The sequence below is a fragment of the Periplaneta americana genome, chromosome 16 (genome assembly GCF_040183065.1).
Source record: "Periplaneta americana isolate PAMFEO1 chromosome 16, P.americana_PAMFEO1_priV1, whole genome shotgun sequence".
Classification (NCBI taxonomy): domain Eukaryota; kingdom Metazoa; phylum Arthropoda; class Insecta; order Blattodea; family Blattidae; genus Periplaneta; species Periplaneta americana.
The window spans coordinates 58,569,139-59,145,854 of record NC_091132.1 but is presented as its reverse complement, the minus strand read 5'-3'; the positions used below and the strand labels follow the sequence as shown (position 1 = coordinate 59,145,854).

The window sequence follows — 576,716 nt, the reverse complement described above, 5'->3', positions numbered from 1 at the left end:
TTATTAACAGGCGTCGTTCTAATGTGAAAAATACGAGGCGCATCCAGAAAGTAAGTTTCCCGATTTTTCCCCTTGAAAATAAACGTAATTAGCCGTGTCAATTGCGCATGCGTAACACATCTATGACGTATCAATCATATGCCAGCCGGACAGGTCCCGCCCGGTGCCAGTAGCGTGGCAGCAGTGGTCCGAAATGGAAGCTCTTATTCCTTCTCCCGCCGCCTGCGAGGTTCGGTCGGTGATAAAGTTCTTTAATGCACAAAGCATTGCGCCAATTGAAATTCATCAGCAGCTCTGTCTGTCAGGTCTATGGGCCGAACATCATGAGTAAGCAGATGGTGCGTCGCTGGTGTAGGCAGTTTTCCGAAGGTCGCCAAAGTGTCCATGACGAAGAGCGCAGTGGGCGACCGTCCCTCATCAATGATAATCGTGTTGAGCTGGTGCGGCAGTGCATAATGGAGAACAGTCGCTTCACCATTACGGAGCTGAGCAGCCATTTTCCGCAGATATCGCAATCCTTGTTGCATAAGATTGTCACTAAGCATCTGCTGTTCAAAAAAGTGTGTGCCAGGTGGGTGCCCAAAAACCTGACACCCGAACACAAAATGCAACGTTTAGGAGCAGCACTGACATTTCTGCAACGGTATCACGATGACGGCGACGAGTTCCTCGACAGGATCGTCACGGGCGATGAGACTTGGATTTCGCACTTCACCCCGGAAACCAAGCAGCAGTCAATGCATTGGCGGCATAGTGGATCTCCGATCAGGACGAAATTCAAACAGACGCTGTCGGTACGGAAAGTGATGTGCACGGTGTTCTGGGACAGGAAGGGCATTCTGCTCATTGACTTACTTCCAAGAGGTGAAACAGTGAACGCTGACCGTTACTGTGAAACACTGCGAAAATTGCGACGCGCCATTCAAAATAAGAGGCGTGGAATGCTTACTGCAGGTGTTGTGCTCCTCCATGACAATGCTCGTCCACATACGGCTCGGCGCACAGAAGTTGTTTTGACGAAATTTGGCTGGGAGTTGTTTGATTATCCACCCTACAATCCTGATCTTGCTCCCAGCGATTTTCACGTTTTCTTGCACCTCAAGAAATTCCTATTCTCCGGTGAGCGTTTGGCAACGACGAAGAGCTGAAGACGTCTGTCACACGCTGGTTCCATTCACAGGCGGCAGAGTTCTACGATACAACAAGTGTCTCAATTCTGATGGTGGCTATGTTGAAAAATAGCTGAAACATTGCTGTACCTGTTGCCAATAAATGTTTTCCTGAAAGTGTGTGTTCTTTTTTTTTTAATAGGGAAACTTACTTTCTGGTTGCGCCTCGTAAGATGACTTTTCATCAACATCCGTCCACTAGTTATAACAAATAATTAATAAAATGATTTATGAGACACGTTTAGTCTGTGGAGAGGATTGTTAGATTTAGTTGCATTGGCTAATTTATTCAATAGTTTTTAAAGTTTCCTCGTCTTTAATTACCTCTGCTAACTTTGAAGTTCAATTTCGTACCTGAATTTTATGTTTCACGCTTACAAATTTTGAACTCCGGTGTTTTCTAAAGCTATGCTTTGCTAACAACACACTAAAAAAAATAGTAATGTAAATGAGCATAGTTCATATTTAGAGATACGCGATCTAACAACCAAGCCATGTAGCAGCTCAGAGTGCGTATGGGTCTCACGCATCTTGTCCAGATAGAAGCGCATCTCCAGGGTATTACGCATCGCAGTTCTGATCGACTGGTTTCCACACTCCAGCAAGCATCTTTGAATAATCAGTGTCTTCGACCCTAGCCCAGCAAAGTAATTTGATGCTGGGCAGGAGTTGGGAGTGGTGAAATGCAAATAAGTTACTGCCGCGGTATTACAAATTAAGCAGGACAGGCTCTGTGAAAATATTTTGAAGGGGCAAACGATGAATATCTATCTGCCCGCCTTCATAGCCACAACTGCCAATTGATTTGTAATATGTTCAACCAGAGTCGGAGTAACTTGGCCTCAAGACGAACGAGAGGTGAACCACTGTTAGAGATTAAGGGGACTGGGTATTCTGAGCATATGGCTGTTGTGTACGAGTGAAGAGATTTTGCTATTAGTCTTCCAGTTTTTAATCTATTAATTTGCAATTTTTACAACATACACATATTATTTGTAGGTATATTTTGATTTTTAGATTATCTTTCTATGTATTTTACTTGATTTTATAAAAAAAATTTAAACCTGAAAAATATTAATTAAAGTTAAGTTAAAACATAGATATTTCAGGAACATTTTTTCCCAGAAAATATTTGCATTACAGGTTCCTAAAAATTCAAGCATATTTCCAATGCAGTTGACTATATTTTCAGCCATTTTAATCACATTATATATATTCGTTCAATTGAAAAAAATATTTTTCATACTGAAAAAAAAAAGTTATTTAAAAATGTTGATATTCTTTAATACTTTTCTGGCTGTGAAATCCATAATAATTTTAATAACCATATGAATGTGGCCATGAATCTTCACTACAATATGAATTAGGGCTATACCAAATTTCAGCCTGCTAGATCCAGTAGTTTTTGAGAAAAATGTTCCTAAATTATTTATGTTTTAACTTAAATTTAATTAATAATTTTCGGGTTTAAAATTGTTTATAAAATCAAGTATACGAGATAGAAAGATAATCTAAAAACTGAAGTATACCTGTAATTATTGTGTGTAAACTGTGAAAATTGCAAATTGATAGATTCAAAAGTTGAAGAATAACAGCAAAATTTCTTCACTTATTTCACTTACACACAACAGTCATATGCTCAGACTACCTAGTTCCCTTAAGTAGATTTTCGCGGTACTCAGCGCGTTTTTAATTTTTTAGTATTTGCGCCGTGTCATTGATGTAAATATAGACAACGTTTCCGAACTACACATCGATCCCATGCGACAGGCTCATGTCAGTAGATTTACTGGCATGTAAAAGAACTCCTGCGGGACAAAATTCCGGCACATCCGGCGACGCTGATATAACCTCTGCAGTTGCGAGCGTCGTTAAATAAAACATAACATTAACACATTAACATCGATCCCATCAACAAGGAAGACAGGGAAAAGGAGCGACACATCTGTTGAGCCCGTTACCAAGAGCTACTCACCAGAACTGAACCATCACATGCTTGACAGAACCTAAATGTACCAAAACTGTAGCTTAAAATCACAGTAACAACTTCGATCCAAGGCTTTATAACAATATAATAGCTAAATTACCAAACATACAATTTGTTAATGTTCCTAATTAAAAAAATCAATTAAAAAATTGCTGTATAGAGAGGAAATTTAAAGTTCAATTATTGTAATATATGTGCTTTTTCTTCTTCGTCTTTTTTTTTTACTCTGCTATTTAATAAAATGTTTTAACATTATGTGGAATGCCCTGAGCACGAGTATGCTATGTAACTTACTCTTTCTGGGGGTCCTAGAGTGTTTTATATAAAAACCAATATGTATATTTGTTCTGGCAATAAAGTACTACTATTATTTACTTACTTACTTACAAATGGCTTTTAAGGAACCCGGAGGTTCATTGCCGCCCTCACATATGCCCGCCATCGGTCTCTATCTTGTGCAAGATTAATCCAGTCTCTATCATCATATCCCACCTCCCTCAAATCCATTTTAATATTGTCCTCCCATCTACGTCTCGGCCTCCACAAAGGTCTTTTTCCCTCTGGTCTCCCAACTAACACTCTATATGCATTTCTGGATTCGCCCATACGTGCTACAAGCCCTGCCCATCTCAAACGTCTGGATTTAATGTTCCTAATTATGTCAGGTGAAGAATACAATGCATGCACTTTGCGTTGTGTAACTTTATCCATTCTCCTGTAATTTCATCCCTTTTAGCCTCAAATATTTTCCTAAAATCCTTATTCTCAAATACCCTTAATCTCTGTTCTTCTCTCAAAGTGAGAGTCCAAGTTTCACAACCATACAGAACAACCGGTAATATAACTGTTTTGTAAATTCTAACTTTCAGATTTTTTGACAGCAGACTGGATGACAAAAGCTTCTCAACCGAATAATAATAGGCATTTTCCACATTGATTCTACGTTTAATTTCCTCCCGGGTGTCATTTATATTTATTACTGTTGCTCCAAAATATTTTAATTTTTCCACCTCTTCGAAAGATAAATCTCCAATTTTTATATTTTCATTTCGTACAATATTCTGGTCACGAGACATAATCATATACTTTGTCTTTTCGAGGTTTACTTCCAAATCTATGGCTTTACTTGCTTCAAGTAAAATTCCCGTGTTTTCCCTAATCGTTTATGGATTTTCTCCTAACATATGCACATCATCCGCATAGACAAGAAGCTGATGTAATCCGTTCAATTCCATATCCTCTGTGTTATCCTGAACTTTCCTAATGGCATATTATTATTATTATTATTTTTTCTACACATAGGTTCCCTACATACCCTGGTGATTGAGTTAGTACAGTCGGCGGCACCGATTTTGGCAGATGGATTTTATTAATTTGAACTCCAGAGCGAGTTACTCACCGGTGGAAGATCAGTTGACATTTTGTCACAGACTGCAGCGGCAGCAAGTGGGTCATATTTAGAGACCTGCGTTTAGTTACCTAGGGTCTCGAAGTAACCCGCAACAGTGTAGGTATATCTCGGCGGCATCTAATGGAATGGAATTTACGGGAGGGGTCACTATGGCCCAGCACTGCGACCTGTTACGATCTCTTGCGCTATCCCTCAAGCTAGGCGCATTCCCAAACCCACACTGGCAGACTATACTAAGATTCGCTGCGTATCCACGTTTCGAGCAGGCAATCCCACACGTCTCTCGGCCAGCCCCTTCCTTGCGTCGCCAGCCGGCGATCGGGGAATGTTATAGAATGATGACTAATATGGGGGGAAACGGGAGGACCCTGAGAAAAACCCCAACTGCGATTTTGTCCTCCACAAGTGTCACTGCAGATTTTTCAATGAAAAATCCCAGGCCTGACCGAGACTCGAACCTGGGCCGCCTGCATGAGAGGCCGAAGGTCTGATCACTCAGTCACCGCAGGGGTCTCGGCGGCATCTAAACCTACTTACACAGTTCAGGTCTGCTCTTCAGTGAACATGCGAAAACAAAATAAAACTGGATGCTTAGGGATTATGGTTATGATAGAAGAATTTTGTAGCGAGCATTTTATTAGCAAAAAAGAAAATGTATTTTATCAGAAAGAAGAAGAAAATTTTCATTTGAAATAATTAAAATGTTTACAGTCTTTGATGTAATGTGCAGAGATTCGTGAATCACGCACTCATAATTCGCTTAATTTCAATTTTGCTCTGACATTTATGTTTTAAATTTGTTAATTCCACCCTTTAATTCGATCTAAAGAACCTAGATGCATTTTACTTATTATTGTAAAAATCAGGGCTAGACAAATTCTGGGCGCCAGGTAACAATGACGACTGAATATTTTCTTGTGGCGCCTGAGTTTTTTTTTTTTTTTTTAGAGTTCAAAACTTTTTATCACTTCAATTTCTTTTATGTCACTACGACTAATACGTAATATTAACAAAAAATTTTCTAGGAAGAAATTAGAATGTGCGTCAAGATAAAAGTTCAAAATGCTGGATTTGTTCCTATCTACATTACTTCTGAATATGTTGCTGTAGTACAGGGATGAAAAGAGCATCTCTATAATTACCAATGGCAAGTGCGACGGATTTCCATTTAAGCGGTTCAGTCAAAATAGAATTTGTAGTTGACAAAGATTTTGTTGGAAAATGTTTTCCCAGGAATCTTCAGTGTCATCACTGCCATTTTTCCTGTTAGTCGCATCAGCAGGAGTCCACGGCACACCAGACACGATTCTTGCCACAGTTGAACACGTATGGACATTAAAAAAGATAAAGAAACAAAATTAAATTACAAGTAAACTTCGAGATGATCTCTATGCAAACAGCAGCAGAAGTAGCTTCGAATCTGGCGTCGTGCAGCATTTCTGCTTCAGTGTTTTAATTGGCAATTAAAGAAACAGAGTTCTTCCTACGTAACCATTAGCGTTATGCTCACAGGATGATTAAAAGGTTTGGCAAAAACTTGACGAGCGAAAACAAGAACTCAATGAATCCATGTGCGCTAAACTCAACGTGCAGTGTTTTGGGCTGATGCACCTGAACCACTTTGAGAACTCTATGATAATTGCAAGTGTTGAACAACTACACACTCGTACTCTGACTATTATTTATAAGTTAAAAAATTTCACATATACACTTATTTTTACTTATTTACTTAACAATTTTAGCTTAATAGTCATTATTCTTAGTGATAAAATTTAATATAGCTTTGGAAAATACATTCATCATTATTTAAAAACGTACTTACATACTTACTTACTTACTTACAATGGCTTTTAAGGAACCCGAAGGTTCATTGCCGCCCTCACATAAGCCCGCCATCGGTCCCTATCCTGTGCAAGATTAAGCCAGTCTGTATCATCATACCCCACCTCCCTCAAATCCATTTTAATATTATCCTCCCATCTACGTCTCGGCCTTCCTAAAGGTCTTTTTCCCTCCGGTCTCCCAACTAACACTCTATATGCATTTCTGGATTCGCCCATACGTGCTTTTAAAAACGTATTTTAATTTATTTTAGCAGTACAAACTGTAACATAATTTTATCGATCTATTTTCTTACACACACACACACACACACACACACACACACACACACACACACACACACACACACACACAAATTATTTGGACATACAGGAATTTTCTAGCATTGACCACAAGATTTTAAAATTTCAGTAAATTGTTTACCGGTAAATTCTAATGGGGAAAAAGAGGTCATTACAAAAGTTGCTAAATCTTAGTCAATTTTACTGTGATTTCAATCAAACTTTTACTGGAGATAAATTAAGCATCTGTGTGCATCACAATAACCGTACGTGATTGCTCTGTATAATATGGCCAGATTTATAGCACTGTTTCAGAGTAACCCTCTAGCCGTATCACAAAAGCCCACACAGAAGGATATTATGTTACACTGGTTTTATTTTAATTTTATCCATTATTACAAATAAAAAATAAATTTAACTCCTTATCCTTCATGTATGTCTAAAGTAGCACATGAATTAATTTTTTTTTCAATTTTGTATTTTATTTATTTATTTATTTATTTATTTATTTATTTATTTATTTATTTATTTATTTATTTATTTATTTATTTATTTATTTATTTATTTATTTATTTATTTATTTATTCATTTATTCATTCATTTATTTATTTATTTAACCTAGTAGAGATAAGGCCATCAGGCCTTCTCTTCCCCTCTACCAAGGGATTACAACTACAATATTAAGAATATATTTACAATTATAATTGCAATCAATATTAAATTTAAAAATACAATTAAAATCAAAGTACTAAAAGATTAACTGATTAATAAAGAGTAGACAGTTTATTGTAGAAGTTAAGCAGAAAGAAAATTTTTTATTAATCAAGTGTGAAGAGATTATGATATGATGACAGGTAACTGAAACGGGAGGCAAGGTAGGTAGTTGTAGAGGTGTGAAGGACTTGGAAAAGGAGAACAAGGGAATGAAAATTTTTACGTTCGTTAAGTCGTAGCCAGCTTAGAGTTTGGAAGAATGGGGTAATGTGATCAACGCGACGTACATCGCAGACGAAGCGAACACAAGAATTATGAACACGTTGTAATCTTTGCGACTGGTTGACATTGAGGTCAGTCTGTAGAAAATCACAATAATCAAAGTGGGGCATTACTAGAGTTCCCACTAGTATTTTTTTGAGTGATAGCGGGAGAAATTTTCGAATGCTGTTTAAGGAATGTAGTATGGAATTCACTCTTTTGATAATATGAGTTGCTTGGTTATTCCAGTTTAAATGTGTATCGAAGTAAATTCCAAGTATTTTAACACAGGAAGTAAAAGGGATTATTGTGGCGTTCAATTTGACTGGAAGAGCAGGAGTAATGTTGTATAATAGACGTTGATAATAGATGTTGCATAATAGATGTTATTTTTTATTTTTTTATTATTTTATTGGGTTATTTTACGACGCTGTATCAACATCTAGGTTATTTAGCGTCTGAATGATATGAAGGTGATAATGCCGGTGAAATGAGTCCGGGGTCCAGCACCGAAAGTTACCCAGCATTTGCTCGTATTGGGTTGAGGGAAAACCCCGGAAAAAACCTCAACCAGGAAACTTGCCCCGACCGGGATTAGAACCCGGGCCACCTGGTTTCAACAGTCAGACGCGCTGACCGTTACTACACGGGTGTGGACTAGTAGGTGTTGCATAATAGACGTTTATATGCTTTGATAAAAAAAATTACAGTAAAAATTGATTTTTATATCATAATAGCCCTACTTGACACCATTGCACCGTTCGTTTGAGATTTGAACTACATTCGTACACCAGAACTTCACATTATTTCTTAGAAGAAGAGCACATACAACCATAAAGTAACAGCAATCTGACATAAACCTACTAGTGCATATTACAAGCGCTCTGTGATGTTCTCATTATACACGGAACTCTAACATCAAGCCCGGATGGAAGCTAATAATTTTACCTAAGTTAGTTTGCGACGTAGGTAAATTAATTTTACTCACATAACGCAAAGGCTAATGTAATCCCCCAGATTGCTAGCTAACCTGAGGCAGAGCCGTCGAATGTTTGATGTGGTTGCTACGGCATTGACAATTAGTGAAGTGCCGTCGAGATTTGAGGACACGACCGCAACATCTGTATCAGACCTTAATTCAAGTGTTCGTCTACAAGTTTGAATTGCTCCTGATTGCTCAGCGCGTGAAAGTGGCATCCAATTTGAGAGAGCTGAACCACGGGGCGCCCTATATTGGCATGTGGTCCGCAAAGTTCAAGGCAAATGGAACGTCACTGTGGTTTGCCTCAGTTTTGTATCTCGCAAAGAAAGTTGTTCCATGGGAACTGTCCATTCCCCAGGATTATTATAAGCACCAACTCCCTCATTCACACCAGCTTTAGTGTCAAATTTCCGGATTTGTAATCATATAGTTTATTTCATTGTTTGCTTTTGTTATTTCATACTATCACCCAAGAAGAATTGAATCCGTGATCATACTTGTATACGTAATGCCTGAGCGGATTATTTGTGAAACGTGAGTGCGGAATGGATTTCACGGGCCTCGGAGCGTATACTCGCGTTCGGCCGGCAACAAGATTTCGGGTTAAACTCACGGCACTAGAGTGACTGTCTAACAAAATATCTCTTATTGTTATTTTTAAAAGTTATATTCTTACCCATGTCTTACAAGGAGATGCTGGAAATGTTCATCTTCTTTCTCCACACATTTCTTATACAGGATGATTCAAAACCTCTGCGACAAACTCTGAGGGGTGATTGATCAAACTATAAGGAACCCTTTTTGTTATACAACCTATGTCTTTTGACGCGTCGTTTCGAAGTTACCGTTGAATTTTTTTTTTTATTTATTTATTTATTTTTTTTTTTTTGCGCGGGCGTTCGTCAATGTATGCGAATGTGTGCACCCCTATTTGTTTGTTTGTTTGTTTGTTTGTTTTTTCTTTCTTTCTTTCTTTCTTTCTTTCTTTCTTTCTTTCTTTCTTTCTTTCTTTCTTTCTTTCTTTGTTGAGATGTTTGTAAGAGACGTGAAGGGTTGTTGTTGTTGTTGTTTAAATTGAATATTCAATACCTTTTCCGTTCAGTTCAGTGTAATCATCAATTGAGAATGGATGTCTACGCGGGCTTCCACCAATGCGCCGGAGACGAAGAGACCCATCGTCTCGAAGGCGCTGATAAAGTCGAGCAAACGTTGTGGTGAGGGTGATTTCTGTTTTGAAACTGTTGTTGGAACATGTGGAGAGCTCTTCTTCTGTTTCCGCGAGCCTCCCATAACATATTACCGTGTCGGATAACTCGGGAAAAGTGTAGACATCCATTCTCAAGTGATGATTACACTGAACTGAAAGGAAAAGGTATTGAACATTAAACGTAAACAAACAACAACCCTTCTCGTTTCTTACAAACATCTCAACAAACAAACAGGGGTACACACATTCCCATACATTGACATACGCCAGCGCAAAAACATTCTCAACGGTAACTTCGAAACGACGCGTCAAAAGACATACAGTATGTTGTTTAACAAAAAAGGTTCCTTATTGTTAGATCTATCACCCCTCAGAGTTTGTCGCAGAAGTTTTGAATCACCCTGTGTATTAACATAGCCATGTAGGTGGGACCAAGCTTCGTCCGAAATCAAAATGAGATTGGAATAAATTTCTCCGTTATGTTTACTCGAAATCTATTCACAAAATGTACTCCTACGTATTGGATCACCCGGTTTAAGTTCCTACACCACAGTAATTTTACACGTTTTATACCTTAAGTAACTTCGTACCTTCTCGTACAGAAATGCAGAAAATTACTGTTTGCTGAGAAAGCGTCGAAGAAGTTTTTGGGGGGAATTTTCCAGCCGGTGTACAATGTCATCCAACGTTTCTTCTGCGAGGCCTGTACTGTACGTGGTATTTTTCGCTTATCTTGAACTTCCCGCTTCATGAAATTTATTAACTAAATCCTTAATCGTAGTACGTTCTGAATTCGAACACCTGGGAATTTCTCTTTAAATAATCTCCTCACAGCACGAGCGGATTCATTACGAACATATGAATCATAATTGAGGGGCTTAGAACAAAAAAACAGGTAAGTGACATTATTTAAAAAATGAGGTAAGTGCGTGTTGTGATAGCTCAAAAGGATGTTTCTTTGGGATAAAATCAGGTAAGAGATCACACTGTGCAGTGCTGCTATATGGGCATCATTTCACCAAACTAGTGTATAATATTCCATTGCATGTAGAACTTTAACTGTAATTTCCTCAAAACTAGGTTTCTGTCACTTACCTGCTTTTTGTTCTAAGCCCCTCAATTGAACAACTCCACCAGAGTAAACAAATAAATAAATAAGGTGACACTTAATATAGGGAAGCAAATTATCTGATTAAATATTACATAAATTATTTATGAATATAGCTCTGATCTGTTTTCAAGATGATTGAACTCGTTTCCAGCATGTTAGCACCTCAATTCTGGAATGAATCTTCATTGAATGCGAAGATTAGAATTGATTCTAGATTAAAGCATTTCTGTGTTTTCTTTTGATTGATTTAGTATGGAGAAACTCTGCTCATACAAATACGCTGAGGAAAATGGCAGGTGTGAAATGATACCGTCACTAAGCTCCTTGAATTCTTTGCGTGTAGAAATCTAAAAGCCATAAATTGATTTGTTTTCGATTTTTATTTTCGCTGAACCGTCAATGATCATTTCCAGCAGGTTTTCTTTTAAACCTAAGTGAAGATTAGTAGAATAACTGATAGCATTGTTATTGCATATTTTGTTGCCTTTCAAGTTCTAGGATGTATTTAAAAAATTGTTCCCTGAGATTTAAGGCTAAATGTAGCACAAAACGTTTGGTAAGGATGAGATTTTCTCAAGAGATTTCGTGTATATATAAATTTGGTCGAACGTCACATTACTGTACGTAACCGCTGAGTTCATAACGCTTTAAGTGAATACATTAACAGCAATTAAAATGCTAAAATCTACTTTCTGTAATTAATATACTTCAGAGTCGCCTTGTATGTACACAAGTATGCGGTATTTCCTACAAAGAACGTGACCAAGAGTAGAAAGACAGATGCCAATCTACAGGCGGAGTATGCAGTTGGCAAAGTCTTCTTTGTAACCGGATGTTAAAGCACTCATGTTCGATAATCAGACTCTTTCTTTCTTACCAAGGTCCCCTAACACCAAAACGGAAAGATTTTGAAGAACTCTTGCAACTGTACTGCAAAACCTTTTATGCGCTCTTCTTCATTGTATGTTTAGTTTAAGATTACTACAAACACTATTGGAACTAGTACTTCCAAAATTAAAAGTCATAATGGTAGAAAGAATTAAATTTATTTATTTATTTTTATTAATTCCTAGATTATTTTAATATAGATTAATAATAGTTATACAGAAATAATTAAACTAAGAAAACTACCCAACAAGGATAATAAATTTATAATTAAATTGAATTAGTACTATATTGGGTTTATTTATTATTCCAATAAGGTTCTGATTAATCCCACCACCACACTACATTTTATGAAATAAATTATTAACAAATTTACATACAGAGTTCAAAACATTACTTGGTATAAAAAACATTAATAAAGGAGCCTCATTTATTTTCATCTCTTTATTTTCAATAATTTTATATTTAATAACTTTACACATATAAGTAAATTTAAAAATATATTTCTAACACACCCCTGAAAGAACAAGCTCGTGTTCAGAAGGTTTAGCAATAGAAGAGAATCATATAAAATTATGTCCTATTACTAGTAAAATCGATTAAGTCCACTTTTTGTGTAAAATAAGTTAAGTACAGTCCTCGACTTGTCTTTCCGTGCTCTGTATTGTAGTAAAATCGAATAAGTTCGAAATGTTGTAGGCAACAAACCAATTACTTTATTTAAATAATCTATTATGATTTTTCGTGCATTAATAAAGTTTTAATTACTCTCTTTACAAAACTTGCATTACTAGATTTAACTGGTTTTACTAGTAATAAGACGATATATTGATCATGTTTCTGATCTATATACTTGCACTTTAGGAAAGAGAACATGCTTATTTTATTGGGGAGCTTAAAGAAACTAACACAACTGTTTCATAATAGTACATTATGCAACGAGCCTATAATGATAGTAATTAAGAAGAGAGTATGGATGTTTATGAAACGAGCGCAAGTGAGTTTCATAATTTTCATAAGAGCTTCTTAATTACCATTATAGGCGAGTTTCATACGACTTTTTATGCTCGACCATATTTCTAACTTGAAATTATTCATTTTATTTGTATCTAACTGACCTTGAGCAATACCTCGTAAATTGTGAGATGTGCGCAGACGCGAAAGTATTGATTTTTTGCGAGGAACAGATGTCCACATTGACCTTGGTAGCCTATAAGAACCTACAGAGTAAACTAAATATTAACTTTGATATAACATTGAAATTAAATTAGACATTGAAAAACGAGATGAAAATTGAATTTATTTGAATATTATTTACAATTAACGCTAATTATTATAGTAACATAACATAACCTTCTGCGACAGTTTTGGATTTCCAGCCTCCGTGACTTTTCGCTAATTCTCTTTCGATTGCATATCCGAGAATAATCTATACTTGCTGTTTTATAACGGTACAAAGCTGACTTGTCATTGGCTGAACACCTGTAAGCTGACTTGTCATTGGCTGAACACCTGTACTTTAATGAGTAGGAGTACTTTAATGACATGCATTAAAGGACTGCTACCAGGTGTATAATTACTACATTTCGGCATGGTCGAGCATAAAAATATTAACCATCAATAGTCTCTGAGTAATTCCATTGTGACAGTTGTGATATTTGTACTGTACTATAATCCACGAAAGAAAATATGTTTTAGTGATAGAACGATATATTTAAATTTGTTCATAATTTATTCCTACATTGCTTACAGATGTCCTTCAAAATCTCTAAAAGAACACTGTAATAGATACAGTACTGGTGATCCTACAAAATATTATTTTCTTTTTTGTGACAGTTGTAACCATTTCATGATATGAAGTTCTCACTTTCTCTGTTGATTTCCCTGTTTCTTTGTTGATTTCTCACTTTTTCTGTTTTTCTCCCTCTCTCGTTTACTGCAATCTCCTTCCTTTGTTCTTTCATTTCGTCCTATTTTTATTCTTATCTTCTTCCCCTTTTAGTTTTATTCTCCCCTCTTTCCTTTCTACTTCCCTCTCCTTTCTATAATTATTATTAGTCTTTACGCATTTTTCAGTTTCTCTCTTTCTTTCTTTCTTTCTTTCTTTCTTTCTTTTCGTTTCTACTCTTACGCTGTTTTTCTTTTATATTTACTTCTACTATTCTTGTTTTCTTTCTGTGTCTTCCTCCTTTTTCTGTCTTTCTCTCTTTCCTTTTTCTCTTTGTTTCTCCCCTTTCCTTTCCCTTTCCTGTGTTTTTATTTATTTTCCTTGTGTATATTTTCTTTCTTTCTTACTTTGTGTTTTTTTCTTCTTACTTGTCTTTATATGTTTTCTTTGTTTGTTTGTTTCTTTCTTTCTTTTGTGTGTTTTTCTTTCTTTCCTTTGTGTGTTTTCTTTCTTTTAATTATGTGCTTTTCTTTTTTTCGTTTATGTGTTTTTATTTCTTTCATGTATGTGTTTTCCTTTCTTTCCTGTATGTGTTTTTTCTTTCTTTTATCTATGTGCTTTTCTTTCTTACTTGTCTTTATATGTTTTTCTTTGTTTCTTTCTTTCCTTTGTGAGTTTTTCTTTCTTACTTGTTTTTATATGTTTTTCTTTGTTCCTTTCTTTCCTTTGTGTGTGTTTCCTTCTTACTTGTCTTTATATGTTTTTCTTTGTTTCTTTCTTTCCTTTGTGTGTTTTTCTTTCTTACTTGTCTTTATATGTTTTTCTTTGTTTCTTTCTTTCCTTTATGTGTTTTTCTTTCTTCCTTCGTGTGTTTTCCTTTTTTTTATTTATGTGCTTTTCTTTTTTCGTTTATGTGTTTTTATTTCTTTCATTTATGTTCTTTTCTTTCTTTTATTTATGTGCTTTTCTTTTTTCGTTTATGTGTTTTTCTTTCTTTCATTCATACGTTTTTATTTCTTTCCTTTATGTGCTTTTCTTCTTTGTGTCTTTGTGTCTTTTTCCTTCTCTCCTTCCCGTTTTATTTTCTTACATTCGTATATTTTTTAATCGTTGTTTTCAATAGAATCTTGTTGCTCTTCTTGTCTACTCGAATTAACTATCCTCCAAATCTTCTCCTAAGTATGCTGGTTAGGACATAAGAAGAATTCCACCTGGTGACATTTTTTTTTCACAGGAACGTGGACGAGTAGAAGCACACTAAGCCAGATTATGAACGGCACTATGGAAAAGAGCATCTTCGAGATATTTTTCTGGTACCAATTATTTTAGCTATTAAATCACTTGCTTGAATAATGTTTTTAAAGCTAGCGCAGTTTTATAAATCTCAATACATATAACTGCCGGAAGGTGTTGGAGGTAAATTGAAAGCCGGATTTAATAAGAATCCATAAAGAACCTCGAAAATGAGGTGGAAAATCCTAACACCGAGTGTCAACCAACTCTATAAACAGTCCGCAGGATTTAAAAGTTGTCAAATGTGCTGCAGTCAAATTATACTTTCTTCACTCACGTCCTTATTTACAACCACTTATTTGAATTTAGAGCTGCACAGCATAGAAGCTGCTCCCTGTTAAAACAACGGATCTTGAATGTATGGCAGCTGGTTTTGACGTGTGATAACAGATGACTGGCCACTACTTGTAGCTGCTTTCGACAACAACCACCAATTATCAAAGTTTTCGACACAGTTGTTACGCTAACCGTTACACTAAATTAAACTGTTACACATGCGTCCGAAATGTTTCTTCATCTTATGAAATGAATTTTAATTGTAGAGTGACAACTGTAACTGTCAAAATCTTGGTGAATCATCAAAAGTAATGCCCCCATTCTTTTGTTTCAACGCAGAAAACCTTAGAGAGGTGTCATTCCATGTAAACTTTGACATAACCACTAAAATATTATGCTATTTTCTTTTTTGTGGATTTTGAGCAGCAATAACTTTATGGTTATTGGCATACAGCCTAACAACCATATGCTGATCCTGTGTGTTGTGTAATATTCCGGATTTTTTATTTAAAATATGGATAAAATTAAACGTCTGGAATTTATAATTCTTGTGTTTGGCTAAGCTGCATTGTGCAACTCACCATTCTTTTGTTTTGAAGGCAGACATGCAGGGTATTCTGAATCTCACCGGACCGGTGGACATCAATGAGTCACGCTGCAGCGGAATTGGAACAAAACTGCTGGAAGGTTCAATGGCTAACATGGCGGATGTATAACTATAAGTTGTTACTGTGCTACGCTAGCAAGATTTTTGCGAAATTTCCATACTGTCATCTCGCTCAAAGAAAAGAGAGCATAAACAATTTATTTCATGAACCAGTAGTAGTAACTGGTCCGTTGACATGTTCGTTCATAAGCCATTAATATATTACGCTATTCACATTACAAACAACACAGCAAAACACACCACCAGTACACAACAGTGCACGATGTCATTCGTCTGCTAATTCCCGCCCTATACAAGAACCAATCAGATTCACTGATGGCGGCTGATGGATATTGCCACCACCTCTGAAAGTTGATGTCACCGGTGCGACACCGGTAGAGCATCAGTGACGTCATCGTTGAAATTCGGAACATCGTGATGCTATCAGATTGCTCAACGCTGAGATTCGGAACACGCTCATTGCTTCTTGTTTAATATTGGAGGGAACAGCAGTTTGTTTACCATTCTCTGATACGCCAGACATCATTACCTGTATAATCTATAGGCCTAAATATTTAGGCTAAGTCTGACTCACTGATTCACAGCATAGAAATCTATCAGCCAGAAAAGAAGGGGTATTTTATTTATTTATTTATTTATTTATTTATTTATTTATTTATTTATTTATTTATTTATTTATTTATTTATTTATTTATTTATTTATTTATTTATTTATTTATTTACTTATTTATTTACTTATTTATTTACTTATTTACTTATTTATTTATTTATTTATTTATTTATTTATTTATTTATTTATTCATTTATTTACTTATTTATTTACTTATTTATTTATTTATTTATTTACTTTCCATGGCATACGTACATCGCTTCACAGTTAGAATATGGAACGTGTCAAAAAAATCTTAATAGTACTACAAAGTCTTAATTGTAGTCATAGTATAGTTGAAATATATACAGAAGAGTTTTACAATATACTAGTACAGCACAAGGGGTTAGTATTGATGATTAATACAAGACAGAAATATGTTGAATGTCATAAATTCACTTACAGAATAGGAGGCGTGAGAAATTAGGTAGGTTCTACTTCTATAATTTAGCCCTAAAAATTCATAGGGAAGCTATTAAATATGCTTACAGCCATATAACGCACTCCTTTTTGATAAAACCACAGAGCAAAATTAGTATCAATTCACTTTTGGTGGAGGATCACGATGATACACATACAAGCAATGAAGAACCGCGTACTCCGTACTATAAAGAACATTTTATAAGTAATTTTTTTAGTTGATTATTTTACGACGCTTTATCAACTCCTATGGTTATCTAGCGTCTGAGTGAGATGAAGGTAATAATGCCAGCAAAATAAGTCCAGAGTCCAGCGCCGAAAGTCACCCAGCATTTGCTCTTAATCGGTTGAGGTAAAACTCCGGAAAAACCTCAACCAGGTAACTTGTCCCAATCAGGATTTGAACTCGGGCCTGCTCGTTCCAGGGTCAGTCGCGCTAACCGTTATTCCACATCTGTGGACGATAAGCAGTATTTCCGAAACGTTTTCGGTAAGATGAGTAGATGACACCTTGACGTACATACGCCGCGTCTTTCGTCGCGCTCCAAAGGAAACAAGACCAACAACCATTAGCATTACGAAGCAAATTAAACTGTTAAAAACTCAACTTACCAACATAAACATAAAAATGTTTCATTATTTCTATCTGTTCTTCCAATGTGTTTTGTGTCCACCTTTGTGAAGTGATGGTTAGCGTCCTACAAATTGTACAATTGAAGCAGTTATGCTGTAATATTTTACATAGGACACATAACTGGATTTAAAAGCAGAAAAAAAATGAGAAATATCTGTTATTACTCGGTTGAGAAACTTTGTCAACCAGTCTGCTCTCAAAAATCTGAAAGTTAGAATTTATAAACGAGTTATATTACCGGTTGTACTGTATGGTTGTGAAACTTGGACTCTCGCTTTGAGAGAGGAACAGAGATTAAGGGTGTTCGAGAATAATGTGCTTAGGAAAATATTTGGGGCTAAGAGGGATGAAGTTACAGGAGAATGGAGAAAGTTACACAACGCAGAACTGCACGCATTGTATTTTTCACCTAACATAATTATTAGAAACATTAAATCCAGATGTTTGAGATGGACAGGGCATGTAGCAAGTATGGGTGAATCGTGAAATGCATATAGAATGTTACTTAGAAGACCTGAGGAAAAAAGACCTTTTGAGAGGCCGAGACGTAGATGGGAGAAAAATATTAAAATGGATTTGAGGGAAGTGGGGTATGATGGTAGGGACTAGATTAATCTTGCTCAGGATAGGGATTGATTTCTGGCTTATGTGAGGGCAGAAATGAACTTCCGTGTTCCTTAAAACCATTTGTAAATAAGTGAGACATTTGTTTGAAGAAACTTTTTGGCGAACTAATACAGAATCACAATTCGGCTGATAGATGAGATTTAGGATGGCCAAGAAAACGATGGAATCTGTCCAGAACATCAGAAACTTCTACGCCATGAAAGTATATTCCGCTTATTATTATTATTATTATTATTATTGTCCACCTGTGGAGTAACGGTTAGCGCGTCTGGCCGCGAAACCAGGTGGCCCGGGTTCGATTCCCGGTCGGGGCAAGTTACCTGGTTGAGGTTTTTCCGGGGTTTTGCCTTAACCCATTACGAGCAAATGCTGGGTAACTATCGGTGCTGGACTCCGGACTCATTTCACCGGTATTATCACCTTCATCTTATTCAGACGCTAAATAATCTAAGATGTTGATAAAGCGTCGTAAAATAACCTACTAAAAATAAAAAATTATTATTATTATTATTATTATTATTATTATTATTATTATTATTATTATTATTATTATTCGACGTTCGTCTCTTTGCCTCGCATTTCTTCTCACAATAATTTAGTTAGATTTTGAATAACGTAGTTGTCTCGAGAACTTGGCAACGTTACCGTAACGGTACGCCACTCTGCTGGAGGCTAGTCTCCACAATGTTGCCCCTCATAATTGAAACTGCCCGAGGACAAGGTAATTAGATATGCCGGTCACGCCGAGGGTGTGTTGTAGAGTGCAGGCAAGATAGCGCTAATCAAATGAATACGACTCGCATGTTTGCAATGCAGATGACACTGTACCGGGAATCTGGCCGTCAGATAACGCAGGTGTGGCGCTCCGCGGCCTGAATTCCAACTCCTTCACGTTTTAATTGTTCGTTTTGGAGTTAAATCTCCTGGCATGCAGCTTTCAGATAATCCGAGATTGCAGATTTTCTCCATAGCAACGAAGCTCTCTTAATGTACCGTGTCTTGCCTCGCCCTCTGTGTATAATCCTTGTTTTGTTGCTACATTAAATTCAGAGCTCTCCGTCAGATCGATTTTATAATTCACATTCACAGACGCCACCCATCTAACTCACACGCCAGTGAAGAACATAAGGATGTCATTTTTTTTTTTTGTAAATATTCATCTCCTTCACCATCGTATACCGTAGGTTCAATATCCTTTTCCGGTTCTATAGTCAACCATTTTCTAGGTCTGCCTGGGTCTCTTCATCTTTTGGTCTATAGTATCTGAATTGAATAGTAATAATAATGGTTTATTTAACAACGCTCGTAACTGCAGAGGTTATATCAGCGTCGCCGGTGTACCGGAATTTTGTCCCGCAGGAGTTCTTTTACATGCCAGTAAATCTACCGACATGAGCCTGTCGGATTTAAGCACACTTAAATGCCATCGACCTGGCCCGGGATCGAACCCGCAACCTCGAGCATAGAAGGCCAGCGCTATACCAACTACGTTACCGAGGCCGGCACTGCATAATAATAATAATAATAATTATTATTATTATTATTATTATTATTATTATTATTATTATTATTATTATTATTATTATTATAATTTCCTCCCGAGTATCATTTATATTTGTTACTGTTGCTCCCAGGTATTTCAATTTTTCCACCTCTTCGAAAGGCAAATTTCCAATTTTTATATTTCCATTTCGTACAATATTCTCGTCACGAGACATAATCATATACTTTGTCTTTTCGGGATTTACTTCCAAATCTATGCTTAAAAGATAATAGGACAAAAAATTATCATGTAAAATAATTATATACGGTATGGAAAATCTAGGCGCAAAGGAACAAAATAGAAAGATACTTTTCCATTCGTACTATGGTGAGGATTCGTCGCTTAGAAGTACTGTCATTGAACATTTCCCATTCTGTATAGCTCATTTTTTTACATATATATTTTTTATATATATTTTGATGTACCGAAGTACATATGATATTTCCATGCAGATATTCTGCGTCATCATATGATGAAAGAGTGATGGAACGGAGAAAAATTCTCTCCGGCGCCGGGATTTGAACCCGGGTTTTCAGCTCTACGTGCTGATGCTTTATCCACTAAGCCACGCCGGATACAACCCCGACGCCGGTTAGAATCGTCTCAGATTAAGCTCCATCTCTTTGGGTTCCCTCTAGTGGCCGCCCTCTCCACTACGTCATAGATGTCTATGGCGTGGCTTAGTAGATAAAGCATCAGCACGTAGAGCTGAAAACCCGGGTTCAAATCCCGGCGCCGGAGAGAATTTTTCTCCGTTTCATCACTCTTTCATCATATGATGACGCAGAATATCTGCATGGAAATATCATATGTACTTCGGTACATCAAAATATATATGATATGCGTAATAAATCACTTTGTGATTTAAGACGGCGCCCATACCGTCGTATCCCGGCCAACCAGTCACTCATTCGAGTGCATCTCAACACATGTATGGACTTCGGTCCTGCGTTCATAGACATCTATGACGTAGTGGAGAGGGCGGCCACTAGAGGGAACCCAAAGAGATGGAGCTTAATCTGAGACGATTCTAACCGGCGTCGGGGTTGTATCCGGCGTGGCTTAGTGGATAAAGCATCAGCACGTAGAGCTGAAAACCCGGGTTCAAATCCCGGCGCCGGAGAGAATTTTTCTCCGTTCCATCACTTTTTCATCATTTTTTTACATTCACATGAATTTTTTTGTACTTGTCAGGGATCTGATGTAAAGGCTTGTTCACATATTTGCAAGTTATACAAACGTGTTAAACGTAGTGAATATAAATTGATGTAGGGCGTTTCTTCGAGCTTGATGATATGCAACACATGAAGTCTCCAGCACTGATTTTGTCCGGACCCGCGGTATAATATTAACCCAGCTCAGGGATTCCCGAGACGACAGACGACTTTAAATTATGATCGACATGAAAATCTATTACAGTAATCGTTCGAACACTGGCTTCGTTTATAGCGACGATGGCGCCTACCACTATGTATGCAAAATTGCGAGGTGGGAGGTGCTGAAGAGATAAACTAAAATTAAATATCAGGAACACTGTACCTGTTGAATAGCAACAGCCTGTGCTATGACGAATAAATCAACGTCCCTCCATTTGGACGCATTAACTAAACACGGAGATCTGATATGCATGAAATAGGTAGGCAATTAAGACCTCGTTTGACATGCTGAAGCGGTCCACCGTCTTAGATTAATACAACTTTTAACCCTGTTAGTGGAAGAAGTCCATGTGAATAAAAGACTATACCATGTTCATTTCAGCTAATAGATAAATTTAAGTTATTCTTTGTAGTAAGCGATGGAATATTAAATCAATTCCACTTCTTAAAATACTTCATCATTCAACAGCGACATTTCGGACAAAAATCTCACCAAGTTAAGAAACAGAAGTCAATCCGAGGCCCTCCGAGGTTACATAATGCGTAAGAAGCATATCTGCTTCTTTGTCTTATTATTTAACTTCTTTCATTAACTGCCTTACAATCCAATGTGATGTAGGGAACGGTGTCTTTGGAGCACCTCTCTCAAAATGCAGGTCTCCCTGACTGTGTGGTCAGCACGACGCAGGGCCACCGCGGAGACGTCACAGGACAAGTACAAGAGACAAACACTCAATTCCGTCCACGGAAGATAAATCTCTTCTGTTGCCCACGCCGAGAATCGAACCACTGCCAGCTTGGATGGAAATTCTATACAGGGTGTATCAAAATGTAGGGCCAATCCTTTAGGAGGCAATAGAGGATACGATTTGCTGCAAGAAATGTTAATATAATTTTTCAGAATTCTTCCCCGTTTTTTGAGTGGCAAGAAGATAAACTTTCTCATGAATGTCACATCCTGTGGACCCATTTAGTATTTTATTTCCGTAATTAATCACGGTAAGTGTATAGATCAGCATGGCCTACTCTGGTATTTCATTAATGTCACTCAGAACAAAATAACTTCTAGTGTAACATATTATGACAATTCAGCGTGCAGTCCAATCTTACATTGCAAGTTCCATATTGCTTGTTGTCGTATCTCTTCTGTAGTTGTATGAATCTTTGCGAATAGATACTATTTTATTTGCTATCTCAGAACTGTTGACATGTTCCTTGTGTGATGTCAAGTCTGGCGACTGCGCTGGCCAAGAAACTAGACCATTTCTAGTCACTACTAGATGAAGAAACCGGATGTAGACTATACGAATACAGTACACTCATCACAGCAGTGCATACTTAGTAAAATAAAACGACAACTGGGTCTAAAGAATATAACAGTCAAAGGTACATTAATCGTCATACAACTCGAAAACTGATTTGAATTCGGTAAAATGGTATTAACATTTTTTGCAGCAAATCAGGTCCTCTATTTACTCCTTAACGATTGACCTAAACTTTTGATGCACCTGTATATCTACAAAGTCAACGCGTCGGACGAGTAACATACAGTGTGATTCAAAGGGTTTTTTATTAAATGCTACATGGTGAAAGATATGGCTGTTTGGTTCAGAAAGTATAAATAATTTAACTTTGTTTTAAAACGGCATCGTTTCAGAGATAAAATATTCTGAAGTACGAGCATAATTTGAAACACAGCAATATTAGATTTAGATTTTAGATTTTAATTTAGATTTAGATTTATTGAAATCAAAATAATACAAATACGAAGCACAACACAGCAATAAAAATAAGGAAAGAAAATTCACGTCCCTTTCTGTGAAGATTCCAAATAAACTTAAACTACGAGTATATTCGGAATATAGTCAATTTTATGAAATCTACTATATGACAGTATAGACCAGGTATGCTCAAAATTGTAAAAGCTCCGATTACACGGATGATGCTGCACTGCATAACACACACAGTATACGAGCTGGGCTCCGCAACTACATTGCAGCACAGCCTGTGGCATCGCTCTCATACTCTTACAAATATGGATAATAAACTGAATTTGAAAGAGGAAAGAATATAGTCCTACGCTGTAATATTCAGTTATTACATTGTGTATTATAGCCTATTTAATATAGTTATGATATTATTATTATTATTATTATTATTATTATTATTATATCATAGATAATGTTATTTTCATATTCCACCATACATTGCGGTCTGTTCAACATGTGGATTCTTTCCGACGAATTTACTGAATGCGCAGCTGACTCAGAAGATGCTCATCTGTTAATCGGGATCTATGTTTGGATTTAGCAACTTTCATTCTCTAAAACAATTCTTCGCACACGTATGTCGAGGCGAAGGTAGCTAACATAGTGGCAGAGAATAAGCTCATCTTGGGATATTTCGTTTTGTTAATTTTTTAATACTTCTATGCTTGTCAAGTCATATTCTCTGCATTTAGTTCTGAAGTCTACGTTACTTTGTAAATGAATTAACTCGTCCTGGAACTGCACTCTCACGGATTGCACTAAATTTACTACGAAAGGATTAACAAAAAGGTTAATATTACTTTCCATACGTCTAAAATCACTAAATCTATGTTTTGTGAATTAAAATTTGAGTTGTTCAGTACACAGATATAATTAACTATATTTTGTTCAGGCACCATACATCTCTTTACAAGTTCACCATCCGTGAAGGGATTTAGTGCCTTAGCTAATTCCCAACACACTGCATAACTTGCTCCTAAACATAAACTCTAAATTCTTCGACTCTCTCAATGTTTGGTCTTTCTTTAAGTGCTTTCAATCTTGAAACTGTAGTGCCTCTGAAAAATTATTTTATCTTAACATGTATTTCTATTGAAATAAAATCACCATAATAATAATATTAATAATAATAATAATAATAATAACAATAATAATAATAACAATAACAACGTTGGTATATGAATACATAATATTACAGAAAACAGCTTCCCTGTCACTTCTGCATGTTCTGGGTGGCAGAGCGTATAATGTAATTTTATGTTGCTCAGTAGTATTCCTGACAGAACCTTACAACATAATAAACACTTTACCGAACGCAAAACAATTAATAGTCTTCCTCCCATACTGTACGGAATGGTCGTTTGCTTACAGAAGGTTTTGACTGTGTCATTGTTCCACACTGTTCGTACGTTACTAAGTACTTGAACTGCCTTCCGCAGTCATCCGTCGAGCTTCGAACGAGGAACAGCAAGCTCTACATTCGAAGGTTGTGATTACAGAACGTAATCGGGAGTCAGAGAATGAGCATACCTGGTATAGACCATAATTTTTTTCAGGAGGAAGGAAAAATTAATTATTAGATAATTCGGTAGAAAATATTGGCGATTATGATGACAACATCGAAGATCAGTGCAGGCCTATTGATATTTGAGCCGTTCAGAGCAAAAGTGGTTTAAGTCAAAATTGGGTAATGAGGTTTAAAGTAAAAATTCTGTAAAATGTAGCGCAGAGTAGCAATTAATATGTCCTTCTTGCTATCCACTGACTACTAATAGTTTAAATAAATTGAACAATAATTGCTACTTTACGCTGTATTTTACAGAATGTTTACTTTAACCCTCATTACCCATTTTTGATTTACACCACTTCTGCTCTGAACGGCTCATTTAATTACCTTATCCTTCCTCCTGAAAAATTATGCTCTGTACTGTCACATAGAAGATTTCATATAATCAACGACGATATACTACAATATACATATTACAATTGTTGTATTAATAAATTGTAACGTGAGTCACACCCGAAAAAGTGTGTACACAGCAAACAGCCACACAACATACATCTCCACAGCACAATTACATTACCCATTTGATTTACCACACAAAAGAATGCTACATTTTATTCACTCACTATAACACAAATATATTAGCCTAATCGGCGATGTATGCAATGGAGAGGAAAGGAACTGGCCAACCTCAGAGGTAGAACTTAAACTGAGGAAATTCGATCCAGCATCGGAACTGGAATCCGGTGTGGCTTAGTGGATAAAGCGTAGCACTTAGAGCTGAAAACCCGGGTTCGAGTCCCTGTGTCGGAGAGAATTTTTCTCTGTTCTATCCATCCTTCGTCAAATCTATTTAAGCCTAATTCATGATAGATTAAAAAATGAGTTTTCATTCATATTACTTTAGAATTAAGAGTTTCTCAAATTACTTAGATTACAGTCAGAAAACAAGGATGCCAAAAGTCCGGACCAGCCCAGAATCAGAACTTTTCAACTCTTGAACTTTTTAAATCTAGCGAACGCTCGTAAGTGCGTGTGTATGTGTGTGTGCGTCCGTGCGCGTGCTTTTTTTGTTTGTGTGTGAGTGCATGCGAGCGCGATCTCATATGGAATTTTTGCTTTCACTATTAAACCTTTTTTTTCTTTACATTGCTATTTTTAACCCTATTTCATTTACACTCTCTTTTTGGGGATGAAAATTTTGTACTTATATATTCGTCAGGTGTTAAGTTAATTTTAAATTCGAAACTGCTCGTTCTGATAAATGAAGCCGTATCTTATTTTCTAATGAATGACCTGTCAAAATTCACCTGGCTACCCATTCTCTAGTTTATTTTAAATTTTAATGATAAATGTAGACCTACTGTCCGAGAATCCTAAAAATTCGAAAATCTGGATCGACCCAGTTCCTGAACAGTCCGCATTTTGAAGCCTAAGAGCTTGAAATTGAACATTATTAACAATGAGAAATCGATTACCCTTGCTTAGCTGTAATGACATTTATGTTGGTACTGCAAAAGAATATTAAATTGCACTCAAATGAAATTAAACATTTGCTTTGTGGGTAGTGTATTCATTGCAATTTCCTAATCTCTTGCTTGTTTATGTACTTGTAACTGCGCTTCATCACATTTGTTACACTATTAATGGTCTTGAATTAAATAGTTCAATTGAACGTGTCTTAAAATTGTTGTTCGGAATAATTAGCCCTATACTAACGCTCACGTACAAACGCGTCTTCTACCAGTCTACTAGAGATGAACAACGATCGAGAAAGCGAGACTAACAGCGCCCGCAAAACCGAAAACCCGCACGACAATATTGTATTACGTCGCGTCCTTGACGTAAAGACTGGTTGTGTGTTCCGAGACTCGATATTGGATAAGTCCCGAAGTCAAGCAGCCTTGAATCGCCACAGTTGTTTATACCTGACTGAACTTTTATCTACTTTGACAACTGTTATATATGTATAAGCAATCAAGTAGCATATTTGAAACATCTCCACCTTTCAGTGTATAATAATCCGTTCCCCAGTCTTTATTTAATTACTAGGCCCTTGTTAAAAGGTTAGGAATTTTCTTTTCATATGTTTAAGATCAAGTAAAAATATATTAATGTTATGTTTTATGTTTCTTAGAAATGCAAATTTAATTGAGAATTGTTTTCTTTTTCTATTTATATAACCATAGATAATATCATATAATAGAACCAGAACAATGTCACAATGCTGTTAAGGGTGATGCCATTATCTAATTCACTGTATTACTACAAACTTTAGTGTTATTTTTACCAAAAGTGGTAAAGGAGTATTAAAACCACGGATACACTCATCATTTCCTTCATTTCAAGTAGAAACATCAATCAATTTAGCAGTAATATACCGAAATAGATCATATATCAACCTTAATGAAAATGTGACATTGTTCGTTTTTCCTGTGTACCCGTCAATTATGTACGTTATTCAAAGTTACGAAATCTTTTCACGCCAACTAAATGCTATTTCGAGAATAATGAGAGAGACCCGAAGCGCACGAGAATGACGAGACGAGACTCGAAAGACAAATCCAACGAACACAGCGAGCGAGAGCGGCAGTTAGTTTTGTTCATCTCTATAGACTACACTTCCCTCCCAGAAAGATGATTGTGAATTCTATGAGCTATTTAGATCTGAGCTTTTCTTTATCTCTCAGCAATAAGTAAGATCTATGTTACCGAAACTCCATTCGACATGGGAGTGAAAGCAATAAACCTGGAGAATGTTGTCAACTAGTTTTTATAGCATATTCTTTATGATGCAGGTTGCTTGCTGACTTGTGGATCTGTGATGTGATAAAATTTATGAAACCGTGGAGCCGCCTAGCGAGTGGCAACTCAACCAACTTTATTTTGGCATCGCCTAATCTATACTAGTCAAATAGCGCATAAAAACATGTGGCAAAAGAAATATTGATGCCTTATTTTTAAAGTGTCAGTTCCAAAAGGAAAGAACGTGTGAACGTAACCTATACTCGTATTCTGTTAGCAGGCTTCTGATTCATGCAGTATCAAGTTGCCCCACACCCGTGTTCTGTGAAATCATCTTACATACTGGTACTTTGCGTCAGATTCACAAAATAGGCCCATTCGCATTCTCATTACTAGGGACCGTATTCTGTCCCAGGGCGTACAGAAATAAGTCCATACTAACACATTCCCGCTAAAGAGAGTATTAGTGCATATTAATTTGGAAAGTGTCCGCTAAAATACAACACGTCTCAGGTTGGACATCACACTATTTCATATTTGTAACACTTCCTTTACTATGAGTTTATTCAGCCATTGAACGCAATAATTTATTGTTATAAATAAATGATTTAATAGTAATATACGCTACAAGAGCGGTATGTTGAAGTTTTCATGTTCGAGGTAAAGTTTCAAAAAGCGAAACGTAGTTGAGCTTTTTTAATTTCCGAGAATTGAAAGAAAACATACCGCTCGTGTATCGTACATTATTTTGTGCGAACATCGTTTATTACATACCTGAAAGAGGAATTTCTAATTAGTTGCAATGAAATCTTCATCTTGGTTTCTGTTCAATGACGGCAAATTTGCAAAACAAAAATATCTATCTTCAACATTGTTACTTTAAAATGTTTTCTGTGTTTACTATACTCCAGCAGGCCGTGATATACGTCTGTCTTTTTTTCCCCCAGTCTATGGAATCTTGTTGATTTTTTCACGGCTTCCTTAATGTTACTTGCATCACGAATCCAGTAACTTTAGTGGAGTTGTAGAGTTTACTTAATTTTTGCAAATATTTAAAAACAATAATTAACAGTGCAATTTAGGTGAAATTGCAGTGGTAAGTTTCCAATTTATAATTATTACTATATTGAACGTCTCTAAAAATAATATGTTAAAAGCCTAAAGCAGTAAAATCAATATGTCACTTAAGCGGTAAGAAGAGGAAAATTGTTATGTATGTTAGGTTGGGAATACTGAATGTGGAATTTTAGACTTTCCGCGGATTGGTTTTGTGCGGAAAGCAACCAAATTCGCACGATCTCGCACAAAAGTACTTTTTCCAAGTGCATCATATGTTTCATGAATATGATGTTATATCCTTCCTCAGGCAAGGTTCTTCATTTGGAAAATATGATGAACCAAATTAACCAATAGGCCTAACACTCACAATAAAGATTAGTTTTGTTTGGAGCCTAACCCATATCCTAGGCAACCCAATTACGAGTAAGAAGAACAAGAGCAATTTAATGAATTATGTGCTTCAGTTCTATTAGAGATTAAAAATTCCCCATTTTATAGATTTAGAGAAAGTCTTTGACATAGACAAAGCTATGGATGACAGAAAAACATGAACATCCAACTGATTTAACAAGTCTCTACAATGACATGTTTCAATGGTGATGTTATACAAGCCCACAGGCCAAAGATATCTAGTGCGTCTAAGACAGAGATGGAACGAAGGTGGTTATAAATTTAAACTGACGATATTCAGCGTGGCACAGCACGGACTGTAACGATCGTAGGAGTGTGAAACCTCGTAAATATGCTAGTTAAGCAATGCGCTCGCGAATTATGCAAAAAAATAGTTCCAACTCTTGCCACCAGGTGAAAATATGGCGCTGTAAGCAGTCAGAACGTGGTATGGGCGCAGGAAAAGGATAGGAAAGACCAATCACATGAACACCTCGCGGGCCTGTTAGGTGTACAGTGACATCTGCAAGTTATAGGGACCTGCTTGTGCAACACGTGATTCCAATTTGAAGAACGCAACTATGACCACACCATTATTTTCATGCAAGGTGGGGCAACACTACTGTCGCTCGCCAGGTGAAAGATTTGCTGCCAGAAACTTTCAGTAACGACCGCATCATCTCTAGACAATTTCCTGATGCGTAGCCTTCAAGATCCCCCGACCTAAATCCATGTGACTTCTGGTTTTGGGGATATTTGAAAGATCGTGTCTATCAGAGACATATCCGATCTCTGTCTGATATAAAGTCTAGCATACAACGACATGTCACTCTTATTTCATCTGATATGCTGCGAGCAACTGTCAACCATGTTACGGATGCAACATGTTGCTGAGGTGGGAGGCCATGTTGAACAGTGCTTGTAACTATAATTTCTAATAAACGTGCCAGAACCACCTTATCATGTATTTTATCTCTCCTGCATTTTTCCTGCGCCTATACCACGTTCTCAATGCTTACAGCACCATATTTTCACCTGATGGCAAGAGTCGGAACTAATTTTTTTTTTTTTTTGCATAATTCGTGAGCGCATTGTTTAATTAGCATATCTACGAGGTTTCACACTCCTACGATCATTACAGTCCGTGCTGTGACACGCTGAACACCATCAGTTTAATTATAACCACCCGGTATTATAATTGAAATTACGATAATAGTAACCTAGTTTGATAAATAATCATCATACAGAAGGAAAGATGTAAAGATTGACTACGAAGATAAAAGCAATAATTACGATAACAAATTAAATATAATAAAATATAATGACAACAATAACAAACTGGTATCAATGAGTTTTCCGAAAGAGTGACAGCTGCTACATCTTCATGCTGGCTTAATTATGCAGGTAATTAAACTCTTCACAAGTTATTTTTCAAACCGCTAACGGATGTGTAATCGTCACTCAGCATCACAATCGCAGCTAATCGACTACTTGCAGCCCCCTTGGTGCTCGTGTCGTCCTCTCACGCGATATGTGCTCATAGAATAATGCCCGCAAATTAGGCTGTCATTTCACTAAATTTCTCTGATTGGCAAGTCAGTTGGTAACTGAGAGGGTGTGCAGATGGTGCAGAAAAATACTGGCTTAGAGTAAGGACGTATGGAGCTCGGCGTAAGTGGCGAGTATTAGTAACAGTGTTGCCAATTTTGGTACAATTTTAAATAGTCTGTACGCTGCTGCGTACAGTTGATTTTTTTGTACAATTTGACATAATTTGGTAAAACCAGTACTTTTTTGTTTTACAATATAAACATTGAGAATTTTCATCATCATCATCATCATCATCATCATCATCATCCGTCACGAATTAGGCCTGTGTAGACCTGTTTCGGCCCCATCTAGCAGTCTGCTAAAGGGTCTTCCGAACCGTCGATGTCCCTGGGTTGATATTGCATCATTATTTTGGGGATTCGTTTTACATGGTGCAGCCAATTTAGTTTGTATCTGTTTATTTTTTCTTCTACTGACTCTACTTCTAATTGTTCCAATATTTCTTCATTTCTTTTTCGATCTAAAAGAGTATATCCTGCTGTCCGTCTGGGAAATTTCATTTCCGTTGCTTTGATTCTACTCATATCTCTTTTCCTTAATGTCCAAATCTCACTTCCGTATAAAAGGGGGGGGGTAATGCTAGAGTATTATATATTTTTATTCTTGTGGATTTTTGTACTAATTTAGCTTTTAATTTATTATTCCTAAAATTTGTGTAAATTTGGTGATTTTCTTGTTTATATTTTACAAATGTTTTATAAGCTTTCAATGTTAATATTTTTAATTGGTTATTTTACGATGCTTTATGAACTACATGGTTAACTAGCGTCTGGTTATCTGGGCCACCCTACCCCATTATTTCCTGGCTTAGTTGTCACTTATGAGATTCCAATCATTTTTCGGACTATTGACTAAACAAAGAACATACAGTCTCAACGCTACTCATAACTTCCAAATTCAGCGTCAAATGGTAACTCTCTATACAGAGTGATTCAGTAACTATGTTACAGACTATTAGGGGTGATAGAAGAGAAAATTATGAATAACTTCCATATAGGAATCTATGTCCGGAAACGTTCCTCTTGGTAGTTACAAGCCTAGATATTATGTTAGTCAGTGTAACCAGCTTGAATCGAACTCAAGGCCATTCTTTTGAAGTTTGGTTGCAGACTACCTGTTTCTGCAAACGTTGGTGACTTCTCATAGACTTAGGATAAGCTAGTGTTGGCATCGTAAATAATATATTTTGACTCATTAAACCATGCAACTTGCTGATATGCACGTCATTTATGAAAGAGCAAAAAGAAATGCAAAGAAAGTCGCAAGATTTAGTGAGTCAAAATATAATTTACAATGACAACTATATTTATGAGAAATCACCAACGTTTGTAAGAACAGGTCGTCTGCAGCCAAATTTCAAAAGGATGGCCTTGATTTCGATTCTAGCTGGTTACACATATCTTGACTTGTAACTAACAAATGGAACGTTTTCGGATATAGGTTTCAATAAGAAAATTTTTCATAACTGTCTCCTCTATCATCCCTAAAAGTTTGTAACATAGTCACTGAATCATCCTGTAGATTATTAAATGAAATCTGAATTTGTTTGTACTTTATTTACTGCGTCAATTCATTTTCAAATTAAAAGTAATAACATAATGAAAGAAAACTCGTAAAATCCTCAGACCATAATGTGAGAATTCGTTTTCAACTACAGAAATTACGTCATCCCTCGATGTTAAGAAATGAGGCCTTCTCTACGTACGGCCTATTATTGAGTTAATATGAAAATAAGCCACTGAAACACTGCTGTAATCAAGTTTTTATTCGGATAATGAGTTGTCTTTCAAACTTAATTAAGTCTGTGAATAAACGAGGTAGTTCGAAAGTTTTCATTGCAATTTTCATCCTTCTTTCTTGAGTAATCTGTTTGCTTTCGCAGTCAATAATTGAATTCACTGTCGCACAATTTTAATTCGTGTTGTAGAAATATCACGTGTTGATCTCTTGCCAATTTACAGTTTCTTTCTCTGTGTGCATGTTATGTCTGGACTGTGGCTTGCAGCCAACTCAGATAATCCAGTAATTAAATCCTGGTACATTTAAAGTGTGGTTAGAAGTACACAACAAGTCTGCGTCGTAGTTCACCATGTTACAACCGCCTCGAACTACATCTAAATGGTGGCAGAAATCTATCTTCTCTCGACTTCTTAAGTCTGCTATGAACATACTATGCCTTACATCAGAAATCAGTTACAAGAAAATCCTTCTTTATGACTGTGGCAATTTAAGTGATGTACCTGCAAGTTAACACTTTGTCGGTAACATCGACAAATTTAAGGAAATTCTATATCTACATTGTTATGCTTTAAGTAATTTACTGGCGATTAAAATTATGTTGTGAGGGTGTATTTATATTTTAGTTACTCAACAACTTGAGTCTTCCCCTCGTATGAGATGGACTCGTTCCATGGTGCCATTCTTTTTGCGATATTCCCCTCGTATGATATGGACTTGTCCTTTACATTTATTTGTTTGTTACGTACAAGACGTCACTACCCTCCTGTTACACATTCTGACAGCTGTGCAATTGTGGTGCACTGTTATCTAATCGCTGTAAACAAAAGTTTAAAATGTGAAAGAATAATAGTTATTTATCTTATACGTGGCTAAAATTGACCATTATTTATGAGTGAAATATTTGTGACACGAACACACAACGAGTCATAATTTTCACGAACACATAATGGACTTCTAGCCACGTGTAATATACAATGTTTAATCTTATCTTAATAATTATTTTTTAATATATGAACATATAATTAACTTTTAACCACGTGTAATAAACAAAGATTTATCTTACCGTAACGATTATATACGTTTTATCTTATATTAATAATTATTTTAATATATGAGATGTTAAAAAAAGGATATACTATTTTGAGTGATGGTAGTACGCATCACAACAATAAAAAAATAACTCCAATAAGCATGAGTCTCAAAATTAATATGTAGTTTTTACGAAAAACGTACTTTAAAATTCATATGTTGGTGACCGGTTAATAGAGTCACACATTCTACTCCGTAGATTAACTGGTAAGTGTCTACTCACTACTGGCGCATCTTAGCAAACCAATTGCACATCTTCCTGGAGGAAGTGCCATACCATCAAAGACTACAAATGTGGTTTATGTATGACAGAGCATCAGCCTATTTCCGTAAGAGTCAGACGACATCTAACACGGATATTTAATCTTCGATGGATTGGTCGAGGAGATCATGTACCATGGCCTGCTCGTTCCCCAGATCTTAATCCCTTGGACTTTTGGTTATGGGGACACTTAAAGGCCTTAAGTGTATGCAACACCCATTGAAGGCGTTCAAAAGCTACAGGAGCGTACCCTCATCGCCTGTCAGCACATCCGAGACCAACCAGAGGTGTCTGAAAGTTTGCTTGGTTCCCTATGTCGAGCAGAAGGATGTGTTATGATGAATGGAATTCACAAGGAGCATTTGTTATGATGAAGTAAGTTCTAATATCTCGGAAGATGTTAATTTCAAAACAAATGTTTACTAGACTTTTTTAAATTGTTTGATGAGTTCTACTACATTTGAAAATATTAGATCTTGTTTTAACATTCTTTATTAGAACATATAATGAACTTTTAATTACGTGTAATACATAACGTCTTATTATAACCTAGTAATAAAATTATTGTAATTACTTTCCTTCTTATATATACCTAATATTAGTTAATCATAATGAATTACTCTACTTCAAAGTATTTTAGTTAGCTGTATGTGCCATGCTATAATGACATATCCTACAAGCCAAACGTGGCAAGCAACGTAGCAAATAAAATAATTGAGGTTTCATTGTTGTTATTATTATTATATTATTATTATTATTATTATTATTATTATTATTATTATTATTATTATTATTATTAATATATAGTGTTGCCAGAAAATTTAGGGATACCATATAATTCTTATAAAATGCTGCCCTGGCCTTAAATTATTATTAGAGAAACTAACAATATTTTTAACTGTTGATTAACAATAGGAAAGACCGATTTTTAATGCAATTTCGGTATTTATATGATAACTGTTATAGTCCCGTCGTTCTTATTTCCGGCAGCCAATCACGTTGCAGGTCGGCTACATTTAAACATGTGCGTCTTGTCATTCGCTGCTGGTGATGTTATACACTTCCTAATGCTCGATAAATACTTAATATAATCTCCCGCCATTGTATTTCTTTCGTTAGCGTTCGCAGAAAGCATACGAGAACGTTATTTGCCGCTCAATTATTTGCTCAATTACAGTGCGTTTGATTTATTAACATAGGAGCTACGACATGATAATGTTTAACGGTGCGGAAAATAGATCGGCAACGAAAGAACAAAAATGGCGAACGATACCACCTACCTAGACTTGATAGAGCCTTCATTTCCTAAGAGGAGGAGTCACGTCGGAAATAACAGCGACACGACTATAGACCTTATAGAGAATTTATAAGTTTTCATACAAAATAAAAAATCTTACATTTTCAGTTTTAAAGTTGGAAATGAATGAATAACTAATTGGGGTCGATTCTCAATTTTTGCTGAATGATGTAGTAACGATAAAATATTTGTAAAAAAAATTCCTTTGTGAATGTCCAAGCAGTTTCTAAGGTTTGAAATTTAAAAAGAGAATGGGGAAATTTTGATCATCTGTAATTGTTGAGTGCAGGCAGTTACAGCTATGAGGTTTGTACAGCTGCGTCCCATCTAGGCTACCACTGTGACCCAAAGGAAAGCAGCTCCATTAACAAAATTTCGCCAATGTAAGAATTATAAGGTGTCCTAAACTTTCTGGCAACACTGTATATTTTGAACTTATACATGATCTTTTTCAATAGTGAGACGTTAGAATCATGACATTTATATTAAACCTGTTCATTTTGACTAATCATTTCAAGTTCTCTTCGGTTTTGGAACACAAAAGTGTGAACACACACAATATTTTATTACGATCCGCCACTGTCTGCTTCATGCGTAGAAAAGAATCTGACGATAAAATATTTCACATATTCAATTATCTAAAGAGCTAAGGGACTATAAGTGAAAATGAGTTTTCAAATTTTATGCACATGAACTCAAAACTAGGTTACAGTTGAGTTTACTTCTCGCCAGTTTCTCAATTAAATGTCTAAATAAGTACAACTTACAGGTTAGGTAGACTTGCAATTCTTTGAGACACATAATGCAAGTTCGAATAAAAAGTTATTACAATGATTTTAGAAAACAACAATTTGTGTTAACACATCGTCCATAAAATCTACATCTAAATGCATTTGCAGTTCAGTCGAAGCTGGAATGTTTACGAGCAACGGATTTGCATTGGCAAGGAGTGAAGTAGTGTAATTTTTCTGTCAGCAAAGTAAATTATTCATGCAAATCAGTTACACGTACAAACGCATACCTGTGCAGTAAGAGATTTTAAATATGGAAGCTTGTAAGAATTATGTCGTATAAAAGACATAATTTTGATTCATAAAATGTACACTTTAATATAATATGAATGCATTGTGGCTAGGTTTCAAAGACGCTGCTTCACAATCCAAGTTAATCCATTCAGTCAATTAGTCCACTGAGAAATGTCCACTGCAAAAATGTGTAACAACATTAATGTCCCCAGTCATCAAATGAGCAGCATAAGATATGTCCACAGACATAAAATGCCTAGTATCAAAAATGTCCAAAGTTATTAAATTGCCATTATCAAAAATGTCCAAAATAAATGTCTTTATCAAAAATTTCCGGAGCAGGTGTCACCATTTCCGAACCACGGTTCTCATAGCCTGCGATACATTCACAATGGCGTTTCAAATTTCGGTCGTATGGCAAGAACAGGAGGTTGCATAAACAATGCAGTGCAGGCGTACACATCGCAGGACAACTGGATGCGTAAACAGACCCAATACATCATGCACTTTACCTAACTACAAGTTGTACCTGAAATGAGTGCGGTTTGTAATTTGCAATATCAAATAGCATTGAGATCTGCATGTTCAAACAATACAGTTATTGTATATGTTTAAAAAACAGAATACATTGAATTTACTTAGTTCAGTTATACAATTTGAGTACATTAAAGAGAGGAAAAGAACAGTAGTCTATTTAATGTGTTCGGTATTACAGAAAATAATAATATAATGTTATTCTTTCTATAAAGTTTCTATTACTAAATTTGTAAACATTTAATTTAAAATCGAATTGCAGTTAATTTGGTATGTAAACCAGTATTTATTTATTTATCTATCTATCTATCTAGTTACTTACTTATTTATCTATCTAGTTACTTACTTATTTATCTATCTAGTTACTTACTTATTTATCTATCTAGTTACTTACTTATTTATCTATCTAGTTACTTATTTATCTATCTAGTTACTTATTTATCTATCTATCTATCTATCTATCTATCTATCTATCTATCTATCTATCTATCTATCTATCTATCTATCTATCTATCTATCTATCTATCTATCTATCTATCTATCTAGTCCACACCTGTGGAGTAACGGTTAGCGCGTCTGGCCGTGAAACCAGGTGGCCCGGGTTCGATTCCCGGTCGGGGCAAGTTACCTGATTGAGGTTTTTCCCGGGGTTTTCCCTCAACGCAATATGAGCAAATGCTGGGTAACTTTCGGTGCTGAGCCCGGACTCATTTCACCAGCATTATCACCTTCATCTCATTCAGACACTAAATAACCTAAGATGTTATAAAGCGTCGTAAAATAACCAACTGAAATAAAAATAAAATCTATCTACCTACCTACCTACCTACCTACCTACCTACCTACCTACCTACCTATCTATCTATCTATCTATCTATCTATCTATCTATCTATCTATCTATCTATCTATCTATCTATCTATCTATCTATCTATCTATTTATTGTATGTTTGGTATAATTTTTAGTCCCGGTCCTATAACCAAATCTTTCTCATTTTGAATAAAGAGACAAAATATAAAATGAAGCTCAATAATATCTTAATAGAATCTTTAAAACAGTGCATTATTCTTGATAACACTCGAATACCTCGTATACAAGGAGACAAGGCTTAAGTATACCCGACTATCCAAACATCTAACCTGGTCTATTATCCTTTCTTTATTTTATTAATTGTGCACTATATAACGAATGTTGTTTTTTGGTGTAATTTGAAGAAACTGTGTCATTTCGAATTAATATTAACACATCTACATGAAGCAAAACAACATAATCTAGAAGACGTCATGGAACGGAGTCATTACATTTAATTACAATAACAGGCCCAATTACGGACTTCGGTACTTTATGCACTGGTGCACAAGACAAGCAAATTCTGGACGCAGTTCACTGCAAGTCTCTGTTGCCATTAATTTAAATGATTCATTATTTTCAATATTTTATTTAAATCACTCAGAGGGCCGCACCCTGTCAAGACAAGCACGAAGGCGTTGCAGAATTAACAAACGTCAAGCAGTACAGAGTGCGTCCACTTAGCAATGATGCGAGATAAGCATTCAATACCAACAGATCAATGCGTAAGCTTCCAAGCGTTCCGGAATGTTTTTCAGTACCAGTTTTGCAGTAGCTAGCTTCGCTGTACATTATACAGCGTGAACAGCAAGTATTATCACGGAGTTATTCTTTGAGATATTTCGAAAAATAGTAAAGTTTAATACAAATTTGCTCGTTTTTCTTCCTTTTCGAGATATAAATTATTTAATATGAAACATTTCATAGCGTGTTTTACAAAAGCCATTGATTTAATTCCCAATATGCTCAGTCAGCTTAAGAGAGCAGTGTAAAAATTTTAAATTATGGTACATTTAACGACGCTTGCAACTGCAGAGGTTATATCAGCGTCGCCGGTGTGCCGGAATTTTGTCTCGCAGGAGTTCTTTCACATGCCAGTAAATGTACTAACATGAGTCTGTCGCAGCCATCGACCTGGGCCGGGATCGAACCCACAACCTCGAGCACAGAAGGCCAGCGCTATACCGACTACGATACCGAGGCCGACGAGAGCAGTGTATTATGATAATAAATGATTGAAAGAATTTTAGTTTTGTCCTTTAAATGTGCATAAATTTTATTCGAATAAATGTAACTTTTCGTTCTGAAAAGGAATTTTAAAATTTAAGTAATGTACATTGATTAATTTACCGTTCTATTCTCATATCCATCTATCGACACATCCACTCGTCCACATGACCTTTCGTACATAAATAAATATACGTACATAACTTATCTATCCAGTCACTCGCCCATTCAGCCGTCTACATCAATCAATCGTAAATACTGATTGTTGCAGACGGATGGATGCATTCTTGCATTTACTTGCATGTCCATCCTTCTTTCCTTTGACGTAAAATACGTCTTTCTCGTCATTAGTTATCGGGAGGGTAATTTGAGAATTAACTGTCACATAAAAATGTAACGCCCCTGTATTCTCCTTGCGTACTCCTTCTCCTTGTATCCCCTAGTCCTCTTTACATTCCCCATTTGACGTAAAACTAAAGGTACAGCTCGACCAAGTTAAGTCTGCGAGCCGAGAGGGGAAGTTGGAGGCAGTTCTGTAGTGAAAGGAGGCGGTAATGAGAGGAGACCAGTACAGTCTCATATGACAGCAAAGTTTTCCTACTGCGCTTCAGTTCATAGAGCGGTAACAATTTAAGACGCTTTGAAATAGACTGTACTTCTACTTCTGCTTGACAGTGAGGTTTGGCGTTCTGATTGGCAAGCGTGGAGAAAGTTGCATGAGGGGGGAGGCTGGGAGACAGCGTAACTGTTGCCTTTATCTGAAGACAAGGACAAAAAATGCGTGCGCTCCGTACTGTATTTTAAACGATGTGCACACGTTGAAATCTGAGCGTCAAGTGGCAACTGTGTTTTGCCTCTACATTCCTCTACATTCCATCCCGATATCCCCACTCGCAGACTTGACTTGGGCAAGCTGTACGGTCACACGTCGCTACTTTTGCAGCGCTGCAGTACAAAAAACTGCGCAACTCTCTTACTGCGACGTATGAACAACGGTGAAACCCGAAAAGTAGCGGCTGCCGAACCTGCTGCCAGCTACTTTTTCATGCTGCGCGCAGCTTATAAGTAGCAGCAGGGTTCTCAGGGTTGCAGCCGCAGCATTTTTGATATCGGTTTTGTTGAAACTTTTGCTGTGGTTGCGACCAGTGTTGCCACCCAAATGTGCCAATGATACTTTTATTGTTTGGATATATTTAAATGTTAGATGTGATGAAAATAAATTATTTGTAACAGTTATTAAATGCACAACACAGACTGAGCATATTTGCTGACGATACAATTCATTTTTTTAATTTTCCGTAGCGTAGTTTCAAACAGGAGGGTTGCCAACATTGATTACGTGAATATGCTGTTGGTTATCATTTAAGTATATAGGCGGTTTTAAAAGCTTTATAGTAAAAATAATGCCAATTTCTGAATACTAGTTAGGACAGAAAAGCAAATAATAGATAAGTAAGCTTTCGCATGAGTTTCTTAATAATGCGAACATAACCACAAAATGTATATTGAGAAGTCAACACGGAGATGGAAACCTGCAGCATGACTGCGGCTGCAAAAGTAGCGCCTTGTGTGTGAACAGACTCGCAACCTCCAATTGCAACTTTTGCTGCACTTGGGTTGCGCACCACGAAAAGTAGCGTGCAGCGCGCTACGTTTGGCTTACGTGTGAACACGACACGCAACTTTTGCAGCTGCAGTACAAAAGTTGCGCGGCAAAAGTAGCGACGTGTGACCGTACCTTAAATCTTTCTCCTCACTAAGTATAGGGAGAGTTAGCTTGGGAATTGACTGTCACATGAAGATGCAACTCCCTTGTGGGGAGTTTCCCCTAGTGCTCCTTCCATTTTCCTTTATTCTCCTTATGCTCATTTCAGTCCTCTTGTACTCCTTCCATTCCCCTTGTACACCTTCCATTTCCCTTGTGCCAATTGAGAATTTTCTTCGTTAAATGCAACGGATGCATTTTTCCATGGACTCCTCAATACGTCTTTTCTTTTTAAGAAAAATAAACAATTTCTGTTATTTTGGCATCGTACAGTGAAAAGTTTTGATTTGTGCATATGCTATAACTATTTTAGTAAACAAAATTATTATATTTCACTAACACTGAAAACTACGCCAATAAAAAAAACAGCACGTCTGACTTCCTTCAGACGGTTTAAATTTCTATCAATGAAGAACGGCCGGAGAATCAGCTATGCAAATTGTGTCGCCAATTAACCTTTTTTTAAAATCTCCTACATAAAAAACAATAAACAACTAGGCCTATTTGAAAATCTATTGAACTGAATTTATTTTAGTTAGGCTACTGAAAAATCGTATCATATTGAAATATAATTCTTTCTTTCGTAGTGTTCTGCCCAAGGGTAGATCTTTCACTGCAAACACAGCATTCTCCAGTCTTTCCTATTTTCTCCCTTCCTCATAGTCTCCGCATATGATCCATATACAGTATCTTAATGTCGTCTATCATCTGATATCTTCTTCTGCCACAAACTCTTTTCACCATTCCTTCCAGTGCATCTTTCAGTAGGCAGTTTCTTCTCAACCAGTGACCCTGCCATTTCCTTTTCCTCTTTCTGATCAGTTTCAGCATCATTCTTTCTTCATCCAATCTTTCCAACACAGCTTCGTTTCTTATTCTGTCTGTCTATTTCACACGCTCCATCCTTCTCCATATCCACATTTCAAATGCTTCTATTCGCTTCTCTTCACTTCGTCGTAATGCCCATGTTTCTGCCCCATACAATGATACACTCCACACAAAGCAATTCACTAGTCTCTTCCTTAGTTCTTTCTCCAGAGGTCCGCAGAAGATGCTCTTTTTCTATTAAAAGCTTCCTTTGCCATTGCTATTCTCCTTTTGATTTCTTGGCAGCAGCTCATGTTACTCCTTATAGTACACCCTAAGTATTGTATTTGAAGCTATTTATTGCCTCATTTAGAATTCTTTACTTTTCTTCCTATGACCATGGTCTTCGTTTTATTGACATTTACCTTCATTCCATACTGCTCAAAGCTATCATTTAGCTCCAGTAGCATATCCCTTAGTATAATCTCCTCTTCTGCTAACAACGCCATATCATCAAATCTTACACATTTTATTCTTCTTCCTCCTACTATCACTCCTCTCATGTTCTGAAAACAGTTCTTCATCAAATCCTTCAAGTAGATGTTGAACAGGATTGGTGATGAAGGACATCCTTGTCGTACTCCTCTCCCTATTTCACTTCATACTGATATTTCTTCTCCTATCCTGACTTTGACTCGTTTTTTCATATAAAGGTTACTGAACAGCCTCCTCTTTTTCCATCCACGCCAATTTTATTTAGGATTCCCATCAGATTATTCTAGTCCAGTCTGTCAAACGCCTTTTCTAGGTCCACAAATACTATGTACACTTCTTTATTCTTCTGTAGGTATCTTTCGCCTGTTGTTCGTAGCAGTCCAATTGCATTGAAATATAATATTGTGTAAATTATACATTTTATTTAAATTCTGAAATCTCTTGGGAGACATCCTGGAATCCAGGGGGAAAGGGAATTCCACCCGGGCCACCCCCTGCATTCATCACTGTTTACGACGCAGTGCTCAAATGAAAATGCTGACGATACTTTTGTTTCTGAAACAATAACTTATATGCAGATATAAAAGAACGTGAGATATGAGCTCATCCATACTTGGGATGCAGACGACACCAAATCGTTCACGACTAATGCGAGCACGAACACAACTGCAGAGAACAGAAGCTAGGGAACATTCGACCACGAAAACTATTAACTTGTCGAGACTGAAAACATTCACGAAGAAGTCAAGAATACAGAAGCTTTAAAATCGTTCAAACAAAGAAAATGCCATGTTATTTATTCATGAAGACAGTAGATGTCAAATAGTACAAGCGGACTTAGACACAGCATTGTAGAATTATGAAACATTTATGTGCGCAACGAACACACCCAAGCTGCACGACATCGGATGGGCAGGTCGTGCTACATGGGTGGCTGCAGTTGTCTTCCAGACAGCTCGGCCAACACCCGCTCCTCACGCACAGTAATTATGCTATCTTCTTCGTTACCGTTTCTCTGCGTTACGGTGTTATTAATCGAATTGTGTATCAAGGTAGGTCAGTGTGTGCATACCAAGATCGTCTTAACCATGGGTGTGGGAACAACGCAATGATACATTCGCACTGGCAGTGCCAATTTGTAACTCAAGCTCCCTGCAAGTACATATAATAAATGTATGCATGAAATGCTTCCTAAACTACAATACACCTCACGTAAGGTAAATTCTGATGTAAACAAATCGGAGAAACAATCCTTACACTGACTATTACGTTTATACGACGTCATTCCATTTTCGGCCAATGATGTGTACTGAAATTTTGAATTCCAACCAATCACAGCCATACATCGCGATAATTTCTACACCTCGATTTATCACTATCAATTTATCTCATGGTCGTTCTCTTGTTTAGTCAATATCGCCAACTGTTTCCACGTAAATCGATGAGCATGAATCCATTGTACTAAATAAAGTGTGAAATCCTACTTCCACATCTACCTGTACATCTTCATCTTCTAATTCCATATCCATTGTATCTATAGAAAACAACACTCCTTCATAACAATTTTTCATTTTATTAATGTATTTATTAATGTAATGTATTCATGTATTTATTATTACATGGTTATTTTATTGGTGTGTTGGGAAGATAAAAAGAATTGTCATACTATTATATTAATTATGTATTGTATTGCATTAATTATGTTTTGCTTATAGCAATGTAAACAATTTTATGCTCGACCATGCCGAAATGTAGTAATTATACATCTGGTAGCAGTCCTTTAATGCATGTTATTAAAGTACACCTATTCATTAAAGTTCAGGTTTTCGATTATTCTCGGATATGCAATCGAAAGACGAGGGAAACGTCACGGAGACTGGAAATCCAATACTGTCGCAGAAGGTTATGTTCTGTTACTATAATAATTAGCGTTAATTGTAAATAATATTCAAATAAATTCAATTTGTCATCTCGTTTTTCAATTCTAAATCAATTTCCAGGTTATACATTCTCTGCATTACATCAAGGCCAATGACATTATTGTTCCTCGGAAAAAATCAATACCTTCGCGGCTGCTCACATCTCACAATTCACGAGCTATGAACAAGGTCACTTCCGATCTTCTGTCAGATACAAATAAAGTGAATACTTCTGAATAATTTCAAGTCAGAAATATGGTCGAGCATAAAAATTCGTATGAAACTTGCCTATAATGGTAATTAAGACGCTCGTATGAAAATTATGAAACTCGCTTGCGCTCGTTTCATAAACAAACATACTTGCATCTTAATTACTATCATTATAGGCTCGTTGCATAATGTACTACTGCATCATACTGGTTGAGTAGAAGAGAAGGCCGAATGGCATTAACTCTACCAGTTAAAATAAACCATTATTATTATTATTATTATTATTATTATTATTATTATTATTATTATTATTATTATTAATCAGTTTATTTGTAATTATACTATAAAATGATTAAATTAGTCTGTACATTTGATTTCAGCAGATAGCCTAATGAAAACGTATTTCTGTTATAACAACAAGAGAAAAGCGCAGTACATGTAATTAACATTTTTAAACCTGTATTTCGCGTTTCTCAATTGGCATTACTGAATAACATTCAATTTCTTTATTGCAGTAATCGTTATTCATCTATTTCGACTTCACAGTATCTGAATAGGTCAAGTATTCATAAATATACAATTATTAATATTTTGTGAGAGAATTTTAGGGATATATTATTTATATTTTTATTTTATTCATGAAATAGTCCTAATAAATGTCACTCGAGGTCTGAGATATCCCAAATAAATCCACTCGTTTCGCTAGTCATTATTAAAATTGTTTACAATTTACATTATCGGTATTTTAAATGTTGTCTATTATTATTATTATTATTATTATTATTAAAAATATGAATTGTCAAATGCACAAAACGTTAAACGAACGTCAGAACTCTAACGAATGGGTGAATAGCGCTCTTAAGATCAGTTTAAAATCGACAATGCACAATATTTAACATTGCATTGCAGAACTGTCAAAACAACCTTTTCAATATGTTTCACAAGTTAACTTTCATATAGTATCGGCTTCATTTTATTATAAGGAACTAGGCAGTAGGTCTCTCCATAATAAAGACAGCATTGTTATAATTCGAACCTGCCGCAGCACCAAGGGATTATATTGATATTATTATATTCTCGCCAAAATATTGTAAAAAATTGGAGAAAATTGTAAAAAATTGTAGAAAATTGCAAAATATTGTAAAAATTGTAAAAATAATTGTAAAAATTGTAATTGTAATCTTGTAAAATTTTGATTTGTTTCACATCTTAAAGCTTCAGTGCTAATGTAAGATCTATGGAATACTGTATAATAAATGAAATGAAATGAAAAAATGAGGAGTAGAAGGAATATGTTATGTCGATGTAGGTTTTTGTTACTCTTACAATGAAAAATTAGAGAAGCAAAAACGATTATGGAAAAAAATATTCTAATCTAAATATGTATTTTTTTAAGTTCAAGGGGAGTTCAAACGCGGTAACCCTTCCCCTTGCGTACGCCCCTGAATTCTCCGTATTAGAAACCAAAATCAGGAAACATTTTCTTAGAGTGACCATGTAATTATTTTGAAATCATAAGGAATTTGATATGATGCGCATAACTGGAGAAGATGACTGCCTCTTTATTTACATCATCATCATCATCATCTGCATTACGGTATGGACCATAAGATCCGTTCCACTCCAATCAAATCAAAACTGGTTCCGCCATCTTTTTGTGGGTCTTCCTGGGTTTCTTCTCCCACGGGGGTCGTGACTGTATATTGTTCTGGTAATTGATGTTTCTGGCATACGATGTATATGCTCATTACATTAGTAACAAACTTATGTGAGATGGTGTTTAGATTATTATTTTAACTTGTAAAGACATTTAAATATAAGATCTATTATGGGTGGAGACATTTCAATCCGTAGCCAAGCTTAATATTCTCCGCTCAATGTCTTTTTTCAGAGATTCACCATACACAGTCACAGTTTACCAGAGGCCCATAATTTTGTTCTTTCGAGCTGTGAAATGCTCATTTCGAGAGGCTAGCTTAATGCCAAACTTCCGCCTGAACAACACAGAACATCTCATTGCCAGAAGTAATTGCTAAATTACTTTAATTTAGTTTAAGAGATCATTACTTGCTTTCAATCATCTGATGATTCACTTATTTTTAAGATTCAGTTAATAAAATTATTTGTTAAAATACTTCCGATTTCAATAGGTAGTTTTAGGCGAAATTTTAATGTTTATTATGACTTTATTTGGTTTGAAACTATGAAATCTTTAATTTTAAGATGATCAAGTTTATCCCATTTCTTCTCTCTATTTCGCTGAAGGCCAAGAACGACAGTTTTAAGAACTAATTCATGTAAATATCTTTAATCCGTAACATATTAATTTGAAACTGTTTTCATTTGGAGGTACATATTATGCCGAACACATAACTAATGCTAACCATACATACAATAACATAAATACAGATAAGGAAATCCTACACATACAACCCAAAAACCAAAAACTCAACACACTAGAACAATATGAAATATACAGACACACTAAAACACACCCTAATCAAATCTTAAACACAGAGATAAATTTCAGAACACACACACTATTCGACTCCACTTTTTAACACTTTTCAACACGCAAACGCACCCCTACAACAGGCAGCGATGTCTAGATGACGACGGGATCTAGTAGGCTCTGATGATGGTGTGAAGGATACACCGAAACAGCTGTAAGCCACACGTGCTTATACAATTTAACACTAGTAAGTTTGCCATTTAATCAATCATTTATATTTAAGTGTTAAAAGTAGTGTACGCAAGATTCAAGATGGAAAATATTGTTGAACTTACAAAGAGGAATGTTTTCGCCAAGAAGCAATATATTCCATTTTTGTGTCATAACTTACAGACTTGATGGTTTATAATAAAAGATGAGTAATTTTACGGAAATAAACAAATATATATATATTCATTTGCAATATTTACGGTATGCTTATCGGACCAAATATGCCTCTGAAATTATCAATTTTATTGCTTAAGTCTTACAAATAAGATTGGAGTTGTGCTATTATTTTCTTTTACCCATCAATAAATCTACTAATTTGCCTTAATCCTCGGAAGGAATAAGAATATAAATCATGACCACTTATTAAGACAAAAGGCTGAAAAAGTCATTAATCATCCAAAGTCATAAATCTATCAACTAAAGAGAGAATAACTATAAAACAAAATAATATGTTACGTCATTCACTATAATTTGTGTTCCATGTTGCACAATATATTTAACGTAAATAGTAATGTTAAAATATCCTAAGTTAATTTGTAAAAGAATATTCACACTCAACTACCAGTGATATGGTTTCTTGTAGCAGAAGGTACAGAATCTACAGAAGTCTAATCAATGATATGAAAACAATATGGCATCAGTAGTAAGCTATGAATCGTGTCAATTTCTATAGGTTGATAATTTTAAATGTAATAAGACGAATGTAGGATGAAGAACTCCCAGGAAGATCAGTAAAAGTTGCAAATTCGGTGACAGATATATTCTGTGGGACCAAAAATTAATCTTTACTTGGTGATAATGTTGAGTAAGTAGACAGTAATTTACGCAAATCAAGCTTCCAGGCATAACTCCCTGTAAAGTTAATTTGAATAATTTCGAGGGAAAAATTGTTCCGGGGCCGGGTATCGAATCCGAGACCCTTGGTTAAACGTATCAACGCTCTACCAACTGAGCTACCCGGGAACTCTACCAGACACCGATCCAATTCTCCCCTCTATATCCACTGACCTCAAAGTGGGCTGACAGCCGTCAAGCAACCAACATTGAGTGCACACTAACTCTGTGTGACTTAAATTGTGGTTTTCTGTTAACGAACAGTGACGTGTATTATGCAAATCAAGCTTTCAGATATAACTCCCTGTAAAGTTAATTTGAATAATTTCGAGGAAAGAAATTGTTCCGGGGCCGGGTATCGAACCCGGGACCATTGGTTAAACGTAGTTAGTGTGCACTCATTGTTGGTTACTTGACGGCTGTCAAGTCTGAGGTCTGTGGATATAGAGTGAAGAATTGGATCGGTGTCTGGTAGAGTTCCCGGATAGCTCAATTGGTACGTTTAACCAAGGTTCCCGGGTTCGATACCCGGCCCCGGAACAATTTTCCCACGAAATTATACAGTAACTTATTTCCATGTTATACTTAAAACTTATCAGTACCGCCTTGTAATGTTACATTAGGATAATTGTTGAGTAATAGTGTAATCCCAAGAAGGGAATTTTGAGTGCCCCACAAAAACCTTTTAAAAAAAACGCCATTTTGTCCGTTATATTCCAACTGAACTAGTCATGATTTAAACCTTGTCTACAGCATGAAAAAAAAAAGGTTATGAATTTTAAAGGTCCCTTGTAGGCTAGCGTGGTAGATATAAACGTACAAAAGTTTGTGCATATCACTCTATACCTATAGAGTACTATATAATCACACCCATTCTTTCCCATTTTCTTCGCGAAAGTAGTTTGTTCATTATTCAACAGAAAGAACCAATGGTCAAGGTTGGCTATTAATAAAATAAAAATTCCTAGTTCCCATCTCACCGATCAGACTCGAAAGAAAAAGATTTTATTACTTAGATGTTTAAGTAAGCAGAAGATCAAGTCCTGGCAACTCATTTCTGGCTTCCCACAGTCCCTGCCACTTCGGACAGATTTATTCTGTTGCGCCTTGTTCTCTCCTTCTCTTTCCATTAGAATGATGAACTTCTTCACGCATTCTTCGGCTATGAAGGTACGGGTTCTGCCACCTATAAAGTCCGCTTTAACTAACTCGCCCGGTTGAAGTAAATCAATGAGGAGTTGGGATTTACTGCATCTACGTGCCTCTCAAGTTAGAACAAGCATCAGGCTAGAATGGATTCTCAATTAATAATACTTGGGGCCACACACAATTCTTAGCAGGTGTCCTTGCCATGTTCGCAGTTCAATGATGCCAGCAACTAACAAAGGTAATCCCAAATTATAAATTGTGGTACAATATCTGGTACTTGCGTAAAGTAAATGCATGTATCATTACTACCTTTAATAAAGTATGTAAAATATAGGCTACAGTAACTCTTCCTATGAAATACTCAAAGATTTCATTACATCTCTCGTTTATGCTGCCTCAGAAGATGACACTAATTCGCATAATCAACATAGAACACTATTACTACTACCCGTCCGTTGTAAATTGACCGGTGTTGATTCCACGAACTAGCAGAGCCCGTCATACCCCTCCACGAATAATCTGATCCCCTCAATTCTCCGCACTCCGTGATCGCCAACGATGTATACAACGACAGTGGCGACATCAGCACTCGGTAGAAGTAACAAGTGGAGCCTAGTAAATACTGGGTGTTCATTTCAAAATGTGTCATGAATCACTGTTGTGAGTCAGCGATTTGAAGAGAGTTTTAGCTTTTATGTCAGAGAAGTTGCCTATTAATCAAGGCGTTCAATCTGAACTTGAGAACGTGTACGGCATAACTTGAACGTCGTAGCAAAGATGGCGGTCTGTACGGTCTGTGTGCTACCATAACCTCTTTCGAACTGTGTTTTGCGTAGGCAAGTCGTACCCAGGGTATTTGTTATCATCGGTTGCGTACGGCAAAATTCCACAACACAAATCAAATGCTTCGTGTCCATGTTGACAGTCGAAGTTAATGTCAACAAATACTGTACGTAAGTAATCGTCTTAACCCTCTCCCCATATCCCGACAGTAAGAAAAAAACTCACCTCAGTACGTGTTTCCAAACAGTTCACATTCCTGCCACTACTGGCGTTACGGTACGTATCGGTAAGTACTCTTCTGAATGAACGCCATACTTGCTAGGCAACTTCTCTGGCACATAGGAAATACGCCTCTGCGGAAGTGTAGGAAGATTGAATTCTCTAGGCTCATCGGCTAGCTATATGACGACATACAGCGAGCCATGACACACTCTGAACTGAACACGCAGTAGTAAATAGTTTGCATTATTATTATTATTATTATTATTATTATATTATTATTATTATTATTATTATCTTTTTCAATATCTGATTCTCTTTTAATACTATACTACAGGGTTGTTTTCGATCTCTGATAACGATTTTGAATGACATCATGTGCATTAGGAGTCACACGACAGCTGAACTGTGGCGCGAGGTGACAGACCAGTGAGTGATCTCATAGTCAGAGTGCACAGCGACTCACAGCAAAAATTCCCAAGAAAATCTAGCCTTTTTGAGAGGGGTACATTAAGACCCTTTCCGATGCCAAGTACAGTTACGTGATAATAAAAGAAGCCTGCAATAAACAAGGTTTCGTTATTTCCAAGAAAGGCATCTTCTGTGTATTTTATAAGATTGGTAAAGCTCGAATGGAATTAATTTGTATCATCTCGTGGGGTGCGGCGACTTGTGACGGGGGGTGAATTTACTTCCTTTTTCCACTCTGGAATTAATCCCATCCGAGCTTTGCCAGTCTTATTAGGTACACACAAGATACCTTTCTTGGAAATAACGAAACCACATTTTTTGCAGGCTCCTATGATTTTCACGTAACAGTACTTGGCATCGGAAAGGGTTGTTATGTTCCCCTCCCAAAAAGACTCGATTTTCTTGGGCATTGCTACTGTGAAACACCGTGCACTCTAATTATGAAATCACTCACTACTGCGCTGTTACCTTTCGCCGCAATTCAGCTGTCGGTGTGATTCCTGACGCACATGTCATTCAAATTCGTTATCAGAGATCGGAAACAACCCTGTATACATTAATGAGATCGAAACTCGAATATGCATCTGTCGTTTGGAACTCTATTACTAGTACTGATTCGGCAAAACTGGAAAATATTCAAAGGAAATTTATTTCATTATGTTCGTACAGATTTCTGCCTAATAACTCCAAGTATAACTATGATAAAAAATGCGAGCACTTTAAATGTCGAACCCTGTATGCTAGACGTCATGATCTCGATTACTTATTCGTATGTAAGATCCTTAAAGATGACATTAATTGTTAACCTTTCTTAAACAGTGTCAGCCTTCGTATTCCTATGAAAGACTTGAGACATCACAAACTCTTCTATATTATAAATTCTAAATCTTCCTCGCCGGTCTCCAGATGTATTAAAAATGCTAACTTACATGTAGGCGATTTTGATCCATTCAATGTATAGAAGTATTAGAATATGGCAATGTCTTTGTTAATATTATTTGCATAATCCTTATACACAAATTGGTAATACTTTTGTAAGAATAAACTCTTTTCCATAAAATTTTATATTATTAATTCTTGTAAATTAATCATTGTAATCTATGTTCTTCATTTTGTTGTTATCTCAATTATTTAATTAGTACCATACTTGTTCATTTTATTGTATTAATTGTATCACTGTGCTGGACTTTTATTGACCAAGGCTGTTGTCCAGCACATAAATATAAATAAATTATTATTATTATTATTATTATTATTATTATTATCATTTACTAATTACAATAAAAAAGGCCAACTTTCCAAAATCATGAGGTTGAAACCTGGCTTAGAAAATCTTTTATGGATAGCTATTGTGAAAGAAAACTTATACCCAAAACATTATTTGTCAATACGAACTGTAAAAAAGCGAATATTAGGCCTAATCCTTGGCGCTAAAGGGCCCAGACTGACCAGCCAACTGCTGGCCTCATGTCCACATGGCGAAGGAGAGGTGAACGGTCATCCAACCAGAATAGAGGTATTGTGTGGTTAGCACAATGATCCCCCCATCCGTTATAACTGACTTTCGTAATTGCATTTCGCTCCCCCAAATTCATCACGATGCTGGGTGGGCAACGGTCCCATACACTGGCCGAAATTTCATGACAAAATTCATTCACTATTAAGGGCTCGAACCAAGCTCATTCCGTAACGCGAGTCAAGACATCATGTCTTAGCTTAGACTTGGACCATGATTCTATAGCGCAGCATAACACAAACTGTAAAAGCAGACTATTTCCAGACGGAGTCTCACAAAAGAAAGGATAACAGAAAACAGTGAACTTTACCATTCACCTATTCTAACACAAAATAAAAGATTATATTAAGATTTAATCACAGGAAATCCGATATGTTAATGGCTTTGTTATACACTCTGCGTTCGAGATTATTTTTTATTTCGCTGCACTTAAATCGCTTTTGGTTTCTTTGTTTTTATAATACGTAAACAAATAAAGAAGTTCACTTGAAAGTACGTTTGATTGACGCCGGCCAAAACAAACGACAGCTGTGCTGCAACTGTTTTCACGAAGGCAATACAAGAAACTTCAGAACGATTTGGAAAGAGATCGGTGTTCAGCTAAACAGAGGACATTAACATACTTTTTAAGTGAAGGACTGAATTGTAAAGTAAATCAAGTATCACTTAGCCCACAACAAAGAATCTTACAATATAATATATTTCACTAGTAATTTAGAATCAACTTGTAACAATTCACGTTTTATATCGCCTACAAAACATTCATTGTTTTCGTACACATTTATCTCCATCAACAAAACATCTTAAAAACGTCTCTGTGTTGTATTGTAGGATACAGAAGAGTCCACTAAAGATATATAGTAGCTGAAGTCTTAACCGAAATGGAGCAGATAATTCCATTCTGTAAAATAGTAACAACATTGTTCCCCGTCGGCCAACAACTACTATACAAATTTGGTTTTCTGTGTCAAAAATATTTATGTTGTCAGCTTGGTTATAGCAATAAAATGATACGTCTGATATCGATTTACCTAATCAGATTGTCCACACCTAGAAAATAGCAATTTTTTATTGTTCAATTGTTTTCACTAAGAAAGAATAACAGATAATAGTACATTATGCAACGAGCCTATAATGATAGTAATTAAGACGCGAGTATGGATGTTTATGAAACGAGCGCAAGCGAGTTTCATAATTTTCATACGAGCTTCTTAATTACCATTATAGGCGAGTTTCATACGACTTTTTCTGCTCGACCATATTTCTAACTTGAAATTATTCAGATGTATACATTTTATTTGTATCTGACAAGATCGGAAGTGACCTTGTTCTAGATCGTGAATTGTGAGATGTGCGCAGACGCGAAAGTATTGATTTTTTTCCGAGGAACAATAATGTCATTGACCTTGATGTAATCCCGTTAAACTTGATATAACCTTGATTATTGAATTCGACATTTAAAAACGAGATGACAAATTGAATTTATTTGAATATTATTTACAATTAACGCTAATTATTATAGTAACAGAACATAACCTTCTGCGACAGTATTGGATGTCCAGCCTCCGTGACTTTTCGCTAATTCTCTTTCGATTGCATATCCGAGAATAATCGATACTTGCGGTTTTATAACGGTACAAAGCTGACTTGTCATTGGCTGAACACCTGTAAGCTGACTTGTCATTGGCTGAACACTTGTACTTTAATGAGTAGGTGTACTTTAATGACAAGCATTAAAGGATTGCTACCAGGTGTATAATTATTACATTTCGGCATGGTCGAGCATAAAACAAAATAAGCGACTTTCCAGATTACGAACTATGAAATCTGCAAGTACTGTAGACGTGAAAATAGAAGGCATTTGATTTACCTTCAGAAGAGTTTATTCTGGAGGCCTGTTGTAGAAGATTGCGTTGCTATGTTGCCCAGTTGTGATAGCGCGTCCTCTCGCTATTATTGCAAATATTTATTAAAACACAAGCACAAAAAAGAGCCTACTTACCATGCGATGATTTAATTAGAGAGCTGTTTACTCTGAAGTTCACTGTCCAGAGCCAAATTCGTGTTCTGTTAGAACCTAAAACAAAATAAATAAATTTATGTAAAACATGAGATCTAGATTTCAGTATTTCTTACATGAAGTATAAAGATTTTCTTAGTAATATACTGAAGGCAGTTGATTTTAAATAATATTTCTATCTATTTCTTACTCTGTAATTTGCCATTTATAGCTACATTTTACATTTTTTGATTATGATATCTTTATTTATCTATTTTTCATTTATTTTTATTTTGTATTTTTTCATTTATATCTATATCTGTGTCTTTTATTTAGGTAATATCTATTTGTCAGTTTTTTTTTTTTCATTTGTCATTTGTATTTACACTTGTATATTGCATTTGTATATGTTTTGTCTCTTTTTTATGTTATCTCCAATTTTACGTTCTAAGCAAATATTTGTACGGTCTATTTTAATTGGGGCTTTGCCCTGTTATGGAAATAAATAAATAAATAAATAAATAAATAAATAAATAAATAAATAAATAAATAAATAAATAAATAAATAAATAAATAAATAAATAAATAAGTAGTAGTGGTTTATTTAACCTGGCAGAGTTAAGGCCAAACGGCCTTCTCTAACACTCAACCAGAACTATACTGCGATACAAACAACACTACAAATTTACAAAATACAGTTACTTACTTACTGGCTTTTAAGGAACCCGAAGGTTCATTGCCGCCCTCGCATAAGCCCGCCATCGGTCCCTATCCTCAGCAAGATTAATCCATTCTCTATCATCATATCCCACTTCCCTTAAATCCATTTTAATATTATCTTCCCATCTACGTCTCGGTCTCCCTAGAGGTCTTTTTTCCTCCGGCCTCCCAACTAACACTATATGCATTTCTGGATTCGCCCATACGTGCTACATGCCCTGCCCATCTCAAACGTCTGGATTTAATGTTCCTAATTATGTCAGGTGAAGAATACAATGCGTGCAGTTCTGTGTTGTGTAACTTTCTCCATTCTCCTGTAACTTCGTCCCTCTTAGCACCAAGTATTTTCCTGAGAACCTTATTCTCAAACACCCTTAACCTATGTTCCTCTCTCAAAGTGAGAGACCAAGTTTCACAACCATAAAAACAACCGGTAATATAACTGTTTTATAAATTCTAACTTTCAGATTTTTTACAGCAGACTGGATGATAAAAGCTTCTCAACCGAATAATAACAGGCATTTCCCATATTTATTCTGTGTTTAATTTCCTCCCGAGTATCATTTATATTTGTTACTGTTGCTCCAAGATATTTGAACTTCTCCACCTCTTCGAAAGATAAATTTTCAATTTTTATATTTCCATTTCGTACAATATTCTCGTCACGAGACATAATCATATAATTTGTCTTTTCGGGATTTACCTCCAAACCTATCTCTTTACTTGCTTCAAGTAAGATTTCCGTGTTTTCCCTAATCGTTTGTGGATTTTCTCCTAACATATTCACGTCATCGGCATAGTTACAAAATACAGTACAAAAAAAACTGAAGGAGATAATCATAATAAAATGTAAACAACAAGTCAGTAGAAATGAGACACAATATGTAACATATAGAAAAAAAGGAAAAGGCATAATAAAGGTGAACAGTATGTCAAAATAAATTAGATATACCAAGTATAAAAAAATGAATCGATAATAATAACAATAATAATAATAATAACAACAACAAAACAGTGAAGTACAAAACATACAATGAACACAATTTTTATTAGGTACACACGCCAAAGGAAAATGACAATAATAAGTAGCTCAAGTTATCACATTATAGACACAAACAACATTATCGGGAAAATAATGAAACAAAAACCGATAAAATAAAATAAATATCACCAGAATATCAAAATGTAGTGAATACGTAGAACATGCAATACAAAACTTGTCATAACAGTGTTAGTTTGGCAACTCGTCATAGGATAATTTCCTAACTTGGATTTAAAATATTTCAAAGTTCGGCAGCCCTTGACTTCAGACGGCAGAGAATTTCTGTGACGAGAAGTAGCAACAGTGAAAGATGAAGAATGTAGAGATGATGATGATTATGATGGTGATTAAAACTATGATGGTGATAAATGTAAAGATAAAAAAACACACCGAACTTGAAACTGGACTGTCCAGTTTGTACTTCGTCGCTCTGCCGACAAAGCCAAGTCTAGCTCCCCAGACGAGAACTTGGTGTTACAAAATAAATATATGGCTGTCACGTGAGCATCGTAGTTATTGAATATTTCCTTATCACAACATCGCTTGGAAGGAAGCTTGTCGTAATATTAAAATAAAGAAAATTTAATCAAATTCACCAACAGATAGCACGTTAAGAGAACGATCGATTCCAGCATCCGCCATGTAAAAAGTTGGCCCTATGGCTTCTGGCTCTGTAATCGCTACATCTCTCCCGCCGCGCCGCGGCGAAGCTGTTTGTGTCCGTTGCAGCGACCCACCGGTGTGTTTCATCAAGGTGAGAGATCGCTATGAGCCCTTTGAAGAAGCCGCCACATTCAGTGCCCGCCAGGAGTGTTTTGGATCCAGCCCGCACTCTTCAATACATGTATGACAGCAGAAAAAAATGTTCTTGAGAGCTTTCCAAAATAGCGAACAGGGAAAAGCGACTGGCATACCTCTCCTCTGTTACAAGCTTTAATGGCGACTGCTTGTCAAAGCCCCACAGTGAGAACTAAAGCGCCTCTTTGTGCCGCAAATACGCGGGGCATATCCCTCAGGTGATTTGAGTGATTGCTGTACACGATCGAACTGAACAGAGAGTACCAAGTTATCTCTTTTTAATAGTAATCAAATATGGACTTGAACCATTTTGCTTTTCGCCATGAAAGAAGTACTTTTATCACGATATGATACCAGTGATAATTTTGTGGCTCCAAAGTTGAGTGTGATTCTATTTCAAGGAACGACCACTCATATAAATTGAGGGAAAGAAGACAGAGGACGGACACTGGAAAGTTTTCTTTTCTCAATCGTACTATCAGGGACTGGAATGCTTTACCTGCAGACTTACTAAAGGCTTTACCAACAACCAAAAATGTATTTAAAAATAGGCTTAAGGACTTTACTAATAGACGATAATTATACACAGTATTTAAAGGGTGTAAATGATATTTTGTTATTGAAGTGTTGTATCAGTGAAGAATTATGTTGAGTCAGTGAAGTGTGTTGTGTAAGTGAAACGTGTTCCTGTCAGTGAAGCTTTATAGTTTATAGTGGCAGTGCAAAGTATTTGAACAGTGAAATGTTTTTGAAGTGTTAGTGAAATCAGGATAGAATCAGTGAAATGTGTCGTAGCTCCAGTTCAGTGAGTTGACAGCGAAATGAGTGTAGTGCTGAAAGGTACTTGTGCAGATATGAGCGTATCATACTCGTGGGTTTTAGTTCGAACTTAGGGTTAAGATACAAATTAGATTTACTTTAAATGTTATTTTAAGGGATCGTGCTTCATTTAATTTAGGATGTTCCCTGTTATTATTATTATTATTATTATTATTATTATTATTATTATTATTATTAATTATTAGTATTGTTATTAATTTTATTTTTTATTAATTGTGTTTATTATTATTATCATTATTGAGTGTAATTAGTTACTACTGCCACCGGGTATATACCCATTGCAGTGTGAATAAATACATACATACATTTCTTGCAGTTTTTCAGGAGCGAGCATTTAACCTTTGAATGATGTATAAATTCATAGCAATCATGTTTAATAGTAACGGATCCATTATGATACGAAATTAAATTGACTAATCTGAAATACATTTGATAATTTCTGAAATACAATTGATATACTCTGAAACACAACTGGAAAAGGTGTAGAAATGCATATAGAGTGTTAGTTGGAAGACCTGAGAGGAAAATACCTTTGAGGAGATCAAGGCGTAGTTGGGAGGATAATATTAAACTAGATTTGAGAGAGGTGGGACGTCATGGTAGGAACTGGATTAATCTTGCTCAGGATAGGGATCGATGGTGGCTTATTTGAGGCAGTGTTGCCAGATAAATGAAACACAATCGTCGTACCAACTTATGAAAAATGTCGTACTTTAGCATAAAATTGTCGTATATTCATCATTTTACTATTTTATAGATAGTGCGCACAAATATATTTCACGTAACACCCAAAAAAGTGGTTCATAGGTCTATAAATTGTTATTCATTCATTCATCCATTCATTCATTCATTCATAGTGTTCTGTCCAAGGGCAGATCTTTCACTACAAACACAGCATTCTCCAGTCTTTCCTATTTCAGCAAACTTTTTTCATCCAATCAAGAATTTTAGTAATTATAGTTGATATCCACAGTGGCATTTATCATTCAAATGGGTAAATCGCAAAATAGCGAATGTAGAAGCTCCGCCCTCGACCCCTTCCACTTTTCCCCTACTAGCTCACCAGACACTCTACGTGATAGGCGAGTGTTGTGTCGAATGCACATTTCATGTGGGTGGGGATAACTTCCCCTACTGGCGTTCGCTATATTGCGATTTATCCCATTATTATATCGAAAACCATCAGAAACTTTATCTTTGGCCGGCGCAACAGCAGATATTTTACATCAATCTGTGCAGCAGCTGATGATTACATCAAATTAATCCACCTGCAGTCGACTCAACTTCGACACCGCTAAAATGTCAGCGCGTCTAGATTTCTTAATCCTAGTCGGGTACTATTTCATTCATAAAAAAAAAACACTTCAATTAATGAAGTTAGCAAATCTCTGAATTCGTGTTACTTTGATATAACCGCACCGTATATGAAAGCTGGAGCTCAAGATGATGAATTTATGATTTGCATCGCAAGTGTAGTCACCATATTGATTTTCAAAGCATCTTTTATCCCTTCATAGCATATACAGGGTGTTTCCGAGGTGTGTTACAAACTTGTGTGTGTGTGTGTGTGAGTGAGATCAGGGATATTAGTCAATGACATACTGAATGAAGAAAAGTTCTCTAGAAAAGGAGGCAAATTAACTGTTATTTTTTTTAATTATAGTCCGGCATTGAGAGTTCCAAAATAATTTTGTCCCTTCAGTAAAATAGTCGTACAAAATTGCGTACGACTTAGAGTTCGGTCGTACCTCGTACAATTAGTCAAAATAGTCGTAAGCGTACGACTATAGTTGTACGTATGGCAACCCTGATGTGAGGGTTCCTTAAAAACCATTTGTAAATAAGTAAGGTATTCTATTGCCCCCTTCAATCTGCCCAGTTACAGTACATCACTCCACTCACTCACATACAGAGATGAGCCTGCCTGGAGAGAAATAAAAAATAGGTTGCAGCCGTCAAATTACTCTTCAAGGAACGACCACTCATATAAATTGAGGGAAAGGAGACAGAGGACGGACACTGGAAAGTTTTTTTCTCAATCGTACTATCAGGGACTGGAATGCTTTACCTGCAGACTTACTAAAGGCTTTACCAATAACCAAAAATATATTTACAAATAGGCTTAAGGGCTTTACTAATAGACGGTAGTATATTAGGCTATACACATTACTTAAAGGGTGCAATTGACATCTTGTTATTTGAAGTGTTCTATCAGTGAAGAAGTGTGTTGTGTCAGTGAAGTGTGTAGTGTCAGTGAAGTGTGTAGTTTCAGTGAAGTCTATTGTGTAAGTGAAGTGTGTTGGTGTCAGTGAAGTGGCTGTGCAAAGTATTTGAACAGTGAAATGGTTAAAAGTGTTAGTGAAATCAGGTAGAATCAGTGCAGTGAGTGAGTTGACAGCGAAATAAGTGCAGTGCCGAAAGGTACTTGTGCAGGTATGAACCTGTCACACTCGTGGGTCTTAGTTCGAACTTAGGGTTAAGATACAAATTAGATTTACTTTAAAGGTTATTTTAAGTGTTCATTAATTTAGGATGTTCCTTGTTATTATTAATATTAATAATAATAATAATAATAATAATAATAATAATAATAATTTATTTAATATTTTACACTTGAGCTACATTAGGCATTGCAGCCCGAAAGAGCAGAAGCTCGTGCTCGGGCGCAGTTCAGATCAGTTATACAAAATATATCACAAAATTAAGAGAGTCCATCGAGCACAATAACATTAATCAGTGGTAAAATAATACAGCATATAATAATAGGGTCTATATACAAATAGAAAATACAAAAGTACATATATATTAGAGTATCAATTCTTAACTCAGTTAGCTTAAACAATTAAATAATTAATCTGATTTGTTTCTTAAATCTATGTGAGTTAAGTGTACTTAGCTCAGGGTAAGCTCTAATTAATTCATTATATATTTTGGGTCCAAAACTTCTGCTGTGTTTTAATCCGGCAGTTGTGTGGCATTTCGGAATATTTAGAAAGAAACTGTAATTTTGTCTGGTATGGTATTCGTGAGGATCAAATTTAAATTTATTGTGGTTTTTATGAAAGTAAATCAGCAATGTTTGTTTATAAATTTGTTCTAGATACACCAAATTCCTGAAAAATTAATTTTGTTGGGTAATCAAAAGGTTTATATAGACAAATTTTGATAATTCTTTTTTGGAGCAAATTTAAAGGATGGAGAGTCGATTTTGCCATTCCTCCCCAACCTAAAATACCATACTGAATTATTGATTGAACATAGTAAGTACACAGTACGCAGAACATAAACAGGTAAATAAGAGCGTAGAATGGAAAATTTGTGGATTGTTTTACGCAATCTGTTACACAGGAAGGAGATATGCTTGTCCCATTTTAAATGTTGGTCAATAATAATGCCTAAATATTTAATTTGTGAGGATATACTCAAAGCGTTACATGAGCAAGTAGGTAGGTTACAATCATGTACAGTATTGTTATACTTCTTTTATTATTCATTTTTAGTTGCTCAAGGCCATGTGATGTTAATGAAAATGGTATTAATTTTGTTTTAGAAACGTTCAAAGAAAGTAAATGAGCATCCAGCCATTCTTTAATAATGTTAATACCACTGTTAGAATTTTGATAAGTTTCATTCCAACTCGAACCGCTAAATATAACCACAGTATCATCAGCATAAGAATACAGAGTACCAGAATATTTCTCAATGTCAATTTTAAGTAAATCATTGATATATATTAAAAACAAAACAGGACCTAAAATCGTCCCCTGAGGTACGCCTATATCAATGTTACGTGATTCACTAAGGTGATCATTTATTTTAGTTTATTATTTTTTTATTATTATTATTGTTTTTATTAGTTGTGTTTATTATTAATTGTCATTATTGCGTGTAATTAGTTACCACTGCCACCGGGTATATACCCCATTTGCAGTGTGAATAAATACATACATACACATACACTCTGTATTTAGTAATCATGCGAACATCGAGGACGACATTCTTTACTGACTGAGCTGCCTTGAACCTTCCAATACAATGAACGCACTGTTTCAACACTATCTACGCTACCGCCTACTGATATGGATTTCTAATAGAAATACCGATTCTTGAGAATAGCCCGGCCAACTCTTGTAATTCTCGTCAGGCGCTTTGGACGTGAGTCTTCCAGATTCTCATGACTTGCTACAAAAGGCGGGAGGTGTGAGAAGCCGATCCGTAATCGGGCAGGCAGAGCACAGAAGATTTCACGTTGACAGAGAGAAAAAAGCCGGTGGTAAATAGACACAGCAAGGCGCTTGCCCTCTCTGACAGGCGTGAAATACAGTTGACGTGTTGATCTGCTGTTGGGGTTCCAGTCTATAAACCGACTGCAATACAACAAAAGAATAATAGAATATTAGGGTCATCGCCATCATTAGTCATGCAAATACACGTCATTCCTGTCACCTCGCAATTCTGCTCGTGTTTACAGATGCGAGTGCTACAAGTCAAGCGTGAGGAGAGATGTTGCAGAAAAACCTAATTCTATTACCGCAAAGCCGGACAAGAGATGACTGATGGGATGTACTCATCTGGCACGAGAATGCATTCCCTCCCCAACAAAATTTATGTAATAAACACACTGCCGATGAATCTTTGATATACAAGCTAGCGCAAACTTTATGTATGCAATTGCTTCATTGAAAACATGGATGCGAGTTCAGCTAACAATTGTTGATAGGGGCACGATTAATTGATACATAAAAACGTGGAATATTGATATAAAAATCTGTTAGTATGGAGATAAAAGTGGTGAAAAAATGTCAAGCGTGGTTAAAATAACGCTTCGTTTGGATGGAGATACGCAACAATAGACCAACTGACATTTTGGAAAAAAAAAAAAAAAGATATTTGCATAAATCTGTTGTTGGCTGCATTATATAATTCAGAAAAAAAAAATCAAAATTCGATAACTGCACTCTGCTGCCATTTATAAGCAAAATTCGTTTCATTTCATTTCATAGTATATTATGTTGTTTTATTGAGGAATTACTTGTCAATAAGTTTATTACGCACAATATAGTTAACTTTATTTCAATCGGTAATTATGTATGGAATTATAGGATGGTGTAGCTCATTTAAATCCAATTTTAATCCACTTTATTTATTACAGAAGAAAATAATTAAAATATGTCTTCATAAATCTATTGATTTTCCATCTCAAAATTTGTTTTTAGACTTTAATGTACTTAACGTAAGACAAATTTATTACATTAAAATTCATACATAAAAATCGAAATAATTTTGAATTGTATTCTCATAATTATGAAACAAAAGGTATGAATTCTTTAAGATTCTTTGAACCAAAATGCAACACTGTTACAGTATTTAATCATAGTAGTAATTTAGGCCCAAGAATATATAACAAATTTATATTTAAATATCCTAATCTTGTCAATTCTAATAGTTCTAGTATTAAATTTAAAAAGTTATGTATGGATTTTATAAAAATTGAAAAATTGTAAATTTAAATTTATACTATAATTGCATAGTAGACATAAGACAAATTGTATTGTATAATTATTAATTTCAATTCAGAAATCCGCCCCTGAGCACCGAGTTCTACTCCTTCAGAGGCGAGCTAAAGTTTTTCTGTATATATTATATTTTATGTTACAATTATTAGTAAAATAATAAATAAATAAATTTATAGTGTTCTGCCCGAGGGCAGGTCTTCACTGTAAACCCAGCTTTCTTCAATCTTTCCTATTTTCTGCCTTCCTCTTCGTTTTCTCATATGATCCATATATTTTAATGTCGTCTATGATCTGATATCTTATTCTACCCCGAACTCTTTTCACGTTCACCATTTCTTCCAGTGCATCCTTCAGTAGGCAGTTTCTTCTCAGCCAGTGACCCAACCAATTCCTTTTCCTCTCCCTGATTAGTTTCAGCATCATTCTTTCTTCACCCACTCTTTCCAACACAGCTTCATTTCTTATTCTGTCCATCCACTTCATATGTTCCATTCTTCTCCATATCCACATTTCAAATACTGTTATTTGCTTCTCTTCACTTCGTCGTAATGTCCATGTTTCTGCTCCATACAATCCCACACTCAATACAAAGCACTTCACCAGTCTCTTCCTTAGCTATTTTTCCAGAGGTCCGCAGAAAATGCTCCTTTTTCTATTAAAAGCTTCCGTTCCCATTGCTATCCTCCTTTTGACTTCCTGGCAGCATCTCATGTTACTGCTTATACTGTAATACAACCCGAGTCTTTTTTTTTTCTTGGGAAAGATAAATGCGGTAGCTTCCCGTTGCTTTCCGCACACCACTCTTTCTTTCGTCTCTTAAAAAGATCCCAGGGGGGCCCAGCGTGGAGGTGAGGAGAGTGGATTTGACTAATTAGGATAAAATTTATTTATTTATTTTGCTTTGCAATATTAACTCAACTGCTAGTCTGTTATTAAAATCTGATTAGTCTTTTTTATTATCATTTGTGCTATTTTTTTGTAATAGTATGAATTTTACAATACTTCTTGCATGCAATATTTAATAAATAACCAAATTTACTTCAATGGTGAATAACACGAGAACGTGTTTTTGTCGGTTGGTCTCTTATTGTGTAACTCCGTCCATTTGCCAGTAGGCCTACTTCAAGATTTCAGTACGGTAATCAATAGGCCTACATTTAATTGCTCACACATTTAATTGAAATTATAGGCATATTAGAAACACACTTAGACCTATACTTTAAGAACATTTTTCATAATACAATTGAAATATTGCACTTATATTTTATAACCAAAAAAAACCTTAAAAACGGTTCAGCAAATTATTAATTTATTAAATTAAAACAAAAAGAAACTCAATCCCTGTTCAACATTCAACATTAAAAATTGTTATGACGAATATAATTAAATTCTACTATTCTTACTTAAAATGGAAGAGAATATGGGAGCACTGTAATGTTTCTATTGTAACAGTCTGTACTCATGTGTTAGAAGTTTGCAGGTGTTCAGGCCGCCACTTGGAGAAATATGAATAACATACTGCACAACAATGCAGAAAAAAAGAAAAGTGATCCCGGTATAATGTGTAAACTTAAAGATGAGAGTAAATAAAATAATTATAGTTTACATTTCATATGATATCTTTAGGAAGGTAAACATCATACAAAAAAGTTTCTGTTGGCAAGTAACACTGTAAGAAATATGCCCTCGAAAATACCTTTATTAAATAATCATATTCCGGTATACTGTACCACGATCAAGCTATAACGGGCGAGGTTCTATCTCCGCCTATGCTAAAAATAATTTTTTAAAAACCAGTTTTTTCAGAATATAAAATAACATTTGTTTTATACCATTCGGTAACCATAACATTGATAGGATTTCTCTGGATATAGTCATTATTATATCTAATTTTTTTCATAAATTGACGTGAAATCAGAGTGCAAAATTTCAGAATTCTACCTCTAATGGTTATTGAGTTATGAAATAATACTGTATATGTGGAAAAATTGCAACTTTTAAGTTAATTTGAAGTAGAAAGTGAACGTCTTAACTGACCTGTATTGTGTTACAACATGTCAATTTAAATAGCACAAATAAATAAATAAACTATATACTGTTGGATTCAGAAAATTCTGCGTAATTTTAATAAAAAAAAAACAAAACAAAATATTTTTTCAAAAATATTCACGTACATATATACCCTTAAACTCTCTCGTTCAGAAACACGGTTCATTCACATACAGTGCATCTACCACTTTCGCTTCACTTCCAAAATGTGCGATTAAATTTATTTTCTTTTTCCTTAATTTATACCCCTCAACAGAGTTTAAATCCTCGAATTTGGTATCTAATGACGAGCAATATAGTCTTTTATATGCCGCAAAATAATTTCTCTTAATTTTAATTCAATTGCTAAAAGTAAGTATGCTTTGTCAAGCGCTATTTTAACTTCCTATTTCAGATGGTCTATGGCGAGTTCTCGGCATCACTTCATTTCCCCCTTTGATTTGATTACCTGGTTGGGTTTTTCCGAGGTTTTCCCAAACCAAAAGGCAAATGCCGGGTAATCTTTTGGCGAATCCTCGGACCTCACCTCATCATTGTAGAAAATTACTACATTGTAAAACTGTAAAAATTGTAAAATATTGTAAAAATTTGTAAAAATTGTAATTGTAATATTGTAAAATTTTGACTTGTTCCACATCTTAAAGCTTCATTTCTCATGTAAGATCTATGGAAGATAATAAATGAATGAATGAATGAAGAATAAAAAGAAATGCTTTTTTTTTTACTCTAGAGATATTTTCGTTGAAATGTCCCCCTGTCGCAAACGCTCCTCCTTTTAAGAATTGCAGTTACAGCACCACACAGAGCATTGCCCAGCTTTGTGTTTACAGCTGAGCTCGTAACTGCCCTACATTACAAAACCTTCGGTTGCTACCGACCGCTAACAAAGGATTGGGTGCAAGCTGATACGACAGAGCATATAAAAATACAACTTCCTGCCAAGCGAATAAATAGTATTCAGTGCCACATTTTCATTTAATTGCTTTGAAAAGAGACTGAAAAGGACAAAACGTACGAGTCCCTAATACAGACGGATATTTTTCTATTCCTCTAGTATGTGACATAAACCTAGTGGGATTCAAATTAAGCTGTAAGCTTTAGGTTTTTGTTAGTCTATACCACAGTCTGCTATATACAGTCACGAAGCTTGAATTTTGAGGGTGCTAGAAACAATAGACTGTGACCGTACTATTTTGCATTGCCTGTAATGAGGCGATATTAGCTATCCTAGTGGTGAGCAACTACCTAATGTTTGCATATTTACTACGTATTGAGCTTCGTGACTGTATACTAGACTGTGGTCTATACTACATATTAAATATTTGATTGAGGTTCTGGCTGATATATACATCTATTATCAGGCAGTAACACCTCATTTGACGGTGTGTGTCAGAGGAAGAACAATTGTATTTGTTTATATGCATCTGAAGTCTGATTAGTGTAATATGTAGCTAATCGGCGATGCATGCAATGGAGGGGAAAAGAAACTGGCCACCTACCCCATTATCTCCTGGCTTAGTTGCCTCATAAGTAGAGCCCTATGTTTGGTTACTTTGAGTGCAAGTTAGATTCACATGGATCATACTAGCTTCGCTTGCTAAGGAGGACTGACCCTTCTGCCCTCTCCGTTTCGTGTGTTACATCTACTTTTTCGTACAAGTGTTTGAACAATGAGAATGTTACCCATGTAAAAAATATACTGTCATGTGTATTTCATAACAAACAAAATATTTATTTAAAGCCATCTTATAATACAACAGAATATTATCCTCACAATAAGTAAAACGAATCTATATTCTAGCTAGGCCTACTTTTTTGTTTCACAATGTATTTTTCACCCAAAAAGTAAAACTCAATGCTAATTATTTTTCGTCTATTTACAGCTTTTTGAATATTTAAATTGCACTTTTTAAAATAAATAGATATATTTTATCAAAACGGAATGAGTTTAAAAATAATAATATGATAATTTATTAAAAGAATTGAAATTTGAATATTCACAATTGAAAATGAGTTTATATATATATATATATATATATATATATATATATATATATATATATATATATATATCGGCTCTAATGTTTCAATTTTTGATCATTTAGAAATCTTTGTAGTTTATTTTATCTCCATGTATTGTTTAATGTCAGATTACAGAAATTAATTAAGAATAGGCCTACGGTACTTGTGTTAGAAGTGAACGTTGTAAATCGGCACAGCCTCTGTACCTACATGTATGTAAATAAATACATAAATGAATGATAGAAATTACAAATAATATAATAAATCACAATAAAAACAAAATTATTTACACTGACTTGTTGCTTTACGAGTCTCTATACATTACAATGAGTGAAAAACTAAGTGTTTCAAAAGTAAAATTTGTCCTTTCTGATAAAATATGTTTTCTTCTTTCTTAATGAAGTGTTCGCTACTAAATTTTCCTAGCTATAGCCCGTACATAGACCTACCTACACTGTTGCGTTTTGCTCGGAAGCTTTAGGAAACATAGATGTTCAATAAACTCGTACGACGTAACCCCTGGCGTAAGCAACCCGCACCGCATATTCTTTAAAGTCGTTTTTTCCTATCTTATATGGAAAGTTATGGTCCTTAACAGAGCATGCTTGACGTGCAACATCTCCTGGTTCTATAGGCGTTTGGACACCCAGGAACCAGACGCAGGACTATTAAATAACCGACAGAATGAACGTGAATGACGTTTAGCTGTCTTACATTCCAATCATTTGCAGACATTAGGTGCAGCTCCTGTTAAATATTTTCCCAACATTTTCATTTACTTCGGAAGGGCCATTATGTCGCAGTTACCAAGTCCATTAGAAATCAATTTGAGCTGAGATTGTCAGCGAGGAAGATCACATTTCCTAACAACAATCGCCAGTCTAACGGAAAAGTACACATCACAAAACATCAATCAGGCAGTTGGGGCCTCTGATAGTTCGTAATAAAGAGTCTTGCACGACATCGGCAGCTGGTGAAAGGAAATGGAGACAAAAAAATGTCGCGTTGTGTTGCACAATGGGCGCAGAGAGCTGGGGAGACCCGAATGTTGCGTCCTCCCGTAAATACAAGCATGTGGGTGACAAAGCGTGACTGAGTGCATTACGAACACAAAGGCTGACAATTTGTCGGGGTCCGACCGTGTTACAAGGATCAATGAGAGAAAGAATCGGCAGCAACTCACACCACGTCCTCATTGTCAGATGTCAGCCTCACGGATTTCTTCCGTCTCGAAATGAACTCCCGACAGGGAGAGTACTTAGTACAAAGCAAGAATACAGAGCGGGTCTGAACGGGTGCGTACAAATTTGATCACCACTCAGCAATCCTGGTCAAACAATAGGTTTTAAGTTACGTGATTTCTATTTCTAGTTCAAGTACTGCGTATTACGCCTTGACATGTTCTGCTTCTTCAATGAGTCGTAAAATGGAAGGCTACGGAAAGATGGCGCCATATTCCAGGGGATAAAAACCAAGGGAAAAACTACCACTTCTAAAAAATGTTGCTTTTTAATTGATTATTTAATGACGCTATATCAACTACTAAGTCAGGGATGGACACAATGTTCCCACGCTGGCACTGTATATACCACCCCTTCATTTCTCCCTCCACAAATATTCTACCAGTCTGCGTGTACAGTAGTGGCAAAAAAAAACCGGACCGAGCCTGATTTCAGAGCCTTGTTCACTCCAGAGCACGATAGAGTGGTAACCAGGGGTCTGCATCGGACGTTTTCGCTCGAGCGCCAAGTAGTTCATAGCATAATCCGATAGGTAGCGCACATGCATGATGGGTAAAATTGTCACGAGCGATAAATCCTCGAACGGTATAAGCCGAGCGTTAGACATTCGTTCTTGTTACAGTGATGAACTGTGTAGTAACATCATAGATGTTTATCATTTCAAAACTTTGCAGTGTTTAACTAACCTCTCCATAGTACAACTACAAAACTTCATTTAAAATGTAATATAAATATTGTAGGTATTTCCCCCCCCCCCACACAGGAATGATTTTGTTTTTGCCACATCTGATAGATGTTATTGGATGTAAATGTAATTATTATAAACGGAGAACACAATCACGATAATGCAAGAACTGTATCAAGTTTTCTAGTAATAATAATAATAATAATAATAATAATAATAATAATAATCTCTAATAATTAGTGTATCAATCAATCTTTGCGTCTGTAACAGTTTGCAGCATGATTATTCGTTTTATTATATTTTCTGTGACGTTATCTCTGTACTAATATTGTTATTAATCTACTGCTATATCAATAATATTTTGTAAAACGTTTCTAGATTGTCGCAGTATATAGGCGGAACACTATGTATGGGCCTATCATATTATATATGTGGTAAATCAAATATTGAATAATTATTAATTAGCAATAATAACTGTATATCGAATTTTTCATACTATTTTATTTATAACTTCATGTTCCTGTTTTGGTACGTTCCAGTGACTGTTCCGTTAAACGTTTGTCATAAATGCAGAAAATAAAGCCTTATTTTTACCGTGTGAGCAAAACATATGTGTATTTTATCTGTCGCCTTCCATACAAGATAAGACATGTCGGTGAGATGACCTTGTATTTATTACGAGCGTATCACGACCGATCGTATCTCACTCGAGGATGCGTCACTCGACCGAGTTCAAGCGAGCGATTTAACTCCAATGCAGCACTCTGGTGGTAACTAAGACTTTCGTTGTTCGAATCCTGCCTGGGAAGGAAACTTTTTTTTGTTCCTTATTCAAATTTATTCCCAATACTTTTCGATTGCAGCGATATTTTACTACTTAATTAATTATTATTCCCAGAACATGAATTTTACCAGCAATAGAAAAGTATTGAGAATAAATTTGAATAAGGAACAAAAAAAAAGTTTCCTTCCCAGGCAGGATTCGAACAACGAAAGTCTTAGTTACTAGTCTATCGTGCTCTGGAGTGAACAAGGCCCTGAAATCAGTACAAAGGTCGGTTTTTTTGCCACTACTGTACATACAGTAAGCAGAGGTTGAACTCAGTACCATAGCATTCTAATCAGGGCTGTGTAGAGTGGTGGAATTTGGCGATTAAATTGTAGGTTTCGTTTTAATTTCCAAGAAAAATGGAAACAATGCTATTTGCTTATTATGAATAAGGGTAAATTTCAATGCCTCGACTGTTTAGTTGAGATTTACGATTCGTATATAAAACATTATAATCATGCAACGAATTTATGTTCCCAAACGTACAGCGGATCGAGTAGTTTCTTCTGGCACATCTATTACGTCATGTGGATTCATAAACAGGATAGAATTGCAAACAGGTACGCATAGACTATGAATCATAGTAGGCCTACAATACATCGCCAATGATGTTTATGTAAAACACCAAGTTACGACTACATTGTGATCTGATTCTAATACTGAGTAAGTTGAATTTCCATTCAGACTTTTGTGTTAATATTATTTGAATTTATCAATCTATGTTATATTGTGTTTAATTTTGATCTATATTTTTAAATAATTTTCTCAAGTGGGTTCGTTCCTGAACACAAGTTTGTCTCATTCCAATGTCGCTAGAGCCTAAATTAATTTAACTTAATTTGTAAAATATAAAATATTTATTTCTTCTTTATTTTCTTTCTCTCAAAAGAATACCTCCAGCAAGATCTACGTTACAGTTGGTTATATTCGAATTTCGGAAGGACTATTTTTCAGCATGAGAAATGGAAACGTACTGTGATTTATGTGAAATGGTGGTCTGTGTTTTGATGTAATGTATTATAAATATGTCCCTGTAATGTCATGTGACGTAGAAAGAACAATCTCTCAGTTTAAAAAAAATGTATGTGACGTTCGTAAAATATTTGCATTTCATAACCTCAAAATGTATATATTATAGATTTATTAAATACAGAATAATATCTGTAATATTGACAATTAATATTTGAGGAGAAAAATTCGCTCCGGCGCCGGGGATCGAAGCCGGGTCCTTGGTTCTACGTACCAAGCGCTCTGACCACTGAGCTACGCCGAATTCAATCCACAGCACCGGATCGAATTCTCCTCCTTCAATTTTTCCCTTTATGGCCTGACTCCAAGTTAGGTATATATGTTAACGTATATGTCCAATGTCAACTGCCATTGTACTAGGAGCGCACTCAGCTGAGCGACTTATTTGGCCGGGATTCCGCAGTTAAGTGCACAGTAATCTGTAAAGACATATGCACTGCTAGCTATGAGAATATTATAGATTTATTAATTCCTCATATAGAATAATATTTGTAATATTGACAATTAATATTTGAGGAGAAAAAGAGAAACATTGAAGGAGGAGAATTCGATCCGGTGCTGTGGATTGAATTCGGCGTAGCTCAGTGGTCAGAGCGCTTGGTACGTAGAACCAAGGACCCGGCTTCGATCCCCGGCGCAGAGCGAATTTTTCACCTCAAATATTAACTCAGAATGTATGTTTTCGTTCACTGCAACGCGTATAGTTTTTGATAAATGAATTATTGGTAGCTGATGTGTGATCAGAACATATTCGCCTTATTGATAATGATAGGATACTAGTTGACGATGGTCACTACGACCCAGCAATGCGAATTTATAAATATTTTATACTAACTCCAGCTAGGCACATTCCCAACCTACGCCAGCTGGCTACGCTAAGGTTCTCTGTTTATCTCAGTTTTGAAGCAGGCAAGTCATCTCGTCTCTTGACCAGCCCCCTCCACGCATCACCAGCTAGCGGCCAGGGAATGCTATGGAATGTTGAGAGAATGAAACTCTGAGGGAATTATGATGATGCTTAACATTGGGAAACGGGAGAACCCGAAAACCTCAAATTACAACCTTTTCCGTCAAAAGCGTCACTTACAGCATTTTTCATTCGCTAAAAAAAACCGACTATGTAGTCAAAATTTGACAATTAAATTTAATACATGCGACTGTTTAGAGCAAATTAACAGATGAGCGCCTTATGTTCTTAAGAGAGCCTAAAATACATCGGAGACCGAACAATTCACTGTAGTATTTAGTATTAATGCGTCATCAGTATTTGTTCAAACTTCACGCTGACGGAGAATCGTTGTTCTTGAGCATTCTCGCTCCTGAACTGGACAACATTCTCCCGAGTCGAACTGCACTTCTGAATTGACAGAAAAGCGAGTATTTATTAGACGAGGCACCTCGTCGCGCCGCAGAAGTGTCCTGAATTTGACAGCCACAAGTGTTCGATTTTGCATATTCCATTGTCCGATATCTTCATCCAGTTTGTTTGACAGGCGGACTTCTAGTGGGTAGAGAGGTGGGGAAAAACTGATGAAAAAAAAAAGCTGGATAAAACACGAAGTGAAGTGTGTTTGGCCATGACAGTACGTAATAAAGTATTTCAAGGGCCAATTTCTGAAATTGGCATCGTTATGAGTTAACCACAGAACGGAAACGTTGAGGGTTTGCTAGTGATGCCGGAACAATTCCAGTAATTACTTCTTCGGGAAAGGAAAATTAGTACATGCAATACATTTCAAGTTACACAAATTGTAATTTTAATATCATTAAGAACAGTAGGTATGTAGTTAGAGGACTGCTTTGACAGCTTAGAGCAGGCGTGTCCAAAGCAATAGATAACGCCGAATCACTGCTGAATCCAGCCCGCAATACACGACTCTAGATTCGAGGAGTGGGGATGGAGAGTTAGCCGATACTGATCACAAGTGAGGCAGTGGTGGATTACGTCATTGAGCTGATTGATACCAATGGCTATTTATTTGTCGAATTATCAACCTCAATAACATAAGCTATACTGCATTTGCATAAAATTACTCCTTGACATAGTTCCACATAGTTACTTACATAGTTTCGTTACGGATGAGCTCCCAACTTTCGTACCACAACTTGAAACGATTGAATAACCGCTCATTTAAGAATGAATTTCTCTCAGATCTTCAAATAAGAAGTGAAATGGGCTGGTCTTGTTGACAAGTCAGAGATACTTCCTGATCACACCCGTAAAGAGATTGTAGCTGCCATAAGGATTAACACAGGACACGACTGCCTGACGGAATATTTAAGTTATATAAACTGGGTATTTTACCTTCACCTCAATGTATCATTTGTAACGAGGAAAATTCTATTATGAATTGGGAACATTTAAATGTTTGTAAAAAACTTGTAAATTTTAAATCCTCTATGGGGACTTTGTACTGATCTGTCAGAAACCAAATGATGTTGAATCAATCTGGTTGAGCATTACATACATACATACATACATACATACATACATACATACATAAATGTTTGTAAAAAACTTGTAAATTTTAAATCCTCTATGGGGACGTTGTACTGATCTGTCAGAAACCAAATGATGTTGAATCAATCTGGTTGAGCATTACATACATACATACATACATAAGTACACACATACACACATGCATGCATACATACATACATACATACATACATACATCCATACATACATACATACATACATACATACATACATACATACATACATACATACATACATACATCCATACATCCATACATACATACATACATACATACATACATACATACATACATACATACATACATACATACATACATACATACATACATACATACATACATACATACATACATTACTTTTTAAAATGTAACACAATCAACATTTGTTTGAAAAATACCAGTAGAGTCAAAAAGTAAGCGAACATGTGTATAAGATTTTGTTGCAGATGACATGTAACTATTTACACAACACCGCCTTCAAAGTACGCCCCCTGTGTAGTGACACACTTCTGCCAGCGTCCATACCACTTCTCGAAACATTTCTGCAGCCCATCTTTGGTCACTTCCCGCAGAGCATGAGTCGCATGAATTTTCACCTTTTCGGCTGACGCAATCCGCTGTCCCTTGAATAGTGATTTGATCTTTGGAAATAAGTAGAAATCTGCTGGAGAATATGGTGGCTGTGGATGAACATGTATTTTGTGTTGTGTGAGGAATTTGCTCACCAAGAACGACCGATGTGCTAGGGTATTGTCATGAATAAGAACTCAGTTCTGTCCTTGCCACAAGTTGGGTCTTCTTCGTCGAACTGCATCACGAAGACGCCGAAGAATTGCAACATACGCCTTCTTACTGACAGTTCGACCCTCAGGAATAAACTAGAAATGTACGAGAAATGGATATCGAAGAACACTTCAAGCATTACTTTCCCCTTTGATCGGTCTGCACACTGAGTCTGTACGCCTGGAGAGTAGGCCACATACCACACGGTCAAGGCAGAGAAGTTGCCTGCAGAGCATGGCGTTGCCACCCGAAGTTCGGGTACTTTCTGACTCTACCTAGTATAATGCATGTTACGCTCTTCAATGAGTCATTGTATAATGCTTTTTGTAGCATTTTATATACTGATGAACTGTTATTAACTAATTTTATTAATTACGTCGTTCCTATATCAATTCAATCAATAATTCACTGTAAATAACTTGGTTTATATAGTATGTTTTTAATAATAAATAATAATTGTGTTTAACCATTATTCTTCCCTAATCTTTATCGACTCCAGTAAAAATAACTTGAAAATTTTGTGTTATATCTGATACAACAATACGTAATTGTGCCAAAAAGTTCTTGTACAATATACGTATCCTGTATTTTGATTTCACAATGTTCATTACATTTATAAGTTGATACATACATAGATTCCATGGAACAAGCGAAAGAACTAATAATGATAATAATAATTCATATTCCACATCCGTTAACTGGAAATGTTATAAAGAAATTATTATTATTATTATTATTATTATTATTATTATTATTATTATTATTATTATTATTATTATTATTCAAATATCTTGGAGCAACAGTAACAAATGAAGAGTCCACTGCAAGAATGATGGATGTCATTTGGAATACATTTTGCAGGAGAAGCAATTGAAAGTTTGAAATGCTTAGCGCTCAAAGCTTAACTGAGATTTTCCGATCATTAATGGACAATGACTATCAGTGTTAACGCCATGTAACTCTCTATGTACATTCTATATGTCTTAAGCTATAGTCTTGGTTCATTTTCGACAAGAAAGTGACATCCATCATTCTTGCAGTGGACTCTTCAAATATAAATGGCACTCGGGAGGAAATTAAATGTAAAATAAATATAGGAAATGCGTATTATTCGGTTGAGAAGCTTTTGTCATCTAGTCTGCAGTCAAAATATCTGAAAGTTAGAATTTATAAAACAGATATACGAGTATTACCGGTTGTTCTGTATGGTAGTGAAACTTGGACTCTCACTTTGAGAGAGGAACAAAGATTAAGGGTATTTGCGAATAAGGTTGTTAGGAAAATATCTGGAGCTAAGAGAGATGACGTTACAGGATAATGGAGAAAGTTACACAATGCAGAACTGCACGCATTGTTTTCTTCGCCTGACATAATTAAAAACATTAAATCCAGACGTTTGAGATAGGCAGGACATGTAGCACGTATGGGCGAATCCACAAATCCATATAGAGTGTTAGTTGGGAGACCGGAGGGAAAAAGACCTTTGGAGAGGCCGAGACGTAGATGGGAGGATAATATTAAAATGGATTTGAGTGAGATGGGATATGATGATAGAGACTGGCTTAATCTTGCACAGGATAGGGACCGATGGCGGGCTAATGTGAGGGCGGAAATGAACCTGCGGGTTCCTTAAAAACCATTTGTAAGTAAGTATAATACCCATTACATACTACAGTAGGCCTATAGTATTATCGTTTTTATTTCAATACAACTTGATAGAAGGCGTCAGTAACATTGACGGCGTCATTGAACATAGATTGAACAGGGTCTTGAAAAAATGAGGAAGGAATTTTAAAAACAATTTATAGAAATGAGCATTTCTTTTTATATTCCGGGACAAATGTAATTCAATCCAGGACACAACATTAAAAATCCAGAACAATCCTGGGAAATCCAGAACGTCTGGCAACCCTGAATTAATATCAACTTGACAATATTATACTCTCATACGACTTTTCAAGGGTGGTGTCGACATAACTTCTCTTGTTATACTCGTTGACATATGAAACTAAGTTTACGGTCATCAACAATAGACCAGACAATTCACGCTACTCTATGCAATGGAAATTCTAAATCCCTTGAAACCAGCAGTATTTGGTCAATGTTTATTTTCAAATATATCCAACGCCATCCTCCGAAACAAGATGAGGGCGACCCAAATACAACCATATCGAAATGTATCGAAATGTCTCGCCCACTATCTTAACAGCGGGAATCTAATCGAACGTGACCAAACCGAGTCCAGTAGGTCTCACAGCATCAAACAAAGTATCGCAGCTTATATATTACACATGCCTTGTGGTTGTTTTGGGGTTAGCAATTTAGATGTTACGGTGCTGTGGTCACTATGCTGCTGCGTCATGTTATAAATGATCATCATCCATCTTTATACAAACAGAATGCAACATAAGGCGTACGGTACACTCGCCACTTGCTGCAACTGTGTCCTGCCCCCCATGACTATGGAACACAAAACTTCCTCTCTTTTAAACCGAAGAAAATGAAATAAGACGAAAGTAAACTGATAGCAAAAATATAATTTTGACATCAAACATCTATATTAATAATAATAATAATAATAATAATAATAATAATAATCTTTATTACAACTTTCGGTCATTTTTATTTTCTTTGGAGACATGGCTCGGGACCTCGCAGATTGACGGCGATTGCGGAGTACTAGTGTAATGGAGATAATAATGGTGAACGGAAACGGGACAACTTCGACAAAAACCTCTCGCGCCAGCTTTGTCCACCACAAATTTCTTCATAATCCAGACAAGGATCGAACCCGAGTCGCCACGTTCATACATCTATATTCGAATAATTTCGAGGGAAAAGTTGTTCCGGGGCCGGGTATCGAACTGGGGATCTTTGATTAAACCTACCAACGCTCTACCAACTGAGCTATCCGGGAACTCTACCAGACACCCGGCCTCGGAACAATTTTTCCCTCGAAATTATTCAAATCAACTTTACAGGAAGTTATACCTGAAAGCTTGATTTGCATAATACACGTCACTGTTCGTTAACAGAAAACCACAATTTAAGTCACACAGAGTTAGTGTGCACTCAATGTTGGTTGCTTGACGGTTGTCAGCCCACTTTGAGGTCTGTGGATATAGAGGGAAAAATTGAATCGGTGTCTGGTAGAGTTCCCGGGTAGCTCAGTTGGTACAGCGTTGGTACGTTTAACCAAAGATCCCGGGTTCGATACCGTCCCCGGAACAAATTTTCCCTCGAAATTATTCACATCAACTTTACAGGAAGTTATACCTGAAAGCTTGATTTGCATAATACACGTCACTGTTCTTTAACAGAAAACCACAATTTAAGTCACACAGAGTTAGTGTGCACTCAATGTTGGTTGCTTGACGGTTGTCAGCCCACTTTGAGGTCTGTGGATATAGAGGGAAAAATTGGATCGATGTCTGGTAGAGTTCCCGGGTAGCTCAGTTGGTAGAGCGTTGGTACGTTTAACCAAAGGTCCCGGGTTCGATACCCGGCCCCGGAACAAATTTTCCGTCGAAATTATTCAAATCAACTTTACAGGGAGTTATGACTGAAAGTTTGATTTGCAACTATCTTCGACATGCAAACGGAGAAAAAGGTGTAACACTTCTGTTTAAGATTGTAAGAAGTCCTACTAATTTGATTATAGGGACAGGGCCATCGCTTTTGTTACACTGTATTACATCAGCCAATAGAAGCAGTTTCCAAATTATGATTATGACGCCATACACTGATAAGATAATCAGTCGTGCAAGTGCAAGCTAAATGAGTTCACTTATACAAGGGAAGTTGGGTACTCTAAATTTTAAATATAGACGAATCCATTATAGTTTCTATGTGAAGTCTAAAATAATGATAACTTTTACAAGACAGTATTGTTTTGTTTTGGAAGCGAAAAAGTCGCATGTAGGGCTCATACGTGCAATAAACTTCCATGCAATCGGTGCACCAATGAGTCACAGTTGAGCAGCGACAGAGCACATTTAGTATGGTATGTTCATATGGCTATACCTTCCTTGGACTGAATAAAATGAAATTTGAAAAATTGGTACTTTGCCTCTTTGAACAGTTAGGTCTTTAATTATTATTGTTCTGTGACATACACTACATTCTCCTAACGATTACGACTACAGTCGTTGATTTCCAGTATTGTTGTCAATCATTTTCTAACGCATTTGTATTTACAGAACTATGAGGTTCGTTAGTGTCTAGTCCCTTAAGTCATTGTTTCATTTATTCTTGCCTACAGATCTCACGTGCAGGGTGGACGGGAGGAAAGTAACACTACTGGAAATCGTTATTAAATGTTGTATAGGCTACAGTATATTAATATACTCTCATGAAACTTGCAGAATGTTTTCTTTACAATCAGTACCAGAAAGGGGCCCATAATGGTGCATCCGCGCATCGCATGACACTGCAGGAAAGAGCTCAGCTGGCCGCCCGCTGTTGTGAACTCTGGCGTTACGTTGTACAGCTGCAGAGATGGTAGAGGACATTTCAGGGGCCTCGTATTACAGTATAATATCAATAGGGCTAGGATTTTGATGAAATTGCATCTTTTTTCTAGTAAGCCAGAAACATAGCTGCTTTAGTATTTATATGTTATGTGATAAACTTAATGTTTAAGACACATTTGTTAGGGCATTTTTTTGCATTTTTTGCCTGTTTCAACTCATAAAAGCATATTTTGTTTTATTTGGACATTTTTTAGCTATTTTCATTTAATTTTGGCCATAAATCCTCATTATTAATATAAAATGTTTATTTCCTTTGATATTTTGTCTACATATTTTGTCCATTAATACCCATTATTTTTTTTTTACTTGGTTATTTCACTGTATCAACTACGAGATTATTTAGCGTCGATGGAATTGGTGGTAGCGATGTGATATTTGACGAGATGAGGCCGAGGATTCGCCATAGATTACCTGACATTTGTCTTACGGTTGGGAAAAACCTCGGAAAAAACCCAACTAGATAATCAATGCAAGCGGAAATCGAACCCGCGACCGAGCGCAACTCCGGATCGGCAGGCAAGCGCCTTAACCGACCAAGCTATGTTGGTGGCTAATACCCATTATTTTTTATAATATTTTAGTAGTTTTTCTACACAAATATTTCCATTTTAACGTAGTATACTCCAACCACCCCTTCAATATAGACTCCTCTATACCTGCAAATTCCGGATAAGAGTGGCCTTGTGATGGACTACATGGAAACTACATCAGGTATAATAATTAATGAAAGTGCACCACTTAGAAAAAATTATGTAAAATTAAATAAACTTAAATGTTAGTACTAGAATATAATTTAATTACTAAGAATAGGCTAACGAAATATTTTTCTAACAATTCTTGTTAACAATAACAGGTTTCTCAATGTTTAATGGTTATATATATCACAGATAAGTATCTAAATTATCTCATTATTATTATTATTATTATTATTATTATTATTATTACTATTATTATTATTACTATTATTATTATTATTATTATTATTACTACTACTATTTCTTACCAATGTTTATTATTGTCACACTAACATTACTTATCCAACTTTCATTATTTACTTTCATGTTGTGTTATGGTCTAGATATTACTGTAATGTAATAACTATGTAAGCAATTGTATTCAATTAGAATTAGAGTGTGGCTGGGCGGAAGAGAAGGCCTACTGGCCTTAGCTCTGCCAGATTAAATAAATAAATTATTATTATTATTATTATTATTTTTATTATTATTATTATTAAATATGAAGTACGAGTAGTAAAAAACCTCTTTTCCTACTAAGCCATTTATGTAAGAACAATTTTAGGGCATTTTAAGAGCATTTTTTTTTTAGATTTTAAGGTCATAAGTGCATTGTTTTTAGGACATTTTTTCATGATTTATAGGTCATCAAAATCCTAGCCCTAAATATCAATATCAATATCAAATTGCCATTGCAAACTCATGAACACAGGATCTGTGATAGATACACACAGAAGTGATCGTCATCCAGGTCAGGGGAAAAATATGTGCAATTGGCACGGGATGTTCACCAGAAGCCCCCAAAAGTCGACAAGACAGGCCACTCGTGAAAATGATTTTACCCGCTACACGTTCCGAAATGTTTTAAAGAAGGAATTAAATTTTCGTCTTTGGAAGCCGCATTACTGTTAAGAACTATCGGCGGAAGACTGTAAACCTCGAATGGAGATTCTTGGATTCGTATATATAACATTTATCAGCGATTTCCAATAGGGAGTTACTTTCCGATCACATTGTACAATACAGAGTAAGTGGATTCATTCAATTTGCAAGCATAAACAAATCAGTTGAGTAGGAAAAGTTTATGCAGTAATTTAAAAGTGCGGTAAATAAGTATCATTGACAACTTAAATGTTTAAGATTCTGCAGAAGATACTGCATTTGGTTATTTAACAAGTGTATTAATTAAATGGCAGCTGCTATTAGTATCAGCATTTTATTAACTGGAAGTATTCGCTACCTTTGGTTTTCCTGGCAAAACGGCACAACCTGGCATTTTGTAGTCTTTAAATCACACATAAAAACCTATACAAACATTTATTTTATATATATAATTTGTAATCTTACAATAATAGCAAGCAATGATCAGCTATAAAGCCATTAATAAACTGATACTCGTGGGTCTCTTCATTCAACGAAAAACTTTCACATTAATTAAATAATATGTTGTAAAGTTATGCGATCTTTATTCAACGAAATCTTTCAAATTAATTAAATATGTTGTAAAGTTATTCTACAAAACATCAAATTCTCAACAGACTATCCGTACGTAATAAGAATAATTCTTTATTACGGGAAAATGACTTCTACAAATAAATAATAATAATAATAATAACAATAATAATAATAACAATAATGGTAAAGTAAAACTTTGGGCAAGTTACTGACATGTTATTTAAGACCAATTAACTTTTCTCCCGAAACGAATTAACAATTGAGGGGTTAGCTGGTAGAAGGGTATATCTCAGAAAACATAGTTTTGAGATAACCAACAAAAACTATCTGTACCCTGCATCTCTTGCTGGAATATGACACTATTCATAGGGTAATACGTTCTCTTGTGATTACAATGAGTTCCGTGGTTAATGTTTAAATATTGTACGAGAACGAACCTCTCATTTTTTTTTAATTACGCCCTTCTTCCATAGAAGAGGGTTGAAAATACTGCAATATTGTTAACTTTTCTATATTTCTATAGGAAAGGCTAGATATAGGTCTATACTTCAATAATGAAAATAATTACAATGTAAGTTCTACATATATATATATATATATATATATATATATATATATATATATATATATATATCAGAAAATTAAACATAATTAATCCCACTTATTTCACGTTATCATTTTAACTAATACCTAGAATATAGGCTTACTAACACTATCCAACTTTAAGTGATCTAATAACCTAACATAAACAACATCTAGAATTTTGTGAGGCCTATTGGGTGTTTGCCTCTCATATCTGTCATTACAGTATCTCCTAGTTTCACTATATTTTGCACAGTTATCAGTCGTTTCTTAGATATTTTAAACAATGACAGAACAAAGGTCTTGCATAAAAATTCTTCTCAGTCATGATACTGTATACCCAAGAACATTCTCTGTGCTGTGGTTTTACAGTTGTTTGACGTTGCTTAATGGTCCTCCTCTTCAAATAACCCATAAGAAATGTATCCTGTTGGTTTTTGATTCCAGTTTCCCAAAATCCTCAATGGAAAATGGCTTGTTCCTCTGTAGATATCTCATATTTTTTCTGGCAGCAACTGGCTTAAATGTTTTGCTACTAACCTGTCAGAAATATGGTCGTTCCTAAATGACTGACTGGTAGCCTGGATCTAACATTTTATAGCACTTCATACGCCTATATTATTAGTACCTTATATTCATTCTCCATTAACAAAAATAAATAGTAATACTGTATTTCTTTCACCATTTTTCCTGAACTACTTGTGTAAGCTTTGCCGTAATTTCGTCGTCGCTTATTAGATAATTCTTTCATAGTTTGTTAAACAGTTTCCGTTTTCTACCTTTCCATATGTAATTCATTTTCACTGATACTTTCAACATCAGAAATGTTATATTCGCTTTCATTAGGCGAAAGATAGGATAGATCAGAACATTCATCAGACAACGCGAACACCCTTGCAGTACCTTCGCCGGTCCTCGAGATGGAAGACGGACGCAATTCAATAATATCCCGTAAACGGATAAACCCCGTAATTCGAATTACGCCCTTCTTCCAGCCAACCCCTCAATTGTTAGTCACTGGGAATCCCTAATTATGAAATCAATATTCTAACCCTGAAATTTACAGCAAATATATTTATTATTTATTTCCGCTCTAGTAGGTACAAGTCAAAAGACTTTTATCCCCTAACTGACAATAAATAAAGAATAAATATCGTGCAAATAACAAAATTGTAATGCAAATACAAACAGTCATGTAAAGTGAATGGTCAAGCTTTAATTTTTTTAGCAACGAGATAGAAAGCGAAAATCAAATGTCATGTAAACTCCTTCATATTATGAAATTACAAATCTGCAGTGCTTGGGAAAAGTGACACAAGTCAGTTTCCACAAACCTTTTTTGATAATTTATTGACAACTTACGGAACATCTGCTCGCTTGGGAAAAGAGACATAAGTATTTCTCCCATTACAATAATTCATACAGAAAAAAAATCAAATCGACATAAACCAGTGTAAGTTGTCAATAAATTATCAAAAAAGTTTGTGGAAACTGACTTATGTCACTTTTTCCAAGCACTGCAGAAATTTAGCTACATACACATGTATATTATTATAATGTACCGAAGTACATATGATATTTCCGTGCAGATATTCTGCGTCATCATACGATGAAAGAGTAATGGAACGGAGAAAAATTCTCTCTGGCGCCGGGATTTGAACCCGGGTTTTCAGCTCTACGTGCTGACGCTTTATCCACTAAGCCACACCGGATTCCACCCCGGCGTCGGAAGAATCGTCTCAGTTTTAAGTTCCAACTCTTGGGTTCCCTCTAGTGGCCGCCCTCTGCACTACGTCATAAATATCTATGAACATAGGACCGAAGTCCACATATGTGCTGAGGTGCACTCCGGCCAACTAGTCACTCATTACGAGTGCATCTCAGCACATATGTGGACTTCGGTCCTAGGTTCATAGATATCTATGACGTAGTGCAGAGGGCGGCCACTAGAGGGAACCCAAGAGTTGGAACTTAAAACTGAGACGATTCTTCCGACGCCGGGGTGGAATCCGGTGTGGCTTAGTGGATAAAGCGTCAGCACGTAGAGCTGAAAACCCGGGTTCAAATCCCGGCGCCGGAGAAAATTTTTCTCCGTTCCATTACTCTTTCATCGTACATACACATGGATTGAGAATGTGTCCCTGGTCTGTCAGGTGTTGTCGCAAAAAGTGTTCTTGAATTACGCTGACCACATGACAAAGGAGTCGTAATTATCACGATAGGGCGGACTAGGATCCTAATCCTTGAAGCGAATGATAAATATTATGATTAATAAGTTGTGTACAAAGAGAGACGCACGAAATCGACCGCGGGCACTGCGCTGGTTGGGAGTGAGAGCCCATATCGCACGGGGCCTTCAGGTTGATGTCACATTGATACAGCTATTAATATACCTGGAAGGGAATGCAAGAGACGTTTGATGGCACAGCGGGTCGGCGCGGCGGTTCCATCGTTCCCGCAGAGCGGGAATGTCATGATTTCTCCCTCAGCCGGTACACTCTCTGGGCTCAGCGCATTCCAACTTGTTCTGAGTTGGAATGCAGATTCAGTTCCACACCAAGCGCCACGTATATCGATATTACTCCGAATACCGAACTAGTTACGTTGATTCAACGTATGAGCAATAATTGAAATTGCTTGAATCTTCAAATGCTTCAATAATTCAGCTAACGCAGTTTTCGGTATCTTCTATTAGGGTTATTTTTTTTATAGGAAATCGAATCATGTATCCCATTCTTCACATGTATAGTATATGACGAAAAATTTTAGTAATACACAATATTTCAATGGAGCATGTATTAGTCTGTTTACTTATTCCGATTACAAATTAATTGCTTAAATTTTATGAATAGATTCCATTTTAATCAACTGTGATAATAACAATAAGTTCATTGAGCTCTTTTTACAAAAATTTAAAATTACCGGTATATATAATGTATAATTAATTAATTCCCGAAAAAAACCAAAGTTTATGGTTGGGATTGTTCTTGGAAAGGCAAAAGAAAAAATATACACATTAAGATAATATAAAAATATAAAAAGCCTAGGATCTGAGTTACAAAATTAAATAAGATTAATTATAGACCTAGTATATAAATGGAGACAGTTTTCTTAGAAGTCAATTTTTTGTTAAACAAAAGTTTCCAAAATTAATTGTTACACTTCATTTTTAAACCAAAAATCATGCAGTAATGTTAGCTGAGGATAATTATTGGGCCCAAATTAGAACAGTGCCTCAGACCAGATTCGGTATTCACTTTTGTTCAATTAGTGGGAGAGAAATAGTATATCTTCTTCTAGAACAAGTATGATAATTTGATGATAGCCCTACTTAGTTTTATTTTTGTGATAATATGCGAACCTCTGGAAAAATAACTAAGGAAGAGACAAGTGAAGTGATTTGTGTGGAGTGTGGCATTGTATTTGGGCAGAAACATGGACATTACGACGAAGTGAAGAGAAGCAAATAGAAGCATTGGAAATGTGGGTATGGAGAAGAACGGAGCGTGTGAAGTGGACAGAATAAGAAATGATGCTGTGTTGGAAAGAGTGGGCGAAGAAAGAATGATGCTGAAACTGATAAGGAAGAGAAAAAGGAATTGGCTGGGTCACTGGTTGAGAAGAAACTGCCTGCTGAAGGATGCACTGGAAGGAATAGTGAACGAAAGAAGAGTTCGGGGCAGGACAATACATCAGACATACCGGTACAAAAAAAGATGCTCTGTTCTAATGCAGGACAACTGTTGTTTAGGCCTACATAAAACGAGCAGCAAATACAAACTTTCAAACTCATTAATAGAAGATTATGGTAAATTTCCATTTTATTTAACAATATCGCTCCAATTTTTTTATTGTACGTCAAAAAAGAAACAATAATGGTTTACTGCGCAAAATCACACGACATTTTTTTTTTCTAACGCAAAATTTTAATCTCTCCCGCTTTCGTAAATCAGTAACATTTTGAAATAAATTTCTGGCTGTGTGGTTTTCGAAACGGGGTAAGAGCCTCCAAGTTTCTAATAATCGTTGAGAAACTGCTTTGCGGTAAACGTTGGCGGTATATCCTTCCTGCCCCACTTGAATTACGACGACTTTCTCCATAAAACATTATGATATTCCTGAACTGTGAATGGAGTTGTAAGTTGTTTATCGAATACCTGTACTGAACTGCCATTTGCTCGGTAGGAGACCTACGGACAGGGAGCTTGAACTCAGCTGTGCAGAGTACATCAGTTGCATGAATCCTGCTGAACGTTGCCACGTCTCTCACGCCAGAATATAAATATATTTAAGCATACATTATTATTTAATTTCACAAAAACGTAATATTTAGGGCTAAGAGGGATGAAGTTACAGGCGAATGGAGAAAGTTACACAACGCAGAACTGCACGCATTGATTTCTTCAACCTGACATAATTAATTAGGAGCATTAAATTCAGACGTTTGAAATGGGAAGGATATGTAGCACGTATGGGTGAATCCAGAAATGCATATAGAGCAGCGGTGACCAAACTCGGTATCATGATTACATCCTGTAATCAAAGACATTCATACTGGTAAGGGGAGTTTCCTGTACATTGCTCTCTGCCTCGCTCACGTACTGATGGTAAGCAGTGTCGGTACCATGTCGCTCTACAAACCCTCTGTCTCTACGAGCAGGAACAGAAGATTTGTACAGAATGGGAAGAGGAATTTATTCGCTATTCTGTCGGAGAAAATGTAATATGTTGCTTTGCTCAACGGTTCAATTAGTAGTAGTATATAGAAGAAACATTGTGGGCATTACGCTGAATATACAGGCATATAATAAATATTATTATTATTATTATTATTATTATTATTATTATTATTATTATTTATCAGCAAGTGTTACCATAATTCTTATATACGTGCCTACATCTTCCCTTGAATGATAAAATAATTAGGCCTACTACGCCATATCTCCATTTTAATTTCTTTCTTAATCTTTTGATGACTATTATCAGTTATTTACTAGTTATTGATGTAATAATAATAATAATAATAATAATAATAATAATAATAATATAACAGTAGACCTAATAGTAATACTAATAACAATACTGATAGCTTTACCAATAGCAGCAGTAGTAATAGTAATAGTAATAATAATAATAATAATAATAATAATAATAATAATATACAGAAACTGATTGAATATTACGTGCTAGTGTAGTCATGAAACGAGCTATTAAACTCCAAGAACTGAAATCAGCCTTTAATCATCGTCATGAAGAGGAAAGTGACATAAATAAAATGTAAGGAAACCCAGCTATCTAGTGGGTTCGTTCTCGTAAGCCTTCCAACGGAGGAGAGTTTTATAAAAGCGTAATGATCAAGGTGGCTGAAATAATTTGTCCAGTGAAAGTTGTTAATTACTTTTGAAAAACTGCCCATTTCTCGACTAAATATCCAGCAGAGAATTCAGGAAATTACGCTGAGGAATATTTAAAAAAAGCAAGAAAATTTGTATTATATTTTTAATTGGTTCTTGATGACAGTAATGCCATTACTGATGCAGCAAAGCTTTCGATTTTTATTCGCGGGGTTGATGAAGAACTCAATGTTAGTGCACGAACCACCACTGGTTGTAGTTTTCATGCCATATATCTATCCCTTGTCTCCTTACTTCTTAGACTGTCTCTCTGCCGTTCGAGTTTCGGTCACGCTGTTATAGGCTGTTAGTTGGAATACCTGAGGGGAAAATACCTTTGGGGAGGCCAAGGCGTAGATGGGAGGATAATATTAAAATAAATTTGAGGGAGGTGGGATGTTATGGTAGGGACTGGATTAATCTTGCTCAGGATAGGGACCGATGGCGGGCTTATGTGAGGGCGGCAATGAACCTGCGGGTTTCTTAAAAGCCATTTGTAAGTAAGTATTCATTTCTATTAAAACTGAGTCGATCCCGGGCCATAGTGTTGCCGGAAGGATTGGGTAAATTGAAGAAATCCACGATCACATTGGGAATCGAACTCGCAATATTCGACTTTGTGGCGTAGCGAATCTTTTAAACACAAACTACTAAAAAAAATAACAGTAAATGCTCCAGGTGTTCCTTTCAACACAGACTACAGGTATAGTAATGCATTGGAGAGACTAACTTCGTAGATCAGAGCATTGCAAGACGTGCACGCCCATTAACTGATTTGGACAGTAACACATCGGTCAGCATATTTCCGCCGAGTCCCACTGTCTTGCTGCATTGGACTGTACAAGGGACCCCCGCCTGCGAGGTGTCACGGACACAAACACACACCAACTGCGATCCTGACAAATTACCCCACAACGTGCAGCACTGTGATAAATAGGACAACGGCCGGACCATCTTCCTCAGACGACAGTCACATTTCTATGACCACCAGCGCTAAAATGCCTACCATGGTGGTCTCACTCAACCGAGTTCGACCACCGACTTAGTTTCGGGGACGATACTATTCACCTTTCGAGATGTAGCATCAGGAGATAGGGGAGTTTTCCTGCTGATCCAGTGTGCTCTCGGGCATGGGTTCGATTCGTGCTTGGGCTGATTTCCTGATTAGGTTTTTATCATGGGTTTCCCAGCTGTAAGACGAATCACAGGCAATCTATGGCGAATCCTCGGCCTCATATCACTATTACCAATTTCATTGACGTAAAAATAACCTAGTAATTCATACAGCGTTGTTCAATAACAAAAAAAAACTAAAAAAAAGTAGCATCGTTTAACAGTAATTTACGTAGATACAGTCAAACACCGATCTCGCCTGATCAAATCGTCGTGTGAATGCAAGAACTAGGTAACTCGAAATTTGCGTTTTTTAGTTACCTCTTTTATAGCATAGCAAAAATAGCACAAAATGTAATGCAAGAACTTGGTAACTGATCGAACGATACCAGCGACATCTATTTTCCAATATAACAAATAGGTAAATGAAAACGAGACATATTCCTTAGTGCAATAAATAAGTAAATAGGCGATGTCACAAAATATGAAAAATCAAGTTACCTAGTTATTGCATGCACACGACGAAATGTGTCCTTGAAGGACTAAGTTGAGAGCAGTGTATCGATTTTCAAGAACAGACACGAATTTAAATCCCGACGAACATAAGTTAAACTTTTGTTCAGAAAAGACAGCTTTTGGTCACGTTTTCTCAGAATACTCGCGTTTTCTTTATTACAGTTTCACTATTTTTTTTATCAATCGCAAATGTTTAGAAAAAAATCGGCTTATTGTGTTGGTATTCGATGTACTGATAGCCTATGTTATTTTGTAAAAAAAGAAATATAAAAATGAAAGATTACACACGGATGCAATGTGAAGTACTGTACATTATATGTATTTATTTGCCCTTTTTTAAATCCACTAGAGAAATTTGTACAATACGGTATCTACAGTATACCGTTCATGAGTGAAGACGACGTTATTTATATTCGTGCGTAGACAGAACGTTCAAATTTTTTACTTGGTTGTTTAACGACGCTGTATCAACTACTAGATTATTTAGCGTCCATGGAATTGTGATAGCGAGATGTATTTGGCGAGATAAGGTCGAAAATTATCCAGGCAAAACCTCGGAAAAACCAAACCGGGTAATCAGACCGAGTGGGAATCAAACCTACGCCCGAGCGCAACTCCGGACCAGCAAGCAAACGCACTACCATCTGAGGTACCCCGGTGACCAGGAATGTTGAAATGCAAGATGGAGGCAGGTAAATTAGTGTTAATGTCTGATCGTGGGGATCGGGTTGCGCTATGTTTTAAATTAGGTGGCGTATATTTCGGTAAATATTGCGAGTTAAAAGTTAGGTTAGATGAAGAGGTAGCTAAGTGACGTGAGGTCGAGGAATGTGACAAGGTTAGAGTGGGTTAAATGAGGAGATAGCTAAGTGATAGGAGAACAAGGACTGTGACAAGGTTAGAGTGAGTTAGATTGAGGGTTAGTTAAGTGAGAGGAGATCAAGGGCTGTAACAATTAGAGTGGGTTAGTTGTTTTTTAGTAGGTTATTTTATAACGCTTTATCAACATCTTAGGTTATTTAGCGTCTGAACGAGATGAAGGTGATAATGCCGGTGAAATGAGTCCGGGGTCCAGCACCGAAAATTACCCAGCATTTGCTCATATTGGGTTGAGGGAAAACCCCGGAAAACACCTCAACCAGGTAACTTGCCCTATTGAACCCGGGCTACCTGGTTTCGCGGCCAGACACGCTAACCGTTACTCCACAGGTGTGGGCTGATGATGTATATAAGTCGTACTTACGTATTTACGAATATCGGGTATTTAGCAGAGTTCATGTCCAAGAGGACATATCCAAATCATCGTGAACGCATGCACTATTTTTTCATGGAAGTGGGAGAAATGTATTCACCTCTTCATTAATGTATTTTTTTTTTATTATTTAACGACGCTCGCAACTACAGAGGTTATATCAGCGTCGCCAGATGTGCCGGAATTTTGTCCCGCAGGAGTTCTTTTACATCCCAGTAAATCTACAGACATGAGCCTGTCGCATTTAAGCACACTTAAATGCCATCGACCTGGCCTGGGATCGAACCCGCAACCTTGGGCATAGAAGGCCAGCACTATACCAACTCGCCAGCCTGGTCGACAGTTACTAAACTGTTTAATCTTGCTTAGAAATGTTTTTTTAGCAGGTTATTTTACGACGCTTTATCAACAGCTTAGGTTATTTAGCGTCTGAATGAGATGAAGGTGATAATGCCTGTGAAATGAGTTCGGGGTCCAGCACCGAAAGTTACCAAGCATTTGCTCATATTGGGTTGAGGGAAAACCCCGGAAAAAACCTCAACCAGGTAACTTGGCCCGACCGGGAATCGAACCCGGGCCACCTAGTTTCGCGGTCAGACGCGCTAGCCGTTACTCCACAGGTGTGGACTTAGAAATGTTAAGTTGGTCGTTATTATAAATTGAAATGTAACTTTTAAGTTGTCTATATTTGAATTTTTTTTCTTTTTTGTGTTTGCGAATTTTTTGTGTTTTCAATTAACTTGCGAAAATTGGGAGGTTTTAGATTTTTTTTCAATTTATTCCAAATGTTAACGTTTTCTTGGTTTTCATTTTTGGGGCAAAAATTCGGGGTTTTTGAAATGTATTTTTCTCGAAAGGACAGAAGGAGTTGTTCTGGATATTTACCACGGGGCGCGCTTCCTTTAAGTGTGTGTGTGTATTAATCGAAAAAAAAATCATATAAACATGCGTCCTATTCTCAATATTTTCTAGCCCCTAATTTTCGATTAATACACACGCACACACACACCTAAACTGGGCTCTAACCTTAGAGGAGATGTCACTGTCCCTGTACGGAAGCGCGCCCGAATTAACTACAAACCCCCTTTCACATTCACTCACGCACTCTTTTTTTTTTTCTTTTTTTTTACAATTTGTCGAGGTTCATAAAATAAACTTACATTCACTATACCTCTGATTGAGATTATAGCTGATATGTACGTCTATTATCAGGCAGTACATCTCACTTATTGTCAGAGGAATAACAATAATTGTATACATCTGAAGTCTGATTAGTGTAATATGTAACTATGTAACTAGTCAGCGATGTCAGTTGACTAAACAATATTCACTAGCTTAAATGTACAACGCTTAGGCCTACTTGTTTATCTTTTATGCTACCTAAATAAAATTATAGATAAATTTTACTTACAGTGTCAGCCCCGATTGGTAACCCTCTTCTTAAATCTACTATGTACAGCAGTTTCCACTTCATGTAGTCTCCACGTTTTAATATCAAAAGTAAATGTCTGTACTTGCACGCATGTACTCTGTCTACCCACCCCTTCAGCAAGTAGCGTCGAATCGGCGTATACCGCCGATGTGCAGGACTGTTCGTCCCAACATGTACTTTGCTCACATGATGGCACTGCTTTGCTGTAAATTGATCATCGGTATACATAGTATACACGGATATTTAAAAGATGGCTACTTATGATTTTTTAAAGTGAAATACATTCTGTATCCGTAAAGCAATGGGATTTGTTACCCCACGTTTTCGTTGTTATAGATTGTTGGGTAAAATGCCGGAAAATGTCTTCCCCCAACTAAATTTTGCTTCCTACCTGCCTACCTATGTCACAAATAACGTCATCGCCGGTAAGTGTCGTTGTCCCCAACCCAGTTTCCTACCTAAGTCAGCGATGTTATCTGCAGTTAACATACCTTATTCGTTTCTCCTGTATATGTATGTTGTCGTTCCTAGACCTTCCAAGCCATAGCCTGAGTAGACTGGAGATTTTACTAATGATAATAAATGTTGTAGATCAGGCCTGCACAAGGTTTGCGCTCTCCGAGTCGGTCAGAGCTTGCGCGCGAAATGTAGATATTGGCTGCGCTCAATATATTTTTTATTTTTATTTTATTGGGTTATTTTACGACGCTGTATCAACATCTAGGTTATTTAGCGTCTGAATGATATGAAGGATATAATGCTGGTAAATGAGTCCGGGGTCCAGCACCGAAAGTTACCCAGCATTTGCTCGTATTGGGTTGAGGGTAAACCCCGGAAAAAACCTCAACCAGGTAACTTGCCCCGACCGGGAGTCGAACCGGCGCCAACTGGTTTCGCGGCCAGACGCGCTGACCGTTACTCCACAGGTGTGGACCGCTCAGTATAAGGGAGGACTAGAAGAAAGGGTGATCTCGTACAAAATGTACACAAAAGGAAGTTCTAGTAAGAGTGTTCATGAAATGAATTCCTGTTCAGTGTTTACAAAACTATCTTGGACTATTATTAATTAACAAAGAAATATTTATTTTACAGAAATAACAGAAATTCTATAGCTACAGTACTTAAATATACAATATCATTTTGTTATATTTTTATTTATCAGTACATCAAAACGGGGTTTGATGCTGTTGGCAGCTGAAAGGAACAGTACTCATCGTAATGAAACATCAGTTACAGATGTCCGATGTCTGCCTTTATTAAAGCTGATTATAGAAAACAGTTCATCACAAATATAAAAGTTGAGCCAAACATAGCAATCATTTTCACAGCCAGCCTGTGTAGTCGTGGATATTATTGCTAATGTTTAGTCTTATAAAACTCAACCAGGCTAGTAGTATTATTCAAACGGTTTTTAGCCTATAGTCACATTGACGATCAATAAGTTCGAGCTGTAAATCGTTAAATGTTATGTTTTATTTAACGACGCTCGCAACTGCCGAGGTTATATCAGCGTCGCCGGTGTGCCGGAATTTTGTCCTGCAGGAGTTCTGTAAATCTACTGACATGAGCCTGTCGCTTCTGGCCCGGAATCGAACCCGCAACCTCGGGCATAGAAGGCCAGCGCTATACCAACTGCGCTAACCAGGCCGACCTATAAATCGTATGATACTGTTTCAACTGGTGTTGAAGGAATTTATTATGATAACTTTAAACTTCTTTTCAATTAAGACAAGATCTTGGAACCTATAGTCGTGTCGCTGTTATTTCCGGTGTGACTCCTCCCTTTTGCTTACGTCTTAGGAAGTTAAGGCTTTATAAAGTCTAGGTAGGTAGTATCGTTCGCCATTTTTGTTCTTTCGTTGCCGAGCTACCAGATGAGGAATCTATTTGTTTCACCGTTAAACATTATCATGTCGTAGCTCCTATGATAATAAATCAAACGCACTGTAATTGAGCAAATAATTGAGCAGCTAATAACGTCTTCGTGTGATTTCTGCGAACGCCAACGAAAGAGCCAAAATGGCGGGCGATTATATTAAGTATTTATCGAGCCTTAGGAAATTCATTACATCATCAATAGCGAATGACAAGACGCACACGTTTAAATGTAGCCGACCTGCAACGTGATTGGATGCCGGAAATAAGAGCGACGGGACTATAGAATTAAATTCATTTTGATTTTCAATTAATATTTGCACATAATCGTTTAACATGGCTTCATCGCGAGCAGTTTCTATCGTTAGAAAGTGAACCATATTACCTTCCCGAAACTGACTTACGAAAAGTGTAAGTTTACGATTGAAATCTCGTAATTTATTCAACGTATCAACAATGAGCTGGCCTTTTCCCTGAAGAGAGATATTTAAATTGTTGAAGATTAATAAATTCTAACGTATCCTACCTCACGTAATAATGCAACTTTAAACTCCTGAACCTTTTTACTGCGATCTTCACCAACAAAATCATCGTATCTGTATGTGTGGACTAGTTTGCCTCTTTCTTTCGAACTTTTGTGGGAAATAAGGCACAGAGTATAGACTCCAGCTGCTGTGAAAAAATAATCATTTTCCCATACAATATTGAAAGAATTTGCCTCATGATCACTTTTCCATCTTTTAGATTCCTCCATTATGTAGCCGTAGTTAGGCAAAGTGAAATAGCTACTGATAATACACACTGCACCAGATAGTTGCGTGGATTATCCTCTACCTATAGCAGGCTTACGTCATTCCGACGTACCTTTCCGGCGAGCTGTCAGACGGCTCTCCTGCTCCGAAGGAGCGGCCGCGCTCAATGAGCGCCGTTTGTACAGGCCTGTTGTAGATCTTCCAGCAACCTCCTCCATTTAACGGAACAAGAATTATTAAACGCATACACATCATCACTGTCGCTAAATAGGTCTTCCCTTTTTATACAAAGCTTTAAAAAGACTTCAAAACTCTCCCAGAGTTCTGAGCATCATTACATTTTTAATTTCAAATAAAGACTCTTTAATTATTTTTCTATAAAATTATTATATTTAATGTGTACACCTATCTTTCGCGGGTAAATTGACTTGTAGATAGATCCGTACTGAGTTTGAAGAAAATGCGATAAAACTGTTTAGAAGAAATCGCTGTACACAAACAGACAGACATATGCCAAAAACCAATTTTTCACTACCAGGGACGCACAAAACTCTTATAATATCCTTCTCGACTCCCTAGAAATCAGTGTTCTGCAGTACCGGTTCTATCACAACACTTTCTCTAATAAAAAACTAAAACTATAAGGAGCTAAGAGAAAAATACTAGTAAAAATAAAACTGCGTTTACATTCATGTAAATCATTGTAAAATAACGGATAAATAACAAATTGCTATGACGGACATAAAATCACCCACGATTTCTAAACCGCGGTATTCACAAAATCCTACAGTCCATTGCTTGCCCCCTACATTATCAGCTCCACATAGATGTAGTAATTTAGTCCAACATAAACAGATGAGAAGTTGAATGAACACACATAAACTTTGAGCTTTGAGGCGCCGTAAGTTTTATTAAATATTTTCAGATGAAAAATGTTGGTGCATGAAATGAATAATAATTATACAGTGCGGTTCTTTGGCCTATGAATCTGGCATTCGACCTGATTATATCGCAAACTGAGCGTTGCAGGAGATGGCGCCACTGAAATTAGTTGGCAACCAGCTCACAAATTTCATCTCTTGGCGCTAGAGACCTGACTGACGCAAACGTATTTGTATGAAACACGTCTCTCTCTCTCTCTCTCTCTCTCTCTCTCTCTATCTCTCTCTCTCTCTCTTGGATACTTTTTTTTTTACTTTGCTATTAATATAATTTATTTTTGTACAGTTCTTCCAGCCAAATAGGGTTCAATTCTCAGTCAAGGAACTAAGTAATTATTTATTTTCTCATTTTAATTTGTTATTTAACGACGCTAAATCAACTACTAGGTTATCTAGTTGCCGGAATTGGTGATGGCGATATGAAGCTGAGGATTTCCTATGGGATACAGTTGGAGAAAACCTCTGAAAAACTGAACCTGGTGATCAAGTAATTAAGCCAAGCGGGATTCGCACCAACATTAGAGCTGTGCATACAGCAACATACAGCCTGCCTGACCTGCTTGGACTGGTGAACCGGCAAGAACGTATTTAACCCAACAGTAGAAGCAAGTTTATGTGTTGTGTTGTGTGCGGGTTCCACGTGAGCTTGCTCCTAGGATGGCAGGCTCTTATCGTGCCTCTTCTGTTTTGTAATTATATTACGTGTAGTTAGCTTTCACAGTCAGTACTGGACTCAATAAAAATAAAAGTTGTGTCTAAGATAACTATTAACTTTTTATTTTAATGTTAATTTCAAAGTTTATTTCTCGTAAAACTTCAATTATTGAAATAGGCCCAAATAAATGCTATTTTTAAGGAGAAAAAAATATATACAATAGGCCTGTCCTAACTTTAAGAATCCTTCCCCTTCCACAGTAGAAAATAGTCTCAAGTCTTTCGGGCACATTTCCACACACCTTGTCAGTTTTCAAAATCTTTGACCCATCTTGAACATTTCTCTCCACTTTACATATATGACGCAACACGCTTGAAGTACCTGTTTTCACTTTTAAAATCTTCCCACACGTATTGCATTTCGCAGCATCCTCTGGTTTTAGTGTTTCTTTTTCATTTACACACGAGAATTTTTTCCAGGCTTCAGATCCATTCCTATTTCCATTAACCAAAACATAGTCTCCGCACCTTAACTTGTCTTGCGTACAGTTAAACAAATGACACACAGGCTTCGTAACAACCCATTAGGCTCGCTTGGGTCATACTATGCTTGGCATGAGAAGGAGCGGGTACTGTCAGGCAAGCTTGCGCTCGGCCTGTTGTTTACATGATCAAGAGCGGAATGTCAGACGTATTCTGAATGACACGGCGCGGGCAGCCCTGAAAGGGAAAACGCACAGTTCTAACCCACACTCGACTATAGCTCAGAGCACGAATCGTAAAGAACTGGAATGTCATAAACGAAATAGATCAATAATGGAAGTAGCAGCATTTGTTATTATACAGTGTGTTAAAAAAAAAAAAAGCATTCCGTCATTGATCCTGCAATAACTCCTACGTGCAAAATATAAAAGTTTTCAATAGGAAGAAAAAACACATTTATTCATCCTATGGCAGCCGTACATAGGAGACTGTGAATTCTTACATTTTCGAAACAAAGAAATATAATTACAGATAGGAGATTTTATTAGGTGAATCTTTCTTCTGTCCCAACCACTAATAAATAAATAAAAAATACCTTGAAAATGCCCTGTATTTATAGTACTGATTAGTAGAAATTGATGTGATCACTGGGAGAGCTGTAAACCCGCCCAACACTCCCTAAATACGTACTTTACTTATATACGAAAAGCCACAGGCGTGGCTCATTCGGTTAAGGCGCTATCCTGCAGGTCTGAAGTTGCGCTCGGGCGCGGGTTTAATCCCCGCTTGGGCTGATTACCTGATTGGGTTTTTTCCGAGGTTTTCCCCAACCGTAAGGTGAATGCCAGGTAATGGCGAATCCTCGGCCTCATCTCGCTATCACCAAATTTCATCAACGCTAAATAACCTAGTAGTTGATACAGCGTCGTTAAATAACCAACTTAAAAAAACTTACATACGAAAATCGTTGTGCGTGAACGAAGAATACCGCCATATGTCTTTAATGTAACAGTGGGTTTCAGTGTTGCCAACATAGTAATATTACTACACGCCTAATCAAACCAAACCTAACCTTTTTCATACTACACACCTAATCAAACCTGACCTAACCTGTCTCATGATACACACCTAATCTAACCTATCACATAATACTACACCCTGTAGTAACATACCTCACATTTAGTATCATTTCGTTTTCACGTATTGCCGCCTCTGCCAATCGTGTCGGTTTCCATCTAGTAGATCGTACTAATACTACTAATTCGAAGAAGCAATGGCGACTTTCATAATAATTACATTTTACATGTTTCGTGATATACTAAATGTGTTAATGTGGTAATAATTCTATATATAGTATAATAAGATTTTAAATGTGTTGTGTCCACACCTGTGGAGTAACGGTCAGCGCGTCTGGCCACGAAACCAGGTGGCCCGGTTCGATTCCCGGTCGGGAAAAGTTATCTGGTTGAGGTTTTTTCCGGGGTTTTCCCTCAACCCATTATCAGCAAAATGCTGGGTAACTTTCGGTGCTGGACCCCGGACTCATTTCACCGGCATTATCATCTTCATCTCATTCAGACGCTAAATAACCTGAGATGTTGATAAAGCGTCGTAAAACAACCTACTAAAAAAATGTGTTGTGGTTGTGATAAAAGTATAGAAAATTGGTTTTTAGCGCGACATTGGCAGTGATAAAAGTGTGCAATATTCGTTCAATGGCTGGTGCAGGCTCTAGATTGACTTTTTATTATTTGCTGTGTTACTATTTAAGTTATTTAATAGAGCAAAAATCTGAAAATCGATAAACATGTCACATTGGAGTTATTGCAGGAACAACGACAATTCAATATTTTGAGAGATGGTAGTATTTATAAAAAAGAAAAAGGTAAAGGTATCCCCGTAACATGCCATGAAGGCACTTGGGGGGGCATGGAGGTAGAGCCCCATGCTTTCCATGACCTCGGCACTAGAATAAGGTGGTGTGGTCGGCACCACGCTCTGACCGCCTTTTTATCCCCGAGAAAAGACCCGGTACTCAATTTTATAGGAGGCTGAGTGAACCTCGGGGCCATTCTGAAAGTTTGGCAACGAGAAAAAATCCTGTCACCACCTGGGATCGAACACCAGACCTTCCAGTCCGTAGCCAGCTGCTCTACCAACTGAGCTACCCGCCTGCCAGTATTTATCAAAACAAGGAAAAATATAATAAACATGAATCCTAAAATTAATATCTTCCAAGATATGAGTGCTTGCTCATCATTATCATAGAAGATGCTTAATGTGATTTCTACTATTAAAAAAAAATCAATCATTAAGATTTTTGCACACATAATTACTAAAATATTGCTAACAGAATCACACCTCTAACAGAGATTTTTGAAATTAGATTCCCAGTGCAGGCAGTGGACTAGGGTTCGTCCATTGTCTTGTGATTGTCCTGTGATGTCTCTGCAGGATCCCTGCATCATGTCGATCCCATGACCAGGGATGCCCGCATTTGTGAATGTCTAGTGTACGATCAAATGAATGTTCCTTGCCTACTTGCATTGGTATGTCGTACAAAAGGAGAGGTTAAGCAGAGTAAGGAAAAAAGTAAGTTATACATTTTGAACTGTAACGTAAACTAATACAGTGGGTCTACATGTACATATTTAGAAGTGAAATGAGTTCAAGTAAATTAAGTGGAGCACGTCAGAAAAATACAGAGGCATCGAAAAGTTACGCACTATGCAGGGGACGTCAGGGAACAGATTGCCCGCAATCCATTGCTCGACTCACCGGTAAGCTGTAGCAGCGCGTACGAGCATTGTTTCATTACAGTAGGCCTATATTAGTTAAGAGTTACGTAACGAGTGAATTAATGAAGTTGAAAACTGATATACATCTTCCTTTTAATTTTCATCAAAGTAGCTGTTGAAAATGATGTCCAGCATTCCAGATACAAACATTGCATTGTGTTACAAAATTCCCAAATACTCATATCTCCACCTCTGAAATTTCTGATATCACTCATCTGATTTCATTTTCCAGGGCTTCAAGAGTATGTGAATGGTTCTTGTACACTTTCTGTTTTGAAGTTCCCCACAAATAAAAATTGTTTTTTTATTAGCTTTATTCACTTGCTTCTATTAGCTTTTGTTTGCAATTGTTTAATCCAAAGCCTCCTCAAATTGATGTACTGAAGCATTAAAATTTCCCTTTATTCAGTACACATACATTGTCATCAAAAGAGGTAATTTTTACAAAACAACAGTTTATAAATGGCAAAAAAAAAAATATATATATATATATATATATATATATATATATATATGATTTTGTACGAACTGAGACCTGAAGAATCCAAAAATGGGGAAATAAGTACATGGTGCCATTTGAAAAAAAAAAATAATGACTCATTGGCACACCCTTCATAAATTTTGGCTGTAGGGACTGGTTGTCAGGGAGTCATGTGGTTGGATTGGTGCGTGTAGGGGATCTATGGCACGCAACTCATTCCATATTGAGGGTTAGCGCAATAGATCTCAACAGGTCGCAGTGCTGGGCCATCTGTACCCCCCTCACTTAAATTCCATTCCATTGCTTCTTTGATACCCTACAACTTTCGTATAAATAGTTTTTTCATAAAATTAGAAATAAGTCAGAAGCATTGTTTCATACTTTTTACCCACTCTGTAGATAGTAATTACCTAGTAAGCTTTATTTCACATTTCATATTAATTTAAAACGAAAATTGAATACATATGTTTATTTTAAAAATATTAGCAGCACCTGTTAATATATATATATATATTTTTTTATTTTTTATTTTTTTTTCGATTTTGGGGTGCATTTGCGCGCACTTTATATTCGAAAATACAAACTCAAAATAATACAGTCTCCTTTCATGCCTCAAGTCAGGATCAAACACACAGTCCAGTCCTCTTGTAAACAGGAATCCCTGAAGAAAAATGAAGGCGAACCTTGGAACATTCTGCTAGACAGTAATCACATGCCAGATTTGCCATGGAAAAAGGATGTCCCTATATTTCGCTTAACCACAGACATGACTGCCTTGCCTCTCATCTTGGATTAATATCTACCAGCATCCATAGTGCACCCTCTGTAGAAATCAGATCTCCATTATGGATAAAGAACATTTGCTACAATGCTACAATGCCACGCAATAAAGAATCAATCAATCTTCTTAATGTATCCAGCTGTTTGCTGACAACATAAAATCCACTATAGTCCATTGTAGTCTATTCAGTTGTTGTTTTTCACGAGAAATGAGGGGTATTTTGATCGATGTTCATTATAGATGCCTGTTGCTAGTAGCCAGAGGTGGGGTGTAGTCAATATATACTGCAGGGCTTGTCTTCTGCATCTGGTACTGATGATTTTAATTTACTACTTTTGTGGTTTATGGATGGACAGTATAGAAGAATGTGTCCCAGATCTTCATCATGATTATTACGCCACAGACAAGTAGGATTATCAGAAATGTCAGTACTCACCTTGTCGTGGTGATGGGCTTAAACTTGTTGTTTAAGCTAACAAGTAACAAAGAGGTACCCACAGAAGCTGCATTAACACCAATGCAGTCACATTATATTTTTCACTTTCTAAAGCTTATTCATGGAGTCCCTCAATGTAAAATTCTCCGAGGTAAAATAGCCCCTCAATCCTCCAGGTAGGAGTTACACTGAGAGATGCCAAGAATCGTACTAAAGTACTTATTTGGAACACCAAAAGTCACACCATCCAGTCAATCAGAGCTTAGTTTAATATTGAAAAGCAATAAAGAAAATAGATGCAGATTTACCATCGCAGTTCATCAAATACTATTGGGATGCCCGCAGGAGAATGGAAGAAATCCAAGATCCTTAGCAGCAGCATCATCATCATCATCATCATCATCATCATCATCATCATCATCCAAACAAGTATAAGGCCCAAGACCCATTACAGTCTCAGTCAGTCATTCTCAGTCCACTTTTTTTTTTTTGGACAGCCTAAAGATCTCTTCCCTTGTGGACGATATTGAAGTCGTATAAGACTTGAAAGCAATATAAAATGGACGCCTAAGGGTTGCTAGCCCAGAAGGGTTTAACTGGTCGAAAACATCATCATCACATTCGAAACTATACAGTAGTAATGCAAGAATTAGCAAAAAGTTGTTTTCTAATGCCAGGCATTTGACAATAAAGTCATTTGATCTCTTGCACTCCAATATTTTTCAAAGATATTATCATGGCCAGCCACTGAAGCACAGATTTTGAGGTGTTCCGAATCCATTTCTTGATGAAAATGGCAAGTTGTAGCCGATTTAAGTGAACACCATATTTTAACGTTTTGGTGGCTACTTCATTCTCACACACAACTCCCAGAATGTCGGGAGGACCACACCTGCTGTTGGTCGACGGATCCATTGGACCTAGCTGGGAGATCTTGTTGATCACCATTTTTCCCTCCTTAAGCCACTGGAGGACGATTTTAGTGCCATAGCAGGTCAGCACTAGGAACAGAAAAGTAGAAAGAGGAGGAAGGAAAGGGAAATGAACCCCTAGGCCTCGAATGCTCTAATGCCGTCGGGGTCAAAGAAAGTAAGAGTTCAGTCAGAGGACTGGATAGGAAAGGGTAAAGAGGGAATTAGGTATTGAATAGAGGAAAATTATACAAAATTCAGTCATCAAGCTGACCAGTGCTAATTGATGAGCAGCCCCTCCCTTTAGTTCAGCTCGTAAAATTATGCTTACTAACAGCTGCACCACGGGAAGGTAGGAATGGGACATTGGGTATTTGTCCAGGTTGGTTTCTTAAAGCCTTCAATGAGAAGGATTAATGGCTCTCCCCCCTGTATCTGACAGATACCCTTTTGCAGCCATTAGCAAAAAGTAAAGCAGTATGACGAGCAGCTTGAGGAGGATACATATACAACACTATATGAAACTATTACATTTATAAGAAGAATGACTCAGGCGCAGGTTCGATCCCCACTTGGGCTGATTACCTAATTGGGCATTTTCCCAGGTTTTTCCCAACCATAAAGTGAATGCCAAGTAATCTATGGTGAATCCTCAGCCTCATCTCGCCAAATACCATCTCGTTATCACCAATCTCATCGATGCTAAACAACCTAATAGTTGATACAGCATCGTTGCATAACCAAATAAAAAAATAATAACAATAAGAATGGCATAAGTTCCATCACAGATTCAACACTTTTACCAGTTTGTTTTATTAAACTGACTTGATTACCACGCAAATAATGATTTAATGAGCTTTCCAGCAATTCTGTTATATTATACAGCAGTCAATATTACATAAAATTTGTAACAAAATAAATCACATATTGTTCATATTCATTTTCATCACAATTTTGCACAGTTCTGTTTACATTTTCTTTACTGTTCTTCAATATTTTTCACATCAGTGTGAAGCTTTGCTCTTTTCCCGTGTACTTCCAAATCCTCTTGATCATTGTCCGCCAATGTATCTTCCAATGGAGACATATCCTCAAAGAAATTCAATATCGTTGGTTGTTTTGAATTCTGAAATAAAAAAAACTGTCAATACATACTGGAATAAACAAATATATTTTAGATGAGATGCTGTGTAATAAGTGAATAAAGTCTTTTCATCTGTAACATTAAAATAATTATTCACTTTCAAATGCTTCTTTTCGTTTGTCCATCTTGTCTATATTACCCTGCAACCTTTCTTTTCAGCCGGCCATGCTTGCTTTCATTCCAGCACTTAATGCTCCATTTATGCACTGGTTGGAGAAGAAAGAAGAATAATTTCTTCTATCACTGTCCCACCGTCTAACCCAGTGGCATTCAATCTATGATATGTGTATTGCTGGGACTGATACACATCCCACTGACTGCATATCTAAAAATGCTGACATATTTATTTCATTATATTTCTTGATAATTATTGCAGTTTACATATCGATGGTGTTTGGGTGAAAGGAGGTAAGTCATAAAAATGAGTTTTGAGATAAATGAAAATTAAACTTCAGACTCTTATTGCAAATAATTTTCTACACAAATAACATACATCAAATGCTAGTATACTTTTGTTTTTTGCATACCAACTTGTAGAATTTAACTTATGTATTCACCTGAGGAAATAATTCCATTTGCACAAAATATGACTTAACCCCTTTCACCAGAACACCATCAGTATTTTCTTTTACGATATCAACTCTTGTTTTTCCTTGCTTCAATAACATTTTATAAAATTCATTACTATTATTATTGCATCAATAACTACTGTATTATAATAATAATAATAATAATAATAATAATAATAATAATAATTTGTTTTGCAAACAACATTAGTCATAGTTCTTTTGTTATTTATTTTATAACTGCAAGCAGTTTGGGAATATGAAGGTAAACAAAATGTATTTTGGGGGTACGGTAGCAAAAAGATTGAATACCACTAGTCTAACCTCCACTCATTCGTTTTTGAACCCTCATACAAGTGGTATAATAATAATAATGATGATGATGATGATGATGATGATGATGATGATGATGATGATGATGATGATGATGATGATAATAATAATAATAATAATAATAATAATAATAATAATAATAATTTGTTTTGCAAACAACATTAGTCATAGTTCTTTTGTTATTTATTTTATAACTGCAAGCAGTTTGGGAGGTTATGAAGGTAAACAAAATGTATTTTGGAGGTACGGTAGCAAAAAAGATTGAATACCACTAGTCTAACCTCCACTCATTCGTTTTTGAACCCTCATACAAGTGGTATAATAATAATAATAATAATAATAATAATAATAATAATAATGATGATGATGATGATGATGATGATGATGATGATGATGATGATGATGATGATGATGATAATAATAATAATAATAATAATAATAATAATAATAAAGCATACAATTATAAGATTTTAAATTGTGGATCTGTGATGTACAATTCAAATATGACTCCGTCTATTGCAATAGTGTATTGTTAAATGACTGTGAACATGTAACGTAAAAATAGCATATAAATATATTAAAACACTTGTACAACGTTGTCTTGTAATGTATTTAAGCATTAGCTAGCTCATCATCCATTGTATAGAGTAGAAAATTGTATTTAAATTTGTGGATTTGTAATGTATAATATTTTAATTGTAAAAGTGTAAGGTGCAATTTAAATTGTGGATTAGTAATGTATAATATCTTAAATTGTGAATTTGTAAGGTACAATTTAAATTGTGGATTTGTAATACATATTTTAAAATTTTGGATTTGTAATGTATAATATTTGAAATTTTGAATTTGTAAGGTACAATTTAAATTGTGGATTTGTAATGCATATTTTTAAATTTTGGATTTGTATTTTTAATTTGTGGATCTGTAATGTATAATATTTTAAACTGTGAATTTGTAAGGTACAATTTAAATTGTGGATTTGTAATACATATGTTAAATTTTGGATTTGTAAAGTATAATTCAAATTTGACTCTATCTATTACAATAGTGTATTGCTAGATAACTATGAACTATTCCACATATATCAAATTCGATTAATAATATAAACATAGTATGTAATATTGCAACACTCGTACAAAATTTTTCTGATAATGCATTTAGGCATAAGCTTTGTAACTGGCGAACAGACTGATTCTATATAGTACATAGATAATTTAATTGTGGATGTGTAATGTGTATTTGTAATGTATTAATTAACTGTGGATTTGTAATGTACTTAAGCATAAGATTTATAATTGGCTAGTTGATCATATATTGTGTAGAGTAGATAATTTTTATTTATTTTAATTTTGGATTGTAATATCAATTTTAACCGACTCTGTATATTGCAATAGTGTACTGCTATATGAATATCAACTATGAACTATAAAATATGTAACATAAACATAGCATGTAGTATTGCAAATATTGTATGCAATGGAACATGCTGTTTTAGCACAATAAAGGAAAAAAAAAAAATAATAATAATAATAATAATAATAACAATAACGATAACAATAATAATAACGATAACGATAACAATAATAATAATAATAATGATAATAATAACAATAATAACAATAATAATAATGATGATAATAATGATAATAATAATGATAATAATGGTAATGATAATAATAATGATAATGATGATAATGATAATAATAATAATGATAATAATAATAATAATAATAATTTATTTATTTATTTACTTATATTTAATGTGCTGTACAACAGCCAGAGGCCAATTACAGTTCAGCACAAACAATGTAACAAAAACATTAGCAATAATATACAATAAAAGTACAAAGAAATAATTAAATTAATGGCAATTAATTAAAATGATAATTACAAATGAAATAATGGAATCATAAATGAAGAATGGAATCATATAAAATAATATTACAAAGATATACAAGATTATAATACAACGACAATAATGACAATGAATGGACGGGATAAAATGGATGACTAAACTACATGGCATAATGAGGGAGAATAATATTAAAATACATATTTAAACAAAAGATATAAATGAAAACTGATATAAAACTTCAAAATATATACTACACATTAAATGGATCCAAGCTTGATCCATGCAAATTAACATATTTTATACATCTGCAGACCAGAGAGAGAGATTTAGAATTTCTATTGTAAAACATTTTATGATATCTTAAACCCTTAGCAGGAATACGAAGACTGATATTGTTTAGGAAAGATTCACAATCAATATCACCCTTAAGAACTTTACAAAAAAATAAATAATCAAGATCTTGACGTCTGGCAAATAAACTACAGCAATTAAAATATTTGCAGTTAATCTCATATTTATAATCATCAGAATTAGGTAAAAATCTATAAGAACAAAGGGAAATAAATTTTCTTTGAATATTCTCAAGCTTAGCCGAGTCAGTGGAAGTAATAGAGTTCCATACTACAGATGCATATTCAAGCTTGGATCTGACCAATGTATAATATAAAATTAACAAACACATAGGAGTAGAAAAAGAATAAGTTATAGATCTAATTAGACCAAGCATTCTTAATGAATGGGTATAAATATATTGCACATGATCATGGAAATATAATTTAGAATCAAGTAAGACACCAAGATCTCTAATAGTATCTTTCCTAGTAATTATGACATTATTAAGAGTATAATTAAATTTTTGGGAGGTTGTTTTACGTGAGAAAGAAATAGCAAAAGTTTTGGATTAATTTTCATTCCGTTTTCAACAGTCCAAAGTGCAATTGAATTGACATCCTTTTGAAGAATTTGACAATCAGCCAAACTACTAATTTTGAGAAAGATTTTGAGATCATCCTCAAATAATAGAAAGCTAGAACTTATTCTTTTACTTATGTCATTTATAAATAATAAAAATAAGAGAGGCCCCAAAGTAGACCCTTGAGGGACTCCACATAAACTATTAAATGGATCCGAGAGAGAATTACCTAGTCTAACACAAGATTGTCTATCTGTTAAATAGTTTTCAAACCAATTCACGTAGTTCGTGGAGAGACCAAAATTACTTAATTTGTTTAATAAAATGTTGTGAGGAACAACATCAAATGCTTTGCTAAAATCAAAATAAATTGAGTCAATTTGACCTTGAGTTTCGACAACAGGCATAAATTAGTAGTTGTAGATTTCCCTTTAGTAAAACCGTGTTGGGCTGAATTGATCTTATTTTTGACATAAAATTAAATGTGTATAATTTTTTCAAAAATTTTAGAAAAATTGTTCAGGATAGAAATAGGTCTATAATTAGTAACGTTTTTATTACCATTTTTATAGACAGGAATAATAGATGCTTCTTTCCATAGTGAAGGATAAATTCCTGTTTTTAAACTAAGATTGAATAAATAAGTTAAAGCAGGTATGAGAATATCAGAGCAACCCTTAATTATAAAATTAGGAATGTTATCAGTACCTTTAGATTTATTAGGCTTCATCTTTTTAATGGCTTTAGTTACATCAGCAATTGTTATTTTAGGTAGGGGCAAACAGTCAGTAATATTAGAAACGTAAGTAATGAAATTAGAGTTATAATTTTGTTGAACAGATTTAAATTGACTAGCAAATGCATTAACAATTTCAATTTGATCCGTGATGTGAACCCCATTTATTAATAATTCAGTAGGATAATTATTAGTTTTACGAAAAGACGCAACGTATTTCCAAAATTTATTTGGTTCATTCTTTAAATTATCATCAATCGATTGTAACCATTTAAATTTGTCCAATTTAATCATAGCTTTGACTTGTTTTGTAAGATGATTATGATGATGATGATAACAACAACAACAATAATAATAATAATAATAATAATAATAATAATAATAATAATAATAATAATAGGATTGCCACTGATTGAGGTTCTGGCTGATATGTACATCTATAATCATGTAAGTTACAGGAGCTGCAAAAATGTGTACGTGTACAACATTGTTCTTATGAGGGTAGCAAACTTTTAAGTGGACAAATTTCACGTACTGCATTGATGGACAGTTGCAAGCCAAGGAGTATAGCAAAGTAACATGACATACAACATTATTACACGGAAACATGCCGAATGAAAATTTTGTAACTTACAACGTTGTTCCAGCCGACGCTTCAATTGTTTGTGTATATCTGACATTTGATTAGTGTAATATGTAGCTAATCGGCGATGTATACAATGGAGGGGGAAAGGAACTGGCCACCCTACCCGATTATCTCCTGGCCTAATTGTGTCATAAGTGGTGCCTTGTTGGTATCACTTGTGAGGTTCAGACCTGTCTTTGGACAGTTGACTAAACAACAACAAACAATAATAGGATTTGGAATTTCATCTATTTCATAAAATAACAGAAATCGAAAGTCTAAAACACAGAATGCCTTATGGTTTTCAGCCATCAAGGTACTTTTAAATTAGGCTGTATATGATATAAAACACGAACTATAGCAAGGGACACAAGATTGCGGGTCTGAAGTTCTACTGGTTTCCCGCTCTGCTCTACACCCCTTGCCCAGCAGTGTTGTCATGTTGCGCACTCAATAAACAGAACTGATTTTTCTGGCACATTCGAATTTTTTTTGCATCACCCATTTGGCCGTATCACCTCTGCCCACAAGGCTGGATTACATCCAGAATTCTGGTCAGAGAATTTTAGATGGATTTCCATACAGATTAATGAAATTATGAATTGTACTAAGATCAAAATAAAGAAACTCATGGCAATATGACTGACTGCAATATCTCTAATTGCGGTAATACTTAAGGCATAAATAAAATGGGTGACCCAAAGGTTATTTTGTTTTTCTATCTTCCATAGGTAATGCAATTAAAGTATATCCTCCTCAGAGCTACTCTTTTTATTTCCAGGTTTAGTTCGTAACACTACAAGAAAGTAATATGCTCGATCTAGCAGTAAATAACCACACTAATTACCAGTTGTTGTCCGCTTTTTTGAACACAATTTTCAGCTTAGTTCAGAATTTTAACTTGTATGTCATTTAGGCTATATGCAGTATCTGATTTTCATTTTTCCCTCTCACATGAAATTAAAACAGGATTTACCTACCAACACTATTTCTTTAAATAATTAATTCTATCAAATGCTATTTCCAAAAACATTTTTGCTATAAATACAAACAAATTTCACCACTTGTAACAATGACACAAGTCATAAATTTTATTATTTCAAGGAATATAAAGCACAATAAAGTCCTTTGATTTATTACAGTATTTGAGAAAATTACCTGCAATAACGTCGTTTCCGTATTCATGAAGTTATCTTTACTGAGACCAGCCTTATTGAGAACATTCAGTTTGTTTTGAATTAATGGCCATATATGATCGTCTGCTGTTCCTTTTGCCACCAAATACTGAATAAGAACACAATCATCCTGACCAATTCGGTGTGCTCGATCTTCTGCTTGAGTAAGGATCTAATTACAAAGAAACAAAGTCAATTTATTTGCAGAGAACAAATACTACAGTTTAACTGCAAGGAACCACATACATTTCCCAAATTGGACAAGTATCTACATTTTACAAAATTTCATGTCTTAAAAAAAGATGAAAAACCTAAAGTATAAGGTTATTATTATTATTATTATTATTATTATTATTATTATTATTACTATTATTATTATTATTATTATTATCCTATCCTCTATTAAATATAGAATATAATCTAAATTTAACAGAAGAAATACTAAAATCAGAAGTAAACACTGAAACAATTGTCTTTAGAGACAATTAATATTAGGTACCCTCCACAAAACTGGCTTCATTTATACACCGACGGATCCTTGATCTCCAGAGAACAAGGTGCCGGTGCAGGTGTTACGTGCTGTCTCTTCTCACTTTATAGATCTCTTGGATATGGAACAACAAGTTTTGATGGTGAAATCATTGCAATAGGTGAAAGTCTCAGGAATCTTCTATGCCACATCAATAAATTTAGGAATGCAGTTATATTGTCAGACTCTAAAGCAGCTATTCTATCAATCGTCTCTAAACACACACCTTCATCTCAAACAGCAGAAATAACTAAAATGCTCTCTTAATTAATATCACTCAATAAAAGAATTGTATTCCAATGGATACCATCCCATTGTGGAATCCTGGGAAACGAGAATGCGGATGCTTTAGCAAAGAAGGGCAGCATTGCTACTTACAGACCTGTTACTAAATCTACGTATTACTCTGTGAAAAGATTTATTAAATCTACATACTTAGACTTCAACAAACAAAATTTGATAACACAATCCCAAGGGAAAAAATGGAACTCTCTGCATCATAATCCACAGTTAATTCCCGATTTACCACGAAAATCGTCTGTAGCTGCATTTAGATTGGCAACAGGCCATGATTGTTTGGCCAAACACCTGCATAGAATTGGAATATATCAGTCCCCTAACTGCCCATTGTGCAACTCAAACCAAGAAATGGATTCGGAACACCTCAAAATCTGTGCTTCAGTGGCTGGTCATGATAATATCTTTGGAAAATATTGGAGTGCAAGAGGTCAAATGACTTTATTGCCAAACGCCTGGCATTAGAAAACAACAACAACATTATTATCCTATCATTGATCTAATAAGTTCATTTTATTTGATGTAATTCAATTTATCTGATTATTTTTCATTGTCCATGCTTCACTTCCATACAGGTCTTGCTAATGTTTAATTTATTAGTCTTGTGTGTCATATCAGGGAAAGTTTCAATATTCTGTTAATCATTCCCATTGTTTTACTTTACCAGTGTTTAAAAATGTTATGACAAAATATTTAAATGAATAAAACAAATAATGATTTGTATCAGAGATAAGTCAAAATCACTTACTCTCTTTCAATTAACTTTTCTTTTATTCAAATTTGTCTACAAAATAACATATCCCCCTTTCATTTATTTCCATGTCACATTTTAACTGCAGCACTGTAAAGACTTTCTTTATTACAGCTATCTGCGATTTCGAAGCAAAGGATAGACTCTACATTTTTTTGTACAGATCATCAGTAATTATTTCCATTCTCATGCACACTTTTATCCTGCTCTTGTCCCTCTTTCTGCTAATGTTATTGTCATTATCCCTACTAGGATTAATAACGTTAATATCATTTTCTCCCAGTACATTCTCTTGGTTCCAGGTCATGCTACTCTTGCAGAAACTGCCAAACCGTACTGTTTTGTTCTGACATATGCTACTTTGACAACCTGTATCATATTTCACAACTGTAATACGACCTGACAATAACAGTTCTGTTATTTTATAAATTATGTTCACAGTACCTGCATCTGTAAAATAATATCGATTATTGACCTGTAATCCTAAAGATATACTTACACCTGGGTTCCAGTAGAGTTCAGCAAACACCACCAAGTGGGCAGCCGTCAATGTAATGCCTGCATTTGCTGCCGTAATTGACAGCACAGCCGCTACATACTTCTCTTCATATTGGAACTTATCACAGAGAATCTTTCGGTAATTGGAATCTGTGTTACCATCTATTCTTATATATCTGTTAGGAAAGAATATATTTTAAACGTCTTTAAATACAAGTATAAAATGCTACCAATACTTAAGAGATTATAACTTGTTTCACATCTATTTTGTCACTTCCCTTCAGCCTCTGCAGTGTCTGATCCTTAAACTGCAGTAGACACTGAACTAACATAACCTATTTTTATCGATTATACTAGGGATAACAATATAAAATATATTCAATGGTATAATCTAAAATATAATATTAAAATGGATTTGAGGGAGGTAGGATATGATGGTAGAGAATGGATTAATTTTGCTCAGGATAGGGACCAATGGTGGGCTTATGTGAGGGCGGCAATGAACCTCCGGGTTCCTTAAAAGCCAGTAAGTAAATATAGTCTAAAATCTTTCATTAGCGCAAATAAAGAAACTACTTTTCTGTCAACAGTTACGAATTAGAAAGAGTTCCTGTTGTCTTCTAATTTCGTATTTGTCTGTCTGTCTTTGTTATTACCAGAGACTGGCAGAATATGAAGAAAATTTTGCCAAAATACGAAATTTATTTTGGAAAAATATCAATCAATCTTCTTAATGTATCCAGCTGTTTGCTGACAACATAAAGTCCACTATAGTCCACTGCAGTCTATTCAGTTGTTGTTTTTCACGAGAAATGAGGGGTATTTTGATTGGTGTTCATTATAGATGCCTATTGCTAGTAGCCAGAGTTGGGGTGTAGTCAATATATACTGCAGGACTGTGTCTTCTGCATCTGGTACTGATGATTTTAATTTACTTCTTTTGTGGTTTATGGATGGACAGTATAGAAGAATGTGTTCCAGATCTTCATCATGTTTATTACACCACAGACAAGTAGAATTATCAGAAATGTGAAATCGGTATAGGTACAATTGAGTGACAATGTGACCTGTTCTGGCTCTTGTTAAAAATGTTTGAACATGTCTGGGCAAGTTTTTGTACATTTCCAGGTCATTTGGAAAAATATGAAAATATGAAATAACTATTCTATGCTAAAATATCTTCATTCCTAAACCATTTAGAGCACGTTTACAACATTATTTAAAAAATAAGCCTTTACAGATGGAGTTTTGTTTATATATAATATGCTTACTTACTTACAAATGGCTTTTAAAGAATTTAAATTGACATGACATGGGTATATAAATGTAAATCGACATCTACATTTAGATACATTAATCTTTCCAGATAACTTAGTACTTTTAGCCTCTACAGAAGATGATCTACAATGATCTGTATATAATTTGAAATCAATAGCAAATTACGTATTCAATGGAAATTTCTACAATAAATCTAAAGTTTTGACTTTTTACCAATACCAAGCAAAATTTATATCAGCAATCAAATATTACAAAGAGTAAATGAATTTAGTTATCTTGGTTATAAAATATAATTTATGGCAGAACCAGATATACCAGAAAAAATTCTTAAATTTAACAAATCTATGAGTATCATCAACAGTATTATGAAACGATCATTAGTCCAAAGAGCCTTGGTGAGATCTGTTCTATGTATGGAAGGCGTGAAGTCTTCAGAAACGTGATGAAAATCGCATTACTGCCAAAGAAATTAAATTTATGTGCCATACGGCAACTTATGCAAAATAGGACAGGAAAAGAAATGAAGATGTCTTGAACGAGCTTCAAATGATACATGTTCTCGATCATACACATCAATATCAAAGCAATTGGTTCCAACATGTAAAACGAATGTCAAACAATAGAATATGAAAAGCAATTCTGAACCATAATCCAACAGAAAAAAAGTCATTAGGACATCCTCAAAAACGATGGAAAGAAAACTTTGGTAGACTATAACAGCTCTTCAAAGAACTACAACCTGCGAGGATGATGATGATATTTTGCCTGTCAGTAATTATTACAGCATTTCGGAGTGAAGCATATTTACAGAAGTTATTATTCATTATGTTCAAACGACATATGTTGACTTCTTCTACAATCAAATATGCAAAAAAAAAAAGTACTGCTGATTTACTGTTCATTAATCAAATTAATCGACTCATTAATCACTTAATATGGAAGAATATTAATAATTCCTGTATAACAGCTTAAATAATATATGAAAAACGAAGCACAGAAAACAAGTTTGATTGTCGTAAACATTCCACATTTCTTATACTTTATTAAGACACTTACGAAGTCTATAAACATCAATATGATAACATGATATACTAGTATCTATACTATATTGTCTAGCATCACAACTATATCACATGAAAATTTATAACTCTACAGCGCACCATTTGCAAGGAACAAAGCACTAAAATGAATGGAGAACATCTACTTCAATACCGAAAACTGGATCCTTATCTCCAGAAGACGAAGAACCTCTCAAAACTGTACTGGAATGCCAGAAGATTCATGGATTGAATCCTTACATCTCGCCATTAGACAACAGATATTATACTTTCATTACAATTTTACATTAAGCAATGTACTTTAAATTTATGTAAATGGACTACATTAAAATAAATGTATACTTTCATTGTTGAATGTACTGCTGGGTTAAATTGCGTTTTGTTTATTCACTTGATTACCTGGTTGGGTTTTTCCGAGGTTTTCCCCAACCAAAAGGCAAATGCCGGGTAATTTTTTGGCGAATCCTCGGACCTCACCTCATCTCACTACATCTCGCCAAAATATTGTAAAAAAATTTCACAAAATTGTAAAAATTGTGGAAAATTACTAAATTGTAAAACTATAAAAATTTGTAAAAATTGTAATTGTAATATTGTAAAATTTTGACTTGTTCCACATCTTAAAGCTTCATTGCTCATGTAATAAATTTAAGATAATACAATAAAATTAATACCTATCACAATTATTAACAGTACTTACTCTTTTTTCTTTCCCATAAGAGTATCACATATTCCATCCAGAACAACTTTGTGATGAGCAAAGCAAATGAACTTCTTATCACTATCCAACATATCACTGATGTAATCTCTGAAAATACAAAAACAATGTCACAAATAAGTAAAATGAACGTAATTTCCTATCTTTATTGGTTCATTTTCTTAAAGTATCATTTCTCTAGGGTTCTCAGTTGGCTTTTAAGATCCCAAAACATTATGTTTCATGTGTATAAGAATTTGTATAGTTTGTTAGCATTAGAATATGTACTTCCAAATGTTGAAATTGGAAAAAATCGAAAAAATCAAGCTGACAAAATTCCACTCCAACAGTCTGGTAAGAGAGCATTCACACATGAATACATACACACTATTTCGTCACAAATCACTCAGTCATCATAATAATATGATCATAATTATCATTATAAGAAGAAGAAGAAAAATGTATTTTTCTTTATAGAAAGAAGCAGTCAAGTATTCATGCTCAGTTTTCATTTAGTAAAAAGATGAAATGCATACAAAAAATTAAAAATACAAAATAGATAAATAAAAATATACCATATTTCATCGCATAATTGTCGCATTTTTTATTATTTTCTTCTGGCGTGAAAAATATAGTGTGACCATTATGTGAACAACAAATTAATATGGTAACTGTTGGTTGCGTCAACTTTCAGTGATCAGGTTCCATGTAACAGGGGAGTGTGTAAGCAACAGGGCCAAGTTGCGTGATTCGTAGCAGAAGATGGAGAGGGAAACCGGTATTAGTGTGTGGTGCTGGAACTGTAACGTGAATAATATACCTTAGAAAAATAGAAATTGTAACAGTACATCTGATACATTGAAGTTGATATTATCTGACTACTGGACCAGTTCGCAGAAAAATTATTGGTCTAGTCCAAAGGAAAAGTATTTCAACACTCACAACCAACAATTGTACTGAACTAAAGTTGTTGTTGTTGTTGTTGTTATCTAATGTCGGGCTTTGGCAACGAAGCCATTAGCACTCTTGCTCTCCAATATTTCTCTGTGGTGGATCCAACAAGTAGAACTTCACAGGTTTGTAGATGATCTTCAGTCATGTCTTCTTCTTTTTTGCATAGAGGACAATTTGGATTCGTGTAAATTCCTATTTTGTGCAAGTGTTTGGCCAAATAATCGTGTTCCGTAAGCAGTCTGAATTTTGTACTGCAGTTTTACGTGGGATTTCTGGAATAATTTGTTTTTTTTTTTTTTATTATTAAAATGCTCCATTTTTTTATCTTTGGCTTTGTTACATAGTCCATGGTTTTGCTTGCTTTTATATTTGTTTTTAATTAGTCTTTTCATGGATGTAAAAGATAGGCTTTTATTTGTATTCTGAATTAAATTGGAGACTTTTTTGGCAAGAAAATCAGCAGTTTCATTTCCAGCAATTCCACAATGTGCAGGTATTCCATTGCAATTGAATTCTTCTCTGTAGTTCTTGAAGTTGTTGAATCACTTTGTGACATTCTTTAATTTGGATTGACATCATTTTATATGAATTTATTGCATATAATGCTGTTTAGAATCAGGCAATATGACAGCATTTTGAAATTTATCTATTCTGTATAGTAAGTGTTGGAGTGAAATATGAATAACCGTTATTTCCACATCAAAGTTTGTTGTATGGTATCCTGTTGGTTGATAAAATGAGAATAATGCACACGTAATTCCTGATCCTGAGTTGTTATTGATAGTAGAACCCATCTGTGCAGATATGTAACCATTCTTCTGGTGGGTATCTATTGTTCACAGCTTCTAATGCTAGCTCTTTTAGTACAGGTTTGGAAGTGTCTTTTTTCCCATTTTGTTGTTGTTAACCGTAACATTTTTTCATGGTGTGTTAGTGCCTGCTCCTCTAGAGTTAGACGTATTGGAGGGTTCTGGGTTATGGCTTGATTGCCGTGATTGGAGTTGATTTTGCTCCACCAGTTATTAGTCGCAGGGCCTGATTTTGGCATACTTCTAGTCGATTCAGGTTAAAATTATTTGCTGTAATTAATACCTCCACATTGTAGAGAAGTATTGGCTTGATGAATGTTTTGTACATGGTGTTCATTTCTGGCTATAGGCTTGGTGCTAACATCTCGTACCAGTACCCTCATTCCATTCACTTTCGTCAGCTACTGTTTCTCGCACACTCGATCTTGAACATAAAGACATTCTGTGTTGCAGTGGCGGCACATTATTTTTAAATACTTCTTGACTGTAATAAATGGAAATATCCATGTGACAATTATGCGGTGAAATTTTAAAATTCTGATCGGTTTGTCTATAAATAAGGTAGCAACTATTATGTGATGGCGACGATTACGTGATGAAATATGGTATATAGTTTTTTCAAAGTAAATGTCGTTAAAGGAGAGAGGCATCTTAGTACAAAGATGACATACAATCTTTGTACAAATACAAATGCATGAACAATAATAACAAAAATTTAATCTAAATAATTTGAAAAACTCACTGAATAGCCTTCAGTTTAGCACTTCCTGTGGCACAATAATACGTAAGCAGTGCTCCCCTCCTTTCCATGTGTGTCAAATGAGCTCGATCCAAATTCTTCAGACAATCCTTCATTTCTTTACTCTTAGAAACTACTAGTTCTGGATTCAAAATCACCATTTGTCTACAATAAATACGAAATAAAAATAAACAATGAAATTAAGGGAAATCAGTCAGCAGATGTAACTTAGATATGACTTTCAAGTAACAAATTTCGTACATAATATCACACAGGAACAGTTCTTAATCCCCATTTCAGTTTAGTTGATAGGCTTTCCCCTCTACTCACACTCTTTACCATCCGTGAAGGGGAAGATGCTGCTGTCTATCTTACTAACGTTTGACTAATTGACTTTGAACATAGTGAAAATTCTTATTATTGAAAATCTTTACCGGTAATCTATATTTCGAAAATCTATACTAAGCATTTGTATTTCATTTTATTGTTGTTTATATCAACTGGCACATTAAAAAGCTACTGACAGCAGAAGATAAATGTTTTCTCCACCGCTAGTTGCTACTCTACAGCATGCACAAAGGAACAATCTGGGCTGTGTCACTCCCCCCTGACTTCATAATACAAACTAACATCTCTTAATTTAATTTATTATTAATTGTAAGAACGGCACTAAAATATACTCAACCATGTAATTGTCAAACTCTGTGTTACTGTATTTTATATCCACTTATGTACTTTATTTAATATTTTATTTTCTTGGGGGGGGGGGGGTGCAGATATAAGAGGTAACAGCTACCGGTCTGTTACTGACGGACTCAAGAAAAGTAGAAGGGGAAAGAAATGCCTTCGCATCCTCTCAACTTGTATGAAATGTCGCTTAGGTTTGTTTCTACAGCAGTTTCTTATGGTTTGCAACTGTCATGAGCTTGACCACATAGACTTTTCTGCTCAAAATTCAAAATTTATATGCTCATGACAGTTACAAACTGCTGGAAACTGCTGTAGAAACAAACCTATTAACAATGCTGGCATTTTATAAAAGGGCTATACTGGAAGAAGTGAAGTTATCAGTCACTTATCTCATGACAAATCGAACAAGGTATCATTTTTTCATGATTTGCATTTTACAGTCTACACAGGATCGATACGTAACATATTATAGCATAATTTTAATATTTTATGCTGCAAGCAATAATGTAACCAATAAAATTACATAAAATTTCCAATAAACAGTTTCCGTATGTACATTCAGAAATTCATAGATACTAAAAAACACGCAACATATGTTATAGGAATTATAATATAATATATTCTGTACCTGACTTTAGGTGGTAGTTGAGATATTACATCTGATTTGAGCCTGCGGATCATGAGAGAGTCCTCTAGAAGAAGTTGAAGTTCTTCCATATTGGATGATCCACTGAAATCCCATCCAAACTGATTCTTTACTCCAGCACAATATCTTATCCCAAATTCAACAACACTGAAATAAAGATGAAATAACATGGTTACTCCAGATGATTTTGTGCTAGTAAAATGCATTTTTTAAAAAGCCATTCTTAAAGGTAGATCTTTTAACACTAGGCAAGCATGTCAAGAATTGACTAAATTATACAGCAGCATGCAAAAAATACTTTTAACATTGACTTTCAATTGTTTGTGCTGATTGTCAATTGTTCCCCACCAGGTGTCATTAACAGCAGTCGCAACCAATCGATAAAATAGTTCAGACAGTAAGTCCTACTTTTAAAAATTACTGTTTTTGGTTAAGAAATGTACACAAATTAAATAAATTGCTTCGACAACTAATTGAAGGGGTGAGAATGATATAGTCCTAAGCCACACAGACAACATTTTACAGGAGAGAGTATTGAAAGTTCAGATCCAATGCTATTACGTGCAGTACCACAATTTCTCCAGTGTAGGCTACACTTATTCATTTGTAGAGTATATTTTATAATATTCTACTGACCAGCCTCATGGTCTAGTGGTCAGAGCTTCTGGCTATAGTTCATGAGGTCCCGGGTTCGATTCGCGGTTAGAGCACAGGAATTTTTCCTTAAAGGGGATTATTCCTGTGTTCGTCCATGGTCTGGAATTTAGGTTAAGTTTAGATTTAAGACCTCTCCTGGCACCACATTATCATAATCATCCTATCACATCATCTGGGTAATGTAACTCCGCCTTCCAGGCACCCCAACCTCAGAAGTGGGTTACAATTAAGCCACGGCCAGGAGAGAAGACCAGAAATGTCGAAAAGACAACCTGGTGGCATTGGATAAAAAAAAAATAAATAAATAAAATAATAATAATATTCTACTCTTAGACTCATGAATGGAATACATCAAATTTGATGACACTCAATTTAAGCAAAAGTAATTCAAAGAGATTCAATATCCAATGCAATAGCCAATACCTTCCTAGGACTTATGAATCCATATATCTTGGATAGTAAGTTAACATGGAGCAACCATTTGAAATACATTTCTGAAAAAGCTCGTAAAAGATTCTCCCTTCTAAAAAGACTAGCAGGAAAGAAATGGGGATGCTCTAGGAATACTTTGAACACTACATACAAAATGTTTATACAGCCAGTGCTGACATACTGCGGAGAAATTTTAATTACTTCATCTTTCATAAACGAAATAGAATATGTTCAAAACCAAGCTCTCAGACTCATTACTGGTGGAATCAAAACAACTCCAATAGATTCTATGAGATTTCTCACTAATATTAACAGCATCAAAATGACAATAGAAGAAAAAGCACTGATTCAATATGAAAAACTTATCAGATTACCAGGAAACAATTGGCATTCATACAGTCCTCTCTGTAGATTGAAAACTCAAAAAAGTTTCATATCCATTGTTCAAGAATTAAAACAGAAAATCAATATCCCGAATTTAAAAGAAAACTTACAAATTAAACCAAACCCTTTAACTCTATTAAATATAGAATATAATCTAAATTTAACAGAAGAAATACTGAAATCAGAAGTAAACATTGAAATACTGAAACAATTGTCTTTAGAGACAATTAATATTAGGTACCCTCCACAAAACTGGCTTCATTTATACAGACGGATCCTTGATCTCCAGAGAACAAGGTGCCGGTGCAGGTGTTACATGCTGTCTCTTCTCACTTTATAGATCTCTTGGATATGGAACAACAAGTTTTGATGGTGAAATCATTGCAATAAGTGAATGTCTCAGGAATCTTCTATGCCACATCAATAAATTTAGGAATGCAGTTATATTGCCAGACTCTAAAGCAGCTATTCTATCAATCGTCTCTAAACACACACCTTCATCTCAAACAGCAGAAATAACTAAAATGCTCTCTCAATTAATATCACTCAATAAAAGAATTGTATTCCAATGGATACCATCCCATTGTGGAATCCTGGGAAACAAGAATGTGGATGCTTTAGCAAAGGAGGGCAGCACTGCTACTTACAGACCTGTTACTAAATCTATGTATTACTCTGTGAAGAGATTTATTAAATCTACATACTTAGACTTCAACAAACAAAATTTGATAACTCAATCCCAAGGGAAAAAATGGAACTCTCTGCATCAAAATCCACAGTTAATTCCCGATTTACCACGAAAATCGTCTGTAGCTGCATTTAGATTGGCAACAGGCCATGATTGTTTGGCCAAACACCTGCATAGAATTGGAACATATCAGTCCCCTAACTGTCCATTGTGCAACTCAAACCAAGAAATGGATTCGGAACACCTCAAAATCTGTGCTTCAGTGGCTGGTCATGATAATATCTTTGAAAAATATTGGAGTGCAAGGGGTCAAATGACTTTATTGTCAAACACCTGGCATTAGAAAACAACAACAACATAATATTCTACTAGTAGGTGGTCCACATATATGAAAGGAATTCATACAAAAAATTATTTTTGTTAAAAGTGTGGCTTTAGACTATCTCATTCTCACCCCTTCAATTTACTGGAAAGCATATGGAACAACAAAGAATTAAATTCAATTATAAAGTTTAAAGGGCACCAAGGTTTGAACCAGGGACTTCTCAATCTACAGTACAATGCTCTACCACTAAGCTACAACACTATTTGACTGTAATGTGTTAAAGTTTCTCTAGTAGAGTGAGTGCAGTGGGAAAAACGCGAGAACCTATGTAACCCACAGCCTCTGTTTGCAAACATCCCTATTCATCACAAAATAAAATGTCATTTTTAACACTTAAATCGTAAATAACTACTATGAACACCAATAAATTTAAGTTTAACATGCTTGATAGTTCTATGATTTATGTACACCAAGCCTAGGCACTAATAACTCAATCGAATCACTGTAGATTTCACATTAACTCACCACTCCATCTTCCCCATTGCTCAGTGACGGATTGTACAGGAATATCATTTTATTTTTACTTCAATTTTTATTGTACCTGAATTTTTTTATGTACTTCACTCCCACCCTTTCTACTAGTAAACTTCCACCCGTCCTCCACACAGAACCAAGGCCGCATATGCAGTCAAAGTCGCCTTATGGTCATAGTATACAGTACTGAGTGAGTATAGTACATTCCAGAAATATGGTCGCATTTTCCAGTGACGAAAGAGCATTCATTATTGAATAATATTTTCGCACAAGTACTGTGCATCCGTATGATTATGTCGCATCCTGGTTTCCACACCTGTTCCTGCTGGCCCCTCTGTAAAGGCTAGTGACTGGGCTCTCTTAACTCTTTTCTGAAAATATTTACTGTTAGGAATTGGATGTTTATGTAATATTATACAACTGTTTAAAATAATTTAAATAAAAGGGTCTCATCAAGAAAGTAACTGTCAAATGATTTCTCCCCTTTCTACGACCCTGCGACATAATCACTTGGACAAACAGTAGATAGCATGTCTGAGTAAATTTATCTGTGTGGATCGGGCAAAAGTGAAGATTGAATTTACAGTAGGCCTACATAAGGTACTCTGTTATTGAGTAGATACAGAATTGTTTCAACAGGCGCAGGATTATGATCTCCCCATGTCGCCTTATTTGAATGGTTTGCATTATTTCTTTGGGTTTACTGTAAAATGTTAAATGTTATGTTTTATTTAACGATGCTCGCAACTGCAGAGGTTATATCAGCGTCGCCAGATGTGCCAGAATTTTGTCCCGCAGGAGTTCTTTTACATGCCAGTAAATCTACTGACATGAGCCTGTCGCATTTAAGCACACTTAAATGCATCGACCTGGCCCGGGATCAAACCCGCAACCTTGGGCATAGAAGGCCAATGCTATACCAACTCGCCAACCAGGTCGACCGGGTTTACTGTAAAACAGTTATGTTTGCTAAACATTCTACGACAATTGAAGAATTAAAGAATTACATTCAAGAAACAATATGTTCAATTCAGAAGATATGCTTAAAAACATTTTCGATAATATGCACAAAAGAACTGAAGCCTGTATCGAAATGAACGGCCACCATTTTTAATAATTTGTTTAAATATCCAGATTTTGATTATTTTTCAATTTAAATGCACTCTCTATATTGTATATTAATGTGCTCTAGACAGTATACTACACACTACATAGTGAATTCGTCCGTCTGGATAGTTCAGTTACTGAGTAAAAACATTTACTGTTAGTATTGTACCGTATTTTGATTAAATAAAAACCTAACGAAAATTATCAAACTCAAAATCGTAATATTCCTAGTTTACATAAATGGATGCACTACTTTTCTTCCCTCCTACACCTAGTAAAGTGGTCTGTGTTTTACACTAGTATCATCAAACTCTGGTCATGGAACAGTGTTTCTGATTCTCAACCATTAATCAAAAGGTATAGCCAGGTTAATATTACAAAATGTTAGTAAAAACAAAATGAAAATGATGTCCCGGTATAAGCAGGCATCATAGCTTTTATACACTTTTGGCTCCCGCTAGTCGCCTGAAATCTATCATTGATGCACAGTATCTACTGTGTGTTTGTTTATAAGACAGTGTAAGCGAAAAGAACATGGGCGGGGGTTTCTGGGTTCCGTTCCACTTCCCTATTGTGCCCAGCGCTGATGTATACTTACTTTGGAAATAATCTTGGATTAATTGCAGATATCTGCGGGTACAATTCAATAGGTCTTGAGAGAGCTGGAGTTCCAGTCAACATTAATACTCGTTTGGATGACTTCAGCAAGAGACTTGCAGCCTTTGAACGTGCTGATTTTGAAGATTTGATAAAGTGGGACTCATCCTGTGAAAACCATTGCAACAAAATGTCAATGTCTGATGGTGTTAGGTATACTAGCTAACATAAAAGATCACCTTATTTTCATAATTCCACCAATACCCTACAATCACCCTCATTCTGTGAAGTTCCGAGCCAGGACTTCAAAACAAATAAAAAATGGCTGAAAGTTGTACAGATTTTGTGTTTAATAAAAGACTATTATAACAAGCTCAAATCTTTTGAAGATCCTCCATAGTCAAAAATAAAAACATGTGTGTATGTGTATGTATCCACTGCCTACTCACTTCACTTCTGTGATTCAGGTTCTGCATATTGCGGATAAATGGCAGGATTTCTTTAGGGAGAAGTACATCTTTTCCATTTATCACATTCCTACTGTTTGCTCAAGTACTTAATAAAACCAATCACTCTCCAGAAAATTTCTTCATTTCTACAACCAAACTATTACAAGATCTTTGAACCAAACCCCACCAGGAAATTCAAGATTTTCTCTTTCGTGTCTACGAATAAATTAAACACACATTACATAGAAATAGGTATTTTCAGGTTCTAAATCCTTAAAATAGATCGCAGTGGGCAAAATAGGCATTTTAGGCACACTAAACTCCCTTCTAAATGGTCATAGGCTATTTTATATAAAACGAGAAGAGATTTAACTAGTTTTAGTTTAGCAAAAAATAGGCATTTAGCCTAAAATCCGAGGTTTAATTATAACACATGGCCCTGAAATTAACTTCAACAATATCTTTCACGCACGCACGCGCACACACGCACAAATACGAAACTGTCAGTAATTTAATTACCATTATGCAGACCCCAAATCTAATCCTTTTCAACTGATCTAGACATCGAGACATCAGATCATAAGAAGTTATGAGTATTCTTGCATCATTTACGAAGTCCTTGCTTGACGTCATGATTGTTACGCTGTGATATGAAATGCTGGGAAGCCATGTTATTATAGCATCTGCCCACAGATACCTACGAAACACAAACACAAATAATATCAAGTGTTAGACATTATAAATTAAAAGTTCAGTTACAAAAATAGTCATTACTCTGAAATATTAGTCTAACTGGCAGAAAATTATGCAAAACAAATTTATGAAATAAGCCACAAAATTACTACACAACTTCTACACAAAATCTTCCAGCCTCACAAATAACATTCCCATAATGAAGATATTAACTCAGGAGTGGTCACTAGGAAAAATTCGCGTAGTTGGTCGGAGGTGAGGGATTCCCTCACACTACATTTTCTCATTATTTTTTTTTTAAGAAATGTTGAAATCAGTAATGGGGAGGAGGAAGGGGGAGAGCAGGGAGGGAAAGGGGACGGGGAGAAAGGAGAGTGATAGAGGGAGAGAGAGGGGAGAAAGGGGGGAGAGCGATGAAGCAAGAGGGAGGGAGGCAGAGAGCGAGACAGGGAGGGAGGGATGGGAGAGAGAGATGGAGGGAGGGGAGAGGGAGGGAGGGATGGGAGAGAGATAGTGTGTGTGCGTGTGTGTATGTGAGTCTATTATAACTGGCAAATTCCTTTGCTAATATTATTTCCAAGAGTAAATAATGGATTCAAATATTAATCTAAGAATACTGTCCTAATCAATACTGTATTTTTTAAAGCACTAGCTACTGTAAGCATTAATACACAATTCAGGAAGACCAAGAATAAATTTAGAAGCTCCATTACCCTATTTAAATTCTGTGAAGTATTTTTGGTCTCTGTAGAAAATTTCCTGCAAACGCATCATCGGTCTTTCCATTCGATTGCTTTCCTATTAATCAAATAACAATCAACCATATTGCTGACAACTATGTTGTCAATGAAATTGTCATAAAATAAATTATTAAATACAAATAAACAATTGAAAAACAAGCAAATAAAGAAAATAAGTACATAAATAAAGTAAACAATATCGGTTAAGAGAGAAGTTTATATGATATTCTTATTGAATTTGGTATTCTCAAGAAACTAGTTCGATTAATTAAAATGTGTCTCAGTGAAACTTGCAGCAGAGTCCGTATAGGTCAGTTTCAGTCGGATCCTTTTCCAATTCACTGCAGGCTAAAGCAAGGAGATGCACTATCACCTTAAATTTTTAACTTTGCTCTAGAGTATGGCATTAGGAAAGTCCAGGATAACAGACGGTTTGGAATTGAATGGGTTAAATCAGCTTCTTGTCTATGTGGATGACGTGAATATGTTAGGAGAAAATCCACAAACTATTAGAGAAAATAAGGGAATTTTACTTGAAGCAAGTAGAGAGATAGATTTGAAAGTAAATTCCGAAAAGACTCGTGACCAGAAATGGTAATATAAAAATTGGAAATTTATTCTTTGAAGAGGTGGAAAAATTCAAATATCTTGGAGCAACAGTAACAAATATAAATGACACTTGGGAAAAAATTAAACGCAGAATAAATATTGGAAATACCTGTTATTATTCGGTTGAGAAGCTTTTATCATCCAGTCTGCTCTCAAAAAAGCTGAAAGTTAGGATTTATAAAACAGTTATATTATGGGTTGTTCTTTATGGTTGTGAAACTTGGACTCTCACTTTGAGAGAGGAACAGAGGTTAAAGATGTTTGAGAATAAGATGCTTAGGAAAATATTTGGGGCTAAGAGGGATGAAGTTACAGGAGAATGGAGAAAGTTACACAACACAGAACTGCAGGCATTGTATTCTTCACCTGTCATAATTAGGAACATTAAATCCAGACATCTGAGAAGGGATAGGGCATGTAGCATGTATGGGAAAATCCAGAAATGCATATAGTGTGTTAGTTGGGAGGCCAGAGGGGAAAAAAGACCTTTGGGGAGGCCGAGACGTAGATGGGAGGATAATATTAAAATGGATTTGAGGGATGTGGAATATGAATGTAGAGACTGGATTAATCTTGCTCAGGATAGAGACCGATGGCGAGTTTATGTGAGGGCGGCAATGAACCTCTGGGTTCCTTAAGCCGTAAGTAAGTAATATCTGTTGTAAATGCATAAATATAACAAAACTAACCATAAAGCTATATTATATTTACCTGACTGAAGAGGGTGCAACTATCAAAAGTGGCCAATCATTTATGTAGTAGTGAGCAATACCTAAAGCTTGGATGGTTTTTCCAAGTCCCATATCATCTGCCAGAAGACAACGGCCATTTCTTGAAACACCATAGCTAAAAAGAAACAACATCATGCAAATTGCCAGTACCAATACATTAAACCATATATTTTACATAATAACTAAAATAACTTGTTTTATTTAATGATGAGTCAAACTGTGCAATAACACATTTATTTTTTATAATACTTTTCGCAAATTCACAAAAACTTTCTGCTACTTGTATTCCAACAATCAAATGAGTAGGGAAGGATAAATTTAAAACACCGAGGCAGTTCTCAGATCATACTCCAGTGACAAATGTGACCTCTCACAAATATTTATGGCGTCTGAGAACCCCTTGTGTGTTACACTTTTTAAATATTTTATTCTCAGAAAAATCTATCAATCATGTCCAGTATTATTTCCATCTGGCCAAAGAAATAACTAATTTCTCAGCAACATCTGGGATTCGAACTGCGACCTCAGTTTTATTGCGACCTTCATGGAACAATAGAGTAGGTACCTTAATCTAAAGCATGAAGTAGAAGTATCATATCAGACCAGATCTTTTAATTAAATACAGACATATTAAGAAAGGTGCATGGAAGTTCCATAACAAAGACAAGAAAGAAACAAGTATTTATAAAAAATAAGTGTTTATAACTATATGCATAACTGCTCATTTTGAAAACATCATCTTAAATACAAAAGTTAATTTATTATTCATATTACAGATGTTAAGGTTATTTCAGCTATCATTTTACAATAGTGAAAGTTATTTAATGTCTCATTTTCATGTATTAAATACGAACTTTGTATTAAAAAAGCACAAAAAATATTAAACATACCAAATTCCTTCTCTCTGGAATGGCATCAATGCATCCAATAGAGTCTGATCAATTCTTGACAGATCCATGTTGTCGAAACACTGTTGCTTACATGGAGCATCGCGAAATATCTGCACAAAAGGATATTTCAAATAAAAGGAATTCCTAATAATTTTTTATTATACATCTTGATTACACAACATTTAACACTATATCACTTCGGAAAACGCATAATGTGTCTTTCACGTGTTAAATTTTATTACCTGTTAACATGTTTCAGCCTGCTATTGGCCATCTTCAGAACTGGCTGTTGCTGGTCTTGGCACCTTTGGTTTTGTTTCCTGTGGGGGTGTGTTTGTGTAATGTAATGTGGAGTCAAAGAGTGTGTGTGTTCTGAAATTGAGTTGTGTGCTGAGAATTTCATTTGGATGTGTTTTTGTGTGTCTGTATATTTTGTATTGTTCTAATGTGTTTAGTTTCTGGCTTTTTGGTTGGATGTGTAGAATTTCCATGTCCGTGTTATTGTATCTGTAGGTGTGGTTAGCATTTGTGATGTGTTCTGCATAATTTATTTTATTAATTACATTTCGTGGCTCCCCCAATTCATCACAATGCTGGTTGGGCACCAGTCCCATACACTGGCCGAAAAATCTGAGAAAATTCCTTGCCCATGAGGACTTAAACCATCATACATTTTGTAACGTGAGACCTTCTCAAATTTTTCTAATGAAATGGTACGAAAAAAATATCTAAACCTAAAGACATAGGCTAATTGAAATATAATGGAATGCCAGATAAATGAAGTAAACCTTCGAGTTTACCATTGGACAACAACAACATATTATAGGCCTACATCAAAACCACAGAAGCAAACGTATCATTATTCCACGTTTCCAACAATGTTTAATCCAATGCCACCAGGTTGTCTTTTCGACATTTCTGGTCTTCTCTCCTGGCCATGGCTTAGTTGTAACCCACTTCTGAGGTTGGGGCGTCTGGAAGGCGGAGTTACATTACCCTGATGATGTGATAGGATGATTATGATAATGTGGTGCCAGGAGAGGTCTTAAATCTAAACTTAACCAGAATTCCAGACCATGGACGAACATAGGGATAATCCCCTTTAAGGAAAAATTCCTGTGCTCTAACCGGGAATCGAACCCGGGACCTCATGAAATATAGCCAGAAGCTCGATCACTAGACCATGAGGCTGGTCTATTACAATGTAATGCAATGTATTTTACAGATACTGTCTTACCTTTAATATGTTCGCAGGAAAAGCACCTATGGATACTGCTCCTTGAAGATCTTTCAATTTTTTCATAAGAGTATCATAGTCCTCTAGTGCAAAATTCCACGTTTTTTCTTTTGGATCTGAAAGCAACAGTTCATTAAACAAACGGTATATAAGAGGAAGAAAATAATTCTGTTCTTTACACAACCAACGTGCTGAAAGAAATTATATAAATTGTTATTTCACACAGCACAACTGGTAAGATGTGTTATTGTTGTGGGGCGATTCTGTATATTATCTATTTAATAACAGTTCACTTTGTGAATATCTAGAATGAAAAATTCCAGCTGGTCTGACATTACTACTCACATTTCCCTCAGCTGACCATCAGTGTGTTACACATATGATTCCAGTCATCAACAGCAAATGTGTTTAATTCAAGCTCCGACAAGCAGTAAATAGAGAAGAGAGAGCAATGCCCTACGCTTAAGTGATATGTGTCTGTACAGAAAAGCAGTGTCTTAAGTAAAAATGGACGTCGATATTAATGTGTACAGATCAAGAATCAGAGGATTCAATACGAGAAGATGGTAATAAATAGACAGGAATTCTGTGTCAAAGAAGAATTAAAATGGATCTTATGGGCAGTTATAGTAATGCAACTAATAATAGGAGGAATCGAAATGAATTCAGGACCCAAAAACGAGACAGGTGAAATGCTCAAGGAAGTGATTGGAGGAGAAATGAAGGTAGGATTCATGAAAATCAACCAGAAAATAAAGCAACATTTACAAGATTTCAGTCAAACAATAGCAAGCATGATATTAACCATTGAAGCCAACACCAAAAATACTTAGGAACTACGTCAGAAAAATAACCGAATAAAGAATAAAATTAAATATTTAGAAGCTAACCAGAGAAGAATAATTTGATAATTTTCGACATAAAAGAAGTTAGACGAGAATAAAATCTGGATATATATGATTCAGTGTGGAATGTGTTGGGAGCTAATATTTATATAGGATTTCTAAAATGTATTGTATTTCGATTTCTACAGATAAATTGCATATTATGTACAACGCTTAGTTGAACTTATGCCCATTCCGAACATTTTGCAAATGGAGTTTAGACTTCGTCCATAACTTCATTCAGTAGTGAACGTCACTGGCACATAACTTAGTGCCTACATAAAACATTTTAGAAAGTAACAAAAAAACATGCTGGGATAACATACAGCATGTAATTCCGTCGACTTTCAATCCTAATTGCTGTATTTCTTCACAAACAGAGGTTACATAAGAAATTAAAATGTTTAATGACTTTCTTATTAATTACGTCTTCCAAACTTACCATATGATTTACTGTTAATAGACTTGAATATGTCTATCAACTGTGCATGATACGGAACAACTACACAAAATCTCTGTCTTGACAATAAGCGACAATGTCCAGTAACCACTTCTTCCTTTGATTTATAAAAATGGTTAACACTTTTCTGGCGAACAGCACTGTTACTCCCATACTGTCCACTACTTTGTGATTGGTTTGAATTTGATCTGAAGGACAAAAAATTATTTGTTGAGTGCCTTATATTCTGAGACTCAACTGGTGGCACTTTATGCTCGGTATTTGGGAACTGACAAAATGCCTTTGTACTTGTATTATTTGATGTGTTGTTCACGTTACTTGATGGTAACTGATTCTGAAGTCGCAACCTTTCGTTTCTTCTCTGTAAAGCAAGCTGTCGATTAGCTTCAATTCTTTCTCTCTGTTCTTTAGTTAGTGTAGACGTCATCTGAAAAAAGAATTCAATCAATGATGAGCTTAGAAATTGTTAGAATGTAAAAAAAGGCCAACTTCATAATATATTACGCCTACATTCTTATAGTACAGAGAGTTCCTATGCAGACCGGTCGAGTGAGGAATCCGTATACTAAAATTTTTTCCCCTGTTTTAATATCTTACGTTTCGATCCTACTCTAACAGCTGGAAATGTTACAACAATAAAATAGAACTCTGTTAATGTCAGCATATGTATTACGAATTACCACACATAAAGCACATTACACACCATTATCTTGAAGAGTTTTAAATTCAATGTAGATTCATGAAATTCATTCTATAGCGAAATGACATTTCAACCTAGCCTTAAAAGACTTCGTTTCCTTAGTACAACACACGTTTTTATTCCCATTCTGTGTCATTCCATCTATACATTTACAAAGCAGAGGTAGAAATAGACTTTAATGTAGATAATCAAATCGTGCAATTACAAAAACGACACATGATATATAACATTATTTCAATTTTCGGCATTTCAACTACGTAAACACAAAACACATGCAAAATAAATAGGCGGGAAATCCAAGAACTCGACTATTAATCATTGCTGCCAACTTAAGATGGCAGAAACTACTGTAGTTGACTAATAAAAAAAATTTAATAGGAAAATATGACCAACATTTTTTCTTACTGTTAAAAAATGTTATTGTTATTCATTAAGTATATTCTCAAAAGATGAGTTACGGAAAACAGCAGCGCCCACATACTTTCATCTCAGTAGGGGCAATACAATTCCAGTGGCGCCAACTTTTCAAAAACATTAGGTGGGTGTACAAAAGTTTAACATTTGGTTTAACCACAGTCTAGTATATATAATAAGAAAGAAGTGCGCACAAACGTGCAATTTAGTTTGGTATGATTACTTCTCTTTACTATATTCCACCAGTGACTTCGTTCTATTCACACATTTACTAAAATGATATTTTGGACACACTTCGTTGCACAGTTTGCACACGCATTCGGGGGAAGGTTCGTGGTACTCTGATCTTCTGCACAGTTTGTGGTGAAAACCGTGAACTGCTAGCCTTGTTATGGCGCTTCGTAATTTGTTGTTCGGCCCTGTCCAGTTGCGGTTGATCATCGCGTCTAGTCTAGTATATATATATATATATATATATATATATATATATATATATATATATATATATATACAGTCACGAAGCTAGAGTTGTGAGGGTGCTAGGAACAATAGACTGTGCCGGTACTATTTCGCATTGTCTGTAATGAGGCGATAGTAGCGATCCTAGTGGTTAGCAACTACCTATGGATGCATATTTACTACGTATTGAGCTTCGTGACTGTATATACTAGACTGTGGTTTAACCATCACTCACTGACGTAATTTTTTACGATAGCAATGATGGCTCAAACACATGAGTTACAAGTTCACAATAAAACTTGGCAATTATATAGTAAGCATCGGCCAGGCCAGCAATAGAGGTCCAGGGCACATACATTACCAAATATACAATGTTTCAGTGGCGGCTTGTGTCTTCTGGTCCACACCTGTGGAGTAATGGTTAGCGCGTCTGGCCGCGAAACCAGGTGGCTCGGGTTCGATTCCCGGTCGGGACAAGTTACTTGGTTTAGGTTTTTTCCGGGGTTTTCCCTCAACCCAATATCTGCAAATGCTGGGTAACTCATTTCACCGGCATTATCACCTTCATCTCATTCAGATGCTATATAACCTAAGATGTTGATAAAGCGTCGTAAAATAACCTACTAAAATAAAATAAAATTGTGACTTCTGAACCTGGTGGTGCACAACAGCCCATCGTCTAACGAAAAAAGGTTAACAAAAATGCATGTGCCATTCTAATGTCAATAATTATTAATATATCGTTATCGAAAGGATAAAGCAAACATTTAAATGACAAAATAATGAATATAGGCCTATCCTAACAAATTCACACAGGAGTCAGCCTGTGTAGTGCAGTCGGTATAATGTTGGCCTTCTGTGCTCAAGGTTGCAGGTTCAATCCCAGCATAGGTCGATGGCATTTAGGTGTGCTTAAATGCGACAGGCTCATGTCAGTAGATTTACTGGCATGTAAAAGAACTCCTGCGGGACAAAATTCCGGTACACCAGCGATGCTGATATAACTTCAGCAGCTACGTCGTTAAATAAACCATATATATACCGGTTTTTGTCGGTGCCTATAGTCAATACTATTACCATCTGTATCTTTTTATCAATAGAGACGATAGTGGCTAATACACGATGCCATGTTGGATGGATACACCTCAGCAAGACACAAGACCTACAGTATATCGGTAACTATGTCCATTTTGTATTACCTCATTTATCTTTCTCATCTCATCTTCAACTGCCAAATAGTGTTTATTATTCATTTTCATTTTCTGCTTGTCACCAACAATTTCATGGTTCTCAAATTTCTGAAGATGGAAAATTAATTAAACACATAGCCTATACTTTAACTGTAAGTAATTTATTTGAAGAAAGTAACCACATACAGCTTGAACAAAAGTGAAATAAATAAAATTAAATCACGAATATCTTCAATTGACACACTAACATACTCAAGAGGTACAAAACAATAAAAGAACTACCTATCTAAGATTTTTTTTTTTATTTCAGTCTCTGTGATCATAGTCAGATTTTTTAAAATTATGTATTTATATAACACATCAAAAATTATTCTCTTATTTGAAAAAAAAATGAGAATATAAGTTACAATTTTATTATCACATTGCAAACTGCTATTACACACTACTTTGCAAAGTGATCTTACCTAATAGGCCTTGTATGTTTGAGTCATTCTCGATTAAGAGCAAAAAATCGAAATTAAAATAACTAAAATTGTTATTGTATACTGGTACACAAAATTAATACTGAACCTGAAGTAACCATACATGTTTCTTTCCCTCTTGCATATAAACAAGCATTACCGGTATATGCAGGTATGTGTTAGGCATTTGATTACACTAGTATTCATAATCACTTACAGTACATACAAAAAATAAATAAATCTATTATAATTAAGTAAAACAGTTATTCAAAATAACATAAATAAACACTTTAAATATTTAATCCACGTTAGGTAATGCCACTTATTCCATTTTGAATCTTGCGTACACTACTTTTAACACTTGAATATAAGTAATTGATTAACTAGTGGACTTACTCGTGTTAATTATGTAAGCCTAGGCTCTGAGGATGGTGTGATGAAGCACCGAAACAGCTGTAAGCCGCACAGACTTACATAATTAACACGAGTAAGTCCACTAGTTAATCAATTACTTGCCACTTATTCGTTCAATAGTTTTGTTCCAGAAATGACTGGTTCAATTTTTCTCCCTCATTGCTTTAAACTGCTAATAGACCATTAACCTAGTCTGAAGAGTAAAAACGGTAAGCTTGTTCTGATTTATTACATTGCATTGATTTCCTAATCTTGACCATGAACATCACTGTTCTTTAATCCAACCCTACTTTGAACTGAAAAGCTGGTACCAGTATATATCTCTGATGTTACCAATTCTGTAACAAGGAGAGACGCAATGGAATGACATACTGCATAACATTTTTTTTTCAATAGGTGCAATATGACGCATTCGCCTTAAGAAGTCTCTTCAAGGTAATGATATTTACAGTATATATTAAAGGCGTTTCATAACTAACATTTTGGAGACCATCTTCAAAAAAACCTAGAAGCATTCACTTTTCTATTTCTCATCTTCTTTGAACCGAACTTGTTTCAAGGATCCTTAATATTGATGTAGGTATCCAAACATCATGGTAAGAGAGTTTTCTCTTAAAGGTCAGTTCTTCCTTTGAAAGAAAATCATTTTATTGTTTTATCCCTCTCCTCGCACATCTCGTACTTCAGTTCGCTCTTTGTAGACTAGAATTTTTGAGAGAACAAGCGAAAAGCCTTAAATCTTTAGTTAAGAGTGAGGGGAACATATGTCCTAATGACTCTACTCTGAATAAGACTCTACTCAAGGACGTCATGCAATTTTGTCGAGATCATTATTTACGACATTGAAGCAGGGACGGCCCATGCAGGGTGGCTGTAGGACTGCAGCCCCCCCCCCCCCCCAGATAAATTTTGTATGTACTATTTATTACTTTTACTTCCCTTAGTTTTCAAAACACGTTCCGAGTTTCAAGTTTTCCTGTGTTACACCAATCAAATAATGTCATTTCCACCTCCACAAACTTCAAATTTCCTTCCAGTACAACGAGTTGAAGTCTACTCCTTGTGCGCTTTGCGCATTTCTTTGGTCCAGTTTGGTTAAGCAAATAATGCAATTTCCTCATCTGTGGGACTGCCAGTACATTGCATCGTTCGCTTACTTTCCTTCCCCCTCCTTTTCTCACGATCCTGTTACTACCTGAACTGGTTCTTAGTGGACTACATGGTCTGCAGTCTGAATACGAGCGACGAGTGAGTTGTAAAGGTTTTATGTTTTAAGCGCATGCCGAGTAGTATGTTTTAAATGTTTTTCTAACGGAAGTGGATTTCTATTAGTGACATGTTGCAACTGTTCTGTTAATGTTTTCATCTTTTGAACAGTGTGTGTGCTCGCTATGAATAATTCAATGCAATATTTAAAATCTAAACGATTTAGTTAGCCTACTTTAACATTGCACAAAAATGTGAAATCAAAACACGTGGGAGACTGACACCTATGTTGAATATTACACAGACAGCATCAAGCCGCCAGAAACAGTACACTAGAATTTTCACTGCTGAAATTTACTCGTACAATAAAATATGACTGGATATGCGGTTGTGAGGTAAAAAATGCACTTTCCTGCTTTTCTTGTCTTTTATTTGGAATTAAAGATGACGCAGCAAATATAAATAATTAAGGTAAGCCTTTTATCAATGCAGCCCCTCTAAGTATTAGCAATATGAGCCGCCACTGACTGAAGTGACTGAAGTAAAGAAATTGAAGGGTACGCGGGAAAAACGATCAAGCTCCACCAAAAATCGAAATTGAGTTAATAATGCTATCTTATAGTGGAAAGGAAGTACTATCATGTGGTCTAGCTAGTAATAAGAAATAATCGTTCTTGACATTCCATTACGTCAATTTCTATTAAATACACACATAAGTATTAAGCGCTTAAACTTTAAAATTCGTTTTTCTCGAAACTTTCTAAAATGGACCTTGATCGTTATTCCCGTGTACCCTTCAATTGTTTATAACCATCACATAACATAACTGGTACAATCATAGTTATAGTTCTTATGCAGCATTTCTCAGAAGTTTCATATTATAGACATTTGAGACAGAGAGATATACATATAACTAACATAATTATGGTACGCACTATACAAAACTTCTCTGAACATGTGCTGTAATTTTCTTCTGAAATCTTATGAATGGACTAATCGTTTTATACTTTTACAGTGTTTGTGTGATGAAGTTTTCTATTTGAGATTTGTTTAATCAGAAAACAATTAAGACTTTAAATTCTCAGCTATACCTTGTCTTGTCTTGGAACAAAAAGAGTAAGAAATCATTTGAACCATAGTAATTTTGAATTATTTTAATCGAATGCTTACACATTAAGTAGCTTCTCTTTGAGGCAAAAATTTCTGCAAATTTGAGCATATCTTCTAGATCAGGAGCAACAAAGACTCTCGCGCACACAAGCGACCTCATGAAGAATGATTGAGGGATGAATGTACTGAGCAAGGGACAATTGTGGCAGTGCGCCATACATGTCAGGGTTCAGGAATAACTTTATTATTGACAGAATCTCAATAAATAAACAAATTGTGTCCCATCTGATTTATTTGCAGTATTGTAATAGTAGATATAAACCTGTCTATGTGTACAAGGAATTTATTCTTAGAAACATATATTTTATTTCGAAAAATATACAGTAGGTACCTAAAACATGTTATGTATACTAGGTGGAATTTGAATTGCTGAGCTTATCACTTGTCCTTCTGCCACCTGTCGGCAAATAAGTGTAACTAAATTCCTTGTAAGCATGGAAACCTCTGCTAGAGGATACACATGTTCCAATTTCAGAACGATGGAGTTCGACAACAATGAAAGCATATTACTTAAGGAAGGAACAGTAATTGAATCTTTCTGGGAAGTGAAATTACGAAACTACAAGAACTTATAGTTTTTTTCCAACAGAATAGGTCTACATATAACCAATAATTCTTATTCGACCACAGCAAATAGATATTTAATATGGTTTGCACACTGCTTAAGTCGAAATGCACTAACACAATAGGATTAAAAATAACACATTTGTTTCATATTGACTTCTAATTTCATGGACACTTCAAACATAAGTACTCTATTACAAAGCAATTTTTTTGTCTCTTCGAACAGTATAACCACAAGGCCTGTGTATCTTCAGAAATTTTCTGGAAGAATGTGCTTTCTTTGTTTCTTAATTTATTTTCACAATATCCGGCTTAAGGTATTTTAATGCTGCAAGCGGCAAAACAGCTTTTAATTTTGTATCCTTTATGTTTGCTCTCAGTTTTGGCTTCATATGCTTCATTGTACAGAAGAAGTTTTCACAAGCATATGTATTACCAAACATGGACAGTACTTAGGCTGCAAATTTACATAGTTTGTTTTAAATTATGTTTTTTGCACATCAGGTGCTTCTTGCATATTATCATTGGGCATTTTCCCATTTTGCATTTCTAAAAGAGAATGTCATCCCCCAGTCGGGGTTAAAACAGTTTGAAGATTTACACTTCTCTCTTTCCATGCACACCCTTGCTTAGTAGCCTTTCCTTGTCAGGTGTGCTTGCTATCAGTGAAGCACATATGAGCAAGTGACGGACTACTATTGACTCCTATATGCAACTTGCTCATACACGTGCCTATTGCCGTTTCTGTTCTGGATAAATTAATTCGTAAACTATGAGTATTAAAAAAATGTATAGTTAATATTTTAGGATAAAGCTTATAAAAACGCAGACGAACAAACAGACAGGCAGATAGACAGGTGACAAGTCAAAGTGCTCTTTTTCTTCAAAACATTTAGATCAAATCTTATATTAAGAAAGCAAAGAAAATCTCTTCTTTTCATCATTATTCTCGTACTTTTCAATTTTGAAAGTTTAATGTATACAGAGTGTTCCATTTATCTTGTGCACCTATTATAACTTTTTTGTTTGGATAGGTATTGAAATTTTTATTTTTGAGAGTTATGTTAGTATGAGGGGCTAACATGAGTGTAGAGATTTGGTGCATCTAACTACATTATGGTACAAGATACACGTGACGTCATCAATTTTTCAAATAGCACTACATACCGGTACTTTAATCATGTTACATTGATTACCAGACATCGGATTCTAGGGCAAATGCCTATTTTGTTTCTTTAGGAGAAAAGTAAAAATAATTATTAATATTTGTGTTTCATGGAAATTGAAAGGTATTCAAAGAGTTTTATAGCGCCCTAAAATGCCCTAAAACGGTTATTAGAGCCTAATTTGTTAATATTCGCCTAAAAATGCCTAACTCACTGTAAAGTTTCGCATTTTACCCTTACTTTTTATAATTTATACATGCATTCACTGCGAAATTTAAGGCATTTAAAAAGTGGAAAGTTTGCTTCACACCGGCCATGAAACCATTGATAAAGGAAACAAAATGTTTTGAATCTCACGACACTCGCAATAGATTTCACCGAATTTAACATGTTTGGAGGCATAAATGACGACAAAGAACCAACCTTAGTTTTGAAGCAGGCAACAATCACAACATGTGCTGCTACCGATTCAGAGATATACTATACTATAAAAATGACTGTTTTCGGTCTGAAACCGATTAGCTGTACTGCCCTTCAGAGTGTCATAAAATCACAATTTTTGGAGAAAGAGTGTTTTTGAAATATTTATGAAAAGTCGTAAAACTGCGAATTAGTAGGGTAAACCGTTACAAAATATTTAAAAGAATGGCCCTCCTAGTGTTAACACTACCAGGAAATGCAACAATAAGTGGAACTTTGTATTTTTGTCCAATTGAATCTCAATAACAACGGTTCATTTGAATGCTCGTTAACAGTTGCTCTTTCCCTCACCTTATTTGTGTTGAGAAGTTTTGAGCGGTAGGACGTTTTCCTGTGAAGTTTAACGCGATAATGCCGAAAAATATAAGTGCAAAATCTACATTGATCCGGCAATGGCTAACAGAATATTCAGAATTCACTTATGATGGAAAAATAATATTCTGCAAGATTTGTAGCAAACAGGTATGTAACAATAGCTGAAATATATAAATTCTATTAATTTTAATGAGTAGGCCTATAATATTTATACATTGACGGAGCTATCCTGAGGTATAATTCTTTTTAAGACCACTACACTTTAATCTTTTAAATTCCGATAGTTAAAGTATTTGCAGGTCATTAAAATTTTGATTGTTCGAACCCACTAACTTTGTAATAGAAATACGGCAATACAGCAATTAGGATTTTATTTTAATTCAGTTTACTTTACATTTTTAGATTTCGCAAGAAAAGAAGTGCCACCTAAAGCAGCATGTGCAAGGAGCGGCTCATAAGGCTAAAGCTCAGCAGAAAAATCAACTGCAACAAACTTTACTAACACAGCCTACTTCATCCAATCTCAGCAGCAATTTCTATGCTGATTTAACCAGAGCGTTTGTTGCTGCTAACATTCCCTGGAATGCAATTGAAAATCCGGTTTTAAGACAGTTTTTACAAAAATACTGCAAACAAAATATCCCATCTGAGTCGACCCTAAGAAAAAATTACTTAGACAGAATATACAATGAAACTTTAGCTTCCATTCGGGAGGATATAGGTGATTCTTACATATGGGTCTCTGTGGATGAAACCTCAGATCCTATGAATAGGTATATAGCAAATAGGTAGTAGGAAAACTTAGTCCTGATGGACCTTCGATTCCACACCTCGTATGTGTTAAGGAACTTTCGAAAGTGAATAGCCAAGCCATTGCTTATTTTGTAAATAAAGGCCTACAGTCTTTATACTCGGGTAATATAGACGATTCTAAAGTTCTGTTGTTTTGTACTGATGCTGCCTCATACATGGTTGCTGCAGCTCCACTTCTTAAAACATTTTATCCTAACCTCACGCATGTAATCTGTCTAGCACATGGCCTTTACAGGGTTTCTGAAACAATCCGGAATGAATTTCCTCTTGTCAATTCGTTTATTTCTAACACAAAAAAATGATTTCAATATTCAGAGAGAACTTTCCAGATATCCCACTCCCACGGTTGTTACACAATGGGGAACCTGGATTCAGTCAGTGGTGTATTATTCTAAGTATTTTAAAGAAGTGGTCACAGTTATTGATAAATTACCTGAAACTGATAGTGCAGCGTGTGTGAAAGCAGTGAAAGATTGACTGAATGACTCACGAGTGAAAAACGATATTGCCTACATAACATCAAACTTTTCTTTCATACCTGCAAGCATTGAACAATTAGAACGTGAAAAACAATCTCTTTGTAGCCAAATAGCAATAGTAAAGGAAGCTCAAGTGAACATACATTCTGCTTTGGGCGAAACTGGGAAAAAAAGTTAAAAATAAGTGGGACAACGTATTAAATAAGAATGTAGGATTTTCATTGTTGGAAAAAGTATCAAGAGTGATATCGGGGGAAAGTGTAAATGTTCCAGTAATGATTGATGTTTCTATTGTACCTAATTTAAAATTTGCGCCTCTCACATCAGTTTCGGTTGAAAGAAGTTTTTCTGCTTTCAAAATGATTCTCAGTGACAAAAGGCAAAGGTTAACTGTGGAGAATTTAGAAAAAATTCTGGTGGTGTACTGTGCAGATAATTATAATAAAGTCTGAGCATGGAACTGAATTTCAATAACTTAAAATGAGTAATCTTGATATCAATAATCATTATTTCATTAGTTTAAATATATTAAATTTGTGCAGCTCTGTTTATAAATATAATATAGTATTCTTTTTTAATGTTTAAACATACTTTTTTGTGCGTATTTTAGTGTATAACTAAAAATTTCAGTGAAAGAAATAAGTATAATACCTTGATGTGCCTAAAATGCCTATTTTCATTAAAATAGAGCCTAATTTTACAAATTTTGAGCTTATTTTAGGCGCCTAAAACTGCAATTTTTAGTGCCTAAAAATCCGATGTCTATTGATTACACACATTAAGACGAGTTCAAAAATGTATCACAATGTTACCTTCCCAATCAATAACAACAAAATGGAAAATGAATGCCATCAGAATGTGTCATTTGTTGTGGTGCCCCATTCATCTTGTGCATTAACTTACACAAAACGAAAGACGACTGACGTCCGTACACGTCATATGTTGTGTGTTTGCTGTCTTAACATGTAAACATACCACAACAATTGTCGATGCCACAATCCACGTACAGTGGCCTGCACGTTCTCCGAATCTGTCGCCACTCGACTTGTTCCTGTGAGGAACTGTAAAGGACAGTGTGTACCAGAACATTCTGATAACACCAGACGACATGCAGCAACGCATTCGACAGGCTTGTGTGTCCATTCAGCCAGCAGCATGCCGGGCAGTCATACGGTCTTTCGGGGAATGCCTTCAAATGTGCATTAATGCGAACATTATTCGCCATTTGGAACATCTTCTGTGACTCTCAAAGCATAACATTATCACATGGAGAGTACGTTTTCGTTTCGTTTTGTTGTTGTTATTGATTGGGAATGTGACATTGTGATAAATTTTTGAACTCGTCTTAATGTGTGTAATCAATGTACTATGATTAAAGTATGTACTGCTATTTGAAAAATTGATGATGTCACGTGTATCTGTATCTCGTACCATAATGTAGTTACATGCACCAAATCCCCACACTTTGTAGCCCCTCGTTCTAACATAATGCTCAAAAACAAAAATTTCAATACCTATCCAAACAAAAAAGTTATAATAGGTGCACAAAATAAATGGGACACTCTGTATACAGATACCTAATGCACCAAGAGAAAGTACTGAGTTAAACAATGTATCAAATGTATATTTTAATATATTCATACAAGATTTTGTAAAATATTTAAAAAATCAATATATATACACATATAAATTAATATTGTATACATTAGTTTATGAAATATAACAACGTGTATATATAGGCCTGTACATATAGTAGAAAGAATACATATAATTATACAGTATGTATTACATTTAAATCATATATTACCGTACATTATAAATAGGCTATATAACTTTCTCATCTCCCAATGCCACAAGTTTCTTTAATCACAGGTACATTCTAAACCAATGTGTAACCATCTCTTGGGTGAGAAGAGCTTTGCCCCAAGGTGTTTTTTCTTGACCTTCTGTGTAATGAAATGGTCCAAGAATAAGTCTCCCTATTGGTACATCCTTCTTTAATAAGCTTTTCATCATGACACTAACTACAATTAAACAATCATGCAAGAAATTTGATGACAATTTAAAGATAAATGTTTGATTGTAAACTGGATTTCTGTTATTTGCAACCACAGTTCCTCTCCTCGATTTCATCTTCTGACCTCCAGAAAAGTAAGTAACTTTGATGTATGTATTGTATTTGTCTGTAAAAAGAAATCGACTGTTATCACAAAGTTTTATAAACAAATTGTATACGGGAGGTATATATTTTATTGACAATGTTTTTAAATTCTAAATCGATCAACAAAGCAATAAAGCAAGCAATTTTAAGTTCCTGGAATAAAATTTACTATTCTACATTAACATCTTTAACATGAAATTCATGGCTTACAAAGGTTTTTTTAAATAAATTTGTATTACTGCAGAAACCAGCACCAAAATTACAGGAATGACTTTTATTATAATAATAATAATAATAATAATAATAATAATAATAATAATAATAATAATAATAATAATAATTTACTATTACTATTATTATTATTATTATTATTATTATTATTATTATTATTATAATTTACTATTATTATTATTATTATTATTATTATTATTATTATTTCAAATATTAATTGGGACTCATTACATGAAACACCAGACTCCAGAAATAATAATAATAATAATAATAATAATAATAATAATAACAATAATAACGGCAACAAAATTGTAGATTTGAACTGTATATGATATTTAAAAATCGAGTAACTGGCGAGTGCATTAACAACAATAGTCAGGGTTGCCAACTGATTGAGTTAGTACTGGTATCTTTATGAAGAGTTCAATTTTTAAAATCTGGTGATTCCGATTGAGTACTCCACTGACATTCAGCCATGCTGAGAAATGTCAAGAAGACAGCTTGCATGGGGATAACACCACAACAACGAAGAATAAAAAGTTCTAAGATACTGATGACTCTTATAAGATAATTTTTTACTTCACTTCTATATAATTCTGCTGTAACTGTTTATAAATTACTTTTACTTTGTAACTGCATCAAGTAAATTACACAAAGTAAATTTTCATAAATATTATTAAACTACTGCTTTGAAGTATTAGTTGTATTTTTTCACTACTGCACAAAATTTGGTTTATTACTGCATATATTGGTTTTATTACAGCACAAATTGTGTATGACTGCACACTAAAAAAACCCTCATACAGCGCATTTGATACAGTAACAAATATGGGTGTATTAACCTAAGGCATTCAGGTGTCCTTAAACATAAATTTCGAGCGAAAAACGACTAATTTCCTACACTCTAAAAGTGTTTTCTTGACAATTAATTCCACTATGATTACATAGGAATCATTTGGCGGCAAGTCAGTGGTAGAAACTTAATGTAAGAAAATTAGCCATCGAAAACCAGAGCCAATTGTTAACAGACCATTATATTTACAAGTGGCGAAGCTCTTAAGAGGCCTTTGAGATTTAGCCTACCCAAAAAATTTGAGTTATTATACCTAGTAACAGTAGGCATATAAGTTTGAAATAACAATGTATCGTAACACTTGATTTCATTTAGATCCTTCTATATATTAAATTCACCGTTTGCAGTCATTCCAGGATGAAAAGTCTAGTGCGAGAGGACTGTGACAAAAACCTCATAATGATGGCCTTGCTCACAGGAAGAGGCACTCACAAGCTTGAGATAAGGCTGGGGAGGAAGAGATATCAATTTGCTATGACTGAGTAGTAGGAATTGTGGCTAACCTCCACGTCGCAATATAATATGGCGCGCAATATTGCTGTTCTGTGAATTTGCTGCATTGTTGAGTGTTAGTTTAATAAAAAATGCATGCATGTGTGTTACATACTAATTTTATATAAAATGGCTCATATTGAGAGAACATTGAGGTCATTATTTGCAGAATTAAAAGAGAAACCGTTTTCAAGTTGGACATATGAAACAAAATGAGCTTACGAAGATAAGAGATCGACACTACATTTACATATTAAAATAGCGGATGGAGGAAGACAAAATATAAAATTTCAATTTTCATGGTATAAGAAATATCCTTGGCTAACAGGATACTCTGAGACAAATAGGTTACCGGTATTATATATTGCTATACCTGTATTCTGCTTGGGGGTGAAAATGAGTGGTCATCATCTTCTTGTGGAGTCTGTGTCACAAAAAATGTTGATAGAAAAGCCGAGAAACATCTGCTGTATAAAAAAATATAAGGTAAGCAGATTTTTCATCCTACACCTTAGTTCCTCCACTGATATTTACCAAGCTTGGAATCGAAACATACGAATTAATAATGTTGGACTTTATTACCTGAAATTCTGTTAGTCTTGTTGTTGCCTCCAGACAGCATTAAGTTGCAAGCCTCCATTATCACCACTGTCAGTGTCATTGTTTCCCGTTTGTAGCACAAACTGAGCTGTATATTGCCTGGGGCCACATCTGGCTGTAGGAAATTGTACAGTAATCGTTAATAAAGGAAAAAGTTTTCCAAACGTTTTGTAGATAAAAATGAGTTGCAATTTATAAACTTTCAACACACAATATTAATAAAATTCAGAATTATTGAACACAGAATTCTAATGAATTAAAAGTATAATACCACATATGTATTTCTTCACATAAGAGTAAATCAATTTATAATTAAACTGTATTACAAAAAACGCTTATTGGTTTATTCTATAGGATATATCACGTGGCAAGTAAATTTTTGTATAAACGATAACTAAGGCTTCATATTTACCATCTTTTACTCTATATTATTTTAAGGAATACAGAAAGATAGACAACAATAATACTGCTATTCACAAGTAGGATCTGCTGTCCTGTAGGTTAAAGAAAGTACAAAGTGAAGACATTGGAAGTGTGATTTTTATGGTCAACTGGCATCTGTCACTTGAAGTTGTGTAGTACCTGCCAAAAACTGTGATTTATTATCTCAAAGATTGTTTATTAATGTACAACAGTAATAATCTCATAATTATTAGAGGAAAGGATCAACGAATCAAACTTAGAATCCAAGTCACAACTCCATTATGAATCATTTACGAGTGAAATGTTTTGTATTACTACTAGTACCTTAGTAGCTTTCCTTTATCTCTAACAAAAATGGAGTAACTAAGTTCACAAATTCACTTTTTCATAGACCGCAGTTATTAGTCACAGCACAAAATAAAAGACAAAAGTTATGCTCTTAAAATGCCAGATATAGAACAATTTGGTGTTAGCTGTTTCCTTTTTATACTAAGCTTAAAATTGCACAGAAGTGATAAGATGGTGACGAATAGGCGAACATAACCTTCTTGCAAGTGTCATTTCCGAATTTCCATGGAGAAACAGGAAATCCATGAAATACTCTAGATTCCCGCTAATCCGACCCTCAGTAATCCGGCTTCCTCCTAGTGTACTTCTATAATTTCTACTATAATATTTTTCTGGGAAATTTGCACAAATGCCATTCATTACACTGTATTATTTCTATACATAGTATATACTTATATAAACAAGTGCCTGCCACATATGGAACATTCTAGTTTCGATTACCAAGTGCAAGTGCAGTGGTTGGCACAGCTTATAACATTAAATTTAATGACATTTTTAAGTACTCTCAATAATCCAGCACTCTCGTTAATCCGACGCCCCTCTGTGGAAGAAATGGCCGTATTACTAAGAGTTTTTCTGCGAGAGTATGAGATTTCCATTTGCACTGAAAGCAAATTTCTTGTTGTCTTGATTCCGAATAGCTCTAAAATGCTTTTCTCATTTATCCATTGGGATTTCTTTCGGTCTCGGAGCTATGTTTTTTTCTGAGTGTCAATAAAGGATCCCTTTTTGCGGATCAGCTATTTTTCTCGCCTCAGTTTCCATATGGTCGGATTTCTTTAATTGCAGGAGCTGTTTATATTTTCTTCTGTGCTTGGCATATCTTTGTAAATCTTCGTCCATGCCCAACATTCTTGTCTTGTGTAGAAATGCCAGAGTTTCCTTTCTTTTGTGGTACCGTTCACTGTCAAACCACAGTTTGGATTTTATTTTCTTGACTAGTAAGGCTGCTTTTGTAGCATATCTATAGTGAGTTTGATAGCTGCATTTATTTGCCCTTTCTGTATGAGAAGATACTCTTTTGTTTTTTCTTTGTTGTTCTAAAGTTTTCTACATCTAGTCTTCTTGAAATGAATATTTATTGGCAGCATTGTTGCGAAGGTTTCGATGGCGTCTACAAATTAATTAGAACTTGCAAAAGGAAAAGGAACAGGTTAACACAATAGCTGATGTGCTCAAGACTAATCTGACATGCCTCTAGATCACATCTACCATTCTTTTTCTGCTGATAAGAACTCATGGTTAAAGAGAGAAGTGAATTTATGGATAATGAACAAAAGTGTTCACTTTTATACTCACCTGTGATTGCTTGTACAATCGCATTGCATACCGCCTGGGTCTCCCAGCTATGATGTCCTCCAAGTAAAAAAGTGCGTGACCGATTGCATCATATTTCCCTTGGTGATCTGCATCATATAATGAAAGGCGTAGGACTTTTCCTGGTGGATCTTTAATAATGAACTCAAAGTCCTCTTCTATTTCAGGATTCAAATCGCCTTTATATATTTTGCTTACACGCACAGGCTTATCCAGTGGTAAAATTACCAACTTGACAACTACACTATATGTATAATGTTCACCTTTAGGAGGAAGCCCTTCCACCTTATTGACGTGCACAAACAACCTGCCGGTAAATAAACATAACGATCACATGTAGAAGTAGTTTCACTTCATAAACCTGGACAAGAATGTTTATTTGTTATAAAGGAAAAATTAATTTGGAAATAACAAGAGATGCTATTCTGAACACTGTAAACTCTCATGAATTTATATAGTTATATGATTAACGTTAATTTTCACTGCTGTTATCAATTTATATGACGAAAATATTCCCTACAACACAGGCTATATCTTTGAATACAATAAAACTAATTAATTTACATCACAAAATAAAATTATATCCTACTAGTATATTATCAATATGTAGGTTATACGGTATCGATATAATAGTAACAGGGATTTAATGTAATGAAGGTTAAAAGATAATTTACTTAATTAGTAAGTGTAATCAATCAATCAATCAATCAATCAATCAATCAATCAATCAATCGATCGATCAATCAATCAATCAAACAATCAATCAATAAATCAATCAATCAATCAATCAATCAATCAGTGAGTCAAATTAATTGCCCTACATATTGAGCAATCGACCAACTGACATTTCTTCTCCCTTTCTCTCATTTTCCCTCCTCTATCTCGTCCGTCTTGCTTTACTGGCTTTGTCTCTCTGTTCTTCTCTCTCATTTTACTTTCATATAGCCTACATTTTCCTTTTTCTCTCCTGGTCTACGTTACACCTGTGATAAGACGAAATGATGATGGAAATTTGTTGGGATACCACAGGGGAACCAGAGCTCCTGGAGAAAACATCTGTTACCTGGACCATGATCTTGCCCAATACAAGTTATAAATCAGAAGTACGCTCAGGAGCGAACCCAGGATCACAGGATTATAAGTCCAGCGCTCTAGCCACTAGACCACCATGGTGACTTCACTTCACTACATCTGCCAATATTAATCCATGAATTACCGGTATATATCGTAAAGTCAAACTTTTCTACAATTTCAGCTTTTATGTCAGTTTGTTCCTGGATGTCTTTAGTTTTATTTTTCTGTGACATTTTTTTTTCGGTGTTACTCTGTTTTACCTTGTGTCTGTGCGCATGCATGTACATGTGCGTGCTCGTGTGTGTGTGTAAAATCTATTTTCGGAATATCCAAGCAATTGTAATGTTATTTCATTCTTTCTCTATTTTTTTTTTATTTTTTTTTGGGGTTATTTTACGACGCTGTATCAACATCTATGTTATTTAGCGTCTGAATAATATGAAGGTGATAATGCCGGTGAAATGAGTCCGGGGTCCAGCACCGAAAGTTACCCAGCATTTGCTCTTATTGGGTTGAGAGAAAACCCCGGAAAAAACCTCAACCAGGTAACTTGCCCTGACCGGGATTCGAACCCAGGCCACATGGTTTCGCAGCCAGTCGCACTGACCGTTACTCCACAGGTGTGGACTTCTTTCTCTAAGATTCATACGTGAAATATAATATAAAATGATTAAAAATGATCAGAGGATTAACATGATTGTAACATGTGCATGTTAAAGATTATATTAAACTTACTTTTTGTTCTTCTGGAAATAGGCAGCTGTAAAGTGAATTGTACCATATGCTGCCTCTTGGAACCAGTCAGCTTTCCCTCTTGTATCAGGTGTTCTCCAAGCATTAAGGGCCTCAGTGGATCTTGACATGTGAATACCTTCATTATGGTCTGGAGTATATAAGCTCGTATTCAAACCATATGTTCGAGCAATTTCTGCTGCTGCAATTTCTTTTTCTCCCAACTGATAAGTGTTAATATCCTACACAAGAATACGGATACAGAACAAAAATTAAATCATCACAAACAAGTTCTTTTATTAAAGAGAAACTGTTATGATATACGGAGGTAGCAGTATGAGCTATCAGTGTTGTCGTTAGATTAATTTTATGCATGTCACAGGAAAATACCACTGAATTTCACATATCGGTACATTCAAAAGCAATGATCGATGAGACCTTATTTCCTTGTTACTTTGCAAGTAACCCACTTTAAACTTTCCATAATATTACCAACTTTATAGCTGCGAAGTTATAATGCCTACCCAAAAATAAAATCTTTACTGGTACCTTAAATGTATCTCATTAAATCTACTGAACAGAACGAATAACACAGTAAGATTAAAGCTTATAATATTAACTCAGTTCCACATCTTCAAGATCAGTACTGGTAGGCCTACTCTAGCATTATAGATCGCTATGGTCTCTAAGAATTGCAGAAACATATTATGTCTGTGAAGAAGGAAACTTAGGCGAGAAACTAGCAAGTATTTTTGGAATAGAGCCCTTTCATTCAAGGGCAGAGTTGTTTTACAAGCCATAAATTTCTTACATGTGACTGCTGTTTTGCTTCCTTCTGAAGGTCGAATTTTAATATGCGAATACTGAATCCAATGTCAAGCATGATACTAGTAACTATTTTATTACAGAGGATAACTAACAGTACTAAATCAGACAAAATTATTTAAAGTGACAAATATTATATTACGGTACCGGTACATCTAATTTTTCTTAGCCCAAAAACAATGCACCGGTACTACAAGAAAATTTCCTTTGTAATACTGGTACCAGTATCTGAGTATCGTAAAATCATTACAGATTGTAAAGCATATAAATAAACAATAAATGCATTCTAAATTATTGTTTTGACATTAATTTAAGCTGCAAATGCCGGGTAATCTTTTCGCGAATCCTCGGACCTCACCTCATCATCGTAGAAATTACTACATTGTAAAAACTGTAAAAATTGTAAAATATTGTAATAATTTGTAAAAATTGTAATTGTAATATTGTAAAATTTTGACTTGTTCCACATCTTAAAGCTTCATTGCTCATGTAAGATCTATGGAAGATAATAAATGAATGAATGAAATGAAATTTTACATTCAGTGCCACCAGTGAACAGAATGGCATAGTAAACTGTTTAAGTACCGATACCGTTTAAGTTGAAGACAAGCAGAACTTGTTAATTTTTAGATTCTGACAGTGAATTGTTCAGAAGTAGACATTCGCTTATTCCACAAGGAATTTAGTATTTCCAACGTTTCAGAAAGACATACAAAATTCATTATCAGGGCAAATAGGTAGTTTACAACTTAAAGAGAAGTAGGTGACTCCTCAAGTTGTGCCTATTTGCAGTGATGGTGGAAACTTGTATGTAGCTCTGAAACGTTGGAAATGTTAAGACACAGAACAAAGTGGAATACTCAAAAGTCTACTTCTGAAGCAAGAAGTTAGTTGGTATTTATTTAATTTCTGTCTGGTACTCTTGACCTCAAACGTAATGGAAAAACTCCACAGCTCTATAGGTAATATTCTCATTAGAGGATGTATTGTGATAGCGATTTCGATAATTTCACGTTCTCATTATTCCTGATTTTGGAGCTGTCTGTCTTTCTGTCTGCCTGTCTGTTCGTCTATCTGTACACAAAAATTTCTTCTGAACCACTGTTTTGTTCATACTCAGTACTGGTACTGTACTGGTATTTCAACAATTTTAAACATTTAGAATGCTATAAAAATAGAATAGGAACTGCTTTAAAAGTTAGACCTGAAGTTCCACTTTAAATTTAATATTTTAGATATGAACATTTTATTGTTTTTCTAGTCGCTTAGGCCTATCAACTACTAGGTTATTTAGCGTCAATGGAATTGATTGGTGAGCTCAAAATGATATTTGGTGAGATGAGGTCCAGTACTCGCCCTGTGATAACCTGACATTCGTCTTACAGTTGGAAAAAACCTCGGGAGGGAAAAACCCACCAGGGCAGCTCAAGCAAGAATCGAACCCACGTCAGAGTGCAGCTCCTGATCTATAGGCAAACGCATCTACCATATGAACTATACGCCACTAGCTAACAAATATCTCATTGTGTCTGCCATTGTGGATTAGTAAGCAGCAGCATCCCAATCAAGCAGATTCAGTTGCCAGTGTAAGCAGTGAAAATTTATCTTTCTACCACATGGCTGCGTGTTTCTACCTAGCATTATCTCAAAGGTGACCATTTGTCATGTCGACCATATGGCTAGTTTCGCAATATGAATGTATCATGTCGATTTGAATGCCGTTCTCTGGAGTACACAAAAAAAATTCTCTGTAATCCAAAAATTAAGCCATTTGCTTTATTGGTAAATCATGCTGTTTAAGTAGATGTAGGCTACCGGTATGCAATGAATTTTCTTACATTTACATAGAATACCAGTAACTATATATCGATCGTCTAGTTCAAAAGTGCGACAACTCAAAAAACCAAGTTTTGAGATATCTTCAGTTGAAAGTTTCAAATAAATCACTTAGAAAGAACAGAGTTCTGGTTCATAACCACGACAATTTAGAAATGAGTCAGTATTCAGGACAAGTATATCATAATCTTCCAGTTCATTATTAATACATTTCGAAATGTACTAATAATGAATTAGTAAAGTCCATAGTTATAATTATTTCTAAAGCAGTTTATTTAGTTTTTTTTTCTTTTTGGTTGTAAATATGACTTATCTCAATACTGAATCGGAAAGAGCTCCGAAAGGGGCTTTGAATAGTATAAATAACTAAAAAATGTCAATTTTTGAGTTGTCGCACTTTTGAACTGGACGATCCATATGTATTGCAATCATGTCTAATATTATTTTTCTGTTTACTAATTCGGCATTTAAAGTAACATGAATATTAAAATATATTAGAATGTGCTTTAATTCACTAATGTGTTCATGACAAGGGATGTTAATTCTATAACATTGACCTGCTCTTCACGAAGGTTAGTTAAAATCTGACTTTGCTTCACTGAGACTCACTGGACTTAGAGATATTCGTAACGAAAAGTAGAAATAATTCTGCATATAATTTCTCCAGAGCATAGGAATTTGCAGACATGCTGGGCAGTTAATTCAATTTATTTTTTTAGACGTTATGCAACAAGTAAGATAAACAGTTGGATATCGCGTTTATAGCCATTTTCTATTTTTGATAAGGTGCCAAATAAATTAGTATTAATTATTTTAGTATATATCATTGTCCCCCTCATGCCAGAACCATAAATGTGCATTTTCTTAGTTCTGAGAAAAACGAGTTTAAAGTTCCATATGCTCTTATAAATTCAGGAAAACTTAATTTTAATCAACTTCCTATATCATTATGTTATAAGAAGTTGATTCAAATGAAGTTTTCCTGAAGTTATAAGGGCATTTGAAACTTTAGACTCGTTTTTCTCAGAAGTAAGAAAATGCACATTTATGGTTTTGGCATAAGCAGAACGATTTCATGTTCATCATTTCCAGATAAATTGGCTTGTAGATACCGGTACTGGTAATTAAAAAATACCAATGTGAAGAATATCATTACATCACTTGTAATAATTATTGTGTCCAGAATTGTAGACCTTTTGTTAAAGTATGGAGAGAAACTGTTGAAGATGACTGGGAAACCAAGGTAGGAAACACGTTCTTGGGGTTTACACCAACAATAAATTGTGTCTGGAGATAACTCTAATTTCTTAAATTCCTATAAAACAATTGTACAATGTGCCACTACTGGTTTCTATAAAATGTACCTGAAATCTTAAAAAGGCCTCTCTTAACGTTATGTTTTCAATTGAAACTTTAAAACTCATTTTCAGCAAATGTAAAGAGAACATTTAAACATTTAAAAGTACTATCCTTAGGGGAACAATTCAGTTTTTTAGGATTTCAATGATACATTTCTCTGCATGTGTCATTTTTCTTTTCATTCAAGAAAATAGGTATATAAAATTGACAGTGACAAATATTTCTCCATTAAGGCTATACATTTTATGCGTTTTGCAACAATTAATTCTTTTATCATGTTACGAATGAGAGTACAATTTTAAAATATTTTCTTGAACAATTAACTTATTCAAAAGACAAAACAATGCTCGCTGAACTCTTACTGGTTGAAAATGGACTTCGACAAGGAGATGCTCTAGCATGCTTACTGTTTAATATTTCCCTTGATATGGTAATAAAAGAAGCTAATATCAATACAAGTGGTAATATCCTTTATAAGTCAGTATAAATATTTATATATGCTGGTGATATTGACATTGCTGGAAGATCACAAGCAGCTATTAAAGAGGCCTTTATTAGCTCAGACGAGGTAATGGGTAGCGAGATAGGTGCATCTACAAATTAATCAATAAAAACAAAATGCATGAGAGTCACACAAAAATGTTACCCATATAGAAATTGGATCTACTAAATTTGAAATTGTACACAGTTTTAATTACCTGTTACCTGGGATCTGAGGTAAACTGTAAAAATGACAATAGTAATGAGATTTTGCAAAAAATACTTTTAGCAAATAAATATTTCTATGACTTCGAAAACAACTTAAGTCACATTTAATTTCGAGAAAAACAAGGTAGATAGGCCCTACTTGTATCAAGAGTGAAGTAGTGACATATGCCTCTGAAACATGAACATTTATTAAGACCGATGAAATAAAATTAAGACTATTTGGAAGAAAAATTCTGGTGTACATTCGGTGATGTACAAGATGGTGCAATAAGTTATACACAAGAGTCAGATATACCGGTAGTAAAGTATAGCCAAGTTAACAGGTTTAAATGGGCTGAACATATCATGCAAATGAGTAATGACAGAATGGCAAAAAAAGTGTTCTATGTTAAATCACAGGATAAGAGAGGAACTGAAACGCCTGAAATGAGATGGAGGGATAACATTTGCCAAGATGTTAAACTCTTGGAGAGAGGAACTGGGAGGATCGAGCTCTTAATAGGGAAGAATGGGAAAAGCTCCTGAAGAAGTGGACTGTCAAGCCAGTGATGATGATGTTGTTATTATTATTATTATTATTATTATTATTATTATTATTATTATTATTATTATCAGTTGAATTTTCTCATTTTTCTACGAGAGAAAAAATGGTACCGGTACATGGCTTAATGATACGGACTTACATCAAGTATCACAAATTATTTAGCATTTAGGAAATGTCGGACAATGTGACATGTACAGTATCTAAACCAGCGGTCATCAGCACAGAGCACCCTTGGGCTAGCGTCTCTTACCCGCAGACTGGACTATGATGCATCCGTAGCTGCTGGTGGTTCTGCTCTATCCCTCGCTGCATGATGGAGGATATGATGTTGCACCAAATATCCTTTACCCATTTCAGCGAGTGCTGACGACCACTGATCTAAGCTAAAAATGTATATTTCCGCAAAAATGATGAAAATAGATTTTTGCAGCATCAGACACTTTTACTTTACACTTTCTATAATGAGAAAGTATAAAACATGCATATCGGAATGGCCTATCAATATTTTTTCACAATATTTTACAAAAGTTCTGTAATAATTTGACTATATACCTGTACCTGCATACTCTGCGATTTAAGCCAATTTGTTTGATGCAACAGAGTGATGGAGTTCACGTTAGTCATTGTCCCTGCATGACGTAAACGGGATTGAAGCTGCTGTGAAGTCTTCAGAACATCAGTTTCTTCTCCTTGCTTTAAAAGATGAGAATTATTCATATCAGCAATGCAATTTTTAATTCTTCATTCTTGAATACACTCTTTTAACACTTGTACAATCACTGAATAAGTTATACTGTAACTGCTTTACTGTGTTAATATTACTGTAAATAACTGTACAATTATCAGAAATTTTGTATTGTACAGATTTATGCTTACGGGGAGAGACAGGTGAAATTTTGGTCATTTTCAATCAAAAATAGCATTTCCGTCTTTTTTTTTCGTGAAAAATGAATCAGCAATCTCTTATTTATATGTTAAGCAAGTTTCAGTGCTCTGCAGTGTTTGGAAGCACAAAAATTACGTCACACACACTTTTTTTCAGCACATTTCGTCATATTCAAACTGTAAAGACTCTTATAATTCTGATGCTAAGAATATGACATTTTTACTGCATGTTCTATATTCTGTAGTTAATGAAACTCATTTTTATTTAACTAAATACTTTCGAAATTAAAACAAAAAAAAAAAAAACATATTTAGTGGACACTAAAAATTTACATTTTGAAGTTGCATATATTTTTGAAAATGTCTCTCCATTCATAGATGTATATTTAAAATTCTGGATACTTCATAATTAAGAGCCATATTCATAGACATTCTTAGCGCGGGCTTCAGGTTGATAATCAGCGAACTAACATTTTTCGTATTCGTAAACCAATGTTAGTGATATGATATGATATGATATATGATATGATATGATATGATATGATATGATATGATATGATATGATATGATATGATATATGATATGAATCCTGTACAAGTAATCACTCGATAGCCGGGGCTAGTTTAGCACGCTCATAGTGCGGGCTAGCGAAATGTCTATGCATAGCACCCTTAATTTTTTTCTAACTATAACAGAGATGCGTGAAACTAATTTTGTAAGAAATAGTTCTTGAAAACATGTTTTTTTTAATTTGAATTACTCAAAAACCGTTCGTCTGATCATAATGAAGCTTATATGCAAGAATACTTACAGGAAGGGAATGAAGTGTATAAAATATAAAGTCTCTACCATAAAAATTGTAGAAAATAGAAATTACACCAATCACACCCCATAAGGTACTCGTTAGACGAACCAGGCTATACTATCTGTAATAGGGTTGGTGGTAAGAAAAGTTAAAGTCTTCAATAGCTGAAGACAACAATACACTGCATGTTTGGGTTGAGTACTCTTAGCGTGCCTTTGTTCCATAGAACTGTAGCAAGAGATTACAGTTGTCACAGTATGTAAACAAAACTGTATAACGGAATAAGCATGGCAACTTCTAGATCTAGAGGTGGATTAAGCTCCTATAAGGAGCTGTCAGAACCGTTTTTAGCAACTTAAAATAGCACCGCACGCTGAAATGAAAGGTACTTATTTGACAGAGACTGAATGGATCTTAATGCCATTCTCAGAGTTATATAAAAAAAGAAAAGACCTTTTGCTTTTGACCAGAATTTAAAATACAAATTGTTGATTCCATAAACCGACAATGCACTACCCTTGCTATCTCGACCTAAACCTCATAAAAATATGTTAGGGATCTATTGTGAAGTATTTAATATACGAATTAATGTATTGAATTCGTTAAAAAGAATAGAACTTACGAGATCTGGAGATGACACAGTAATGGGTGGTGGATTAAGACCAGAAGGTCCTGTCTTCTCTTTGGTTTTGTTTGGCTCTTTTCGAGGTCTGAATTGGTGTAAAGCCTTTCTCCAACGACTCTGTGGTAAATGCGCCTTATGTGGGGACCGTGGCGATATAGAGTTATCTGTATTGTCCCCATAGTAGTCACTATCTGTGACATCTGCAGACATTTTTAAAAGGTTTATAATTATTATCTTATATCTTAGAGTACCATAATTTAAATCTTACATAATTCATTCTAACACTGAACCATATAAATATTATTGAAATAAACAATACATATCACATAACTCAAAATCATATAATATGATTTGACTATAAAACGACAGATTTATAGTCTGCGCTGTTTATTTTTCTACGTCTTTTTAATTACTTTCTCAGTTCCTTATTTTTCTTCTTGTCACTAGCCTTGACTTTCACCAATATTATTTTTATAATTGTCTACATTCTTTTTAAGTTTCTCTAAACTTAATTACTGTTAGTTAAACACAGTGCTCTCCTTTGTTCCAGTTATATATCTTACTCTCTGTTGTACAAGGCCGAGCACTTTCTAGAGCAGTTATGAGATGGAAATGAAATATTGATATGAAGAAAACGGATGTGACCTAATTCTTTCTCACTAAACTCCTATGCTGTTGTCATTGAAAGAAAATCACAATACATTATCAGAAAGTGTAACTTATATTAGAGTCGTGCACAACTGGTTACGAAAAATAGAAATGATATATTGCTACAGAACGCCTGGCACTATAGACAGTATGCAAACCTCTTCCGTCTCGTGGAGTGATCCAGTGTTCGGTTTAACGAATGTCCGAGTTTTCTCTGTGGACGGCTCTGGATCATGAAATACTGAAGACATTTATATATCTACGCTTCACGAGTCAATCAATGTATTCATTCATGGATTCATGCATTCGTTCATTTTCGACCTCACATAAGTCAGTTGTCACGCACGCACGCACGCACACACAGATAGCCTTTCAGATTTTCAGAGCGAATAGCTCATATTGTATGTAACAAAAAAACTATATCATCATATTGGTGGAAAGTTAATAGTTTTTTTTTTTTCAGAAAAATGTTTTTCTCAAATGTTTAACAACCTCTTATTCAGTAGCTATTGCGAATAGAATCGTGATTTTTGTACAGTAGTGGCAAGAAAACCGGACCCACCCTTGTAGCTGATTTTAGAGCCTTGTTCACTCCAGAACACGATAGACTGGTAACTAAGACTTTCGTGGTTCGAATCCTGCCTGGGAAGGAAACTTTTTTTTGTTCCTTATTCAAATTTATTCCCAATACTTTTCGATACCGGTACCTGGTAAAATTCATGTTCTGGGAATAATAAGTTAATTAAATATTAAAATATCGCTGCAATCGAAAAGTATTGGGAATAAATTTGAAAAAAGTTTCCTTTCCAGGCAGGATTCGAACCACGAAAGTCTTAGTTACCAATCTATCGTGCTCTGGAGTGAACAATACTCTGAAATCAGCTACGAGGGTCGGTCCGGTTTTTTTTTTTTTGCAACTAGAAAATCTAATAAAGAATATTTCTCTAGCGTATTTCAATAACGTGGACGGTTTTCGTGCAAATTTAATTTTAAAATCCTCTAATTTCAACCTACTGCACGATACGAGCAGGTTGCAACGTCGCGCCAGAGAACAGCTCACCTTAGCGAGACACACCCAGTTTGTTGACCTCTTACATCTGTATCACGAGAAGAGTATGTTAGCGGCGATGTTGCCGGACTGCTGAAACTTTAAACTTAATTTTTAATTAACCGTGCATTTAATTACAAAACGTAATATAGGTTTTCTATCCATTTAAGTGTACCCTATCGTCCCTTACAATCAGGAAGGTTATTTCACTTCCACTCTATATACTTACTTACTTACTGGCTTTTAAGGAACTCGGAGATTCATTGCCGCCCTCACATAAGCCCGCCATTGGTCCCTATCCTGAGCAAGGTTAATCCAGTCTATATCATCATATCCCACCTCCCTCAAATCCATTTTAATATTATCCTCCCATCTACGTCTCGGCCTCCCTAAAGGTCTTTTTCCCTCCGGCCTCCCAATTAACACTCTATATGCATTTCTGGATCCGCCCATACGTGCTACATGCCCTGCCCATCTCAAACGTCTGGATTTAATGTTCCTAATTACGTCAGGTGGAGAATACAATGCGTGCAGTTCTGTGTTGTGTAACTTTCTCCATTCTCCTGTAACGTCATCCCTCTTAGCCCCAAATATTTTCCTAAGCACCTTATTCTCAAACACCCTTAACCTATGTTCCTCTCTCAAAGTGAGAGTCCAAGTTTCACAGCCATAAAGAACAACCGGTAATATAACTGCTTTATAAATTCTAACTTTCAGATTTTTTGACAGCAGACTGGATGATAAAAGCTTTTCAACCGAATAATAACAGGCATTTCCCATATTTATTCTGCGTTTAATTTCCTCCCGAGTATCATTTATATTTGTTACTGTTGCTCCAAGATATTTGAACTTCTCGACCTCTTCAAAAGATAAATTTCCAATTCTTATATTTCCATTTCGTACAATATTCTGGTCACGAGACATAATCATATACTTTGTCTTTTCAGGATTTACTTCCAAACCTATCTCTTTACTTGCTTCCAGTAAAATTTCCGTATTTTCCCTAATCGTTTGTGGATTTTCTCCTAACATATTCACGTCATCCGCATAGACAAGCAGCTGATGTAACCCATTCAATTCCAAACCCTCTCTGTTATCCTGAACTTTCCCAATGGCATACTCTAGAGCAGCGGTTCCCAAAGTGTGCTCCGCGGAGCCCCTAGGGCTCATCAAGAGAAAATACTTTTTCAGAAAATTGTTTGCGTTTTCTTTCTAGATGAAGGCGCCAATAATAGATCTACTCGTTATTGGAACTATCTCGGTTTTTCTTGCTTGCCAAGTACTCGATGATTCTCGAAATTTATTTTATGTTTTATATACCCCAAGCAGGCAGCGTTTGGTAATCGTGATACGTGGAATCTACAGTCTATTGACTGTTATGTTGCCTCAAAAAATTATATATATATATATATATATATATATATATATATATATATATACTGTATCTTAATTTTATTGCAGAAGTGTTAGCTAAACTTTCATTGAAATGGAATTGTGATTTAAGACGGGCTCCGTAATACCTAAGAGTCATCAGCTATCAACCAGTGCTCAGTTAAAGGGGGATAACAATAGGTGTAACCTTACTTTAAAAGAAGATAATGCGAATTCCTTGAGACTGAGTTCCGAATATGTTGAACATGATACTGCTTCAGAGTCTACGATGTCTAGTGCAGAGGTACTGAAAGGAATCATCATCATCATCATCATCATCATCATCATCATCATCATCACTATCATCATCATCCACAGGGATTAGGCATTTCGACCTGTTCCGTCCTCTCAAAGAAATTGATCTCTCCATCTCTTCGTAGGCCTTCCTCTGTCTCTCTTGCCTTAGGGTTTGTACTCTAGAATCTTTTTAGGAATACGGTATTCTGGCATTGAAAGGAATTAAAAAAAAAAAACGAAAATATTGTGATTCATATTTGGACATGGGATTCCCTGAGTTTGCTATGGACGTCCACAGTGTGAGATATGTAACAAAGGTTTGCCCAATAGTTCTAAGTTCCCTGCCAAGCTTAGAGATGGCATTTCGAAACTCATCCTGACTTCACAAATGAAACTGCAGACAATGTACTTTGAAAGAAAAACTGAAGAACTCCATGCAGTTCAGACAATATTTTTGTCTCAAGTAAAAAAAGCAAATAACGAGAAAGCACTGGAAGCGACGTACTTGATTAGTCATGACCTGGCTCTTGCTGGTAGACCTCACTCTTGCTGAAACTCTTATGAAACCACTATTAGTGAAGGTAGTGAAGTGCATGGTGGACTAAAAACTACAAACTTGATTCCCAGTGTGCCCTTATCAAATAACACTCTGCGTAATCGAGTACAGAATATAGGCCTATCAAACGATGTTAAAATATCATAATTTCTCGTATCAGTCAAATTCAATTTTCGCTACAACTTGACGAATCCACGGACGTTGCCGGATTAGCTGTGTTAATGACGTTTGTGCGGTACGAATGTTCAGGTCCTTTCACGAAGAAATTTTGTTCTTCAAGCCATTGCCATCCTCTACAAGCGGTACTGAAATTTCATTGAAAACCTTCGGACAATTACATTGACGTGTGCAAAGATGGCGCAAAGGCCTGTTTCTGGCGCTGTTACAAGAATCAAGAAAGATTAAAAAAAAACTGCACATGTAGTCATTGTGCACTACACCAACACGCTCTCGCAACGAAAAAAATGCCAGCGTTATTAAAGCAAGTACTACACAACGTCGTCAAAATTATCAACTTTGTTAAGGCACGATCTTTGCAGTGTAGACTACTCAGTATTCTGTGCGACGATATGGGACGTAAAGGCCTACACAAGTCATTGTTATTAGGCTACACATAGAAGTGCGATGGCTGTCGCGTGATGAAGCGTTGTCCGGTTTACTTGAATTTCGAACGGAACTTTATTCACTTTTGAATGACCAAAACAGTTTGCTAGCAGATTATTTGAATGATCAGGAATGGTTGTGCAAATTATGTTACTTGGCAGACATTTTTAAAAATTAACTAATTCAATACATCCATACAAGGTAAACGGAAGACTATATTCGATGCTAATACAAAATTGCCGCGCTGAAGAAAAAGATAGCGTTCTATATAGAAAGCGTCGAGAATAATTTATTTCAAACACTATAGAAGAAAATAACACAACAATGAATGACTCATTCATAGCAATAATAAAAGAACACCTTAACTATTTTTTTTCAAAATATGAATTCATACTTGCCAAGGGGCACTCAGGAATCGATTCGAAAAAAGTATGAGTGGATTGTAGATCCTTTCCAGTAAAGTCAAAACCAGCAGCCCTCACTGCGGCAAAAATATGAGGTCCTTATAGACATGGTTTCGGGCAACCACTGTCAGGCATCATTTAAAAGCAAACCACTTCCGGAATTTTGGGTTCAGTTAGGGGAGGATCTTTTGTTATTAAGTTCAAAAGCTAAATTTCTCTTACTGCCCTTTGGTACTACGTACCTCTATGAATCGGCCTTTCCTAGGTACACGACTAAAAAAACAAAATACAGAGCTTGTTTGGACGCAGAAAATGATATACGTCTTCAAACTCACTTCTGTGACAACGGACAGTTACAAACTCTGCCGCAAGAAACAGGCACATTCTTCACATTCACTTCGAGCGTACATGCAACATTGTAACACTTTTTAAATATCTTAATTGGTTGTTATATCAATTTGTAGATTTAAATAACATTATCTCCAGCTCTTTTTTTACTATAGTTTCCTTTATTAATAGGCCTATATCTTATTATTCGTACTTTCGTATACGTATCGTGTGTAATATGCTTCATAGAACATAGACAGATATAACTAAAAACTAAACATTTCTTGGGCTCCACGAGAAACTTTGGCTTCCAAAAGGGCTCCGTGGCTGAAAAAGTTTGGGAACCGCTGCTCTAGAGCAAAGTTAAAAAGTAAAGGTGATAGTGCCTTCCACTCTATATATGTCATAAAAATGGCCAAATGGACTGAGCGAGTTTTGGGATCTTCAATTACATTCTTGACATAATATTCAAATAAATCCCAGTTGTTCAGCAGCAATAAATGGTGACTACACGGGTGATGAAAGTAGAATAACATGAACAGCACAACATAAAGTAAATTCCATAATTGCATAAAAATAATGTTTTCATTTCCATACTACACATTATTTTAAGTTGTAACATCCTACCTTTTAATAAATAAAATAAATTAGTGTTTCATTTCTATACCACATAATATCATCGTCGTGCATGACAGACATTATTATATTCGGTTCATTTTGTCGAGTATGGCGGAGTTCGATATTTGCCGATGTTCGCTCTGCAGGCCATGTTATGAAAAATAAATATTTTCTGTCCTCCTCTCCTATTCCTTCATGTATTAAACCGCTTAAAAATTTGAGACCATATAGGCCTATTGAGATTATTTTTTCACGTGGAATAAGACGAAGTTTGTAATGCAATGGTTTCCTCTCTCATTTTTTTAACATTGCACTATAGTAGTCGTACTATAAACATACGCGTTTTTTTTAATATATTTTGTTTGACTTATTTGTATCTATATTTTTGTGAAAGTTTAGTCATAATAATAACACAAATTAGCTATACTCATTAGTATGCGTAACTTCGCAAGATATGTGCCTCGTGCCTGACATCCTTATACAGCGCAGGAGAGGAGAAACTAAGGAGAAAGGCAACGAACATTAACAACGAGAAAGATTCAACAAACGCAAAGCGAACTTCGGTTCTACAGAAACTCGACAAACATGAACTGAACATAAGCCTCCTTATCGGTTTTTAACGAGATCGGTTACTTTAGTTTACATGCTTCACTTCTACGTATTGTTGGTTGCCTAAGGAGTAGGGCGAATTTGTAGCATCTTGATATCTCCTCTCATGCTCGAACACTGCAGGACGCTACTAATAACGTTGAAATAATAATAATAATAATAATAATAATAATAATAATAAATTATTATTAACTTAATTTCAGTTTTGTAATTACGCCTTTCACTAAGTTTGCGATAACCCGCCATGCATGGTGACGTATTATGAGTTTATGACGTGTGATTATCTAGTACAACGATGGACAAAATGAAACATCTCCGAATCACTCAAACGCAACTCATAAACCGCAGAGTGAGATGGTCAAGGAGGAGAGAAGATACGAAGCTACAAGCAAGAATGTTCACTATCAGTGGCGGATTTTTTAATTTCCCGTAAATATAATTCACATATTCGTGTAGGCTACGTACAATATGTTACAAATCATCCAGTGTCTAGAATTATTCACAGCTATTCTCTAAATCAACGCAACTAATGACATTAGAACATCTGTTTTACATATTTTATTAATATTCCTCAGATTACGATAATATTAATATGTTTTATCTTATATACTATGCCTCGTATACGACAAAACATTAATGTATATTAATATATTTTAGTCTCTAAGAATCAGTGACTGAAAATCGAAAGTTACCTATATATCAGCTACTGGTAGTCACAAATGATAAAAAAGATTATCAGTCGGGATCTACATTTGGATTTTACATATTTTCACGCCAGTAAATAGTTGCTCACAAACATAGGTACGTTGCAGCGAACTTAACTTCAACGAAATAGGCAAAGGAACGAAGCTTTTAATATTTTGTTTTTACAAAAATTATTGAAAACTTTAAACCTGTTAATTCCTTACATCTGTTTTAGTGATAACATCATGTTGTAAATCAGTAATTTCTCTTTGAAGTTGTATTCTAGTCTTTTTTACAGCTAGCGAGAAATGATCAACATTGCAAACAAATGCAGTGCTCTAAAAGTCTCAAGTCAAGAAATCTGTGCTCACAAAACTGATATTTTAGACTTACAAGGACATCACCATAATTAATCAGTTTATTAGAATTTCTTTCTTTCTTTACCTTAGTTTAACGTCTCCCTTTCAGGTTCATTTATACGACTCAAGCCACATGGGCCTTACAGGGCCGCGACCTGTCGGGAGAGGGATTAATCTATTGGATCACATACATACTAGGAAGATAATTTAAGCATGTAAAATAGTGTTTTTGCGCATTTTAAGTGTTCCATCAAGAGAATAAGTTTATTTATGAATGCATGAATCGACCATACATTTCGACAATATCTTGCTGGCGACCTTGCAACCTAACTTTTAACTGGTTTAAATGCTCAAAACATCACACAGAAAACTGATACTATACTCATATAAAAATAATTTCTAGTGAATTAATAATAATAATAATAATAATAATAATAATAATAATAATAATAATAATAATAATAGGCCTAATTTTAATAATACACCTTGTAATTTATCATACTCAGAATAAATTATAATGACGTTTCATCATCATCATCATCATCATCATCATCGTCATCATCATCATCAAATGCTCTTCGCATTAGGCCGTTGGGCCTGTTCCGTCTCCTGGATTCAGCTGGTCCCTCCAACGCTTCTTCGGTCTGCCAATGTTTCTCCTTCCTCTTGGTGTGTAGTTTAGGATATTTTGTGATATTCTTTCTGGGGGCATTCTGATCACATGGTCGTACCAACTTCTTCTGTATGTATCTAAAATTGTAGTTATGTTTTGTATTTTTAATATGTTGTGAATATGATGTTTTATATTGCGCCATAATATTCCAAGTAACACTTTTTAGCAAATTAGATACTTTATGTTTTCGCCATATTCAGAACAAAAAATTCTTGCTCCCACTCTTCATGAAATTTTCGATTTTTAGAGGGAGGCAGTTTTGAAGGTGACACTGTAATACGCCACGTATACCAACTTACGTATGTAGGACAGGTACATAGACACTGCAAGTGCAGCAGTGACAGAGGGTTGAGTCGACGTCGGAAATGCGTTGTAAACAGATTCACTATGTAGGCTATGTATCACGATCCACGTTTGGCCAGCTATGTTAGTAAGTAGCGTTTATATCCAGTGGTGGCTGATGCAAACGAAAGGTATCATCTTGTACACAAATAATGACATGCAACCATAGGCGAAGTTCCCTTCGAAAGATTTCGTGTGCTTTCGTGAGAGCTCAAGATCCGTTCACACTTCACGGTACGGAAATTTCTAGAAACGGGCGTTTATTCGAATGGATTGCTTACGGGCAGCAGTGTACACACGGTTCGATCTTTTCCCGTGCATACTGGAATTTAAGTTACTTACGGGAAAAATCGAACCGTATGTACACTGCTTCTCGCACGAAATAGATTCGAATAAATGCCCGTTTCGAGAAATATCTGTACCGTGTGAACGGGTCCTTAGGTTTACACGTGAACGAATGTCCGGGAGATCCAATAATTAATTGCCAATGTTTCAATGAGAAAATTTCTCCCCTCATGAGACTCGAACCTGTGCGCATTCCGTAAAGCGAGTCCTAGGCTTGATGCCTTAGAACAGCGATGTCAAGGTCAAGAGCACGTAGACGGTTCTGCGTGCCATCAAGCACTCACTGGTTGCGATGAATCAATTCTGCAAGCAGCAGCAGTGAATAAGAAGGGGTGACCAAAGTGAACTCTATTGGCCTATTACTCTTAAGAACACGTACTCTGTTACCTTGAAACCCAAAACTCGAGCCGGAGTTCGACAAGTTCTACTTGTGCTCGATTTGGCCATAGCTGGCCTATACCAAGCATGCACAAAGAACGCTATTAAAGAGGTAGTGTTTGCTATGAGGGAGCCGTGAGCTCTACTCTTCAGTTAGAATAGAAATGTACACGAAAGAAGCCAAAATATCTATATTTGAATCAACATACATGTACGAAAAGTTTAATGTTATGGAATTAAATAAGGGGAAGGATCGAATGCGCACTGCTGATGTTTCGTTACTAGAGCAAGGGCAAGAACTCGTCAATGAAAGAAAACAAATAGAATAATAATTTGAAGAATTGCCCTGATACGTCAATTATAATCTAATCACCTTACCTTGCATGAGTCTCGTCGATCTTCTTTATCTTATATAATGTCCAAACTGTGCCTCGAATTGTTTCACTTACTGTTAGACTACATTCAAGTATTTCGCATAAAATTAATGCGATGTAAGTTTTCGAGAGTTTTGTTTGGTTTCTTGAAAAAGTACACATACGATTACTTTTTGTTAACAGAATCTGAATTATTTTAATTTGAATCTTGTATACTCTGATCTTTGTGTCGTATTCTGGATATCGGTTTGAATATTCACTTCTGCTTAGTTTATGTAATTACTGTTCTTTAAAATAGATAAGATAATCATAATCTACTAAATATGTTGAATTTGCTATTTTTACTATGTTCTAACATCCTACTTCAGTTATTCTTCAAAGAATACATTAAATGTAAGTAAATTAAGCATAATATTTTATTTCGGTATTTGCAAAATGCCTATAATATCGGTTTCATTATCCCGTTTTTGTAGACTCTTAGGATAGTTTCTTCTTATTTCTGCATTACGCAGGCTTTTCATTTCAACAGGCATTTCTTCACAATACAATATAGCAATACATTGATGCGACACGCACGCACGCACACACACACACTTCTTTGTCCTTTAAAATTCCCTCCTGTCTTAGCAGAATCAGTTAGCGAATAGTTACCAACCCAGCAAGCACGAAATCTGTGCAATCCTGGTATAAAGAAATCGTCGTTGTTCCTGCAATAATTCCTATGTGCAAAATGTAAATTTTTTCAGTAGGAAGAAAAAACACATTTATTCATCCTATGGCAGCCGTACATAGGAGACTGTGAATTCTTACATTTTCGAAACAAAGAAATATAATTACATATAGGAGATTGTATTATTTCCTGTGTCACTATTTAAAATTTAATAGAGCAAAAATCTGAAAATCAATAAATATGTCACATAGGAGTTAATGCAGAAACAGCGACGATATGCTACTTTATTGAGCAAGATTTCTTGAAAAACAAAGAAAATCTTCACAGTAATCGCAATTATCTTTCTTTTTTTTTATTTTATTTAAGCCAGAAAGGTGTCAGTACGCTACCATTAGTTTTTTGTTAGAATTCTGATATGCGTAATACATTTTGTGTCAAAAAACTTGAGTTAAGAGACAGCAATAGTCGAACATGTAAACGCAGCCTACCCTACAAATAATACACTAATATCTACAATATCTACATATACTAATCAAAAACGGTACGCGGTCAAAGAATGTTCCCTCGGCGACGTTACAAAGGATTATTCAGGGTACTCCCATTTCCCTCTATCATTTCAGCAACACTCTCCGCTTCCCCTTATTTCATTTAACGTCTGCAATACGCTAGTTAAAAACAGACTGGGTGAAGTCTTGGGGTTAGTATGCATTTCCGACAGAAAGGGCTTGGGGCTCCGGGCCCTGGAGCTTACCAGGTACTCATCTGACAAGGGAAGGGTTTCGGCTCGAACAGGATTTTTTGGTTAAAAATTTGTACAGACGCTTACCTCACAATAGTGATGAAGACCGTAAAAGCATTCATTTGTGTAACTCTCCGTTTGGTTGGTATTGGTCAATACACTTCTTTAAAAATGTACATGAGGATTCTATATAAAATGCATGAAACAGCATGGAGCAGAGCAATAAGCACAACAAGCAGAAGCAACACCTGAACAATCTTCTGAACCACACTCCAGTGCTGAAAAATCAAATGCCACCTGAATTACATTTTTGAAGTCCGAGACTTGTTCACGATTCACGTAACCAGCTGACTGCCAGGAATACTGAAGCATAGGGCGGTATACTGGAGCAGATAACTGATTATGAACAACAGAGTGCATTTTCATTATAAACACTCGATTTCCCAAGCTAAGTTCTGGATTCTCAGCAAGAGTCCTTATGCAGTCTGTTACCCTCCGAGCATATATTTTGTATTGTCTAAGGAAATAGATATTCAGAGGCTGGATATATTTAGTTTTTTACGTGGAATGATCATACATTCCATGTCCTAGCCTTGGAATGATTCATTTGTTAAGGTTGCGTCCTTATGCGCATTCAGTGACTCACACAACAGTATATACTTTTGATTAGCTGCAATATTTTCAGACAGAACGTTGGAGAAAAAAGTTCTTAAATGGGCTTTAGACATTTTGCCACTCGCACTAGTTTCTAGGCTAGGCTTACGGGTAAGGTGTCCCATCCCCTTAACTTGTGCAGTACTCTCCCCACCCCTCAACTTGTACAGTGCTCTAACAGACAAACCACACATGACACAAACGAATGCTTTTGGGAGCTTCACAGATATCTAAATATGGGCCTGTATACAAATTTTGGATACGAAATTCCTGTTCGAGCCGAAACCCTTCCCTTGTGAGTATGGAACCTGCCTCTGTCAGGGCTGGGTAGGATGGTCCACCTGTCAACGTCGGATTTACGAATGCCACCCAGGTCAGTTGTCGGATTTTGACAATCATCGTATATATATATAGGGTGCACAATGGGCCAAAGTAAGCCTAAATGCAGGGATCCGTCTCGCGTTCGGCACTCGAAAAGCCAAGCCCATCCAACTCATGTTCCATTCGACCTTGATTTAAAGTTCAATATCCAAACGGCATAAAAATATTTTATGCCTCTTCTTTATGATCGTGACTACCTATTGAAATATTTACTGTACATAGAATCGATACTGCTGTGTCACCGCGTTGCACGTTATGTTCATCAAAGAAAGTAGTGTAAAGATATCAACCGACCTCTACCTGAATACAAGAAATGCAATAGATAAGAATGAATAATTAAGATTTTTCACAAGATAAATGTAAAGCAAACAACTATAATTTCTAAATTACACTGTATGGCATAAGGTATTTTAAATATTTCGTGTATATATGACGTGTTATTCATTTTTCATAAAAACAGGCTACTGTCATTGTTAGTCTTATAAATTAGATTGTACTGTCCTGCCTGTTATATAATTTATTTCTAAGAAATAATCTGCCCAGGCATCCTGGATTGTCAAAAACACAGAATAATACACATTTATAAGAATAATAACGATTACAGTAAATAGATGAGTCAAATTAAATGTGAACTTAAGAGCTTAAATTTAAGAAATAAAGGAGAACATTTAATATAATATGAGAAACCGTACAAATGTTCTGTGTGGATATGAATTATGTACTGCAGTCCTTACACAAAGCGGAAGGAAGGAAAACTTTTGTGTTAGAAATGGATGAGTGACAGAGTCCTGCGTTTGGTTATCTAGAGTCACCAAGCAACCCACAACAGTGTAGTTGCTTATGAGGTATAGATTAGTGGCATTAAATTCCAGACACACAGTTCAGGTCTGCTCTTCAGTGAATAAGGCTGTGTCCAGTTACAACGTTCAAATGTAAAACAAGTAGGCTATTCATTTATTAATTTCTATCATCTGGCATTCACCTCTGATTGAGGTTCTAGCTCAGCGGTGACCAAAACTCGAGCTCCAGTGATTACATGCGACAGACAGCATGAAAACTACAACCAGTGGTGGTTCCTGTACTAACATTTTGATCAATCCCGCGGATAAAAATCTCAAGCTTTGCTGTATCAGTAATGTTACTGCTGTCATCAAGAGCCAGTGAATAATATACGATTTTTCTTGCTTATTTTTTAACCTTCCTCTTTAATATAATCAGGAATATTCTAAATTCTTCTCTCGATACTTGGTCGAGAAATTCGTAGTTTTTCAAAATTAAAAATTTCTTATGGACAAGTTACTTAAGCTATTTTAATCATTACTCTTTTGAGAAATTCTGTTCTATTAAAAGCCTTTAGAGCACGAGATATTTCAAACCCCATTAGGTAGCTGACTTCCTTACATTTATTTATCTCATCTTTCTCTTCCTGGCTATGATGTCAATTCTTGGCGTTTAACAGTTCGTTGGTACGTAATATTGAATAAGTTTTTTCTACAATATTATTATTAAATGAATAACTAATAAATAGTTACCCTAATATAAAAATTAAGAAGATTAGAATTGAAATAAAACCTAATAATTTTATCCTTTTAGTGAGAAGATCTAAAAAAATATCAATATTCATGCACGTACAGAGAAATTATATAAACATATAGGCTTACTTAGTGGTCAGTAATAATAATAATAATAATAATAATAATAATAATAATAATAATACATTATTCAGCGTGGCAATTAATATTTCTATAGCCTAATTATACTCCTAATTGAACCGTTGAGCAAAGTAAACATATTACATTTTTTTTCGACAGAACAACAAAAAAGTTCTCCTCATTCTTTACGAAACCACCTTTTACTGCTTGTAGAGATAGAGTTTGTAGAGCGAAATTATACCCCCACTGCTTGCCTTCATTACGTGAATGAAACACACATCAATGTACAGAAAACTCCTCGTACCCGTTTGAATGTCTGTGATTACACGATGCCTTGGTCACAGCTATTCTAGTTGATATGTACATCTATTATCAGGCAGTACATCTGACTTGACGATACGTGGCAGAGGAAGAATAATTATTTGTATGCATCTGAAGTCTGATTAGTGTAATATGTAGCTAAGGGGGAAAGGAACTGGTCACCCTATCTCATTATCTCCTGGCCTAATTGCCTCATAAGTCGTGGCTTGTGAGGCTCAGACCTGTCTTGGGACAGTTGACTAAACAACAACCTAGCAATAGACACGGTAATACATGGATACGAAAAACGAAACTTACAAACATTTCTAAATGAACGAAAGTTCAAACATTAGGGCCGAAATATACGTACTTTATATAAATACGTACCTACTTTATATAAGTTATGCCAATATTGACTCATTTTTATTTGTGAAATCCTTCCAATAACTTATCATACTATATATTTCTAAGCTCATTTTCACTTTCACAAAAAGTATATATTTTAGAAAGTGCAATTTAAATATTCAAAACTCTGTAGGCCTAATTAGGAGAAAAATGAGCATTGGCTCTTACTTTTTGGATGAAAATCATATTAAGAAACAGAAAGTAGCCTACCCACCCGGAATCTAGATGCGTTTTACTTATTGTGAGATTAACTAATATTCTGTTGCCCATAAGGCGTCTTTAAATAAATAGTTTGTTATTAAATTCACGTGATAATATACTCGTATTTTGTACGTGAGTACTATTCTCATTGGTGGAATAACGGCCAGCGCGTCTCGCCCCGAAACCAGGTGGCCCGGGTTCGATTGCCGGTCGGGGCAAGTTACCTGACTGAGGTTTTTTCCAGGGTTTTCCCTCAATCCAATATGAGCAAATGCTGGGTAACTTTCGGTGCTGGACCCCGGACTCATTTCACCAGCATTATCACCTTCATCTCATTCAGATGCTAAATAACCTAAGATGTTGAAAAAGCGTCGTAAAATAACCTACTACAAAAACTATTCTCATTGTTCAGTGCCTATGCAGGCAGACTCACGAATAAACAGATGTAAACACACGAACTGTCTGACTCGCAGAGCTATGCTAGTATGATCCATGTACACCTAACTTGTACTCAAAGTAACCAAACGCAGGACTCTGTACAGATACGGAAATGAAAAGCGGGCCGAGTCTTGGTAGCATTCCTCCTCTATGTAGGCAACAAGCTTCGCAAGATTGTCCACAAGTAGCATACATTTAGGCGCCCTTGTTTACTACACATGCGCAATACGGTGTATTTGCAACTTATGTCGCCCAAATTTTGTTTCTGGGTCTGTACAACTACATAACGTTAGCCTTAAAAAGGTAAAAATAAAAGTAGGTCTTCAAATACCAACGCCATTCGGAATTTAGTAGCGTTCAAAAGCAAACTTATTAAGCATTTTCTTACTGCGTAGAGTAGGTTTAATTTTTACTTAATCAATAAAAGAAATGTTTCTCCCTTCTTAACTTTTACAATAAACTGTCTAGCTTTTATTAATCAGTTAATATTTTAGTACTTTGATTTTTATTGTATTTGTAAATTTAATATTAATTGTAATTATAATTGTAATTGTATTCTTAATATTGTAGTTGTAATCCCATGGTAGAGGGGAAGAGAAGGGCTGATGGCCTTATCTCTACCAGATTAAATAAAAAATAAATTAATTAATTAATTAAATAAATAAATAATTTGCTAAAGATTTATTAAGTCATTAAGTTGTGTTTGGACCACTACAAAAAGCAATGCTTGGTCTATTATTTATTTTCCATGTCTGAAAATGAATTTTGACTTCACTATGTTACAGTAGAACCTTCCCTCACAGTACAAAGTTCACTTCCCTCTACCAGTTGGCAGGGAATCATAAAGAAAATATATGACATAGACATTCGTTGAGCGATAAGGTCACTTTACAATGTAAATGTCATGCGACTTTCAGTATGATAACAGCACAACATGGATAAACAGCTGTTTGAACCAAATCGCAACGTGTAAACACTATAGCCCTAAATAATGCACCCTCGACACATATCACTATGTACATAATTTGAATTGTTACATTTTATACGTATGCGAAAATTATTTTATATTGAAAATTACGAAGATCCTAAATTTTGACAATTAGTGATCTTCTATATTATTTGTAGGGAAAGGAAGTTCATGCATTTGCATATTTGTTCTCTATCGTTGTGTGAATATGCTAGAAGATTATGTACATGAATCACAAATTTCTGAATACAATGATATTACTTTCGTGCATAAAAGTGCATATTTTGCCTTTATTTATAAAAGCATCATATTTTAACATTTATGCAGGGAAACTGCATATTATGTATGTTTATTTGTCTTTCTCTCATTTTTAAAAGTGTGTAACCTTGTAAACACGACTAATTTATGTTTATGAATTTTGAACGTAACGATGACACCCTCATAGGGAGCCTCTCAAGTTAGCAGTTGGTAGTCCTTTACTGCAGTCTTTAGCAGATTTCGATGGAACAATATCCAGTTTAACATCAGTTCCAGGAAATGTAGGAGATAAAGTGAACGAGAAAACAGCAAATATTCTTTCCAAAAACCCTGGCTATTATCAACTTAAAGAAATTCAAGATATTCTCGAAGAGAAAACACCCCAAAAACCAACAAAATTTTCTATAGAACAGCTCACAGCTTTTGTGCAAGCCCCTATTACTTCTTGTGACGTAGAACGAAGTTTTTCGCCCTACAAAGCTATGCTGAGAGACAACAGGCGAAGATTGACAACAGAAAACATACGTCATTGCTTATTTGTGAACTGTAACAGCATAAATGGAGCATTCAGCAATGAGGCAAGAACTTCAAAATCCATAGACTAAACGTCAATTACATATACCTTATTATTCTGTTAAAATAATCTCAGACTGATAATGCATATTTTGTAGCATATTTATCTATTTTTACGGCATAAATGCATACATATTCTTCACGTTTTTAGGGCATGAACTTCCTTTCCTTGATTATTTGCTTGTTTTGTTTCTTGTTCTGTGGCCAATGGCACAAAGACAAATATGGTTACCACCCGACCGTACATGTTTGTTATGCTGGTTTGTTGACGTTTAGAGTTACGTTACTATTCTTCATTCGATGGAGATGTGGTCGCCACAATTAGTACCACAACAGTGCAATTAAATTACGACACACTTACCTTATAATAGATGTTGAAAATGCTGACCGTTCAGATGAAACTACAACTCGTCTGAGAAGACATAAGCTGTGGATCAATTACGTCATTTTCCACCAAGTCCAAAAATAAATTGCAATAATTCATTCGCAAACTTTTACAGCAGTGTCTCTCAACCGCCGGACCGCGACCCGGCATTAATTATACTGGGCAGCGAGATATTCTCCTGGAATTTATATCTTTTTACTATTCTAAATATTTTTCACAATAAATACTTTATAGTAAAAAATATTCTTAGGAGAATCATTTTCGTGAGTGTGTCGAAAACCGCAGATCCTAACCTCTAAATTGTAACTAAATAACATCTGTGTAGCAAATGCCAGTAACCAAGTCACTTATTTTCGAATGATCGGGAATTTTTCAGACTTAGAAATATTTCAACATTCGGAAAAGGTAGTACCACAGTCTAGTATATACAGTCACGAAGCTCAATACGTAGTAAATATGCATCCATAGATAGTTGCTAACCACTAGGATCGCTAATATAGCCTCATTACAGACAACGCAAACTAGTACCGGTACAGTCTATTATTCCTAGCACCCTCACAACTCAAGCTTCGTGACTGTATATACTAGACTGTGATAGTACGGCTGTTTATTACCGGTCATAAAAATTGCCTGCGAGCTGATTACAACAAAGGGCGATGAATCCTCTGTTCTCAAAACTGAACAAAATAACTTAAAACTTTTTTTTCGCTTAAATTGAAGATTAAGGCTGTCTGTATCCGATTCTCGATACCGAATGTTCATCTGTCATCATGAATACACTCACTTCGCAAGTTCGCATTGCAGTGCTCGGGTTTTGAAACAAGAATATCAAAACCCGTGTCTCGTAATTTTTTTCAAATAATAGGCATAGAGATTTAAATATTAATATGAATAAAAGACAAGGAACTTTGCTTACTTTTGAACACAGCGTGTTCATAATGCATGTGTTCGATTTATTTTCAAAGTACGTAGACCAGACCGTATCTCACCTTCACTAAATATGCTGTCCTGGGTCCGTCTCAAAGAGGAAAGAACTATTCACTCTCTCACGTTACTCTTCAATATTCTTCAGAACTCTAACCCTAGCTACCTAGCTTCTCGTTTTCAACATTTGCCCTCATATCACGAAATAGATACTCGCTCACAACACCATATCACACTCTCCATTCTTAAGCACAGAACATCCTCCTACTCTTCATCTTTCACCGTCTCTGCAGCTCATCTCTGGAACTCTCTACCACAGCATGTCAGACACTGTCGGACATTATCTAGTTTCAAAAATAAACTAAATTGGTAGACCTACTTTTTCTATTCAGATTCCCTTCAATTATAAGCCCTTTTATCTGAGACATTTTTGTAAAATACATACAGTAGAACCCGGATTATCCGTCACTCTTAACCGATTGGTGAATTATCCGTCTGTTTTTCTCTCGTTTTTTTCTGCAGAAATATTTGAAGTACTGTACATTGTATTAGCATGTTGTTTTTTCTAGTGTGTGTTATTACAAATATTTTCCCTTACACAATATGGTCTACTGTTCGAATTGTCGTACTGTATAACTTCTACATAAAATGTCTTCTACGGATGTAAAAAGAAATCTTGCTGTGCTAAGTATCCAAAAAAAAAAAGTGTAAATAATTGAGTTGTTCGAGGAAAGAGAAACTGTGACTCATCTGGCATCAGAATACGAGATTGGAGTGTATAAAGTATGTAAACCTACAACACGAGACATACCGGTACACTATTCATATATTTCAACAGACAGCCATTACAAGGAGTTTCCTTGGCCCAGGGATGCAGAAATGGGGGAGAGAGAGAGGTGGAAGCATGGGGAAAGTTTGTTCCCTGTCCACAATCTTCCGGCCTTGAATTACGTATCTGTGACGTCACAAGCACACTGAATACATATCTCCTCTCCCCTTACCATATCCAATGACGTGTGGGGGTGAAAGTAAGGAATGAGTCACGTGTTTCGGCTTGTGACGTGTGCCACAATTTATTGTAGCATACTTTTGCATCTCTGCCTTGGCCCTTAGAAACCCGTCGTTGACAATCAGACTTAAATTACCGTCCACGTCAGTGTACCCGAGAACTGGCAAATGTGATGAAATGTGACTATTCCACCATCGTGCGACATTTACATTCAATGGGCAAGATTAAAAAATCAATTGTATAGGTACCGCATGCTCTAAGCCAAAACCACAAAAATCAGCGGGTGACCATATGTGCATCTTTGCCTGCTTGTCATCGATTGGCTCGTGAACAACATCGAACATTCCTATCCAATATCGTTACTGGTGACGAGAAATGGCGTCTTTATGCTAACAAAAGGAAAAGAAACGAATGATTGAGCCAGAACAAAAAAGCAACAAAGGCCAGCGCGCACACACAAAAGATGATGTTATGCATCTGGTGGAACTGCGAGGGTGTGCTGTACTACGAATTGCTTCCCCGAGGTTAACTATCACTGCCACGCAATCCAAGAAAAAGGACCAAGACTGAGTGAAGTGATGTTACTCCACAATAACACCAGTCCGCACTTTGCTAACCTGCCATAAAACACTATCCAAGAGTTGGGTAGGAAAGTCATTCCGCACCCACCTTATTCATTTGATCTTGCGTCCTCAGATGTTCACCTTTTCCGCTCTCCATCGAACCTTCAGGGAACTTCCATTCCGGATGAAAATGCGCTCCCATCATGGCTTGACGACTTCTTTAACTCAGAACCACGCGATTTCTACAGGCGTGGAATCGAAACACTGCTCCAGCGTTGGCAGATTGTTGTAAATAGTGGAGGAGAATATAGGCTATTGTAGATGAATAACTTCTCTCTTATGTGTTATCTGATGTGTTTAATACATTTATGAAAAACCGCTACGCAATTATGCACCAACCTAATAAAAACAAAGTATAAAAATTAACGAGCCTACGGCTCATTTGAAACTTCGGTATACTTTTCCAATTACATCTTATTTTTACTTCCCCCGACTTATCAAATTATGGTTAATAAAGTCCATTAATCTAAAATGATCTGAATATAACTTAAGCCTATGCTGTGATTTTTTTTTTTACAGATAGCTAGGCCTACTCTGTTACTCTAATTTTAAACGTGTCGCTTAGGACTTATATTCTACTGGTATTTACATGACTACTCCCTGGAAATGTGGATTTAAAGATAAAATAAAGTGCTTTATTTCGTGATATATTAATATATTAAACATTTACTCTCCACAAAAATATGACGGGATTAGTAGTACTAGTAGTAATTTTCCCAATATGAGTAAGCTTTAAAAAATGTGGAGTAACGGTTAGCATGTCTGACCGTGAAACGATCAGGACCGAGTAAAACTCCTGGTTGGGACAAGTTACCTAGTTGTTTTTCTGAGGTTTTCTCTCCACTAATTGAAGCAGAATTGCTGGGTAACTTTGGACGTTGGAAAGTGTAATCCAGGGATGCAAAAGTGTGCTACAATTGTGACACACGTCATAAGCCGGAACACGTGACTCATCCCTTCCTTTCACCCCCACACGTCATTGGATATGGTAAGGGGAGAGGAAATAAGTATTCAGTGTGCTTGCCGACGTCCCAGATACGTAGGCTAATTCAAGGCCGGGGATTATGGATGGGGAACAAACTCTTTCCCCATGCTTCCACCCCTCTCTTCCCCAGTTCTGCAACCCTGGTGTAATCTTTTGCCAGAAACTACAAAGAACTTGTGTTATATTATATCCAGTATTGAATAAGAAGTATTTTTCTACTATAGTGCGTAAAGTTGCAGGCTGTCATTCTATGGATACTTACTTCTTAATGGTTGAGTATAGACGGTCATGACATTGTGATCTTATAACCTCATACATAGCCTCTACAACTTGCATTTATTTAATGTAAATTTGTGCTATTCTGAAAAAAGACATTGTATGACACACATTCGTAAAGTTATCTTTTTGGCTCTCGGCTGCGCCTTGTTTAACAAATTTTACACTTGTGCCAAAAAGATAATCTTTACGAACTTGTTTCATTTAATAACTGTTTTTCTCTCTTTAGTGTAAAAAAATATGGTTTACCGGTACCTAGTTCTTGCATTCAGGTAAGGGTTTGATGATACTGAAAAACCTGTTCAATTGTGCAGATTTATTGTATTCTATTTGGTAGCATATTAAAGGCTAAAGGCTTATCTTGTAAATAAAGATGCAAATCTCGACGTCAAATAGCTTGCGTGTACTTAATATGGCACCAGGTGGTCCGGACTGATATAGTTAATAATCAAAGATCGATAATGATTATCGAAATAAACGAAATCTCGTCAGTTATCGCAAATGCGCAAAAGGAAAAATTGATAAGATCTCAATAATAAAGTTTCATTATGTATTTATAGAAAAGGCAGAAAATATAGCAGACACGTGATTTTGTTAATGTGCACGACCGTTATGGCAACAAAGTTAACGAAAACTTTCCATTGTGGACCCAACCTTGACAAAGACATTACTGTGAAATACACCTTTTCCAGACTCATAAAAGAGCAATAGTATCCAGATTAATCGAGTGACTTTCTGGAAAGATCAGACGAAATTCAGATTTTCAATTTTATTGTAAACTAGCCGTACCCGTGCGCTCCGCTGCACCCGTTAGAAATAAATATAAAGTAATTACATAATTAAAATAGGACGTTTGATCCAGGGAACATTCGTGTTTGATAGAAGGATAAATCGTTTAATATGTTACTTAATTTAAATTGCATCCAAATAATTAAAATGCGATCATTTTGGTCCAGAGACACTCATTTGGTGCAATGACAATTCCTTTAACCTGTTTCTTAATTTTTATTACATGCAACCATAGTTTAATGAAGATTGACATCATTTAGATTTAATGTGTATATTTTATTTTACTTGTTATAGGTTTCCATTGAATTATGGTAATAACTTAATTTTAACCCTTGTTTTCTACGTATTCAGTAAATGTAGCTTGGCCCACTATGGTTGTGAACCCTTCAAATAACTTAAATTATATTATATAATATTACATATTATATTATATATTATACTATATTATATTATATTATATTATATTATATTATATTATATTATATTATATTATATTATATTATATTATATTATATCAGAAGTTACTGTAATAACATTATAGCATTATGTCCATCTAGAGAAACTACACTTTCCAATGGTGAAATAATAATTAATTATACAAATCGGTTAATTTAGCTTCCGATATTACTTCATACAAACACAGAAACATTCTCTGTAGGCTACCTTTCATAGCTTTCGATTGTTGCTGTCCAAGGCCCCTTATCACGGATAAATATATAATTATCCATGCCCCTTATAGACGAAGTCATTTGTTTTTTAATTCATTACACGGCCTTAGATGGCAGTTATTTTAATTTTGAAACTAATTTATCTCATTAAATATCAGTCCTATCAAACTTTTTCAAGGAATAAAACTTATCGCAAATTATTTTTAAAGAAACTTTTGTTATGTAACATTTTTCACAAAAATCAATAATAAGCGAGATATTTCTATTTATTTAATTCAGGGTCCCTTATAACCCCCCTTTTAAATAATGTATTTTGAATGCCATATAGCCTAAAATCTAAGTTACAACGAACTTAATGTATATTCCAATTTTCATCGAAATCCGTTCAGTCATTATTGCATGAAAAGGCAACAAACATACAGACAGACATAGGTTACAAACAAAAATTTCAAAAAAGCGATTTTCGGTTTCAGGGTGGTTAATTATATATGTTAGGACCAATTATTTTTGGAAAATCGAAAATTACCAAAAAAATTTCGGCTACAGATTTATTATTAGTATAGATCAGAAATTTTATTGTAAATCAGAAAGCATTATATGTAATTCAAATTTATCAATTGTAATGTTAGAAAGCATGAGACGTAATTCAGAAAACATCAAGTTATTATAATCTAGAAAGAGTACATTCCACACTTGTTAAGCTTTACAAGTTCACATTTAGCCTATTTTATACTATACAAGGACATAAACAAAACAGCCAGTTGCCAAGACTACTAGATCTTTTCAGAATTTCAGTTGCATAATCTGAATTACATTAGGTTTACTCGTATTCCAGCACGGTTCAGAATCGAATCTGAACTGCCTGTTCATGCGCAGTAGCTCAATGTGCGTTCCAACAAGACGAACTGATTCTGAACTCCCAGTTTCTTGTTTCAGCGTGCTTTGGAACTCGATCGGAACGAGTGAAATTGGTTCTCGATTAAAAGCAGGAACTGAGAATTCTGAACTGCTGACGCATGCGCAGATGGCTTAATCTGAGGTTGAGGTTAAAATACTTCGAAACTGCGCAGGTTAAAATTAAAAAATAATCGATTATGAGTGATTTGGAAGGTGATAGTGATATATTTTATGACGAATTAAGTTCGGAAGATGAATATAATTGAAATATGAAAAGAAACTCAGAAGGCTGTGAAAGAACAGTTCAAGAAACGTTCCAACAACGTAAAATCCCAAACTGTACTTCGTTCCATAATGTCTGAAAGAAGATGTAAATATTGCCAGCAGAGGAGGAAGGAAGTATAATTGCTATTAAACCAATGCAATGGCAAGGTCTAATTCCACGCTTGTCTTGAAGTTGTGCAGGGTAGAACGCTTCAGACCGTCCAACTTCAAGATAAGCGTAGAATGAGACTTCTGCCATTGGTTCAATAACAATTATACTTCTCTCCTCCTCTGCCGGCAATATTTACGTCGCCTGTCAGTCATTATGGAACGAAGTACAGTTCTGAGAACGTGTTCTGAATTGCTTGTTGGAACAAACCTATTAACTGACCGATCCCTTAAATATTGATGTTTCCTGAATTCATCTTGACGCTGTCTGAATTACAATTGACGTTTTCTGAAATACAATTGATCGTATCTGAATTTGTTGCAAAATTTGAATTACAAGTGATCTTCCGATATTCACTTGATTACTCTGAGATACAATTGACGCTTTGTGAATGACTATTGATCTTTTATTGATCTTAAAGTGTGTGGTTAAAACGTGCTTAGTCACGCCAATAAAATTTATCAGGTATAGAGGAAGGACGCAGAGAGAAGCCTTCTCATTTTTCTACTATGGCACTTCAGTTTCTAACGTCTATCACAGACACATTTTAAACTTTTAAAGATTTTAAAATGTATTTACGAAGTAATGAAAATTATAACTTACTAATGTAAAGATAAAATGGACTAGCGCGCTTATATAAACTTATCTGTAGATATATATTATTTTAATGTACCGAAGTACAGTTGGGACGTTCGTTCTGTGCCGGTGAGAATCATGTGGTAGCTAGCCAGTGAGCCTACACTCTCGCGCATGCGCAGAATATGGCAAGTGGCCAGTCTCGCAGAAAGCCTTGGCTGTGTAACATCGTCCTGCCACGTGCGTGATAATTGCTGTTTTTTAGTTTAGTTAGTTCATATTCATATTGTTTATTTATTATCGTGGCAAATTGCAGTTGTGTGTGTTTGTGTAGACTAAAATGCCTCCTATTCAGTCTAAACTTGGCGCAAAAACACTGCATAGCCAAACTCGGGAAGTTGTGAACAATATACATTCTTTCATGAAGAGTGAAGCAGCTTCTGGAGACTTTTTAATACCGCCGAAAAAGGTGCAAGAACGAGTGAGTGCAGCAACTAAAGTGCCCGAAAGAACAATAAGAAAGATAATTAAAGAAGGGAAACAGTGTGAGGAAGAAGGGACCTCTTTTGGAACGCCCGGTAAAGTTCATCGTGTACCGAAACGCATCACAGATGTTGATGATTTTGATAAAAGAGTTATACGACAGACAATTTATAATTTTTATATAAATGAGAAAACAGTGCCCACTGTAAGTAAACTGCTACCTAAACTAAAAGATGCCATAAACTTCAACGGCGGTAGTACAAGTTTAAAGTTCATTTTACGTGATATGGGGTTTAAATGGAAGAAGACAAGAAATAATAAAGCGGTATTACAGGAAAGGCATGATATTCGAGAACAGCGTGTATCATATTTACGCGCAATAAAGAAATACAGAGAAGAAGGTAGGCCTCTAATATACGAGGATGAAACGTATATTCATAGCACGCATACAAGACCAAAAAATTGGAGTGATGACAAAACCTCAGGTTTACTGGCGCCTATTTCGAAAGGACCTAGGCTTATTATTGTTCATGCAGGGGGTCGAGCGGGTTTTGTACCTGGCGCATTTCTGATGTTTAAATCGAACAGGAAAACTGGAGACTACCATCATGAAATGAATGCCAACAATTACCAGAAGTGGATAACGGAAAGTTGATTCCGAATTTGCCCCCTAGATCTGTTTTTATAATAGATAACGCACCTTACCATAACGTGCAGTTGCATAAAGCTCCCTCAAGTAATTCAAAGAAAAGTGATATGCAGGACTGGCTTAGCAGAAACAATGTGCAGTTTCAGGAAAATATGCTGAAAGTGGAGCTTTACGGGCTCATTAAAACACATAAGCCACTTCATAAAACTTACGTGATTGACAATCTCTTAGCTATGAATGGACATTGTGTACTCAGATTGCCGCCGTATTCACCTGAGCTAAATCCATTGGAATTGATTTGGGCAGATATCAAGCAGTGGGTAGCCGGTCAAAACACAACTTTTAAATTAGAGCAAGTGATGAAATTGTGCCAACAACGGGTTGATGACATCAGTGTAGAAAAATGGGAAAAAGTATGTGAACATGTTGAAAAAATCGAAGATGAATATATTGAACAGGAAGGAATTATGGAAAATGTAATTGAAAGCTTCATAATTACGGGCGGAGACAGCAGTAGTGAAAGCGATGACGATGAAGATGATGATCATAACGAAAATCACGACAATGGTGGTGATATATCTGGTATCGAAAGTTCGTCTGATGATTAGATATATTGATTGCGTCTGTTTCTCTTCATTGCTATATAATTGAACCATGGATATCATGTTATGTTTATAATCAGTTTGTATTTATTATGATAACACGTGTGATGTGATAAGTGATACTGGACAACTGTGAGTGGAATGCGCCGTTCATCGCACATCCTGGAACCAACTGCGCATGATGATGTCACTACACGCTGCAGATCCCAGCCGAGGCGGTAAGTCACGTGTTTCTATAAACTCACTCTGTTGCTCAAGTAACCAAGCACACCGGCACAGAACGACCGTCCCAACTGTAGAGCTGAAAACCCGGGTTCAAATCCCGGCGCCGGAGAGAATTTTTCTCCGTTCCATTACTCTTTCATCGTATGATGACGCAGAATATCTGCATGGAAACATCATATGTACTTCGGTACATTAAAATAATATATATGATATGCGTAAATCACTTCGTGATTTAAGACGGCGCTTATTCCGTCGGATCCCGGCCAACTAGTCACTCATAACGAGTGCACCTCAGCACATGTGTGGACTTCGGTCCTACGTTCATAGACATCTATGACGTAGTGCAGAGGGCGGCCACTAGAGGGAACCCAAGAGTTGGAGCTTAATCTGAGACGATTCTATCCGACGCCGGGGTTGTATCCGGTGTGGCTTAGTGGATAAAGCATCAGCACGTAGAGCTGAAAACCCGGGTTCAAATCCCGGCGCCGGAGAGAATTTTTCTCCGTTCCATTACTCTTTCATCGTTATCTGTAGATGTTTAAGTTTTTTAGATTGTATAGGACAAATAAAATTTTAATGACCTTCTAGAATAAGTAAATACCTTTTGTAAAATGTTCCTTAATTCCTTACTTGAAGGATAAGGGGGAAAACCAGAAAATTATGTATTTTAAGCGATTTTATTTGTATACAGCAGCTCATTCTATTGGTGGCAACTAGGACTACAGAGCTGTCCAAACACAAAAGGTTTAAATGTGGAAATATCCGTATAAGGTAATGTTTTTTGTGTACATTTTATTCAATTGTCGGTTTCTGGTTTAACTATGTGAATCCTACTTAATTGTAATCTAATACTAATATGTATACTAATGTGTTTATTTTTATTTGTACTGTGTACATTTTTTATTGAATTATCGGCTTCTGTTTTTATGTGATTCGTATTTGATTCTAACAACATTAATATGTATTCCACTATGTTTATTTTTATTTTATGAGGTAAATTTTTATGTAACTACCTCTTTTGATTTCATTATGTACCTAAATTGTATCAGTACCGTATGTAATCACTTATTTCCGATCCAGTTTTATGTTCAACTATGTAAGCAAGTTTTAATCCTGGTTGAGTGTAAGAGAAGGCCTTACGGCCTTAACTCTGCCAGGTTAAATAAAGCCATTATTATTATTAAACATGACGTTTAAACCATGAATGTCAAAGTTATTAAAACTTCATTTTCTCAATAATACTGTTGTGACATTCCCTGTTTTTTTCCTCTCTTATCTTTCACTTTAAAAAAAATCGATGTATCGATTCATTTATAATTAAATTCAATTTAGAACTTCAAATTTTCGTTCACTATGTGTAATCTTTCGTTGTTCTAGTTATAGTTCGTAAACAATTTCATACATACACAGCGTGATACAACACGGAAGAGTCCTGATCTTGGAGACACCATTACGTTTACATACAAAAAGAACTACTGCACAGGTATAATCAACCTAGCAAGGCAAATGGAGTCTCTCTCCAGATTATCGCGAAAGGGGAAGTTTGATAAAGAGTTTATTACAAACAGATATAAAAGAAATCTCATTTAATATTTGGCTGGTAAATGATATCACAAACTATCGAAGTCAAGTGCGTTCATACCATAAGTAAATCTTAAGTACTACAAAATGAATTGTAATGCTAGAAGAGCGCTATAAAAAAAAAAAAGTAGGCTTTGAGGTATAAGGAGCCAATGACAATGTCAATGTCAAAGACACCGTCTTGCAGCTGTGGATTATAATTTATGGCCAGAATAAGCGCTGTTGCTAGGCCTAATACATCTTGATGCTAATCGGTGCATTCTTCTTCAGTGAGCACGTGTTTTAGTTGGATGTTTCAGAGTTATTATTTTTCTAGTTTTATTTGATAGTGTGCAGTTAATAGTTTTAGTAGTATTGCATGGTGTGCGTTAAGTGCGAATAGGTTTAACAATATGTGGAGGCCTTGGGAAACAAGCTAAATCCCTTCTATTGAAAATGAAGAAAGTGACCGTCAACCTAGCACTAGTGATTCCGGTGCCCCAGAGAAAATGAAAGCGACAAAAACATTAAATAAACAAAGCCAAAAGTTTGTTTGTAATGCGCACGAGTATGTTAAAAAAACAATATAGGAAAAGGCTCAATTTCGGAGACCGCCAAGATTTTGAAATTAGACAGCAAACAGTGCGAATTTAATTTAATCTAATCTAATTATTTGTTAGTATGAAGTAATACAAAGTACGGCAACAACGCGTCACAAAACAACTGCCTCCCCGCTTTTTTTAATTAGTAGGAAGGTGGTCAACAGTGAAAACTGTTTCATTATAGCTTACAAAGAAAAGAATGAGCGCAGCTTCAATTTTACTACTCTAATTTAAAATATGTCATAGGATACAGTGTAAAGCACATAAAACTACCACCGGCATCTTAAATAGTTGTGAAGTTTTCTCGAGGTGGGTATTTATTTTACCTCATAATACTCCAGGTGGCCACTCTACCTCATTATCTCCTGGCCTAGTTGCCTCATAAGTGGTGCCTTGTTGGTATCACTTGTGAGGTTCAGACCTGTCTTCGGACAGTGGACTAATAACTAAACAATATTGCAGGAACTTCCTTCCAATACCGGTACTTTGATCCATTTCATCAACCACAATTTATTTACTTAAAACTGAACGCGAAGGTGGCGCTATTCAATTTTTAACTCTCGAGCGTCTTCTTTTCATTGCACGTTCCGTTGCTTTTTCCAATGGTCTTTTAAATCCTTTCTTTCCTTGATCACACTTTTTTTTAACACTGTAAACAATGCGCCTGGCTTGCTCGTGGATTACAGGTTTCTTTCGTATCATGTTTCTGCATAACTTATACGAAATAATGCAACGCGAGCACAGAAATTTTGGTGCCGATTGAAATAACGTTACTATTATCTGTGCATTTCGAAGTGGCGGATCAAGGTCACGTACAAACGTAGAAAGTACAGTACAACCGATTAGTATCTACTCCTCTTGACTGAAAACTATGAACTGAAGCACTGCGGCTGTCCCAACAGACTTTAGTCGAGGACAATGGTCCAGGACTGGGGTAAGCACACGTGGCAAATGCAGTCCATTGCAGTCAAATTCAGTTCTTTTTACCGCCTTAACTCTGGGTTATCTTCCCTGGTGAATCGCCTTGTAACTTTTAATTTTAATGTGTATACTAAATATGGTAACGGTTGAGATTATCGTGATATGCAGTAATACCGGTGAAAGTAGATTTAACGTTATATCACAGCATAATACGTACTAAGCGTGCTCGAGAATTTTGTCGCGTCTAACATTGCCATCATGGTAGTATGGTGAGCTTAATGGTGCCGACTAAGACAGTGCTGCCAGATTGGTGTAATTAAAATTAGCGAAAGCTCGCCGAAAAATTATCTCAATATAAATGACAGATTTACATTTCCCGGATTATATATCGTTCCAATTTAACGACTTTAAGCAGCGACAGGACAGTTTTTTTGTTTTTAAAAAATGCATACAATAAGTCGTTAACACACTAATGGTAAAATATAACAGCAAAATCGATGATGATGATGATGATGATGATAATAATAATAATAATAATAATAATGAGAAATAATATAGCAATTAACTTACTTCTCACAACTGGAGTGACTGCAATATTCCTTCCCGCTCCACAGCAGCGGTGTCTTTGTTGTAAATGTCGAAAGAAAAATGCAGCATAGGTGTGGGCTCAAAATTTACACATCATGTTCCACTTTCCTCTAGAATCATTTTGACTCCCAGAATTGAACTTAATATATCAAGTCCCATGCGACTACGTAATTTTATTTTTGTTGAAGTCACTCAAGAAAACTCTCTCTACTGTAGCATTGCTAATTATTGGTAAACTACTGGGTGTTCATTTCAAAGTGTGTCATGACGTCACTGTTGTTGGGTCACCGATTTGAAGCGAGTTTCAGCTTATATGTTAGAGAAGTTGCCTATTATTTAAGGCGTTCTTCAATCTGAACTTGAGAACGTGTACGGTATAACTTGAACGTCGTAGCAACAGATGGCGGTCTGTACGGCCTGTGTGCTACCATAACCTCTTTCGAACTGTGTTTTGCGCGGCTAAGTCGTACGCAGGGTATTTGTTATCATCGGTTGCGTACGGCAACATTCCACAACACAAATCAAATGCTCCGTGTCCATGTTGACCGTCGAAGATAATGTCAACAAATACGTAAGTAATCGTCTTAACCCTCTCCCCATATCCCGACAGTACGTATTTCCAAACAGTTCACATTCCTGCCACTACCGGCGTTACCGTACGTACTCTTCAGAATGAACGCCGTACTTGCTAGGCAACTTCTCTGCCTCTTAGGTTATACACCTCTGCGAAAGTGTAGGAAGATTGAATTCTCTAGGCTCATCAGCTAGCCACATGACGGCATACAGCAAGCCATGACACATTTTGAACTGAACACCCAGTATAAGTTTTAGGAAAAAACCTGACAACTCTGTAAGTACCAGTTCCCCAATTGCACTTTTTACTTTAGCAGCTGCAAACCAAAATGATGCACCGTCAGCTGGAATATCCCCATTTAATATTGCCTTCCAGTCCATTTCTAAAACTTGTCTCCATTGGTTTTCTATTTGACCTATCTGAGATTTGTCACGTTCGACTTCTAGAACGAGTTCCGAAAAATCTGGACGAGTGTGACTAAAACATATTGCGGGACTGAAGTTCCTCACTTTCTTTAAAATCTCTACATTACTATGTAAACTTACAAGAAGTTCTTTGCATTCCCGTTTTAGAAATTGATGACACCTTTGCTATCCATCAACGTCGGCGTAGAGAATTTGGCTCCAAGGCTAATTGCTTCTACTTCTGCCAGAATCAAGACTAAGAGGATGACCAACGAAGACTCCTAAAAGAGAGACTGAAGATTCAAGTAGATCCTCCGCATCCAGCAGTGATACCAAGCGTAGAATTGTCTCAGGTTATTCAAACGATGTAGCTCTCAGTAATGGCGTTGAGTGGATTTCCGAAACACGTTGCCTCTACGCTAAATAGGCTATGCACTTTATTTCACATTTCAGCTCCTCTAAATTCTCAAACTAGATTATGTATTATAGAATGACCAATAAATCTGATCCCTGGCACATTCTCTGCAAATAGTCTTTGCATTTCTTGGGCAGAATTAGTTCAGTGCATGAGAATCATTAAACCCTGCTGTTATATAAAACCGAGAAACATCCATTCCAAACACTTGATAACCACAACACATATTTTCGCTAGTAATGAATGTCGGGCTCGGCAGAAAACTTTGTATCTTATTTGTCATATGCTCATTACTTTAGACTTTTATCTTAGCGTATACAGCAGGAGCAAGGTAACTCGTAGGGAAATTAAACGGGATGTGTGTATCCATATAATTATTAAGGCCAACAAATATAGTGCAAGCCATACATTTTATCTTTCCACGTTCGCAGGAAGGGCGTTGCACAGCGCAGCTTCCCACAAGCGACCGTAGAAAGATAAAATGTATGCACTGTATACTGTATCATAACGAACACTACATACCATATGACCTATTAATAGTGATACTAATTATTAACAAAATAAATTAACCTTTGTATGCAAAGTTATACAAAGATGTTTATGACCTGTAAGCAGCAGACATTCTACATCCAAAATTATGGTTTACTAGTAGATATTTCATTCAATTACTTAAGAAATGTGGCCTTAAATCTCGGAATAATGCAATTCAGTCATTAAGCCTTGTAACGAACACATTCTCGTAGTAAATTGCTTGCATTTTTTTTTTTGCAGCAGACTTTTATGCAACCTGCCACGGTGAAAGAGCATGAGCCTAAAAAGAAAAAAGTCATGCTGGTCTCACATCACGAATAGCCCGTCTTGTGCCCATCTGTTCGGGGGGGGGGGGAAATTTAACGACTTAGGATATAAGAAGCACTGCATTCTATTCATCCTTCCTAACACAACACGCATACTATTTCTTTAAAAAAAGTAATGTTGAAATTGGGCTTTCAAGTTTGAGGAAAGCCCAATTAAACATGGCAAAGTATAGAAATTTGGGTTAGGTTACGGAGAAGTTGCAGTTTCACCCAGTAATTTGTCCCAGCCAAAACTGGATAAATCTCTTACATTAAGCATAATTTAAAAGCCTCTCAAAATCTCTCATGCTTATGTTGTTTACAAATATATCTATGGTTTTAACTACTACCAGTGTTCAGTGACAGGTTTCTACAGAGAGCAGTTTGAACAGCAAAATTGCATTGATAGGAATACCCTATACAACTTTACTCGCATTCATTGTACAAAATAATCCAGTTAAAGTTTTTTTTTTTTTTTCAAGATGCTCTATACCTTACATGGGCCTAACACTGGACTACAAAATTTGCTGCAAGCTCATATCTCTAGTAAGGATTGAATTTCTCAAAAATTAATGCGCGGGTGCAAAGTAACGGAATTTCCTTCTGTATACGAATTGTCATTTATGTCTGATCAGTGAAATATGACAGCGATGTATGCAATGGAGGAAAGGAACCTGCCACCCCATCCAGTTATCACCTGGCTCAGTTGTCTCCTGAGTGATTCTTTATTGGGCCCACGAGGTTCCAACCTATCTTCGGACAGTAGACTGAACAATACGAATTCAGATTAAATTAGCTATGTATCTCTCGCCGGAGAGGAACATCGCGAATCCAGATTGTTAATGATTAGAACTAATCTCAAAGCCGATGTTAATTCACAACACAAGTAATTAATAATGAAAATACTATTTAAACTTAATTCTCATACCTGGTTGTACTCTATGTATCTTAGGAGTCCAAAATTCCGCAGGAGACCGCATATCACCATCTCCATGGTCTCGAACACTGTCACTGACATCATCACCAGAACCTGTACGTCCAAAACTATCGAAAGAATAGGAGAAAACTGCGTAAAACCGATAGGCTACCTACATCGAAATATCTTAACCTTCAAAACACATACACACGGGAATAAGTTACATTTTAAAACATTAAAACCTACCTTGAAATCCTGCGAACAGTATAATACTGCGTTTTCGTTGCATCGTTGTCTGACTGCCATTGTGGGCTAGCCAGAAGTCCGGAATGTTCCAGCTCAGAATTTGCTGATCCCTTGCAACAAGGGCAGCATCCCAGACACCACATTACATGCAGCACAATTTCAAACGTGAATGTTTGACAAAGCCAAACTGAAACAATAGTCCCTTATAAGAAAAGCTAAAGAATAGCCACCTAAAGTAATGTTAGTCGCAAAAACCTGTAATACCCGCGCGGATAATAAAATAATGTCCACTATTTTATTAACGAATCTCGACTCACCTACATCTCTGGACTCTGTAGCATTCACGGATAATCGACGCAATCGAATAATGCATATTAGGTGGTACGTAATTATTATGTATCAAAATCAAATGGCAGTAACCTAGCCTTAGGCCAGCATTTACTATCCATATGCGTGTCTTCCATCCACTGTCAGGATAAACATGTTCAGAGTTAACTGCCATGAGGTAAAAGAATTCGCGTTGGCAATGAGCTTGCTTTCTTTCCGCGATGTGACATTGCAATATTTCTGATAACAGTAAATGATATAGTCATGTCAAATATGTGGAAATTATTTACGGTGATGTACGGTTTATGTGTATTTCACAAAAAAAAATAAACGTACAAAAATTTTTCCATCGTACTAAAACAAGCATTTTTATTGTATAAATTCTTTATGAGAGGAGACCAATCACTTCCATATTAACTTCTACTGACACATCCACATTCGAATATATGGAGCTGCTACCACGTTGACACAAAAATAAAAGCATCGCCAATATACCTATATCGTCTTGTGGAGGAATTAATTATCAATTTACGCACATTTCAGCATAAATATTTTTATTGCAACTTTCTTCGGAATAAAAATTTAACATACGTAATAATGCTTGAATTAAACAGAACTTCCGTAACCTAGCAAATTCTATAGCTTCAATTTTTTTTAACATGCTCACATAAAAAATATGTTGCTGCAAATTTGTTATACATAATCTATGAAAAAGCGATATAGCCTAAGTGTACTTATGAAAAACAAATCTCGAGAATTCGCAAGCGACGGAACTGGGAAACTGGCACTTCTCTACAAACTACGGACAAACATTTTCAGTGCAAGTCATATTCTTTTGTTTTTAACATAACACTACAATATGTGGGGGAAATAGGGGAAGTACTTACCAACAAAATGTTTGTTCACGCAATTACAATGGACAATGCAGTTTACCGTAATGTAACTTTTAACTACGAGTAATTTTCTGAATATCCAGCGCATCAGTAATTTAAATTTGGTAGTAAGCGTAACATTTTGTACTTACCTTCACTTGCTTCAAGATGGCTATGCTGACAACTAGTTTGCTATACTCTCACTATATAACCAGTGCTCAAAATTAGACACAGGTAACACGTTTCAACCTGGTCTGGTTTACTTAACTTTCCTTCCCTTCCAATAACAAGTTATTAATCTTCAAAATATGCCTAATGAAATATTACTTTTCACATTAGCCTTCAACGTGGCAATCCATGCAAGACTAAACTCTTCTGTGCTTGTGACCGGTAAGCCAAAACCACCGGTATCGATAGAAGGGAACAGAAAGTGTAAACAGTCCGCACTAAGAGCAGCCACCTGGCTCACAGCAGATGTTCCGAGCAAATAAACGCAACCTCTTCCTCTCCACCCACATCCGTATTGGTATTATCCACAGCATTCTGATGTAGCACAGGAAATGGATTGTGCAATCTCACTTCCCTCCCCCTTAACTCCTCACCATTAGAGATAAATGCACCAACTTATTATAAAGGATTTCAGCAAAAAAACAACCGTATTTAATAATTAGGCTTTCATTCTTTTCATCTGTTTTGTATTTTCTCTTCTTACCAGACTTTACAATCAACCAATAGCAGTTGGTCTATCAAATAATTAGTACTTCATATTAAATTTTAGCATAGTTATTTTCATCACATACAATAATACATAAGCCACAACTTTTGTACCAAGTCTACCTCATCTATTTATTCATATAGTCAATTTTTCCCACTGACACATCGCACTCGTGTAAAAACTTATTACCTAATGAACATGAAGTATTTGGTCCCAAAAAAGGGACAACACAGGATATGCCCAATTAATTGTCAATCCCTTTTCCTAGAAATAATTTATAACATAATAAAAGGACTTGGGTGATATTTTATTGTACAATTGCATCTCTTACATCTGCATTTTTACACTGACTCCCTGCAAAAATTAGCAGAGCACCGTGGATGGCAACATTCTAGTTACCTGTTCCATCACGAAAGGTTTCGCGACACGTTTCCGACCGAAGGGACGGTAAACACGACGGGAAGCCTTTCTTGGCCATGCACAGAGCCAAGCTCGCGATGGGCACGAGTGATCGGGCCTCAACCAACCCGTACTGTTACATACCACTCCGGTAACAGGCCACAGGTGCACTATGTGGCCAATTGTACATCATGTTCCAATTCCTACCTTTCCAGGTTCCTATTTCGGTTGAGACAAGGTGCATCTTCAAACACTGGAGAATAACGGTTGGAGATGTAGAGATGATGCGAATTATTTATTTTCTCGTGAGCTGTGACATTGAAAGATGAGCAAAGGGAAACGAGGAAACGTGCGAGGTTTACCGCAAAACCAATCCAAAAATACACAGTACACATACATTGTATATTGACAACACACGAAAAAAGTTACAGAATTTAATAGACTTATCTTGCTACGAAAAACTTAAACAGCCAAAGTCATAAATCGATAATGCCGAAATAATGATGGCCCAGTTCTATAAGACATTAAAAAAACAACAGAATTACATCATCTTGTCACTTTTCAGCCAACAATTACTTTCGAACCATTATCAGTATATTAACATTTACAATGAATCTAAGTTTCACGGAAATCTAATTGAAAAAATACAGCATACTACAATTGCTGCAGCTAAATGGAACTTACAATAAAGATGAACTACTGAAGAATTAAGATATTGATATTTGGAACATGTTTATGTACCATGCTCAATTAACTCGAAAGGAGACGAACTTGTGAAGGAATTCAAGAGAGAGGAAGTCCGCTACACGGATGCCTGTCCCGTCTTCCCGTTCATTCGGCCCAAGGCTTCCCGCACAAGCGAACAATTCACCCGACCGATGCCGACGCTACCGACCGGCATATAACTGCGACGGATGAATGCATCTTAATACGGTGCATAGCGGCGAGGGGACGCTGTTCCACGAACGGCCGGTCTAACACAGAACAAAGGCACAATTAGCTCATGCCTGCCAATAGCAAGGCTGGTTACAACCGAACTTCACATTGTAGTTCAGGAAAGACTATTTCTGAAACATGAATCCAGTCTATAAATCATGTATACCAATATTAATTGCAAAGCAATCAATATGCAACATCTGTTAAATACATGCAGGTAAGAATAACATTATCATGTGATGCAACATCAAAAAATTAAACACTTGTATAGTAATGCCACAAAATAAAGCACCCAATGCACAGTCTACAATGAATGAGCATTTACTTACATTATCGGCAATCTACTGCATGATTTTCAATAAAATTAAATTAAAACTTGTACATTAAGCATATTATTAAATTAGTTACAACAGAAGCAAGTTACATTTTACTGTTGTCACACCGCAAGATGGCAGAGAAGTATTCTAGATGGGACAGGAGGAAGCTATGAACACTAACATTAACAATACTATGCAAATGCTTGCCCCTTGTCCCATCTGAACATTTCTCTGCCATCTCGTGGCACAACAGTACATGCTCAACTAATGAAAGCTCACCATTTTCTTTGTATATGAATTTCTAAAAAGTACCACAGGGTGGACCACAGCTCCAGACTGCTATCACACTTACTACTTGTAAACATTATCAACATGTCAGCAAATGTTAAATATGTTCTTTACTGGATCACATGCACCAACACCACCATCACCACACATTTCCACAGACACAGGTGAAGTTATTACAACTTTTAGTTTTATACACTCATATCAACACTGCTGACATGTTTGATAAGAGATGGCATTAGCGAGTGGATAGAGAATAGGAAGAGAAAAAGTGTGTAAAATATAATATGTACTTGTAACAGAATCAGTGTCCTGACCATAAGTGAAGATAGGAACCATGGTGTGGCATAAATGTTGAACAGCAGTATGTATCTCGGCTTTTAATTTCTAAATTATAATGAACCGGAAATCTATATACAAACATTTACCTTCATCTGTATTCATCTTGCACCAATGATATTAAGTGTGGCGAATGAGATTAAATCATGTGCACACAGATAGGCCATTAGTATAGGCTCACTGTGCCACCTCCAAATTTTTACGGACTAGAAATTTTCCCTCTGCCATCAGGGACAGAGTTCTTTCATATGCAATAAATCTACAACACTTCCAACTTTCTCTTCCGAAGAGAACCATGCCAAGGACTTTCATCACCCTTAAAAATCCATTACTCTGTCATGTTTCAACTCAACTGCTACACACTGTTGACACCTTATGAAATTGTTAATTACTTTATGCTCGACCATGCCGAAATGTAGTAATTATACACCTACTCATTAAAGTACAGGTGTTCAGCCAATGACAACTCAGCTTACAGGTGTTCAGCCAATGACAAATCAGCTTTGTACCGTTATAAAACCGCAAGTATCGATTATTCTCGGATATGCAATCGAAAGAGAATTAGCGAAAAGTCACCGAGGCTGGAAATCCAATACTGTCGCAGAAGGTTATGTTCTGTTACTATAATAATTAGCGTTAATTGTAAATAATATTCAAATAAATTCAATTTGTCATCTCGTTTTTCAATGTCGAATTCAATAATCAAGGTTATATCAAGTTTAACGGGATTACATCAAGGTCAATGACATTATTGTTCCTCGGAAAAAATCAATACTTTCGCGTCTGCGCACATCTCACAATTCACGACCCAGAACAAGGTCACTTCCGAACTTGTCAGATACAAATAAAATGTATACATCTGAATAATTTCAAGTTAGAAATATGGTCGAGCATAAAAAGTCGTATGAAACTTGACTATAATGGTATTAAGACGCTCGTATGAATATTATGAAACTTGCTTGCGCTCGTTTCATAAATATACTTGCGTCTTAATTACTATCATTATAGGCTCGTTGCATAATATACTATTAAGAAGTTCTGCTTCACTGATTGACTTGGTTTCAGCTCTTGTATAGTCTTAAGCGTTTAGCGCAGGAAACAAGTTACGAGTCCGCTAGTCAAGCAACAAAATTACTTAAATTAAAGCCACACATAATTCCGGTATTTCAAAAGTTAAATGAACAAGATCCCAATAAGAGATTGCATGTTTTTAATTGGATTTTAGAGAAAGTAAATTCTGAGGAAATTGATCCGACATTAATTTATTTTTCTGACGAGGCCTATTTTCATTTAAATGGACACGTATTCTCACAAAATCATTGGTATTACAGTCAGGAGAAATCCAATCTTGTACTCAAAAAAGCTTTGCACGGTGAAAAAATAGGAGTGTGATGTGCAATGAACAGATACACAATTATTGGGCCTATTTTGACTCAGGGTACAATTACCAGAGAGATTCTTGATCCATTTTTAGACAGACTTATGGAGAACGTTCCTCAGAATATTTCCAACAAGAATCCAAGAGAGAATTACGTCGAAATTTTCGGAATGACAATTATCAGTAAAAATTTGTGGGCCTCACAAAGTCCAGATTTAACACCATGCGATATCTATGGGTGGGGGGGGGGGGCACTTAAAAATAAGGCTTATGCGAAAAATCAGCATATAATAAATGATCTTAAAGACTATAAGAGCTGAAATCGAGTCAATCAGTGAAGCAGAACTTCTTAAAGTAATTAATTTCATAAGAAGGTGTCAAAACAGTGTGTAGCAGTTGGTGGGGGACATTTTCAACACCTACTTTGAGCTGGAAAAGTACAAATTCCTATACTACATGTTTCAGTGCCGGTAGACCAGGTGGCATACATACACACATCAATTTACTACCTCAATAATGTCAGTTTCCTCACTCAATAAATTGAATTTCAGGAGGGAGGCACTATGATCTTTCAAGATCTATAGCTGTAACTCTCAAGCTAGGCGCATTCCCAAACCCACACTGGCTGACTACACTAAGGTCCACTGTGTACCCAGGTTTCAAGGTTACTCCACTCGTCCATTGGCCAGCCCCCTTCGTCTTCACTCATCTCTCTGTAATAATATTATGAAACTGATTGTCATGTGCAATGTTTAAAGAATATGTCTGTACAGACCTTTAAACTGAAATAAATTTTTTTTCGGCCCTATTTTTAAATTTCAGAAATAGGATTTGTAATATTGTGCTGGCGATGTGTATGTATAACTTGATCAAAATATATTCAAATTTAAAGAGAACGTGCCAGCACACGTGCGCAAAAACACTCTTTCATTAAGCATAATTTCCTCTTCAGAAATCGCTCTATAAACAAGTTGAAAAGTTATCAGATTTCATTTGTGTTCTTGTAAGTGAAGACCACTACTGAAATTGCTCTGAGGATAGAAAGTGTTTTTAAGTTAAAAAGAATCTGTGTTATGTTAAAGCAATTTTCAATGAAGAATGGATTAAACTGCGAAGATTAGTGACTTACAATTTTTATTTCAAGAGTCTGCTGAGAACATTTCAAGAAAAGTGCGAGAAAGCTTTTAAACATATGGACAATTAAAACCTTGAAACTTCTATAAATAAAAAATAAAATTCAAATAATAAAATGGAAGCCTATACCAATCAAGAATTATGTTTGGATTGTATAGTTATATTTAATATAATGAGATAATATGAATCCTATTTCAACTGGTATTTGAATACATGTCAACACTGCACTTTTCCTTCTGGGAACATAACTTATGAGATAAAATTATTTCAGCCATTCCAGGCAAACTGGGAATTCCAATGAAAAAGTATTTTTAAAAAATATTTGCTTATTCTTAGTGTAAGACATAGATAAGTCTTTAAATTTAAATATTCTAATGCTTTATTTTGAAAAGAAAAATATTTTACAAGTTGTATGGGCATTGAATCAAGTGATCTTGACTAGGTAATAGGTACTGTTTTGTTTCCCTAACGTTTGCATCATTTATAGAAATTTTTTTCAAGGAGCTATTGTTGAAGAAATATTTCGAGAGTCTGTAATGTTAATTCCAGAGCTCCAGGATCAAGGAACTTTTTAATCTGTACTATATTCTTTCTGCCATTTATTTTGAGTAGTTTGGGTTAATATCAATTAATCTTATAGTTCAAGTGAATATTTTGACTTAGAAATGTCACAGTTGTTTTGAAACTGGAAAAATTAAGGACATTACTGATCTGTGACAAAATGTGTGTAACATATTCTGTTACATGGAAGAAATAGCTATAAAATATTTACCAATTACGTTATTGTGAACTAACTGGATGCCATGGGATTTCCATACCTTTCACATGTACATTATGAGAATGAATCTCCTTTTCCTTTAGGCAGAGACCTGAGTTTTACACTTTTTGTTACTAAGGTGTGAAGTGAATTCACAAACCTTGTAACATCTGTGACAAAACCTTTTATTTTCTACAATAATAAATTTTAATTCAACAACTTTTTTTCTGTAAAATGATACTGATCTTCTATATTGATTCCAATAATAAAAGATGACAAAAATAATACCATTTTCAATATATTGAGTCTGAAAATAGTAAAAATGTAACATCCATAACAACTCGAATGCCTGATTTATAAGATGTCTTCTTGAGATTGTACACAACATTGGAAATTCAGGTGTCTGATTCGCAATGCTGACATGACAAGCATGTTACACTAATAGGAGGATGAACATTATAGCTTTAAATACCGTCCTAAATATAGTGTGCAAATGAGTCTTCCATTGTTACATACTACACTCATTCAAGTAGAACTAGTCCACACCAGGTCGCACCATGGTTACACTATATCACCAGTCTTAAAATAGAACTACACAAGCAGGTTTAGTTTCCATTTAGTATTATTTTGTAAGAATCAGTGCATTAAAAATACAAGTAAAAGAATATGCTCAAACTATATACAAGGTGAAATAAATTTTAGTATTTAAGTTACTAAGAATTATCAATTAGCGGCAAAAGGGTCAATTTTTGCACCTATACCTATAAAATAGGATATAACCAAATACAGTACACAAGGAAACCACAAGAAAACTTTTGTTAAATATCAATCTCTCAAAAGAGAGACTTATAATGAAGCCTATTTTATGTTTTATTGTGTACAAAAGCAAAGCAAATTCCTCGATTTAAATATTTGTTTTGTCTCTAATGCTACACAAGACTAATTTAGACGAGAGATGCGAACATTTTGCGATCTGTTGAGATCCAGCTGTCTTTCATGCATAACTGGCCCTGGGTGAGCTTAAAGAAAAGAATGCATTGTTAAAATTGTACTCACTTCTTGCAAAAAGTGCTCGAAGCGGTGTGTGTTGTCCCTCAACTTGTGCACACTGCTAACTGACAAAGAGAAAGTGTAGGCGTGGTTTCAATAGGATTCCGTGAAAGCTGATATGGTGCATGAATCTAAAGTTCCTTTATTTAAGTTGTTTTTCAAGACAGAATAATTACAGATAATGGCCACCTGACTACCCCAACCTCAATCCTTATAACTTATCTGAGGAGAAAGTTAAGTGATAAAGAAAACAAGTCATACCCGCAGACAAAAGAGGAACTAAAAAGAACATTTTCCACGAAATTTCGTCGATTTTTTAAGACAAATTGTGCTGAAGCAATAAGAAACTTTATCCATGGATATCAGCAGTGTACACAAGCCAAATGACAAGACTTCTAGCACTTTTTGTATAAAAAAAAAAGAGAGAGAGAGAGAATACATTTAATTATATGATTTCTTTCCAACAACTCACTCAGAGCTAACTAAACACAGCAAGCAGATAGGCCACAACAGGTTCAACCACCACTTAGCATAGCAGGCCATGAAATATTCGTATCTCTTCTCTAAATTAATCTGTAGATACTGATATACAATTATATCTTCCACACATTATTCACTTGCTTCACGTCTTAGCTTATAATAGGCCATTCTAATAGCTAAGAACTGAAATTGGTCCCTGCATTTTTTAGTGGTAATTCCTTTTATTATTTCTCCCTCCTCCCCTTTTGAATCATAGCCCTTAATCTCCTGTGCAAGTGTTCATATTGAAGCCAATGCATTTGATATTTTGCCTGTGAAATTAAAAGTTACTATTTTTTTAAGATCTTGCCATATTATGTGGTCTTTCTGAGTAATAATTGATATTCACTACACTTCTATTTACTATTTCTTTTTTGTTTTGTTCTGCAACGGTTCAGCACTTTGGGAGTTTTGAAATAATGAAAACAGTAATGCTGTACTCATGTCAAGGAACTAATTGAAATAGCTCTTTCAGATAAACGTGAAGTAGACGATCCTTCATCATATAAAAACTCAATCACTTTTAATTAACTATACTTCAATGTTTCTGCAAAATGTATTCAACAACTTAAACCTTGAAATTATAGAATAAATCGGAGTACCCAAGAAAACCTAACCCAATACAGTATTTGTTCATAAACGAATTCCACTTGAATTCACTGGGATTAGACCTATGATCACCAGGCTAAACTTGTGTAACTGGGATGACCGGAATTCACCACTAAAAAAATAATTGTAGCTATTTCTGATTATAATGGTCATGTAATTACATCAACTACTTTACAGAAAGGGATTGTATATGCTGTGAATCTAAATATACAATATATCAATTTCCGTCGTCACAAAAAAGGTAAGCAAACAACGAGAGCATGTAATCAATTTTCTTAAACCCCATGCAAATTCCAATAAGAATAGGGTGTCATGCTCCATCCACTTTAAATTGAGGGACACAAAAGCAAACTGTTCGATTCTGAACTGAACTGGTAGCAAGAGAAGATGGAAGAAACAGGAAATGCAGTTTTGTAGGAAGTACAAAACTTTAATCATAAATGTATTTTGCCTGACAATTTTTGATACAGAAAAATACTTTCCTGATTAAAAAACTTTTGAGAGAAAACGGTATTTAAACATCTGATATATATTCAAATCTTGCCAATATTATGAAATGAAAATTTCACACAAAAATACACACCAAAAACAATATTTAGCCATCACGAAAGTTTTCACAACTATATTAAACTTCGTATTATAACAAAAATCTTTAGCAATCACTGAAGCAAGAACATTATATTAGCAATGAGGTAAACATAGGTAAATCTCAATGAAAAGTGACTTTTTGTGCATGTATATTACAGTATTCCATTTTAAGCAGCTCCTTTTCCTTCTTCAAAAACTACCTCTCAGCTCAGAAACAGTTCATGCTGGGTTGGTGAAGCAAGTGAAGTCATTATATCGACCAAGCCAAGGCAGAAACCTTCAAACGTGGCAATGGCCACAAATTACTTGTGACTTTTAAAGGATGACTGGGGGCACTTTGGCAACATAAATAAGAAGTCAACTTTGTGAGGTGACAGTGGAGTGTTCACTGGTGGCTGCCAAAATTTACAAATTTCAACTGACAATACTGCTTGCAAAATTGTGAGAACTGGTTGTGGTAAGAGTCAGCAGTGGGTATAATAATTCAGAACCTGTTGTTAGACTATGATGATGAGGTGGTGAGATTTCAGAGACATATAGAGTCTGGGTCTGAATAAAAAATTTAGCAAAATAGCAGGTAAGTTATATGTAAAAACAAAGAAAAAAATTAAATCTGCATAATACATTATATTACTTATATTTGATACAAATAATACCTCTTTTATATGAATTTAAATACAATAAATTGATTATTTCTTCCAGATAACTTTTCTGTTCATAAATCCGTAAGGAACAAATTACAGAGTAACGTAAGAATATTGCAAAAAAAGTTTATTCAAGGTTTTGTTCTACCCACCCCAAACAAGACTGAGAAAGGAAAGGCACGAAGTAATTCATGTTACATATAAAAACTAAGATATTCGACTTTGCAGTACAGCCACTAGCACAGTGAAACACTACTCTGCCAGTTCTCTTTCACTTATGATAATCCTTTCACAGGAATTTGCAAGTAAATTGCATACAGGCTTATAAGATGATGGATGCATTGTAGACAACAGAATACTACTATTACTACTAAAGAGAAAATCAAACTTAAGGAACTAGCACTGCTGCGGTTTCTTTGGCACTACAGTCTGGCAAGCAGATCATCAGCTGTCACGGGTAACATTCTTGCCATTTCATGACACTATAGTCTGACATGTGATCTTTCGCGTAACTAGTGAATTATTTATGTAAAGAAATGGAGGGGAGAGAGAGAGAGAGATATCCAAAAAAGGATAGCTGCCCTTGAAAAGGGGGTACCGAGCGGTAACAGCACCTAAATTAATTGTAGATTAACAATATTTCAATTTTTTTTGGCAGCTATCCTTGACAGGAATAATTTATTTTTCATGTAATATAGCACTGTACAGATAGTTATTTACATTTAACAAGGAATGTCTTAAAAAATTAATGGCTATATCTTGAAGTTCCAAAAGATTAATATGGAATGGATTTGAGAATGCACAGCCAGTTTTAGCTAAATTCCGAACCTACTTCAAATAGTAGTAATCTATTTCTACATAAAGTACGATCTAAGCCAGTGCAGTGCCAGTGTATCATGATTAGTAGTACACATCTCGATCTTGAATGACAAGTGTAATAGTGAATTTAATGATACCGTACATTAAGAACATGTAAATAATGTACTAGTTGAATGACTTGCAGGTGAAGATGTTTGAATTTCTACTCTCAGATCTTCCTTGCTCATATGAGAAAACTCCCATTTTTTAAGAAAAAAAAAAAACTGGTATAAAAAATTGTTAGTCCCCAGACATTCGTTAAAATGGTGTTTTGCTTTACTTCATAGAAATATCTAAAAATTAAAAACAATTTAATTGCAATACAATGAATTCCTTCAAAATGCTATACAATATAAAAGTAAAATTAACATGTTGACTTACAATTTGGCAAAGATTGATAAAAATTATGTATTTTGTACTTCAGTGATCTCACTTGGAATCTAAAGGCTGCTTGGAAGTTGACAGAAATACATCCAATTCTAAGAGCACAATAAATAAAAAAGTAAAGATTGTATTGTTTATGTCTTAATATACGACTTGCCACAATAATCAATCATACTTTGTTTGAAGAGGTCCATTTTTGCATGCATTTTACGTGTAAAGCACCAACAGAGAATAAGAACTAAAAAGGTATCACAAGTCTCTTCCGAAATGATTTCACCATTCAACTATATGGAGCTTCTGACACATGCAACCTGTCCCACTTTCATATTTGTAATCTGGATCATCCACTGATTGGAAGAGGATATTGAGAAGAAAACCAATAAAACCGCAATTTTAAACTGTATACTGATGACATCTAAAACTTTTGAAATATTTTGGGTCCTAAATACTTGGCATTACTATATATACTGTAAATGAAACTGGCACAACTGTTCAAGCACAGTAACTGTATTCTGAAGAATAAGGTATTGGTAACTATAAACTGAAAAATCATAAATACTAAATATAAAAAATATTAATCTAATAGTTAAGGTGCCAAGTTAGTGCATGAATGTATGGACAAGGCATTACATGAAAAAATACCTTAATTAACATTTGGAGGCCTCGCAGTGCCTTTTCTTTATTTAAGGGTCCCACAAGCGCACACTTTTGAATATACTCCTGGAGATTCTTGAGTGACTCCCCAATTTGACCATAGAGAATTCAGTTATGAGTACACTCCCAAGCAACCGAAATTACATTTTGTTTTTTAAAGACAATTAATGGTGGCTGTCATAATTATAGAAAATGAGAAAGAACTGGCTTCTGCAAAAAAATGCACAGGGCCAAATTTCAGAGCATTGTCCTCCTGGCAGTAGTTTATGCAAACTACTTATTTATGTCCACGTTGGAACAAATTGACGGATTTCGGATGGTGGGGCAATTGAGGGAACAATGTAGTCCATGGCATGAATAACCTATGAAGGGCCAAGGCCCACCAGTCGGCTGTTGCCCTCACGTCCACATGCATTAGCAGAAGTGAACAATCATTCAACCAGAACTGTAGTATCACACATTCAGCACCCAGAACTCCCAGACCTCTTAACTGGTTTTCGAAACCAGATTTCACTACCTAGCATAGCTTCCAAAATTTATCATAGTGCTGGGTGGGCACTGGTTCTATACACTGCCCAGAATTTAATGAGAAGATTACTTCCCCATGATGAGTCAAACCAGAGTGCATTCCATAATACGAGTCATAGGCATGTTGCCTCAGATCATGATACTACAGCACAGGGTAACTGAGAAAACAAGATTTTATAAAAGTTGAACTGGAAACAAATAAAATTTACAAAAAATAAAGACTCTGTAGATGACTTGAATTTTGTGTTTACTGATGACTGGACACTTTCTTTGCACAAGAATTTCATTAAACCGTACCTTATAAGCAAACTTCCCAAAGAGAAAAAATATTTAATTACTGAATATCTAGAACTCTAGGGAGCAAGGATAGTACGTCAAATTCCTATGATATCCACGTTTAGGATATAGCCTACCATACTCCAGTTAACACTTCAATATAAAGATACTGTTCTAACAACATGCGTACTCTTAGACGCAATTCTAGACGTACTGTACATACATGATTCTGCCATGACTTAAGTTTATTTGTTTATTTTACGACACTGTATGAACTACTGGTCTATTTAGTCCCGATGGAATTGATGATTGTGAGGGGGTATTTGGCGAGCTGACACGAGGATTCGCCTTAGATTACCTTACATTCACCTTACAGTTGGGGAGAATCTCGGAAAAAACCCAACCAAGTAATCAGTCCAAGCAGGAACCGAATTCATGCCCAAGCGCAACTCCAGATCAGCAGGCAAACACACTACTGCTCGAGCTACGCTGGTGGATTTCTGCCATGATACGTACATTATGAAGATGTAGGCCTGAATGATTTTATAGTAGTTCCATGAGAATGGAGACAAACTCTTCTACCATTTGCTGACATACAAAGAAATCAACTCTACAAATTCCTTATCTATAATTGAAAAAGTTTGCTGAATGAACTCAATAAGTTACTGGTATTGCTTCATTTCGTAATTATTTATTAGCATTAGTTGAAGATATCACTTTCCATGAAGATTCGTATTGTGGATAGAGTTCTATAAAATCACGCATCAATTCATTGGGCATTTGTCAATTTTCTGCCATGTTCATTCCTGGAGTGCGCACTCAAGAATTCCAACAGATTGAAACTTCACACTGCCTGATATCATCCATGCATGCACACTTTTATCGAGAGGCCGGAGTGTACATTCAAAAGTTTGCCCAAGTGTGAGCATGTGTGGGCCATTTTATAATGAGAGCATGATAACTGATGGAGATTATTTCGGTCTATAACCAGGTTTAGTAAATCCTATTACTATTATCTGAAATTAATATGCATGTCTACAATACCATTCAATGATTAAAGGAAACTGGACAGAAAAGAAATGCATGCTCAAATTCCATTTTCCAACCCAATTTTGTTAATTTCCGAATGACAATGTAACAAGACTATCATTTTTCAGCTACTAAAAGGAGATATTAAGGTCCCTGAGAAAAATAGCGGGAACAAGCAAAGTTTGTACACATACACACACCAAAATAAGCCAAACAAGCGAAGGCATATACATCAAAATAAGCCAAAGGCAATAAGCGTTATGAGCCCATAAACAACTCACCTCCTTTCATCAAAACTGTCACGACTGAAATCCTCATACAGCCGGCTAGAAAATAATAAATACAAAATTAGCTCATCAAATCTACTTCTCAAAGCACTTAAAAAATGCAAATATTGGTACATGTTATCAACCATTATACACTAATCCATATGTTAATTTATTCTAAGTACAATACTTAATAGCATATGAAGGCAGGTTATGCTGAAGGCCCTCTATACTATTTACTCTCGAAAAATCGCTTAAAGATAAAGATATTACATCTAACAAGGGCTAAATTTCTTCGCCATGGCTGTACAAGACTCATCTTCATCAATGCACAGGAAGTCAGTAAATCAACTTTTTTTTCTCGTGTTGTTTTCACTACCCACAATCAAGATATTCCAACTAACAGGAGGCACTATTCTGGGATCAACAGCTGACGGTCCAGTCTGAGATACTGTTGTTTGTAAGTTGTGCTTTGACTACACTGTACTCAGTCCCTGTGACATGGGCAGGGGGAGGGGGGGGTGCTCACCAGTCTAAAACCTCCCCACCCCCAATTTTTTTAAGAAATATTTTTAAATCATATTAGATTTAAAACATGAACATACACCACTGTCATTGCGAGTGTGGCACTGAAAGAAAAATATAAGTTCCCCTCCCTATTTTTTTTTTCAAAAAATATTTTAAAATTATTTTAGATTTAAAGTATGAGGAAACAATAAAATTCATCATTGGCATTGCAAGTATAACGAAAGAAAAATACTGTCTGTTACTACCGACAATGACCAACAATTAGAATAGCAAATCCTTTATATTTCTGCTGACGAAGTTTCTAAATTGATTTTAAATTTCGTACTATTAAATAATTATTATTATTTGTCTTTAAATATGTTGTTTTCTAATGCCAGGTGTTTGACAAAGTCATTTGGCCTCTTGCACTTCAATATTTTTCAAAGATATTGTCATGGTCAGTCACTGAAGCACATATTTTGAGGTGTTCCGAATCTATTTCTTGATTTGAATTGCACAATGGGCAGTTAGGGGACCGATATATTCCAATTCTATGCAGTGTTTGGCCAAATAGTCATGGCCTGTTGCCAATCTAAATGCAGCTACAGACTTTAAATATTATATTGCATGAAAGTTAAGGATAAATTTGCTAAGCGATGTTCCGATGTTCCCAAAGTTTGCCCCGACCGGGAATCGAACCCGGGCCACCTGGTTTCTCGGCCAGACTCGCTATTATTCCACAGGTGTGAAGATTTTCATTTTTTGCATTCTTTGCAGTGTGCTCTGATGTACAGAGTTCCACCAGTAAACACACATAGCTCCACAGAGACACTGGCTGTCCTTCACATACCATGAAGTATTGCATTCAGTTTAGACAGTATTGTTAACACTGTTACCTGAATCTGTTTGGTGGAGCAGCTGAAGCAGATGGAGAGCGGCGACTGAATATGCCATAATCTGAACTGCCGCGATCAAATGATGGAGTATCCCTCAATGAACTGGAGGGTCCACGGAGTCCTAGAGGTGGAGGAGGAGGCAGAGGATCGCGTGGCCTGGGAGGAAGAGGAGGTGGTGGTAAGAAGTCACGTCCTCTCAGAGATGGTCCCAAATCCCGTGGTGGAAGAGGTGGGAAACGACGTTCAAATATTTCACGGGACTCGTCAAATCGGTTGCGATCATAATATCCATCATAGAAGCCATCCTGCAAATGTAAGAAAATTACGTCATATGAAACGAACTTGTTACCTAGTACGAAACTACATCTAAAAATATTTCAGTAATCAAGACAAATTATATTAGCTCTATGACCACATCTAGGATTCAGGTCTTTAGACAAGAGTTTCTAATCTTGAGAGGTCAGGTTCGATTTCTGACAGGTCCTGTGGATTTTGTAACATGGCTTTGTAATGAGTAATTTCATTGCCACTGTCAGTAGCATTTCAATATAGTTACATTCTCGTAAATCTCTAATTCAGCGTTATTAAATGAAGCAAACTGGGCAGATATCACACAGTAACAATAGTAAAAGAAGAGACCAGAATCTTGAAGCAGTGACCTAGTTGATAACTGTGTACGATCACATAATGTAGAAGTCAACACATATGCTATGATAGAAGACCTACACATATGTTTTCTTTTCAATTTGGCTCTAAAATCTAAAAATATTAAAATAACTAATACACAATGAAAATAAATTATACTGAACTTATTACAAGAGATGATAATATGTACGGGGTTATGAATGTGTGAAATGGCAACTCAACACACATTTGTAATGTATGACTACTTTTCAGAGCCACCATAAATTATTAAAAACTCACCCGAACACCAAATCTTCCCATCATTCGGTCACGCAGGAATGGAGGTGGTGGTGGAGGAGGATATGGTTCACGTCCAAACATGCGATCTCTAAACCCATTCCTATCAGGACCCATCCTAGAAGTATACGTGTGAAATTGTACACAAATCAAGAATAAATAACATTTAACTGATTTTAATCTAGATACTTTTATACTCACCCTGTCTTCGGACATTCCTTGGACCAATGTCCGCCTCTTCCACACCTAGAACAAAATTTTATTCAGAATCATGAAATCAAACGAATTTATTTTTAACAGTCATCAAACAAATTATTTAAGAGATACAATTTACACATACATTTTACACGAGGAAAAAAAAAAGTTTCAAAATTTGTATACTATTACCCCATTGTTGAAGAGAAAAATTTCCAATGTATAGAAATTTCACGATAAAAAATTTAGGTTTCAAGCAGAAGAAGTCTTGAAACAAGAGGAAAATGCTCTTTGAAATCCCCTTTATTTTAGTGTGGCAGCATTAATATTTTATAACAATAAAAGAACTTATGAACTTTCTAAGAATAAGAGAACCTGAAGTGAGAGTAAGTAAATGATGTAAGAATAAAAAAAACTAAGTTGAAAACATATTTCTTTCAACTGGTTGGATAATAATTTGACTTTCTGGAAGTGTTGGCAAAATGACAACGAAATACTGTGCTTCTTTTTTTAAATGTGTTTGCTAGCTGTAAAATTTGAATAAACACCTTTCGAAATTTTTTTGAGCAGGCATTAAATTTGGAAGTTATGGTATTTAAATCATAGCCAGCTATGTATCACAGAGGAATCTTAATTCTGGTGCCAAAAGAAGCCTCACTCAGGTATTACAATATAGTAAAATAAGAAGCCTCCAGGATACCTAACAAAAGTGCAGATGGGCATTATGGTGGCCCAATGAAAGTTTGCAGTCAACTGAGATTAGTACGAATGTTCAGCTCTGCTGAAACTAATGAAGTAACTCAAGTTTCTTTTAAGTCAATCTTTTTAAACCTATCAATGAATTTAGTTTTCATTTAAAATATTCGTGCTTCTATAAAAACATTAGAATTATTTACCAGTTATTAAATTAAGAGAGATTAAAATTAATAGTGATGAATACCTGTAACATTGTTCAGGATCACCCATACCAGGTCGTTGACGCACTCTGCTTGTAGAAACCTGAACCTTCATTGGTTGTCCATCAACAACAAATCCATTCAACTCTTTAATAGCATCATTTACCGCATCACTTGATTCAATATGCTACAACAAAAAAAAGAAGCATATTTTACTTCGATAATATGCACTATACCAAAATGTCCTCATAATTATTTAGGGTTATTATGAGAAAGGTCAACAACATACTTGAAAATGCAATAGAATCCTTCTAAGTCACAGTGCTAACATTAAAAAATTGACTGGAAAATTTCATCACGGCAACAACTAAAAAAAAAAAAAAAAGGCAGCTTTTATACCCAAATTACTCCCACTCATCCTGTATAGAGTCAATACAGTACTGAAGAAATAAATGCCGTAATAACGAGTTCGATTCTATAAATGGGTTAGCTCATGAAAACTGTTAATCTATACAAGATATATAGGAAGTGCTATCCACAATACTCACCACAAAACCGTAATTCCTGACAATGTCACACTCCAAGACCGTGCCATATTTAGCAAAGAGAGCTCGAACTTGAGGAGCCTTTGTATTGTCAGTGAGATTCCCTACAAAGATTTTGGTTGTAGGTGTCTGTGGCCCCTTGCGACTTGTTGCAGCCTCCACTTTGATTGCTTGATTGTGAACTAAATAACCATTTAAGTTCTGAATAGCATCCCTACCAGCCTCTTCATGTTCCATATGCTGAAATAAAAGAAATTGTATTGCTACTATTGCAAACTCTATGATCTAATTCCAGCTTCCCAGAAGTTTAGGCATTTCTGTAAAATAATCATTAATAATAGGTAATTAAAATACTGTTTAGCTATGAAATGCTAGATTTGAGGTATTTTAGTATTAAAGTGGTCACATTCGTAAATTTTAGGCTACATTTTGAAGTGACCCTATTATACAACTTATAACGGAGGAAAAAAAACTCAGAAAAAAACGAATAACTAAAGATCTGTATTACCACACTCTTATTTGCAATTAATAAAACAAATAAGCACAGAAATTGGATACACTACTAAAAAATGTCCTACTTTAACTGTGTACTTGGAAACAATTTTTACAGGTTTTCTTAAACAAAAATGTGAATTTATAGAAACTTACCACAAATCCATAATTCTTCACAACATCACATTCCACAACTTTGCCATATTTTTCAAACAATGGTTTGATGTCTGCTGTTGTTGTCTTATCAGCTAGGTTCCCAATAAAAATCTTGAACGTGCCTACACTACTGAATCCAGGCATCTTGCTCAAATTAACGCGTGAGCGTTCTAATCTATTCCCTGCAAAACAAAACAACAAAAAAAAAAAATAGTATTAATACTGTGTAGCATCACAAAATCAAAATTAAACTTGCGTTAAAACTTGCTTGGTAACTCACAAAGCACACATTTGTTTGTTTTTGTCTAAGTCGATAAAAAGGAGGTTAAATAACATTATACAAAAAAAAAAATTCATAATCCATACCATATGCTAATAATGATTAATTTAATATAAATGTTGGGAAGACCCACCTTATGAAAATATTTTATATTACACAGTAGGCCTATATCTTACTAATAATGACACATGCAAAAATATGAAATTAAAAAAAAAAAATTGTTCTTAATATTTTGCACGAATTCCCCTTAATATTTCTGTAATTACCACTGAACTGGGATCACTGGACATTATGAGACAATAAGAGATGCTCTTCAGAAACACTTGAAAAACCAAATCCATCCCATTCCACAAACATTCCGCGATTACAAAGGACTACTGAAATAACTTAATTCTCCTTTACAGTCATTGAACTCTCAGCATCAATGATTTCGAAAAGTCGTAACAAAATAGAAATAAGTGGTTTCTAATCCATCTCAGCTCTTTCTTTCGGATCAACTGAGTCTTTCCAGTGTTGCCATGTTTACTTTTGTGTGTGTAAATTTATGTTTTAAATGGCTTTCAACCATCAATTTTGCTGTCTAGGTACTTAATTTCTCATGGGTTTCCCCTCATATAAAACAATATTAAAATTGATACGAGGTGTAATCTTTTGCCAGAAAACACAGAGAAGTTACTTCCGTTGCACTGTAACCAGTGCTGAGTGCAGCCAACATGAACTCCCCCCTCCCAACCCACTTCAATATAAAAATTGAGTTATCTAGCTCTTGTAGTCAGGTAAGAATCTGATGATGCTGAAAACTTTTCAATTGTGCTGATTTATTGTATAGCATATTAAAAACAGACAAAACTATTAAGTTTTAGAGATTTCATATTTTGCCTAATTTTCTTCACAATGTGCCAGTCTCTACAAATAGCAATATGCAATGCAAGAAGTCTTTCAACATAAATAGGTGACGAACATTTAAATAAACTGGGTTCCTCGGAGAAGCAGTTGCTTAAGTTTCCTAAAAGAGCTGATTAGAAACATTTTCATATTTCCTAAGATAAAAGTAGTTTTTTGAATGAAACTCCAATTTTCTAAAAAAAAAAAATTCACACTCTTGAAAACTCGTCTTGCCTAATCTCACCAAAAACATTAAACAGGTAATTGTTTCACGTAGCCGCCATCTATCTTGTTAGTTCGGCACAAAATATCACAGAGAACCAAAACATAAGATACGATACGCGTCGCTACTTTTGCAACGCTGCAGTACAAAATACTGCGCAACTCTCGTATTGCGACGTGTGAACAACGGTGCAAGCCTCCGTGCAACCCGAAAAGTAGCGGCTGCCGAATCAGCTACTCGCTACTTTTTCATGCTGCGCGCAGCTTAAAAGTGGCGGCGTGTGAACAAGGTTCTCAGGGTTGCAGCCGCAGAATTTTTCATATTGGTTTTGTTGAAACTTTTGCAGTGGTTGAGAACAGTGTTGCCACCCAAATGTGTCAATGATACGTTATATTGTTTAAATATATCGCCATTCCTGCAATAACTCCTATGTGACATATTTACCGATTTTCAGATTTTTGCTCTATTAAATAACTTAAATAGTGATACAGCAAATAATAAAATCTCCTGTATATAATTATATTTCTTCGTTTCAAAAATGTAAGAATTCACAGTCTTCTATGTACGGCTGCCGCCACCTATAATGATACTGAACATTTTCTCGCCTGAAAATGCAAAGTGTAGACATATTGAGACAATGGTAAACAAATAAATAGAGGCGCAGCCAAGCCTCTATGATTCTGTCACGTTTGGTATTGTTAGAACATCCACACCTAACAACCAGTTCCCCCCCCCCTCTAGCAGAGACATGAACCTATGTATCCAGAACGCACATAATTAACGACTCGGTAATTGTAATACACTATTATCGGACCATCGGATCTGTGCCCCTTCAGCGCTGTCGTCGCTCTTGGAAAAGTTAACGCCTGTACTCCATTCCACCTTTCCTCCCACCACGTTAAACAGCAGGCCACGAATCTTGCCGAATAGGGATGTTGCCAAACTTCCGTCAAACGGTGTCATAAATAACTGGTCCTCCATGCTACAATATTATTTCTTTCAATCAAAATACATCTTGTATTTCTACATTTTTAAACCTAAATCCCACGTCTCGAATCACTTTCCGCAGTTTTTCTCTCCAACCTTGGAAATTATTACTTCCCTCGCAAGGTTCAGTAATTTCTTCAATGTTGAAACTTCTTTCTGAACGGTATAAAATTCTTGTATCTTTCTTCTTAAAATACATCGGTTCATACCATCTACAATAATTAAAAGTTCCCTTGGTCTGTTCTTCTCTGGTGATTCTAGCTTTTCATCTCCTGCACAGACTTCCTCTCTCCTGATTTTCTTTATTAGGAGTTCTGACCTGTCTATATAAATTACATAAAATGTTGTATTATTAGTATTAGTTAAGTAATTTTTATACATAATCAATTGAAATAAAATAAGCCTCACCTGTGATATCAGTTGCTCTTTTCGTTGCCTGATTTATAGGAAACGGATACTGACCTGTTTGTTTCTCTTCATCGCAAAATACTATTACGTACTTGCTTAATAATATTTCTTTCGCCACTCTGTGCTACAGTGTTCATGTTGAATTGACAACACTGGACTGCAAGTGCAAATAAGCTGTCCCGCAAGAAGGCTCAAAATGGTGAGTAGTGGGGCAGAGAAAAGGGAGAGAGATAGAAAATAGAGATAGGAATGCAGGGAGAGAAATGAATTACCGAGGCTGAGAAGGAATTAGGGTTCAGTTCGCATATCTTACGGGGGCACAGATCCGATGGTCCGACTATACCTATTACAGGCTGGTTTTCGAATAAGAAAAAATCAAGTGTCAAGTAAAATCAATACCACACAGGCAAAATCGGCCAACAGCCTTGTATCCTACAATAGAAAACTGGCCGATACATTTCATAACATTAAATTTGTGATCTAATATTGAATTTATTTAAATTAATTTCGTATATCACCATCTCACTAGTCCAACCACCTGTTCGCAAAATACAGTATCACAACTGAGTGTTGTTTTCCTCTCCATCGAGAGGAAATAAAGAGGAACTGCTAAAGAGTGTGTAACAAAATTTAAGAAATTGTAAAAAAAAAATTGTGTTCAAAATTTCCATTTCTTATAATCAAACAGAATTAATTTTGTAATCAGTACTTCGATATCACGTTCCTGTAGGCCAATGGTAACAGTGCTCAGTGAATGCGAGGCTCGAACATTAGCTGCAGGCAGTCTCAACGTGTTCAGAGGTTTCTTTACAATTCGCTAATGCGAATTTTATATAAAACTTTTTAACCACAGGAATTAAAAACCATTCCAAAGTTCACATGTTTCCCGGAAACCCTACAAACACTCGCCAGCAGGCTATATTGACGGAGGGAAGTTATAAAAAATTGAAACGCGATTAGAATTCTACGTGCAACGGGTTTTTCCTATCAGTAAGCCAGAAAGCGCTCATTTCTTTCATTCTTTTTCTCTCGCTCGCGCGCTCTCTCTCTAGTAAACTTCGATTGAACGGTAAATATGGCCGCCGGCGTACAGCTTTGGCGTTTCCCCCCCCCCACCACAATTAATACAATACCAAAGCAGTTCACCGGCGTCCATAATTTTATTACTTACTGTACAATCAGAGATTAAACATTTTTTTTTAATTTCTACATAGCAATCACAATCTCGACTTTTTTTTTTAACTTCGGTGACCTTCGCCGTACTAAAGACGCGAATTACCACAGTTAAATTTTTGCTCAAGTTACCAACCCTCGGAATTGTAAAGTATAGATTCCGAAACAAAATTTGGGCGACCTGAGCATGCGCAATGTGTATGGTGTAACTGGACCTTGGAAAATTCTGGTAGTCCAAATTTTGTTTCTTGGTCTGTACAATATTTACTCCATTTTTATTTTTTGATCTACGATAACACATCCCCATTTTTATTTCATTTGTATTGCATTTTTAGTCCTAGGAAAGTTCTCGTATTTTATGAAACTACAATAGGCCTACTAGTCTCTTATTTACTGATTAAGGCCATGTCCCAAAGCTCAACTAGCAACTAGGTGACTAGTAAACGACAAACTATTTTAGAGAGCACTGGACCTGAACATCTATGCTTGAATGATGGCCTTCATAGACTATTTTTATACAATCATGACATTACGGTGTAGCACTAAATTAAGAAGGCATTGTCCTAATGCAATTTCATTATGAGTTATGTGAAAAAAGATACTTAAAAAATGTAAAGAAGGTACTAACAATTTCAATATTGAAAGTTAGGGTATTTTTCTACATTATACTTCGAAAGTATTTTCATATTTCATAGCTCTGATCGCTGATGATGAGGCATCCAGGTTTATTTAGGCCGTGTCCCAAAGCTGTATTTCCAGTTTAAGTGAACTAGATATTTGACTAAATAGCCAGATGTAATGTCAATAGTCATGGTCCAACGCTACATACTACAAAGCAATCAAATCCGTAGTAGCCAGTAAACGAAAATGCTTGCTCGATTCATGATTATTTCTTTACTATAACGTTACCAAGTTAAGATTCAAATGTATTTAAATTCTTGAGTCCTAGACAAGTCATAGATATCATAACGAAAAAAACAAGATTAAACAAGCGTTGAGCGGATTCCGCCGATTTTGGAATAGACACCGACGCGGTTAGGTTAGGTTTTTATTATCCTGTCAAAATGAAGGTGAAAGCGATAGAGTGTGATTTTTTGTTTTCTATGTTGGCAGTTCAAGTACGTCAGTGTCTATTCCAAAATCGGCGGAATCCGCTCAACGCTCGTTTCACCAAAAACAATGTCTGTGTTAATTTCACACCCAAAATAAATGTCGAAAAGTTGTGAAAGTTGGGGCCGGTGGAGAGATTAGGGCAGGAACAATCACTCCGTCGGGATGGAAGGGTTAGACAGCAGTGAGGGGCACCACATATATCTCATTTCCGTGAGTTTCCTTACTGATCACAGAGAAAAAGACGAGTTTTCGGAAGATCGAATCAGTATTAGGTTAGGTTAAATTTTGTCTATGCCTTGCATATACTCACAATTACCTTTCTTCCAAGGCATATGAAAAGCCTAAACTAACCTAACCTAACCTGTCACTGTTTCGACCTTACGAAAACTCGTCAATCAATAAGAAAACACACGGAAATTAGATGCATGTGCTGCCCCTCCCTGCAGTCTACCCCTTCCACCTCGCACGGGCGATCCCGCCTGTCCGCACTTTCATAGCAACTTTAGGGGCTTATTTTCGGTGTGAAATCGGCGTCGGCAATAATCCTCCCCCCTCCATTTACGACATGCATAGGCTACATTTTGTAAATGGTAACGCTACACTAAACAATTGCCCACTTCAACCTAAAACACTAGGGCCTATGTAGACAATGGTAAACGAGGTTTAAATTCATCTTCGTAGAAATGGAAATACCGGTATGCAAAATCCAAAGAATGTATATGTAAGCTTCGCCAAAGCGATAAATAATTGAGTACCTCCGTGGAATAAGGTTGGATGTAACATTTGGGCAACATGTTACATCCAACCTTTTTCCACGGAGGTATTCAATTATGGATGCTGCGAGTATTTTCTTAAGTTATTTTCCCTGGACCAAAGACAGCGTTAAAGAGGCCGTAATTATTTACCGCTTTGACAAAGACTGCCTAATTTATGTTTGGGGAAACTAGAGTATTATCGGTATATTGCGGCCAATCTACTCGATGCTGTGTTAGTTTAATAAGCTGTATGATAAATAATGGGACCATATTTACATCCCGTCTGAAGAAATGTTACGGTTCCTTCCAGGAAAATGGAACACCTAACACTATGGACATTTCTTAGAGGGTCATATTCAGTAATAAAATATCACAGACATTTTCGAGAATAAAAGGAATTCGCAATACTACTTACAGATTCACTGATATTGGTAGTCAAGGGCCGTAGAATTAGGAAATACGCCTAGTCTCCATTTAGCAACGTTCCACTTTTTCAATATACAAAGACTAATATCTGCATCCAGTGCTATATGAAACATCTAGACCTTGATTTCAGAATATCCTGAGCAAGATATGCACTTCAAATGTTTCGAACATACAAATCAATATTTATACAAAATAATTACAGACATAATTGTATTACACATAAGCTAGCTTGTCTACGCGAAACTGACAAAATTGACAATTTCATCATTATACCTCCTCGGCAAATACATGAAGTACGGTAAACTGGATATTTTATTGTTCATATTGCCGTAAATTATTATAATCACGTTTCTGGTTATATTTTCGTCTGTTCAAATAGAAAAGGCACTTTGAAGTGCACAAACATTTATTCTTTCCGTAATGCTCAACCATGTGCCCATGTTCCAATACCCATGCAAATGGCGCTTCCGCCATAATTAACAATAAACTTTTAAAATATAGTTCAGTACATCTATAATAGTATATTTTAATTGTACAATACTAATAATATAATCTGCATAATATATTCTAGCCATAACGAATTATAAAGAAAATCATTTCTCCACCCACATTCATGAAACTCCTTGGCGGATCGATCAACACGCACAAAGCTACACTAAACATATTCACAAATAAGTTAAATTACAAAGTAAAAATCAAACAATATTATATATTTCCCTTCATAAATGTTCTAACATCTGTGTATAACACTCACCTCTCTAAAGTAATGTGAAGTTAAGCCAAAAAACACTAATCTTTCAGAGCACGCCAACTAACTGCTTTACGACGATATCCCGGTGCGTCACACAAGGGCGGAAGAATACAATTTATCAAATATTGTGATATTACAGAAATACCATCTTCCACACATCTTTGAAACCGTAATTTGTATATAACTATTACTATACCTTAAAATATAGTACTCAGAATCCAAATTGAGTTAATATTATGCTTATGACGCATTTAATTTATGGTTTTGCTTCAAACTATTTTGTTCTTGAGTAAGAATACAAACTATTGAACATTCGTAACGCTGGGCTACGCAACCATTGAATTTAAAAGTATGGAATGCTCTGAACGAAGCATGTAGTGTTGGCGGTGTTGGTCAATGCCCCTTACAACAATGTTGACCTTGTAACATAGGGATGTCATTCCAAATTATATTATCACATTTTAAAAATATTTGTAATTTTATTAATTTTATGCACATAATGAGCATTCCTCCAAAAGAAATAATTAACTTCATTTCCAAAACCAAAAAATATTTTTTCTTCTATGATCAAGACAAGTATCAAAACACAGTCTGTTATCTGACTTATTAGGATAAGATAGGCCTGAGTAGGCCTATATATCTCTTTATATAAAATTGAGTTTTGAAATTATGTTTTCTGCCTAGTCATCATATCAACAGCACTTATCAAAGTTGTCGCATACTAATTAATCTGGAAAATATTTGGAAGTCATTGAAGTATGCATGCACATTATATTTTTAAATTTTTTGGACAGGTATCAATAAAGACATTTTCACTTTGATATTTTAGTGGACCAGTCAGGAGCTTGAATAATCCTTAGAGCATTATTTTGTTTGACCTGAAGAAGTTTAAAAATACTTTCTGGAATGTAGCTCCAAGCAGAAGCAGCATATATTAGAAAAGACAAAATTAATATTTCGTATAAAACATTTTCTGTTGAAGTGTAGGAGATTTTAGAAATTTAGAAGGGGACAGATAAGACTTTTCTCTTCCAGTTGCTTTGGCTCTAGTCAATTCTATGTGCCTGTAACAAAGAAGTTAAGGATGTACTGTACCAATTCATACACACAACAAACTGCCTCATGGGAATAAAAGTTAGTGTTGAGTACTGGTAAACCTATGTCTTAGTCACCATACCTCAGAGCTGTTACAATTTATGTGCCATCAAAGATGCAAACACCCTTTTAAATGGAGTATTCTGCACATTAGATGCAAGCTACGATGTTACTTTCAAGTCTCACTTAAATAGATTATATCAGTAAATATGTTTAATCACAAGAAGATTCAGATATTACTTGAAAAATAAAATAAACAACATGGCAGAAGGAAGGTATCTATGTTGAAAAAAGGCATGAATTCAACCCTGGGAAGCATGATTGGTTAGTTCATGAAAGAAGAGTTATAAATTTCTTTCTCGCTAACAAAATAAGAGGAAGAAAAACGAAAAAAAAAAAAGCTTCGTTTCTAAATAGTTTGGATTAAGATGGCTACAAACTTATTAGTAATTTATGCATACCAGTACCAGAGGAACCAGAGAATTTATCTTTTAGTAAGTTACGTTGTTAATACTTTTTGACAGATATTTTTTGCCAAAACTATCTTCTGTATAATGTCTTTTCAACTTATATTTCATTTTGCTATTTGGGAAAAAGGGAATCTTTGTCAGACTGACTGGCCTGCTTGCATTCTCTAGTGTCACTTACAAGTATAATAATGATTTGGAAGATAGAATTTTAGATCAGTTCATCATAGGTTTAAATAAAGGACCAGTTAAGGACAGACTGTTTTAGGAAGGCTATATCTATCATCTCCGCTAAAGAGTCTGTGGCTTTCCAGTATGACTTATCAACATCAAAGACATTAATACAAGTGAAAGAGGAACCTATTGGGTATGTACAGAAGTATGAAGAAAAGGAAAAGAAGAGAAACGCAAGAACATGCCTCGTCTGTGGTGTACATGGATATAGTGCTGCATTTTTACGCTTCAGAAATCTAAAATGTGACAAGTGTGAACTGGTTACTTACTTACTTAAAAATGGTTTTTAAGAAACCCGCAGGTTCATTGCTGCTCTCACATAAGCCTGCCATTGGTCCTATACTGTGCAAGATTAATCCAGTCTCTATCATCATATCCCACTTCCCTCAAATCTATTTTAATATTATCCTTCCATCTACATCTCGGCCTCCCCCAAGGTCTTTTTCCCTCCGGTCTCCCAACTAACAATCTATATGCATTTCTGGATTCGCCCATACCTGCTACATGCCCTGCCCATCTCAAACGTCTAGATTTAATATTCCTAATTATGTCAGATGAAGAATACAATGCGTGCAGTTTTGCATTGTGTAACTTTCTCCATTCTCCTGTAACTTCATCCCTCTTAGCCCCAAATATTTTCCTAAGAACTTTATTCTCAAACACCCTTAATCTCTGTTCGTCTCTCAAAGTCAGAGTCCAAGTTTCACAACCATACAGAGCAACTGGTAATATAGCTGTTTTATAAATTCTAACTTTATGATTTTCTGACAGCAGACTAGATGACAAAAGCTTCTCAACCGAATAATAACAGGCATTTCCCATATTTATTCTGTGTTTAATTTCCTCTCATGTGGTTGGTCATTTAAAAAATGTATGTAAAAAGGAATAAAAGTTTTTAATGGAAAATGTGACTAGGAATGTAAAGAGTAATTTTATTAGTTCTGTGGAGTCTGATGAAGAAACTTTGTTTCATGTGGATTCAACAATTTCAAGGTCACCTCCTTTCACTTCAGTGTTAGTTTTAGATGGCATAGTGGTCAAGTTTGAAATAGATACTGATTGTGCCTCGACCATATTACCATTTTCAATATTTTAAAATCAATTTTCTAATTGTAATTTGTTGAACACTGATAAAACCTTTTTAACCTACTTTAAGAGTCAAGTTAACCACTTGGAATGATTAATTTTAATGTAAAGTATAATGAGACATGCCATGGAGTTCTTCCATTATATGTTGTAGATTCAAATGGCCCCCCCTTTATCTGGGCTGCCAATGGTTTAATCATATAGGCTTTAAAATATATAAACCGAATAATGATTGTTTTTGGAGTTCAGAAAATTCAGCCTTGGCAAGAAGAATAAAGCTTAATTTACCTCTATTTTTTCAGATAAATTAGGCTGTTTTAAGAAGGGAAAGTTATCACTAGAATTAAAAGAAGGAGCTCAACCAAAATTTAGTCGGGTCAGAAATGTACCTTTTGCTTAAAGAGAAGGTGTAGAAGCAGAATTAAATAGATTAACTAATGAAGGTATTCTAGTTCCAATGGACTATAGTCCATTTGGATCTCCTATTGTGCCAGTATTAAAAAAGGGGGGTGGTATTCGAATTTGTGGTGGTTTTAAACTAACGATAAACCCCTTTTAAAAGTTAACCAACATCCTTTACCCACACCTGAGTAGGCCTATATATTTCAAAAAGTGCGAGGATGTAAAATCTTTGCTAGGTTAGATCTTTCTGATGCTTACCAACAAATGGAGTTAGATGAAAAGTGACGGGAATTGCTTATTATTACAACTCATAAGGATTTATTACAATATACTGAGTGGCCTCAGTTTCAAAAACAAATTGATATATTATTGTAAGATGTTGAGGGGACAGCAGTCCTGTTGGATGATTTTATAGTTGGAGGAATTAGAATGTCATCTAACTGAAGTGCTGCATCAATTAGAAGAAGCAGGATTGAATGTTTCTGAAAAGAAATGTGAAATCGGTAGGGATTCGTTAAATTTTCTTGAGTTTAAAATTGATGCTAATGGCATTCATTCTACAGATGAAAAGATTAAAGCAGTACGGGATGCCTCTAGACCAACTTGTGTTCAAGAATTGCAGTCTTTCTTAGGTTATGTTACATACATATAAAAATTTTTACCTAAGGTGACATTTACCCCCTTGTATAAACTTTTGTAAAAGAATAATTCTTAGAAATGAAGTATTGAATGTGAAAGAGCATTTATTGGAATAAAAAAAATTAGCCTGTTCATCTAGATCCTTAGCTCATTATGATCCAGAATGTCCTCTTAGATTAGCAGTTGATGGTTCTAGTCATGGGTTGGAAGTGCTACTCCAGAAAAAAGATGTGGAAAAACCTATAGGTTATGCCAGTAGAACGTTGTCGAAATCAGAAGTTTACTCAATGATGCAAAAAGAAAGCTTAGCCATCATTTCTGGCATAAAGAAATCTCATACTATTTGTTTGGTAAACAGTGGACTTTAATGTCTGATTATAAACCTCTTCAGGCTATATTTGGTCCAAAACATGGTATTTCTGCTTGTGCTACAAATAGACTACAGCGATGGGCTTTATATTTGGCCAATTATCAATTTAAGGTAGAATACGTTGCATCTAATAAAAATGAAGCTGATTGGCTGTCAAGAGCCCCACTTCCTAGAGTAGCTAGTAATAATGATGAATAGGAGGAAATAGCTCTTAATTATATTTTCAATTCTAATTTCTGATTTGCTCCTTAAGTATAAGAAAATTCTTGCTTATACAAGAAAATACTTAACAATATTACAAGTAATAAACTTTACTAAGTTTGGGTGGCCAGAAAAGGTAAATTAGAAGTTAGTTCCATTCCGTAGGCATAAAGAAGAGCTATACGTAGTTAGGATATTTTGTTATGGGGATATTGAGTTGTTATTCCTGAGGGATTAAGAGCAAGAGTATTGCAAGAATTGCGTGCCTCTCACATGGGGATAGTTAAAGTTAAATTGCTCGCATGCTCTTATGTTTAGTGGTCACGTATGGATCAAGATATTGAGTCACTGTAAGTAGTTGTAAAGAATGTGCAGAGAATAGAGACAACTCTCCCAAACATAGTTCGAACCTTGGGAATATACACAAAAACTTTGGTTCAGGTTACACATAGACTATTTAAGCCCTATATTGAATCATTATATTTTTATGCAAATCTAATCTTTCAGGTAAAGCTTTCTGTAAAGCAGATTTGAATAATTTCAAGGGAAAAATTGTTCCAGGGCCGGGTATCGATCCCGGGACCTCTGGTTGAACGTACCAGTGCTCTGCCAACTGAGCTACCTGGGAACTCCACCCGACACCGTCTCAACTTTTCCCTTTATATCCACAGAACTCGCGTGGGCTGACGAAATGCCAGAGACCCACATCGAGTGCACACAAACTCTGTGTGACTTGAAATTGTGGTTTTCTGTTAACGTACACAGTGACGTCAGCCCACGCGAGTTGTGTGGATATAAAGGGAAAAGTTGAGACGGTGTTGGGTGGAGTTCCCGGGTAGCTCAGTTGGCAGAGCACTGGTACATTCAAGCAGAGGTCCCGGGATCGATACCCGGCCCCGGAACAATTTTTCCCTTGAAATTATTCATTATATTTTTGTTACTCTTGATAGCCATTCAAAGTGGATGGAAGCTTTTGTTACTAAAAGTATGACCTGTGATATTTCAATCACCTATTTACCACAAGTGTTTGCTCGTTTTGGACTTCCGGAGACACTGGTATCGGATATTTATTCATCATTTAAATCCGAGAAGTTTCAGAATTTCTTAATACATAATGGTATAGAATTTAAGTCAGGGGCTCCATACCACACTGCAACTAATGGGACAACTGAAAATTTCATCCACACAGTAAAGAAGGCTATACTTGAAGCATTGGGCAGGGCTGGTGATCAGGAATTAATTGAATTAGCATTACAAAGATTTATAATTGACTATAGGAATACAAAACACATTACAACTGACATTTCCTCTGCTGAGTCACCTCTCGGGAAACAGATTAGATGTAGATTGGATTTACTCAGGCCTCCTACAAATATTTCGTGGTCTAAGGCATCCTGCCTAGGACTCGCATTACAGAATGTGCGCTGGTTCGAGTCTTCATGGGCGAAGAAATTTTCTCATGAAATTTCAGCCAGTGTATGGGACCAGTGCCCGCCCAGCATCGTGATGCACTTGGGGAGCTACGATAGGTAGTGAAAATCCGGTTCTGCAAACCAGCTAGAACGGCTGGGGGATCATCGTGCTAACCACACAAGACCTCCATTCTGGTTGGATGATCGTTCACCTCTGCTTCGGCATGTGGACGTGAGGCCAGCAACCGGCTGGTCGGTCTTGGCCCTTCAAAGGGCTGTAGCAACTTGGATTTACTTTTTTTCCTACAAATATTAACAAAGTTCAACAGGCTCAAGAGAAACAGATTCAGAAATATGATGGGAATAAATAGGCCTTGGCAAATAGGGGAGAAAGTATGGGTCAAAGACTACCAAAAAAAGGACGGTTCATGGATGCAGGAATAATAGAACAAGTTTTAGGCTCTCGTCGATTCAGGGTGGTTATACCTTTTTTTGCAAAGTAGATGGATTCGACATGTGAATCAGTTCAATAAAAGGTCCAACATTCCTGTTGCATGGGAAAATTCAATTTTTTTTTATCAAAGGGGAAGTGAGAATGAAAATAAGGAATCCTTAGAGATTAAAGAGGCAGAAAGTATCAGGAAATTTGTAACAATTAAAATTACTCACCAGTTTATACATGTTGTACAAATTATTATATTTTGTATGCCGTATTCTAACTCATATTTTCACGAAATATTAACCCAAACCTTCATATTTCCACGAAATATTCACTTACATCAAGATAAAGTATGCATCGAAATAAAGGTAAACTAATCACCACGAAACCACACCCCTAGCTATGGGGTGAAAAGAATAGAGAGCAATTGAATAGAAAGAGACGGAGAGTGTGAGGGGAGTAGCAGTTGCCCTTCAGCTGCCCAGTAGTAACTTTCACTCTATCTCTGTCGCTACAACAATGTTATTGCAACTTCCTTGTGTGTAACAGTCATGTAACACCCCCTCACTCTCTCCTCATTCTCTCACTGAAATCATAGATTTCGATCAGTTAATAGTATAGTAATTGCCCCAGCAAGTACTGGTAAATATAATAGTAATAATAGCGCTGTAATGGCTACTGATCATACAAATAGTCATCAGGGGTTCAATCCTACTTTTAGCAATTCCTACTTGGCAAGTAACTTGCACGTCGATTTAAGCATAGCTTATCCTCTGATTGAGGTTCTGGCTGATATGTACATTTATTATCAGACAGTTCATCTCACTTGATGATATGTGTCAGAGGAAGAACAATTGTCTGTATGCAACTGAAGTCTGATTAGTGTAATATGTAGCTATACTTGTTTTTTGAAAGATGGGACATGACAGTTAAGCGGCCGAGCTTGGAACTACAGTGCCATGTTGCCAATATGGACTACCACGCTGCCAGCTGATGGAAGATAGCAATTGTGGTTAAGATGGCTGACGTTAAAACATTCATTGACAATTGACGCGAAGGTAAGAAAACAATATAAAAATCGACAGAGAATCAAAGACGAAACGTACCAACACTAACATTGTGTGCACAATAAATGTTTCCAAGAGAGCTATTAAGCACTTGCCATGTGCGAACTGAAGGTTTGGCAACTCAATCACTGTTACCATAGCAACCGGCCTACCACGCTATGTGACATTCAGTTGTCTCTCCGATCGCAACGCTCCTGTCATGTCCCATCTTTCAAAAAAACAAGTATAAGAGGGGATGGAAAGTGTTTCTACTGAAATTCTGGGTTAGTTAAAAGCAATGAATGAATAAATTATGTCATGGCCTCCTTGCTACAAAATATACAACGACCAAATAGCTTTTTTATGGCAACAGAATGAATCTAGTAGGCTGTGATCAGAAACGAGAACAGCAAAGTTAAAACTTGGCCAACCTTCACATTCCCATTTCCAGGCTCCGACATGCTTCTCATTAACTGTGAATGCTCACACTTGAATACTTTTTTTTTTTACAATATTTCCATTCTCGTTGTTTTTCGTCATTTTCGTTCCCAGTTTATTGTGGACTAGCTTTTAATGTACTTCAAAACTAGTAGATTTTAATGAAACTTTTTAAAGACTTCTCACTGCACTTTAATTTGTATGTTATGCCTACAACGTCGTATCATTTTGTTGACGTGCATAGTGTAACAAAATATCAGCCTATTCTCTTTTTCAGTGTGCTTCACTATCATCTGCTCTTCGTTTTTTCTTTGTGGTAATATTGTAGAGAATGTCATACCAGCATAAAACCCTTTAGACTTTTATTCCTGTAACTTATGCATTAATTTAGCAGAAAAAGTAAAGAAAGAACACACACAAGAAGAGTTGAAACAACTAACAATATGCACTACTGAAGAAAGATACCCACGATTGGAATGGCTACATATTATATAAACTGACAGTTCACTAATGGACAGAGAAGCTGATGCTGGAGATCAAGTAGCATTTCTATTTGTAGTAAAGTAGAAACAATTTTATATACCGTATATGAGCGAATACTCACATATTTTTCCCGGTATTTAGGAAAGGAAAACTGGAGTGCGCGCATTATTTGAAATAAAGTTGGTACTACTTCACCTCACACACTGGATATTATTATGCTATAGTGTTATCCGGCCTCGTGCCTCAGTCTGTGTGGAGTAGAATTGGGTAGCAAGATTCTTTTTCAGAAGTAGATTTTAATGATTCAATCATACATTACAAATTGATTCTAACGATTCGTTCACGATTCTTCCCAACTATTCTTTTGAATTATCAACTAATGGCTTACAGGACTCTTCCCTTTGCAAACAACGGGTAGAACAAAAATGTTCTACATCTCTCGCATAGATGGCATGAGAATTGGATAGTCTCTTTCTGATTGGCTGAAACCATTCATCATGACCTCCATTAGTCTACAAAATTATCCAAGATAGTGTTTCCTAATTTGCTATTGTAGGTAGAGTTCGTGATGCATCCACAACAGCATGTGAAGATTATGACACATTTCTTAAAAGAAATTGATATGTTATTTAGTTCTGAAGTACATCATTATGTAGGATTTATTTCTTGTATATAAAACACAAATTACAGCCACATTTTTTTTTTTTTTTTTTAATATTCTCTCCTAAAATTATGGAGCGTGGATTATTTGATGGTGTGGAGAATTTGCATGGCGTGGCTCAGTCAGTTAAGGCGCTTGCCTGCCAGTCTGAAGTTGCACTCGGGCGCAGGTTCGATCCCCGCTTGGACTGAGTACCTGGTTGGATTTTTTCCGAGGTTTTTCCCAACCATAAGGTGAATGCTAGGTAATCTATGGCGAATCCTCGGCCTCATCTCGCCAAATATCATCTCACTATCACCAATCTCATCGATGCTAAATAACCTCATAGTTGATACAGCATCATTAAATAACCAACATATATATATATATATATATATATATATATATATATATATATATATATATATATATATAAACCATTAACAAATATTTCACATTATAACACTGGATCAAATCGTTCATCTCTTTTTGCATACTATATAATGATAGGTGATCTCTTTTTTGCATACTATATAACTGTAAGCGAAAATAAAATTTTAATGCAGAAATAAAAGCAATGGTAGCTCAGTTGGTAGAGCAGTTGGCTACGAACTGGAAGGTCTGGGGTTCGATCCCAAGTGGTGACAGGATTTTTTTCTCGTTACCAAACTTTCAGAACGGCCCCAAGGTTCACTCAGCCTCCTATAAAATTGAGTACCAGGTCTTTCCCGGGGGTAAAAGGCGGTCAGAGCGTGGTGCCGACCACACCACCTCATTCTAGTGCTGAGGTCAAGGAAAGCATGGGGCTCTACCTCCATACCCCCCCCAAGTGCCTTTATGGCATGTTACGGGGATACCTTTACCTTTACTATTTGCACTGGAACAATTAATTTGTAGACCAATATGTATGCCATACAGCTATCTTACTAGTCAAATAAAAAAACTACTACTAAAAATAATTGCAATAAGAAAATTAATTAAAATAGCCTACTTGTAAATACAAGTAAGAAAATATACCTTCCGTGAATACCATCACATGTTGGCAAATTATATGAATGAGAACGCTGATAAACTAGCAAAAAAAAAAAAAAAACACCAGATTGTATTGTCGAAATCAAAACTAAACCAGAGATAGAAATATTCCATAAAGCCAATCATAAATCACACAGTAAGAAATTGGCAGAAATCAGTAAACACTGGAAAACAAGTAGCAAGAAATTCAGAAAAGAAGCTGTCGCAAACTTCCAACTGAATACAGGACATGACTGCCTTGCAGCACACCTTTATAGCATAAGAATCTATGACGCAATTCGCCAGAATCATCTATGGGAAAAGAACATCTCAAATGTACCAAACTCTACGAAGAGATGCAACAAACCAAAAATCTGAGCTCTCTCTGCTAGAAAGCAAGAAACAAAATGGGTTAAATGATCCCAAATGTGGCCAATCATATTGTCATTCTCCTTGCTACTTTCACATTGAAAGTTTTACCATATTAGTTGATTTCACTTAATGAGTTTCCATATTTATTTTAAAATCTCTGGATGTCATAATTTTAAAGTTTTCCCTGCCAAACAAAATACATATATTAAAGGTTATTACGTATTTCAATACAAAAATAGTTAATAATATATATCTGAATATCTTCAATATCTACTTACTAATTTCAAATCACAAATGTACCAAAAAATATATTTTTTAATAATCATAAAGGGTTATTTACAAGAAGTCGTCGCTGAACGATTCACATTATTTCCAGGTTAGTTGAATCAACTCATCTAGTGAACGATATAAATCTTTAAAATACTAGGTGTCTCTCTCCCTTGTTACTTGTGAGCCATCCCAAACCCCGACCTCCACCCCTAAGAGCGCCGGTCCTTATATACCCGTCAGTCAAGGCCTTCTGACAAATAAAAGCAATTGACAATAGATATCTCAGTCATGACAACCTCATAAAATATCCTATCAATTGAATAATCGATCTTGCTACGTACAACATAATTATATTATATTATTACCCATTTCAGCGAGTACTGACTACCACTGCAAAATACGATAATTTGGTCCAGGAAGCATCGTCTTTTGGCACAAGGATGATTTATGTAAAATGTTTCTAAATTATTAGTCTTTTAAATACCGGTACATTCTTTAATAAATCACTGAAAAACAAATGTGAATATAGGAAGTGGAGTGAGTACGAAATTATTATTTTTTGACGCATCATTTTTACGTAAATAACGATAAATAAAAAGGGATTATTAGCAAGTACATACACTGCGTTTGTCAAATGCGCATCACCATGCTTTCGAAAAGGCACTTTTCAGTGCCCGACACCCCGCTTTTTTTCATCATGTGCTACACGTCGGATCATCATCGGGGCTTGCAGCCCCGATACCCCGCTTTTTGCATCATGTGCTACACGTCGGATCATCATCGGGGCTTGCAGCCCCGATAGCCCGCTTTTTACATCATGTGCTACACGTCGGATCATCATCGCGGCTTGCAGCCCCGATACCCCGCTTTTTACATCATGTGCTACACGTCGGATCATCATAAAGCACCGATACCCCGCTTGCTACGTGCAACACAATTATATTATATTATTACCCATTTCAGCGAGTACTGACGACCACTGCAAAATACGACAATTTGGTCCAGGGAGTATTCTATTTTGGCACAAGGATGATTTATGTAACATGTTTCTAAATTATTAGTCTTTTAAATACCGGTACATTCTTTAATAAATCACTGAAAAACAAACGTGAATACATAGGATGTGGAGTGAGTACGGAATTATTATTATTTTTTATTTTTTGGCGCATCATTTTTACGTAAATAACGACAAATAAAAACTAACATGCCACATAACATTATTTTAAGAAACACAGGAAACAAGCATGAACAATATTCACCATTCTTAATGATCGGGGGATAGAAAAAAAACGTATGGAATAGAAATTACATACAAATGTGCGTGTAATAAACAATAAGCAAACAATCTTCGATTAATAATTCCAAAAGAACGTGAATATAGCGTGGATTGTGTAGGAAAATAATTTCTTATATGTTGCTTCCAATGTGCATCATTGTTAACTTATGAAAACAAATGAAAATTAACATGGCATATAAACACTATTTGAAGAAAGATAGACATATTAAGTAATATTCATCGTTCTTAATGATCTTTGGATGGAAAATAACAATGAAATATGTATAAAATAGAAATTACATACAAGTGAGCATATAAAAAACAGTAAGTAGAATCATTTATTTGATTAATAAGGTTAAATTACTCCAGGTTTAGTGTAAGAGTGGCCTATATATCTGACGATGCCTCCCAGCAAATTACTTAATTTAAAAACAAAAAAATTGTGTTAGAAGATTGAATTTGTGTATTTTCTCTGAAACTTTCCAAATATTTGTAGGCAGTCTTTTACATTAGATTGCCGAAAATTGGTTTATAGCGCAACATTAGCATTAGCATCCATCTTGAAAATGTTGTGTAACAATAGACAATGGAATCGTTCACAGAAGTGAACTATAAATGATGTGAATCGTTCAGTGCATCCATCTTGTTGTGTAACAATAGAAGTGAACTATAAACGATGTGAATCGTTCAGCGACGACTTCTTGGAAATAACCTCATAAAGATATTAGAACATTCTATTTTTTTGGTGCTTAATCAGGCATAGTCAAAGATCATGACTATTAACTGGAGCTATAGTAACAATAACTGGTATAATTAAATGATTTCGAATATTTTTATTGAAGTTACTGTAAATTAAAACATGAAAATATAAAGACAAACCTTCCAGAACAAAAAAATTCTTCTTTAGAAAATAGTCTAGAGGAACTCCCCTCCCCCCTTTTTAGTCACCATACAGCATGTGACAACATGTGCGCTCTTTTTTTTTAGGTAGAACTATTATTGTCGTTGTTCCTACAATAACTCCTATGTGACATATTTATCGATTTTCAGATTTTTGCTCTATTAAATAACTTAAATAGTGATATAGCAAATAATAAAATCTCCTATATGTAATTATGTTTCTATCTTCCGAAAATGTAAGAATTCACAATTTCCTATGTACCACTACTACAGAATGAATTTAATGTGTTTTTCTTCCCACTGAACAATTTTATATTTTGCACATAGGAGTTATTGCAGGAACAACGTTATATAATTCATGCAAAGGTATTAATGGGAATAAAATAAGAAAGATCAAGACATCAATTTAACTTAGGTACCTATTATTTTTAGTCTTATGTACAATGTATAATCTAAAACAACGAGAATCTTTGCTCCTTCCACAGAACAGAGAGATTCACAGTCAAATTCCAATGTTGCACAGTAAATGTTACCAAGGCCACCATGAGGTTTTCTTGTTTTTTTTTTCTTTTTTTTCACTTTTCCACTTTAAATGTATATACAAAAACTCCCTGCATAATTATTGTACGCTATTATGCAAAATGCTGATCACACACTTCTCAGTTTCACAGCACATAGCTACCAAGTCTGTTCCTGCACACATCAGGTAAGTCTCGAAGTTTATTATTCACAGCTTCAGTCACTGTTAACGCACGACGATTTTCGTGGTAAAGTAAGAAATCTCAGTTTTATTCTTATGAGTATTTTCTTTTTTCCACTTGCTGACGTCTTTTATCAGTCTGTGAAAAATCTTTCTTGCACATTCCCTATTGTCACTGGAATTAAACAATTTTTATTGTACTATCAGTATCTAATTTGCACAATGTCTTCTTCACTCTTAGGGCCGTTAATCTTACAGCTGGGTTCGGATGCCAGCACTCTTGCATTACTTTCGTCAGTGTCCGTAAAACCTGTAACAAAATTTTTGAACAGTTATTTCACTCTCAAAAGAAAAATATAAAATATGAGAACTGTTAAGGCTATGGATTGGTGAAAATAACGAAAAAGCCATAAAAAATAAAAATTTTGTTTTTAACTCTAAAAAATAAAATAATCTTTCAATTTTCGAAATCTGTGCTTATTTTGGCTCTATGACAATTTAAAGCACCTCAGGACGAATTTAATGGAATCAGTGTATGCGTGGACCTGCAGTCATTTAAACTGACACTCAGCTGTCATTCTGACAGAATTTGTTCTTCATTGTAACTAATTTTACTTTTCATTCAGTTCATATTTCGCCACGTTGTTATGCAGGAGAGAAATGTGTATGGTAGACCTGCATAAGAAGGAAGGATATCGATACTATATTATCATATGCATGTTGTACTTTGATACTCGTTTTCTCGATTTTACAATTTTCAGCATTTTGTAACATTCAAAATCTTCTAATGAATGCAGTTCTTCTCTAATCCTAGTGAAATTTTGCACATAAATTCACAAAAGCATGTGAAGTAAACTGACACATGTGTTTTCTTCTGCTACAGAAAGTACTGAAATCATCATATGTTGAGGATGTGACAAGTTTTACAAAATTGAAAAATTAACAACTAAAAGGGTAAATATTTTTTTCTCAAAAAGTAATCGGAAAATTATGAAAAGCATGTGTCATATTTTACATACATCTATCACGAATAAATTAAATATTTAAATTATGTACACTTTGAAAATTGGGACAATTATAATTTAGTATTAAAAACAACAAACATTAATTATAAGTAAACTAATGGAATATCAAAGTGAAAATATTTGTATTGCATGTCCATAATGTAAGAAAAATATGATAAAAGTTTCAGATTAATTTGAGTAAAAATGTTGTTGTTGTTTTCTAATGCCAGGCGTTTGACAAAGTCATTTGACCTCTTGCACTCCAATATTTTTCAAAGATATTATCATGGCCAGCCACTGAAGCACAGATTGCGAGGTGTTCTGAATCCATTTCTTGGTTTGAGTTGCACAATGGGCAGTTAGGGGACTGATATATTCCAATTCTATGCAGGTGTTTGGCCGAAAAATCATGGCCTGTTGCCAATCTAAATGCAGCTACAGACGATTTTCGTGGTAAATCGGGAATTAACTGTGGATTTTGATGCAGAGTTCCATTTTTTCCCTTGGGATTGAGTTATCAAATTTTGTTTGTTGAAGTCTAAGTATGTAGATTTAATAAATCTCTTCACAGAGTAATACGTAGATTTAGTAACAGGTCTGTAAGTAGCAGTGCTGCCCTTCTTTGCTAAAGCATCCGCATTCTCGTTTTGAGTAAAAATGTAGAAGTTAGAAATTTCACACATCCATAGTCTTAAGAGACAAGAGAAAGAATGTAACAATGGATTTGATGTGTTACTATTAAGATATGATGAAAAGATAGTTATACACATGCAGCATGCAACAGAAATAGATTATCACAATGGTAAGCAGTCAATCACATCTACTGTATGTCCACAATGTTGACATCACCACTGATTCCAAAAGACTTCCTGTAAGAGATCCCCATAATCAGCTACAGGATCATCTGAATGTTCATAAAATTATACATGTTGCCCCCAGTGCTAAGAGAAGCAGCAATGAGAAAGTGTAAAGTTTGTTCATATCATGGACTTTGAAAAGAGACTAGTGTTATGTGCGCAAGTTGTGGTATGACTCTGTGTAAAATTCTCATATTTTGGTAATTATCACCATAGGTAACATCTGAAGATGATTTGCAATGCTCAGTACATAATTTAAATTTAATAGCTCAAAAATATTCAATGGAAATATCCATTAACAAAACAAAAATAATGGCCTTTTGTGGTAAATAACCAATGCCAAGCAAAATTTGTTTGAATAGCACAATTTTGGATGAGTTAATGAGTTTAATTATTTAGGATATTAACTTTCTTTTGTTGAAAATTTGGATTTATCAAAGAAAATTGTAAAATTCAACAAATCATTGGGCATCATTAAGGAGAGGATTCCTATGTAATTAAATATTATTTTTGCATGTGATAAAACACAATTAACAAAGTAAAAAATTCCGAACATGAAGTTTCAAGTTTAAAACCCGAATTTTATTTCACATAAAACACATAACTTCACAAAAAATTTATGTAAATACATATTTTCAGGAAATCTATTATAAACACATAAATCTTGGAGTTTTTTTTACTTAAATAATTTTTTACAAGAACTTTTAAACATTTTAAAACTAAAGCAATTATGTCATTCAGAAGTACATTAACTTTTTAAGAATTCTTGGTTGCTTCATGTTTCCAACTGCTGTGTGGTGTATCCGTGATACAATTTTGTAATAGTATCGCCTCAAAGTTTTGAGAACTGCTAGGCAGCATACCAGTGTTATTATTAGAGAATAAATTAACATGGACAAGGAGGAGAGATCTTGCAACACATAATTAGGAACGTTTATTGTTTCTGAAGATGATTTCATTTCACGCTTTGTTTGTGAAACACAACAGATAAGAGCTCGGGTATGAACATTATTAAATTTAAACAAATCTCTCGCCTCTCGCTAATGTCCATCAAGTGAGGCAATACATCTTGTTGTGATTCCCAGTTATCGGGCTTCGTCAATCGATATCCTTCAAGATATACTGAAAGATGGTTGTTTAAAAAATTATTTGGCTTTCCTATTAGCAAATCTAAGCTTTTTGTGAGACACCACAAAAAACTCGAAACATCCAAAAACCTGTTGTCTGAAACAAGGAGGTGCATGCCGTGAAAATTAAACTAGACTCGCTACCAGGTTCAGAAGCACAATTACTAAGGGACAAATTCCAGAATGTGTTTGGGAGAAATAGTGGATATAAAAAAATGTGTAGAGTTGCTCAAGTATTGGAGGGTGTGCCTGCAGGTGAAATTGATGGTGTTTGTGTTTGTGACATTCCTCTCTTTAAATATGCACGTCCGACGTCCTTTGATGTGGAAAGATCGTTTTCACAGTATAAGTCGTTGTTCAGAGATAATCGGCATGCAATTGTGATGGAGAATTTGGAGATGACCTTTGTTGTTCACTGCAATTCTCGGCCAATTACTAGCACTCAAGTGTGGTGGGTGAGTACCTAGTAACATTTTTTTTTTCCAAGCTAAGTAAGATATTTTTGTCATATTTAAAAGAAATATTTTTTTTTATTTTTAGCAAATATTTTCGTACTTTTTAGCACATAAAAAAATATATATTCCAATTTTTTAGCACATAAAAATCCGCTCCCTAGGCATCATCAATAGAGTTTTAAAACCTTCATTAGTACAAAAATCAACTCGTACTCGTCTTTATCAAATAATAGCTCGACCAGTCTTATGTTATGGGAGTGAAGCGTGGACTATAAGGACAAAAGATGAAAGCAGACTAACAGCTTGCGAGATGAGATTCATGCGCCGAACAGCTGGCTACACTAAATGGGATTGAAAGAAAAATGAAGATATCCTTCAAGAACTTAATGTGTCATCAATACTGGACTATATCTCCAGATATCAGTTAAACTGGAAGGAACACGTCTCAAGAATGGTTTCATCCAGAATCCCTAGGCAATAATGAAGTATTGTCCAAATGGGAAACATCATTTGGTCGATCTATGAAAAGATGGCAAGAAAATCGCTTTTTCAGGCCGTAACAGTTCTTTTGGGACTAGTACTTGACAGGATGATGATGATGATGATGATGATGACGATGATGATGATGATCACCATAGGTAGAAAGTTCATACCAAAGCGAGGGGTACAGATGTCACCAATGTCTCACCCTGCTACCGCTTGCTACACACAATACACAGTATATTCACATAAAAATTGCATAATATCATTCTCACCTCTGATTGAGGTTCTGGCTGATATGTATGTATGTATGTATATATATATATATATATATATATTATCAGGCAGTACATCTCAAGAAGAACAATTGTTTGTATGCATCTGAAGTCTGATTAGTGGAATATGTGGACACAAGTTAGAAAGAGCAAAACTGTAACACATTTAAAAAATGTATTTCTTACCTCCTCGGATTCCCATCTTGGAGGAATGTGTGGACGAATCCTTTTAATGCATACTACTTCATGCATGTCTTCAAATGAAGGATCACTGGGAACACAGTCGAAGTAAGGAAGCTGATAGTCATCAGCAGCACTTAATTTATCTCCTGTTACACACCGACGACCCATTTCCCAGAACACCAGGCCCAAGGAGTACATATCTGCCATCTTGAATGACTCAAATGCAGAAGTGTTTAATGTTTCATCTAGAACTTCAGGTGCCATATACCGCCGTGTTCCAACTCGTGTGTTAGGGGCAATGTCTATTTCATTGCTTTCACTGAAATAAATTAAGCATATCAGTAAGATTACTTACAAATGTTCAATATGTATGTAATGATTTGGTGTATGTGTGCTGTACACATGCACATCCAGATCAAGTTTTTAAAAAACACATGTCCTTAAAGCTCTGGAACTTTTACAATAGCACCAGTGGCGGGCATCAGGATTTACAGTTGGGGGTGTGGATGAGGTGCTATAAATACAGTGAAAGATGCTGTAAGTAATATCTAAAATGAAATGCACCTTAATATTTTATGTTCCTGAATCGACAAACAAAACAATAAGTAGCATCTTTCACTATTGTACAGTATACAGAGTGGAAATGAAATAACCTTGCAGATTGAAAGGGATGATAGGGTACACGTATATGAATAAATCTGTATTACATCTTGTGATTAAATGCACGGTTAATTAGAAAACTAAGTCTAATTCGTCTTTGAAGATGTAACTAACTTCTCTTCGGCTGTGCCCGCTCAAGTTTACCCATTTCTAGTTCTGCACACATAGTCTGAGTGTCTGAGCGAGCTCGACACATCAGTCAATCATCTACTAGATCATCTTGCCGACAGAGTTCATTTCATTATTATATCGTCGATAGTGCCACCTTTTCCTCTAATTTTCTTACCAATATTCCTATTAGCCGGCTAGCAGTTTCAAACAAATGCCGGGGAGAGAACCGAGTTTTCTTGTTTATGTTCAGTAGCAGAGCACTTCACTCTGGAGTTCACTCTCGACGTGGAAGGTTGTTTCGAGATACATTCGATCTGTTAAGTTCACTCGGAACCATATGTCGGCTGGTTAGCTGTAATTAGCAAGTTTACATTGACTTCGGGATATTATGTTCTACAATTAACTTCGGTTATGGATGCAGTCGACATGTTTAAGGTTGTATTCAATGTATTATGGCGTAATTAATTTTGCAGTACGAGCTGGTTCGGTATTTGTTGTATTTCACCACGATACATTTGTTAAATTGTTAATGAGAATATCCGTGAGTGGTAATATCTTGGTTTATGTATCAGATACTGCAGCATTTTAGTTTGGTGGGTTATGTCGCGTGCTACATATTATGTTACAGGAACTGAAGTAGTTTGAGGAATTGATTTGCATGAGTATTGAGATACCGAGTTATTGTCTACTTATGTTGTCTTCAAAATTTTCCAAGATAGCTCCGGGCGGAATTGTGATACATGGTTATTATTATATTGTGGAAAAGGGTTGGACCAAATCGTATACCTTGCTGCTTGTTCTACTTTTCATTTTCAAATTGAGCATTGCCATTCCAGATTATTCTATTTACTATCCGGGTGTACTGCGATCCTAGTATATTTATGTGGCTACGCGAATTCTAAGGTGTCATTGGTATACATATATACTCTTTTCTCTCTCTGCATTATGGGTACTGTAATAGTACAGAGACTTATAGTATTTATATATCGTATTTAAGAATTAAGCTTTAATTAATTATTTGTGTATTGATCTGGTGTGTAACTGTTTTATTGTGGGTTATTTTCCGTTTGATGCAACGAGTTAATATCTGGAGCATGTTCCTTGTCTCTTTGTGGGAATCATTGAAATCTAATTGGGCATTTAATAAGGGTTGTGGAAACCGATGGACATTGGGGTTAAAGTTTATATGCTGTTTGAGATGTTGTGACAATGTTCCAGCGGGGAGATGTTTTATAGGTCATCAACCTGTTGTTTTGTGAATTTCCCGATTAGACTGAATTATGAATTTGGAAATGTATTGAGACATATGATTGAAAGTGTTGAAGGTTCTGGATTTTATTTATGGTTGTATTTCAGATTAATTTATTATATCATCTTTCATTTCCATTTAACCTCATACTTTCTGTGTTCGCCTCATCAAATTAATTATGTACTTGTTATTTATTATTTGTTAATTATATTTGTTATCATAAATTCACACTATCTATTTTTTTTTAAGTCTTCCACTGCGCATATCCTGATCATCTGATGCACCAGATTCCATCTGGCGAGTAATATCCCGGTATTCTCGAGTTTTGAGAAGAGTGTTGAAGAGGGGGAAGGCAAATCAATTATTACTATCACTATTTAAACCCTCTCATGTCGCTCTCTTGTTTTTGAAGTTGAGTCAATGCGATGCAAAAGCTTGGATGGTGTTTTCCGAACTCTAATTGCAGGCGATTGTGATGACCTTCCAACAAATTGTTTGTACAATGTTCGTTGTCTATAGTAACATCATATTGATTCCACAATAGAACCTCATACTGTGGGAGAGCAGCCTGCTTGTCACAAGCTCGTATTGCAGAGATGTATGTAACATCGAAATACTCAAATATAGGGAGTAATAGGCACAAATGCTAGTGCCAGAAGCATATGTTTTAATATTATGGTGTCACAAGCTCAGTCTGGGCTCCCTCTACATTAGATGCATATATGTGACGAGATTCAGCAGGTTTTTTCAACACTTCACATTATGAGGGCGTCCAGACGTTTGCAACATACCTTATTAGTTATTAGATTAAAATCACAGTGAATTTTTATCTCCTGCACAATTCCTACATAAATAAACATAACCACCGAACAGGAGTTTCTTTCCATGTCACGCTGATATTATCAATCAATCTTCTTAATGTATCCAGCTGTTTGCTGACAACATAAAGTCCACTGTAGTCTATTCAGTTGTTGTTTTTCATGAGAAATGAGGAGTATTTTGATCGGTGTTCATTAAAGATGCCTGTGGCTAGTATACTCTATTTTTTTTCATGGAGTGCAGTTTCATAGAAAGGACTTTGCCGACAGACCTTCTACTGCCCCCTACTAATTGGTTGTCATACATAAATGTCTTCCTTACTGTGACGGAAATCTTGTCTTCTCTTGTTAGTAACCAATCACAACCCTCGTTCAGAAGAATTGACAGGTTCCTCTCAAATCCACGTGAAGGCAGAGTTGCCGCATCTTTTCCGAATTCCAAGAATCCCGTCAATCTCACTGTCTCATTTCGAAGGTCACCAGGATTATGGCAACTATGCAATGTTGAGACAAGGGGACAGGATGGAATTGTCAGAGGTGTTTGTGTAGGAAGTCATAAATCTGTAAGTGGGTGTTCAAAGGAGTCATCGAACTGTACTCCTTGAAATAAGATAGAATATAGCCAAAGTTGGGGCGTAGTTAATATATACTGCAGGGCTGTGTCTTCTGCAACTGTTACTGATAATTTTAATTTACTTCTTTTGTGGTTTATGGCTGAAAGTATAGGCAACATATTTGCTACCAAGACCTCTTCAAGTGATATCTCTATCCAGTGCTTTTGCTTCAGTAAAGTCTCATTTTACAAACCTATGGATCAACAATTGGCTCTCTTCTGACAAAGGAAAAATTTTACAGTCTGTACGCTGATATAATAATAATAATAATAATAATAATAATAATAATAATAATAATAATAATAATAATAATAATAACAATAATAATAATAATAATAATAATAATAATAATAATAATAATAATAATAATAATAATAATAATAGGTCTGTCATGTTGAATTTAGAAAAATTCAATTGTCAACGAATTCATTGCCCTTTTCGGAAATTTTTAGACATTTTCGGGAAAGTGAATATGAAGTAAAATTCAGATATGCAGCTTCACGAACTTGCATTCAGGAACATAGATTCGAGAAACAGGCTTTCAGGAGAAAGATTTTTCGGGAAACTGGATATTTGGGAATGTGGATTCGGAAAAAAAGGCAGGTATGTTCCAGACATGAACTTGTGCTATTCCTTCCACTTTCTTCATGATTGTGTCCAATGTGTGGGTGCAGGAGAAAGCTACTTTGAATAAACAATGCTCAGATTATTCATTCATGCATTCATTTTTTTCCCTGCACCAGTCTTGCATTGCACTGTGTATATAAAATTACACTTTAAATATAATACTCACCTGATGTATCTGACTGCAAGACCGAAATCTGCAATGGCACACTGTCCATTTCTTTTCACAAGAATGTTTTTGCTCTTAATATCGCGATGTGAAATAGCTGGCTTTCCTCTGGTACCAAAAATCTCTGTATGGAGATGAGCCACACCACTAGCAGCAGAGAGTGCAAGACTAAGAAGAGATGAGGGATCCAGTACGTGAGTCTGAAGATAATCATGTAACGAACCATTCTCATGATAATCTGTGATAAGAAGCATCTGTGTCCATGAGCCAGTGCCTTTGATGTCGGCAGCAATGAAACCTGTTCAAACAGAAAAAAGAAACATTTGAATGAAGTACTTATCGTCAGTTTACAAGTAAAACGCATGAAGTAAAAAATGTTACTTATGAGAAAAATATGTTTAAAAGTTCTTAACAAAACTGAATCCTCAAAATATTACTTTTAGTAAGTTGTTTCTCTTTATGTGTACAGTGAAACCTCGAAAGACGTGCCCGCTTATTATACTATCCCATGTAATATGCGTTTTTTGTCCGGTCCCTGCATATTTCATATATAATGCTTTTATAAAATACACTGTTTGTTGCGCTCAAGTCCCGCATAATACGCTACTTTTGTAGGATATTTTCGATGTAATTTTCAGCAATGTACTGTAATAGCAATGAAATATTTTGGCTATCAAACTCACTGGTGTCAGTAACCTGAAAAGTACTGGTTTTCGACATTTTACCTACCTGCGCACTTAAACCTTCATACTGTACTATACCCTATCCTCTTGTTACGCTCTCTTATTCGACTCATTACCTGCGTGCTTAAAGCCTACATACAGTTACAACACCCCACCCTCTTGCTAGCTTCCTCTCTCAAACAACATTTCTCACTCGGCTGTAATAAAATTCTGGAAATTTTTGCTGGTCAGTTTGTTGTCCTTAGTGTGTTGAAGTGTCTGTGAGTGTGATTACAATGAGTGTTAAACGATAAGTGCTGTGTCAGAAAAATTGGTAATCTTATGAAAGTATAATGAAAACAGTACTCTTAATCAGAAATAACTTGTCTGATTCATTAGGAATCTCATTATCGACATTAAGGACGATAATAAAAAATCGCGACTCAATCACTGCAGCTGCGAAGTCGAGAGGATGTAAGTGCAGGAAAGTGAATTGTGGTAAACATGAGGACTTGGAGAACATTTTGGTCAACTGGCTTCATCAGTCTCGAAGCGTAACCATACCCATAAGAGGTCCTATCATTCAAGAGAAGGCGCGCAAAATCTCATGCAAATTAAACTTCGACTTTTCTGCTTCCAATGGTTGGTTTGACAGATTTAAATAACGACATGAAATTATTTGTGATCCTAAATATGTAAATAAATAACCTTTTTGCACAATATTGTTTTCTCATCATTACAGCAAACAGCCGCCACGAATGAAAATTGATTTTACTGAATTCAGAGTTACCAACCTAGATAAGTATGTTGAAATACTACAAATAACTACTCTAGTGTCGTAATGAAAACCACTGCCTTCTATGTATGCTACAATGCATGCAAAATTCATACGCTAAAGACAGTGTTAATTAATATACATTATACGAAACAAATCACTGCATTTGAAATGTACTGAACTTTATTTAAACAATTCAAACTTCACTTAACAGAAAAATAAAACTATTCCAACTGAACACGAAATATTACAAGTACCTAAATCATTTCTACTCCTTCACACTGAAGTTGATGGTGAAGTTTGTACGTTGGTCAGACTGCTAACATAAGTCAGCTGGTCATAGTGTAACATACGTACTGTATATTAAGATTTTTAAAAATATTATTTTCAAAATATACTATCGTGCAAAAGATACTGTAATACATGTCTGTGAAGGGCATTACATCTCGGAAATTGAAAAACTCGCTCTGTTCGTTTTTTAAACCTTTTCCTCGATTTTGTAAACAGCACTTCCCAACTTTGTACCATAATATACTATTTTAAAATGTATACCAGACAGCTTAATATTTCAATGTTCATTTTGTATCCCAGATATTTTCATAACTATTTTCTCAGTGTTTATCTTTAAACCATATTCTTATGAAATGATCCCACATCCACGTCATGATACGTAGTTAGCTCAAGTAGAGTAGTTTGTTAAGGCAAAGTACTTTAGGGAACCCAGTGAAGCCACGTCAGGTCCAGCAAGTTGGTATTGGATGAAGTCAAGTATACCTCGGAAATCAATAAAGCAGGGAGTGTCCACGAAATATAATGTATATTTTTGTTTAAACCAGAAAATTTATGTTTTCTTTTACAATCATGATTCATCCAGATATCATAGAACAGATTAAGGAATAACAGTGTATTACCATAGACCAACTTACTGTATTATGTTCTGTCAAGCAACATAAAATTATAAGTATTTTGCAATTACAGCTAATTGATTCCAAAATTCACTCAGGCGCATGCACGCACGCACACAGAGATATATATAATTTAAGCTTGCTTTCTTCCAAAACAACGCCAATCCTTGTGTAAAAGTTTGTATTATTGTGCATGTTACTTGAAAATCCGCTCAGACCATAGACTGGTTGATTAAAAAAAATAGCCCAGTCTTTTCATAAAAATGGACTTAATACATTTTGGGATCACAGATTGCTCGTGTTGTACAGATGTATTAATTAACAAATTCTTATACTAACAACATACCTAAAATATTTTCATGTCGCATCAATACTGTTTGATATATTTCGGTTTCTCGGAACCAACTTGCTTCCTCTGTTGTGAAAAACACTTTCACAGCTACTCTCTCACCTCGCCACCTTGCAAGCCATACTTCTCCATATCTTCCTTTTCCTACTGACTGTACCATCTGAATTTGTTTAGCAATGGTACGCTGGACCTGCAAAATATAATACAGTATTTAATATCAATATAAATAAATACATAATTCACTGAATCATTATTTCAAGCTATGAACTAACTGAAGAAGAGTCGCGAATTGCTAGCACTACTTATAGTTACTGAATGAAATGATATATAACTGAGAGGAGAGCAAACATTTTACTCAAATGAACCTCAAAGAGAACACGAAAAGTGTCATTTTTATCTCAGCACAGACAAATATGAAAATACTGTATTTTCTCCAATACACCGCACATTCCACTTTTGAAAGTCAAAGGAAAAAAAATTACAAAAATAAAACTTTCAACAAATGTATTCATGACAAACTAAGAAGAATTAAACACAAATACAGTTAAAGTTCAGTTAATAAAATACATGGAAATTTAGCTTTCTGGCAACGAAATGTTCTTCTGTTTCCATTGTTGTTTAGTAACAGTTTCTTATTTTTCCTCCAATCTCTGATGCAACTTTCACTTACATCAAATTTATGGGTTGTAACCAAGGGCGGCTTTTATTAAGGGGCACATGGGCACGTGCCCTCCCAGTGATTTTTATTATCGTATTAGGACTATATTATAATACAATTTAATTGTATTATGAAATAATAATTTAAAGAGTTTCACATTTTCATTGCTACTAATGTTTTCAGAATCTGTAGTAGTCTACGAAACCCAAGTTTTCTGAACAGATAATAAAATGGGCTCTCTCTTCTCGTGCCCAGTGTTGGACGAGGAAGGGATGGGGATGTGAGTTGTAGAAAGGCGGAGCTCTTTGCCTCAGATCCTGTGCTTTGGGCACTGTATGTGCCGTGCCCACCAAGTCTCTTTAGTTTGGGAACAGTCCAATTAGCTGCGTGCCATTTTTAGGGGTGTTGATACTTGCTGTATAGCAGACGACATTTTACAGCTAAACTTGACATGAAAAACGTTAAATGTAAGTTTACTAATTTAGAAGCTCGACTCATTGTATAAATCACGTGTGTATGTGTGTATATATATTCATTTGTCACAGTTATGTTGTTAATGCTCCCTGTAAACTTTTATGCTTCCATCGTATCCAAAAAAGAAAGTTTACATTACAATACATGAAGTTGGCAGTTCTCAAAAAGCTTTGTCACTGACAATAGAGAATCTTGGCAGGCGTTTTGCCGCCTTCAGTGCACACTACAGTTTTCAACTGAGTTTTCCCAAGTCTAGTTCTGCGGTAGTAAGAAGGCAGGCAGTTGCGTGATCTGTGAGTACGAACGAGTGAGAATCAGCACATTTCTGTGAATTACACTTAGAATTCCATTTAACTTTCCTCTGGGCGTAGCAGTGCTCTCAATTGAGAGAAAGATGGTACATTCTTTTCCGAACTTCAACAATAGAGTTACAGAGGTTTTTGCTCGCAGAAAAAAAACCGAAAAATGGAGCTCTTCTACAAAAATTAGAAAGGTTAGTGAACATAAATTGGTTTTATATGGTTTTAATTTTCAGGGTTCATCATTAAGGTTGTGCCCCACTTGACAGAATGGCCTTCGGCCGCCACTGGTTGTAACACAGTTTCCATGTTTTTCCACATTTTGATAATTCTAAGTTTTTGCTGCAAGGATCGCAATCTCATATCTTTAGTGGTACTTATTTTCAGAATTGAAAATATAAGAGGCACAAACAATACATTTATCGTACTTGAATTAGATTCAGACATGTACTGCTAATCCAAATATCATTCAACAACATTCACAATTGAAATACCCGTGCAGGAAGGTAATGACATGGACTATCACCTTAGAAATTGTGTGGGATGAAAATTGGGCAATGTTGTCAACTTCATTTCGAATAAGCTGCACACCCATATTTTTTTACTTGTATATTTTGGAAAAAAAGGTGCGCGATGTATTCGAGAAAGTATGGTAAATGGACAAAGTTATACACCATCTAATATTACACTGCAAAATAATTGAGGGGCTTAGAACAAAAAGCAGGTAAGTGACATTATTAAAAAAATGAGGTAAGTGCGTGTTGTGATAGCCCAAAAGGATGTTTCTTTGGGATAAAATCAGGTAAGTGATCACACTCTACAGTGCTGCTATATGGGCATCATTTCACCAAACTAGTGTACAATATTTCATTGCATGTAGAACTTTAACTGTAATTTCCTCAAAACTAGGTTTCCGTCACTTACCTGCTTTTTGTTCTAAGTCCCTCAATTGTGAATCAAAACATCAATAAAGTGGTCTCATAAACGAATATAGTGGAAAAAGTATTAGGAAGCAAGTGTTGCACATTCCGAACCACAAAATACAAAAAGACTAATCATGTTAAATAAATAATGTAATTAAAAATTTGTATATAACGAAACATTTAAGAACTACAATTAAAAAAAAAAAGATAAAAATATGTACGCCTGCACATTTTAAAAGTTATTTTTCATAATGCAACATATGAATAAATCAAATCAAACACAGTTTGTGGCATACTAAAGAAACAGGCTTACATACTGTTAAATGAAGTAGCCTATATAATACCACAACAAGGCTACTAATAATCTTACTAACCAATAAAGGCAACCCAGAGCCTGATCCTGAACTCTGGTCTATTAGTTCTTGAAGAGTTCCACTATTTGCCAGGTAAGGGTCACAATTTCTCGCTGCTTGCACCAAGTACATTTGTCTCCGATCTTCACGTTTTTTATACCTATACAACAGAAAGAGTTCAATCAAATGTAACAAACATTTTTTCAATCTCAAGATTAAATTATTCTCTGTAACATTGCAAGGAACAATATCTTCATATAAGAAAATGATGAATATTCATGGCATTAAAACTATACGGGGTGAAACGTAAGTAATGACCAGACATCGGATTCTAGGGCAAATGCCTATTTTGTTTCTTTAGGAGAAAAGTAAAAATAATTATTAATATTTGTGTTTCATGGAAATTGAAAGGTATTCAAAGAGTTTTATAGTGCCCTAAAATGCCCTAAAACGGTTATTAGAGCCTAATTTGTTAATATTCGCCTAAAAATGCCTAACTCACTGTAAAGTTTCGCATTTTACTCTTACTTTTTATAATTTATACATGCATTCACTGCGAAATTTAAGGCATTTAAAAATGGAAAGTTTGCTTCACACCGGCCATGAAACCATTGATAAAGGAAACTAAATGTTTTGAATCTCACGACACTCGCAATAGATTTCACCGAATTTAACATGTTTGGAGGCATAAACGCCGACAAAGAACCAACCTTAGTTTTGAAGCAGGCAACAATCACAACATGTGCTGCTACCGATTCAGAGATATACTATACTATAAAAATGACTGTTTTCGGTCTGAAACCGATTAGCTGTACTGCCCTTCAGAGTGTCATAAAATCACAATTTTTGGAGAAAGTGTGTTTTTGAAATATTTATGAAAAGTCGTAAAACTGCGAATTAGTAGGTTAAACCGTTACAAAATATTTAAAAGAATGGCGCTCCTAGTGTTAACACTACCAGGAAATGCAACAATAAGTGGAACTTTGTATTTTTGTCCAATTGAATCTCAATAACAACGGTTCATTTGAATGCTCGTTAACAGTTGCTCTTTCCCTCACCTTATTTGTTTGAGCGGTAGGACGTTTTCCTGTGAAGTTTAACGCGATAATGCCGAAAAATGTAAGTGCAAAATCTACATTGATCCGGCAATGGCTAACAGAATATTCAGAATTCACTTATGATGGAAAAATAATATTCTGCAAGATTTGTAGCAAACAGGTATGTAACAATAGTTGAAATATATAAATTTAATGAGTAGGCCTATAATATTTATACATTGACTGAGCTATCCTGAGGTATAATTCTTTTTAAGACCACTACGCTTTAACCTTTTAAATTTCGATAGTTAAAGTATTTGCAGGTCATTAAAATTTTGATTGTTCGAACCCACTAACTTTGTGATAGAAATACGGCAATACAACAATTAGGATTTTATTTTAATTCAGTTTACTTTACATTTTTAGATTTCGCAAGAAAAGAAGTGCCACCTAAAGCAGCATGTGCAAGGAGCGGCTCATAAGGCTAAAGCTCAGCAGAAAAATCAACTGCAACAAACTTTACTAACACAGCCTACTTCATCCAATCTCAGCAGCAATTTCTATGCTGATTTAACCAGAGCATTTGTTGCTGCTAACATTCCCTGGGATGCAATTGAAAATCCGGTTTTAAGACAGTTTTTACAAAAATACTGCAAACAAAATATCCCATCTGAGTCGACCCTAAGAAAAAATTACTTAGAATATACAATGAAACTTTAGCTTCCATTCGGGAGGATATAGGTGATTCTTACATATGGGTCTCTGTGGATGAAACCTCAGATCCTATGAATAGGTATATAGCAAATATGGTAGCAGGAAAACTTAGTCCTGATAGACCTTCGATTCCACACCTCGTATGTGTTAAGGAACTTTCGAAAGTGAATAGCCAAGCCATTGCTTATTTTATAAATAAAGGCCTACAGTCTTTATACTCAGGTAATATAGACGATTCTAAAGTTCTGTTGTTTTGTACTGATGCTGCCTCATACATGGTTGCTGCAGCTCCACTTCTTAAAACATTTTATCCTAACCTCACGCATGTAACTTGTCTAGCACATGGCCTTCACAGGGTTTCTGAAACAATCCGGAATGAATTTCCTCTTGTCAATTCGTTTATTTCTAACACAAAAAAATGTTTTTGTAAAGCCCCATCCAGGATTTCAATATTCAGAGAGAACTTTCCAGATATCCCACTCCCACCTCAGCCGGTTTTTACACAATGGGGAACCTGGATTCAGTCAGTGGTGTATTATTCTAAGTATTTTAAAGAAGTGGTCACAGTTATTGATAAATTACCTGAAACTGATAGTGCAGCGTGTGTGAAAGCAGTGAAAGATTGTCTGAATGACTCACGAGTGAAAAACGATATTGCCTACATAACATCAAACTTTTCTTTCATACCTGCAAGCATTGAACAATTAGAACGTGAAAAACAAACTGCAAGCATTGAACAATTAGAACGTGAAAAACAATCTCTTTGTAGCCAAATAACAATAGTAAAGGAAGCTCAAGTGAACATACATTCTGCTTTGGGCGAAACTGGGAAAAAAGTTAAAAATAAGTGGGACAACGTATTAAATAAGAATGTAGGATTTTCATTGTTAGAAAAAGTATTAAGAGTGATATCGGGGGAAAGTGTAAATGTTCCAGTAAGTATTGATGTTCCTATTGTACCCAATTTAAACTTTGCGCCTCTCACATCAGTTTCGGTTGAAAGACGTTTTTCTGCTTTCAAAATGATTCTCAGTGACAAAAGGCAAAGGTTAACTGTGGAGAATTTAGAAAAAATTCTGGTGGTGTACTGTGCAGATAATTATAATAAAGTCTGAGCATGGAACTGAATTTCAATAACTTAAAATGAGTAATTTTGATATCAATCATTATTTCATTAGTTTCAATATATTAAATTTGTGCAGCTCTGTTTATAAATATAATATATTATTCTTTTTTAATGTTTAAACATACTTTTTTGTGCGTATTTTAGTGTATAACTAAAAATTTCAGTGAAAGAAATAAGTATGATACCTTGATGTGCCTAAAATGCCTATTTTCATTAAAATAGAGCCTAATTTTACAAATTTTGAGCTTATTTTAGGCGCCTAAAACTGCAATTTTTAGTGCCTAAAAATCCGATGTCTAGTAATGACATTAATTTCAAGGGGTTATTCTTTGAGATATTTCAAATAAAAAGTTAAATACAATTTTCCTCGTTTTTGCTTCCTTTTCGAGATAAAAATTGTTTTATATAAAACATTTCATAGTGTCAATTTAATTTTGTGGTAATACCGATAAGCTTATATTATTTAACTATAACAATTTTATTTTCCACCTTTGCTTATCTTAGTGTTATTAGTTTACATTAACGTTTTCGATACTTTTGTTGTATCATCTTCAGATGTTAGGATGTTATGTCAACATGTGTGATGAAAACCTAGCCTCTTAGTGTGTTGTGGGTTATTCAAATGCATAGAACCTATCATGATTTCCTAGTCTTGCTAGAATTGATCGTTGCTGTGAATTAACCTAATTCAGTGTCTCAAGTTGCTTGTTAAGATTCTGTTAAAATTCACTATGAACGTCCGTGTGGGACAGTGTAAAATTATGTGAGAGCAATAATATAACATATAACTATAAAATTATAAAACAAATGCAGTATACACTTTAAAAAACACTATAAAACACTTTAAACACATGTATGGTTGGCCATGTTAGCCAGTTGTTATGTCGTTGAATTGGGCTGTTTCTGCTGATCTTGGTTAAATTCACTGTCTTAGATGACGCACTTTTGTTCACTGGCTTATCTGTAGTTTTGGTATTATGTGTTATTTGGAGTTTTGTAGACTTTTCACTTTTTAAAATTATATTGTTCATGCTGACTAATGTGAAAATCATTGATACAGTTACTATGTGTCGGTAATTAGACGTATGTGGTACAAGATGGTTTTCTGTTGAGTCCGTGAATCTAGTACAGCCGTGCGTGTCTGTAACAATTTACATGATATTAATGAATTGAATTACGGCGGTTTTGTTTATAGTTGAGTTTTTGGTTGAAAACTATTTCGCGTAAGACTTATGCAAGGAAAGCAACTTACAATTTTTAGCTGTTGTCGAACTGTTCTTGTTTGATGCTTGGCTGGGACTAGACTGGCAGGCTCAATCACAATTTTTCCTAGTGTACGTCATCTGGTATAGGAAGTGGAGGGGGTGTATATGGAACCTGTGTGGTTGTTGTGCCAGTGAACAAAAGTGCGTCATCTAAGACAGTGAATTTAACCAAGATCAGCAGAAACAGCCCAATTCAACGACATAACAACTGGCTAACATGACCAACCATACATGTGTTTAAAGTGTTTTTTTAAAGTGTATACTGCATTTTTTTTATAATTTTATAGTTATATGTTATATTATTGCTCTCACATAATTTTACACTGTCCCACACGGACGTTCATAGTGAATTTTAACAGAATCTTAATAAGCAACTTGAGACACTGAATTAGGTTAATTCACAGCAACGATCAATTCTAGCAAGACTAGGAAATCATGATAGGTTCTATGCATTTGAATAACCCACAACACACTAAGAGGCTAGGTTTTCATCACACATGTTGACATAGCATCCTAACATCTGAAGATGATACAACAAAAGTATCGAAAACGTTAATGTAAACTAATAACACTAAGATAAGCAAAGGTGGAAAATAAAATTGTTATAGTTAAAAATTTCATAGTGTGTTTTGGGAAAGCCATTCTTTGAATTCCCAATATGCCAGTAAATTTAATAAAGCAGTATGATAATAAATTATTGAAAGAAGTTTAGTTTTGTCCTATAACGGTCTTACTAATAAAAACTCTATATACAGACGTTTAACTGTCTTATACAATGAGTAGCTCGTTTATAAGTCGTGTGTAAATTCCTTACTAATAATCACTACATACGTCGTGTATAACAGTATAACTGTTACACAGCGACGTCATAGTTTCGTCATTACTTCGTTACGAAAGGTAATAGAATATCTGAGGTTCTCTATTGCATCCGGTAGAGCACTCTAGTGTGGCGTGTTAAATATCGATAGTACAACTGGCTCTAATCGATTACCACACTACATTTTGGTCAAAGAGTACAAGCTACAGCAATATTATTCTAATAATTCTATGATCTTTGGTTTGTTCTTCTGTGGTTACAAGGTAATCATCATCATAAAATGACAGTCGATACGAACAGCTGTTAGAGGAGCGGCCATTTTTTCCCTATATACAACGCTTAAACAAGGGGTTTCGTGTATATAACTACTGCAAAGCAATTCCCATTGTATAGTTACAGCCTGTTTATACGTCCATAGCTTATTCATGGTTTATTAGTAACGTTTTCTGTCTCAACTGTGCATAAGTCTCGTATAAAAACTATACATGGTTTATTAGTAAGACTGTAAATGTGTAGAAATTTGATCCGAACAAATGTAACTTTTTGTTCTGAAAAGGAATTTTACAGTGTTACATTTGTTTGGATCAAATTTCTGCACATTTAGAGGACAAAACTAAAATTCTTTCAATTATTTATTATCATAATACATTGCTCTCTTAAACTGATTGAGCATATTGGAAATTAAATCAATGATTTCCCCAAAAAAACGTTATAGAATGTTTCATATAAAACAATGTTTATCTCGAAAAGGAAGTAAAAAAGAGCAAATTATATTAAAACCTTTTGTTTGAAATATCTCAAGGAATAACCCCCTGAAATTACATTACTTAATGGTTCATCCTGTATATTGCTGCAGCGTGTTCACAGTAAGAAATATTTATATTACTTGTTTCCTTCATATCAAATGAAATAAAAAACAAGTCAGAAAAAAAAAACAAATAAGCACTGACAAAAATAAGAAAGATGAAAAAGGAAAACAGAAAGGAAGAAAAAAAAAAGGGAGAAGTGGAAAGGAAGAAGAATCTGGAGTACAGGTAAACAGAATAAATATGCACTGTAGTAGCCATAAAATTTGTAGAAATTATGAACTCTCTGCCCTTTCAGTCAGGAACTTTCCAGATAAACTCTATTACATGGAATGAATTAAAGTGAAATTCTTACGAGATTTAAAATAAAGAAGAGAAAATAATTTCGACAACAGAAAATTTCCAGTATAAATGCACATTATGTGTACAAGAAGACCATCAGATACGAAGTGTACAATGATTTCATTTAAAAGGAAACTGTAATGTAAAAACAAAGGCAGAAATAGGCAGAACATGTCAGTTCCTTTCTCCACTACAATAAAAATGTTAATGAAGTTGTGTTTGCTATGTAATAAACCATTATTATTAATCTTATGGTGTTGCTTAAAATTCTGCCGAAAAAACAAACAGCAGCAAGGCTTACAGATCTTCCAGGCTTACTGCGATACATTATACCATGCAACAGTTAATCACTGTTGAAATAAGAATCTCTACATATTTGTGCTTTAAGAAAAGGATATTCTCCAAGCAGAAAAATCTAACAAAATGTATGTTTAAAATTAAGCACAAAGTCATCAGATTTAGTTAAAATGTGATTATGTATTCATGAACTGTAGCAACATATTTAGTTTTCATGTGAGTACTTACTTCATTAAATATAGCTACAGCATTTACAGCATTAATTCTGGATCTGTACATATTATTCATTAAATACTGGTTTATAACATTATTGCGATCTCATAGAATATTCTAATTCTTTAGTTTTAATACATTGTTCTCGCCAAGCTTAGACGACCTCACTCACACCACTCTTCTGACTCGTGCCTTACCCAAAACATAATAAATCATACCGTGCATGCCTGTTAGTTGTGCAGCATTGTCACATTATGACTCTGAATTAGCCCAGCCACTGGCGGAGGCAAGTAGGGTTTTTTTTAACAGAGAAGTTAGTAGTTATCTCTTGTGGCAAGATAAACTGACCTCTCTACTCGGACTGAGGCTGTCTATGTTTGGCAACGCTGTTATAAACCAATTCACTTGTCGGACGCGGCCAACTGCATAACATAAACATCGAGAGCATGTTGACGTAACTTTTTTTTTACTTCTTTCCTCTGAGCTGGGGTTGTTAAGTTTGGCGGGTACAATACGAAACTGGAGGGGGGGGGGGGGGAAGAATTTGATGCCATTAATTTTTAAATTGAAGTTAAATACTAAAATGAAAAAAAATTGTCAGTATAATGTAGGCATTGCCTCTTTACTGAGAGGCAAGAAGCAAAATGGGTTAAATGGCGGCCATTGGAAAAAAACAACAACTGTAGGTATTGTTGTGTCTGCAATATTGAAGTGAGGATGGCCAATTCTAATTCATGCATATCAGGAAACAAGCCATTCACAAAAACATTTTGGAGCCATGCAGCATTTTGATTGACTTGTAATATGACTCTTTTGGCTAATTATGAAGAGCTTACCTGAGATAAACACATGCAACTATGATGAGGAATGCAATAAGACAAACGGTGATAGAGATGATGAGGGCGATGTAGGGTATACTTTCATCATAACCAAGTGATGGTCTTGGTGTGGTGCTACCCCTTACTGGATCTGGTCGAAGGAACTTGTTGCAGAAGTTTGTGTAGTTACAGCACAGTATAGACTTTCCATGCATATGGGGTACCAGATGGCCTTTACACTGTGGGAATAAGTCACATAGGGTACTTTAATTACAGCCAATAATTCCAATACATTCCAATCTTCAACAGTGGCAATTATCCTCAAAATGTGTGATTGGTTCTCAGCCAATACATTAGTATTAAACTGTAACAAAACTAACATATCCAATTTAAATCCTGTCCAAATTCAACCTCGCAAATTTCAAGTGCAATAATTATCAATAGGTCCCTAACAGAAAAACAACAACCAAATTTCTTGCCTTACATATCAATAATGTGTTAAATTGGAAAAGTTATATAAAGGAATTATCTTCAAACTAAATTCAGCATGTTTTGCTATTAGATCTAAGCAAGAGATAGTAAATATCAATACCTCAAAAACAATATATTTTGCATACTTCCACTTGGTAATGAGTTCTGGAATAATATCCTGGGGAAATTCTATAGATAATAACAGTATATTCCTACTACTACAAAAAAAAGTAATTAGAATAATAGTAGCTGTCAAATCTAGGGAATCATGCAGGATCATTAAAAAAAAATTAAAATAATGCCCATGGCTTGTCAGTATATTTTTTCATTAATAGACTTCCTCGTATGTAATCGTGAAAACTTCGTAACTAATGTAACAGTCCATAGCATAAATACTCGTCCAAAAATGACCTTCATACTTCATCGACAAGTCTATTGTGCTATAAAAAAGGAGTGCATTATATGGCAGTAAAAATGTTTAATAGCCTCCCTATGGATATAAAAAATCAAACTCAAAACATAAGATTATTTAGGGCCAAATTAAAGAAGTACCAGTACCTAATTTCTCACACTTTCTATTCTGTAAGTGAATTTATGACATTCAACAATGCTGCAAGAATATTTCTGTCTTGTATTAAGTACCAATACTAACTAACCTCTTGTACTGTACTAGTACAAGATATTGTAAAACTCTTCTGTATATATTTCAACTACAATTAAGACTTTGTAATACTATTAAGATTTTTTTATATGTTCCATATTCTAGCTGTGAAGTGATGTAAAAATACTATGGAATGTAAATAAATACAATACAATACAATACAATACAATTTCAATCGACCAAAAGTGAACAGGTAGAAAACAGATATGATAAGTATGCTAAACCATTTGAATCCAGGCCTGCTCGTTTCACAGCCGGCATGCTAACCATTACTCCACAGTGGTGGACAATACCTTATTTCTCTACTATAAAAGCATAAAATCTGACCTTCAGTCACACGTTATTAAATATTCAAAAGATTTACAGATTTGTTGACGCAAAAAATTAACATTAATGAACTTGGAATGTTAATATTTATTTAATTATGATGAATTAGTATATTATACAAATGTTGTTAACTAATGCTGAGTTATTGACAATAAAGTCATTAACTCTCTTACTCTCCAATGTGGATTGTGATGAAGCAAAAAAATAACCACTTTAATGTAGGCACCATATTTTTATATTATGACGGTTATATCACCTATACGCAACCCCCAAACTGTTTGGAGAACCACACCTGCCGTTGGTTAGTTGGGCCATATGACCTAGCTGCGAGGTTTTTTACACAAATCCACCGACCATATCCTTTCCTCATCACTTAGAGGATGCTTATGCATGCCATGACAGGTCCACATGCTGAAATGGCATTTTTTCCATTTTTAATGGAACAGTTACACAGCTTTACTTGGTCCTTAGAACCTCGTTTGTGACGATAAGAACTGAGGAAATGTTATAGAAAGTGCCATCATTTCCCAGAACTATGGTCCTGGAACACAACTATGGTCCACGATACAACCATTCAAATTTTGTACTCAATAATGTAGCATTTCGTTTATCTATATTTTTGTTGTACTGTAGTTTGAAGACAAGTCACTGCAGCTATCTACGAACGGTCTATGTTACTTCTACAATGTTCTTTGAATGGTTGTATCGTGGACCATAGTTGTGTTCGAGGACCATAGTTATGGGAAATGACGGTACTTCAATATTCCTTGCAACCCATATTATAGGCTACATATAAAACAATCTTAAACCATTGCTGCTGGTGTTAATGGGAAATGCACAAATTCTACAAAACTACTAGACTGTACCTATAGAGTGAACAATATAGAGCATATCAATTACTGAGATCAAAATGTATGAAATGATTTTACCTGCATGAAACCACTTTCATCAGGAGGGAGACAGCCAAATGTTCTTTCCTCTTCCAACAATCCTGTTTCAGGGTTAAACACTTCCTCCACTGCACTGAAGCACTGACTACCAGGCTGACCCACACAAGTTCCATTGGGTTTATTGTCAGGACAATGGCCATCACAGAAACACTCCACACCGCTTACTGAAAGAAAATAATGATAAATGAAAATAAAAACTATTTACAGCTTATTAACTGTACCTGAAAATAAATATTACTGCAACATTACAAAATGTTTTGCACATAAATGACTTTTTTTTTTTTTGTACGGAGGAGAGACCTGAAGGCTTACACTGTAACCTGAGGCTTATTGTGCTTACCATTCCTATTCTGTGATTGTTTTCACTGCTTGTATACTTTGTGACCTGGTAGAGTGTGAGAAAAGGCCCTATGGCCTTAATTCTGCCAGTATAAATAAATAAATAAATTATTATTATTATTATTATTATTATTATTATTGGGTAGCCAAACAACCACGTTCACATAAATGACTTACTCTGATGATGAAGAATATACAAGGTGAACCGTAAGTAATGTCATTAATTTCAGGGGGTTGTTCTTTGATATGTTTCAAACGAAGTTTAATACAATTTTGCTCGTTTTTTTTCTTTCATTTCGAGATTAAAATGAATTTAAATGAAACATTTCATAGCATGTTTTGGAAAATCCATTGATTTAATTCCCAATATGCTCAGTCAATTTAAGAGCGTAGTGTATTATGATAATAAATGATTCAAAGAATTTTAGTTTCGTTCTTAATTGTGCAGAAATTTGATCCGAACGAATGTAACATTTTAAAATTCCCTTTTAAAACGAAAAGTTACATTTGTTCAGATCAAATTTCTGCACATTTGAAGGACGAAAGTAAGATTCTTTCAGTCATTTACTACCATAATATCCTGCTCTCTTAAATTGACTGAGAATAATGGGAATTAAATCAAAACATGCTATGAAATATTTCACATATGAAACAATTTTTATCTTGGAAAGGAAGCAAAAACGAACAAAATAGTATTAAACTTTTTTTGCTCGAAATATCTAAAAGAATAACTCCCTGAAATTAATGTCATTACTTATAGTTCACCCTGTATACAGTGAAGATGCTCTTAAAATTAAACTTTGTTAGTAAAAATTTGAATTAACCTAGACAGTGATATTTTGATGATGGTAAACAGATGTTACATTTCCCACAAATTTTAGGTCCCTTACTACATTTTCTTACATATAGCAACACTGTATAAACTGCTATGTTACTAACACTGTATAAACTGCTATGTTACTAACACTGTATAAACTGCTATGTTACTTTGAGTTGATGAAATAGGTGACAGTGATATAGTATTAGGCGAGATAGGCCGAGATTACCTGACATTCGTCTTACAGTTGGGGCAAACCTTGGGGGAAAACCAATCAAATAATCAGACCAAGTGAGAATCGAATTCACTCCTGCATGCAGCACAGGATCAGCAACAACTCTTTATAAAGATTCCTTTATGTATGATCTACATTTAATGAAATCTAAACCCATCTTGAGAACGTGAAATCTTAGAGCTTAATTCTTAGGATTCATGTTCATTTCAAAAGAATATTTTCCAGAAACTTAGCATTCTTCATTAAACTGGTACCTCAAAAATGGTTTATGTTTGCCAACAGCTATACAACAGAGAAATTATGTAGATGGAGAAGGCATTTCCTTCATGCTACCTAAACCCACGTTTTGTTCTTCATAATCATCTAAGATGCCTTCATAAAGTTAAACGTGAAATAATTGTCGCTCTTTTGTCTTTTGAATACATACATCTATCTTCGTAGTATATCCAGCTATTTGCTGACAACACGTGTTTCACTATGAATTTCCTCTTCTTACAAATGATGGATAAAAAGCATGATGCTGGTTGTATATTTCAGCAGCCACATTCTAAAGATGAGGTGTATTCAGTATATATTGGAGAGAATTGTCCAAGGTTACAGGGATTGTAGATTTTAAATTAGTTCTATGGATGTCTGTGACAGGGCAGTTTAAGAGGATATGTTCCAAATCTTCTTCGTTATTGTTGCACAAGCAACAACTACTAGAATCAACAAGATTAAAGCGGTGAAGATACTTCTGAGTGACAATATGGCCTGTCCTGGCTCTTGCTAAGAAATTTTGTATGTGTCTGGGAAAGTTGCGGAACATTTGTAAATCATTAGGTTTCTTTTGTATGTTTTGAAGAACTTTGCCTTTATCAGAAGAAAGCCATAATTCGACCCATAAATTTGTTAAATGAGAATTAACTGCAGAATATGCGCAGGTTAAAGAAGTTGTTTGCATAGATTTGAGCCCCAAAGATGTTGCCTGTTTGAATACATATAGTCCACTGAAAATACTGAGGGACCAGTCTAACTGGAAGGAACATCTGAAACAACTGCCTGAAGTTGCAGTAAGAATCGAACTTGTTATTTACGTGGTGTGTCTAAAAAGTTCGGTGAATGGTGTCATATCTGAACGGCAACTTGGCGCATGTGCTTGCGCATGCGCATGGTTCTTCAGAGACTTGGGGAGAATCGATACACAGCATGCAATGCATATGACTGGCAGTGTAAACAGACTGCGACCAGTTGACCGTAGTCAGTGTGAGAGGAAGTGTCACAGCGCAATGGAGCAACGTGTAAACATCAAGTTCTGCTACAAATTGGGAAAGACTGCAACAGAGACACATGGAATGTTGGTGCAGGTGTACGGGAGGGAAGCCGTGAGCAGAAAATGTGTTTACGAATGGTTTAAATGCTTCCGTGAAGGGAAGGAAACAATTGAGGATGAGCCACGTTCAGGTCAGCCATCGACAAGCAGAACCCCAGAAATGATCGAGAAAGTGCGACAAATGCTGGCACAAGATCGGCGACTGACTCTAAGATTGATTGTGGAGGAATTGGACATTAGTAAGGACACGGTGCACACCATCGTCCGCGATGATTTGGGTAAGCGCTCCCGATTTGTGCCACACAAGCTCACAGACCAGCAGAAAGCAAAATGGATGGAAACTTCTGGTGATTTCATTTCCATGTGTGACCAGGATCCATTGCTTCTGAAAACCATCGTCACGGGAGATGAGACCTGGTGCTACCAGTTCGATCCGGAATCAAAACGGCAATCGATGTCATGGTGTTCACCGACTTCCCCGCGGGGAAAAAAAAAAAAAAAAACCGTCTGCAAAAATCCAAGGTGAAAACACTGTTGATCGCCTTCTTCGACAACAATGGCATCATCCACAAGGAATTTTTTCCTGCAGGTCAAACCATTAATGCTGCATTTTACTAGTCCGTTTTGAACCGATTGCTACAGCGTATCTGAACTTTTCTAAAAAGTGATTGCTATCAGAAAACAAACAAAACAAAGATACAAACAAATTTTCTTTATTGCCCTTCAAAATAGTCGCCACCCGCATTTGACAACGTTCGTACAGCTTCTGGAAACTATCAGCAAAGGCCTCCTGTGGAATCGATCGCAGAACGGCTGTCACACGATTTTTGATGGCATTCACGTCCGCAAAACGTTCACCTTTCATGGCCGCCTTCAAGCGGGGAAACAGGAAGAAGTCCGCAGGAGCCAGATCAGGGGAGTACGGAGGGTGTTCAAGAACAGTTACCATCTTCTGAGCCAGGAATTGGCGCAACGGATCGCACAGTGTGCAGGGGCATTGTCATGGAGCAGCATCCATTTTCCAGTCCTGTACAACTCTGGCCGAACCCGCCGGATACGCTGTAGCAATCGGTTTAAAATGGACTGGTAAAATGCAGCATTAATGGTTTGACCTGCAGGAACAAATTCCTTGTGGATGATGCCGTTGTTGTCGAAGAAGGCAATCAACAGTGTTTTCACCTTGGATTTTTGCAGACGGTTTTTTTTGGTCGCAGGGAAGTCGGTGAACACCATGACATCGATTGCCGTTTTGATTCCGGATCGAACTGGTAGCACCAGGTCTCATCTCCCGTGACGATGGTTTTCAGAAGCAATGGATCCTGGTCACACATGGAAATGAAATCACCAGAAGTTTCCATCTGTTTTGCTTTCTGCTCGTCTGTGAGCTTGTGCGGCACAAATCGGGAGCGCTTACCCAACTCATCGCGGATGATGGTGTCCTTGCTAACGTCCAATTCCTCCGCAATCAATCTTAGAGTCAGTCGCTGATCTTGTGCCAGCATTTGTCGCACTTTCTCGATCATTTCTGGGGTTCTGCTTGTCGATGGCTGACCTGAACGTGGCTCATCCTCAATTGTTTCCTTCCCTTCACGGAAGCGTTTAAACCATTCGTAAACACATTTTCTGCTCACGGCTTCCCTCCCGTACACCTGCACCAACATTCCATGTGTCTCCGTTGCAGTTTTCCCCAATTTGTAGCAGAACTTGATGTTTACACGTTGCTCCATTCCGCTGTGACACTTCCTCTCACACTGACTACGGTCAACTGGTCGCAGTCTGTTTACACTGCCAGTCACATGCATTGCATGCTGTGTATCGATTCTCCCCAAGTCTCTGAAGAACCATGCGCATGCGCAAGCACATGCGCCAAGTTGCCGTTCAGATATGACACCATTCACCGAACTTTTTAGACACACCACGTATGGTCGTTCATGAATAGGTTTATAATTAGAGACAGGCAAAATACTAAATTTCATATTCTAAGTCACTCCTGCTAGTGGTATGGGAACAAGGATTTTCAAGTTTTACGATCTGTAGAATGCAATTAAGGAATAAAAAAATTTTCGTATTTCTTAATGTTATGTAAAATTTTCATATTTCATAAACATTTTCATATTTTGCACGATTTTCTCTCTCCGTTAATATTTCAATTACTACCAGTGAAATGTACATTCCAGATATTATAAGACAATAGAGATGTTTTCCAGGAAACATGTGAAAAACCCAAGACACCAATTCCACCAATCTCAAAGGCAAGTGAAGTGTTCAAAATCCCCTTTAGAGTTATTAACTAGTTTTTGAGTCCAGCCTATGTAAGAACCATTTTATTTATTTATTTATTTATTTATTTATTTATTTATCAGTAGACCTAATTATTTATTTTTCTCTTCAGTGTAATAAGTTTAGTTATCTAGTTTTTGTATTCAGATAAGTATTTGTAAACGTTCAATTATGCAGATTTATATTTTATTTGGTACTATATGAACTATAGATTAAAAAATCTCACTTTTTAGGAATGGAGATATTTTACCAAATAAATTTCATAATTTGGCAAAATTTTCTTCATATCGATGGACCAATTCAAAAGGGAAACAACTCAAAATTTAAAGTTTTAGAAAACTGTATTTTAAAGCTCCATCTTGGTATGAAAAATCCAATTAACACACTCTAAATTGAAGCATATATTACATATGAAACATCATTAACAGAATTAGGAGTAATTTCAATGATCCTTGGATTTTGCACACCAACATGAAGCTTTAAATTGTAAGTTTATCTAAATGTTAAATTTTGAGTTGTTTCACTTTTGAACTGGGCCATCAATATTGTGCTGCAGTCTATATTCATAATAATTTATGATTTATTACTTGCAAACGTGGACTAAATACGATATATATATATATATATATATATATATATATATATATATATATAAAGTAAAGACATTCATCCTCTTTATATGCTATGAAGGCGCATGTTTCCGTGACCTTGGTAATGACTTCTACCCCCAGGAAAGACCCAGTACTCAATTCAACAGGAGGCTGAGTGGACTCCGGGGCTGTTTTGGCAGTGAGAAAAATCCCGCCACCACCTGGGATTGAACCCAGGACCTTCCTGTCCGCACCCATTTGCTCAACTGAGTTACTCGACCACTACTATAATATACGACCTGCCTATACTCATTCTTTGGTTTAAACACATGTAGGAACTGATATAAATTTTCAAGAACTAAGACTAAAAAATATTACTACATTCATATTTAACATTGTATATAGACGTTTCATTTTATTGATCTTCAAATTCTAGGTACATCAGTAAAAGATAGGTTAAGGTACCCCCTTTACATGCTATGAAAGCGTTTGGGGGGCACGTAAGTAGAACTCCATGCTTTCATAACTTCGACACTAGAATGAGGTGGTGTGGTTGGCACCATGCTCCGACCATCTTTTATCCCTAGGAAACACCAGTACTCAAGTTGATAGGAGTGTGAGAGAAAGTTGGGACCATTCTGAAAGTTTTGGCAACTAGAAAAATCCCACCACCATTTGGAATTAAACACAGAGCCTTCCATTTAAAATAATCCTTAAAATTTACAATCCTTATCAAAATTAATTAGTGAAATCTATTTAATATTATTTAGTACTTATACATCAAATAAATTTGTCGGCCTGAGTAGCGTAGTTAGTATATGCTCAAGATTGCGGATTCGATCCCGGCCCAGGTCGATGGCATTTGCAGGGTTCAGAGCCACAGTGGGCCAAGCACCATTTATTAAAAACGGAGAAAGCGAGGGTTAAAGTTAAGTGAATACCATAGTTTAATGAAGATTGACATATCATTTAGTTTGAATGTGTGTACTTTACATTACTTGCTATATGTTTCCATTGAATTATGGTAATAGCTTCATTTCAACCCTTGTTTTCTACGGTTTTAGTAGATAGTGCTTGGTTCTGAACCCTTCATTTAAGTGTTTAAATGCAAAGAAGATTTTAACTTCTTTCTTATGCTTGCTCATGTCAGTAGATTTACTGGCATGTAAAAGAACTCCTGCAGGACAAAATTCCGGCACACCAGCGATGCTGATATAACCTCTGCAGTTGTGAGCGTCGTTAAATAAACCACACTTTATATTTTTTACATCAAATTTGAAGAATTTGTAAATTCCAGGGGCGGATTTATAAAATTTAAGTGCCTAGGCTAATATCAGTTTTAGACCCTGCCATTATTATTATTATTATTATTATTATTATTATTATTGACAACCTTCTCACTTACTGTCCTTTCAGTGCCTCATTTTTGTGCGGCCTCTCGTCTATAAGTAAGAATAGGCTAGTTGTAAATCCCACCTGATTAAAATGAAACTATTGTATAATCTTAGAAAAAAAAATGAAAGGCTTCCATACGTCAAATCCTCTTCGGGAGACTTCAGTTGATTCCGTGAGAGCTTAGATTTACATGCGAACGAATTTATTATGCACGACTCCGCTGTCTTTCCTTTGTTTTGTATGTTTGTTGCTTTTCCTGTCTGTTTATTAATCAAGTGTTATAACTGATCTATAACAAAGATAAATTCAAAGGGTAAATTAGGTTCAAAATAAACATCCTTTCCCTAGTCGTGTGAACCAAGCGTTGCAAAAGTGGATTTCGACAATAATCACGCTACAGAAGATCGGTCGTTTTTTGTGTCTAAGGCTGTACCTACAAACTTTAAATACTACGTTTCAGGAAATTAAGTTTCTTCATTTCTTGAGTTATCTCTAGCCTTATCAGAATATTTAATCAAAGAACTATGTGATTATAAGAGGTTTTGCAAGTTTGACTGGAGATAAGATACATGTATTCTTTTGAAGCCAGAATACGTAATGTCAGTGTAGAATGTAAAATTAATACGAAGTGAAAAATTATCGAGAAACAGGAGGAAACTTGGTTATGCGAGTAAAACATTTATGTCCATAACATTTGTCTAACGAATGTAAACAAAACGACCTCAATAATAATAATAATAATAATAATAATAATAATAATAATAATAATAATAATAATAATAATAAATGTTTTATTTTTTAATTTCGAAAATATTTAATTTATTGCGATTTTTGGCTGAAAATGACAAAAAAGTCATCAGCCTCTCCCTTAAGACAGCCCTAATAACCACGATACAAAATACTGTGTGTCATGTTGTAAGACAATAACTCAAATAATATTGATATTTGGCTGAAAAGTTGGGTAGAGTGAGTGGAAAATCAATTACAAAAGATAGTAGTGCATTCCTTTTGTCATTTTAGGTTATGTACAGCACCAGAAAAAAGTAATGGGCCGAATCTTGATGGCAGTCCTCCTGTATGTAGGCAACAAGTTTCCCAAGACTTCACAAGTAGCATATATATATATATATATATATATATATATATATATATATATATATATATATATAGGGGCTCGTTTACCGCACATGCGCAATGCGTTGTATCTAGAACTTTATAAAATTAGGGCCCTATTTCTTTTTTCTCAACTGTACGTAAAATGGTAATGATAGGTTATACGTTCAACATTTCTATCAGCTCTCTGTATCGAGTAGCACAATCGCTGCAAAGGAGCCCATGTTTTTAGGACGCTAGTAACTATACAAAGGCTTTATAAGCTGCAGTGCAGTATTTCTTCCGAGCTCAACTTTAAAATAATATAGACTACAACAGTCAATAACGCGTTCCTACCGACTTAACACCAAGCAAAGAATTCATTTTATACAGAGAGAGGGTAAAGGTACTCCCATACTGCCATAAGGGACATGGAGGTATAGTTCCATGCATGCTTTGACCTCGGCCCTACAAGGATTGGTCAGCACTGCGCTTCGACCGTCTTTTTAACCTCGAGAAAGACCCGGTACTACAATAACATCTTAGATATCGCACTCTTCCTCTCGTTTAAGATTTTCAAAAAAATATTATTCACTGGAACTAAAGTTCCATAAACTGACGATGTCATTACACTTGAATTATTGCATCTCTGCTTTACTTTTGAGGCAGAGTGAACCTGGAATTTCGGTCACGAGAAAATCCCGTCACCATCTAGTGTCGAATCCCGGACCTTCCGGTCCGTAGCCCGCTGCTCTACCAACTGAGCTACTCGGCTGCCGAAAGAGAGTAGAAAAGAGAAACTGCAATGTCTTAGCAATGAAATCCGCGCCCTTTTAGTCTATAATAAATCATTCTACCGAACTAATACTGCTTTCGTATGTCGGCGAAAATGCATCTGCTGTCATACGACGGAGGAATCTTTTACAGCACATGGGAAAGAACACACGGCCTTCATACCATGTGAAGGAGGTCGACAAGGCCGTTCTGTAAGTTACGACGAAGAGAAAAATGCACTCTCTCTGCACCGAGATCAATTCTACGCATGTCTTTCTAGCGGCAAGTCTTGTTATTACCAATCACTCTATCGAGCTAACACGGCTCTTCACGAAAATGCAACTGGTGTCATGCAGCGAATGAATCTTTTCTAACAAATGGCTGGGTTTCGCTTGATGACTTCGCTACTTATATTGAGCAGACTCGTGTAGCATGTGTTGGAGGGGACAAGGTGCCCGCATGTCGGGGTGCCTGAGGCCAACTGTTCAACCAGGCTATCCGCCTATGTGCGTGGAACCGACAACACGGCTCCACAGAGAGACTGTCTTCCATCTTCCGACCTCATAGGAAGAAATACCTTTCCGCTATACAAGGCGCCTCGAAGTTCAACAGCAAAAAATGGTGTCTGTCCCATACACGGTCAAGTTTATATACCCGATGAATAAAATCGGTATTTTGATGAAGAAAAGTCGGCATCACAAAGAAGAATGCGGACGAAATTCTTTACATACATATCGTATGTGTAATTCAATGTCCCTTTAATTTGTACAGATTCGTAGCCTGGCGCTTGAAAAACTACATTATTACAGACAAATTTGTTGTTTGTAATTTAAATGAATTCTACATATGATATGGCCCAACACAATGTTGAATAAAATATTAATCCTGTAGAAAACAATTACTCAGAGGCGGTTCGAGTTCGAAAGCCCCCCCTCCCCTATCTCTTTACCGTTTCAAGTAAAATTCCCGTGTTTTCCCTAATAGTTTGTAGATTATCTCCTAACATATTCACGTCATCCAAATAGGCGAGCAGCTGATGTAACCGGTTCAATTCCAAACCCTCTCTGTTATCCTACTGACTGGGAATCCCCACCATCAAGGAAGATGTTGTCGAAATCAACAGCCACTCAATTTACATCCAAATCCTCTGGCCATCAACTTACTGGACAAAAGTGAAACAATGTATTGTCTCAAGCGCCATCACATTCTTGATTTGACATTTCGTTTTGTGAACAATAACTAGATCTTAGATTTTCTTGTCCAATCTTGCAACAAATATATTGAATGTTCCTTTGGGAACAGATTGTAAGGCAGCATTGATTAATAAAAAAAACTACTGTTTAGCTAGATGAAGTGGCTAGACCTAAATAATTACCCAACGGATTGCTTATGATTTTGCTGAAGTATTCCTCTATGACAGAAACGACAGTTCGAGTTCGTAATCCTTTTTCTTCAGTAAAACCACCCTAAAAATAATCTTATTTTGGAACAGAACCAAGATGCCGCTATTTTCACGCCAGTATATGGTAGACTTTACATAATACATTAATACGAACATCAAACACGCAATATTAACGTCGTCAGGCAGACTGGCGAATAGTAAACGTCAAAGCAGAAAGACCTGCATCAGAGAAACCCGGCTTACAAAGAAATAAATTACATACATACATGAGAAAATAAGGGAGAGAGGTACGAACGAAATAAAAATGAAAAATCTGATATTGAATGCCATAGTAAAACCACCATTAACACCACCATATATTTCCTATTCTTCTCCTTCAGAGTACGTATTAAATATTATATGCCTTTTATTAATCTCGTAACAACTTTGATTAGGCATGTAATTTAGATCATACGAAATTCTAGAATTATCCACACAAGGAATAAGAATTTTGCATTCAATTGCGCAGGATATTCAAGAAAGCTAGCATACTTTTATCTTACATATTCACCAAAATAAGTAAAAAGTTTCTTAAACAGTTGCAAAAACAATAACCTAAAGTTAGTAGGGTAGTAGGTTAGAATTAGCGTCGTGCATTGCAGGCGCTATGTTCGGTTCAAATTTGCTTAGTCTCTGTAGAACTGAAGTTCGCTTCGCTAAAGCAGATGTCATGTTCGTTCGAACTTGCCCCTTCAAGTTAGTGAACATAAGGAAGGGGAAAGACTGAAAAAATGCAAAGCGAACTTCGGTTCTACAGAGACTTGGCAAAAACATGAATCGAACATAAGACCTCTTACGGGTTTTAAACGAATTCGATTATTTTAGTTTACATACTTTGCTTCTACGAATTGTTGGATGTCCATGGATTAGGACGAAGTTTGTAATATCTTGATATCCCCTCTCATGTTCGAACATTGCAGACACTAGTTAGAGCCACAATGTGAAGAACAATATATTTTGAGTATGTTTACATATTACATTATGGCCAGATAATGGCATTTGACGCTTAAACATTTAATGCTAATCAATGATTAAAGATAAATGGCTTAACGGACTGCTGATACCTTGCCATCAAATTCGTGAGCAACAAGGAATTCTCGAACGAACGCGCACTTATGTATCTAGGAACTGAACACTATAGACATAACTGGACATCACATAGATCACTAAACTTGCTGTAGCAATAACAATAAATGCTTTTTAGCTCTGTGAAGTATTGGTTTTATGTTTATGAGAAATTTTTCACTCATTTTGGTGAACATCAGTTCCTCGTTTAAGCGGATGACGTGACTATGTTAGGAGAAAATCCACAAACTATTAGGGAAAACGCGGGAATTTTACTTGAAGCAAGTAAAGAGGCAGGTTTGGAAGTAAATTCCGAAAAGATAAAGTATATGATTATGTCTCGTGACCAGAATATTATATGAAATGGAAATATAATTGGAAATTTATCCTTTGAAGAGGTGGAAAAATTCAAATATCTTGGAGTAACAGTAACAAATACATATGATACTCGGGAGGGAATTAAACACAGAATAAATTTAGGAAATGCCTGTTATTATTCGGTTGAGAAGCTTTTATCATCCAGTCTGCTCTCAAAAAAGCTGAAAGTTAGAATTTGTAAAACAATTATAGGCTATTACCGGTTCTTCTGTATGGTCGTGAAACTTGGACACTCACTTTGAGAGAGAAACAGAGGTTAAGGGTATTTGAGAATAAAATGCTTAGGAAAATATTTGGGGCTAACAAGTAAACCTTCACCTGAGGTAAAAAACAATGGAAATAAAACGACTATTATTGAAATCAGCATAATAAAATATGAATAATCCTCAAATTTCGCAACTCGACTGCAATTAACAAATGCGATACACAGCGCAGAACACGAGGCTTTAAGCAGTAAGAAAACATACCTTCAACTACTGATTAATGCATAAAGAGGAAAACGATAATGTGGTCAAGGTCGTATTTCCAGAATCTGTGTTTGCTTTTATCCAGGAACTTATGTCGCACAACAGTGATACCTAATAAAAAATGTTAGAAAAACAAATAGTCAGTACACCACCCGCACTTTAAGCTGATTTTGCACAGGTCGTATAGTCTATAATCCTTGTACATTTCGGATACAGTACTGAAGTACTCCGTAGTGTTTTGGAAACGCTGTCCACTCTTGGATGTCAATCCAGCTAACACCCAACCATACCGATGCGTCTGTTGAAATCGTAGAGAAAGAAACTATTGGTAAACAAGCGGCTGTAGTTTCAGTATATTGTTACGTTGTTCTAATATATCAGATGAATCGTCAAAATATATATTATAGGAAATTTATCGAATCATATGCTTGTACATACTTTGGCATCAGTTTTCCAGTTTCAGAAACCACCGGTATTTTAGTGTAGGAATGTGTAGTTACTCCTTTGGATTCCATGACATCATACCCTTCACTGGTTCCTTGACGTTCTAATGTTCTGTCGAAAAGCATTTCCTTATGGAATCCACATTCATCTGCATTAAACACATGATCATCATTGTACGTCCAAAAAGTGACGTTTACTCACATCTGAAAGTTGAGATTGATTGTTCAAGAGCTGTTTTGTCGTGTACCTGACGTTTTGTTAGCTACATAATTATTATTTTTCAGCTGACAATTTTATAATGATTTTTAAAGGGATGTAACCTGGAAAGACTTGCGTTGAAGTATTTTTGATCTATGCCTAATAAATCGCGAGCAATTCTTTTTATGTTCCTTCTTTTACAATTTTCATTTGATAACAGCCGCAGCAAAATTCCTCAAATGTTCTTCGGTGCACTTATTCCATTTTATTCATAACATCGTTTTGTTGTTCGGCACCTTGCTTCATTTTGCAGAGTTGACTTTCATGTGTTAGCCATATAAATTTATGTTTCATACTGCTCAATGACAAGATTAAACCTTTTCTTTTTTGTTGATCGGTGCACCTGGCAGAATCCAATTCTCTATTACTTTATATTTTTCTTCAAAGTCAATGACTCGGGATGTTTTGGAAGGGAATGGAGCGTATGGAGAACCGGAATTTTTGTGAAGTACTTGATTCCTCTTCTGATGTAGTATATTTGTTCTTTTTTCAATCTGGCATTCTCGTACAATAGACATCATCATCATCATCATCATCATCATCATCATCATCTCGTGGTTAATTTTCATCAGTGTCCAGAGTATGACTTTCTTCAACTGCTTCCGATCCATAACTCTTTAATAAATCGCATAATATATCATCAACAATTTCAAGTTCCTGTCGTGGATCTCTTCTTTTAGTTTATCCAGAATTTTAACCACTGGTTTCATCTTCTTCAGCTCACTGTACATGACATTACACTAACTGCATAGTAGGCTACAACTGACACCACGTTTAGAGAAGCACTGTCTTCGCTCTCGCGTCTAGTATTGCTGCGTGATATACGTGTTTGCAATCTAGTCTAAATAGCCCATGTCAACTTGCATCTTGATCGGTAGCAATCTCTGATGTTCATTGCGTTCGAGTTGTAAAACTTACGTATTTTGTATTGATTTTAATGCTTAATCGAACGGTAATAAAGACATTTGTTTTGTTTCTTACCCCGCCTGAAGGTTTACTTTAAGAGGGATGAAATTACAGGATAATGAAGAAAGTTACATAACGCAGACCTGCATGAATTTTATTCTTCACCTGATAATTAGGAACATTAAATCCGAACGTTTGAGATGGGCAGGGCATGTAGACGTATGGGCGAATCCAGAAATGCATATAGTGTTAGTTGGAAGGCCGGAGGGAATAAGATCTTTGGTGAGGCCGAGACGCAGATTGGGGGATAATATTAAAATGAATTTGAAGGAGTGGGATATGATAGTAGAAACTGGATTAATCTTGCTCAGGATAGGGACCGATGGTGGGCTTATGTGAGGGTGGCAATGAACCTCAGGGTTCCTTAAAAGTCATAAGTAAGTTATTATCTAGTGTTAAGTATTTCTGAACACTCTGTATACATATTTACATAGACCAATTGGTACAAATTTTAATTCCTCAAGTTTGTCAATATTTTATTTTATATAATTTTCTCTGGTTGCCTCTGTGGTCTGGTGGTCAGCATACCGGCTTCCAGACCTGAAGGCTCCACGGATCGATTCTCTGACTCTAGAAATTTTCCTTGAAGAAGAAAAGCTCCCGGATGTCTAGAGTACGAATGCGAGTGATCATGAGTGTGCTAGGTTATTAACTAACCAGTCTTCAAATAGAATACAAATATATCAGGATTGTCAATACCTTTCAACGTCACATTGTTAAAAAGTAAAGCCATCTATGAGCTCAACCAGAAAATATTAAGAGATACTAAAGGTTAACATCTAATTTCTTACTAATTTCGTAATTTGCTGTAGGATACGATATAATTCGTACAATCAAACGTCGAAGAAAATATATCGATCTATAAAAAGGTAATTCGTAATGCTTGAAAAATAGGGGTGCAAAGAAGCATGAGAAAGAAAAGGTAAATACTTATCACAAAGGGAAATTGGACAAAGGTCTATACACACACAAAATATTTACGTCAAATGAAAGTGATTTATTCTTTTTCAATAGGCTCCTTGCGTATTGTGTTGGTTGTAGTGGTAGCCTTGCGTCATACAGAGTAAAGGTAAATAATAATAATAATAATAATAATAATAATAATAATAATAATAATGAATGTTATTAGTGATTATTTTAATGTTCACCTACATTCCTCGGCTTATTGTTAAAGGAAACTGTGTTCTGAAGCTGTATTAGAGCGTCGGTTCGATTATCTGGTTGGAATTTTTCCGACTTTTTCCCCGTCGGACGAATATCAGGTAATCCCATGGCGAATCTCACCAAACTGTCATTCATGTGACTCCTAAGCTAGGAGATAATAGGGGGAAAAGGCCAGTTCCTTTCCCCCTCCATTGCATACATCGCCGACTAAGCAACATTATTCCACTAATCAGACTTCAGATGTATACAAACAATTGTTCTTCCTCTGACACATATCGTCAAGTGAGATATATTGCCTGATAATTATCTATTATAATAGACGTACAGTGAGGGACATAACTGTTGAGCGGGCGGAAATATTTCAAGATCTGTAGCGTAGTTCATACGAGGCTATTGGATGAGTTTCAATTCCTACCCAGCAATTTTGACTTACACCACTTTTGCTATGTGGAAAGGGCTCAACAAAGGAAACGAAGAGTTTCTGGGCAAGAATATGAAACTATAAAAGGTAAAAGTAATTCGTGCCAAGATGTTTGAAGACAAATTGTGTGCCAGTGCTAGACAGTGCAATTCCAAAATATCTTCAGCTGATAAAGAAGTTCATTTCAAATCATTTCATGATCTGGGAAATGACACCAAACAAAACTTGTTCCTTCGTAGTTGTATTTCCTCATCCAATGTGCAAAGGCATCGTCCTAGTGATAGCTCAAAAAAAACCTAGACAACATAGCTTTTCATTTTCCTTTCGAGTTGGAAATTTGGAAATGACAATGTTAAAGTGTGTAAGAAATATTTCCGCGAAACGTGTCAAGTTTCTGATGGAAGAATTTACAACTGCAGCGCTGGAGAAGATCCTCGTTCTGCTATGCATGCAAGAGGCCAATGTATTCTAAGTAATAAAATTGATGTATCAGATGTTATGAACCATATTCAGTCTTTTCCTGACCTGCATACAGTAATCACTAGACACTAGTTCATAATCCTCATACTGTACTCCTACCACGAGAAAATCTCCAGGGAATGAGAGGGAGCGGGGTGATGCTGTGAATGAATGTTGTCATAAGATGTCACACACGTGGATACTCGTATCTCTATTGGCTAGCTCTCACAGCACAAACAATAATACTGACATACACATTTTTATACTATCCTAGTTACAAAATTAGATCACGGTTAATCTCCTGGTCTTTCAATCCCTCCATACAGGAAATAACATATACAGGAGAGCGCATGATTTTTAAACTGACGTTATAACTCTAATATTATCTATCTACTTCGCTCCAATAGATGACGCAATAGTAAGCACATTCCTTTCACGGTTTATCTCCTGGTTGGAGAACAGTAGGAATTGATAATAAAAAAATGTATGACTTGTATGTTGCCTGGTGTCAAGAGAACGAAACAACTCCAGTAAAAGAGAAGATGTATACTATCACATATTTTCGTCACGATTCAACCTGCACTTCAAAACATACATGCCAATTATGTGATAACTTACAAACACAGATTTTAAATGCAGAAGATGTATTGCAAACACAAAGAAGAATATAGAACAACAGAAAGAACTTCACCTGAGGAAAGCTACAAAAGCTAGAGATAGTATGACAGAGGATAAAATGAAATGCTCTGACGATTATTATGTCTTCACCTTGGCATTCCCGAAATTATCGACATCAACAGCTTATATAAAAGAAATTTATATTTGTACAATTTTGGCTGTTATGAGTTTAAAAGTAATAACGCTTTCATGTATGTTGTACTTCGATTAATTATTTTGCACTATGGCAAATCAGATTACTGACGTAAGAAGTGATTTCCTCCAGGTAAAAATAAATACGAAAGCTAATATTGCTACTTTTTGTAATAAAAGGAGTTACTTATTTTGAAAGTGTTATTGTTTATCATTTCAGTTGCCAATTTGAGTAACCACAGAATTAATTAAGTGTATTTAACTTTAACCTCCTCTTAATGACTGTTGATCCCCATATAAGCTTTGACTCGCCCGGACCCGTCGCTCATTTGCGGATTCTGTAGTCTGCGCTAGTCGACGCTAACTTTGTATCTCTAACATTTTGTAACTTTGTATCTATTCTCATTTATCGACTTAGATTCCTTAGCTGACCGCTGCTCTAGACCGTAAAACTTTCCATTTATACCTACTTTCAGTTTCTACTCATATATTTTGTGAAATGGTCCTTATTTCTTATCATTCATGAATGGAATTAGTAGGCCTAACTTGGGTTCATTTCTTATTTCATATGGCATATACCTTATTACTGTTGCCTTGTTTTTTTTCTTAAATTACTCAAGATTACTTTTCTAATTCTATATTTTTAAATCTCACTAGTATTGGCCTACAAACCTAATTCCTACATAGAGGTACATACAGTACAAAATAAAACAGATAAAGTTGTAAGTTTATTCATTTATATTACAATTTTTTTTGCATAATTCATGTGCCACGATGGCGTCGAGGCGATTTCTAAACCACAATATAATTGTGGTGGCCGCGTACTAGTGCTGCTTATGATTAGGTTTTTCTTCGGAGCGGTTGTTTGCGCGCTTTCAATCGGAGACCTCCGGTTATAGTCGGAGGCACCGATTTTGGCAGATGACCTCGATGACATTTCCAGTAGGCGAGCCAATATTGTTTGTGTAAGCTGCGAGAATGAGATGCGATAACATTCTGAGTCGTTCATATTTTCATAACAGCAGCTCATATCAATTATCCTTATTATGAAACACACCACGGTACAGTCCTACTCAAAGAATACCTTTAATAAATGTAAATGACTTCCGTTCGCAATGATTTTACAATATGTCTCCTACATTTTATAAATTAAATTAATTCTTAATTAAAAGGAAAAAGCATTGCATTACGTATATATATAATCCTACCCTTACCAGATCAATATACAAGATTTGTCCAGTAATAATCTAGGGATCTTCTAACTGGTGGTGCGACAATTCAAGTTAATAAAATTACGATTCTTCTTAATAATCAAAATATAATTTGGTTAATTGGGTAAAATTGCATGCTGCGGAAGTTAGATTTATATAAGAGTAAAATAAATAGGATTGTAATGGCTATTACAAGGGCAATAATTTCTTCACGCGCACATTGTGAATAGAACAGAGAAGAAAGCATTTTAAAATATTCGAAATCGTACAAAATATCGGAGAAACCAATTTTCCCTGCACAAATTACACGAATTGAAAAATATAATTACCATTCACAAATAAATACTGTATTTTATGGATTCTAAAAAGTTGTTTATTAATCTAGAGGTATTGGCTGATGACTATACTAAATTCCAGCACAACATTCATTCAGAATATGTAGAAATTACACTTTGGATTTTACTAAACGTATATGCCTACTATCAAAAGGTGTTACATACCCCCTTAAATACTGTACATGTGTTACCTGTGCGATATCCGATGTTTAATTTTTTTAAATATAATTCATAGTACTGAAACTGCCATATTGAAATCGCACAAATTGTATTATTCGTAATTTTCGTCTCGAAAACCCCTAAGATATCTAATTTAATTTTTCACCCATTTTTGTCCCACTCCACCACTTTAGGGACAAAGTCGGACTAAATAATACCTTATTCGTATTCTGTGATCGCAAAGATCCCCAGATATCGACTTTCATCGAGATCGGATGACATGAGATTTCTCACTCCCTTCTGCCTTTTCATTAGTACCTTAGGATATGGTATTTAAGAAATCTAAGAATGTTTAACCAATATTGTAGAGAGTAACCTTCATTTTAAATTTTACGTCTCTAGTTAAATAGCCTATAGTTTAGTGAATTTTTAAAGTCGTCGACTTCTTTCTCTCTCCTCTCTGCTCGGAAGTATATAAAAAAAAAAAAACCTGAAGTTATTTCAAGGGAGTAGCCTACATGAAATTGAATTTTTTTACTTTCCTTAGAAACAATTCTGAGAGATGAGATGAATAGTCTAACCCAATTTTATGAGTGAATCTTTGTTTTAAATTTAAAGGCTGCACGTCTGCTGGTTAAAAAATAAATCGGTATAATTATTTTGATCATTACTGCCTCCCATTTTCCATCCCTTAATGTTCGTATTTCGTAAAACTCAGTCTTATCTATTGATTAAGGATTAACATATTTTCATATACATATATATTTCCATATATATAACAGATTATATTTCCATTTCGTACAATATTCTGGTCACGAGACATAATCATATACTTTGTCTTTTCGGGATTTACTACCAAACCTATCGCTTTATTTGCTTCAAGTAAAATTTCCGTGTTTTCCCTAATCGTTTATGGAGTTTTTCCTAACATATTCACGTCATCCGCATAGACAAGAAGCTGATGTAACCCGTTCAATTCCAAACCCTCTCTGTTTTCCTGAACTTTCCTACTGGCATATTCTACAGCGAAGTTAAAAAGTAAAGGTGATAGTGCATCTCCTTGCTTTAGCCCGCAGTGAATTGGAAAAACATCAGATAGAAACTGGCCTATACGGTCTCTGCTGTAAGTTTCATTGAGACACATTTTAATTAATCGAACAAGTTTCTTGGGAATACCAAAGACACATATAGACTACTGTAGTATTTGTTAGGTTTTGGAGGTGACTGTCCAGAGTGCATACATACTTGGGCGTGCATGTTTACTCTTATGTCCTACCCATTCCACTGCGACAGAGATAACAGCCGATCTTGCAGCGGTGAGGAACTCGCTCTCCAGTTCACATTAAAAAAATCTATCTGCCAAAATCCCTGGCGCGAACTATACCTCCGATTGATGCCGCGCAGGTTGTATATGTGCTGTGGCGCAGACATACATTTTCCGCTGAGCATTTCTTTAATCGGATCAGGTAGTGATTGGAGTCCGCTGACGTCCGCGTATCTTTTAAAATAAGTGTGTAATTATTTGTTGTTTATTTTCTCTTTTTTATTTACCTCTCCCTCTCTTTCTTCGGCTCTTCTTTTTTTCTTGTTTTCCTTGAAGTATTATGTTAGCTAACATATTTTTTTTTTTTTCTAGTTTTGAAATTCATAGTATATGTGGAAAGGCATATTAGTTTTATGTTATTGATCAAATTAATAACATTAAAATTAACTGAAAACTAACGCAGAAGTAAAGAAGTAAAGCTTTTCAGTAGCTAATGTAAACATTTATAATTTGCCTGGAAACACTCGTTTATTCACAAACAATTTTTGTCAATTATTATTCTAATCGGTTTAGTTTAACGTAAAATATATTAACGAAGTTTCAGAATGGAACAAAAGAAACGTGTGGTATCAATGGGTTAAAGTTTACTGTTCAAAATAATTTATTAAGATTCTTCACCAGACAGGATTGTGATCATTGTGTTAAAGGGTGTCAGTATTTGAACTGTCTCTTCTAAAACGCGTCACTCTTCCTCTGTAATAAAAAATATAAGTGGATATCAACTTAAGAATAATTGTAATTATATTATTACCACACGTTTCTTTAATTTCAGAATGAAACTCAATATATTAATCTAATAACTCAACTTGCCTTTTAAATATTCCATATAAGTTATGTATGATTTTTATTGCCTCGAAAGTTAAGTTTTATAGAAATTTCAAGACTTTTTTTCTAGACTGTGGACCTTTGGAATAATAGCACTAAAGCAGTTAAAAAAATCGTATCAAATGTTTTGCGTAATTTTAAAACTACGAAAACGATGACATCCCTAATTAGCAGTCAATCTGTATCTGAATGGTAATAATTTATTTTTGACAGCAAGTACGAGTACAGTACCACAATCGCGGGTCTTAATGTTAGCCTAAACACTTACATACCTATATTTTAAAATTTAGACCTACTCAGAGAATCTATCTAACCTGGTCCACGCCATAGAGATTTCCAAATACGGACCTGTTAGCGTCCTAGGAGCGTTTGGCTTTTCTGGCAACACAATCACCAACTCATATTTCATTTCAAGTAAGCGGCTCATCACTGAAGTTTGGACTTTCATCTCGTAACAATATGCTGGATCAATCTTAGAGGGTCCTTTTTGCTGGAATGTTTATGCTTTTCAGTTTTTCATTCGCAATGTTACTCTGTCTGCACACAAAACCACGAAATTATTTATTAGAACTTTTATATATAAATCAAAGTAAACACGCTTTTTAAAAAAGTTCAGAAGTGTTTTGAACAGTTAAATTGATTTACTTACTTGCTTCAAGTTCGCGATTGTGCGATCGCTTCAAATGGTCTAACAAATTTGAAGTTCCACCACCCTTAGAGTAAATTCGTCCACAAAGTTCACAGCGTGCGACTTTATTATTATCTTCAACTAAATTAAAGAATTTCCATGCGACGGATATACGATTTGGTGCCATTTTATTCCACTCACAACTACCCTCAGTCCGTACGCGCCGGTCGTCCTTGAACTCTACGTCCTCCAACTTCGCTTCGCTCCGAACCACCGCATCCCTCCGTATATCCCCTGTTCCACTTACGATAGTACCGGACATCACCGGTGGAGAGCTTTATTCGTAATCTCCGATTCCTCCGCGGTAGTAGTCACTCCGATGAGCAGCACTACCGCGTACATTGATGTAGCATGGACCGGAGCTGCTGTCTTCGTCTGTGCTGAACCGGTCCGTTGACTCATCCGTGTCAGAGCCGGTATCCGTGTCTTCTTCGCTGTCCGACTGTTCCTCCCGGTGTTGCTTTGGGAAGAGATCTCCGGATAACTTATACCGGCCGCGAACTAATACAAAGAATGCCACACTGCGTATGGGCTATTCTATCTCAAATCGACCGAAATATAGAGAAAATTGACCTTGCAATTTTTAAATACAATGAAACTTTTTCTGTCCGTTGACAACTGTGATACAATGCTTTGTGCAAAGTTTGAGGCATCAGAACTTCATAGTGTTTAAATTAAAAATATTTAAATTTATCGCATTTTCATAAAATTAGCAACTTCAAACTGTTGTGGCTCCGAAACCCTTTCACCCAGTGATCAAAATCATGGTTTATTTTGATGCTGAGTTTATATTGACATGTAAACAGTTTTTCTTACTTTTTATGGAAATGGAGAAATTTAGATTTTTCTTCATTAAGGCGCCTTTGCCCACGAAAAAATATTTTTAAAATATATGGTTAAATTCCGCATTGAAAGTACAAATAAACACATATTTTTTACTGGTGCACCGTTGATAAGAAAATATTGAAAATATGATATTCGTTTCGCTTTTCTGTTATTCAATTTGTTTAAAGTATTAATAATCAGTGGATAGCAAGAAGGACATTAATTGCTACTTTGCGCAGTATTTTACAGAATTTCTACCTTAAACCTCATTACCCAATTTTGACTTACACTTTGCTCTGACCGGCTCAAATAATTCTTTATACATCCGTTGATTTTGAGGAATGCACACTGTTCAAGACTTTTTGAAATCATTGCATGTAATGTTTTCTTCACAGTCCGCGACAAGTACTTAAATACCTAAGAAATGCCCGTCACACTTTAACTACTTTCTTCACTTTTTTTACTTTCACGACAGGCATCGCTCGCCTCAGCGCCATCCTTCTAATACGTGTAAAACTCACAGCTAATTTCAAGAGATCATAATTTGTGTAGTTAAAGTGTGACCACAGTATAAATAAAGAAGATACAGTAGAGACAACTCTTGTCGGCACCTTTGATGTTGTTGGTACTAAAATCAAGCTTAGGGAGGTCTAGTTCTCAATGAATCCAACCATGTCGCTAGTATCGGCAGCTCTAAAAGCTGATTTTTAGTGATCAGCTGTTCAGACATGCTAAACTTTCAGATGAAACTTTGTATTAACTGTTGTAATTTTATTCCTTTGTACTGTAGTGATATTTGTGTCTTATTATTTAAGTCTAATGAAAATTCACTTTTTATTTTCAAAATATATATACAATTGCAGTGTTCATGATTGAAGTAAAACATACTATTAGCGAAGTGCTTACCGTTTTATTCTGTTTCTTCATATCCACTGCATTTCTTTCCATATAATCTTATTAGCTAGTCAACAAAATTTTATTATATCCATTGTTGACGTAACTTCATCGAAACTAATGTCATGATCTATGTAGTTAATAATTCAATATTACGTTACCAACATAAGCATCTATCAGTGACTTTAAAATTAGCGTCAATTAGTGAATATTTTCATGATGTTTACATACGGAAGTAATTATTATTATAATTATGTTGCCATTCCTTTGCCTTATGTCTTTCAAATTGTTAAAAGATGAGTAATAAATATTTTCAGTTAATATTAAATTATGCCAGCCTGTCGTAGATGAAGAACCATCTGGTGGAGGTTCCAGACAATACACCCGGGATTTCGTGACATGCGCACTCAGAATTTGTTCCCACGAAATGGGTTAGTTGACCTTACTGTATCTTCTTTATACTGTGGTGTGACCAGCGAATAGGGATTATAAAGAATGGACACTGAGCAAATTTTCCTGTGTTTTGTTTCTCTGTGCGCCAGCGGCTAGTTCCACTTTCAAGCGCTAGAGGTAGTGTAATCGAGCATACGCTAAGATAATTGAGAATAGAGTTAACGCACAGGATCCAAACATCGCCTACCTTATTGCATAATCCTGTAACGCTTTGCTTCAAATAAATTAAAGTTAACAGCGTTTCCTTATTTCTCAGTGACAAACTAGTTGTAATAATAATATTTTATATTTCATACATAATACATTATATTATAAAATAATATAATACATTATAAAATTAAGTCCATGTATGGTGGGTCCCTATCACCACGGCATGGCGCGTCCTCAGGTTGCGGATAGAGGAGACGGCCTCCAGATATGGAGGGTAGCTGCGAATATATTGAATAAGCAGTCGTGGACAGCCGATAAGGGGTGGTCCTCCAGCTTGGGGGTTGGGCGAAGGGCTAACAACCCATCACCGTAAAAAACAGCTTGTTACGAATTCCTACAGTAAGCCTCGGAATAGGACTGATTCTCTGGCACGACCACAGCAAAGGAATAAGGTTTTGAGATTTGGCACTTGGAACGTAACTAGTCTTTATAGAACAGGAGGGGTAACATTAGTAGCAAAAGAACTAGCTAGATATAGAATAGACTTTGTGGGAGTACAAGAGGTTAGGTTAGATGGGAATGGCATATCACAAATAGGAGATTACTTGTTGTATTATGGGGAAGGAAACAATAATCACCAATTAGGAACAGGATTCTTTGTACATAAAAGAATAAAATCAGCAGTAAAAAAGGTCGAATTTATCAGTGACAGGTTATCATATTTAGTACTTAAGGGTAGATGGTGCGACATCATAGTTATAAATGCTCACGCCCCTACAGAAGAGAAAGACGACTATATAAAGGATAGCTTCTATGAGGAATTGGAACATACTTTTGATCAGTTCCCTAGATATCATATGAAAATTTTATTGGGGGATTTCAACGCTAAAGTAGGACGGGAGGATATTTTTAGACCAACTATTGGAAAAGAGAGCCTACACGCAATTAGTAGTGACAATGGAGTTAGATTAGTCAACTTTGCCACATCGAAAAATTTAATTGTCAAAAGTACAACATTCCCCCATAAGGATATACATAAATATACTTGGACTTCTCCAGATGGATTGACACACAACCAAATAGATCACGTCTTGATAGATAAACGGAGACATACTAGTATAGTAGATATTCGAACTTTCAGAGGTGCAGACTGTAATTCTGACCATTATTTGGTGATTGGAGAATTAAGAGAAAGATTATCAGTAGCCAAGCGAGTAGAGCAACAAGTTAATATTACTAAATTCAATATTTTGAAATTAAAGGACGAGGAAGCTAAGCAAAATTATCAGGTCGAAATTTCGAATAGGTTTGCCACTTTAGAAAGTTCCGACGAAGTTGAGAAAGAATTAGATGTTAATAGCGTGTGGGAAAATATCAGAGATAGTATCAAAATTGCAGCTGAGCAGAGCATAGGTTATTATGAAACTAAGAAAAAGAAACCGTGGTTTGATGAAGATTGTTGCATGGTAGTAGAAAGAAGGAAACAGGCAAAATTGAAATTCTTACAGGATCCAGTTGAGGAGAATAGAGATAATTATTTCAATGAAAGACGGGAAGCAAGTCGTACACTTAGGAATAAAAAGAGAGGTTACTTGAAGGAAAAACTGAATGAGGTAGAAACAAATAGTAAGAATAAAAACATTCGAGATTTATATAAGGGTATAAAGGAATTTAAGAACGGATATCAGTCAAGGGTAAACGTGATCAAGGATAAGAATGGTGACTTGCTTGCAGACTCTTCATCAATCCTAAACAGATGGAAAAACTATTTTGCGCAACTACTAAATGTACATAGGCCAAATAGAAATGATCGGGACGATATTGAAATACAAACTGCTGAGCCATTTATACCCGAACCCACGATTTCAGAAGTCGAAATTGCGATAGAAAATCTGAAAAAGTACAAGTCTCCAGGTATGGATCAAATTCCAGCAGAATTAATACAAGAGGGTGGAAGTGCATTATATAGCGAAATTTATAAACTTGTACTTGCTATTTGGGAAAAGGAAATTGTACCAGAACAATGGAAGGAGTCCATAATTGTACCTATTTTTAAAAAGGGGGACAAAACGAACTGTGGTAACTTTCGAGGAATATCACTTTTGTTGACGTCGTACAAAATTTTGTCCAATATTCTTTTGAGGAGATTAACTCCGTACGTAGATGAAATTATTGGGGATCATCAGTGCGGTTTTCGGCGTAATAGATCGACTATTGATCAGATTTTTTGTATTCGGCAGATAATGGAGAAAAAATGGGAGTATAAGGGTACAGTACATCAGTTATTCATAGATTTCAAAAAGGCATATGACTCGGTTAAGAGGGAAGTATTATATGATATTCTTATTGAATTTGGTATTCCCAAGAAACTAGTTCGATTAATTAAAATGTGTCTCAGTGAAACATACAGCAGAGTCCGTATAGGTCAGTTTCTATCTGATCCTTTTCCAATTCACTGCGGGCTAAAGCAGGGAGATGCACTATCACCTTTACTTTTTAACTTCGCTTTAGAATATGCCATTAGGAAAGTTCAGGATAACAGGCAGGGTTTGGAATTGAACGGGTTACATCAGCTTCTTGTCTATGCAGATGACGTGAATATGTTAGGAGAAAATACACAAACGGTTAGGGAAAACACGGAAATTTTACTTGAAGCAAGTAAAGCGATCGGTTTGGAAGTAAATCCCGAAAAGACAAAGTATATGATTATGTCTCGTGACGGGAATATTGTACGAAATGGAAATATAAATATTGGAGATTTATCCTTCGAAGAGGTGGAAAAATTCAAATATCTTGGAGCAACAGTAACAAATGTAAATGACACTCGGGAGGAAATTAAACGCAGAATAAATATGGGAAATGCCTGTTATTATTCGGTTGAGAAGCTCTTATCATCCAGTCTGCTGTCCAAAAATCTGAAAGTTAGAATTTATAAAACAGTTATATTACCGGTTGTTCTATATGGCTGTGAAACTTGGACTCTCACTCTGAGAGAGGAACATAGGTTAAGGGTGTTTGAGAATAAGGTGCTTAGGAAAATATTTGGGGCTAAGCGGGATGAAGTTACAGGAGAATGGAGAAAGTTACACAACACAGAACTGCACGCATTGTATTCTTCACCTGACATAATTAGGAACTTGAAATCCAGACGTTTGAGATGGGCAGGACATGTAGCACGTATGGGCGAATCCAGAAATGCATATAGAGTGTTAGTTGGGAGACCGGAGGGAAAAAGACCTTCAGGGAGGCCGAGACGTAGATGGGAGGATAATATTAAAATGGATTTGAGGGAGGTGGGGTATGATGATAGAGACTGGATTAATCTTGCACAGGATAGGGACCGCTGGCGGGCTTATGTGAGGGCGGCAATGAACCTTCGGGTTCCTTAAAAGCCATTTGTAAGTAAGTAAGTAAGTAAGTAAGTATAAAATTAAGTATCGAATTCGTTTAATACTTGTATAATAATATAATATAGGTATATGGTTTTACTTCTCGTAAGAGTTTTGTTTTTCCATTTTCAGCGCTATCAAATCATTACATATTTTAATTGTTGTTGGGGTCAACGTTTCAACTCTCATTATAAAGGAACTCTAGAGTGTAGACATTGCAGTTAATGAAGGATTTATTATTTTATGGATCCAACTTATTTTATTTGAGTACATAATGTACCTAGATGTATTAATTGTATGTGTTATATTTCCGCTGTGTCGACTGCTAGCTGGTGTGATGTCAGCGCCAACTCTAGGGAGAAAGCAGAATCTGACGCTTTAGCTGGCTTGAAGGTCATTGAAATCAGTCCGGCTACATCAAAGGTACCGACGCGAAGTGTCCATTCTTTATAATCCCTATTCGCTGGTGTGACGGGCATTTCTTAGGCATTGAAGTACTTGTCGCGGACTGTGAAGGAAACATTACATGCAATGATTTCAAAAAGTCTTGAACAGTGTGCATTCCTCAAAATCAACGGATGTTTAGTTATTTATTTATTTCGAATGACAGGTACATAGATAACTTATAACCTTCGCGAGTGGCGCGAAGCTATTAAAATGACTGCACACGTGTCTTCCGTACGTTTCCTTCCGGCCAGGACTTGGGACAACATCCTCTGTCGGCGATGCCACAGACAGCCAGAAATACTTGCACATGTCCTGGGCTCTTGTCCGCACGGTGAAGTACTCCGTAACTCACGACACCATAGAATTCGTTCGATGATTGCCGAACAGTTTAGATCAATAAATTTTCATGTGTTCGAAGAAGTTCACGGACTGGCAGACAATGGCAGTACAAGAAGAATAGATATGATTGCCATCCCACCAAATAACAATGGCTACATCATCGATCCCACCGTTAGATTTGAAAAACAAAAGAGCCAACGTGAAGATGTAAATAGGGAAAAAACGACATCTATGTACGTACCGTTCCATATTTCATGGACAAATAAGGTCTACAACAAATTGAAGTAATAGGCCTTATGGTTGGAGCGCGCGGAACTATTCCCGGTTTCTTCTTCCAGACCTGGCAATGTTTCGGCCTACAGAGGAAGGCAATTTATTGATGACATCGTTCTTGCAGTTCTGACAGGATCAATATTTATACTCTGCAACCATCTCTACGGTCAACAGTGATCTTCAACTAATTAATTAGTACCTACTTATTTATTCAGTCATTTCTTGTCATTGTTGTAAGACTCCCTTCAACTTAAACGTATGTATATTATTTATACTTCCAACTGCCTATTGCACAATATGCTCTGTCTTTGTGGCAGCCTGTTAATACAGGGAGCTGTAATCGTTTAGATAAATAAATAAATAAATACCTAAACACAACCTCAAGATTAAAACAATTAACTTAATACAACTTAAAATTAAATCTAATGAAGGAACTAAACAAAATCCTTAAAGAACTAAAAACTAAGAACTAAACAGAGACATGAGGCTTCTCGCTTCAAATCAACGGATGCATAAAGAATTATTTGAACTGGTCAGAGCAAAAGTAGTGTAAGTCAAAATTGGGTAATGAGGTTTAAAGTAGAAATTCTGTAAAATACAGCGCAAAGTAGCAATTGATATGTCCATCTTGCTATCCACTGATTACTAATACTTTAAACAAACTGAATAACAGAAAAGCGAAACGAATATCTCGTCATCATATTATGACCAAGCATACGCAGTGTGGCATTCTTTGTATTAAAAAATAGTCGGGTCGCTCAACTATTATGTTCCTCATTGTATAGTACATTAGAGGTTACTACTACTATCTTGCTATTAATAATTTCACAAATCCAGATAACCACAAATTGATACAGCGTCGACATTAATTATTTATTAAAAGTAAAAAAGAATAAAGGCATTTTTGATTCGCGATTTGGGTTTTCCCTGTAAACAATTGTCACCATTTCCGCATCGTGTAACTTTGACTTGCTTCCTGCGCCTAATTCTTCTGATACAGCGACTTCACGCAAACCCTTCTCAAACTACGAGTAGTAATCCATTCATCTGACGCGACATAATTTACCTTCACCACAAGGTCAAAACGTGAGAACAGCTGACAGAATACTCCACAACAAAGAGGTTTTCATATCGGCTTCTGTTGCAATTTAAAAATGATTTTGCTTGTTTTATTTAATGACGCTCTATACCCCAAATGTTTATTTTCAATTGGTTATTTTACGACGCTCTATCAACTGCTGTTGTTACCTAGCGTCTGAATGACATGAAGGTGATAATGCCAGCGAAATGAGTCCAGGGTCCAAAGCCGAAAGTTACCCAGCATTTGCTCTTAATGGGTTGAGAGAAAATTCTGAAAAAAACTTCAACCAGGTAACTTGTCCTAATCAGAATTTGAACCCGGTCCGCTCATTTCACGGTCAGGCATACTAACCGTTACTTCACACCGTGTACCCAAAAGTTTAGATCATTAGATGACAAGATGACGTCGAAAAAATTGATAATGATCTATTTTCGAACTAGTTTTCTGGAATGACTAGGAAAACCACGAAGTCTTGAGAGGACACTCAACTATGGAAGAAATTCCAATCTTGTCCAATACAGTTTCAAGTTTCCACGCTATATCGCTGCTAGACGTTTGATAATTTTAAGCTCCTATAACTTCACAAAGGAAATAAACTGATGTACGGAAATCAATCTTACGTTTTTTTAGTAGGTTATTTTACGACGCTGTGTCAACATCTCAGGTTACTTAGCGTCTGAATGAAATGAAGGTGATAATGCAGGTGAAATGAGTCCGGGGTCCAGCACCAATAATTACCCAGCATTTGCTCATATTGGGCTGAGGGAAAACCCCGGAAAAAACCTGAATCAGGTAACTTGCCCCGACCGAGAATCGAACCCGGGCCACCTGGTTTCGCGGCCAGAGGCGCTAGCCGTTACTCCACAGGTGTGGACTCTTAACGTTTTACTACAATTCTATACATATACCGTAATGCATTAACTGAATACAATAACAAAGTAGATAGAATATTTCCGTAATAATTATGTGGTAAATGTAAATGATACTCTTTCACGTCATTATGTTTTACGTAGTAATTATTAGATTTTTTCAAAAGTAATGTCGCTATTCGTTCAATCATCTTTATAATACTGTTCTGTACCCAAAGCCACTTGTGTGTATGGCAATGTTAATTATTACTGTTTTTATGAGGTTGTTATATGTTTTTGTTCTATCAATTATACTAGTCTGCGATGAAATTCCTGCCTCCAAAGTTGTAATGTTTTAGGGTATTTTTAGCATGCTGAAACCAAATCCAAAGCCAAAAAGTTCCTATCACATACCATTTTTTTGTTATTTTAATTTTCTTATAATATATTACGACAATTTATAGTGTAATTATTTAAACTGTAATACTTTAACATATGTAGGTTTAGTATGTTAGGATATGAAAACCAAATGTATTCAACATATTTTTAAGGTGTTTATATTGAAAACCAAGGACACCGAATATTTCTTAGCAGATAGGGGTGCAAGCACATAAGGAAGTTAGGGCGAAATACCGTGCAGCCTTCTCATTATTTTTATTTGTGAAAGATAGAAATGTCAGCCACTCCTTGGTAAGAGACTGAACTCAACTCGTCTAGTTTCTCTCACATTTCATTAGTCTGCGTTTCATCTAGAAACGAAACGAAATCAGTTTGAAGCTTTATTATGGAGTAGAATGTTGAAAGTTTTCAGTTCAATAAGAAAGTATTCACCACGTTGCATTGAGGATGTCTAAATAATCCAGACCACTTTTGTTATATAACTTATGTAGGATATACACATTGCCTAAGCAGAGGTGTAATATTACAGATTTTGTGAAAAAGTCATACCATGCCTATTTTGGAATCAAACTTGGAGATCAAAGTAAAGCTTGGGCACCACACAAAGTATGTAGAGTATGCACTGAAGAACTTCGTCATTTGATCAATTGGAGAAGACCGTTGCTATCTTTTGGAGTACCTATGGTTTGGAGAGAGCAGTCGAACCATAGTAATGACTGCTACTTCTGTTCGTATGATGTGAAGGGGTACGATTCTAAACATAAAAATCAAATCGTGTATTCAGTTGTTCGGTCAGACATTTTACCTGAGCGTAATGTACCAATTCCTGTGCGACCAGAAAATCTTAAACAGACATCATTCTATTGGTACTGACAACGTGAAATAGATTTTAAATACTTTTTCTCCGAAGATGATAATCTTGTATATTGCAGTAATGTGAAAATATTTATGCTAAAACTGGACTTCCAAACTATGACCTAAGTAATGGAGACTGTTCGCTGTTTCTTCCAAGCGAAGTTTAAAGGATTTCCTCCTTCATAACGGAAACATTTTTGTTTCAGTGCCCGTTGCCTATTCAGTGATTCTAAAAAAAATCATACACAAATTTGCAACTGCTATTATTGCGACTAGACTATAGGAACACAAAGATTTCAAAGTTCTTACTATTTGCTGGGTCAACAATCTGGTTTTACCAAATTTCCATGCATTCTTTGCCTGTGGGATAGTAGGGCACGAGTTGATCACTGGACTATGAAAGACTGGCCACCTCGACAAAATTTGGAAGTCGGTTATAAGAATGTTGTGCGCCAAAGCCTTGTGAGTTCTTCTAAAGTTGTGCTGCCATCTCTCCACACCAAGCTTGGCTTAATGAAACAGCTTGTAAAAGCTTTAAATAAGGAAAGAGGCTGTCTTAAGTACATATGTGAGAAATTTCCACTACTATTTGAAACAAATTGAAAGAAGATATATATTTAAAGGTCCTGACATAAGGAAACACGTCTGGTGCAGCATTTAAAAACAGTATGGATGAAAAGGAGAAATCAGCATGGATGTTATTTTGTGAAGTTGTTTTAAAATTTCTTGGCAATAAGGATCCTAATTACCGAAACATTGTGGCTAACATGCTTAAAGCATACAAGGAATTTGGTTGTAACATGAGTATCAAAATTTTCTGTTTTCTCAGCTAGATTATTTCGCCGAAAATCTAGGATTTTTCAGCTAAGAGTAAGATGAACGATTTCACAAGGATCTGCAGGAGTTCGAAAGAAAGTACCAGGGACGCGGGAGCATCAGTATGCTTGGTGATTATTGTTGGATGTTAAAGCGTGAAATACCTGAAGAGAAACATAAAAGAAAGAAGAACAGGAGGACTTTCTCAACTAAGAAGCAAGTGGTGTAATTTTTTGTGTGATACATTGTGCTAATTTATACATCCAATAGTGAAGTAAACAAGACAAAACAAAGCAAAAACACTCTAGTGACATGTATGAACAACCATACACATAATTTCAACAAGTTGTGTCTTTTAAATATTGTTTTTGAATTTGAAATAAAAAAGTGAAATGAAAAAGTTTGTAATGAAATTCACGTAATTATAAAACACATTTAAAGTGATTTTGCAAACAAACCTGACGTGATAGAAGAAAAACGGATTGAAAATTCGGATTCAGCACATCGACATTATATAAAATCACATTACTTAGTTTAGGCAACAAACACAAAGTTGAAATTCGCAGGCTAGTGTTATTATTCTGTCTGCTACTGTAGTACAAATGCCAACATGAAGTCTGATGAATCTTACACACTACTGAAAAAAACTGTATTTTAAAGAAGAAATTGGAAGCTAATGTAATTTATAAAGTACTGTACATTAGGATGTGATTTGTTGGGGAGAGGGATAAAAGAGATCCCTTGCTGAAAAAAAATATATATATCCCCCAGCTCATAGACGACTTATCACAACTAAGGATGATAATTCCCCTCCAGACTGAACTTAGAACAAATTAAGCCTGGTTCACAATAAACCGATAACGGAAACGAGAACGGAAATGTTGTTAAATACATTTTAACAATATTTCCGTTCTCGTTCTCATTGTCGTTTCCGTTCCCGGTTTATTGTGAACCAGCTTTTAGTGAACACACAGTAAAACATTATACAGAGTGAGTCATAAGTATGTTTGGTAAACGTGTGAGCGTGCTCCTCAGTCAAAAATAAGAACAATCCCTGATTAAACACAAAACAAGAATGAAATTATTTTCTTTTTGTTATCGCAGTTCACCTGTTAATTAAAGCTGGACAAAAATTAATGTACAGTATTTAACATGACCATGAATGAGACAAAGAAGCGTAGTGAAAATGACATGATGTGTGGATCCACAAAAATTGCAGTCAAGCAAAATATGGAGCAGGGTATCTCTCCATTCTTTCTGTATGCTACTATGGAAGGCAGATATTTTGGGGGAAATGTTTCTATCAGTAACTCATGTATGCTACTATTTTTATTTTATTGGGTTGTTTTACGACGCTGTATCAACATCTAGGTTATTTAGCGTCTGAATTATATGAAGGTGATAATGCCGGTGAAATGAGTCCGGGGTCCAGCACTGAAAGTTACCCAGTATTTGCTCGTATTGGGTTGAGGGAAAACCCCGTAAAAAGCCTCAACCAGGTAACTTGCCCCGACCGGGATTCGAACCTGGTCCACCTGCTTTCGCAGCCAGACGCGCTGACCGTTACTCCACAGGTGTGGACGTATGCTACTATGGAAGGCAGATATTTTGGGGGAAATTTTTTTCTATCAGTAACTCAGTTTTGAATGAGAAAATAAAAAAAAAAATGAAAGTTTCATTAATACATATTTGTATTTAATATGATTTTGATATTTATGAAAATACAACTGTCACAAATTCAAATAAAATATTCCATAAAAAAGTACAATACTGTAACTGAGCTGAAATTGATCCAAACTTTAAAGCACATGAACTTTATAAGGAGTGCATTTCCTTCCACATATTTTAAACAACGCTTATATTGTACGTCAATTGTGAAGAATGTGATGAGTCGGAAGGGCAGAGGGGAGAGGTGTACGTACATCCAGCTGGTAAATTTAAACATTGGAGATGTTCGCGATTAACTATATAGCCCTATTTCTTGCAAGAGCCATTTGTTTGAATAATGAGGTCAGATGTACATTTCACTTGGAGAAACATAGACGAAAGATTAGTCTGCTGTACATAGTAATCTGTTTCACTTCCGCCGCAAGATATTCACGAACTTCGCAATTTCAGTAGCTCATGTCAGATGACAGCCTCCTCACAACAAACGTCCATCACGTCGCACACTGAGAGCGAGCATCCCTAATCATGTCACCATTAATTTTTACGTTTTGTAGAGGCTGACAGTTCAATTTCTCTCGCTATGTCCCATGTTTCTGTTTATTCATAAAGTGAGAAACGATGATAATACCGTAGTAATACTGTACCAATAGCAATAGTGGTGTTAGGAAGACATGCGAGATTTATCAGTCACAAGAAACAATACAAAACCTAACAGTTGGATCCATAAATCCGGCCAATCTGAATACTTCTACTTGCATCGACAATCTACGACAATCTAAATGTAAAAATCAGGCAATAGGAACAAAGCACGGTCTTCCTAAAGAAAGTAGTTCCTAGTATGAGAAAATCCAGATGCATCGTATAAAGTCAGCAACATTATAAATTATCCATGCAGTGATTCACAATCAAAATCATACACTAAATACTTTGAATTCATGTTCAATTTAGGACCTTTTTTTCAATAGTGTATACGTTAAAGAAATCCCTGCCTTTATGTGTATGTTCTACATTTTGAATTACGTATATATTAAACAATAAGGCTACAGTGAAAATAAACCGTCGGTTTACAAGCAAATCACTTTAAATAAAAAATAATATTTCTGAGAAAAAGGCGTATATAATGCACATAATATGTGTATAAACTTAGAATTGGAAAATGAAGTACACTTAAACAGAATGAACATACAAAAATAATAATATGGGGTGTTTCAAAACGAATATCGGGGTTTTAAGGTTTTGTAGTATTTATTACATTTAACGTACAATTATAAATAATACACCAAATGAAAGAGCAACTCAAACAGTTTTGCTACAAGTGCTCACATGACACACATCGAGTCGATAAGTGAGTTCTTCCCAAATCTTGATCAGTGTGTCTGGAGTAATTGTTGCAACAACTGCTTCAAATCCTTTGTCTTAAATCTGGTAGGTCAGCTGGTAGCGGAGGTACATACACACGATCCTTTATGAATCCCCAAAGGTAAAAATAGCATGGCGTAAGATCTGGTGAACGTGGAGGCCATGCGAAACAAGCTCTGTCATTTGGCCCTTTTCGGCCAATCCAGCGGTCGGGTACAACGTCGTTTAACCAATCGCGTACTTCCATATGCGTCTCCTTAAAATTCTCCACACAGACGTCGCTGAAATTTCTAATTCACGACTAGCCTTCCGGACAGATTTCTTGGGGCTATGCGTGAAAGACTCTCTCACTCGTTCAACACGCTTTCTAACGGCAGACGGAGGAAACAGTGCATGCGCGTACAAAACTGTTTGAGTTGCTCTTTCATTTCATGTATTACTTATAAGTGTACGTTAAATGTAATAAATACTACAAAGCCTTAAAACCCCGATATTCATTTCGAAACACGGTGTATTTTGAGGATTCAGTTTTGTAAAAAGAAAAACACCTTTTTCATGAGCATGACAATGTGTTTTACTTGCAAATCGACGAAACATGTTATTGGTCCGCCCTTGGCCTATCTCGAGATTAAAAAGATGCTATAAAGTTATTTTATACACGGTAACTCTGTAATCATCTTTCCTTAAAAAAAAAGTATTAACTTACTATTAGCCTTTACTCAGATTTAGTTAAAGCCAGCGGCTGTCTCAAACATTGCAATAGGTGCTCATACAATGGAAGAATGTAAGAACAGTTTTTTTTTTTTAGTTTCTTACAGAGGAGGGATCTGAAGGCTAGCATTGCAGCCTGTAGTAGGCTTATTGTGTCTTACCTCTCATATTATAGGAATGATGTTGAAGTCCGAAATGTAGATATCGTGACAGCTGTCAGGTGCCATAATGTCGATTCCGCTTCCACATCTTTACGGTTCCAATAGAGTTGCCCTCTGTCTTCCCCCCAAAAGCACACTATGGCTTCCTCAGACCAATGTCATCTGTATGCTAGTCACATTACTATCAGAATACTACATCACGCCAGCACCAATTTGAGTAATACTTGCTTACTTATGGCTTTTAAGGAACCCGGAGGTTCATTGCCGTCCTCACGTAAGTCCGCCATCGTTCCCTATCCTGAGCAACATTAATACAATCTCTACGATCATATCCCACCTCCCCCAAATCCATTTTTATATTATCCTCCCATCTACGTCTCGGCCTCTCCAAAGGTATTTTTCCCTCCGGTCTCCCAACTAACACTCTATATGCATTTCTGGATTCATCCATACGTGCTACATGCCCTGCCCATCTCAAACGTCTGGAAATGTTATAAATGTTATCTTTTATTTAACGACGCTCGCAACTGCCGAGGTTATATCAGCGTCGTCAGTGTGCCGGAATTATATCCCGCAGGAGTTCTTTTACATACCAGGAAATCTACCAAGAGCCTGTCGCATTTAAGCACACTTAAATGCCATCGATCTGGCATCGATCGAACCCGCAACCTCGGGCATAGAAAGCCAGCGCTATACCAACTGCGCCAACCAGGCCGACTCAAACGTCTGGATTTAATATTCCTAATTACGTCAGGTGAAGAACAATGCGTGCAGTTCTGCGTTGTGTAATTTTCTCCATTCTCCTGTAACTTCATCTTTCTTAACCCCAAATATTTTTCTAAGTACCTTATTCTCAAACACACTTAACCTCTGTTCCTCTCTCAAAGTGAGAGTCCAAGTTTCACAACCATAAAGTACAACCTGTAATATAACTGATTTATAAATTCAACTTTCAGCTTTTTTGAGAGTAGACTGGATGATAAAAGCTTCTGAACCGAATAATAACACGCATTTTTCACATTTATTCTGCGTTTAATTTCTTCTCGAGTGTAATTTATATTTGTTAATGTTGTTCCAAGATATTTGAATTTTTCCACGTCTTTAATGGTATTTCCAATTTTTATATTACCATTTCGTATTATATTCTGGTCACGAGATATAATCATATACTTTGTCTTTTTGGGATTTACTTCCAAACCTATTCATGTCATCTGCATAGACAAGCAGCTGATGTAATCCATTCAATTCCAAACCCTCTCTGTTATCCTGGTAATTCCTAATGGCATATTCTACAGCAAAGTTAAAAAGTCAAGGTGATAGTGCATCTCCTTGCTTTAGCCTGCAATGAATTGGAAAAGCATCCGACAGAAACTGACCTATACGGACTATGCTGTACGTTTCACTGAGACACAATTTAATTAATCGAACTAGTTTCTTGGGAATACCAAATTCAATAAGAATATCATATAAAACTTTTCTCTTAACCGAGTCATATGCCTTTTTGAAATCTATGAATAACTGATGTACTGTATTCTTATATCCCCATTTTTTCTCCAATATATGTTGAATACAAAAAATCTGATCAATAGTGGATCTATTACGCCTAGAACCACACTGATGATCCCAATAATTTCATCTACATACGGAGTTTATCTTCTCAAAAGAATATTGGACAAAATTTTGTACGTCAACAAAAGTAGTATTTCTCGAAAGTTACTACAATTATTCTTGTCCCCTTTCTTAAAGATAGGTACAATTATGGACTGCTTCCATTGTTCTGGTACAATTTCCTTTCCCAAACAGCAAGTACTAGCTTATAAATTTCGCTACATAATGCGCTTCCACTCTCTTGTATTAATTCTACTGGAATTTGATCGAGATCTGGAGACTTGTACTTTTTCAGATTTTCTATCGCAATTTCGACTTCAAAAAGTTGAGTAATGCGATTGTAATTATGATAATGATTGGAAAGGGAAACGAGATAACCCAACGAGAAACTATCAGGAACCCTGACTATGTTCACCACAAAATACGACTTCATCACAAGGATCTGAGCCCGGGTCTGCAGTCATTCTAAGCCAGTGCTCATCCCTCTTTGGTGGCTGAGTGGGCAGACCTTCGGCCTGTCAAGCAAGTAGTCTGGGTTCGAGTCCTAGTCTCAACAATCCACATCTCTTCACGTCTGTATTATGCACTGTACATAGTGAAAGTGAACAATCAACACCATAAATTATAAACAGCTTTTCTTTAAACTTCTCAATTTGTGAAGTAAGAGTAGTAGGCCTATTGGTTAGTCTTATAGATCAACAATAAACATAAAACTATCAAGATTCAGATTCTTTCTTGTGGCGTGTTTTTAAGCGAAGTTGAAAAAAATATAGAAATGCATAAACAGAAACCATCATAGAATTCGCTTTTACGACAGTGGCTTCCAGAATTCACAGGGATAACTTTTCTGCTAGCAATGAAATAACAACTTTAAGTTTAGCCATGCCATTCTAACCTCTGTTTGTGTGTAGCTTACAAACCGATACTTATTGACAAAATACACAGCCTAACAGTGGAAAATTTGGAAAAGATTATTATGTATTGCAAAGAAAATTAAATTAAAGTGTTGTAATAATTGTTTCACTGTTTAATTTTTGTTTATTAAAAAAAATGGAGGTATTATACTATTTTAAGTGCCTATTTTATTATCTTACAAGGTTATTTTAGATGTTCTAATATCCCAGGTCTAATATTGAGTAATTTAAAAAAAGGAAACACATTAGGAAAATTGCAGAAATCAAAGGGAAAAATTGACTGTTGAATATACTATTACTAGAGATGAGCTTAAATGATATTTTCAAGTATCTGTGACAACTGTGACTGTGACAATTAAATATCTGTGACTTTTATCGGTGATTTTGTCACACTGATATTTTATATCGATACGTAAGCACAATATGCATGAATTACACCGATATTTTGTCACACCGATAAAAATTAGCAGGAAATATTGAAGAGCAGTGAAATATGAATACGATTTCTCTATACATGCCACACATCAGTAATTTATATGGGAAAATCCAACAAAGAAATCATGTACATGTACCATTAACAAATAAATACTTACCTAACTGAACAGTAACATGTTAAAAGTTAACCTCATGTACCAAGAGGTTATATTATAGATTTTCAATCAGTTGATCATTTTTAAATGTAGTTGGGTATGGAGAAATTGAGGTTATATGATTATCCTAATCGTTTTAAAAATTGATCCTTTTTATTGTATATAATATAATGGATAAATTATTTTAAGTCGTGCATTAACATTATAATATTGAGTCATAGAATAACAATTAATGAAACATAAGTATTCGGAAAAACATTGGAAAATAATTACAAAATAAAACAGTTGTTCAGACAGGATTTTACACAAGATTAAGTACTGGTAACCAATGGTGTTATTATTTAAATCTTGTAATAACTACATCATTTATAGTAAGATGCAGAAACTACCGCCCGATTGCTGTTATTGTATCATGTGCACGTGCAAACCTAGACGTAGAGGAGAAAATATCAGTCACAGAGTACTGAATATGGAGCAGATTTCGATAGCGATATTTTGTCACAGATATTTCGCGTCATCAGTCACAGGTTTATCTGTGACAAAAAAATACCTGTGACAAAATATCGGTTTGTGAAATATCGGCCATCTCTAACTATTAATGGGAAACATACAATAGGCCTAGAGAAATGGTTCATCACTCAATAAGGATTAGTTTTAAGAAAATATTTGCTATGATTAATTTAATACATTTCAAGACAAATTCACATTAATTAAAAATTAAGTGCGATAAAATTGGCTATACAAATAACCTTACATAAAAATTGAGTCGTGACAGTTAAACATTTTGTCATGTTTTAAGAGTTTCGTAACAACGTCAGTTATTTATGACATTATCAATGACATTCCTGTATGTAAGTGTAATTTGTTTTCTTGAACATAATGGTAATATGTTCATTTTAGCATTTTTTCTTTTTCCTGGCTTATAAAATAAACACAGGATATGCCTTACAGTTACTTTCAAAATTTGAAACCAACTATAATAGCTGGGGAGATCATCATTCTTACCACATGTTACCCCCATGCTGGTTGAATTATCGTTCACATCTGCTGAGGCATGTGGACGTGAATCCAGCAATCAGCCTTGACTCTTCATGGGCCGTTGCACCACGGATTATTTTAATTTAGTTCTTATATTAAAGAAATTTTGTGATGCTTTCCAGAGGACCTTTTTCTGATAGCAGTCTAATTTTCAGCAAGGTTCAAGCAAACGTCTACTAAACACAAAAATTAATGGGACAGGATTAGAGATGTTACTTCAGCAGCTACTGCGACAAGACGAGGAGAAGGCTTTAAAAGTTTTTACAGATTAACAGCAATTTAGTTCTGCATCGATTCATTATGAGAGGGAGAAAAAACTGATTACCTTCATTTCAATCTGGAAACAAAAGAACAATTGAGGGAGTGGTAATGATTGAAGAATAAAGCTTGCATTATTCCAATAGGTGAAAAGACAATGTGCACACTTTAATGCTGCTCGACGAAATAGAAGTCAATCCGTGTGTTGTATGTAATATTCATAACAAGTCTTCATCTCAAACATATCTGTGACAGATGAACATATTATGACAATGGCAATGTAGAAATTAATAGAAACGTGTCATGCAAACTTCTGTTAAATTTTCCTATTATTGTACAGTAATTATAATTATAGTTACTCTGTGTGAGCAATTAATTTTAAACTTATTTTCACATCTCCTCAAACCAAACTTTAAAGGCACCTTCCATATGATGTACTTTCACATTACACACATTTACTCAGCAACCACTTAAACAGTATTATTGTATTAAAATATTCTATAAACAAATTGTGTTAATACTGATTAAGAAGTATGAAAATGTACGTATAGCCTATAAATTAACTTTGCTACATGGGCATGTCCTGTGCCATAGTTGCGTGGTCGAAGAATTGCTGGTGCTGGTTCTGGTTCTAATGGAGGTAATGAAACTTCGGTCAAGGTATAGGATCTTGCCCACACAACATCGTAATGAATTTGGGGAGCTACAGCGAGTAGTGCTGACAACATATACAATCTTTGACTCCACATTACACTACACAAGCACATCCCCACAGGAATCACAAACAAAAGGCGCCAAGACCAGCAACAACCAGTTCTGAAGATGGCCGATAACAGGCAGAAACATGTTAACGAGGTAATGTAAAAATTTAACACGAGAAATATATATTAGTTTAATGTACCGAAGTACATATGATATTTCCATGCAGATATTCTGCGTCATCATACGATGAAAGAGTAATGGAACGGAGAAAAATTCTCTCCGGCACCGGGATTTGAACCCAGGTTTTCAGCTCTACGTGCTGATGCTTTATCCACTAAGCCACACTGGATACCCATCCCAGTGTCCAACTTAAACTGAGATGATTCTGTCCGACACATAATAAGACATAATAACATTTCCCGAAATAATAATGAAATCGACAGAAAATTCTTATACTGTAACTTCGTTTCCACGTCGGCCATTACGCTGACAACATCACTAAACAAGAATTCCAGGTTTTGAAAATACTGCAGAGATTCGTATATGCAAGGCATAATAAAAGCCTAACCTAACCTGTCACAGATTAGTATATAATAAGACATAGCCTGAGTGTACACTTAGCGTGAAACTTTTGTAATGTCACCAAAGTTATGTTGATATTACAGAGGAGACAGCTGAAAGAGTGTAAGCGAAGTCGGAAGGGACCTACCTCTTTTTATCCTCTCAGGGACATACAGTACCTCAGCACTTGTTTAACCGAAGAAGTGTTTCATACGTCAGTGGAGAGCAACTTTTAACTACACCATTTTCTTTACAAAATGTAGGCTGTAGCATAAACCTCTACATTAATTATAAATTACCTACTTTAAATATAAACATGTCAATCATCAATTTCGACTTGCTGTAAGCTTTCGTCCACACCTGTGGAGTAACGGTTAGCACGTCTGGCCGCGAAACCAGGTGGCCCAGGTTCGATTTCTGGCCGTGGCAACTTATCTGGTTGAGGTTTTTTTCCGAGGTTTTCCCTCAACCCAATAAGAGCAAATGCCGGGTAACTTTCGGTGCTAGACCCCGGACTCATTTCACCGGCATTATCACCAACTCATTCGGATGCTAAATAACCTAAGATGTTGATAAAACGTCGTAAAATAACCTACTAAAATAAAAAGAAATCTAAGCTTTCACACTTTCAAAAGTCGACTCTTTACAAAATGTAATGTGTAGCATAAAACTCTACATTCATTATAAATTAGTTTAAAAACAAACATGTCAATCATCAATTATTTCGACTTGTTCTATCTAAGCTTTTACATCTTCAAAGCGTCGACTAGACTTAAATTAAATCGAAGAAATTATTTACAACCACACATTCACATCTGAATTTGTTCATGCAGGGCTGTCAACAGAGATAAACATGTCTACTTGCATCCTAATATTTTTGTTTATTATAGCTAACCAGAGTGCGAATTAAGGGGGGAATGGGAGAGATTACCCCCCCCCTCCTGTTTGAAAGTTATCCCCCTCTCATAAATTCATACTAACATCCCTGCCAGGGATAACTTCTATCCCCCCTCCCACAAAATACAATTGTTTTAATACGAGTATATGTACTTTATAAAGTATAAAGTAAGCAAAAAAAATAATATTGAAGTATTATCATCACCAACAAGTTGACAACAATCAATAACTTAGGAATTACACATCTTATCTTAAGCCTGCTCATAGATATAATAATAATTATTATTATTATGATCAAGATGCAAGATAAGTAACTCAGTGCAGCCAAGCATTGAGCCGTATCGAATGAGGATAATAATAATTTTATGTATGGTTTTCTCTATCTAGGATTCTATCCCCCCCCCCCCATCATCAGAAATCTTAATTCGCATCCTGTAGCTAACTAGGTCTATATATTTTACGTAATAGGCTTAACTACAGTAATATTTATTTAAAGGCAACGCATGTAAAAAAAAAAAATGTACCATTACATTCTTCCACATGTCTTCTTGTTTGAAAATTCTCGACTTTCACTGCTGGTTTTTTTCTATCCTACCGTGCGGAAAATGAGAAAGACTTGGTCTGATACATTTCTTGAATGACATCGATTTTCAAGGTCGAATAATAATCGTCCTATATACAAAATAAGTTTGCCAAATATTGTTACGATACGGGTAGGACTGTATTTCTGGAAGCAAAAGACAATATCGAAAAAGTAACACGAATCTTTAATACAAATAATAAGTTGTTGGACTATTTAATAACGTAAATGTTCAGAAAATAGCTATTGTACGAATGCTGCAATTCTAATTTTTGGACGAAAAAAGCTAGGATAAGAAATTACATAGGTGGGCTTCCTATTGCTCTTTTTCCACACAAATTAAAACTATAGCCTAAACAGCGATGGATTCAAGATTGTAGCATTGGAAGCACCTACGTAATAGATCAAATAGCCTATTTATAATGTTGTATGATTAGGGCCTAATCTAATATTTTGAACAAATAATATAGACCTACGTGAACTGCTTAATGCAAGTAATTGTACCATTTTCAAAGTTAACATCGTAAAATTCTGATAATGTTCGCTACTAACTTGTATATAGGCCTAAACAGTACCTACTGTATTTGCCTCTTGCACGAATACTGCAGTGTGTGTATACATAGGCTACACATAAACTACATTTTCAACATAAATGCAATATACTAAAGAACTTCCAGCATTTTGATAAAAGATCTATGTTATATAAATACAAATTAAAATGACATATATATGTCATGATAACTTCTAAAAATGAATTATAGACCTTGTTGTAACTTTTCCTTGGTTTATTTTATTAAATCACTTTTTGTGCATGAACTGTTAAAATGAAGTCTTTCATTTACAATTTGACACAATAATAAACAGACTCATAGCAATGTTTTAAAAGACAAAGTAAAATTATAAATACTACAATAACATGTATTAACTCAACATAATCCTTAAGGGTTTGTTAATTGAATATCAACTACTATCTAAATATTTTCCTCACAGAAGCCATTCGTAAACATTGATGTCTCGACGTATTGCTATACACTAGGCAAACACCACGGAATATATTAGCCACATCCACAAGATAACAAGGATATTATAATAACATATTTATAATACTCACCAGAGTTTCCTTGTCCTAAAAACACTCCAATTCCTAAAATTAAACCTGCTTTTCCGCCCCAGTCAGGGTTACTACCTAACGCAGCCATTTTCTTCACAGACATACCTCATGACGTCACATACAGCCATAGAGAACGGAGGTCTCGCTAGTCCTTGAAATTGGACCACTGAACTCTCCTTCACGGAATGAGAGATACGATACTAAACTTCATGATTTTTTTTTTTTTTTTTTTTTGTTCTAGCATGCCTTCAGTCATGTTCATCGAGAGAAGTACATGTTTATGCCTCAGCAAAGGCTTTCTATATTGTTGCTCAGTCAACTGTCCGAAGACAGGTCTGAACCTCGCAAGTGATACCAAGAAGGGATCACTTATGAGGCAAATAGGCCGAGATAATGGGGTAGGGTGGTCAGTTCCTTTCCCCTTACCTTTTATATAGGAATTTATTAATCTTCAATTCTTGACTATTACTTTGTAATTTAAGAAAACATATGATTTAGTATTCATATACAACTTATTCTTTATGAAACTATTTCTGAGCCAGTGATGGATTTGAATCCGAAGTAGGACAAGAATATATATGTAAGAATATATATCTTCAACGTGAAGTCCTATTATTTTGGATAGAGATGCAATGTCATGTCAACCTCACAGATATCCAGTATCAATCAGGAAGATCACACACACGACACGACTGACATCAGCAAGGGGGATAAGTTTTTAGTGGAAGTGTCAAATCCTTCTATTTTCTGACTGCACATGGGAATGCATAAGTGTACTTCTAACCCAATTTATTCATTAATTATTATAACATTTAGTTGATTAGCTACCTATGTTTCTTTCGTAATTAGTTCACTACTGTACTTATTCCTGTGCAATGTATAAACCGACAATATTCTTGTTGTACTCACTTCACACATTCACTTCCAGTCCCAAGGTCGTTCCCAATGTAACAATTTCTTCCACTACTGGTGCTCCTCTGATTAATCTTCAAGAATACATTCAGGCCACAGTTTTCTCCAAGCAGAATTGAGGGTTCTCTTGGTGACCCCTTGCCATGTGCTGTCGATAATCTTGAAGGCTGTTCATAATATGGAACTGGTTTTTCCAAAATTCTCGAAGAGTAAGGCTCGTTCCTTCGATCATGTCGAAGCATCATTGATCAATCATGTGACACACGACAAGCAAAGCAAATTATGTACAAATTGTGCTGCTTGTATTGCAAGATATTCTCATTTATCAAACAAAAATGTATCCTCATTGTGCGCTCATTTTGCAAAACACTCGCAAACCAAGTTACTCGTAATCCAAGGTTTTACTTGAAGTATTTTATCTTTCATAGTAGTAATTTTATTTTGCATTTGACCTAAGTTACGAATAATGCATTTCCCTGTTTTCCCAACCTGTCATTTGTCATTCTATAGATCACCTTCTGATATACTGCAGATAAGCTATATAATGCAAGAATGAAAAAGTCCCCCTAATAGCCACATTATATTGGAGTTTTACTGCAATGAAAAAAATAATTAAATGCAAATTTCAATCTAAATTATATTTTTTTAACACACTCATTAATACTTACTTACTTACAAATGGCTTTTAAGGAACCCGAAGGTTCATTGCCGCCCTCACATAAGCCCACCATCGGTCCCTATCCTGTGCAAGATTAATCCAGTCTCTATCATCATACCCCACCTCTCTCAAATCCATTTTAATATTATCCTCCCATCTACGTCTCGGCCTCCCTAAAGGTCTTTTTCCCTCCGGTCTCCAAACTAACACTCTATATGCATTTCTGGATTCACCCATACGTGCTACATGCCCTGCCCATCTCAAACGCCTGGATTTTAAGTTCCTAATTATGTCAGGTGAAGAATACAATGCGTGCAGTTCTGTGTTGTGTAACTTTCTCCATTCTCCTGTAACTTCATCCTGCTTAGCTCCAAATATTTTCCTAAGCACTTTATTCTCAAACACCCTTAACCTATGTTCCTCTCTCAGAGTGAGAGTCTAAGTTTCACAACCATATAGAAGAACCGGTAATATAACTGTTTTATAAATTCTAACTTTCAGATTTTTGGACAGCAAACTGGATGATAAGAGCTTCTCAACTGAATAATAACACGCATTTTCCATATTTATTCTGCGTTTAATTTCCTCCCAAGTGTCATTTATATTTGTTACTGTTGCTCCAAGATAATTGAATTTTTCCACCTCGTCGAAGGATAAATCTCCAATTTTTATATTTCCATTTCGTACAATATTCTGGTCACCAGACATAATCATATACTTCGTCTTTTCGGGATTTACTTCCAAACCGATCGCTTTACTTGCTTCAAGTAAAATTTCCGTGTTTTCCCTAATCGTTTGTGTATTTTCTCCTAACATATTCACGTCATCTGCATAGACAAGAAGCTGATGTAACCCGTTCAATTCCAAACCCTCTCTGTTTCCTTTCCTAATGGCATATTCTAGAGCGAAGTTAAAAAGTAAAGGTGATAGTGCATCTCCCTGCTTTAGCCCGCAGTGAATTGGAAAAGCATCAGATAGAAACTGACCTATACGGACTTTGTTGTGTGTTTCACTGAGACACATTTTAATTAATCGAACTAGTTTCTTGGGAATACCAAATTCAATAAGAATATCATATAATACTTCCCTCTTAACCGAGTCATATGCCTTTTTGAAATCTATGAATAACTGATGTACTGTACCCTTATACTCCCATTTTTTCTCCATTATCTGTCGAATACAAAAAATCAATAGTCGATCTATTACGCCAAAAACCGCACTGATGATCCCCAATAATTTCATCTACGTACAGAGTTAATCTTCTCAAAAGAATAGTGGACAAAATTTTGTACGACGTCAACAAAAGTGATAATTCCTCAAAAGTTACCACAGTTGGTTTTGTCCCCTTTTTAAAAATAGGTACAATTATAGACTCCTTCCATTGTTCTGGTACAATTTCCTTTTCCCAAATAGCAACTACAAGTTTATAAATTTCGCTATATAATGCACTCCACCCTCTTGTATTAATTCTGCTGGAATTTGATCGATACCTGGAGACTTTTACTTTTTCAGATTTTCTATCGCAATTTCGACTTCTGAAAGCGTGGGTTCGGGTATAAATGGCTCAGCAGTTTGTATTTCAATTTCGTCCCAATCATTTCTATTTGGCCTATGTACATTTAGTAGTTGCGCAAAATAGTTTTTCCATCTGTTTAGGATTGATGGAGAGTCTGCAAGCAAGCCACCATTCTCATCCTTGATCACGTTTACCCTTGACTGATATCCGTTCTTAAATTCCTTTATACCCTTATATAAATCTCGAATGTTTTTATTCTTACTATTTGTTTCTACCTCATTCAGTTTTTCCTTCAAGTAACCTCTCTTTTTATTCCTAAGTATACGACTTGCTTCCCGTCTTTCATTGAAATAATTCTCTCTCTTCTCCCCAACTGGATCCTGTAAGAATTTCAATTTTGCCTGTTTCCTTCTTTCTACTACCATGCAACAATCTTCATCAAACCACGGTTTCTTTTTCTTAGTTTCATAATAACCTATGCTCTGCTCAGCTGCAATTTTGATATTTTCCCACACGCTATTAACATCTAATTCTTTCTCAACTTCGTCGGAACTTTCTAAAGTGGCAAACCTATTCGAAATTTCGACCTGATAATTTTGCTTAGCTTCCTCGTCCTTTAATTTCAAAATATTGAATTTAGTAATATTAACTTGTTGCTCTACTCGCTTGGCTACTGATAATCTTTCTCTTAATTCTCCAATCACCAAATAATGGTCAGAATTACAGTCTGCACCCCTGAAAGTTCGAATATCTACTATACTAGTATGTCTCCGTTTATCTATCAAGATGTGATCCATTTGGTTGTGTGTCAATCCATCTGGAGAAGTCCAAGTATATTTATGTATATCCTTATGGGGGAATGTTGTACTTCTGACAATTAAATTTTTCGATGTGGCAAAGTTGACTAATCTAACTCCATTGTCACTACTAATTGCGTGTAGGCTCTCTTTTCCAATAGTTGGTCTAAAAATATCCTCCCATCCTACTTTAGCGTTGAAATCCCCCAATAAAATTTTCATGTGATATCTAGGGAACTGATCAAAAGTATGTTCCAATTCCTCATAGAAGCTATCCTTTATATGGTCGTCTTTCTCTTCTGTAGGGGCGTGAGCATTTATAACTATGATGTCGCACCATCTACCCTTAAGTACTAAATATGATAACCTGTCACTGATAAATTCGACCTTTTTTACTGCTGATTTTATTCTTTTATGAACAAAGAATCCTGTTCCTAATTGGTGATTATTGTTTCCTTCCCCATAATACAACAAGTAATCTCCTATTTGTGATATGCCATTCCCATCTAACCTAACCTCTTGTACTCCCACGAAGTCTATTCTATATCTAGCTAGTTCTTTTGCTACTAATGTTATCCCTCCTGTTCTATAAAGACTAGTTACGTTCCAAGTGCCAAATCTCAAAACCTTATTCCTTTGCTGTGGTCATGCCAGAGAATCAGTCCTATTCCGAGGCTTATTGTAGGGATTCGTAACAAGCTGTTTTTTACAGTGATGGGTTGTTAGCCCTTCGCCCAACCCCCAAGCTGGAGGACCACCCCTTATCGGCTGTCCACGACTGCTTATTCAATATATTCGCAGCTACCCTCCATATCTGGAGGCCGTCTCCTCTATCCGCAACCTGAGGACGCGCCATGCCGTGGTGATAGGGACCCACCATACATGGACACACTCATTAATTCTTATAATAAAGATGATTATAATTCATTTGCATTATTTCTGATTTACAGATATGGAATATGAATAAAATTCGTTGCACATTTTAGGAGATGCTTACAGATGACATGCCAAGAAATAAATTTTATGTTGTCAGGGATGCTCTAAACATAAATTTTCGTGAAAATCTCTAAATATTTTGGGGTTTCACAATACTTCATATTTCCTCTACATGCTTCACACAATGAGAAAGTAAAAGCTATTTAACATAGAAACTGAAAATCACAGTTGAAGTGAATGACATAAAACTGAAGCAGCTTCAAAAAGGCCAATCAAGACATCAATCATTTGTAGGATTAAATGATCCAGAAAATGTTATAAAGACACGAGACTGGAAGAGTGATTGTGTAACTAATCAAGAAGAAATCTTTACTGCATCATATGATTCAACTACCTGAAATTCAGACAATTCCGCCTTATATTTGCACAGTTCGCATATGTTAAGAAAATAAAGATCAGAACAATTCCTCTTTGGCTTAGACCAAAACAGGTGAAATACACGAAAACCAGAATGAACACAACGTAAAAAGAACAGTGTGATCTCTTTTTCAAAAGCAAAAATATAAAAGGACTTAGGAAGGACAATCTATTAGGAAGTATTCATGAACATGATTAGTAACTATACTGAATTTATTGCAAAGAGATATGGTAAGGGTTTCAAAAACAAAAAATTGTAATGCTTTCTTCCTTGAATGTAACTAAATATTACATGAAATGTAATAAAAAAAAAATTAAATAAAGAACAATGCGGTGGCATCATGCTTGATCTGAAGAATGCAGAAAGATCCCAACTCCAGATTGCTTCATGCTTCAAGGCTGCTCGGACCTGTATGTTACCGGTGACTGCCACAGCTTAGTACAGTCTGAGATGTTAGTGATATTACATAATGTGTTTGTGTATTTCTTTTAAATATGTTTGAAGTGTGTGTACTGTGCATTAAATTAGTTTAGATAGTTGAAATGCTAGCTGAAAAGTTTATTTTACAACAGCGAATATTGATGTACGAAACTTATGTCAAAACTGATGCATACCAACAAGTGTGTAGGCAATTTGTAGACAAATTCTCCGATATTCGACCTCCAAACAGAGGTACTGTTCGAAACCTTGTCATGAGATTAAGAGAAATGGGATCACTGAACTCTAAAATTTGTAGGCCAAAACGAAGGGTTCTAACAGAAACAAAAATTGATGATATTGGTGCATGACTTGAACATTTTCCTAATAAATCTTTATGCCATGTTGCACAAGAAGTAGGTATATAAAAACTTCAGCCCATAAGGTTACTAAACTTTTAAAAATGAAACCTTACAGAGTTACTGTAGAAGAACTTTTGCATGTGAATTCAAATTTCATCAAAAGATGTCGGGAATGTTTGAATGCTTTCAGTAACTACTGTAACATAGGTTAATGAAATAAAATGACGATTGTGTGCATGCCATTAATTAATGAAAGTTATACGAGTGCAATACGCCAGAAATTACGGATCTTAAATGCCGCATTTTACCTCACACTCTAAATGCTTTCTCTTGCCCAAGTTCTTCAGATCAAGCGTGACGCAAACGCACTGTATATATTATTTTTTCTCTAGTTGGCATAGGAGTTCTCTATAGAAGTGTGTGGGTAAATATTAAAATGGTTGACATATTACAAAAAACAAAGAAAATACAAAGTTTATTTTAAGAATGTATAATTTTTCTTTTGAAACATATTACATATTTATTTATCTCCTTTCTTTGCCTTTGCTGATGCTTGCTGTGCTTTCAAAACCTTCACAACAATCTTCTGTTCTTCAATCAAGAAGGCTCTAACAATTCTGCAAAAGAATAAACACTCTTGAACAAGAGAAACAAAGATTTGCTATCATTAAGAAATAGGCTACTGATACACAACAATTTTACGAAAAGTATACTGCCAAACCAATACAGGCCACTTTATTTCCAACACAACTTAATGGGGTGGGGGGGGGGGACGCATTTTAGTGAAGTTTGTTTATTTATGTCTACAACAGGGCAAAACCTCAATTACAATAGACAGTACAAATATTCGCTTAGAACATAAAATTGGAGATAACATGAAAAAAGAGATAAAACTGATACAAATGCAAGATAAAAAAAAGACAAATACATACTACATAAATAAAAGACACATGTTAAGATATAAATAAAAAATACAAAATAAATATAAATGAAAAATAGATAAATATAGATATCATAACCAAAAGATGTAAAATGTAGCTATAAATGACAAATTATAGAGTAACAAATAGCAATATTATTTAAAATCAACTACTGTCAATATATTAAAAATAAAATATTTATATTTCATGTAAGAAATTCTGAAATCTAGATCCCATGTTTTACACATTTCATTGAATTTTGAACACATTTTTAACACTGGTGAATTTTTATGTCCTGAAGTGTTTGATTTTTTTTTTATAATATAACAATATTGACGATTTCTTAAATGTGATGTTCTAGCATTAAGCTGGATTTGTGATATTTCATTATTATCCAGTAGACTATTGAATATTTTATACAATAAAAATTGCCCAGCAAGTAATCTACGACTTGCAAGAGACATTAAATTAAATTCAACAAGTAGAGTGTTGTACGAAATTTTGTTATGAAAGGCCGAATAATGATATTTTTAAAAATAAAGATATCTTGAGAATTGTTTTTGAATTTTTTCAATTTGATTACTGTGTGATTTACAAGTGGGTGACCAAATTATTGAGGCATATTCCAATTCAGTGTGAACATGACAATTAAAAAGGAGTGTCAAAGTCGAAGTGTTTTGTAAATTTTTTGAATTTCTAATAACTAATCTAAATCCGTGATGATGAGGGACTAAACGTAGTAATTGTAAACAAGAAGAAAAACCATAATTCTGATGACAAAATATATCCTGATTTCCTAGAATTATAATGACGAATTTTCACCAATTTTGTAATTATTTGTAAGTAACATGAAGAAACATAAGCAAAATAATTTGACTATATTACACTAAAACTAGTTGTAAAAAATAAAATAAAAGACAAAACAAAAAATTCACTACAGAGATTCGAACTCGAACTGTCTGCATAGAAGTTAAGTAGCTTAACCATTTCTCCACGCCAAGCATGCTGTGGAGGTGTTAAAATGCTGTGTTAATTATTTTATTAATTCCTGCTCCTTTACACTCTATTGCCTAAGGAACATTCCATAAATATGTTGATGGTTAAATAATTGGCAATAATTAATTTGCAAGTTGTGCTACAGGCAATATGACTATTATACTAACCTAAATCCGTGATCATTAGGACCTAAACGTAGTAATTGTAAACAAGAAGAAAAACCATAATTCTGATGACAAAATATATCATTTCCTAGAATTATAACAACAAATTTTCACCAATTTGGTAATTATCTGCAAGTAACATGAAGTAACAAAAGCAATATTATTTGACTATATTACACTAAAACGAGTTGTAGAAAATAGAAGAACAAAACAAAAAATTCTCTACGGAGATTCGAAGCATGCTGTGAAGATAGCCCAAATCAGCGCCTAGTATTATGGAGTTAATGAAAGTGGCACACGGAGGTTTACAGTAGCGAACTGTGCACTCACCTGAAGGGAAAATTTTCACTGCTCAAGAGGCCAGCCACTTTCATTTTGATCAAGTGTACTATGCCATGATTTGAGTACGAGATTTAATGATTTTTTAAAGTTTCGAAACCTATTTCGATTAGTCGAAAATCTCTGGTCAGTAAAGACAGCAGATGTAAGGCCCATAACACACTTGAAGAGTTTTCATTGGCGAGAAAAATCAAAGATTGATGACATGGATTCAAACGGACATCCACACACTGGAAGAGATTCTCGCTCGAGGCAAACACCTCGAGCAAGTTTGTCGCTGAAATCGGTAGCTCAGTGAATTTTCTTAACACATTTATCAAAGATGTTTGACATTTGTACTCTTTTATGACGATTGAATGTACTGTAGAAAAAGATGAAAAAGTAATATCACAGGTGGCGATGAATTGTATTGTTTTTATTGACAATGAGGAAAGATGGCTGAAAATTGGAGTCAGAAACTTATCAAACTTGTATGATGTCACTTGTAGGCCTATTTATATAATACACTGGATGAAAACTATAAAAAGACGAAACTTAAAGAAAAAATCTGGAGACAAATATCAGATGATCTGAAAATAAGTAGGGCTATATTGGCATTCATACAGTCTCCTCTGTAGATTGAAAACTCAAAAAAGTTTCATATCCATTGTTCAAGAATTAAAACAGAAAATCAATATCCCGAATTTAAAAGAAAACTTACAAATTAAACCAAACCCTTTAACTCTATTAAATATAGAATATAATCTAAATTTAACAGAAGAAATACTGAAATCAGAAGTAAATACTGAAACAATTGTCTTTAGAGACAATTAATATTAGGTACCCTCCACAAAATTGGCTTCATTTATACACTGACGGATCCTTGATCTCCAGAGAACAAGGTGCCGGTGCAGGTGTTATGTGCTGTCTCTTCTCACTTTATAGATCTTTTGGATATGGAACAACAAATTTTGATGGTGAAATCATTGCAATAAGTGAATGTCTCAGGAATCTTCTATGCCACATCAATAAATTTAGGAATGCAGTTATATTGTCAGACTCCAAAGCAGCTATTCTATCAATAGTCTCTAAACACACACCTTCATCTCAAACAGCAGAAATAACTAAAATGCTCTCTCAATTAATATCACTCAATAAAAAAATTGTATTCGAATGGATACCATCCCATTATGGAATCCTGGAAAACGAGAATGCGGATGCTTTAGCAAAGAAGGGCAGCACTGCTACTTACAGACCTGTTACTAAATCTACGTATTACTCTGCGAAGAGATTTATTAAATCTACATACTTAGACTTCAACAAACAAAATTTGATAACTCAATCCCAAGGGAAAAAATGGAACTCTCTGCATCAAAATCCACAGTTACTTCCCGATTTACCACGAAAATCGTCTGTAGGTGGATTTAGATTGGCAACAGGCCATGATTGTTTGGCCAAACACCTGCATAGAATTGGAATATATCAGTCCCCTAACTGCCCATTGTGCAACTCAAACCAAGAAATGGATTCGAACACCTCAAAATCTGTGCTTCAGTGGCTGGTCATGATAATATCTTTGAAAAATATTGGAGTGCAAGAGGTCAAATGACTTTATTGTCAAACGCCTGGCATTAGAAAACAACAACATATTTTATTTTGATGCAATTTAATGGCAGGTATTAATTATAACATTTGAAATAATGTATCTGTATGTCTTAACAGTTTACATTATTTTAATCATAACTTAGCAAAGAATCTTCTATCATATCATGAATGACAAAAAACCTGAGGTCTATTCAACCTGAAATATCGCCTGAACGTATCATCATCCAAATCAAAATCAATGTCCGAAACTCGCCTTATCTTCGTGAGATACAATGCGATTTCCAGATATTTCTGGCTTTAATTTTGGGCCTACTTTTTCTTTTCATTAACAAAATATGTTTATATTACTCCAGTTCCTCATCGTCTGAAGATTCACATTCAACATAGTAGTGTTCGTACATAATTTGTAAAGTACGACAATACACTTACAGGTTATATGTTTAAGTACGACAATATACGTAAATACATAACCTGTAATATTTTCCCCAATGAGTGATTACTATAATCAGCAAAATGCTCCCTGCATGACGGCAGTGCATAGATGATCATAGCAAGGTGTGATCTGTGACAGCAAGAATTCGCTAAGTGTGTCGAGGAAGGCTCTTCGCCTCTTTCTTGCAACATATTTCTCGCTAGCGAGATCTCTTCAAGTGTGTAAAGGGCCTAACAGAGTTGTCAATTTTTGGTCCTGAGATTAGAAATCCCAAAAATGAACTTAGTGGTCTCCAGCAGGATTCAGAACTAGCAGGTATTTTTCAAGAGAAACGAAAAACAAATTCAGTTTTAGAGTTTTGGAATACAGTTCCAAAACTTGGTATTTGTGCATGTAAAATTTTGTGCCTTTTTGGATCAACATATATTTGTAAAATTACTTTCAGCAAGATAAAGTTCATCAAGGGTAAACATAGATCTCGTCTCACCAATGTGAACTCGGAAAACCTGCTGAGGATATGTCACAAATCAACCAGCTCGTATTGACAAAATTGTGCAGAAGAGTTGCAAGAGTTCGACCATCAATTTCACAGCTGTAGTCTATATAAGTGTAAGTTATCTTAAAATTATGTAGTAGTAGTAATAATAATAATAATAATATAAAAATCAATGACATTAACCAGTAATGAATGTATGTTTATATATAAACGTAATAAGGCTACGTGTTACCAAGTTCGAGTACTGTGAAATTTGATGCAGCTCTCCAACAGATTCGGTTTTCTTGTAATTTCTAGTGAGTACCACTGGTCTAGTTCTTCTATAGAATTACCTCCCCCCCCCCCCAAAAAAAACAGAATAAATTGCGAGAGATCACTCAAGTTATCTTAGGGTGCTTATTTACCTATACACAGGAACAAACCTAACCTCATTAATTACCGTGGCAATCTGGAATTATTAATACCTGCACAAGTATGCAAAAATAATGACATTTTATAAACGATAGATTAGTTTACCTTTCTTTTACACATTTATGGCAAAGCACACCTCCATAAGCCCTCTTAACAGTCTTCTTTCTTCTGCACATGCGTGATCTTTCCATAGGTCTTGCTGGCTGAATACCTCTCAATTTGTCCTTACATTGACCACATCTTGGTATCTTCTTTGGCTTCTTCAGGTACTGATAAACCAACTTTCCACCAGGAGTGCGGACACTGTTGGAAACAGTAAGTCGCAAATTAGCAAAAGTTTAAAGTAAATCTAAGTAGGTACTGTCCGTCCCAGTGGTTATGTCACATCACTGTTGGGCACTTTCCTGAAAATATTTGCTACGGAACTGTAAGTCTACGTAATTTTATACAGCTGCTTAAAATAATTTAAAGAAAAGGGTCTCGTGGGAAAATTTCAGTACACGGATTCACTGACAATTATATCTTCAAATACTAAAAACAGCAGATTTGTCTACGTTTGTCGAATGCGCATCATCATGTTTACAAAAAGACATTTTTCAGTGCCAATAATTTAATTTGTGTATACAAGATTGGAATTTTGAAGTAAGAGGGAAAGGTTGCATTCCGTGTTCTGGAGTTTATCGGCTACTGCTAACCATTTGATACATCGTTGACAGTATTGTACCCAGACCAATTTTGTTTACACCAAAATGATTGAAATTTAAAGGGAGAGCGACATTTCTCTAAGATTAGAGTCCAGTTTAGGTGTGTGTGTGTGTGTATTAATCGAAAAAAATTCACATAAATATGCATCCTATTTTCAATATTTTCTAGCCCTTAATTTTCGATTAATGCACACACCTAAACAGGATTTAAAGGGTAGTGTTATACTGATTACCAAACGTAATACCACAATACTGAGAAAAAACCCCGTAAAACCTTACGGCGTAAATAAAACTCAAATCTCAATCAAAATTGTGTGTTACCGACCTGCAAATCTGTTTTGTACAAAGATACACATGTACAGTGCGTTACATATTCGAACGGTAAATCTTTTAACATTCATATTACACATGCCTCTACATTAATGATTTAGAAAGAAACAGCTCAAAATACTTACACTCTTCTTCTATTGCTTTTTGTGTTGTACGACAAACGTCGTCTGTATACGAGCCTTTGCACCATGGTTTAGCGATCTGGAAACAATAGGGTTATGTACTTCAGAATAATGTTATTTTCCAAAATTTGTAAGACTTTCGCAACTCTTACTACAAATATGTTACCAGCCACCTTAATACTTTTATAACTTACAGAAGACGATTGTAGAAATCGTATTATTAATGTGGATGGACTTGGATTTTAAAACTGAAACACGTCTAAAACCACTCACCTAACCTCGTTCGCCGGAAGGGAAGTTCTCTAGTGTTACTGAACTTCCGGAGGAAAATAAAAACAAAATTTAAAGATGTTTTCGTCACTTACAAATAATACAAAACTACAAAATAAATATTAAATTACAAAATTACTGGGTGATGTGAATTTGACCTACCAACACACAAATAACAAACAACAAAGTTGTAAAACGACTACAATTGTTATTTTGACAGCAGAAGGAAACATGGCGTCGTTAATGGAGAACTATGAGCAACAATATGCTGTTTTGACAGCGGATATTACGGCCAAGATTGGAAAATTAACATCATCACATGGCGGTATGTGGCACAAAACTTTCTTATGTTTCGTTTGGTCATATTTGAAATGTTATGGTATACTTTCTTATTTTAAACTCATAATTGGAATTCAGACAATCATACAGTACCAAATAGAATAGTCCATGCACGGCAGAGTTGTAATTTAAGGAGTGATCTTCTTTATAGCACACGTAATTACAGCATATCTTTATTTTATATTGCCGTAGCTGACAAGAAGACACTTGTCCTTGATGTTGAAAGACACATGGAAGAGGCCCAGGAACTGGTAAGTATTAAGGGACGTGAGAAGTTTGGGGTCACTCTGAACAGATTATAAATATAGATTACAGATTATAAATTAAACTACATTAAAGTAAAAACGATTAAAAGTATTAAAATAAAGTTGTAATATGGGTAATAGAAATGTCAAACACAAAGAGTTATGTTGTTCACATGTTAAACACATCTAGATTCTATAGTTATGTTTATGAATTGATTTCTTCCTGTTAAACTAGCTTGAGCAGATGGAATTGGAAGTTCGAGAGGTAGAGGCGACTGCTCGGCCACGCTTAAGGACACGAGTTGATAGTTACAGGGCAGAACTAGGTAGACTCAGTCAAGAGTTTATGAAAGTGCGAAGCCCTCCATTTCAGGATGGTACGTTTCTTCTTGTAAACATTTAAAATTGAATAATACTATGTAAGAAAGGTACTAAAAAAAGTTTCTATTAATTGCTCTTTTTGTAGGCTTCTTTGGGCAAGATGATCTATATGGGGGAGGAGTCAGCATGAATGAAGAACAAAAATTAAGACTTCTTGACAATTCTGAGAGATTAGAACGAACTGGACGTCATCTTACTACAGGATACAGAATTATATTAGAGACTGAAGAAATTGGCTCTCAAGTGTTGCAAGATTTACATGCTCAGCGGGAAACAATTCAGAAATCACGAAGTAGAGTAAGTGGCACTAATTATAATTATTTATTTATTATTTAATATAAATAACAATAGATCATCAGTGTGCTACATTTCAGGGATAAACTCCAGAACACGGATTGCACCCTTTCCCTCTTACTTCAAAATTCCAATCTTGTGCACACAAAATAAATTATTGGCACTGAAAAGTGCCTTTTCGTAAATATAATGATGCGCATTCGTCAAACGCAGACAAATCTGCTCTTTTTAGTATTTTAAGACATAATTTGGTAGGTGCAATCTGTGTTCTAAAATTTTCCCCATTTCAGAATATCGAGTAAGTACTTATGTACAGATTGTGCAAATTAAAAATAATTAAAACCCATATTTTTTATTGATGGCACAAAGGTAGATAAATAAGTTCATAAAAAAGATATGTCCGCTGGACCAAAAATAAATAATTGAATAAAGCGATAGCGACATATGTACTTACGTGGTATTCTGAAGTCATTCCCATCAGTGATTATAATATTATAAATGTGCAACCTATGTTCATTACTGTTTTGAGTTTACATCTCTTCAAATCAGGCTGGAACACGTTATCAGAAAATATTAACACCTAGCTTGAGGAGTGAACTATATTAATTACCACAATGATCAAGTACAGAAAAAAGTTATACATATATAAAATGTAACAGATTCGCATATTTCAGTTTCAGTTTACATCTCACGAGTTAAAATGACAGTTATATTTTAATTTTACTAATGATTAATAAAGTAAATTAGAATTAGGCCTACAATATGTAATATTTTGTTGAAATCTGAAATATATAGACTTCTTCTTTTCACATACTGCATTCTAATGTCAAAAAATCTGCATGATGCAAATGTGTTCTATTGAGCGAAGATAATTACAAAATGGATACCTCAGGTTTTCCTAGATATTTAAATTTTTTTCTAAAATAATGTGTATTTTACTTTCAGCTACGGGAAACAGATGCAGAGTTGGGACGGAGTTCACGGATTGTCAGTGGAATGATCATGCGATCTATGCAACATCGTCTCGTTTTGTTTGGAGTAGCTATTGTCTTTGTAATTGTTATTGTTTTAGGTATTTATTTTACGGTTAGTAAATATACATAGTGGCAATAATGGGATAAACTTATACAAGCATGCAGACAATTAGACGATACTTTTTCGTGTATATAGGCTCTATTTCATAACTGAAATACTAACTGCGATTACAGACATATTGAATTGAATGTGGCTGATAATATTAAGAGGAAGAAAAGGTGAAATAGGATGACGATTGATAGGCAACATTGATAATGATTTACCTTAAGTATATGTTTCAAAACGTTATTGAGATTATAGTGACTTAATCAAGTTTAAATAATCGTTGTGGAAAGTATATAAAGATTCTGCTCTTCTTGATCTGACATGTTGTGCTTAGTTCCATTAAATACACATACACAGTTTCAGTTAATGAAGTAGATACCTACAAATACAAATAATTTCATTTTACCCCATAAGTTATATTTAATATAAAGTTCGTTAAATGTAGCTTCAAATGATAAAAGACTGCATCATGCTTTATTTATTAATTTTAGTCAAAAATTTCATTACCAGTTTGTGCTAAATGTTACAAACCAAACTGTTGCTGTTCATTTCCTGATGAAGGAAGTGAATGTGTGCCTTGTATTGCCCTCTTCTCTTGTTGAGACCTTGCCTCATACTTAACCATAATCGAAAAGTCCTAGAAATTGCCAATATCTGCTGTCGAAGGTGGTTTGTCACTGGAGAGGGAACATAGCAGACCAATATGTCCCATATGCTGAGCAAAATGAATACGATTTCGCTTATCTGGGCTGTTAGTAAAATCAGGATTATCATCTTGTACGTGAATTCTTTAAAAATTCGTTTAAGGTACTTTACACTGTTTTGTAACTGTAAAGGAATATTTGTCATCTTTATTGTTATTGCTGTAAGGTTGACATGGATAATAGTACTATTATAATTTTTGCAAAGCATGTGTTTTGCTGCCATCTATTTATAATAATGATGGACATTTAAACAAAACAATATGGTAGCGTACTCATATATGTATGTTGTGGTCCTTTATTTAACAAGACTAAGAATGGTTACCAATAACATAGATTTCTAATCACAGATGAAGAACGCATCTATGGTTGGCACTATGCTTTTATAGAATAAAGATACTGGTGTATATGAGAGGAACAAAGATAGAAAAGTTATTGATTTCTGTTATAGTATCCCCAAATCCATTACATTATTCCTCAGATTTTATTGTTGATGTGGACCTATGGTAAATGGAACTGATTTTTACTACCATGTTAAAAGTATAAAGTCATTATTTCTGCAAGATAATAGTATATGAAGGATAAAAGTTCTAATGTAGATCGCATGTTGTAATATTTGAACACTTATCTTTTTTATGACCAAATGCAAAAACTTAATGTCAAGTAATAAGTTGATATTTCCAGACTGTATCTAGCATCAGTGGCCTATTTGTATATGGAGAGGAGATTCGTAATTTTTGGTAATATTTTTTGTACAGTTCAGTGTCCTTAGATAACATCTATATAAGAAATTAAATATTTTTTGCCCAACACTTTTCTTTTTAAATTTATTTTAGCTGTTTTTCATCAAATTAATCTTAAAACTAATTCCTAATAGTAAATTTGTTATTCCAATGAAATCAATATGGTCTCTGTTATACTTAGGAAATTTTAGTTCGAAATAAAAATGTCACATGTGCTTAATGTGGTCAACCCATTCTCCAGATCTCATACCCTTTGATTTTTGCCTCTGAGGTCACTTTAAGTTGCAGGTCTACCAGAAGAAAATCTGGGACGTCGACCCCTGTCATGTGACAACGAACATGTTGCAGTGTTTACATTGGAACTGGTTGCAATGCATTTATTGACCTCCGCCCGACTCTTGAAGGCCGCTACATTTACCACATAGTGAAATTTATATTTTGAACTGACATTCCCTGTGTATGGAGACTTTTGGAACACTCTGTATTTTCCAGTTTACTGTTATATCCTTGTATTTCTATTATTATCAGCTTTCATTATTATTGAATAATATTCACTGATAGAAGCTCTTCCACTTTTATATTTAAGAACCAAGTATACAGATCAAATGTGGTTAAGTTGTTATTCACAAAATACACCTCTTGAGGGTAGCATTGGTGACATTGATGTTAATGAGATAAGACGATGAAATGGAATGTAGTCTTTTGTATAGAAGTCCACAATTTAAAATACTCATTTTGTAATATATTTCTCATGTTAGCTACTTGTATGGTTGTGAAACTTGGACTCTCATGTTGAGAGAGGAACAGAGGTTAAGGGTATTAGAGAATAAGATGCTTAGGAAAATATTTGGGGTTAAGAGAGATGAAGTTACAGGAGAATGGAGGAAGTTACATAACGCAGAACTGCACACATTGTATTCTTCACCTGATATAGTTAGGAACATTACATCCAGACGTTTGAGATGGGCAGGGGATGTAGTACATATGGGCGAATCCAGAAATGCATATAAAGTGTTAGATGGAAGACCTCAGGGGAAAAGACCTTTGGGGAGGCCGAGACATAGATGGAGGAAGGTGGGATATGATGCTAGGGACTGGATTAATCTTGCTCAGGATAGGGACCGATGGTGGGCTTATGTGAGGGTGGCAATGAACCTCCGAGTTCCTCAAAAGCCATTTGTAAGTATGTTAGCTGTCATATTGGTTCAATGGCTAGAGCTCAGGACTCATACCCCTGATTTATGACATGTTGGGCAAGCCTGTGATCCAGATAACACAGGGGTTTTCACTCGGGCTCCTGTTCGCATGTGGGATCCCAATAAATGTTCGTCACCTCATCTCATTGCAGGTGTAGCGTAGACCGTCTTCCTATGGCGCACTCTATGCAATGACTGTGTTGGTAAATTGGCTACATAACTGGCTTCATATGGGTGGATGATGGAGAGTCAAATACCCGCCATTAGTAAAAAATGCAACATATATCTGCATATGTTATTTTTTCTTTCCCTTTTGAGCATTTTCATAGACCAACTAGTTTATAAACTAAATACATAGGTTATATTTCATTGTTATATGTAGTCGGGTTTACAAACTATCAGCCAAATACAAAGCAGCTCTAGCTCAGTTAGCTGACAGCTTCTCAGTAAGGGAACTGCTTATTTTCAGAAATTCATAACAGATAAAGAGGTTGGAGAATAGACAGTTTCCTAACATTCATCTTATTATTGTTCTGTTATCACCATATTATTTCATTGACCCTGAAGGTCTCCATTGTTTGAATTGATTATTAGTCTTCTAACAGTTTTCTTCTAAAATTACACCAGATTAAAATTTTGTTTATTGATAATTTAATGAGGCCCACACTTGTGAGATGTCTAGCATGCAATTCAGTAATTCTTCCCGCTATACATAGTGGCATGTAGGATGGAAAAGGGAGAGGTTAAACCGACAGAGAAAGAAGAGGTAATTTAATGATATTGTATCAACTGTGTCGTTGTTCTTAGTGTTGATGGAATTCGCGATAGCACGATGGTATTTTGGCAGGATGGATCTGGGAATTTGCCATAGGAAAACTTAACATTGCCTTATATTTGGGGAGGGGGGACTTGGTAATTTGTAACCGTGCTTGAGTGCAGCCTTTCAGTATGAGTCCCATTCACCACCCGTAGATCACACTGTTATTCACGAATTTATATATGATATGGTATTTGAAACATCCCTGTCAAGATTTAAATACATATTACCCTTTCCAATTGTATTTATAATTCTTGAACAGTGTCAAGTTCTTTATTATATGAGTGGATATGGGTCCAACATGCAAAAGTATTGATGGTGATTTTATTTCACGTGAATTATATAAAAAAAAAAAATTCAAGTATTAAACCCATTAGCTAGAGATTTTGCTGAAGTCTTTTAAGTTAATATGAGTGTTACCAAGCCATTCCAACATGTTTATTTATTACTGTACTATAAAAGTGTTAATTGTATTTTTATATTTATTGAACTTAATGATGCTGCTCATAATTTGATGGAACAAATGTTATCAATGTATTTATTACGTTTACAGAGGTTTTTATTTTTATTATTATTTATTTTTATAATTTTAAATTAATTTAATACCATATTTTTTATGCATGGGCTTAGAGCCATTGTGTGATAGGTAAATCAAATACATGTAACTGAATTTGTGTTCACCTGTAAATGGTAATTGTCTTGATTCGAATGTTATTCATTGCTAATTTTATATTTAGTGAACCATGTTTTTCTTCATAAATAGTTCACATCATTTGCTACTTTATTGTTCTTAGGGTATTTTTGTAAATATTAAATCTGTGTAGGCACAATTGAATTCATATTGACAATAACATACTCTCTAATAATATAAGTTTTGGAATTTATTGCAAGCATTTTAAATGAGGGACGTATTGTAATATCTTTGCAAGTACAGAGTCCATTTCATATATATTTTTTTAACAGAATTATTATCTTACTGGAACTGAGTTTCTATCAAGACTAACAAACGCAGAGAACATTGACTTGATTGCATACTTGTCATAATTTTGATTATAATTATTGTCTTTTCATGTGCTTCATGCATAATAAGATCTTAGCTCTATTAGTGCATGTATATAGACTATTAACAATGAACATATTTCAAAAAGAGAATTATTTTCAGTTATCACCTTCGGATGTGTCTTTCATTTGCTTCCCAGTAAACATTTTACATTTTGCTTAAATATTAACATATGTTTGTTATAAATTCCGAAACTTATATCTAAAAGAAAGATAAAGTTATGATGCTATACTATCTGGATATTAAATGAATTTTACAAATTCTAATGCAGTGATAATGTTATGTATGTATACTGGGTGTTCATTTCAAAGTGTGTCATGACATCACTGTTGATGAGTCAGCTATTTGAAGCGAGTTTCAGCTTTTATGTCAGAGAAGTTGTCTATTAATCAAGGCGTTCAATCTGAACTTGAGAATGTGTACGGTATAACTTGAACATCGTAGCAACAGATGGCAGTCTGTACGGTCTGTGTGCTACCATAACCTCTTTCGAACTGTATTTTGCGAAGCCAAGTCGTACCCAGGGTATTTGTTATCATCGGTTGCGTACGGCAACATTCCACAACACAAATCAAATGCTCCGTGTCCATGTTGACCGTCGAAGTTAATGTCAACAAATACGTAAGTAATCGTCTTAACCTTCTCCCCATATCTCGACAGTAAGAAAAAAACTCACCTCAGTACATGTTTGGAAACAGTTCACATTCCTGCCACTACCAGCGTCACCGTACGTATCGGTAAGTACTCTTCAGAATGAACGCCGTACTTGCTAGGCAACTTCTCTTGCACATAGGTAATACACCTCTGCGGAAGTGTAGGAAGATTGAATTCTCTAGGCTCATCAACTAGCCACATGACGGCATACAGCGAGCCATGACACACTTTGAACTGAACACCCAGTAGTTTGTCACATAATATTATTCAGTTATTAGGAAGATTTTTTATATTGCAATTAAGTCGAACATTCAGAACAATTTATATCTCTTACATTCCAGTGATTTGTTGTTGGAATCATATTGTTATACACATTTTTGTCATTTATAGCATATGTAGAGTAAGCTAATATGGAATTAATTTCGATGTTATGTTTTTTAGACTTTTTTAAATTTGTATATTTCTCATAAATTTAAAGATCATGAATTTTTCAAAATACAAATCATTATAATTAAACTGATGAAAAGTTTATGTTCATTCCAAATACAAAATGTTTCTTCTTTTTATGTTATAGAATTCCCATATGTTTTCTTATTGTAGCCTATATGCAAAAAGCATAATGGAACGGCTTTTTTTAAGTTCATTTTCTTAGAAGTTTATGTGAGAACAACAAGCAAATGGTATCCCTTGATTTTACATCAGAAGGATGGGGTAATGAAAGTAGTTATGTTTATTTGACAAGCTTTAAGAACTATTGAAATATTACATGATATAGACTGAAAAGGTTAATTGAGGTAGGGAGAAAAATTAAGACAGTGAACGAAATTTGGACTCCAGAGTAAAGGGTTTTACAAGTTTTATCCAAATATATAATTGAAGAGAGTGATCCCAAAATGCACTTAGTCTACTTAGTCACTTGAAAACTCGCTCAGTCTGTAAACCAGTGGATAAAGAAACTAGCCCAGGCCTTTCATAAAAATGGACTAAACGCGTTTTGGGATCACACCCTTCAATTACTTTCTGTGAAAATTAATAGATGAGCATTCCACATAGGTATTACATATTTTTTCTCTCCGGAATATTTATATTTACTGTAATGTAAAGTAATGAATATTAATTTAAATATTTTGGTATTCTTTTATTCTCTTTTAAAATATAAAGTATTATATCTGACGTGATTTTCAATTTAGATAGTAATATAATTGAGTGAAGTAGTAAACATTGTGGGTTACATAACTGTAGCACTTGTAATTAAGTTTTGAACTGCTAGAATGACTGAATGGACGAACTGGAGTAGTATGCTGCATTAATATGGTAGAGGTCCGAAGTTCCATATACAAAACTACCAGTGACACAAAAAAAAAGCTTGAAGTGAAACGTGTTATTAAATAAACCAATAAATGGGATGAAGAAATGTGTATGTTAATTTATCTGTGGGAACTCTATCAGTGAGAATGCTGCTTACTGTTTGGAACTTGGTATAGAGAATATTAAATTATCTTCAGATATGGAAATGAATAACAGCAATGTTTATAGATTACCATTTTTAATCTTGAAATACATACAAAACATACGGCACCATTAGACACTGATTATTATCAGTCATTAAATATCTGTGAGTTGAATGTGAAAGAAATTCAAAATGACTTCCAATTTAAACAGTTGTGGCAACTAATAATATGTAGAAGAACATTTTGGTGGTTTGGTTTATTTATGTAGGAAATTATGTTAAAAATTTGGTCTCCAAATGTTATATTCTAAAAATGACTAAAGTTTCGTTATCTTATTTTTTTAGTTGATTTCAGACAATTGAATTAAAAAATATATACAAAGGAAACTAAGACTTCATAGTGGTGGATTATTCAGTTATAAATTGTCGAGCTTAATCAGCATTTGGATTTATGGAATAGAAGTTTTCAATAGGACAGAAACTGACACCATATTAACAATCATACTTGTATGATAAAATCTGATACAGAAAATAAATCACAGTGTAAAACCATAAACATGAAATAACACAACTGAACAATGTAAAACAGAATCAATAACATTTACAAGTATTCATTGTAAATTGTCATAATTAGGTACAAATTCAGTCTAGTGTTTAATGGTACGTGTTAAAAATAATACAAATATAACTATTGAATATTTGTCTAATATACTTTGTTTTTTTTTTTTTTATAACCCGTCTAAGTGGATCCTTTACCAAGGAAGTTACTTTGCTATATGTAAAAATTGCTTAAATTTGGCGTATACAAAGCTCTTCACTAAGGATTCCAATAGAGATTTGCATCTCAGTAACAGTATTCATTTCTAACAGTTACGTGTGTAATACAAACGAGTACTTTATATACATAAAGAACTCAGACATAAAAGATACTATGCCACACCAAATATAACTATAAAGTGGTTACACTAACACATTTTGAACTGTCAGAATTGAGAACCCAATGAATTTGTTTCCATATATGTTGTTATGGTTGGTGATTAGATAGAAAAAAAAAACCTAATTTGCAAGAAAAGATAAGTAATACATTGAAATTCTTTCGACAATAGAAAGGTTGAATAGATGTGTTTAAAATTTATTTCAATTTTATTTTGTGAAAAATCCCAATAAGATATATTGGGAATCATACTTTGCAAACAGTTTTTGTAAAGATGCTAACACAAAATACTACTGAAGACATAGCAGTTCTATATTTTCTAATTTATGCTATACATTGTGGGTTCAGCATCGGGCAGTATTTTCATTATGTGCTTATAAATCTCGTATCCTGTGCTCATACCGTATCTAAGAAGGATTATGTAATTAAGAAATGTAAAAATCAAGTTTTGAGAGAGATTATGTTCTTTACAAGTATAATATTAAACTGCGTCACATACGTACATACCTATAACAAGTACATAAAAATTTGAACAGTTTTGTATATACAATTAAATCCTACATTATGTACATCTGCAACAATTGAAGTCGAGCACTACTTTGAGGAAAGAATATTCTCAAGTGCCAATATTTATATTTATCATGGAAAAAATGTACATTTCAAATGAGACACCAATAAAAATTGGATTTAATTTGGTATGATGTTTATTATTTTATCCTTATGAGAAATTAAATTTCATGGCAATCTTATTATAAAGTATTACTGTACAATATAACCTATTAATATAAACCTCATTTATTTGTCCTATATTACTTTCCGATGTGTATGTATAAAAAATATGGTCCTGAAGAAAACGAAGTTCTCATTTTTCAGGTGGGTGAGAGTGAAAAATTGACATTTTCTACATTCATGAGCCTCACAAAGTGATTGACACATATGCTTAATGTGCGATAGTCTGAACTATTGGACCACCTTGTTCACATTAAATATGTGAAGATACTTCCATTTAACTTATCTTGGCAAGTTAGGACACTTGATAGTAATGCAGTGCTATACAAATTAGAAGCAATTACATTTGCCTAATTTTTTTATATTGAATTTTAAGAACATTCTCGAAATATTAATTTACAGTATATAAGCGACAAATAATAATAATCATCATCATGATTATTATTATTATTATTATTATTATTATTATAATATGGCTTCTACTGCTGTCAACGAAGAGACTTCCGATCATAAATATCTAATAAAACTTAAATCTGAAATTGGTGCTATTAGAGAAGTGATATTGTTTTAGTATCAGGTATTTGTGTAATTCTTCCTCACTGACTGTAATTCTTACTTAAAAAAATACCTCTAATTAGAATCGAGAATATGTCTTCTAATGGATAAAATGTCGTTGTAGCCAATATAGATGTCCCTTCATCGCCCTCCTTGATCTTTTTAATATCAAAGGATAGGAACTCGACTTGAAATTAATAATAAGTTGAAAACTTTTTCCTCCTATGATGAAATATCATTGGCTCTGTACATCACAACTGTAGTATTTACTTACCAGAAAAAGTAATGTCCGCACTAAACATCCATTTCTGAGACCCTGTTCATGAAAACTTCACTTTACTCGTAAAGAAACAGTATACTTTACCTACAACTTTGTTGAGTTACCTCTTATTTTAAACTTTTATAAGCTGTATTCCCAAATTGTCTTTCAACATAAAATTTTATTCAGTAGCCTATATTGTGATTAAAAAAAATAAATCTAACTTCAAGTAAAGAGTGTCTTTGAATATTCAGAGATTTCTTATATATAATACAAATAAAATTGGATATAAATCTAAATATTAATTGCAAAACAACTTGTGCTATTTGAATTTGTATGCACTGCTGATAGTAGTCCTAAAATATTTAAGTTGAAATATTGGTAACTATGTGAAGAATGAAAATGGAGTAATATTTTACTTATTTAAATAAGTAAAACAAAAACTGAAACTCAGATAATCATGCCATTAATGAAAGTAATAAATCATTGCTTCTTTTTTCTAAGACCAATTTATAAAAACTCAGTATAATGTAATAATGAACCCAATAGAGACGATTATTATACTTTTAACCTGGCCCTAGTCACTATATGAGTATTTTGCTTGTATCAAATTCAAATGACAATCGCACCAAAATGGAAGCAATTATAAGTTTGTCCCTCTCTCTAGCTGACTTTATGAATGTTGGCTACTTCCTGCTAGAAGAATTTTCTTCGAACAATTCACAGTACTCTGTAGAAATAATATTTGTCAGATCAGTAGTTCAGTTATGATAGAATAATTGAGGACGGTTTTTGCAAAACTTGATAACTGAAAAAACTAAATTTTACAGGAGAGACAAAACACTATAGTAAGCAAGTTTTGCTGTATCTCTCACTTATAGCAGAAAGCAAGTTTTGAAAAAACGATCACACTTTGACACACTACAATGAAGAAAATAACCCAATTTTATTAAGACGCTTTGAACATCATGTAGAGGTCTGTCTTATGTTAACGAATCCAACAAAATCTCAATTTTGCAGTTATGAAAAACGGTCCTCAATTACTGTCATGTGTTCGTAAAATCAGTGGCTTTCCTATCCTATTCGGGTTTATTATTTCCTTTAAAAGTTTCTAAACCTTTCCTTGAATGCAGGTATTTCGCCAGAAAACTTACCCTTTTATAAAATAAAGTAAAAGCATGTACAGTCATTAAGTTCTGAGTCTGATGCCTGGAGAGTAGGCACCCACAAGAATTTGGATATCTTACAAGATGCTGCGTAACACGGCATACACTTAAACAGATCTACATCCTCCCTTAAAATAGTCACCGTTGGCCGCTATGCATGTCTGCCAATGTTGGTTTAGCTGCTGGAAGCACTGCTGAAAGATGTTGGCAAGAATGTCCCTACAGCTTCTCTTGTGGTAATCATGACCTCTTCGGCCGAATGAAATCTATGCCTACAAGCCCTGACAAGAAGAATGTCACTATATCAAAATGGGGGACCATACCCTGCAAACGTTACTAAAATGTAAATTTTTAGGGGTGATCCTGAATGCTAATCAGACGGGGTCCGACCACTACACTTATGTCATACAAAAAATAAATATACGAAAGAGGATTTTTCAACATATCACGGGCAGGAGATGGGGAAATCACCCCAAAACACTGGAACTATTATACAATAATATGATACAAGTGGTATTGGAGTATGGCATAGGGGCACTCCCTCACCCAAATAAGACACTCCAACATAAACTATCGTCAACGATATACAGAATAGCAAAACAAATACTTGGAGTAAGAGGAAAACCAAAAAAAAATAAGAGTCTTTCAAGAATTACAATTGGCAAAATTCTACACACAACAAGTAAGAGCATGTCATCAGTATAAATTTCCCAAAGGGGAAGAAAAAGTTATTGGCTTACACAAAACTTCATCTATATTCACGGCAGAAATTAGGGCTGTGGAAGAGGCATTGATCTCCATACATCACACTCAAGATGCATGTATAAGGATATTCACTGACTCGAGGAGTGCCTTACAAGTCATCATTGACACAAAAGTCAATACAGCAAGGTCTATGGCTGATATACACTGTAAACAGTTGATATCAGAACTAAAAAAAGCAAATAACGATATACAATTGGTCAGGATCCCCAGTCACTCAGGAATACCGGGAAATGAATATGTTGACAAGCTGGCAAAATCTGCGGCAAACGTTTCTTTAACCCCCAATGAACAGATAACGCTGCAGGACTTTCATACACAACACATCCAGTCAATACAAAGAAAAGAAGGACACAAACCGAAACCAATATATCTATCAAAATCCCTAACCAGACAAGAGATAACAACAATTATGAACATAAAGCACAAGGTCGCAATGACCCCAGCATACCATTATAAGATAAGATTAACGGACTCAGCAAGATGTGTAAGTGGACAATGGGGGGACATTAAACATGTCCTGCTTGGATGTAATCGTATCTCCTCACAAATACAGAAATTTATATCAGAAGTTAGTTCGATACAGGGGAATGGCCCCTTTTCGATACCAAATTTAATAGTTACTTCAAAGATTTCCATATTAAAAGCTCTTCTACGACATATTCGCAGATGCAAAATGAAGCTATAAGGATAGGATCATAAATAACAAGTTAAGACAATGAAACAATTATGGCAATAATATAGGTTAATAGGGACGTTGACATTGCCAGAAGGGAGAAAAGGCAATAGGACGTCCATAAAGAAGTCAAAACAACAACAAATCTATGCCTACATAGGATTGCTTTCATGCAGGGAAAGAGAAAAAAATCGCATGGTGCGAGATCAGGTGAGTACAGAGGGTCTGGCAAAATGGCGACATGTTGCCTTGCAAGTTCCTCTTGGACAAGGACAGAGCGATGTGCAGGGGCGTTGTCGTGTAGCAACAGCCAATTCTTCCTACGCCAAAGCTCAGGACACTTACGACGAATTGAATAGCGTAAATGACCAAGGATCTCCTTGTAGCAGATTCTTGTTTACAGTTGTACCTTGTGGGATGGATTCTATGTGAACAATTCCATTTGAAAAAAAAAAAAAATTCAAGCTTCACCTTGCCTTTTGACCTGTCTTATCGTGGCGATAATGGAATTTTCCAGGTGGCGGATTGTCGCTTCAGTTGCTGATTGTAATGGAAATACCATGTTTCGTTTCCAGTTATAATCCAGTTGTGAAATGTTGGATCATCGTCAGCACTACTGATCAGGTCACCACAAATCGTCATGCGATCATCACGTTAGTCTTGCGTCAGGATGCGTGGCACACTGTGCTGGGTAACATCAGGTCATCAGGCAGAATTTTGTAGCACGTACCATGGCTGACCCCTACTGCTGCTACGAGATCGTCTACCGATTGGGAATGGTTGGCATACACCAACATTGCAACTTCTTCGACCTTGGGTTCAGTTCGAATCGTCTGTGGCCAACCAGTACGCACATCATCCTCCAAACTGTGTCTCACTTGCGAAGAAGTTGGTGCCACCTAAACACTGCACTGTGACTCAATGCATCGTTGCTGTAAACTTGCTGCATCATTTGAAATGTTTTTGTAGCAGTTTTGCCTAATTTCTGGCAGAACTTGACATTTGCCTGTTGCTCAAACTGCGACATACTCGAGTTCCGACACACGCATTCAAATCACTGTCACAACAAAGACTGTAGTTCTTCTTACACTGTGTGCACACAACTATCTCTTACTGGGACAAGAGACTAACTGACAAGGTACCATACCATGGTGCCACCTATCCGCTCTAGTGCACCACACCACCACTATGCACCCAGTCTCAGAACTTAATGACGTATAATAGGGCCAGGAAGTATTAAAAGAGATATGGACTTTCTTTACAAAGAAACTATACATTGTGAGACGTAAAAAAAAAAAAAAAAACCCCAAGCCTTAACAAAACGTGTTGTTACTTTACCTCACTATTTCATCTCTCTCAAGTTTCAAAAGGAAAAATCCAATGTGGAACTAGCCTCGTCAAAATGCCAGATATGCGACCACCTAAACGACACTGTATGTAGCGACCTATCCTGAGTTAAACTGGATACTGTTATATTCAACATTTATAACTGTACAAATATTCAATTATGTCCTTACTTTAATGGGAGGCATTTAATCCTAATGATGAAATCTAAAGGATACGAGCCAAGCAAAAAGAGAAATCTATGAGGTTAGTTCTGTTAAGTTTTGAATCTTAACATAAATAATGATGTAAAGGTGGTTTATTCTGCTATAAAGAAACCTGTGAATATCTGTAACTATACATTTAAAAATGTCAGTTAAGTTTTTTGTTTTGTTGTGAAAGTCGAACATGACTCAATAAGAGAACAAATTTGCCATTAATACCATATCTACAGAAGAGTTTGACCAGAAACTTAATGGCACTGACTTGCAAATCCCATGTTACTTGAAATACTGTCTGAAATATATAAACGAAGACAGAAGGATTCCATAACCATCTGCATACAGCACTTATATTTCAATTTATCACATATCTAGGGCTTACTGCATTTTGTGAAGTACATTCGTAACAGAACATGTCATTCATTGGATGAACAAAAAACGAACGAATATTTTGACAGTTTATAAAATGGGTCATCTGGTAGGTTGAATGTAATGGTATGCACTAATTCAGTCATATGTCAGATCAATATGATACACACGTTATATGAGTAGAAGAATTTAATATGCTGCACAAACTACATATATTTAATTAAATTTAATAATGCTGCAACAATTTATCGATATCATGAATGCTATTTAATTAAATTATGTTTTATTTAACAACATTCATAACTACCGAGGTTATATCACCGTTGCCGGTGTGCCAGAATTTTGTCCCATAGTAAATCTACTGACATAAGCCTGTCATATTTAAGCATGCTTAAATGCTATCGACCTGAGCCAGGATCGAATCCACAATCTCGAGCACAAAAGGCCAGCACTCTACCGATTGCCCTACCCAGGCCGACTACTATTTCAATCAAAAGTCATATAAAAGATATATGAAAATAATATTATAATGACTCAGTAGAAGAAAAAATATAATTATTCTAATTAATAGGGATAAAGTCTGAAAAATTAACAGTGAAAATGTTTAGTGAGGAAAGGGGAAGAAGAGATAGTTATGAGAAAAGCGATAATAGGTCTATGGATAAGAGGATGAGGAAGGACAGAATGAAGAAAATGAGAGTAAGGGAGAAAAGAGCGAAAATAAATAAGTAGGCCTATATGCGAACATAAATAAACAAACAAATTAATAATATATTTATTATAGCTAACAGAACAGTTCTTCACACCAGGTAAGTGCCACAAGAATGTATGAATGAATAAAGGAATAAATAAATACATAAATAAATAAAGTAAATAAAAGAGCGGAACATTGAAAAAAATTAACGAATAAATGGATAAGAATACTTGGATATATTACTGACAAAGATATAATATATAAAGATATAGTATATCTACATTCTATAAGAAATAATTTAATATCTCCTACGGTCTCTTGTGCTTAAAAATATGATTTTGAAACAAGTGATTGAATTGCAGCCTACTGTTTAATCAATGTATCCAAAGATACAATCAGTTTTGTTATGAGTTTTGTCTGGAATACCGGTATGTTATTCATGACGTTCAGCAAATTTTAAATCATGAAGACAATGAGACAGATCAAATTTAGGTCTAACAGGATCGAAGACATGAAATAAGGGATCTTGAAGTGTCAGCAACATTTATTAATAAAATGAAACAAATCGAAACAAAATAATATTGTTTCTATGTGGTAATACAATCTTTATGCAAAAATGTAACCACAGTGTGATACACTCAGAACTCAGCAATTGGTTTTATTTTTGTCGTCTACTGTCATAATGCATTATTTTAGCTTGTTTCTATGAAGAAAACAGTTGATATTTCTAGAGCAGCATTTGGGAGAAGAGATTTTGTGACTCCATGACTTACAATAAACACTAGATACAAGTTCAGTAGAGGCAGGCAACCAAACCATAAAGGTTAAAGATGTATAAAACTTCATTTCAAAAAGTACACCATTCATTAAGTACGATTTCTTTCTTTCTTTCTTTTTTAAAGGATCTGGTTTACACTCAGATTTCGTTCAAATATGTAATTTTTTCGCCTTTGGTGTTAAAAAGGGTGACCATAAATACTGGTTTATCCATAACAGACCTGATTCAGGTACTTGTGCAAAAAGTACGATGCTCAGAGTTATAATTTAAGAAAAACAATTGATTAAAAAGATTAAAGTATTCTTTGGTACCTACTGTTGGTGTTATCTAAATGATAATAACTCATGTTACCGGTATGTACCAAACGAAGTCTTGGATTGAGGAAACTGAAATGTTATATTTATATTAAAGGGGCCCTGAACAAGAATTTTTTTTTTTTTTTTTTTTTTTTTTTTCTTCATATGTTGTGTGTGTTAGTGAAACTTAAGCAGAGTCCACATAGGCCAGTTTCTATCTGATACTTTTCCAATTCACTGCGGACTAAAGCAAGGAGATGCACTACCACCTTTACTTTTTAACTTAGCTCTAGAATATGCCATTAGGAAAGTTCAGGATAACACAGAGGGTTCGAAATTGAACAGGTTATGGTACATCAGCTTCTTGTCTTGCGGATGACGTGAATATGATAGGAGAAAATCCACAAACGATTAGGGAAAACACGGAAATTTTACTTGAAGCAAGTAAAGAGATAGGTTTGGAAGTAAACCCCCAAAAGACAAAGTATATGATTATGTCTCGTGACCAGAATATTGTATGAAATCGAAATATAAAAAGTGGAGATTTATCCTTCGAAGAGGTGGAGAAATTCAGATATCTTGGAGCAACAGTAACAAATATAAATGACATTCAGGAAGAAATTAAACGCAGAATAAATATGGGAAATGCCTGTTATTATTCGGCTGAGAAGCTTTTGTCATTTATTCTGCTGTCAAAAAATCTGAAGTTAGAATTTATAAAACAGTTATTTTACTGGTTGTTCTGTATGGTTGTGAAACTTGGACTCTCACTTTGAGAGAGGAACAGAGATTAAGGGTGTTTGAGAATAAAGTTGTTAGGAAAATATTTGGGGGTAAGAGGGATGAAGTTACAGGAGAATGGAGAAAGTTACACAACGCAGAATTGCACGCTTTGTATTCTTCACCTGACATAATTATAAACATTAAATCCAGACGTTTGAGATGGGCAGGGCATGTGGCATGTATGGGCGAATCCAGAAATGCTTATAGAATGTTACTTGGGAGGCCGGAGGGAAAAAGACCTTTGGGGAGGACGAGATGGGAGGATAATATTAAAATGGATCTGAGGGAGGTGGGATATAATGATAGAGACTCGATTAATCTTCACAGGATAGGGACCGATAGCGGGCTTATGTGAGGGCGGCAATGAATCTCTGGGTTTCTTAAATGCCATTTGTAAGTAAATTGTAGACAACAAGGAGCTGATGACAGCACTGAAAAGCGCAACTCAAAATATAAAATAATTCTCAATATACGAACGAAAGAATTTTGTCCACAACTGCTGCTGACATCACTCTGTCGAACCCATGGCTTTCGTTGTGTAAGCTCTCAGCTGCTTGACACTTTCTTATGAAAAGAAGTACACTATTTTCCGCAATTTAGTTATAAATTACAATGGATGTAGTGTGCCTAATTAAAGCAACAATGAACTTGCTGTGGTGCGGAGTAGCAGTGTGATGTCACAAGCAGTATGCCAGTATGTTACTTGGAAAACCATTAGTCGTAGGAAGGTTTAATTTACGCCACTGTGTGTATAATCCCAAAATATGACTTTTGTTCAGTACCCCTTTAAGATAATGTCTATGCTGCTATTGTATTACAGAATAACACATTTCATTGACTTTTAAATATAGACCCCACAACTTATGCTGAACTGAGCAGGCAATAACATTTTCTTAATATTGTTTGTAAATATTTGTTTGTTGTAGGCAAGAGCATAAGTAAACAAGGAGAAACTTTTATGTTGGTATTTATGTAATAGTTTAGGTGCATTAGTTTTGAAAATATAGTACGGTAATTCATCCTTATTTCAATCCTCATTTCTGCACAATAATCTAAAACTGAATAATAATAATAATAATAATAATTTATCATTTTGTGAAATAAAAACTATTAATAACAACAATTCACCACTTTCTATGACACTGCAAGTTTTCGGGGTCATTTATTGCTATCTGTAGGCTTACATCATACAGAAATATGTAGAGGTCTCAATTTCACACCTTATTGCAAAATTTGGTTGTCTTGTTATATTACACAATATTTTACATGGTCAAGAGTATAGTGTGACTTAAGATGCTGTTATATAACATGTCATTTTTCATTCATATTAAATAAAATTTTAGTTTAATTTTTATTTCCGTACCCTCATCTCTTCCATCACATGCGAAGTTCTGGTAATCATTATCTTCACATTTGCAGATACAATTTAGGGGCATCCTGCAATGTCGCATAACTCTGCAAGTCGGAAGGCTGCATATGTTCTATTCTTGATTGGGGTCATGATTTTCTTCAGTGATTCAATCCTTCCAGTTCCACTATGACCCTGAGATTACTCAGCTTCTAACAGAAATGAGTACAAGGAATATTTCCCTGGGGATGAAGGCAGTGGGCACTTAGAACTGACATTAATAGTACTGATTATTTATACAGGTGGGAGCCTTAACCTTTCGCTGTCCTATTGGTCTCAATGGCCTGTGATAGGGATCACTTTACTTCTATATTTGTATATATAATTGCTCATTAGAATAAAAAAATGTATAAAATTAATAACAATAACGTTAAAATATGTTTTTACAAGCAAAACACATTAAGTAAAAAAATATTACTTCTGAGAAAAAGGCGTATATAATGTACATAATGTATGTGTATAAACTTAGAATTTTAAAATTAAATACACAAAGAAACAATTTACTAGAAATAATATTTTGAGTATTCAGTTTTTACATCTTGAGTTCAGTTTTGTTACGATCCTTCGAAATCCTTTTTCTCAGAGGTAATATTTTTTACTTAATGTGTTTTGCTTGTAAGCTGATGATATATAATACTCGTAAGTGCACACCTCAGACCGTTGGCCAGATGGGAAGGGTGGCATACACTCCAGACCATTTGAGGGGGGAATGGTAACGGACTTAGAAGGATGATGGGACTGGTCGTTAAGGTGTTGGGGGTTAGGTTGGTTCGACGTAGGTGCGGTTGGTGGGCTCGCAACTCATCCCAGGGGCGCACAATAGACCTCAGGTCGCGGTGCACAGAGATGTTCCCCTCCCGGCCTCATAGAGAAAGTAAAAAAAAAAAAAAAAAAAAAGTGCATTCCGAACATAAGTGAATTCATTATTCAAATCTAGACAATTATCTTCGACAAACTACATCAAACTTTTTCATTTAAAATTTTTACAGTAAAATTGTTAGATACAAAACAAAAACGAAATTAAATAATTTTATATAGATCACAATTTTAATATCCCTTTGTGCTCCTTGATTATCGATCATTGTAACAAATGACAGGCAGCGTCAAAGAAAAGGAGAAATAATAAAGAAAGTGACATAGAAAAAAAGAAATGATAACGAAAGACTCCTTGAATCATGCTAATAACGTTAATCGAATTTGTTCTTGACTACTGAATGTTAAAGTAATACAATTTCTGAATGTCTACCATCATCCACCACGGTAGTTACCAGCTTTCAAGTTGCAGAAGGTGCCATTAGCTATTGTACACCTCTTCCTTATTACATGATTTGTTGCATCATCACAGACGATTGTAGCAAGGAGAAAGTGGCTCTCTCTTAAAATCAGGTTCAAAATAATGGCATCAGTATGTGCAAGAATTCATGAGGAAGCACAATTTTCCTCATTTGCTTCAAATCTACACAGATTCAGATCACATTTCCTGTACCAATTTTCATGTCACTGCCACAGTTGAAACTCCGAACTTTGCAGTTCTCTTCATTAAAAAACAATGAAAAAATTGATTTATTAAAAGACCATTCAGAGTGAGTAGTGATGATATTCGGCCGGTTCGCACCGGTTCAGATGAACCGGTTGTTAAATTATTTCTAAGTAATATTTGCAATTACCATGGACATATACCGTATATGTTTAACATAGGTACACATGAGAGAACTGGTTGTTAAACTTCTTGAATATCATCACTGAGAGAGAGGATCCAATATCAAATTGTTGGTGACAAACTTCTGTTGAAAAATGTTTTCAAGAGAATATAATAAAGAATGAAAGGCAAGTACGATAGACAGAAATGATTGAAGTATGAATGAACACAGCGAACATAGTTTGCACTTTTCGCATTGGTTTATTTATATTAGTTCAGACTCCAAATGAGTTAATTTTTTATTACCTTACTTCTGTTACTCGTTAAAACTAAAAATTCAGACAGTTTTTCAAAGAAGCCAATTTTAGTATTTTCATACTGCTGTAATTCATTATACAGCACCAAAGCAAACACACATAATTTATATTACTTCACTCTGAAAAAAGGCTAATTAATCACAATATAGAGTAATTGAATACAGCATATCCATTGCATGTAACAGAATTATTGCAATTTTATGACATGTTTTAATGTCTTTCAAATATAGTTTTTTATCACAGTCTATATAATAATACAGCGATATTTTCTGAAAAATAGAAAGGCTGGAAATATTTAGTTCGTTCATCGCAGTGGGATAATTGAGGATGTTCTGAAGTATATTAAAATGTTTATTTTTATTTCTCATAAACACACATATTATAGGTATTACTGTAATGTGAATATTTCCATGTATTGTGGAGTTACTTATCTTTCGTCTACAAAAGAAAGAAAGAAACAGAACGAGACAGAAAAGTACACAGAGAGAAAGAAGTTAGAGAGATCAGATCACTAAGTATCTGAAATTGAAATAATGGGCTATTTTGACGGACAGAAATTAAATACTCTTAATGATTTTGTGACCATAATCGTAACATCTTTACAATTTTTCTACTTATTCATTGTCTGAAGTGACATTTAACACACACTGAATGTGACACAAAATTGTAGCACTCAATAAACTATAATGATAACGTATTATGCTTTTAAACAAATTAAAAAAATAGCTCAGATTTGTGACGTCCAGGTATGGTCACCCCACATAAAACATCTGCATATCGTGAAGTCTTTGTCAAATTGTGTCACCATTAAGTGTAAGTTGTTATCCACATGGAAGAGTGAATATATTTGTTCAATGCATAAGTTGTGTTCATAATATTATTCACACACTGTAAGACCATCTGTTTCAAATTTCCTTTCTTCAGTTTTAAAAACAAAATAAAATAAAAAAAAAATCTCGATCTTGTTTATTCAGCCAAATGTCCTCACCGAGCAAAATTACATCACACCAGTAGTGCATGATAACTGACAGAACTGTTTCATCTTTCAATGATTTTTAAATCATTAAGCAAACTAAGACCCTGTACCACCATGAAGTAGTAGTTGTAATGAAGAGTCAAACCACTTCTCACGAAGTTAACGTTACAGATTTCATAAACAGAGATTCTGTTCATTCATACTGAGTGAGGTCCCTCTTTTGGTCAGTCTGCTATAACGAGATCTTCTCCAATGTAACATGGTTCATATTTCTTCAGTAATTCAGAGTTGACAATTTGTTTGAAAACTGATCTTACTACTATATAGATAGTACAAAATAAATAATGTTATTTTTTACAGCTGTTAGGGCTACACCATCGGATTTTCTTAAAACACAGCCCTTTGCTATACTTACAATTAACGAATTTGTAAGGGGACATCGAAGTCCCTGAACCATTTTCACATAAACTCTTGTGTATGGAAGTGTGGAACTTTGGAATAAAAATTATCGTAGAGAAATGAGGCTAAAACTATGTACAAGTTCATTACAGTTTGTGAAATTGACGAGTTTTAACTTATTAATTTCATTTCACTACGATTTTTGAAGCTAATTGCTTCCAAGCACAGGGGTGTATGTCGATCAAATTTACAAGAAAATGGATCAAAGCATACTTGTGTTTTACACTGTCAAGTGACCTGGTGCCATCTTGGTCCATTGAACTGTTCGTCTCTTTCTACGTCAGTTTCGTATACATGTCCTCAATCTGGGGCTTGAAATAGGCCTTAAGCTGAGGACGTTTGCTTTTTAATGTTGGAGTTAAGAGACCATTCTGAACCGAGAATGGATCAGGATGCAAGTAGATATCCTTCACCTGAAAGTAAACAATGTTTTTAACAATAAAATGGCTTTAACTTTTTCCTTTTAAATACAAGGCCCGGCAGAATGTTCACCTCATTAGAAACATAGATAACAAGAGCAACATAGATCCTATGCAACATTTTATTTTACCATCTTACAAAAGAATTATTTTATATTTTTTTTTTATTGGGTTATTTTACGACGCTATATCAACATCTAGATTATTTAGCGTCTGAATGATATGAAGGTGATAATGCCGGTGAAATGAGTCCGGGGTCCAGCACCGAAAGTTACCCAGCATTTGCTGTATTGGGTTGAGGGAAAACCCCGGAAAAAACCTCAACCAGGTAACTTGCCCCAACCGGGATTCGAACCTGGGCCACCTGGTTTCGCAGCCAGACTCGCTGACCATTACTCCACAGGTGTGGACTTACAAAAGAATGTTTGCCATTTTGACATCACTTTGTTCTAAAAATAATATCGTCCAAATGATTGCCTTCACAAGCTATACAATCCTCAAATAGTGACTGCGAGTCCTTCTTCCTCAAAAAAGCATGGCTCTATTATTTCAAATTGTGCAACAGCACACCAAACAGTATCACTGTGGTGAGGTCGCTGATGCATTTCTCGAGGGTTTTCTGGGTTCTAATATGGAAAGTTTTAAATTACATAAGTTAGGTCAGATACAACAGTGTTCATGAATGAGATAGTTATATACAATAGAAGTAATTTAATACAGTTATATGAACACTTTTTAATGATTGAATAAAATTAATGAAATCGGTTAAAAACCAGACATGTTTCGGAGGTGTGCTCCTCCATCTTCAGCGGTAGTACCACGACGTTGGTACAGATGTTCGACCGCGTAACGTAGCTTAAGGAAGACTGACCACTGAAGATGGAGGAGCACACCTCCGAAACATGTCTGGTTTTTAACCGATTTCATTAATTTTATTCAATCATTAAAAAGTGTTCATATAACTGTATCAAATTACTTCTATTGTATATAACTATCGAAAGTTTTGTTTGTTGACGCAGCCCAACAAATGAAAATGAGATTAGTCATTACTGAGCACAACAGCATCGCCTGAAACATTTTCCAATATGGTCTCGCAAGCATCTTGGCGGTTGAGCCAGTCATGTTGCCGAAGTTTCTGAACCACCATAACTTTGTAGGAATGGAACTTGAGGTCTAGGTGTAAGATTCGTCTGATACTCCGATCAGATATTCCTAATACCAGAGCATGTTTAATGACTGAAGTCGCGTCGTGGAGATGTGGTAACAGCATGTCTCACTGCTGCGATATTCTTGGGAGCCCGAACGTTGCGACATCTATCGGACGACTTCTGTTTGAAAGTTGAATCTTTTGTATGATAGTTCTCACCCATATTATCCCGCGCCGTGGTGTCGTGGTCTAAGGCATCCTGCCTAGAACTCGCGTTACGGAATGCGCGCTGGTTCGAGTCCTCGTGGGGGAAGAAATTTTCTCATGAAATTTCGTCCAGTGTATGGGACTGGTGCCTACCCAGCATCGTGATGCACTTGGGGAGCTATGATAGGTAGCGAAATCTGGTTGCGAATGCCAGCTATAATGGCTGGAGGGATCATTGTGCTAACCACACGATACCTCCATTCTGGTTGGATGATAGTCCACCTCTGCTTCGGCATGTAGGCGTGAGGGCAGAAGCTGGCTGGTCGATCTAAGCCCTTCATGGGCTGTAGCGCCACGGATCAGTAGAGTTTTCTTATTAGAAATGCTTTCGTGTCGACCTACTCTAAAATGGTACGAAATTGCCACAGCATTGCAATCACAGTCATTACAGTATTTAAAAAAAATGCACAACAACAAAATGCACGATGTTCATCTGTCACGCCATGATTGTAACTGAAATGGCATGCCTTGTGCTGCTCAAATATATATGCCACTCAAGCGCAACTGTCAAGAAACCTGTATAGCGGCCAATTCAAATTGGGGAGATCATTTTGCCGGACCCTGTATAAAATATAAACATAGATACCTTTGCGTCATTTATATCCCTAGAAAAAAAAACTCTTTGAATATAGTGGGCTCTCAGTAAAAGTAAGCAGTTTTTAATATACAAATCATTTTTGAATTACTAGACTTTTTTCATAGTGCTATGTAATACAAAATACAGAAGGCTTAAAACAAATTTCCCTAACGGTAAAAGTGGAGAGGAGAGAGTAAGGAAGGGAGATGGAGGGGGAGATGTGTATGTGTAAATAAAAGTCATGAATGAAAGAAGAGAGGAGTAAGCTTACATACCTGTTCAAATGATTTGAGTCCCGCCTCTTTACCCCAACTGATCATATCATCCATAATAAGTTGTTTTACTTCTGGATGTGCACATAACACGGACAGTGTACCAGGAATTCTGTTTTCACACGCCCAGCTCTTAATCACATCCACATCAGGCACTACTACAGCAACTATACAAGACTGCAACAATACAGTAACAGCCATATAAATTCCTCAATTTTTAGATTGAATGGGTTCTAAGATAACTACGTATCATATACAACATTTTTAGGTCTGTACCCACTTTACAAGAAACCATTGTAATTCTAATACAAGCAAGTGTCTGTTGTTTCAATAGCTTGTACAGGCACGATATTTACACTTTCAATTCCTTCCTTACTTTTTTACCAGTTAAAGTGCAATAGATTTCTGGCAGTGGGGAGCATTCGGATGAAGCTACTGAAGCTCTGCTTCACTATAATTGCTGCTAAATACAAAAATGAAATACTAAAAACATTGTCAAAAGCTCCTTTATACCTACTATATTTCAAACTGCGCGCTGATGTGGCAATTTAAAATCTGCATTTTCACATTGCCAGTGAAGCTCGATTCAGTTGAGTGTTCTAGTGGGCCTTCTATGAATGGGAAAGAGAAGAGAGAGGCCGAGAAAGAGAAGGAGAAATGGTGTTTAGACTGGTACTTTTTAATACTCAACTGAAGCTAGCATCAGGTAGGAAATAATACTGCCCTCACAACATTCATCAGCTTAGGAGGAGGGCTGTTGAGGATTAGAAGCAATAAACCCTGTGTTTTCTATAGAAATGTGCCACCTCTTCCATACTCATCTGAAATTCCATTCTAAAATCTAAGAAAATTTGAAGAATGTTACATCAGTTTTAGTTTTTGGTCAAACAGTGCGGGAGTGAAGGCAAAGTTAATACTCTAATTTAATAACTACGCAGTGTGGGAGAAAAATCTCACTTTTGTTTATTTCAGTGCTAGTAACAATGTGTTATTAGAATATAATTTCGTGTGTAATTTATTAAAGATCCGTTAAAGAAGCCGTTTTCATTGTGGATATTGAATTTTATTGTTAAAACCGTTGCTTACGAGATTACACAAACTGGCGCACAGCACGATTGAGAGTAGGTATCTGTGAGTCATGACAATTTCTGCCGCTAGGTTCGCCTCGCTGCCCTAAGAAATGATAAATAGTACCATTACAAAGCATTGTGTATCGTGAAAATAGTTCGAATAATTGTGCATTACTGATTGAGTACGAATATTATAAATATGCCAAGCATATTACAGTGTTATTTGAAGTTTGTTCAGCTAAGTTATATTTGAAAATTGGCAGTTATCCGTCACAATTCTAATTACTTTAAATCCAATATCTTCCACTACTTTTAGGGCTTCCATAGTCAATTTTGCCAACTCATCTCCGGTTAAATTGTGTGTAAAATAAAATGACACTGGTATTCTGTACTTTGTAGACAGACCCTTGAACAGAATGCACAGCAATTTATTGGCCAGCTTATTTTCAATCCCAATAACATTTTTCTCAGTGTCTGTCATTCCTATCAACATATCCAAATTTCTGTCATACATCAACTTTTTCATTTTCATGCTCCAAGGACTTTTCCTCTGCAATTAGCCGAGCCTTTATCAAAGAGGTGACACCTGTTTCTCCTTTTGAGTGACCAATATAAGTTTTTAATGTCTTTTGATGGGGTAAGTGTAAAATACCCAAGTTTCTTAGTAATCTATAGCCGGTAGATGACCTGTTAGATAGCAATATTCAGATTTTCAGTGTGTTTTCATGAAATTTACACTTTTGTTTTCCGAAAGCCTGAATTTGTTCAGTCAAAAAGCTTGCTTTCAAACTACCTTCTTTAGCAGCTTCTTTTATTTTGGTAAGTTGCTTTTCAATTCCTTGTTCTTCCTTCTCGTTTTGTTTCTGTAAACTCCAGAGCTTGCTTTTTAAATTACATATTGTCTGTCTTAGTTTTCCAATAAGCTGATTTTGTTTCCGAATTGTCCTAGTAATTTTTTTACGTTGTAATGTAATGGCTTTGGGAATTTTTTTACTTTCAATTGAGCACTGTGTGGCTATAGTTTTTTAAGTGCTTCATAGATTTCTTCAATTGAAACATTTGCTTCATTGAAAACTGATGTACTATGTTCAACATTGGGTTTATTTTTCTTACCAGGATGGATGTTATTCACCACTTCTGTTATCCTTCTTTTGTTGCGTCTACTTATGTTTGAAACATTTTGTTTATGTTTTGGAAAATCATCAAAGACGGATGGTACCACATTAGGAAGCAAACGTTTTAATGTTGTGCTAATGCTAAAATCAGCTTCTTTGAAATGTCTGCTGCAGACACGCGATTTCTTGTTTGGCGTCCAAAGAGTCCTTGGTTTGTCCCCTTCGCGAGAAATGGCTACACACCACTTCTTTCTTAGTCCATCTTGTGGAAAACAATGAAACGAAAAATCACATTCTTTATTCTGGTTCGATTTGCACAATGGCACACAGCAGTAAACCATTTCAATCACACAAATTACAGGCTAACTTCCTGATTTAATAAATGCTAATTCAAAATATATTTACACGCACTAAAATACTATAGCGTTTACTATTACTATGCTCAATAGATTAATCAGTAGGCCTGTAGAAATGTTTTCACCACTGCAAGAAAAAATCGCGCAATAATTCCTACTTCTCAGTTATTGTGACGTTCGTATTTTTTTTTAAAAGAGAGGGAAAAGTTAGGCCTTCTTGCAAATGCTTAATTATGAATTCAAGGAAATTAAAGATAATGCAGTACCTTAATTAAGTTAGTTGCAATATCTTATTTAATAACAATATTAATAATATTAGGTGAAAAGGGTAGGCTATAGTGCGTATATGTAAGATGTCAAGTTAATTTATTTCCGGAAATGTTTGGTGTATGAACTGAAGTACAGAGCAGACAGTCCCTCAGTTTATATGTAATATGTTTTAATATCAAGAATGACAGCCTTTTATTGTAATATAATTGAGGAGCAGAAGTTTGGAAATTACGTCTATTGTCCATAAAATATTGTACGAAGCATTTAATAAGCAATGGTGAGTCCTTTAAATGTCCCAAATGTCAATGTCATTTAAGTGTTCTGCTATGAATATTTAGGGCAGAACAGCGCTCCATGCGGCGGAATTGGCATTACGAGGGAACCACTTCAGACTCGTTTTTCAAGCTCTATGCGCCAGCTTGTGTAATCTCGTAAGCAACGGTTAAAACTATGTCATGATAAATTAGCATCCAGTTTTCCACAACAGCACAGTGACTGCGGAAAGGTTTTCTGGAGCTGAAAAGAATAAAGATATATGCGCGCAATAGTTAATAGTACAGGAGAAAAGGGACTTGAACACTTAGTGATCATTTCAATAGAATCTAGTTTGCTGGAGAACATGAGGAATACTCAAGATTTCTAAGATAAGGTGATTACTGTCTCTGCATCGCAAGAAAGAACGATGTAGTTCAACTACTGTTAAAACTGATCTGCAGTACAGATGAGTCAATTTTTTGTAACTACAACAAACAGCTCCTAATAATATCAAATAAAGTACTAGTGGTAATAGTAATAATAGTAGTAATGACAACATGACATATCAAGGATGATGATGATGATGATGATGATGATGATGATGATGATAATAATAATAATAATAATAGTAATAATAATAATAATAACAACAACAACAACAATAATAATAATAATAATAATAATAATAATAATAATAATAATAATAATAATAATAATAATAATAATCTAGGAAATTGCTTCATCTATATTTTGGGTCATTGCTCGCCACTGTTTTCTGGTGAAAAATGGAACACGTGCTAATGTTCTAATGATGGCAGTTCAGTTAGAACAGCTTGAAGATAAGTGGTGTAATTGGCTATCAGCAGAAAATCTTCACGTAACTTGCCTTAAGTGACTCTCCGCATACAAACACCTGCTGCACATATTGACTGCGAATATAGATATTTTCTATCTTCTCAGGCACAATATATTCCCCTTGTGACAACTTGAAAATGTGTTTTTTTCTGTCAATTATTTTCAGCGTTCCATTCTGAAATGATAAAGAAATATTAACAGCATAGTACATTTCTGATATAAATGTCTTTTACTTTATCATGAAAGGTAACTCAATACAGTAATACGAACTAAGAAATATTGATGATCGATTGTTTTATTGAATAATCGAGTATTTCGATTACTTTTATAAACAACTGAGATTATACTATATAATTAATAAAAAAATACTAATTGCGTATGTCAAGTATAATATAATATATTTGAAGCATTTAATTCAAATATAGTACAAGCCACAAAAGGTGGAAGAAAAAAAAAAAAAAAAAACTATTTAAAGAGTGAAGTGATACAAAGTGAAACTTGTTTCATATGATAGTAATATACTAGGTGTTCAGTTCAAAGTGTGTCATGGCTCGCTGTATGCCGTCACGTAGCTAGTTGATGAGCCTGGAGAATTCAATCTTCCTACACTTCCGCAGAGGTGTATTACCTATGTGTCAGAGAAGTTGCCTAGCAATTACGGCGTTCATTCTGAAGAGTACTTAGCGATATGTATGGTAACGCCGGTAGTGGCAGGAATGTGAACTGTTTGGAAATATGTACTGAGGTGGGTTTTTTCTTACTGTCGGGATATGGGGAGAGGGTTAAGACGATTACTTACGTACAGTATTTGTTGGCATTAACTTCGACGGTCAACATGGACACGGAGCATTTGATTTGTGTTGTGGAATGTTGCCGTACACAACCGATAACAAATACCCTGTGTACGACTTGCCCGCGCAAAACACAGTTCGAAAGAGGTTATGGTAGTACACAGACAGTACAGACTGCCATCTGTTGCTACGACGTTCAAGTTATACCGTACACGTTCTCAAGTTCAGATTGAATGCCTTGATTAATAGGCAACTTCTCTGACATAAAAGCTGAAACTCGCTTCAAATCGCTGACTCACAACAGTGACGTCATGACACACTTTGAGATGAACACCCAGTATGTCAACAATACAAAAGCAGCTGAAATTAACCACAGTAAAACTTTGTTTTAACGTTCCTGTTTTCAAGAAATTATTTCAGAAGTTCAGGAAGAACTTTTATAAAAACAATGTAATTGATTCTCAATTTTAAGCAACCCTGCATTAACAAAAGTCCCACTTTTAAGGAATATATTTGAATGAAGTTGCGAATACACAACCCGTTTTAACGAAATTTCGAAGCAATTACAAACGTTAATGATCAATTGAAGAATGTGATCCCAAAATGCATTTAGTTCATTTTATGAAAGGATTGGGCTAGGTTTTTTATCCACCGTTCTAGACTGAGCGCGTTTTCAAGTGACAGACACAATAACACAACCTTTTAGAGCCCCTTCAGACGAGGCCATTTTTAGAAGTGTTGCTGAAGCACTGCCGCTTGTGAATAATGGATTTAAATGGAGGCCTTCAGACATAGCCACAGCCACAGAATAGTGGTGCTGCAGATGCTCTGAGTGGTTGGCTTCGCCACTGGTGGTGGCTACTAAAAGTGGTGCTTCCCATTGCGATAAATAGAATGAAATAGTAAGTTTTAGGGGAGGCCACAGCCTGGCCACTATTTTAATGGCATGTGAGTGGCACATCTGTGGCGCTGCTAGAGTCGACGGCAATTTAGAAGGCGGTAGTCTGCTAGCATTTGCTTCGAGAGAGACAGATAGAGAGAGCAAGGCAGCATACAGTACAACATTGTCACATTGTACTTCACGCGCACGTGCAATACAAATAGTGCAGGAGAGAATTTAAATTATCAAAAGACAATAATGACCTTAGCCGTTGATTACTGTAAGTATGACACCAAAGAAATCCTCTTTCCTTCACTAACAATAGTCTTTGCACGGTTCACAATCCCACAACACATGCTTCTGCAGTCATTTCTTCCTCGTTGGCAACATTGCAGCCAGCATCAAGAAGGCCGGCAGCGTTCTGCTCGTCAATGTATTGAAACACTCACACGTGAACAAATGAACTCGGGAAGTACTTGTTATAGACTGATTCTGATTAGTACTACTGTACAAGCTTGTGATGTCACATACCAGAAATGCTACAGCGCATATAGCAGCTGATCACCTCCGAAATGCCATCTAGTCTAATGGACAACTGTTGGGTCATCAATTCCTTACACCACCATGTATACACCCTATTGTGCCATGGTGTCTTTTTTTCGAATTTCATTGGTGATTCCTGCTAGAAGCTCCTGAAATGATTTCTTAAACATGCGAGAAAAAAAAAGCCTTTTATCATCCTGATGTAAATCATCAAACAAAGAATGAATAATAGTCCTCGAATTCTGTCTTTCCAAAACCAATCGATGTACCCAGACTCTTTCTATTTTTACGTCTATTCTTTCTCAGTATGAGCAACGTTTCCAAAAGTATATCTCCTCCTATGTTCATATTCACTGGAAGACTGAAAAATTCTGTACAAAAATTTGGTGTATTAAGCAGCGCCACTAACGCGCATTCGAAGCGTCACTAACATGCCATTAGTGGTGCTACTAAGTGGCATCATCTGAAGGGATCTTTAGACAAGAATTGGCGTTGTTTTGGAAGAAAAGAAGCTCAAAATATAATGATAAAGATCTCAAAAAAATCATATATCATAAAAATGGCCAAATGGACTGAGCGAGTTTTGGGATCACACACTTCAATTTCCATATAAGGTGTGGTCACTCCAAGTGTAGCTACATTGCGATTGACAGCATGTATCGATATCTTGATTGAAAGTAAGATTGTAGAAATGTTATTCTGTGTCTGCACATGAAAATTATAAATTACTTTAGATACAATACTTAAAACATAGTACCGGTATTGCGATTTTGTAAAATCAATATATTGTAAGTTTGCAGAAGTTTACTGTTAATGTGTGTTTGCTAACAGTAAATTTAGTGGGTATTAAGAATAATATGTAAATATAATATAATGAAATGGCTGAAGGATTGGTTTATTTTCTATCCTCAGTTCTTACTTGCTCATATAAAGTAAAAACTCCCTTTTAAGAAAAATAATTACTGTAGTCCCCAAGCATAGGTGGAGTTATGGAGAGGCATGGAAGGGCACTGCCCCCCCAACTTGTCAGAACTCTTTTTTTTTTCTATTAACGTTAGAAAATGTTGACTTCAAAAGATCTTTTTTGTTTTTGTTTATGATCAAGTTTCTGTGCTTAAATTGATGAATTTACGTAGTTTTATTGATGTAAGCATGTGTTTCTGTACGAGAGAGAGAGAAAAAAGAGAAGATTGTTTTAAGTTATGCCCTATTATAATTCGTAGTAGACCAACAATTCATGCCCTAAACATTGCGGATATGGATGTAACACTTTTATTAAATGATCATATTCCGATATACTGTAACACAGTCAAGCTATGACAGAGGAGGAGGTAAATGATGTCCCCCATAACCCCGTTATATGGGGATTCTATGGTTTGCTTTGTTCCTCTCCCAAGGAAACGGTTCTCTCTCCGCTTATGTCCCCAAGAGATTCGTTAAAATGAGTTTTAATGTATAGCTCCAAATGTTACTTTATCACAATCCAGTTCAAGTGCAGTAGTTTCTTGTGAAAGATTTAACATGTGGCTTTTCCATTATCTTACTATTACCACAGTCTAGTATATATAGTCACGAAGCTTGAGTTTATGAGGGTACTAGGAACAACAGACTGTGCAGGTACTATTTCGCATTGTCTGTGATGAGCGATAGTAGCGATCCTAGTGGTTAGCAACTATCTATGGATGCATATTTACTACGTATTGAGCTTCTAGACTGTGCTATACTAGACTGTGCTATTACTATTCAACTGTCAATTTCCACCCTACTTACAGGTAGCCACATTCCAACATCCCCCGTATGATGCCAGCCTTCTGAGTCTATCGTCTCATTGGTCTTCTCATCTTCTTTGTAGTAGCCCTGGAACACATTAGTGCCTTTCACACAGACCTCCCCCTGCCCACTCACAGCATAGTACTCCATCTCTGGAACGTCTACTAGTTTAATACAACAGCAGGCCACAGGAGGACCCACATGTTCCGGTATATGGTCGCCTTGGACTGTGAGTGTGATAGGGGCACAACATTCTGTCTGTCCATATCCCTCTACCACCTGAAAAGAAAACAATATCGGTACTGTTCAAAATTTACTTTCTAGTAATGGGAATATTGGTTGATTATGATTTGGTGAACAGAAGTAAGACAACAAGAAATAATATACTGATGGGATAAAAATGATTAAGATTCGATTAATCAATCTTCTTAATGTAAGCTGTTTGCTGACAACATAAAGTCCACTATATTCCACTGTAGTCTATTCAGTTGTTGTTTTTCACGAGAAATGAGGGGTATTTTGATCAGTGTTCATTATAGATGCCTGTTGCTAGTAGCCAGAGTTGGAGTGTAGTCAATATACACTGCAGGGCTGTGTCTTCTGCAACTGGTACTGACGATTTTAATTTATTTCTTTTGTGGTTTATAGATGGACAGTGTAGAAGAATGTGTTTCAGATCTTCATCATGATTATTACACCACAGACAAGTAGGATTATCAGAAATGTGAAATCGGTGTAGGTACAATTGTGTGACAATGTGACCTGTTCTGGCTCTTGTTAAAAATGTTTGAACATGTCTGGGCAAGTTTTTTTACATTTCCAGGTCATTTGTACAGACTGTAAAATTTTTCCTTTGTCAGAAGAGAGCCAATTGTTGATCCATAGGTTTGTAAAATGAGACTTTACTGAAGCAAAAGCACTGGATAGAGATATCACTTGAAGAGGTCTTGGTTGCAAATATTAAGATTCGATAAATTCAGCAGAAAACAATGGGAGAATAACATGATTATGATTTGGTGAATACAGACGAAGACAATACGAAATAGTACATTACTAGGATAATAGTATGATTATGATTCGGTGAATATAGAAGAAGACAACAGGTAATAGTACACTGATATAATACTGTACTGGTACACGAGTATGATTATGACTTGGTGAATACAGAACAAGACAATAAGGAATAGTACATTGAAGATATAAAGGAATAATTATGATTTGGTGAATACAGACGAAGACAATACGAAATAGTACATTACTAGGATAATAGTATGATTATGATTCGGTGAATATAGAAGAAGACAACAGGTAATAGTACACTGATATAATACTGTACTGGTACACGAGTATGATTATGACTTGGTGAATACAGAACAAGACAATAAGGAATAGTACATTGAAGATATAAAGGAATAATTATGATTTGGTGAATACAGACGAAGACAATAGGAAAAAGTACATTACTAGGATAATAGTATGATTATGATTCGGTGAATATAGAAGAAGACAACAGGTAATAGTACACTGATATAATACTGTACCGGTACACGAGTATGATTATGACTTGGTGAATACAGAACAAGACAATAAGGAATAGTACATTGAAGATATAAAGGAATAATTATGATTTGGTGAATACAGACGAAGACAATAGGAAAAAGTACATTACTAGGATAATAGTATGATTATGATTCGATGAATATAGAAGAAGACAACAGGTAATAGTACACTGATATAATACTGTACTGGTACACGAGTATGATTATGACTTGGTGAATACAGAACAAGACAATAAGGAATAGTACATTGAAGATATAAAGGAATAATTATGATTTGGTGAATACAGACGAAGACAATAGGAAAAAGTACATTACTAGGATAATAGTATGATTATGATTCGGTGAATATAGAAGAAGACAACAGGTAATAGTACACTGATATAATACTGTACCGGTACACGAGTATGATTATGACTTGGTGAATACAGAACAAGACAATAAGGAATAGTACATTGAAGATATAAAGGAATAATTATGATTTGGTGAATACAGACGAAGACAATACGAAATAGTACATTACTAGGATAATAGTATGATTATGATTCGGTGAATATAGAAGAAGACAACAGGTAATAGTACACTGATATAATACTGTACTGGTACACGAGTATGATTATGACTTGGTGAATACAGAACAAGACAATAAGGAATAGTACATTGAAGATATAAAGGAATAATTATGATTTGGTGAATACAGACGAAGACAATAGGAAAAAGTACATTACTAGGATAATAGTATGATTATGATTCGGTGAATATAGAAGAAGACAACAGGTAATAGTACACTGATATAATACTGTACCGGTACTCGAGTATGATTATGACTTGGTGAATACAGAACAAGACAATAAGGAATAGTACATTGAAGATATAAAGGAATAATTATGATTTGGTGAATACAGACGAAGACAATACGAAATAGTACATTACTAGGATAATAGTATGATTATGATTCGGTGAATATAGAAGAAGACAACAGGTAATAGTACACTGATATAATACTGTACTGGTACACGAGTATGATTATGACTTGGTGAATACAGAACAAGACAATAAGGAATAGTACATTGAAGATATAAAGGAATAATTATGATTTGGTGAATACAGACGAAGACAATAGGAAAAAGTACATTACTAGGATAATAGTATGATTATGATTCGGTGAATATAGAAGAAGACAACAGGTAATAGTACACTGATATAATACTGTACCGGTACACGAGTATGATTATGACTTGGTGAATACAGAACAAGACAATAAGGAATAGTACATTGAAGATATAAAGGAATAATTATGATTTGGTGAATACAGACGAAGACAATACGAAATAGTACATTACTAGGATAATAGTATGATTATGATTCGGTGAATATAGAAGGAGACAACAGGTAATAGTACACTGATATAATACTGTATGGTACACGAGTATGATTATGACTTGGTGAATACAGAACAAGACAATAAGGAATAGTACATTGAAGATATAAAGGAATAATTATGATTTGGTGAATACAGACGAAGACAATAGGAAAAAGTACACTACTAGGATAATAGCATGATTATGATTCGATGAATATATAGAAGACAACAGGTAAATAATAAACTGATATAATACTGTACCGGTATGACTTGGTGAATACAGAACAAGACAATAAGGAATAGTATATTGAAGACATAAAGGAATGATTATGATTTGGTAAACAGATAAGAAGGCAATATAAGGAAATAGTTCACTGATAGTACAAAAACATGATTATGATTTGGTGAATACAGACGAAGACAATAGGAAATAGTACATTACTAGGATAATAGTATGATTATGATTTGGTGAATATAGAAGAAGACAACAGGTAATAGTGCACTGATATAATACCGGTACCGTACATTAGTATGATGATGATTTGGTGAATACAGAACAAGACAATAAGGAATAGTACATTAGTATAGTACAGTATAGTAGTATAGTATTTATTAGCTGTCGTTATAGCAATAGCTAAAGACATTGTCATATTACACATGTGAAATTATCGTGCAAAAATGAAAATTATTCTATTACAATACTAAACATAAAACAAAATGATCACATATACTCCTTAGAGTTTACAATTGAGAGTCAAGATTATAAAAAATAGGCTAATATCTAGATGAAAATTGTAACACACTGATCACAAATATTATTTGATTTGCTCCGTTTATATACAGTAAAACAAGAATTAACTTAACAATTTATGAGAATTTCCTAACATATTACAAAATAATAAAACAATTCAGAGAAAGAAACCTAAAAAAATATCTACAGCTTGATTTTCTGATTCAAAATATTCTTGCACAGAATAGAATGGGTTTCTAAGAAGCCACGTTTTCACTTTGACTTTGAATATGTCAAGTGACACTTCTTGTGCTTCCTGTGGCAACATGTTGAACATTGAAGATATAAAGGAATGATTACGATTTGGTAAACAGATAAGAAGGCAATATAAGGAAATAGTTCACTGACAGTACAAAAACATGACTATGATTTGATGAATACATACGAAGACAACAGGAAATAACATAATGATGAATGATGATATGGTGGACTCAGAAGAAAAAATAGAAAATAACATGGAGATTATTAATTTTAACTACTAACCTTATGAAATGTAATGATTTACAGACACAAAAAAAGAAAGAAAGAAAGAAAGAAAGAAAAGCAAAACCTACCAAATACAAAACACACACACGTTTTACAGTATGTATATTACACACATTCACTTATACATAATTTATATTTGTATTTATACTTACAAGAGCACCAAGTGCACAACGGATGAAAGTGAGCACATTGCCTGCTAATGGTGCTGATCCAACCACCATAAGCCGCAATCGGCCTCCCATTCCTTCTTGTACTTTCCTGAATACCAGTTTGTCCCAAAAACTATTGTTTCTAATTATACCCCTAAAAGGGAGAAAAAAGAACATAAATCAGTTTCAATTTTGAGTCCGTTATATCCATCGCATTTCTGAAAGCTGTAATTTTATAACACGAACTAGTTTTGAAAATATTAATATCCAAGAACGTGTTTCACTTTCGAAGCATATTTATAACCTGACAGGCGGCATACAATATTATGGAAAAACTAAAAAAAGTACCGTAATTAATTTTATATATTCAATAGTAACATTTATAGTAATAACTGTATTTTTATTATTCAGCAAACTTTCTGGGATGAACTATAAGGTTCATAACTAACATGTGACAGCTTAAAGGAGTTGGGCAACATGCGGTATTTTAAAGATATCTTCTAGAATAATTACAGCAACTACAAATGAATGTTTTACTATGTACAATCATGCATGTGTAGGGGCTAGACAATAACAAATATGGTGTGTTGGTTCTCTTGACTGATAGCACTGACAGTAGATTAAGATTTATTTTCATCTACATTCATATTGGACACGTCACTTAGTATGAAGACCGAGATTAATAAAGACTACAGACATGATATAATAATAATAATAATAATAATAATAATAATAATAATAATAACAACCGAGACTAATAAAGACTACAGACATGATATAATAATAATAATAATAATAATAATAATAATAATAACAATAATAATAACCGAGACTAATAAAGACTACAGACATGATATAATAATAATAATAATAATAATAATAATAATAATAATAATAATAATAACCGAGACTAATAAAGACTACAGACATGATATAATAATAATAATAATAATAATAATAATAATAATAGTAATAACAACAACAATAACAATAACAACAACAATAATAATAATAATTAGTAGTAGTATCCAAGGTCCGTTGATAAGTCAGGTCTTCGCACGCCGCCATATTTGCGTCATCTATTCGGTTTGTTTACATTAGGTTGTAGAAGGAATTTGTGTTAATTTATTTTTGTTTTATTGGGTTATTTTACGACGCTGTATCAACATCTAGGTTATTTAGCGTCTGAATGATATGAAGGTGATAATGCCGGTGAAATGAGTCCGGGGTCCAGCACCGAAAGTTACCCAGCATTTGCTCGTATTGGGTTGAGGGAAAACCCCGGAAAAAACCTCAACCAGGTAACTTGCCCCGACCGGGATTCGAACCCGGACCACCAGGTTTCGCGGCCAGACGCGCTGACCGTTACTCCACAGGTGTGGATAATTTGTGTTAAGATTTATATATTTCATAAAATAAGTTTTCAAAATGCCTAGATGTACAGCCCCAAATTGCTCAAGACATTTCAATAAAGGTTTTAGATTGTTTGTCTTTCTAATGTTTATACATTGGTGGAATGGGATGAGAGGACCTGACTAAGAGCTGTTCGACAACAACATCTAGCGACCTTGGTAGTATTTATTGCCCAGGAACTTGGAAGTTCTCCATTCGCCTTCTAGCTTCCCAGTATAATTTAGAGTCCGAATCCAAAAAATTTGATGCCAAAGCTGGACATTTTCGTAAATGTTCTTGACTCATCAAAGAGTCTTCTAGGTTACACAGGTTGCATTTTGGTGAGCCAAAAATTCCAATTTTAAATAGATGTACTGTTAAACAGTCATGGCCAATTAGCATCCGAAATTTTGCTACTGCATCATGTCGAGGAGAATCAGGTATTATGTTCTTTTTCAGTAAGTAATAAGTTACTGACCAAGTTTATTTCCACTCATAGACACACTCACTCATTCACTCCACTCTTGTGAGTTCATGTAAAATGTATTGTCTCTCTACAATATACGGTACCCGTAGACACTGCAAACATTCTAGTTGTTTTCGACTTCATTTATAATTGATAGATAGATAGATATTTATTTGTCATCAAATATTAGTTATGGTGTGCCCCAACTTTCATTTATAATTCAGACATCTTCAGAGTGATAATCTTGTTGAAGATAACGCACTAACATTTTACAGAATAGTGTTGTTGATTAAAAAAATAAACTTACGTAAGAACAAGAACATTTGGGTTGAATGTAACATGATTGGCGTACAAATGAATGCTGGATTAATTCATTTATGCTTACAATAGCATAACAAAATGATCTTGTTTCACACAAAATTATCAAAATAAAAATATAAATTATGAAGAAATCAAGAATGATACTTCATAGACATTAATTTAACTTAAAAACGAACGAGTGGGGAGGTTGCTGATCATGAAAAGGCATGTACCAACATCCAAACGAGAGAATGTTCTCACCTTCTAATTTCACCTTCTTTTGCGCTCATGGCCATGTTAAAGAGCATTCTTTTTATAAAAGATCCACTGATTTCTGTCATTACTTTATCATAAATTCTGTTCAGAAGACGTGGAACAGCTGGCATCACTGTGGGACGGAGTGCCTTCATGTCTTCAGGTAATCTTTTTATGTCACCAGAGAAAAATCCCACTGCTCCTCCGAGCAAATACATACCATTCTATAAAATAAAAGACGAAAACAGGAAAATAAGTTATAAGCATCCATAAATACAAGAGCATGTACTAAAATGAAAATTAAAATATCCTTCCTTTCCTTTAGTTATTAAATCATACTTAAGCATGTCAGTTTCAAACTGCAGGTTGTATACAATTTTATAAGTTCAAATCGACAGTATAAATCATACATGAATTTCCCCTCAACAAAATGTCGGACACTGTATATACTGACGACTCCTAGGTTAAGGGATAGGAGAAAGATAAGTCAATCTTCATAATCTAGAAATATTCATGATATGGACATTGAATTATAAAATTATTAAAGTCCTTTGGAATGATTCAAGAAACATTAATTAATTTTTTTTTAGATACATTAGATTTTATGTACATACCTCACAACATCTTTCAAGCATATGTGCCAATGGTAGGAATGACATCATGATATCGTCAGAGCGCGGTCTATGATCTCCAAGCTGCAAGATTACTGCACACATACCTGCCACTACGTTCTCGTGGCTCAACATCACACCCTTTGGATTGCCTGTTGTTCCAGATGTATAGCATATTGTGCAAAGATCTGTTAGTTTTGGAGGCTGTGAACCAAAAAAAAAAACTATATTATAAATAATTATATTATTAAGTACACTGGACGACCTCCTGTCTCACAGCTATAGATTACATTCAGCAAACTTTATAATCTATGAATGACATAATAGTTTGTTACAATCATCATCTCTCTCTCTCTTATCCCATCCTCCTTTTGGAAGGTCGATTCCAAATATGCCTCCATTCATTTCTATCTTTCCAAGCTTCCCAAGTTTGTTACAAATTCTAATTAAATTATGGCTGATTGCTTAATAATGCTCAGCCATCTGTATCTACTTTATTCAGCACCTCGTAACTAAAATTACAAGTAAAAATATCTTTACATCATCAGATATTACGATATTATTTTATGAACTTTAGTAAATGTAAGCATTAGTTATTAGGAATCCATCCATATATATATTTGTAAGGTCTACTCCTTAATAATTTTGCATGAAATTAATGCCAGTAATAACTTAAATAATGAAAATTTGATAAAACCCAATAGTTGTCTGCAAAGCGTTTCTATTTTGCATATGTCAGACTACCAGTATTTTTTCCTAATTGTCTGTAACACATTGAATATGTGGCTAAGTTTTTGCTATTTATTATAATTTATCCAAAGGCATACTACATACCTCTATTAACAACAGATTTTAGAGCACATGAAGTACAATAATACACTAGGATTGAAACTGTTATGTCTTCGCGTGAATATTTATTATTGCAATGTACTTTCTTTTTTTTACTTACATTGGCGTCCCATCCCTCTAATTATTTGGTGCGCATACCCCAGTATCCCCCCTCCCCCCAATTTGAAAGCTCTGGCGTCCTTGTGCTCTTGTTTGAAGTTATTTAAAATTACACTCTACCAGTACTACCTATGCTGTTTTGTAAGTGTATATTTGTATGGGAGAAATATGTTGCAAAATGTAAAAATGGCAGATTTATAAAATAAATAGGCCCTTTCTATTCAATTACTGTACTATGATATGTCTATTTACTGAATTAACCCTACACATACAAAATTTCATGTTTGGTAATAAAATTGATACTCCACTAAAGATTCTGAATAGTTTTCATACAACAGTAAAATTACAATTTATTCAAATTTAATTCATTTGTCTTAGAAGAGGTCTACTTAAGAATAGCAGAGATGTTAATACATATCTTTTACTTTAAAATAGCAGCAGCAATGTTACTGCATATTGCATATCTATAATTTTGCTAAAATGTGATTTCTTGAAACAATGTGAGCAAGATATGAAAAGACTCCAATCAGTACTTATGAATTAAGAAATTCAGAGGCAGTGCTCGTCATTACGTAATAAAGCAATAGAGAAAATTCCAAATCAAGGAACAAAAGCGACTTGTTATTGCTAAAGGCGTAGTATGTAAATTGCACTTTCCTCCCTAAAAACTTCTAGAGACATTGGAGTTGATTTCCAAGCTAAACCACTGATTTCAGTCGTTCAAACATTATATTACACAATTTAAAATTTAGTAATGAAGGCCTATATTAAAACTGCTAATACAAAGTCATATGTTTATGTGTGTATGTGTATCCAATGCCTACCGATTTCACTTGCGTGATTCGGGTTCTGCATATTGCGGATAGATGGCAGAACTGTGACCCATTTTCTAGTTGTACACCACTTCGGCCAGTCACACTGTACATGATGTATATCTGTGGAGAGTTATGTCGTGTACTAGGGTGAGTGTATGTGTAAGTGTTCGTGTAAGTGTAGTGTCTGGAATGAGTGATGATGATGAAGCTGAGGAAGGGAGAAGGGGAAATCCGGTGCCGGCACATAGCCTACTCCTGTCGAATAGCACCAAGAGGGCCGCCAGGCTTACCGTCCTCATACATGTTTATAAAAGCAAACATTCAAAATACATTTATTAGATAGATTTCAAAACTAAAACGTATGTATATTATGAATTAAGTACCAGTATTACTTGAAATTCCATTTGCAAGTCCAGTTTCCTTTATTATGTCACATCTGATAATATAATAAGTAGCTACCGGTACTATTTATCATAAAACAACAATGCACTATACCACTTCTGGGTTGTCCTTTGCTGCTCCAAGTCTTTCTACATCCTCAAAACGCAACATCTCTACTCCTCTGTTCTTGGCCCTCTGGTTTGTGGCTGGTCGGGTTTCCTTGATGGTTATTAACTTCCGTAGACAACGAGGAGCTTTATCCAGTAAAAGATTGCATTTTGTGTCATCTTCACAGATGACAACATGAATTTCCGCTGTAAACATAATGGTATTTTATGCAATAATATTAATTATATTATAAGATTAAATTAAATTGAATTCTGATAGTGATATATTTTCTTCATTTTTCTAGATACACTTTTAACTCTTATATATCACTGATTAAATTTCCAACTTCTTTACCGAGTTAATACAGGAAACATACCACCATGGTAACACACATACACAACACCTTCAATCACCCCACACAACACAAACACGCAGCATTCCGATCCATGATACACAGACTCATCAACATTCATATGAACCAACAAGATTATAACGAAGAAATTAGAATTAGCCACGAAATCCCATGAAGGGCAAGGGCCTCCTGACTATGGAGGTGGCTTGTCAAGCAGTTTCCGGTTAGTCACTCCAGGAATGATGGTCTCTTTTGTAATGTCATAGTTGAAGGGTCCACTGTTCACTAGTCACTGTTTGGGTTGCAAGTCACTTTGTGATGAGCTTCCATTGTTGTCAGTCTTCGCTGTTCTTGACCACAGATGGCAGAATCTTGATGTAAGTTCGTCCGTCCACCTTGTCTTCTGTCTTCCAGCGCTGCGTTTGCCAATCCTTGGGTCCCATGTCGTAAGGATGTGTCCACCGGTTCTCGTTGAGTCGCATCACGTGTCCTGCCCATTTCTTCTTCAGCTTGTCGGCTGTCTCTGCTGCGTCTTTGAGGTGTGTTTGTCTCCTTATGTCTTCGTTACTTAGTCTGTGTCTGAGTGTGATGTTCAGCATCTTGCTCTCCATTTTCCGTTGGCACTTTCTCAGCATGTCCCACTCTCTTGCCGTTAGAGACCATGTCTGTGCTCCGTATAGGAGAACTGGAAGGATACAGCTGTTCATGACTCCGCTTCTTAATTTTAAATTGTATGTCTTGTCTGTTAGAATGAAACTGAGGCTCCAAAATCTCTTCCATGCATTTTCGATTCTTCTTTGAATCTCGTTCTGTCGTCTGTTGTGAACCACTGCCACTGGGTATATATACCCACTGCAGTGTGAATAAATACATACATACAACATCAGTTGGCCGAGGTAGATGTATTCAGTCACGTAGTCTACTTGTATGCTTCCTATTGTGATAGGTATTTTGGAGTTGTTAGTCATAACTTTTGTGGGTTTAGTTGTAATCTTACTTCTGTGCTGAGGTTCTCTAGCTCCACCATCATTGCTTCCAGTTTTTTGGCTGACGTGGCTGGGAGTACAATGTCGTCTGCAAACCGTATATTAGAGAGTTTCTTCCCGTCAATAGTTATTCCGTCATTGAGCTTTCTCTTCCTAAACACTTCTTCGAGAAGGCTGTTGAACATTTTAGGAGACATAAGGTCTCCCTGTCCGATTCCTCTTTCAAGTCTGAATTCTTTTCCTTCCTTGTCTAGTCTGATTTTTGGTGTGCTGTTGGCGTAAATTTTTGTTAATATTCTTATGTACAGTATTTCGTTTCCACACCATGTTGTTTCAGTGCTGTCATCATGGAACAAAGCAATACACACTATTAAATACATACCGGTAACAGAGAAAAATGGATACAACCCCAACATAACAGACAACATCATAAGAGAGACTAACAAGAAAACACCACACAAACACAGGAAAGAAACAAATACATCACATTAACATATGATAACAAGAACACGTACAAAATTGTATCATCATTCAAGAAACTAAAATACAAAATTGCATACAGAACACAGAACACATTACAAAACATCTTAACACATAGACAAGACACACAAATAAATACAACTTAAAAGAAGTTTACAAACTATAATGTAACAGTTGCAACGACTCCTACATTGGAAAGACTGGAAGATCATTTCAAACACGTTACAAAGAAGAAGACTGGAAGATCATTTCAAACACGTTACAAAGAACATATTACAGACATAACAATTCAACCTACGCAGAACACATCACAAACTCCAACCACAACTACAGTAACATAGACAGTGACATGAAAATACTACACATCCAGCCAAAAAACCAGAAATTTGATATCCTAGAACAATAAGAAATTTATAAACATACTAAAACACACCCTGAACACTCAACTCAATTTCTAAACACACACCCTTTTCGACACAATCATGAACACACCCCATCACAACAGGAAACCAGAATATAGCATGGGATCTCCACTAGGCTTCGAAACTAGTCAAGCAAGGTAAATCCTAAATATTAACACGGTAAAGAAGTTGGAAATTTAATCAGTGATATATTTTCTTTATAATTTGTTTCTTAAAAGTAGGGACACAAAATAAACTAAATTATGAGTTATTAAAGTCGTTAATTTATATGTAAATAACATTGAGACAATCTAGCAAGTCCCCTAATGTAATAGAATTTTAAACATGTTATGAAATCTATTTTCACCATTATTACCTGGAAATAACTTAATAGGTTATTCTTTACTTGTGTAATATTTATATTGATACAATGTTTTGATTTGTACTTATGAACATAAGCTTAATTTCAAGTATATTTACAAAACTAGAGGAAAACTGTATAAAACATCCAATATAATATTAAAAAGCCATTAAATGTTCAGCACATAACCGCCACTTCGTAGCAACGCATTCTTTCTTGAACAAAAATACAATACAGCGTTGCTACAAAGTGGCAGAGGTGAGTGTTTGCGTAAGAGACGAGTATTTTCCCTGGACCATTGCTACGAAGAGGCGGTAATGTGCTGAACATGTACAGTAATTTCATGACTCAAAATATAATATTACCTTGTTTGATGATGTAGGCACATGCACTAGGTCCTAATGTGTCATACAAGGGCACAATCACCATAGAGTAGCAATATGCACCCTGTTCTGTGAGAATCCATTCAGGACAGTTTTGACTGTAGATACCAACAAAAGTGTTGGGTGAGGGAGTGAGACCAAGTGCCACAAGTCCAGAACCAAAATTCTTAGCTCTTAGTAGTGTCTCATTATAATGTAACCACTGATAAGGTTTGTTTGGGGACTCCCTCCAGCCAAGACATGGGCCATTATCTGCAAAATCACAAACACAACAATGAAAATGATTTGTTTTAGAAAACTTCAGAGACATATTTTCAATGGAAGCTATTTCAGCACAATATTTTATAATTGAGGGGTTCGGGCATAAAACATGGTAACTGACATTTTGGTATAAAAATGAGATATGTAGCGTATAATATGCTATCTTACATTCTGTGTCTAATGCAGCAGTTAGTTTTCCAACATCTCAACAGATGGTAGAAGTATACAGATTTTACTTTCCTGGTAACTATACAAACTGTTGCATGTATAAATGTTTAACTACCTAATAACTTCAAAATACTAAAACGTCACTTACCATGTTTTACTCCCGAATCCCTCAATTATGTATTCATAACCAATTCACTATAAGAATAGGAAACATGAATTTTTATCTCTTAAATACGAGTAGATTTTATGATCCTTATTTAGGAAAAAAAGTATATGGTTTAATGATAACAGGCTATCTAAATATTTTTTATGCCGAAATGTAGTAATTATACACCTGGTAGCAGACCTTTAATGCATGTCATTAAAGTACACCTACTCATTAAAGGTCAGGTCTTTCAGCCAATGACGACTCAGGTTACAACTGTTCAGCCAATGACAGGTCAGCTTTCTACCGTTATAAAACCGCAAGTATCGATTATTCTCGGATATGCAATCGAAAGAGAATTAGCGAAAAGTCACGGAGGCTGGAAATCCAATACTGTCGCAGAAGGTTATGTTCTGTTACTATAATAATTAGCGTTAATTGTAAATAATATTCAAATAAATTCAATTTGTCATCTCGTTTTTCAATGTCTAATTTTATTTCAATGTTATCTCTGTAGGTTCTTATGGCCTAGCAAGGTCAATGTGCACATCTGTTCCTCGGAAAAAATCAATACTTTCGCGTCTGCGCACATCTCACAACATACGGGACATTGCTCCAGGTCAGATACAATAAAATTAATAATATCAAGTTAGAAATATGGTCGAGCATAAAAAGTCGTATGAAACTCGCCTATAATGGTAATTAAGAAGCTCGTATTAAAATTATGAAACGAGTGCAAGCGCTCGTTTCATAAATATCCATACTCACTTCTTAATTACCTTCATTATAGGCTCGTTGCATAATGTACTAAAATAATGTAGCCCTACTTCAATTATTCTTTCTGTGAGATATCGGTATCTGAAAACAGACCTGACACTATAAATTATAGTATACTGGTACAGAATTGTTCATTGCATGCAGGCATGACCATCTAGTTGTTTATTTACGAATTACATGTTCACAACAATATATTTGTATAAATGTTGTAGTAGTCGTCTCTTTTGTAAGTAGCCTACTTATATTAATGTCAACACAATTTTTCTGTAGCAAGCTTTTTTGCTCTCTGACAATAAAACTTGAAATTCTCTTAGTGAATTTCTCATATCATTCAATTGTACAGTATTAGCCTGAACAATAATACAAACATTTCCTATGTCTCAGTCTTTATTTTGAAGGAAATCAGAAATAACCTTCAAGTTCTTCAGAATATCGAAAAAAAAAACACAGGTGAAACAAACATGAAAAATGTATCCAGTATTCCTTAAAAAACACGTATAAACATACTTTTCTTACACAATTTTCGGTGCCGGAATATAACTTTACATAATATTTTCGAAAAAATGTATTCCATTATGACGTCATACAGTAAAATGTTTCCAAGGAAATGTTAATAGCTTCCGGACACAAAATGCTAAAATTTTTAATGTAAATGAACTCCTATATTAAATAACTAACGAAGACACATTATATTAATAATTAAAATGTTTATACAGGTCTGCACTCAAATAACTTAATGGGATATCTGTTTCAAAACATAACTTAAGTTTTATTCAACGAAAAATTAATAGTCTATTTTTCACTATACTCAGTGATGACATTCTGTTTTCTGGAAGATCCGGTCCCAGATTATTAATATTACTAGAAATCCACGGCAAACTTGAGCAACATTTAATTCCTTCAAACCATGAATTACTGTATGTCTGCTAAAGTTCTCTCTCAGCTTTATCTCTCCCAATGCACTACAGTATGTGAATGTATTTCGAGACCGCCAACCAAGGCTCTACACTTGTTCAACATGTCACCATCGGCAATGAATGGGGCTTGCCGGCGCATCTACTCGAGAGGAGGTGTGGTGGTGTGGGTGCCAGTGTACTAACGTACAACAGTTCATACGGACTGTGCCTGATGTACAGTGGTGGTAGGGGCCCATCTGAAGGGGCGGAGGCATTTTATCGAGTCGTAATGGACTCCTAATGGGTGCTGTCAGGATGCTCCCCCAGGTGAGGGGGTGGTGGGGTTGGGGGCGACATTCGGTTATTTTGCGAGTTAGATTAGGGTGTGGGTAGGGGCGTTGTCCCTCCTCATGACTGCTACCTTGACGTGGTTGGAGGGCTTGCGTGTCTCTTTGATCTGGAATGGATCACAGAGGCCAGACTAAAGGCAGTCAGATAGGAAAGATAATCGGTGATAGTTGGAAGTTAACAGAAGGATGATTCCAAGGAGATGAAACACAAATGAAAGGTAATACAAACGTAAGTATAATCCAGTGGTAAAATAATGAAGAATAAGCTGGGTTTCAAGGAGATTTTTTTTTAACTTTAACATTCCTATATGTAGACTATTACTGCAGAGTTGCAAGATATGTTCACTAATGTTAATGATTCGCTAAAGAGTCCTCTAACTCGGTGGTCCCCAAACCTTTTCAAGGTGCGACTCACTTTTGACGAAACTTTTGTTTGTCACCTCTTTTAATGGTAATTTGCAAGACTAAAATGTTAATATAATTTAATAGCAGCTACAGAAAAAATTGACGGATTTGTAAGGGAATTTGACATCATTTAACAAATGTAATTTTATTCATTCCAGTGTACTAAAAACTGGCAGAAAATGTTGCTACGTGGACGTACTGTATGATACGACAAAATAGTACTGTACTTAGTTTGTTCTTGCGGGCATGCAATTAAGTTCGCACAATTTAACAATTGCTTTTTTAATATTTTCCGGAAGAAACTCAAAATAATCACCACTATCACAGAATCCGTGTTTAGACAATTCCGTTTCACTAGCTGAAGTTCCAAAATGTACATATGTGTATACTAAGGAAAAACTCATTGAAATCTGTACTGTAGGTACCTAATGTTGGAATGTTGAAACTATTCTTTTTTCGCCAAGAATAGACTAGCTTTGTAAGAATCCCTCGCACTTGCAAAGGAAGCTATTCAATTTTTATAGTATTTATGCAAAATAAGTTTTTAGTCTATGATTATCATCAAAACAAAAGCGAGAAAACAGCTTGAAAATGAAAATATCAGTGTGTATCGAATATAGAATTCAGATTTGAGAAGCTATTCCTAAAAAACAAAGACATTTATAGCATCAATTGTTTTTATTTTATAATTATTACTGAAACATTCCTTTTTATTTTTATGTTCAACATTTCTTATGGTTATGCTTTTATTTACATTCATAGTTTTCTCCCCAAGGGCAGATCTTTCATTGCAAAACCCAATCTTTCCTTTTTTTCTGTCTCCTCATATGATCCATATATCTGAATGTCGTCTATCATCTGATATATTGTAATGCTTTACAATAAAAAAACGGCAACAGAAACGTTAAATTACTCACTTGACTCCTTGGCACCTTTTCTGAATGTATCGTACAGTGTACGAGTGTCTTGGTCCAGGTAGCTGATGAACTTTCCGTCTTTTGAATCCTTGTAGAACTTGGACACTCGGATCATTTCTGGTCCCTGTGAACAATGAATGAGATTTTAATTACTTCATCTATTTGTACAAATTTTCATAAATAAAGCAAAAAAAGTTGGCATTCTTTTTTCCTTTGCAAATCGGGTTTTAAGAAATTTTAGGTTATTTGTTACAGTTTTGAGTACTCTTTTATGGAATTTATGACATATTTTTACGGTTAATTTATGAAATCATAGCTCGTTATTAACATGTTAAAACTTACAAGGTATTTTCATTTCTAAGGAAAATTAAGAAAAGTGACAACACTACTGCAGTAGTGGACGTCGGTAAGATGAGAGTTTGATATTTTATCATGTTGACAACGACTATTTACCACATGCCATAAAGAAACCGTGAAAATTTGCTATAAATTCATAAAAGATGCAATCAAAATTCTAATAAATAACATGGAATTTCCCAAAATTCGCTCCACAAAATGCAAAATGATACTATCCATTTTTGTACCATTACTAAGAAAGAATCGCTCCTTAAAAAGGGGAAAGTCATGGGTCATTTTCCACTCTATACAGTTTTTCAAACCTAACAAAGCTTTTTTAATACAGTGTTATTCAGAAATACTTATACAAACTTTAGGGGTGAAATCTCCAACTCTAAAGAAGAAGAAAAAAAATATATTATATACTTATGTTCGAAAACTCCCGTTTTTTAAGTTATAATAATCTATAAACATCTCATTTAACACTTAGATTTCGAGATATAATCGAACTACTTATTGACCCAATTCCATTCAATTGATGTTATCAATAAGACAACACAACTTGCCGATATAGGTATACTGAAGGCGGCAATAATCCGACGTGTCCCTGTGTAGGTACACTGAAGTAGGTGGAGCAAACTGTTGTGAATTATAAATAAATAAACAACTGAATTTAAGATTTATTACATTGGTCATTTGTTACTATAAATGTATTCTGTCAGTTTGAAGTAAAATATGTCTGCGTTTTTTGTCATTGAATACAATCTATTATAACATTTATAACTCACAAATATGTGTATTTGATAATTTTTCTTGTGTAGGAGTGAAAAATGCACCCCCTAAGTTAGTGCAAGTATTTATGAATCACCCTGTATACATGTATGAATAAAAATATCATTCTATCTATATGTGAGAATAGAAACAATTTTAGGTGCAATATAAACAAAACTGAAGATCTTAAAATGCACAAAAGGAGATGTATATACACATAACCATAGGCATATAGATTCGGGCAGTATACGGATTGTCGCTATCTAACAGAGTATAAAGCAAGAGCAATCAGAACCGTCAAGTGAAAGCAAACCGTAAGCTAATTATCTAGGACGAAAGAACAGTTATGATCGTACGCGACCATTTATCATCATTTAATCAAAGTGAGAATTTATAGATTCACAATTAAAATACATATTGATTATTAAAATAGAAGACTGTTCAGATTAAACTAGCAGCGTGATTTTGAAGTCAGCTTAAATAAGCTAAAAAAACATAATAAAATTATTAATCTGTTAATTAGGTATTTTTCTTTTTTTTTTTTTAGAAGGTTATTTTACGACGCTTTATCAACATCTTAGGTTATTTAGCGTCTGAATGAGATTAAGGTGATAATGCTGGTGAAATGAGTCCGGGGTCCAGCAACGAAAGTTACCCAGCATTTGCTCGTATTGGGTTGAGGGAAAACCCCGGAAAAAAACTCAACCAGGTAAGTTGCCCAACCGCGAATCGAACATGGGCCATCTAGTTTCGCAGCCAGATGCGCTAGCCGTTACTCCACAGGTGTGGACGGCATTCTTCTCAACTGTATACTCTTCATAAATGAATTTATACAAATCGATGGTGTTTAGGTAAAGGGAGATAAGTCATAAAAATGAGTTTTGAAATAAATGAAAATTAAACTTCGGAACCTTTTTGCAAATAATTTCTGTACAAATTCTAGTATTAGTTTGTTTTTTTGCACACCTAGATGTAGAATTTAACTTGTATATTCACCTGGAGAACAAAACTCCACATGCACAAAAAATGACTTAACTCTCTTTACCCGAACACCATCGAAATATTAACAAATTGACTTTACAGTTTATCCTTTGCATATTTTAACATCGGTTAGCGCGTCTAGCTGCGAAACCAGGTGGCCCGGGTTCGATTCCCGGTCGGGGCAAGTTACCTGGTTGACGGTTTTTCCGGGGTTTTCCCTCAACCCAATATGAGCAAATGCTGGGTAACTTTCGGTGTTGGACCCCGGACTCATTTCACCGGCATTATGACCTTCATTTCATTCAGACGCTAAATAACCTAATATGTTGATAAAGCGTCGTAAAATAACCTACTAAAAATATTTTAACATAAGACCCCAGAAAGAGATTGACGCATTATTGATCACACACACGCACACATTCAATACTCTTTTTCAAAGAAACTAGTGGTGGAATACGGTTTATTATTTATTTGTCTATGATAAATATGCTTCAATTATGGATTATTTCTGCAGATCACATTCATATTAGATCTAATTTTCGAGTAGCTTTGAGAGTTGTAAGAAAGAAGCTTCAGATATGTAGCTTAAAACATTGAAATTTTTCGCGGTCTCATTAATGAATATGTCACATACATTTTTACTTAGGTGGTTAGTCTTCTCATTAAATCTATCCGGTTGTCTCATAAATTCGTTCGCTTCTTCGTTACTTTTCGCCTGAGGGCTCTGCACACCCCCAGCACAGACACGACAGAGAAGTTGCCGAACAATCTGGGGTGGGATATGGAAGCCATCACACCAGAGAAAGTAGGATAGTAAGTTTTATTTCTATTCTAATAAACTTTATTTCCCACAGTATACCCCATTGTCATTTTTCTGGAAGACTATAAATTCCATTTCTCCAAAACATAGGGGTTTTCTGGTTGATGAACTGTCCCATATTCAGCCAGCATTCCTCCAAGGAAGTGAGGCGTTTACCATTCAGGTAATTGTGCAGGGATCGGAATGGATGGTAGTCAGATGGGGCAATGTCTGTCGAAATTCAACAATTTCTGACGGGTCGCCATTGAAGTATGTGGTCTGGCGTTGTCGTGATGGAAGACTACTCGTTCAATATTTACCAATTCAAGTCTTGTCTCTTGAAAGCCTAGCTTCAGTCGATCCATCTGAGAACAGTATTTCTCGGAATTGATGGACTCACCATTTGGGAGAAATTCATAGTATAGAATTCTTTCCAGTCCCACCAAATGCACAACATAACATTCTTGGCATGAAGATCTGGTTTAGGAACTTACAGTGGGGGGCTCACCTTTCTTACGCCATGATTTTCCCTTTCGAATGTTGTCATAATCTATCCACTCATCGCCTGTCACCAGCCGTTTCAGAAAATCATTCTTTTGATTGCGCCGTAATAATAAATCGCAGATGGAAACGCGCTGAACTAGATTCCGGTCACTCAGTTCATGCGGAATCCATATATCACAAACGTTTCGGTAATCAAGCTTCTTTAAGTGCCTGAATACGAGATATATTCAGCTCCTGCGCCATCTCCCGAGTTGTTGTCCGTGGATTGCTTGAAATATAGTCCTTTATTTTGTCCACATCTGCAACCACAGGCCGTCCTATGCGAGGTTTGTCTTTTAGGGAGACATTCCCAATTTTAAATCGAGAAAACCACTTTTGATATACCCGATTTGACACTGCATCTTCTCCATACACAGCACAAATTTTTATTTTGGTTTGTGAGGCGGTTTTACCCTTACGGTAATAAAACAACATAAGATGCCGATAATGTCCCTTTTTATCTTCCATGTTTCCAAATACTGTTAACAAGTCCACACTAATGCATCCAAGGTCAGTCACAAACACGAATTAACGTATCACATTTAATACATTTAAACATTAGTTCCGTTCCCGGTTTATTGTAAACCAGCCTTATCTTGCAAAGGTGTTTCGATAACTTCAATAACTTAGCTGTATAGCGGGTATAGTGTATTTAGGCGTTTATTGAATAGTTCATAGCGACGAAACTTGATAAAAACGAACGAACTTATGAGACAACCGAATATAATCACTTTTTTTTTAAGATTTCATACCTTCTAATTACTGAAAATTCGAAGCTTATATTGCGTAATAATGCATTTAGTTTTTTTAAGTTTCCCGTGGTATTGTTCGGCCTTACATCCTTGTGATAAAGTCGGTTACAATTCAAAATATTTAATTTTAGAAGGCTTCGGTAGGAAATTGCATACCCATTCAATGAAAATTGTACTCTGATCCTTTTTCTTTGAACAAATAAAAAACGTTTCGAAAGTAGTAAGCTTTTAAGATCGGTTCGGAATTGGATTTAGTTTGACGTTATGGCAGAGCTCTGCAGTTGAAGAGGAATAGTCGCTACTACGCCATTTCTATGTCTGTGAGTGATCATTTATGTACAAGGACAGATTTGTGGCAATTAAGTGAAATAAATATTTATCGTGAGATTAATAATTTATCGTGTTTACGATTAACTGTTTATTTGCTCCATTCATCTTCAAGGAGAAATCTGCCAAAAAGATCTTGCCCGGAGACCCAATGTATAAATACTACAAATGAATCGGGTGCACCTGCAAGGGAGGGGCCAATAGAAACAACTGCTCCAAGTGACAGGTCAATTTTTTTTATGCATTATATAGATTTTCTTAAACATATTGTGTTGATGACTGTGAACTGTACATAATTATGTACGTTGGTTTCGTTACAATAGGGCCTACAGGATGAATCACGAGGATTTACCGTCACTTACGGAGCTTAATTCCGAAGACATTCTCAGCAAAAAATGTCATATAAACATTTATCCTAATCTCAATATTTTCAGAGTTACGCTAATTTGAAGTTGTTTGTAAAATAGACAACCATTATTCTTGAGTTTTAAGGGTAAAAGAATAATACAAATAAAGAATGAACTATACAGGAGTGTCTTTAATTAGCTAATATTCTGAAGCTAAAAATGTGTTGTGAATGCTATAGTTCCTTCATACAGAATTTTTTTTTCGATTTTAAACTAAAAAATTACATTTTGTTACGCATTTATCACAACAATTGTTACAAATCACGCCACTCTTGTAAATTCTTCAAGACTGTACATTAGGATGCATAATTAAACTGTAAAGAATCAAGTTCCTAAAGTCGTATGATTTGTAACAATTTTTGTGATATATGTGTAGGAATGATGTAATTTTTCGTTAAAAATTGAAAAACAAAATCTGTACAAAGCAACTGACAACACATTTTAAGCTTCATACACTAGCCATTTAAAGAAATTATACTTCTGAATAGTTCATTCTCTATTTGTAATATTCTTTGATCATTAAAATTAAAGAAAATAGGTATTTTACAAACAACTTCAAATTAGTGTAACTTTGAAAATATTGAGATTAGGACATATCTTTAGGCTATATGACATTTTTTTTTTGTTCAAAATATCTTCGGAAATAAGCTCCGTAAGTAACGGTAAATCCTCGTGAATCACTCTGTATATCGGGGGACAGATAATCACTATATATGTAGATAGAAATGTTGTGCCCCTACTGCGATGAAACCCTGCGGGGGCTCCTGAAATGAATAGTGTGTCTGGAAAGCTTCACATTAAAATAGTTACAAGTATTATTTTGGAACACTGCGAGAGGCTGCACAATACTGACTATATATTTTTAATAATCATGACTATTCCAATTAAAGTATTTTCTTAGATAAAAATTAAGTAGAATGTAACTAAAATTATTCAGTAAAATTTTACAGAACAGTAGTGATGCTCTATTTGATATGATATAACAGGTGTAGATTAAAGGTTAGCATGCCTGACAGTGAAACGAGCGGATTCGGGTTCAAATTCTGGTTGGAACAAGTTACCTAGTTGAGGTTTTTCCCTCAGTCCTTTAAGAGAAAATGCTGGGTAACTTTCGGCGCTGGACTTTGGATTCATTTCGCTGGCATTATCCCCAAATTTCGATCAGCTAATAATAATTTCTCCAGCAAGTACTGGTAATGATAATAATAATAATAATAATAATGCTGTAATGGCTACTGATCATACAAATAAGAGAATTCTTGTCTGTGTTGGGAATAGAATTTGTCAATTAGTTCCTATTGTTTCTCATATAATGAAAATGAATATTTCATCACTCACACGCATATAACCATAGTAGTTGATAAAAGTCGTAAAATAAACAATTAAAAATAACGCAACTATAATGAGAAGAGTTATTTTCCTATCGAAACAGTATTCTGCAACGTTTCCTTCGAAAGACCTCTACACAAAAGTCGAACTATAATATTAGAATTAATCAGTAAAGAGGTCATCATGCTGAAAGAAAATTACTTTATACGAAAAAAAAACACCACCACCACCACCACCCCCACCCCCACCACCACCACCACCACCACCACCACCACCACCACCACCACCACCACCACCACCACCACCACCACCACCACCACCACCACCACCACCACCACCACCACCACCACCACCACCACACAGGAGTTCATACAAACTTCCGCTTACCATCACTAAATCACTAAATGTAACTTACTGTCTACACATTCGCCAGAAATGCTGGTAATCACAAGAGAACTGCTTTCTGCATCTCTGGATCATTTCAAGTCTGGTGTTTTTCCCCTCCCCCTTTTTTTCCTATTCATTATTATGACTCCCGAATAATACAAGTTGGACTTCTTCTTGGAACAGTAGTTTCTCGATTTCGACTAGATATTTTTAATTGTCTTTTTTTTACTTTTAAATAAAGATTTTCTGAACCACGGATGGATGTAATTGTTTAATTATCATTTAATTTTTTTATTGAACAGAGTTAGGTCCGGACTGTTGCTTGAAATAATTGTTTGATCTATGACCTTGTGTACAAATATAAATAGTATCTCTTATCTTTATAAGAGAGTACAGTGTTTTTTTACAATAGTTTTTGTGTTACATTATATTATTATTATTATTATTATTATTATTATTATCATCATCATTATGTCTAAATAAAATTTTCCATGTGTTTAAATACTAAAACATTAACCAATCGGCCACTACTTTCGTAGCAGTTTTGTTATTTTCTCCATACTAATATATCTACAGAGAATAATAGGGCTATATGTATACGTATTTTTTTCCAAGCCGTATAGGCCTCTATTACCACCCGCAAACTTCTGCCATTTCCTTGTTTTATCTGCACTTTTTTGCAAGCTTTTACCAACACGGACATTATATCTTTATATTAACGTCAACATATCTGGTCTGTTATTTATGATGTCTTTACAAAATATTCAGGCTCATTCCCATTATTACCTCCTGACTTAGTTGCCTTATTGGTGTCACTTATGAGATTCCAACCTGTCTTCGAACAGTTGACTAAACAACATTCCAGTATATCTTTTGAGTTTTAATTTTGTAAAGTTTAAAGTTTAATGTGGAGTATTTCTGCAACATTATTAGAAGGTTCAGACACACACGTTGTGCTATTTAACACCATTAACTTGCAGCTAGATGTTACATTGATTTATTACTACATCTGTACAAAGTATAGCAATTGTATTACTAAAGATGGTGTGCAAGTAAATTATGACGTACTTGTTCCACAGTAAAACAAAAGTATATTTTCATGACAGTGTAGACGAGCTTGACATCGTGTAAACTTACCTACATATTTCACGGAAGACCGAGTGCTTCCTGCCACAAAGGACGCATTATTGTGTTCATCCTTGAATATATGTGCCAAGTAGGCTCGCTATTTCTGTGTCGCTGAGGGACCTTGCTGTCCCACAGAAACGCTTTGATGCTAAGGACCAAGTGCTGCGGTAGATTTCATGGTTTAACTTATTATCAGTTAGACTACGAAAAACTGAAATGATCAGCCATACATTTAGAAGTTTATATTCATTTCTATTTCACGGAAAATACAAATATTTGAAAAATATGTCTATTGTTATTATCGCCGCGCTCTCATGGTTAACATTCGGCAGGTCTTTAAGCGGCCTCGTGCATAACATTCGGCTAGTCTTTGAAATTGAATTGGATTATTATTTTCAATTTCTTATGTCGCCGCTCCAATCACTCGCCTCAATTTAAATATTGCAACCAATAAACTGCTTCCATTATTAAATGACACCTACTTGTCTAATCCACGTGGACTAAAACCGAGGTTGCAATGTCTTGTGCTGAGGACGAACATTAAGGTATGTGATTAAAAATTATTATTAAGAGTTAAGAATGTCAACGTACTCGTATATGAAATAATAATAATAATAATAATAATAATAATAATAATAATTATTATTATTATTATTATAGCCATTTAACAATTAACTAGTGCTTATTCTTATCGAGGAAGTAGACGTGACAAAGTGACGCTTAGAGTGAAACCTACAGAGCAACAATCGGTCGGCAAAATTATGTTTTAAAAGCACACCGCACGTTATTGTATGATGCAGACATGTTAAGCATGAGTGCACGGAGATAATACACTGCATAAGAAACGTTCGTGTGACAGTTGATAAGATGAAATAAACACTTCACGTTAATTTACTTGTCTTCATTGATCCTATGACATGTGAGTCCGGATTTATATGCACTAAAAGTTAAGAACGACTCCGAGTATAGTTGAGTAGGAATGGGAATGGTGTGAATTAAGATGTTTTTGAGCCTGGTTCACAAGACTCCGAAATGCAATAATATACAATTTACTTGTTAGTCACAAGGACTAGACGATGCATTTTGTAAGCCGCGCGCTGATTTATCATGAAATCATATGCACTTTCGTTTTACGTTATAATTTACTAGCACACCATTTCTAGTAATACAATTTATATACTTTGTACAGATGTTAATAATAAATCAATGTAATATCTGGCTGCAAGTTACTGATGGTAAGTAGCATAACGTGTGTGTCTGAACTACCTAATAATATTGCAGAAATATTTCACAGACCATTGCTAATTAAACTTTAATAATAGCCCCCACATATAGATGAATTGGAAGATATTGATAATCAATGAACCATCGGACACAATTTTGGTGACTATTTCGTTTATATGACGTCATTCCATTTTCTACCAATGAAGTGTAATGAAATTTTGAATTCCAACCAATCACAGTCACACTTTGCGATAATTTTTGCAGCTAGATTTATCGCTATCAATTTATCGCATGGTCGTTCTCTTGTTTAGTCGTTGTCGCCAACTGTTTCCCCGTAAATTGATGATCATGAATACATTAAGATGCAACTACACGGTTAAACTTTTCTTTCAACTTTAAAACATTGAATGTAAGATTGATATTTAATATTAATTAACATATTTACCGCAGTGAAGACGACGTTCAAAACAGCGCACCATGTAGACACAAAATCTTCATGCATCTTAATTGAACGTACCTTTTAAACTCGATTCTTTCAATATTCTTCCCAGATTGCACGCATACGCGATTGGAATATTGAACTGTGTAGATGCAGCTTTAGTTCCGTTACACACTACAGCGAGAATGCGTTTGTCGAGCTATAAAAAATGCTTTCGTGTAGCACTGATTGTAACGGTCGAAATAAGGTACAGCTGACATTGGTCCTGCTCCCACAGGTAACGTAACCTATAAGGCTACAAAATTTGTTTTTTTGTGAATGAAATGAAACAATTAATAGAAAGTCAGATGTTCAAATTTATGTAACATCATCGCATATCAAACCCAAAGACCTTGTATAGTAATAATAAGGTCTTTGATCAAACTGCTTTCCGTATGGCGTAATAAATTCGTCTTTTGATTAGGCCTATCTATACAGAGATGGCTTCACTGTGTAGCAATATGTCTCGCTGTGAATACATAAGCATTTGTATAGGTATAGCTGTCCCCACTTACTGTTAAATTAAATTATGATTTCAGCAGATAATGAAAATGTATTTATATTATAATAATAAGAGAAAAGTGCAGTACAGGTAATTAACATTGTTAAACCTGTATTTCGCTTTTCGCAATTGGCATTACTGAATAATAACATCGAATTTCTTTATTGCAATAATCGATATTCATCTACGAGTATTTCAACTTCACAATGTCTGAATAGGTTAAGTATTCGTTAACATACAATTATTAACATTCTGTGATCGAATTTTAGGGATATATTATTTACATTTTTACTTTATTCACGAAATAATCTTAATAAATGTCACTCGAGGTCTGAGATTTCCCAGATAAATCTCAGACCTCTCGTGGCATTACTACAGACAATTTTGAAACATAAATCATGTAATTTTTATGCACTGTGGCAATTTTGAAACAATCACATAAGATTTTATACAGTGTACCTATGGATATTTTACTTGTCAAAATAAATTATTTTTAAGAAAATTTGTACTAGTGACCAAAATATCGTGTGACCAAAACACCAGGTGACAAAAATTTGAGTGACTAGGTGATAAAATGACGAGACTTTCGGTGACGAGAATTCCGCTTCCCCACGAGGAAGTAGCTGGATATGATATTGACTGACGCAAGCTAAGACAGTCCTTTTAAGACAGTGGTGACTAACTCAGCTGCTCTTCGAAGCAGTGTATGCACTAGCGGGCAAAAAAGAGAAACTCGACATTGCAGGCAAGTCGTGTGCGGGAATCCTGTTATTAGAATGACAGTTTGAATGGGACTATTTCCTCTTGCATGCTGTACATTGTAATGAACATACGAGTAATAAACACGCTCTGAGCGGTGTAAGCTTGAGTATCAAAGAGCTGCCGACGTTAATCGTTTGAGTGGACTATCTGCTCTTGCATACTCCACACCATATTGCACATGTGCAGCGAAGAGTGAGTGCTCTTGCACGAAGAGAACGAGTTGTTCACCACAGTTTTAAAACTAGTACAATAAACTAAACATTTCCTACATTAAAATTCTATATTTATCTACAAAAAAAAAAAAAAAACAATTTACTGGAGTTTCTTGCCAACGAACTCATGTTGCGTGTAGTTACAAATCATCCGTTATACTGCTTGAACTACTGGCATATGAATAAGAGTAGCTCTGTTTTCTCTGTTTCAGAACACTCATATATATTGCAGTATTTGATTTATTATGCGTAAGTAGGTCTAGATGATCTAGGCTTTTCTATTCAATTTAAACAACGCAGAAGTAAGAATAATAAGATGCATTACATTCTTATTTTATCTCTATTTAACTTGCGGTTCAATGTACGAGTACTTACAAAACCTCATTATCTTGTACCATTGAATGCGATGCATTAAAATTTTCTGTCGCGAAGCTTCCCACGCAATGTGGCAAGTTCCAGAAAAAATTCTTGACATTGTAATACTGTAAGACTGCCAAGATACTTCTCTTCTAACGAAAATAAAAGGATTTGTCACCTAAAATAAGAGGATCACACTGCATATTTGGCTCAGTGCAACATCACTTGCATAATTTGGCGATAGTTTCAGGCATATGATCTCCAATATCCAATTACCAAAGTTCATTACAATACTGGAAATCTAGTAGTCCAATATTTCTATCTTATGGGAGAAATGGCATGTTTATGAGTCATTTTATTTCTTGTTTGTATATTCAATTCGACTTATCGATCGATTAGAACGAATTTCAGTAGGAATTTTTAAGAACAAAAATGTACGAGTGACAAATCTGAGAAATGTAAATGTATTTTTTAATACTCTTTGTATCTCCTGAATATGATTTTACTGCCTTACTTTTTGTTTCTATATTCACTGAGATAGAAATTTATAATGACTATTACAATTTTATTACGTCATACTACTTTTGACCAATAAAATGGTACGAAAGGACGTCTTTCAACCAGTCATGGCTGCTTATCGCACAATTTTATCGCTTCCTTAGCATTTGTTTGTTTTTATCACTATCCTAGTATTTGTTTCTTTGTTTGCCAACATTTAAAACTGCAAATTCTTTACGGTACTATAAAACATGCTTTGCGATCGTAATTTTGTTTCCCGCATAGATAGCCGACTGAAAATGCGGCTCCGTTCAAACATTTTGGTGAAGGTAACATTAGTGAAATAGAATTTTAGTAAGTCAATTAATATCTATTTTATTGTACTAGAGTACTTCATTTCTTCTAATCTTTACATACTTTCTTGTTTTTATCACCTTCCTACCATTTGTTTCTTTGTTTGCCAACATTTCAAACTGCAAATTCTTTACGGTACTATAAAGCATGCTTTGCGGTCGTCATTTGTTTACAGCATAGACAGTCAACTGAAAATAGCGGCTCCGTTCAAACATTTTCGTGAAACTAACATTAGTGAAATAGAATTTCAGTAAATCAATATTTTATTGTATTAGAGCACTTCATTTCTTCTAATCTTTATATGCTTTCTTCTAATCGTGTAATAATCAATTAAATCCCACTCGAGTTTTGATTTTCTCTAGATAAATCAAAACCTCTAGTGAGATTAATGTTGATAAATTTTAACAAAGCTATGAGATAAAATAAATGCAAACAAGACGAAGACCAGGTTATATAAAGAAAAATAAAGAAGGTGTAGTTAAAGCAGTAACATGAGCTGCTACCAGGAAGTAAAAAAAAATTATTTTTATTTTAGTTGGTTATTTAACGACGCTGTATCAACTACTACGTTATTTAGTGTCGATGGAAGTTAAAAGGAAGATAACAATGGTAAAGGAAGCTTTTTATAGAAAAAGTGACATCTTCTGTGGATCTCTAAAAAAAGAACTAAGGAAGATACTAGTGAAGTGCTTTGTTTGGAGTGTAGCGCTGTATGGGTAGATATTTGAACGTTATGACGAAGCGAAGAGAAACGATTGGAAGTGTTTGAAATGTGGATATGGAGAAGAACGGAGCGTGTAAAATGGAGAGTCAGAATAAGAAACGAAGCTGTGCTAGAAAGAGTGGATGAGGAAAGAATAATACTCAGACTGATCAGAAAGAGAAAAAGAAACTTGCTCGGTCACTGGCTAAGAAGAAACTGTCTAATGAAGAATGCACTGGAAGGAATGGTAGGAGAAAAGTTCGGAGAAGAAATCAGATGATAGATAACAAAGAGGAAAACGGAAATAATTGCAGAATGCTGGGTTGAAGGAAAAGATTTGTCCTTGAACAGAAAACTATGAATGAATAAATGTAATAAAATATTAAATCTGACCTTATTTTGATCGATCGATGCAAATGAAAATCAATACCTGTGATGATTCCATTAGTCTTAAAACCCTGACGTATTTGTACTTATTTTCGTTATTTAATATTTTGATTGTAAGACTGTTTTTACAGATCATTAGTCAAATTTATTTAAATCTTATTCACGTGTACAAAGAATAAGCGTATAGTATGAACTAAAATACCAATAACGTCAACAGCAGAAATTTTGCATTCAGAACAAAATCCCTGTGCTAGAATGTTTTAATACAATGGATATCAGCAAATGAAAACAAACTAGAAAGCTCCCCACGTCCAAATCAGTCGGCACAAGAGAAGACATATAAGAGTTTGTCGCGGATGACGTCTCTACAGGGTTGAGATTACAATTCCATTAATAAGAACTATGGAATGCTAATTGTGTTATTCTTGTTCTAATATTATACATTGTGAACAGGCAGTATACAAGAGAGAATTTACGTATTTCGCTTCAAAGATAAATAAAGTCTGCTTGGAATGTTATACAGCCAAGCAACCGTCGCTCAAAAAACATGCATAATAATAATAATAATAATAATAATAATAATAATAATAATAATAATAATAATGATATTGAAATCCATATAGGGCAATGGCCTCTCCAATGGAGGATAGCTCTTAGTGTTCCCACATCTGAGCTAGGGATGTGGGATTTTCCTATCTATAATTCTTTTAGTCACTTTAGTTTTGCATTTTGCTGGTGTTTACACCAAGTTCTTTTAGAATTAGTCTTTAGCATGCTTTTAGGTTTTCATTTTTCCCCTACACTTCTCTCACTGTTTTATGTGTCATTAAATCTTAATACTTAATGTTTTTACTTTATTATTTAACGACGCTGTATCAATTACTATTCAAAATTTAGCGTCGATGGAATTGGTGATTATGAGATGGTATTTTGGCGAGATGAGGCCGAGGATTCGCCATAAATTACCTGATATTCGTCTTACCGTTGCGGAAAACATCGGAAAAAATGAACCAGGTAATCAGCCCAAGCGGAAATCGAACCACGCCCAAGCGAAAGTGGTGGAGTGTGATTTAAAGACCTGTGATAGATTTGTCACTGGGTCAGACTGTGACTACAGTTCAAAAAACACAGCTCCGAGTAATTATCTGTACTCAATATATAAGTCAAACGAAGGCTACAGATGTACGTAGACTACATGTGACAGTCCTGATCACATATCACAGATTGACTAGCCTAATGGACTTTCAAGAAAAGTTTTATCAATTTCACTATGATACCGTCTAGTGACTGCAAAAGAAGTGACGTTACAACCCTTATGAAATTGCATGGAGTAATAGCTTGCAACTGTACTTCCATCTAGCGGTATAAATACCAAAAATGTCTTATCGATAGTGGACGCTCTAGTGGTTGTTCTCATTTTAGATTGCCATTTCATAACATGAGAATGGCCAATCTAATATTATATATCTGTGTGTGTATGATCAGGGGTGACAAATCGAGAGTCCAACAATTATAAATGTAGTTCTATTGTCGTTGGTCAATTGTACGGAGTTACGCAATAGGAGGCCAAGCGCCAAAAACCTGTTTCGAGATATTGGCCATTCAAATAAATTTGTTTTTTTTATAAAACATTTTATGCAAGAAGTATTATAACATTCATAATATTACAAAAAAATAACACAAATACAGTAATACCAGGAAAGGCTAACCGATTTTTGATAAGAGACCAGCAGCTGAATTAATATTTCAAAGCAAAATAAATAAATAAATAAATGAATTTTATGCAATAAACGAATTCTTGCTTATAAATAGTAGCAAAATTCAGATATCGCATTCTTGATTTTTTCAGAGTTAAATTAGCCTGCCATCAACAGATTTATGCAAATATCTAATTTTTTTCAAATTGTCGGTTGGTCTATTATTGCGAAACTCCGTCCAATTGAACATCAATAAGCTTAGTGATTGGATGAAAAAATAATGTTAGCGTGGAATTATCACTAGAGTTCCTACTTCATTGATATTAGATTGTCTACATGTCATGGAACAATTCTTCGGTTTGCCCGCAAGCCTACTCATTTTTTACACCTTAAGACATGCTCACAATTTTTTCCATTATAAAAACGACATAACATTATGTTTTAACTGAAAGTTGCCTTGACTTGCGATAAAACAGCCTATTAGGGCTAATATTAAATTCGATACATTCCCACTGTCCGAATGCCACGTCATTAATTCGCGTTGGTTCTGCGCACATTTTTTAGTAGTAACTAAAAATTAAAATTAAAATTGTTATAATTCAGTAATTTTTAGAAATAGGGCTTGTGTTTACGTGAAAACTATTTTACTTCAACAGACTTCCGGAAGAAGTTTCTTAATTGCCGGTTAAATTTCGTGAATCATCCTGTTCTATGGAGGTTATATTGAGCAAATATAAAGTAGACGTAAGAAATTACAATTTTTCTGTTTCTTTGAGAAATTATTTTCAAATATGAATACGCCACTAATGATTCTCAGACCACATCTCCATAGGCGGAGTTATGGTGGAGCAAAGGGGGGGGCACTGCCCCCCCAAACTTGTCTGAACTCTTTTTTTCTATTAACATTAGAAAATGTTGACTTCAAAATATCTTTTTTTATTTTATTTATGATTAAGTTTCTGTGCTTAAATTGATGAAGTAATGTCTTCAGATCATGTGTCTGGACTATAATATTTATTTTAAATTTCTGAATGTATAAAAATTTCTATACCTCATTTGAGGAATGGAAGCACTGTAATGTTTCTTTTGTAACAGCCTGTACTCATGTGTTAGAAGTCTGCAGGTGTTAAGGCCGCCACTTGGAGATGTATAAATAACATACTCCACATGGGTTAAAAAGAAAAGTGATCCCGGTATAATGTGTAAACTTGAAGACGAGATTAAATAAAATAGAGTTTACATTTCATATGATATCTTCAGGAAGGTAAGCTTCATATAAAATTAGCAATTTTACGTAGTTTTATTGATGTACGCATGTGTTTCTGTACGAGAGAAAAAAAGAGGAAAATTGTTTTAAGTTATGCCCTATTATAATTTGTAGTAGAACAGTAGTTCAAGCCCTAAACATCGCAGATATGGATGTAACACTGTAAGAAGTCCACCGTTGTGGCTGAGGGGTTAGCGAGTCTAACTCCGAACCCAGCGGGCCCGGGTTCGATCCCCGGTCGGGACGAGTTGCCTAGGTGAGGTTTTTTTTCGTTTTTTTCCCCCTCACTCCTATGGATGAATATCAGGTAACTTTATCAAGCGATTGGAACCCCACTCAACTTCGCCACTTCCTTTCGTCCCCTATCATCCTTTCATTCATCATCCCGTTACTTCTTCTGGTTTTCAGATCACTCTACAGGCGGCCCTCCGAAGCTGCTGGCTCTCTCGACCGGCCTCCGTGGATTGTATTCATGTGATGATGGATAGCTTCTGGAACGGAACCCGGAGCAGACCTTCTCGGGGGTGGACTTTCGCCTCGGACGTGGACTTTCGCCTCGGACGTTAAGGGAGTCTTGGGGGGGGGGGTTGTAGAAACAGGAGTGGTATACAGTATTTTATTTCATGGAGTGCAGTTTCATAGAAAGGACTTTGCCGACAGACTTTCTACTGCCCCCCTACTAATTGGTTGTCATAAATAAATGTCTTCCTTACTGTGACGGAAATCTTGTCTTCTCCTGTCAGTAACCAATCACAACCCTCGTTCAGAAGAATTGACAGGCTTCCGTCAAATTCACGTGGAGGCAGAGTTGCCGCATCTTTTCCGAATTCCAAGAATCCCGCCAGTCTCACCGTCTTATTTCGAGGGTTACCAGGATTGTGGCAACTGTGCAATGTTGGGACGAGGGGACAGGATGGAATTGTGAGAGGTGTTTGTGTAGGAAGTCATAAATCTGTAAGCGAGTGTTCAAAGGAGCCACCGAACTGCACTCCTTGAAATAAAATGGAGAATACATGGACTCTGTTGGCTGCAGGAACCGGTCGTTAAGGGGGTCAAGTGGTTAGGTCGGTGCGCGTAGAGGATCGGTGGGCGCGCAACTCATCCCATATAGGGGGGGGGGTGTACAATAGACCTCAGGTCGTAGTGGCGTGAGATGATCCCTCCCTTCCTCCTAACAAGGAAAAAGAAACACTGTAAGAAACATGCCCCCCTGAAAATACTTTTATTAAATGATCATATTCCGATATACTGTATCACAGTCAAGCTACAACAGGGGAGGAAGTAAATGATGTTCGCCATAACCCCGTTATATGGGGATTCTATGGTTTTTCTTTGCCCCCCCCCCCCATCCAAGGAAACGGTTCCCTCTCCGCATATGCACATCTCCTCTGTCTCTAACGTTTCTGGTTCGTCATAATCATTGATTTTAAACATTGAGGAATTAATTATTAAACCAATCTGTGTAAACCATGGAACAGAAAGCTCCGTAATCATACATAACGTAAATGTTAAGGCTATGATCCAGAAATAGTCGACGACGCAGACAGCTCGCGTGTAGGATAAACAGCCAATTATTAGCTAATAACGACGTTGAGAAAACCAGTGTGGACGTTTTTATAATATTCGATAATGCTTACCATCTTTTCAAAGAGGCAATGCTAAACACAAACTACCACTTTTACGAGTAAATAAACACGCGAATTCTTGACTGCACGCCATGGGACCAGCGTTATGTCTGTATTCATTCATCTATTTTTGCGGATTCACGAGCTTTTGTTGCTAGAGTGTTGGATCAGGCTGAGTCAGAACGTCGCGCATGTGACTTGTATTGCAACTACTGATTCCACCATAAACTATAATTTCATTCTTTCGTGACTATAAATAAAAATGAGTTCATGACATCCGATATTGGAAAAAATCAGCTGCATATTTCAATAGATTGTTAGCTTAGTTTGTTCTTCATACCGAACAAGAGACAATGTAATAAAAAAAACCAGGCATAACGCTTGAGATTTCATTCATTTTAAGGCGGATATTCACTACATTTTCACGTTTATATGCTCAAATCAGTATTTTAGCAATAAGTAATATCGATATTTCTATAACAACTGAATATGTTTTTCTGCGCATTTTAAATTCTCCATTTGAGGCAAATTATTTCCTGTGCAGAACTATTTAATATATATTTTTACTTTTTTCTAATTTTATTATTAATATGCAAAAATTCTAGCACTCCCCTGAAAGAGAGTGGCCTCGTGCTCAGGGGAGGATTCAATACATAATAAAATTATAACGTTAAATTACAATAAGTAACTCTTACAAAATTAATATTCACTAATGATGAAGTGTTTACATACATTTTTAAATTTAAAACTGTTTGAATGAAATAGTTGAGAGTATTTTTTTATTAATCTTTAATAAATTATACGATTCTGGGTCTAGGATTCAATACAATACAAAATCATAATAAATAATATCTTAAAAATTAATATTCACTAATAATAGTGCTTACATACATTTTTAAATTTAAAACTATTTGAGTTAAATAGGTGACGGTATTGCTTTATTATTTTATAAATAAATTCTGCGATATTAGGTCTAGGATTCAATGCAATACAAAATTACATACATAAATCACAATGAATGATATTTTAAAAAATTAATATTCACTAAAAACAAAGTGCTTACATACATTTTTAAAATTAAAACTGTTTTAGTTTCAAATAGACGAGAGTATTTCGTTATTATTTTTTAAATTCTACGATTATAGGTTTAGGATTCAATACAATACAAAATTACATGGATAAATAACAGTAAACAATATCTTAAAAATTAATATTCACTAATAACAAAGTGCTTACATACATTTTTAAATTAGAAACTGTTTGATGTAGATGTGAGTTAGAACTCATATCTACTCCACAGAATCCAAAATCAAAATAGAACTTTCTTACTTATTACATGACTTATAATGACGATCTACAATGTTAATTACAACTATACAAAATTACTTCCACATTATTGAAAAGTGCTAGAAATAACTGAAGAAGAAAAAGAAGAAGAAGAAGAAGAAGAAGAAGAATAAGAACAGACTGATATTAAAGTTTCATTTATGAAAACCGATAGGTCATTGTGATATTCAATGAAAAATCTGCCACTCACACGATGTCCTTATAATTGTGAAAATATAGTGCCTTTCGCTATCCAGTCGCCCGTTGCACGGCGACCGGCGATAGCAACCGTTGATAATCGAGCTCCCGGCACTGCGGCCGACTTGAATCCCCTCCTGTTCGTAGGAGCGCGGGAGTCATTCAGTCAGTCTCAAAGCAGCGTGGTCGTGCTTTGAAGTGCTTCGTATGAAATGTTATTACTATAGTCTATTAGTGCTGCAAGTGTTATTGTACTTGGTATTAAATGTGATTTCTGTATTAGTGCTGTGCTCTTGTTTACATAATGCCTCGACATACTTACACATTACAACAAAGACTTTTTATGTATGATTCGTATGTGTTAAATTCTTGCAGGGAAGTTATAAGGCGATTATTAACCGAATATCCAGGTGTGCCTGCCCCACACAGAGATACTGTGCGAAAACTTGTCACTAAATGTAGAGAAACGGGGTTTATTCTTGATAAGAAGCGAAGGGTAAATAAACGTGTTCTTACTGAGGAGAAACTAAATGAAGTGGGAGAAAGATTAGAACATACTCTACAGGCTTGCACAGGAAACCGAAATTTCGATACCTCAGCATGGCGAGCTACCAAACTCTTAAAATTTAAACCATACAAGCTCGCTGTTGTTCATGAATTCTTGCCACGTGATCATGAAAAATGGTTAAATTGACTATTTCGGAAGATGAATTAATACGTGTAAATGCACATTTCCTAAAAAAGATGCCAGAAATGTGTGGATGAAGGAGGACAACATTTACAACATCTCATGTTATAAGATACGTGATTATTTTTCTTTGTAATTTTATTCAATTGTACATGGTAATTTTCATTGCACATTGTATATTTGTACTGAACTGGCTGCGAGGGATAACATCGGTTGCTATCGCCGGCCGCCGTGCAACGGGCGCCCTGACAGCGAAAGGCACTGTATTAAGATGCAGAATATTTATAAACTATACATTAATAGGATTCTACTTCTTATTGCCCATCTCTCTCTTTCAGAAATTCACACTTGAGATTTCTCACCTTGAGATTTCTGACCAACAATAAATAAAAGTTCTATGTCAAGATTCTCCATTACATTTTGTATTATGAATAAATAGAAAGTCAGCTGACATGTGCATTAATGAAGGTTTCCCTTTGGGATAAAGATACGAGCTAGCTTAAGGGAGCACTGAAACCTTTTGAACAAATATCAGATTATTTCGGATGTCTAAACAGCGAAGGAAGAAAAGAGTACAATGTAGTAACGAAAATCCTGTAAGAACATAGCAAATAATATTTTTGTATTTAATATGTTTCTTAATTTATTGGGTGTTGAGTTCAATAAAACTTGAACTACGTGTATAGAACGTCTAACGATGTTGAAACAAACATATATTTTTAAATTTTCTAACCGCTTCATGCTCTACTGGCCTCAAAGTGTAAAGGAATAAAAAAGACGGCCGGCTATTGTAAAGTTCTTAAAGAAGTCATTACACCGTAATGTACACATTATTTTCACAAAAAATTCCATGATTGGACGTAGGGAAAAGATACTGAAATGTTTTAACGTAATAAGTAGGGAACGAATTTTTAGTCCCGTACCTATTTTGTATGTATGGCGGCCGGGTAGCTCAGTTGGTAGAGCAGCTGGCTACGGACTAGAACGTCCGGGGTTCGATCCCAGGTGGTGACAGGATTATTTTCTCGTTGCCAAACTTTCAGAACGGCCCCGAGGTTCACTCAGCCTCCTATAAAATTGAGTACCGGGTCTTTTCCGGGAGTAAAAGGCGGTCAGAGCGTGGTGCCGACCACACCACCTCATTCTAGTGCCGAGGTCATAGAAAGCATGGGGCTCTACCTCCATGCCCCCCCAAGTGCCTTCATGGCATGTTACGGGGATACCTTTACCTTTACCTTTTTTACCTATTTTGTATGCTATGTCCTAGACGTAGGCCTATGTTAAGATATCTCTACGTTTTATGTACATTAAAATTTTATAAGCCACGGCGTGGCTCAGTCGGTTAAGGCGCTTGCCTGCCGGTCTGAAGTTGCGCTCGGGGGCGTGTTCGATCCCCGCTTGGACTGATTACCGGTTTGCGTTTTTTCCGAGGTTTTCCCCAAGCGTAAGGTGAATGCCAGGTAATCTATGGTGAATCCTCGGCCTCATCTCGCCAAATATCATCACGATATCACCAATCTCATCGACGCTAAATAACCTAGTACTTGATACAGCGTCGTTAAATAACCAACTAAAAAAATTCTGTAGGATCTAAAACGCCTAAATGAACCCTAAAATCCTATAAATGCCTGAAAACTAGGTTTGTGTTTAAAAAGCGTCTTTTTAGTATTTTGTGTATAGGCTATTTAAAATAAAAATACTGGTACTAGAAATGAAAAAAAAAAGGCTATTTAAAATTTAAAAGAAAATCTGTTACAAACACTGGTCTGGCAAGTTCGTTCCATATTCATCACAGAAGGGGAGGGAAGAAGATTTTACCTAATTTCCTGAAACCGAAGTTCGTTTGGTAAAGTCCATCCTAGCATTAAAGGGGCGGTATGTTGATCAGGTAAATGCACTCCCGTAATACGAAGTGAAACTGATCAATGAGCAATCAGTCGCTTTCCTTGATAGGCTTTGAGTCTTCAATTCAGTAGCATTCATTGTAAACACTAGTTATTTGTACATAATTTCACCTAAAATAGAATATTTACTAAAAATAAAATTATTGGTAGAGCTAGCTCGAAAACATCTCACCGGGTGAGCCAATCCCTGTAAGCTACTGTTCACTTATTGCGCCTTTATATCTCTACATTTACTCTTTTTTTCTAGCTTATATCTACCCTATTCTAGACACTTGTGTATCAATACACTTATATCTAACTCCTTAACACTTTTTAAATTAAGTTCACTGTATACTAATATTAATTCCTTCCATCTCACTCTGTCTCTTGATAACCTCCTAAAAGTCTTAAACTGGATTTTATGAAGTCCTAAATCTCTCTTTTTTTAGCACCTAGAAATCCGTTCCCTGGTAATAAAATACTCTATTACTATTTGATATGAAGGAAAATACAAGTAAGTGTCCTTCTACTCTATATAATATTTTCATGGGCATTGATGAATATAATAATAAAGTAAATTCATGTTAGTAATGCTCCTTAAAATTACATTGAAATAATCTCATTCACTACTGTCAGAAGTAAAAAAAATAACTCCAAACGTTAAAATATCTTCATGCTTAGATGTGTTTGTAAACAGTTTATTGTATACAGAAGTTTTAAGAGGATAGCCGCAAACATAAACACATATACACAAATGACCATCTCAAAGGCTATGTTTATTTCGTAAAACATCCTATCTACTATCCCACGTATCGTCCCACGCGACCTATATTTTGCGCAACACAAACTGTTATTGAAGTTAAAACATTTGGCAACACCTTCCCCATCAGTCCACATGACCTGCTGGGCTTTGTATGAGTGATTGCTTACAGCTTCCAGATGAGCTAACTATCGCTCCACTTTTTAAAAGGTAGCTAAATAAAACCTTAATATTTTACAACAGAAGCTATAAAGGTATGTGTTATATTATGTGTTTATGATTGCCATAATTTCAGAACTGAAGTCACGAGATTGGAATTTTTGGCATCTGTTTCACTGGTTCACATTTGTTGAAATACTTAAACAATACGCCAACAAAAACATATGAGAAATTGCATCGCATGAAATGACACACTTCTGATTGTGCTCATTTTAGATTGCATTTGAAATATGGTATTTAAAACCATGTTGCTATTCTGGGTTAAAAGAAAGAAGTTTTATAATGTGGGTAATACAACTCATTTTTAATATGGACTGTAACGGTTCATATTTCGATCAAAAGCTTCTTCTCCTTGGTATTCTTTATCTCTAGGGAACCTAAAATGGTCTAAAGCAGGCCTGGGCGTTAACGCCTCAATTGAGGTACTGCAGACTATCCCTTAACTCCCTACTCCACATTCCCCGGCATGTATCGGACCGATACGAGTAGACATGAAGGCAATCATTGCTAACAAGCAAACATCCTGACGGGGGCAGATAGAAAAGTTATTTTTTTTTCTTCCACAATGTTAATAATGTCAAAAGAAGTGCTTATACAAATTTTGGCCACTCGACTGCAATTACGAGGCGTCTAGAAAGTGATTTTCCCTGGGGCCGTTTACAGAAAAAAGCACAATTATATCTATAAATAAACACTTTTTAGAAGTTTCTGTTATAAAAGCCAACTAAATGTAACTTAATATAAATACTAAATTGATACAGAAGTATTATTAGTGTGTTTCAAGACTGAATTAATTTATTTAGAAAGAAACCAAAGTCAAGTTCTGGAGGTTTCTACCATGGAATGTTCGCAGCTATCAGTTCATGATAACTTGAAAAAGTCCACTTCTGAAACTCAAACGCTGATTTATCTTAGCTAAAGGAACTTGGTTGTTAGAATAATGCAACTGTCAGCTTTTATCATTATCATTTTATATGTAAAATAGGGTTTATAAATATGGAATAAATACTACTACCTATGAACACCCGATCCTCTTATTCCAAACTTCAGAAATCACAACCATTCCCATCAGCGGTGAATGATCATAATCCACAATCGTAATTTAGTGGCTAACGTCAAAGGTACAGGAGCCAGTTTTGTTTCTTGCTGTATTTGTTTACTTAAGTTATAAATCTGTAATCGTTTTCTTATTCCCTCATTACTGAATCTCTCTGTCACTCCTAAAACATATCGGAAACCTAAGTCTAGTTTTTTGTAATTCATTCTCAGGTGCCACTGTGCATATCTCACTTCTCTACAAGGCTCCTAAAACTGCCATGTCTTGTACAACTTCATCACTATGTCTTTTCTTAGAGTAGTTTATTTCTCAGTATATTCTAAATTATTCCACATATCTCTTATACATTTTCAATATTCACTTCTTTGATGTACGATAACGTAGATTCTGAACATTTCAAAGTGTTTACTTGCTCAGTCGTCTTATTATTTAGTACAAGCTTAAATTTTATGGGGGGGGGGATGTCTGAAATGTCATGATTTCGTTTTATTTATGGAAATACCAAAATTATAGTAGAAAATTAATTTATGGAATTCATATAAATACTCTCTGCAGGGTATCATACTATATGAAGACCACAGGGGTAAAACGTGATAAGTAAAAAATTATCGATTTTCTGTTTTAGATATAATAACTCAGGTAGTAGTGTCCACACCTGTGGATTAACGGTTAGCGTGTCTGGCCGCGAAACCAGGTGGCCCGGGTTCGAATCCCAGTCGGGGTAAGAAGTTACCTGGTTGAGGTTTTATTCGGGATTTTCCCTCAATCCAATTTGAGAAAATGCTGGGTAACTTTCAGTGCAGGATTCCGGACTCATTTCACAGGCATTATCACCTTCATCTCATTCAGACGCTAAATAATCTAAGATGTTGATACAGCGTCGTAAAATAACCTACTTATAAAACTCAGGTAGTGTAGATTTGTGTAGTTTAACTGTAGAGAATAAGAAACTTATAGGTCCAAAGAAATTTGAAGAATGATAAGCCAAAGACACAATACGAGTATAATAATGGGTCTTGAAACTTTCAACTTGCTCTCCTGTAAGTTTTTCCCCTGTGGTCTTCATATGAAATGATAACTTAGTCATAATCATGTTTCATGGTAAAATTTTAAAGATTGTAAATTGTTTTATTTAACGACGCTCGCAACTGCCGAGGTTATATCAGTATCGCAGGTGTGCCGGAATTTTGTCCCGCAGAAGTTCTTTTACATGCTAGTACATCTACTGAGATGAGTCTGTCGCATTTAAGCAGACTTAAATGCCATCAACCTGGGGCGATATCGAACCCGTAACCATGGGCACAGAAAGCCAGCACTCCATCGACTGCGTCACTCCAAATTTTAAAGATAAGACCTCCAAAAATTAATATAAAACTCGAACATTTTTGTTATCTTTTCTCTTTCTTTACTTCCGTTTAAGCGTGTCTTAAGAGGTGAAGCTTATATGTATTATATACTAATTGAAGGGTTCAGAACCATAGTGGGCCAAGCGCCATTTACTAAAACCGTAGAAAACAAGGGTTAAAATGAAGTTATTACCATAATTCAATGGAAACATATAGCAAGTAATATAAAGTGTACTCATTAAAACTAAATATGTCAATTTTTATTAAACTATGGTATTCACTTAAATTTAACCCTTACTTTCTCCGTTTTTAATAAATGGCGCTTGGCCCACTATGACTCTGAACCCTTCAATTCACATCTTATCCTCATCGATTATTCTGTTTCGTGGTATAAAGTAAGAACAATAGTCCATATTTTTTTATTTTAATAGGTTATTTTATGACGCTTTATCAACAAATAGTCTATATTAAGAAATTATTTTAAAATGCGCTCGAACCTTATAAGATGATCATTATATTCATGTTTGTGTGTGTTCATAATTTACAGCTGTCAATACATTTAGTTTCTAACTAATTTTATTCCTCTGAAGATTGGTAGACAGCATAGATTCTCGTATCTCAGAGTTCATGTTATTCGTGTGGCTGAGGCGTTGATTAATGAATCTCTCATGACACATGCAACAGACTGGGGACCGCTTCGTCCTTTTAGTTGATGGATCTTCATTACAGCCCGTCAGCCTACCTGTACAGTACAAGGACGGTGAGCTATGGTCCAAAATCACGTCTTCTCCAATCGCTAACACTGCTCACAATTTCGAGTTTTATTTTTATTAATGTAACTAGCACATTAAAAAATGAATAATTTGATGTTAATTAGGACATAATCAGTAGACAAGCATCCGAGGTATACGCAACGTCTTAAGACGAGTTAAAGGAGGCTGGGATGATGTCTTAGGGGTAGTAGGCCTATGGGTATCCGATGCCGATATAGCATTTAAGGACTTGGGGCTCCAGATCCTGGGTCTTGTCAGGTACTCGTCTGGAGGTAGAACCTGGCTCTATTAGAGCTGGGACAGGATATTCTGCTTGTCAGCATCTAATTCACTAATGCCACCTAGGCCACCTGTCGAACTGGAAAAATAATCGCATATGAGACGCACAATTGACAAATACAGTATAAAAGTGCATGGATTCATCCTGGGACTTGCCTGCAAAAAGTCAGCCGCCAAATCAGTGGCTGCGTATGAAATACTGCTATTAACGCTCGTACCATAAAAGAAGAAAGAAAATTGGTAATGAAGTCATTATTGTAAAAGGAAAAAGTCCTTCCGAGAAACAGTCGAAATTATCAAATGAACTGTTCAACGTATTATTGAAAGATATAAACAGAAGTTCATCGCTAAAGAAAGAAGAAATTTTAATGAAATATTTCGTCGTTGTTCCTGCAATAACTCCTATGTGCAAAATATAAATTTTTTCAGTAGGAAGAAAAAACACATTTATTCTTCTATAGCAGTAGTGCTTAAGAGATTGTGAATTCTTACATTTTCGAAAGAAAGAAATAGTATTACATACAGGAGATTTTATTATTTGCTGTATCACTATTTAAGTTATTTAATAGAGCAAAAATCTGAAAATCGATAAATATGTACATAGGAGTTACTGCAGGAACAACGACGATTTACATTGAGAATTGACAGATGAAACTGTCATATGAATTTTTAAAACCCCATATTAAGCGCTATAAAATTTATAGCAGAATAATATTTGTTTAGTTCTTGAATAGTTCGAAGAATACTGAGGAAACGTAGTTTATATAGAAGAGTAATTAAGCAAGAAACTCTTCACTAGTAAAAGAAATACAACAGTTGGAATGAAATTAGCAAGAAAATCATTTGCAAAATGATCTGGAATTTTGAGGAGGGATTAATTTTCTGACGAAAATAAGTATGGTATCTTTGGGTCAGATGGAATAATTTTGTAATGCAAAAGCCCAGTGAAAAACTTCTATATAGGAATCTTCACTCAAAGGTTAAGGACGAGGGAGATAATATTATGTGGGGTTTTTATTTATCTGTTTATTTATTAGTAGACAGTGGATGCGGGAAGACTTAAGGAAAAGTGAAGTTGATTCGTATCAGAGTATATGGCACGTGCCGCGTCGTCCGTCTTTCGTGTACCTGGCGAGTACAGCAGCGTACAAAACGAACGCAATGTGTGCAGTTGTGTTTCCTGCTCAAGTATTCAGTACGCGTTGAATAAGTTGCGCTGAGCCATTCATAATGGCAAAACGTTAAATTCGCTCAGAGATACGAAATGCAATTAAGAAGTATGAGAGTGACATTTTATGTATTAACGAAGACAATATCGTGTGTAATGTATGTAAAACTGAAATAAAAACCAGAACAACTCAGGCTATAGAGAAACATTGCAACAGTACATCGCACAGGAAATGCGTTGAAATGAAATCTGAGGAACCATCTACATCATCATCATCATCATCATCATCATCATCATCATCATCATCATCATCATCATCATCATCATCATCACCACCACCATTTAGTTGTGCGGGTCTAACGACACATGCAAGATGATGCTCAGTACAAAATCCCTCTAAAGAAATTGAGTGATCCCCATTTTAGAGTTCTTCTTCAGAAATTCTCTCGATATAAAAACTGTTTAAGCGATAGGCGAAGACGATTCAGCTTCGACAACTTACGAGAATATATCGTCGTTTACTGCAACGCTGGTAATTGCATCAATGATGACGAGGACTGAACCTTGCAAGGTATGTACTACAGTACGCTAGTTTTCTTTTCCTTCCGACTGTACGGAGATACAGTAGCATGTTGACGTCGTCTCTTTACGTTTAAAACCTATTGAGCCAATGGTCTGAACGAAAAAAATGAAACATATAGTAAATGTGCACCTACATTCAACGATAAGTCATCCCGCATCCACTGTCTATTTATTAGTGTATTTATTCATTCATTCATTCATTCATTTACAATAGTAATGATGTACTCAATAATTTGTTATTAAAGTCACAAGGGAAGTGAGACAATTTGGAAAGAGTTAGCTGTAGAATTTTTCTTAAAGCTCCACAAGCATTTTTAAATCAGGAAATAGTTCCAATTAGGATGACCTGCACGAAGATGAACCTCGTGCCGTCCGAATACTATGTCAACTTGTTTTCTTGTAACTATTTCAATGAAATATACCACGCTGAAATTATTGTGGCATGTAATGCTTATTAATAGTATTACACAATATAAAACTTCACTTGAAGAGTTCATGGGACGTCTGTGACTCGTCTTAAGACAGAAATTGCCGAACCGTATGGTGCACGTCAGAACTGTTGGCATAGTCGAGACGTGTGACAGCTGGACGTCTCCATTAGTTTCTAAATTACTATTCGAGTGGGGTATTGAGGGCAAGACACCGCATTTCTTACGCCCCACACTTGGGCCGATACGTCTTTCAAAACTACATCACACTAATCAGGTTAACCTATAATTACAGCATTAAGACGAAAGTGTTCCACATAAATACGAGTATTTCTGACGAAAATATAAAAACATTGTGCCGTATTACCGAAAAAAACTGAAATACTGATAGAAATAAATACTGAAACATGATTCCAAATACACACTAAGATTTACTGAAATATTCACTATAGCAAAATCGCACATAATGCAATTTATATGGCAATCCCTTCTGATTATAATAGTTTATTTGATATTTACGAAAATGAGCATTTAAAATTTGTAGAGGTGATGAAAGTTATTGGTGATTTTTAATGACATCATACGCCTAGTTGCTAAATAATAATCAATACTTTGCCTGTTAGGGGGTTAGGTTGTGAAATAATATTTTATTTTCGATGTTCGTCCAGCTTTAAAATGTGTCTTAGTGAAACTTACAGCAGAGTCCGTATAGGCCAGTTTCTATCTGATGCTTTTCCAATTCACTGCGGGCTAAAGCAGGGACATGCATTGTCACCTCTACTTTTTAACTTTGCTCTAGAATATGCCATTAGGAAAGTTCAGGATAACACAGAGGGTTTGGAATTGAACGGGTTACATCAGCTTCTTGTCTATGCGGATGACGTGAATATGTTAGGAGAAAATCCACAAACGATTACGGAAAACACGGAAATTCTACTTGAAGCAAGTAAAGCGATAGGGTTGGAAGTAAATCCCGAAAAGACAAAGTATATGATTATGTCTCGTGACCAGAATATTGTACGAAATGGAAATATAAAAATTGGAGATTTATCTTTCGAAGAGGTGGAAAAATTCAAATATCTTGGAGCAACAGTAACAAATATAAATGACACTCAGGAGGAAATTAAACCCAGAATAAATATGGGAAATGCCTGTTATTATTCGGTTGAGAAGCTTTTGTCATCTAATCTGCTGTCAAAAAATCTGAAAGTTAGAATTTATAAAACAGCTATATTACCGGTTGTACTATATGGTTGTGAAGCTTGGACTCTCACTTTGAGAGAGGAACATAGGTTAAGGGTGTTTGAGAATAAGGTGCTTAGGAAAGTATTTGGGGCTAAGAGGGATGAAGTTACAGGAGAATGGAGAAAGTTACACAACGCAGAGCTGCACGCATTGTATACTTCACCTGACATAATTAGGAACATTAAATCCAGACATTTGAGATGGGCAGGGCATGTAGCACGTATGGGCGAATCCAGAAATGCATATAGAGTGTTAGTTGGGAGGCCGGCGGGAAAAAGACCTTTGGGGAGGCCGAGATGTAGATGGGAAGATAATATTAAAATGGATTTGAGGGAGGTGGGATATGATGGTAGAGACTGGATTAATCTTGCTCAGGATAGGGATCAATGGCGGGCTTATGTGAGGGCGGCAATGAACCTCTGGGTTCCTTAAAAGCCAATAAGTAAGTAAGAAAGTAAGTAAGTAAGTAAGTAAGTAAGTAAGTAAGTAAGTAAGTTCGTCCAGCTAGCTTCTGCGGTCGCTGTAGGAATCCTATGCATAGTACAGGATGATTCAAAAGTTCGGCGACATATACAAACTTCGTTATTGGTGCAATTAGCGAAAAATGGAAAGAGGAGGTAAGTTAGAAATATGTAGTTTTCAATCTAATATGCTTGAATTTTCAGCGTAGAATACACTGTTGACACTAACATATCCGCTAGTCCCAATGCTGCCAGATTAGTGGCTTTTCCGCTGTTCTACCGGATTATTGTTTAGTCAACTGTCCGAAGACAGGTATGAACCTCACAAGTCTCTTGTGAACGGGTTTTCAGAAAAGCAGCATTTTTACTTAAATTTTGGAATGCGTATTCCAGACAAACAGAGATGATGGAGAGGGGATGTTGGGAGATTTTATAGAACAGATATAAACAAATTTGCCCTTTATTAGTTCGTTGCGTAAAATTGACGTTTCACTAATTTCAATGAAGATAGGTAAAGTAGTGTATGACAGGAAGACGTGGCAACCGTGCATTCAGTGACGGTAGCATAAGAATTCAGAGGGAATTTCATTTTTGCCTGGCAGTTTTCCCTGAATTTGTATTGGCAACTCTGCTAATTATCGTCATCATTTCGTAATTTACCAAATAATTTCTGACCCACGATAAATAAAATTTCTATATCAAGATTTTCCATTACATTTTATATTACAAATAAACAGAAAGTCAGCTGTGATGTCCATTAGTGAAGGTTTCTCTTTGGGATAACGATACGAACTAGCTTAAGGGAGCACTGAAACCTTTTCAACAAATAAAATATCAGACTATATCGGATGTCTAAACAGCGAAGGAAGAAAAGATTACAATATAGTAGCGAAAATCCTATAATACAGCAAATAATATTTTTGTATTTAATATATTTCTTAATTTATTACGAGTTGAGCTCAATAAAACTTGTACTACGTGTATGGAATTTCTAACGATGTTGAGATAAATATACTGCATATTTTTAAATACAGACTGAAATACAAGTGAAGCTTTTACTGATGAGAAGCAACTAGCAAATCGGAAGCAGGACTAGAGGAAGGAAAAAATGCACAGCCACCAATGCCCCTCTGTGACGCGTTGGGTTACTGAACCTTTCGTGTAGTTGTACGCAGTAACTTTATAGTTGAGAATGTACGAAAATGCCGGGTTGGTAACCAGTGAGTTCACGGAAGGAGGTGCCGGCACTTGCGAAGGGGTTGCGCCGGTAAGCTGCCGACTTGTGAACCGATAGCAGCCGATAGTTAAAAAAAAGTCTCATTGTTGATATGAAACAGCATGTTTATCTACATGTGGAAGTAAGGGAGGGGGAATTCTCCGAACTGAAAATTTTAGAAAAATACTACAATATTATTCTATTTCGTTAACAGTAATTAATTTTGTGCAAGAAAAAGGAAGATACTAATTCCTAAAATAAACTATCGTTATTCCTTAGTAAAATTGGATATTTCACATGTTTACATACTAAATAGTGAACACAGGCGAAAAATTCAAACAAAAGTTCACAGAGAAACATGTGACGAGAATGAAACCATTTTTTCAATGTCAGATGCAGAAAACATATTATATCATCTCTGAGTGAATTAGCTATAAATTCACAATTTTCTTTTACTGCGAATAATTAAGAAATACGACGATGATGATGATGATGATGATGATGATGACGATGATAATAAAATACGATAATATTTACCTTATTAATCCTACCTTGTAAGACAATCATTTATAATTACCGTACCATAGATTGTGGTAAGTACAATTAACTTAACGAGTCATTAAGAAAAATAGTTTCAGAAAACGAGACGTCGTTAGTTCGGCCTCATTCAATTAACGCGCTCATCCATGCGATGAAATAAACAGAGCGTTACTTAAAATTTACGACTCTGAATAAAAACAGATTCGTCAAATTGCAGGTTAGTGTCTTGTCCGGCAGTGAACCAGTGAACATTGTGTTCGAGATTCTACTAGCAAGCTTAATTAAGCAATCAAAATTAAACACACAAAGATCCTACTAACTGAGGACTCCTCATATAAATAGTCTACTCCTGCACATGTCAATCATGACAAGAAACTCTGTGCCTAACAAATAACTTCTAGATAGTCTGTATTTAACAGTATTGTTAAAATGTCGTAAAATAGGTGTATGAAGATTACATAAATTTCCTCAACAATTTACACGTTTCACAAAATTCATTTACTCACCATATAATCAATGAGATTTACAGTTTCAGTTTATGTTCTTTAAGTATGATTAACAAGACATGAGGAAATGAAATCATTTACTGTGCACCAAAATAAGAAAGTAAACTCTCATTTTTGCATTGCATACAAGTGGAATATTTTTGTAATATCCAAAAATAAAATATTATACTTCAATTTTATGCAACCCTACATTCTATACCATGTTCACGAAATTGCGGTACCTGTTTGTAGGAGATTCCAACGCAAGGTTAGGTGTGAAATTTCTATACCTCCAGGATGGGTAATTCCTTACTTGAAAATTGACAACTCTGTATTTAATTTCGTTACCAAGGAAAGTTAGCATCAATTGATATTAGACACTTTCTTCTTTGTTTTAAAATGTTAATGACGTAAGTATCTGTAATAAGTTAGATTCATTCATTCATTGTTCAAGGACAGGTCTTTCACTGCAAATCCAGCATTTTCCAATCTTTCCTATTTTCTGATTTCCTCTTAGTCCGAACACTGTATCTTAATGTTGTCTATTATTTCATATCTTCTCCCGTTCACCATTCCTTCCTGTGCATCCTTCAGTAAGCAGTTTCTTCTTAGCGAGTGATGCAACCAATTCCTTTTTCTTTTCCTGGTCAATTTCAACATTTTTCTTTCTTCACCCACCATTCTAGCACAGCTTCATTTCTTATACTGTATGTCCATTTCACACGCTCCATTATTCTCCATAGGCCTAGCCACATTTAGGTTAGATTATAATGACAAATTTTAATAACATAGCCTATTGTGTTTATTTATTAATAAGTAAGCCTATTTAAGATGTTAGTGTTGAAAGCACAATCATTTTATAATAGCCTACACGCCCTAACTGTCGGCCTCGATTTGCAGTACCGGTACATTTACGGCACCGATAACGTGGAATCGATGAGAAAGAAATACGTGGAATATTCCCGGGTTCCCACATTAGCAACATTAAGTAACATACACAGTGTAAGACCCGAACCTACAAACCATTATTAGCTACACGTCTTAATTACCTGATCTAGAATGACAGGCGCACTGCTCCCTTTTGCATTAATATGATTACCAGTATTATGTTTACGGAATTGACTGTGACTGTGGAATTGCATAACTTCGTATAAATAAGGAGCAAGTGGCTAACCTGGTGTAATTCTTCATATGTTCTAATTACTTCTAATACATCATGTCCGTAATTTATTGATGTAGCCTCCTGCACTTTCGCGAATAAAATACGAAGTATAGCTACAAAACACCCACACCAGTAGCAGCAGAAAATCAATCTTTCAAAATTGGCGGTATTGTCTTCGCAAGTAAAAGGTATTTGTGATGTGTAATAATAATAATTTCGTTTCCATTTTTGTGATTTGTTTACATTAGTGATCAGATTAGATGTTTTGTTACTCTTTTCAATAACAATTGAGTTTTTTTACGGAGAAAAGCTTTTATGTGATTTGAGTACGCGAAAACAAATTCATGCACCAGCTTTCGAATGGCCTTTAGAAGACGGTTACGCAAAGGTCCTCAATAGATTTAGTGACCTCCTCGCTCTCCAGATCTCATTCCATGTGCCTTCCTTTAACCACTATAAGGATACATAGCAAAATAAATAACACCAATACAGAAAACAACGGAATAATAATAATAATAATAATAATAATAACAATAGCAAAATGTGTAAGTGTTTAGTTACATATAATTCTAAGAATTAAACAATTACAATGTAATGTTAAATAAGAAAATTTGGATCGAAAGAATGATTAACATAATGAAAGAAATTTGATAGGCCTATATTAAAAATAAACCTACAAAGGTAATATTTGAAGAAATATCTTATTCTAGAGACGAAAAGCATTCTTTTGACAATCGCTTTAGAAAGTAGGCAATGTCTGACAGCCCTTTATACTATGTACAGCAGTGGCAAAAAAAAAAAACCGGACCGACACTTGTAGCTGATACAAAAGAATCCTGTGCTGTGTATTGTGTCAAACTGTGCTAATTTCAATACGGATAGTGAAGCCAGAGGTATGTACTGCTATTTAATGTAAAAATACGCAGTTATCTTTGCCGAATAGAGGTAGAAATGTAATATTGATGCCAGATAAAAATAAAAGTCTCCAAGTTTTTTTCGTCTGCAAGTTTGAGGCGCTGAAGGAAACAAAAGACGGTAAGAATCGAACAAATGCAATAACTTTCATTGTTACAATTAATTTTACAAGATGGATGTGTTTTGTGACTAGCAAAATTTGAATCTGTGACCCTGAAATCAGCTACAAGGGTCGGTTCGGTTTTTTTTGCCACTACTGTACATAATCTTAATAATCCAAATAATGTTTGATCAATGTAAGTCTGCATCCTATATTATAGTGTAAATAGTAAAAATAGCTAATTCTAGTGTACATAGTATAAATAATGTAAATTGCAAATATTAGTGTAATTGTTAAAGTGGTCCATGTTCTGTTCTACCCCACTTTACGAAACAAGAGTCGCGTGAGCCGTCAGTCAAGTACTTAGCTTACTAGATGCACGCGTCGTCAATTTAAAAACTCTAGTAATACTTAATCTTGTAGCTTCCTTGGACAAAGTACGGTCCCTCATTACTTATACCTACTTGAATCATTCGAAGGCATTAAGAAAAGAACCAGAGGTAAGTAGAGTATAAACTTGTCCTGATGCTGCCATCCAATTCAGAACATTGCAGCAGGATGTTACGAAGTTTCTTTAGAATTTATGGATAGATTTTCGTGATACAACTTCAGTCCAGTGAAAGCGAGGTTTTCAGTGCGAATGGATATTACGAAATTGTTATGTGCTTTACTATGTTAACGAGGGCAACAGAATTTGGCATGAATTTTGTTGGTGGTAGAACGAGAAACAGTCATGTGATGGGTAATAGCCCATGCGACTAATTCAGCTAGCTGACGCGTGTTTGGAGTTGGGTCACGCGTGTACTCTACAGTTGGCACGCACAGCACACGTATTTATGTGGTAGAGACGTAGTGTGCTTGAAATCCGGCGTCCGCACCACGGCATGGTTGGGAGTTTTAGTCTAAGAACATTTTTGTATACAAACCACACCCAATTCTTGCCGGTGCCACAGTGGGCCAGAATCGACTCAAAGTGGGACAAAATTATTTTATGTCTCTATTGTTTTCTTGGATGCATAAAATCAATAGCTATTCAATAGTTTTCACTTTTTCTTTAAGTTAAAAGTACTTTCACAACATAATAGTTTTTTAACCAATATCTGATTCCTCATTATTACATTTTCATTACTGACATATTCTTCATGAATGGCACTTTCTTCTTCTTCCTCACTAGAGTATTTCAATAGCTGTAATCCTTCCTTCCACAAGGGAGTTTTCTGTTTTTTATGTGACTTTCTGATATTTGAAATGAGAGGATCGGAAGATATGAGAAGGTTGTTGACTAAATCTGTCATTGTGTTTTTACGAGAACTTTTCCTTGTGTGAGGCTCTCGATATATTATTTTAATATCTTTATTATGAGCCTCCTGAGCCTCCTCAGGTAATTGTGCAATTGGAAGCAGAGGTGAGTTAATAATCTGAGACCCCTGGATGAGAATTTTGTGTACGCTAGCTGGGAGGTTAAACTAGGGATACTTCTGAATGAACAATTTTGCATTTTCTAGCGCATATTGATTGAAAGAATCAATTTTAATGTCTCTTCCACTAGAAATTACTCGAAGAACAACTGCAAAAAACGTATAATTAAGTTCTTATCTATCCCGGTTATGGATATGTTAATTCGGGATTTGAGAAGAATCTTCTAGGAGTATTCCCGTTGTTTGAGGTTCCACTCTCTCCTGGTTTAGGTTTGTCCACAAGAAGTCCCATCTCATTTGGAAACCGACTCTGAATTTCTTCCTTTCTCCTTTTCATAAATTCATCTGGCTGTATGATCTAACAGACTCTGTAACTTCACTTCTGCACTTATTTCTGTCAGAGTAATATCACATGGATAGCAATGCAGCTTTGCTTCTCGAACTTCATTGTACGCTGGATATAAATCTACATTTCTACATTTTGCTTGTAGTCTCAATAAAGTGTACTGGTACTTAGATAATTTCGTATCCATTATCAGGGCTAAAACGTCATCACCACTATATTTTGCAACATTTTTGCGGGAACCACTATGCTCGTTATACGCAGTTGGAATTTTTGCCGCACGGGTTGGTGCACTTACAGCATTTTCCATTAGTTTAGCTGCTTCTCTTTACCAGAAGCCTTCAGAGTTATCTGAGTAGCAAGAGCAAGCATTGCAGGATCAGCAGCTTCTCTGAGATGATCAGTTTTCCTCCTCTTAGTCTTCTTAGATGATTCAGAGAACAATTTTCTTGGTTGACCAGAATGACTATACAACTATGAACATCCAGCCACATGTTCAACATGAAATTTATTTCATGGGAGCAGCTTAAATTCTTGATCCAATGAACAGCCATATTTGTCTTCTTATTTATTTTTCATTCTGTAGCAATTCTGCTATCTTTTATTCAAATTACTGCAGAATGAACTATTTTTTTCTTTAGTTCTGAAGAAAAATCTTGTTGACAATTTTCACGTAATCCTAATTATGAAATAACAAACTCATGAACAGCTGTCTTATCATTATTATTTTGTAGCAAGGCTTCCATGATTTCACGGTGTAAAAACCAGCGGTCATCTGGAATAGTAATGAATAATACTGTACGTAGGTATCTGAATTTTCGCACATTAAACAGAAAAGTGCAAGTAGATGCAGCTGAATACGACTTTTCTGCAATCTATAGGGTCTGTTTAAACCATCGGCACAAAAGTTTTCGTAACATCGAGTGACACGCACTTTATAACCCCCTTTAAATATTGAAAACTAAAATATATTAGCTTAAATTGCATTCCTCCGAGTTATCACAAATATTTACACTCTATATAAACCAATTCAAAATTACATGTATTCCTAATAAAACCTACCCTTTGTTCTAACATTCTCAGCCATTGTTATTTCTTTATTCACGAATATGACCACGTAACACACACCACTATCTCAAGCGCACGGCCTAGGACTGACTGGTGCGCTATCGCCTGGTTACAATAGCTCTCTTTCAAGGCTGTAGTCACAGTTGTTAAAACGTGTTATCGATTATGCATCATGAGTTTAGTGCTCACCAGGATCCGTATTATGAGTATACACTGTCAAAAGTATTGTAAAAAATAGTTCATTTTTTCAATTTTGTCCCATTTTTTACTCAATCTGGCCCACTGTGCGGTGGTCGAGTGATTGCCAATCTGGCCAAAAAGATCCGAGGTTTGCGGTTCAGCCGAGCAAAGGGCGATGGATTGTTTAAAAACGGTTAATAATGTTATGACTTTCTTCTGAAGGGAGATGAAGTACGATGTCCCGTAATGCAGATTTATGGCACGCAAAAAATATTGTCTCTTAATGAATAAGAAAGTCAAAGCAATATTAATAGCGGGAAGTTTGTTAAAATGTCACTCTTCTACTCACCATCTTTTGTCATTGTGGAAAATGAATAAAAACCATGGAAATGTTTTGCGAAACTGGGAAAATAAAAACCATGAAAACGTTTTGTGATACTATAAAATAAAAACAATAGAAACGTTTTGCGATAATATACAAATAAAAACCATGGAAACGTTTAGCGATACCATAAAAATAAAATCCATGAAAACGTTTTGCGATACTAAAAAATAAAAACCATGAAAATGTTTGCTATAAAACTAAAAACCATGGAAATTTTCTGCGAAACTAGGAAAATAAAAACTATGGAAATATTTTGCGAAACTAGGAAATTAGAAACTATGGAAATGTTTTGCGAAACGGGGAAAATAAAATCCATGAAAACGTTTTGCGATACTACAAAAATAAAATCCATTGAAATGTTTTGCGATAGTACAAAAATAAAAACCATGGAAACGTTTTGCGATACTATAAAAATAAAAACCATGGAAATGATTAGTGAAATTCGAAAAATAAGACCCATGGAAACGTTTTGCGATACTAGGAAAATAAAAACCATGAAAACGTTTTGAGATACTGTAAAAATAAAGCCACGGAAATGTTTTGCAATGTTATAAAAGTAAAAACCATGGCAATTTTCTGCGATACTAGGAAAATAAAAACCATGAAAACGTTTTGCGATACTATGGAAAATAAACACGATGGAAACGTTTTGCGATACTATGGAAAATAAACACGATGGAAACGTTTTGCGATACTATGAAAAATAAAAATGATGGAAATTATTTGAATCACTTCGCTCTCTTCCTCCTCTTGCCATATTTGTTGGTTTGCTTTGGTGAGTATTTCTTCAAACCAAGCCATCTCCTCTTCAGTGAGGTATTTAAAGAGACTCCGAATGTCATTTTCCTTGGCAGTATTAAGTTGTACAATGGAAATTGATGGTAAACATATCCAATGGAATGGTTGAACATCTTTGTGAAGGAAAGTGATTCATTTGACCCAGAATATGACGAACATACTTCAACCCCGTCATGCGGAGAAAATGTCACTCTTTGATAAGACTGGATTTTGAAAATTTTCAAGAATAAAATGAATTTCACTTGTTTTGTGTGTAGCAGCATAGTTTAAAGAAAGACTCTTAACGAATGGCGTGTTCTTTACAAAGTTTATCTCGTTGTGTATCATGACATGCATATAAATAATCGATCGCCATGATCGCTGTATTAAAGATATTGAAACAAAATTTTGCAAGATGAGCAACATTTTTGGGGAACAAGAAAATGAATTATACCTAAAAAGAGCTTATAGAGGTATACTCCCCTTGTTCATATAACTCCTCAATTGTGAACATGAGTATATCTAATGTATCAGCCAGTTTCAAATATGTGAAACTCGTATACAAAATGTTTTCTCTTGTGACTGCGCAACGTGAAAGTATGCGACGGACATGGTGACGATTCCTTTACTGCGGTGTGAGTACAAGACTTAATTCCGATTTACTTAGTGACGAAAGGAATTACAATCTCGGCCTGAAGGGAAACTTGGTAGACTCGAGCTCGGGTTATCTCCCCTTTAAGTACACAGCATTAGCGTTTGGTCTCACCGGCGGCAGAGAAGCAAACAAGGACGTAGTCTACCGTTATTGAACGCAATTTCGACTCAATATAAATGATTCATATACATGTCGATCAATTACGAACAGGCACATGAACGACTATCCGCTGCATATTTTTTCCATGGTTTCATTTTAACTTTCTCCTTACATGCATTTAAAGCATAGTGAACAAGTTGTAAATTAATCTTCTTTCTTCAGTTGGACTCATATAAAAGAGGTAATAAGCCTTTTGTATTATAAACTACCAAAATATTAGTGAAATGACTTAAGGGGTTAGGTACAGCTTACAGCAGTCATATTTTTGGAAATATTCAACATTTTTTCCCTTCATTACTGTATCTTCTACAATAATGAAAATTAGTATGTGTAAAGTACTGTCCTTCTGCTATCTGAAAAAAAAATGTTTACGATTAAAAATTTTTTTTTTATTTTTTTTCAAAATTCAAAATGGTGACAGTTCACTGTGCAGTGATGAAGCGTTTCCCTCATAACTCATACACGTGTTCATGTTCTCTCTCTCTTATTTTATTGCCTAAATTCATGTTTACAATATCAAGTTCTTTCAACTACATTCTTTAATAAATAATATATTTTTTTATTTTGTGTTAGAAGAAAATACTGATATCTGACCCTTTTTAAATGAATTATTTTTATCAGACTATCTATCAAAGGTAGAGAAGTGATCTTGATCATATTGTAGATATGACATGCATAAATATACACAAAAAGTTTATCACAGAATGTTGGTTAGTTTTTGAGTTATGTGGGAAACGCTTCATCATTGCAGTGAAATGAATTCTGAAAAAAAAAAAAAAAAAAAAAAGTAAATCATTTTTAAAATCGTAAATATATATATAATCATATAGCAGAAGGACAGTGTTTTACACATACTAGTTTTCATTACTGTACAAGATTCAGTAATGGAGGAAAAAATGTTGAATATTTCCAAACTTTTACTGCTGTAAGCTGTACATAACCCCTTAAAAATGAAAAAATTAATTAAATATTAGTGTGATATAAGTTATACTATATATCTGAAATACTAGCAGTCAGAAAGTACCGGAACTTCGGATGGCAACGACATGTTCTGTAGGCAACTTCTCTGCCTTGTCCGTGTGGTATGTGCCATATCCTCCAGGCGTATAGACTCAGTGTGCCGTGCGATCAAAGGGGAAAGTAATGCTTAAAGTGCTCTTCAATATCCATGGAAGGAAAGGTATTTTGTGTTGTGCGAGGAATTCGCTCACCAAGACCGACCGATGTGCTGAGGTATTGCCATGATGAAGAACCCAATTCTGTCCTTGCCACAAATTGGGTCTTTTTCGTCGAACTGCATCACGAAGACGTCGAAGAATTGTAACACGCGTCTCTTTACTGACAGTTCGACCCTCAGAAATAAGCTCGAAATTTACGAGACACTGGGTATCAAAGAGCACTTCAAGCATTACTTTCCCCTTTGGTCGGTCGGCACAAGTCTATACGCCTGGAGAGCATGCCACGTACCACACGGACAAGGAAGAGAAGTTGCCTATAGAGCATGGCGTTGCCACCCGAAGTTCCGGTACTTTCTGACTCTACTAGTATAAATTGAGAACCTGTTCTATAATATATAGTGTTTGTGTTACAATATTCACTGTTTAAACACTCTGAACGATCTGTCTGTTTAAATCTCGTATATGAATTATTTTCTCGGAAAATTTTAGTGATTAATAGTTGTGTTCTCCATTATTACTAGAAGAATATACGCAATCTTTTGAACAAAGCCTGGCTGTCCCGAGCGCTCACGGAAATACCCGATTCGAACTTTGTCTCTCAGACGCCGGCCACTTTCATTTTCACCAAGTGTACGTTAAGTTTATGTTTTAATTTACATTACGAATAAAGCATCATGTACAATACAATACTCTGTTGGCACTAGAATTTTTTATTGGGTTATTTTACGACGCTGTATCAACATCTAGGTTATTTAGCGTCTGAATGATATGAAGGTCATAATGCCGGTGAAATGAGTCCGGGGTCCAGCACCGAAAGTTACCCAGCATTTGCTCGTTGTTTGCACTAGAAAAAGGAAAATTTCATACAAATATATTCTATATTTCAGTATAAAATAGAATAAATACAAAACTGTTAATAATTAATTTAATTAACTATTAACTGCCTAGACTATACGCAAGCCTATAGGGTAAAGGTTGTTAATATTGTGATAGTTCTTTTTGAGAATTTATTACAATTTCACTGAGCGAGAGGAAGATCGGTTTTTTGCGTCAACGTATTAAGGAAATGTTCGTGGACAAGTTTCTGAACAAAACCGGTCCTTCTCTCGCTCAGTAAAATTGTAATAAATTCTCAAAAAGAACTACTACAATATTACATATAACCAACCTTTACCCTATCTTGTTTAATTTCTCAATTTATATATATTTTATTTTCATACTTAAGTAAAATAAAAATACATAATGAGAATATAAAAACATATTTTGCAATTTTATACAAAGTTTAAGCGGGAAGTTATGACGGATCAAGAAAATATCTACTCTTACGAAAGACGTTTTCCGTTCCTTTCATAACGTAGACACGGTGGAAAAAACAGCTTGAAGCGAAATGTCAAGAGGAAACAGTATGAGTTGGAGGACAAACATTTTCTAACAACCATCAAAGTCAATATAATGCCCATTAATGTCTTTGTTTATACCAGACAACATACATTTGCATTCCTGACTACAATCCAAGCAACACTAAAAAAATCCACCTTGATTCAGTTAGGAGAGACGATCAGGAGACATAAAGGCTCGATTTAAATTGGGAACTTGGCAGGTGCAGGTCGGCAATACAACACACTGCACTCTCCCGTCACCAAGGTACAACATCTGGCCCGTCTGACCATTGTTGAGTTGTTTCTATTTATTCAGAGAATTTGATGAAGAAACAGTCCCACAATACTTACACAACTTCTAGCAGTGATTTTATTATTTCATGACCTGTAAGTCTACATACCGTAAAGATGATGATGATGATAATAATAATAATAATAATAATAATAATAATAATAATAATAATAATAATAATAATAATAGGTACTAAGTCGTGCGGTCTGATGATAATATTCATTCGTTCGTAATGTTCCGCCCAAGGGCAGGTCTTTCACTGCAAACCCAGCATTCTCCAGTCTTTCCTATGTTCTGCCTTCCTCTTAGTCTCCGCATATGACCCGTATATCTTAATGTCATCTACCCCGAACTCTTCTCCCGTTCACCATTCCTTCCAGTGCATTCTTCAGTAGGCAGTTTCTTCTCAGCCAGTGACCCAACCAATTTCTTTTTCTCTTCTTGATCAGTTTCAGCAGCATTCTTTCTTCACCCACACTTTCCAACACAGCTTCGTTTCTTATTCTGTCTGTCCATTTCACACGCTCCACCCTTGTCCATATCCACATTTAAAATGTTTCTAGTATCTTCTCTTCACTTGGTCGTAATGTCCGTGTTTCTGTCCCGTACAATCCTACACTCCGTAAAAAGCACTTCACTAGCCTCTTCCTTAGTTCTTTCTTCAGAGGTCCGCAGAAGATGCTCTTTTTTCTATTAAAAGCTTCCTTTGCCATTGCTATCCTCCTTATGACTTCCTGGCAGCAGCTCATGTTACTGCTTATAATACACCCTAAGTATTTGAAGCTGTCCACTTGCTCTACTGCCTCATTTAGAATTAGCAAGTTTACCTTCTTTACTTTTCTTCCTATGACCATGGTCTTCGTCTTGTTTGTATTATTTTATCTTTATCTCATACTGCTCACAGCTGTCAGCTCCAGTAACATATCCCTTAGTATCGTCTCCTCGTCTGCTAATAACGTCATATCATCAGCAAATCTAACGCATTTTATTCTTCTTCCTCCTACTTTCACTCCTCCCATGTTCTGAAAACTGTTCTTCACTAAATTCTCCAAGTAGATGTTATGATAATTTTATTATTTGATATTTCTTAATAGGTCTATTATTGCGCTATCCAAGAGTGATTAGCCAAAGACATAGCCTATTAGTAAAAGTATAATGATAATAATGATGATAATAATAATAATAATAATAATAATAATAATAATGAAAAAAAATAACACTACGTATGTTATGATAATATTTTAGAATAATTATACAAATTCTAAGCTTATAGTATTTCAATGTAAGAGATTTGTTACATACAAATAACATAGCCTACAAGCTGTCATTTTTTATTTACTATCTGGAGACCGCAGAAAGAGATTCAGAATTTCTGTTGTAGAAAAGATTCTGTTGTAGCAGGAACACGAATGCTAGCGTTGTTTATGAACGTTGTTTGTAAATGATTAACATACAGTATTATATTACTGTATGTCTTCAAAGACTTCAATAAAAGCAGGGAATCAAGATCTTGGCGCCTATAATGTGAATAATTGCAATGCAATAATAAATATCACACTATAGTTAAGTAAAATAGCAATCAGACTCTTTAATTATTGTTGTTTCTCTTGTTTCTCACCAGGAAAAGGCATCGGAATCGATGTGCGACTATGTGAAATAAAGGTCTATATTCAACCAGTGGTGACAGCACTGTTTATATAACGATTTTAGGGGTCAATATTCTACTTGTTGGGAGTATACCGGTATCGATTAAAAGTTGTGTGACGCAAATAGATAAGCAAGTTTGGGAGTTAGGTACTTGTCAACCAAGGTGGACAAAAGACAAGTGACTGTACTCTTCGGAAGTCATATGAGTAAAGAATTACGCACGCGAGCATTTTAGCATTTCTTTTCTCAAAAGTGATTCGTTAATTAATTCATTATCCACCAACCTATTCAGCTACAACGTTTTATTTCTCTATTCTGTCATCTAACTAGTATTAGACCTACTTTGTACTCAACAACAGAACTCTCACTCGAGGATTGTTTCATTACATAAATTCAAAATATACCTTAATACACAATTGACGCTGTTTATGTATTATTATTATTATTATTATTATTATTATTATTATACACAGTGATGACACTTTTCTCTTTCTCAGAAGAAACTGGTGCTCGTGTCTAGCATCTTGGTTGAAACATGTTAACTAATATTAAGTTCTTGGCAATAAAATCATCAACTCTCTTGCTATTCAAAATAGGAGAGTGATGTACCAAAAAGTATAACCGTTTTAATGTAGGCATCATATGTTTATATTACGGCGGTAATATCACCTACATGCAACCCCAAACAACCCTTGGTTTAAACTTCCATCATACATATTCGTCACACGACAGAGTCAGTCCGCTGGTTGAATAATACCTAATGTTGGTAAATAACACCTATATGGCTTTGAGATCGTAATGGGTCACACAACCTATAACACTGATACGCATTTCAAAAAATGCTTTCTGCTATAAAAGAAAAACAAATAAAAATAAGAACGAAAACCTTCAAAATTTAAACAAGAACTTCAAAAAGGTCAAATGAGGTAGGCTATATTATTTTTAAACATATTTAAACAACGTAATATAAAATTCGAGAGCACAAAATTAATTATTAAACCTTAAATTATTAATAAAATTATTTTATACCGGTATTATTAATATAATACTATATTATATTATTAATTTGCATATAAGTAATTTTATTGCATCACTTAAGATACTTTCTTTTCACAAAATAAACACACATTTAAGTCTTTGTACCAGTTTCAAGGAATGGCATAGAAATAACTGTAGAAATGAAGTAATTTTTGTCAAGTTTCCTAGCAATACTAAGCAAGAAAAATTAAATTTAGGGATACTTCGTTAATAATTTTTTATTTATGTTGTTTTATAACATTTTAGTGAGTCCATTATGTCTTAAATTACCAGCTTTAACATAATAAATAATAATAATAATAATAATAATAATAATAATAATAAATATAATTTATCTAAAGCTATATACTAATTTCAGTATTTAGACATTTTCATGAAATTCGAAAAAGAAAAAATAAAACGTTATTTTTAGAAAATTGGATGTGATGAAACGAAACTACATATCGGCTTTGTAACTAACTATCCATAGTGGGGAACTGAAAAATATAGACAGTTTCTCTGTAGCAAAATAGTTGCATACCAGTGTAATCGTTCAAAGACGATAACGACGAATAAAAAGTATCGTGAGTAAATGTGTGTCTGTGATGATCAATTTCAGCTCTGATTTAACCACGAAGGATAGGACATGGGTATTAATTAAATAAATTACTTTCGTTCAGGCATGTTTCAAATGTACAGATATTCTGAAAAGGTTTATACACTGAACTTAAGTGTTCCATTAATGGAACCTGAAAGAAATAACATTTACATAGTCCGTAACCACCACAGTCCGACGCCTTACTGTCCAAAATATTAACTCCTATAAATTCTTAAGCACAAGTAGTTTATATGTGGAAGACGGAAAGAGTGCTGTAAAAGACTAAATGTGTTGCTCTTCGTGAGTAGAAAACAATTTGAAAGTTTAAACATTTTATGCTATCTGTTTTAGACACCGATGCATCGTAGTCTAGAATGCTGGACTGTCTGTTTTTCGTGCCGAAGATCCAGATACGAATCTAAAATAGAGAGTGGAAGTAAAATACCTTTGCAGATTTCCAGAACGAATAGCTCATATTATATGTAACAAAAAACTATAGGGGAGAGTCGGGTAGTATCGGACAGCGGGTAACCTCGGACAGTGAGTTTCTTTCATCTACCACACGATGATAGTACCTGATTGACATGGTTACGTTTCTATGATGTCGCATAGAGAAACGTAACCATGCCATTCAGGTACTACCATATGGTGGTAGATGAAAGAAACGCACTGTCCGATATTACCCGATGTCCGATACTACCCAACTCTCCCCTAATATATTGGTGGAAAGTTCATAGTTAAAAAATAAGGGTTTTTTTAAACGATCATTTTTGTCCATATCGATAGGAAATCTAATAAAGAATCATTTATCCCTCCGACGTATTTCAGGTATTTTACTACACAGCGTGCACTTTTCGTAACTCATTTAACCATGAAAGTCGTTTAAGACACTACATCTACCTAAACGATTACATTCAATATAGTTGACTCCCATCTACAGAAATGTAGTCCATGGAGGGGAGGATAAAATAGTCTTCAGGAGACCCCACTAAGAAGAAATCAAAGACTGCAGCAGTTATAAACTTTCGGTAACATCTCAAAAATGGTTACCGTAGAAATAAAGATGGTTGGCATACCATTTGAACGAAGTAGAGGCAACAGTGCTTAAGAATTCAGTTTTCTGGCTCCTGCTCCGATCACTTTGGAAACGAATCGGGACAGTGATGCTAATTCTGTGACAAGGCATTACCTCATAGAGTTGCCTTTGTTTATGTTCTGCTTCGACATGGATTTCTCTGTAATAAATTCGTTTGGCTTACAAATCTACAACTTAAAATTGCTAAGTATTATTTCTATTTTTATAATAGGTTAATACAGAAACCCGGGTCACCGGCGTGGTATAAGGATTAGCGAGTGGACCTCATGTTTTGTGGCTGTGTTCGGGCGTGGGTTCAAATCTCGCTTGCGTTGATTACCTGGTTGTGTTTCTTCAATGTTTTCCCCAACTGTAAGGCGAATGTCAGGTAATCCAATGGCGAATTCTCGGTCATAAGCGGAGTTATGGAGGGGCACTGCCCCCCCCCAAATTTGTCTGCCTCTTTTTTTTTTGTATTATTCTGTTGAAATGAAAATATATTTTTTGCTTTGGTTTTCATGAATTAATGTCTCCAGATCATGTGTCTGGACTATAATACTGTATTTATTTTAAATTTCTGAATCTATAAGAATTCCTATACCTCAGTTGAGGAATAGAACCACTGTAATTTTTTTGTAAGAGCCTCTACTAATGTGTTAGAAGTCTGCAGATGTTCAGGCCGCCACTTGGAGATGCACAACAATGCAGAAAAAAAGAAAAGTGATCCCAGTATAATGTGTGAACTTAAAGATGAGATTAAATAAAACAATTAGAATTTGCATTTCATATATCTTCGGAAGGTAAGCTTCATATAAAAAAAGTTTCTGTTAGCAGTGTTACGTAATTTTAGTGATGTATGCATGTGTTTCTGTACAAGAGAGAAAAAGAAGGAGATTGTTTTTTATGCCCTATTATAATTTGTATTAGACCTACAGTTGAAGCCTTATACAACTCGGTTCGAAACATCGCGGATATGGATGTAACACTGTAAGAAACATGACCCCAGAAAATACCTTTATTAAATGATCATATTCCGATATACTGTACCACGGTCAAGCTATAACGGGGAAGGAGGTAAATGATGTCCCCCATAACCCCGTTATATGGGGATTCTGCGGTTTTGCTTTGCCTCCCCCCCCCCCCTCAAAGGAAATGGTTCTCTCTCCGCCTATGCTCGGACTCAACTCGCCAAATATCACAAATCCTACTAACGCTAGATAACCTTGTCGTTGATACAGCGTCGTTAAATATCACATTCAAAATACCATCGCTTCTAACAGCAATGGGAAAAAGTAGTAGTTTGCAATTCAGAAATTAAAGTACTGCATACATTTTTAACTTTATTTTAATACCTGTCATTTTTGTATCCCACGTCGTAGTTGCGTGATCTAAGGCGTTATGCCTTGGGCTCGATTTACGGAATGAAATCTGGTTCGAGTCTTCAAAAGCTTCGGTTTTTCTGAACCAACGCACGCGAGGTGCGAAGCGCGGCCTCGCACAAATCCGGATTACACGAGAGATAGAGATTATTCATCGAGGTTGGACTCGGTCATCAAACTGTGTGACACATCCTGAAGAAAAATCTCCACATGAGAAAAACTGCAGCACGCTGTGTTCCTCATAACAGAAGCACATAAGTGGCACCGATAAGCAATAGCTCAACTCCATCTACACAGATACCACAATGAAGGAGACGTATTCCTGCAATGTATTGTTGCCATTGACGAGACCTGGTCACGGGCATACGAGCCTGAACTAAAGCGTCGGTCTAATGAATGGCACCACGAAGGATCACCACGTCCAAAAAAGTGCGATATGAACCCTCTACAGTTAAAGTAATGCTGATAGTGGCATACGACAGTGAAGGTGTTATCATTAACCATGCCGTACCTCAAAACCAAAATGTCAATGCAGCGTACTACCAACATTTTCTCGAACAAAATACGTCCAACTATCTGGCGCAAACGTCCACATTTCCTGAGAAACAATCCACCTTTCATCGTGCATGATAATGGTCATTGTCATGTCGCAGGAACAGTGGCTGAATTGCTATAGAGATGGGATTGGGAAGTATTCCCCTGACATGAGTCCTTGTGACTACGATTTGTTTCTACGGTTGAAAGTATCACAGAGGAAAGATATTTCCAGATATTGCATCAGGGCTTCATGCAGTAGGGTAGTCCATCAGAGAGATCAACAGAAACAACCTCACTAACGGTATTCAACGGTTACCACGGATTTGGTAAAAGATGCAGGATGCTGCAAGATGCTGGTGATTATATTGAAGAGATGTAAATGTATTTTCCATGTAAGTTCAATAACATGTTCGCCTATGTTGCCATTACTTTGTTTACAGTGCCATCTGCAAAGATACTTGTTTGAGACAAATTATTTATAGTATAAAAAACAGCAATGACCCTGAAACTGAACCCTGAGGAACACAGTGTTTTATAAAACCTGATTTTGAAATTGTTTTATTATTAGGTAGTTGCAGAAATTATCTCAACCTTTCTTCTCTGCATTTTAAATATGACAAGGATGACTTAAAATTTATATTCATAATGCCAAATAAATTAACTTTCACTAATAACATTTCATGGTTGACATGGTCGAAAGCTTTCGTAAAATCACAAAATATATTTCATTGTTTAACATCAACAGTACACAAGTAAAATATCAATTAATTTTATCTGCAATTTTTTTATATTCAAATGGCTCGAGACTTTTCAAACTTTCTGAATTATGTCCATGTTCTTTTAGTTTTGTTTTCAAGGAATTCAAGATGATAATTGTACAATTTCTCTCTAGCTGTTCTTGTAGCTTTACTTACAACTCAGAAATGCCGTTTACATAGACTTCTTGGGTGCTATTCATAGACATTTCGCAGCACGTGCTACGAGTGTGCTAAACTAGCCCCGGCTATCCACTGGTTACTTGTACAGAATTCAAATCATATCCTATCGCTAACACTGGTTTATGAATACGAAAAACGCTGATCATCCACCGAAAGTGTCTATGAATACGGCCCCTTAAGTTTATATATTCTAGACTACAACTATTTTATGAACTTAGTTTCCTTTCTTGTTGTAATGAGGTTTTTCTCTTGATTAAATTACGTTATTTCTATAAATAGGTCATTTCTTAATTCTTTGGAAAAGTTCGTAAAAATGATTAAATTTACTATGTCATAAGAAAAATTATAGACTTAACACATCACTCATTCCCAAGAGTCAGGACATGCAATATATTTTCATTATTAATAAGTCTTGGTATATATTTCTTAAACAAAGTACTTGTGAATCAATATCTGACAGTCTGTTTATCACATCCTCAGTAATAAAAGATCTAACCTAAAACTGTTTATAAAATATTGACGTATGTATGTCATTTGCGCCTCTGTCTACATTTTGGCGATTATGATAAAGAATCATGTTCTGAGATTGGGCCACCCATTAGATCGGATTCTGTTAGCTCCATATGGTAGGATAACATGAGTATGGAAGTAGGTACAATGAATGAAGATGAAGGTGATATTATCAGCGATATGAATCCAGGATCCACAGCAGAAAGTTGCCCATTTTTGCTCTTGAGGGAAAATATCGGAAAAAACCTCAACTAGACAATTGTCCCAACCAGGATTCGATTTCGGACCTGCAAATTTTTCAGTTAGGGTACTGACCACTATTCCAAAGCGGCAAACTATTTATAAAATATTGTCGATTGCAGTTTAGGATTTTATAGCTGATGATCTGATGACTGTGAATCCTTGTGGTAAAATTCATTGTAGCATGTGTTACATAAAAATTTATTAAAATTGCATTTAAGTAACTGTGGTGCGTACTTATTGTTAAATAATATTTAAGTCACGCGTGCGTTTAAGGAAAACTAACGTGCTTTCTGAGCCAACGAAAAAGGTTTGAAAATTTTTTTCTGGAGAACATGTTCCTATTACTGCAGTCTGATGTTCAGTTGTTGTTGTTTATTCAACTGTCCGAAGACACGACTGAACCTCACAAGTGATACCAATAAGATACCACTTATGAGGCAACTAGTTGAACCGCACATAATTACATAATTTGTTCTATGCAAAAGTGATAATTTCAAGATGAAATTTTGAATCACTCGTCAGTTATTGAGTGCTTAACTCATATATTTCTAGCGTTATTATTGAGAGAGCAGATTGCTTGGAATCAATGCCAAGACAATATTGATTTCTACTCTCAGTTCTGCATGTCAACCAATGCTTATAACATGTTGTAAAGAAAAAAAAACTTAATACTGTTCTTTTGAAAACTTAGAGTGCCTTTTCAGCTTTCACTTATTGATAAAAATAACTTTAGCTTTCCGTATTAACAAACTCCTCGAGCATGCAACCCGAAACACTAAGTACAGTTCTTTTAAGTTGAAATGATATCAAGAGTTAGAGGTATTGGATGTATTCCTATTTTAAAAGCGTTTTCTTTTAACAGAAATTTTTTTCTATATATCCCCCGAAGTACCATTATCTTGCATTGAAATTAAATTTTATACTTGGTAGTCTGTGTCGTAGAAATATACCGTACATTACCCGTCGCAGGTAAACATTTGTAAGGTAAAGGTAAAGGTATCCCCGTAACTTGCCATGAAGGCACTTGGGGGGCATGGAGGTAGAGCCCCATGCTTTCCATGACCTCGGCACTAGAATGAGGTGGTGTGGTCGGCACCACGCTCTGACCGCCTTTTACCCCCGGGAAAGACCCGGTACTCAATTTTATTTGAGGCTGAGTGAACCTCAGGGCCGTTCTGAAAGTTTGGCAACGAGAAAAAATCCTGTCACCACCTGGGATCGAACCCCGGACCTTCCAGTCCGTAGCCAGCTGCTCTACCAACTGAGCTACCCGGCCGCCGGTAAACATTTGTAATTGCCTTATTTCAATTTAATAGAGATTACCCATTTACATCACGAATAACAGGTATTATTAAACTGATTTTTCCTTTGTTGAAATCATTTCAGTGAAAGTCAAATTGAATCATAGTATAAAGAAGGAACAGACGTCAAAAGAAAGAAAAAATGTGACAGAGGAATTGAGGAGAAGCCAATCTGAATGTATCTAATGAACGAAATAATAATTAATAATAATAATAATAATAATAATAATAATAATAATAATAATAATGCATAAAGGAGAATGAGAACAAGTAAAAAATGTTTCTGAGCCACAGAAATTAACAATTAACAGGTATACTGTATATAAACATATGACAATACCCCATAAAAACTGTTACTGTTATTTATCCATCTGTAGCCTATATACATATGTCAAACTAGTATTAACATTCAATAGTTACGCATGTATTGTGCATGGGTATGTTTCCTATTCATGTCAATGCACAAATGAATAACATTCGTTTTAAATAGTGTATATTACAATTATTGTCAACGCTTTTGAAATAAGTTAGGTATGTATGTGTGAGTGCGTGCGTGTATGTGTTAGACTCGTTTACAATGTTGTTTTTACCTAATATGATTTAAGAATTTCCATGGCGATCAGTGTAACTTTCGTTCCATCAAATGATTTTTTTCTATTAATGCAGGTTAAAGATATAGACGTGTAACGTCAAAACAGACAAACCAACAGAAATACGAACAGACGACAGACTTACAAGCATGATATAACAAAAAAACATACATAAATTCTCGACTTTCATACAAAATTTAACACACACAATTTAATTAATAACAATATTTAAATTAGACCATAAATCTGGGCTTGCAGATTGTATTCTAGCCCAGTTCTGACTCTCGAGTTGAACTTCATTCTGAAGCACTAAACTTCGGCTGTTTATTTTTTCTATATGAGAAAGAGACATACGTTTTCTCAGCACCGTCTCTGACAAATACACATTGCGTTAGGCTGAATGGAGCCTCCACGTCTGTCATTTCCAAAAGAGCAGGAATACGTCTCTCTGCAAAGAGTGCTGCATTGAAGCAATTACTCTTTGAACAGTAACCGACTGTTGATAAACGTTACATGACGCCTCGGCATTTGGCAGGATGTTTATATGAGCCAAAGCAAGACTCATCACTCAAACTCTCACTTACTACTGATACTACTTTGTATAATCCTAAATATTTTTAGTACCATATCAAATTAAATCACTTTTTTTAATATCTCTTGATTTTCAAGGCTTCTGTCCAAAAATAATACACTTTGGAAGTGGTAGAAAGGAATCTTGGCTCTTGGGATGCCACGCGGCAATGACGTATCGAGGCGTACAAAAAATAAAAGGACGTAATTAGATGGAGGATGGATCGCAGAACGTCTATCCCAATTCGGAAGGCAGATGGGTTTGAATGAAGTGAGCTAAAATAAAGGCTTCCTGGCAGCTTGCAGAACTGCACATAGTACACCAGTTCATTCTATCGAATACATCAGCATTTATTCACGCTAATAATTCAATTGTACGTAAAACACTTGTTAAGTAGAGCTCTGGGGATGAACACCGATGCCCCTACTTCCGTGAGTCCAGAAAGTTATATTTTGTGTACGTATGTGCGCTAGCGAAAACTCATTTCCGGAAATGGCTATAAATGTTTCACATCTGCTAAAGCATAGCATTAATTTTGGCCCTCGGTTGTATAATTCTTTAGCTAAATTACAATCAGAACTTCTAACATGTAACCCACTAACGCATAACAAGAAAATTAGTAACTTGCTAATGTCTTCAATTTCATTGAATAAATTTATAGCCTATGTGTATGAATTAATCAGCCCATATTATATTTTTATTCTATAATTTTTTAATATATATTTTTTCATAAATTGTCCTACTATATTCACGTGCGGTATTATTCTTCTCTATGTTAATGTTATATTATATAATTTCATTTTAGCTGTAATTTTAATTTTAGTTCTCATTTTATTTTATTTTCTATATTCCTCTCATATTAATATATTATATTCTATAATTTCACTGTAGCTGAATTTTAATTTTAGATCCTATTTTATTTTACTTTCTACATTCCTCATATTAATAATATATCTCAATTGCGACCGAACACGAGCGCTGCTCATTCGGTCTCAAATTTTGTTAATATTACTGTATCTTCTTTTTTATATTGATTGTATTATTTTATTTCTATTTATATTGTTGTAATTATATTCTGTATTTTGTTTATTTAAATTTAAATAATGAATTAAAAATAACAAAAATAAAAATTTAAACATTTACTTCAAATATAAATAATTAATTATATATTTATTCACTGTGTGATTACAATTTCTTTATAATATTACACGTTAACAATTAATATTAAGCCACAAAGTAAGTAAGTAAAGATCTTTTATTTTATCTCTGTCTCTGTGCAAGGTCACAATTTGTGGTGAGGAGGAAGAGAGACGGCAAAAGTTGCAATGCTTTTCTAATACTCTGACACCCACGACAAAGAAAAATCACTTAAAATTTAACGGTCACTGACCTGCAGAGAACTAACGAAACATCTGTAAGTGCGAGTTTTCTACACATACTTTTCTGAAGTGGAACTAATTGCTGGAATACAATGTAACTTCTCGACGAGTTAGAAACAAATTTGAGATTACCTGAATTTAAATAACATGTACCTTTATTTCTCTCTTACTGTAATTTAAACATTAGTACCTCTGCAAATGTTTTCTTGCAATAGCCTACATGAAACTTTTACAAAAATAAATGCAGTGTTAGTGTTTCCGAAAATATCAGGCTCTCACAATATTCACTTCATTATGACACTGTACCTAGTTATGGTGTTAAAATGATATACGGTATGTTTAGAACACAATTTCATCCAAAGAAATGGCTGGAAGTAACCAAACTTTCAAATTAATATCTTGTTACAGGGTGAACATAATTTTCAATCTTTAAGTCTTTAATATGCAGCAATCAATCTAAGAAGATCATATTTAGGCAGATCTTGTTAAATTCTGGGAAGCACGCTGTGGTGCAACAGAAAAATGAAGATAATATAGTGCGTCTAGAGATAGAGTGGACAATATCTGGCAGTAGGTGCGGCAACTCTCCCCCAGTGCAAGGCCGTTGCCGCGGTCTATTCTATCTCTAGACGCACTGTATAAGCCAAAGGTGAATCCCAGCGAACGTTCCCGGCGTTTCTGTCGACCGACCACCAATAGATCTCCCCAGCTACCGTCGCTGCTTGCATCCGCGAACTCGCGGCGCTCCGCAGAATTAAAAACTTACATACCATGATACATTAATAACTAGACCTCGAATTTTTAGACTCTTATAGCGTAGGCTGAAACATACGTTCTTTAATGCACCTAGTTTTCGGCAATATCTCGCTCGAGAGTTTCTCATGTTGCATACATTTAGGGATTTTTACATAACATTGTTGCAACCTATCCTATTCGAGCCTAAAAATCCGAGGTCTATTAATAACATTCGTATGTTTATTTGGCCATAGAATTATTAGCAGGGGATTATGACGTGCTAATTCTCCAGATCTAACACTATGCGATTTTTATTTCTGAGAAACACTGAAAAATAAAGTCTATGCAACTAATCCTCATACGCTGGAGGAACTTATAAAGAAAACATTCGAACAGAAATTCGTTCTATTAATGCAGAGGAACGGATGCGTGTGAATGATAATTTAAGACGATGTAAATTATGTATCAAACGAAATGGACAACATTTTCAGCAGCCACTGTGAGGGGGGGGGGACGTACCGAATGTTATTTTAATTATTCATTTAATCTGTCGAAGCGCCGTGAAATCGTGGATGCAAGCAATGGAGGTAGCTGGGAATCCTACCGCTGGAGGCCGACAGAAACACCGAAAACATCAGTTGGGACTCACTATATTATGGATGGAAGGAAAGGACAGTAACGGAGAAGTAGTCTCATATGAACTACATCTACAACATCATAGGCTACTTAACACTAAATAAATAAATATGCATATACGAGGTCGGACAATAAAGTAATGAGACTGATTTTCTCTCACCTGATGAGGCAACCCTGAGTCTCTTACCAGAGATATGTTTGACCTTGGTCTTTCCTGGATCCCAACTAGCACTACTCTGCAAGCCGTAAGTGTGAAGTAACTGCTTGATTAGTGGAGTTGTGTGTTTGTTTCTCGTCAATACAACGAAATCGCATAGTATCGTGCTTGCGTGAAACTAGGTGAAAATGCCACGACAACGTATGGAAACCTTCAGCAGGCTTTTGAAAATGAAGTGATGTCAAGAGCACAAGATTTCCGATGGCACAAAATGCTTGCCGAAGGCAGAAGCAACCTTGAAGATGAAACTGCACGGACTGATGACAACACTGCCAGGATACTTGAAGTTGTACGAACTGATAAGCGATTAACAGCTAGAATGATAGCACAAGAATTGAAAATTAATCCGGAACCTGTTCACCTCATTCTAACTGAAGACCTGGGCATGAGAAAAATTTGTGCAAAAATCGTTCCAAAAAATCTCATAGGGGCAACAGCGAGATAAACGGAGAAATGTGGTTGTTCATCTGTCTCAACACTGCCGCAGCCTCTATATTCACCCGATCTTACTCCATACGACATCTTCTTATTTCTTATTGTAAAAGGTCATTTTCAAAGAGAAAACGTCCGAAAGGCCATAACTGAGGCATTAAACAGAATCTCAAAAGATAAGTTTCACAGCTGCTACCAGCAATGGCAGCAACGTTGGAATAAGTGTGTTCAGTCTCTTTGAAGGTGACCATGCTGATCACATTGTAGTTGGTAAACATGTAAGTAATAATAATAATAATAATAATAATAATAATAATAATAATAATAATAATAATAATAATCCTTTATTGCCAGAACAAAGATACATAATGATTTTTTTAAATATAAGAACTCTCTAGCACCCCCAGAAAGAGTAAGTTACACACTCGTGCTCAGGGGGCATTCCACATAAGTTAATGTTAAGACATTTTATTGAATAACACAGTAAAAAATAATAGAAGAAGAAAAAAAAAAGAAAAAAACATAGATATCACAATAATTTAACTTTAAATTTTCTCTGTTAACAGCAATTTAATAGACTTTCTGAAATAAGGAGCATTAGCAAATTGTATGTTTGGGAATTTATCTATTATCATGTTATAAAGCCTTGGACCGAAGTTGCTACTATGATTATATGCTACAGTTGCAGTACATTTAGGTACTGTCAAGCATATGTTGTCTGATCTTTTGGTTTTATATTTATGTGCATATAAATTAAATATATTTCGGTTTTTATGTACGAAATTCAGTAATACATTGTTATAAATTTGATGGACGTCAAATACTTTAAATTCTGAATACAGCAGCTCTGAAGGATTATCAAGAGGCATATTTTTATTATTCTTTTCTTTAGCAGAGTTATAGGCATGAGGGAAGTACTATAAGCACTACCCCATCCTATAATGCCGTATTGTAATATAGCTTTTACTAATGCAAGGTAAATCAGAAGTAAAGTATGGACAGTCAAGTAATTTCGTAGGATGACAAAATAGTGAATAATTTTTCTTAATCTATTGCACAGAAAAAGAACATGTTTATCCCAATGTAAATGTTGCTCGATTATTATTCCGAGATATTTAACTTGAGATTCATTTTTTTTAAACCAGTCTCATTACTTTATTGTCCGACCTCGTATATAATGAAGGACGATGATAGTAGTTTTACTTACTTTCAATACTTCAGATTGTCGGTTCATGTCGATGGGATATTTAATGGGCTCCTGCGCTATGCAGCTCAGACGGCCGGGCGCCATGTTTCAAAGTATGTAAATGACCACTGATATCACTGTCACAGTCTTACACAACGTCGACGCTGAAAGCACACGACTGTGGCTCAAAGATTCCTCGACGCTCCCGTAATATTAAATTCTGCTCACAAAATAATTGAATACTTGAGTTGATTCCGAAATTACTATTATATTACTGAAGACACCGATTTAATTTTTAATACAGTACAGGTACTAATATTTGTAAAAAATCAACAAAAGTATTTAGATATAATGAATTAATTACTACAAACTGGTTTTTATGTTCTGGAAAATGTACAATAATAATGTCCATAGTTAAATTTAAATAAGTACATGTTAAATTCATAATGACAGCAGACTCGGCAGTTCCTGTATGTTTGGTATAGTGAAATAAATATTATGGAAATTTAAATATCACTTTTTATCTTATTTTATATTCCAGTTTTTCTCCATTCATCTCGTAATAAATAATAGTTTTTGAACTGTGACCGAACACGAGCACTGCTCTTTCGATCATCAAATTTACTAAAAATTATTATATCCTCCGTTTTTCATAATATGTATTATTATTTTAGTCTAGACCTATTTATACTTTGTATTCATCTTATCTTGTATTTTTGCAATTCATTGTATTTAATTTATATTTCAACAAAAATAACAAAGGGCTAATATTAATTGTTACAATCATCCTTAAAGGGGAAAGACGAACAAATCTGTTCCCCTTACTATGTCACATCAGGGCTGAAACAGTCCGAATTGTAACGATTTGTCTTAATATTTATTACATAACGAGTTTTCGGACTTTGATAAAAGCCACGTCATCTCAGCGAGTTCGATTTTTACACGTCACACATGAACCTACGTCATATTATGAACGTTGCTTATACAAAGTGTTTCATAATTCCTATTACAAACTTCGAGGGGTTGTAGAGAGACTAAATAGATAAAGTTTTGATTAGGGCCCATTTCCGGAAATGTATCGTTTTGATGCAAAATAAGTTTGAAGATCGAATCGATTTCACTACTCCCACTTCACTAGAGACAATGAGCTCTTGCCAGTGTGCACTACAAGAGTGGTTCCACGTATCGCCTAACGAGTCCCAGGTACTTGACCTGCCTACAAAGGGTACTGGTACAGTTATGTGAAGATTTGCAACTGGCACTAGGTCAGCAAATGTGGTTCCAACATGATGGCGCATCCGCGCACTTTTCACTTGCCGTCCGCGAACATCTCCACCAAACATTCGGGGAAAGGTGGATAGGTCGAGGTGGTCCAACTCCTTGGCCACCATGGTCGCCAGATTTAACTCCTCTCGACTTTTTCCTTTGGGGCCACATGAAAAAAAAACCTTGTTTATGAGACTCCTGTAGTGCACACTGGCAAGAGCTCATTGTCTCTAGTGAAGTGAGAGATGTGAAATCGATTCAATCTTCAAATTTATTTTGCATTGAAACGATACATTTCTGGACATGGATTCCTAATCAAAACTTTATTATCTACTTAGTCCCTTCTACAACCCCTAGAAGTTTGTAAGAGGAATTATGAAACACTCTATAAGAAGTCATAATAGTTTCGGTTGATATAAAAATAGAGCAGATATAATTTGGAATGAGATATGTCTCTAAGATAATAATATTATACGTTTTAAAAATAAATGCCAGAGTTTTATTTGGGTTTAAAATAAACATAGAAATCAACTTGTGCAACTTAAAGGGAGAGTAAAGACGACAAATTCGAAGTAAGGAAATAATATAAGTAAAGAGGAAAACAAAATAACCTGAGAATGTCACTTCGTCTTTACATTTATCAATTATTCAGGTGTGCTATCCATAAACTACGACATTTCTTGGAACACCCGTACTGGAATGACCCTAGTTCATTTTGTAACACAATCGTTAGAGCGCCCTAGCAAGGTCGTCACTGAACCGCCTGCCTATCGATTGAGACAGGGCTGCGAAACTTCAGCTGGCATCGCTATACATTACGTACATCATCGTCAGCAAAGAATTAAGCTATTTAGATTAAAACAATGTTATTTTCTTTTAATTGGTTATTTAACGACACTGTATCAACTACTGGGTTATTTAGCGTCGATGGAATTGGTGATAGCGAGATGGTATTTGGCGAGATGTGGCCGAGGATTCGCCACAGATTACCTGACATTCGCCTTACAGTTGAGGAAACCTCGGAAAGAATCCAACCAGGTAATCAGCCCAAGCGGGAATCGAACCCACGCCCGAGTACAACTCCGCATCACCAGGCAAACGCGCTACCGCCTGAGCTACGCCGGTGGTTCTGTAATGTTATACCTCCATTCATCTCAGATTCAATATGATACAATGCAGAAGAGCAAACGTGAATGGCGATTACACTGAATAATGTTGCAATTTTCGATTAAGAAAAAGTACCTTATAAAAAGCCTCTTCTTTTGTACATTACAATTAACAGAATCAATATCACAATGCTACAAGACGTGACAGCAAAAGCTCTAAGAATTCATATCTTGCTCTTCCACTCCATAGATTTGTAATTGAGATGTTCAGACCGAGTGCGTGTGTGCTTACGGTACGTGAGCCGGCAGCGCGCCGCTGTTGCCAAACTACACAGACTTTCAGGCTAATTTTCTAATTTAACCATGCACTCAATTAAAAAAAAATATATAATAGATTTTTTATTTGTTTTAATATATTTTATTGTCCTTTCAATTTGCATAATTATAACACTTAATCCTGTATATAAAAAAATATAATTAAGAATGACCATTAGGACTGCAAGATACAAATATATTGAATGTGACAATCACATTACTTTCAAACGAAGGTAAATATAGCCGCATATTTCTGTACAAATATTATTTCGTGTTATTTGTTAATTATCACTCTTCCCTAACATGCTATCTCGTTCATGCGTATGGTGCATATAGGAAATTTACAATTAAAAAGTCGGCGCTGTAACTATGCGCAACTTACTCCATTCAATTTAATTACACGTATTGAATTTTTTTAGCAATTACCTTAACATTAACGATGAAAAGAAGTCTATTTACAATCCATATATTCCTCACTTCAGTGAGGGAAGTGAAAGGACTTCTTTTTGGCGCTAGGGGAACTTCACTTAAGTTAACCAAAACCATTATCCTTTCTCTTATATTTTCTAATGAGGACATTAACAAAATCTGTCTAATGGTATTGAGAGATTCATTATCCATTTTACACAATCACTTGTATAATACTACTTAATATTATATTTTTTTTTTACTTCATTTCATTACTCTTAATTGTACTTTCATCTCAGGTTTCTCCGAAATCAAACTGTACTTTATTTTTAAATTTATCATTGTTCTGTATTCTCTCCGCAAATCATATTGTATCTTATTTGTAATTTAACCTCTGCTTTGTATTCTGGATCATAGTGGTCACCGTATATGTCTGCCAGATGTCCCAATAATGTTATGATTTAATCTCTTTTTTAATATTTCGAAATCAATTAAACTTAACGTATAATAGTAAATTGGAAAAATAGTATGAAACACGTCCATGAACGTTATATCTTTTAATAAATATGCAATCCTCAGTAATTAACCATGTTTACCAAATTATAGGGTACTCGACTAGACGTTCGGATTTCGCCGGACATGTTCTGCCTTTTTAGGTGTGTGTCCTACGTCCTGCCAGGCATTGTACAAAATAAAAAAAGTCCTGCTTTTTTTTCTCGCCAATTCTCAACGGACCAAAGAGAGAAACTGTCTTTATCTGGGGTCCTTTAGAGGAATTATGTTTGTAAAATTTAATTCAAGACAACTATGGCGTATGGATTTTCACAAATACTTACTGGATAAAAAAAAAAAAAAACATTTCTTACTCAAACAAGTTGAGTTATCACAGAAGTATTAACAATCAGAAAATTAAACAAGGTAAAAGCTTATTTACAATCCGTACAATTTAGTCAATTTAATTCGTGATAATAGTTTTGTATCAATTTTATATACAAATATTAACAAATTACCTTATTATATAGCATAATGAAAAAAAGCATCACGTCAAGTATCAAGTTAGTCTATTATGTCCTGCTTTTATGTGGAAAATCCTGCTTTTCAGATAAAATGTCCTGCTTTTACATTTTTTCATCTGGTAACCCTATACTCGACCTACAGCAAATACATGTATTCATTCCAAAATATTGAGTTTTATTTATGCAGCATTTATGATTTAACTGCACTTTCAAAATTCTAAAGAGATCTCAATTATATTATTTTGTTCTTAAATTATGACTTAAGTATTGTAGTCACCATAAGTGCAAATTTTAGGTCTTTCATTATATTTTTCTTTCATTGTCCGTTTTACCTCTCGTGTAGTACCGACTTATAGATCATTGCGGTATAGAGCAGGGAGGATTATCTCTGAATCAACACTAGATATATTTCTACACAGCGCGGAACTCCCTGGATGTGGGATTGGTAAACGCAGGGTCACCGCAGAGACATTGCAGGACAATCACAAGACACCATTCTCATAGGCGAAGGCTAAATTTATTCCATTGCTACACCGGGAATCGAACGACGGACCGTTTTCATGTGAAGCGCCTTTCATTATACAACACTCGTAATTCCTCATCTTCATAAAATATTTCTATTCAAAACTAAGAATTTAAATTACCGTAATTATAATTTTAGTATAATGCTAGAAGTCCATCATGTAGCGACAGAGAGCAAAGTGTTGAGATAAATATTATGTAGGCCACGCAGGGCTATTCCTTATGACAATTTTCTTATAAGTCGCGAAAATTGCTACAGAGTATGGCTGTTGGGCGGCAAAGGAAGGAGAAAAGTCATAAAAATAATAGTATGATGTGGCGAGCATAGCTGACGAAAAAGATATGAATACAGGCGGTGTCGAAAATCACTACTTGTACGAGAATAAAAGCAGCCGATGATGTTACTAGAGAGCTTTACAGTATACAGGGACATCATTTTATTTTTATTAACATTTTTAATATTAACCTGACTATACCTTTGGAGTTGAGAACCGGAAACACCGTTTGCTATCCCCTTCCAAGACTGCAGTTCGATGATACTGGCGTAAAATACAAACAAATAATAGGAGTTAAGAAAAGTAGATCATCCAATTATGTAAACTAGGAAATATCGCAATTTTGAGTTTGATAATTTTCATTAGGTTTTTGTTTAATCAAAATACAGTACAGTATTAACAATGAGTGTTTTTACTCACGAACTGAGTTATCCATGCGAATGTATTCATTATGCATTGTATATTATACTGTCTACAGCACATTAGCGTACAATGTAGAGAATGAAGTTAAATAGAAAAATAATCATAATAAGGGTATTTAAACACATTTTTGAAAATGGTGGCCGTTAATTTCGATACAGGCTTCAGTTCTTTTGTGCATATTATCGCACTATAGACTACTGTACCTAATTCCAATTTCCAGTTTCGTCCTTCGTACTACAGTAGTAACTCATGTTGAAATAATTCTATACCTACTCTATAAAAGAGTACCTTACGTACTGTAAATTCAATCTTCACTTCTGTCCGATCCGAAAAGATAAAATTACTCAGACGTGCTATCTCCTGTCCGTCCAAGTATTTTGTCGCAGGATTGTAGAAAGGGCGGAAATCACGTGACAGTTAATTACTTAACGAGGCCCTTTTATTTAAGTTATTTTAAACATTGTATGTGTATGTATAATATTACGTAGACGCCCAAATTTCGAACAGAAATTAATGTTTTCAGAAAAGAGCTAAGACGCCATACAGTAGGGCGTGCAGAAGCACGTGGAGGAAATCAGGGTTGCGACGTAGGCAAACGGACGACAGTATCTGTGCAAAAATATGGTTCAATATTGAAAGCTATTTTGTCACTGGAAAACGTGAACATATTTCTAGAACGTACTATACTCACTAACTCAGTACTGCTTACTATATGCGGCCTTGGTTCTGTGTGTAGAAGGGGTGGGAGTGAAGTACATTCAAAACTCAGGTACAATAAAAATTGAAGTAGAAATAAAATGATGTCTCTGTATATGTAAAATAATTACGAAATATAGACACAACACGATAACGAATGAATACCGAAGTTTCAGCCTTTGATCTGACATAGTAAAAATAAACTGCTCACTTAAACTTGATTTATGTATCATCAACGGTATTGAAGAAGAGTACAATACTTCAGCTTGTCCCACTGTTGTTACTTTCAAGCCACCGTTATTACATTTTCTGTTTTTTTTTTCTTCTCCGGCGTGGTAGAGACACCATTCATTAAAATATCTAGTTTTTTTTTTCAGTAATTCACAAGAGTTTGCTAGGACTGAAAGGCCATAAATTAATACTATGGATATATTAGATAGGACAAAAACTGTAATACCGGTATTTAAATTTTGTGCACAAATAATGTATATGACTAATTCAGTTCTATTATTCCTTTTTTTTTTAATAATACAGATAAGTTAATTTTTGTTTATTAAAAATATTTGTGCGAATTAAATTCAAATCTGATTTTCATTAGTGATGTATATTCTGAGTCTAAAAGTGCACCTGAAGATATGTACAATAATTGAAGGGTTCAGAGCTATAGCGGGCCAAGCGCCATTTATTAAAAACGGAGAAAGCAAGGGTTAAAGTTAAGTGAATACCATAATTTCAAAGATTTACATATCATTTAATTTTAATGTGCATACTTTATCTCACTTGCTATATGTTTCGTTAAATTATGGTAATCACTTAATTTTAAATCTTGTTTTCTCCGTTTTTAATAAATGGCGCTTGGCCCACTATGGCTCTGAACCCTTCAACTGTCAGCAGAAAAATGAAAAGCTATATCAATCAATAGAATACAAAAATCTTTGAATTTATGATTTATAGTTGTGTAAATATGCTAAAATTATTCGTTCTATTATTACATTGTATGTTTTTCTTTTACTATAATACAGTAGGCTATGTTGTTCTGGCTTCAGAATTTATACTTTTACAAAGTAGCTGTTCTACCATTATGCCTTATCGAAAAACGTTATTTCACAGTTATGTAATTTAACTGGTTTTGCTTTTCTGTGGCCTAGTAATGAGCATCTCTGCCTTCCACCGTGACGACCAGGGTTCGATACCAATCGGAGTCATGAAGGAATTTGTGGTAGAGAAAGAGGGCGCGAGGAGTTTTTCTCGGGGTTCTCCCGTTTCCCCATACTATTAGCATTATCACTCCATCAATACTCCACACTCACTCCCACTACGCGAGGTACCGAACCAGACATACAGAAAAAATAAAGAATAGCAGTCGTGTTTAATCAGACTACAATTTTAATTTTATCGCTTTATAATTTCTTATTTATTGAACTGAAATTTAATAATGAGTTAAATTACTGAGAATGTTTATAAATTGCGTGTAAAGTACACTGCATTACACAATTAAAATGTAACTTAGATTATGTAATAATTTCATTGTAACTAGAGCTTTAAGACCATGCTAATACACAAGATAATTCCAATGTTTCGAAACCTATCCACTTATTAATAAAAATTCCGTGTACGAAATTATAGCTGACAGCAAGGAACTTCAATGAACATGTCATGTCACGGGAGCGCCTGTATTAAGGAATTAAATAACTGTATACGATGGCGTGAGGTCGGTTCCTGCAAGTAGCACTTCACTCACATCCTTCACACGCTGTCCCTTCACGGCAAGGGCCTGGTTATCGTGCACACACTACACATAGTACCGCAGCTTCTGATCACAGCACGTTACGTTAGCCCACTGCGCGGACCTGTACGTGGTTCACATCTCGTGAACAGGGGGCGGGCATATTGATGACGAAATCTAGAATGGACGATATATAAATATAGACTCATAGAGGAGAAACAATGTTGGGAGCAACGTGGATCCTTTGGTAGGGAGAGGATAGGAAGTGGATCTAAAAAAACAACCGCGACGGCAGAAGCTGTAGCAGACACAGCTTAATTGGAATCCAAACACTGTAAGTCTTACAACATGATAACACTTTTTGACTCTGATAATTCATTTGAAAATGTTCAATTCGTTCTTAATGAACTGAATTTGTAAGTAACAAATTGCATTCTCGATTTGGCCCAAATTTCTCTTTTAGCCAGTTCTCAACTAAAATAAAGACTTAGAGCAGCGGTCGTCAGCACAGAGCACCTTCGGGTTAGCGTTTCTTACCCGCGGATAAGAGACTGCACTATGGTGCACCCGTAGCTGCTGGCGGGTATGCTCTATCCCTCTCTGCCTGCTGCACGACGGGGCATATAATGTTGCCCCTTATACCCTTTACCCATTTCAGCGAGTGCTAACGACCACTGACAGAGTATCGGAATAGTCGGCTCCAAGGCGATATCTGCTAATGATTTGTGAGTCAACTGAATGGTTTTCAATCCCTAACATTCGGGTTCAATTCCCAACTAGACAAAGTAAAATTTACGTCACACACAGACGTATTTTGAGCTAAAGTCTCAACATCCCCGCGCCCTTTACCATCATGTCTCATAGGTTAAATATACACTTGTCAAACGAACGTGGAGCTGGGCATTAATAACTTCTTTGTAAAGAAAAGTTTAAATTTGGTTCGAAAAAACAGTCAATAATTCTGACAAAAGCGCAGGAATTAACTGGGGCTTAAGGCTTCCTTCTCAGGTCGATTAATCGATCAATTTATGTTGTAAGATTAAGCGATCAAAATATTTAATCGCTTAATCGAGTCGATTAAAATTAATCGGTTGTACGTGAAATTAATTATTATTTTGTTAATGCAAACTCAGACTAAAAATTCCGGCAATATTCGTCTCTCAGAAATTGCTACTTCAAAGCACAAAAGTACCGTTATTTTGTAACTGCAAAGCAAGTAGCATATGACAAATCTCGGTGAAATGTTTGGATTTAAATTGAACGATCGTGGAGAAGTGCTTGACAGAAAAAAAATTTTTTTTCGTGTTTAGTGATGCAGGAAACATTGTTACTAAACGCAGAGCGGCACTTAATTCGGAGCATGTGAATGCACCCACATGTTTAAAATCATAGGTGAAGCAGTTTTAACTAGGTGAGTCTTCATACTTTTTTATTTGTGTTTGTCTCAAAAATTTCCGGAGAAATTGACACAATAAATTATAAGCCTACATAATAAATATGTTAGTAAATAACTAATGTTTAGGTGAGGGGTTGGACTTTTTCCGTTGCTGGTTGTCACAATCAAAAATTAAGACACAACGTTTCGAAGGGTGGTTCTCCCTTCGTCTTCAGGTGGAAGGAAGGAGAGAAGAGAAAAAACCTACTGTTGGGATCGTGTCATACAGAATAGCTGTACGTATATATAGAAGTATAATATTATATAGTGGATGGGTGAGAAGTCACTTCCTATTTTTAAACATCTATTTGTCAAAAGGTTTACACCATAGAAACCCCCATTTTTGCTCACACAGCTCACACATTGCCATTGCATGTACGAAAGTCACAACTCAATATGTGCTGCAGCATTTTCAAGTAATTTCCTCAAATGGACAGGTACATTTTCCACAACTTTTCTTAGATACTCGGCGGGAGTAGCAGCCATGCCTTCATGGATATATACTCTTACCATTTTAATCTTTATCTCAACTAATACGCGTTTGGAAATTGTTAATACCGCCTGTCCCTCTATATCTCGCGCATTCATATCCACCAATCAAGGATAATATACATATTATTTTAGCGCAGTGTAGATTCAGAATCTGAAAATTAAATAACGGTCATCCTTATACCATGTCGATAGTTTGTATATCCCTTAGAGAGTAGCGGTAAACAATGTTTTTTGTAAAGAACAAATTCCAATGCAAACGGTGGGTTCCATTGTATAGCCTCTGTACTGCTACTTAAAAGCATTTAATTATTAATTGTGCCTCCAAAGAATCAACCGATAAAATTGATGTAATAAAATGTTAATGGAGGTGAACTGTTCATACCGGTAATTGTCATGCTCATTTTCTTCTCCATTTATGCCAACATGTGATAGTATGCAGTCCACTAAATGTATATGTTCTTGTCCGTATTTTCACGTATTCTCCTTATTTCAATTATCTTTTTAGTAAAAACTATTATTGAGATGTGATTGGCTGGTGGGAATGGTTCGAGCTACCAGACTTGCTCCGAATAAATGCTACAGAACTTCGAATATTATCGAAATTTCGAGCTTTTAAAATACTCGTAAAACATGTATTGTACAGGTCTATTTAAAAATGTCTCAAACGATCATAAACTTTCCACAATAACAGATACGAATGCTTCAAGGCATTAAATATCTTTCTTCTTTCTTTCTCTGCTTTTTTTTATTTGGTGGGGCTTGAACCCCCTAACTCACACACTTACAGATGTATGTGTTGCCTTCCTCTTATCCATGAGTCAGTAATTTGGAAGAGAACAAATTTATGAAAATCTTCATTATTGACATGTACATAAGTTAGTGTGATTACTAGTGTCCTGAATTCTCAATGTTAAAGTATGGGGCATACATAAGTTTAACGCTAGCAAAGAAAGTTGAAGTGTTTTCTTCTATTGGTGACCTGATTTTTGTATGAACGTGGATAAAACGCAGTAATGAAGATAAAAGTACACTGCACATCTGTCGCTCATTGGTCATTACTGTATAGTAGTGTACAGTATAATTCTTTTGACTTGTATTTTCTTAAAAAAATTAATGCTGGATAACTGTAATTTTGGATATTTCGAATTTTTTAATTCCCTCAGAATTCGAATTAAAAAGATTCCACTGTGTACGCCTGGTAATGCATCGAGATGTTGGGAAGAATACATTTAAATAACTTATGTTATTAACATAATATGCACCCCAACGGTGTGATAAAAGGCGGTTATAAAATGAAGACAATAAAATAATTTTCAGACGTAGCTGTCTGCCTATTTTAAGTTATTATTTCGAAATTTACCTAAAGGAAAATGATAAAATCGAAACAACCGACCTTGTGGTTTGAATCTTTCACCTTCCGAAATCTACGTCATTTTCGATTCAATATTAATATGCCTATATTTACCAGTTTTGTTATGTGTAAAAATATAATAAATTCTACAGAAATTATACGCAGTACACTGGCCTGGCAATGAGTCCAATATATCACACACAGCTGTAGTGGCCTATTTCTGAAACACAGGTAAAAACACTGCCAAACTGTAGCAATTTCGAGGAGCAGAGAACACACTGAAAAAAAAAAAACAGGGCGACGATATAAATCTTCCGTGCTGAGTCAATAACGCTGTGAACAAGAACAAATGGCGTAGGTGTCGTCCACACTGGTTTCTGGGAAGAGAACGACGCTCGGGTAAGCACTCAATGAGCGAACACTGGGTGAATGAATGAAATTGCCAGAATTGTAAAGCGATTCATTTGTATTGTAGTAGATAAATTATCACAAGCATTGTATCTTACACTAGGCCTTTAACATTTATTTTTATTTTTTTTTTTATTTTAGTAGGTTATTTACGACGCTTTATCAACATCTGAGGTTATTTAGCATCTGCATGAAGATGATAATGCCGGTGAAATGAGTCCGGGGTCCAGCACCGAAAGTTGCCCAGCATTTGCTCATATTGGGTTGAGGGAAAACCCCCGGAAAAAACCTCAACCAGGTAACTTGCCCCGACCGGGAATCGAACCCGGGTCACCTGGTTTCGCAGCTAGACGCGCTAACCGTTACTCCATAGGTGTGGACTTTAACATTTATTCCTAAATAACAGTAATTCGAACATAAACATTTAAGGAAAATCATTATAAATTTGAAAAGATTTTAAGTCTTACGTAATACACAATTTAGATTTATAGGTTTGAAGATATTAAATGAAGAATGAAGGCAAAAAGACATTCTCCAGGAGAAAGGCCTCAAATCGTATCAGATGAAAATGAAGGAAGGCAAAACAATTAAAAATGTAGGCGAGAGTGCGTCCTTACAAGCGAATTTGATGTTGTGAAAAAAATATATGTGAGTTCCAAGCCTGTTAGCCACTTGTCTCACTCCGTTTGTTGCCTTTCTCATCTTTTCAAACTCGTACTGCACATTGTGGACGGAGTAATTCCCTTTAAGTTCATTCCCGTCACCTACATTCAATGTCTTATGTAAAACGGCAATAACTTGGACATATTATGTTAGCAAGTAAATATTAATAATTTATTTGCATTCATAATCGAACCACTTTCTTCAGATTTTGGACGGAGTTTTTTTTTTTTAATTATTCGAGTTCATATCAGTAACAGTAAAAAATTTGGCCCATGTAGTTTGAGTTTATTCCAGTAACTTAATGTAGAATTAAAAAAAAACTGATTCGTTTAAAAATGCAGAGAAGCTAGAAGTTCTTCATACATCACCACTGCTGAAATTTTACACCGAACACAAAATTTAAGTAATGAGAACCAATATAGAATAATCCTGTCTACGTTCGTAATATTATCGGGTAAGTCCAAACGAGTTTGTGAGGACAAAGACAATAACTTTACAAAGAGAAATTGAACAAAACACTGTTCCGAAGGGACAAGTTCTCACTAAACTGCACTCAACTAATGAGTTCATTTGTCACTACTATGACAAGTGTGTGTTCATATTTAAAAAATGCTATTTCTTCTGTACTCGACCAAGACGAGTGGAGCCGCGGGCGTAATGTGAACTATCGCGATGCGGTATTACGAACGCAGGAGCAATAGAGCCACGAATCCGGACTGCAGGACTCCTCTGGCCTTGGTCGAGTAATACAGAGATATTGTGCGGTTTGCCCATAAAAATTAGTGACAATATGATTTAAATTATTATTATTATCATTATTATTATTATTATTATTATCATTATTATTGTTGTTGTTGTTGTTGTTGTTGTTACTTTTGAAAACGCTTTACTTATTTCGTCCCCTATATTATTTAATATATGTGTTGAAAAAGCTCTTACGAATTGAAAAAGAAAATGTCAAGGAATGGGTGTACCTATTCTAAAATGGTACGATTATTGTTCTCTTCATTTTGCTCACGATCAAGTAATGTATTATTGTCCAATAATATGACATTAAATATATGACACGTAAATGAAAAGAAGAATATTGTAAACGTGGTCTAGACATCAGTATTGATAAAACAGAACATATGTGGGGGAATCGCCCAAGGGGTCTTCAAATGGATGATAAAAATTACATAGAATCGGTTTCTGAATTTAAATATTTGGAATTTAAAATTGACAACGATGGTACACATAACAGAGGAAAAGAAGAACGAATCGCTTGGAATGTAAAGCAATAAGTACTTTAAATTCTTTAATCTGGAGTAAACATTTGACTAAAATTAGAAAACTTAAAATATTTAATACAATAGTAAAAGCTTTTTGATTTATACCTAAGAGGTTTGCAAAATCCCAAACACACTCAAAAACAAAACTGAAACAATAGACACTGACTTCGTCTTAAGAATATCCAGGAGTGAGAAAATTACAAATTAAATAATAAGAGAGAAAATGGGCGTGCTAAATAAAAAGGGTATGAGAGAAGAAAAAAAGAGACCAGACAGCTTAAATGGTACGGGCATATTCAGCGCATGAGCAACAATAGATCGCCTAACAGACATTGATCTGGGTACCATCAGAGAGGAGGATAAAAGGAAGTCCGAAAAAAAAGTTGGCTCGAGGGAATCGTGGACTCTATGGAAAGTAGACACCTCTAAGGAGGACAGTGGAACAACGGAGAAGACCGGACTTCGGTCATCGGAGTATGACGTCAGCCATCATAAACCAATTTACATGCATATAAAACGAAGAGACAATTTCAGTGTACATACGAATTTAGATAAGGTGCTGGAATAAGGCATAACAACACACAGTCGGAAATTCGATATTAGTTCACTGCTTACGTGTTGTAATGTGGTATTCCATGTCATTTAAGCATCATCTGTACATATTATGGTGTCAGGTTGAAGAGTTGAACAATTTGAGGGCAAAGGCTAAACCTTTGTCAGAGACCAACCACATGTATAAATTCAAGAAGTAGATTTCACTCAATTCAAATATTTAAAAAAGCTTGAAATGTAGATTAATATTTATTATGTAAGTAATATATAATATACAATAACATTACAATAAATACAAACTCAATAAATTACAATAATTACAGCAATAAAATAACATAACTGAAATAAACGTAAAATTAAGTGTAACTATAAATAAATAAATAAATAAAATAACATAACTGAAATAAACGTAAAATTAAGTGTACCTATAAATAAATAAATAAATAAATAAATAAAGCAGCCTAGGACTATAAAAAAGACTATGCTATAAATAATGCCTACTATAAGCAAAAGTAAACCTAACTTACAAGTAAACCTATTTCTATTAAACCCAACTATTGTCAACTTAAGTAATTACAAGTCAACTTACTGTAATTACAGTACATGTCACAACTTAGATAATTACACTGCACCTTTATTACTATTAAATTTCAGTCTAATCTTTTCAACCTTTCCTTAAATGTATTGATTTTGAGAGGATAACCCTGAAAAATTTCCGCAGGTAAGCCGTTCCAGTTTACTATAGTGTGGTTAGAAAGGAAAATTTTGTCACGTTTGTTTTTTGTTTTCTGCATTTGAACTTCATAATACACCGTGTCCTGCTTAGACGGATCGAGAAATAAATTCTCACAACTTAAAACCAGATAAAGATATCGTTGATATTTACATTTGACAAAATAGAAAAACTGTCCAAGTTTACGCAACAAAGTTTGAAAACAGCTGCATGCGTAACTTTCGTTTGTTAGTTGCTAAAACAAGCCTGGCGACATTTTGTAGGAGAACACGCCATGGTCAACATGTGGACACCACAACAGAAACTTCGGTGTGTGCTATGGCTAGCAGAAGAAAAGTCTGTTACGCGAGTACAACGCCGTGTTCTTCGTACATGGATCGATGGATAGGAAGACGAGGACTCATTGCCTGGCCAACCAAGTCACCCGATCTGACCTCCTTGGACTTTTTTTTTTCTGAGGCTTTGTGAAGAATGCTGTGTACCAAAAAGGCAGAGCTGAGACTTTGGAGAACTGAGGCATCGCATCACAAATGCAGCTGCGCTAGTGACTCCACAAATGCTACAGAACAATTGGCGCGAGGTTGAATACCGTCGTTTAGATGTCTGCAGAGCAACTCAAGGCGCACATATCGAGTCACACTGAACATTCTCCGAAACTCGGACAGTTTTACATCAAGTTATGTAAAAAGGTATGTTAATAAACCATTATTTACACTTGAAATTATCACTTATTTCTGGATCCCTCTAAGCGGGACACGGTGTATGATCAGCCCTGCCTAAGTATGATATCTAGTATTGATGTCGGTCCATGCTTTGTGTCCCATTTGTACCTTAAACAATGCGCTCAGTCTGGCTTTTCGTCACCTTGATTCGAGCAATTCCCACCCTAAGTCTTTTATGTCTTCGCCATGTCCCTTCCCCATTTTGACATATTTTGCTGCTCTGCGTTGGACTTTTTCTATTGAATCAATTTGGGTTTGTCTGTAAGGATCCCAACCTACTGCTCCATATTCTATTATTGAGCAAACAAGAGTTTTGTACGCTAATTCTTTTGACCTTCGATTAGCTTTATTAAGAATACGCATAGAGAAATGTAGTGCTTTCCAGACTTCTCTTGTAATATTAGCGACTTGTTTCTCTCAACCCATTTGTTACTTAAATATATACCTAAGTATTTACAAGTATTTACTTGAGGCACCGGTGAACATTCAGTTGGTATTTGAGACTAATTTCTTTATGCGTTCTACAGAAGAATATTGATTTACTTTTATTCATACTGATTTTCATTTTATTTTCTGTCATCCAGATTTCAATAACGTTAAGATCGTTTTGCAAGGCGGCGATATCGAATTCATCACTAATTTTTCTATATATTATACAGTCATCCGCGAATAACCTTATCTGAGAAGTAGTACAGTGACATCAAATACTTTTTCCTTACATTTTTATTGTACCTTGTTTTTTGACTATACCATTCAGGCTTTGCTTAAATGTAAGTTTTAGTTGCCATGGTAATATTTTACACTGCATAGGTACAATCAGGACATAGCCTAGTTAAAAATGTAAGGAAAAAGTTTTTGATGTCACTTTATTTCTGTTTATATAATTTATATATAAGAAACAATAGAGGTGCAAGAACCGCCCCTTGAGGTACTCCTGAAGTTACATTTTCAAGTTCCGACATTTCTTTTTCTAGTCTGACCTTTTGGGCCCTGTTTTCTAGGAATTTATATATCCATCTTACTACTCGATTATCTATTGCAAGCCTGCTTAATTTCTCTAAAAGTTTTTTGTGAAGCACTACGCAGAAAGCTTTAGCGAATTGATCACAACACCATTTATTCTTCCACCTATCAACTTCATCGGATAATATTGCGGAAAAATTTACGTATCATTAGTAGATTTTCACAATGAAAACCAGAGTTCAAATTATATGACTCCAAAGGGGAATTTGTGGTTAACAAAGGCGATTTATTCTAGTGTCACTCTTCATAAATAGTTAATTAAAATATTGACAAACATACAAATTTCATGATATTGAATTAAATATATCTCGAAAACAGTAACCTATAGGAATCATTGATCCAGTACTGATGCCTAGAATCATGCATGATATCATTTTAAAATAAATTTGTATATCTTCAAATAATATCATCTAAATGGAGCATAAACTTTCCGTGAACGAAGTAAAAGATGTGAATTAATTATTTTGTATGTCAAAGTGTGCATCATGACTCGTACACTTGCGCTATGAAATAACGACCAATAAATTCAGTTCAAAAAGGTGAGGTGCGAGGAAAATATGAAGCGTAACAATCATCGACGGGGCTGTTGCATAAGTGCGGGCTGGAGCCTGCTCGCAGCCGCAGTAGCGAAGCTTAAAAATCCTTTTTTGACAGGGAGGCAATGTGCCAAACAACAAGATGACAACACTTGGCAAGAGGCACCAACACACCCCTCTGCTAACGATCCAACGTACCAGTAAGTGAAGTTTCAGCAGTCTGCAAGCTGTAAAGGGGTTCACGCTCCTCGAGTAACAGTAGTCCGTATCTATACTGTCACTATCGATTTGAGTTCCTACAATGAACTCTCATATTCAAATCATCCTGCATAAAAAGAAGTATTTCTGACCAAACAGGATATACAGAATGGGCAAAATAAAACTGGCCCGGAAAATCTGTAATATTTATATTTATATATATTTATAGTTATAAGGTTGTTTAAGAGTGACTAGGCTTTACTGCACTCGAGCAATGTTTTCTGGTGTTCGTACTCTTTTCGGATAGTTACGGTTTTTATTCGCTACAGAGCCCGTTTCATGCCATTTTGCCACTAAGTTTTGCATTGCTGGAGGTTTTGCCAAAACACGTCCAGTCTGAAACTCTTGCGCAAACAGTTCCGCACACCTTTTCCATGAATTGTGCTTCGTATAACACTCGACAATGAACACGCGTTGTTTTATCGTGAGCACCATTTTGTGTTGCATTCAACTGGCCATTAAACACGTCTGCTCCTCTCACTCACCCAAACGTAATGACACAGCGAAGCTCGGGACAGAGCAAGCGGGAGATGAGCGTGCCCGAACATGTGACAGCAACTCATTGTTGCATCGTAATCACGGTTTCTCGCATTGTCAGGGTCATTTCCGCATCAGTCTTATTCATATAAATTCATATATTTCATATATATTTTCCACGGGCCAGTTTTATTTTGCCCACCTCGTATAATATGATCATAACTGAAGAACTCGTAAAATATATGAGCTAAAATTCTGAAAACATTTATACAGAGAACAAAGGTAATCACGAAACTTACACCTGTTCACACCGTCCACGGGAATAAATATTACATAATTTAACAAATTTCTCTCGCGTAGAATCGTCAGTAGACTACTTGGGAACCTGCTACCATTCGAAGAATAATTTCCCAGAGATATATGAAGGGGTAAGAATGAGATGTCCAAAGCCAAACTTTTAACAAAAATAGTTCTTTGTGTTAGTTCATTTCTTAGCTTACACTTATGGGGAAGATCCTAGTAAAATATTGTAAAAATTACTCAACAAATGACGTAAGTATGCGTCGAAGAAATTATGATACCGCACCTAACAACATTGGACTCTAAACCTTTAACACTCTCTCCTGTAAAATTTTATCAAATCTAGGTATGATCCCCATACCATAGCAAAATATCATAGCATTACCTAAAATATCGCTTCATTACAGTTCTTATTCGTCACTAGCATGCGAATCATATTATGGTGAATAATTTTTTTTTTTTAGTTGAAAGAAGCTGTGAATAATAAATTAAAATGCTCCCACTCCCTGAAGACAGTAAGTGAAAATACGCATTCTTTTTCTAGCTCTGTCTCTATCCAGCACTACATTAAGTGGTATGCTGACTTATTCCTTTTCAAAATAGATTTCCCACAAACGTCGCTCATCAACTTACACCCCCAGTCGCTCATAAAGAAGACGAAACATCCGACATTGTAATTTACGCTCGCTGACGTCGCAACGTTCTGCGTCCTCATTTTAACATTTCCACTAAAATGTGTAAAAGTCGTAACTAAAATCACAGTGGCGAATGCCAACAACAGGCATTATAAACATCTTCAAATGGGAGATTGCGAATACTCTGCGAGAATTTAAATTGCCGACGCAACACGCTGTTCATTTTATTAGCATTCTGGAGTTTGGGAGCTATTATGAAATTCGTATCATCCTACGTAACCCAGCATCTGCAGATACAGGACATAAAAATTAAAGCACAAATGCTTCCCTTTGGTAAATTACGTCAAAGGAACAACACGTGTCTAATTATATTAATAAAGTACTCCATAACAATACGGATCACTAAACTGTTTTCATGTTCTTTTATGTGCATGATATGGAAAACAGTAATTGTGGACGACACATCAATGAAATGTAATCGGAATATATTTTATTTCTCTAAAATAAAGCTCTAAGTTACTGTCAGATAATAATGAGAGGAGACAGCTTCCATTTACTTTTTAAAGAATTCATACAAAACAATATGTATGAATCTGACACGCTTTAGATTGTTGTAACTAACAACTAGGCTTGTAATGTTGAGGACCGAAAGGGTGCGTTACGATGGTTTCAAATTGACTATCCTTTCACCAGTCAGAACTCTAGCATGCGTAAACAGAATATCTGCTGAATAATAATGTCGAAGATTAAAGGTTCTCAGGCGCATATTTTTGCAGCGAAATTTGGTGAGTGTTTTGAAGTGAATGACGGGAATATCATATGTAAATTATGTAATACGAACATACGAGGTGACAAGCGATATTATATACGGAGACAATGCAGCACAAGAAAAGAAAATAAAGGAGGAAACTCAAACCCACGAATAACTATGTTATTTTTTATTAATACATCCGCCTGTCATAATAGATGACCATATAGGTCAGGAAAACAATTAAAAAAATGCACATATTGAATAGAGAAAAAAATCAATACAATAGGTATTTTGCACATAACGAAAGGTAGTACGTAAAAATAAATCTTTGCAATACTATTTAGCTTATATTTACTTTTAGAGCTGTCCAGATTTGTTTATGTTCAGCTTGTTATTCGCGTAATCGATCGCAGAACCAAGTCAATGTCCTCATACTAGCTCACGTCCCCGGCCTCTGTCCATGCTGCAGTCAACATTTGTAATCGGTCCCCAACATTACAAGTCTACTAACAACGTTTGAGGCAGAATTTGGTTATAATAATGAATTTTCATTAAATATAACCTAACAGGATAAAACTGCAATGTTTTATTACAACCAATGATATGACCACAAGCATAGAATTAAAAAAAAAAACAACATTGACAGAAATATCATTGAATCTCTCTTCAGTTCTGGCTCGCGGTGGATTTTGGTTTACTTCGATGGCTGAACATTTTTATATTCTTTCCCGACTCACTTTATAATCATGAGCTACACGTGTAATGACGAAGATCACTCATATGGTTAAAGTACAAAGTTGCATCGGTAAGCTAAATAGCTCATCATATTCATTTCATTAAATACTATCTACTTTCGAAGAATGGCTGTATATTGATCGCTTTTAGGGTAAGGTCAAGCTGTAAATGTCACTGAACATTAATTTCATGTGACTGAAAATACTGAGCAACTAATAACTTCGTAACATGAAGCAACTCCTAAGTACTGAAGAGACGAAATAAGAATTCAATACATATCATTTTCACCACTGTTATCCACGTTCATGGTTTGGTGATTTAACTTAAGGGGTTAGGTACAGCTTATAGCAGTAAAATTTTGGAAATATTGAACATTTTTTCCTCCATTACTGTACCTTGTACAATAATGAAAGTTGGTATATTTAAAACACTGTCCTTCTGCTAGGCCTATATGAAAAAAAATATTTTTACGATTTAAAAAAATTATTTACATTTTTTTAAATTCAGTTCACTGTGCAATGATGAAGAGTTTCCCCACATAACTCAAAAAATATCCAACATTCTGTGATGGAATTTTTTTGTGTGTAGGCCTATTTATACATGTAATATCAACAATATGACGCAAGCTCACTCCTCTACCTTTGATAGATTGTCTGATAAAAAATAAATTTGTTTAAAAGTGGTCAAATATCAGTATTTTCTTCAAACACAAAATAAAAAAAAAATTATTTATTAAGGAATGTAGTTGAAAGAGCATGATATTGTAAATATGAGTTTCAGTAATAAAATAAAAGAGAGAGAACATGAAAAAGTTAACAAGATTATGAGTTATGAGAGAAACGTGTCATCACTGCACAGTGAACTGCCACCATTTTTAATTTTGAAAAAAAAAAAAAAAAGTAATTTTTTTTTATTGTAAAAATATTGTTTTCATGTAGCAGGAGGACAGTGTTTTACACATAGCAATTTTCATTATTGTACAGTAGTGGCAAAAAAAAAAACCGGACCGACTCTTGTAGCGGATTTAAGAGCCTTGTTCACTCCAGAGAACGATAGACTGGTAACTAAGACTTTCGTGGTTCGAATCCTGCCTGGGAAGGAAACTTTTTTTTTTTGGTCCTTATTCAAACTTATTCCAAATACTTTTCGATTGCAGCGATATTTTACTACCTAATGAACTTATTATTCTCAGAACATGAATTTTACCAGCAGTCGAAAAGTATTGGGAATAAATTTGAATAAGGAACAAAATACAGTTTCCTTCCCAGGCAGGATTCGAACCACGAAAGTCTTAGTTACCAGTCTATCGTGCTCTGGAGTGAACAGGGCTCTGAAATCAGCTACAAGGGTCGGTCCGGTTTCTTTGCCACTACTGTACAAGATACAGTAATGGAGGGAAAAAAATGTTGAATATTTCCAAAAATTTTACTGCTGTAAGCTTTACCTAACCCCTTAAAGGTCTGATTTTGGTTCTATTAAGAAATTGACGTTATTTCGATAACTTGTAAATAAGCTACCAGTTTCCGAAAATAAAAACTGTATACAGGGTGTATCAAAAATACGTGTACAAACTTCAGGCATGGGTTCCTTACACCAAAAGAAGGAAAAAAGTTGATATGAACATATGTCCCATAATCCTTTGTTTCCCCGTTAGGAACTGTTCAACACATTGCTAAACTCATAAAATGCAACACACAAAACTCATAACCAATGCTCGAAATGTCCTCCTCTTGCTTCTAGACATGCATGCACTCGTCGAATCATGGACTGTCGCACCCTTTCAAATACTCCGGGATGATGTCGAATGGTTTCGCAAGCTTCCATGACACGTCGATGAAGAGTTTCATGATCCAGGATGTCTGCTCCATAAACCAATTGTTTAAGGTGCCCCCAAAGATAAAAATCCAAAGGATGAGGTCGGGAGAACGTGCTGGCCATTGAACTGGTCCTCCTCTGCCTATCCATGTGTCATGGTAGACATCAGTCAGTGTATCTCGAACAAGGCGACTAAAATGTGCTGGAGCCCCATCATGCATGAACCACATGTTTTGTCTTATGTTCAGAGGCACATCTTCGTGCAGTAATTCTGGAAGAGTGTTTTGGATAAAGTCTCTGTAGATAGCACCTGTAAGACGTGCTGATAGAATGTATGGACCTACCAGACAGTCACCTACAATTCCAGCACACACATTAATCCTAAATTGTTGCTGATGTCTAGCCTGAAATACAGCACGAGGATTACGATCTGCCCATACGTGTTCATTGTGGAAATTGGTAATTCCATCTCTTCCAAACGTTGCCTCGTCTGTAAACAAAACTGATGAGACAAACAATGGATTGGCTATTTGTGCTACAAACCATCGGCAAAAGTTCTCCCGTGGTGGATAATCGGCAGGCCCTGCACACGTTGCAAATGATACGGATACAAGAGCTGCTCGTGAAGTACCCTCCATGCTGTACTGTGTGATGTACCAGTTGCCACAGCCAATTGTCTTGTACTGATACCTGGATCGTCTTCGACACAGTGTAAAATGTCTTCTTCGAGGTTCGGCGTACGAACAACTCTTGGTCTTCCTCGATCACCAGTCTGTGGTGCAACGGTTCCTGTCTCAGCAACGCAACGATACACAGCAACAAAGGTTTGATGATTCGGTTGTCTTCGGTCTGGAAACGCCATTTGATACAGCCGTACACCCTCGCGTCCATTACCATTCGCGCGACCATACATAAAAATGATGTCAGCCTGCTCACGAAATGAATATCGTCCTGCCATGGTTGAACGAAATACGTTAACTCACTCCACGTTCACAATTGCAACGTTGAAGACAGACTAATGACAAATGACACATGTAAACAAGTCTCCATGGCAACACTTCGCCATCTGCAATCCAGTTCTGATACAACGAGGCACAGCCTTCTATGAATGAGTGCATAAAGAAATGAAGTTTTGAGGTTGGACCTCGAAGGCCGTTGGACGCAAACTTTTAGTAATAAATGAATAACGGGGAAACAAAGGATTATGGGACATATGTTCATATGAACTTTTTTCCTTATTTTGGTGTAAGGAACCCATGCCTGAAGTTTGTACACGTATTTTTGATACACTCTGTATATGGGATTTATTATATTTTAAGTTTAGTTACGAAACAAATTGATATTTGAGCGTAACTCATAAAACGAATTACGATGTATCATACCTGTGCATCGCTTAAATGCTTCAAGACAGTCTGTCATTTTTCAGACCAAACTGCAGAATTACCCAGATCTAACAATGTATGACAACACTGATTTGTTATATCACTTTAAGTTATCAATTAGTCCGTTTATGGACATTTGCGTTCAATTTATCATTTATGAGTGACTATAGCCGGAGATGTTGGATCGCTCGAAAGTATGTTCAAGGACTAATGGAACGATAACCAACACTATCTTAAACGTCACTTAAGCACCATTCTGTAATTCAGTTAGTTCAATATTTGTTGCCTAACGATAAAATAATTAATTTGTTGGTTCGTTTTCTTGCAAACCTGTATGATTTTTTTATCACAGAAGACACTAGAGCAGTGATCGCCAGCACTAGCTGAAATGAGTAAAGGGTAAGCAGAGCAATTTAATATGTCCCGTCGTGCAGCAGGAAGAGGGAGAGAGTATACCCGCCAGCAGCCATGATGCACCATAGTGCAGTCTTATCCACGGGTAAGAGACGCTAACCCGAGAGTGCACTGTGCTGATGACCGCTGCACTAGAGATAAGTGAAAACTTTCACTGCTAAAATTTCAATAATTGGTAAGTACTTTGAACATCTGTTACACACTTAACATTTAAAGAATCTCATTAAAATACACTCTATCTTCGTTAAGGATGCGTTCATTTATTATTGCATTGAAAGAAAACTAGATATATCGATCGTCTAGTTCAAAAGTGCGACAACTCAAAAAAACAAGTTTTGAGATATCTTCAGTTGAAAGTTTCAAATAAATTACTTAGAAAGAACAGAGTTCTGGTTCATAACCACGAGAATTAGAAATGAGTCAGTATTCAGGACTAGTATATCACAGTCTTCCAGATCATTATTAATACTCGCACATTTCGAAATGTACTAAAATAATGAATTAGTAAAGTCCATAGTTATAATTATTTCTAAAGCAGTCTATTTAGTTTTTTTTCTTTATGGTTGTAAATATGACATCTCAATACTGAATCGGAAAGAACTTCGAAAGGGGCTTTCAGTAGTATAAATAACTAAAAAATAGCAATTTTTGAGTTGTCGCACTTTTGAACTGGACGATCGATATGTGTTTCCTGAAATTTTATAAATATGTGTCACAACATCGTGCACAAAATATATGGAACACCGGAAAAAAAAAAAAGACAAACTTTTACACTCATAATTATTTACAATCCTACAGATAAAGTCTATTGCGTGATTTAACTTTCCTGTAAAACTGTTCAAGTAAAATTACGGCATTTCTGAAGACACTGGCTGCCAACAAAATATAAAACAGATTTATCTTAACCTTATGATAACCGAAGTAATGAGATAAATATACAGGTCCACGGTGAAGATATACTCAAATAAGATCAGGTTTGTACTACTATCGATCACAGCAGAGTGATTCTCTACCATTTTCTCAAAAAGATTAAAAATGGCAGTAAACTGTTCTAAAGCTTCACATATCTTTGAACAATACAGACAAATTTATTTTATCTTTTAATAAAGAGAAAGAAGCAGTTAAGTAACATAGTTTTCAGTTTCTGTGCTTCTATTTAATAATGCAATTATTTACTAGAGACTGCCTGGTGGAGAGATTTACAACTATGAGAAGAAAAGAAAGCGCATGACAATGTCTACGAAGAAGCATTTTGTATAGCAGGTCGCATCAGACTTTTTCCATGAAAAGAAACGTTATACGGAACACATGTGGTAGTTTGACGTCATCACTATCTCGCTCAGTATTATCCACTTTGCACGCAACTTCATAACCTACCATCAGCTAATTTGTTAATACTACTAAAATAACACGCAACTAAAATGTTTTGCATCCTCTTATAGCAATTTGATGCCAGAAAAATTAATCACATATACTAAGGCTAAATGCCAAGAACTCAAAAACATGTTTTTTTTTATTCGTACTTGAAAATGAACATCACAAACACTTCAGAAGAGATTGTTGCCAGAACTTTCAGTCTTCTTGCTTGGTATGAGATCAAGTCTTAAAGTGCGACGGACCAAAGCTTAGGCCTACTTCCAATTAAGCACCTATGGATTATGAAATCGAACTACATAATCGGTTATTTCAATATTATATGACCTACCAACTGAGTAGATAAATTGAATCGCTCCTTGGTCCAAAAATGCTAAAGTTGAGAAACGCTGAAAAAACTATTCTGTGTTGCTCATATTCATTAAATGACTTTATTAGCATTATGATGCCACAGACGTGATAATAATGCATCTACATAACATATAAATAACAATAAAAATTATTTTCTGCTTATGTTATAAGTAGGGCTCTGAAGATGAAGACCTAAAAGTTAAAAATGACAGTGGGTATATATAATTAGTTGTGTGTTAGAATATGTAAGGTAAGCGTCTGGTTTACACTTCTTTAGAATTCAAAGAGACATTGCTCAACACATGGTATTTCAAATGAAAATAATTGTTTCTTGTGTAAACCGCGCCACAGATTTTGTTACCTGTGGGGAGGGTACTGTAATATTCCTTTTGTTTACGTTTATTGTCGAAAAATTGTGAATAGATTCCGGAGTCAATGTTCACCAGGCGTAACAAAGTACTTAGTGATAACGAGGATTCTACCTGAGATAGAGGGAATGTTTGCTTAGCTTGATCTATACAACGTTGCAATACTAACTTTTAGGTCTTCAACTTTCGAGCCTTAGAGCGTATTCCGAATCTCAGCGCTGAGCAATCTGGTGGCATCACGGTGTTCCGAATTTCACCGATGGCTTCACTGATGCTCCACCGGTGTCGCACCGGTGCCATCAGCTTGCAAAGGTGGTGGCAGTCTCCATCAGCCGCCATCAGTGAATCTGATTGGTTCTTGTATAGGGCGGGAATTAGCAGACGAATGACATCGTGCACTGTTGTGTCATGGCGGTGTGTTCTGCTTTAGTTCTGCTGTATTGTTTGTAATGAGCACAACGTAAAAACAATATGTTAATGGCTTATGAGCGAACATGTCAACGGACCAGTTATTACTACCGGTTCAAGAAATAAATTGTTTATGCTCTATTTTCTTTGAGCGAGATGGCAGTATGAAAATTTCGCAAAATTTTGCTAGCGTAGCACAGACAACAACTTATACAGTCGCTATGACAGCCATCGATCCTTCCAGCAGTTTTGTTCCTATTTCGCTGAAGCGTGACGTCATTGTTGTCCACCGGTCCGGTGAGATTCGGAATACCCTGTTAGTTATAAGTTCCAAAAATCCTGGATTTAAGCCCATTTGAAAAAAAAACGTATTTTTTTTCTGAATATGTTTACGACAACTCGATACATAACCACAATAAAATCTTTAAATACATATACATATATATGGGGCAGAAACGTGGACATTACGTCGAAGCGAAGAGAAGCGAATAGAAGCATTTGAAATGTGATTTGGGGAAGAATGGAACGTGTGAAGTGGACAGACAGAATAAGAAATGAAGCTGTGCTGGAAAGAATGGGTGAAGAAAGAATGATGCTGAAACTGATCAGGAGGAGGAAAAGGAATTGGTCGGGTCACTGGCTGAAAAGGAACTGCCTACTGAAGGATGCAGTGGAAGGAATGGTGAACGGGAGAAGAGTTCGGGGTAGAAGAAGATATCACATGATAGACGATATTAAAATATATGGATCATATGAGGAGACAAAAAGAAAGACAGACAATAGGAAAGATTGGAGAAAGCTGGGTTTGTAGTGAAAGACCTGCCCTTGAGCAGAACAATGAACGAATGAATGAATATATAAGAAAGTGCCTCAACTTTGAGTAAAACAGGATGAACCGTAAGTAATATCATTAATTTCACCGGGTTATTCTTCGAGATATTTGAAACAAAAGAGTTTAATACAATTTTGCTCGTTTTTACCTCCTTTTTGAGATAGAAATTGTTTTGTATGAAACATTTCATTGCTGTTTTGGGAAAGCAATTGATTTAATTCCCAATATTTTCAGTTAATTTAAGAGAGCAATGTATTATGATAGCAAATGATTGAAAGAACTTTGAAATTATATCGAAAGTATCACAAATATATTCCTATTTATATACAGAGTGGAAGGATACAGATGCATCAAAATTTAAGAGATATTTCTACATGTTAAATGTAACAAAGCTTTTATTACACTTTTTCTTCGATGAAGCACCGTTAAGCAGGAAAAAATAATCTTTGCACAATGTTTGCAACGCTCTATTGCGGTAATGGCCCGAAAGAAATGGCTGATTGCTATACAAGCAGATTGGTAAAAATAATCTGAACAGTTAATGTCTTGAATCTTTTTTTAATATCAAACCGTTTAGCCATGAATTTAAATCGAATAATTGCGAAAATCGTTAAAATAAATCTTGCAACGCACCACACTATCGCATGTCACGGACCGAGTACAGCAGAGGGGGAGGGGAAGGTAAGAGATGGGTGGCCGCGCTGGTTAGAGCTATTGCAGTAGCCGTGATGTTACCAAATCCTTCATAGAAACATAACGATTTCCTCTATAAAACGGTGAATGTTAGAGAAGAAAAAACTTATTTAAATTTTTCAAAACTCTTCTCATGATCTATTACCAGTTTCATTTTGGTGCAGAGGTCACCATCCACTCTGTATGTATATAGATGTTCATACTCATTAGAGATAGATATTTCTGATATACGGACACGTTGCATGACTCGCATGACGTGGGACCAGCACGTGGCCTAAGGGAACAAAGACCACCACGTTGAAAACGAACATGCCCTATGTGGAAAGGAACCCACAGTCTTGTCTCTCTGCCCATACAAATGCTAAAATTCATATCTTTGTAGCTAAAGAATGAGAGAGAATCTATAAATTACTCATATTTACAACTCAACTCTGATATTTTTAAGGGTTAACTAAAATCGTGTTAATGAGTGGTACTTTTTTTCAGCATATAAATAGCAAGACTGTTTCTTCCGTGAAAGCGAACCTTATTGCAGCAGGATGGACAGGCTGCTCCCCCTCATAATGTGAGAGCGTCTGTTTATGTGCAAAATGTCACGCTGCAAAACAGAGCTCGATCTCGATCTAAAAGTGTTTCACCGCACGGTGAACAAATCTTTAAGAAGCCGATTATCAAGGTCCTCGGAACGCAGCAGATGCAGCCCGCAGGTAGACACATTATTATACCCAGAATAGGTTCTCCTGGCAACGATACTTGGATTGACTTTTATAACGTTGTGAGACATTAAATCTGATTACATATTCAGGAAATACTGTATAAGTACACAGTATACAAAGTGCATAAAAGTCTAGTACACAAAGTCTGAGGCAGGGAATCTAATTCTTATAGGGTTAGGATACAAATTAGATTTACTTTAAATGTTATTTTAAGTGATCGTGCTTCATTTAATTTAGGATAATCCTTAGTTATATACAGGGACATAATTTTATTTTTACAAACATTTCTGATATTAACCTATACCTTTGAATCAACGGTTGCTATCCCCTTCCACGACTGGAGTTCGATGGCGTAATATACAAACAAATCACTTTACTAGGTATATGAGGGAACAAAAGTAATTCATCCATTTACGTAAACTACGAAATATCACGCTTTTGAGTTTGATAATTTTCATTAGGTTTTTGTTTAATCAGAATACAGTACAGTATTAACAATAAGTGTTTTTACTCACGAACTGAGCTGTCCATACGGACGTATTTATTATGCAGTGTATATTATAGTGTCTATAGCACATTAGCGTACACTATAGAGAATGAAGTTAAATTGAAAAATAATCATAATATGGATATTTAAACACATTTTTCAAAATGGTGGCGGTTCATTTCGATACAGGCTTCAGTTCTAATGTATGTAATTCCAATTACCAGTTTCGTCCTTCGTACTAGTAACTCATGTTGAAATAATTCTGTACCTACTCTGTAAAAGAGTACCTTACGTACTGTAAATTCAATCTTCACTTCTGCTCGATCCGAAAAGATAAAATTACTCAGACATGCTATCTACTGTCCGTCCAAGTGGTTATGTCGCAGGATCGTAGAAAGGAGGGAAATCACGTGACAGTTAATTACTTAACGAGGCCCTTTTATTTAAGTTATTTAAAACAATTGTATGGGTATAATATTACTTAGATGTACAATTCCTAACAGAAATTAATGTTCTCAGAAAAGAGCTAAGGCAGCCCAGCCACTAGTCTTTACAGAGAGGGAAAACCGGAATGCGACGTAGGCAAATGGACGACAGTACCTGTGCGAAAATGATGCAATATTGAAAGCTCTTTCGTCATTGGAAAACGCGAACATATTTTTGGAACGTACTGTGACGGTAAGGCTAATATGACTGTATATGCGGTCTTGGATCTGTGTGGAAGACGGTTGAACTTCATTAGTAGAAGGGGTGGGAGTGAAGCACATTAAAAAACTCAGGTACAATAAAAATTGAAGTAAAAATAAAATGATGTCCCTGTACATAATAAGCAATTTAATACAGTTGTATGAACAAGTGTTCATACAACTGTATTAAAATGCTTATATTGTATATAACTATCTCACTCATGAACACTGTTGTATCTGACCTAACTTATGTAAATTAATTAGGATAATCCTTGTTAATATTATTTCATTATTATTTCAGCAGCAGCAGTAGTATTATCAATTGTAATTTATTATTAACTGCATTTAGTATTGATTGTCATTATTTAGTGTTAGTTACCACTGCCAACGGGTATTTATTCATTTTCAGTGTGAATAAATTGATACACATATTGAAGTTCCTTAGTTTTCCGTACTGAGGCCAGATTATTGCTAGCGGGAATAATAGGGAAAAACTGGTTATATTTATTGCCAATATGACAGTATTGAAGTTTTAAACAGATATTATGAATACTCATTACCTACAGGATTTTCCAGTAAGTTTTATAACATTGGTATTATTATCCATTATATTAATAGGTTGAATTAATATAATGTAAATTCTTTGCAGACACGCACGGCTGAACTAGATATACGGACCCAACAAAAATATCTTGTATTATATACGTCTAAGAACTTACATACAGCTAAAGCATCAATGATCTTCACAGTAGTCAATATGAACAACAAAAAATAATAAGCCTCCAAAAACTCCAACAACATACAATCCCACATTACAGATAATCAGTGAAAGTGCGTCAGAAAGACAGTGTTTTTTAACCAAGAAACAGTGATAACAACCCAATTTTACCACATAACAGGCTAACATAGCCAATCATAACATGATAAAAGTGCCATAGTGTTTACAGTGTTTTATAGTATTTAATAGTGTACATTTTATTTTATTTGTTTATAGTTATGTGTCTTAATATTGGTTTTAACATAATTTTCCATTTACCTATGTGTGCTTTCAAAAGAAAGACTTTTAACAAAATCACAACAAGCAACCCCACACTGTATCAAGTACATTTTATAGTAATTGTAGCTAAATTAAGAAACAATGATAGGTCACAAGCACGTGAATAACCCACTACATAATAAGAGGCTAGGTCTTTACAACACATACTGACATATATATCTGAAGATGATACACACTGCGTATCGAAAACGTTAATATAAATCTAAATATATAAGATAAGCAAAGGTGGAAATAAAAACTGACATTGTATTACATGCTTTTATTTAGCACCGAATTTTCAAGAAAACTAATTGTTCTATGTTAATACAGATGGTTTCACAAGTGTGGATCACGCGGATCAAACAGTTCATCACAGAGCTATAAGGATTTGTAGGCGGAGAGAAAACTGAAGGTCCACATTATCGTTGGAACTGGTGTCGTTGGCTAATATATATTGACAGTTGCTTGCTTATACGGCACTAGTAATTCGTTTTGCGTACGGCATATTATGAGTAGGCCTACATATATTTGAGAATACAGAGTCTCAGATTCCTTTCTTCGGTAATCAAACTTGGTCGACCTTCAAAACTTGTAAAATCATCAGGGAAAAAATTATAACTAACTACAGTAGGCCTACATGCTCCGTATTCACATGATCGTATTTTACTGAAAGTGACCACAGAAATAATATATTTACATACGGCTCAAATTTATTAAATTACTCTTTATACACACATATATTGACAAAATATATTACGAAATTCTACTCAAAGAAGTAGAAATAACAACCATTCTCGTTAAAGTTAATAACTGCAAGTATATGTCTAATTGAGAAATATTTTGCAAGTGTAATGAACGCAAAATGTTAATAATTCTTCGAAGTACCGGCTTCGAGAGACAAGAAAACTAATGAGACCTCTGAAACGTTTGATACAGGGCCGTAAGGAGAGTTTTTGAAAGGGAAAGTTTCAAAGGAGAAAAAATTCCATATACCACTGTAGTTTTTTCTACTAAACTTAAAAACAAACTGTTTGTTAATTACAATTTCGCGAGTTAAAATTATGTATCACTGGCATTGTATGTCATAATGAATTATTTCACTATTTAACTTTCTAATTTGCTGATTCTTCTCAAATGGGCAAGGGTTAAACCCCCCAAAATCTCCTCTTATTGCATGGCCTTGATTTGGCAGGTGACATTCATTGCTAGCTAAAACGAGCCACCTGCTTCAACAATAGTCAAGGATTGTAATTGTGAAGTTAAATACAAATGATGGAGACATTTGTTTTATTTTTTGTTAATAAATATCACAAAACGTTACCAATAATGCTACTTTTCTCCATTACATTTCGAAGATCTTGTATTCTTGAATTTAAGCAAGGTGGCATAATTCTATTGTGAAATTATGTCCGTAGTTTCTTCAGCGAGTTTGTTTTTATACTGAATTTTATGTTTGGCCAGAGATAACCTAAATATGCGAACGAAAAGAGAAGAAGAAGAAGAAGAAGAAGAAGAAGAAGAAGAAGAAGAAGAAGAAGAAGAAGAAGAAGAAGAAGAAGAAGAAGGAGGAGGAGGAGGAGGAATAGAGACAGTTTTAAGGGTTTTCTATACAACGCCGTCATAGGTATGCAAAGTCGGTAAATAGGGGTGAGAAAGTAGTTGCCTGCTTATTAGGAGTTGGACAGTTAATTTCGAAGGATCGTTACGAAATGCTGGACATTAATATTAATACATCTTTGTCAATTCTAGCCTCATTATGCATGCATGCATGCATGCATGCATGCATGCATACATACATACATACATACATACATACATACATACATACATACATACATACATACATACATACGTACGTACGTATACAATCATACACACACAGCATGCACTTACATTAACTACATTTTACACACATTTCCATATTCTTGCATACATTCATACGTTACAGATTCACATGATGCATAGATCACACAAGAAAGACAGTAGTTGCAGGAAGTGGAATTATTATTATGAAAAATTTAATTACTCTTTAGTTTTAGTAGTACAAAAGTTCCGAGAATAAAAGAAATGTTATTACCTTCTAACTAATATTATACTTGTATTACATGAGTCATTCTCGAGTTTCGCACCAATTCCTGTCCGTGGCAAATATCACTACTATGTTTCATATTTACTAGGCCTGTATAAATTAAATTTTAAAATAAGCAGTTGAACACAGAGAATTATTGGAACAACATTTTAATTGTGCTTCAAAGTATTATATAGGCCTATATTTATTATTTCCATAAGCTAGTTGAAGTATTTGTAAATAAAAATTGTCTACAACCACAAAATTCAAATAATATCGCTTTATTACTTCTCAGATGGTGGGAAGATTCAGATGCTCTTGTTTGAAAACTAACTCCTACTAAATTAATACCAAACCTAAGCACTTTACGTGCTCACACTATGAAACTTAAACTTAGGAAGTAATTTTCAAACGAGTCATAGAATATTGATGTCCTTGGTGTTATCTAATTATGTCTATGGTAATTTATATACTGTATATATGCAATTTGTTTCTGGACTCTACTGTAGAGTGTGCTCTTATCAGAGCATATTCATCCCATACATATAGGTGGAAAGAAGAAGAATTGCTTTACACTGTGTAACTGTACTTGAAATGTTGCATATATGAAGCTAGGTTAAGTTAATTGTATGACCTTTGAGTTACTTAATATTTTGATAGTAATAGTAATACTGAAATGTCAATTATTTGTCAGTAAATGTGCGACTTGTTCCTTTGTTTATATAACATAACCTCAACTTAATACAGGCATTTTTTAAATTATAAAAAAATCTAAACATTAATCGAATGTCCCATGAGTTACTGTCTTTTGTGTTACCATAAAATAGGAACCAAAATGACTGGGTAACATCAATCACATTTAACATTTTAATTAAATGCTCTGATAAGTATAAAAAGTGAGTGCAATAAACCAGTTAACTTAAACTGAAGTGTTTCAAGTAATCTGAGGAATTTATAATTTTTCATTTCTGATCCTCTTTAATGCTGAGAACTCAGAGATGACTCATATATAAGCCGGAGTTTGTCAGTAATAGCGACTGTTAAACACCAAACGTAAGACCTTAATACTAAATTAACAAATATCTCAAGCCTAAAAATACTGATGTTAGTATATCAAAATCCTAAAATTTTGGAATATGTATTATAAGACTTTATTTCGTTAAATTCTATCGTACCTGGTTTACATTTTTCGACCTATTATGAGTCATCCTCGGAACTGGTCATTGTTGGTCTTGACGCCTCTTGTTTTGTTTCCTGTGAGGGTGTGTTTGTGTGGTGTAATGTCGAGTCAAAATGTGTGTTCTGAAATTGAGTTGTGTGTTCAGAATTTCATTGGAGTGTGTTACACACACTCTTTGACTCCACATTACACCACACAAACACACCCTCACAGGAAACAAAACAAGAGGCGCCAAGACCAACAGCGACCAGTTCTGAGGATGACCCACAATAGGTCGAAACATGTAAATCAGGTACGATAGAATTTAACACAAGAAAATCTTATAATACATATTCCGAAGTGATACAGTATTAAAAGTTGTGTAATCAAGATGTATTTTATACCTAAAATTTTGCAAGATTTCTGTTCATTTCTAGAGACTATAGTAATTATTTAATGTAAATGTTTTATCAAGCTGTGTCTGTACGTTTTCTGTATGAAAACTTGTTGAAAATTTGACAAATTTTCTTCGCAACACCAAAACATCTGCCAGGGCGTGAGAGGCCGAAGAGTGAAAAATACGTGAAGACGGTTAACACGAAAGCATAAACATGCAACATAAGTGTAGTTATTCACATAGTACCAGTGTCAACACTATACAAACCTTTAAGAGTAGCGCGTAAAAATATAAATCATGGGAGAGAGACAAACAGTGACAGTTTGCTATGCTACCTCATCAGACATATAATTGCGCCACTACTAGGGCCAACTGCCACAACCTTAAATGCCAGATTAAACCCCGCACAGACAAGCCAGCTGGACTGCAATGCCAATTATGCAAGTTAAAATAGCTCGTTACTTCGAAATGCCTCACTGATGATCAGTCCTGTGAATTAGAAACTAGGGTGCGATTAGAAGCTGAATTACACAGACACAAAATACAAAGGCTGGGACTTTAATACTGTCAACAATTTGTTTATTACTAATACAAAAGTGATAACTGTGTGAAACTTGTACAGTCCTTCAATATAGTCACCAAAATTGTCAACAACTCGTTGCCAGAGTTGTGGAAGTCGTAGTATTCCTGTAGCAGCGCTCGTTGCCAGAAATGTGGAAGTCGTATCCCTGTAGCAGCGTCTCTCCTGTGTTTCTGATGGAGCGATCTACTGCCTGCACAATCTCGGGATCAGTGCGGAATGGACTTCCACGAAGTGGTTCCTTCATGTTTGGGATCAAGTTATAATCATAGAATCTTAATCCCGGTGAATATCGTGGATGAAGAATCAATTCCCAACACAATCGACTGTACAGATCAGCTACAGGATGTGCCACGTGTGCCCGAGCGTTATTCTGAAATTGATGGGAGGGTTCTGAAAAAGTGTTGCCGCTTCCTTCGCAACGCTCGTCTTGCTGTTGGACCGCGGGCACACTGAATTTTCAACCAACTTCGCTGTTTGTTTTGTGAACATGGCGAAAACACAACAGCTTAGATCGGTAACTCCCACACAGGACTATCTTCTTCTCGCCACAGCGCATTCGCTTTGAGTCGGAAGGGAAAGTCCATTTACTGTGAGGTAGGTTAGACACAGACTAACATATGGTAGAAGTGAGAATAATTAATTCCGTCTCATTTCGCTTCCATAGCAGTGTTGCCACTATTACAGTTCTAACCCATGTATTCTCTTTTACAGAAGCATTGCCTATACAAGAGCTTTACGAAGCTATTTATTTGTTTATGCTCGACCATGCCGAAATGTAGTAATTATACACCTGGTAGCAGTCCTTTAATGCATGTCATTAAAGTACAGCTACTCATTAAAGTACAGGTGTTCAGCCAATGACAAGTCAGCTTTGTACCGTTATAAAACCTCAGCCAATGACAAGTCAGCTTTGTACCGTTATAAAACCTCAGCCAATGACAAGTCAGCTTTGTACCGTTATAAAACGGCAAGTATCGATTATTCTAGGATATGCACTCGAAAGAGAATTAGCGAAAAGTCACGGAGGCTGGAAATCCAATACTGTCGCAGAAGGTTATGTTCTGTTACTATAATAATTAGAGTTAATTGTAAATAATATTCAAATAAATTCAATTTGTCATCTCGTTTTTCAATTCCAAATCAATTTTCAGGTTATACCAGAGTGATGTTCACCTTATTCTGTGCCAAGTCAATGAAATTCGGCCTCGGAAAAAATCAATACTTTCGCGTCTGCGCACATCTCACAATTCAGGTCAGTTCGCATATAACCATAATTTTGAATACTTTCAAGTTAGAAATATGGTCGAGCATAAAAAGTCGTATGAAACTTGCCTATAGTGGTAATTAAGACGCTCGTATGAAAATTATGAAACTCGCTTGCGCTCGTTTCATAAACAATCATACTTGCGTCTTAATTACTACCATTACAGGCTCGTTGCATAATGTACTATTATGCTCAACCATGCCGAAATGTAGTAATTATACACCTGATAGCAGTCCTTTAATGCATGTCATTAAAGTACACCTACTCATTAAAGTTCAGGTTTTCGATTATTCTCGGATATGCAATCGAAAGACGAGGGAAACGTCACGGAGGCTGGAAATCCAATACTGTCGCAGAAGGTTATGTTCTGTTACTATAATAATTAGCGTGAATTGTAACTAATATTCAAATAAATTCAATTTGTCATCACGTTTTTCAATTCTAAATCAATTTCCAAGTTATACATTTTCTGCATTACATCAAGGTCAATGGCATTATTGTTCCTCGGAAAAAATCCATACTTTCGCGTCTGCGCACATCTCTCAATTCAAGAGCTATGAACAAGGTCACTTCCGATCTTCTGTCAGATACAAATAAAGTGTATACTTCTGAATAATTTAAAGTTAGAAATATGGTCGAGCATAAAAAGTAGTATGAAACTTGCTTATAATGGTAATTAAGACGCTCGTATGAAAATTATGAAACTCGCTTGCGCTCGTTTCATAAACAAACATATTTGCGTCTTAATTACTATCATTATAGTTTCGTTGCATAATGTACTATAATGAAATCGTACATGTAATGGGTGATTGCTTATACGTATCTGAAGAACCGAAACATGGCTTCTTAATTAAGAGCCAATAACGATAGCGACACTATTTAATTAAGGCTTAAGAGGTATATTCACAAGGGAGCGGGACCCCTCCTTGGTATGGTCAGCATGACACCAGACCACATCTTATCACAAAACACAATAGAAACACGATTAGGGACATACACCCAGTCACTGAGAAGAAGAAAGAAATCTCTTCCGTATTAGAAATCGCCAGATTTGTAAATAGTGCCGAAGCAGAAGATGCTCCTTAAGTAAGCTTCTAGTCAAAAGCTCGGAAATATCTATTTATCAAATACAATTCCAGCACATTATGTAAGAAATTTAATCGTGGTGAATTGCTAAATAGCTTTTTATAATTAATATAATTTACTTTAATTTTACATAGGCCTATATGTAACTGAACTTTATGAAAGTACAAAAATAACCTTAATTACAACCTAAAAACTTGTCGAACTTCATATCTTCTACACAAATAATCGTGAATTTTGATTAAATCATACATTTTATTATTAACTGAAATAATTAATAATAATAATAATAATAATAATAATAATAATAATAATAACAGTAACAACAATAATAGACTACAGTGCATTTATATATTTAAAATAAACTCGCGACATTTTAATTATTATTTGAGGAGAAAAATTCGCTCTGGCGCTGGGGATCGAACCCGGGTCTCTTGGTTCTACGTACCAAGCGCTCTGGCCACCGAGCTACGCCGAATCCAATCCACAGCACCGGACCGAACCTTTCTCCTTCAGTGTTTCCCTTTGTGGCCGGTGCTGTGGATTGGATTCGGCGTAGCTCAGTGGTCAGAGCGCTTGGTACGTAGAACCAAGAGGCCCGGGTTCGATCCCCGGCGGCGGAGCGAATTTTTCTCCTCAAATATTAATTGTCAACATTACAGATATTATTCTGTAGGACAAGTTAATAAGAAACCTTTAATATTCACGACATTTTGCTTATGGCGAAAAACTTCGATATTTCGGCCTATAGGTATATTGGGTTATTGCGTAAGTTCGTAGCGTTTTTGTTTCGCGTGTTGGTACTCCGGTTGTTATAGGTTTATTTATCGATTGCCATTTTTATTTGAAGTTCAATTGTTGTGCTTGAGTTTTCATATTGAAATTTTCATTTTTGCAGATAGTGAGTGGAGCCGTGGACACTAGAAAATGAAGTGTCAAGTGGAGAAAGTAGAACATTTCCAACATATTCTTCTTTTTGAGTTCAATAGAGGGAAGAGGCGGCCAGAACAATGCTATAGGAGAGAACACAACAAGAAAAATTATTTTCTCGTTTTAAGGAGTGTCGTTTTGACGTTAGTGACACTCCACGTTCAGGAAGACCTTCGGAGTTTGACCACTTGTTGACTGGAACAACCACTGCATACAGAGTGCACAATGGGCCAATGTAAGACTAAGTGTGTCGGTCCATCCCAGGTTCGGTCCTTTAAAAGGTAGCTAGCCAAAAACACCACTGAGATGATGGATAGCAATATCTCAACTACAAAATTTAACAGCTTAATGATATAAAAGAGACAATAGAGCTGGCCATGAAATTGGAATATTATACCCATTACATTTTCATCTACTCCCGCGAGTATAGACCTACTAACACAATTAAAATCATTTGAGGAGCATCGTTTCAAAACGTATTATGTGCAACTTAAAAATTTTTACACGAACGAGGAAAAACTGTATTACTCGTAAACCGGAGAAGTTTTCAAAACACTACACAAAACCATTTTTAAGTACAGACTTCACAGCATGAAAGATAAATAAATAGAAAGTAACAAATTTAATTTCGTCCACTGGGGGACTTAATACGTTTTGAAACAATGCTCCTCAATTTTTTTTTCGTTGTTGGTAACTCTATAGCATCTATTGGATGCTTTATGGTTGTGCTAACAGATGGAGTTATTTGTCAACAATGTTCTGGTTACTGCCGAGCGACAGTCCTGATGTATTTTTATATTTGTGATGACTAGTTAATTAATATTAACCCGGCACACTCACAATCACACTCACATTCATACAAATTTCCAGACTCTAGACACCCAGGGAATTCCTCTTCTTCAAGAAAAATTCACCGAGATCGAACCCGGGACCTCCTGATCTGGAAGCCAGCATGCTGACCAACAGACCACGGAGGCAGTCAACTAAAATCATGCGACTCTAAAATACAAAGTAACTTCTCAAGAGAAGAACAAAAGGACATCTTTATGACGGAGTATATTGATCTTGCGGAAGGTGATTAACCACACTCCCTAAAAGCAAATGATCTGGGAGGAGAAAAAAATGTGTTTAATATTACGAACCTCAAAAGTGAAAATGTTCTTTGCATACTCTATACACTGGCTTGGCAAGAAAGAAACAAAGCATCGTTTTAGCACACGATTGTGTAAGTGCTGTCTCGCTGTTACTGCTAGAGGTGAGGACGTAGGCTAATACCCGTCATTTAACTCCTTGTATACCAATTAACAAGCAATATTTTATACGCTGGCGACAATTAAACTCCATCGCATAGATTCATTTTGATTACATGTCACATAGCAATAATGTCATCATCCCTCAGAATAAGCGAGCATTTTCTCTATTAATTGTATGGGAAGCATTCATCGATTTCTCTGCCACTTTAAATTTTCTGAAATGTCTTGACAATTAAGTACATGATATTTACAAAATAAAACCTCTATTCAAAGTGAAATATTAATGATTAATGATTATACTTGAGTCTGCACAATTGAATCCAACATTTATACGAGTACAAACCCCAACAATTACATAATTTTCACATCACGGACAAAATAAGTATAGGGGATGTAATTATAATTATTTCATGAACCACTTATTTGATGTCATATTGAATATTACGTCTAATGTTAACACGCAAGTATTTTCTCTGGCAACGAACATTATTTTAAGAATGCTTAAATAAATGAATCAGTCAGATATTACAATTTGTATGAACTCACCGGTAAGAGTCTGCTCTGACAATGGAGTTCTACCAGGGGCTTCTGTGGGGTGGGACGGCTTGCCAAGTAGAAGGCCGACGCCGCGGCAACTCCTGTGAGGGCTAAGGCTCCTGCGGGACCTCCTATGTAATCCAGATATTGGTCCATTTCTTCAACTGAAACAAAGTAATTATAATGTTAAAACTATTTTCAAAATATCAATAAAAATATAAATTATATTGAAACCAAGATTTTCTTCTACTGGGTGTTCATTTCAAAGTGTGTCATGACGTCACTGTTGTGAATCAGCGATTTGAAGCGAGTTTCAGATTTTATGTCAGAGAAGTTGCCTATTAATCAAGGCGTTCAATCTGAACTTGAGAACGTGTACGATATAACTTGAACGTCGTAGCAACAGATGCAACAGATGGCGGCCTGTACGGTCTGTGTGCTACCATAACCTCTTTCGAACTGTGTTTTGCGCGGGCAAGTCGTACCCAGGGTATTTGTTATCATCGGTTGCGTACGGCAACATTTCACAACACAAATCAAATGCTCCGTGTCCATGTTGACCGTCGAAGTTAATGTCAACAAATACTGTACGTAAGTAATTGTCTTAACCCTCTCCCCAAATCCCGACAATAAGAAAAAAACTCACCTCAGTACGTGTTTCCAAACAGTTCACATTCCTGCCACTACCGGCGTTACGTATCGGTAAGTACTCATCTGAATGAACGCCGTACTTGCCAGGCAACTTCTCTGGCACATAGGTAATACGCCTCTGCGGAAGTGTAGGAAGAGATTGAATTCTCTAGGCTCATCGGCTAGCCACATGACGACATACAGCGAGCCATGACACACTATGAACTGAACACGCAGTAGTACTAAGCTATGCTTTCCCAATTTTTTTAAGTTAGTGAATTCCCATACAAGTACAATATTAAAATACCACTACCACAATCATAAACACATTTATTGTATACTTTGTTAAATTAAATACAAGAAGCAGTGAATACGTTGTAAAGATAGATTTCGATATTTCCATGCAAAGATTGTTTTTGGCATTCCAGATAACGAAACAGTAGATCTGGAATGGCCTTCGTTTGCCTGAGTGAAGCTCTTTTCGTTGATATATCGCAATACTTATGTTGCTATTTAAAAATGATATACCTAGAAGAATTCAACTGCAAGGTCTCAGATAGTATAGCTTTCACAATGAATGAGTGAATAAATAAATAAATAAATTGGAAAGATAGATTAGAGACAGACATATAGTTAATTTGGAGAACTTTTAAGAAAAAATAAATATATACAGAATTAATATCTTATTAACAATAACATATTATTATACAATGCAATATGATTACCATTTAAAAACGTATTAAAAATACACAGAGAATTATTGCATTAATATGTACACAATACTGTGAAATGTGTAGAATTCGTCTACAGAATAGAAAGTGTGACATATTAAGTATTTTTAGTTTTATTTTTAGCAGGGTTTTGGTTATGATTTTTAATGCCCTCAGGAAGACTAATGAAAGTTGTTATTGCCATGTAACATACTCCCTTTGAATACGAGTAATATGATAAATTTGATGACAGTGTATGAAAATTATTTTTCGGCGAGTATTTATACTAGGCCTATGTACGGCTGAATTAGTGAAACATTTTCTTTGTTACATAAGAGAACGTTTACTAAAGAATATCGTGTCCTGATATGTTAAAGTTAGAATTTCTAATTAAAAAAATAGTGTACACGATTTTCTAGGCCTTCCTTCAACTACTCGTACTATTCAAATTGTTCTTTCTTGTAGTAAGAATATATTTTTACTATCTGAAATTGTATTGTATTGTATCCATGGTATTCGTACATCGCTTCACAGCTAGAATATGGAAAATGTCAAACAAAAAAAATCTTAATACAAAGTACTATAAAGTCTTAATTATAGCTACAGTCTAGTTGAAATAAATATAGAAGAGTTTTACAATTTAGTCTACTAATACAACACAAAGTTTAGTATCAATACTTAATACAAGATAGAAATATTCATGAAGTGTTGTTGAATGTCATGAATTCACCTACAGAATAGAAGGTATGAGAAATTAAGTACTTCTTTACTTTGGGCCTAAATAATCTTATGTTTTGAGTTTGATTTTTTATATCCATAGGGAGGCTATTAAAAATGTTTACTGCCATAGAACACACTTGTTTTTTATAGCATGATAGACTTGCCGATGGAGTATGAAAGTAATTTTTTGACGCGTATTTATGCTATGAATTGTTGAGTTAGTTACAAAGTTTTCACCATTACATACGAGTAAGTTTACTAATGAAAAAATATACTGACATGCCATGGACATTATTTGTAGTTTTTTGAAAATGGTCCTACACGATTCTCTAGATTTGGCACCCACTATTATTCTAATTACCCTTTTTTGTAATAGGAATATACTGTTACTATCTGTGGAATTTCCCCAGAATATTACTCCAAAACTCACTACTGAGTTTAAGCCTAGATCATATATGTAACAGATAACTCATCGCTATGTTAAAATCGGCAGCACTTCGAAGAGAACCGCCAGGATCGCCACCCGTCCGCCGTAAACGAACACGAGATGGCAGTACAGTCGCTAATGCAATTCAAATGGGAATTATGACGTGACTCCTTATGTAACAACTAGATGGCAGCGTAGTAAACCTGACAAAAGTTGTTAACGTCAAAGCCTATAAGGCCGACCTATCTGTTACATATATGATCCAGGTTTTAAGTATGCAAAGTATATTGTTTTTAAGGTAGTGATATTTACTATCTCTTGCATAGATCTAATAGCAAAACATGCTGAATTTAGTTTGGGGATAATTTCTTTAATATGATTTTTCCAATTAACACATCATCGATTTGTAAGCCAAGAAATTTGGTTGTTGTTTCTATTATGGACCTATTGTTAATTATTGCGCTTGAATTTAGGCAGGATTTAAATTGGATTATGTTAGTTTCGTTATAATTTAATACAAATAAAATAATTCTAAAACGCTACATCAGCAAAACATGTTTTAAACCTCCGCAGGAGATCACTTACCGTGGAGTTATTTTTGGGAAAGTTCAATAGGATAGACTGAAACACGATTCATTTATTGTTTGGTTTTTCTCCTCCCCACTCGCATGTGTGTCACGAACTCCACCCTATTATTATACATGACTTTTCGACACGCGCCGCTATTGAGTTTTAGTATAAACTTCCCGTTCTTGAATTTAAGCAACCTTATTATAGATTGCGGGTAAGAAAGTATATTTAAAAATGTTTACAAGCTATCTTTAAGGCTTGGCTATTCACTTGCATCTAATGTGAGAGAGAACGAAACGCAGAAAAATCCTCTGTTGCTGAAAGTGAAAATAAAGATGTCTCATAATAAGAAAATAATTCTCACTGGAATGTAATAAAGAGTGTACTCTACCAGAAGCATCAAATACAGTGTTACTATAAATGATCTTTCCGATTACAAACTTGAATAACTATCGTTAGGAGACACTTAGAAACATGATGAAAAATTAGAGAAGGGAAAAAGATTATGGATAAAAAAACTCAAATCTAAATACATCTTTTTTTTTTTTAAGTTCAAGGTTCTAATCCTGTAACCCTACCTCCTTCCCTTGCGTACGCCCCTGGTACAGTCACATTAAACTGCTACCATCTGATCGCCTACCAGTCCTATCACGCCAAACACACATACATATATATATATATATATATATATATATATATATATATATATATATATAATTTGAACTGGTAATGGAAATTACGGGGAAACGGCTGAACGGATTTTAATAAATGGCCCCTCATTTTGAAGCTTGGAATCCAAAATTTTTCGGAAAAATAGTAGTGAAATTTCAATTTTCCTACATAATTTTCCTATTTTACAAAATTCATCTGTCGTCAGTTTTGAGAACTAGCTAATTGCATTCAGGAGAAGCGAAGCGAGCATCAAGTCGGCCGTGTTGCATTTCAGACTAAAACAAACACACACTACAGTAAACAATATTACACGAAGGCCATGATCTGCAAGAATGCTGACATATTTAGAGCTCAAATTAAATTTGTTATTAAAAACTTAACTTACTAAAAATAATTTACAGGTTCGATTCTGCGGTAAGTAATTTTCTGGGTACAGCTGTGTATTGGATATTAAAAACTACAAAACTTGAGGTGGTTTGATGACATTATTACTATTAGAAATGAAATATTATTGTAGTTAATGCCGTGATGTGACTATTTTTCATTAATTATACATATTAATGATACGAAAGTGAAACGTTTTGGGGTTATATAAGTAGATTTTGATTTCTATATTTTACTAAGTGGCGGCTATATAGTATATATAGTATATGTTACAGAAAGCTATAAAACTTACGTAAGATAATAATATTATTAAAAATCAAATATTTTTATAGTTATTAATCAAGTGGGGTTGGGTATTTTTCATATATTTAATGGCGATGTGGTGTAGATATTTATATGCGTGATTCTCATCAGTATTGGCTCGAGAGAGAGAGAGAGAGAGAGAGAGAGAGAGAAGAGAGAGTATCTTTCATTATTATGGAAGCAAATAACTTTCAGAATGTCTGGTATTCTTCATTGAAAATAAATCTGAAAAATGTTTATTTGAACGTCTAATGAACTTAGTTTGCAGCATTTGCTGCACAAGCCACTAGTTTTATAATAAATCTGTTGGAAGACGAGATGTTGGACGACCGGTGAAAAGATGGAGGGAGCAATTCTAAAGAAAGTCTTTGGTTCGGAACCCAACTCTTGGAATAGAAGTAGAAGTAGAAGAAGACGAAGAAGAAGAAGAAGAAGAGGAAGAAGAAGGAATTGCAAGATAATAATCATTCGAATTAAGTAAACATTTATATTACTTTGGTGGCTTTCATAATGTGCCCATCAACAAAGACATTCTTTTTTAGAGCTATAGTTTAAGCAAACGCTCATAAAGATATTTTTTAATTCGCTTGTAACGATACTACGTGTCCGGTCCAGTTAAGGTCATAGAATCATCCGTGATCCAGCACTGCACGCTGTCAACATTTTGGTCAGCGATAACGGTGTTTTTTAATAAAGTCGTAAATCCTGTCACGACCCTTCCTACCTTCCCCTGGGGCGATAGTTCTCACAATACGAAGCACAAAGCATGCCTCTGATGTACCGCAATAATACACACAAAAAATAAATTACGCTTTGAAACACAATTACAAGGAAAATACCATTCTCGCGGCATCTTGTAACTTCTGAACCAATTTTAACAAAATTTGAAGACTTATATTGATCTTCAGATAAGCTTAGAAGTTTTATTTCTTAATAAAAATACTGTATTAGATAACATAAATTACCGCGCGAGTTGGCTCATGCGTAACCGCATTCGGGAGGTCCGAAGTTCAAATACCCGGACCGACCAACCTGTCTGTGGTTTTCCCATGGTTTTCCCTAGTTACTTAGGGTTGGAATTTTCATTGCCACGGTCCATTTCCCTTAGTCTTCCCTGTAGAAAAGAATTTTAGATTTCTTATCATATCATTCATCTTCATCATCTAATTCCATAGGCATATTCAGGTCATGACGCATGTCTTTGTCGTCTCCGAAATCGTCTCTAGGTTCCAAACCTTCCGCAATATCTCTGCCAGGATTCATTCCTTAAGAGCACTCCCAAGGGCGCTTCGACACCTTGGAATGGATCCTGTGCTGCTCGGTCACCTTGGTGTTAAGAATTTAGGGAGGGGTGTAGGGGGCCCATTGGGTGAGCGGGTGAGAGGATCTCATGCGGTCGGTAGGCTGGTACACCTCTCCTCATTCATCCCATAAATCGCGGTGCACATAAGCCTCAGTCTGGCCGACGTTCTGAAGGGTCGTCCCTAACCCTCGCCTAGCCACCGTTCTCTAATCTCTAACATAAGTTGCAGATTTAGATCTCATTCGACATTTCACAACACTTACACTTTTGACCTGGAGGACTTTAACTCTTCCTATTTTAAAAATGTGACAGCCATTTAAATTTATTTAATCGCTGAAATGAACGAATTACGAACGTGTTTAGAAGTAATTCTCTAGATAATGCATTCATTACATTCAAATTATTTAGTCGCCTAGAAACGATGCATAAGTAAATGATAATTGCGAAAACGATTGTAGATCAAGATGTACACATAGGTTAAGTCATAGATTTGACCCTTCATAGACGCGACGGTCATTTGGTTAGAGTGTGGCACGATAGCCCATGAAGGGCCAAGGCCGACCAGCAGAGGTGAAGCAGTGCAGTGTGATCAGTACGATGACCCCCTCAGCCTTTATAGCTTATTTTTGAGACCGGATTTCGTCCTCCGCTCTGGAGTAACGGTTAGCGTGCCTGACCGTGAAACAACCAGGCCTGGGTTCAAATCCTACTGGGACAGGTTACCTGTTTTCGAGGTTTCCCCCTCAACCCATTAAGAGCAAATACTGGGTAACTTTCGGCGATGGACCCTGGACTCATCTCGCTAGCATTATCATCTTCATCTTACTCAGACGCTAGATAACCATAGCATAGCAGTTGACAAAAGCCATAAAGTAACCAATTAAAAAGCCGGATTTCGCTACCTATTGTAGCTCTCCAAATTAAGTCCACCGTTGTGGCTGAGGGGTTAGCGAGTCTAACTCCGAACCCAGCGGTCCCAGGTTCGATTCCCGGTCAAGACTAGTTGCCTGGATGAGGTTTTTCGGGGGTTTTCCCCCCTCACTCCTATGGATGAATATCAGGTAACTTTATCAGGCGATTGGAACCCCACTCATCTTCGCCACTTCCTTTCCTCCCCCATCATTCTGGTTTTTCAGATCACTCTACCGGCAGCCTCCCGAAGCTGCTGAATCTCTCGACCGGTCTCACCGAGCTGGATGACTTCTGCAATGGCACCCGAGGCGGACCTACTCGGGGGAGGAGTTTTGCCTCGGACCGACAGGGGGGCCTTGGGGGAATTTGCCGAAGCAGGAATGGTATATGGATTCTGTCGGCTGTAGGGACCGGTCGTTAAGGGAGTCATGTGGTTAGGGCGGTGCGTGTAGGGGATCTGTGTAGCATGCAACTCATTCCATATCAAGGGTTGGCGCAATAGATCTCAATAGGTCGCAGTGCTGGGCCATCCGTGCCCCCCAAAGTTAAATTCCATTCAATTCTCAAAATTAATCACGATTCTGGGTGGGCACCGGTCCCATACATTGGAAGACATTTTATGAGAAAATTTATTTCCCTATGAGGACCCGAACCAGCGTGCATTCCGTAACGCGAGTCGTAGGCATGATGCTACTGTGAGAGTTTTAGGTGGAAGATCGATATTATATCGACACAAAAAAACTAAATAGGACTACCCACAAAAATCCAGTACCCAAGCACTTATTTACCGAAAAATGTTCAATGTCACTCTTAATGCAACGAAGTAACACGAATGTAAAATTGAATTTGTTTTTAAGTTAGAAGTCAGCTATGTGATATGTGGCGCAATTCAGTCTACATCTATCTCTCAAGTGGTAAGAACACTGAACAACCTTGATAATACAGAGTAATATAATTTCATATTCTCTAGTTGGCTGCTGTCGATGTAATTTCATTAGACAATAATGTGTCCATTCTCCGATCTGCTTGAAAATATTAGGTAATATAAAATAACTGTCCAAAAATAAATCCATTGGTATTTCTAGTGGAAAAACCCAACTTGGGACCTGTACAACAAGTTTAACCTATGTGACAAGAATCTTCTTAAATAGCAAGGCAATGACACGCTGTTTTACTCAGTCATCCTCTTAATGTTATCGGCGATCTTCATCCGATTTGTTGGGTGAGTGGGTTAGGAGCACATCGTGTAAAGCAGCCGCAGATGCAGCTGCCAAGTTGGAACAATGAAGCCAATTGGCCACAATCTCTGCTCGTACGCGCACACCTTACGCTAGGTCACGCGCCAGATCCTGTGATCGTTCATCTCGTGATCTTTTCGTCTTATGATCAAGCTGGATATTTATCCACAAACTAAACTCACGAAGTATATTATTGAAAACGTGGTTATGAGAATGCATTCAAATCAAAGCATACCTTCCGCTAACGAAAAGCAAATATATTAACGATTTTTATTTGAAATCAGATTTGAAATATAGCATACTTAATATTTAAATGGTGAAGAATCGGTGTTTGAATCCGATGTGGCTTGGTGGATAATGCGCCAGCACGTAAAGCTGGAAACCCGTGTTCGAGTCCCGGTGTCGGAGAGAAATTTTCTCCGTTCTATCGATTCTTCACTATATAGAAACTCAGAATTACTGCACTGAAACTCCATATGTACTTATGTACATCATAGTAATTTAATATTCAAATGTTTGTTTTATAAAGAAACTCGTCTTGAGAATTTATTTCAAAATAACGTCAAATAATTCAGGCAACTTCCAGTTTACATTAGCTAACTTCATATTCGCATTTTTTTAATATGTTGAGGTTCGCTTTGATAGAAGTCATTTATCTTTAATAGCAAAACATTATACATCGTTTGTGTTCGTTCGATTACTTATGTAGACATTTATTTACTTTTTAAACAGTTACTCGTTCCCTTTTGTAGCTCAAACTGTTGTGAAACCAGCTAAAAATCCTACGTTCTCGGGTTCGATTTTCATGAAAGAAGCAGATACCGGTGTCTACCGTATTTCCCTTTCATAGGGATCTGGTATGACCATTGCCTTCTGTGTCCTAAGTAACGGAATTTTTCCATTTTGAATATATGACTAGATGTTCCAATGCTTGAGAATGTTTAGTGATGAATCAAAATCACCGTAACAGGGGCTCAAAGATCCTGTCCTTGAAGCAGATGATCGCGCAAAAATCGCTATTCATCTATTGTTTAGTCAACTCTCCGAAGACAGGTTTGAACCTCATAAGTGACACCAATAAAGCATCACACACGAGACAACTAACCCAGGAGATAATGGAGTAGGATGGCCAGTTCCTTTCCCCCCTCTATTGCATATATCGCTGACTAGTAACATATTACACTAATCAGAATTCATATATATATATATATATATATATATACAAACAATTTATTGTTCTTCCTCTGATACATTTCGTCAAGCGAGTTTTACTGCCTGAGTATAGATGTACATATCAGCCAGAACTCAGTCAGAGAATATAACAAATGCTTGTATCGAGATTAACAATAATATATTACTCTATATGTATAATAAATACTTCTATCAAGATTGATAATAATATAGAAATACCTAAGTTTTAAACAAAAATATCCTGGAATGACTTTTTTTTATTTTTTTACTTATTGAGCATAACTCATACGTAGGGGCTATACAAGAACACATACATACGTTGTACAATGTCATTTCAAAACTCACGAAACTACAGTCTGTGGAAACCAAACAGTATCTCAAGAATTTATTAAAGAAAGAAAGCAAAATAAGAACAAATAGTAAGATAACAAAGTTTTGGGCAGGAAGAAGAAAAAGTTTGAAACAATGAAATAAATCAATTGAGAATTAAAATAAATATCTTCCCAAAAACGTATTTTTAAACAATTCATAAAACATCGGCAATTTGGTAAAATTCTATATTATAAAGGAAGTTGGTTAAAAGTTGTTATTAAAAATGCTTAGATTTTGCATTAATTGATAAGGAAAGCTCTAGAAGGACTGAGAGAACGACAATAATATTCAATTAAATTTCAAATGTTTAATAATTTTTTGTCAGTCTAGGGAAGGAGGAAGTTAAAAAGAAGAATAAAGAAAAAAATACAGACAGCAAATATATAATTATCTTTGTGTAGTTTTGAATGAGATTCAACGGAAACGTGGGGGGGGGGAGGAACTGAAAGGAAATGGCTTAATGCAGTGGTCGCCGCATATTATACCTTCAGCCGTTCTACAACGATCGCAGCAAACCTACCTAGCTCATTCACTTCGTATGCCAAAATGGGGGAAAAATGTTAAAGTTTCATTTTAGTACCTCACGATATGTTGCGTCCAACTATTAATAGACGTCAACCAACCCTGCCGGTACAGGTGAACTAGAGGATGGGAATTAAGAAATGGCATTCTACAAGTAAGAAAGGTAGGCCTACTATATTTGCCGATCGCTGACTTAACGAATAAAATTCCCTAGTACAACTCGGTTTTACCTTCCAGGATGATACGTCCACAGCAGTAAATCCATCAGACAATTTGTCCACTATCTCATGTCCACAGCTATTTTGTCCAAGGAAATTAGTCCAGCAAACATTTCGTCCACCAAAAAATTTGTCCATTAATATTTCGGTCAAGAATTGTTGTGTCCATAATTGTTTTCCCAAATTTTTCTTTGTCCAGTAGTTTCTGTGCCAACTAAATATTTTGTCCTCGAATATTTTGTTCATTTTTGGGTAACAAGTACTTCCAATATGCAATTTAAAAAGAAGGGTTGCTATGGAAATGTATTTAATTATTTTGTAGCATAATAATATTCATTTCTATAGAAATATGTACAGTAGTTCATTGGTTCAGTATTAAATTTTGAAGTAAGCGAAAACATTTAAAATTGCTTATATAACAACCGTAAGAGGGCGGGACATGCTAGTCCACAAGAATTATACTTACCACTTTTATTCACCTTATTATTATTAATATTATTATTATTATTGTTATTATTATTACTACTATCGTAGTAATATTATATTAGTTTTAAACCATTTATTCAAGTGGACAATCAGGAATATTGGACCAGTGTACTGGACGAGACAATAAAATTGACAACTTAATAAAGAGAACAAATATAAATGTAGGACATAATAAAATTTGGACCAAACTTTCATAGGACAAAAGAGCACAATGGATATTTAAACTGTGGACGAAATAATAGTGGACATAAAACACCAGAGGACGAAAAAATATAGTGGACAGAATATCGAAGGGACGTACGAAACAATGGACGAAATATCCGTGGACAGCGTCAGGGAACCCTGTTTTGGAAGGCTGATCAAAATGAATAGGAGTCTCATTCAGGAAAGCCAGAAATTGAATTGCCTCCAAAATTCGATATGCCTGAATAAGAGTCGCACCATCATCTTCTGTAAGCTCATAGTTTTCCTGAAATTAGCAGCATACTTAAGAATAAGCGCTTGATACGATAAGAATTTCAAAACTACACTTAGTTTCCTACAGTGCAAGTCCTAAATTTGCTCATACCTCTCTAGCAGATATGCGGTTCCACTCGCTGACTATCTCAATGAGTATAATGGAACAATTCAGTTTCTTGGCTTCTTCCTTCTCTGTGGCATGAGCCACAGATTCGCAAGAACCGGACCAAACCGGTTCGCTCACCTTAGTTCAGAAAGTTCGTTTCGGACAGACACGTTCTGATACAATGCGCCATCGCACGGTGTTGGTACTTCACAGTAGCAGTCGAATCGAGGAAGTGCGCCCGAAGAAAAAACAGTCTCCAGCACTGCTTATGCTACACGCTGTTTCCTGCGTATATATTATAACCTAGAGAACCGGTTCCTTCTCCTTGATTGCAATCCATACTTACGTCCGAGTGCAATTATAACGTCTGTAATTATTTCAGTAGCGTGTTATTAAAAGAAAAAAATAATCAGTCATAGGATCGCACGTATTTGCGCACGAGGCGACCTGGACCACGGTCAAGGGCGGTAAGTTTGGGGAGTGGACAGCTATTTTGCGTATTATTTTTCAGATTCGTGTAATAGTGTTAGTCACTGTCAACAAACTATAAAGAGAGAGGTAGGACAAAGATTGTAAATTTTTATGAAGTTACTAATGATGAAGTAATTTTATAGAATAAATTTTACATTATTGCTGAATGTATAAACTAGTTTATATTTCGTGATTGTGACTATTATTCACATCGCTGATTATTTCTACTAACACTTCATATTTTATTTCGTTACTGATAGTAACTGATTTTGTCCAATATTCTTTTGAGAAGATTAACTCCGTACGTAGATGAAATTATTGGGGATCATCAGTGCGGTTTTCGGCGTAATAGATCGACTATTGATCAGATTTTTTGTATTCGACAGATAATGGAGAAAAAATGGGAGCATAAGGGTACAGTACATCAGTTATTCACAGATTTCAAAAAGGCATATGACTCGGTTAAGAGGGAAGTATTATATGATATTCTTATTGAATTTAGTATTCTCAAGAAACTAGTTCGATTAATTAAAATGTGTCTCATTGAAACATACAGCAGAGTCCGTATAGGTCAGTTTCTATCTGATGCTTTTCCAATTCACTGCGGGCTAAAGCAGGGAGATGCACTATCACCTTTACTTTTTAACTTCGCTTTAGAATATGCCATTAGGAAAGTTCAGGATAACAGAGAGGGTTTGGAATTGAACGGGTTACATCAGCTTCTTGTCTATGCGGATGACGTGAATATGTTAGGAGAAAATACACAAACGATTATGGAAAACACGGAAATTTTACTTGAAGCAAGTAAAGCGATCGGTTTGGAAGTAAATCCCGAAAAGACAAAGTATATGATTATGTCTCGTGACCAGAATATTGTACGAAATGGAAATATAAAAATTGGAGATTTATCCTTCGAAGAGGTGGAAAAATTCAAATATCTTCGAGCAACAGTAACAAATATAAATGACACTCGGGAGGAAATTAAACGCAGAATAAATATGGGAAATGCGTGTTATTATTCGGTTGAGAAGCTCTTATCATCCAGTCTGCTGTCCAAAAATCTGAAAGTTAGAATTTATAAAACAGTTCTATTACCGGTTCTTCTGTATGGTTGTGAAACTTGGACTCTCACTCTGAGAGAGGAACATAGGTTAAGGGTGTTTGAGAATAAGGTGCTTAGGAAAATATTTGGTGCTAAGCGGGATGAAGTTACAGGAGAATGGAGAAAGTTACACAACACAGAACAGTACGCATTGTATTCTTCACCTAACATAATTAGGAACTTAAAATCCAGACGTTTGAGATGGACAGGGCATGTAGCACGTATGGGCGAATCCAAAAATGCATATAGAGTGTTAGTTGGGAGACCGGAGGGAAAAAGACCTATAGGGAGGCCGAGACGTAGGTGGGGGATAATATTAAAATGGATTTGAGGGAGGTGGGGTGTGGTGATAGAGACTGGATTAATCTTGCACAGGATAGGGACCGATGGCGGGCTTATGTGAGGGCGGCAATGAATCTTCGGGTTCCTTAAAAGCCATTTGTATATATTGTACTGATAGTAAATAAAAAGACATTTTATGCAGAACTTAGAAAACTCATCCCCTCTTGTAATCGCGACGCAGGTTTCACATGTCAACTGGGATGAAAACATTGTGATATTAATGAGATATGACATTTAAATAATCTTCGTCACTGAGATGATGATGATGATGATGATGATGATGATCATGATGATCTTTATAAAGTGCATTAATCCTATTGTCAAAATATACAGGCATCTCATGCCCCAATATGATAAGTTATTCATATAAATTATACCTTCAAAGGTTTTGATTAACGAAATGCTCAGAAAATACCTTCGATAAGCAGAATTTGTTTAAAAAAAAAGATGATTATGCATATATGTATCGAAAATTAAATGGAATTATTAATTTACTGGTAACCTGTTTTCCAAGCTTAAAAAAATTATTTAATATTTTATTTATATATACTGGCAGAGTTAAGGCCATAGGACCTCCTGTTACACTCTACCAGGTCACAAAGTACACAAACAATAACATTTAACAAAATATGAAAGAACGAAATACTAACATATTAAAGAAAATATTAACTTAACAAGAGTTGACATTATAACAAAAAGAAAAAAAAAATATCATAGCTTAATACATGGACATCATTTTGTTTTTACTAACATTTCCAATATTAACCTTTGGATTAACGACTGAGAACCGGAAACAATGTTTGTTACCTCCTTCCACGACCTCAGTTTGACGACACCAGTGTAAAATACAATACAAATAACTTCACTAGGTATAGGAAGGAAGAAAAGTAATGCATCCATTTACGTAAACTAGGAAATGTTACGATTTTGAGTTTGATCATTTTCGTCGGGTTTTTATTTAATCAAAATACAGTACCGGTACAGTATTAAAAGTAAGTGTTTCTACTCATTAATTGAACTCTCCAATCGGAATTATTTATTATGCATTGTATAGTATATTGTCTACAGCACATTAGCATACAATATTTGCAGTGCATTTAAATTTAAAAAATAATCAAAATTTGGATATTTAAACAAATTATTGAAAATGGTGATCGTTCATTTCGATACAGGCTTCAGTTCTTTTCTGCATATTATCAAAAACGTTTTCAAGCATATCTTCTGAAATTGAATGTATGGTTTCTTGAATGTAATTATTTAATTCTTCTATTGTTGTAGGATGTTTAGCAAACACAACTGTTTCACAATAACTCCAAAGAAATAATGCAAAGCACTCGAATCAGGCGGTATGGGGGAGCCATAGTCCTACGTCTGTTGAAATAATTCTGTATCTACTCTATAACAGTGTACCTTACGTATTGTCAATTCAATCTTCACTTCTGCCCGATTTGCATAGATAAATGTACTCAAATATGCTATCTACTGTCCGTCCATGTGGTTATGTAGGAAGGTCTTAGAAAGAGGAGAAATCACATGACAATTACTTAACGAGGCCCTTTTATTTAAATTATTTTAAATAGTTGTATAATATTACGTAGAAGTCCAATTCCTCATAGCAAATGTTTTCAGAAAAGAGCTAAGACAGCTCAGCCACTAGCCTTTACAGAGGAGCCAGCAGAAACGGGTGGGGGAAACCGGAATGCGACGTAACTAAACGGACGCACAGTACCCGTGCGAAAATATGATTTAGTAGTGAATGAATGCTCTTTCTTGACTGAAAAATGCGGTCATATTTCTGGAACATACTATACTCACTCACGCTGCACTGTTTACTATGAACGTAAGACGACTTTAACAGCCCTTGCGGCTTTGGTTTTGTGTGGAAGTTTGCTACTAGAAGAAGTGGGAGTGAAGTACATTCAAAAACTCAGGTACAATAAAAACTTAAGTAAAAATAAAATGATGTCCCTGTAGAAAAAATAAAATAAAATACAGATCTCAAGACTGGAATATAGTATAAGAAACTCAGTACAAAAATAGTTAACAGAGAAAACGTAAGGAAGAATACAACAAATGTAATGTAGTATGATAATAAAAAACGAAATTTAAATAAAAGCCACAATAAAAAGGCTATGATAATAAATTCATCTGGTAGTCAAGAGAGTTCAGTGTTGGCGAACAGGAAAGCAAGAAAAAATTATTTATAAAAGTGTCGCAGAGAAAATGGCTTATATTTGAAGGGAATCTGAATTGGAAAAGTGCAATTTTAGTTTATTTTTGAAACTAGATAATGTCCGACAGTCTCTGACATGCTGTGGTAGAGAGTTCCAGAGATGAACTGCAGAGACGATGAAAGAAGAAGAGTAGGAGGATGTTCTGTGTTTAGGAATGGAGAGTGAGATATGGTGTTCGAGTACCTATTGCATGATATAAGGACATGTTGAATACGCTATTATTGTAAGTATGTAAGATGATATGAAGTTGTGGTAATGAAACAGTGGACGAAACAAAAATGTCGAGTAAATTGATTATTGGAGAAAAGAAGCTCGATATAAGCTATCTAAATTACAAAGCTTTCAAAATCCACCGAAAATTGAACTCTAGTCGTTTTAGAAAGGAAAGGAGCCGTCAGTTAAATGACTACGTCAGAACTCTTCTTCTTCTTCTTCTTCTTCGGCTTTTCCCTCTCAGGAGGATGCCGTACACCACAGCTAAGCCTGAATAAATAAGTAATAGATTAGTAGACCTATGAATGATAGACCCGTATTTCAGTTCTGCAGAATATCCGGCAAAAATATGTTTTATGTTGTATCGTACAAAATATAACTATATACTATAGATCAAGACAAAGACTGAAGAAATAATAATAATAATAATAATAATAATAATAATAATAATAATAAATACCTTCTGAATGAACAACTTATCAGAATATATTGCTAATAGCCTATCGCTACTATAAACTCTAGTAGAGTAGTCTATATAAAAATGTGAATGTAATAATAGTAATAATAATAATAATAATACTAATAATAATAATAATAATAATAATAATAATAATAATAATAATAATAATAGAGTAATAACTTGCCACATATTGTCAAAGTTTTATCATCATGATTATATATATACAGTTTTTTTAACTGATCATAACGGGATATGAACGACCTTAAAACGTCTGGTTCGTTTGTTTCTACCCGTTACGTCAGCTGAAACGTCATGACAGTAATTTGGCATGAGCAGAAAGCACCAGCATGCGTGATTATGAGAGTCGAGCGTGGTCTCGTACATGGTCTACATACGACTGTTGTTTGGAATAATGTTTTCTGGTTGCGAGGAAAAACTATAAATAATGTACAGGCCTCGTTGAAGGAAAACAAGGATATTTCTGTAAACATGACTCAGTAACGACAACAAAACAATCACGCAGGGTTTAAAAGGACGTTAACAAAAGAAAAGAATCGAAATAATAAATTGCGTATGATAGGTATTATACGTATACAATAATAATTCCCAAGAATAAACTTCAAATAAAACAAGTAATAACATTCAAATATGGGAGATATCTAATGCCGAGAAATTGACAAATAATGTGAGTTCTTTTCAATACTGAATTAGGCTTAATTGATATCGATTTTAAATTTCTATACCTCGTGCTTGTACTTGAATACTACAGCTTACATGTTATCACTTTACTCAATTAGAAATCTTCCAAAATCTGAATGACATTTATTTTGTAATACTCTTATGCATATTGCTGAAAAAGGAATAAAAGGAAACGTGTGTGGGTTAAGCCATGGATTGCAAAACGTGACAAGAAAAGTACCCATCAAAACTCAGTGAAAAGAGGTACAATGCGAGAACTTAAAAGGTTATATAAATTATTTGAGAATATGTTAGAAATTTAATTTTTCAGTCGTTGACTTTACTACTTTATATATTTTGTTAGGTGTTAACCTTTACATAATAAATTGTGTGATGTATGAACGTTTTCGTTGACCATGTCAACATAATCAGATACACTCTGTCATTTTACAATATCAATACTCTCAATGTTATCTACACAATTCACATACAATACATGTTTACTGTCATATGAAGGTAAAACCTATTAAAAAATTGTATGAATTAGTTTTATAATGTTGAATTGTGGATACCCCAACTGTCAACAATTAAAATATACTTATATTATCATGGGTATATTCTTTGCAAATCATCACATGTGAACGATAATATGAACGATGTAATGATATGAGGCTAAAAGTAAGATAAAGTATAAAAATGATGAGCTAACTCTATTTAATGCTTTACTATGCATGTGAGGATTTGCAAATTACAATATTTTGTTACAAGGTATTCACTTTTCTTCTACAACATCACTACTACATTGAATAATTATCCGTAAGTTTCATTTAATACATTACAATTATTAAAATCAAATCCATCAGTTTCAAAATTAGATTAACTACCTACGACTTTGATTATTTTTCAGTGTAACATGAACAACAACAGAACATACGCCCATCATCTGATTAACTACAAACAGTTTAAACCCAACATATTGGCATAAACAATAACACCAAGATCTACAAAATATAGGCAGTTATAACAGGCCAGAATTTTATACTATGATATGGAAAAGTGAATACCTTGTAACAAAATATTGTAATTTGCAAATCCTCACATGCATAGTAAAGCATTAAATAGAGTTAGCTCATCATTTTTATACTTTATCTTACTTTTAGCCTCATATCATTACATCGTTCATATTATCGTTCACATGTGATGATTTGCAAAGAATATACCCATGATAATATAAGTATATTTTAATTGTTGACAGTTGGGGTATCCACAATTCAACATTATAAAACTAATTCATATAATTTTTAATAGGTTTTACCTTCATATGACAGTAAACATGTATTGTATGTGAATTGTGTAGATAACATTGAGAGTATTGATATTGTAAAATGACAGAGTGTATCTGATGATGTTGACATGGTCAACGATAACGTTCATACATCACACAATTTATTATGTAAAGGTTAACACCTAACAAAATATATAAAGTAGTAAAGTCAACGACTGAAAAATTAAATTTCTAACATATTCACAGACTTTTCTGAAAATTACGCAAAATGAATTGCAAAAAAAAAAAAAAATATATATTTGAGAATAGATGAAGATAATTTTCAGTTTTTCCAGACTCCTGTACAACAGTTACAGTCTGCTATTTTTGTGTACACTTATCGCCTTTTATTTTTGCTTTATAACATTTCATTTGCGTCATATTCTCATTATCATAATTTTGGTCGTAGTGACAGTTCAACAATATTTACGTTCGGTCATATTGGTTCCAAGCTAGGCAGATCTTTAAAAAAATAACAAGATGTACTTGCATTTTATAAAATATTTTTTTATCAAAGCAACAACCCATTACACTGTCATATTTTATAATACAGAGTGGGCGGAAAGTAACTAGAAATCGCTAATAACTTCCTTAATAGTTTGTCTATTGTAATGAAACAAGTTATGATGTAGAGTGAGAAATGGTAGAAATCATCTGAAATTAAAATTAAAACCCCACATATGCACTGAAATTTTCCACAAGTTTTTGTAATCTCTTAGGGATAGTCTTGGCTGACTTCAGCAAGAACTGTTGTGGTACGCTAATGAGGACATGGCGAATGCTCCTCCAGTTCATCCAAAGTTCTTAGTTTGATAAGGTAAACCTCTTCTTTCGCCCAACAGCAAAGAAGAAGTCGCATGGAGTGAGGTCAGGACTCCGTACCGGTCACTCATGCGGACCACGACGATCCAACAAACGTCTTGGAAAATATTGATCAAGCTAAGCTCCCACATGAAAAACGACTTCGTCGCTCCAAATCATGTTGGTGAATAGCTGTGGCCAGTCTTCGTACCAACCAAGCATGATCTCATCATACTCCATCCGATGGTCACAATGTTCCGCCGATAGATCTCGACAGTAATGCGGCTTTCATGGATGAAAACTTAATTTGTTCTTCAAAACATTTCGGATTGTGTAGCGGTTAAGAACACTTTCAAGAGCGGCATGTCGTATTGACTTTTGCGGGCTTCTGGTGAGCATATCCCTCACCATTTGCACTGTTGTGGATGTCGAGGGACGACCACGTCTGCGAGTCCAACACAGGTCTCGTGTTCATGACTTTATAATGAAAATTCTTGATGGTCTTGGGACCTAATGTAGCGCGAGGTCTATGCACTCTCCGCCACCATCTCTGCACCAGTACAACGGAACGACAGACTTCATAACGGACGGCCACCTGAATCGTTTCCTTCAGTATCATTATGGATCACTTTCTACCATTGTGAAGAGACTATGTATTAAATTTCATAAAAGATATTAATATATACAAACATTATAAGCAATTTACAATTGGGAGTTACTTTCCGCCCAACCTGTATATGTTTTATAAACGATCTTTATCGAAGAACTTCGATAGTGTAATATCAGAGTTGTTCATACATTTTATTCAGTAACTAAGCTAGTCACTATTTTTATATAAATTGTCGAGACTGTACTTTACTGTTTTCCCTCCCCCCTTGCCAGTGGAAGTCTTTGCGACATGTTCTCCATATGATGCCCTTTCATCACCCATATACCAGTTTGAAATAGAAACTAGTCGCTCCTCATTTACTGCCACTACCGGATCCGTACCTACTCTGCAGAGAGGACTGTGCAGATTCTTTCAACGGCCTTGCAGCGCGTGGAAAGAGAGGGGTCAATGACCGACAGTGTAATGTGAGATTAATTCCTATTTTGGTGGATATTTACGATAGCCTGTGGTACGTAGGCCGTTTCTTCCCTTATCTCCTAAATGGTTTCGTCGCGATTCTTGGTTTATTTTCTAAATAAAAATTGTTACATTTATTTTTCAAAATGATTTCTGTATAGTTTATTTTAAGTACAAAAGTTTGCCGAAAAGCAACTTCGATTAGATTTATAACAGAGTAGATAAATTGGTTTCTCTCAATGAAAATATTCTGGATATATATTATCTGTACCATTTCATTAGATCCTATATTTATAGTATTTTATTTACTAAAATATGAATTAAAATGTGATATGTGTTGAAATATTCTAGATTCTGCTTCGGGTGGTTTACTCATGCGTAAATACAGGACCGTAACAATCCTCAAGGTTAAAGTAGTTAGCAAAATTCGCAACTCGTAAATAATTCTGTACAAAATAATTAATTTCTTTTACAGAATCATTTCTTATTTAATATGGGCTCATTTTTTCAGATTATTTTAAGTAATACAAGATATCACGAAATAAATCGTATGCCGATTCTTGACGTGAATTACAATTGTGCGTTTTAACATCGATATATATTTTACTAAAATTTATTACATTTATATATTTCATGTGTATCATTCCCAGATAAATTGACTCGTAGATATTGAGTACGAACGAAATCAAACCAAGTTTAAAGAAAACCTGTACTTTTGTAGGCTATATAAACACACAGACATTTTGGACAAACAACTTTTTCGGTATTAAAAATGCAGAAAAAGTGTATGTCCTAGAAAATCTCGAATCGATTTCTTGCAGCATGAAAGTATTTTCTCTTCATATTTCAAATAAAGAGTAATAATAAAGAAAATAGCTAATTTCGAGTAAGTTGTCGCGTTCATACTTTCTAACTGCTTATTCTAACGTCTTTCTTTGGTAAAAATATATCTAATATGCATAATTTTCGGATGAAATAAGCAGTAAATATTTAGTATGAGCAAAATCTGTCAAACAGTTCCGAAGAAAATGCTTTCGATAGTCAGATCGTGTAAAACTATTTATTTTTCCATATCTACGTAAACATATTTAAATCTATTTTTTAAGTGTCATAATAACATCTGTATTTCTCATAAAGAAAAAAAGCGAAATTTCACGCATCCAGAAAGTGTGTTGAGGAATCGACATTTCTTTATATAGAGGCAAAAGTAATCGAGTCCCTTAGACATTTTACTAGCGTTAACATCGTGTAACATGGACCAATGTATAAACGCGAATCGCCAACTTAATTCATGTGGGCGAAATACTGATGTAGACAACTTCAAATGTAAAATTCATTTGGCTAACGTGCTCGTCTGGTTCCAAAGCCAGTACTTTGACAGCGTAATTTAACAGGGCTGTACACAGTAGTATAGTCAAAATGTGAAGTTTGGAGTGAGCACGCTAAAAATGTGTACTGAGGAGACCCCAATACCTCAACTTCGACGGAAGGAAACGAAGAATGGCTGGCACAATGATTCGGTCGCATACTCCGCATATTCCACGTCTAATTTTTTTAATTAATTTATTTATAATCGTCTGACTGCATGATCTTATAGCTACTATTTAGTCAAATTAAATACACTGGAACTATTATACACTACATGAACAATATAGGTAAACATATCAGTACACATTGCAGTAGTTCATCATACAAATTTATGGCTTTGAAAATGTAATTAATTTTACATATGATCACAATATTTTGTCAATTCTGAGGAGATGTTTACCAGTTTACTCCAGTTATCCTGAAGAGTGCACTCAGTGACGACGATGGTAAAGCTAGTATTGCGTGTAGGGTACATTTTGATCTTTGAGCAGAAGATAGTGATGAGCCAATTTTGAATTCTGTTTCCAGTGATAGGAACTTGATTTTATCACCTTAGAAATTCAGTCGAGAAGTCGTTTGTCAGATTTAATCTTGCATAATAAAATTTACTGTTAGGATTTTAATCTTTAAACACCGGAAGACTTAACCACTATTGCAAGCAAATTTCAAACTCTTAACGTTGAGTTTGTATACTTGGATAATCGGGTAAATTCGTGTTGGGTTCGTTACCCGAGCGGTTTAAGGCGCACAAGATATGTGCGGCCAGCATATAGTGCCTAGGATAGCAGGTTCGCGTCCCGGCCACTGCAATAAATTGAGCCTGTGGTAAAGGATGGGGAGGGCCCATGTAAAACAATCAATGTAATGGTACGTATGGAAATTGACGAGGTTTCAATTCACTGCAGTTGAAATGATTTTGTTTCTTTCTAAGAAGAAAAAAATAACAACAAAAAATTGAATTATTTTAATTAAGTGTAATACCCTTATGTTACATAAAATTAATGGATATCAACCTAACTTATTTTTATTAATAATACACAGTTTATAACATATAACACACCACGACTATAATACTAACTGTCCGCTATAATGGACGCTCGGTTCTCAAAGGTTAAACCCAGATATCTTTTCCATTGTTTCGGTAGATACAGTTTTAGGTCTTCTTTCAACATGGTTCGAGGTCATAATATTTGGATTATGTTTGACAGGGATGTTACTTCTTTGGCGGCTTAAACTGCTAGCTCATTTCCATTCACACCTTGATGTGATGGCATCCAAATGATTTTGATATATTTCTTATTAGTAAGTGTTTGGGAGATGTGATGAATTTTGGTTACCATTGGATGATAGGACGTTACATGGCTGAGTAGACTTCATACTTTTTCTTCAACGTAATAACACAATGTATAGTATCAGAAAATCACCATCCTAATGTAGAATGTGGGGCTAAATAAATGAACAACGTCCATACAGTCGATATGTCTGAATTTTGGCTCTCTGTAGAAGATTCACAGCAAGTAAAGAAGCCTGACCTGGACAAAGCTATCAATAAGTTTCTTCCTCGCTTCATCAAATTTTCTGTTTTGCAAACACATCTCTACAGAAAACCCGGAGAAGCCTCTAAAGCAGAAGAAAAACAAAAATAATGGAACTTGATAAATTTACAAATGCTGCAGCATTTACGGGATCTGAAAGAAGATTGCTATTAAAAAGAAGTTACGCTTTTTAATTTTGTGTATAGTAGTGGCAAAAAAAAAACCGGACCGACCCTTGTAGCTGATTTCAGAGCCTTGTTCACTCCAGAGCACAATAGACTGGTATCTAAAACTTTCGTGGTTCGAATCCTGCCTGGGACGGAAACTTTTTTCTTGTTCCTTATTCAAATTTATTCCCAATACTTTCTCTTATATAAAGACATTGCATGTCGGTGATTTTTGCTGTTTCTTTTCGTTTTTGATGTGAATACGTCTATAAGTTCGAACCAGTTTTAGGGTGCCATTCCAGACAGTCGACCAGCATATTTTAAGGAGAGTTTTGTCTCACCTATAATTTCTAAACTATAGGAAATATTCCAACGAAGTAAACGGCGATCGAGAGACGAAGGATCAATGTAACCAACGTGACCTTGAGTTGGAGCGGATCACGTCATCTAGTGAAAAGCGGGAGGGGAAAATTAAGGCACGAATTGGCGGGTCGCGCGGCAGCCGAGGCAGTGTAACTCTAGTATTTAGAGCGATAGAACGTTCGCAGTATTGTCAAACGATTCGTAATGATTCAGGCTACAATCTCAACTGAGCAACATTCAGCAGTGGACAAGTTAAATTTGGAAAAATTCGAGAGTTAAGTTAAAAAAGAAGAATTTAAAAATGTCGAGGCATAAGCAGCGCAAATGATATCAGATATATAAACAACTGGTAACAAACGATAGAGCACGACGATTACTATAGCAACCGACATGTTTACTCTCAATGCATACAATATGACAATCTGTTATAAATAAAATTATACCTGGCTATTAAATGTGAGAGTATTTCTTCTCTCTTATACCTTACATTCAACTTCCCATCTCGAAGGACGTATTCACGCATAAAACTTGCGGCTGTGTATGCCATAAAGGCTATCCCGATTTTTGTCTTCTCTTTCCGTTTTTTCCGTTGTTGTACATGTTGTATATATATTTTTAAGCATGTTCTTCCTTTTCAATTACATTGAACAAAAGAAATCGTGAGGATCTGACGGATTTGCTAAGAATGGTACAACAGAATTCACTCACGAACAGACCTATATAAAAATATGCATGACGTTTGTCATTATGCAGAACTCGTTAGTGACAGACAGCATGAGCGTGTTTGCAGTGCGAATTTTTTTTAACAAAGTCAGTTGTACAAACATAAAATAATGTTGGAATTGAGTTTAAGATATATGGAATGAGTTTCTTCCCGCAGGTCCAGTTTTGAAATGGGTTAAGAATGTACAGTAGTGATTACGGCAATATAGTGAGTAGGTATGTTGGTCTGATAGGTTCCGTTCTCACTCCTGGGAGCATTACAGAAGTTGGTAATGCAGTGCAGAGAATTCCGATGCATTTTAAACACACGAGACAAATGCGTTGCAAGTGTCCATCAGACTTTTACAAGGTTTCAAGTTACAACTAGAGTTTGAATGTTAGTCATGTCAAGATTAGGCTCATTTCCATCTTTATATATGCCAACTGCGAAGGATTCTGATACTGGAGTGACTTCAATCTAATGCTGTTCAATGAAAAGCTCTTAACAGCGAGGGAGTTAGTGTGTTGCGAAATTTTTCGGCGTAATTTATCCTTAATTTTGCATTGTGCTTCATCTAAAACTTGAGGAGTTAAGTACAGCTTACAGTAGTAAAATTTTGGAAATATTCAACATTTTTTCCTGCATTACTATAGGCCTATCTTGTACAATAATGAAAATTAGTATGTGTAAAACACTCACCTTCTGCTATACGAAAAAAATATTTTTACGATTAAAAAAATTGTTTACATTCCCCCCCCCCCCCAAAATTCAGTTCACTGTGCAGTGATGAAGCGTTTCCCGCATAACTCAAAAAAACTATCCAACATTCTGTGATAAAACTTTTTGTATTTATTTATGCTTCACTGCACAGTGAACCTCCACCATTTTGAATTTTGAAAAAAATATATATATAAATATTTTTTTTAAATCGTAAAAATATTTTTTTCATATAGCAGAAGGACAGTGTTTTACACATACCAATTTTCATTATTGTACAAGATACAGTAATGGAGGGAAAAAAAAAATGTTGAATATTTCCAAAAATGTTACTGCTTTAAGCTGTATCTAACCCCTTAAAGGAAGATACCATATAACATCCGTCTGTAGTGCACTCTGGATAATCTCTGACGAACCGTCTACGATTTTCGCACTAAAGACATCTATGAGTAACTCGTAGAGTCGGAGGCGAATAACGACAAGGGTACAGCCATTGGACAAAAAATGGTTTCAACAAGATCGTAGTTAATAAATTCTCAAGTAAAGATTCATTTTTGGTCCTACAGAATTGTGTTATGGTTACCATTGGTAATTAATGGAAAAAAAATTCGTTCCGGCGCCGGGGATCGAAAATATCAAAGCAGAAAGATTCGATCCGATCATGCGGATTGAGCCTCGGCGTAGCTCAGTGGTTAGAGCGCCCAATGCGTATAACTGGGGATTCGGGTACGATCCCCGGCGCCGGAGCAAATTTTTCTGTATTAATAATCAATGGTAATAAATTCTTGTTTACCCATTTCTTGTCAGTTACAATGATAAACACAGTAAATATTACAGTAGACTACTAAGACATTTTAAGTTCTGCAGTATCGCCAAATTCTGCAATTAAGAATTCTTCGGACAAAATTTTGTCACTAACATTTTCGTCTCCACTTTCATCCAGATTCACACGATTTATCCCGTGTCAACGAATTTTGGGTTGTACTGTACGTGGGCACACAATACATTTCCAAGTATTGCAATATCGACGACTGCTTAGGTAGATCAGACAACACGCAATGTTAGGGTGGACTTGATCTAGCTCCTAAACTGAGCTATTAAATATGACGTAGCGTGACGAGCACAACCACCACTCCCCATCGCTGCCACTGTAGAGTGTAGGCATATAACCAGTGTTGCCAATCCAGCGGTTTTCCCGTTAGGTTTGACGTTTTTCCGTGTTACTTTAACGGGTAAAATTTATTAAATTTGTATTGCTGATATAGAGACTATCGGATTTTTTAACACTCACTGTGGCAAAATAATCTCATTTTACATTGATGATACAGCAATTTAGCGACTTTTGCATTATTTTACAGTGTATTTTTAAGAATCTAGTTGACAACACTACGTAGAACTGTCGGCGCTCACCGGAGGACATCTTAAGAATATCGAGTGTCAATTCAATTTGTGACTTCTTTAGAAATTAGTGTATTTGATTCCGTCTTGACCGAAGTGAATGGAATGTCAATCAGTTACGAGTAAAATAACTAAAGTAAGGTTATGTACTATCTACGCGTGACCTGCAATTCTAAAATTCCTTTGCTTTTATTTGACTTTTTTATTTTTCATAAATGAGCCCATCCACGACTAAATTTCATGAGACGCCACTGGCATACATCTTAGCAGTAATAATCTTACGTTATTTCATTACATTCCTCCGCCTTCGGGAAGAGGTACGATTTCTAAAAACAAGATGCAAGTTCCGGATTAACGTCCTGTCCTGCAGGCAAATATTCTACTGACACAGATAGGCTATATAGGAATAGACAAAAAGTATGGATCACGATCTCCTGAATGAAATTGGCCGGTTCTTGACGAATCTTTCTGTCTGTTAAATTAGCAATACGTATATTAATGTTCTAATAAATTCATTATAATGTACTTTTCGCACAATCACGTTTTTGTTGTATTTACAGACACTGTTATTAGACCTAGCTTGTTGGAATTCCCACACAGAAACTTCTTGCTAGGGAAACCATTCTTCATAACATAAAATTATACGCTACTGAAACAGACCCATTACAGTGCACTTATTTTTACTTAGTTCCCATTACAGTATAGTTTTGCGAAGGCTTTGAAATAATATTGCTCTAAATTTTCAATGCAAAATACAGGGTGTTTCCGGGATAGTGTTACAAACTTTCAGGGATGATGGCGAAGGGCAGATTTATCAATTTGAGATAAGGAACCCTGGTCCGGAAATGACTGAGTAGAAATTTACAAGCAAAAATAGTTGTGTTGAAATGAAATAATTTTATTCCTCTTTACACCTTATTTATGTGTATTTATCTGTACATCTTACACATGCTGTATTCATCTGACGTTGTTTACATTGTCTTCTTACAGTATTCCATTCAGTGCGCTGTCTGAGGGGTGGGACAGGAAACTACACTAAAGAAATGCAGATAGCGTAATGTGTAACGGACATGGTCGGTCCTGATATGCACGTCTGTAGACAGCAGTGTATGTGTACAAGTTGCAGTGTCCAGTCGATCAGTCCTAGTGAAATGGAGGAGTACACGATAGCGGAATATGCAGACCTGATTTTCGAATACGGATGATCCAATGGGAACAGTAGACAAGGTCACAGATTGTATCGGGCCAAGTACCCACAAAGGAGACATCCGGCCCATACCATCTTTCCACGACTGTTCCAAAGATTAATGGAAGGAGGACACGTGGTGCCAAATTACAATTCCATTTCCACACAACTACTTTTGCTTATAACTTTCGATTCAGTCATTTCCGGATCAGGGTTCCTTATCTCAAATTGATACACGTGCCCTTCCCCATCATCTCTGAAAGTTTGTAACACCAGCCCGGAAACACCCTGTATATTGTATTTGCAATTTTAAAAATATGATCGTGCAAAAAATGTTATGAAGGGAAGTGCATTACAAAATCTCGGAAATAGAAAAACTCGCTCTGCTCATTTTTTTTCAAAGTTTTCCTCTATTTTGTAAAAAGCACTTCTCAATTTTGTATCGTAATACACTATTACAAAACGTTATTTAAGATATGTTTATGTCTTCTTCTTCTTCTTCTTCTTCTTCTTCTTCTTCTTCTTCTTCTTCTTCTTAGGATGTGCATCCTGTTTGTTTCCAGGTTCAACAAGCTGCTTCATCTAAGATAGGTACACACTCTCCACACATAGTTCATATGGCCTCCAGTAATGTTTTTCCTGCATATTTATATACTCGTACAATAGACCTAATAAAACACAGGCCATAATATACTCACACTATGCGCAACGTTAACCCAAAGGCTGCAACGTCGCCTTTCTACGGAGAACCGGTTTCAAACCTCAGGAAGTACAAGTGGAATTTATGATAAACAAAGACTGTGCTTTCAAAAATATCCTCGAGGAGTTCCTAGTTACGCAACAAATTATTAGTATTTGTTTTCAAGGAGAAAAATTTCGTACATGTGTGGGCAATTTTGCTTGGAAATGGATGATAGTTCAAGATGGTTTCACAACCAGAATTTGTTATGAATCATAATTAGGGAACAATTTAAATTGTTCTACATGTTACGCTAAAAATGTGAATAAACAATCACCTAGCAAATTGATAAGCCATTTAAAACGGCAAATACATTAGTTATTTATTTACTTTCTATTTAATAATACTGATCACTTCAAGGTCTCATTATAGTACTTTTATACCGTACGGTGTACGTGATATAAAGCAGCTGTTACATCATTGTGATACGGTACCTGGAGTTTGTATATATATATATATATATATATATATACACTCGAAAGGTCAGACATTTCTGGTGTGTCATACCATCATGTGATTCTGGATGAACTACGATAAGTAAGGCTAGATTTCTTAGGTAAATAAATATTTTATTTGCACTGTAGTAGAAACTCGTATTTGTGTTTTACATTTCGGACAAGGTTACGTGAGAACAAATTTTAAATTTGATTTTTTAATGTAAATAAATATTTTCAAATATTCACATAGAACACAAAAATTAAGTTTTCATCAAATTATTTTCGACAAAAGCTCCATTTCAGATTTATCATCACCCGAATGTTTAGTGCAGTTGCTTAGGCGTGACAGGTGGCAAATGTTTCTCGGAATTGTCTAGCTGTGAACCTGGGGAACTGCAGTCTGCTTTCTCACCACAATCGATAAGAGCTGTCACCACTAAAAAATTGAACTGTAACTAACACACATAAACACTGATGTGTCATTTAGGAGTGCCTTGTGAGTTATAACGCTAGTTCAGAAAGCTGCCTCTGTTTTCGTTTCCAATAATAAACATGTCTCTAGGGAGTGCATGTTGTTTCTCAATGGTCAGGGCGCTCTTTTTCTCAGTACAAGGCAGTGTTCCGCGATAATCGTCAGTCATTTGTGATGGACAACTTGAGGATTAATCTCATTGTGTGCTGTAATTCTTAAGCAGTTGGGGATATAGCATAATTTATATTGAACACTGCATATTGTTTATATTCACATAAGATAATTGAAACATAATTAAATATTTTTCCTTTCTTGTCAGATATTTACCCGATTTTTAGCATATAAAAATAAATATTTTTTTTCCGATTTTAGCACCTAAAAATCAGAGCCCTAATGATAAGTTAACTTTAAATGTTACTTCATAGTACCCTTTCATAAACAAACATACTGGAATGTTTCAGTCTATTTATTTTGTCCTTATCATACATTACCCATCGGAAATCGAAACTGCGACCTTCTGGCTTGTAATGCAATGCCGTAACTTTAACGCTAAAGAGTGCCACATAAATATTTAATACATATATTCGTATAAGGGAAAAAAATACATCGTTAAAATTTATTAATCTATACTAATAATAAATCTGTAGCCGAAACTTTTCTGGTAATTTTCGATTTTCCAAAAATAATTGGTCCTAACATTATATAATTAACCACCCTGAAACCGAAAATCGCTTTTTTGAAATTTTTGTTTGTATGTCTGTCTGTATGTTTGTTACCTTTTCACGCGATAATGGCTGAACGGATTTCGATGAAAATTGGAATATAAATTATGTTCGTTGTAACTTAGATTTTAGCCTATATGGCATTCAAAATACATTATTTAAAAGGGGGGTTATAAGGGGGCCTGAATTAAATAAATCGAAATATCTCGCTTATTATTGATTTTTGTGAAAAATGTTACATAACAAAAGTTTCTTTAAAAATAATTTCCGATGAGTTTTATTTCTTGGAAAATTTTGATAGGACTGATATTTAATGAGATAAATGAGTTTTAAAATTAAAATAACTGCCATCTAAGGCCGTATAATGAAATAAAAAACAAATGACTTCGTCTATAAGGGGCCTTGGACAGCAACAATCGAAAGCTATGAAAGATAGCCTGCAGAGAATGTTTCTGTGTTTGTATGAAGTAATATCGGAAGCTAAATTGACCGATTTGTATAATTAATTATTATTTCACCATTGGAAAATGTAGTTTCTCTAGATGGACATAATGCTATAATGTTATTACAGTAACTTCTGATATAATATAATATAATATAATATTATATTATATTATATTATATTATATTATATTATATTATATTATATTATATTATATTATATAATTTAAGTTATTTGAAGGGTTCAGAATCATAGTGGGCCAAACGCCATTTACTGAATACGTAGAAAACAAGGGTTAAAATTAAGTTATTACCATAATTCAATAGAAACCTATAACAAGTAAAATAAAGTATACACATTAAATCTAAATGATGTCAATGTTCATTAAACTATGGTTGCATGTAATAACAATTAGAAACATGTTAAAGGAATTGTCATTGCACCAATGAGTGGTCTCTGGACCAAAATGATCGCATTTTAATTATTTGGATGTAATTTAAATTAAGTAACATATTAAACGATTTATCCTTCTATCAAACACGAATGTTCCCTGGATCAAATGTCCTATTTTAATTATGTAATTACTTTATATTTATTTCTAACGGATGCAGCGGAGCGCACGGGTTCGGCTAGTAGTTAATAAATTTCATTCTTGTACTGTTTTAGATCAAATATCTTAATTTGTGACAAACGAGAACACATATAATTCATTTCATGGCATAAGCATTAACACTGAATTTTCTCGTATCTATTAACACCAACTTTAATCAATTTTAACAGTGTATTGTGTTGCAAATAATTCCAGCTTGAATGATAACTGAATTGCAAGAGAACTGCCGTCTCCACACGGATGTGGTACTGTAAGTTTTAATACTAAAAACCGACCTCGTTTTATTTTATTTATATAACGGCACCGATGACGTCATCTGCCTGACAGTAGATATAAAATGGAAACAATGACATCAGAATTCCGTTGTTGAACACAAAATAACACAGGAACTGGGGAAGAGAACGTTTTCCCAACTCTATTCTGTTGCTATTCAGTACCGTGTTACGAACAAGCGGCTTGCAGATAGTAATCATCTGCTCCATATCACGTGGAATAAAATTGTGTCAGAATGGAGGAAGGTCGGAGACCCCAGAGGAGAACAGTCAGAAAGAGAAAGCACGAAGGAGGGGCTTTGGAAAGAAGGAAATGTTACGGCGATTACAAGTAGCTCGAGGGCATTAACGGTATCTTCCCGAGAGTGACTCAACGTCATTACCTCCAGCCAATAAATAAACAGAACAAGATCAAGGACGCTAACCACGTGCTGTTCAAGAAATTGCCATCTTTGTACGCTAAATCCTGTCCTGTGAAAGGACTCGTATAATCGAATGTAACTGTGCAGGAGTCAATGCCTTTCATGACAATCATTAAAAATGTTATTTTAAAGGGGAACTCATTTTAATTTTAATTGTATATATAATAATAATAATAATAATAATAATAATAATAATAATAATAATAATAATGTCTCGCACCGTGGCGTCGTGGTCTAAGGCATCCTGCCTAGGACTCGCGTTACGGAATGCGCGCTAGTTCGAGTCCTCATGGGGGAAGAAATTTTCTCATGAAATTTCGGCCAGTGTACGGGACCGGTGCCCACCCAGCATCGTGATTCACTTGGGGAGCTACGATAGGTAGCGAAATCCGGTTACGCAAACCAGCTAAAACTGCTAACCACACGATACCTCCATTCTGGTTGGATGATAGTCCACCTCTGCTTCGGCATGTGGCCGTGAGGCCATCAGCCGGCAGGTCAGTCTTGGCCCTTCATAGGCTGTAGCGCCACGGATTAATTAATAATAATAATAGTAATAATAATAATAATAATAATAATAATAATAATAATAAAGCCACCGGCGTAGCTCAGGCGGTAGTGCGTTTGCCTGGTGATGCGGAGTTGTACTCGGGCGTAGGTTCGATTCCCGCTTGGGCTGATTACCTGGTTGGATTCTTTCCGAGGTTTCCTCAACTGTAAGGCGAATGTCAGGTAATCCGTGGAGAATCCTCGGCCACATCTCGCCAAATACCATCTCGCTATCACCAATTCATCGACGTTAAATAATCTCGTAGTTGATACAGCGTCGTTAAATAACCAAATAAAAACAATAATAATAATGGTAAGGTTATAAGAACAGTAATATTGTCAAAATTAAATAATTTAAAAACGAAATTACTCTAATTGCACATGCATTAATAAATAATTTCATTCTAATTTGTTTATCAAACAAAGCTTTGAAGTGAGAAGATTCAATAATGATAAATAACAGATGAACAAACGGGAAGTCGACCTAATGGCAGCGTAACCTAACAGTTGAACATGATTAGAGAACTATGGAAATTTTCCATAAGAATAAAAGAACATCCGAAAATTATTTTTAATACTCAACTCATTATTCCCCTTAATGTATATTACACACAATACCAAAAAATAGACGTGCAACTTTATGCTTATGCAAATGTCGAGCATACCCTTGAAAAGTTGCATCTACTGTACTTTGAATATACATTTTTACTCCACAATGTTGTTGTGTCCAGACTCTACATACAGTTTTTTAGTTTTATCTTCATAGCCCTGTTGTGCCGTCTCGGTGTTAAAGCCCTCAGCTCCTTCGTACACCTGCGCACAAATTTAGATGGCCAATAGCTATTCTCAGACACCAAGCGACAGAGATTATTCCAATATTATATGGCATCGAGCCCATTTACTTTGTTTTTCATACAAGAAACTGAATATTAAACGACACCTTTACGATAATACGCAGAATATTCCCCCTGAACTGTTAAATTTCTATAGAATAGTAGCTAATAAACAAAATTATACTTATATAGAGTTTTCACACATAGATAAAGCACACGGCATGGAATTTTAAAGTAATTCTTACAACTATTCTTAAAACTACAGAGATTATTGCCGCTTATCTAATGTCGATAAACCGCCTTAGCAACTCGTTTTCATTGATTATTAATGATTATTACGTAGCTCCTTTTCAGTTTCCAGTGAGCCGTGCACGTCGACTCGATCGCTCAGGCAGCTCTTCGCAGCTAGCGCCACCTATATTATCGGAATATTCCCAAATGTTCTATCCAAAGAGTTTGTAATATATAACAAGAGACACCAACGGCGCTAGTTTTGCGTACAAAATTGAACCGCTGTTCGGCCGCCATTAAAGGGAGTTGATGCTTCGCCGGGAGTGCGAGCAGTTCATGCTTATTGAGGAGTACGAATAAATATAAGTACACTTGAAGGGAAATAATAAGAAAACGGGGAAAAAGGGAAAGAGGAAAAAAAGCAAGCAAATCCACCCCTCGTTACAATTCGCACTATCCCAGAAGATGATATAAATTAATCCCATCCGAGATTTACCAGTCTTATTAAGTACACAGAAGATGTCTTTCTTGAAAATAACGAAACCACGTTTTTTTGCAGGCTTCTATTATTTTCACTTAACTATACTTGGCATCGGTAAGGTTCTTAATGTACCCCTCCCAAAAAGGCTCGATTTTCTTGGGCATTGGTGCTGTGAGACACCGTGTACTTTGACTATGAAATCAGTCATTACTGAACTGTCACCTCTGACCACAGATCAGTTGTTGTGTGACTCCTGACGCACATGACGTCACTCAAAAATCGTTATCAGAGATCGGAAACAACCCTGTAGGAGCTTGTATCACAAATCATGGTGGCCATTTTGAGCATATCCTGTAGAATTATGCCTGCATTTGTAAACGAAGATGTAAGAATAAAGTTGTAATACGTAAACGTGAACTAAACGGCATATGTAAACTACGAAACCAAGCGAAATTGACTATTTATTTACGTCAGCGGTCATCAGCACAGAGCACTCTGGGGCTAGCGTCTCTTACCCGCGGAGAAGACACTGCATTATGGTGCATTCGTAGCTGCTAGCGGGTATGCTATCTCTTCCTGCTGCACGACGGGGCACACGGGAAGGCTCCGCTTACCCTTTACTCATTTCAGCGAGTGCTGGCGACCACTGACCACTTACATTAATTTCTTTGTTTTCAGGTCCTCTACCCATTCCCCAAATAAAAGATCCACGGTAAGATCATGCCAAGTCACTTTTCTTAAAATTTCCAGAGGAGCATTTCTTAACTTTAATATACCCATAAAACGTAATGAATTTACATCTCATTTAGTTCAATTTACCATGTTACATACAATACAGGCTTTTAGCTATTCTGATTTACTAGAAAGGTAGTTCACTTTATGAGATAGCAGATGGGGCCAAAAAAAAACAAGAATCAACAAAAAGTGACTTAACATGTTCTTTCCGTGGACAAAGACTTCCCATATATGAAGTGTTCACGGAAAGAAATCTTTCTAGTAAATCAGAATGGCAAAAAGCCTGCATTGTAACATGGTAACTTTAACGGAGATGTAAATTAATGTCGTCTTAGCATTATATTAAAGTTAAGAAATGCTCGCTCTCTTGTAAAATTTAAGAAAAGTGACTTAGCATGTTCCTTCCGTGGACTCTTCATATTGGTTAACACCCAGTATAAGGCACTTGAAGAAAAATAAAGAAACCAAATAAATTATACTTTGAAATGGCGAATTAAAAGCGTGAATAACAGAAAATAACAAGTTCCACATCAACGTAAATAAGACGAACACACAGTAACAAATTAGCCTGTCAAATAAGATATTACTTCTATACAAAAATAGTCTACGCGACAACTACTAATTCAATTAGCCTACGTGGAAGAGGTTCGCGTTTCTGACGGTGTAACTTGTTGGCAAGACGTCTAGCAGCAACATAGTAGCAGACGACATTTGGAAACAAACAAGCATGAGACGACCAGTGTAAGTATTTATATAATAGAACTCAATGTCAATCATCACTCGTCACAACGCTCATTTCCCACTCAACACCTTCTCGGATATCGCAGTGAGAATGCCAATCTACCCCGCTACAGACTCTATCTGTCTTGAACATGCCACGGATCGATGACATTTTTCTTTCTGGCGTAAAACGTCTACAAGTTCGATCCACTACTGGAGTGTCAACCTAGAAAGTAGACATATTTTCAGGCAAGATTTGTCGTGTCTATAATTTCTCAACTACACGACACATTCCAATGAAATAAACGGCGATTGAGAGACGAAGGGTCAATCTATCCAACGTGAACTTAAGTTGGAGCGGGTGACGTCATGTAGTGATACACGGGAGGGGGAAGATGCACGAACTGACAGGTCGCGCGTCAGCCGAGAAAGTGCAACTCTAGAATGCGAAGAGAGAGAGAGAGAGAGAGAGAGAGAGAGAGAGAGAGAGAGAACGTTCGAAGTGGTGTCAAACATTTCGTAGCGAAGCAGGCTACAATCTCAATTGAGCAACAATCAGCAGTCGACAAGTAAAGATGAAAAAATTGTCGAGTGAGTTGAGTGAAAAGAGAAAATTTACAATGTTTAAGCATCTGCAGCGCGAAGCCGGCGTTACATTCAACATCCCATCCCGAGAAGTTACGGCTGTCTCCGATAAAGCCTACCCCGATTTTTGTTCTTCACTTTCACACTTCGATTGAAGTGCCGTAGACTCAATCTCACATTCAGAAAAAAACGTCTTGTTATGGTTTTTCTTTCCCCTACAGAATTAATATTCCTCATTGTCTCTGTATACTTATCTCCTCCTTCCTCATTTCCAAGATTTTAATATCTCTATAAAAAATAAAGAATTCAACCCTTAGAAGTGTGCCTTCAGACTTCTAGTTTGTTTCGTGTAAGAGAACACAGAGACTCATTTAAAGCTAATAATTTAATGAATTAATAATACCTATCATGGCGAATTATTTATAGTCTATAAATAAATGAGTAATTAAAATATTGCGGTACACACTGATAAAGAAGAAAATAAAAAACAGAACAGTGTCTTCTATAAAATAATTTTAGCATATGTACAATAGTGGCAAAAAAAAAAAAACGGACCGACCCTTGTAGCTGATTTCAGAGCCTTGTTCACTCCAGAGCACGATAGACTGGTAACTAAGACTTTCGTGGTTCGAATCCTGCCTGGGAAGAAAACTTTTTTTTGTTCCTTATTCAAATTTATTCCCAGTACTTTTCGATTGCTGGTAAAATTCATGTTGTGTGAATAATAAGTTAATTATGTTGTAAAATATCGCTACAAAAATTATGCTGTTTATTAAAATGTATTCCCAATACTTTTCGATTGCAACGATATATACAAGGGTCGGTACGGTTTTTTTGCCACTACTGTACATATAATTTTATTTTTTTTAAGTACAAAGTTAAACAATTTATTGCACGCATACTTTAAGTTTAAATGTTACAACTCCTGAAAAAATTAGAGAAAATGCAATTGAGTCTGAAGAGTTCTATGCTTACCTGAAGTCGTACTTGCATTCTACGTTATACAGTATGTCCGGGAATTCCGTATACTCCTATACCTTACTAGTTCCTTATAAGCGTATAATTTTATATTGTAAATATGTATTATTATTATTATTATTATTATTATTATTATTATTATTATTATTATTTATAACATTATTAATTGTTGTTGGTGCACTGTTATATCGGTGTACCGTTGTTATTCTTGTTGAGTTTACCTCACTCGATAGTCATTCTGCGAGTTGAAATGGCAGACAAGTTTGTTTTCTGTTGAAGAGAGGTTAGTCACGAGTGTATGGATACATGAACGTCCTCACACAGGAGAGACAATTAGCATCACACGAGAACACTTAGGGAACGAACTTGTGTCTGCCATTTCAACTTACAGAATGACGATCGAGTGAGGCGAACTCTACAATAACAGTAACAACGGTACACCGACATAACAACAATGCACCAACAACAATTACTAATGTTATGAATATTAATAATAATAATTAATAGAGCCCGGATGTTAGGCAAAATGCCTTTTTTAAACTGAGTATATGTATGAAAGACCTATTAGAGATAAACACGTTTCCACACATTTGGGGATGATAGGCCCAATTTTTATTTTGCCTTTTTTGCCTATTTTAGCTCCCGTTGCCTATTTTAAGGTTAAATGACCTTTTTAGCCTTTTTACGTCGTTATTGTACATTTTTTTATATTTTAATGCATTTAAAATAAACCGCACATAAATTATATAAAAAACATAAAAGAACGGTTGTATAAAATAAAAAATTTATATTCACCTCGCACAAATATTTGCTGAGAATCTTATTCTCCAGCAATACATGTTTTTCCAAGACTTCGTAAACTTTTCTCTCCTACCGATTCCATCTTTTATGCCATTTAACAAAGATGTTTGAACAGTATAACCCTCAGTGCTCAGGCCACTTCGAGGTTTTCCAGCGAAAGAAAGGGGATGAAGGAAGTATTAAAAGCAAGTCTCCAGGTCCCATTACTGTTGTCGCTAGCACGCACAAGTCACGCGTACTTTGACATCTCTAATCCCTTCACACACCCCTCTTTTTGAGACAATACACAGTCGGTTTTTCCCGATCTCTGAAAGAAAGTAGAGACAGTCCTTCTGAAATAAGTTGTTTTAAGTTTGCTCCAATCACTTCAGCATAAGTAGAAAGATCTTTTTCCACCATGAAAAACGTTCTCTCTGACAGGTGACTCACTATGACAGTTGACAACTTAAAAAAGCATCTTGTTGTGACATGTAATCAAAGAAAGTGAGTACCGTATGGGATAGTTTATTAAGTATTTGTCTTTTTTTGTCTGTTTCCATGAATAATAAAAGCCTATTTCACTGCCTATTTTTATTATTTTAGTGCCTATATGCCTGCCTATTTTAACCAAAACAAATGCCTAAACATCCGGGCTCTAATAATTAATTACAATATAATAATATAATATGATACGCTAATAAGAAACTAGTAAGGTATAAGGGTATACGGACTTCCCGGACATACTGTATTTTTCCAATCTGATGAAATATTTTTTTATAGAAAACTGACAAAAGAACATGTTTTCTTAAAAATTATGTATGTTGTTTAAACCGCTGTTAAATTGTAGTAAAATCTTTGTTTATTTCTGATTAATCTGCTAGTGAAAACCTAATAATGAAAAAATTCTCCATTTTCTGAAAATTTCTGTACCTCTTCACGTACATATGCCTTAAATTTAATTGCACTTATATTTCTCTACTATAAACCGAAAATCGAACACCATAATTATGTTAAGTACCTACTTATTACCTGGACTGAGAAAAATTTTCACTCACAATCATACACATGTCTGGGAAGTTGCTGAAATAATCGTACGCTTTACAAAGGTCCATGAAGTGCAGTAAATAAGTACCAACAAAATGAGTATTGGTATCACCCAGCTTCCTTTGTGTACTCACAACAGCTGACTTCAGTAGCGCCTACGTGCGACGACTCTTGTTCCCACCACGCCCAGAACTAGAGATGGGGTCATCGAACTGCTATCAATCCCCACCTCTCTTTCTGGTCGCTTTCTCACCTCCCCTCCTCTTTTTGTCTCTTTTTCCATACAATGATGATGACGATGAAAATGATCATTATTTATATTTTTATTCTGCACATGTGTAATTCCTGAGTAAGTCATGATGTGAAGAATGAGATGCTCAGATGAGAATACTGTAATTATTGTAAAGTGAAAACTGGTCTCCACAATGCTGCATTGCAGGTAGGAAGAAGCAGGAAGAAATTTCAAGGTAGCAGTATAGAAGAAACTGCTGTTTAATCAGCAGAACAAATACTTGCTTCATAGAACGCATTGTTAATACACATGAAATCCAGCAACAAACGTATTGAGGGCTCAAGAATTAAACAATTCTGAGAGATAGTTGCTACTTTATTACAGGAAGCCATTCAACCTAAACATTAGCAACTTACAAAATAATAAAATACATTTTTAGATAGTTATTAAATCTTTTAATTCTAGGCAAGCGTGTTAAAAAAATTGACTATTATACGGCAAAGTGTGAAAAGTACTCCCAACACTTGTGAGAAAAGTATTTTTAACACTTGTTTCTTTCCCTCAAGTAGTCCGAATTTAATCCTGAAGTCTCATTGCCTTTTAACATTGAAGTCGCCGTAAGAAAGCTCTACTTTCCTGTGTTCTGTATGTCTACACAATCTTCATGTGGGATAATTTTATTATTAGAGTAACTCTTAGAGACTTCTTTCTTTTCATTTTTTATTCTGTTTAACCTTCCCTTTTATCCTACTTACAAACCGCTACAGGTAGAGGAAAGACATTCATTGTATCATAATTAGACATCTCACAAACATGGGCTTAGTTGGTCATGGGATCGGCAAACATCATATGCACACTCAGGGCCACCGCTGAGACATCACAGGACAATCACAAGACAACGGACAAACACCCAGTCCCGTGGACGAAAGATAAATTTCTTCTATTGCCTACGACGGTAATCTAACCTCGGACCACATGGTTGTCAAGCGCATGCACTATTCATATGAGGACCGTTTTTGCAAAACTTGCTAACTGCAAAATTTGCAAAATTGAGATTTTGGTGGATTCGTTAACATAAAGCAGGCCTCTACACGATGTTAAAGTTATCTTAGTAAAATTGAATTATTTCTCTTCATTATAGCGTGTCAAAGTGTGACGGTTCCACCTATAACCTGTCTTCATTCAGTTTTTTGTGTCTCCTGTAAAATTTAGTTTTTTCAGTCAGCATATAGCCACAATGGTGGGCCATATAGGCTTCATGGCAGTGAAATGTAGGCCTAATGTTATTATGAATATGGTTAAAAGTTCGTAAATATGGAGAGTTCTACATATCTGTCCACACCTGTGGAGTAACGGCTAGCGCTTCTGGCCGCGAAACCAGGTGGCCCGGGTTCAATTCCCGGTCGGGGCAAGTTACCTGGTTGAGGTTTTTCCGGGGTTTTCCCTCAACCCTGTATGAGCAAATGCTGGGTAACTTTCGGTGTTGGACCCCAGACTCATTCCACCGGCATTATCACCTTCATCTCATTCAGACGCTAAATAACCTTAGATGTTGATACAGCGTCGTAAAATAACCCACTCTACATATCTTCGATGTATAACATGAATCTAGCAGTAAGAATATTATGTAAATAGCATAAATAGCAGAAGCCATCACAATTTACTGTAAATGATAGCAGCAAAATGAATAGTAACGAAAGAAACATCAATTGCGACAACAGCAGAATGAATATCAAGCCATATAAATAATAGTAGTAGTAGCAGTAGCAGTAGTAGCAGCAGTAGTAGTAGTAGCAGTAACAGTAGCAGTAGTAGGTAAGGGCGTACGCAAGGGAGGAGTTACTTGAACTAAAAGAAAAAAAATATTTGATTTTTTTTTATCCATAATCGTTTTCCCTTCTCTAATTTTTCATTGTCAGAGTAACAAAATCTACATCGACATTAGATATAGTCCTCTTATCTCTCCTTCAATACAATCCCTGTGCTTGGTGCTGTGGCACGTTCGAATTATAACAATGTTATCTTTATTACAAAGAGACTTGCCTCCTAGTACCGTTCTTCAAATAAAATGAAGCTGACACAATATGAAATAGCCTAATTTAACTTATTCTGAAACATACTGAAAAGGTTATTTTGACACTTCTGCGGTGTAGATGTTATTAAATATTGAGCATTGTCGATTTTGAACTCATTTTAAGAGCGGTATTCACCCGTTCATTTAAGATTTTTTTGCATTTGAGAGCTCATATTTTAAATAATAATAATAATAATAATAATAATAATAATAATAATAATAATAATAATAACAACAATAACAATGTACAACATCTAAAATACCGATAATGTAAATTGCAAACATTTTTAATAATGACCCCCCCCCCTCCTTGACAAAATTCTGCGTACGCCATTGGTAGGCCTACTAGTAGACCTGTTTTTTATTGCAAAGGATGAGCAAACATGAAAGTGATTTCCGGATATGTTTCATTTGCATATGGTGTTAGAACAAGTGCTAGTTTTAAAAATACTTAATTGTAGTTGAGGAAAGTCACTATGTAATATTTTGCACGAAAGCAGACAACACTTAACAACTCTGTGAAAGTAAATGGCTGTTCGTGGCTAAAATGTAGTTCGCAAACTTAATTTCCTGTAATGGTTGTGGCAGAGGTTTACGGTTCTTTACGAGTTAAGTATTATTTCACACGACGACCTCGCATTCTAGACAGATTTTCGGTCACCCAAATACAAAAAAATAAGAGACGGAGAGGTTATTACTAGTAATTTGTGGCGAGGAAATTAACATCGTAACTTTACAAGAATTTTTTTAGGATCAGGGTCCTCATTAAGGACATAGGCCTATTCAAACAAAAATTACACATATATTGCACGTCTCTTCTATGGTGGGGAAAAACCGGGGCAATTGAACACACATCAAATTAAGCAAATTCAAAACAAGCAGGTTTGCTAGTTCAGTTGCCAGAGCATTGGCTTACAATGACTGTAGGCCAGGTTTCGAATACCGGTCATAGCGGAGTCGCATTTGTGATAGTCGAAGTCAAGGTTTCTGAAGGTTTTTCTCGAGGTTCTCCCGTTTCCCTTCATCTATCCACCGTCACTCTCAGCTTCAATATTCATTATCATTACAAGCATCATTCAACATGGTGTAGGCGTGATTTAATACTGTAGCTGGACTCCATCGAAATCTCAAAGACGTGCAAGCTGAAGATACTCATCTATCCTTAATTTTTCATTTTCCTTAAACATTTTTATTTTTATACCAGCAGTACCCGTGCGTCCGCTGCACCCGTTACAAATAAATATAAAGTAATTACATAATTAAAATAGGACGTTTGATCCAGGGAACATTCGTGGTTGATAGAAGGATAAATCGTTTAATATGTTACTTAATTTAAATTGCATCCAAATAATTAAAATGCGATCATTTTGGCCCAGAGACACTCATCTGGTGCAATGACAATTCCTTTAACATGTTTCTTAATTTTTATTACATGCAACCATAGCTTAATGAAGATTGACATCATTTAGATTTAATGTGTATATTTTATTTTACTTGTTATAGGTTTCCATTGGATTATGGTAATAACTTAATTTTAACCCTTGTTTTCTACGTATTCAGTAAATGGCGCTTGGCCCACTATGGTTCTGAACCCTTCAAATAACTTAAATTATATTATATAATATTACATATTATATTATATTATATTATATCAGAAGTTACTGTAATAACATTATAGCATTATGTCCATCTAGAGAAACTACACTTTCCAATGGTGAAATAATAATTAATTATACATATCGGTTAATTTAGCTTCCGATATTACTTCATACAAACACAGAAACATTCTCTGTAGGCTATCTTTCATAGCTTTCGATTGTTACTGTCCAAGGCCCCTTATAGACGAAGTCATTTGTTTTTTAATTCATTACACGGCCTTAGATGGCAGTTATTTTAATTTTAAAACTCATTTATCTCATTAAATATCAGTCCTATCAAAATTTTTCAAGGAATAAAACTTATCGTAAATTATTTTTAAAGAAACTTTTGTTATGTAACATTTTTCACAAAAATCAATAATAAGCGAGATATTTCGATTTAATTCAGGCCCCCTTATAACCCCCATTTTAAATAATGTATTTTGAATGCCATATAGCCTAAAATCTAAGTTACAACGAACTTAATTTATATTCCAATTTTCATCGAAATCCGTTCAGCCATTATCGCGTGAAAAGATAACAAACATACAGACAGAGATAGATATACAAACAAAAATTTCAAAAAAGCGATTTTCGGTTTCAGGGTGGTTAATTATATATGTTACGACCAATTATTTTTGGAAAATCGAAAATTACCAGAACAATTTCGGCTACAGATTTATTAGTAGTATAGATTACCTGAAAGCTTGAAGAGCCGGAAACATGAAGCAATCTTGTTTAACACTTTGACTTGTGTTCCGTGTTTTATTACTAATTAGTCTTCCATTGTCAATGTCAATAATCAGGGAACGGATTTATATGGACTAAAAATATATGAAATATGTAAATATATATGTAGTTATTTTTACCAAAATATGGAATTAAATATGGATTTTTACCAAAATATGGAATTAAATATGGACTTAAAATTATAAAAAAATGACTATGTACGTTAAATATTGGTACATTTTAATCAAACTAAACAAAAAATATAATGGACGTACCTTATCTTCCAATGTAGTTTCAACAAAACACAATTTTTATTGTCTGTTACCATAACAATAGGTTACAAACATTTCTTTCAAGTGCTGAAAAGTGAATCTTCTTCTATTGTCTCTGAGGATAGATTTATACTGACTAAAAGAGCGTTCGACGTCACAAGAAGTAACTGGTACATAATTCAATTTCACAATGTCTGCTGGGGATAAGTCCAAGTTAATCTTCACTGTTGATTCACCACTCATCACAGCAACAACCTTTTGTAGTTCTTCATATCCAGGGTTTTTTGAAAGTACAGTGTCCACCTTAGCTCTTACTGCATCTGCAACTTTACCTCTACCACGATTCAGTTGTTCCACAGTACTATTTATAATTTCAAAACTTTCAGATAGTGAAAGGTGCCTATTTTGGAGACTTTTGAGCGTTTTTATGATGCATGAAAATGTATGCTGAATGTGAGCTAAGTCATTCTTCACACTTATGTCACAGGTAACTGTTTTCGCAGTATCAATTGAGACTGCATCTTCAGAGTCCAATGCAAGGAGAACATTGTTAATAGAGTCTATATGTTCGGCATAATATTCAACTGCTTCTAGCCATGTACCCCATCTAGTTAAAATTGGCTTTGGTGGCAATGGAATTTCAGGGTACATTTCTTTCAACACGTTAACTCTACTGGGAGCTTTGAGAAATACTTTTTTCACTGATGAAATCAACAAATCTACTTTAGGGAAATTGTCTCTGACCACTTCTGCCACACGATGAAATGCATGCGCCACACAAGTAAAATGAGTCAATTTAGGATATACAACAGATAATGCTTGTCCAGCTTTGACCATATAAGGGGCAGCATCGCTAATAAAGAATAACACATTATCGTACATAATACCCTTTGGCCACAGGATACCCATAGCTTCGTTGAACAGTTTAACTATAGTTTTGTTATTGCACTTTTCTAGAACATCACAATGTAAAAGAATTCGTTCAGAATATTGTTCACTTAACAAACCGATAACTACATTACCAACAAGTCTACCTTCTTTGTCGGGAGTCTCATCAATGGAAACCCAAATTGAACTATCTTTAATTTCATCTCTTATCTTCTGTATTGTCTCATCGTAGATGGATGGAGCATACGTCTTCCTAAGTGTTGACTCATCCGGGATTGTATGTTGAGTATATTTTTCAAGGAATTCCCTGAAGACCTTATTCTTTAGTTTGTAGAGAGGAATATCAGCAGAGATGAGAGAACGGCACAGGTCGATGTTAAACTCAGATCTTACATTCGATGTTGTTGGTTGTGTTAAAAACAATTGTCTCTGCTTGGAATTTAGTTGTTTGTTGGCCTGATGTTTACTAGTTGTAATGTGTTGTTGCACCAGGAACTTTTGTGTAGATGATACTGCACACTGACACAAATTACAAAATAATATTTTATTGTCAGTTGATAAACCATCTTCTTTAAATTCTGAAATGTAACTTGTTAGTTTTGATTTTAAATTGACTGAATGACGTACTTTTGGCATATTTACCGTCTTTATAGTATGATTTACAAAACTGAACCTATGTGTACTCTGACTGGCATTTAACTGTTGAGCTGCACAACTGAAGTCTGTTAAAAATTTTAAATTAAATTAATACAGTTTTGTAACTTACTTTCCCATTGTTGATAGGACTGCTAATTTTCAAATAACTCTGATGTTAAAGGGATTACTGAACATGTGTTTAAATCTCTATTGTTGAAATGTATTTTTAAAAGTTAATGGAATTTTGTTTTGTTTTATTGTTAAACCTAATATAATATGGACTGTTTTATATGAAATATGGAAAATATATGGAAATTAACGAAAATATGTACTAAACTCTAAAATATGGAAAAATATGGAAAATAAAAGTAGGATTTTTCAACCCTACACATTGTGAAACATAAAGATAATGCAAAATATAAATTATATTAGCTTTATAAGTAAATATGTATTTACATATAAATCCTTTCCCTGTCAATAATTATAGGTCTCGCAAGCAGGGAGTCCCGACGGAAGGAATGCGAATGAAACAATGCGATAAGGAAGAGCAGGTGACAGGAAAGGTCACGAGATAGCTTGAATGATATTCAAGAGTACAGTCGGAAGAGAAATGACATCGTTAGAATCAGTCTTGCGTTGTGATAGTTACATTATGACTTTAGTTTGTTCCATTGCATGTGAATACGTGTCTTGTATCGCACGGTATTATTATTTCATTCCTAAACATATGTTGCGCGTTTAATTAGCTTCGAATTTTTTCTTGCTATGTTCTTTATTTCCACAGTGATGCTCTCATTTTTTAATCTTCTTTGAAGAGGCAGTACTTCCACCGGCCCGTACCTCTCGCTCACCCTCGGAGTGTCTACATACACACGTCAAAACAGACAGCAACGCCACCATTGCTTTTCGGTAATCGTTCCTTGCGCGAGCTATATATTTGTGCCATGGTATAGACTTAAAACTGTAATTATGATCAAATATGTTCTAGAAAGTCTTCATTATGCATAACTTCCCATAGATTTATCATTGACAGTCTATCGAGAGCTTTCTCATAATCTAGGAACATAACGTATGTAGACAAATAGTGTATTCTCGTCTCTTCTGTATTAATAATTGTTCTACAATATAATGAAACAGGTTTGCTGCTCCTTGACTATATACTGTTTTCGCTGTAAGAAAAATCCTAATGTAAACACAAGCACGTGGCTGTCATACTCGTGATTGGCTCGCACTCGAAACACTCACACGACGCAGGAAAATATAGTCCGTATTTGGAAACTATCATCTTGTATTATTTGAAAATAAAAAATTGAATTCTAGTTGTTAAATACAATAAAATATATAACTTTACTCATATATAAAACGCTATGTGAAAGAAAAGCTACTTTTATATTTTGTTATGTACTATGAACGCGGATGAATACAAACAGTAATACCGAAGTAGTCTGTTCTTGTAACAAGCTGGCGTTACTTGAGCTCGTAGTTGTTCACGTAAGCACGTAGTATTGAAGTATGGCTTCTGCATCCTCGGTGTGTGTAGTTATTAAACATAAGGGTAGAAGCCCTCTCAAAAGCGGAGAAAAATAAATAATCTTAAATGTATATAATAAGTTATGTGAGTTTTAATTACAGTAATTATAAAGTAAATGTTTCCTAAGCAAATGAATGCATAGTAGTGAGGTTAGGCCTACTTGACGAGTAACGGGAAATGTTTAACATGAAACAGAATGTACAACAGTACTCGGGAACACGTACTGAGAATCTATGGCGCCAAACAGCGGCCAATGAAGCCTCACTTCAGTCACGTGCTATTGTTTATATTAGGATTTTTCTTACAGCGAAAAGATTATAGGTACGGGTTTGTTTACTTGCGCATGAGTAGCCGTGGTCAGCGGTGGAGAGGTATGGGCAGATACCACAGATTTCCGCATGACATGAAACGTAGAATGAATATAGTAATTTCTGATAATGTAGAGGAGTCGGTAGACTAATTCTGTTGTCGATTTGCAAAAGGGAAGACGTCCAAAATGGCAGTGTTGGGAAATAGTTAAAAAAAAAACAGAACATACTTAAAAAATTAAAATGTTCATGCATCCTAAATTCATGTACCCAGTGATCAAATTAGAAAAAAAATATATGAACATTTTAATTTGTTAACTTAGTTATAGTTTTTGCGATTTCCCAACACTTTGTTATTTTGGACATGTCACCTTCTGCAAATGGACGACAGAATTAACACATTTTGAACTTTTTATGTAAATACATATTTTCAAATATTCTCATAAAAACACATAAAAATTAAGTTTTTTTCAAATAATTTTCGACAAAAGTCCCATTTTAGATTAGTCATCACCCAAATGTTCAGTGCAGTTGCTTACACGTGACAGCTAGTAATTGTTTCTCGGAATTGCCTATCTGTGAACCTGTGGAACTGCAGTCTGCTCCTTCACCACAACCTATAAGAGCTGCCATCACTAAAAATTGTACTGTAACTGACACACATAATCATTGATGTATCATTTAGGAGTGTCGTGTAAGTTATCGCAACGCTGATTCAGGGAGCAATTATAATTTCATAAACATCAGCTGCCTCTGTTTTCATTTCCAATGATAAACATGTCTCTAGGGAGTGCATGTTGTTTCTCAATGGCCAGGACGCTCTTTTTCCCAGTACAAGGCAGTGTTCCGTGATAATCGTTAGTCATTTGTGATGGACAACTTGAGAATGAATCTCATTGTGTACTGTAATTCTTCAGCAGTTGGCGAGACAGAATAATTTATACTAGTGAGTAGTGCATATTGTTTATATTCACATAAATAACTGAAACATTATTAAATATTTGTCTTTTTTTTTGTCACATATTTTCCCGATTTTTAACACCTAAAAACAAAGTCCCAGTCATGATTAACATTGTCTTTCGCCAGCTTTGTCTCACTTAGCAACTTGAATAGTACATTAAGCAACGAGCCTATAATGATAGTAATTAAGAAGCGAGTATGGATGTTTATAAAACGAGCGCAAGCGAGTTTCATAATTTTCATACGAGCTTCTTAATTACCATTATAGGCAAGTGTCATACGATTTTTTATGCTCGACCATATTTCTAACTTGAAATTATTCAGATGTATACATTTTATTTGTATCTGACAAGATCGGAAGTGACCTTGTTCTAGGTCGTGAATTGTGAGATGTGCGCAGACGCGAAAGTATTGATTTTTTCCGAGGAACAATAATGTCATTGACCTTGATGTAATCCCGTTAAACTTGGTATAACCTTGATTATTGAATTCGACATTGAAAAACGAGATGACAAATTGAATTTATTTGAATATTATTTACAATTAACGCTAATTTTTATAGTAACAGAACATAACCTTCTGCGACAGTATTGGATTTCCAGCCTCCGTGACTTTTCGCTAATTCTCTTTTGATTGCATATCCGAAAATAATCGATACTTGCGGTTTTATAACAGTACAAAGCTGACTTATCATTGGCTGAACACCTGTAAGCTGAGTTGTCATTGGCTGAAAACACCTGTACTTTAATGAGTAGGTGTACTTTAATGACATGCATTAAAGGACTGCTACCAGGCGTATAATTACTACATTTCGGCATGGTCGAGCATAAATAATATTAATATCTCCAAGATAGGGTTTTTAATATGACTTTAGTTAATTTCAATGCTAGGGCTAGCATTCAAGTAGCTTTTGAACAGCAAAGATTTGGTAAATTTGTTATATATTATTTTTACACAGTTCTTCACAGAGGGTTCGACTATCTTCAATTGAAGAGTTTATTTGAAAGATCAACGTGTAATTTAAATGTATCAAATTTAAAAAATAATTCAACTGAATATATTACTGTAGCTCATATTATACGAGAATCCGAGTTTTGTGCAGAAGAAGTACTGGCAATTAATACAAATCTTCTACTGATCCTTTCTTTGATTTGCCGTCTTCCGAAACATGACGACTCATCTGCAATGTGCACAAAAGAAACGAGGACACACTAACATCCTTCTAAATGCAGGTACTCGTAACATGTGAAACGCATTAATTCAATTTGTATAACTGTACGGTAGCCGAGAAGAATGCGGAGACTGCGGGTGATGTGGCATATGGCCCGCAGTAACCATTGTTTTTATCTAATGTATTAAAACACGGCTCACAAGGAAGCTTCGTTCACACTAGACAGTAGGAAGTCAGTCATCTCGACATTTCTTTTCACTACTTACATGTTTGCAGTACCATACTTCTGCGTACAAGTTTAAGTGGCCATGATACAAACAGTCTCGACAGCTACGGAGTTTTGAAACCATATTTCGCTGTACATTGAAAATATATTTTACTAAAATTTATGTTTTTAAACCTTAAATAAGAGTCCCAATACTATAAATTATGTTGTTGTTGTTTTCTAATGCCAGGCGTTTGACTATAAAGTCATTTGACCTCTTGCACTCCAATATTTTTCAAAGATATTACCATGACCAGCCAATGAAGCACAGATTTTGAGGTGTTCCGAATCCATTTCTTGGTTTGAGTTGCACAATGGGCAGTTAGGGGACTGATATATTCCAATTCTATGCAGGTGTTTAGCTAAACAATCATGGCCTGTTGCCAATCTAAATGCAGCTACAGACGATTTTCGTGGTAAATCGGGAATTAACTGTGGATTTTGATGCAGAGAGTTCCATTTTTTCTCTTGGGATTGAGTTATCAAATTTTGTTTGTTGAAGTCTAAGTATGTAGATTTAATAAATCTCTTCACAGAGTAATACGTAGATTTAGTAACAGGTCTGTAAGTAGCAGTGCTGCCCTTCTTTGCTAAAGCATCCGCATTCTCGTTTCCCAGGATTCCACAATAGGATGGTATCAATTGGAATACAATTCTTTTATTGAGTGATATTAATTGAGAGCATTTTAGTTATTTTGTTGTTTGAGATTAAGGTGTGTGTTTAGAGACGATTGATAGAATAGCTGCTTTGGAGTCTGACAATATAACTGCATTCCTAAATTTATTGATGTGGCATAGCAGATTCCTGAGACATTCACTTATTGCAATGATTTCACCATCAAAACTTGTTGTTCCATATCCAAGTGATCTATAAAGTAAGAAGAGACATCACGTAACACCTGCACCGGCACCTTGTTCTCTGGAGATCAAGGATCCGTCGGTGTATAAATGAAGCCAGTTTTGTGGAGGGTATACCTTATTTTATTTCAAGGAGTGCAGTTTGGTGTTCAAATAAGCCACCGAACTGCACTCCTTGAAATAAAATAAGGTATACCTAATATTAATTGTCTCTAAAGACAATTGTTTCAGTATTTCAGTGTTTACTTCTGATTTCAGTATTTCTTCTGTTAAATTTAGATTATATTCTATATTTAATAGAGCTAAAGGGTTTGGTTTAATTTGTAAGTTTTCTTTTAAATTCGGGATATTGATTTTCTGTTTTAATTCTTGAACAATGGATATGAAACTTTTTTGAGTTTTCAATCTACAGAGAGGACTGTATGAATGCCAATTGTTTCCTGGTAATCTGATAAATTTTTCATATTGAATCAGTGCTTTTTCTTCTATTGTCATTTTAATACTTTAAATTATAAATTCAATAAAAAAAAGCACGAACAATTGTTGTTACAAGCAAACATTCTCATGGGGGCAGATAAAAAAAGTTATTTTTTTTTCTTCCACCATACTAACAATGAGCCTAGGACTAGCGCTACGGAATGAGCGCTGGTTCGAGTCCTCATGGGGAAAGAAATTTCTCATGAAATTTCGGCCAGTGTATGGGACCGGTGCCCACCCAGCATTGTGATGCACTTGGGGAGCTACGATAGGTGGCGAAAATCCGGTTTCGCAAACCAGCTATAACGGCTGGGGGGATCATCGTGCTAACCACACGTTACCTCCATTCTGGTTAAATGATCGTCCACCTCTGCTTCGGCATGTGGACGTGAGGCCAGCAACCGGCTGGTCGGTTTTGGCTCTTCAAAGGGCTGTAGCACCATGGATATTAACAATGTCAAAACAAGTGCTTATACAAATTTTGATTGCTCGAGCGCAATTACGAGGACCTTCCAGAAAGTAATTTTCCCTGGCGCCATTTACAGAAAGAAAACACAATTCCCAGGAAAGACTTATCGGAACAGATACAGATATTGTTGAACTATTTTTCAATATATTCTCCACCGGAAATGAAACACTGTCATAGAGGGGATCATCTTTTGTATCCCTGTGTCGTATAAGTCTGCCGCCTGGGATCGAAATCAGTATGTGACAGCCTTACGCATCTCTCTGTTGATCCCTAGGTATGAGAAATGTCTCAATTCGGGTGGGGAATATGTTGAAAAATAGCTCAACAATTCCTGCATCTGTTCCAAAAAATCTTTCCATAAAATTATGTTTTCTTTCTGTAAACGGCCCCAAGGAAACTAACTTTCTGGAGTAGAGTCCTTTCGTAATTGCGCTACAGTGGCCAAAATTTGTATAGCCTAATCACTTGTTTTGACATTAATAACATGATGAAAGAAAAAAAAACTTTTTTCTATTTGTCCCTGTGAGAATATTTGCTTATTAGTAAAAATAATGTATTTATTAATAATTTGCGAGAGATTTACAGCACATTACTTTATGGAACAGAAAAATGCAAATCCATACTAAATAAAACTTTCAAATTATCGTTCTACACTTCTGCGAATATGTTGTTGCTGTTGTTTTCTAATGCCAGGCGTTTGACGAAGTCATTTGACCTCTTGCACGCCAATATTTTTCAAAGATATTATCATGGTCAGCCACTGAAGCACAGATTTTGAGGTGTTCCGAATCCATTTCTTGGTCTGAGTTGCACAATGGGCAGTTAGGGGACTGATATACTTCTGTGAATATGATTATGGATGTAAGAATGGTGCAAATGGTGCAAGTTGGGCAGTCACGTTTTGATTCCTAAAAGTGTCCTCAATTTCACCGTGATTCGAACTTGATTTTCCAATTACAAAATCCAATAATCAATTTATCTGGCGCGGTTTAATTCTAATTGTTACAATAAATATTTTATCAGCATTCCACAACATGGTGACATAGCTTACAGGTTTCCTCCTTGTTACAGTGGTACGCGAGATAACAGAGCCATGCAAGCATTACTACTCACCACAACGTTACATTAATCAAGAAAACCGATAGCACAGCCAGTAGAACACTTACCTGAAAAAACAAACAAAAATATAGGTTAATATCTTATCTTTTATTTTACATATGAGAGTTTACTCAGAAAATATTACCCTTTTAGAGAATGTAACTCACGTAGCTATGAAATGTAACTAGACAGAACGCCACGGTACTTTGTTTAGAGTCCAGTCTACTTTTCTTGGAGGTATTCGCTACTGAGTTTTAAAACTTCCACAATTTTTATTTGATTTCAATGACATTTTAACCACTAGTAATTCCTTTGACTAAGATTAGATGATATTGAAATTTTCAGGTTTTTTTTTTTATTTTTGATTTATAAATTTGGCCCATACAAAATTTAAATACAATAATGCATACCTTAGCAAAGAATCAGATTATACCTGAACAAATAAAGATTTTTCCTAGTTTCATAGCTTAACATGTAATGTAGCTGAATAATTTAGCAATGGGATTGTATATTTGCTTTTGTTATCATTTGCGGTTTGATTATTATTGTTGAAGAATTTCACATTTTTTCTCGTCACGCATAAAAATTATACTGGTTGTAGTTTTAAAGTGACTATTACACTCTTTTACTACATCATACTACTTTTGACCAATAAAACGGTACGTAACGACGTGTTTCAACCAATCATAGCTGCTTATCCTACAATTTTGATCACCTCCCTAGCATTTATATTAAAGAACATTGTGTTGGTATTCCGATAAGTCGAATATGATATTTGATTAATTGAATATATTTCCGTCAAAATGACTTACCAAGTTTTTAACAAAAACAAATATTATGACATAATTATAATAATTTGTTAATGTAGCTGTATATTCAATTAATCAAATATCCCTAGCATTTATTAGTTTTTATCATCTCCCTAGCATTTGTTTCTTTGTTTGTCAACAATTTACTTTTAATAATTTTATTGTACCTTTTAAAATGACCCTCATTAAAATTGTCTTATCATTTATCGTGTTTATATTATTTAGGTTATGTCATAACTTCTACTGTATGAGATTATGGACAGTCACTTATCAGAGATTGTTTAATACATACATACATACATATATATATATATATATATATATATATAATTGAAGTGGAATGCAACTGTATTAATAAAAATGAAACTGAATCAACAAAGCCTTCTTGACTAGTAATCGTTCAAATATTGTCAATATTACAGATATTACTCTGTATGACAAATTAATAAATCTATAATATTCTCATAGCTGCAGTGCATATGTCTGTACAGATTACTGTACACTTAACTGCGGAATCCCGGCCAAACAAGTCACTCAGCTGAGTGGGCTCCTAGTATAATGACAGTTGACATTAGACATATACGTCAACATATATGCCTAACTTGGAGTAAGGCCATAAAGAGAAAACATTGAAGGAGGAGAATTCGATCCGGTGCTGTGGATTGAATTCGGCGTAGCTCAGTGGTCAGAGCGCTTGGTACGTAGAAAAAGGACCCGGGTTCGATCCCCGGCGCCGGAGCGTATTTTCCTCCTCAAATATTAAGTCAATTAATGTTTTATTGTATTAGAGTACTTTATTACTTCACCTAACGAGTGAAGTCTACTGAGCCAAGCCCTGTCAATTAAGAGGCACTTGCCCTTACGGGATCTAGTAGGCTAAATTTATTATTATTTATTATTTCTTCTAATTTTTATCTATTATAGTTTCTTCTAATCGTGTAATAATCAATTAAATCCCACTCGAGTTTTGATTTTGTCTAGATAAATCAAAACCTCTAGTGAGATTACTGTAGATAAAAAAACACACATTTACATAAAATACAGTGTTTAAAATGTGTGGTACAGAGCCCGTACAAGGACGTCCATAATCCTTCGACGACAGCATTGAAGCCATTATGTTGTCCATTCCGCGTTCGGCGGTGCAAAGGTGCTGCTTTTCACGCTGAAGAAGAAGCTTACGGGTTCTGCACCACGCGTATGACGAGTGCTTTGCATAGCGTGTGACTTCTTTGTGTGGGGATTTATCAAAGGACGTGTGCTCACCCGACCCATTACCACACTGATAGAACTCCTAAACCGCATTACACGAGTTGCAGTCGCCTAAAGCTGGTTCACAATAAACCGGGAACGAGGACCAGAATGAAAATGAGAAGCAGAGGACGTGAATATGAACATTTTTGATTCACAATAAACCGAGAACGTAGACGACTATGCATATCGATATGCATATCAATAACAATATGTAAATTCGATATTACGCATTCTGATGTTATTTGTGTATAATTGACCAATGGCGTTCTCTCATGAGTACAAGGCAGCCAACATAAACATAGGTTAACCAACTTCGAAATTTCAACTGAAACATTTCATTAGGTACGGTACTATAAATATGCCCATGCATCTTTATTATCACAACCTATTTTAAGTCTACCATAACGTAAAATAATTAGAGAAGAAACATTTGTAATAGAACAAAAATGAACACAACAGTAGTTATTGAATTGAAGCATGAATATGTAGTGTGTAATACAACCAATATAGTAATAAAATATGATTCACTTACGATCGGTGTTCAAAGATGCAGCTATTGAAAGCCATGTATTCTCTTTCATTTTCTCATCTTTATACGAAGTGTGCCGCTTATCGTAAACTTGAGGAATTTCTTCAACACTCAATATTAGAATCTCATCAAATAAAACTTGCTCCATGATGCACAGCACAGAGCAAAATAATGCATAGGTTATGTCACGGTCTTCTTGCTACAAAATATATGACGACAAAATAGCTTTTAGATGAATCTAGTAGGCTGTGATCGGAAACGTGAACGCCAAAGTTGAAACTTGGCCAACTCTCAGTTTCCGATCCTGGGCTCCGGCAAGCTTTTCGTTAATTGTGAATGCTCACATTTAAATGTACACATTTTAACAATTTTACCGTTTTCGTTTTCGTTCCGATTCTCGTTTCCGGTTTATTGTGAACCAGCCTTAACACCGGCAATGCTCCAGAACGTGTTTCGAGCCACTGCCGACAGATAGGAGATATATCGCGATGTGAATGTTGCACTGCTGAAAGTAGTGTGTACCGAACATACACAATTACAAAGATTACCATTCAATCACTATTTCAACAAAATCGATACTTAATTCTTGCACACCAATATATAGTAAACGGCGCAAATAAGTTTTCCTTGTTATAAATCTCACTGAAAATACCAGAGATTGATTGATTCTCAGTACATAACGAGAAAAGCCATTAGTTTATTTTTAAACTATAAGATCAAATGTATGCTAGATAAAGCAGGCATGGGGAATAGGGGAGGAACGCGCTTTTTGTTTTATTAACCCGCACCACTTTCCAACAGTAGCGATAGGGTACGCTTACTTCCTCCTTTGAATGTCTGTCTGTACACAAGACGGCATCAGTGGTGGAACGCCATCGGATTATAACTATTTCCATCTATTATCATTCAAATCAATAAGGTACTGCAAAACTACACATAAATATATTATACTTCATTAAATTTAACGAAAATAATATTCTTTTATTACAGAACATGAAAATAATACTATTTTATAACATAAGAAAAATAGTACTCTTTTATTACAAAACATAAAAATAGTGCTCATTGTTACGGTTTTTACGACTATCTGCATGACATTATCTAGATATCCTGCTTTAGCATATAATGTCTATGTATTATGTAGTGAATTGCAACTAATTCATCTGATGATTCATTAATGAATTTTAGAAATCGTAATATAGCTACGAAGCCATTATATTTCCCTATCATTGCTGAGGCGCCATCTGTGGCTATACAAATCAATTTTTCTCAGGATAATTCATATTTCGTCACAACTTCAAAGACAGCTTCGAAAATATAATTTCCCCCTGTAATGCCTCTTAAAGGTACAAAATAAAAAAAATCTCCAAATATATTCAGTTCAGAATCCACACCCCGTAGAAAAATTGGCTAATCGCGCAGTGTCTTTTGTATCAGTGCTTTTGTCGATAGCTAGAGTATCATATCAATTTTCTCAATTTTACTCTTTGCTGATCTTCAACGTCCTTAGCCATTTCCGTAATCTGTCTGTGATAGATCGCCGAGAGAGACTTAATGATTTAAACGCTTCAGTTTTTTTCCGGACAAAGACGCTCGGAGACAATCATAAAAACATTCTCTAATAAATTCTCCTTCCGAGAAACACTTCAAATTTTCGGCTTTGTGCTTCGAGATAAGATTCGAATTACATTTGTTCCTAAACAAACTGAAGCGGGCTCATGTCTAATTTCCTTTACCTCATAACTTTCTGAGACGGTTTGGGCCTATGCAGAAAGAATATAAAAAGTATGTATTTAAATATGCGTAATTCGTAATATCTTAAAATCAAAAACATTTTGTACAAAAAAAGTATACATATATAATTCGACAGCCAACTACCTATATGACAATCACAGTGTGAAAAATGAAATGAAATAACAATTGAAATACACCTGAAAAACACAGTTCACTGTAATCCTTTGCAGAACAATGTTAAAATGTCGTCGCACATTAAACAGAGCACAATACTGCTCTTTCGAGCAAAGCAAACAAAATACCTTATCATCATTAGCGATACAAAAGTACTTTAGTTCCCATTCCAGTTTGAAAACACATTTCTTTGCTCTATCACGAGACATGACTCCACCACTGATGCCCACTCAAATGTTATGAAAGACATAGGCTTCTAGTGCTTCTTTAGTAAAGGTAGGTAAGTCGTGGTAACGGGTGGAAGGGGTTAAAACACGGACAGAGGAGAGGGAACTCAATGAGGCACTTTTCCCCATGACTGCTATACAGAATTTCCAAAAGGATTTACAAATGCTCACCTAACCAATTAACACAGAGGGCGACCATATAGAAGGCTCAGTTTAATATTCATCGTCTGAAATCTCGATTCTTGGTAACAGAACAGCCTAAAGTAGCTAAATCGTTATGCTCATAGCTATTGCCAAACACTTTCGTAGTTCCGCTTCGTTCTCGCTGAGGGTTGTACATTATCACCAGGCAATTAGCGGGTTTCTCTGATCGAACGAAGTCGTGACCAAAGTCCAATATTGAAGAGAAAAAGAGCAAACAAGAGACAAAACAAATATACTCAAATAAGTATAGGCCTATAGCTATCACCGAAACGAGACGAAACTCTGCTTCTAGAGTCTAACCTGCTCCCACTGAATTTGTGGCCACATCAATCACGGTATTATCACAGTCTGGTATATACAGTCACGAAGCTCAATACGTAGTAAATATTCATCCAGAGATAGTTGCTAACCACTAGGATCGCTACTATCGCCTCATCACAGGCAACGCGAAATAGTGCCTGCACAGTCTATTGTTTCTAGTACCCTCATCAACTCAAGTTTCGTGACTGTATATACTAGAATGTGGCAGTATCACAAACACAAGCACGGCCAACATCATTTCTCCCCATAAACTTTTGTTTATAATTTGTGACGAGGTTTCATAGAGAATAGCGTCCTGGCTCGACATCAAGAGTCGGACCGTGACGAGTCCATGCACTCAAGACTCACAACGGCCCATTGTGCGCGCCCTACACAGGGTGGTCCACTTAACTCTTTCACCTCCGATAGCGTGTGAAATATTTCACAAATATTAACCCACAATTACAAGTTAAATTACGTCAAAGGGGACATCCGATACACGTAATGTATTTTTTGTACATGAAATAATTTTCAAGATATTAGAGTCAACTTTCTTTTTTTAAATGGGAACCGACTATGTTTTGTATTCCAACTGTTGCGTTAACTCTGTCTAATAACAACTGGCTACTTTACCGACTGAATGTCACCGGTAAGAGTGAACAAAAGCAATGTCTGAAGTTACCTTCCTTATGCCTAGTTCATGATGTTGACGTAATTGAAGATCGAACACACCTATAGTACTGTACACTACCCAATACAACCCTCATTTCTTCAGTTCTGTACTGGACAATTGAACGAAAAGACAACGGAAAAGTGTTTTGGAACGACTCTCTAGAATGTTTACGTGTATGGAAGTAGGCTACGTTAAGCTGCATTTAACTAATGTATTGTACAATTAATTGGTATGAATATTTTGAAAGTGAAATAAATTTAACCTATCAAACATTTGTACGCATTTGATTGCACGCCGGAGATTTTGTGTTTTGCTTTTTGAGAATAATTTTTTATTTTTTATTGTGTACTACTTATATGTCTCACTTCACCATGTCCAACATTTCCATAGTATTAAAATGTACAATTCTTTCTGATTATGGTTTAATTGACGCACAACTCTAACCAGAATTATCCCCCTCTGTTCGATCCTTGGTCAGACATTGTTTATGCGTACTCTTACCGCTGACATTCAAACAGTCAGTAAAGTAGCCAGTTGTTATTAGACAGAGCTAACGCAACATTTGCAATACAAAACATAGTTGGTTCCCATTTAAAAAAAGAAAGTTGAGTCTAATATCTTGAAAATTACTTCATGTACAAAAACAAATTAAGTGCGTCAGATGTCCCCTTCGATGTAATTTAACTTGTAATTGTCGGTTTGTGTATATCTGAAATATTTCACACGATATAGGAGATGAAAGAGTTAAGCGGGCCAACCTGTATAAGATTTTCCAAGTCCGAAGAATGACCATTGGCTGGAATTCGTGAATCCGATGCTGACAGGTAGAACCTCTTGCCTTAGTCCTGCAGGGCAAGGTTCCATCCCTAAATCCCAAACTCTTAAAACCTGTATCAGCAACGAAAATCCATGCCATACTGAAGAGTTCATCCCAGTCTAGTTTTAACTATTGATAGGTTTTAGGACTAAAAGTTTTCAGTTTTTTTTTTGGTAAAAAAATAATTAAAATATTTCAGTTATGATTAAAAATGTGACAATTTCGTGATTAATTTCCGTCATGTAGTGTCGTACTCAATAAGCAATAATCTTATGCTTGGCATTTTTAGTAGTTTATTTTACGACATTGTATCAACTGAGACGGTTATCTAGCGTCTGAATGATATGAAGGTGACAATATCAGCGAAATGAGTCGAGAGTCCAGCGCCGAAAGTTACCCAGCATTTGCTTTTAATGGGTTGAGAGAAAACCCCCTGAAAAACCCCAACCAGATAACTTGTCCCAACCAGGATTTGAACCCGGGCCCACTCGTTTCGCGGTCAGGCATGGTGACCTTCACTGCACAACGGTGAACTACATGGCATTGTATAAATAATAATAATATAATAATAATAATAATAACAATAATAATAATAATAATAATAATAATCATCATCATCATCATAGTAATAATAATAATAGAAACTCGCGTAGCTCAGGCGGTAGCGCGTTTATTCGCTGATCCGGACTTGCGTTCGGCGTGGATTCGATTCCCGCTTGGGCTGATTACCTGGTTGGGTTTTTTCGAGGTTTTATTCAATCGCAAGGCGAATATCAGATAATCTATGGCGAATCCTCGGCCTCATTCCACGAAATATCATCTCACTGTCACGAATTTCATCGACGCTAAATAATCCAGTAGTTGATACAGCGTCGTTAAATAAGTAATAATAATAATAATAATAATAATAATAATAACCTCCGTAGATAATATTTTCAAATAATTCATCTCATTCTTTCGCAGTTAACATCTTCAAAACTGATATAAATACTGCATTTCTTCAAAATAATTTTGAAACATACCCTGTTTTCCCTTTCATTGCAGAAATGAAGATTTCTCATAGAAACAGTCAATTTCCGTAAACGTTTGCGACAAATTTACTGTCACAAATCAGTCACATCTATGACAAAACCTGCATATACTTCTTGGTGCATCTCTGTCACACTTCGTGGTTATCCTAATAAGAAAAAAACTCGGCCTTGACTAATTACTAGTAAAGCCTTCTGTCACGTCTGTTTTGTCGGTCAAAAATTCTATCACTAGGCCGGGATCGAACAAGAGCCGCGTGAACGGAAGAACAAGCGTTGAACCATAGACGCAGCCAGAATAAGATCTAGTAAGAGAATAAATTCCCTTAATATGCATAGTGGACACTGTTAATTATGTAGGCCTACATGAACTGCGGATGGAAGGGGAAGATATCATATCAAAATAGCTTATATTCAATCCAGCGCCTCAAATTCAAGGATAAGATTAACATCACAGACGTCGAACTATCAGTAGATATTGGAGGAGACGTTAATTGGAGATTACATACTGAATTTCGCTGTTCTAGGCCTATGTTATTTACTATTAGCGTGGTAGTTCCTTAAATAGTGTTCGTAGGAACGAGAATGTGATAGGTTAGGTTTGGTTTGTTGAGGCTTTTGAGATGCCTTGCACGTACGTTTAAATCTTAGGTACATAGGTTTGCCCTAGTATATTCGGCATGTATATCTCCAATTAACGTCTCGTGGATTAGAGCTCTCTTTCACACGGTGCGAGAATTTCTCGAAACGGGCATTTATTCGAATGGATTTATTGCAGATAACAGTCTATACACGATTCGATTTTTTCCCCATACATAACTTAAGGGATTAGTTACAGCTTACAGCAGTAAAATTTTTGGAAATATTCAACATTTTTTTCCTCATTATTGTATCTTGTACAATAATGAAAATTGGTATGTGTAAAACACTGTCCTTCTGCTATATGAAAAAAATATTTTTACGATTTAAAAAAAATATTTTCTTTTTTTAATTCAAAATGTTGGCAGTTGACGTGCAGTGATGAAGCGTTTCCCTCATAACTCAAAAACTTGTTAACTTTTTCATGTTCTCTCTCTTTTATTTTATTGCTGAAATTCATATTTACAATATCATGCTCTTTCAACAACATTCCTTTATAAATAATTTTTTGTGTATAATATAAAATACTGATATTTCACCATTTTTAAATGAATTTATTTTTATCAGGCAATCTATCAAAGGTAGAGATGTGATCTTGCATCGTATTGTAGATATGGCATTCATAGATACACACAAAAAAATTCATCACAGAATGTTGGATAGTTTTTTAGTTATTTGGGAAACGCTAAATCACTGCACAGTGAACTGAATTTTGGAAAAAAAAAATGTAAATAATTTTTTTTAATCCTACAAATATTTTTTTCGTATAGTAGAAGGACAGTCTTTTACACATACTAATTTTCATTATTGTAGCTTACAATATACAATAATGAAGAAAAAAAAGTGTTGAATATTTTCAAAATTTTACTGCTGTAAGCTGTATCTAAGCCGTTAAATTTCATTATGCATGGGAAAAAAAATCGACCCGTGTGTAGATGCTACCCACAAGAAATCGATTCGAATAAATGCCCATTTCGAGAAACTCCGTACCGTGTGAACGGGCCCTTACAAAGTAGGCTATTACAGAATTAATGCAAAATAAATTTAAAAATATAACCTGAAACTTACAGTTGCGTAACCTTGACGTTTTTCCGCGTCCAGAATGTCGTTTCTTCTTTTTCTCAGGCTCCTCATTATTATTGTTATTGTTATTTTCAAGTTCCGTGTACGCCATATGAGTCATTATCCCCATGTTATAAATTCAATTTCCTCAACAAAAAATGCAAATTTATTCAGATAGTTTATATGAATTGTTTTAAGAGACACTCGAAAATAAATACGTAGCTGAGAAGTAACTGTTTTCAGGTGCTACTTATTGATTCAATATGGATTTTTTTCACCACTTCTTTGTCTTCGCTTATTTTGACAGTCAATATTTCGCACTGTGGAAGCAACTCTGAACACCCTTCACTGAACTCGCACTGAAATTTCATCTTGCAACCAGATGTAAATATGAATGTTCATCTTTTTTGTTCACTTTGTGCCAAACACAGATCCAAAACTATGAATTAGAGTTAATGCATTTCAAATAAGACAAAATGTTTTTATTACCTTCACTGCATTGGAAAAATATAAAGCCACTTGTGTTTAGAATATTAATTCACGTCCTGTCTTTAAAAAACCCGAATAAGAATTGACTTTTACAGGACTTCAGACAGGATATGAGATCGCTCCTAATTTATTAAATATTGAGTCACAAACCACATCACTGAACTTCACGTTTCAGTGAAGGTATAACAGACAACTTTTACCACTAGGACTTCTGTAACAGCAAATATAATGACGCCAGAACCTGTTGGATTTAATAGAGACTATCAGGGAATAAAACTAAAAGCGAGGTTTTTTTATATTCTTAAAGTAACCTCAGAGTACAGGATATCCACAAAATATCGCTCCAAATTTCACAACTGAAAGTAATTGTCTTAATCCGTTCCAGGGCAGCGAACAGTCGAGGTAATTGCCAATAATTAACACCCTGCGTTATCGTTTGACTTGTCAACCTTTGCAGACGATCACTTCGTTACTAAACGCTCAAGTTATAAACCTCTTCTGAAACAAATGTGAATGGAGGCGGGGTATAAGAAAAAGGGGTCTTCTGACACGACGAACCGCAAGAAGTAGGGAAAAAAGAAGGCACTCTCCCCCCCCCCACCTCCCCATTACACCATAACAGTATACGGTATCTTTCATGCAATTCTGCCTGGTCTCCTTCAGTCGTGATGTCCTAGATCGAACTTGAACTTGCTAAGCCGGCCTGTATAATATGTTGCAGACTATCCAAACTCCGTATCCCCCCTCCCTAATCGCAACAAATGGCGAAAAGCTGGCTCCCCCCTTACCGCGTCTTTCATAAAACGAAGCACCGGGAGACGCCTACTGAAACAGGCTCATCGGCTTAGTGACCTCCTTCAGGTGTTGCGATTCTTTTTCAGTCATTCCTTCTGACGTTCTCTGCTGCTCAGCAGTCCGGAATTCAGTTTTCATCCAAGACCTTTCATGGTGCCATCCAATTTCTTAAACGTGGATTTACCTAATTAAGCACAAACCTAACGACTAATATTATACTCCTTTTTTAAACACCACATTAAGTATACCATCGTAAAATGTGCAATAAACTTTTTTTTTATTAATTTTGTAAGTAATGCGAGCTGCTACCGGAAGCAGATGATCGAATAATGGCTACTGCATGTAATCCTGAGGCGTTCTCTGAACAAGAATTTAACTTAAAAAAATCTTGAATTTTAGATACAGAGCATTATACATTTAAATGATACAACAGCATTTTCCAGAACGACATTCAAATGTTCCTAGAGGGCGCTGCGTTTGTTGAAGGAAAATAATATTTTGTCAGAAGGGAGATGTGTTATTAGGGATTCAATATATAGATGGCTAACAGCCCAGATCACATATAGATTGCTCATTCCTATGTTAAAATCGGTTGCACTTTGAAGAGAACAACCGCCAGGATCGCTACCCGTCCGCCGTAAACGAACACGAGATAGCAGTACAGTCGCTAATGCAATTCAAATGGGAGTTATGACGTGACTCTTTATGTAACAACTAGTTGGCAGCATAGTAAACCTGACAAAAGTTGTTACTGTCAAAGCCTATAACGCTGAGCAATCTGGGTATATATGACCTAAGCTAACAGCAAACATTTTCATGGGGGCAGATAAAGTTTTCTTTTTCTTCCACCATGTTAATAATGTCCAAACAAGTGCTTATACAAATTTTTGCCATTCGAGCGCAATTACGAGGGCCATCCAGAAAGTACCCTAAGTTTGCCTGGAGCAGTTATCAGAAAGAAAACACAATTTCATGGAAAGATTTATTGGGACAGATACAGAAGTATTTTTCAACATATTCCCCACCAGAATTGGGACATTTGTCATACCGTGGGATCAACTTTTGTATCCTTGTATCGTAGAAGTCTGCCGCCTGGGATCAGAACCAGTGTGTCACAGCCGTCTGCATCTGTCTGTTGATCCCACGGTATGGTAAATGTCTCAATTCCGGTGGGAGATGTTGAAAAATAGCTGGACAACTGCTGTATCTGTTCCAATAAATCTTTCCATAAAATTGTGTTTTCTTTCTGTAAAAGGCCCCAGGGAAACTTACCTTCTAAACGGTTCTCTTAATTGCACTCGGGTGGCCAAAATTTGTATAAGCACTTGTTTTGACATTATTAACATGGGGGAAGAAAAAAGATAACTTTTTTATCTGCCTCCATGGGAATGTTTGCTTTTAAGAAGTAATACGGTACCTCGTATCTATAAAAATGGCCATTTAGTTTAACTGCATTATTATTATTATTATTATTATTATTATTATTATTATTATTATTATTTATTGTTGTTGTTTAGTCAACTGTCCGAAGACAGGTCTGAACCTCACAAGTGACACCAAGAAGCCACTACTTAAGAGATATACGTATCAGGCAGAACCTCAATCGGAGGAATTATTATTATTATCATTATCATTATTATTATTATTATTATTATTATTATTATTTATTGTTGTTGTTTAGTCAACTGTCCGAAGACAGGTCTGAACCTAACAAGTGACACCAAGAAGCCACTACTTAAAAGATGTACGTATCAGGCAGAACCTCAATCGGAGGAATTATTATTATTATTATTATTATTATTATTATTTATTGTTGTTTAGTCAACTGTCCGAAGACAGGTCTGAACCTCACAAGCGACACCAAGAAGCCACTACTTAAGAGATGTACATATCAGGCAGAACCTTAATCGGAGGAATTATTATTATTATTATTATTATTATTATTATTATTATTATTATTATTATTATTATTATTATGTTCCCAAAATTGGACAGTTCACTAATATTTTGTCCTGCAAAGCGGAAGCATTATATAAAAGGTTTGTCTATTTTGAGGAAACATAATTTTTAAAACATTTTTTTATTCACCTGCAAATTTATAGATACGAAATATAACTCCTTAGCCATAGATATGTTGGAAACGAAAAAAACGACGTAACGTACGTCCAGGTAACATCTCAACTAACTTTTAAACTGTAGAGTAAATTTCAAGTACTGTACCGCCACATAACTATTTAATTTAGTATTTTTGGTCATTTAGTGACACTTCATCCGAATACGTACATATTTCAAAATAAGCAACAAATATAAACAAATAAATAAACGGAAAGAAAAATGGAAGAAAAGAAAGGAAAACAAAGGAGAGCAGAAAATAAATATGAGAAAGAAAAGATAAATGTAAAGGAAAGACAGAAGGAAAAAGAGAAGGAGAGGAAGAGAAAAGTACGAAACAAGAAAGAAAAATATCTCTGCGACGTGGGAGGAAGCAGGCAGGCAGGCAGGCAGGCAGGCGTGACCGTTGTTACGGTACTACCCCAGCTGTGGTTCCGCAGTGCCACACAGGAGGCGTCAACGTTTTAATCTATTAATTCTTCAGTGTATCTATTCACTCATTTTCTGCGAGGGTAATAACCTTGAACTTTCCTACGGGTAATGTGGTGTGTGATCAAATCTGTAAAAATCGTTTCGCATGGTAGAGCTCTCCCGTTACGAACGTATCTCTGTTCATAACGGAAAGGGATCCTTAAAACAGGACGCGATTAGCATTGCCTGTTAGAGGATTCAGTCAATGCTCTGAAGTAGTTAAATTAGATACTGACATCTTACGGAAGGGACCAGAGCTCGATCACCGGCAGATCAATTGAGATTTAATGTGAACTAAACAGTTACAAGGCTGTTTCCCCACTCTTTCCTCCCATATTTATTCCCCCAATTTTCTATTCTAATACAAACTCTTAAAAAAAAAAAAAAAAAAAAAAAGCTGCATCATCTCTGTACCAATTTAGGGTTTAGCAACAGTAATATTAGCAATAGTGGTAGTATTATCAGTAGCAGTGATGGTGGTAGCAATAGTAGTAATAGTGGTAGTAATATGATAGTATTAGTAGTAGTAGTAGTAGTAGTAGTAGTAGTAGTAGTAGTAGTAGTAGAAGTTGTAGTAGCAGTTGTTAGGATTACCATCCGTCGAGCTTTCGGGGGGATTGTCCCGGAAATTGAAACGTTTTCCTGGATCCCGGGCAAACGCTCTTTTGGGAGCAGAAAGAACAATATTCTAAATATACACGAAACAGAAATGTGAAGACATTTTCTTAGTGTTTATATGTTTTATGTTAACTCCATTTTCTCATGAAATTTCGGCCAGTGTATGGGACCGGTGCCCACCCAGAATCGTGATGCACTTGGGGAGCTACGATAGGTAGCGAAATCCGGTTGCGAATACCAGCTATAACGACTGGGGGGATCATCGTGCTAATCACACGATACCTCCATTCTGGTTGGATGATCGTCCACCTCTGCTTCGGCATGTGCGTGTGAGGCCAGCAGCCGGCTGGTCGGTCTAGGGCCTTCATGGGCTGTAGCGCTACGGATCATTATTATTATTATTATTATTATTATTATTATTATTATTATTAATATATTAACTCCATAGACTTCATTCATTCATAGTTTTTGCCAAAGGGCAAGTCCTTCACTGAAAACCCAGCAATCTCCAATCTTCTCTCTTTTCAGCGCTTTTCTTCGTCTCCACATGCGATCAATATCTCTTAATGTTGTCTATCATATGATATATTCTTCTGTCCCGATCTTTTTTTCGTGTGCATCATTCAGCAGGCAGTTTCTCTTTAGCCAGTGATCTAGCCAATTTGTTTCTCTTTTCCTGATCAGTTTCAGTATTATTCTTTCTGACAGTAGGAGTACTTGTGGTACTGGCAGTAGTAATACTTGTGGCACTGGCAGTAGCAGTACTTGTATTTATAGTAAAGTAGAACGAGACGTTCTACTTTACTATAAATACAAGTACTGCTACTGCTACAGTTAGGCACAGTGAAAACGTAAACAACGTGCAAGTAACGTGTGGGGGGGGGGGGACGAGCAGTTCCAAAAACATACAAAACAAAAGAACACAAATTAGATAACGTTATCATATGTACACATTTTAACAAACAAATAATTATAACGTTGAAATAATTCAATATAATAAATCAAATTTTGCTACTTACATGATGTTGCTTTCAAGCAGCATTTTATAAGGTCATGAATTTCATTCTCTGTAGGACTAACATAAAAACACCGTCTTCTGTGGCCGAATTAACAAAACTACAATGCTGTAATTATGTTTAGGAAATAGTGTTGCCACTTTAAACCAATATAGTGTAGTTTTGTTACTTCGGCCACAAAAGACGGTGATATTATGTTAGTCATACAGAGAATGAAATTCATAACCGTAAAAAATGCTGCTTGAAAACAACTTCATATAAGTAGCAATATTTGATTTGTTATATTGAATTATTTCAACGTTACAATTGCTTGTTTGTTAAAATGTGTATATGATAACGTTATGCAATTTGTGTTCTTTTGTTATGTGTTTTTGGACAATATAATTTCAATTAATACTCCGCCATAAATGCTGTAACTAAAACCTTGTGCATCCCTAGTGTTTATCGTACGGCTCGTCCTCCCTCCACACGTTAAGGCTGGTTCACAACAAAGCGGGAACGGAAACGACAACGGGAACGAGAACGGAAATACTTTTAAAATAAATGTATTTAAATATGAGCATTCGCAATTAACTACTGTGAATACTCACATCTAAATACATTTATTTTAACATTATTTCCGTTCTCGTTCTCGTTTCCGTTCCCGGCTTATTGTGAACCAGCCTTTACCTGTATTTTGTTTACGTTTTCACTGTGCCTAAACGAGACGCTCTACTGTAGCCGAAGGCCTACTTGTGGCAATAGCAGTATTTGTAGCAATAGTAGCAGTAGCACCATTTGTAGAAATAGTACTTGTAGCAATAGTAGCAGTATTTGTAGCATTAGCAGTAGTAGTAGGCCTACTAGTACCTAGCAGTAGTAGACCAAGTAGCAGTGTAAATAAGTCATAGTAGTAATATAGTAGCAGCAGTATAGAGCAGTAGCAGTGGATCACAAGTACTCGTATGTTGAATTTTATGTCACAGACTTTGGTAAAATTAATTTGAACACTTTTCTTTGAGATGTTACTATTTAATTTGATTCACGCATTAAGAGTAAAGCATCCTGCTCAGCCTGATTTCCTATGCTGAAGATGGCATTGACCAGCACACTTTAATGCGATACGTAGTTTTCTCAGGCTCACAAAGACAGCATGATGCTCCATAGTAAATAATTCCACCGCATCGTGAGAGAAAGCGACCACCCAAGCCAGGAACCGAACCCGCGAGTATTCTGCTATACATCCCGTCACTAACGTCGGTAACCTACTGCCCTCGGGCGATGTGTATCATGCTAAGTTCGTCATTTGGGCCACGAAGCGAAAAAATATTTTTCATGTAAAAATGTTCATAATAGTCTTATGGCTCAATTACACACAAACTAACTTTTTTTTTCGCATAGAAAAATATCAACATCATAATCACAAAAGTTTCTCTAAAGAATCGTGACACGAATCACGATTTCAATTAACTGATATTATGACAATCTATTCATGGCTAATATTAACTAGCCACAACAATAAAATTTAAGTAATGTTTTATTTTCTATATTTAATCTGCCTTTGCATGTCCACGAACAGTTATACTTGCTATGCTGGCTGACAATGACAGGACGACTTGTCTTTCTTCCTACATTAAATGAAGGGTTCAGAGCCATAGTGGGTCAAGCGCCATATATTAAAAACGAAGAAAACAAGGGCTAAAATTGATTACCATAATTTAATTAAACATATAGCAAATAATACAGGGTGTTTCAAAAATACGGGGCATAATTTCAGGTATGTATTTCCCACATGTAGACAATCAAAATAGTACATTACAACATGTGTCCGGAAATGCTTCATTTCCGAGTTATGGCCTTCACAACATTGAAATTCACAGGAACGTTTTTCTTTCCGCAGGTCGTTGTCATTACAGAAGATGTTCAAAATGTCCACCTCCTGCTTGAATACAGACCTCACATCGATGTCTCATTGACTGCTGCAAGAACCACTGACAGAACCTAACTCGTGCAGGGTAATCTACTGGTGACAGGGCCTGTACACGTTGCAAATAATAAGGATACAATTGATACTCTTTCAACAGTCTCCAGATAGTCGTATGAGGAACATTGACTTTCAACGCTACCCTTCGTGTGCTGATAGAAGGAGTCATGTTCACAGCCTCCAGAATCTCCTCCTGTACTTCTGAAGTTGTAGATCTTGGTCGTCCCTTTCCCAAACCAGGAGAGTTAAATTTTCCATACTCGCACAGGCGGTAATGGAGACGTACAAATGTCTTCCGATCTGGACATTGTCGCTGTGAGTACCTCTCCTGGTACAAACGACGAGCCAGCACAGCATTGCCGTCCGCCTTACCGTACATGAAGTGTATCTCTGCCAGCTCTTGATTTGAATACATGTCGCACAGTCTAACGCCTACACAACACTGAATGTAACCTTCGCCTCGAAATGAACTGTCAGAGTGCCTTCTTAATGTCTCCTTTGACGGCAACGACCTGCGGAAAGAAAAACGTTTCGGTGAATTTCAATGTTGTGAAGGACATAACTCGGAAATAAAGCATTTCCGGACACATGTTGTAATGGACTATTTTGATTGTCTACATGTGGGAAATACATACCTGAAATTATACCCCGTATTTTTTAAACACCCTGTATAAAGTATGAACATTAAAACTGAATGACATGTCAATCTTCATTAAATTATTATATTCAGTTAACTTTAAACCTTGCTTTCTCCGTTTTTAATAAATGGCGCTTGGGCCACTATGGCTCTGAACCCTTCAAATGAGATATTCGTCGAAATTTGACAACATGAATGTATGTCTGCAGAAGAACACTGCAATGGAATGATTTGTATTACTCAAGTTAATAAACTGAGAGGACAGAACGTGAAGGTACTTATAAAGTAACTTATTTGTAAGCTCGTATCTGTGTAGAAATGTTTTCATACCTGTGTCATTAAGTCTCTCCAGAAACAGAAATCCAATATTGGTTTTATATTCACTAGAGCGTTCTTATTTATTGTCAAAATAGAATTAAAATATGTACAAGTATTCCTGTTTATCATAAAAACGGATTTCGTATAAAACAGTATTTTCATAAAGCGATTTTATTAATTTTAGAAATAAATTAAGTAAAAATGTACTAGATACCTTTATTCCGTAAGACTTTTTCATTAAATAGATTTATCATCGTCTAAAACTTGTTTTATTTTTGCTTTCATACATTTAATAACTTTGTTTCACTTTATTACTATGGTTTTACGTTGTATCGTGAGTTACAACTATAAGTTACATAGACTGGAGCTGATATTGATAAAACAAATTCGTGAGCATAAAAATGCTCATTAAATTTGTATAGATTATTCATTATCTCGTGGAATCACATGCATAGTGCGCCATAGCCTATAGTACGAACCTTATGGTGGAGGCATGTGAAGTAGCTAGCTGCAAATGGAAGCGTAGCAGGGAGGAAAGCTTCTCGTTCACTTTCTGCTTCCCCTCACGCGGAGGTATAGGTCATTCGTATCTCATGAAACCAATGCAATCGTGCGTCTTAGCTTACGGTAAGAACTTCACCGTGGGGATATGTGAGCTACCCTGCAAGTGGAATCGTAGAGAGGGAGGGAAGCTTCTCAATCCACTTTCTGCTTCTCCTCACGCGCAGGTAGGTTTCACGAGATAACGAATGGCCTATAGCTTTCACGATATAACAAGTGGCATATACATATCTCTTTGAATTAAAGGTGACTATCTGATTAAGTGTGTTCATTTTTTCTTCCCCATTTTGCTGTAGTCTCCAGCAATTACTCTCGCTCCACACAAATCAATTTTAATCTTGTTTACAACAAACATTTGATCTTAAAAGCAAAGCAAAATTGCTGTAGGAAAGCACAACATCCGTATAAAGCATACACGAAAACTAAAAAATTAAAACAAAAAATATGTTTTACGTAAAAAAAAAATGTCAACGAGAAAATTTGAACAAACTGCACATTTTATATAGGCACTTTACCAAAAAGCTAGCAAAACATCTACCCGACAGAAAAAAATGTTAATTAATTTTTTATTCATAACTTCGTTTCTTTAAATTCTTTTGCATTTCCAATAAATCTTAATGTTGTTACATTGTTTGTATATTTAAACAATTTCACATAAATTTAAGAGTCAAAATTCTGATATTCCTTTTGAACAAAATCCGTTTAACGGGTTAGAACAAACGATCGTACAAAGGCTTGTGGGCAGAATTGTTCTTATCTAAAATTTCGGCGAGTATTTTCATATACATTGCAAAAACGACTTCTTTTTTAGATTTTTATTTTACTTGGTGTAGGAGCTATAAACCCTTATTTTTAAACAGTATTCCTCTTTTTTCTTCTATTTTATAGAGCAAATTATTCATTCACAGATTCCCGATAAAATAGGAATACAATTTTAACACAAATCCAATCCATTTCAGTTTTCTTCATAGCCTACATACTGCAATATTTAACACTCAACATTTATCCTTTCTGTAAAGCGTTCCTTCAAACGTCACTGGGTTCCCTAAATTCCAAATTACGTGGCATAAGCAGTTTAGAATTGACTTCGATAAAGAGAATAAATATATAAGTTATCAAGGTAAAATATTTAAGGCTCAGTAAAGAAGCCGTTAGATAGCTACCTAAGCAGACGAAATGTAAACACAAATATTAAAAGTCATTTTTTCTTAAATAATAAATTTACAAAGTTACGAACGTGATTAGGTGATGTTATCTTAATCTTAAAGAACTTAATTAAAATGTTCTATACATTATAAAGAAAATTAACGTTCCCTTGGTCATAAGCGAGAAAGTGAAAGGGGCTGAAAACTCCCCGTCCATGTCCTTTTTGCTTACACCGCCTTATAAACAAACACAAAATAAGACTCCGTGCATCAGTGGTGGATTTTAGGCGACCAGCGAGAGCCGAAGTTCGTAAAAGCTTTGATGCCCGTCTGATACAATCCATCACTGATATGCCCGTCTGCTCGTACCGCACCAAAACACTACTGTCTCAGCCGGGGAAGGTGAGTGGGGAGTTAAGAAGTGGTCTGCAGTGACTCAATCGAGTTAATAACGCTCAGGCCTGTATTAGTAGAACTCGTATAACTGATATATAGTATACCATTCTTATAAATTGCCGTAGCCCTTATAATATTTTTTTTTATATAATGGATGGTGAAATGCCGGTAGGAGAAACGGGAGTACTCCACTCAAACCTACCATTAAACACTGCCCCTTAAATTTACAACGGTGGTCCGCATGTAGCATAATTCAAAAAGGGTCAGCGGAATCAAGATTCGTTTTCAAACGATATTTGAATTAAACTTAATTTTATCACGTGCTCTTATTTGTTTTAGCTTTTTGGAACTTTTGCTTGTTCATCTCAGAATCGAGACAGAGTTTAACAGGAATGCGATCGCCTAAAGGACTTCTCTTGGCTTGCATGTTTTGGCAATATATCTGACATTTTTGCCTTTTAAATTCTGTAAATTCCAGTCTTCAGTGCCCAGCTTCAAAAATGCTTATCGTTCAGGAAAGATTGAAGTAACGATAAAGGAATTAAAATTACAGTCTTGGCCAATTTAAAATCGAAAATTTAATTCATTTCCTGTTCCAAGTGAATTTCTAGCAACAAGTGATGATTTCTCGTCCGATATCGTTGCAAATATAGCAAAATATATTAATCGAAAGTCATACCACAAATTAACAACTATTCTTGGTTGGAAATCCTCGTAAAGATGAAGACGAAACGCGTCGAAGGGTTCCTTCTATCCATGACTTTCTTAATGATAAAATTATTTAATTTACACAAACTGATTTGCTATATTTTTTATTTAAAAAACTCATGACTGAGTCAGTTTACTTGACTGAAAGCAACAGAACTTCCTTCACCTCATGAAGCCAATGTCACGATCTCTTCCCAGCTGTCTCTCTCTCTGTACTTCTGGCAAGGCAGACGCCACAGAGTTGAGGAGAGCAGAGCAGAGGGATGCCTGCATTTGCTAAATGTTAACGGGGTTGCCCACCTGTTCGATTTGTGTGAGGTGAATGACTCGCACGAGTTTGCCGGTACCGTACTCTTATCAAGCAAATAGCGGCTCTATTGTAATTAATTCTGCGAGACTTCCGTTTCTTTCTTATTCAGTGCGTCCAATTCTGACAAAGCAAAGCTCTATGAAAACCTGGTCTTGTACCAATCGATCAGCTGTACCGTTTTTAGAGAAAAATCAAACTTTTTCAAAATATAATTAGGAATAAATATATAGGCCTACAGGTATATGTTTCGTCTAAGAAAGATATGACACATAAGATAAGAGGTCGGCAATCTACGGCACGTGGGGATACTTCAATGGCACCCGGCAAGGAGGGAGAGGGGGGAGTAAGAAGAGAATTATGAAATTAAAGATAAGATTAGAATTTCATGTGACATAATAGCATTTTGCTACTATCGTTTATCAGCAATTGTCACAGCTTGAAAGTATACAGTGTTACTTAGCCAGTTGCTTCCTTCCTCGTTTGTTGTTGTTGTTATTATTATTATTATTATTATTATTATTATTATTATTATTATTATTTAAGTTATTCTATACAAATTTAAAGGTCCGACTATTTTGCGTTAAATAAAAATATAATTAATTTGTATTTTTTAATTGTTACTAAATCTCAAATTACTACGTTCTAAATTCTACTGAAGGCCTACACCTTGACAAGGAAATCGCACTAAAGTAATGCTAATGTGAAGAAAAGGGGATGCCTCATCCTCAAAAAAGTAGAGAAAAGTTGCTCTGGATTATTTACTTTATTATGTTTCCAATTATTTCTTAAGAAACTTAATTAAGGTGAGGTACAGCCATATTACAAGACCTTAATAAAAATCGATTCTCTGATTGAGGTTCTGGCTCATATGTACATCTTTTATCAGGCAGTACATCTCACTTGACGATATGCGTCAGAAGAAGAACAACTGTTTGCATGCATCTGAACTCCGACTAGTGCAATATGTAGCTAGTAGGCGATGTATACAAGGGAGAAAGGAACTGGCCACCCTACCCCATTATTTACTGGCCTAGTTGCCTCATAAGTGGTGCCTTCTTGGTATCAACAAACAAAATTCGTAAGATATTATGGCCTATTTATTCTCCATATAAATAATGTTCCAGTAACTTTATGATTAGTTGAAAATATTCATTTTGCTCTTTCTATTTAGATCACATCAAATTAGATTAGTTAAGAAGGGGCGGGACTGGCATGCTGGATTACTTTATAGTATTAACACAGTCTAGTATATACAGTCACGAAGCTTGAGTTGTGAGGGTGCTAGGAACAATTGACTGTGCCGATACTATTTCGTATTGTCTGTAATGAGGCGATATTAGCGATCCTAATGTTTAGCAACTATCTATGGATGCATATTTACTACGTATTGAGCTTCGTGACTGTATATACTAGACTATGGTATTAATTTGGCACAGCGCTCATAAAAGTTTGCCTACCTCTCCAAAAGATAGTATATAAATCAGTGTACTATATCCTTATCTGTGTGAAGTCGTCTACCTACCTCTGAGATACTGTATTAATTTTTGCTGTAAATATTGGAGCCACCGCAAATATGAAGACCCTTTGTCTTTATTATTTGATATGTAGGCCTACGGATTTTGATTTAATTTGTAGTTGTAGTTAAAACACAATTACTACCACGTGTATAAATACGATGCAAAACAATACGTAGAAAATCAAGTTTTAGAAAAAATATTAGTCTAAATTAAAATAATGTAAAATGGTATATGCCTATTACATAAATCTTCAGACTGTTAAAACACAATTACTGCCACGTGTATGAACATATTGCAAAGCAATACGTAGAGAATGAAGTTTTAGAAGAAATGTTAGTTTAAATTAAAATACTGTAAAAATAAATTTGCAAATTATAATCTTCAGGTTGTTGAAACACAATTACTGCCATGTGTATGAACGTACTGGAAAACAATACGTAGAAAATCAAGTTTTAGAAGAAATATTAGTCAAACTTAAAATACTGTAAAAATGTATAGGCCTATTACATAAATTTGCGAATTATAATCTTCAGATTGTTAAAGCACAATTACTACCATGTGTATGAACGTACTGGAAAACAATATGTAGAAAATCAAGTTTTAGAAGAAATATTAGTCTAAATTAACATACTGTAAAAATGTATAGGCCTATTACATAAATTTGCGAATTATAATCTTCAGATTGTTAAAACACAATTACTGCCACGTGTATGAATGCACTGCAAAATAATACGTAGAAAATAAAGTTCTAGAAGAAATTTTAGTCTAAATTAAAATACTGTAAAAAGATATACGCCTATCACATAAATTTGCGAATTATAATCTTCAGATTGTTGAAACACAATTACTGCCATGTGTATGAACGTACTGGAAAACAATGCGTAGAAAATCAAATTTTAAAAGAAATATTAATTTAAATTAAGATACTGTAAAAAGATATAGGCCTATTACATAAATTTTCAAATTATAATCTTCAGATTGTTAAAATAAACCTAAAAAGATTCTAGTTCTGCTTATGATCTTTAAAACGTATGTTACATGCATGACGTCTCTGCTGGAAGACGTTGTATCAAGAGCGTGGATGGCCTACATCATGCTCCAACTTTCATGTCAAAGACTAAAAGAGACTTCAGGAGAAAAAAAAAATAACAGAGGAGTTATAACAGCAACTTACCGGTTTCCCGCATCTCCTGCCACCCTCGCAGTCACCTGGGTAGTCAGACCTTAAATCACCTTTCCGGACATTTCTGCCCTAGTTTTTGTTACTGGACAGTGAAAATGTCACTGATCAGTATAACTAACGAGATAAAGTTCAAGATACTTAAGATAATATTTAATTAGAAGCCTTTAATTTGTCAGCCACTTGCGTTACGATGTGTTCTACCATGTGTCTGTCTAATGAAGGTCAAGAGATAAAAAAAAAAAAATGGGCTTTGGGTGCGCCAGGAAGTCCACTCGAAGATGATAAATAATTCTAAGTTCTTGTACGACAATAAATGCGTAACAATATACGGTTTGTACTGATTTATTCTGGATTATTTAACACACGAGACAAATTTCCAAGTTTTCTCAATGTTTGTTTCGTGTAGTTACTAATTTAACCATTGTCTTACGTAGCTAGCGGGTAGAATACTTCATTGGAAGAAATGATTGGTGGCAAAAATGTTTATATCCTTTGTTATGTTCAAGATAAGGTTTATTAATAACGCCCGATAATACTATTTTTAATAAGATTTAAAAGCAGAGTAAGTACTAACATGCCGATCGTTAAGTCTGATATATACGACCTGAAAGTTCGATTTATCAGTATTGTACTACTATTCTACAGAGTGATTTATATAGAACTAACACATTTCTTTCTTTCTTTCAAAACGAGTGATGCTAGCCACAATTTGTTATACCTCAAATAGATCTATAGAGTATCTTTGGGAGATTACTAACCTCTCTAGCAACTGTTGAACATTTTTTATTTATTCGGCTGGAAATTCACTTATGATCAGTTTTAACGTCAAATTAAGCAGGAGTTTTTATTCCCTGTCACGAGGTGCGCATACATAAAATAAAGTTGGAGTGTAATCCAATTACATTTCGAATAATTTTTCAGTATTAATGAATCTTGACCTCGCCACTTTTCTGGAGTCCTTGAAAAAAAAAAAAAAAAAAAAAAAAAAAACTAGGATTTCTAATGAAAGTCTATGTACAGCAGTGGAAAAAAAAAAAACCGGACCGACCCTTGTAGCTGATTTCAGAGCCTTGTTCACTCCGGAGCACGATAGATTGGCAACTAAGATTTTCGTGGTTCAAATCCTGTCTGGGAAGGAAACTTTTTTTTTTGTTCCTTATTCAAATTTATTCCCAATACTTTTCGATTAAAGGTAAAATTTATGTTCTGGGAATGATAAGTTAATTAAGTAGTAAAATATCGCTGCAGTCGAAAAGTATTGGGAATAAATTTGAATAAGAAACAAAGAAAAGTTTACTTCCCAGGCAGGATTCGAACCACGAAAGTCTTAGTTACCAGTCTATCGTGCTCTGGAGTGAACAAGGCTCTGAAATCAGCTACAAGGGTCGGTCCAGATTTTTTTTGCCACTACTGTACAGTAATGTGACAAAGGAAATGAAATTGTGATGATGAAGTGTATGAAATGAATAATGAGAAAGTATATGTCGAATTGTGTTTCTAGTCTATTTTTGTTTTTAATCGGTTTTATAATAAAAAGGAGAGAATGGACTTTACTTTGTTAAACTTTAGACTTTTATCTTTACTTAATTACCCTTAATGTGGTCTACATGTACAAAATATGTTGCAATAAGAATATAGAAATACTGTGAAACTTTCCGTTGGCTTATTGTTCGTAGAGTTTCTTAGGTACCGATATTAAGCGAGCACTGAGAGAAATGTACAGAGAAACTAAAGATATTGCATTCTTAAGCGCTTATCCGTTCCGGTTTATTGGTGGTGGGTGAACTTGCACCTACAGGAAGGAATCTTCCCTTCGCCTAGGTGTTCGCGAGGAACAGTTACACAGACCGGTCGAGCTGTGAGTGGGTGGAATCTGGATCAGGACGACCGGTTCGGTTCAGTCGAGTCTCGACGTGGCGACTGCTCCACGTGCCACCCCACCCGCGTCAACTGTACGTAGCACTCCCGGATAGATCGCCACAGTCAGCTGTGTGTGAGGAAAGACAAAGTCATCCTGCTTGCAATTTCATGTGCGCTTGAATTCATTGTCTGTACCGTTAAAGTACAGAAGCATTTTCCAATCTTGATGTAATTTTTCTATACTTGATCAGATTTCGAGATCACTACGTAATTTAAATAAGTTACAAGTTTACGTGTGACACTTGAATTTTTCTTTTCCATTCCATCCTGTCTTCCTAATTCATTTCTTCCAATCCTTTCTCTCGCTCATCGTTCTTCTGACCTTATGTAACCATATGATCTGAGGTTGACCTCTCTTCTTTTCTTCCAGTTGGAAACCATTCTAAAACTTTCCGGCTAATCTCTACTTTGGCATTCGTCTTGCTTGTCCACGTCATTCTAATGGTTTGCATTTTATAAAATCTAACAAGCAAACGTTCTGATGGGGGCAGATAAAAAAGTTAATTTTTTCTTCCACCATGTTAATAATGTCAAAATAAGTGCTTATACAAATTTTGGTCACTCGGCCGCAATTACGAGGGCCGTAAAAAAATAAGTTCGCCAGGGGCCGTTAACAGAAAAAACACAATTTCATTGGACAAATTTATTGGAACAGATACAGCAATTGTTGAGCTATTTTTCAACATATTTTCCATCGGAATTGAGACATTTCTCATAACATGGGATCGACAGAGAGGGGTGCTGACGCAGTCAAACGCTGGTTCAGATCTGAGGCGGCTGACTTCTACGACACAAAAATTGATCCCATGGTATGATAAATGTCTCAATTCCAGTGGGAGATATGTTGACAAATAGCGCAACAATTGTATTTGTTTCAATAAATATGTCCATGCAATTGTGTTTTTTTCTATAAAAATCAGTTTCTGGACGGCCTCGTAATTGCGGTCGAGTGGCAAAAATTCGTATAAGCACTTCTTTTGACATTATTAACAAATTTAACTCTTTTATCTGTCCCCATCAGAACGTTTGCTTGTAAGATGGAATTCTGAACGTCCATTTCTTGTCTAATTGTCTCGTTTCTGATTCTATCTAATCTAGAATGTCTCGTCGATCTTTCAAATAATTAATTTCTGTTGATAGTAATTTAATACAGGTGTTGTGATTTAATCATCAAGTTTCAGATCCGTATCGATTTATAAATTTGAATTTTTGTGTCCTTTCTTGTATTTCTGCCCCATAATACTTCATTTAACATTGCTGTTATTAAACTTTCTTCCTGCATTCTATGATTAATACAATTTTACTACCCATTATTTCATTAATTTCAACTCCCAAATACATGTAGGCCTATATTCATTACAGACTTTGATAAAACTTTTTCCGTTCTCCAAAATCAAATCTCTCTTTCCTTCTTCAGAATTAAATGTCAATTTTAATAAAATTAACTTAAAATACTCAGATATTACTGTATAATAAATTGAATTTAATCATTTATAATTATACTATTTTCTGCAGAGATTAGTTTACATAATAAAGTACCAAATCTGACTAAAAACTAACCAAATTAAGTGTGTTGCATGCTCTATACCTTCCAGTTATACGGAATAGAGAAGAAATAATGTAATTCTACAAAAATTCATTTCCAGAATTTAGAAACATTGTTTTTCACCGAATAGGTGATTTTTGGCATATAGCAGTTTCTTTTAAGTTATTAGGTGGATTTATTTTTATTTTTTTCATATTCAAGACAAAGTGTTTGAAGTCATCGGTAAAATATATTGTATATGCCTACATTAGAATGTTTATCTGATGAATAGGCCTAATGCTTTTAGTTTGCAGTACTTTGCAAATATAGGGTGGAAATGAAATAATCCTGCAGATTGAAAGGGGCGTTAGGGTATACTGTACTTAAGGGATTAGGTACAGCTTAGAGCAGTAAAATTTTGGGACATATTCAACATTTTTTTCCTCCATTACTGTACCTTGTACAATAATGAAAATTGGTACGTGTAAAACACTGTCCTTCTGCTATATGAAAAAAAATATATATATTTTTTTTCGATTTAAAAAAAAAATATTCATATATTTTTTCAAAATTCAAAATGGTGGCAGTGCACTGTGCAGTGATGAAGCGTTTCCCTCATAACTCATAAACTTTGTAACTTATTCATGTTCTCTCTCTTCTATTTTATAGCTGAAACTCATGTGTATAATATCATGTTCTTTCAACTACGTTCCTTAATAAATCATATTTTTTTTATTTTGTGTTAGAAGAAAATACTGATATTTGACCATTTTTAAATTAATTTATTTTTTATCAGACAATGTATCAAAGGGAGAGAAGTGATCTTGTATCTTGCGTAAACTGCGTTATTATTGATCCGTAATATTTTACGTTTATAACTTTTATTAATAATAGCATGCACACAATCATATTTTTATTTCATACTGAGTAATATGCCTCTGACTGAGGTCCTGGCTGATATGTACAGTAGTGGCAAAAAAAAAACCGGACCGACCCTTGTAGCTGATTTCAGAGCCTTGTTCACTCCAGAGTACGATAAACTGGTAACTAGGACTTTCGTGGTTCGAATCCTGTCCGGGAAGGAAACTTTTTGTGTTCCTTATTCAAATTTATTCCCAATATTTTTCGATTGCAGCGATATTTTACTACTTAATTAACTTATTATTCCCAGAACAAGAATTTTACCAGCAATCGAAAAGTATTGGGAATAAATTTGAATAAGGAACAAAAAAAAGTTTCTTTCCCAGGCAAGATTCGAACAACGAAAGTCTTAGTTACCAGTCTATAGTGCTCTGGAGTGAACAAAGCTCTGAAATCAGCTACAAGGGTCGGTCCGGTTTTTTTTTTGCCATTACTGTACACGACTTAACAGATGTGAACACACAGTACCGGAGCGTGAGGGGAGACTACCAGCGTGAACTGTTGACTCGCAATTTGCTCCGTACCAAACGAAGCTAGTATGATCGATGTACACCTAACTTCTATTCAAAGTAACCAAACGAAGGAGTCTACTTATAACAAATCCGTCGACGCTAGATAACTGTGCACTTCATATAATATCGTTAAATATTGGATAAAATATTATTAGACAGTTACCACCATTACCATTTTCTTTTTCTTGATACCATCTTCTTCCTTCAGGATTAAACCGTAAGATTCTTTCTGTTGCTACTAACGTTGATATGCGCTAAAAACAGTCTTTTACATTTATCTACAAGTTAAATACAAGCAGAAGAAAAAATACACACCTCTTGTCTATGATAGTAAGATCAGTGTTCGACTAGCAGACGCACTGTTGTAGAATAGACGTTTATTATGTTCTATTGAGCAAACCAGACTACTTAGTATTTAGTTTGTTATCTCGATTTCAAAACACAAATTCAAGAATAGCCTATTTGGCATTTTCTTATCAACAAATGCACATGCACTGCGCTTGACAGTTATCTCCAAGTAAATATTTTATTTTTATCTTTAAAGATAATATTACTTTTGAAAATACTGTAATTAGGAACCCACACATTAAAAAAAAATACCATTTTCGTGATAAAATGTTATACAAATTGTTCAGCCTATTGGAACTATATTGATAACACAGCACATTTGTGTGCCTTACGTACATATTCAAGTATTTAAATACTTGAGTACGATGAATATATGAATAACCATACAAATTGTTCGAGATTAGCAACATTAATACTGCAAAAATATGACCGTCGAAAGTACAGGAATATGAAAAAACTTAAGGAAAATTATATTTTTAACTGAAAATGTACAACAAAATGTCCTTCTTAACTGAAGACCGGCATCGTATAGTGTTTACACCTCGTAGTGGATAACTTACACGTGTTCATCCTGAGAAAGCGTCGCTAAGGCAAACGTCTCTCTCATTTTTGTCAGCGAAAAGTGAAGCAAATGTGCATATTGTAAAACAAGTAGATAATTTATCGTGGTGAAAATAATTTACATAAAATGATCTTTGATATCTTAATTCAGAAATAAATTTGTGACTATAAATTAGCGGCAATACTTCTTATAATATGACGAGGTTTTAATATGAATGGAACTAAGAAAAGAAATGTTCCGACTGGAAAAAAATGAAGACAAATGCTCCAATTGAAACCAAACGAGAAATAACATGGCCTCACGTTCACATGCCGAAGCAGAGGTGGACGATCATCCAACCAGAATCAATGACGATCCCCCAGCCGTTATAGCTGGCTTTCGCAACCGGATTTCACTACCTATCGTAGCTTCCCAAGTGCATTACGATGCTGAGTGGGCACCGGCCCCATAGGCCTACATCTGGCCGAAATTTCATGAGAAAATTTCTTCCCCATGAAGACTCGAACCAGCGCGCATTCCATAACGCGAGTCCTAGGCAGGATGCATTAGATCACGACGCCACGGCGCGGGACAAACACTTATGTAACTTATTAATATACTTGCATGGAAATAATTTATTACGTTGCGTAGGAAATCGTGTAAAATATTATGTGGTAGAACAATGGGAAACTTTAGACGTAAATTTTCCGGCCGCCCAGTTATTAATAAAAACAATACTACGCAGTCAGTCAGCTGAAGAATAAATACAGGTTACTCTTATGTTGTGTTGCGATTTTCAATGGTTACATATTCAGTGCGTGAATCTATACACACTTTACGAAAACATACACCTACATACAGAATAAATCTTGTGGCAGAACAAGGGAACACTTTAGAAGTAAATTTCCTGCCCGCCCAGTTCCGTGTAGAAAAACAGGACTACATTTATCAATTTGTTCAATGAAAGAGGTACTGTGAATGAACGAAAAAGTCGATGACAACCTCCTATGTTTACCGAAGAAAGACTGGAACGCAGTCGTAGAATGATAGTTTCTTAAAAAAAAAAAAAAAAAAAAAAAAGACTTGTGTATCACATAAGATGCGCAACATTTTCAGCAGCTATTATCAGGGTAAGTAGGTATTACTCGACCAAGGCCAGTGGAATCCTGCAGCTCGGAGCCGTGTCACTACTGCTCCTGCGTTCGTAATACCGCATCGCGATAGTTCACATTACGCCCGCGGCTCCACTCGCTTCGGTCGAGTAATACATCGAATATTGTTGGGCCTAATACAATATAGTCAATTTTAATCCGACGAAGCGCAGAGAGATCGCGGATACAAGCAGCGGCAGTATCGTGGGGAGCCTGCTGCTGATCGGCCAACAGAAACACTACGAACGTTAAGTGGGACGCACTGTATAATGGAAAGGATAATATGACACTAAATAAATAGTATTATTATCGCACAGTTGCACTGATACAATGATTGACTTGATGAAGTCAATCCTCTTACCACTCTGTACACCAAATTAGATAAATATTAAGAAGATTTGACGGCATTAATCCAAACTGAAATGAAATTTCGAAAAGGCCATATGCAACAAAATTTCATTTTCTGTATCTTTTTCAATGCCGAAATTATTAAATAAAGTATAAAAGAAGTATTATCATATGTATCGAATATGAATGAGGTCTCGCCCACCTCATTGCATACTACATGACTAGTGTGAACTAGTCGGTTTGTTTTATTACCATTAAGTACGAGAAAAATTCGTGCCGGCACCGGGAATCGAACCCAGGACCTCTCAGCTGTGCGCGCTGAGTGCTCTTAACCAACTGAGCCATGCCGGGACTCGTACTTAAAGGTAATAAAACAAACCGACTAGTTCACACTAGTCATGTAATATGCAATGAGGTGGGCGAGACCTCATTCATATTCGATACATATATAATGTTAACAGTTTTCAGAAACTGTTGTTGAATATGGCCATAAAGTCATTTAATATGCGCTCCTGTATATATATATATATATATATATATATATATATATATATATATATGACGTGGATCGTCTTAAGTGCAGGTAGTAAGGCCGTAACATAATACTACGAGAGGAGTTCGGCCGGCGTCGTGGATCGTGTCCCGGCATGGCTCAGTTGGTTAAGAGCACTCAGCGCGCACAGCTGAGAGGTCCTGGGTTCGATTCCCGGTGCCGGCACGAATTTTTCTCGTACTTAATGGTAATAAAAGTATTATCATGTTACAAAAAACCGATATCAAGATTTTCACTGAAATACAAGTATTGAGCAACCCAGCATGCCATCTGCATGTCCGTCCGTAAAAAAAATAAAAATGTATTAAAAGTGTTCTCCAGGCTTCTTTTTAAGTTTGTTATTTAACGACCCTATATTAACTGCTCGGTTATTTAGCTTCGATGGAATTGGTGATAGCGAGATGAGGCCGAGGATTCGCCGTAGATTTGCCTTCGAGAAAACCCCAACCATGTAACCAGGTGACGAGAACGAAGCCTTATGAGTTAGGAATTCGCGTGCGATACCTTCTCCAGCAACTGTATATGGATAAGAGGATTTTAGGACGTCGACACGCATGTAGAGTCCCTAAAAACACTATGATCACAATGAGCAGGGAACCCTTCACATACACACACCCCTTGAAGACGAAAGTAGAGCCACCCCTCGAAACGTCATGATTTCCTACATTTTGTCATCAACGATGGAACATGTCTTTAACGATTCAACATTGATTTCTTCTCCATTTAGAACGGTACTATAACTCTGCCTAAAAATCTGTACACTAATTTGGAAGAATTTTCAACATTAAAATTGTGTGTATCGAGGATTTGCCTACCCATTCGGGGTTAACCTTGAACTGCTTTTCCTTTCTCACATTAGACATACATGTGTCAGGACTCCCTTGAACATTAGAGTTAATGAAGATTGATTAAATTAATGACATGCAATCTGAAAGCAACAGCAGCAGTATTAGTAGTAGTAATAGTATTAGTAGGAGGCTAGTAGTAGTAGTACGTAGCAGCAGCAGCAGCAGCAGCAGCAAGAGCAGCAGTAGCACAGTCTAGTATATAGTCACGAAGCTCAATACGTAGTAAATATGCATCCATAGATAATTGCTAACCACTAGGATCGCTACTATCACCTCACTACAGACAATGAGAAATAGTACCTGCACAGTCTATTGTTCCTTGTACCCTCATTAACTCAAGCTTCGTGACTGTATATACTAGACTGTGACAGTAGTACAGTCGTGTCGTTATTTCCGGCGTGACTCCTTCTCTTTGCTTACGCCTTGGAAGTGAAGGCTCTAAAAAGTCTAGATAGGTAGTATCGTTCGCCATTTTTGTTCTTTCGTTGCCGAGCTACCAGACGAGGAATCTATTTGCCGCACCGTTAAACATTTTCATGTCATAGCTCCTATGATAATATATCAAACGCACTGTAATTGAGCAAATGACTGAGCGGCAAATAACGTCCTCGTATGCTTTCTACGAACGCCAACGAAAGAATAAAAATGGCGGGCGATTATATTAAGTATTTATCGAGCCTTAGGAAGTGCATAACGTTATCAGAAGCGAATGACAAGACGCACATGTTCAGAACTCTAAAATGGTTTGGGGAGTGAACATTTTAAAATGTCTTCTTTCCAGAAGCTTACTGGAAAACTTGAACGTTCCGGCAGACCAAAATTCATAGCATACTAGTAAATTCTGCAATTATGTTAGGTACAATAAATCCAGTAAATTAATGAAAATTCCGGATGTGTAAAACAACTACAAATAAACTACTCCACTGTAGAGTGAATTTCAGACAGCTACAACTGTGTCCTTAAAAATTAAATGCTTTCATTCGTGTTAACGTCACTCTTACAAACACTATTAGAAATCCAATAGAAAGAGATAAAGTTTATGAAATGATAAGACTCATTTCGACTTAAATTGGGCTGTCAATACCCAAAAATGCATGATTTGGTCAACATACAATCCAAATGCTCTCGTTCACCAATGACTACATGATGTGAAAGTTACTAAGTTGTGCGGTTTCACTTCGCATCAAATTTTATCACATGACCGTATTTCTTTAAAGAAATCAAGGATGGGCAACGAGTTACAGTAATAATTAATGGGCAACGTTACTTTAGAATGTTGCAAGATTACGTGATGCCGGAATTAGAGAATCATGACATTTAAAACATTATTATGCAAGACAGCGCCCACCTCAACATGTAAAAGAAGTACTAAAAATACTTCCGTGAATAGCGTCACAAGACAGCATTTTCCTGACATCTGGGCTTCACGGTCACCAGACGTAGGCTTTAAACTCTGCTGATTTCAGGTTAAGAGTTCATCTAAAAAAAAAAGAAGTTTCTTCGACGACCTTGTAATACTGAAGAATTCAAGCGACTAATTACTCTAACTTGAGATCATTTCGCAGGGTTTTCTCCTGAACCTCGAAAAGAGATTGATGACTGATGAACAGACTGGCGATCATAAATGAGTTTTATGTTCGTCGTTTTCCTCGTAGTAACTAAACTATTATTTTGTGACTGAAATAGGGTTTTATTTATATCTAAATATTAGCCAGTAGCGGCCGGTGATCGAAATCCTCGGTGAGGCCAGATGCAACTAGTTTAAGTGCCTCCGATAGGAAATGTTTATTTATGATATTAATTATTATTATTATATTATTAATATTATTACTTTATTATTATTGTTTATTATTATTATTATTATTATTATTACTATGTTGCCCATACCAGGATGCAATAGAAACTCGCGTTTTAAGATTATCCGTCAGAAAAATTGTCAGCGATGTCGTAGGTATCTCGGTAGACTCTCTCTTTATTTAAAACTTCCTTTCTTTAAATATTATTTCTTCTCGAAAAAGGACATTAACAATGAATCAACTACACCAGCATCATTTCTCGTATTTGTCTCTGTTTATATTTTCTCGAAATACATAACAACATTGGCCCAGATTCACTACTGTACTACGAAATACAATAGTATAACACCCTAGCAGCGTACCTTAAGTCATAAACTAAGACAAAAAGGAGGGAATAGTGTGGGTCTCTGCCTGCCAAAGAGCTGGAATTTGTGTTATTTATGACCTATTTAGGAAGACAAGTCACCATTGCTATTCCCACCCCACTCTACCCTTGAGACCGGCCCATGGATGGGAGGAGTGAAACCTGACCAGGCCACGAGGCCAGACGAATTGTGCCTCAGCTACAACGTTTTAAGTGCAAGCACAAAGCCCGCGAAAATACAGGAAATTCAGAAGCCAGACCCGGCACGAGCGATTCTGGCCTCAGGAACAAATTTTACTACAAAACAGGTCTATATACATCACAAGCCAGACCCGGCACGAGCAATCCTGGCCTCAGGAGCAAATTTTACTGCAAAACAGGTCTATATACATCACAAAGTTTTCAAATGCTTCTACAGCGATATATGCTTCATTCAAATAACTAATACATTTATAAAAACACAAAATTTGACTTCAGTTAAGCCAAGTGACTGAGGCCCGGCCTCACTTGCCTCAGTCAATCAGCCGCCACTGAATTAGCTGTAACAAAATTTCAGCGAATTAAAAAGTATATAGCCTTTTGTGCAGTATCATGAAACGGAAAGTTTTTGTATTCAATAAATAAATTTAATGTAAAGAAACTAAAAAGCGAAAAAAAAAAAAGGTTAGTTTAACAATTTCTGCGAAGGAGATAAAAATGGTTAACCATACAAGTATTAAAATGTAAACAGAAAGAGAATTAACTATAAGCGAGAGAAGAGCCCATAATCTCCAATTTTCCTGAAGTCTGCTAAGATCCTAAACGTTTACTTCATGTTGTACGACGGAGTTTCTTTGTAAAAAAACTGCATTAGAGTTTTGATTTAGATGTAATGACTATGGCCATCAACAGAGAGGATTCACGTGTAATTTGTTTGAAAATAATTAAAAACCTTCTCCTCTGCGCACTAGCTTTCATGTCTGTTATCCGGCAGGGCTAGGGTTCCCAGACGTATTGGAAAAAAATACGGGACGGGACACTTATCAGTTATCGCTAGGGAAAGGAAGGTCAAGCATTTGCATATTTGTTCTCTATCATAGTGTGAATATGCTGAAAGATTATCTACATGAATCACAAATTTCTTAATACAATGATAGGCCTATTACTTTTATCATGCATAAAAGTGCATATTTTGCCTTTATTTATAAAAGTATCATATTTTAACATTTATGCAGGGAAACTGCATATTATGTTTATTTCTCTTTATCTCATTTTTAAAAGTATGTAACCTCGTAAACACGACTAATTTATGTTAATGAATTTTGAACGTAACGATGACGCCCTCATAGGGAGCCTCTCAAGTTAGCAATTGGTATTCCTTTACTGCAGTCTTCAGCAGATTTCGTTAGAACAATATACAGTTTAACATCAGTGCCAGGAAATGTAGGAGAAAAAGTGAACGAGAAAACAGCAAATATTCTTTCCAAAAACCCTGGCTATTATCAACTTCAATAAATTCAAGATATTCTTGAAGGAAAAACACCCCAAAAACCAACAAAAGTTTCTATAGGACAGCTCACAGCTTTTGTGCAATCCCCTCTTACTTCTTGTGACGTAGAACGAAGTTTTTCGCGCTACAAAGCTATGCTGAGAGACAACAGGCGAAGAATGACAACAGAAAATATACGTCACTGCTTAGTTGTGAACTGTAATGGAATATCAGCAATGAGGCAAGCACTTCAAAATCCATAGACTAAACGTAAGTTACCTATACCTTATTATTCTGTTAAAATAATCTCAGATTGATAATGCATATTTTGTAGCATATTTATCTATTTTCACGACATAAATGCATACATATTCTTCACGTTTTAGGGCATGAACTTCCTTTCCCTGCTTATCACTGAGTAGGTTTAGTATACGCAACCATCAAATATGCCAATCTTTCAGAGTATGTGTACTAAAGTTTACTACACAAACATTTTACTAACTAACTTAGGGTAAATAAACAAATAATAAACATAATTGTTAGGGAGCAATAGGTTGCAACCGCCAAATTATTCTTCAAGGAACGACCACTCATATAAAATGAGGGAAAGAAGACAGAGGACGGACACTGGAAAGTTTTCTTTTCTCAATCGTACTCTCAGGGACTGGAATGCTTTACCTGAAGACTTACTAAAGGCTTTACCAACAATCAAAAACGTTTTTAAAATAGGCTTAAGGTCTTTACTAATAGACGATAATTATACACAGTATGTAAAGGATGTAAATGATATTTTGTTATTGAAGTGTTGTATCAGTGAAGAATTATGCTGTGTCAGTGAAGTATGTTGTGTCAGTGAAGTGTGTTGTGTCAGTGAAACGTGTTCCTGTCAGGGAAGCTTTATAGTTTATAGTGGCAGTGCAAAGTATTTGAACAGTGAAATGTTTTTGAAGTGTTAGTGAAATCAGGATAGAATCAGTGAAATGTGTCGTAGTTCCAGTGCAGTGAGTGAGTTGACAGCGAAATGAGTGCAATGTGGAAAGGTACTTGTGCAGATATGAACATACCATACTCGTAGGTTTTAGTTCGAACTTAGATTTAAGATACAAATTAGATTTATTTTAAATGTTATTTTAAGTGATAGTGCTTCATTTAATTTAGGATATTCCCTATTATTATTATTATTATTATTATTATTATTATTATTATTATTATAAATTATTGTTAGTATTAATTATTTGTATTAATTATTGGTATTATTAAGTGTATTTTTAATTAACAGGTTTATTATTGTCATTATTGAGTGTAATTAGTTACCACTGCCACCGGGTATATACCCATTGCAGTGTGAATAAATATATACACATACATACATACATACATACATACATACATATTTGCAAGATGGCTAGCCTCAATACGTATATAATACGCCGCGCTATATAGGTCTTCTGTGACTGCGCTGCATTGTTGAGCGTTAGTGTAAACAAAAGTGCATGCGTGTGTGTGTTACATACTAATTTTGTATAAAATTGCTCATACTGAGAGAATATTGAAGTCATTATTTCTTGAATTAAGAGAAATCGTTTTCAAATTGGACGTATGAAACAAATTGTTTATTTATTTATTTATTTATTATTTTGCTAATAATCGTAACATAAAATATAAAATATACAGAGAAACTTTAGCTCGCCCCTGAAAGAGTAGAACTCGTGCTCAGGGGCGGATTCCTGAATTGAAATTAATAATTATACAATACAATTATAATTAATAATTATACAATAGAATTTGCAATTATAGTATACGTGTATGAATTTAAATTTACAATTTTTCAATTTTTATAAAATCCATACATAACTTTTTAAATTTAATACTAGAACTATTCGAACTGACAAGATTAGGATATTTAAATATAAATTTGTTATATATTCTTGAGCCTAAATTACTACTATGATTAAATACTGTAACAGTGTTGCATTTTGGTTCAAACAATCTTAAAGAATTCATACCTTTTGTTTCATAACTATGAGAATACAATTCAAAATAATTTCGATTCTGAGATGGAAAATCAATAGGTTTATGAAGACATATTTTAATTATTTTCTTTTGTAATAAATAAAGTGGATTAAAATTGGATTTAAATGAGCTACCCCATCCTATAATTCCATACATAATTACCGATTGAAATAAAGTTAAATATATTTTACGTAATAAACTTATTGACAAGTAATTCCTCAATAAAACAAAATAATATACTATTTTACGTAATTTATTACAAAGGTAATTAATGTGTTGCTTCCATTTTAAATGATTATCGAAAATTATGCCTAAATACTTAACTTCAGAGGACTCTTTAATAATCGGACATTTACACTGTATAAGACAACAATCAGAATTATGTAATTTAATACTTAATATAGATGTAGGAGGTTTGTTACATTTTTCAGATAATGAGATTGGAATAATTATGGTTTTATTTTCGTTGATAGAAAGATAATTTATGTCTAACCATTTTTTTATTAATTTAAGTCCATTATTTGAATTATTATATGCGTCATACCAGGTTTTTCCACCAAAAAGTAAAACTGTGTCATCTGCATAAGAATAGTGAACACCATTGTGTTGTTGTAAGTCAATTTTTAGTAAGTCATTGATATATATTAAAAATAGAATAGGGCCTAGAACTGTGCCTTGAGGAACACCTATATTAATAATTAAAGGTTCACTTGAATAATTGTCAATTTTCGTTATTTGAATTCTGTCGTTATGATACAATTTTATTAAGTTTAAAGCATTACCTTTGATTCCTAATAAGTCTAATTTTTCAATTAAGATATCATGTTTCACTGTATCAAATGCTTTTCTTATGTCCAGGAAAATACCAATACATTTGTTACCTTGATCAAATTCTCTAACAATTTTTTTAGTAACTTGATATATTGCATTATCTGTACTGAATTTTTTTCGAAAACCAAATTGATTATCACTTAATATATTATGTTTATCAAGATAATTCATTAATCGAACTTTAATACATTTTTCTAGTAATTTTGAAATACATGAAAGTAATGATATTGGTCTATAATATCCATGTTTCTTTTGTCTCCTGTTTTAAAAATAGGTTTCACAATTGCATTTTTAAATTTATTTAGGAATTTGCCATTTAGAAAACATAAATTAAAAATATGAGTTAGAGGTTTGGCAATATAATTTATAACCTTCTTAAGTATTTTAGCACTTATGTTATCAGGATCAGGTGATACATTATTTTTTAAAGTTTTGGCTATATTGATTATTTCGTCATCTGTTACGGGGTAAAGATACAAACAAGCATTTACTGAAGTTACATTGCTAAGGAAATTGTTATTTTTTATAGACGATACAATATCCAAGCCAATGTTTGTAAAATACGAATTAAATTCTGTTGCAATGTATATTTTATCACTTAAGATTAAACCATTTCGAGAAACAATCTCATTAAATTGTTCTTTTTTATATACTTCAATATTTGCCGCTTCTCGCACAGATTGCCAAAACATTTTAGAATTATTGCTATATTTTTCTAATTTGATGGAGAAAGATACGAGATCGACAATACATTTGCACATTAAAATAGCGGATGGAGGAAAATAAAATAGAAAATTTCAATTTATTCCCATAGTATGAGAAATATTCTTGGATAACAGCGTGCTCTGAGACAAATAAGTTATATTGTTATACCTGTAGTTACTCTGTTTGAAAATGAGTGGTCATCATGTTCTTATGGGGTCTGTGTCACAAAAAATTTTAGAAAAGTCGAGAAACATTAGAGTTAAAGAAGACGTCTTCAGAATGAAGAGAGTTTTCTCTTGTTAGTCGTGAAAGAAATGAGCATGCAATTTCTGAAGAAGCCAAGCTTCAAGCCAACAAATATAATGAAATCGTGAAACAAAATATATTTGTAGCCTAACTGAAAGACTTGTAGAAGTTGTTTGCTTCTTAGGTAAGCATGAGCTTGAAGATGAAAATTCCGACAACAAAGGGAATTATCTTCAATAATAATTATTATTACTGGAGCTTCTTTCCAGACAAGAACAGTTTATAAGTGATCATTATTGCAGTGTTCTTCCGGATTTAAAGTTATGGTACGTCAAGTGCAAATGACTGTTCAAATGGAAACGCGTTTTGGAGATGTTAAAAAGATCAAATGTGTGCAACTGCTAGATTAAAGTAGCTTTGTGGAATATATAAACTACATTTTCCTGTTAGGATATTAAATAGCATTCTGTCCACATCCATTTTTTAACAAAGAACGATCAGAAAATGTATTAAAGAATATTTATGTAGATGAAGAAAAGCAATTACTCCCTGCAGACCTCGTGAAATTCATAATTAACAATGGTCTTCAAAGCATCTATAAAAGGTAACACGACTTATCTAGTTGGTCTTGGCATTCGCCGTTACTTACTACAGCTTCCTCCGAAAGGAGTATGAGCACATTGAAAAAGGTAGAAAAATATCTTCGTAATTCAATAGAGAATGAAAGATTAAGTTCTCTCAGTACAATCGCCATTGCAAAGAAACTGGTTAACAACTTGCAATTGATCAGAGTTTCAAGAAACGAATAATGATACTTTTGCAAGCAAGAAGAATCGACGCCTGAACCTGCTGTATAAAAATATAAGGCAAGGAGATATTTCCATTCTACCCAGTAATTACACCTTAGCTTCGTCACTGATATATATATATATATATATATATATATATATATATATATTCGTGTTCACAAAGTTCCGGTTCTTATTAAGAAAATATAGAGAGAAAAGAATTTGAATTGTATCACGTTTAAAACAAAAGAAAGATAATGGCGGGAGAGAGAATGTGAGACTTTGGAATAAAATAGAGATCAAGCAAAGCAATTACACATAATTAAATTTTTTAAAATGTTTTTAGTTTTATTATATAAATAATAAAGAATTGTAATGCTTCAGATTTGTTATGTACAGTCCGATCTTGATTTACAGTTTCAAAAGTCTACATTCTAATGCATAGATGTCCAATTGTAACTCGTACGAGCTAATCCCTGGCGTAAGCAACCCGCTGCGGATATTCTTTAAGATCGTTTTTCCTATTTTATATCGAAAGTTATTGATCTTAGCAGAGCGTGTTTGACATGCAATCTTGTTCTATAGACGTTTGGACACCCAAGTTCTAATGTTATTACAGACCCCAACATTCTTAAACGGTGGATTCGTGAACTAATACAAAATACTTGCTGGTTTTTGTACTCCTAACCTCTATAACATTCTGTATCTTTACAACCTCACACGGAGGAATTCTGAACTATTACAGACTTGTGTTACACTCTCGGCATTTATAGATGCCAGCACTAGAAAATAATTATCACTGTAGTACTCACGTCGTCCGCACAGCTGGAGCACAAAATTCGGTATGCGAAAGATCCACATCTTGAATGACACTGCCAAATATTATAAACTGGAGAATGAAAATATCAGATTAAAGATATATTATTCCAGTATCCACCGGTGAAAACACGCGCGTTTATGATTTATAACGAAACTAGTGAACTCTTGTGAACTCTCGTGAACAATCAATAGCACGTAGAAATTTTACGCATAATATAGGAATGATATGATGGCCGAAAACTGTCTTGTTACTTCAAGGATACCTCGATTTCCTTTACAGTTGACACAACCAGTTGCAGAACTGTGATTAATAAAAACATCGACACCATCTTGACTGCACGACGTTCGTACTGACCTCGTGGTTTCTATAAATAGCCCACATTGCTTATAGCAGCGGACGAGAACCCAGAAGAGTTCGACGAATCAAGTGTTATAAGGATCCTGCGTTAACGCATACCTAAGCAATTTAATATTCATCATTACGTAATACTTGTAAATACGTACTACCGTCTTTGTTGAGTGTATTATATTATCCTCTGAACAGCTGATATTTCGAATTTAGTTTTAACATGTACGTAAATGATTTTTTTTTTTTGTTTAAATTCCACTTCTACCGCTAGAGGTGTAACAAAATCGTCTACATCGCTCCAAGACAAAAACATGCGGTGTTATTGTAAATTATGCTATTTTCTCATTAACCATTGCACACTATTTTAAATAAAATTATATAAATCTAGTCGTCAACTTTTCACAAGAATCTTATACACTGCAATTGTTTGCAACCGCATATAATATTATGTTTTCTTATTGTACCATAACAAGTCACAGCAATTGAAAGAAATGGAAGCACGTAAAATTCTAGTTCCTTTCTTAATCAGTCATTTAACAATATCGTTGACGGAGATCAGTTAATACCTGGACTGCCAAAAGGTTGACTGGTTGTTTTATATTGTTTTATACAATGCTTCTTACCAAAACAAGGAATTAAATCAGCACCACAGCAAGTTCCCGAAAATGTATTAGAGAAAAGCTAATGCATATGTACAGAAAATAGCAAATAACAGAAAACGAATTTGAAAGTCTTATGAATGTTGGTGTTGGTATGGACGATAGTGAAATACACAGTGCTGAAGATGGCGACGGTAGTAAAGCAGAAACAGCGGGCGAAACAGGAAGCGCAACTGGGAGACACTGGTGCTTCTTACAGATATAGGGGTCATCTAGAATCCACAAACATTGCCAGCTAACAAACGTTGGATGTTGGATAAACCGCGAAGAACATTCTCCATAGCGCACACGACCAATTCGGCGACACGCAAACACAAGTGGTGTCCTATTTTTCGAGATGAAAAATGGTGATGATGAAAGAGTAATTGTGGAGTGTACGACGGAGAAACGGGAAAAACTCCGGGAAAAATCTCCACAACCTTGCTTTGTCCATCAGAAATACAACTCAGTCAATGTCGAGGTTTGAACTCAGGTCAGCTATCGTCGTAAGCCAGCTAACAAGACGATATGTAAATAATGTGATTATTTGAAACTCATAATTATTATTAATGCCTTTTAATGTTGTTATCAAATTTGAATATCGATTTTATTATACACAAAAATAATTTTAGAAGGGATCACAATATACGGATAGCCATTTTATATCAATTTCCACATTACGAACTACGTAGCCTACTTAAATGGCACAATTTTGTAATTGAAGTCAGATACAAAAATACTTTTGCGCAATGCAGAAAATAAGAAGTTTTATTTTCATATTTAAGAAAAGAGCAAATGATTTTATTCATAGGTACAGACATCAATATTTCAACAATAGTTTAAGAATTTAAACTAAGAACAAGAGTATTACTGGTAACATGATAAAGCGTGAAGAAGAGTTTTAAGGTTTAATAAAAATTGTATCATTTTCATAACACTGACTGTTTCTTTTTCAACTTGACTGTACACGAATACATATTGGGACTCCTGTGGTGTGGAATCAGTGCGGTGCCATCTTTCTACAAGACAAAACAGGGCGATGTACTGGAAAAGGACGAAAATTAATTTTAATATAAAGAATACACTATTTTAGAAACAAAAATAACAAACCATTCTTCAAACCACTGGGAACTGACGGCAGTGTGTACGTCATCAGTGAAACTGAATGTACTGAATCAATGCCTGGTATGTTGTTTTCTAACTCAACACTTAACACTCGAGTTAATTGACATCGATTGACCACAATTTTGCTGGTTAAATATTTCTCAGATAGTATAGTGATAGTTTATAGACATTGTTCTTGACGTATTAAGTTCATAGCTGCAATTCCTTCTAATTAAATTTATTGCCTACACGAGACCTGTTGACAGTGTTGCGAACTTCAAATAGCACAAAACCTTGTTACATGCCATTCTACTTGCAATGTAGAATCCTTGACTACGACGAACTCTACAGAAGGCATTAATTTCTCTTGCAATAATTGATGGCCATGTTTTCACATTTTTCAATGTAATAAGGGGTATGATGTATGTATGTATGTATGTATGTATGTATGTATGTATGTATGTATGTATGTATGTATGTATGTATGTATGTATGTATGTATGTATGTATGATTTTGACTATTGCGACATTCTAGTAACAGATTTAAATTCTAACTTAGCCCAAAGATTGCAGCGCGTTCATAATTCCTGCATACGTTTCATTTGCAGCATCCGCAAATACGACCACATTACACCTTCCCTTGAAACGCTCCAATGGGTAAGATTACAGGACCGAAGAAATATCCATTCACTAATTTTCCTATATCGCATCATCAGTACTTCTTCACCTAACTATCTCTCGGTGCGTTTTAATTTCTTGTCCTCTTATCACAGTCTGGGTACTCGTTCTAAAAATGACCCTGTATTATCTATGCCGTGCCATAAAACAGCTCACTATTCTTCCTCTTTCACAGTATCAGCAATTCGTTTCTGGAACTCCCTACCCAGCTCCCTCAGGAACTGTCGAACGATATTGCAATTTAAAAGTAAATTGTTTAAACACGTGACCAGTATTCATGTTTAATTATCCTTTGTGTGTATGTATGTATATATGTAATTTCCCTCAGTGTTGTATAGTTATAATTTACATTTGAATTTGTTATTCTTGTAATTTGTAATATTGGTTCACTTACCGCTTGCATAATCATTGAGAGTAACTTCCAGCGTTATATTATTTTGTAATTATTATTTAGTATGTTTGCATTATATTACTCAATTTTTTTATTAGTGTTCTTTAAATATTAGTCTGTATCAGCTTCTTTTGTTTCTGGCCTGATGGCCTTAACATCTCCAGAATAAATAAATTAATAAATTAATAATAATAATAATAATAATAATAATAATAATAATAATAATAATAATGAAGTAAAGGGGATTTCTAATTGAATCACATTCTTCTGGACAGTTGGCCGTCACAATAGCTAATAAGACTCTTTTTTCCCCATCTTTGTTTTGGAGTTTTCCTCCTTCTAGGTCTTCTCAGTAACATACTCATTGCTTCGTTACGTGCAGAGTATTTTTAAATACTTCCTCGTCTGGATTCCACGCGTTCTGTAAAAGCAGGACCATCTCTTGCAGGATGTAGTTTCTCAACCATGCACGAATGGTCTTAAGTCTAAAGTTCCTGCAGATAAAGATCTTGGGTGTCTCCTCAGTTCAAACTTCAAGCACGGCCGAAAACCAGTGTTGAATTGATTCCAAAGGATGATTTTGTCACTGCCACGATGGCCTTTGGTTAAGTTCTGTGTATTTTGTAAGTAAAATAAGAACAGTCCATAGTTCAGTTAACGGAGATTTCCATGTTACGTGGTGAATTCTTGAATAGACCTGAAAATCGTAGGCACGACACAAATTCACCGAAATGTATTGAGTTCAGAGTTTAAGGTCTACGGCAGGGATGTCAAAGCGCCTGCACTGCGTGTTCTTAAGAATCCGCACAACATTTCCTTAAGAACTATATGATTGTACTTTATCTTGTTAAAAAGTGAACCTTCTTGGATTTGTATTGCTTGTATTATGAGCACGTAATACAGGCACTTTGACATCCCTGGTCTCCGGTTTACAGTGAAATGTCAATTTTATGGTGAAATGGACAAGTGCATAAGATTTAAGGGGTAATATTTTTAGATGCAGTAAGGCTGAAAGCAGAAATATCTTGTTGCTATACACCAGGTATGCTCAAAATTGTAAAAGCGCCGATTACGCGGACGATGCTGCACTGCATAACACACACAGTGTAGGGACTGGGCTCCGCAACTACATTGCAGCATCGCCCGTACATAGTTCTTAGTAAGAACTTCTTACACTCTTACAAATTATACGGATAATAAACTGAATTTGATAAAGGACAGAGTATACACTGCAATATTCAGTTATTACATTATTTATTATATTTAATATAGTTATGATATAGGCCTAATAATATCATAGATAATATCATTTTCATATAGTCTACATTGCGGTCTATTCAACATCTGCATTCTTTTCTGCAAGTAATCGGGAATCTATTTCCAACGAATTTACTGCAATGCGCTAAAGATGCTCATGTGTTAATCGGGACTTATGTTTGGATTTAGCAACCTTCATTCTCGAAAATAATTGTTCGCACACATATGTCGAGGCGAAGGTAGCTAACATAGTGGCAGCGAATCAGCTCATCTTGGGATATTTCGTTTTGTTCATTTTTTAAATAATTCTCTGCTTGTCAAGTCATATTCAGTTCTGAATTCTACGTTACTTAGTAAATCAATTAACTCGTCCTGGAACTGCACTCTCACGGATTGTACTAAATTTACTATGAAAGGATTAACAAAAAGACCAATATCACTCTCCATACGTCTAAAATCACTAAATCTATTTTCTATGAATTCACATTTCAGCTGCTGCAGTACAGAGACATAATTAACAATATTTTGTTCAGGCACCATACATCTCTTTACAAGTTCACCATCCGTGAAGAGTTTTAGTGTCTTAGCTAATTCCCAACATACTACATAGGCTAACTTGCTTCAAAACATAGACTCTGAATTGTTCGACTCTCTTCAATGTTTGGCCTTTCATGAAGTGCTTTCAATTCTTGAAGCTGTAGTGCACGCTGCACCCCTGAAAAATTATTTTATCAAAATATCTATTTCTGCTGGAACAAAATCACCACAATAACAATAATAATAATAGTAATAATAATAGTAATAATAATAATAATAATAATATAATAATAATAATAATAATAATAAAGTTGTTATATGAAAATAGGCTATATTACAGAAAACAGCTTCTCTGTCACTTCGGAATGTTCTGGATAGCAGAGCCTATAATGAAGTTTTATGTTGCTCAGTAGTATTCCTGACAGTACCTTACAATATAGTAAACACTTTACGATTTCACCGAACGTACAACAAAAATAGTCTTCCTCTCACACTGTACGGAATGATCGTTTGCTTACAGAAGGTTTTGACTGTGTCATTGTCCCGCCCTGTTCGTGCGTTTACTAAGTACTTGAACTGCCTTCTGCAGCCATCCGTCGAGCTTCGAACGAGGAACAGCACGCTCTACATTGGAAGGTTGTGATTACAGAACGTAATCGGGAGTCAGAGAATGAGCATACCTGCTATACACAATCAGTTTAAAGAAGCTATGAATGTCACCCATAGTAATATATCAGGCGCTAGGGTGAACTACTATTAAGGCTCGCATCTTTAACATTGCACGGGCAGGGTGATGGGTTCGAATGCCACCCAGCGTATCGATGTTTGTCCGTTGTCATGTCTCGAGTCTCGCTATAAGCCCACCTGACGACGTAAGGTTGAGAAATTACAAGAAGAAACGCCGAAGATAAACTCCGACATGAATATGAAAAAACATTACTTTATTTTGTTTACGTATTATTAATATTATTTTATTTTTATTATTTATTATTGTTTTATTCGTATATACGATATAAGCAAAAAGGTGTCTGCGAAAATGAACACAGTAATACAAAAAACGGTGGTTTCAATTCATTATGCAAAATTGCAAAAGTTTTATCAAATGACAAGTGCGATTGTTATAAACTAGATGTAAAAATGAAAAAGATGACGTGAAATATTTTACATATGCGCCCTTGGTTTCAGCCGATGTTTAACGCAGTTTTTCCGCATACAAGGTTATACTATCCGACACTCGGCGGTCATTTTCATTTGAAACTTTGAAAATAAATGTTGTTTATTGCAGCAGGAACCGAAACCAGGCAAACAACATGCAAGAAAAGTAAGGTACGGAATAGGTGTGATAAATAAATTAATGTAACAGTTAAATATAGGGAAAGCAAAATTGTACGCAATATACGTTTTCGGCATTCTAAAACTGTAATGCAAACTCTAAATATAAAAAGAAAACTCTTTTCAGACTTATGTTTTACCACTTTGTGACAATTTAAGTATGATTTCCAACAATTATTCTCAACCTCACCAGCATTTTAGACCTTTCCGATATTAACCCTTATATACAATGATTGTATTGTCTTAATTTTATAACACGCCATAATCGTATACAAAACATGGAACATCCTTGCTTAGGCGCGTGTCAAATTCGCTTCCGCTGCCTGTACTTGAAACGCCGACTACATTCTGTCCGGCGTCGTGTGTTCACCCCAGACTATTACAAATATACCGATGTCACAGTCCTAAATATCATATACTAATTAAACACAGTTTTCTTTTTCATTCATTCATTTAGTGTTCTGCGCAAGGGCAGGTCTTTCACTGTAAACCCAGCTTTCTCCAATCTTTCCTATGTTCTGCCTTCCTCTTTGTCTCCTCATATGATCCATGTATCTTAACCCTGCATTACTCAGGTGGGGTGTGGTAAACCCCGGTGCGTATATTTCAACGAAAATCTAAGAGATGGAGCTAGTGTGTACTCTGTGCATCTGTATACCTTTCAATCACATCCAGAAGAGTTCACTTAAGAAATTGTTTACGTGAACTAAGAATAGTATATTTAATTGCGTTTATCTGATTTCTGAAACTTGCGGAAAAATATATTAGTTATTTAAAATGGGGTTTGTGAAACCCCACCTGAGCAATGGTGAGAATATTTATAACATGAGTAACGCAGGGTTAATGTCGTCTATCGTTGGGAGTATAAACACAGAAATGTAAGAAAAGTTGCCTATATATTCATATCAAAATTGTATTTCAACTCCAAAGCAATTCTTACAATCCCAACCATGTTCAGAGTAACAATCACAAACAGCATAAACGATTAATCTCCAGTCACTTCTATGATGAAATAATGTCTTAAAATAATAAACAGCAATGAATATTCAATTTTCTACCCCATTTGGCTCTAAATCTACAAATTTCGTAAGGACACATGTTTAACGTGTGTCTGAAATACAGACATATTATACCAAGAAGATGTACAATTAATTTAAAAATGTATTATCAAATTGTGAATACCTGTCAGCAGATTTCTGAACACCCTGTACTTCTTCAACAAACGCCTGCTTCTCTGTGACGGGGACTGAACATTACGAATGACTGGACATTACACAGCACACTTGCTGCAGAAATGTCAATGAAGGCCTTGTAGCTCCGTACGTTGTTTATTTTTAGACGTAGATATTGTCATTAGCAATTTTTTACTTATCTATTTTCAAAGTCTGTAAGCCTTTTTTAATATCCTGTATACGACCGATAACATTACTTGTCAAACAAATAAATGTAGACTCCACATGGAGGAAGTGAGGTTAGCTAGCCTTGTCCTTACCAGTTCAATGGTTGCAAAATGAATACATCAATCGATACTGTTGGCCGTTATCAACAGTGCGGTAGTAATGTGACTTTATCGATTCCCTGCTGCTGCTGTCTCTTTCCAAGAGGTTTTTTTTTCCGTTAAAGAACCTAATCGTCTACGAGAAGGGGAAAGCATCTAAATGTGGAGATATTTGGTTACAAGTAATACGTAATTCTTCTTACTTATCACCAACAGTGCAATAGATCTAGGTAATTTGATACATCAAACTATGGCCAAGCCTTACTACGCTGAATCACATCACTTTCATTCGATTTTCAAATTTATTGACTTAACCTGATAATTTTAAAATTAAGACATAAAAGGGCTTGGGGTTATATCAAGGGGTACACATTTCACTGACTAGGTATGTAAAAATGCTGACATTAATTTTATTATACTTGTTGATAATAATTATTGCGGTTTACATTTTTTTTAGAATATTAACTCTTGCTTTTCCTTGCTTCAGTACTAATGTAGAACAGAATGTTTCATGTTCGCTGGCAGAGTTAAGGCCATAAGGCCTTCTCTTCCACTCAACCAGCCTTAATCAATACAATACATATTTAAATTATGAATATTTACACTGCACTTAAAAGATTCTCCAGCAAAATTCTTCAGTTAAGTTTTAACGACTAGTACATGTTTATTTAAATTTAGATAAACCTATAAGATAAAGGAGTAACTTAATTTATGAGCTAATTTAATTCAATCAATTATAATTAATTTGAGATAGCTAGTAAAATGACGACAGTTAATTTAATATAAGTTTACTAGAACTATATGTAATAATAATAATAATAATAATAATAATAATAATAATAATAATAATAATAATAATAATCGGTACTTTATTTTGCATAATCATCAAACTCTGTTATTTCTTATATCGTCGTCGTTCCTGCAATAACTCCTATGTGACAAATTTATCGATTTTCAGATTTTTACTATATTAAATAACTTAAATAGTGATATAGCAAATAAAATCTCCTATATGTAATTATATTTCTTTGTTTCGAAAATGTAAGAATTCACAGTCTTCTATGTACGGCTGCCATAGGATGAATAAATGTTTTTCTTCCTACTGAAAAATTTTATATTTTGCACATAAGAGTTATTGCAGGAAAAACGACGATATAATTGCAATGCAGTTTGGGGGTACGAAGGTAAAAAAAAGAAAGTATTTTGGGAGTCCGATAGCAAAAAAATTGAATACCACTACCAACTTCAAAGACATTGATATTGAAATTAATGTGGCCACCAAAATTTCGCCTTTGAATAAAGAGCTCATTTAATTTAATTATGTTCACTAAAATAGAATCAGTATCGAATACTTCGACTGAAGTCTAAAAATTAACTAATCATCTTTGATTAGCTTATTTAAGTTCCTGTAACCACATTATCCATAGCAAATTTCTAAGATGAGGAAATTAGAAATTTCGGCTGATGTAGCGAGAGATGATTTCAATAAATTAAGTTGTTAGAAGTATAGTTGCCATGGGTTCATTCTGTAGGCTTTGAACTTTCTGCAAAGACTTTGTTCCTTTTTATGTGAAGGAGGGACGCAGCTGGAAACTTATTGTTTTACCACTTCTATAGCTATATGGGAATGGTTATTGGAATCTGATTGGTTGCTTTCTTGTATATATCGTGATCCAGTGACGCCATCTGTCGATTCAACCATGTAGGCTCAAGGTCCGATAAGGTCTTTCTCCCCCCGAGTAGCGTACTACCACAGTCTACTATATACAGTCGCGAAGCTTAATATGTAGTAAAAATGCAAACATGGGTAGTTGCCCACCACTAGGATCGCTACTATCACCTCATCATTGCAGATCTCTCTCCTAGCAGCCGACAAAATATGTTATACTTTCGTTGTCGTGTTCTTTTGGAAAAATTAACACCTTCCTTCCATTATTGAAATATTAAAGGTAAAGGTAAAGGTAAAGGTATCCCCGTAATTTGCCATGAAGGCACTTGGGGGGCATGGAGGTAGAGCCCCATGCTTTCCATGACCTCGGCACTAGAATGAGGTGGTGTGGTCGGCACCACGCTCTGACCGCCTTTTACCCCCGGGAAAGACCCGGTACTCAATTTTATAGGAGGCTGAGTGAACCTCGGGGCCGTTCTGAAAGTTTGGCAACGAGAAAAAATCCTGTCACCCCATTATTGAAATATTAAATGCATAAAGTTAATTTATTATTTTAATGAAGTATATTAAATTCCACCATAAACTCGAAGATACCTGCAAGAAATAAGTTAATATAATTTTTGTTTGTGCAAAACGAACTGAAATTTACTACAATAGCTTCACTCATTCAAGATTATAGCGATAATTAACTATGAAACCAATAAATATTAATTTGCATTTCTCTTTACAACAATAATAATGGAAATATGAATTAATGGAGTAACTTACGTGTACCGGTACTTGTAGTGTAGGCTTACGTAGTTAAAAAAGTGGGATGAGGTTAAGCAATAATAATCACACCAGAATTGGAAATAAAACGTGATCAATAAATTTTATTGTAACAGACTTTTTCTACGTCTCTAGTAAAGCAACAAATAAAAATAACAACAAAATTAACAGCTATAATTAAAAACATATCCTTTGAAGAAAAAAAGTAGGCCTAAGCAATAATAATCCCACCAGAATTGAAAATAAAACGTGATCAATAAATTTCATAAAAACAAACTTAATTTTTCTACGTCTTTAGTAAAATAACACATAAAAATAATAACAAAATTAATAGCTACAATTAAAAATATATCCTCTGAAAAAAAAAGTAGACCTAACCTTTATTTCTCTGGAAATTTAGCAGCCTAAGTGGCAGAACTTTAACAGGTATCTAATGTCCTTTCGGTTAGACTGAAACATTTCATTGTGAAATTTAAGGATATAATGTATTCTAACAGTCACAAAGAACTTCAAATTAACAGTTTTGTTTCTGCACGGCATTCTTGTGGAAACCCAGGAACCTTTCTGAATCTTTCGGAAATCGGAAAAAGGATAACTCTGGCCTCTTTCTCTTATTGTTGCTACAATTTATAGCACTACAAAGTCTCCTCCTTGTCCCATATTATTATTCCAATTATTATATTTTAGCCATTAACATTTTCATTATATTATAACCAATAACGAACATTTCACAAGCATCAATGTGAAATACGCAATGAGCTAGCACTCGATAGAAATACGACACAGTCCGAAGTCGACCATGGACAGTCTATTGTTTCTAGTTGCTAACCGCTTGGAGCGCTTTATCACGAGATTTGCAAAAAAAACACCTCAAGCTTCGCGACTGTATATAGTAGACTGTGGTACTACGTCTTCTCAGACTGATGTAATCAGAGGGGCCAGTCAAAATACTACATCCAGCTGCACCATTATGTTAGATGCTACTGAAATAATTATGATTATTATGAATATTGAAACTGAGAGTGACGGAGGAATTTTAGAGGGAAACGGGAGAACTTCAAGAAAGTCGTCAAGGTCTGTGGCTTTGTCCACAACAATTACGACATCGCCGGGATTTGAACCCGTGTCCGCAGTCATTGTAAGTCAACGCTTTGCCAACTGAGATACCAATGCGGATATATTCACACACAAACACAATCTTGAAATCGTACTCACAAATGAAGGGTCCACGGAAAGAACAAACTAAGTCACTTTTTGTTTATTTTTGTTTTTTGGTGCTATCTGCTAGCTCATAAAGTGAATTATCTTTCTAGTTAATCAGAATAGCAAAAAACTGCATTGTAACATGATAACTTAAACTAAATGAGATGTAAACTAATGTTTTAAGTTATCAGTGTATTAAAGTTACGAAATGCTCCCCGTAAAATTGAAGAAAAGTGACTTAGCACATTCTTTCCGTGGATCCTTCAAGTGTTAAGTCCTTATATAAATAACTCTTCGAATGACCTTGCACTCTTATTTCCATGATGTGCGGTAAAAAGGATATGTCGTAAATTGAAAGTTTTCATTAGAGCAAAAGCAAAGTTTGAAATGAAGATCAATATTATTATGATGAGCTCTACATCATCATGGAAGAGAATAGATATATGCTTTCTATACCATTTGAAAAAATAAATTGTTTGTATTCACATTGAGATCATAACTCAAAACCACCAATTTCTGGCTTAAGCCCTTATTACCGCGCCATAGATTTATTGAAAACTTAACATCAAGACAGCGCAGCAAAATTTTTAAGTGGTTACTTACATAATTTTGATCGATCATTCGTTTATCGTGACTGCAAACAAGATTCATTTTCCGCCAAGAGAGAGCGAGAGCGAGAACGAGAGCGAAATAGAACCACAGTCTAGCATATAGTCACGAAGCTTGAGTTGTGAGGGTGCTAGAAACAATAGACTGTGCCGGTACTATTTCGCATTGTCTGTAATGAGGCGATATTAGCGATCCTAGTGGTTAGCAACTATCTACGGATGCATATTTACTACGTATTGAGCTTCGTGACTGTATACGCTGGACTGTGGTAGAACGAAAATTTAACATCAGAATGAGTGATAGTTGTACTCAGAAACTCTGTTTTCTTTAGAATCAGGATTACAGAATATTTTCCAGTATCTTCTTTTACAGGTGTAATGTAGACAATACACAATTTTATCAATGGTTATACAAAGTTTTTTTCTTTTTTAAGTGAAGATTTAATACATGGGTGGTGATAGAAATGTATTAGTAAGTTGTTCAATTGCCGTGACTAGTAAAATAGGATTAACGAAGAAATTATAATTTTAACGTTTACACAGACATGTAACGTTTATCTATAATTGTTTCGTTGTAAGAATAATCCTACAGTAAACAATGGCACATGAATAAAGTGAGGATTCATTGGCCAGAGTTTGGCGCCAGAGATTCTCAGTAAGTGATCCCGCTCACTCCTGTACATTCTGTTTCATACCAAACATTTCCCATTACTCGTCAAAGTAGACCTAACCTCACTACTATGCATTGGTTTTCTTAGGAAACTGTTACTTTATAATTTATTAATTGGAACTTACCATATACATTCAACACTATTTCTTTCCACTCTTATGTTTAGTAACCACACTCATTGAGTATCCAGAAGCCATACTAACACATGTTTAGAGAAGAAGCTCAAATGGCGCCAGCATATTACAAGAACAGACTACCTTGGTAATAGTCTTAGTATTCATCCGCTTACAACGTAAATAACAAAATATAAAAGTACCTTTTCTTTTACATAGAGTTTTTATTTTATTTTAGTAGGTTATTTTACGACGCTTTATCAACAGCTTAGGTTATTTAGCGTCTGAATGAGATGAAAGTGATAATGCCGGTGAAATGAGTCCGGGGTCCAACACCGAAAGTTACCCAGCATTTGCTCATATTGGGTTGAGGGAAAACCCCGGAAAAAACCTCCACCAGGTAACTTGCCCCGATCGGGAATCGAAGCCGGGCCACCTGGTTTTGCGGCCAGACGCGCTAACCGTTACTCCACAGGTGTGGACCTGCGTGAAAAGCCGAAGGTCTAGTCTAGATCAGGGATATCAAAGCGCCTGCATTGCGTGCTCTCAAGAACAAGTAAAACATGTCTTTAAGAGCGATGATTGTACTTTATCTTGCTAAAAAGTGAACCTTCTTGGATTTGTACCCATACTGCTCGTAGGAGCAGTAATACAGGCGCTTTGACATCCCTGATCTAGATCACTGAACCACCCACCACAGGAGTCAAATTACCTTATTACGAAATGCTGTTCAAGGACTCTCAAATGTAGCTTCATTAATGCTACGCAAATTACTTGAAAAGAAAAAAATTCTAACATTCTGTCGTGAGCTAAGCTTAAAGCACAAAGGAAAAGGATGTTATAATGTGTCTTTGAAACACAATGTGTATTTACGTCCTCTATCTGAAAATATGCTATGCATTAGTTTGCATGTACACAGCCACGCACATGAATGACCATGGATTTGGGTTCTTTTTTAATGGACGAGTCGGAAAAAAAAACCTTATTTAAGCAGACATTCGGTGCTATTAAGATAGGGAACATCTGTGCATGTATTATAGGCCTACTAGAATTCCAAATAAAACAACATTGACAGAGTGAGTCGCCTAATATGTATAATCATTAACACCTTAAATATCTCGCTGCCTTTTATGTGATATTTGTAAGAGTTGTAGGAAAGTGTGTATTCCTAAACAGAAAAGTGCCCTGGCTCTGGGATTTCGGTATTAGGCCTACCGGCAGTAGTTGTATTCGTCATCGCCGTCATCATCATCGTCATCGTCGTCATCATGATTTTTGCAGAAATCCTTATGGAATATAGACGAAAATACATGGGTTCGAAACTGCATAAAAGAGGTTGTTAGTTAGGTCTGCAGAGAAGATATCACTAAGAAATTGTTTAGGCCTGAATATGAATAAAATATAACTTTTTATAAATGTAAAATTTGACGATAATTATAAAATCAGGAAAGTGCCCTGGCGCCGCCCGACCTCGAAAAATAGTACCTTGGCACCGCCAGGGCCCGCCAGGCCTGATCACGAATGTATACATTTTTTAAATGGAACAATACAACGTTAATATTCGTAACAAAAGTTGAACTGAATAAACTAAGAATGCCTATGGCATTTTATTAAAATTTCATGGGAAAATTTCTTCTCCCACGAAAGCTCGATCCAGCGCTTATTTTTTTAGTTAATTCTTCAACGACGCTGTATCAATTACTAGGTTATTTAGCGTCGATGGAATTGGCGATAACAAGATGGTATTTGGCGAGATGATGCCGAGGATTCATCATATATTATCTGCGATTTGTTTTAGGTTGGGGAAAACCTCAGAAAAACCCAAACAGGTACGCTAATCATTCAGAGCGGGAATCGAACCCACGTCCGAGCGCAACTTCGGATCGGCAAACAAGCGCCTTAGCCGATTGAATTTATTCAAGTTTGCTTCACAGGGAGCTTAATTTTTTTTATTTTAGTAGGTTATTTTACGACGATTTATCAACATCTTAGGTTATTTAGCGTCTGAATGAGATGAACGTGATAATGCCGGTGAAATGAGTCCGGGGTCCAGCACCGAAAGTTATTCAGCATTTGCTCACATTGGGTTGAGGGAAAACCCCGGAATAACCTCAACCAGGTAACTTGTCCCGAGCGGGAATTCAAACCCGAGCCACCTGGTTACGCGGCCAGACGCGCTAATCGTTACTCCACAGGTGTGGACCGGGAGCTTTACCTGAAAGCCAGATTCGCATAATATATAGGCTACGTCATTGTAGGTACGTTAACAGGAAACCACAATTCAAGTCACACAGTTGATGTGCACTCAAAGTTGGTTTTCTGACGCCTTGTCAACCCATTTGAGTTGTGTGGTTATAAAGGGAAAAATTGGGACGGTGTCGGGTGTAGTTCCTGGTTAGTTCAGTCGGTAGAGCATTCGTGCGCTAAACGAAGAGGCCTGGGATCGATAACCGGCCTCGGAACAATTTTTCTCTTGAAATTATTTAGGAACATTTCTCAATTAATTCGAACTACTTTTCAATGTCTCACGAATTTACCTCTTACCCATTTTAACAAAAACCGTGTGCATAATCTGATTAAAAGAGCACGCATTACAATAATAAAAATGCATGCATGCAACATAACAAGCTGCAACTACAAACATGGAAGTCCTTCGTACCGCTCTGCATATTTTAGAACGTTTTTCGTTGTGGTACCCATTTGTTATGATAACACATACATTGCAAGGCCGTGGTATGAGTGAAATAAAAATAATTATGTGAATTGAATTAGAAATGAAACGACGCTCATATTAGCCACACTGCAATATTACTAGTCTTTAACCTGGGGAGTTTCAACTGCGACACACTCCGACACAACAGGGCGCATGTGCGGAGTGAGAATCTTGGGAAATGAAAGTAACGATGACAGCTCCGCAACGGGCTAAACGTGTTAACATGGCTTGTTAAATGCGAGATTACTTGTTTGGAATGCTGTTATGCACAGCAATCCAGAGCTTATATCTGGTGACGGAGCCTTGCTCGAGATTGGCCATTCAAATCCAAATGCGACGATTTTTAAGAGTAATAAAATCTCTATCGTAACATTCGCAAGAGAAAAACAGAAGTCTCTTGTTTTGGGGGATATAATGAACTCTTATCCATAAACAATAACGTCGGTAAGAAAAATTTGTAAGCAATTTTGATTATATCTTTTTTATTCTTATTAAATGTCATTCCATGTGCTGTACTACGTTTGGATGCGGTTGTTCCGCTACTCTTACATAAAGAGACACTTTGAATAGGGTTGGTAATATTGTGATAGTTCTTTTTGAGAATTTATTACAATTTTACTGAGCGAGAGAAGGACAAGTTTTGTGCAGCAACTTGTCCACAAACATTCCCTCAATACGTTCACGCAAAAAAAACCGATCTTCCTCTCGCTCAATAAAATTGTAATAAATTCTCAAAAAGTACTATCACAATATTACCAACCTTTACCCTACTACATATTACACGTGCTAAGTATGTAAAAGTGAACTGAAAGAATTCCTACTAAAAAAATACCAAGTTTACACATAATCAAACAGTACAATAATAAAATTTTAACTAACCCACATACACAACTGCTTTTTTTCGATAGGTATCGCTTTTTATAAAATTACAGTAGGCTCTGAGGATGAGTTATATTTATTTTCACCAATGTTCTAGGGTACGAGCGATAATGTGATGTGTTAGAAGTGTATAGACCAGACCTGCAGAACTATAGCTCCTCAGAGCGACTGCCTTCATATCTCTTCTACCCCACCCACCTTTTCTACCAGTGTGGTCATAGCTTCTAGTTGCGCTCGGCTGTATCAACATTCATTCTCGCGGCGGCAGGTACACAATACGCTATCAAGAATTACAAATGAACAGATAATAAAATTCTTAGTAACATACCTTTGGAAAGTTAGAGAAAAATGAATGAGAGAAATAAATAAGTTAAAAGACATTAATCAAGCTTTAGTCTGAAAGTGTAACTCTACGGGTGCTATTCATAGACTTTTCGCTAGCCCGGGCTACGAGCGTGCTAAACAGGATTCATATTGTATCATATCGCTGACACTGGTTTATGAATACGAAAAACGTTAGTTCGCTGATCATCCACAGAAAGCCCGCGCTAAGAATGTCTATGAATACGGCCCTAAATGTCTCTAAGGAGTCCAATATACTTTATGAAATAGCTTCTATAACGTTACACAAACAAAGCAGACACCTCGTTGTCCACGCAATAAATTACAGGGAAAGTACAAATTTAATATGTTAAACTTACGTATGTAAATTTTATTCACTACTGTACCAGCAAGGAACTATTACACACCCGTCCACGTAATTGTTGTTGATTCTGTTTTCGCTTCTTAGACATGCGATGTTGTTATTAACACTTAATGGTAAACACAATACCTCCGTAACGAGTGATGGTAAAGTGTTGGCTCTTATAGCCTAGTTAAATAGCCCATATTGTACTATCTCCTTTGCAGTGCTATTCGTGGAAGGCAAGATGTCCGAAAATTGTATCCAATAAAAGAAAAATAAATGTCAAGTAAAATATTAATTGTAGTCAGAAATTTTACTTACAGGTAAGTAACACAAATACATTTTTATACTTAGTAAGTTTTTATGTGTGCTCCATTAATTGCACAAAACACATTGAAACTATATTCTAATTTCGTTCCATGCGTTGGCGAACATCAATTCGGTGACAAGCTATTTCCTCCATTATTCCGCTAGTAGAGTTGGAATGTCTGGAATTCTGTCTTGAAAGACGATATCCTTCACATATCCTCTAAGAAAAAAAGTTCAAAAGGTGTTAAGTCTGGCGACCTTGGAGGCCAAGCTATGAATCCACCACTTCCAATTCATTTGTCTCGATTGGTCGATTAAGAATTCCTTCCACAATGCCCGCATGCGAGTTAGAGCTCCGTCCTATTGTAATCACGTATTGCCAGATAATTGAGTTACTACATACTCGGTTAACATGCCCAGATACATATGACACGTCATAATGACTTCATGAAAGAAAAATGGCCCAATTACATGGTTCTTCATCAAGCCACGCCAAATGTTTACTTTTCTCCATCTCTTCGGTGTTCGATTATTTGATGAGGCGGCTAGTTTTTCCAGATTCTACGGTTTTATCTGTTCTCAGTACTCAATATCATTTAGATGAAATGTTGCCTCGTCGGTGAAGCAAACAGAATTGAGGAAATTTCCACCTCAATACGTACCTACATTTTAAGCAACATTTCATCACAAAACCGTTTTCTAAGCACAAGGTCATTTGATTTAATGAAATGTTAACATTTCGAGTTTATACATACGCATACGTAAGCGTTTGTGAAGCACGTATGAACGGTGAAACGAGGAAGCTGCAGTTCGTATACAGGCCGTTCGAATTTATTTATGTGAGCTTCGTTGGAATTAGATATGTTTTTGATATTGCTAATGATTTTTTGTTTGCAACACTGCTGGTTTCTTTTAGACATCTATCTGATTTCTTAATTGGCTTAAAACTAGGTGCAGAATTACAATACACTAGTATAAATTTACGTTGAATGCGTGTAACTGATCTTAATTCTATAAACCATAAAAAACAATCAACTTCATGTTGAGTCGTTGTCATTATTTTCAATCTCGTTTAACAACTGAATGTCTTCATCCGCAGTAATGGTACCATTATGATAGAAATATAAAGCCTCTTTTTACTTATATATAGTAGTATAAGTTCAGTTTCACACTACAACAAACATTTTACTTGATATTTATTTATAATTTATTGAACACCTCTCGAAAACTTTGTATGTACCATGTATCACAAACATAGCTTTCAAAATAGATTAATATTACTAACAATATTCCAAGAGACTTAAATTATGTAAGTGAACATAATACAGCATTGTTAGTTTCGATGAAAACTGACTTAGTGCTTCGTAACAATAATTTAACGTGTAACATTACGTTCGGAAAGAGGTAAAATATATTCCGGAAAAGAACAGGATATAATAAAATATGGAGAAAAGAGCGTTGAGTGACTTCCGCCGATTTTCGAATAGACACCGACACACTTAAACTGCCAACATAGAAAACAAAAATCACTACCTGTTTAAGAGCGCCACACTCAATCGCTTTAACCTTTATCTTGACGGGGATAATAAAAGCCTAAACTAACCTAACCTAATCTAATCTGTCACTAAAATCCTAAACTAACCTGTCACAGATTCGCCTATATAAGGCATAACAAAAGCCTAAACTATCCTAACCTAACCTGTCATAGTTTCGTATATTCAAAGCATAATAAAAGCCTAAACTAACCTAACCTAACCTGTCACTAAAATCCTAAACTAACCTAACCTGTCCCAGATTTGCCTATACAAGGCATAACAAACCCCTAAACTACCGTAACCTAATCTGTCACAGATATGTACGTAAGACATAATAAAAGTCTAAACTAACCTAACCTAACCTGTCACTAAAATCCTAAACTAACCTAACCTGTCACAGATTTGCCTATACAAGGCATAACAAAACCATAAACAACCGTAACCTAACCTGTCACAGATAAGTACGTAAGACATAATGAAAGTCTAAACTAACTAACCTGCCATAAAACTCCATTTTCTTACCTCTACACACTTCCCTGAGGTATGAAAATGGCCTAATTTCTATCCCGCTGGAATATTGCAAACTAGTGTGAAACGTTCGTATTGTCTCGTAAATTATGTTGGTACATGTAAGATGGCTGAAGCTGCATATCCGCAATAGGAAAAGAAGTCACTCAACGCTCGTTTTATGCTTAATTGATGAAAGATGATTATGTCAATGCGCTGTAAGTCACACTGAATCTTTCTGCAAACTGATATGTATAGCAACAAATTATTTCTGCTTTCGGCTTTATTGGTTCTTGGAAATATCCTCCCTTAAATGTTATACACCTGTCCATTATTTGGAACCCAGTCATCAAAGCACTTCATTCATCGTTCTAGAGGCACTTCAGACTCCAGATAGTTGAAGATTTCAATCGCAGCTTCAGCCGTATTAGAGGACAATTCGCGCATTTTCTTCTTGAGGTTGGAAACAAGAAGAAGTCGCATGATTCCAGATCAGGACTGTAGGGTGTACGAGGACAATTCGCGCATTTTCTTCTTGAGGTTGGAAACAAGAAGAAGTCGCATGATTCCAGATCAGGACTGTAGGGTGTACGAGTCATTAAGTGACTAGAAGTGACCAAAAAGTCCGCTGTCTGTTTCGCAATTTGGGAAGATGCATTGTCATAGTGGAGGATGATACGGTTTCGATGTTGTTCTGTAAGCACTTCTTCCAAGACTATTAATAACGATACGACGATCCTCCAGTGGAACACAGATGACAGGATGAGGCAACCATCTTCGCCAGTGCCATTTATTTTCTGGCTCGTAAAGTGAAATCCATGTTTCGTCACCTGTTAAGATGTCACAAACAGAATTTTATCGGCCCCGATTGAATTCCTTAAGCATTTACGTGAACCAATCAACACGTGTTTGTTTCTCAGTTTCTGTCAAATTATGTGGAATCAAACGAGCACACAGCTTCTTCACAGCAAGATGATTACGGAGAATATTTTCTATTGCATTCACACCTATACGCAAAGATGCCCGAATCTCGACGTAGGTGATTCGATTACCTTCTTTAACCATTTGACTCATAGCGTCGATATTTCTGTCGCTGGTTCCTGTAGCAGGTCGACCCTCGTATTTTCATTACGAATAATCAATTGTTGTCAGGCTATTAATGTATACATACAAGAATATATACCTATTTATACTCTTCATTTAATCCAACTGACTTATCCCGTCACTATGGACGATGCAATGAACTAGGCCTTAAATGTTTCTTACGTTCTGAATTTTAGAATTTTAAAATTCCATTTGCTAATGTTTTAAATAGCCTTCTATTGTGGGTCCTTATCACCATGGCATGACGCGTCCTCAGGTTGCAGATAAAGGAGACGGCCTCCAGATATTGAGGGTAATTGCGAATATATTGAATAAGCAGTTGCAGACAGCCGATAAGAGGTGGTCCTCCAGCGAAAGGCTAACCCATCACCGTAAAAAACAGCTTGTTGCGAAACCCCAAAATAAACCTCTGGCCCCGAAAAAAATAAAGTATATAATCATGTCTCATGACCAAAACATAATACGAAATGGAAATATAAAAATTGGAAAATTATCCTTTGGAAAGATGGAAAAATTAAAGTATCTTGGAGCAACAGTAACAAATATAAATGACACTTGAGGGGAAATTAAACGCAGAATAAATATGGGAAATGCCTGTTATTATTCAGTTGAGAAGCTTTTATCTGAAAGTTAGAATTTAGAAAACAATTATATTACCGGTTGTTCTGTATGGTTGTGAAACTTGGACTCTCACTTTGAGAGCGAAACAGAGGTTAAGGGTGTTTGAGAATAAGGTGCTTCGGAAAATATTTCGGGCTAAGAGGAATGAAGTTACAGGAGAATGGAGAAAGTTACATAACACAGAACTGCACACATTGCATTCTTCACCTAACATAATTAAGAACATTAATTTCAGACGTTTGAGATGGGTAGGGCATGTAGAACGTATCGATTAATCTAGAAATGCATATAGAATGTTAGTTGGAAGACCTGACGGAAAAGACCTTTGGGGAGGCCGAGACGTAGATGGAAGAATAATATTAAAATGGATTTGAGAGAGGTGGGATATGATCACAGTCTAGTATATACAGTCACGAAGCTCAATACGTAGTAAATATGCAAACATTAGATAGCTGCTCACCACTAGGATCGCTAATATCGCCTCATTACAGGCAATGCAAAATAGTACCGGCACAGTCTATTGTTTCTAGCACCCTCAAAACTCAAGCTTCGTGACTGTATATAGTAGACTGATATGATGGTAGGGACTGGATTAAACTTGCTCAGGACAGGAACCGATGGTGGGCTTATGTGAGGGTGGCAATGAACCTCCGGGTTCCTTAAAAGCCATAAGTAAGAAGAAGAGAGTAGATCCAACCTTCGAAACGACGCGACTTTGATTTACTAGCAGTGGAATAAATCACCATTTTGTCGTTCACTTCACAAATCAGTTTACTATTTTTGTAGAATTGAAATATTTGACCTGAGCTCTCGAAGAGACGAGACAACTGTTATGAATTGTTTCATGTCACAATCCCAGTGTGAGGTGAAACAGGTGAATATTTCAATGCTATCTCATACTTTCATCACGAATCGATTGCCCTACTATTCAAAGCGTTTGATAACAAAAACTCTCCAATCTATCACTGCACATACAAATATATTCCTATTCATACTCCTCATTTGATTAGACTGATTTTTCTTATCACTATGAACAACTCAATGGACTCAATGTTTCTCATTATACTTTACATTTCAGGATTTTAAGATTCCGTTTGATGTTTTAATTATGGACACTAAAATACAGGGCTTTACACTGTCTTCTTATCCTTTTGTTCGCCTGAAGAAGGGAGTAGATGCCTTTTTTTCTTTCTTTTTTTTACGAGCAATGAAAGAAGTTTAACCTACAGGTATTTTGAATAAAATACCATAGTTTTTTCATAATTTAAAATACTCATAATGATGATGATGAGTTATTATTTTGTTTTTAGGTGAAATTATAATATTTTCATATCATAACTTTATTTAGCTTGAAGCTGTAAAAGATCTCCTAAAATACGAGTATAAGGTTCTTTTAATGATAAGATTCTTAATATTATAATAGAATTATTATTATTATTATTGTTATTATTATTATTATTATTATTATTATTATTATTATTATTATTATTATTATTATTATTATTATTATTATTACACATTATTATTCCGATACGTATCATTCATTCCAGTTCCTTAAATAACTGTTTCAACATACTGTAACATTTCCTGAAAAATTAGAATAGGTGAACGATATGAATTGTAGAAATTAAAGGGTACTTATTCAATGAGAAATTTCTACCGATTTGAACTCGTGCCTGGTTCGATAAAGTTAAACGGTACGATAAACAAGAATACTTTCCTCCATCATGGAAAATTTGATTTGATCCTTGTCAGTATATGTATATGTATATGTTCTTCTTTACATACAGTAAGTACGTATACGTACTTTCTGTATGTAAAGAAGAACATTTATCCATGTTATGAAGGCTAGAATTCTGTTGGAGAGATTGTTCTCAATATTACTTCATGTTATATCTTGAATTGTAAGACATATCCTATTGAATGTAACTAAATATTGTATCATTCATAAACAGAAAAAGTGCTAAGTTTTTTGTAGAAATTCCTCAGTACATTGTTCACCTCCCCTTCAACGAACTCCTCATTTGACAAAGTCTCTTCTGCTTGAAAACGGTACTTTTAGAATCTCCATTCTTCATCCACTGGCTTTTAAAAGTCTTGCAATTCAATATGTGGAAAAACTTACATGGTTTTAAAGATGTAGCACAATTTCATGTAACGTTTCTTCGAAACATTTTAATAGACATCATCATCATAGTCATCATGAATTAGGCCAATTCCAGCCTGGTCCATTCTCTTGGAAAAACTGGTCCGTCTATTGAACCTCTGGTCATCTGACACCTCTTTTTCGTTTAGAATGGTATGAAAAGATCTCATTTGGGTATTTGTTTACTTTAGCAGCACCAACTGTGGCCAAATGTGGGAAGACAGTAGCAACAACTGTGACAAAGTCCTCGGCCTCCTTTCACTTACACCACTATCCCCTCATCTAGTCCACTCTAACCTTGTCGCATTCCTCTGCCTCATGTCACTTAGCTATCCCCTCATCTAAGCTAACGTAACCTTTAACTCGCAATATGTACGGAAATACACGGTTGAAAGATAAATCACTAAGCAATACAATTACAACGATTAGCTACCACTAATTATGTACCAAATAGGGTAAACGTAAACCCATGGTGCCGTTAAAGTGAATAATTACGTCAATTTATTTTGAAATATCTAGTGAATATTACTTATGTTCCAGCCAGTATGGGAATTTGATAAAATACCTTTAAAATGCCTTGAATTTATAGTATTGATTAGTAGAAATTGATGTGATCACTGGGAGAGCTATATACTCATCCAACCCACCCTAAATACGTACCATACCTATATACGAAAATCGTTGTGCGTTAATGAAGAATACGGCAATATTTTGTTAATGTAACAGTGTGTTTCAGTGTCTCCAACATAGTAATGATACTACAATCTAATAAAACCTAACCTAACCTGTCACATAATACTATACACCTGTAGTAACATTCCTCAAATTTAGTATAATTTCGTTTCCATGTATTGCCGGCCCTGCTGTTTGTGTCGGAAGCCATCTAGTGGAAGTGTATCGTACTTCCAGAAAGAAAATATGGCGACTTTCATAATAATTACATATAGTTTGTTCAGTGTATGTTTTGTGATATATTAAATGTGTTAATGTAGTAATAATTCGATATATATATATATATATATATATATATATATATATATAGTACAATAAAAATTGAAATGTGTTGTGGTTGTGATAAAAATATTGAAAATGGTTTATAGCGCCACATTGGCAGTGACAAAAGTGTGCAATATTCGTTCAGTAGCCGGTGGATATTCTATATTGACCAGAAATAGATAAGATGTATCAGTAATAGTCCTATTACCTATAGACATGGTCCAATAGCTTTTAATTTGGGATCCTTCGTAAATAAATACAAATATATTTCCGCAGAACATAATTAGCCAGAGAGATCGAAGACTACTTTTATATTATGAAGAAATTAAAAAAATTTCAGCTCCCAAAAATCTCATAAAAATCGTTTTATAGAATCAAAATCAATTCTGTAGTAGTAATGGCAATGTACCCCATACTCGCCCTACGTCTATTTACGAGAAATAGGATAAAGACTTTTATAAGCCAGACAGTGTCAATTATGAAGCATATCAACTTGGAGTATGATTACAGCATACAGTATGTATACCCCCGTCACTGTCGCGACAGATGACGTTTACACGTCACGCAAATTGGCACTCTGAATTTGAAAGGAAAAATAATCACCTGGACAAGCTATTCCCTCCCCCTCTGTAATAGAACGAAACGGAAGTAGGGGAAATTTTGTAATTAGTCGAAGTACCGAGTTCTACAAATTATATGAATTTTGTAGCAATTTACATCCCATGATGAATAGCTTTCAGGTAGCTGCATAACCTTCACACGAATGTTTATATAACATCGAAGTATTGAATGAATATTGAACGGATCAGCGCATGGGTTATAAAATGAAGTATTGTCCCAAAGAATCAAGTGGCTTGACGTTTTTGGCTAAATGCTCTAAAGATAAGCTTCTATAAAACATCGTACACATAACTTATCATGAAAATAATAACCGAATATATCGGACGTATCTAGAAGGAATGGACAACGGGAGAAGAGTTCGGGACAGAAGAAGATATCAAGTGGTAGACAACATTAAGATATACGGAGACAATGAGGAAGGCAGGAAATAGGAGAGACTGGAGAAAGCTGGGTTTGCAGTGAAAGACCTGCCTTTGGGCAGAACACTATGAATGAATTAATTAATGAATCGGACGTATTGCGTATAGTTAGGTGTAATAGGCCTAGCGCAACGTAATACTGGAATAAATTACATTTTGTTGTTATGATTTCTGGAATTTATATTATTTCGACTACTTCACTTATTGTTTTGAAGTTTTAAACGAATTAAGTATAATTTAAATTTTGGACTGCCATTTTATTCCTCTAAAAAAAAGGGCAAATATTTTGGTAGAAAATCCATTCTCGAAACTTATTCTTCAGAATGATGCTTTTAACAATTGAAACAGTTCGAAAACAACATATTCTCAATTAACCAGCCTCTCTATATGGTCTCTTTATTCTAAAGTATTATATATATATATATATATATATATATATATATATATATATATATAGAATACCCACGCACCGGTACAGAAAATCACAGTTGCAGAATAGTTGTGATACAGTACTTGAAATATTCCCATTCTTAACATCAACCTTTATTACATCTACAATCATTTTCCGAATATGACCAATATTGAATCGTAAACAATCCTGAATGGGCAGATATTGTTACTGTTTGAATCATCTTCATACAGATTCGAAGTTTCCATTTCTGATCTCCAGTCTCCATTACCGAATGTATATGCATATAACAAGTGTACCATTAATCTAAAAAATTGTGTGTTAAAGATATATGTCAGTAGACTTAAATAATATTTTTAAAATAAAAACATTGACACTGAGTGTCTTACGGAAATTATAGTAATCCTACTGACTTTTTTTTTTTTTTTTTCAATAAATGAAATCTAAATGGAATCTGTCATAACAGCGAAAGCTTTCCAATATGAGAAATAAATACAGTACTTATTAATGGTTTTTTACTTGTTTAAATGTCATACACCAAATGCTAATAAATACTCACCAAATCTCGTAACATTCATGTTGACAACCAATTGAGCACCATGGAATATTTAAAATCGAAAGACGAAACTGCTGTACTTATGTATCCATACAAACTAAATAACGATCCTATATATACTCTTTAAAATTTCAAAACACAATAACAATGAGATCACGGTTTTCTTCAGTAACTTCCAAAGAAGCAGCACTTCATTCTTACGCACTCACACACAACACCACACACGAATGTTCCTGACCTTACAGTACACCCCCTGGAACCGACTAACGACCTGCTATTGGTCCGCGAGAGTGGTGCGTCTCGGTGACGTCACTGCGCAAGGTGGAGGCTGACAGACCCGGAATATCGGGGTAAGTCCGCGAGTCGGTGTGGCAATGTGGAAGTGGAAGAGAACATAACAGAGTGAGACGAAGAGTGGCGAATCGATAGTACCACACTGGCAGAGTACAGTCCGAGCAGCTTGCCGGTGTACAGTTCATAGCAGAATATTGCAACACATACTCGAATCTTTACTACATGTTGAAAATTATTAGAAACAAAGCTTCAGCAGATTGGCGAGGCTGTTCCACGAGTTCTCAAAGATTATAATAATTTATTCATTTGAACTAGAGTCTCTGAGCATTACACACACATACAGTATACAGATGTTTACTCAAAGCTATTGAAAGCTAGTTCACAAGAGATAAGGGAATCTCCAACTTTCACTTCACTCAAGATGACACACAGTCTCTTAAACTGCTATGATAAAACGAAACACACAACTTCAAGACAAAATGATCTAAAGTTCTAAATCTCCAACGCAAATACATTGTTGTTGTTAGAGCCTATTGCCTACTGTATCAATCATCACTCATCGGCGTGGCTATAGAACAGAAAGTGTAGGATTAAACTGGAGTCCTAGTGTTATGTGGCTACCACATTTTCTGTCAGAACATGACTGTAACAATCTCAATCGATATTTTCGTCGCCACAATAATGTAACTATTCATGTGGTAAATTAAACATATCGAGTTAATGCATAAAGTCGATAGTCGTGTAGTATTCGACATACCCTTGTTTGAAAGTAAGAACTGTCTTACGTTATATAATGATACTGGAGGAATTGCGTGCTAAGTTAAGGATCTGGATGTTCAGATTTCAAGCCCCGTTGCCTGCTAATCTCAATGAGTTTTTATACTTTAAATAAACATTAACATCTTGGTTATCTTTGACTTC

At 35.3% G+C, this 576,716-nt stretch overlaps 7 protein-coding genes and 1 non-coding gene across 21 annotated transcripts; 2 read left to right on the top strand and 6 right to left on the bottom strand.

The window, feature by feature from the left end:
* Positions 1–101,181: 101,181 nt before the first annotated feature.
* Positions 101,182–129,221, bottom strand: LOC138716345 (SWI/SNF-related matrix-associated actin-dependent regulator of chromatin subfamily A-like protein 1). Of its 3 annotated transcripts, none has more exons than XM_069849331.1 (13): positions 129,203–129,221; positions 128,080–128,524; positions 126,754–126,869; positions 125,517–125,626; positions 124,607–124,741; positions 122,373–122,550; positions 121,406–121,572; positions 116,663–116,827; positions 115,348–115,509; positions 112,846–112,953; positions 109,811–109,985; positions 107,718–107,906; positions 101,182–101,513 (listed from the first exon to the last, which is right to left on the bottom strand). In XM_069849331.1, exons 2-13 carry the CDS (start codon positions 128,522–128,524, stop codon positions 101,367–101,369), a joined length of 2,097 nt encoding a protein of 698 aa, XP_069705432.1. In that variant the 5' UTR covers positions 129,203–129,221; the 3' UTR covers positions 101,182–101,366. The 3 variants fall into 3 exon arrangements, with proteins under 3 accessions (XP_069705432.1, XP_069705431.1, XP_069705433.1); XM_069849330.1 differs by lacking the exon at positions 129,203–129,221 and adding an exon at positions 128,801–129,103; XM_069849332.1 differs by lacking the exons at positions 107,718–107,906; positions 129,203–129,221 and adding an exon at positions 128,801–129,105.
* Positions 129,222–134,325: 5,104 nt separating this feature from the next.
* On the bottom strand, positions 134,326–189,748 carry LOC138716341 (synaptotagmin-15-like). 4 transcript variants are annotated; one of them, XM_069849317.1, is made up of 9 exons: positions 188,558–189,748; positions 187,207–187,393; positions 186,973–187,088; positions 153,744–153,946; positions 151,984–152,124; positions 146,163–146,401; positions 144,336–144,660; positions 142,248–142,380; positions 134,326–140,111 (listed from the first exon to the last, which is right to left on the bottom strand). In XM_069849317.1, the coding sequence occupies exons 2-9, from the start codon at positions 187,347–187,349 to the stop codon at positions 139,795–139,797; spliced, it is 1,617 nt and encodes a 538-aa protein (XP_069705418.1). In that variant the 5' UTR covers positions 187,350–187,393; positions 188,558–189,748; the 3' UTR covers positions 134,326–139,794. The 4 variants fall into 4 exon arrangements, with proteins under 4 accessions (XP_069705418.1, XP_069705421.1, XP_069705420.1 ...); XM_069849320.1 differs by having other exon boundaries at positions 151,990–152,124; XM_069849319.1 differs by lacking the exon at positions 188,558–189,748 and adding an exon at positions 187,524–188,518.
* Positions 189,749–189,900: 152 nt separating this feature from the next.
* lark (RNA-binding protein lark) lies at positions 189,901–213,875 on the bottom strand. Of its 4 annotated transcripts, none has more exons than XM_069849322.1 (9): positions 213,683–213,875; positions 206,679–206,860; positions 206,034–206,270; positions 205,530–205,672; positions 204,596–204,640; positions 204,398–204,512; positions 203,474–203,778; positions 202,086–202,130; positions 189,901–190,493 (listed from the first exon to the last, which is right to left on the bottom strand). In XM_069849322.1, exons 2-9 carry the CDS (start codon positions 206,820–206,822, stop codon positions 190,445–190,447), a joined length of 1,083 nt encoding a protein of 360 aa, XP_069705423.1. In that variant the 5' UTR covers positions 206,823–206,860; positions 213,683–213,875; the 3' UTR covers positions 189,901–190,444. The 4 variants fall into 4 exon arrangements, with proteins under 4 accessions (XP_069705423.1, XP_069705424.1, XP_069705425.1 ...); XM_069849323.1 differs by having other exon boundaries at positions 204,398–204,497; positions 213,683–213,837; XM_069849324.1 differs by lacking the exon at positions 189,901–190,493 and adding an exon at positions 190,556–190,586.
* Positions 213,876–226,861: 12,986 nt separating this feature from the next.
* Positions 226,862–295,354, bottom strand: LOC138716339 (bone morphogenetic protein receptor type-1B-like). The gene is made up of 8 exons (XM_069849311.1): positions 295,205–295,354; positions 251,008–251,192; positions 248,638–248,858; positions 241,206–241,344; positions 238,475–238,667; positions 235,787–236,084; positions 231,545–231,860; positions 226,862–227,470 (listed from the first exon to the last, which is right to left on the bottom strand). The coding sequence occupies exons 1-8, from the start codon at positions 295,305–295,307 to the stop codon at positions 227,342–227,344; spliced, it is 1,584 nt and encodes a 527-aa protein (XP_069705412.1). The 5' UTR covers positions 295,308–295,354; the 3' UTR covers positions 226,862–227,341.
* Positions 295,355–301,694: 6,340 nt separating this feature from the next.
* On the bottom strand, positions 301,695–308,098 carry LOC138716344 (large ribosomal subunit protein eL34-like). Of its 2 annotated transcripts, none has more exons than XM_069849329.1 (4): positions 307,993–308,098; positions 307,723–307,798; positions 306,669–306,866; positions 301,695–301,837 (listed from the first exon to the last, which is right to left on the bottom strand). In XM_069849329.1, exons 2-4 carry the CDS (start codon positions 307,785–307,787, stop codon positions 301,741–301,743), a joined length of 360 nt encoding a protein of 119 aa, XP_069705430.1. In that variant the 5' UTR covers positions 307,788–307,798; positions 307,993–308,098; the 3' UTR covers positions 301,695–301,740. The 2 variants fall into 2 exon arrangements, with proteins under 2 accessions (XP_069705430.1, XP_069705428.1); XM_069849327.1 differs by having other exon boundaries at positions 307,914–308,041.
* Positions 308,099–308,148: 50 nt separating this feature from the next.
* Positions 308,149–318,579, top strand: LOC138716343 (vesicle transport through interaction with t-SNAREs homolog 1A-like). The gene is made up of 5 exons (XM_069849326.1): positions 308,149–308,314; positions 308,521–308,579; positions 308,809–308,950; positions 309,040–309,251; positions 310,194–318,579. The coding sequence occupies exons 1-5, from the start codon at positions 308,221–308,223 to the stop codon at positions 310,350–310,352; spliced, it is 666 nt and encodes a 221-aa protein (XP_069705427.1). The 5' UTR covers positions 308,149–308,220; the 3' UTR covers positions 310,353–318,579.
* Positions 318,580–330,196: 11,617 nt separating this feature from the next.
* LOC138716340 (long-chain-fatty-acid--CoA ligase 5) lies at positions 330,197–575,863 on the bottom strand. Of its 5 annotated transcripts, none has more exons than XM_069849314.1 (12): positions 575,505–575,863; positions 455,805–455,959; positions 358,383–358,506; positions 354,446–354,715; positions 351,507–351,706; positions 349,252–349,452; positions 348,644–348,861; positions 346,228–346,378; positions 341,881–342,159; positions 337,928–338,071; positions 333,979–334,152; positions 330,197–331,706 (listed from the first exon to the last, which is right to left on the bottom strand). In XM_069849314.1, exons 1-12 carry the CDS (start codon positions 575,521–575,523, stop codon positions 331,569–331,571), a joined length of 2,073 nt encoding a protein of 690 aa, XP_069705415.1. In that variant the 5' UTR covers positions 575,524–575,863; the 3' UTR covers positions 330,197–331,568. The 5 variants fall into 5 exon arrangements, with proteins under 5 accessions (XP_069705415.1, XP_069705414.1, XP_069705413.1 ...); XM_069849313.1 differs by lacking the exon at positions 575,505–575,863 and adding an exon at positions 549,180–549,515; XM_069849312.1 differs by lacking the exon at positions 575,505–575,863 and adding an exon at positions 517,257–518,170.
* On the top strand, positions 453,625–453,698 carry TRNAT-CGU (transfer RNA threonine (anticodon CGU)). Its single transcript has one exon. It is a non-coding gene; the product is annotated as a tRNA-Thr (tRNA).
* Positions 575,864–576,716: the final 853 nt, after the last annotated feature.

What these genes read in the sequence shown, in the direction of transcription:
- LOC138716339 (XM_069849311.1), bottom strand. Translation starts at nt 295,307, where the DNA reads ATGTCTGTGAAGAAAATGGCTGCGTTAGGTAGTAACCCTGACTGGGGC. An exon ending in TTTAGGACAAGGAAACTCTG is followed by an intron (nt 251,193 to 295,204) that starts GTGAGTATTATA and finishes ATTTTCTTTCAG; the next exon opens with TAAGCGGTGTGGAGTGTTTC. An exon ending in GCTCTGGGTTGCCTTTATTG is followed by an intron (nt 238,668 to 241,205) that starts GTTAGTAAGATT and finishes TATATTTTGCAG; the next exon opens with GTCCAGCGTACCATTGCTAA.
- lark (XM_069849322.1), bottom strand. Translation starts at nt 206,822, where the DNA reads ATGCCTGGATTCAGTAGTGTAGGCACGTTCAAGATTTTTATTGGGAAC. An exon ending in TCAGGAATTACGGTTTTGTG is followed by an intron (nt 205,673 to 206,033) that starts GTGAGTATTGTG and finishes TTTTTGTTGTAG; the next exon opens with CATATTGAATCAAGTGATGC. An exon ending in GATCCTGAACAATGTTACAG is followed by an intron (nt 204,641 to 205,529) that starts GTATTCATCACT and finishes ATTTTGTTCTAG; the next exon opens with GTGTGGAAGAGGCGGACATT.
- LOC138716340 (XM_069849312.1), bottom strand. Translation starts at nt 517,380, where the DNA reads ATGGGGATAATGACTCATATGGCGTACACGGAACTTGAAAATAACAAT. An exon ending in GTTGTGCACTTGGTGCTCTT is followed by an intron (nt 342,160 to 346,227) that starts GTAAGTATAAAT and finishes TTTTCTTTTCAG; the next exon opens with GTGGTAGAGGGATATGGACA. An exon ending in ATGTTGGAATGTGGCTACCT is followed by an intron (nt 338,072 to 341,880) that starts GTAAGTAGGGTG and finishes TTATCATTTCAG; the next exon opens with AATGGAACGCTGAAAATAAT.
- LOC138716341 (XM_069849317.1), bottom strand. Translation starts at nt 187,349, where the DNA reads ATGTGGTGTCTGGGATGCTGCCCTTGTTGCAAGGGATCAGCAAATTCT. An exon ending in CTGTGTCATCTCCAGATCTC is followed by an intron (nt 152,125 to 153,743) that starts GTAAGTTCTATT and finishes CATCTTTTAAAG; the next exon opens with CAAGGAGAAGAAACTGATGT. An exon ending in CAAGACTAACAGAATTTCAG is followed by an intron (nt 140,112 to 142,247) that starts GTAATAAAGTCC and finishes TTCTTTTTACAG; the next exon opens with ACAAATACAATACATACATC.
- LOC138716344 (XM_069849329.1), bottom strand. Translation starts at nt 307,787, where the DNA reads ATGGTGCAAAGGCTCGTATACAGACGACGTTTGTCGTACAACACAAAA. An exon ending in AAAAGCAATAGAAGAAGAGT is followed by an intron (nt 306,867 to 307,722) that starts GTAAGTATTTTG and finishes TGTTTCCAACAG; the next exon opens with TGTCCGCACTCCTGGTGGAA. An exon ending in CATAAATGTGTAAAAGAAAG is followed by an intron (nt 301,838 to 306,668) that starts GTAAACTAATCT and finishes ATTCTTTTGCAG; the next exon opens with AATTGTTAGAGCCTTCTTGA.
- LOC138716343 (XM_069849326.1), top strand. Translation starts at nt 308,221, where the DNA reads ATGGCGTCGTTAATGGAGAACTATGAGCAACAATATGCTGTTTTGACA. An exon ending in TGGAAGAGGCCCAGGAACTG is followed by an intron (nt 308,580 to 308,808) that starts GTAAGTATTAAG and finishes CTGTTAAACTAG; the next exon opens with CTTGAGCAGATGGAATTGGA. An exon ending in TTCAGAAATCACGAAGTAGA is followed by an intron (nt 309,252 to 310,193) that starts GTAAGTGGCACT and finishes TTTTACTTTCAG; the next exon opens with CTACGGGAAACAGATGCAGA.
- LOC138716345 (XM_069849330.1), bottom strand. An exon ending in TTCCTGCGAACATATTAAAG is followed by an intron (nt 125,627 to 126,753) that starts GTAAGACAGTAT and finishes CCTTTTGTGCAG; the next exon opens with ATATTTCGCGATGCTCCATG. An exon ending in TTCCAGAGAGAAGGAATTTG is followed by an intron (nt 124,742 to 125,516) that starts GTATGTTTAATA and finishes GTTTCTTTTTAG; the next exon opens with CTATGGTGTTTCAAGAAATG.